This window comes from Plectrocnemia conspersa, unplaced genomic scaffold (assembly GCF_051122295.1).
Source record: "Plectrocnemia conspersa isolate PC_06_02 unplaced genomic scaffold, ASM5112229v1 ptg000010l, whole genome shotgun sequence".
NCBI classification, from domain to species: Eukaryota; Metazoa; Arthropoda; class Insecta; order Trichoptera; family Polycentropodidae; genus Plectrocnemia; species Plectrocnemia conspersa.
The window spans coordinates 19,682,292-20,180,348 of NW_028277174.1; the positions used below are offsets into that span (position 1 = coordinate 19,682,292).

At 30.8% G+C, this 498,057-nt stretch overlaps 35 protein-coding genes, 4 long non-coding RNA genes and 1 other non-coding gene across 95 annotated transcripts; 17 read left to right on the forward strand and 23 right to left on the reverse strand.

Moving 5' to 3' along the window:
* Positions 1-7,043: 7,043 nt before the first annotated feature.
* Positions 7,044-8,638, reverse strand: LOC148230883 (replication factor C subunit 4). The gene is made up of 6 exons (XM_088193953.1): positions 8,473-8,638; positions 8,044-8,319; positions 7,763-7,981; positions 7,540-7,696; positions 7,388-7,470; positions 7,044-7,323 (listed from the first exon to the last, which is right to left on the reverse strand). The coding sequence occupies exons 1-6, from the start codon at positions 8,586-8,588 to the stop codon at positions 7,119-7,121; spliced, it is 1,056 nt and encodes a 351-aa protein (XP_088050079.1). The 5' UTR covers positions 8,589-8,638; the 3' UTR covers positions 7,044-7,118.
* Positions 8,639-11,332: 2,694 nt separating this feature from the next.
* On the reverse strand, positions 11,333-54,016 carry Rim (Rab3 interacting molecule). Of its 27 annotated transcripts, none has more exons than XM_088194389.1 (22): positions 53,482-54,016; positions 46,446-46,650; positions 36,491-37,013; positions 34,477-34,991; positions 32,503-32,722; positions 31,455-31,619; positions 30,507-30,655; positions 30,184-30,429; positions 29,991-30,113; positions 29,686-29,916; positions 29,502-29,618; positions 29,280-29,424; positions 26,719-26,843; positions 26,508-26,634; positions 26,213-26,435; positions 24,235-24,371; positions 22,128-22,316; positions 18,911-19,046; positions 17,201-17,414; positions 15,865-16,062; positions 15,665-15,799; positions 11,333-11,637 (listed from the first exon to the last, which is right to left on the reverse strand). In XM_088194389.1, exons 1-22 carry the CDS (start codon positions 53,589-53,591, stop codon positions 11,635-11,637), a joined length of 4,236 nt encoding a protein of 1,411 aa, XP_088050515.1. In that variant the 5' UTR covers positions 53,592-54,016; the 3' UTR covers positions 11,333-11,634. The 27 variants fall into 27 exon arrangements, 26 of the variants coding, with proteins under 26 accessions (XP_088050515.1, XP_088050513.1, XP_088050514.1 ...); XM_088194387.1 differs by lacking the exon at positions 18,911-19,046 and adding an exon at positions 20,056-20,212; XM_088194388.1 differs by having other exon boundaries at positions 26,716-26,843.
* Positions 54,017-55,929: 1,913 nt separating this feature from the next.
* On the reverse strand, positions 55,930-62,918 carry botv (exostosin like glycosyltransferase 3). The gene is made up of 8 exons (XM_088194399.1): positions 62,808-62,918; positions 62,443-62,687; positions 62,248-62,373; positions 62,040-62,192; positions 61,237-61,604; positions 59,494-61,155; positions 59,151-59,427; positions 55,930-57,581 (listed from the first exon to the last, which is right to left on the reverse strand). The coding sequence occupies exons 2-8, from the start codon at positions 62,638-62,640 to the stop codon at positions 57,372-57,374; spliced, it is 2,994 nt and encodes a 997-aa protein (XP_088050525.1). The 5' UTR covers positions 62,641-62,687; positions 62,808-62,918; the 3' UTR covers positions 55,930-57,371.
* A 1,502-nt stretch (positions 62,919-64,420) lies between these two features.
* On the forward strand, positions 64,421-64,969 carry LOC148230886 (small integral membrane protein 8). Its single transcript, XM_088195087.1, has 2 exons — positions 64,421-64,567; positions 64,669-64,969. The coding sequence occupies exons 1-2, from the start codon at positions 64,466-64,468 to the stop codon at positions 64,822-64,824; spliced, it is 258 nt and encodes an 85-aa protein (XP_088051213.1). The 5' UTR covers positions 64,421-64,465; the 3' UTR covers positions 64,825-64,969.
* ScsbetaA (Succinyl-coenzyme A synthetase beta subunit, ADP-forming) lies at positions 64,959-72,056 on the reverse strand. The gene is made up of 10 exons (XM_088195086.1): positions 71,898-72,056; positions 69,138-69,317; positions 68,995-69,065; positions 68,759-68,921; positions 68,556-68,696; positions 68,208-68,334; positions 66,592-66,735; positions 66,180-66,307; positions 65,965-66,117; positions 64,959-65,898 (listed from the first exon to the last, which is right to left on the reverse strand). Exons 1-10 carry the CDS (start codon positions 71,946-71,948, stop codon positions 65,728-65,730), a joined length of 1,329 nt encoding a protein of 442 aa, XP_088051212.1. The 5' UTR covers positions 71,949-72,056; the 3' UTR covers positions 64,959-65,727.
* A 1,896-nt stretch (positions 72,057-73,952) lies between these two features.
* kune (claudin) lies at positions 73,953-75,842 on the forward strand. The gene is made up of 3 exons (XM_088193842.1): positions 73,953-74,140; positions 74,709-74,984; positions 75,048-75,842. The coding sequence occupies exons 1-3, from the start codon at positions 74,002-74,004 to the stop codon at positions 75,323-75,325; spliced, it is 693 nt and encodes a 230-aa protein (XP_088049968.1). The 5' UTR covers positions 73,953-74,001; the 3' UTR covers positions 75,326-75,842.
* A 3,236-nt stretch (positions 75,843-79,078) lies between these two features.
* sinu (claudin family member sinuous) lies at positions 79,079-84,092 on the forward strand. 2 transcript variants are annotated; one of them, XM_088193840.1, is made up of 6 exons: positions 79,079-79,315; positions 82,095-82,244; positions 82,313-82,452; positions 82,520-82,675; positions 82,746-82,832; positions 82,905-84,092. In XM_088193840.1, the coding sequence occupies exons 2-6, from the start codon at positions 82,111-82,113 to the stop codon at positions 83,054-83,056; spliced, it is 669 nt and encodes a 222-aa protein (XP_088049966.1). In that variant the 5' UTR covers positions 79,079-79,315; positions 82,095-82,110; the 3' UTR covers positions 83,057-84,092. The 2 variants fall into 2 exon arrangements, with proteins under 2 accessions (XP_088049966.1, XP_088049965.1); XM_088193839.1 differs by having other exon boundaries at positions 79,079-79,176.
* Positions 84,093-84,910: 818 nt separating this feature from the next.
* On the forward strand, positions 84,911-87,315 carry pck (Claudin superfamily protein pickel). The gene is made up of 5 exons (XM_088193841.1): positions 84,911-85,054; positions 85,267-85,475; positions 86,028-86,223; positions 86,294-86,422; positions 86,530-87,315. The coding sequence occupies exons 1-5, from the start codon at positions 85,009-85,011 to the stop codon at positions 86,673-86,675; spliced, it is 726 nt and encodes a 241-aa protein (XP_088049967.1). The 5' UTR covers positions 84,911-85,008; the 3' UTR covers positions 86,676-87,315.
* Positions 87,316-130,715: 43,400 nt separating this feature from the next.
* Positions 130,716-286,294, forward strand: LOC148230891 (uncharacterized). Of its 7 annotated transcripts, none has more exons than XM_088193837.1 (3): positions 130,716-130,961; positions 200,735-200,799; positions 283,792-286,294. In XM_088193837.1, exon 3 carries the CDS (start codon positions 283,910-283,912, stop codon positions 284,969-284,971), a length of 1,062 nt encoding a protein of 353 aa, XP_088049963.1. In that variant the 5' UTR covers positions 130,716-130,961; positions 200,735-200,799; positions 283,792-283,909; the 3' UTR covers positions 284,972-286,294. The 7 variants fall into 7 exon arrangements, with proteins under 7 accessions (XP_088049963.1, XP_088049962.1, XP_088049961.1 ...); XM_088193836.1 differs by having other exon boundaries at positions 130,718-130,957; XM_088193835.1 differs by having other exon boundaries at positions 130,718-130,940.
* LOC148230892 (uncharacterized) lies at positions 240,591-294,865 on the reverse strand. Its single transcript, XM_088193829.1, has 9 exons — positions 294,817-294,865; positions 293,854-293,987; positions 293,326-293,526; positions 293,021-293,255; positions 289,957-290,090; positions 287,863-288,064; positions 287,661-287,792; positions 286,310-286,500; positions 240,591-240,826 (listed from the first exon to the last, which is right to left on the reverse strand). The coding sequence occupies exons 2-9, from the start codon at positions 293,983-293,985 to the stop codon at positions 240,809-240,811; spliced, it is 1,245 nt and encodes a 414-aa protein (XP_088049955.1). The 5' UTR covers positions 293,986-293,987; positions 294,817-294,865; the 3' UTR covers positions 240,591-240,808.
* A 702-nt stretch (positions 294,866-295,567) lies between these two features.
* sro (SDR family oxidoreductase shroud) lies at positions 295,568-296,815 on the reverse strand. The gene is made up of 3 exons (XM_088195858.1): positions 296,389-296,815; positions 295,993-296,325; positions 295,568-295,923 (listed from the first exon to the last, which is right to left on the reverse strand). The coding sequence occupies exons 1-3, from the start codon at positions 296,711-296,713 to the stop codon at positions 295,568-295,570; spliced, it is 1,014 nt and encodes a 337-aa protein (XP_088051984.1). The 5' UTR covers positions 296,714-296,815.
* A 442-nt stretch (positions 296,816-297,257) lies between these two features.
* On the reverse strand, positions 297,258-299,727 carry Membrin (golgi SNAP receptor complex member 2). The gene is made up of 4 exons (XM_088194068.1): positions 299,537-299,727; positions 299,196-299,301; positions 298,947-299,136; positions 297,258-298,874 (listed from the first exon to the last, which is right to left on the reverse strand). Exons 1-4 carry the CDS (start codon positions 299,668-299,670, stop codon positions 298,666-298,668), a joined length of 639 nt encoding a protein of 212 aa, XP_088050194.1. The 5' UTR covers positions 299,671-299,727; the 3' UTR covers positions 297,258-298,665.
* Positions 299,728-300,077: 350 nt separating this feature from the next.
* On the forward strand, positions 300,078-301,358 carry LOC148230896 (phosphatidate cytidylyltransferase, mitochondrial). Its single transcript, XM_088194500.1, has one exon. The coding sequence runs from the start codon at positions 300,142-300,144 to the stop codon at positions 301,129-301,131; it is 990 nt and encodes a 329-aa protein (XP_088050626.1). The 5' UTR covers positions 300,078-300,141; the 3' UTR covers positions 301,132-301,358.
* Positions 300,078-309,068, forward strand: LOC148230895 (uncharacterized). Its single transcript, XM_088194499.1, has 6 exons — positions 300,078-300,156; positions 301,484-302,752; positions 302,909-303,233; positions 303,354-303,503; positions 308,570-308,645; positions 308,716-309,068. The coding sequence occupies exons 2-6, from the start codon at positions 301,486-301,488 to the stop codon at positions 308,872-308,874; spliced, it is 1,977 nt and encodes a 658-aa protein (XP_088050625.1). The 5' UTR covers positions 300,078-300,156; positions 301,484-301,485; the 3' UTR covers positions 308,875-309,068.
* Positions 309,069-309,342: 274 nt separating this feature from the next.
* Positions 309,343-310,818, reverse strand: CycC (cyclin C). Its single transcript, XM_088194501.1, has 3 exons — positions 310,185-310,818; positions 310,021-310,110; positions 309,343-309,951 (listed from the first exon to the last, which is right to left on the reverse strand). Exons 1-3 carry the CDS (start codon positions 310,773-310,775, stop codon positions 309,829-309,831), a joined length of 804 nt encoding a protein of 267 aa, XP_088050627.1. The 5' UTR covers positions 310,776-310,818; the 3' UTR covers positions 309,343-309,828.
* A 1,662-nt stretch (positions 310,819-312,480) lies between these two features.
* On the reverse strand, positions 312,481-317,943 carry RhoL (Ras-like GTP-binding protein RhoL). The gene is made up of 6 exons (XM_088195096.1): positions 317,711-317,943; positions 313,983-314,124; positions 313,797-313,911; positions 313,608-313,725; positions 313,451-313,535; positions 312,481-313,382 (listed from the first exon to the last, which is right to left on the reverse strand). Exons 2-6 carry the CDS (start codon positions 314,102-314,104, stop codon positions 313,256-313,258), a joined length of 567 nt encoding a protein of 188 aa, XP_088051222.1. The 5' UTR covers positions 314,105-314,124; positions 317,711-317,943; the 3' UTR covers positions 312,481-313,255.
* Positions 317,944-320,124: 2,181 nt separating this feature from the next.
* LOC148230899 (uncharacterized) lies at positions 320,125-321,970 on the reverse strand. Its single transcript, XM_088194968.1, has 5 exons — positions 321,832-321,970; positions 321,568-321,717; positions 321,299-321,496; positions 320,988-321,231; positions 320,125-320,915 (listed from the first exon to the last, which is right to left on the reverse strand). Exons 2-5 carry the CDS (start codon positions 321,703-321,705, stop codon positions 320,740-320,742), a joined length of 756 nt encoding a protein of 251 aa, XP_088051094.1. The 5' UTR covers positions 321,706-321,717; positions 321,832-321,970; the 3' UTR covers positions 320,125-320,739.
* A 3,676-nt stretch (positions 321,971-325,646) lies between these two features.
* LOC148230900 (opsin-1-like) lies at positions 325,647-337,003 on the reverse strand. 3 transcript variants are annotated; one of them, XM_088194505.1, is made up of 9 exons: positions 336,986-337,003; positions 327,107-327,186; positions 326,926-327,046; positions 326,727-326,844; positions 326,453-326,666; positions 326,247-326,394; positions 326,075-326,185; positions 325,845-326,011; positions 325,647-325,776 (listed from the first exon to the last, which is right to left on the reverse strand). In XM_088194505.1, exons 2-9 carry the CDS (start codon positions 327,130-327,132, stop codon positions 325,647-325,649), a joined length of 1,035 nt encoding a protein of 344 aa, XP_088050631.1. In that variant the 5' UTR covers positions 327,133-327,186; positions 336,986-337,003. The 3 variants fall into 3 exon arrangements, with proteins under 3 accessions (XP_088050631.1, XP_088050632.1, XP_088050630.1); XM_088194506.1 differs by lacking the exon at positions 336,986-337,003 and adding an exon at positions 336,366-336,375 and having other exon boundaries at positions 327,107-327,167; XM_088194504.1 differs by lacking the exon at positions 336,986-337,003 and having other exon boundaries at positions 327,107-327,243.
* Sld5 (DNA replication complex GINS protein Sld5) lies at positions 330,968-331,839 on the forward strand. The gene is made up of 2 exons (XM_088194341.1): positions 330,968-331,631; positions 331,696-331,839. The coding sequence occupies exons 1-2, from the start codon at positions 331,052-331,054 to the stop codon at positions 331,767-331,769; spliced, it is 654 nt and encodes a 217-aa protein (XP_088050467.1). The 5' UTR covers positions 330,968-331,051; the 3' UTR covers positions 331,770-331,839.
* On the reverse strand, positions 332,527-364,427 carry LOC148230902 (ATP-binding cassette sub-family C member 4-like). 2 transcript variants are annotated; one of them, XM_088194502.1, is made up of 23 exons: positions 364,366-364,427; positions 363,617-363,693; positions 344,344-344,589; positions 340,030-340,234; positions 339,741-339,966; positions 339,518-339,674; positions 338,058-338,307; positions 337,788-337,997; positions 337,560-337,727; positions 337,351-337,488; positions 336,854-337,021; positions 336,657-336,785; positions 336,496-336,583; positions 336,290-336,422; positions 335,737-336,220; positions 335,529-335,665; positions 335,321-335,461; positions 335,141-335,244; positions 334,585-334,877; positions 334,396-334,518; positions 334,211-334,333; positions 333,463-333,623; positions 332,527-333,391 (listed from the first exon to the last, which is right to left on the reverse strand). In XM_088194502.1, the coding sequence occupies exons 2-23, from the start codon at positions 363,688-363,690 to the stop codon at positions 333,112-333,114; spliced, it is 4,038 nt and encodes a 1,345-aa protein (XP_088050628.1). In that variant the 5' UTR covers positions 363,691-363,693; positions 364,366-364,427; the 3' UTR covers positions 332,527-333,111. The 2 variants fall into 2 exon arrangements, with proteins under 2 accessions (XP_088050628.1, XP_088050629.1); XM_088194503.1 differs by having other exon boundaries at positions 364,195-364,427.
* Positions 364,428-367,811: 3,384 nt separating this feature from the next.
* Positions 367,812-369,425, forward strand: LOC148230903 (ribonuclease H2 subunit B). The gene is made up of 6 exons (XM_088193904.1): positions 367,812-367,914; positions 367,984-368,101; positions 368,163-368,363; positions 368,433-368,566; positions 368,626-368,803; positions 368,870-369,425. The coding sequence occupies exons 2-6, from the start codon at positions 368,053-368,055 to the stop codon at positions 369,202-369,204; spliced, it is 897 nt and encodes a 298-aa protein (XP_088050030.1). The 5' UTR covers positions 367,812-367,914; positions 367,984-368,052; the 3' UTR covers positions 369,205-369,425.
* A 3,858-nt stretch (positions 369,426-373,283) lies between these two features.
* Positions 373,284-380,318, forward strand: LOC148230904 (YTH domain-containing family protein 1-like). Of its 8 annotated transcripts, none has more exons than XM_088194507.1 (6): positions 373,284-373,454; positions 373,548-373,578; positions 377,746-377,874; positions 378,105-378,242; positions 378,372-380,119; positions 380,195-380,318. In XM_088194507.1, exons 1-6 carry the CDS (start codon positions 373,431-373,433, stop codon positions 380,246-380,248), a joined length of 2,124 nt encoding a protein of 707 aa, XP_088050633.1. In that variant the 5' UTR covers positions 373,284-373,430; the 3' UTR covers positions 380,249-380,318. The 8 variants fall into 8 exon arrangements, with proteins under 8 accessions (XP_088050633.1, XP_088050637.1, XP_088050635.1 ...); XM_088194511.1 differs by having other exon boundaries at positions 378,393-380,119; XM_088194509.1 differs by having other exon boundaries at positions 378,105-378,233.
* Positions 374,394-377,209, reverse strand: LOC148230905 (uncharacterized). Its single transcript, XR_015810984.1, has 2 exons — positions 375,361-377,209; positions 374,394-375,075 (listed from the first exon to the last, which is right to left on the reverse strand). It is a non-coding gene; the product is annotated as an uncharacterized LOC148230905 (long non-coding RNA).
* Positions 380,319-382,849: 2,531 nt separating the features above from the next.
* On the reverse strand, positions 382,850-383,957 carry LOC148230906 (uncharacterized). Its single transcript, XR_015810985.1, has 3 exons — positions 383,923-383,957; positions 383,619-383,675; positions 382,850-382,941 (listed from the first exon to the last, which is right to left on the reverse strand). It is a non-coding gene; the product is annotated as an uncharacterized LOC148230906 (long non-coding RNA).
* Positions 383,958-384,108: 151 nt separating this feature from the next.
* Positions 384,109-395,907, forward strand: LOC148230907 (uncharacterized). The gene is made up of 8 exons (XM_088194515.1): positions 384,109-384,127; positions 391,962-392,184; positions 393,205-393,631; positions 393,698-393,915; positions 394,511-394,726; positions 394,823-394,970; positions 395,041-395,419; positions 395,481-395,907. Exons 2-8 carry the CDS (start codon positions 392,080-392,082, stop codon positions 395,644-395,646), a joined length of 1,659 nt encoding a protein of 552 aa, XP_088050641.1. The 5' UTR covers positions 384,109-384,127; positions 391,962-392,079; the 3' UTR covers positions 395,647-395,907.
* Positions 386,985-388,941, reverse strand: LOC148230908 (growth hormone-regulated TBC protein 1-A). The gene is made up of 6 exons (XM_088194516.1): positions 388,826-388,941; positions 388,572-388,756; positions 388,230-388,496; positions 387,973-388,155; positions 387,657-387,910; positions 386,985-387,599 (listed from the first exon to the last, which is right to left on the reverse strand). Exons 1-6 carry the CDS (start codon positions 388,843-388,845, stop codon positions 387,501-387,503), a joined length of 1,008 nt encoding a protein of 335 aa, XP_088050642.1. The 5' UTR covers positions 388,846-388,941; the 3' UTR covers positions 386,985-387,500.
* Positions 395,908-396,815: 908 nt separating the features above from the next.
* nclb (PWP1 homolog no child left behind) lies at positions 396,816-400,563 on the forward strand. 2 transcript variants are annotated; one of them, XM_088196218.1, is made up of 13 exons: positions 396,816-396,990; positions 397,058-397,116; positions 397,185-397,303; positions 397,368-397,447; positions 397,512-397,617; positions 398,174-398,281; positions 398,348-398,522; positions 398,595-398,691; positions 398,758-398,928; positions 398,999-399,089; positions 400,105-400,186; positions 400,258-400,409; positions 400,470-400,563. In XM_088196218.1, exons 1-13 carry the CDS (start codon positions 396,904-396,906, stop codon positions 400,520-400,522), a joined length of 1,380 nt encoding a protein of 459 aa, XP_088052344.1. In that variant the 5' UTR covers positions 396,816-396,903; the 3' UTR covers positions 400,523-400,563. The 2 variants fall into 2 exon arrangements, with proteins under 2 accessions (XP_088052344.1, XP_088052343.1); XM_088196217.1 differs by having other exon boundaries at positions 398,174-398,522.
* Positions 400,564-400,605: 42 nt separating this feature from the next.
* On the reverse strand, positions 400,606-411,924 carry Esyt2 (extended synaptotagmin-like protein 2). 3 transcript variants are annotated; one of them, XM_088196213.1, is made up of 23 exons: positions 411,895-411,924; positions 411,713-411,826; positions 409,302-409,499; positions 409,199-409,240; positions 408,993-409,133; positions 408,849-408,925; positions 408,708-408,774; positions 408,119-408,264; positions 407,931-408,051; positions 407,795-407,858; positions 407,629-407,735; positions 405,637-405,734; positions 405,046-405,094; positions 404,493-404,582; positions 404,342-404,428; positions 403,965-404,276; positions 403,729-403,897; positions 401,971-402,039; positions 401,807-401,876; positions 401,652-401,744; positions 401,491-401,587; positions 401,285-401,428; positions 400,606-401,224 (listed from the first exon to the last, which is right to left on the reverse strand). In XM_088196213.1, the coding sequence occupies exons 1-23, from the start codon at positions 411,895-411,897 to the stop codon at positions 401,141-401,143; spliced, it is 2,442 nt and encodes an 813-aa protein (XP_088052339.1). In that variant the 5' UTR covers positions 411,898-411,924; the 3' UTR covers positions 400,606-401,140. The 3 variants fall into 3 exon arrangements, with proteins under 3 accessions (XP_088052339.1, XP_088052341.1, XP_088052342.1); XM_088196215.1 differs by lacking the exon at positions 405,637-405,734 and adding an exon at positions 406,237-406,325; XM_088196216.1 differs by lacking the exon at positions 401,971-402,039.
* Positions 411,925-414,486: 2,562 nt separating this feature from the next.
* TRNAL-AAG (transfer RNA leucine (anticodon AAG)) lies at positions 414,487-414,568 on the forward strand. Its single transcript has one exon. It is a non-coding gene; the product is annotated as a tRNA-Leu (tRNA).
* Positions 414,569-415,221: 653 nt separating this feature from the next.
* LOC148230912 (mitochondrial nicotinamide adenine dinucleotide transporter SLC25A51) lies at positions 415,222-416,624 on the forward strand. The gene is made up of 2 exons (XM_088194887.1): positions 415,222-415,560; positions 415,631-416,624. The coding sequence occupies exons 1-2, from the start codon at positions 415,447-415,449 to the stop codon at positions 416,351-416,353; spliced, it is 837 nt and encodes a 278-aa protein (XP_088051013.1). The 5' UTR covers positions 415,222-415,446; the 3' UTR covers positions 416,354-416,624.
* Positions 416,625-418,390: 1,766 nt separating this feature from the next.
* On the reverse strand, positions 418,391-422,628 carry LOC148230913 (uncharacterized). Its single transcript, XM_088194888.1, has 4 exons — positions 422,318-422,628; positions 419,184-419,522; positions 418,938-419,121; positions 418,391-418,876 (listed from the first exon to the last, which is right to left on the reverse strand). Exons 2-4 carry the CDS (start codon positions 419,510-419,512, stop codon positions 418,622-418,624), a joined length of 768 nt encoding a protein of 255 aa, XP_088051014.1. The 5' UTR covers positions 419,513-419,522; positions 422,318-422,628; the 3' UTR covers positions 418,391-418,621.
* Positions 422,629-426,032: 3,404 nt separating this feature from the next.
* Positions 426,033-452,549, forward strand: LOC148230914 (choline-phosphate cytidylyltransferase A-like). Of its 9 annotated transcripts, none has more exons than XR_015811225.1 (10): positions 426,054-426,236; positions 426,470-426,652; positions 441,767-441,992; positions 442,062-442,159; positions 442,224-442,386; positions 442,453-442,733; positions 442,799-442,943; positions 443,014-443,107; positions 443,177-443,283; positions 451,350-452,549. XR_015811225.1 is itself a non-coding variant. In XM_088196184.1 (8 exons), exons 2-8 carry the CDS (start codon positions 426,494-426,496, stop codon positions 451,520-451,522), a joined length of 1,245 nt encoding a protein of 414 aa, XP_088052310.1. In that variant the 5' UTR covers positions 426,033-426,236; positions 426,470-426,493; the 3' UTR covers positions 451,523-452,549. The 9 variants fall into 9 exon arrangements, 3 of the variants coding, with proteins under 3 accessions (XP_088052310.1, XP_088052309.1, XP_088052312.1); XR_015811223.1 differs by lacking the exons at positions 426,054-426,236; positions 426,470-426,652 and adding exons at positions 433,253-433,420; positions 436,275-436,526; XR_015811224.1 differs by having other exon boundaries at positions 443,014-443,283.
* On the reverse strand, positions 427,480-429,659 carry LOC148230915 (uncharacterized). The gene is made up of 2 exons (XR_015811228.1): positions 429,486-429,659; positions 427,480-429,417 (listed from the first exon to the last, which is right to left on the reverse strand). It is a non-coding gene; the product is annotated as an uncharacterized LOC148230915 (long non-coding RNA).
* On the reverse strand, positions 433,248-438,787 carry LOC148230916 (uncharacterized). Its single transcript, XR_015811229.1, has 2 exons — positions 435,364-438,787; positions 433,248-434,846 (listed from the first exon to the last, which is right to left on the reverse strand). It is a non-coding gene; the product is annotated as an uncharacterized LOC148230916 (long non-coding RNA).
* Positions 448,128-449,622, reverse strand: LOC148230917 (uncharacterized). The gene is made up of 2 exons (XM_088196187.1): positions 448,817-449,622; positions 448,128-448,621 (listed from the first exon to the last, which is right to left on the reverse strand). Exons 1-2 carry the CDS (start codon positions 449,147-449,149, stop codon positions 448,253-448,255), a joined length of 702 nt encoding a protein of 233 aa, XP_088052313.1. The 5' UTR covers positions 449,150-449,622; the 3' UTR covers positions 448,128-448,252.
* Positions 452,550-452,612: 63 nt separating the features above from the next.
* CNPYb (FGF signaling regulator protein canopy b) lies at positions 452,613-453,423 on the reverse strand. The gene has a single exon (XM_088196188.1). The coding sequence runs from the start codon at positions 453,362-453,364 to the stop codon at positions 452,747-452,749; it is 618 nt and encodes a 205-aa protein (XP_088052314.1). The 5' UTR covers positions 453,365-453,423; the 3' UTR covers positions 452,613-452,746.
* An 862-nt stretch (positions 453,424-454,285) lies between these two features.
* Positions 454,286-456,011, forward strand: LOC148230919 (uncharacterized). Of its 2 annotated transcripts, none has more exons than XM_088195147.1 (8): positions 454,286-454,487; positions 454,557-454,716; positions 454,770-454,896; positions 454,969-455,206; positions 455,267-455,362; positions 455,427-455,561; positions 455,617-455,727; positions 455,791-456,011. In XM_088195147.1, exons 2-8 carry the CDS (start codon positions 454,693-454,695, stop codon positions 455,873-455,875), a joined length of 816 nt encoding a protein of 271 aa, XP_088051273.1. In that variant the 5' UTR covers positions 454,286-454,487; positions 454,557-454,692; the 3' UTR covers positions 455,876-456,011. The 2 variants fall into 2 exon arrangements, with proteins under 2 accessions (XP_088051273.1, XP_088051272.1); XM_088195146.1 differs by having other exon boundaries at positions 454,795-454,896.
* A 5,076-nt stretch (positions 456,012-461,087) lies between these two features.
* Karybeta3 (karyopherin beta 3) lies at positions 461,088-468,320 on the reverse strand. The gene is made up of 17 exons (XM_088194474.1): positions 468,073-468,320; positions 466,005-466,238; positions 465,797-465,939; positions 465,523-465,724; positions 464,956-465,296; positions 464,656-464,887; positions 464,438-464,581; positions 464,251-464,370; positions 463,824-464,019; positions 463,600-463,749; positions 463,356-463,529; positions 462,978-463,282; positions 462,614-462,754; positions 462,148-462,540; positions 461,944-462,071; positions 461,433-461,652; positions 461,088-461,357 (listed from the first exon to the last, which is right to left on the reverse strand). Exons 1-17 carry the CDS (start codon positions 468,169-468,171, stop codon positions 461,265-461,267), a joined length of 3,315 nt encoding a protein of 1,104 aa, XP_088050600.1. The 5' UTR covers positions 468,172-468,320; the 3' UTR covers positions 461,088-461,264.
* A 2,571-nt stretch (positions 468,321-470,891) lies between these two features.
* On the forward strand, positions 470,892-478,424 carry Hs6st (heparan sulfate 6-O-sulfotransferase). The gene is made up of 8 exons (XM_088193788.1): positions 470,892-471,146; positions 473,254-473,484; positions 476,668-476,765; positions 476,838-476,963; positions 477,024-477,106; positions 477,177-477,418; positions 477,572-477,756; positions 477,830-478,424. The coding sequence occupies exons 1-8, from the start codon at positions 470,979-470,981 to the stop codon at positions 477,966-477,968; spliced, it is 1,272 nt and encodes a 423-aa protein (XP_088049914.1). The 5' UTR covers positions 470,892-470,978; the 3' UTR covers positions 477,969-478,424.
* Positions 478,425-481,171: 2,747 nt separating this feature from the next.
* LOC148230922 (SPRY domain-containing protein 7) lies at positions 481,172-482,513 on the reverse strand. Its single transcript, XM_088193789.1, has 4 exons — positions 482,033-482,513; positions 481,792-481,962; positions 481,414-481,731; positions 481,172-481,351 (listed from the first exon to the last, which is right to left on the reverse strand). Exons 1-4 carry the CDS (start codon positions 482,133-482,135, stop codon positions 481,254-481,256), a joined length of 690 nt encoding a protein of 229 aa, XP_088049915.1. The 5' UTR covers positions 482,136-482,513; the 3' UTR covers positions 481,172-481,253.
* Positions 482,514-498,057: the final 15,544 nt, after the last annotated feature.

Here is a 498,057-nt window from a genome sequence, read left to right on the forward strand (position 1 = left end):
CGGATTTCCTGACATGTCTTGTTCATAATTAAGCTCACTCACCTCTAACAACCGGCAATCATGTGAGCTACTGTACATATATTTTTCATCGCAAAAAATGCACGCGTGTGTCAGTTGTCAACAGGTGCATTAGTTAATTTATTTTATAGCTTTTTTCTTGTATATTTCACGCGTGGTTGATCGATCAGAAAAAAATTTCAAGCGACGACTCAGCCACAAATCTCAAAAATATAACCGCAGTGAGTAACGATAATAATAAAAACAAAATGACAGAAAATTGTCTTGTCATTATTGGCGGGTCGACAACCCAGCGTTTCTTTACATTTAATTTCCAGTGGGAAATGCAATATAAATTTATTATTAAAATGGCGATTGCATGACCTATATAAACAGCTTTCGTCGTATCACGTCGCGATACAGAAACGTTGTCCTACAAAACACTCACTTCTCAGAAGTGATAATACACAATTTATTTTTTAATCGTAAACAATGGTCAAAAACCTAATTGTTATGATCAAGGAACAACCTTATTTTTTTAAAATAAAAATCTATTTGACGTCTAAATTTCTCTTTTCATGTGTAGGTTACCATATATGAAAATCATATATTATTTTAATTATAATATATAGATAAAAATATACAGTAAAAATACTAAATTAACAAAATTATTGTCACTTAACAATTCAGATTAGTCTACATTTAAAGGCGTTAAATAATAATAAACATATGACAATTTTGTAGTTAACCAATTTACACTGAAATATGGATTGGTTTACTATAAAATTGTCAACTTAACAGAACGGACAAGAAAATCTGTGCTTTATTTATAAAAATTAACTAATTATCCTCTAATTTTATCTATTTATTTTAATCAGTACTCTTTTTTTTGTAAATAAAATGATCTCTAAATAAAATGGTTGAATTGCACATTTTAGGATTACTCGATACTTTCGTAATATAAGATTTTCATATCATATGTATCAAAATGGTGGAAGTTAATATATCAATATTCCACTTATATTATAGTTCATGCACTCTAAAAATTGGACTCCATACCTTTAGAATAGTGATCATCAATATATTTAGAATAGCAATCATATTCAGTAATTAAATAAATAAATTATAAATGATTTTCTTCTTTGATTCGAGCCGGATTATTTAGTTTGTCTAAAGTGTGTGCCCGTTTTACTATATCCATAAAGTCCGTTCAAGTTTTTTATGCAAAAAATCTCATCATCCTTCAGGTGTTCGTATTTCGTGACGACTGACAATTTACTCGGATAACTGATCGTTGCTTTTGAGCGTGTACCAGTACATACTTGTACACACAAAAAAAGTTAATATTCGTCGAAAACGCTTCACTGTTGCTTCGCTAGGGTACGCAATGTCGATCGGATACTGCCTTCTTTGTGATCAAAAGGCTGTTGACCTTGTTCAGTACGCTCGTTTCGCTTTTTTCTCATCTCCGACGGAAGATATTAGCGCATCGCAGAACTTCGGTACCGTAATTCGAGTCAGATTTCAAAACTACGCTCGGTTTATTCATGATATTATGGACTGAGCCGTTACGGTTCTTTGTTTCGGTTCGTTCTGGGAAAAGGTGCATGTAAATAAAAATCGTTTTATTCGCATTTTCCTGTTGGTTAGTCTAACTCCGCTTGGACAGGCGATAGAGATCGGCGCCAATGCTTAATTGCAATAAAAAAGTATGCACCAAAACTAGAATTACTTCCATTAGCGTTGAAATTTCATGGACATGTGTTCGAATTACATTGATGTGTTCGTTGTATTGTATTTGGTAGAATAAGCTTTGATTTCACGAAATTCGTGTCTTTAACTTTGATAAATGCTTTGTTCGTTATTTGAGAAAGAACGGTATAAACCGAAAAGGAATAAAATAACTTGTAATAGCTTCAGAAAAATAATCCAAATAACAAGGGGAGATATATATTGTATATGTACCTGTTCATTTTGTGTTTTAAGAAATAATCTATCTGTTAAATCCCAACTCGTTTTTAAAAACTGCTTCCGGCGAAAGCCACAATAATGAGGTAAATTAATGTGAAAGAAAAAATATCTATATGTTATAAAACATTTTTGAAATATACATTTTTCTGAGAGCAATATCAAGAGCTGTGATTTTTTTAAATATTTGAATAACCGCCATTTTGTAATAAGGTGTTGCATCAGGTTGGTTAACGAACTTAACCCCGAGATATTTACAAGGTTAATTTTTCTGAAATTTGGTGAGAACTAACAAAATTATCTTTTTCACATACGTAGTACTGCCATACGTAATACAATATTATGTCACAGTATTTTATTCCCTCGTCCTGATTAACAAAAAACATTTTAAGTCTGGCAAATCAACAGTAAGACTAAAGTTTCTAACTCGATCAATAGTTATTACCATAATTTAATTTAGTATTTTCAATTCTTATTTTTTACAATCCACTATCTTCACTTTACCACTAAATGTCAATAGAGTTGCATTTCCGTATATTTTTATTCGTTTTAGAAGGCTTATGATAATTACTTTAACGTCATCCTTAATTACTCTTCCGCATTCCCAATTAATCACTCTCCCATATCCTTACTTGTCATTTGTGGCAACATTAGCCCCAAAAATTGGTATAAGTTAATTTACTTGGAGGGTGATTTCGGAATCTCTTTGTAACGATAAAATTAGTTTTTGCTTGGAATTTTTTTGAAGTTACATAAGTAGTATTTATATATAAATCTATATAAAAGTTTAAAAATGTTTTGTCAAATTAAATGTGCTAAAAATATGTATTTCACTATAATTTAAAAACACATCACTAAGGAACAAGGCTATTTTATAAAAATGCTAATGATCAAGCTGATATATTGAGTTAATTTAAAAGCAAGAGTGGGATCAAGTAAAACTTTTTTAATGAAATTAGAATCTAAGCTAATTTTTTATTTGAAATGAATGTAATTTAATTGTAGATAATTTAAAAGAACACTAAACCCTAGCCTAGGGGATTAGTAGCATTTTCATTGAAATCCAACAGTGTGTAAAATGAAGTGTTAAAAATATTTTATTATCTGCAAAAAGCGAAATATAATGCTTAATATTTCAATCAAATATATTAGTGTAAACATCTCGGTAATTTTAATAGTTATCTTATCTGTAAACGAGAGGTAATAGCAGAACAACGATCATATATTAAACTAGTATTTTATTTGGAATCTAGTAAAAATTTCATGGAGTTACAGAAGTATATGATGTAGATAATGTAAAAATAATTTCCAGCGCGATGGTTATTTTTCATTTTTGAAGTGAAAGTGTCTCACTCTCCCCGCAAATGTTATATGTACCGAGGTTGGCCAACTTTTAATCACGCTTTCTTGTTGATCGTATCCGTTGTATATTTAAATTTAAATATTAAAGATAGGGCAACCTTAGTAAATAATAAAAGCGTCAAATCGATTAAAATAATCATCGTTTTTATAGCGTTAAAAATACATACAGCAAAATGAGATATCGCTAGAATGACCCGCGAGAGATAATAGCTCGCGTTGAGCTAAATAACATCATACAAGTCGATTAGTTTGTTGATTTTTAGAATTGACTTCTAGGACGATTCTTAAACGCGTCCTTGAACTCGGTATTGAAATTCGTTTGGCCGTGACGCAGTCATTTAGATCCTACGTTTTTTGTGCGTTCGACCACGTTCTAGCCTCGGGCAACGCGGAGGAAAAAAATCGAGCGTATCTAATGCCAGGTATCGTCAGGTAAATGGATTTTGTGTTATTCCATCTCCGGCCGGTTATTTTTTTTCCTATTCTGACCGATCCTTAATTTATCGCCCGCTCTCGTTCGACCGCACGAAATACTATAGGAACTGAGAATAAAATTCCGCAACGGTTCTTCCGCGTTCTGCTGTAAAAAAATTAATAACGAGCGGTCCGATTTTCTGGCTAATTACGCGTATACCTGTGTGAAGGTTGAGGTTTTTAACGTGCGTGAGACATTTGAAGTAATAAAAATGGAATAAAAATATAAATAGTAATAAAATAGTTTTTTCTTTAAATCTAAACAAAAGAAGAAAAAAAAGTTTCTTAGAGTTGGTAACCCTGCGTTTAAAAATGCGGAAAGCGTTGCTATTGTTTACGACTTTCACCGTTGAACGTAGGCGTAAAGAAAGAGCATAACCGCATTATGTATATATGTCGTTATAAAATCGCTCAAGACCAATAATTAAAAATAATTCGCGGTTGTTTGGCACGGTAAAGTTTCGAATTTGCGCGGGAAATTGTTTCGGTCGATTCGAGTTGCTTGCGTCGAAGCTAGTCGTTTGCGAGGTTAGGTTAGGGCGTAGCGCGACGGATGAGTGTGGATCTAGTCATGGAAAAGACCAACGGTAACATGCACCAGAACCGCACCCACCCGCCGTGCGGCACCGCTCGCGTCGACTGAAGCTGAGACGCGCTGCTAGTGTTGCCATAAGGCCATGGCCGACTCGCGAATGTTTTGGCCACAACTTATTTTATTTCTGTCTCTTTCTAACATTTAAATATAATTTACTGTTGTATAACGCATATCAATGAGTTACTTAAATTATAAACATTTGTATTTTTTTCAAAATAGAATAAATTTAAACCATAACTATGTAATAATATACTCTTATATAAAATATAATTTTGTACATTTCTTTGTTAGGCTTAAATAAATTTAAGATGTTTACGTTACAATTAGAATTCAAGTACACATTGCTTAAGTAAACCTTTGCCACAAAGGATTTGTCTGGATTTCATTTTAGTAAAATTCTTCAGCAACACATCAGTTAATAAATACAGAAATTATATTATTAATTATTTTTTACTGGAATTATTGCCGAAGAATTTTATTTTGTTACTGAAACAGGCAAAGTCAATGCTCTCTAAGTGCATATATTAAGTTTGTTGTTATAAATAATAAATTAACTTAAAAACCGGATCTGGTGTGTCATTCATTATTGTAGTAATATTTCAAATTTTTATGCTAAAATATTTTGACAATGCTATTAAACGTTCTTTATTTAAAATGGTTGTTAGTGTGAAGGAAAAAAATGTTCTTTCAGATTCAATTTTTGGATGAGGGAATAAAATCTTAATTAATAATTTATGTTTGTAAAATATTTTTTTTTAAGAAATCTTCAAGAAATATATCGGCATTCCAGATGAGTTGCTTGTACTCGCAGCAACGCTTTTGTCTCGCGCTACACGAACCTAATATGGTCATTACATAAATTAAAATTTAAAAACCCTACGCAAGAAATATTATAGATATTGTATATAAAAAAAAAATCTGAAATACTTATTCTTTACAAAAGTAAATTTATGGTAAATTAAAAAACCTTGTTTGCATTAGCAATAAAAAAGTCTTATTTTCGACCAAAAATACGGTTTTGGGAAGCTAAAATCGCGTAGCTTCACAGAACCAGATTATATTCTCGACTTTATATTAAATGGTTTTTAAGAAAAACATTGCTTCACTACGATGTATTTTCTACTTCTTACTGAAAATTTTATCGTTTCCTGATTCGTGGAGATGTACGAGTCACCCTAATCAAAGACGCCATTTCACATTTTTCTAGAGGGAGGGAGGGAGGTAAAAGTTAGCCAATCAGTGGTAAAATTTTTTAATTTCAATTTCATTAAGAATAATAGTATTTCATTAAATGACATGAATTTTTCTGGCCAAATTCATTGAGGAACAAATGCCTCCCCCCAAAATGGCGTCCCTGTTAAGAATTTACAACAAAAGCAATAAAATCGTACCGTTGCGCCGTTTATTAATATGTACTCTTTATAACAATATTACGGGAAGCACATCTAAATCGAATTGTAAAAAATATATTTACCGGGGAAAATGTATTCCGATATTATTTCACTGAAATGACAATTTAAAAAAATATTTTCAGGAAAGATTCGAGACAAATTTCTTTATGTTTTATTTGAGGGATAACCTGAGAATTTCTGGTTTAAAATCAGGAACGACACTTGAGCTTTTTTCAGGGACGTGGGCAAAAGTTGGCCAGTCAGTGATCGTTTTCTTGTAATTCCGATTTATATTTCATTAAATGACATGCATTTTTCTGATAAAATCATCATAAGCCCCCCCCCCCCCAACGACTTCCCTGACCCCAATATACAAAAATATTGATAAATTTGACAACAAAAACTAAAGATCAGTTGCCGTTTCTTCGGCTCCTGTTCGATTTAATTTACTAAATGTCTGCCTCAGAAATTTCAGGATAATGATGGCTTAAAATGTAAATTTGATAACATTATAATTGTCAATTTTACAAGGATAAGAAACTGTTTGGCTACTTTTAAATTTATATGGATTTTTCTACCTCATGCTCTTTTCAGATTAAAATCTTATTCAAAATTCAAACAAACTATGGCAAAGACAGAGCCCTTTCTATGGTGAACGTTTAGGTCCCTTCTCGATAAAGATAAACTTCTTATTGGATGAGCAAATCAGTCACCATTTCTCTTTTTTCTGGAAAGCAGTTCTTATTTTTAAAAAGCAGCAGTTTAGTGGAGTTAGATGATTTACACTTAAGGCCATGATATTTTTAATAAAAACTACTATTTTCTTGAATGAAAATGCTGATGAGTACTTCTTGACCACGCAGCACGAAATTTTGGAATATTTCGTTATAAACTGCTGTTTTCCAAAGATAGAGCCGATGCATATTTGACAATGTACGTTCCATTATTAAACTATTATTTAATTTAATAAACTAAATAATCATAAGTATGATTGATTTGACATTGGAACGTCTTTCGATGAATACCTTACATGACTTCTTGGTCAACATCTTAATAAGAAAAGACAACATACATGTCAACACATTTCCAATTTTTTCAAGAACGTAAATGTATTGTATTATTTACTTGAATATTAAATAAGTGATAAAATAAATTATTATCTGAGCATTTTTTATCAAGAGGTTATTTTTGATTATTATATTTATACATAGTTATTTATTATTTTCTTAGTTTACTTGAAAAAAATAAAAATAAAATTAGTTTGTACTGTGAATTTTTATTGAAAAAAGCATATAAAATGAAGAACAAAAAATAGTATATTTAAAAAGTTATTATGATTTGTTTGCGAGTATTATTGTGCAACCCAGATCCATCAGTTGGATTTTCTCCGAACCTCCTTCGACCAAACGAAATTCGCACACAGCCAACTTTTCACAAATTGAAGTCTTCTGCTTGTTGTTTAAATTGCCAGAAAATACTACAACTTCGTTTAATTGTTCTAACAGTTGAGCAGCGGAATAAGCCTCCAATGTGAATCTATCAAAAATATCAAAATTATTAAAAATGAACTATTAATACCTCTATTTCATGTAAAATATACTTTTGGACAAATTTCTCCAGGATGGTATAGTCATTAATACTAATGTATTCTAAAATAAGATCTTCTGGTATTGAGCCCGTTACCTGAAATATTGCTTAATATTAATATATATGATAATAAATAAGTAAATCTATTATAATTACGATCATTACTTCTAAAATTGAAGTGCTATTTATGGTTCCACCTAATCTGGCACAACTTTGTAAGCATGTAATTGCTCGTCTTAAATCTCCACCGCTGCAATCTACTACGGAAGTTATTGCATCAGAATCGTATTGTAAGTTTTCTTTATTGCAAATGTATTCCAATCTGAAACAATATTATTCTCTTATTGGATTTGTTAATAATATATAAATAAAAATAATAAAATAATACCGCTCAGTAATTTTCTCTTTAGACAATGGCTTAAAACGGAATTTTGAACAACGACTCGTAATCGGCGGTATAATGCGAGACACATAATTACAAACCAGACAAAATCGTGTCGATCTCGTCTCTTTTTCCATAATACGTCTCAAAGCTGCTTGCGCATCTTTAGTCATGGAATCGGCTTCATCCAAGATGACTAACTTAAAAGGTGGATATGCTTTTCCGCTGAAATAAATATTGAATACATAAGTTTGAGATCAAGGAAACTGTTTTGAGATCAATCTTACTCCGGTCTAGAGGACGAAGCGGTGAGTTGTGAGAAATTCTTCACTTTATCGCGAACAACTTGGATTCCTCTTTCATCGGAAGCGTTTAGTTCCAAAACTCTGTCTTTTGAAATGTCTCCGAAGAGTTGCCGAGCAGCAGCTAATATAGAGCTGGTCTTTCCTGTACCGGGAGGTCCATAAAATAGTAGATGAGGTAGATCACCGCTAGCAAGACATTCGCGAAGCACTTGAACCACATCGCACTGTTCGACTACATCTTCCACAGTTTTTGGCCGACTGGAATATGTGAAAGGTCAAGATATTAGAAAGATCAACATACAGCTAATAATGTGAGCATTAAAGATTACTTAAAGGTAAAATAAAATGTCAGACTATCATTTATAGTTAGTACTTTTGTTATTAAATTTATTAAAAGAAATACGTTCTTACTATTTTTCAACCCATGGTGCTACAGCAGTCTTTGTGGGTGGCTTTTCTGTAGTAGTTCCATTCGTTTGACTTGTTTGAGCGTCATTTTTCAATCCACCTTTCAAAAACGCATGCATTATGTTCGGCGCCAAATGACTGACGTTTACTTTCGGTCGTAACCATTTTTTTATTGACCATACAAAATTAAACATTATTAAAAAATGTAATTAATAAATCTTATATTATATAATATATTATTTCAAATATACATTCCTAAATACCAAATTATTTTCTAATTTAAAATAGATAATGCAGATATATATACTCACAGTTGCTTTATAATAAAATATAGCTAAATAGTTATTACGGAAGAAAAAAGAGACGTAGACCGATGGGTTGAGAAGAAAAAAGTAAGGGAACTTAGGCTACACTTTGGTGCTGTCAGACAAAACCATTTGTAGCTAACTGCACCAACTATCCACAGTGTCTCCTCCCTAGCAAGGAGGAGAGATATATACCCTGTCATTACGTTTACTCTAGATTTCAGAGATGTTGTTAATATGGTAGCTAAGATTCTCCATAAAGATTCTACAAGGTGGGTCTAAAGCGGTGTTTGTAGCTCCGTGTGCGTCAAATGTGTCAGCGCGAGAATATTGTCTATGTCTCCCCTTTTCTCTTGGCTAATGTATGGTGATGTGTAGCAATGATACACAGGCTAGCCACTGCATAGTTTACATTACATAATTATATAGTAAAAGACGAGAAACGTAGGGACCTATTTATATATCTATATTTATTCAGGTTTATATGGGCAAAACTTGGCGGCACTCTGGTAACACTGGCGTGACGGATTATCTCTACTGGCAGCCTCCGACACGTTCGCGCGTGGCTGCGGGTCAGCGCCCCGCCCCGTTAAACTTTATAAACACCATGTAACTTTAATATTTCAATAAAAGTGCTACTGCAGCGGCTCAATCCGTGTCTAATTGCCACCAGTCGCCAAAATAGCATATAAATGTAAATTTGCGACAGGTCATATCGTTTTGAATTTTAATTGAATTTTAACGTGGATTGAATTATTAGTAGCACATTTACAATCTAGGCTCTCTTAAAAAATATGTTACTACTCGATAATCGCTTGAACGCTTAATGTTATAAGATCATTTGTAAATATAAATAGCAATGCGTATTTGCGTTACTTATATAACAGCATGGTTCCGAATGTGCGTTGATTCTTCGACCTGATGTTGATTCTATAAGTCAGTTTACAAAGCTTCTCTGACAAACAAGCTACTTACATAGTGGCCTTCTCTTCTTTCAGTATTGCTAGCGACGATTGCTTTGTGATAAGACGGTGATTACCACTTACGGAATGCGATGTTCCTAGTATTGCGTGTTGTCTGGAGAATTATCTTATTTTATGACAGTCTCGTATTAACTGATCGGAATTTAATATATAGAATGACTATGTGTCTTGTTTGGATTTGTAAATCAATAGAAATAACAAAAATTGCCAATTACTACTAAGTATTAAGACATAGATAGTTGTAACGTTGAAAATATCGAACAAAATAGTTTCCGTTTCAGCCGTATATTTTAACTAAAAGCAAACATTAATCGAAACTAAAACCAAGCCATAACCAAATTATCAGTAGGGCTTTAGTATATATTTTTTTCATCTTTCATTGAAAATGTCATTTGTTAAAAATCTCATTGTGCCATCACATCATTCTCAACAATTTATTTAATAAAATGACAGACATTGATTCTGAAATTTGCTTTTTGATAGCGTAATTTAAAATTATGTTATTTTATTGCTATCTAATTGTCTTATTAGTGCGTTTTAATAAATGTCAACTATTTAAAATATCATATTAATATTAGATGTAAGAAGGCCGTAAAATCGTAAGTGAAATATATAAAATAGCTTATGTAGTCTGTGAAGTGGAACGAGTTTTTTATAATATATAAACAAATATAAATAATATATACTTGTAATCTTAAATGACTATTTTAAATTGTCTTCCTTTAATAGGTTATTTCGTATGAATTTAAAAAATAAATAAAGTACCCATCATAATAAAGTAAAATATATTTTATTCGTAACAAAATATTAAAATTCACAAAAAATAAAAATGTCCGGTACAGATTTTTCTTCGGTTCCAAATCTTCACACACTTGAGACTGTGATTTTGCAGTACAATAATCTGGTTATGTCTTCTTTTCTTATTATGTAATATATATTCATTTCATTTCGCAGATAATACAAACTATTGTTCTATTTTCCTTTACAAAGCTTTTCATGGATTGAACCAGTCTTATAGTTTATGTTCGAAAAAAGTGTATTATTAATTGCGTATTTTATACAGAAAAGTACATAAAAGATTTTAATAAAATTATTAGAGCAACAATTTCATAATATATATTTTGTGATTTCATACTTTATTTGTAACATAGTATATAATTTTTATATTATTATTTACTTAGAAAAGCACTCGGTTGATAAAATAATTTGAGGATTTTTATTATAGATTAAGTAAGATAGCTTAACATTATCTAATATGGGGTTTGATTTTTGGTCGGATTGAAGAAAAAAAATTAAATTACGTTATTATGTATATAAATAAGACTATTTTTAATATAATTTAAAAAATATTGATTATAACAAAATGCAAATTAGTAATAATATTATCAAAGTAATACAATAACTCATATTTATCAAGATTTCTTAACAGTTAAATAAAGGTAAAATTGAAAATATTTTTTCGTCATTCTGTGTTAAAATTGTATTTAACATTAAATTTAAACCATCAATCCAACCTTATTATGAAGCAGTTTTATACTCGTATACTCAAAACTTTAGCAATAATCAACAACAATATAAATAATTTAAAATAATTTATTAAAAAAACATTATTTACAATGAGTAAATCCATTTTTATAATATATAGCAAATAAATCAGCATGTAGCTTATCAGTCTTCTTTATATTATTTTTTTTGGCATTATATTATTGGATATATAAATTTATGGATTTTAAATGCCAAGAAATAAGAGATTTATAATAAAATACTGTGTCAATTATCCGTTAGTTAATCAACACTATAAATTACCCTCTTTTTAACTAACCTCGATCATATCGTTTCCGGAAACTTTTGGATTTTATTTTATATTATGTCCGGTGTTACTGAAAATATAAGGTTCATCATGTAATAGCAATACGATTAGCGCGCACATACACACAACTCTAAGATAAATGTGCATACACTCGCAAATTACTATATTTATACACATATGCTACTACATCAAATGCAGAGAGTAAATGGAATGTTTACGGGTGACATTTAAGTCTGCTACTAATGATTGCACTGTGATAGTAAATGATACGATAAGGAAGTTTTACTTGGTGGAATAGTTACATTTTCGAACATGTATAAATATATAAATTTCAAATCAGTCCGTTGTTATGTACTTTTATATAGTTTCTGCACCTCCATAATATATCTTACAATAATTTTATGTTCAATATTTTTTCTTTCAATCAATTAAAACATTATTTTAATACAAATTAGCAAATATTTTTACGCTTATGCTAGCAAAGGCGTGTTAAAGATAAGGAATAATTTACTCTAAATATAAATATATATATATATATATATATATATATATATATATATATATATATATATATATATATATATATATATGTGTGTGTGTATATATAAATATATATAATTATATAGCATGCATTACTATTTATACTATAGATACGAACATTATGGATTACTGTGTTTTATTTAGTTTAACTATTAACGTCAGAAAACGTTTGTTTTTAAATTTTATATTATATTTACAATATACTTCAAATTATTTTATACTCAGTTTTCGAGAATGACAACCTAATTAAAGTATGATAAGTATAAGAATTATAACTATTATATGTAATAATTAATTTAGAGTATACATTGTTTTAAATTATCAATGTTTCATTCATTTTATTTTATACCGCACCAGTTTTTTTTGAGAAGATTGTCATTCTGAAACTCGATGGACTCTTTTTTAAATTTTTCTGTGACATCATCCACATTTGTATGGTTTTACTCAAATTATCAATATATAAATGAGAAAATCTTTTGAAAATAAAACAGTACCACATGTTATAAAATATTTTGTTGTATTCAAATACAAAAATTACAATATTAAATATGTTTTATATAACATTAGGGATTAACGAGTTAATTTATAATGCACTTGAATCATTATTTTCATGGTAAAGCTTTAAAAATTTTTAAATAAAAAAAAACATTTTTTAAGAATCTTCATAAAAAGCTACTACAATAATCCAATACACAATTTGGCATTATACAGATATATATTTACACAATTAACATAAAAGTGTATTTTTTTAATAATTAGAAACGCACCGAAACAGCTTTCCATCTTTCAACATATTATTTAAAGGGTAAACATTAGTTATTGATTCAATCTATTAAACGCGTTTAATATATTATATATATAAATATATATATATATATATATATATATATATATATATATATATATATATATATATATATATATATATATATATATATATATATATATATATATATATAAATGTATGTGTCATAAAAAATTACGTTTATATAGTAGCTTCATATGAAAATATTTTCATATTAAAACAACGAAAAAGCATTGTTAAAAAATAGAGTTAAAATATTTAATCCTAAAAAACTCGTTTTTTATCGATTCGATTATATAATGCTATTTATGCATGTTTTTAATCAAAATAAAAATGCAAAAGAAACGTTGATAACGAAATATATATATATATATATATATATATATATATATATATATATATATATATATATATATATATATATATATATATATATATATATCCTAATGATAATAGATTAGTTGTAAAATAATCAAATAAATCATTGGTATATTATACATTTTAGTGAAAGAGGCTGGCTTCCTATTTTATATGTGTATTTATAAATTAAATAATTTATTGTGTTTATCAGCCTTTTAATTATTTTAGAATTTAAAATAAATAAATTAAAGGATACATCTAGACTACATTAAACATGCCAAGTACCCTGGATTTTTTTAAAAATAGTTTTCTTCGTTATGCATATATATTATTTATATTATATTATATATCGATCCAGGGAACCAATCTAATAAATAAATTAATACCTTTTACAAAAAAATAATATATCAAAATCTAAAAGTATAGTTTTTAGGCAAAGTTGCTATATAAAAAAATATTACAGCGTCGCCTTGGAAAATTTTAGACCATAGATCATTACAAATATTTATTTTGGACCAGCCAAATCGTTAGAGATACATATTTTGATAAATATGCAAATTAAATAAAGTCAGCTGTTAGCTTAAAACTTTCATCTTCCACATTTTCTTCTAATATATATAATATATATATAAATATATATATATATATATAAATATATATATATATATATATATATATATATATATATATATATATATATATATATATATATATATATATATATATTTATATATATTATATATATAATGAATGAAAAATTGGAAAATTATTTATAATATGTATATATGGAGGCACAGCAATTTTTCTGTATGTATATAAAATGTATAGTTAGGTATTAGTTAACGTCAATAATACAAAGTATTATTGTGGATATTTTTATATGGTATATTACGTTGGTAAAGTGTGATATGATATACTTCCATTAAAAAGTATTACATTTAAATATTCAGCTCGTATTTTAAGAAGCATTCGAACAATTTTTATTCTCATAATAATTATTGAAATATTCAGGTTGTCTCACAAGTATCAAGTTTTAGAATTATATAGCAAATATTTCAGATTATGATTATGTGCTATAGCATAAGATAAGGTAGTCCTAGACATGATTTTCGGTTCAATTAAGAAATTGAATCGAAATAGACGAAGACTCAAAAGACAAGTATATATTAACTGATATTATTGTCGAAGATGATTTATAATATCCACTAGACTTTCCTACACAGTCTCAATACTCAAAACGAAAAAGTGAAAAGCGTGAAATTGTTTTTACGAATATGTGGAAAAGTTAATGTTAGTTAGTACGTGAAAATTTTTAAATTGAATCTGATTTTACCGTAAAAATGTGATTTAAACATTTGGGCTATTTATATTTTAAGAAACTGTTACGTAATAATTTATTGGTAGTTATGTAATTAACGATATAAAATAATACATCGATAACATTTAACTTACAACCATATCAAAAACTTTAATTTTTATGTCGGTTAACATATTCTTGCCTTGGGGTCTTCATATAATAAGTATAGCTATTTTATTTCCAAGGAGACATTCTCTAATTACAACGAGCGCCCAATATATATATTTATTATATATTAAAAATAATTTAGTTATATACAAGAGACGTCTCTGAATTAATAAACTTCCTATAGTGCAATAAATAAAATGTAACGGGATATCACTAAAATTTAAGATGCTGTATATCATTCATCATACAAAATATCATTTGTGAAACGTCTTTATTTCAATGCTTCTATGAACTTGAAACTCTTATATGTATTTTGTAGCAATTACTCTTCGAGCTCTCAGCATTGCAAATATCTTTTAGTTTGTACGGTCCTAAGTTATTCGATAGGCTATTAAAAATCGATTGGTAAACGCGAAACTAGTGAAACAACCCAATATATATCTTTATTTTATATAAAATATTAAGCATTAATATTCATTAAATATTTAATTATTGTTTTAAATATAGTTCTATACCGACTCGTATGAAAATTATCAATGTACACATTAAAAAACCTATGGAAGTATATTGGCGGGGTTTATAAAATTTTAATTACTTCATAATGTGACGGTGTACGTGTGAGATAGTGCATATGTATGTATGTGTTTGTGAGTCATTGTGCTGTATATCATTTTCCAAATACGGTTATGAAGGAAGACAAAGGGAGTTGTAGTATTAGTAAAACATCTATCGTTGCGTTGTTGTTGATTTGTTGTTGTAAACATTGAATGGTTGTTTATGGTGAACACATTATGGTTACGTGGAACATGAAGTGCTCGGGGTAGAGTATGGAGATGGGGGTGGCGGAGAAGGTAAGTGCTATGTGCCCGAGTCCAGGCTTTGAATAGAAGTCCGACGCGAGAGGGCTAACGATGGGGGCCCACTCACCAGCGATGTGGTGCCGAATAGCTTGTACCATCCTATCACAATGTTGGCCAAGTTCAGGTCGTCCAACATTATCTGAGCTACGCCCATGAATACTTTTTTGCCTTCGATTCGGCCGTAGTCGCCCCACACCGTCACCTGAAAAAGACGCTCAGTTTTATCTTGATACTCGGCGCAGAAAAATGTTTTAAAAAATCACTTACTTGAAGTATACAACCTTGAAATTGCTCTCTGAAAGACAACTGTTGTTGGTATAAAGGGTCTAAGGTTCTTCTGGCTGTGGCGGTTTTCGCTTTAGCCACGCATTTTTTGCCATTTACAAGATAAACTTTTACGTAAGGAGCTGGCAAAACGCGACAGCCTTGTTTAGCTTGAAGGCCTCTTGCCCTAATTACTTCAACCTGAAATATTAATATTAAAATTTGTTATAATTGTCATATATTCTTAGTATGTTTATAAATGTTCGAAAAATATTAGCCTTTTTTTATTAAAATAATTAAAATAATTATACAATTTCAAGATTACACTACAAAACAAGATGTTTGCCACAAATATAAAAATCATCATTGCTTTATTTTTTTATATATCATCGTTAATTTTTAATTGTATTTTCGTGTTCAATTAAAAGAGCGTGTTTTAAACTCTACAATATAATTATGACTTTTTAAGTAGAAAAGGTTATTTTTTAAATGAAAATGACTATTATATATAATGAACACGATAGACGAGTGGTGTAAGTCGCTTACTATAGATCTAAAAGACCTGAGCTTGAATCCAATATGAACCTCGGTGGTTTTTATGGTGTCTGAGAGATCGAAATTAGTGATTATTATATAATTATAATTCCGATCGATAATCACAGATTAGGTTTACCTAGATTTTCCTAATCTCACGGGTAAATATCGTAATGATTAATTAAAATAGAGCTAGGTCGTACATATTGGGTATTATTTTTTTTTTAATAATCAGTGACTTCTGCTCATAGAGAATAACTTACATGTAATATATAAATAATCTGTAGTTATAGCTTTTTAATAAAGATGCAATACTATATTTTATTATAATTTCATGTATAGATTTTAGTACAAAAACTATTTATTAAAGACGGCTATACAGTGAAATCTCAGTATAGCGAAACTCACAGGACCGAAGAAAAAATTTCGTTATATTGAATGTAAGGCAGATGATATATTTTTTATTATTTTTAATTACCATATTACTACGTTTTTATTTAAACTTATTTTTAGATTTAAATTACTACTTTTATTATGATTACTAAGCACATAAGATATTAGTAGTCGCCTATAGTGATCAAAAGTTTAACCACCTCTGATATATACAATGTCTATCACAATCGTTCCTAAGATTTTTTTAATATCTTTTTATTATTTATTAAGAGAAAAATATCTAATATAATGATTAAAATTAGTATTGATAATATATGTGTAAAAAATAATATAATATAATAATATTTAGATAAAACTGATCATCGGCTGTTGTTTTTAGAACAATCATAATTATCTTGTACGTTTATCTTACCTCAAGGAATCCTTTTTGATAGCACATCGATAGTTGAATATCACCTAAAGACGGAGCACCAAGAACTTGTCTTCCGACTAACTGACCGGGGCCGAGACCTTCAATAAAATCTGAAAGTCCTCCGCCACCGCCGCCTCCGCCAGTTTCCGAAGAACCACCACTACTAGTTCCACCACGACCATCGAGAGCTGAGCCTCTAACTCCAGGCGACCATCTATTGTTACACAAACATAAATCGTATTAATTAAAAAAGGAAAAAATTCAACATTATAAATGAAGTTTATAGTATATTGAATGATGAAGTTGAAAGTGGGTATAAAGTAGATAATCGAAAGGTGAAATACACACATTGTGCTTACATTCATATATCCATTGCAAATACACTCATATCATACAAGATAAATATAAAATAATATTGTGTTCAGTATATTCTGTTTGAAACACATACACACAGTTAAAATAGTATTTTTTTTTTTTGATTTGAAGACGGAAATAAGATAGTGGTTTTTCAATGAAAAGGAACTTTTTACTTTGTTAATATATGTTGAGGGAAAACACTTAAAAAATCAAGTTAATGCAAGCAACAATAAAATAAAAAAGGTGAATATACACGTGTGTGTGGATAATTATTAAAAATACCATCGCAAGTCATTTTGGTGAACACAGAAAATAAAAAAGTCAAAGAACAACAATAGACGGATTTTTCATTCAGAGAGATGTTAAAGGCAGTGAAGGAAATGACAAACATTCATTTTTCAGTACTTGAATTATCACTTATTTAATTTGGTTATTTTTAATATGTTTTTTTATTATGTTGATTCATGCTTTGCTTATTTAGCTATTTTTTAGTTCTCGGTACATATATGTGAGGATAACATTTTTTTAATTATAGAATACTTTTCCATTGAATTTAACACTTAAACGTTCAGTTTCAAAAGCATTGCATGCTAGCTTTTTAAACTTATTTTTCATACATTATCACTATACACATAGAGTTTCATTTTAAAATTAGCTGGAAGCAAAAGGAGTTACACTCGACTTAACGATAATAAATACACATTGATTTTTATGAAAGTCTTGATCCACTTTTTGCACATATATTGAGGATTTTTAAACTCGTGGGTATTATAATATTATTATATGATATTCATATTAGGATATGTGCGTCACTTTAAGATCAAGAGCAATCAGGCAGCGGTTTTCATTTTTTTTATATACCAGCAGACAATAATCATCAGCCAAGAGTAATTGTTAAGAGAAAAAACATGCCTTAAAATTAAGGAAACACAAAGACAATAATCAAAATAAAAAACATCGAGATGTACATATACAATAATAACGTCATGTGTAACAATCGTTTCGTTTTTTTTTCTGATAAAGGCATGAAAAATTCAATAACCACAGATCACACAATAGATATAGGGCTATAACGAGAAGTAGATGTATAGAAAACAATAGGTAAGGGTACGAAATTAATAATAATCACATTGTGCACAAAATAGATTATGTGCTGTCAGAAGTTTGGTACCGATACAGCCTTTTCATGATACATTCACCAGTCAACTAGTACAATGAAGGAATACAATGTTACTTTTGTGTGATTGGTGAATGTATAGACGGCTGTGGTTTTCGTTAGATTATAATATGATTTTATATTTATAGCAGCAGTAAGCAGGCATCGAGCAGGACGGCAGCTTCCGATGTACTTACGATGATGCCTCAGAACTAGATATTGAGGCAATACTGGCAGCGCGGACAGAAGGAGAAGGTGGCAATACCTCCTGAGAACGTTGGATGCATCCTGCCGAAGCCCGCTTCCTTCCCGATGCGGGGATTCCGCCTATCTCTGATATCATAAGCCACTTCAATCAGTCACTATTTTTTCTATTTAATACTAGTATTTTACAAATATTTCCAATACATTAATCCGTACAACTACACAATATATTAAAGGAGCCTTCGCGCGGTTAACGCGCGCAAGAGACCCCTAACTGAAAATCGTAATAAAATAATAATATACACATATCTCTTTAAATTAAATTATAACTTTTACGTTCGATACATCTGATGTTAACCATATTTAATGCTCTCAAGGACATAACAGTAAGGAATCGGGGAAAGGTTTTATGGACAAAAATGGTTGACGAGTTAACAAATTAACATTTTTTCTCTCCCCTAGATAGATAGTTAGAAAATATTAAATGTATATTTGTGTGTGCGAAATACCTAATTTTATACATAACGCTACCGTTTTCTTTTAAAATAAAAAATAAAAACTGTCTATTTCTATGAAATATGGTAGCCTTATATATAATTCATAAATATATTTTTTTCATACTTAAATTATAATATGCGAAAATAATCAGCATGGCATGAACATTTATTGAAACAATTCTATATATTTATAGTTAAACGTTAAACATTTACAAATCTAAATTAAATCTATTGTATTATTACAACACCACATATAGTTTTTCAGCGTAGAGATAATATGACATGCTTCTCACACATATATATAAAAGAACATATAGCAAGAGATTTCGTAATCGATAGAACATCATATTTTATAACGATAATAATTAAAATAATAATAAAAAAAAACAACACAAGCATTTTTGATGTTATTATTACAAATAATGTGATACTTGCATTAACTTTTTTCAATTGATATATTTTTAACTGTGTATTTATATAGTATGTGTATTTATTTAAAAGTCTATAGTTTTGATTTACAGAATAATTATTATATACAAAGTTGATCAAAATATCTAGAATGTGATTCGGTTAATATTATAATATTATAATAATTGATGAATGATTTTTATTATGTCGTTTAAATATAAGTTTTTAAACACCTGTCACCGTCACCAGAGCCTTCGCCGTCACTGGAGGCAGAAGAACCTCTTGAGAGGCCACCAGGTGGTCGCAGCTCCCCAGGAACCACTTCTTCACTTCGGTGGACTGTGAAAGAGCTTTTGCCCTTTTTTCCAAAACCTAATCTACGTTTTCGACCTAACCCAACATTGATTAATCAATTGACATAATATATTTTTAGGTAGTACATATTTACATTGCACTTAAAAAGCTGATGTTTTACTCAAATATATATATAAGTTTAAGTTATAAGATGATTTGAAATATTTTTGAAATATGTAGTGAAATTCTGGTCATGCATTAACACTAAATATAAACTAGATAGTTAAAAGATGAGCTTAGCATCTTACCACTCTTAGTTTGGCTCTTGAATTATTAAATATAAAGAAAATCATTCTAAAAATCTATTCGCATAATGCCAAAAACAGGTCTAGCCGATTGAACTAGTAACATTGATTGTTCTAATAAATCAATATTAATTTTAGTTTCACTATCACAATATATACGTTTATCTTCTATAAGATATTTTTATTCATATGTATAATTACTTGTAATTTTACATATAAATTGATCATGAGTTACATTTACGTAGCTCATTATTAGAATATTTAATTTAATAATTAATAGTCTAGTTTCACTATGAGATTTGGAAAAGTAAAAAAAATAATTATTTACTATCCGAAAAAAAATATAAAAAATTGGCTACATATAAAATTACAGTACGCTTAGAATGTTTTTCTATATTTTTAATATATTCAGAGATAATTAAACTAATTAAATTCACACGCATTATAAACACATCTTTAAATTATTCATCTTATTTCACTATATACCTCTTAAATAATTGTGATTTTATTAAAAAATATCTATGAATAACTACTGTTTATAAATAATCAATATTACACTGATACACGAGAGTACATATATATATTTATGTACATGTATACATACATATACAATACATATTACATATGTATGTATATATGTACGTACAAATATACACATAATATATACATACGACGTTTAAGCTAATTATTACGAAATATTGTGATGTATATGGTTTGATTAAAGCATATTAAAACAAAAATTGAAGCTTTCATGAAAGATATAATATATACACACACAAACACATTTAATTTTGTATATGTATGAAACGAAACATATAAATAATAAAAAATAAAAATAAAATGATCGTGATTCAGTGACGCTACACTTTCATCTTTTTGATTTTGAACAACCAAATTGAAAACAAACAAATCCTACCTTGTTTTGAAGTATTCTCCATGTTCCATACAAAATCGGATTCTTCAATCTCTTCGTTGGTACTTGCAATTAACTTTTTGTCATGAGTGGAAGGATACACACAAAAGGCCTATCTTTTGCGTGAATCTGACGTGGTTTAGCAATTGTATTATATTATAGTACATGTAGGTTGTAACAAAGAGAAAATTACAACTTTCAAAGAAGAGATATCAGTCGATTCGTGTGAAGGAACTTGGAGAATTTCGCATAAAACTCAGCAAAAAGCAACCAATATTGCAAAAGGCAAGCACCCGTGTAGCCATGGGAAAGGAAGTGCATCGGATACTGGGAAGAGCATCAATCATTAGATAAAAAAAACATTTGACTTTAACCAATCCAAAAGCGTTGTTATTTCAGTTATATAATCGTGTTTTAACTGTATCTTATGTATCTTTAGGTGTGATCGTCGAATATTATATTATGTCAAGTATTGCTTGCAATAATAATAACATGATATAAATACAATTTAATTATCTCATTCGCAATTATATAATGTAATAAGCTTGTGTTTTGTGGGATCTTGAAGCTTTAATTTGGTATTTAAATAAAATTTTGCGCATATCTATTGCTTGTTTAAATTTGTTTTATGAATTATTATATTTTTTGTTGTTGTCGGTACGTAAAAAATAAAATCAGTATTAAATCTGCTAAAATATAACTATATGTGAGATGTTCAACATGTCATAAATTAAAAACCTTTTTAATAATAATTCTATAAGCATATTTATGTAAGAAGTCAATTTTCTGGTACCTGTTGCAGACAATTGGGACGTTGAATTGCTCTTTTTGCCCATTGCGCCGAAATGGGCACTCGCGCGCAAAACGCCTGGTTCTAATTTATTATTTACAGGAGAATTATCGGAGGGGCTTCTTCTGCTCCTGCTCGATAATCCATTGTCTAAAACGTGTAATCCTACTGCTGTGTCGCTTAAGCTTCCATCTGTAACGAATACATAACATTAAAGAAAAATTAAATGAGTTCACGGAAAGCAAATAACATACATATATATTGAACTTCTTAAAATAATGTTGGTAGAATTAAAAATTCACCAAAATACAATATAAATCTATAAAAATCGTGACGTATTTTTGAGTTATAAAGTGGATATATATTATTATTAAAAAAAAAACAAAAAAAAGACAAAAAAATGGCGACCCTACTTCAGACCAGCGAAGATTGCAGAAGCCGCCGCTTCTCTCTTCGCATCCATTGGTACAGCTCAACGTCCGGAATCCAGAATGTATAATTCATCCAAGATGTTAACGCTCATCATCGTTGTGTTGGAAATAAGGGTGAGTGTACGCATTCACGCATACATGTTTTGCGCGAATTTATTTACACCGATAGGAGAACGTTACCAATACTAAATCAGGGCTGTTTTAAGAGTAGGGTGACCATACGTTGGAAATTGAATTAAGAATTATAATGTGTTATATTTTTTATTATACATTGCCATGCTGTGAAATTTTGTAATCAATAAAACAATTCCTGTAATATTTTTTTGTTAATATTATATTAAACAGATATTCAACCTGGAGAGTGATTCCAAAATTGCTATCATGTTTTGGAGCTAAATATGTATATAATTAAACAAAATAAGTAAAAAAGTGATGTTTTACATTTTCCTCAACAAATTAAATTAAAAAAGGAAAAATTAATTGAACGTATAATATCATATGGTCACCCAATTATGTTTTCTCACCAATACTGTGTCGATGAGCGTTCACATCTTGGACGGACTGTATCTGCTTTGGAAACGCCTAGAGACTACTAACGTACGCACAGAAACATTTCTCAATTGTCGCATAACAAAATTTGTCTTGACGAAATAAATCCAAAGGTTCAGACAACTTTTTTTCCACGTCGAAATGGGTGTAATAAAACGGGATAAGTGTAAAAATAACTACACTTTGTAAAAAATAAGTAATACTGAGTGTTTGTGAAATATTTAACTAATAAATTAACGTGGCTTAAAAATGGGGTGTATGCAGCCGTAATCCTGTCAAAGAAATGCGTTCAACACGCAAACTCTAAAGCAATATTCAAGTTATATATATAATAAGCAATGTTTTGGACTAAAAACAGATGACCAATGTTTGACTAAATGCAGTCGATCTCAAAGTTGCTTTTTCTTTTTTATTATTTTTATGGTGCATTTTTATTTTAATACTATTCTTATAATATGTCTAAACATAAAACTTGTATAATAAAATACATTTTAAAAATTCAGAATTTTTTTTTGTGATGTCTTGTTTTTAAAATAAATTCTTAAATTTACTTCTGCAGCTCAAAACTATAATCATGAATATACTTATATGGAATGAAACGTATATATTTTTACTTGGACACATAAATTAATATTGAAAATATTCTGCTCAATTAAGGTAAACAGTTTTGATTAAAATATATATAATTTCAGCACAGCTTGGCTTGATAAATTTTAAATTGTGTAAGTAAAATAATAGTCTACGAGTAAAATCATTTTAATAATTAAAATAATACACATACAATCAGCCGCTTGTATGTTCGTTATGTTTTTTTTAAATTAAATAATAATATCCATTTTGGCCATAAAATGTTAAGAAAATAGTGTTCTATAGTGTTGCTCATAGAATAGTTACGAGATATTTAATGCCTTTGTGGAAAGAAGACCACAAAAAAGCAATAGTGGGGCTACTAAAATATTTATATATGTTATAAAGTATCAATATTAAATCACTGATTAGAGAAACACTTAGCTAAAACTAAGCTTAGCATTAAATTTAAATCGATTTCCGTCTTTGTTAGTTAAATATGCTTAAAGGTGATACTTCATAATACATAAAAGATATAAATATATTGAGTTGATAATTCTAACCTGCTTTTTCATCTGGAGGTACGTCAGCATTGCTTAGACTACGGGTAAACTGAGATCGATGTCCTTCTCTTCGATCCGATCTAGATCCGTTGCTTCCTCTATCGTCCCGTTCGCTTCTGCTCCCACCATTGTATTCGCTTTGGTGATTTCGTTTGATCGATTGTTTGTTGGCCGGTTTTCCAGATTTTTTCGTCGGTTTTTTTTTCGTCGTAGATTTGGAAGATTTTTTTGGTACATTATTCGAGTTATTGCGTCGGGACGATGAAGCAGCATTAGCAGCGAGTGATTGGATGGTTTTCAATTGAGGCAAGCCATTGGAAGCACGACGGTTCGATGAAGAGGCGGCAAAAGAGGTCAAAGGAATAGAATCATTAGCATTGTTACAATTGGAAACGCTAGCACTATTATTTTCATCGAATACTTGTGGTTTCTTTGTGTCGTGTTGTTTTTTTATAATGGAAGGTAAAGGGTCTTTACTGGATATGACTGGGACACTTTGATCGGATTTGGAATACTCAAAGTACTGAGGTTTTTCGTTGATGCTCACTGAATTAGTTCTGCCTAATGTAGGCTTAACTTCCGAAGAATTGCTAGATCTTTTTGTAGACGTACTGCTTTCAATAAAAACGTCATCATTTTCATCTAAGCTCGTTTGACTAGGAGCACATTTTTCTTGAACGCTCAAAGTTGAGCTTCTACGTTTGACCTGAGTCACTAGTGAATTTCTAGGTGAATTGCATAAGAGAAACATATTAGAGCTTTCATCGGGTGAATCATACTCAATTGAATTTTTATTATTTGGTGATTTAATAAATACTGATTCGTCAGATTTACTTATTGCGTCTTTAGTAAGATTAACTGGACTTAAATCATTTTCGTAACTAGACTTCACATCTAAAGACAAATGTCTTCTTCGTTCTTTAGTAGACTTTTCATAGAATTCGCTTCTTACTTCATTTATAATAGATTTGATTGAATCGCTGCTGTTAAATTTTTCATTGCTTATTTGTCTATCATAATATTTTTTTAGATCAGGTATTAAAGTACTATCTGATTGATTTGTTGGATTCTCACCATCAGAATTTTTATCATTAGGTTGCTCAGAAACGATCTTTTCATCATCATCGTTTTCTATCTCATGCGTGCTTTCAATATCACATTTATCATTATCACAGTTTTCCACATAATCCTTAACATCTACTTTTGTGATTTTCAGTCGATTAAAATTAAATAACAAACTCGAATCTTTTGAAACCCAACCGCAATCCGAGTCGTATGATAAATCAATTATCCTATTCTCTGATACAAAGAAATGCTTGCGAATTCCAACTCCATATGGATTTGAAACATATTTTACTGAAGTCTTTTTAAGTCGATTTTCAACCAAATCACTCGGAGAATGATCGATATTAAAATTTTTAATCGAATGGTCAAACATTTCGTTGGTTATATCTAAATCGCTTACATCTTCTAAGGTTCTATTTGATTTAACGTCTAACTTAGTCTTACCAATATATTTATTCTTTGATTTTTTGCGCTTAACTTTTTCTGACAGTTCTTTAAAATCATTTTTATTATCATTATCGCTACTGTATTGATTTTGTATAGTTCTATCTGAAGCACTCTTGCTCCTAGCCAGATAAAACTTCTTAGTGCGCTCCCTTACGGAACTAGCAGATTTGCTTCTATTTAGTTTAATTTTACGGTTCGGTTTGCTGTTGATATTATTAAGTACAACTTCAGTGGGAGTTTGCTTTATTGCGGAAATAATGAGTTTAGGTATTTTGGAAGGGTTATTTGGTATTGGTACACTAGATGAATTGGAATTGAGTAAAACTTTCTGGTATTGTTTACGAAAGCTGTAAATTAGGATATGAATAATTATTTTCATAGCTAGATAAAGTCAATTTCCTTTATGATGCTTAAACTTTTCATATCATTAATCACAGTATAATTATAAATAAATTCATATACTAACTGTAAATGAGAATGCGAATGTGTGGTTCGAGGTCTTTCACTTTGCGTTGAAAATGCACTGCTTGTCACAGAAGCCACACTTTCCATATCCGAGTCCAACGGATCCGATAGAGTTGCTTGTCCTACAGTAGTTGGACCAGATGGACGACCTCTTCTACCTCTAGCTCCAGATCTAGTAGCTGCCAATTCTGAATCGCTCAATCCTGTGTAATGACGTTCCCAACCTTAGATTTATAAAATTAATTTTAATACGTCTTAAAATGTCTTAACTTATTTATTTTAAACACATATCTTACCCCCAGCACCAGTACTACGATATTTATGCGTTATATTCCTATGTTGAAGACTAGGCTGGCTGTGATCGTGTCTATCGTCAAACTCTTGACCGACCCATGATCTTTCCTTCAATGCTCTTTGAATAGTCTAGTTGAACATAACATAATCATAAATATTTGTATTTTTTGATAGAATCATATGTTTGTTTTTAATGTACTATATATCAACAACCTGTGGAATTTGTGGGAGCTGTCTTTTCTTAGGACTACCGGTGGGTGTTGCTGTGGCAGATCTCGATTGAAATCTTGGAGGGCATTGTATTGGTATCGTATTCTGTCCGTTCGAATACATAAAATCTGCAATGACAATTTTTTAGTTGAATATGCTCGAGCAGTAAAGCATCTAAGTGATTATTTGCATCAATGCATATCGATCGACTAATTGCATGTTCTTTTTCTATTTGTTATATAATATATTTCGTTATGAATGTCCTCCTAAATCAGTCAATAGAAACAAAAAAATCAGGATTCATTCTACTGGATTCGATGGATAAAGTATATAGATTAATATATTGGGCAATCTGAATGAAGATAACAACATCATAGAATAAAAAGAAAAATAGATACATAATAATTAACATTTAGATGTAACATTTTTCTAAATAATGTATGTGTGTATTTTTAATGTATGTGTGTATATGAGTCGATGTTTATTACAGTATTGGGTACAATAATTTGTATAATATAGCATATCTATGATAAAACAAAAAGCATATTAATAAAACAGCAAGATACTTTATTGTGTTGAATAAAACTTAAAATAATCAACATAAAACTAGTGTTTTTTTTTCATTTTAATTTATATAGAGCTAAATTTTCGTCTCAAATTTATTTTTTTGAGGAAAATTTAAAGATATATATTGTAAATATGTTATTTAGATAAAAATAGTTTTTGTAAATAGCAATAACATTATTACTTTCATATTGTAAAATATGTATAAGGAATAAAAATAATATTTGATATAATTCAGTATTTTTTTAAAATTTGTCAAGCTAGATTTGGTAAAATATTTAAAATTTGTACAGGAAGTACAGAAAGGTTTTGCCACAAAGATAAGATAAGTTGATTTATACGATATGTTAAATTGCAAGTTTTTTATTGACTTTGTAAATATTAAATTGTCAGTATTTATAAAAAGTTCAGTCAGTATAAATGTAATTATAGGTCTAATTAAAAAAAAACATAATTATGTACATAATTGTGTTTTTTTTAATATTATAGAATTGTGGTCAGTATAATTATCGGTCAGTATTTATTTCAGACTTAGTTAAAAATCATTGTGATAGTATTAAACAGCACTAAATTTTTTATATAAATTAAATTTATATTTATTTGTATAACTTTATTCAAAATTTTATTTTTTATTTTAAGTTATTTATGGCAAAATCAGAGAATTTTTGTAACTGCATAGACATGCAGTAAAAGTTTTTTTAAATTTAAAGTATAAAAAGTAAAACACAGCCACTAAGTATTTTTTTCACCTTTCAGTTTACTGACGATATCAATTATGATATTGTCAAAAGGAGCCCTAAATTATTATAATAATAACCATATAATTTATAACTACTGTCAAACTTTCCATTTAATATAAATACTGACCTTTTGTTATATGACCATTTATTATGTATACTGACAACTTTAATACTAACTTTAAATATCAATAATGTCTCAAAGTGTATTAAAATACTGATAAAATATATCCACTTTACATTTATTTTGGAAAAATACTATAAAAATCTTAAACATTGCAACATATATTTTATTTTTCTGGTAGAAAAAGTTGTTTTTGGTTTACTATAATAATTACTAATTAAAAAAATCTTACTCTTTGGCTAGCGATTTTTTTTAATAGTCTATTCATTTTTTCAGTATATTTAATCTGATATTAAATTGTTTTTCACAATTTTTTTGCCACAAAGATTTATTAAAATTCAAATTTAGACACTTGAGCTACCCTTGTATTGGAATTATACAAAAAAAATAAACCATTTGCCTAATTATTGAGTTATTTTTTGACATTTTCAACGAAATTTATTTCTAACTGTCGAGATAAAATTAGTTTTGCCATACAACTTATATTTTCTCTTTAGTGTTAATTGAGCTAATTTAAAATATGATATTATGGTACTGTTTTACATTTAACAAAATACGCGATATAAAATTATGTGGCATAAAATGATATCAATGTACCGAAAATATTAATTTTTCTTCATTGAAAAACACTTATTACATAAGAGACAAAAATTTAAATATAAAGTATTTTGTCAAAAAAGTTGAAGAACGGTTTTTTGGCAACAATTAAAATCATCGTATAATTTTACTTATCTTAACTTTGTGGCAAAAGGGCTAATTTTTATGCAGTGTAAAAATTTGATTTATATACCTTTGATATATATTAAAATAAAATAAAAAAATAAATATTAAAATAATTTACTCAAAATTAAGCCGGAGAATATACATAGATATAAAAAATATCAAAATTTTTTTATGTATAAATTGGTCATATATTTATGTTTATTATTTTATGTACATACTGTAGATTCTCTTTTACTAACATCACTATCTAATGCATTTTTGATCTAACATGCAATTTAAGCGAAACAGACACATATTCAATTTACTATAGACTATGTGTGTGCATATGGGTGAATAAAGTTACTTAAAAATTAAAATATCTAAATTAAAAAATAATTTTATAGTAATTTATGATCGCTTCGTCGATCACAATATACCTGAGTATCTAGACCACCCTTCTGGGGGCGACAAACTACGATGATCCGAATGTCGTGGACTTTTAGACCTCGAACGAGAATGCGGCTGCTGATAGTTTTCGCCGGGTGCTGCCGAATGCGACCTTTGGCCTAACATGGCGCCGTTCTGTAAGTAAAGTTTCAAACGGTAATAATAACCGATCAATCGGCATATTAGCTGTTATATTAAAATGTTTAATTTACCCTTCTATAGCTATGGGAGTATGAGTTTGGTTTGTTATCCCTAGTCATAATCGCAGATCTTTGCCTACCCTGCGGTGACATGTCTCGTCTACTTCTACGTCCAAATTCTAATTCCATCTGAATAGAACATAACATTATAGTGGTTTTGATTATATTAAATTGAATGAAAATGAAATTATTATACTTCTGCAGGCGGAGGACTGGAACTAGAGCCGAGACTCGAAATGCTAGCTCCGTCTGCTACACGCCGATCGCGAGGTATTCCCGTCATTCCATCGCAATATTCTAACTCACATTCTGATGTGGTATCAGAATCAGATAATCTAGACGTAGACGTAGACGGCGGTGATAGATGATCGGTTGGCGTTATCACTGATTCCATATCGACTATTTCGCTTTGATCGCCGCGAATTCTCTAAAATATGGATGACATATGTATGTAGATCTATCGTGGTGATTTAAGAGCATTTTTGTATCATTTTACTCTACCTCTTCATGTGTGGTTAAATAATACCATTCAGGCTCATCGTTTAAAGGCATAAGACTTAGTTCTAATACAACTTCTCCAAGGAAATCATTTGGTCCGTGTCGGTTAAGGTCCCAAACCGTTACCTAAAAATGTAATTCATCTTCAGAACATCGTCACATCACAAGCACTGTATCGATTGGATTGAATTCTAACCTCCAGCATTCGCTGCTTTAAGTCTATATTTCTTATTCCCGGATACACGAATAATTGATTCCAACGCGGCTCGTTGGTGTTGGCTAACGTTTTGGTTCGTCTTTTGGATTTTTCGTTGCGATCGGGCAGTAGAAATAATTTAGCATATGAACACCTCGGTTGACCGTTAGTCCTCGGCAAAAGACCGACAGCGCATACCATAGTAACAACTAATTGTAAAGCCGAAGGATCGTAACTCAATTTTATCTTAAATGCAAGATGTACATTTTTAGCTTATGATTTAAAAAATATTAAAAAAATACAAAAACATATTTTTGAATCACCTGTAATCGACCACCAACATTAGGATTATGAGTAAATATGCGTCCTTGCCTAGCTGATGATCGAGAATTAGCATGTACATCAGGCGATCCAGGAGATGTTATTAACACTGATGGTTTATCATGACCACACACACCTTCCGTATAAACATCTATATTAACACATTATACGATTTTATAGTAATAAAACTAATTAAAATTAGCTATAATATAATTATTCTAGATATAGTTTATTATTTTATAACAATATATATATATATATATGTACATTTTATTTATTTAATAATAAAGGATGATATTTGTACTCCTTATATATTATCAAGAATAAACCGGAACTATCAATCGTTTGGCAATATAATATAGATTTGTGTCATTATTGTATAATGTGAGTATTTCATGTTTATTAAAGTGTTCTTATATTATATACAGGATGGGATAAAAATATGATTTTAATGTCATGAAAAAACAAATATAATTATTTTTAGAGGTACGTTTTTTTCAAAACTATTTCAATTATATGCGTGTCATCCTGTTACAATGAATATCTATAAACGAGATGAATAAATTTATATGTCCATGGTTGTTGCTCCCTAGAGTTAATGTGCTTTTTTAATTAAACGGAATAAAATAAAACGTGCATAGTTTACGGAGTACTACAAATATCTATTTTGTTAAACACTTAACGGTAAAGAGTTTTTCTTGTAATTCTTCACACATTTTATCAGTTTAATCAACAACTATTCGATTGAAGAATAATTTCTGATCATGCACATTCATGTATCATATATTATGTAAACGTATTTACACTAGTGATTTTTATATTACATAATATTCTAAGCCTATGTATAGGTACAAGTTAATAGCATATTAATAAACTTATTGTTTTGTTGTTCATATTAAAGTGAATATATTGTATAACTATTATAGGTTGTTTTTTAAGTGCCAAAATACCTTTGTGTGATCTCCAAGAAGCCTGAGCAGTTCTTCTATTGGCAATCAGTCGTGATACGACGAGTTCTACTTGCACGTCTTGTTTGCTTTCAGCAATAATATCATAAACGTCTTCAGCTGACTTTCCTTGTAAAGATCTCCCATTCCATTCGAGAACTTCGTCTCCTATGTTTTCATCATCAAAACGTGATGTGTCAGCTCACATTTACATAGAGATATATACATACAATATACAAGATACACATACACGCACACAAACAAGCAAACACGTACTCAATAGGTTGGCGCATTTGAAATGTATGATTATTTTTATCTTATATGATATTTAAAGACTCTTAGACAAGAACAAGTTAACTGACATAAACGTAGTTTGGTTTGGTTCTTTCATTATGTTTTTTCCCTATGACATTAAAACAATTTATTTAATTGAAAGGAGATAGTTGACTATATGTTTTTTCAGTTAAATAAAACATGATATAAGCAAATTATGGAAAAAATGTTAAATATGTAGTTTAACACATTCTCATAAAAAAGTTCATTTAACACAATCTTAGCTAGTTGTACACATTAATGCTAGGTATTCATTTGAAAAAGTGTATAGCAGACGCGTATGGTGAGATACATTCCCTTTCGCTCGCTCGCGTGTTAAGTGACAAGAGTGGGTGAGAAATAAAGGCGTGCGTTATGCGTTCCGCACATCCTTATCTCTCACTCACTCTCGTCACTTAACACGCGAGCGAGCGAAAGAGAATGAATCTCACCTAACGCGCCTGGTGTATATCACAACTCATTTTTGTCAAAAGTTAGTTAACACGTTCTTGCCTTGCTTCTAAAAGTACACATATACTGACACAATAATCTTAACATGAATACTGATAAATTTTTGTATTAGTTGAAATCGATTATTTAATTTTAGCTCAATATAAATTATGGTTAGTCTCGTTATTATAATATATATTTAGTATTCATTTCTATATTTCATATGCACCGATCCAATCGAAGTCTACAAACACATAACAGGGATGTTGATTTCAATTTTTACACTCACCAATTTTCAGTTGACCTTCAATATCGGCAATAGAGCCTTTCTTAACTTTCTCAATAAACGCTCCTCTCAAACCACTCTCCAACATTTTACCACCGACAACTTTTAATCCGAGTATGGCGGCGCTAGAAGACGTATTCGAACCTTCCACCATACTTTTCCTTAAAATCATATGACCAATCATCCGAGAACCGTCGCTCGAGGGTTGCCACGACATTGGATTCTGCACAGTGTAAATTATTCAGCGTTTTTAAAATTGAAATTCATCTCTATCGACAAATACGAAGGCATACTACTTTAAAATATTGTATTTTTACAATAATATGATACAATTAAGACAAAATTTATTTTTGCTTTAATTCGATTATCATTATGAGCATAAATATACAAAAAATTAACCATAAACCTTATAAAATAGATTTAATCTCAATTGCATAAATTATCTTATTAACACTAATACACAATGAACGAATTATGAACTACTCAACATTTATGGAAAGCCATGCACCCATCCCCATAAAATGCTAATATAAACAATGACATGCAATTCTCTAACAATGTAAATAATATAAATTCGTGAACATAGGTTAAGTGTATTTTATAATAAATTCAGGGCTTCACACATGCACGAGTTAACCAATGTGTGCATGAAAATACATTATCTTCTAAGGGAAACCAGATAACTATTCTCCTCCATTTTTTTTATTATTCTCACAATATTTTCTTATAAAATGTCAGTAAAGATACATATTTTTTTTCTAAATTAAAAAAAATAATTACTAGCTACACATGATAAATAACAAAAGTAAAATGTGTATAATATATAATGTTTTCAATTATGATATAAATGTGTACATTTTAAAAATAATATATAATAATAAAGTGATTAAATTTATATTTTTATATTAATAAATTTATTTATTTTTATATATTTCTCTATATAACTACTGATTATTTATATTTTTCTATGTGAAAAAATCATCTATTAATAATTGCACTACAAGATTCATAGCTACTAATTTTTACGTTTAATTTACAGTGTTCGATAAATGATTTATAAAATATGTAGTATAATATTATTAAGGCTCTAATTAAATGAAAGCTGTTCCTTATTCAAATATCACGATTAAAAATAATATGATTATATAGAATTAACTTCATAGCTTCCATTAATTAGAATTATATAAGACGCGTTTTCACGATTATTTGTCCCAAAAGCGACTCGTGTGAACGCGCCTTTACTTATCTCTCATTGGCTACAATAACGACATAACTTAAAATTATTTTCGAACAGATTAGATATGATATACCAATTAACAATATCGATATGTAAGAATTTCATTGCATAATTAGGAATAATCCAACAATTATAATGATAATAAAATGCGTCCGTAGTGACGTGCGTGCCCTTATCTCTCACTCACTCTTGTCACTTAACACGCGAGCGAGCGAAAGGGAAAGTATCTTACCGCACGCGCCTAATAAATATACATATCTCAAGTTTTTTATCATTATTTTACGCTGTATCTCTTTGGGGTAAAGCCTGTTGTGTTATTGAAATATATTATTGCTTTTATTGAGTAATTTGTATTCAATAAATTTAATGAATAATTTTAATGTTTTTTCTCTTTACACTAATAGGTAATATACTCATTGAATAATCAATAAAATATATTTTATTACAAATTTTGGATATATAAAATTAGGATATTGATTGTCTCAAGTGTAAATATTATGTTATATTCACAGAAAATAAATCATTAGAGCATCTTGTGTTTGGGTTAGTTCGTTTTTGTAGCAAATGAGCGATATGAAAAACGTGAGTAAATCAAATGCTTTGTAATCATATATACTGTAAATATTTTATCAACTAGATGAAATGTGATATTTTGATTATTATTTATACGAATAAAAATATTAATAAATTTATCTATGTATGTAAGATATTAGAATCACTCGTATGCTAATTTAGAATACCTTAGGTCCGTCGCCCTTATTGGAGTCTTCACTAGAAGTGAAATTGCTCGACGTGTCTATGCCGGAGTCTTTCGTCGCCGAATCTTGCGATTCTTGACGATCATAATCCCATCTGACGGTAGCCCAGTCGTTTTGGTCGATCTTATGACTGTTAGCCGCGTTGTTTTGTACAGTGTCGTGACCGTCGAAGCGCACGGTCTTCTTTCTTCTCTCTGTGAATCTCCTATTGTCAGCTGCATCTTCCCACGGATAATCTTTGTGAGTTTTAGCGTCTTTGAAATTGTTCAAATGAGCAAACTCTTCGTTTATATCGTCGAAATTTGGGTCGTCCATGTCTAAAGCCGCACTCAACTGAGGATAGTATATGTCTTGGTCGCCGTTGTACAATTCGTTGTGTGGTATGTGATTTAGTCTATTGTCGCTGTTCACGAGGTGGTTGTTGGAAATGTTGTAATAATTTTTTGAAATGATGTGATGATTGGAGGGTTGCAGACGTGAACAGTTTTCTAGTTTCCCTATGCGATTGAAGAAACAGAAAAAACTGATAAAAACAATATAGAAACAAATCGACAAACACCTCCTGGTCTCAATCGGTTTTATATACGTCGCTGTAACTCGTTTAAATTAAAAATAAACATTCCATAAAATCGTTTAAATCATCTCAACACACAAATACAACGTTTGTGTATTGAGATTATAAAGGAAAACAACACACATCGATAAAGTAACATAGCATTCATACACAACAACACTTCTCACGTTTCTATAACTATTTACAGATCGATTAAGATGCACACAAAATCATAGACGAAAATGAGAAATGCATAGTTCTGATAAAAAATCAACAGAAGGTAAAAGACAGTGAAAGATAAAGAGATGCTGATAGTTCATAGATATAGATAGTGTCAATATTATATTGCAAACCAATAGCAATATATATATAATATATACAAATACATTCACAAATATTCAGCTGGAAAAGACATTTAACGATAATAATTGATAGAAAAATGACATTGATAAAATTGTTTCGAAAATATGATAATCTCTCTTATTATCATTCTCACCGCTAAGAACTTTTTAATTTTTTCATCTAAAATTGCCTGCCGCTGTAATCTTGCATTGTCGATTTTGTCTCTAATGCCTGGAAGAGAATATATTGTTAAATACGACACAAACATTATAAAAGATAAATATCGTAGTTAATTCTCCGACCTGTAATTGTATAAAAAACGTTACTAATATATTATTATATAATATAATAAATAACGGAAAGAAATTATAATATAGAAATTGTTGCTATTTCTATGATTCTATATTCTACTAATATTGTATTTAGAATAGAAAAAATGCAAGGCTAAAGTCGTGAAAATATTTGTTTTGTGAAAAGTATTATATTATAAAAAGCGCAAGGATTTATATACAAGTATATTATTATTATATACGTGTATATAGTGCGATTTGCAGCTCTAAACAATCGGGAGCAACAACTCATATAAGTGCAAAATAAAAATAATAAAGTGGAGAATGCAGGTGTATTATATTTAGTGTTAAGCTACAATAAATTTAGAATTTCATATACAACACATTATTTATTTATTTCGACCTTGATAATAATTTTGTAAACATTTTCCATTAATTAAATGTGTATTATTATAATAATAACAAGACAGCCAAAACTGTATTAAAATATAATTTAAATCATAAGTGTAAATTAAGCTATTTGAACAATAATCATCTACTCAACGATTTGAGTTAACAAACTTGTGTATAAAAATGTTTTTGTGTGTTTGTGTGTATTTGGATTGAATTTGTAAAATATTCCAAAAAAATTGAAAATCTTGTATTTGAATCACACGAAGGGAGGACATTTGTATAATATATATAATTTTTAATAATTAAATAAATATATATTCAGAATGGTTACAATGAACAATAAATAGATAGTCAGGATGATAGAAAAAGAGCATATATACGAGTCCAATAATCAAGATTCACAAGTAAAAAGACTCACCCTTGTCGTTTTCGTCGCTGACGCAGTCGGGAGTAGATCTGAGTTCTTCGTCTGAACTGGAAGGCGATCCGGGAGCTCTTCTCCTGCTCGGAATCTGATTCGTTACTGGAATAGTCACTGTTTGGTTAGCCGCTTGCTGTCTGGGATGCAAGAGATGGGGATGCGATCTCATGAGTCCGTCTAATTCGTTATTTCTGCCGTACGTCTGCACGCCTCCCTCTTGCTGGGAGTACTGTCTTCTTAGTACACTTCCGGACCTTTGCAAGGGCAGGTTCTCCTTTTCGGCCGCACTGTGAGCCCTCTCTAGCTTTGGACGCTTATCAGCGGTGGAACCCATGGGGCTCATCGAAGTCATCGTACCCATTGGACCCATTGCCCCGAGAGTGCCGATGACTTCGCCTCCCCTCATGTCTGCTTCTATCCGCCTCATGATGACGTCTTGACCGGCGCTCTTGTGTATCCACTGACCGGTTTTAGATAAGAGTTCCTGCTTTTTGCGGCATAGAATACACACCCATATCACCTGCAATATAATAAAAACGAAACGATATAATACATTAGAATTACACAGCTGCAATGCACACACGCCTCTGCTCAAAAATGCACTGGTGTGTGGAATGAAAAGACGCAGAAACACCAAAATAAGTAAAAATTATTGAGGGATGCCAAAATTTTCAACTTTGCTTGCCAAATGGGATCATAGATGCAGTAAATGGAGCAAACATGGCAGCGTTGGCACTAATCCAATATTTCGCAGTATAACTACCCAGGGGTTTCAACAAATTGAAATAATGTATAAATGTGCTGTTAAACACGGGCATATAAATTTTATTTATGTGCAAAGATTGTCGTTAGCATTGCTACTGCATATTATGAATGCAGATATTATGCCAGTAAATAGGCATTTTTATAATAACCTGCATTAGGAATGTATCATATAACGTATACATATTATACAATTTATAAAACACAAGATGGATTTACATAAAAAAAAATTAAAATATCTCTGCGTGGCTTATTTATCTAATCACATAAGTATAGTCGCTTTTCTTACTAATCTCTAAATGAAATAAGTTTTATATATTTATAAAAATAATACTCATTGAAACCATGAATATATATATTTACTAAAAAGGTTTCAACAACTACTATAACTTCAAATAGTGTCATCATATTTTTCGATTTATTTAAAGTAAAACATCACATTTTATCACACGTAAAGCTTCATGAAAGATTACTACATTTTTATCTTATTAGAACAATTATATTATATATAAGATTCTAAAGTAATTTTTACAACTTATAACTTTTGTAACTGTAAATATTATGTAATTGTAATATATGTAATTGTAAATATATATATAAACCTTCATTTACAATATGACAGGCGTTATCCCAATACATTACAACAGGGCTAACAAAATCAACAACTACTAAGAAAGTATTGAAGCAATAAATTGAAATAAAACTCCGTAAATCAGTGATATCTATTTTATTACTTATTAATTATTTACAGTTTACAATGAATAGATTTCACAAGTGCATATTTTCAAGAATATTTTACGAGAATTTAGCAAAAGAGATGCCAAATCAAGAATTCTCATTTAAAAATTTGCTAATTTATCATGAATATTTATAGATCCTTCATTTGTTAAGAATTAAATTTTTACGAATAATTTAAAATACTTTACAGCCGTTGCATTTTATAATACCACTGTGGGCCTGTGCTAGATGTTTGAAAATATGTATGATTTTCTGAAAGCTAATCAAAGTCCAAAAAAATTCAATGATAAAAAATTGTTCTTCTTTACTATTTCGCCTTATCATTTATATGATAATTTAAAAGTTATATTAATAATCAGATAAGAAGAAACGTAGGAATCGACAGATTGAAAAAATGTATGGGGTCTTTCCACAGAGTTTTTTCCAACAAAAATTTCCCAGCAAAAAGGATGGCCGATTTTATATATATATTTTTTTTTTAATCTTCTGTTGTAACCTGACAGGCTTATGCCCAATGCATTACAACGGGGTAAATCTGTACCAACTGAGTTATTTGTAATATAATTTATAACCGATAGATGTCAATGCAGCTGGGGTCGATTTTTTAATAATAGCGCATTTTTTAAATAAAATTTGTGCCGATGCCTGGGCTCGAACCTGTAACTTCAAAGTTACTAGTCTGAGACGTTACGGACTACGCAATTCCGTTCTTATATATAATTTTTATTACATATATTTATCAAAATATCTCGAGAAACTAGAGAAGGAAAAATTCTTAAGAACATCGATAAAGTAGAACGCTTATATGCCACTATGCATGACCAGCGATCTGCGTGAGATAAGAAAAATCTAGGAAAACCTAATCTGTGACGATCAATTAGGATTACAATTATAGCATAATCACTAAATCTGATCTCTCAGATACAATTTGATTCATATTCGAAATCAGGTATTAGTCGCGTTGCTCATTTTAGATATGACCTAAGGCAAAAAATACAATAATATGACCTAAGGTAAAAAAAATGCAATTTTGGATAAATATTATTTAATAAATTTTACCATATACAAATATATTATTTGCTTAATTAGTTAAACTAAGATACAGCAAAAATGTATTTTTATTTATTAAAAACTATTTTAATGATTTATAATTAATAAAATTTCAGTGAGTCACACTGCTAATTCGTAGATGTTGCGTATTACCCCGTTGTAACGCATTGGGTAACCGCTTGTCGTATAGATATGCAATAAATAGGTAAATATATTTTAATAATTATCTTTTGTAGGTTTGGGGTATTTTTTAACTTAATAGAAAATTACTAAAGCAGAATAAAAACATGTCCTGTTTCATAGATTTATATTAGAGTTAGATAAAACATTATTATTCACATGAATCGTATTTTGCATAACAAATATTCTCTTCATAAAATATTATTTTCGATTATAAAAATATATTTTTGTAATAAAATATAGTATTATAAATTTAAGAAATAATTACGCGATAATATCAATTTTGCGACAAACCTATTTACTCCTAGATTTATAAACGCGTGTAAGCTTTATAACAATAACACTATCTTTAAAGTCTTACATAGCACCATATCAAAAGCGCGTTATTAAAATAGCGTGCTAAATAAAAAAATTGAAGAAATAAAAAAATCTTAAATGTCCATAATATTCCTTTATTTTGTAACTAATTTATTTATCTAAATATCTCTAAATTTTTAAAATCATATAAAACTAATTTCTCTTTATAATCGTGATTGTAAAGGTACAAGTTTTTATTTGATGGTATGATATTTGGTTGGCTTAGCTTTCTGCAAATTCATTAAACCCACTTTTAAATGGCCTGAACAAAGGATACAGTTGGTGCTAATATACAGTCAAACGGTCAATGAAATGTAGTGTACATGGATCTCCTTGACCCGCCATTTATAAAGTTACATTATTGCCACATCAACAACCATAGCCATTACGTAAAGTATTCTAACTAGATATTTAATATATAATTAGAAAGGTTTGTTTCCGCCCCGAATTATTTCTTTGGCTAGACGATTAAGAATAGAAAAGGCAAAGAACCTCCTTTAATTCTAAGAAAACGGTGTAATAAATTTACTTTCATCAAGAATTTTAGTCAGAATTAGACTTTTTAACTACTTCGTTACAAACGAGAATTTAGCCGAATACACAGAATTCAAAGCTTTGCCGAGTATTGACCATGACGACCCATATAAAACCGAAAAAGCAGTCGCTCTCCACTTCTTGTCAGACCAGGTTATAACATTAAATTGTTGATCCTTCATGAACATCTATGGTGAAATTTGTTTTCAATTATTTATAAAACTCCTTTAATTCCACCATTATGGTGCATATCCTATGATCATTTTAGATCTATCAGATAATCGTAAGAAAACGTTTCGGAAAATCTTTCTATTCTACTGTCAACATTGCAAAATGTATGTTTTTATTAAAAAAATACAAGATTAATTTTAAAGATGTTACTATTACTTATTTACAGTGGATATACCACTTAGTTTTAATACTTTGTAAATATATAGTATGTACATAATTATTAATATTTTTCATTTTTGTTTCAATTTATATTTCAACATTTAAGTGTGAGAAAAATATAAAAAGTAAGTAGCACATCGATATAAATTTACCGCGTGATATATTATACACAATAAAGTATTTAATATAAAGAATAAATAAACACGATGCTGAATGGAAGATGTAGAAAAAATGCTGAAAAAGTACTTTCGGTGACGTCACGAGACACTAGAACGTGACAAGAGGCTGGCGTCGCTATCAGATAATTAAAGCACAAGGTCGGGGTGCTTCAGCGAACGGCCTCCCCAGATACTCTTTTAAAGCTACATCTTTGAAAAAAATATCCACAATACTGATAGAGAACGATCGGTGGCTAATTTGGACTGCGACACGTCCGGTTTACGTTTCATTAGACAGATTTTTGCCTATCGATTTAACTGTGGGCATACGGACCGATGGACCTCTTTAGTTTTTTCAGCTTATTGACCCTCTAGCCTTGCTTTCGAATTTGCCTCCGATTACACACACTAGATATAAATAGTCGATTCGTATCAAAATCGAATTTTCCATTACGCTGATCGCTTATGCGGGAAAAGCGTATTTTACGGCCGTCCGATTTTTGGCATGCCTAATTGGACTCCTCTGACTATACATACATTTATAAAAAAAATATTAGAGTCATAATGAAAAAATATTAAATGTGTTGCTTCTTGATTTCAAAAACAATAATTTAGACTGAAAATTTTTTAAATATGAATTTTGCATTTTTATTAAAATATCTTCATTCATACAAGTAATGTATAAACTTATCCTTCGACTTACGCGGTAAATACGTTCCAGAAAATATCGCGTAAATCGAGGCATAAATCTAAATTTGTAATAAAATAATAAAATAGTATTCACATGTACTTTTTAACGTTTCTTTAAATTATAAAGTAAACGAGAAAAATTCAAGCAACTCAAGACACACTTCATGGGCAGTGGGAGAGGTTTCAGATGTAGGTCAAGTGTAAGAAGTGGAAGTAAGCCATTAACATATGTGTTAGTACATCACTGCGCTAAGCTGTTTGATATAAAATATTTTAAAAAACCTTAACCGCGAAAATCGAGGGATATGTGTACTATAAGTCACGTGTATGATTAGCTATAATTATATTGTGAATGTTTACTATCTGTATTTAGGCGAAGGAAAGATTGCAAATGTTAATCTACTATTGAGAATATGAAGATTATTTTCAAACTTACTAGGACATAAGCTTCTAAGGAGTTTTTGCGCTGCGAAACAGCAAAATACCTAAATATTTTCCGCTAATTTTATATACACCTCGGGATTCATTTTTTTAATGATCTTGATTTGGTGATCGTGATTGATGATCTTTCGCGTATGCAGATTCCGAAAAAAATTACATTGGACAACCTAATAGACGCATCGCACACCGAGAAAATGAACATAAAAATGCTGTAAAAACTTCAATAGTAATTCTACCCTAGCCGAACACAGTTTCATAGAAGACCATAATGTTCGTACAAAACGAGAAGCACTTGAAATAGAAATTCACAAAAATATCGCTATGAACAAAAGATATGATAGTAGCATGTGATCAAAATCTTGGCTTCCGGTTTTAGTTATTAAGAAAAAAATCACATAAAAATGTCACCGACCTAATTGTCACACAATTAAACAAACGCATTAACACAGACACAAATGACTCATTCGAGGCAAATGGACAATTAATTAATATAATTAATAATGCCCCACCGAAACGAGCATATATGACAAGATCAAGGACCAGAGCGGCAGTTACGGATAAAAATCTATTTATAGTAATATATGTACATACTATATATTTCTTTTAGTCTTGAAAAATATAAAATGACTCATTTCAGATAGATATTAAATTCAAATTTGATAAATCATTGATTTCACAAAGAATATCTCTACATTAATGTGCTTTTCTTAATCGCTTGCATGCAGTAACGCCAGCCGCACGCCGCGCATGCGCATTCAGCGCTATTTTCATGAATAAAACTTTTTCAGGCGTGTAATCGATTATCTCGTCGCAAAAATATACTGTTTACGATTCAAGACAACAAATCGAACCATAAATTTAATTCTATACGAATCGACGACAACAATAAGATTTTTTGATTCTTCTCTTATAATTTCGTACTCATCGATTCTTGCATAAAGCCCTGATTTGAGCTTTGATTCTATATTTAGATTTATATTGGTGCATGGTGTTTGTATTTCCGTAAATAGAAAAGTAATCAAAACAAGAATTTATAGATATAGGGCGTGGCAGAGGAATTCTTATCATTTTCTAAGGATGGTAAACGCTTTGTCTGTAGATTTCCCATTGCTCGCATCTCATCGGAAATAAGTGAGATTGAACTCTTAAGTCTAAAGCGTCGTTATCGAAACATTTGAAATGTCAAAGTTCCGCAGCGGGCGTTTCACGGTGAATCTCTATTAATAGACGTTTAACATATGTTAAAATTGCTGTCTATATATGTAAAAATTGGTCAACAATCGATTCAGTCGCAAGAGCTTTATATTAAACATACGATTCTACAATAAATTGAAAAACTATTTTTTATACTTTTTTGCTCAACAATTGTCTATTGATCACGTAATTAATTTAAACGCTTATTTTTGCAAAAACTTCCATTCGTTCATGCTATTAAGATTATAAGAAATCATAAGTACATTTCAATTAAAATATGTTCTATATATAGAACGAAATATTCCTATTATTCTTCGCGCAAAAGGAGCCTTATAGAAATATAATTCATAAATACAATTATATCACAACTTCAATAAGCTTTTCGATTCAAGGATTTTGCAGCAGTATGAAGATATAATCTCGATATAGACTCATGTACTCAGTCATTCGATTAAGATAATTAAAGGGTTGAGTTTACTGGGGTGAAAAGACAGGACAGCTCTTTGATGTCGTAGATTTGTTCGAAAAGAGGAGATACGATTGCTATTTTTATTATTATTATTTTTTGGTGTAATTCTCATTTGAGTTGTGTGTAACTGAGATAACCAAAGACCTTGGTGGCAAATTGGGCTGCGACTGTAAGAGGGTTGCCAAATATATTATACGTACTTATGTAATATATTACGTGGGGCTTTTTGTTCGAAGACAATCCGGTAATCGGATGTAAAACCATCTAAGATCAACGGTGAGTTTATTTTCACTATAATATTGACTGAAATGACAATCTAACATTTATACATGTTTAAAAATCATAAATTTAAACAATATAGCTCGAATCTTGAAAAATAGAGCCCTAAGATCTTAGCATATAGTAATTTAAATTTTGTGAAATTTAGATTCGAATATTAGTTTAACTAAACGCTCAACTGATTTTACTTTGAGGCTAGAAAGTATGTAGAAATAATCCCCAAATCATTTAGGAAAAAATCAAGTGCTAGAGTCTTGGGTCATGCTAAATGTCATAGAAAGGCCATTGCTCATGATACGGAAAATGGATATAATATTATTTCATATACAGGTTAATAGTTGCATTGCAGATGTTTGATACACATATAACTTTTATTTGTATGAATCATACAAATTCTTTATTTTGGCTTTATGTCAGTATGCTATATATCAACATTGGCATAATAATTTATATTATACTATCAAAATTTGTCTGTTTTTTTACCAACAATGAAAAAATTAAAAAATATTATCAATATTAATTATAATTAATAATAATAAAAAAGATGTAATAAATTTTTTGATTCAAGATATATTAGTTGCAGCACAATAATTTTACTAAATTGCCAATTTAACGTATCAATAAAAAGCAAATAGTTGGTTATTTAATTTCTTAGAATTTCTGAATCCATATAGATAGTTAAAACAACTGCAATTAAATGCGATTGGTTTTAAAGGCATTGATAATGCTTTCATATATGATTGAGGCAAAGATCCTGACTGATGCGTGTGTTTATTTATAAAATTATATTAATTCTCAGAAATTTGCCTTCTCGCTTCAATAAATATAATAAATATATAAAATTGTCGCTTATAAACAATAAAAAAAAATACTCAAGAGATTAATGTTTCTCTCATGGTTAATTATAAGTCTCAATGTCACGAACGTTAAAGGTTACATAAAATTGGTAACAAAGCTATTAATTCATAATTTGTTTTTTATTAGTATTAGGATCATAAATAGATAAAAAAACTATACACAGGCAAAAAAAAATATTTATTTAAAAAATCGTCAATTTTAAAGAAAAAATCATGTTCCTTATTATCTCTCTCTATTTTTATTTATATCATCTATCATATTTTTAAGGCCATGAGACCATTTTATTGGGATTGACAATCGGTTAATAAGAAATATGATTAAAAGTTTAACTTTTCAAATGTATCTTTATGAATAGTATAGAAGGCAAAGATAAACCAATACATACAATATTTCTTTTGTCCAAGAAAATGTTTATACCTTCAAGTAACCATCATCAATAAATACGAGAAATTATTATGAAGAATGAATCTAAACTAGTAAAAAAACAATGCTTATTCTGTAAGTTTATCACACATTAAACTAACATTTTTTATACCAGGTTATAAAAATAATAGGTATATGTTTTTATTTGGTATAATTTTTATAGTATATATTTTCTAATCAAATGACTATACTGTAAAATAATCTAAAATTATAAAATATCTCAAAAACCCGGTACTAGTTTTTAATGCCAACCATGTATTATATGTCTAATATGATACTTCACTAAAAAGAGCTTGACTTGAACTTTGGTTTCAGTTGAACAATCATTAAATAAAAAGAATCTCACCTAATGGTGTAAAAAGAAATAGAAAACTACACATTTCTATCATGTCATAAGAAAGCTTGACAATATATATTTGTGTTTAAATTTATCATCTTTAGTAAATAAGAAAATATATTATGCAGAAAGATTTCAACTTATTTTTTTCTAAAAATCATTAAAACATAGGACTTTTTAATCCTTTCCATTAATGTAATAAACCAGAATATAAATCGCTATATTGCAAAAATTATATTAGCAAAAATAAGTTGACTTTCCCTTTGGCTGCATTTTTATTGAATTTTTCACAATTCATATGTATAATATCTTATAACAATTTATTCAAATATATAAAATCATCCATTGTACTTTATTTTTGATTTTTTTTGAATACATATTATGTATATTATTATAAAAAAATTGACATAAAATATTATTAAACCACTTTTCTATTTTTTTTTTTGATAAAAACATTTTAAGGCCAAGTGGTAGAGAGGTAGGAGGGGGTGGGGGGCAAGTTTCAAATTCATCTCATTAATCTCTAATGAATTTCTAATAGTACCTATTTACGTTATTAATTTGGTTAATATTTTTTGGTTATCTTGCCGCATGACTATTTTAGAATATTCATCGGTGATACATATTTGCCGGTATCGCTAAATATATCTAATTATGCTTTCATTATTTTTTTCATATTTGTAACATTATTTTGCTTAGACGAACGGTTTAATACTAGATACGACGTATCTCATTCTAAAACGCGGGCGACCGCAAATAACTTCACGGTCGACTGGTCGATCGCGACACGCTGAACACTTCTCAACTATGCATCTATGCTTTCATAGAAAACACATTTAATGTTATATGATAGCCTTGTTTATAACATCGGACGAAAAGTTAGGCGAGACTATCTTTTTATTAATTTATCAAAACAAAAGGGACGTGGTTCAAAGCAAAAAACAGCACTGTCCTGCTTAAAACATAACATATGGTCAGCCTATTTAAGGATGTGGATGTTACCACATCCAGTTTGATTATATGGGTTATAGATGTGATGCTTTTTTAGATTTTAATTTTAAATCAAAATGGTAATGAAAAAAATGTTCTTACCTTATTTGAGCGTAGGGTGACTTTTCCTCCGCATCGGGCACAACAGCGAGTGTGGCAATAATTGCACACGTGGCCAATGCCATCGGCAAACTTGGTTTTGAGGCAAATATGACACGTGGCATCTAGCTCAATACCGGCACGTTTTTGTTGCTCGGATCGCTGCCGAATTGTGTCTTCCAGAATGGTCACCTCGTCTTGTTTGCGCCTGTAGACAAAAACAATAATATTTTTTACTTGCATAGGTAAAAAAAGCGGATTGTATTAAAAAAATAACATTGTATTCATACAATGCATAACTTTCAATACCAATAGTGAATGTTATGCTTCAAACGTAGTATTCATAATTACTTCTAAATTCATTTAGAGTATTGAAAATTATGCTTCATATATGAAAATAATCATAATTTTATATTTAAACTTTACATATAATTTAACATACTGTAATAGAAAGAAATGTATATATATATAAGAACTAGACAAATTGAAAGAGAATAGTATTATTACTATATAAATTCTGAAAAAAATACACAAACAAGTGTATTTTAGATAGGATTGAATGAAGGAATAAACAACCCTTTCATTCGGAAACGAATTTGTAACTATAAAAATAGTTAATTTATTAGGGTATGATTGTCAGTATAGAGTTATGGTATAAACTAAGTCGTGTATTACTGACTTTTGGTGAACCGGTATCATCGTAGTAAAAATCTCTATCGTACTACAACGTATCTGTTTTTGCGAAAATAATTTCTCCTACAATATTTTTTGAAAGTCAAATATATAGATGAGAGCAAAATAGCAATGGTCTCTAATAATTATGTAACGGTAATTTTTTACTAGGTTGATTAAATTGTAACAAGTACGATAGACGAGTGGTATAAGTAGCTGACTATTGACCCGAAAGAACTATGTTCGAATCCCATAAGTGTTTTTTTATATTTTTATGATTTCTGGGAGATCAAAATTAGTGATTATTTTATAATTAAAATTCTGATCATCACATATTAGGTTTATTTAGATTTCCCTAGTCTTACAGATGAATATCGTGATGAATAATTGCAATCAAGCAAGGTCGTACCAAGCTAATTCAGCTTAATATATGTATTTAATAAAAATAATATCTTATATGTATTTAACAAAAAATAGTATAATCCTGAATCCAGAAATATGTATCTCAAACGATTGATTCGTAAAAATGTAAAGATGTGATACTTCATTTATAACTAGAATGTAGTTTGAGTAGTAAGAACGTATTTTTTTTAGCTTGTTTCAGTATATCATAGCTTTTACATAGATAAATATTTAAGGCAAATTAATAGTGAATAACTTAATAATTGTATATAAAAGATTAAGTTTAAGTAATCTTATATTAAATTGTAATAGTTTATCGTTAATAAATTTATAATAACTGTTCCTCGAATTTTTAATATTGCATAATTAAAAAATATTTTTTATGGAATTGAAATATTTTTTTCAATAAAAAAATATAAGTAAATTTTCTACAAATTTCATAATATTTTTTTTATTATTAATTCATGGCATAAAACATTATAGTTAAATGTATATCAAAATATGTATGGAAATTTCCAGTTGCAATATGACCATATGTTTTTCGAGCGTATCATTAATAATCGCGATAAAACAATCTCAAACTACTAGGAAACATACAAATCAACGAGGGGATAAGTTATATATGGGTTAACCACTGTTTTTGGTATTTGTATGAATATAATGGATCCAAAATAATCCAACATATTCTTAAATACGCGTATTCAAGTTATATAAAAGCTATAAAAAAATTTTAGACCATAAAATTTTTAAAGGGGTTTTATTGAAATATTAATTATGTATATTATTTGTATTAATAGTATTAAATGAACTTTCATTCAGAATACTATTGACAAATCAAGGGTTAGTTGTCTTAATGCTTCTACTTTGTCATTAAAATGTGCTATGACTACTGAAATATGGATATTTAAATGTCGTTAGCTCTAATTGGGCCAAACTATATGTTACACTAGCATATACACACATACATATATTCATACACATCTGTGAAATGAGCGAATACTTACATAATCGCTAAAAATCGATCGCGATTCTGTAAGAGAAAAATATTTTTCAGCTGTTGACAAGCCTGGACCGATAGTTGTAGACAATTGAATTATGCCTACTCGGTTACAGAAGTATAAAAAAAATCATATGCAACCAGGGGCGGTGAACTTGTGGTTTTGTATGAGTTACATATTTTTTATCAGTATAATCAATTATTTATTTATTTAATTTTGAATGATACATTAATCTTAAATCTTTATAAAAGATTGAAAATATACGATCTAAAAAATGTATAAAAGTACAAAGTTAATTTATAATTGATATTGGTTCACAACCCAAAGGCTTTGTGTTCCCGTCGAAGAAGCCATACAAATGATCATCCGTCGCGAGTCTTAGAACTTTTTAAAGGCTATGTGAACTTTCATGGTCAACGGTTATAACTAATTCTCGGATGTTTGTTTTAAAAATATATCACTGACATATTTTTTTATTAATAAATATAATTTAAATATCATAAAGTAAAGATTGTTATTTTGCAATAGATCTTAAAAATTTAGAAAAACAAATACAACAAATACAAAAAAATTATAGTTTAAAAAAGCTATTTTGTCATAAGAAAGTTAACATACATATATTTATAGTTAACTATGTGAAAAAATATTATTCGTTTAATTATGTTAGAACCTATTTGATTTATTAAATTATCACACTATCTATGACTAATAACTGAAAAGCCTGGGCTCGAATCTTACATCGACTCTAGAGTTTTAAATTTTATATTATATCTGAAAGATCGGAATTAGTGATTATTATAATATTATAATTCCGATTGATCATCACAGATTAAGTTTTCCAATATTTTCTTAATCTCACGAATAAATATCATTATGAATAGTTCAAAATAAAATTTAAACAGGTCGTGGATAGTGGCATAAATTTATTGTAGGCTATAATAAAATAAATGTCACTGATTTACAGACTTTGATTTTAGAATTGTGTCTCCCTGTTTATTTAGTAGTTAGCACAATGCATTAACTCCGTTGTAACGCATTGGGCTAACGACTGACGTTAGCAATTACGATTTACAATAAATAAATAAATAAAGTTTAAAAAGTTAAAGTGACAAAATCAAAACAAATTGAGTTTTGTATCACATAGGGTTATGTGTGACTCTGGTACATATAAAAATAAATGTAAAAAATAATTAAAATTACTGACCCAATGAATACAGGTCCAGCGATAGTACTAAAACTGATAATAATATGCAGGGATTTTTTGTCATTTAACGGGGTGGAATGGCGCACCTTGTTTATGGTATTTTTACTGTTTAAAAAGTAATTGTTACTGAATACACTTGTGTAGCGATTGACAATCTGCAAAGATTTTATATCTTTATTTTTACATAAATATGACGTCAATGTTTTCATTTTACTTATTTTTAAGTGTAAAAGTTTAACCCTAAGTTTAAAAATAAAAGAAAATTCCGGCTACTTCTTAACCGCAGGTGATACTAAAAAAAGTCCAAAATAATAACAGAAACGACGACAGAAAATATGAATATTTGAGTCCTTACTCCAATGTTTTTATGGGATGACAGAAGATTATTTAAAAAATATTTAATATATTTAGTAGTAGTATGTAAAATTGGAATGAAAAAAATCCTGACAGAGAAATTTCCTTCTATTATAGTTTGGAATTGTGCTAATCACAGATTATAATAATTAGTAAACGATTTTGTAAAGAAAATTTCAGATATCAATAGATGCAAATCATTTATTGATAGACTTTGTTTTATACCATGCGTCGAAAAATAATAGAATTGCATTTATATACAGAATCACTAGGCGTTGAGATGCTGAAAATTGGAAAAGTTTTAAGAACCCAATCTAGTTTCCGTTCAGTTTTCGGCATTTCATCTTTTTCCAGGGAGGGGGGGGGGCAAAAGTTGGCCAGTTGATAACCATTTTTATATTTAGATTTCCTTAAAATTCATTAAATTTCATTGAATGATATGTATTTTTCTGGCCAAATTCAAGGGGGGGAGGGCAAATTCCCCTACCTGCCCCCCCCCCAAATAACGTTCCTGTTTAGAATCCACATCAAAAGTAATAAAATCATCCCGTCGCAGTGGAAACGCTAGGTTATCTATAGCGTTCCTAATAAGACTTTATATAATAATAATATTATGACTCATAATAAGTGATAAACGAACGAAGACCATCTAAACCGAATTTTGACCAATAAGAACGTTCCGCAATGGGAACGTTCGTTACTCAGCGTTCCCACTGCGACGGCGCCGACACGATTTTATTGCTTTTGACGTGAATTTTTGACTTCTGAGAAGTGATAATTGTTTTTGCGCTTTTCTATTGACCAAAATTTGACTTGAATACATTTTGACCAATACTTATATATCAGAAGTCCGTATTAATGTCGGTAAGGATAGCTATCATATTTTTAAGACATAGTGTAATATCGAAGTGCAGACAAACTATGAAGCAATATACGAGATGCGACTTCTATCTGTACTTCTTCTTCAGCTTATTACCTCCTGAGTGTTGAGTTGGCTAAGTTTGTATTTTAGACCTAATCTAATGAAATTTTAAAATTCAGTTTGTTTTATAGCTATCATTAGGTTTGGTTAATTTGTGTAGGTTAAGTTTGGGTTTGAACAGCAAATTAAGAACTGAATATAATTTCACTAGCGCCTATCAGTCAACTTATATTTTCGCTAGTAGAAATATATATATATCTACTAGTGAAAATATAACTTCACTGAAATATACAACTATTTATACATCGCATGTAAATAAATAATGATAAGTATGTAAATGTATATATTATTACGAATGAAAAAGTTTAAATCATATAATTTTACTAGCACCTGCCAGATAAATTATATTTTTACTGGTAAAAAATATATATCTACTAGTGAAAGTGTATTCCGATATTATTTGACTGAAATGACATATTTAAAAAAATAATTTATTCCAGTTTTTTTTAAGTGATAACCCGGGATTTTCTGGTTTGGAATCAGGGACGTCATTTCTGCTTTTACCAGGGAGAGGGAAGAACATTTTTTAAATATTTTATTTTCATTAAAATTCATAGTATTTCATTATATGACTAAATTCAAGGAGGAGAAAGTCCCCATTTGTCCCCCCTCCCCCCAAATGAATTTGGGCCCTATTATAAATGTGCTGCAGCTGCTGTACATTTCACACAATTTTTTTTCAAAAATTGATCCTCCTATTGATTCGAAAGCATTTTATTCCACGTTGAAAGAGTCAATTTAAAAAAGGATGCTAGATAGAAAAAATGTTAAGTTTGTACTTTTGACTTGCATACTTGATTAAAAATATTGGCCTAAAGATATTGATGTTCAGTTGACATTTGGAGAGATTGAATTTAGGAACATGTCAATCAGACTATCATAAACGAAAGAAAAATGATTCGTGGATTTCGCGAATACATTTTCGAAAACACATCCTGAAAAAATATTGCGTTTGATATATGCTCTGAATTTTATTCTCATTTTTTTTAATGAACATGAACGCGGGTTTTCGCAAATTAATCTAATTATTACCACAATAAGAGCTTCCTTCAAGACCAATAGAGTTTCGGCATTTTTGTTCATCTAACTTGTCGGACCACCTTTCCCACTATTCGATCCTTCAAAATATGTTGATCTGTGCTTTATCAGATTTCATTTGGCCATAAACACACGGCCATAAACTTAAAAAAGGAATCGATAAGATTTGTCAAACGAGAATTGGACAAAACTGGAAATCACTATAAACTTTAATTCAAATATATATTTTATAATTTTATTTTACATTTGTTCGTTTAACTTTAGATGTGACATGTCTGAGTAAAAATTATGATATTCTTTAAAAAAATATTATGCGCTTCGTGGTATAGGAAACTGCTTTAAATTTAATTTAAATGATATTTGAATATAATTTTCTTTAGTAAAAAGCTTGTGAAGAAAAGTTTCGGAACCTTTTTTGTCTAAAAAAAACTTGATAATATTTATGTAATATTTATATGAAAATATTTTATATTAAAATTTTAGGGACATATTTAATTGCATGCCTAGCAATACACAAGACTGTTCTCTGTTAAAATATTAACATATAACTAATCAATTAATTTTAAAACATAATTTAAAATACCAGTTTAATTAAATTACTGAGACAATACTACGATTAGAATTTATATTTAAATTATATAGGATTTCATAATTTAATTGACAGATTTTATTTTACGGATGTAAAAATATGTATTATTACATGACAAATGCATTTTATATTTATTAAATTAAATTGTAGATAACATATTGAAACATAAATTTGATTTGTCACTTATTAGGCGATACTATAAATAACAAATTGCATATAAAATGTACATATATATGCTTAACACTTTTTGCGGTTATTTAAAATAATTATTAATGAATTAAAATATATTCTGAATTACGTATGCGCAGAGTCAAAGCCAGATGCAGGCAAAGAAGGCGCATGCCTGGGGTGGCACACTTACAAAGGGTCACACTTTTTATTTATTTATAAAGCACTTTTATTATAAAATAAATTAAAATATTAATATTATAATAAAATGTTTAAAATCACAATAATATTGAACAATGAATTGTAGTATATCATTTATTTTAGACAATGATTTATTTGTATTTTTTAAGGACGTGTATTATATGATATTAACGGTATTGCCCCGCCCTTGAATTTGGATGGATAAACACAATCGTTGTAATTTTCGGGATATTGAAAATGGTGTGACGTAATCGAGTTTTCTTTATTGTGTGTGAGGCATCGACGCATAGATATGTGCCTATATGAATAGTAGCGATCGAGGTCTGCGTCGAACGATGACGACGATCGATCGTACCGAAAGCGTAGCAGCAGTGCAGCCGGGCGTAGTCGCCGCTGCGCTTTCGCAGGGGGCGTTGCGGAAGGTCGCTTACCTCATGATCTCGTTCTCGCGTTGCTCCTCCTGGCGCTGGCGCAGGATGACCGACTCGATGATGGCTCGCTCTTCGGCGGTGAGGTGCGACAGGTCGGGCATGTCCGCCATGGCTCGCGGTGTGGCTTAGGGGCGAAGTCACGGCATGACTCGGCGGCGGAGACTCATGGTGTCACATCGACGGCGGCCACAGGACGACGGCGTCTCCGCGGCCAATGGCGTCGCGGCGCCGTGACGTCAGACGACTGCGCGTATCGATTGCGGCGCGGCCGGACCCCGACGCCATCCCGCATGCGCCGCCCCGACGGGCCTTGACGCCAGTGCAGAAAACGGATCCGCTAATTATTCCACAGCGGGTCGCCCGAGAGCCTCCACCGCTTCCTGGTCCGTCCTCGATTATGACTCCGGACTCGCTTAGACGTTTAGGGTCTACGACCAGTAGTGTAGCGAGGCGCTGGCGGTCGTCAAGGTCACAATTATGAGGGCGCTAACGATTATAAATTACAATTTTTTAAATAAAATATTGCAATTCACACAAAAAACGGAATCAAAGAAAACTTTTGAACAGAACGGAAACAAAAGCAAACGGTTTTAACCAGCGTTGCGCCTAAGGCCGACTTACTACATTAGTTAAATTTAAAAAAATACTTATCATAAGAATTAATTTTATAACAATATTTGGGAACTCGTTTTGAAGAAAATATACATAATGATTAAATAAAAATTAAATTGTTTTATATAAGAATTTGTCCCTACATTTGAATATTTCCTTAAAAATTGAATAAGTTTTAATGTGATTTTCGGAAATACACGACCATTCAGTAAACGGTTTTTAATTAAAACCGTTGGCCCAAATACGTCCACACATGGCCAAATGGCGGCTCGCGAGCAGGGCCGCCGAGAGCGAACCCGGGTCCTGGGAAAACAATGATTCCGTGGCCCATGATAAAAATGGCATTTTATATATTTTTTAGCATCGTAATGTAATTTCTTGAATAAATAATAATAGGTTCAAGTTATATTTTTCTATGCTACAAATAAATACAAAAATTAGCCATCGTTGTGACACATTTTCTGAAATCATATTTTATGCGAAATATTTTAATTAGGCATTAAAAATTATTAAAAATATCTATACATAATATTTACCTGATAATTAGTCGTGTTTTCTTTGCTGCTCAGTGTTGCCATATAGTGAATTTCTAGTCCAGGTCAAAAGCAATAAAATTGAGCCATCGCGGTGAAAACGCTCGATTGTCAAGCGTTTATATTATGACTTTTTATAACAATATTACGAGTGAAAATTGAATAAAGTAAAGTTGTGTCAACGCCGTTGCAGTGGTAACGCTCGGTAACTTTTTATTTTAGTTTTATTGCTTTTGACGTGAATTTTTGACTTCTGAGAAGGGATACTTGTTTTCGCGCTCTCTTATTGTTCAAAAATCGGTTTGAATATACTTTGATCAACCCCCTTATATAGAAGTCCATAGTAATATCGGTAAGGATAGATATCATATTTTTAAAACATAGTGTAATATCAAAACGCAGACAAACTATAGAGCTTTATGTGAGCTGTGATTGATGTCTGTCTGTATTTATTCTTCCGCTTATTTTCCCCTGAGAGTTCTAAAACTAAATAACTACTTACGTAGTGAGTCTGCAATAGACTGATAATGACGAACTGACTCCGTTATTAAAATTATTATCATTAAAAAAATGCAATAAATAATAAAATGCAATAATTTGAAATAATAGGCATTCATTAATAGTGTTCAATAGAAAAAGTCATCAAAAATATTTTCACATGCCTAAAATTGTTGCACAATATCAATTATAAATTAAATACTTTTTCTTTTATAAAAATAAACACTCCTGACACATCCATATTTTTATAAATTCTACAAACATGTTCAACGGTTGCATGTTGCTGCAAAAAATGATGATCGAGAATTAGCTTGCTTTATTGCAATAATGGTTTCAGTCTATTTGTTCTTTTAAGTCACTCATCGGTTATATTTTTGGTTTGTCCAAGAAATATATAATATTCAGTGACACATTTTGTATTTTGATATAAAATATACACAAAACTGAATCACTACAGCGATTATTTTTTAAATTTTTCTGATTCAACTAATTCTTTACTAATATTTTAGTTTACAATATTATATGCCCTTTTCGGTATCACATATTGGCCGTCTGCTTCTTAATGCTTAAATGATTGATATACTCATTTATTAAACTAATAACTTACAATTGGCCAAAACATATAATATACTTAAGATTGCATAAATTAACTAGCAACTTTCATAAAAAAATCTTAGGAAGTTGCGTCGTCAAAATAAATCTGTACTAGGCATTCAAAGTTATACTTATAAACTATATATTAATATTTCTGAAATATTAGTTCTCTAACGAGTCCATTAAATTATAAATGAAATAAAGGAAGTTAAATTTATTTTAATATATGTATATATATTTATTCAGTACGTCATCATAAATATATTTTGCTATATACTTATACCTACACATTAAATATATAAAATTTTACAAAAAAAGTTTGTATATGTATGCTTAAATTATAACATTAAAATGCAATACAAAAAAATTCAAAAATTCTATATACACATTAAAAATGTATATCCATAAGTGAATAAATTAAGAAAATACGACATTCGTTGTATAAAAATATAAAAAAATACAGTTCACAAAAAATAAGATATCATTAAAAAACACACAACTAGGAGTATGATATGACATATTTTTAAATGGTATGTCTTTTTTATTGCTAAAATTTACCGATATGTAATACAAAATTTGGAAAACATTATTTATTATAATTTATAAATTATAATCAGTTTGTACACACAAATTAATTATTAAATGATGAATTAACTACTTAATATAAATTAGCCGAGTTGGCAGGCTTTGATTTATATTTAATATGGCACAATGGTGTCATTTAAAAACATTAGATTAGATATACATACAAATTATTACATTATATTATAAGATTTTTTTTATGGAATGTATTAAAATTAATTTATGAGTGCATAAATGGCACATGATATAACTAATATAGCAAATAATCATAATCACTTTATAAATATGTAAACGAAATTTTTGATACATATAGTTTTGTAAAATTAATACATAGGTGAACATCAGTTCATGACTATAATCAATACATAACTTAAAATCTACTTTTATCATTTTTACAATTTCTCTACATGTGCAGATATTAATTTTAACATATAGCACAATGTTTTATACATATTTATATGTTATATTAACAATCACAAAGTATAACAAATAAATATTTTATTTAATAGACTTACAATTTATTCAGATAATAATGCCCTGTCATTTAATAAAAATATTTTAATAAAATTACACCTTCAGATCATCTGGAAGATAATAATGATAATTACAGGAAGAAATGTATCATAATACAACAATTATTAATGATAATTAAATTATAATATTTTATGGCAATTATTGCATTTACTGGCAAGTTTAATTGTCATGGTCATAATCAAGTTACAACGAAACACATCTTTTTTGTTTTTAATCAATGTAATATTTCCCATTTGTCAAATTAATTATAAAATATTGTAAATAATAAAAAATTGTCCTTACGAATTGTATATTATGTTTCAGTATAATTTATTTTTAATTAATAAATTCTAAAAATGATATTTCGATTTTTTAAGGACAAATTAATCAACATAAAATTGCTTTTAAAAATCACAGAAAATTGCTCATTTTACATTCATTGGATATAAATATACCATTAAAAGTAAAATATTCAACATAAAATATAGGATGTATAAATGCATGACTATAAAATAATTGCAATAGTAACTTTCCAACAATATGTTAATATTTTATTCTTTATATGAACTTAAAGCATTTCTGCTTATCGTGTGGAATTCGAGTTTTAAACAATATTGAATCGGCTCTGTACTGTGTATTTAGTAAAGGCATATACCCAAAGACTTGAGTGAAGAAATTTATACACTTGTGGCGTTCATTAAAATGTGTTTCGTCTTCAGAAAGTGATACTGGACAGCCGGGGCAACGGAAAGTCCACCTTGATGTTACCTAAAATCGATAATACATAAAAAAATATATCATAATAATTATTTAAATATAATTTATTTATAACTAAATATTTGCCGATATGGTATTGCTGTATTTTATAAAAAGAGTGTATATACTACATGTTACAGTGAATGTGTACCAGTGAAGATAATTTTTTATCGGCGTTTTAATGAAATCATATTCAAATACATTTTTATTGGTAGGTCTATGTATATTTTTAAGAGTGAAAATATAATTCGACTAGTGAAATTATATGTTCTTCTAAAATGTCTATGAAACACAGATTAACTAATACTGAGCAGTGAAATTGTAATGGCTCGTATTTTTTTGTGTCAGAATTTTAATACGGTTGTGGTCAGAATTTATATTAATTGGTCATAATTTATATTAAATGGTTAGAATTTAAATTGGACTAGTCAGAATTTATATTAAATGGTAAGAATCACTTTTTCAGTTGGCAATAATGTTGTTATTGCTATAATGATGGAGATTGGTAAAACTAGTCGATCTGTAGATTTGATTTTAATTCTGACCTTGAATGATATAATTATGACCAGGCTGTTATTAAAATTCTGACCTAGATTTGGTTTGTATTCTGACCCAAAGTTGATTTAAATTTTGACCATTTAATTTGTTGCCATTAAAATATAAGACAATCATGAGAATTAAAAAAATATTATAACATTTAAAAATACAAATGGGCAATTATTAATTTATTTGATTCATTTTAGAAATATCTTATAACATATCTCGCTCGCAACAAAACTGTTTAATTTATAAATATAAATGGGCAACAAATAGTTTATTTTAGAAATATCATAAAAAAAATATGTTGGTCAAAACATTGAAAAATCCAATTAAAATTCTAACCATTTAATATAAATACTGACCACTTAATATTTATTCTGACCAATGTATTCTACACTTTTAATATAAATTCTGATCACAACCGTATTAAAATTCTGATCTGAAAAATACGAGCCTAAATACGAATCTGAAAAATACGAGCTATATTTTTATTCTGACTGTATGCTATTTTTATTCTATTTGATAATTATTATGATCCTGAATAATATAATTATGACCAGGCTATTAATAAAATTCCGACTGAGATTTGATTTTTATTCTGACCCAAAGTTGATTTAAATTCTGACCATTTAATTTATTGCCATTGTAAATCAATTGTTTGATACATTTTAACTTCACCTGAATGTAAAAAAATATAATATACATATAATCAAATTATAAATGAAATTCCTTGTGAAATTTAAAAGAAAAGAGTTTGAGGACTATTTACAAGTGTGCACTTTTGCTCCATGCTATCCCACTTACTGTATTAGTTTTGTTCTTTGATTGGACAAGTAATAAAAATCTTAGAACTAACTATCGAAAATCTGCTTTGTTTTGATGGATGTGGTTAAAATGATATATCGTAATAATTAAAAAAAAATGTGGTTAAACTTTTTATTATCGCGGTGTATTAATAATCAGCTCTTATTTAACTCTTTAACCACACTCGTGTTTTGTATATTTGTAACTTTAATTAAGCAATTTAATATTAATACATACCTTAACAGGTGGTTTTCTAGTTACATGCGACACGAGGAAATTCATTGCTATATCTTCACAATTCATATATTCATCGACTTTATCTCGAATCGCTTGCGGCAACCAATTCCAATACAGATATGTGTAGTACTTATGAACGAAAGCGGCTCCAGTCAAAACCATACTAAGTTCGCAACTATAATTCGAGTTGTACAACCATCCGTTATTATAATTTAAGTCCCAAGCGTGATAACGTCCTGGAAAACCAACAACTCGATCGCGATGTTCACGCCACACCCTAAAATGATAAAATGAAGGACAGATTAAAACCTAAATAAAATAAAATATATTACATCTGAAATACCTGAATCCGAACATAATCTCATCGTGTCTTAGATGAGCATCGTCGTCGACTGAAAGAACAGCTTCAGTTTCAATAACGTCAAAAGGCAAAAATCTGTTATTGAGCGAATTTCTCGACGATTTGACTACGATCACCGGAACCCCTATATCGGGCCAGCGCAGATCTTCAGACGGCGGTTTAGGGCTATTCCAAACGATGACTACTTTATTCAAATAAGGAAGGCCATATAGTCTTGCGATACTGCTCAATAAAACTTGTTCTCTCTCATACGTGAGCATCACAATTGTGAATTGCTCTCTAGGTTGATTGCCACCGAGAGATTCACAAAATTCTTTACCAGCTCCTCCGGCTCCTTTTCCAATAGGGCGGAAACCGTGTTCAGATCCCATAAATTTAGCGTCCGACGGTAAAATTGTATCGAACGGAAGTTGAGCGTATAAATTGAACGGGTCTCCCCACTCGTTCCATATTTCGTATCCTTGAGTGAGCATCAGAGTGTAATTTCTTTTAAACGCTGGACTCGCATACGGAGCTTCCATCGGTCCTAACGATTCTTCCGGTTCCGTCTCAGGAATGATCGGATCCGTTCTCAACGGTACAAAGCTCGCATTAAATACAGATACTGCTTTGACCGATTCGATGACTTTAGGTGGAATGTTCAATCGGTTTCTGATTATAGCTATGATCGTATCGACAGTGGCTTGAACGGAGCTTAGATACCTTTCCCAAATCATTCTACCTTGCCGTCGCATGTTGAGCAAATCAGCGTCAGGTATGGCTCTTAAAAAAAAATGCAGTTCAGTGACTCGCGCTTTCGGTAAAAATATGGCACATTTCTTCCAATCTACGACTTCGGAATAAGGCAGTTTGATTTGATCTCCGCCTAAAACGACGGGAATGGCTCCGGATCGTAAAGCTTCAAATAATCGCGCTTGAAGAAGAGTCGTCGATAAATATTCCATGTTTCCAGGTGAAAAGATAAGAACAAACGTAGAATCTTTTAAAATGCTTCTTCTCGAGGAATCAGTGCCGCAAAGAGACCAATCTCTTATTGGCGCTATAGTTTTTTGTTCCGTAGCTGGAATGCATTCGAATTGGAAGAAAAACGTTCCTGAATGCAAGTTCATCTTAGACATTTTCCTAAGATAAAATATGGCAAAGTTATCGATGGCTAAATCGTCGTTATCCGAACTGTTAATATCGTTATTGATCGGTAAGTTTGGATCGATGTTGTGAAATTTGACTTCTCTAAAATTAACAGTTGGCTTCATCTCACCCTGGAATGACAGTAGATATTTTCTTCGGGCCGGAAGCATCGGAGAGCATTCGTGCCAAACATCTCCTCCGGGAGGACCCAGCATAGGAGGCGTTAAAATATCGAAATCGGACCTGAATTGAGTTTGTAAGAAAGTCGACTGAACAACCATAGCACGACCTGTGTTTACGGAATGGAATATATTTCCAGAACCAACGCTCAAATCCCTCCTCGCAAGATTTAAAAGCACATGATTACGACCATCACCTCCCCAATAAGATAATTTTTCTAGCATTGATACGTTCAGAGATGATTTTATTTTAGTTTTGGGTATAGTATAGTTCTTTTGCTTGGAATCGTAAATGCCATCATCCTGTTCTATATCAGAAGTAATAGCTTGATGATATCTAAAATCAATAAGTATGTAATATAAATAAATAATAATAAAAAAAATACTTAATAATATCAGAATGTAATTAAAAGCTGACCTTCCATTTTCTAAAGGACGACTAGGTAAAGCTTCACCGACGAGTACTATAAAAATACAAGCTTCTTGAGGATTCCTCGTTAAATGTGCGTTGTATCCTAAGGTTTGTTTTATAGTCGTTTTAAGAAATCCGTCTACGTCATACGTATCGTATACGACAGAAACTTGATCTGGATCGTATAAATATACAGGAAATCCAGAAGTTAGTGAACATCTCGAATGATCGAAACAGGAAAACATTCTACAATTTTGTGACATTTTTATACTAATCGGTTCTAGTTTGATTGGTATGCTTCTAGATAATATTCGCTTTGGTGGCGCCAGATCTGGCGTGTTCCTTTGAATCGCTTCTTTTTGTGCAACTTGAGCCTGAAAATTATAAAATAAACTATTTAACATTCATCAGTCTTTTAAGGATGAATGATATTAGAAATATAAATGCAACTGCAAAATTAGAAATGAACTATACGTTAAAAAAAAATTAAGAAGTGAAGAAAATCTGAGGAAACAGCAAATTTGAATTATCCTTTCGGGGACTTAAAAATAATACTTAATAATAAATTTTATGGCAACTTTTGATCATTCTTCACAAAAACATTTGAATAGCAATTTTATGTTGAAGGAACATAGCTATTTTAAACGAATTATTACAAAGAATATTTGTAATCGATAAAACATTGTATCTAGCAGTTATGACAGATGACACTACAAACACTTCTACTGTAATATTGTTTTCGATGTTAATTATATGGTATAGTTTTTTTTTATGAATGTTAATACTATATAGATAATTAAAACGCGTACTTGTTCAACGCTGATTTTGAGACGATCTAATTCTGTCTGATATCTTAAAAGTTCCGTTTTTAATACTTCAATTTTGCTTCCTTGAGTGCTCAATTCTTGTTGTAATCGTTGTCTTTTAGCTTCTAAATCGCGTAATTCTGTAGAAACAGATCCCTAAGAAAACACAAAATTTAATTATTTATTTATAATTAAATAAGTAATAACTTACCTTAATTCTGGCCATTTCTTCTATTCTTAGCTTTAAATCGGCAGCCGTTAAAGTAGAAAAATCTTCGAAAGCTTCTAATTTATTACGCGTTAAATGTAGATCATTATTCGGCGTATTTAATTCAACCTGATTTATATGTTTATTAAAAATTGAACATAATTTATATAAAAATACATATATTGAATGATAAAATACCTTTGGAAGATAATTATAACTGACTAGAGTGACGATTACTAGTATAAAAAATATTAAATATATTATTTTAGAAAGCTTAATATGAGAGAAGCGCTGATATATAACGTCTCTATAGGTAATAGGGTGATTGTTCGAGGTAATGTTCTCGTAGCTGGGCATCTTGCAGTCTGTGCTGGTCCGGCGTGTCTCCGGCATCATAAATTATCTAAAGCTGAGATTCATTTATAGGATTTAAAGATATTTCTCTGAAATAAAATAATATAAACATATATTATAAGAATATTACTCGAAAAATAAATCCTTTTAGCGATTACATGACTACTACGAATGATTTGCGTAAAAATATTGACATAAGTTTAACTTACGATCTTCTGACGCCTTGAAATCATTTTATGTACGACTTTGACATCCTGAATATCACCTTCATTGGTACCCGCTCCTTGACAGCCGTAAACAATTAGCTGCACGACTAAAATGTTGTTATGGTTAAAAAATAAATACGGTAAGTGGTAAAAATCTTCACTTCAAAAATCAGCAACATAATAAACTATTAATTATGACATAACAAAAAGTAGGTTATTTTATTAACAATTAAAATTACAAAGAGAATATCAATAAAAAAAACAGTTTAAGTGTATTTCGAAATAATCATTATATTAATAGTCAACGTCAAAACACTTTAATAAGCCATATTATTATTGTAATATTAGTACTGAAAACTTGTAAATACAATAGCAATTATTTTGCGTATGTTCTGAAATTAAACGTATCAAATATTTATTTACAGAAAATAATATTAAATTATCAAATAAAAAAATCTTTATACGCAAACATCGCTCTTGTGCTAACCAAAAAATCCAACTGAAAACACATACGTTTGGCTGTACTGATGAATTAATAGCCAATTTTGTTGACAAAATATTTATTTTAGTTACTTCCGATTATTTTTTATTTTATAATTTTCAAATTTAATATGTAAGTGTATTTTGAAGAAATACCTCAAATATGGACATTTTGTCCGACATATTTATACAGATATTTACATAATAAAATGACACGTATACTCAGTGTACATCACAGTAAAAGTAAGGTTAAAGATCTTACAGCTTATGATGTAGGTATCACTTTGACTACCAGCTGATTTTAATAATCACCATAAATAAAATACAACTAGTTACCAGAAATATATGGTTACTGTGTGTTTTGGTTATATTCATAAAGTAATGAATCCTTATTCTATGATTATGTTTATAAATCATAAGCTACATTTATAAGTTATATTGTAAAATTACTTCATATTTTTTTATATTTGGAACATCTAAAGTTATGAGAATTATGTGTCAAAATACGTGGACTGTTTAATACTGATATCTGAATCCAAAAACGTGTATTTGTATAATTATAATTATAAAAAAATTAAAATGCTGTTCATAACAATATACTATTTTTGTGCTGTGTCATTATTTTCCAAAGCCAACAGTATGACTTTAAATTTACTTGTTTAATGTATAATATACATTAAGTATGTATGAACTTATGTGCTTACACCTTTTATATTTTGCTTTATACTAAACTGCATTACAAACTATATTTATAACTTAACCCGTAGACAAATTGTTTGTTTCTTCAGTCAGTATGTGTTTTTTTTCATACTTATTGTTTCTTCAGTCAAAAAATGTTTGTTTTTTCAGTCTAGTTTAACTATCGATTAAATGTAGTATTATTCTGAGCGTTATTTGCTACTTTGTACTGTATACTTAAATAGGTTTACGAGACCATTATGAAACTCTAAATTGGGACAGCTAAAACAAAAAGGTCAACTCGGAAATTTGATGAAACCGGGACCGATGTGTAAAACCCAGATGTATAGTAAGCATATATTAAAATGCATTTTGTTTTTTTACATAAATAAAAATTTATTGATAAATATTTAGATTTTCAAGCTGCATGTTTATCCATGATGGGGATTTTTCTTCACAGTGGCAACACTAAATTTTTGACAGTTGCTTTAGGTTATTCTGTCATGTCAAAAACCGAGAAAGATGCTCCCGCAGGCTCTGGGATCCGATCTATGCGGTCAACTTCATTGTTTCGAGCCGTAAATTTTGAACTATACGCAAAACCTGTATGTATTGGACAATATTCACTAAATAAATTACATAACCTGTAATTTGTTTGTCAATCAATCGAATACTATATTAGCTATGTGTGTTCATTTATTTTTAGAACATCGTCGTAATGTCAATAGGATTGACCTGTTTTGGTCTTTGCCTCGGATACATCGCTTACATGAGACAAAAGTACGAATCTATGGGTTATTACGCCGCAGTCGCGGAAGACGGACAAGAATTATTTGAGAAAAAGAAATCAAAATGGAATTAGCAAAAAAGTAATCATATAACCCGTATATTTAGTTACTTATATGTATAAAATTAATTTTATATACTTTATGCATATAGGCGTTAAATTATTTATTTGTTATTATTAAAAAATGAAAGGTATAATAAAATACATTATTTTATTTAAATGAAGGTTTTTATTGTTTTTTTATAGGTTATACACGCATTAAAAAATTTTGTTCACGGTGCATTTTTTCATTTAATTAAATTTACAATCCATAAGATTGTATATAGAGAACATTTAGATTAGAATTTTTAAGCAGTCTCGTACAATGTACGAATATATTCCGAATACAACACCTAAAAATTAGTTACAAATTAAACATAAGACATTTTTAAACGAATAATGATGGTGATGAATAAAAATAAAACAATTTCTTTAATGAAAATGCATATAATGAATTTCAATAAATAAATAAATACTTGTATGTTTACATAATCGAACGAACAGTAGTATTTTTTATATATAAGTGCATTTTACGACTAAAATGCGTGCTTTTATTCTACAGTCAAATATAGTAATTATTTAAAAAAAATAATTACATCAAAGGCTTTTGTATGAATACAAAATATTCTAATCTTATCACAATGGCTTTTGCAAACTAAACTAAATTCCAGACAAGCACATTCAGAATCAATCCAAAATGTATAACATAAAACTGCAAAAATAAATTCTGTTGATAAAATAATAAAAATAATTTGCTTCTATGAAAAATAAAAATGTTATCAATTGTAAACATTTAACAAAAATATATATATATATTAGTAAAATAATAAATATAATATTATAATAACAATTTATGAACTGTTTGAATTCGATAACATAATTGAATGTATTAACTACAATTTTTGTCTAGATGTTTTATTTAGTTTCAATTTAAAGTAACTATTGATATTGAGGAATTTCAAATTTAACATCCAAGTGTGCTTTCTTAGCGAGCGTAATAATATCAGAGAGCTGAACGGCGAGAGTAGCGGCCTCGTCCAGATCATCTCTGGGCAAGATCCTGAGACCGGACTCAGCAATCAGTTTCTTAGCTTCGTTTACCATAGTACCCTATTTAAAAACGATGAAATAAGTCGATATACACTTAAATATTTAGAATAAATATCAAATAATCACCTGTAGCCGACAAATAATAGGTAATTTAAGATTCAGTTCTTTCGTTGCTTGAATGATACCCTCGGCGATAACATCGCATCTCATGATGCCACCGAAGATATTGACCAAGATCGCTTGTACTTTAGGATCTGAGCTGATGATTTTGAAAGCTTCCTATTGATTTAAGAAATGTGTTTTAAAATAGTATATTAAATAATTATATAATATAATCTTACATAAACAGCTTTAGTGGATGCACCGCCTCCGACATCCAAGAAGTTAGCTGGTTTACCGCCGTGCAGTGAAATGATATCCATTGTGGCCATAGCTAAACCAGCTCCGTTAACCATGCAACCAATGCTTCCTGAAACAAAATTGCAATTAACCGCGGATGGCATCTGTATCATCAAGAAAATCGCCAGTATGCACTGGACATCTAAAGCTGAAAATCGCTTGTGATATGGTTATTTAATATAATTTAAGGTTGAAAATCGCTTTAATTTATTAAAATATAATATTTAATAAATTTATGGCATAAATAGTGCCTCCTATATATTAGCAAAGTGCGAAATATCATGAAAAATATCAGCTGTGGTCAAAGGGTTAAGAATGAGGAATTTCAGGTTGATTTGTAAAAAGGGAACTCACCATCCAAAGCAATGTAGTTGAGGTCAAACTTGGCAGCGTCGACTTCTTTAGGATCCTCTTGAGTGGTATCACGGAGAGCAAATAATTCCTTCTGTCTAAATTCAGCGTTGTCGTCAAATCTGAATTTGGCATCTAAACTGAAGACTGTAAAAATAATTAAATATAAATCAAATAAAAATTGTTGAAAAATTTAACTATTACTTCAATAAAGAAGTGTTTGGCTTATGAATTGAAAACAGGTTTAAAAAATCTATTTATTAAGGTTCAATATTGGTTATTTAAAAGTAAATAAGTAGTGTATTTAAAATGTTACAAACTTAATACATAATATCTATAAGATTTAGTTACATAAAACATTCCAAGAAAGAAAATTGTATTTGTGGTCAGATTCGCCCTTGAAACATCAGTTGTTTGTAACACGCATAATCTGGCGCATGCACTTTATGAGGTCAATATGCAAATCTTTTTTTATCACAATACATGAAGTAGTAAAAATACCGTACATTTATCTCGTATTATGGGTCGAGAATATTCTCAGAAAATGAGGAATCTAAACCATTAAAAATTGATTTATAGAACATAATTAAAAAAATCCAGAAAGTTGTTAATCAACTAACAATATTCTATGACTGATTTAACCCTTTGGGATTACTAATTAAATATTGATGAATTACATAATGCAAAATAAATTGAGAAAAATATTAAATTTTTTTCCTCTGAAGAAAATGCCTTACACACCATTAAAAATGTATCTGATTCTTTCTTCAATGATGACGTTGAATCCATCAATTATCGCCAAAGTAGCAATATAATTGATTTCGGCAAGCAAAAGGTTAAATAACTCGATCAAAAGTAATTAATAGAAAAAAAAATAGTATTCGAGTTGTAGGATATTGATAAAAAATAGAGTAGAAAGAATAAGTATTCAGCTAAGATATAGATAAAGAAAAACAGAAAGCTAGAAGAAACCGAGCAACATTCAAATATAGTTATTGATTTGTACTAAAATTTCGTTTAATGAATATTTTAATAAAGTTATGTATTAAAATTCTAATTAATTCTTCCTTTGTTTTATCATTCACGTATAAATTTCTTCATTTTAGCAGATGTTGAATTTTAGTAGCAAAAATTTCTCGATAATTATCAATTGAGAGAATGGATTATTCCTGAGAATAGTACACTCAAAAAGATAGTATTTTACAGCCTAGTTAAACAAACACAGTAATCCGTGCGTTACTCAAATAATACATACATTACTAATGGCTTTGAACTTATAGAAATTTATTTAGTACTTATATTTTAATATATATTTGTTCACGTCTACGCATATGTATGTAAAAATAATCAAAAAATAAATTTAATAGAAATAGATCTATATATAGCAACATTCTGTATAAAATATAATTTTATTATTATAATGCATCATTATCAATTATGCAGATTTGAAATTATGTTTTTAAAAAATATAACAATATGCACAGTTGATTAATATTCGGTTAATTTAATTCAATTTTTGATGGGTATTAAATATTAAAAACTATCAGTTAATTTATAGTACTCGCCATTGATTTTTCAACAGATGAGATATTTATAATAATTAAATAAATGTTATTTACATTTTCCAGTTTTAGCATCTTCAGCATACGGATTGATCTCCACAAGAAGTGCATCCTTCTTCACGAACAGATCATACATCTTAATCAACATCTCTGCTGTTTCTTCCTTTCTTTCTCCAAGGCCAACCTGAAATTTAATAAAACAAATAATTAAATGTATATTTAATACAAACACAAATCATGTAACATAGAACAAAGGTCAGTTCTAAAGAAGACATTTCTTATCAGAACAAACCAGTGAGTAATAATGCACTTGATAATCCATGACCTTGTTAACTTTTACGTAAATAAAATATAATACTAAGATTGCTTCTTAAGCATATTTTGAATGAAACTCTAAAAATATACCTTTTCAGCAACATCCATAGCTTGCTGTTTAGTGATTCCTTGAATAATATCAATCGGTTCGTATAAAATAGCAGTAGGATTATCGCGAGCGACATCTTCAATGTTGACACCACCTTCCGAAGAAGCGATGATTACGGGACCCTAAAGGAAAATAAGATAGTAATTATAACGATGAAATAATTTATATTATAACAGTAACATACAGCGAACGCTCTCTCCATCATGATGGCGAAGTAGAATTCCCTCCTCGGGAATTTGCGTTCAGTGATCATCACTTTATTGCAAATACGTCCAGCTTCGCCTGTCTGTTTAGTGATGAGCAACTCGCCCAACATTTGTCCAGACAATTCACCGGCTTGTTGAGGACTGAAATAAAAAGAAAAAGATGAATTAATATCCACTGTGATTATTAATATATTGTAAATTTATATATTCGCACTCGTGAACCATCCTGACGCCACCCTTTAATCCGTTTTTGAAGTGACCTTTGCCTCTGCCACCAGCCAAAACCTGATTAATAATAAATATAATTATTTAAACTTATAATATGGATTATGAAATAATTTATAAATATATTAGTACCTGAGCTTTCAATACGATGTCTTCAGAGTTGAGTTGTTTGGCAAAATTAGTGGCTTCTTCCTTGGTAGAGGCCACGTGAAATTTAGGCACTGGTATTCCAGCATCGTTGAGTAGCGTGTAGCTGATGTGTTCGTGTACATTTAATTTTCGGACAGGTTGTACGTTGGAGGTGCATAGGACCTAGATAATAAATAATTTTATTTATTAAATTCATTTTAACTAAATCTGATAAAACATCTATATGCAAAATGTTTTATTATTATTTAAAAGTTTTATGGATTCGTTTTTACATATTTAATGGTCCTAATTTATATTGTAATGTGTGTAAAATAAATATATTAGTGAAAAAAATCGTTCACTGTGAAACATATAAATTCTATAAAATACAAAAAATATTTTTGAATAAAGATAAAAATCAAGATGACTAATTTTAATCTAGCCAAAATGTACTTTGTAATATTATGTGGACTCGTTTGAAAAATCTGTTTTAGAAAAATATTAAAAAATAGCATAGGAGATAAGATAATATTTACCAGCATTATACGATGATATTATTGAAAAAAATAAACATGTGTATGGAAGTCAAAGTCGCATAGACAAAAGCATAAATTTCAATAGCAAACATATCGAGATTTTTTTGGTAAATCGCTACCTCTTTTTATTAGTTAAATTTTAGAAATTAATAACTTGAGAATGAAGTAAGCCTAGATACCTGCATTTTAATGGGTTTCTGGAGCATAAACAGTCGAACAATAGACCAGATTTTAAAAACAAAATGGGCAGAATTTTTTTGTGTTTCTTATTGTTTCAATAAGAAAGATATTTTGCATTGCAATAGTTAATTGAAGTCATTCATGAATTACATCAATAAGTATATCTTAATTTTATTAACGATCAATTTTTTCAGTCTGTTTTTTTGTGTAATAATCTAATCAAAAAACATATTAAAACAAAGGTACAAATATGTTTTCGAAATTTGCTAATATGCGGAGCACGTATTTATGCCATTAGTTATTTAAATATTATTTCAATAAATAAGTGTTTTTCAACTTTAAATCATACAAAAAAATTACAAGGCAAAAATTACAAAGTTCATGACACCTTCAGGTACCCAATGCATATGGCGATTTTCTTGATGACTTCTATAGGTGTCATCTGCAGTCAAAGGGTTAAATAACTCGAAAATGACTAGAGTATGTATGTAGAACTGAGTGAATAATAATACGTAAATTATATTTTCAGTTTGGGAAATGGTTCAAATTTTTTTACATACCACTGAACAACAAAAATTAAATGTAGTTTTTAAATTAATTACAGCTTTTATCGTAAAATTTTTAAAAAGTATGTCTTATGGTCTTCATATAATAAGTAAAGCAATCAAATATTAATTTTTAAAATTCAGTTATATACAATAAACATCTTTGAATGAAATAAATAAAGTATCACCTGATTTTAAACATTTAAAAGAAAACTCTACCAAAGATTGTATTTGGATATAAGTTAAAAACTATGTTAGTTGACATCTTTTTTTATAAATCAATGTCTGGCAACTGGAGGCAACTGTTTTTAATAATCATAAATTGTTTATAATTTATTTTAAATTAGAATTGACTCTTGAATAATATGTTTAATAAAAGTGTGAATTTTAGATTTTAGTTTCAACGAAAAAATTGTAATAGTTAAATTTAAAAATAAAAATTTGAAAAAGTTATTATTTTGAAAACTATTTTTTAAATTTAATAATATATTATAAACAATGTTTAGAAACCACAAAACTACATTTAAATCAATTAACATATTCTTGTCTATGGGTTTTTAAATGTTAAAAATAAAATTAGATAGCATTACTTCACTCCAATTATTATACTAATTTACATAATATTGTGGTAGAAAAAAGCATTCCTAAAAATATTTTTTTAAAAATGGAATTTTTTGCAAAAGTATTTTTAATACTTTTAAAGCAGCATGCGAAAGCAGTTAATTGGGTCGTTTTATTTTTATGAGTTTTGCCAAAAATATTTATTCTTATATAACATCTTAGCAAAATATTAATAAAGCTAATCAGAATAAATTCACATCATAAAAAGATAGTGAATAATAATTGGATGTATTTTATATTTAAATCAGGAATATTTTGTTAAATTTATCTATGTAAGAAATACATATTTTATAGCAATCTGATGTTAACGGTAAGGTTATCTATAATGTTATATTTGTTTGATAATTTTACTATATATTATCTTCAATTACTATACCTATGCAATTGAATAGCATATTATTAATTAATTTTACAAAATAATGACTGTTTAATGTTTTTCATTCAATCTATTTTTGTAATATTGCACAAAACCATGAATGAAACTCGATTGTAGTGCAATGTTTACTGTTATTAAAATTGAAAATAATCATATATCTTAAGCACCTGATCGAAAATCAAGCTCAAACATACTATTACGTTGAATCAATGCGAGAAAAGAATTCGCAGAATTGAAAAAACAAGACATTACGTCACAGTGCGAATGGCCAAATGAATTTTTGGCACTCGACTCGATCTGCACAAGGCTAGAACGCGATGAGAGCAGACGGGCAACCTTCGATGAAGGTCGATTTACGATCGGGTTCGACTTCGTCCCGTTTAGTTAACTGGGTGAAGTAAAAATAAAATCTTCTAATTAGGCCAATGTTGCGTATCGGAAAAAAATTATTGGCAAAAAACGACGCAATTGTGATGTAAGCGCGGCGATCGGATCGATTGAGCACCTTCTCAATGAGGCCTTTTTGCGATGTGACGCGCTGTAACCACCGAGACATTTTTGCAGAAAGGCCTAATCCTCCACGAACACCGACCGTCGACTGACTCAACAAGATCCGCGTGATAACACCCCACTCCACTCAGCGAGATTCCCGAATAATAGTAGAGGGAAAAAATGCGCGGTGTGGCAACACTTCGAATATTGACAGTATAAATTGTTATTCTTAATTTATTTTATAGCCCAAAACATATAAATTAAAAACTATAAAAATTTAAAAAACTGTATTTATACTTGTGTGTTTTAAAATATTACAATTTTTCCAAATATTTTAAAATGATTTAAAAGGATTTTTTTAGAATAACTTTGCCCCGCGGAGAGGAAAATTTTTAACACACCTTTTTTTTTGGACTTTCTCTGTCTTGAGGATAAGAAATAATAATAGTGAAAAGAAAAATTGTTTATTAGACATTTTATATATAAAAATATATAATTAAGCTTAATTTATGTATTAGCGTTAAACTGTATTTACAAAAATACATATTAATATTTTTAATCGCAATCATATACTTTATAAATGAAATAATAAAGTAATATATACATATATATATATATAAAAATACAATATTTAAAATAAAAGAATTATTGAGAGGTAGTATTTAATAAGTAGTATTAAAATTACAAATATTTAAAGAAAGGAAGGTTAGCCAATTATTTTATAATTATATTATGTTTTTGCCATTTTATATCATAAGCTCCTGATTAACGACAAAATATTATTTTTAAGTAAATTGATGTTTGCTATAAAAATGCAAAGCTGATGTAAAATAATTGAAATTAGTATATTATTTTTTTATAAAATAAACTATAATTTTTTATTCGCCAATTAATTATATAAATCGTAAGCACTTTACAAAGTTAAATGAGTAGGTTTAAGTGCAAAAAACTTAAATAATTTTAGATTTTCATAATTTTTATATCTTATTCAATTTCTATAAAATCAATTTTCTTTTCAGTAAATATTTCATCAACATTTTTGAAAAGTTCTGGAACCGCTTGTTCCGACATTAGAGCAACCCTGGCTGAATTTATGGCCGCCGATATACAATTTTCTTCAGATAATCCTCTCAACATTGATATAATTAACCCACCAGCAAAACAATCTCCAGCACCTGATACGCTAACTACGTTTGACATTTCTTGGACAGAATACAACCTCATTTGCAAGGATCCATTACTGTTTTTATCACTGAAAAACGACGATTTTGATGAAGCATTTCTTGCGACGAGAATCCCTCTTTTACCTAATGTTATAAATAAGTTATCAACAAATTTCGAAACGTATTTCGTTAATTGAATGACGTTGTTCGTTGAGTTATCGAATTGAATTTCTTGTTTGAATCCGAGCGATGTGGCAATGGCGAGCAATTCGTTGAAGTTTGGAGTTGCGAAGCATATACTTTTTTGGTGCTTTGTATTGAACGGTTTACTGGCTTTTCTCAAATCGGTGGGTTCGAAGAAAACTAAAAATAGAAAATATTTATTATTATAAACTTTAAATTACATACGTAGTATTAAAATAAAGATAAAATCATCATTGATCGATGTTTTCATATTATATTTACTCTTGTATTATACTAAGCAGAGTTCAGAAAATTTTCTAACACTGCATATATAATCTAAAATAAATTATCACAAATTAAATTAATATCAAAAAAATTAAACCTTGAATTCTTAATAAAAAAATATCGTCATATCGTTTTGACGTCTTACTCCATTGAATAAAATAATCACTTTACTGTTAACAGTGTAGTTTCAACAAGCAATACATTTTAAGTAGTACCTTGAATTGTATTTTTTAATATATATTTCAAACACAATGTATGTTTTTTATTTGAATTTAAAATAATATTATTAAAGACCTATAAAATATTGCTTTTTTATTTATTTTATACCTACAAAGAATTGTTTTTGTAAAATTTTGCATTAATATATTGATCACGAAATATTAATTAGTATAATTTTGTTTCATCTGACGTTTGTGCTGGAAATATTTTTTAGAGTGGCAACACTTCTTAGTAGGCGTGTTCTTGTTGTGAGTGCTAAGGCTCGTAATGGCTAAGCGTTCTTTGACATTAATATGGGCCGGTGGCCTTTTGGCTTTAGGTTCATTGATGGTATTACTTTCATTCGTATCTCCTGCATGGTTAGTCACGGACGGAAAGCTAGAAAATCCCAAGTTTATCAGACTAGGTAAGTGAGAGAGTGACACACCTATTTCAACCGTTTTACATACATCAAGTTTACTCATAATTATCATATATTATTAGTAGAATTAGCCGTGCTACATTTTCATAAATTCAAAACATAGATTTGATCTATTTGTACTAATGAAAATAATGTATATTAATTATTATATTATAAATGTATAAATGGGAAATTTATCCACGACTTTGTTTTTTATCAAATTGTAAGACTGCTATGTAAAATTCAAAGTGTTCAGACTAATTGGCGTAAATAGTTTTTTTCTTAAAAATTCTTTCTTGTTAAAAAAAAAATCTTTTTATATCTTATTTATTACAAAATGACAAGAGACATGTTAAGCAGACTCTTTAGAAGTAGCAAATCATATCTATATAGAAAATAATATTCCTCTTGCAAATAAAATAAATTGACCCTATAACAGAGAGCTGAAAATAATTATAATATATAAATTTATCGGTGGCTAAATATTGATTTATAACTAAAAAACATTTTCCACGCTAACTATAATAACCAGATTCTTAACTTGCACAGAAATTCATAGGTTATTATTCCTCAGGTCTTTGGGAAGTATGCTTTAATGGATTTGAACATCCCCGGCATTGGTACGACACCATATTCAGCAGTTGCTGGTGGGTGTTTGAAGAAGAATTTTACATCATACACGACTTGCTATTGCCGGGCTTCTTTGTAGCGACACAATTGTTCTTTACGGTCACACTTACCCTATGCATCATATCAGGACTGTTGATCTTATTCTTTTGGGGATTGAGCAAGAATGCTGAAAAATACATATTATTATTGCTTACGTTAGGAGCTTTGATAATAGGAGCAGGTACGATTAAATTTTTTTTATTGCTAAATAATTACTAGATTTGATCTATTTAATCACTTACAGGTACCAGTGGATTGATATCGGTTATAATATTTGGTGCAAGAGGCGACGGAAGAGATTGGATGCCAAATTGGGAGCATAATAATCTTGGATGGTCTTTCGCTATCGGCGTAATCGGTGTTTTGTTACTATTCCCATCAGGAATATTGTATTTGATAGAGGCTAGGGTCAATAGGTACAAAAGACTCAACGAGATATACAGTAGAGAGCAATCCTCTTATGATTTAGAGGAGAGGAAGTCGAGATATCCTAGTACACAAACAGGTCATACAGATATATAAATTTATTATAAAAATAAATTGACATAAAATGTATCAAACGCAAGAAAGATATAGAAATTTAATATACGATCATACTATATTGTATGTGAGTGCTGTTTATAGCGTATAAGAATTAGATGTTAGTCTATGATATTCCACAATCAATTATTATTAAATAATTTTTTGTTATTGATATTATAATATATAATTATGTACAAATAATTTTTAAATGAATCTCGTTTTCTTAAAGTATAACAAAATATTTTTATAATAAATGAATTTGGTATTTAAATTTTAGTGCCTTAAAATGATTCCATCCATTTTATATGTGTATTGTTATAATATAACTTGCCATTGATGATCTGTTTAAACTATTCCGTCCACAGTTTTACTACATATTTTTAATAATATAAATATGTTGTAAAACAGTTAAAATGTTTCTTTATACTAAATATTATATGCTGAAAGGCTTTGTGACCATTAACATTTAAGAATCGCTTTTATATTGTTTTTATAATACAATAAAGTTTTAAAATTACATACTTGTTTTATTATATGAATAAAACCTATTAGAAAAAATTAAAAATTATTAAGAAAATCAACCATAATAATATACATTAGTATAAAGCAAAATCTAATCGTAAAAAAATTCACCTGTATATTCAATTTCATTCATTCATATTTTTATCAAGTTTGAAGAATAATATTTTCCAGTTTATGAGTTGTAATAGTATCATTTTTTAGGGTTTTGCAGGATAATCTTTTCATGTAAGCAATAGCTTCAACCTTTTCAAAATTGGAAACAAGATATTGCGATTGTGTACTTTTTGCATGGAGATATGTTCACTGAAATAATTTTACCAATTGATTTTATTTATATGCAATCAAAGATGTATAACAATTGTTTAAAAATAATATTTCACACAATTATGTAAAAATATAGTATTAAAACGGTTGTATCATATCAATATAGACGCAATATTTTTGTAAGAACTTTTGTTATACTTATATGAATTATTTTCTACCACAGCTATTAATTTTTTTTCATTTACAATGGTTTTAAGTCTTTCTCAATAAAAATGTCAAACAATAATTAAATATATTTTTGGCTAACAGACCTTTTCTTAAGTGACTTAATTTTTTTCACCATGATAAACAAATTTACAAACATATGTTTAAACAGCAATCCTGGCAGTGGGGAAAGAAATAGCAAATACTACCGAAAACCTAGTATCGAGCTGCTGATAGGATCATCAATTGGAGAAAAAATGGAAAATAAAGTTAAATTAAAATTAGTACGTATCAACTTCACTAATAAAAATATAACTAATCAATTGCAAATGTTCATAAACATACAGCTAAATACCTTGGTATGACCTTAAACATCAAACTGCTGTGGATGGAATATATAAAAAATAAGAACTTATTGGCTATATTGGCTTATGGGAAGAAACTCCAAAACTATCAATATACAACAAAATAAAGATATCAAATCCTGAAACCAGTTTGGGTCTACAGCATATAACTCTGGAGATGTGCCAAACAGTGGTACATTAAAATGAATAAACAAATTCAAAATAAAGTGCTAGGAAATATTGTGAATGCTCTGTGGTATGTGCGATAGGTATATATAATACATCGTTACCTAGGTGTCGAAGATGTAGCCAGTGCTATAAAACGTTTTGCTGCTAAACATGAAATGAGGCTCAATATGGACAACTTAAAGAAACACCCGAAGAAGACTAAGCCATTCAAACCGGTCTAGTTATCATTACTAAAACATATTTAGTATTACTGATTGTGTAGAACAGAACAGATAACTTTGAAAAACCAATGGGCTAGCATAGTATTTAAAAACATAAATTATTAAATATAAAGTGTAATTAATTGTGTTTAAACAAAAAACATGATACTGGTTTTCATTTATACAATCTTGATATTTGAATACAATATAATTAAAAGTCATTGAAAAATGTGTTTTTACTTAAGTAATATGTGATTCGCGTTTTGAACTTTCATTTAACATTGTTTTAATCGTTGTCTTTGATACTTTAGACTCGAGAATTTATGTGGTTACAAAAAGTAATATTAGTATCTGATGGGTATTATTTCGATTTTTATTTTAATCTTCCGTTGTAAAATTATGTGCTCAATGCGTTACGCCCTTTAAGGTAACTCATCTTAATCTTAACTAAATCAGCTTAATCGTAAATTACAAAAAAAAGAAACACTATGATTTCGAGGCTATAAAAAATCACTTATTTCTCTGAAAATTTAGGGGTGCTTCTTTAATAAATTTTGAAAAATTATCGTAATATCACTGAGAAACAATGTCCTCATAATTAATTATTACAGAATAGCTATTATGAATATAAGTGGATTTGTTTTGCAAAGATTTCAAGAATAGTACGAATAGTATAATTTTCCCAAATACTTTCGTTATTAATTAAGATTTATTTTCCTTTCTATATTAGATATTTATTTAGCCAAATCGAAAATTTTGCTTTAATCTAATAATATGGCCAGGTACTGTAATCTGTATAAATTTTAAAACGTATTAATGTAATAAAACGTTATTGGCCGCTTTCGTAGCCGTTAGAGCCAAACGTAGCGGAGAACTCATAACCGTTGGTTTTTGACTGTGCCGTTGACATTCTTAGCAAGTACCAAAAATTCAAATCATTTTCAATAAACCATTAATAATTAATTTGTAATAATCTAATTGTATATTTAAGTGTATCGCAGAAGAATAGTTAAAAATAACTGTTCACGTAATAAGATTACACTCGGTGTACATCGCGGTAAAGGAATGGCTAAAAAAAATTTAAGTTAACTAACGAAAGTTTGAATGGCACAAGCTAATACAGGGACGCTAGCCCCGAAAGCATCAATAACTCCGAAGGGGGGTACCATTTGATTATATTTAACACGGTAACGGAAGTTTGTATAAGCATAAGCAGCGCCATCCAACTGTCCAAAAAAAAATTATGGCAATTTTGTTCACTTAGGCCGGTTTCACACGTGCCGGGTGGATTTTCCCGGCACCGGGCCGGCGCCGTGTAGTGGGGATGGTGTTGTATGGGCTAGTACCTATCATTTCAGACGTGCCGGACAAATCTACCCGGCGCCGGCTCGGCGCTGACTGCCGGGTTGTCGCCGGCCGCGCTCACTAAACTGTCCGGCGCCGGGTACCGAATTGAGTGTGGTGGGGGTAAAACTCAAACATGAACCGGGCCGTTGACAGTGATTGTGGTATCTTGTAATAAAATATAATATATATTCCTCGTGTTTAGGCAATAGCGGAAGAAATAGACCTCGAAATTTTAATTATATTAATGTAATCTCTTTTAATTATCTTAGTAGAATACATACAAAAATAAAAAAATAACGCGAAATGTGTGGAAGGACTTATGTGAAGCCGTTAATCCTAAATTACTGGCACCAGTTGACGGGGTATAGGTCGGGTTGGGAAGAAACCGGCCAGAAACCGGCCAGAGACCGGCCACGTGTGAAAGCTTTGTAAACGGCGCCGGCCCGGTGCCGGGTGAATCCATCCGGCACGTGTGAAACCGGCCTTAGAGATGCTGCTAGGGCTAAAAAATATCACTTCGAAAATTTTTGTTTGTTTATAAACGGTTGAGATTACTTTTTTAGCACTCGCATGATCCTTGAATGCTCAAAAAAGTTTTGTTCTGTGCTAATCGCATTTATAATATTTGAAAGGAAACTAATTTTCCAATAATACGCCAATAGGAAAACAGGTTGACGCATGGCAACACAGAGTGGGCGTGTAGCGGAATGAGCCGCGCTGCCCGTCCTTCGCCGACCAAAACGACATTTTCACCCCTCGCAACTGACGCTCCCACAGAAAGGTTTGTCACTTTCACATTCGTGCAGTGTCCGTCGATTGCGGCCGACGTATTTTCATTCAACTCCACCGCCGTTGTTTACTTTCCACCACAACAACGCCTTGACGTTGATTGAGTCGACGCCCAAACAACAGTCATACGAGTGAGTCTTCACTTTTCTTTTTTAAGCATACTAATCGCGCGGCAGTAGGTCGCCGTCTTACCCATACAGTGCGACGGCGCTAATCATTAGATAATGTTTGAAGGCTCGATAACAAAATAGGACACAAGACAATCGTAACTACTCCAACTAGTTTGTTTGCGTTTTGTACAATATCGTTATATTTTAATTACATTTTTGGCCATAGCTCATAATTTTTTTTAAATTTACTACCTAGGTCTGTAATCAAATATTTTCACTCGTTATTTAATATTCAAATAAGTCTTATGGCCAAATTATTAATATAATTTATGAACAATATAAGATCATGGCTGACTTATCCACGCTCTATAAAATATCAATGAATAGAACTATTTCGTCGATAGTTGGTGGACTATATGTTTAGCTATAAAATTTAGTTTGCATTCTTTTTAAACCTTCTATTTCTATATTTGTAAAACCAGTTTCATAATATTGATACAATTTATACCTCACCAGTAATTTTATTTTGTGCTTAATAATAGTAAACAATATTATTTTTCATTCAATTGAACTGGTATTAAACATCCGATGCGTTATTTAGGAATTAAGGTATAAAAAATGGTATGCAGGGACGTCATTTCAGTTTTTTCAGCTCAGTGGTCGTTTTTTTAATATTTCGATTTCATTAAGATTCATAGTATTTCATTAAATGATATGCATTTTTATGGACAAATTCAAGGGGGCCCATGATTAGAATCCGCGTCAAAATCAATAAAATCGTGCTGTAGCCGCAGTGTTAGAAACGCTCGGTTATCAGGCATTCTTATAAAGAGTTTTTATGACAATATTACGACTTATAATAACATATCTAAACCAAATTTTGACCAATAGGATAGTGCAAAAATCCATGTCAAAAGCGATAAAAGTCACAGTGGAAACACTCGTTACCAAACATTCCCATTGTGATGACAATTTTTGACTTCTGAGAATTGATAATTGTTTTTGTGCCCCCTTATTGACCAAAATTCGGTTTGAATATACTTTGGCCAATACCCTCATATCAGTAAGAATAGTTATCATATTTTTTAAACATAGTGTGATATTGAAGTGCAGATAAACTATGGAGCAATATATGAAATGCGACATCTCTCTGTAGTTCTTATTCCGCTTATTTTCACCTGAGAGATGAGTTGGCTTGGTTTGTATTTACTATAATTAGTTTTGAAACTTTCATTAGATCAAGTTTAGTTTGGTTAATTAGTGTAGGTTGGGTTTGGGTTTGAACAGCAAATGGACGTTTTGCAACTGTCAAATTGAGTTTCACAGACATTTAAGACCAGCATATAATTTCGCTAGCAGTTGAATTATATTTCCGCCAGTAGAAATATATATCTACTGGTTAAAATATATTTGGACTACTTATAACTTTACTGAAAAATACACATTCACTCTAACATTTATACATCGCATGTAAATAAATAATGATAAGAATGTAAATATTACTATTTACTAGCACCTGCCAGATAAATTATATTTTCACATGTGAAAATGTATTCCGATATAATTTCACTAAAATGACACATTTAAAAAAATATTTTCGGGATAGATTCGAGACAGTTCTGTTTTTAGATTTCCTTTGAGGGATAACTCGAGAATTTCTGGTTTAGAATAAAAAATGTCATTTCAGCTTTTTCTAATTTTTTTGTAATATACCATATACATAAATGGGATAGTTTTCAGATTCTTTTGCACTAAGTAGTATTTCTATCAAAATCTATCTAAAATAGTTAGACACTATGAATACTCTGTATATTTTATTAAACGTACGTGATTGCGTCTTGAGAAGTAGGATAAAATTGCATTGACGATTGTTTAATATATCTTAAATCTAAAAAAGTTCTCATGAGTTGCACCTGTGTGAAAATTTACATATGCAACACACAGTACTACCATTGTCATTTACTATTCTTTACATAAACATTAGCAGTTTTCAACTTTAGTATGTTATTTGTTTCCAAAAATATGTTAGAAAGTCTGTTGAAGGTGTAAAAGGGATTTGTTCATAACGTAGCGATGATTAACTTCCAATTTCACAATTACAGTTAATAGTTAAATGAGAGTCAAATACTACACGAAAACAACTATATTGAACAGTCGTTATTTTTTATGTCGCACTTATTAACAAAATTGAAATTATTTCAAATTCATACGCCGGTCTGAAGGCAACTAATCAAGTTCTGTTTAAGTTTTTCCTATTTGTTAAAGGCCAGTCAAGTCTTGTATTGTTACAGTCGTATTACCTAAACTTAAAAAATAATGCATCAATTGCGATCATATTATTGTAAAACCCTGCGATTTATATTGTCACGCACGATTCTCAAGGATATATCGTATTTTAATGATTGTCCAGACATTTTATGGACGCAATTTGTTATAATAGTTGGTTTTATGACAATACACAACGAGAGGTGAGCTCCTAAGTAGCTTACTGCTGTCAAGGTTAAGTAATTGCAGGGAAAACGTTGACATAATACGAACCATTCTTGAGCAATCACAAACTCGGACATTAATAACAGTCTTTGTCGACTGTGTATTTACAAAGCACAAAAAAATAAAACAATTATTGCATTGTTTCGCGTTTGAGTCTTTGTTTTAAGATTTCTTTCAATGAACGCAAATTCACTCTCACTTTTTTCTTTTGAACGACAAACAACATGCTATGTGTTACATATACGTCCAATTTAGAACACTTATAGTTATACTATGTCTAAAATTGTTAATATATTTATTATCATTACAGAAAAACTACTAAAATCATGAAGAAGAGAAGTTTATCGGGCAATTTTGCCATTGCAGTATTTGTGGTTGCTATAGTTTCACTTTTATTGGCATTTGCAACTCCCAGCTGGCTGGTCAGCGATTATAGAATAACAGGCGCAAAGCTCGAAAGGTTTTAAAAACTATTCAACGAATCCATTAACTAAATTATGTATCTTTACTAAATTATATATTTTTTAGACTAGGGCTATGGACGCACTGTTTCCGCTCTCTGGCTGATCCGCACGACGTCAATCAAAGACGATTTTTCGTCGGATGTCGCTGGGTGTATGATCCGTTCACTGCTGGATATGATCAGATCAGAGGATTTTTACTACCACGTAAGTTTTCATAGAATATTTAATTATGTTTACATATTATAATTGATCTGCATATGATTATTTCCAGCGTTCATGATTGCTACGCAGTTTTTCTTCACTTTATGCTTAATGGGAGCTTGTGTATCGGGAATATTAGTGCTTCTATTCTTCTTGTGTTGCGGGCCCGAAGATGAAAAGTTTTTGTTACTGATAAAGGCAATCGGATTCATTCTACTCGGGTCAGGTATGTGTATGAATTATTTATGTGCATAATTAGGTATTTTTCAATGTGCAATGATTTTATTTTTTGATAGGTGTATGTGGCGCATTGGCTGTCATAGTCTTTGCTTGTTTCGGAAACGCCGAAGGATGGATGCCAGATCATGATAATAATTATTTTGGTATGATTCATTAGATATTTTAATATAAATACAGTGCTGCATATTCATTACTAATTTTTACGTATGTTTTAGGATGGTCTTTCGGAGTTGCCGTTGTCGGAGCAGCGGCGTGTTTAATATCAGCCGCTCTCTTCATCACTGAAGCCAATATTCAGAAAAGAAAAAGGCAAAAGCTGAAAGAGTCTCAAACAAGATTCGAATTGGCTCAGGAGACTAAAGCATAATTGACATATTTCGACTGATCATTATATATTAGGCGACAAGATTACGAGTTTCGCATCAGAGCTCAATTATGCAGATAATCTTAGAGACAATCTAGTCTTAAAGAATATTGACGATCTTTTTATTTCATCAAGTTGATAATATTTAGGTAACGTTAAGAGTACAAATGGGAGTTGAATCTTGATGCAATTTCAAAGACGCGTTTGTTAGATACGCACCGGTTGATATTGTGTAAACTAATAATATTTTTCCGTTATTATTAATATTGACATTTTTATCTATTACAATATTTGTCTGCTTTTGCAGCGTTTATATTTACAAATCAAAGATTACATTCCGTATTAAGTCAAGTCTGATCACCGATATAAAAGTGTTGATCCTAATTACCGTAATGAATATTTTTTATATACAAATTTAAAAATTAAATGACACATTTAAAACTAGCCCATGTTTTTATGTTTAGCATAGATGTAGGTTGTTTTTAAGTGTGCCATTTCATGTATGTATTATATAAAATTATTATACATTTTTTACAATTTTATTTCTAATTAAGAAATGTAAATATAATACATAGATCTATTTGTGTAAATGTATGACTCGTATTATAGTATTTTCCAATTTGTTACTTGTTAAGACTATGAATTGTGCCTTTTCCAATATTTAAGTACATGAAGATATTAGAAACGAAACAATTGGATTAAGCGAATCTCTTTTTATATTTACATTTAAATGTGTTTTAATGCGTTTATTTATACACATTTTGTGTTAGAAAATTATATTTCTTTTTATTCTAATTTTATAGGGTTTTGATATTTTTTTATTATATTTTAATTTCGTCCATTTTATAGTATTGTTTTATCTTATGTGTTTCCGTCCAATTTTCTTAAAAATTGCCTTATTCACATTTGTGCCTTTAAAATAAACAAAGGTGTGATCATATATTGAAGGTTTTAATGTGATAGATTGCCAATAAAATATACGTTTTATTGTTTTTATAATGCTAATTGCACAATTATTAATAAAAATATTTAAATACAGTATTTTGGGTATTATTTATAATAATTTTAATAGAACTTGTTTTTGTATGGAGTTAAAATAGAGAATTCAAGAATCTGAAATGGTCAGTTTTATATTTTATCAAGAAAAGTTATATAGAATAAAAAATATTAGCAATTCTCTTCTTCAAAATTTTAATTTCTAAGAATTAAAATGTTAAAATGATGGACTTACAATTAATTTCAGATAATCAATATTGCAATTTTAAATTCTAGCCATGCAGCGAGTATCTTGCAATACTAAATTGCTAAGGGGGAAGTAACTGTGAAGACCTATTTAGTTGGCTCTCTTGAAAATACGCTGGTAGCATTAACAGCGGGAACTCGTTTTCGAGACACGACTACAGATCGGCGCATTTTAAACTTAACATTAAATAAGTGTTCTATGGCTAGCCTGTGTTTCAATGACAATCCGTCATCACACATTCGCCAAAAAATAATTATTTTACTTCAGCTTCTACTGATAATTCTTAAGGAACCTACAGATTTAAAAATAATAATAACAATAATAATAATTGATTAAATATGCAATAAATAACTAAATATAATAATATTTATATCAGTTCACATATTACAAGAAAAAAGTTTAATATGAAAACAAAACATTTTGGAATTTTTTGTTCAAAAAGGACATAGCAAGAACAAAAAAGGACAACATTTTTGAGGAAGACAAACCTCAAAGAGGAATGTATGATTACTATATTAAATATATTTTTTGATACAAAAAGATACTACGCCATTTTAGGAAAAACAGGTTTTAAAAAAGCTTATAACGGCTATTGTGATGACAACATTATTGTTGTGGTAGTGTTGGCAGCACTGCGGTAGGTGTGTCGCAGCGCCGCTGTCAGTTGGTGGGCGTTGTTTTGTATATTTGTTTATTGAGTTTCTCGCTAATTATGACCAAAATGATGTCCACCGACAATGAATATCCAAAAGCCACGAGTGAGTATCAAAAACTAGAATATACTAAAACTCTTAACCTCAGTTTTGACACTCCTTGCAATACTAGTATGATTCATATTAGCTTACTATAATTAATTTCATAATCATATGTTCTATACTTGAGTATTACAACGACGCAAGTCACACTCGATATATTTGGAATTATGTTTGATAATACACCCTTCCATTATATTTGCATTGTTGTTTTACAGATGCGGCTGTCGTGGGCGCTCTGCTATCATTCATAGCAGGATTGTTCTTGATGATGTCTTTCGCCAGTCCCTATTGGATCGAATCATATCCGGAAATGTTTTCCTCGTTCAAAAACATGGGTCTTTGGGAATATTGCTTCGAGAATTTTCGATATCCTTACTACCAATTTCCAAAGCTATTCACTGGTTGTTACTACATTTTCAGTCAGGTAATTTAAACTTATTTTTATTTGAGTAAATAATAATTTTTAGCGGTGTACAAACTACATATTTATGTGAAATCGTAAGTGGTCATTATTTTTAAGTTATATCTCATATGTATATAAATCGCTAGATAGTGTTTGTGACAGTCTTCACGCAGTAACTTATGTACTCGAATTGACACACTTAAATATTTCATTTGTTAATTACACTGGTTTACAAATTTCAAAAAAATTGTTAGTGCTGTAATTTAAATTATAAACAAGTTCTTTCTTAAATTTTGCAAACAATGATTCAAAATCGTCAATAAATTCATAAATAGGGTTTAAACCGATAATCTAATAGAAAAGTGTTGTATAGACAGTTGATAGAAAATTTAATTACTTTTAATTTTATATAAAATACTTTGCAATCGGCTAGATATTTGCAATTAAATAAAAACACTTTTTTTAAGAATGATAAGTATGGAAATTTAGCAATATCTCAAAAACTGTTCTACTTTTTAAATTTTTGACTTGATTTTTAAAAATATAAATATAAATTTATGTTTTTTTTTTAAGGAATACTATGTCATCCGTGAATGGCTATTGCCAGGATGGCTGATGATTGTTCAGGCCCTCGTAACATTGGCGTTAATCGGATCTATCATAGCACAAGTATCGATGGCTTTAGTGGTCATTAGATGGCCATTAGAATCGGTGTTGCGTTATGAATGGATGTACACCGGAGTCAGTTTTGTTTGCACGGCCGGAGCGAGTGAGTCAAAAAAATATTTATTTTAATTTAATTCACTATTGAAATTAATTAATTTCTTATATATTTTCAGGCTTCTTCTTATTTTTGGCAGTGGCCATCTTCGGCGGTAACTGTTATCGCCGTGATTGGTTAATGTACCCAACGTTCAACATCTTGTCATGGTCTTACGCATTTGCTGTGGTCGCATTTATGATATTCGGTAAATAAACTCATATGCTAACGATTCATTTATGCCACAAAGCTAATTAAGTGCGTCAATTAGTTTTGAATGTCAAATTAATATAGATCGTCGCTATTACGTTTTAGGAATCGCTGCGATACTGTTGTATTTTGAAACGCGAAGATCGTACCAGAGTCGCCAAGAAGCCAAAAATCTTGTCATGCAGATGCACGAATCTCAAACGCCTTCGGTCGGATTCAACTTTCCGCCCCATCGTACAGGTTATATTTAAATAAACGTTTGATCTATCGTGAATCTCGATGTGTATCTGTTTTGTTTTATGCGTTTTATTATTAAGGATTTATTACAAAGGATTCTCTACGATTGTTGAATAATTCAATCTTGTTACAATTCCGTTTGGGGCCATTCAATTTAGTGCTACTGAAAAGTATACGTATTTATGTAAAATTTATATTTCTCATTTATGTATATATATTAATATTTTTTAATTTTTATTGATAGACACAATTGTCTTTAATTATTTTTTTATTAATATTTAAGCACATTTTAACTATTGAAATTGTATGTATTTAGATGTTTTAGATGCAAAAAATCTCTAAATGATATTATTATTATACTGATAAAACGTTTTCCGTCCATTTTTCATATGTATGTGAATATATTTTATAAATAAATTGAAGTGTACCTTAATTAGTATAAAAATATTTGGATCTTTAATTGGGTTTGATAAATCAACGTTATTGAGATTTATATTTCCAATTTTCGTGATAATGTAGACAGATGCTGTCCATGATTTTTGTATTGTGTTTTATTGAAATATACAATTGTATGATCACAGTGTTATTAAAATTGTGCCTATTGAAACACGCCTTTATTAGTGTTATACATTAAAAAAAATAAAGTATGAAAAATAATAAGGAGTTCATATTTGTTAAGTTTGAAAAATATCCCTGTTCCCTAAAATACAATTTATTTGTTTACGTATTTGAACAGTAAAGAATATTTTATATTACTGAGATTTTATTGTAGTAGTAACCAATCTATATTCTAATATGTTAAGGTGTGACTGTAGACGTGCCTCGCATTTTTTATTACAAAATCAATAATCTTGATGCCTTATTCGATATTGACAGCAGAGGAAACAGTTGTACATACATCAAGATTGATCCTTTTTGCATTCCAGAAAATGATAATTACTTGTTGAAGTATTGCGAATCATATACAACAAATTGTCGACGATTAGTGGTTATGGACATAGTAATTTTACAATTTGTTAATTAAAAATGAACGGTTCGATTGAAATATTTATATTGTCGGGACCATGAGATAAAAGTCGTAATAAATCAAATTCATATTAGTATGCTACGATTTGCCGAGCAAGTATTCGTAACGCCGACATCACGATGATTGGAAATTGGGTGCATAAGGTAAATGTATCATTCTAATGGAACGTAAACAAAGGCCAGTTGTTCTATTATGACATTATTATAAGAAAGAAGGGCTGTGAAGTTGCGGAGTCATGGTAATTTAGAAGTTGGATTTGGAGTTGTAAAAAATAGACTAATTCCTACTCGTTTTTATAATTTTCTTTAACTCAAAGTGTGCTAAAGAACGTTTATTTTACACGATTTATTTCTGAGACGTTTTCGCGCTTAAAATAATCAAATCTGATTTAAGAGCTTATTACGCTAACTTATTAGAAGCAATTATTTTTTTAAGATCTAATTCAGTTTAAATCACGGATGGAAAACATTAAATTTACATTTAAGATTAGATTTAGTCAATCTGGTAAAATAAAACCAATGAAACAAGCTCTTTCTCTTGCGAGTATAATTATTAAATTTATTTTAATATATCGTTTTATTTAATATAATTATTTTCTTTTACGTTTATTTTTTTATTAAATTAATTTTTGTATTTACTTTTTTAAATATATCATTATAATAAGTCAATAAAGATGAATTAGGTAGAAATGACTTATTTTGTTTAATGACTTTTTAAATATGTAGTTTTATTTTTCTTATAATTAGAAAATAATTGCCATTTTTTCATTGCTACCAATCATATGCTAGCAAAAAAAAAATACTATTAAAATTGTTAAAATTGGCGTCAGAATCGAACCACAAGATAAAGTCGGAGTTGGTAAAATTTTAAATGACTTCACAGCCCTGTAAGAAAGGTAACACATAACAAATCTGTTTCCACCCCCAAATCATCGTTTTGTGCCAAGCGTCGAGAGTAAGAAGAACAAAAGCACCTTCCCTATGATTTAAAAATCACATTTAGTGGAGTTTTATAAGTATTCATAAGTAAATAAGATATATTTGGGATACAACCCTATAATTTACTTAGTCAAGACACGTATGTATGTGTCATCAATCCTTTTTTTTATGAAAATTAAAAAATAATCTTCAGTTTATATGTTGATATTGTAAGAGTTATCAGTTATAACAACCTATTTACTTATTAGAAATATATATTTCCATAGAACACCTTTTATCTGTAGCTTTGTGAAAGTTTACAGATAAACAATTTTTTTTATAACAGTCATACACGAAAAATAAAATATGAAAAGCAAAAATATAAACTATATGCTGTAAGCAGAACAGGGATGTCATTTCAATTTTTTTCATGGGAGGGGGGAGGGCAAAATTCGACCACCTAGTGGTCGTGTTTTAATATTTCCATTTCATTCAGATTCATAGTATTTCATTAAATGAAATGCACGCCAAAAGCAATAAAATCGTGCCGTCGCAGTGGAAACGCTCGGTTATGTAGCGTTCATATTAATATTTTGCGCCAATATTACGACTTACAATAATTAAGAATACAATGAAGCATATCTAAACCGAATGTTGACCAATAGGAGAGCGCACAAAACAATTATCATTTCTCAGAAGTCAAAAATTCACGTGAAAAACAATAAACGTTTTAAAATTAATATATTTGTTTGCCTTATCTTACATGAAATATGAGTATTTTTGTATTTTCCCAAAATTTATTTTCACGAAATAAGAGGGCGGCGAAAAGTTGGCTAAGGTATCCAGGAAAAACACTAGGGTTTATATGGGATTTGAACCCAGGTATTTCAGGTATTACTCACCTTCTTATGCCATTGGCTTAAAAAGCTGGTATAGTAACAGTCTTTTAATTTAAACTTAAATTTCTGGCAATGAAAAATTTGTCCTTGTAAAATATAAAATATTTTTTTGGCGTACTCTTACGTATTGATTTGCAAAACGCTACTTTGGAGACTTTTAGAGTATAGGAGCAAGTTTCTCCTTTTTAATATCCACTTTCAGTATGACAACTAGCATTATATCTCAGAAGCAATCTTTTGAAAAACTGTTTTTAGATTAGAGGGTAGCACGTTGGGAAGACGGACGGAAAAACTTTGTTTGTGCGTCGCGTGAAAACTTGCGTGAATTTTCCCCAAATATTGCTCTTTACGACGCCATTAATCGCGGTTTAAAGCCCCAATTTCCAAAGTTTCCGTTATGCCTATGGACTGCGGCACGTTTGCGTGACTTTCGAGCAAAGAAAGAACTTTCCAACTGCAACACACTGGGGGGTCAACAATCGCATTTGTTGCGAAAATACACCGAGCGAGGTGTGCGAAAATTGCGCGATAAACGAGCGAGCGAAGTGAACGTAGAGCCGTTAAAAAGGTAAAATAAAAAATAAAACACTCACCGGGTTTGTTGAGCTCTTTGGCCAGGTTGAGCACACAGGTCATCGTCGCTGTCGGCACATTACCGTCCATGATAATCAATGGGGTTTCTTGAAACACATCGCGATTTTCCAGAATCTAAAAAAATATATTTAAACATATTTAGATTTATTTGTCTTCCAAGCCTTCCAAATTGAGTGTATGGGTAGTTAGATTCTCTTTTTATTAACTTTTGTTGCTCGAATGATGATTTTAAAAAAAAGTGTGTTGTATTAATGGGAAAACCGATGAATGACAAAAAACATAATAGGACCATATTATTTTCAGTGGAATGCATCAATACTTATAAATTAATTATATATAATAGACAAACATTATTTTCAACGATTTTATACAAACAAAGAATGTTTTTAAATAAATATTAGTATGGCAACGAAAGCGTGGGGTTAAAATGAATGTCACATGTCAGTAAGGTTAGTAAAAAGATAATAATAAAAAATAAAAAAATATAGTAAATATGAAAAATTGCAAATACTGTGTATTTGTTTAAAAAAAATACCAGATAATCCTAAGCAGCGTAGCGAATATCTTTATATATTTTTAAAACATGTCATAAATTATTACACACAGCGAAAATTAACATATATTTCAGTATATAATGAATAGTTTTTAATTTAAATGATTTTTTTGTACGAATTACGATACACTGGGTGGCACAAATAAAAACGTTAAAATATAATTGTTGCTAGGCCTGAAAATATTCCGTTGCCAACGTGCATAGTTTACAGTGTTTACACTTTACTACAAATAGTAAAAGTACTTTATAAAACATTTTGATGCTACACAAAAAAATCACCTTTTGAACTGATTATATATTTCGTTATCTGAATATAGAAAATATATCGTGATCACTCCACGCCTCAGAAATATGTACTCGTTAAAACGTAAATGTACCATTGTTTTATTTATATATTATTATTTTGTATATAATATAATAATACGGTTAAAAGAAAAAAGTGCTGATTTTCTCAAGCGGCTTTCTGCTTTTAGATTTTCTGCGCTAATGAGAATATCTCTCTGTTGTCTGCTTACGTTCGTTCGCTCTGTTTACAAATTATGACGAAAAAGCAGCAAAGAGCAAAAGCTTAATTTGCCTCATTCCAAAAATTAAACTATTTTCTCGAAAGACTTTGAAAAGTAAACAAAAGAATATTAAATATAAAATTAATTATATTTGTGTCTCATGAGATTGTCACTTTATACACAACGAATTTATTTACATTTGTACACTGCGAATCGAGTCAAGACTACAATCCCAATATTAAAATATCATACATTCGAGAAAAAAATATATTAGCTAGTTTTATATAATTATTTGTTATTCATTAAATAATTGACAAAGTCTGCGGGGGCTGAGATAAGGTCAAGATTACGCCCTAGATCTGTGGTGTCAAACTCATACGCAAATAGGGGTCGTCAAATCACTTTAACCTTTAGCAGTCCAAAGGGATGTGTGTATGTCATGCCCAAAATGGTTTTAACATAGCAGTGCAAAGGCATCTCTGTCATGCCAAATATATTTTCTGAAGGCCTTTTAAATGACTTGATGATAAAATTTCCAGTATTTTATTTCATTAGTACCTCTATCAATATATTACGCTTACAAGATTTAGTAATACCTGGAATTGTCAAATTACTAAAACTCGTGGTAAAATCAGTTAATCCATGGATGGATTTTGGAAACAATTTTTGACCGCCGCTCAAATCCATGGTTCTCAATACAAATAGTTTTGTTTTTATATTTAAATACACATTTTCGTTAAATAAATTAAAATACTTCTTTTAATTAAACTCAGTACTTAGAAAATATATTTTGAGAGTATTGATGTTGACGAATCAATTGTCATATATTTATTATTTTGTGCCCTTTTATAGATCTTACGTCGCAAGGATTAATTAGGCTGAATATTTAAATTACACTATTTGCGTTTACACAGTCAGTTCGAGAGCTGTCCATTTCATCAGTATTAATAATTGAGAAAAAGAGATGGCAAGTTTGGGTTTACGCCCTTATTATTAGTTCTAAAGCACACGATACGGATATATATTCGATATTCTAATCATTACTCCTGTTTATATTTTGAACAAATTTATATAAATTAAAATCATTACTATATTTTATTTTATTTGTCAATCAATCGGAGTAATGATAATATATCGAACGTTTATCCGCATGTTATGCTTTAGAGCTAATACTAATAATAAACCAAAACATGCCATCTCTTTCTCAATTACGAATAATGATGAAATGGATAGCTCTCGAACTGAATGTGTTAACGCAAATATAGTATAGTTCAATTTAAATTCTAACCGTTTAATATTAATTCCGATCAATTCATATAAATTATGAACATTTATTTTGGCCGCTTTTATTCTGACCGATGTATTTTGCCTTTTGAATATAAATTCTGACTCGAAAAATACGAGCCATTAAAATTTTTTATTTTGTACTATAAAATCGTGAAAGAATTGCTGAGAAAGACAAAGCATATGTGAATACATACGTGATACTAGAATCAATATTAAACATGGCATATTTACTTGAATATGTAAAATGTAAAGTTAGAAGGCCATAAATAATAAATTTTAGTTGTCATGCTATATATTTTTTCTCCCACCTAATTATACTTGAAAATACTTACACTAAGACATTTTAAAAGAAATTCACTAAACTTTATCTTTTAAATGTATATGTAGATATCAAAATTGAGCACGACGGCGTGATAAAGCACACCATATTTTCATTTTTTCAGTGTCTGAAGCAAATGACGCTACATCTCAGACAGTGAAAACACAAAAAACAACAACCCCATTACTACAAGCCACAATAGAGCCAAAATACTCACAAACTGGGGAGTGATGAGGTCGTGTATCGCCATGTCGCCGAGTCCCATCTGACACTCTCCATTGTGGTCCAGAATTGCCGTGTAGCTGGCGTTGCTCAAACCTCGCGTGATCTCTGGAGATCTGCATTCGAAGAGAGAGAATACGTCTACCGATCCTATAGTGTTTTGATCGACGGCAGTTAGTAGAATAGGGGCGGTTCCGAGTCTATACAAGCATTCAGCGATGTTCCTGCCGACGCCACCCCATGACCTCTTCACTTTGGCGGCGTGGGTGCTCCCGTTCAGCTGCAACAAAGGTTTGAAGTTTAGTTCGACGACATCAAAATTTGCCAAATAATTCGAAACGCGAAGATGGCGTGTGAGAGAGCTATATGCAACAGTCAAGGCTGTGTGGAATATATTCAAAGGTGTAACGATGTTATTTATTTATATATTAAGTATTTATAAAACATATTAAATATCAATTGTATTCAAGGTCATCTGGATATAAGAGACCGATCAAAACTTAAATTGAACCGAATATTGTGTTTCAGTTTCGGCCGAAACCGAAATCGAAACTTTTCAGAAGACCTAGCAAATAAAAATTAGCCTTAAACTGTAAAAGATGAACATAGATACATGTTAAGAGTGAAATATGTTTTAAATAGTAACTTTTTAATTACAGTTTTAACACGTTTACTTAATATTTATATTATACTGTATGCCTTTATGTTCAACGATTACTTAAGATGATTTATTTGTCTTCATCACTTTTGACGTGAATTTTTGAGTGTTTTTATGCCCGAATATTTGGTCATTTTTATCTTCACGTTCTGTTCTGGTATCATACGTAATACAATTTAATACTAATCTAGCTTAGGTTCTATATTTTATGTCGTATTTTTAGTATATCGTATCTTGTTTGAACAAGTCGAGAAAATTTATATTGTTGTTTACAATTTTCTTAATGTTTGCTTTAAAATACTGTATAATATTACATTGTATATTGACAAAATCTATAAAAAACTTTATTTATTCATATAGTCTGATACAAAATACAATGATTTTAGTCTCACACTAATATTTTTTGAGATTAAATATTCAAGTCTTTTCTGAACTCGCCGCGCTTGACATTTGCCCTTGTGCCGCACCATTAATACGCCAATGATCCCATATAAGTCAGTGATCTTCTAATTATAGCTTAAAATAAATTGATGGCGTTTGTTTAAGACATAAAAGCAAATTTTATACATTTATTTAGGGGTGTCGTGATAGGTCAATCTTTGAATATTTCAAGCGTATCGAACGAAGGCGCCGCTCAAGAATTATGATCCCAGATAAGGTGGAATGGATGGCTTTGTCCTGTGTTATTTGCACTGATAACATTTGCATATAGATTTTGTGTGCATCGCTAAACAATCTAAACGGTGCAGGGAAAATTAATTGAACGGGTGCTAAGGGAATCAGGTCAACTCGTCAAGATAAACTGGCGCATGACTGTGAATATATTGAATGCTTTTAACTAGGGAATCTCTTTGCTTTAATAATTATAGTCTGAGATTCATCGCTAAATATACACGAGCCCTTCAGCTATTGTACACTGCTATGAATATATGTATAATATTGAATCATTGCATAATAATGCCTATAAATTATAATAACATTATTTCAGCACAATAGAGCTTATTTTTGTGAAGGAAAGAATATGAATATCATAAAATAGTGTTGCACGTCTTTTGATATAGAACAATACCGCGGAGATAACTCAAAGATAAAAAACATAAAAATAGATTAAGAAATGTAAACACTAAAATATAAGTCGATCTTAAATTTATGTTGTCGTTTAGCCAAAATTATATTTGTATCAAATATTTATGTCAATAAACTTAATTTATAAATTATTTAATATTATTTTGTGATACTACGTGGAATGAACGGTGATTGGATTAAAGGGATATCTTTGAAACGCAAGGTAACCTAGATTCAGAGATATAGGATTTCCAATTAGGGCATCACGGTTTTTGTTTTCGATTAACCATTAAGGTAACACAAAAAACCGGAAATAGGTCAGATAGATTAAATCTAGCATTTCAAGATTTGTTTACTAATGAGTGGTACATTTTTGGTTTAATTCCAACTTTATACATATGTATGTATATGTATATAACTAATTCAATATTCAATATAGAAATAATTAGCAATCGTTTTCATATATGTAAAATACAGATATAGTGAATAAATTTGCAGTAATATAAAACAAACCACTATAGTTTAAAACCCAAGTTTATTGTAGTGATTTAAAGTTGTTTTATAGATTGAATTGAATTGTTTTCTGATGGTAAACTTAAAAATTGCATCAGCAAAGTGATTTCATGAATAAATTCGCAATTCACATTACGAAAGCAATATCCGTTCATTTTATTTAAGAATCGGGAGAATCAATATTCTTGAAAAAGGTAGCAAGTACGCTTATTGAATTAAAATGTCTTGATAAACACGAAAAGTACGTTTTACTTCAAGGCGTGAAGATACATATATTGTTATTTGAATAATCAAGCAATGCAATTGGCCCACCAATATCCGGATCTGTGAACCGTCAGAGCTGTTTTAAATCAAAATTATAAAATATGCGCCATTTTGTAACATCGATTCGAGACGAGCTCAGACAGCACACGGCAACCGAGTCAAACCGAAAGAGACCCGCATCTACACCAGAAACACATCAGCGGATCATCCAGATGACATCACGGTGACAAATTTCTCACCAGCATCTGCACAATACAACTCAACACTATCTCGCTGTGGTAAATAGTACATTATATTCTTAACTTATTTTTTCAGTACTTATTGTGTTTTTTTCAATTTATGCTTAAGTCAAAAACATATAGTTCTCCCGCCACATTTGTATTATATATATTTATATAATAATGTTAATAAGTGTTAAATGCGCTCACTGAAGCACATGCACCTAACCTAGCGTTGGATCAAGGACTAGGAAGCCTCGCAAAGTTAAGCTAATCTTTGACACTTATAAGAGTTAAAAGCGTTTAATTACATAGCGATTTAGTCGCACTTGAAGCGTTCACCCACTCGGTCACATTCATTAAAGCTGCTCGGTAACAAATCTGAGTCCATATTAGATTTGGTTAGATGCTAGAGGGTAGGTAGTACGTAGAATATATTACATATAAGTTAATGTTGACTCATCCGTCGGCTCGTTGCCTACTTGTCGAATCAATATATCGAGTGTGTCGCTATAAACCTTTTAAGATGTGTTTGCCTTCACAATCACAACCATTGCTCTTAGTATACACATACACGCACGTGTACAATAATGGGTGTTTGAAAAGTTGGCAGTTCTAGATACACATAAATGGCGTTAGAATCATATATAAATATAATAAAACACATTACACGGCAATTCAAGAAAATTTACAAAAAAATATGACAGGTAAAGTAAATTTAAACTGACTTTATTTTAGGAGTTAAATAAAAACCTTGAATAGTTTTTATCTCGTATTTTATTAAACGTAAAAGGCATGAAAAAGGGCGTTTAATACAAGTTTTCCAGTGCTTAGAAAGTGAATGAATACGTACAGAAAATAAATTTTTGGCTGAGTGCGTAGCCACTCGTGCACTGTCTGCTCCATCGGACCTGAACCTTTCCCCTCTTTTCTCTCTAAGCGGTAAAAATAACTAGTTGATTTCTTGGACTTTGCAGCTGTTAAGCAGATAGTACAAATGTAAATATTAAAAATGATTTTTGCATATATCTGTTATGATACTAGTAACATACTTATGTGTAAAATTGAATCTGTTTTGGTGAAGAAGTATGGCGTAATTTATTTATTTTTGGCTAGTGCTATTTAGCCCAGTTTTATCTCTACTAATAATTATTCATTAGAAACCATCACATTCTGCGTCAATTAATCAATACCTTTAGTGTGGTACCCATCTGCAGAACTTCAAACCGTCTGTCTGAATCGTCTGATCGTCTGCTGATGTGACAAAGTGTCACATATTTTATTTTAATGATTCGAGACGTCTCTAGCGAATCACAGCTGCGTACGTTGGTGAACTAATTGCATCGCTTGATGATCTAACCAACGTAATATATTTACGTTTTGAAATGAAACTCCCAGAAGAAACTTTTGACACAAGGGACCAAAAAGATCGTTATAATAACAATATCAATTTTTCCGTAGTGTAGACGCATCGTATATCGCGCATCTTTTACTCACAAAAGGGTAGTTTTTATGGATGTACTAACAGGTGGTTCCGAGAAATCATCTAATTATTACGCAATTGCATTGAGCGTTCTTTTCTGTTGTTAAGCATTTGATCAAGGAGTTGCTATTTTCTTTTCATATTATTTGATATGTTTGTTTGAATGATTTGATAAATGATGTGTTTATATCATTTACATGATACATGAAATAGATATATTAAATTAATTAGTGACGCTGAAGACCATCAATAGTTTCACGCCGGTCACTTGCGACAGTCCGGGTAGGAGGTCGGGGCCAGTCCTAGTTCGCTCAGTATACCGAAACGTAAGTCCAACTAGGTAAAGGCTGTAGTTACTAATAAGCCGAAACTTTTGAGCCTTATGCAACTACTGAACATGAACTCTCACTTCCGAAATAAATAGATTTTTATTGCACATGTAAGGTTTTTATTTGGCTTACCTTTTTTATGAGCGGTAAGTAAGCATATAGTGTCGCCAGAAGTATTTTTTACGTTAAAACTATGATGTAAGATTCACGTTAGTATAAATATGCTTTTTTGCGAAGATAAAATGTAAGTTAATAATTTTTTGAATAAATTTATTTACTTAAATATTAAAAGACGTTTCTAAAGTGTTGATTTATTATAAATATATTTTATAGGAATATGATGTATTATATATTTAAATTTTTTCCCTGTAAAAGTCAGTATTTGATGATCAATAAAAAACTGTCATAAGAGAGTTTGTATATATTTTTTTAATACAAATGATTGTAAGTAACTTTAAGACTAAGAACCTCACTTGGATTCTAAAGCATACATCTAAAGATTCTGACCCTTTCTACAAGGAAGATTAAGTGCATACTTTTGCCTCACTATACTCTATCCCTAAATATATAAAGTAAATAGTTGCACGTCCGAACCACTAAATACTAAATTACTTGTAACTGAATGCTAAATTATTCGACGCATGACTTTCGGCCTTTATATTGCGGTTGCTAGCACAAAGGCAACTTGATGCTGCGAGGGCTTATATTATATGTATAGGATTGTGGTCTTAATAATATTGTTATTGCGATCTAATAACAACGTCTTGGTTACTATTATGTAATTAAAATACTTACATTGTTGCCAATTTCAACGTATCATCTTCTTATTCTTAGGGTGTGGGCATTTAACTTTGTAATAATAACAGTTACGTAGCAGAAAGTGTAATAGTAAATAGATAACAGTGAGAGATTTTTCGTTTTGCGTCTAAACTTTTGTTTAAATATAATAATATATCTGTGGAAAGATTTGCCATATAGACAAATCTATTTCAGCAAAAAGTCATTTTTATGAATTTTTCAATTCATGATATATTCGAATTGTCTTACTAAATTAAATAAAAAAATAATTGAACCAAGTGAGGAAAAGCAAGTACTTATTAGTGACAATGTTTTTAAATATAAATATTTATGGATTAATATTTTTCACTAATATATTACACTCGATTATGCAAAAATATCTACCGATAGACTGAGCTCATAAGCGAGCCCATTGTGCTAATGTCCTTTAAAATTTGCCAGAAAGTGTTAAGCTTGTCCTTAAGTGATGTCATTCATCTCTATGGGTTGATACTTAAGTATACATATACATAAGGTTTAAAGCAGCTGTTAACTGAATTGAATTTAGGAGTAGATATGGATTCACTTTTTTCCTTTGTCCTACCGGGGCAATCTGCTCGTGATTAGATTCATGAAGACTTAGAATAATATTTTTTATTTAATCTTCAGAATGTGGTGAACATTTGTTGGCAATTTTTTATATAATTATATAAGCATTATGACATTGAAAAAATCAATATTAATAGTGTATATATATTAATATAAGAAGGTTCAGAGTTACTTATTTGCACCACATTTTGTATATAAGCAAAAGTGTTTTTTTTCTGGTCGTATACATTTTTTGTACGAAATTTCTTATTATAATAAGGAATTAAAAAAAAAATGTTGTTAATAAAGGGTGTCCCAAAATTGCCGTCATTGTGCAGTAAATGTTGGCAACCCTGAAAAAAAAATTGACAGCTGAGAGTTTAGGGTTAGTAAAAATGGAGCGTTACACGATACAACAACGTGTTTTCATTATTGAACAATATCTGAAAAATAATGAAAGTTTGGCGACCGCAATTCGAAAATTGAATACAAAATATGGTCGGAATAGTGTTTTAAGTTCGTCAACTGCGAAGAGGTTAATTGAAAAATTCAGAGAGACTGGATCAGTTGGAGACGCTAAAAACACTGATCGTCCGAAAACAAGCCGTTCAAATGTCAATATCGAAGCAGTGCGCGAGAGTGTTGGTGAAAATACCGGAACATCAATTCGGCGTCGTGGATAAGATAAGCTCTTGACAGCGCATACTCACAAAATATGTGTGTCTCCAAGCTTAAAAAATTAAATTATCACAACAACTGAAGCCTAATGACCATGCACAGCGAAGAGAGTTCGTTGAATTTAATTTCGTTCGTTAATTTTGGGACACCCTATATAATAATAATCTTAAAAGTGAAATAAGTATGCGAATAATTGTCATAATTTTATTATTATAACAGCAAAAAGCATATTTCCTATAATAAATTTAATTACAAATATGAAATTATTTCATATTTGTAATTAAATTAATAAATACACCTAGTTTGCGAGCCTGTTGAATGCGCTGGCTCTGACGCAATATGTTTTGATCCTGCATAGTAGTAATCCCAAATAGTATAACATGCTAATTCACATGTTTTCAATTGTAAGCAATGTCTTATATCAGTGTTCATCGCTCCTATGTTATAAAATACAGCAATTATAACAACTAAGTAACTTCGGCATATTCTAACTAATTGTCTTATCACCGTTCGTATTTAACTTGCTAACGAAAACTTTAGTTAATTAGGTTTTCTTAGCGAAGTTTTGTAGCATTAACCTTACAACTTTCGAACTATCATATCCGTTGGTTTACTTTGACTAAATTCAGCACCTTACCCATTGAGTTTGTGAATATCCAAAAAACGAGATTATTAGTAATATGAATACAAAAGCAATACAAAACTGTTGTGTTTGTGAAAAAAATTACTAGAGAAGCTTTCAAATTATATATTTTATAGCGAGCTTTTCAAACATCCCTCATACACAAATATCCAACATCGATGTGATTCAATGAAAATCGGTTATTACTTGACAAGAACCAATAACGGGTTCTTTTGTCTCTCACCCCACTTCTGGCCAGAGGCGTTACCATTCGGTACGTATTAAGAGAAAGTACTTATCATATCGATTCCATCTTTATTATATCATCATATCTCGCTTTATCGGCGGTAAACAGCCTCTTCGAAGAGACACCCTTCCATCCATCCCACGGCCGCTAGCCGTCTCTTTTCTCCATGGAGACAGTAAAGATTATGTAACCCTGGGGCGAAATTTTATTCCATTTTCCCTTTTTCATATATATGTATATACACAGGATCATGTAGTGTGCTATGTATTGTTTTGCATATTTGTAAATAACCCAGGGATATGTGAATATCTTACGAGATGAATGTAATACAACATATCTCTCTATGTATTAGAAATTTAGTGATTCTAAAACAGTTTCTAAACAAAGTATTTTTTATATGGTATTATATATAACACAGTAAGAAATGCATTTTATTTCTAAACACATTGCTGATTTTTCGTAGTTGCATTATTTTTTTTAGCTTAATGTTTGTTATAGTGATTGAAGTATTTATCATAATCGTCTGTCAGTTTTTCTCGAGAAGTGCTAAAAAAACTCGAAAAAAAAACTAAATTTAGAACAGATAAAAATACTACAAAGCCGGGATAACCGTCTTTATTACATTGAGAAACATCACAAAATTTCAAAGATTAAAATTTAATATTTTTACTACTACCTTGAGCCTTGTTGAAGAGCAAAACAAAGCACGGGCTTCTCGTTTGTGTTGAATTTTTTGTAAGGTATACATAAAAAAAGAAACTGTCGGGTTCATCAATTGAACTGAACCCTCCAATGAATCTATTATAAATAATATGGTATTAAATCATAAACACCAGTGACAAAGCCAATTGCAGAAAGTAATTTTTGTTAAAATGGGACACCACAATAGAAAAACATTTTTGCAGATTGGGTGCCATAAATCAGAAAGATTAAAAGTATCCAAAAATCAAAAACACTCTCGACACTTCTCCGTTATTACAAATACTGTTTTTAAGTTTTTAATTATATATTTTTATTTCGTGCAAATGACACCGCGCGATCATGTCAGAGCGCAAATGTTAGGCGCGTAGTATGTCGGGGCGTTTTTGTTACATCAAAATTTGGCACTATGTTAAATTTGAATTTTAAAAGAAAAGCTCTAAATCAATCATCAAAAGGGACAGTGTATATAAGAATAAATTATATAAATTCAAAGATAGCTTTATTTGTAGTCTGTAAAAGCTCAGAATATTACTATGAAGAAGAAAAATGAGTTTATTACAAGAGATATTCGAAAAGTAAACATTCAAAGTACTAAACATAGTTTTAAAGCATTCTATTTTGGGATTGTTTTATATATATTTAGAGCATCATTTTCTTGAAAATCTCTTGATTCAGAAAACGTTTCATAAACAGTTCTGGACATTCCTTAAAAACACAATCAAATTTTCCATCCGTGATGGATGAAAAACGGATGGCCTTTCAATTAATTTCTTCGTTATAAGCGATAGACAATTATTTTCTCTATACTGAATATTTCCTTCCTTTACTTATAAAAGTATAAAAATATGTAACATAATTTTTATTTAATTATTAGGTTTGATAAGTATGGATTTCGTTGTTTGTAAATATACTTCAAGACTAAGTGGTCGTTAAACGCTTATTACGTGCGAATTGGTAGATTGCTGTATATATTGAGGGATAATTAGACATTTTGATGGAATCGCATAAATTGGGTCGTGGCGGTTCATCCATTCGTATTCGTCGGTTTGAGATAATTGATTATCGATTCGCTTAGTGACAGAGAGCTGGCAGTCCAGCGGTCTAGAATAGTGCGAGACAATGAAATAGTTAGTGAGGTAAATATGAAACTGCGGCGCTGAAATTACTCGCCACAGTCTCGATGGCGCCCTGTCGATATTTTTATTCTAAAAATAAGTTATAAACAATGTTTTACGACGTGACGTCAGAGTATTTCGGTGTTGGTGCTCGGCGAAAGTTTGCCCATTATACAAATGGCGTTATTGGTCAATGATATCGGTTAGTGGCAAAGCTCACAGCGTCTCTTTCTTGAGCAGCGGCTCGTTATTTTTATAAAATTGCTATCATTAAAATGTATTTATTACGGGGACGGTATGGATAGAGTTTTCTCTCGCGATTTTCATTCTTGCCTCGTTAACTTGAGCGAGAGGAAGGCGTTTGTCGGAGTCATTAGTAAATAATATTACTGGCTGGGAGGAAAACGGACTTTTCTCCAAACGATGCATTATACAGTTAAATCGTGTATTTATATTATTTTAATATATAAAATATTCATCAATTACTGTTATATGTAATATTATTTGATTGATCAATTAGTAAAACACAAGGTGATATGTATATTGTTCATCAGGCGGATATATTTTCTCATCGGCCAAAAGGAAAGCTTGTTTGCCACTAATGGTTTGCACGCTGTGATTTAAAAGCTTTTGATATATAATACAGGATAGGCACAAGGAAAAGTTTTATATTTACTGTTGTTATATTATATATAGATATACCAACATGTTAAGTGTAAAACGTTATTTCGAAATACTTCTTAATTTACAAATTAAGATGATTTAAAATAAAAATATAGGGACATGATTAAAATGTTCAAAACCTATAGATTTGGAATTTAATATATTTTATTTTATTAAAACTATAATAAACTCCATAGCTACTGCTAAATTAGTACGTAATGTCTTATTTTTGATAGTAGATAAAAGCATTTAAATAATTTCTCAAATTGAAAAGACCATATAAAGATAATCATACATGACATATTGCTTCAATTTTTTGTTGTTGAAATTTAATAATTAGTTAAAACTTTATCAAAATTTCTACAATTGTAATCAAGTAAATCAGAATGAACTGGAATTGAAAATTTAGGAATTTCACAATAATTTGTTTTTTAAATCCAAAGATTGTATTTGGAAATACACTAAAGGTAAAAACAATCATTATAAATGCAGCACAAAAAAAATGTTTTTTTTTTGCCACAACATATTTATCTGAATCCGCAATTTCTAAACATCGAATTAAATCGAATATACGAAATTCTTTGAGTGATGAACATCTAGACCAGGGCCGGCAACCTGCGGCTCGCGAGCCGCATGCGGCTCTTTTGACGTCAAGATGCGGCTCTCGCAAATATTAATAATTATTTTATTTTCAAAACTCGTAAAAAAGATTATACTGCAAAAAAATACTTTAAACAGGATAAAAACACTCAACAGAGAGCAGTGAGAATAGGTGGAGTAGAGAGTATACGGACAGCTGACATTTTTGAAATGTGGCAACACTCTTCTGTTTGTTTAGTTATTGGTGCATGTGAATGGTGTTATATGAATAAATATTATTTCATATTTAAAGCTATTATTTTAAATCAGAAATCAAATTGATATACCTAATCCTAATCAAATACCATAATATTAAAATAAAAATGTTAGTGGTTCTTTAAAAACTGGGAAATTTTGTAAATTGTAACTTTTGGCTCTTCCGTCTCAAAAGGTTGCCGACCCCTGATCTAGGCTAATGTTTACGATTATCTTTTATCATATAATCCCGACTTAAAAAAAATTGCCAAATCAACTTAGGCATTGTCAACAATCTAATTAATAATATTTAATCTAATGTAGTATTAACTATCTTTCTGTTTGTCGTTTTCTTTATATCTTTTTATATGATTTAGATAATAATACAAATCAGAAGGAATTGCTAAATGTTAATAACAAAAATAAATATATTATAAAAAATATGTATAGTTATAATATATTATTTCTTCATTTTTGATTTAAATGATTTTTTTAGAGAATACAGATACGTTTAGTATTGCATTTAAGAAGCAAAAGTGGAGGTCCAATAAAAATATAATTAAAAAGATGGGTTTCTAAACTTCAACCGTCAAATTATTTTTTTTACTAAAATTAGTACTTCATAATTTATTACAACGGCGGCTAAAACACAAATGGGTGATAAATTATTCAGATTAAAAATATTCGTACAATAACGGATAAATAATATGATAATTTATATTACACTGCATATGAAACTTTAGGTGCAACTTTATAAAAGTATTTTTTATAAAGTTGCACCTAAGAAAGATTTTATTTTAGTCATAATATATTAATTTTAAATTCAACAGACAAGATACAATTTTGTCATGAAACCAAAGTAAGATTTTATTATTAAATATGTTAGTTAATTTTAATATATGAATTTGCTTATCGTAAAAACACGCGAAACAGCTCACCCGTCCCAATATATTGTTGACAGCAGAAATGAGTCGAAGGATTAAAATAAACTTTATGGAATGCCGACTTTTGTCAAACTTGAAACTATCATACAATTTTGAATGATTTTTAAAAATCTTTTATATATAGATCACTTAAGTACACGCAGAATTTTTCTTTTCATAGTTGCAAAAGTGAAATATAAATATTTTTTGTTACTTCTAAATCGATAATAAATATTAATTACCTAATCAAATAAGGTGAGGTAATGAGAAATCGCAGAAGTGATATTGCCATTGCATACCGCTTTAATTTTTCGTAAAGATTAATTTGTAATGGCATATTTCGCTCACCATGAAAATCTCACATCTATAAAATAGCAAACTATCATAAAAAGCGTCTCAAGAAAATTTGACAACTTTATTGTCTATGAAAACAGCACTGCATAATGTGTCTCGACAATTTTGTTTCATAACTGTCATAAAATAAAGTGTATGTGGATACACTTATTAAATTTTGGCTGTGAAAAGAACATAATCATGCGAAGTTGTCAATTATAAAGTTGAAGGCAATATACATACATATAAAAAAAAAACATTTCACTAACCCAAAAAAGGTCTCATTCTATATTTCAAATCAAATTAAAGTATTTTTAAATCAAATTTCAATGTTGTCATATCTATTAGGGTAAATGTAATGTTTTCTTTTCACCTGTATAGTATACGTATTCTTATATATACTAGCTATATATATACATATGTATATGTATGTATTGAACGAGCGGACTTTGAAGCGTGATATTTAATAAAGCAGTAAAGCACCTCGTGTTTGATTTTATTCCGACCTTCGACGAAATGGGAAATCGTTAATTGAGGAAGGAAAATATTCCATTACACAAATTTCCAACAGGAAAATACATTTTTCCGTCGAAAACAACACGGACTTGCACCTGAAAATGCGAACGCGTCTTTCTCTTTCTCTCTCTCTTTACTACTCCGCTGGTATGGGGTTTTATTTTCAGCCGCGAATATTTTTCTTCCGCTTTCGCATTATATTGGGGGTTGTGGGTCGATGCCGTCGACGAACTTCCAACTATCAATACACACTTTACATGCATGTACACACTTTTCCACGACGAATAGTAAAAAAATACACACATCTTCCACGCGAATGCGCACATAAAAGATAGCAAAAAATATAGCTGAGCTGCGAATTTGTTTGCGTCCCGAAGTTGGAAATATATGCAAATTTTTCTGAAACGAGAATAATTTTAAGCTCGTAATAAAAATATAATTTAATTAAGCAATTTCATTCTAGTTAAGCGTTATGATTCTCACTAATATTTGTAAAGGTACTGCTCTTTTTTGGAAACTGTGACACTGAAAGTTTCGGTAATTATAAGAGAGCTTATTGGTGTATTGATATTATAGTAAAATTATCTAAATAAACAAAGTATAAATTCGTCTACTTACAATAATATAGATCAGTTTAAATATCAACTGTATGCTTGTAATAATAATTCGACTAGGATATAATATACAGTTAAATCCTCTGATGCTGAAACACCACTATTGATTCAATATAAATACCGGTATTTCAATATTGATTATTCAAATTGTTTAATTATTTAGACGTAACTTTTGTATTTTTTGTAAGGGGTCGATTGTTTTATTTTTGTATGAACATTTATTGTTTTTAATATAATAAAAGCATTGTTGGTTGTTTGCTCTTATTTTTTTTAATATAAAACACACAGTACCTAATATATACATCTCGACTTTTTATCTACATTAACAACAATTAGCATTTCAAAATATTCAAAAGGTCATTGTAAATTAACGATTTCTTGATCTTTTTTAAAATATATAACGTGTGGGTGATTTTTCGTTTATATATAATACAATGATACGAATGCGATTTTATCATTTAAGAGAAATGAGATTGCAGTGCTGACAATATTTTTAGGACAGTAAAAGTCTTTAAAAATAAAATTGTGGTGCAGCTTTTGCTTTTAATATTCCACGTTGTAATTGTTTCGTTGTAAAAGAATTGCACTATTGAAAAAATGCATAAAAAATCATTTAAGCATTTTGCAATACCGGTAGTACCGATACCAGTAATCTACAGGGGCAAAAATATACCTTTAGTACTACCGGTATTACAAAATAAAATACCGATAGTACCGAAAAGATTTTTTTCTATTTGTTGGAAACGATATTTCTTTGGCTTAGAAGTATGAAAAGCAGAAGCGTATAATAAAATGCTTATTGTAAGGGATTAACCTAAGTAGTGTTATCGGTGTAGGATAATATAATGCAATATTTATATATTTTTTATTTTACAATATTAACCTAAACAGTTATAACTGAAATTTAATTAATTTTATACAAGAGATAAATCTTTCGAAAATAAATATGAAATGCTCAATAGTTATAATATAAATAAATCACATCTTAATCACATAAATCTGCTTTTAGAAAAAAATATGTCGCATTTTGAACAAACAGATTTTCAATTTTTACGCACATATTTTTCATAAGGTTCTTTCGGATAATCGTAACTGAAAAAAACATGATGAAATAAATTGGCTAGTGGTGCTCAGGCCCCTGGTGTAAAAACTTAGGAGGCATCCAGAAGCGATCGATGAAAGACGATATTTTGTCAAAGATGATGTTTTTCAAGACTTATTGTTCCAAAAAATGAAATATTTGCCAACCGCATTTTCAACAATAATTTAATGGAATAAAATAAAGACAAAAATGTTTGTATACACAGTCGTCTTATTGGTACTCGTAGATAATACAATAAAGGATCAGCGTATTTTTAGAAGTACCTGAATGTAAGAAGATTGCTTAAACACGAAATATTCATAAATAGTCGGATAATTGGTAAAAAAATGTCGGTAACTTAAATCAAAATATTATTTTTCCCACAATAAAAAATAAGAAATACACAATGCCAATAGTTACTATATTTTCACTCAATATCTACAAAAAAATGTTCCGACTCTTGAATCCTTGGATTTTTTAGCAAAATTCGCAAGTCTGTATTAACATTCAGCAATATATTACAGCATAAACTTAGTTCGACTTGAAATAAATGGACATCTACTAGATAAGCCGACTAAGTACTAAACATGGCAACTAGGTATAACTGTAAATTTAAATAAAAAATCTATGTCACAAATTTCAACAAAACATAATATACAGCGCTGGATGTAAGCATTGTAAGCATTAAAAATGTATGCTCTAATAAATATTTAATATATCAAAAAAAAAAATTGCCTATCAATAATTATTTTTTTCTATTGTATAATAATTAATTTTGCTAATCAATATTTTTTTTGTTTTTTTTTTATTATTATTAATAATTAATTAAAATAATATTAATAATATTAATATCAATAACGGTAATACCGGTATTGACTGTTTTTTTCTTTCTGTATTACGGTATTGAAAATTCCGGTATTTTTGCAATCCCTATATGTTGGTTGTACAATATTCATTATAGAATGTGGAAGATGTTCGATTTCTGGCTCTTTCTCTCTCAAGCAACCGCCTCTCTGTCGTTCAACTGATCGATGGCCGTTTGACGGCAAAGTTAATTCACGAAAGTGTTTAATTAAAATACCCTGCGAGACGTGCAAGCATTTGCTAATTCGATACGTGAGCATCTATATTTGTATCGCCATCTCTTGGAATTTTTTTAACAAACTATGATTAAACTTTTAATTATATAGTATATTCTCTATAAATTTTGCCAATTATGTGGGACAATCGTTGCAAATAAAAATCAAATGAACATGAAAATTTTCGCGTAGCACTCATAAACATGACATTATATATTTTGGAAGGATTGGAAAGCACTTATAGGTTTGGGAGCGTTATTTTTGAATTTATTCACATGTATATTATATTCTCTGTGAGTTGAAGTAAACCACTATTATATTTTTTTATATCCAATTTTAATTAATCGTCACGATATTCATCCGTGAATTATGAAAATATAGAAAAACTAATTTGATCGAAATTATATCATATTTATATAAATCTTCCTATAAGTTAAGTTTCTCCCAATCGGAATTTAGCAGATAGTATATGTTAATCGCTAACACTGTTGTATAAACATAATTAATAGTTTTTAATAGAACTAGTATATTGTTTTCATAAACGCTCGCAAGTCATATGCGTATTTAAGGAATAATATTTAAATAACAAATTTGCAATTTTATCTATAAGCGTTTGCTATTTTCTTGGCAAAATGCCATTTTTTTAAATAGCAGAATTCTTCGCTTTGAATACCTTTATTTAGATCGATGCGTGTGTTTGTGTAACGAGAGCGAAATGACAAAAAAAGATATAGCAAATCTATATTTCTGATAAAAAAAAGGCGGCGCTACGTGACCCTATACATGGACGAAGAAACGAAAGCTTTTTCCTTTCCTCTTTGAAACTATGGGATAAAATCTAAGCTCCTCGACTGTGCGGCACAGCTAGGGCAAATTAGATTTCGAAAGTAGCCCAAATTCGAGATTTTTTTATCGAAGGCCCATGGAGTTTGTTTTCCCTTTGAACGTGCGGACCAAATGGGATACTCTTGCAATTATTGCAATCTAATTATCTAATTTGCGGTCGACTTATTTTTATTTATTTAAATAATGTGCAATATATTTATAAGTTGCAAATAACTATCAATATTCCAGTTAATTCATCTGGGTTAAAGACCCAGACGAGCTACATAATTAATTTCCCCAGACGTGTACTATGATGTAAAAATGGCTTCTCTTTGGAGTGACTTTAACGCTTCAATAAATAGTTAAAGAACAGTAATTTTTACAAATTAATGTTTTTGACGCACCCATTATATTTTGGTTATTAAATTTACCTTAAAAAATAATATAAATTTCATAATAAAAAATGCCCAATTGTTTTAAATATCAGTAATAAAGTATATATACACATATTTAATAACATACGCTCGCCGGCGCATTAATATAATTAAATATAAGAATATATAAATAATATTAATATTATATAATAGCCTAAAAACTTGTTTCAAATCCCACTCCAACCCATTTTTATCAGAGGGATCAGAATAAGTGATTTTTATAATTATAATTCCAATCGATCATCACAGCATGAGTTATTCTAGCTTTTCTTAATCTTGCGGATAATGTTTTTTTTTAATCTTGGTAATTTAATATAAAAAATTGCTCTAAATTAAATTTTGAACGATTTTTCGACTTGCTCGAAAATATTATTTTATGTATATTTATGTAAGTACGATTACTGTCATGTAATACTTAACAGGTGACATATTTTCACTTAATTATGTTCAATATAAAATAAATTAAATAACCATAAACAAGCTATAGAGCTAAGATTTATAACTAAAAAAAGTATTAACAACTATTATACGACTTTTATATCGTACGACAAGCTTATATAAATATTATATTTTATTTATTAACACTAATAAACTGGTATTACTTTCTTAATCTACAATAAAGCGATTAAAAGCGTATAATAACGAAGGTTGAAAGTGAGCGAGGTTGAAATTATACATGACAGAATTTTCCAAATTGTATGTATAATATCACTAGATATAAAAACACAATTACAGAATGAAATTTTTGTTTAAAATAAAGAATATAAACTAAAATTGTGTATACACACCTAATTCATCATAACGAACAGTTAAACAACCCAATTAAAGCCGTCGACACTTTTTACTATTACACTCGACCCGTAATGTTCATAATAAATATAAATACACATAATATGTGTACGTAAAACGCGCAGTAAAGCACGGAATTTAGCAAAGCCATTACATAATCCAATCTCGTTATACCATCTGGGAAGAATTAGTGCTTCAATTCAACTTCAACAGGTTATATGGGCAATGGAGCAGAAGAGGCAATTTGTCGGAAGTGAGGATAAATAAAATCTGCTTATGTTTAAGATTCATACATACGCGTGTGCTTGGTATAGGGATTCTAATTTTTAGCACTATTTGGTGTTTTGAGAATCAAGACTAATACAATTATTTATAAACCCGTCTAAAGTACTAGTACTGCACATGAGAAAGTATAAATATACCTGCCGAGATCTAGAACATGAATTGATGCTACTTTGTACTGGAAAAGTAGAGTAACTTAAAGCGCGTAAATATGCAGCTTATAGACAGGTATTTTAAAAACTTGGTATCGAAAAAAAGGCAGCAAGATCTAAAGTATAAATAAGTGAGACTCAATAGACTAAACGCAAGGTATACCATGTATACAGGAGGGACTGGGCCTGAGAAGTCAAAACTGAGTTGAGTGAAGCGCAAGAGTTTGAAGAAACTAACACACACAGAGCGCTGCGCTCATGCAAGCATAAGTTGTACCGCAAAAATGCATAGTTTACTATTATATTTTTCTTCGCATATGCATCAGCATAGCGCCTTGTGTTTTTCTAAAAATTAAATATATCTACACGCAATACATATGGCAGTGAAATTTGCAAGCCATCTTATTTGCGAGTAAATAGATATTTGTTAAATAATAAAAATCAAATATTATATTGATTATTTATGTATAGTATCCATAATTTATGGTAATATATAATTAATAATTATAACATTTTATTCCACGGACGTGAAATTGACATTATCAAAATAATGAGAGTGAAGTGCAAAGATATAAACGATACCATAAATGCGAATTTACAAAAGTGAAACGTCTCGTGCTTTGCATTTTGTAACTTCTCATCAAAATTTTCAGCAGTAATAATTATTGAATCAATGTCTAAAGAAATTTCTTCATTTGATGAGAAAATTGTAGCGTCAGTTATTCGCCCAGTGAAATTAATTATCTTTCAGAAAATCTAGTCATCTCAATTATCAAATACGGATTAAGCAAGAAAAAATATCAAACTTTTAAGAAATTTAATTTGACGGTCTTTAATATTTATTTTAATCTATAAACATTCCTATTAATAATAACATTTTTTATATGTAGTTATAGCGCATCTGAGCCCTGGAAAAACAATGATTCCGGGCCTCATGGCAAAAATGGCATTATATATATTTTTTAACATATAATATTTTCTCTCATGTCTAATATTTTTTAAGCGTTAAAAAAGCAATAAAATCAACAATTATTTGCAAATAAATTTTAACACAAACGGAGCAGCGTTAAAAAACTACAATCTGTCTCTTTGAATAATAATGTTTATTGTGAAAGTGGGTGCTTTTGAAGGCAATGTTCCGCTCCTTTTAGTTCTAGTATATATAAAAAGAGCTGAAGGAACTAATACCTGAAATACATCAGTATATAGATACATCTCAAACAACTGTAATTTATAATAGTTCAGATTTATTATTTGAGGTTGATTTTTACTTTTTTTATAAATATATTCTTGCTATGATTTTTTCCAAAGTTGAACCCCTCAAGAAGAACAGGTCTCGGGAATATTTGCCTGGTTATATATATGTATTAATAAGTTAATAATTACTCCAGATAATATAATTGTAGTGTATCTGTATCATTAAATTGTAAAGTTCATATTGCTTCTATATATTAATTATTATAAAAAAATAACAAGCAATTTAAAACATTCCTGAGAGTTTAAAAATTATTTTCAGGGTTTTGAGATTGTTTTAATAACAACAATTGATGTATGTGGAAGTACAGTTCAGATCATTGGATTAATATTAATAACACAGCAAAAAGTTTCGGTTCAGTGTGACCTTGATCCGAAAACCTTTATTAACTTGAGAAAAAGAACCTGGCGATTGGCGATACGTGTCAGGAGGGTCATAAATTATTGCTGAACGGGAACAGACAGCCGGAAAGTTGCGGTGGCTGGAAGACAAATTACAGCGGTGTTAATTTCGATGGTGTCAAACGACATTGTACGTTGATCCTTGAGTTGAAAGGGAAGATTGCATCTTAAAATTGTGGCCTTTTTACGTTTTTGAGAGTGGGTGTTCAACGTATATGGTAAACCTCTATTTTATAGTCAGAAATTAAACGTAAGTGAAATATCTTATGCAAATTTTGTATTTGATACGAAAAGCAGATAGAAAGACCTTACTAAATTAATTTTCATGAATTATAGAAATAGGGCATACAAATCGCACATTAAATTATTCGCTACTTTATCGGTTGTTATTAGCGAGAGTAGTAGTTAGTAAATCTTTGTATTCACATTTTTTATTACATTATTAACCATCCACATCTATAGTAATTAACTAAAACTTTAAGAACATAGTAAGTCTAGACTAAAAACAAAATTTGGACTAATAGGAAAAAAGCTTCAATTTCTTACATTTGCAAAAATGTATGATTTTTTTATAAATAAACGATAATTTTACTATTCTTTCAGTGTTTGATAACAGTAGTTGTATTAATTATGGTATTTAGTAACGGGATATTTTTGTTTCGATATTTTAAACCCCAAATCAACAATGGAAGTAGAGATAATATAATCTCAGTTAATCTATATTATGTTTTATGAATTTCAACTTGGTCATAATGGTCATAAGGGTTGCAATTAAATTAAAAAGTGTCAAATGTGGTTCTAAAAATTTTGACATTGAATTTGACGTATATGTAGATGGTCCTTAAGTGTTGTTAGTGAGGTTATTAGGGCTGCCTTCAAGCAGGTCCAAAATTAATAATCCAGAAGCTAGCACAAAAGCTCAACGTGTCAAAAATCAATGGATTTACATGGGAACTTCTTTCTCACCCACCGTATTCTTCAGACATTGCTCCTAACGACTATTACATATTTTTATTTCTGCAACAGTTTTTAAGTGGCAATAAATATTTTACAAAAAACGTTATCAAAAAAATTATTGCTTTCGAAAATGTGGAAAATAATTGTAGAAAATTAATGTTGGTTGTTTTTATCTAATTGTTTAGATATATTAATACTCACAGTGAATATAAAACATCTACAGAAAATACATATATATGACATAAATTTAAAATATAGCAAATAAAATTATCATATATGAGAAAAAAAATAAAGTAACACCTTTTTATTGAAGATAAGCAATTTCAAACAGCCGAACCGGAACATAGCGAGCACTAGAGAGATCCTTCCGGCGAATTCTCCAGTGTGCGTACATAATTTCATACGTTCAGATAAAAGTAGATCTATCGAGAAAGGTGGTCCTTAAGCCACTCGCTAAGTTTTCATATCTTTGACCAACAGGCGCCGGATACGGCCTTTCGTATTATAGTCAGATCGGCCCAAATTTACGATACACTCCGGTCTACAAGGAATACCGTATGCTAGTGGGGGGTCCATAAATCGTTTATCGATTTACCATAACTTCCGTGCCCTTCCACAATACATACGGTACACTTCTCCACTTAGCGAAATTCAGTAATACACAATGCCTATTAGTCAGTGTGTCACGTGTTGCCCGAAATGATAAATTCACAATAATTTCAGTTTATAACTGGTATGTACATATAATATGTACGGTTGGAGTTTGTGGGTGATTCGTATGAATAATTTATGGCACCGCCTTTGAAACGATGTATGTACTATGTTCTCATATAATGGACAGTGTACTTTATGATTTCGCCTTGGTCGGAGCGAGGGTCACATTGACAATGATTAAAAGTTCTCAAATTTAAAATTGCAACAGTTATTGTATTTTACACGGATAGCTTATGTACCATTACGTACATACTTTTTTCCATAATCGATTTCATAAATACACATTACATTTGTGTATCCGAAAATACGCAAGTTCTCACCTTAATATATAAGAGTTTTACCCTCGTAGCTTTTATACATAAAGTATGAACTTATTCATTAAAAAAAAAACCATTACAAATACACATAGCTTAAGCAACACTGGTTTTGATGCAATATATTTAGATACACTTGACTATTTACAACAGTTGGTTCCAGTAGAAAATATATATTATACTATAATAACTATAAACATAAATTTATATTAATAGTGCGTAGAATTTGCGACTATCTTAAATAAAAAAGAAGTTAATATTCGCAAAGGTATTTTTTTCAACGTATAAAATCTCTGTATTGGCAGTTATAGGGTTATATAGAATTATATGCGTCATGATGACCTTTATACAAAATAGTTTTATTTAACATTTCATATACATATTATTTATCCACTCAAACATGAACATAAACTGTTCCAGCTCCTCGTAGCTATCACCAACAACATCACTGTGTTTAACAAGCTTATTGAGAAGCTAGCTGCCTGGTGTAAAGGAAAGGTTTTCAAGCGCTGAGGTCCTGATCACAAGTATCAAGAATAAGAGACGCGATCGCGACTCTCGCCGAGCATTGACGAATTGTCGACACCACCCCAGCAATTTCGATAATTTTAGAAAGAGATTCAATGCTACGAAATAGTGCAAATGATTGTATCCCAATGCTCCTAGCCAAAAGACACTAAGATATAAAAACGGATACATGTACTACCCCATGTAGAGATATTTGAGAACTTTTCACTGAATTCTCTTTGATAATAAGTATTCGTTACGCTGAGACACCAGATAACGGAGGTATGTTATTGAGGACCCTACAGAACGCAATTCGCTAAAGTTACAAGCGCTCCGCATAACGAAGCCGAGTATACGCGACGCCTTATCGCAAACTTTTCCGATCTGCATACAAAAAATCTATCGTCATTTTCAAGTCATCGACGTAAGTATTTCTGCATACTTTTGCCTAAGCTGTGAGGGTATTTCACTCGGCAAGGGAATTTAGAAAATGTAAAAATATATTTGCCAATCCTGAAAAGTAGTTGTAGATCGACGACATCCACAGCGACTTCTGGTCTTTTAAAAAATAGCGAATACGCATTTGTTTGAACAGTTTCAGATCATCAGAAAATGAATAATATTCTGAGTTCGCAATTGCTGCAGTTTATGACGTTAATAAAGAGGAGAAAGAGTAGAGGTTCCAAAATGGATCCCTGTGTCACTCAAGAATGAGCAAAAAGTCATAGTTCACATAGTTCAAATAAACAACGTTCAAAATAAACTAGAACGAATGCACCATTGTTTGATTTAATCAACACTATAAGAAAAACAGACACCCGTGTGCATCATAAGATTCCCTATCGAGCTCGACGGTTTGCCGTTACATTCTAATTAGAATCCACTACTATTTGCCTCTCAGCCATACATCGTGGGGGTGTTACCCTGCGCTTCTAAAGAAATATTTACCATTTTATTTTTATTATATAATAATGCTCTTTTCTTATAATAAATATAAATATTTGATTGCTTTTGGAAACAAAAATAGTAAGAATACATTTAATAATGACTATAATAATTATATTTATTTAAAATATCGGCAAAACTCTGCACAAAATAAAAAAAATCAGATACATAAGTAGTAAAATTATGAAATGAAGTTAGTGGTATTGTAGGTTAATCAAATTTATTCATTTAACAATCCAGAACTGACGCCGATCCCCTAGAAATAAAAGTGGGAGTGGTGTCGCATGCAACGAAGAAAGAGATAAAGCATGCTCTTTCGTGTAACGGTACTTCGTCCAGATGACATGGGAATCTTATGAAGCCACCCGTGTTGACAGCTAAAATGAAAGTGCCACACAGCACATAGAAGTGAAGTCAGCAATGCGCTAACTATTTGGTCAGCATTGTTTCGGATTACATAGTAATTTTTATATCTAGCGTGGAATCTATTCATCAGTTCAGAAAGTTTATTTTCCAAATATGCTCAATAGTGGTCTTATTTAATATTGACTCTGGCGATCAGTTAAAAATTAGCTAGAGAGTGATTCACAGAATATTCAAAATTGTTATATTAAAGTAATATATCTATGTCTAACTAAACTGTAAAATGTAAGACTCTCCGTACTAGGACAAACACTGAGTTTCAAGGTTTGTAGTTTGGGTTTCGGTCATAGATTTGTGAATATACATTTTTAGAGGAAATATTTTTTTTTTATAATTGATATACAATTAAAATATTAATTAGAACAAATATATTTTTTTTAATTTTTCATTCAGAATATCTTAAATATATTATTTAAAGAAATTCTAGTTAACTTATTATATTAAAAGTAATATCATGGCGCTGAAAAAAGTGAATGACGCTGAAGTTTTCGTAAAAATATTAACATACATATACGTTTAGTAAAGTATAAACATAGTTCATAATAGATTATAAAACATACCATAATAATGAATAATAAACTAGGACGTAGCCCGCAGAAACATTTCAGTTTATAAATATTTTATTGTATTACTTATAACGAATCAATTGTATAACGAATCAGGTTCAAAACAACAACATCGTAAGATGACTTTATAACAAAACAGCGACTTTCATTTATAGCACGCGAAAAATTTATTAGCATTCAAAAGGTTCACAATAGTAAAGACCACCACTGTAAAATTGTCAACAACCAGCTATAGGGTCAAATTATTACAGGTAAATCAAGCAAATATTTTTCTGTTTTTTATTTAGAAAATATCAACTTATAAATAAAAATATCAAAATATTTGCGACTAATTAATCCTTGACTGTTTGGACTCAAAAACATTGCTCTATGCTGATAAAAACTATAAATATTATATAATACATGAAAAGTGTATATATTTCAGAAATGTTTGGGTTTCATTAATATAATTTGCTTAAAAGTGGCTTCAAATTTTATTGGTATGAAACATATCCCAATGAATATTGATCTAAAAAGCGACAATTTAATAATTACTATTATTAATCACAAACTATGAACATTAATGATATTGAGACACGTTATTTTACTGTAATGGACAACGTAACATTGATTACAATTTTAACGGCGTTACTATCTCATTTCGGGGTCATGTCATCTATTAGTCGTAAAACCATTAATGTACATCCTGACAAGGTCAAAACTTTAATGGGCAAGGTGGTTACTTCTGCACTTTAATGGATAGATAGTTACCTTTTTTAATTTATAGTAGGGCTTAATTAGGAGACCGACCAAGGTTACTGAAACCACGTGATATAAATTGATATCTTAGCCTTAACTGGTGTAATTTATTAAACTGAAGGGTGAAAATCCGTTAAGATCTCAGTGCCATAAAGTTGTAAGGGAATAATTATCGACTAGAAAATACGAGGCATTGTAGTGATTTACAACAGCCAAAGAAGATTAAAATTTGTGCATATTTAAAAAAAAGTGCCGGTAGTTCGAATAATTTTTCTAATTATGCAGCGGTTAGTAAAGTGTTAATATGCATCTGAAAACAGAGTACTGATACAATATAAAGCTTTCTCTATTTTTTTACAGGTATAGTTAGGCAACAACTTGATCTCTTTTATGTGACAATTTCTTTATTATATGTACATACTCATAAGTATCAATTTATCGGTTTATTTTATAGACCCGATTTACTTAAATGCCTCTTAGATCCTAAAGTATTTTCACCCATCAATGATATTATGCTATAAATATCTCATTTCCAGAATAGATAAGGTAAATCAGTAAGTTGAAAGTTATACGTGTGGGTGTGTTTTATATATAGATATATATTTATTATATTTTACCCCAAAGCAAAAACGAAATAGATAGGGCGTTGGATTTTCCCTTCAGAACTGCCCTCTCGCGTGCTCAGCCCTTCACGTGATCGATGGTCTTTTGGGTATTAACGGCCGATTCCAGAAGTCAGCCAGGGGTCGTGATTTAAATGCACAATTGTTTGTTTTTGAAACGGTGCAATGTTGGCAGTCAAACGACTCTGTGGCGTGACACGTCACCATCGTTGCTCGTGTTTTACACGTTAAAAGCACTAATTAACCCTTATTATGTACCTGTCGTTTGCGAATCGATGGTTGGCGATCACGCGAATGCCACCGTGGCTGATCGTTCATTTAGATACATCACAATATTAAAAGTGCGACTACCTTTAATTTTTTATAGATAAAAAATAGTGTGCTATTCGGTGAAGATTATGATAGTTTATGGTGCAAAGTTGAGATAACTTGGTAAATTTTATGAAAGAAAATAAATTGTCAAAGATGACCAGACGCGCTATTCAATTGTGGATGAGACTTGAAAAGTCTTAGGCATGCGTCTAGACAATATATTTTCTCTTAAGATAAATTGTTTAAAATACCAAATCTGATAATGGATGAAGCTAAAACCAGATACATATATCTTAGAATTAGCTTTGAGTAAAAAATAATCATAATATATTTGTTTGTATGTTATTAAAAATTAGTATAGCATTAAATATTCAAAGAAAATATTTAATTAATTAGTTTAAAGTGCAAACTAGCCTGGAATAGTGTAAAAATAATTTTGTTTTTAGGTAATAGAAAATATTTAAAATAAGTGCTTTTTAACAAGTAACAATGCTGTGCGAATGACCTGTCAAGTTTATTTTATAACCTAAGCAGTTACATTAATATATTATATGAAATAAATATTTATTTTACAAAGAAGAACATGTGGTATTAATATTATAGCACACTGTTTTAATTATGACATCATATTAGTTTTTAAAACTGTACTGCTTTTCATACCAGATATTAAAAGCGATATCATATTGAAGTTAGTTAAATAAAGTGTAAACTTTAAAAAATATGAAACAAATTATTTTTTAAAACTTTATTTTCGGGTCTCAATAAACAGGACTTAAATATAAAATTCGTATCGGACTTTGCGCAGATGGTGACAGTGTAATGTCAAAGTAAAAAACAAAAGTTTTAGCAGCAATTGAAAAAATCTAGGCGATATTTTCTAGGCGAGTTGTCTTTAGATGATGCAATCAAAAACGTAAAGGAAATAATGCGCTTTATATATTTTTTCGATAAACTTTATGTTTATAATTATACTTTAGATAAACCTCAGAAGGAATTTAATAGTATTTCTAACTAACTTAAATATTGAAATATGTGTTTATCAATTGATTAATGCGAATCCCTAAACTAAAGTTATTTTTAAAGAAGGTATAGAAGCTTTTTATTTAAGGCGTGAGAAACAAAACAAAGATAGTCAGCTTCAGAATGTTTCAGATAAAAAGCACTTATAAAAATTGACAAAGCGAGTGTAAGGGCCCGTAAACCATTTATCTGCTCGATAGAACGCCGATAGGTCAGGATGTTTTTGTTATGCCGCACGAGCATATTCGGTCATAAATCTTAAATAGATTTGCATCGCAATTGTTAAATTTGAACGCCCGATTATAAAGCATGGCAAACGACGCAGGTGGGGATTAACGAACGCAACGGTAATAACGCAGAACGTTGTAATTGGCTGTTGCAATGAAAAGAGGCGAGAAAAACTTTTATCAATTTGGCTGATACACAGGTTTTAAAAATAACACGTCTACAATTAATCAAGAACTTTAACTCACCAATTTAGATTCGTTTTGTACAAAATTGAGAGCAGCTTCAAACGAAGAAGACCACAGAAACAACTGCGTTTGGAATCCAGAATTCAACTCTTCATTCTTCAGACTCAAACACAATTATATAAACTGGGCTTAACATGGTGAAAATTGTTGCACAATAATATTTTACAAACACTTTGCAATATATCAAAATAAACACTCACAAAACAAAAGATAAGACATATGAATATCACAATTAAAAGTATATTGTTTGAAATTATTAAGGCTTTGTATATAATATTATATTTATTAGTGTAACATCACATTTGCAAAAAAACATCAAATCAAAACTAATATTATAATTGTGAATAATTTATAAATAAAACAAATATTTAAATTGTTCGTTTCTCTGGCGTACCATGTACGAATTTAAATTATTAGAATTTTAATCATTTCTAACGAAGCCGTTGACCTTAATCATAACAATAATAAATATTATAATATTATAACTACGCATTAAGGCTTTTATTATATTAATTTTATTAAACACATTAATTTACGAGACAGTTATACTGATTTATAGTCAAATGTCCAAGAAGCATTAACCTCGCTCACGTAGTATATGAAACTATCTAAAATTAAATACATATCAGTTAAAATGCTTTTATTTTAATATTTGTCAAGTGAGACAATTATTAATATAATGATACTTCATTTAGAATTGGCTACAGATAATTAGACACCGGAAAAGCAAATAAGCTCATTGTATAAAATATATAATTTACCAATAATGTGTATATAAAAATGTAGATGTCAGTAATGGGCGGCGAAGTCAAAAGTCCTGAGGGTCCGCTGAGTGATTACTAATGATTTGGATGTATTTGAATGGCACTACGTTTATAATGGTCATTTGAGGAAATTTAAATGAATGATAGACGAAAAAAATTGAGATACAATTAAATTAGGATTGAACTCCACCTCCAAATCATCCCCTTAAGTAAAATTTAGTTTTAAAACCGCACGTTATATAATTACAAAAGATAATTCGAACTTGTTGAAGGAGTTTTTTGTGAAATTCTGGGCGTTCTTCCGATTTATCAGTTTATTGTTAAACCAAACCGTTTTGATAATTTTCAAATGTCATTGTTCAAACTCCTACATGTATTGTTTTGAAGATTCTGTCACCATACATAACAAAATATTACAAATTGACGCTGTATTTGTAAAACGAAAAGCCTATCCAGCCGTATTTTTTTGATTTTTGAAATGACAGTAATTTATTCACTAGTGTGCAAATAAATTACATACATATGTAATATACACCTAATTTTTAAGAATATTTTTAATGTGTTAAAATACATTTTTGTACAAAAAAATCTATTTTGATATTTATAGATTTTATAATTAAAACTAAATATTATTATAATAATAAAAATAAATAAAGACATACATACATATATGACTATTTTCCGAGAAGGGAAACTCTGATTTTTTATTAAATAAAGTGCCAAGGCATTAACATTTTTCTATTGACTGCACATTAAATTAAACTGTTATTTTCTGCAATTGAAAGTTAATATTTGAAGCACAGAAGTTTATTTTTATGTTAATTTTTGCGATTCGTGATTTATGTATCTTAATTAAGTACATTTCCATTTTTTTATGGCATTCACATCATAAAATTTGTTCAAATTTATTAAAAATTAATCTGTACTTTCAATATTATGTGATGGATAGTCGGTAATAAAAAAATATCTCACAATCCGTACCTATCAATATATTGATATTTTTACGACAATTGAAAGCATAAGAATACCATTATTGACTTAAAGCTACAGATATTATAATCGATTTTTAAACAATATATGACGATAAAAAAATCCGAATTTCTGAGCTTATTCTTAAGTATCGTCATCATTAACCATTCTAGATAAAAAATTCTACCAGTTATAAAAAAAATATTTGCATATTACTTAAAGTCAGATGGTAATAATTATAAATGTGAAAGAATTGCATTACGATTGTTCCAAATAAATAATTATTTAAGACCTCCCGGCGCTAGACTAGACGTCTGGTTAAAACGTATCGCAAAATGCCCTGGCTAACCTTAGTAGTTAGTCACCTCGATATTTATTCGTGACATTAGGAAAATCTTATCTCATGTAATATAATACTAATTAAATTGGTAAATTTGATCTCCAAAACACGATAGTAATTCACGCGGAATTCGAACCCTAAGCTACGATTTATTAGTAATGACTTGTTTATCTTTAAGCTACTGCTTATTTGATCTAGTTTGTTGATTATTTGGTCAAACTGCATGCAAGAGAGTTAGTAGACAATTTCTGAAAGTGTTAGGGTATTATTGTGTTTCTTGGGCGGTACATGAAAAACGTTCCAGACAGTGGCGGATTTAACAATGCAAAGCTTTATCGCGTGAAGCATTAGTTTGAAGTTAGATTGGACAGTATGCATATCAAGTGCCACAACTATACCTTTATAAGGCCGCTTTAAAGTTGCAATTTATAGCTGAAAACTAAACAAAGTTCTCACGTTGAAGGATAATGTTGGGACGTAACTCTCTATCTCACTCGCTGTGCTTACGGATGATAATAAATTTTCGCTGCGAGGACTGATTACTATGATGAGATATGAAGATTTATTTACAGGCAGGTTTGTACGTTCATATGAAAGCTACAAACACACAAAAGGAAATGATACATACTCGCCAGTAGCGATTGCGAGGGTATCAAATGAAGAATTATTATATACGTTGAAATTTGCGGAAAAATAATTGCTTTAATGGGCTTTTCAGAAAAAAACATATAAGCCTTAACCCATACGCGATTATTTTATTTTTAGACAAAGACGCATTTATGGAGCACCCATTTAAAATATTACAATAGAATAATAAATATTTTATTAATAAGCTTAGATAGTCCTTTCAATATCAAATATTACCAAACGTTGTAAGTGGGTATTTGGGTTGACATCTTGCTCTTCAGAAGTACTATAAAATAGACTATTTTGGTAAATTTTATCAAAAAAACATCACAGTGGGAACAATATTTTTTTTTATTTTTGTCAAAAATTCAAACTAAATTTTTTTTATTAATAGTTTTTCAAAAGTTTAACTTTAAAAATTAAGTATTAAAAAAATACTGTAATTTTTGTGAAAAAATCATTATTAATTTTATTTGTCTAAATTAAAATTTTATAATTTGTTTTAATGTTATTTCTTAACCAAAAATTTAATTGCTTAAAACAATTAGCTATTATTTATCGAATATATTTTTACTGATATTTTTTTCTTTTATTGAATTCAATAAAGGTTAACATTTTTATTGATTTATTTATTTTAATTTTGACTTACTGAATAGTATGTTAGCAAAATGCAATTGAACGCAAGTCTATCATTGGAACAACCTGGACGCAACCCTTACCGCTCTCTTTAACGATATTTATGGTGTGTTAGACCAATATTTTTACACAAAACGAGACCGCACGTGCGGTAGTATATACCGAAAATAGATTTCTATGGACGTTATTAAAATACTCCTTCACAAATTTTGGATATCGGCAAAAAGCCTGCTCATCTTAGCAGAGTATCGAGTCTTGTGGGCCCTAGCTAAGATAATGATGATCTCATGCCTTAGAGATTAAATTAAAGTAAATCTCATAAATATTTAGTCCGCATTATACAGTTGTTTTGGTTAAGTAAGGCTGAATATATACATGCATTATTAAAAAATAAACAGATTTTGTGTCTACTCTTTAATGAGTATCCGCATGTATCTCGACTCGCGTACTTTACTTTCGAGACCACTTCCCTAAAGAGTCGCGATCGCTACCATTATTCTTAACCGTAGCGGCCAGAACGTCAGCGCTTGAGAACCAGATTTTCAACTATCTTACACAATGATGTTTTCAGCGATGTCATTAAAAAGCTAGATCAATGTATGTTCACACCTATATTAGGTGTGAATTGCAGTTATTTTTGAAAATATTTTTTTTGTATTATTCAACAGATTTTATGAGTATGTGCATTTTTTTATTATAAAAATGCGTATGCGTTTATACGTATGTATCTATTTATATGAGTGCTGTATAGTATATTACAACTTTTTTGTATTAAATATATCATAACGCATTGGGTAAACCTTTCAAGTAATGATAAATAAATTAATTGGAATGTAATTTGAGTATCTGAAACGAATGAATGTTTTTAAAAACAAGAACTATTTGCGCTAATCATTGAAAAAGTCGATATAATCAATCAAATGATAATGTCAGTTGTAGCACGTTCATTTTACTTAATTGGCAAGATAATGGATAAATAATAACTTATTCATTCGATTTATTAATTTCATTAAATCCAAATAGATTACTACAACACATTGTGCCTTTGAAAAAGATCCAGCAAATACGTGCAATGAAACATTATTGGTTAGAAAAGCATTGAATACATGTACTTGGGTAACGATAATGCCAAGTTTTTACTGAATTTTATTGATTTTATTATTTTACAAATTAAAATTTCTGTGTTGCGTATTAAATAGATAGCAATTTTAATGCTTTTTAAAATAAAAATGAAATTATTTTAGACAAAAGCGATAGAAAATGTATATTACGTTTTACTTTTGCTACGCCTGAATTTGACTTATTAATTTAATATTAAATTTATGTTGAATTTGCAGAATTCAAACTTGTGTAGAATGCTAAATACGTCATGAAAATATATATAATAAATATAAATGTCTAGCCAGGGTTATTAAACTCATTGATATGAAAAAAAATTGAAGCTTAAAAATCTAAGCTTTCCACCAACGCGTGTTTTTGTTGACACCTTGCTACTTTAAAAATATAAAACTGCAATAAGATTCGGTGTTTTGCCGAGAAAACATTTTGCAGACTACGAAAAGAGATAATACGAGTGGGAACAATATGTATTAATGAACTAATTAAACGCAGAAGCAATTTTCTAAAGGGACCCACGGAATATATCCATATATTTAAAAGGTCACGCTGCACCGGCACCCTTCAGAACAAGCAATGTCAAAGGTCAAGGCAATGTATACGTATAAATCGTGTAAAACGTCAAAGTGGTATAATTTTTCATTTATTAATTTACCGTCTTTTTCCGAGCTGAGAAACGGGCACAATTCTGCACGTAAAAACTGTTAAAATTAAGTCAAACGTATTTTTAGTGACGCACTCTGCTCTATGCCAAATTAATACGCAATTCATAAGCACATTCGTTAGCTACGTTTTATGATGGAGAAGTATTCTTGTGTGTATTCTATTGATTTTGTTATGAGGGAAATATCTAGATTTATTCAACGAACAGCACGATCATTATTCGAAAATATCCGTAAACAAATATCTAAAAAAAATGGTAGAAATAAGAGAGAATGGAAAGTGAGTGAAGAAAAAACGAATCGTTGAATAGTAATAAATTATGACCAGGATGTATACGTATACAAAGTGGTATAATAGAATAGTGATAAAAAAATAAAAGTGGACGAAATGTTCTCGATACGTCCGAATAACAAAAATATAAAATAAAATACCATACTAATGTGGACTTCATGTACAAAATAAAAATAAATTTGAAGCATAATGTAAGAAAATATTAAATATTTTCATATAATTTAAAAAAATGTGTACGTAAATAGGATGTCAAGGAACCCTTTTATATATTGTATAACATAGCAGAACCTCTTATTTTTTAGTCTAGAATATAAAGAGAATATAGAAACTATCGAGCTCTCACTGACGTAAACAATCGCAGATCCTGTCTCCTCCTACCATAATTGTCGGAATGCGATATATCGTGTATTATATGTACGCGGTTCAGATAAATAAACATCTTAAAAAATGTGGTACTAAATTAAAATAATGTAACCTAACAGCAGTGTAAATAATACTTTAAAGATTAATTAGTACGAATCAGGCATGCAACGCAAAGGCACAGCAGTAGTTTAAAATGACATACGCATCTGAAACATGTATTAAAGTGTAGCAAGCGCTTTAACATTTCGTTTTTTAGTAGTGAAAGCAAAAAAAAAAATATTTGTAATAAAATAACTCCAATAAATTGAAACAAGTTATATAGCAGATACTTATAAAAGAGCTACTACAGAAGTTTAAGGCATCTTACAGTAAATTTAATAACGAGAAGATGAATTATTAATCAGCATACCACATTTTCCATGATGAAAGAATCGTACAATATTCAACCTAAATATGTACTAGTGTCTTGAACATATACAGTACTTGCTCTTAGTAATTTTAACATATTTGTAATGCTCAAAGAGACGATGAAAAAAAATAGAATTAGATCCGTTGAAGAGTTGCAACAGGAAGTACATGAGTGACTGCACATCTAGCCAAGCTTTTTTCTAGATGTATATATGTACTTTATATGCAATGAAAAACATGCTTAAAGGCTATGTAAAATAAAAAATTATATCATATTTTTGATTTTTTGTTCAATTAAATATTTCATTCAACTCACCCCTATATTTCTATAATATAAGCAAATGAGAAAGTTAAAAATAAACTTATAATAAAGATTTTAGGTCGAAATAATCTTAAGCGACGCTATCAAAAGATATTTGAATTAATAGCGTTTGTGAATGAAGCCATATCGTTTTAATGAATTATCAAAAATACCGATCTTTTGGGGGTAGTGTGTACATTCATACGAAAAAAGCCCTTTGTGTTCAAAAATAGCCTTCTATTGATTACGGTACGATCGATGCACTTTTTTCCTATAATCGTGGAAGTAAAACTGCCGACAAAAAGGGACTACGCTAGATTCTTTTCAACAATGGCTGAAACACAACATATATCAATGCCTAAAACCTTTGGTAAAATCCCGTGTCAGTTTGATTCTATCTCTGTCGCGGTTTGCCACACTTATTCTATATGTGGTTGTTACAAAAGCTTAGTATTGATTTATAATAGACATGACATTTTAAAAGTAATTATATAATGACAATAATAATATTGAAAGTGTTTTTTCCACTTATCATCAATAAACGAAACACAAGCACACGTAAGCACGGAGCTAAAATAAATGTATTATTAGAATGGAGAAATTAAATTAAAACTCTCAAGGCTTGATCGGTTCTCGGCTAAATTATTGCTTTGCAAAGTTATTATTTTGTAGGGAAAGAAGGGCATCGATAAGATATCGTGCATGACTGGGCAGTAAAGTAAATGAATTATACTTTTACTTGTTACAACTTTGGATACGTAGCTCTAGAGCTATACGAGTAGACAGTTTTTTTTTTGGCATAATAAAGTAATTATTTAATAAACGTGCAATTAAACAAAAATATTCACACCAAATTTATTTACAAATTCTGTACTATTGTATTTAACAAAATAAAGGAGTCCTAATTGAGGTTCGGCTAACTACGAATCTGGATTTTCTTTGGGTACTATTAGCATTTATCCCTTTAATCCAATCTTCATACATTAATATATTGGATAACTTTCTAACATATGTACAGATGTATATGTTGTTTAATCCGAGTATTGCATTGAGTCGTGGCAGTGTGAGTAAAATAAAGTGTAAGGATATTTAATAATGTAATAGCTCAGAGACATTCGTACTATTATCATAATGGTAAAATGATTATAATAAAGAAGTGAATACATTCCAAATGCTCAAGTAGAGTTTAGCCAAATTTAATTAATACGTATTTTTAATACTTATTAAAATAGCAAAATTTCAAAATATTATTAAAAATAAAATGTGATTAATGGAAATTTTATATTTTAATTAAAAACCTTGCAAAATAAACTGCGACATTTCAAAGTATTTCTATTTTATTTTTGAATAAGTAAAATTCGTATATTTTAATTAAAAACATAAAATATTATTCTTAAATGAAAAAAATTAGCACAGATTCGCTGCGTGACTATTGAATTTATTCATTACAGTACTAGGAATCTGTAAAAATCTAGGAAAACTGTATCGAGACAACCCGGGAATTTATATTTTGTCCATATGTCCATGGATTTAATTAACTCAAAACTCAAAACTTTATGACTTTTCACTATAAAAGTTGTTTGAAACTATTATGATTTTATACCTAAGAGTCGAAAATTAAAGAAATAATTAATAAGCAGCTCATTGTAAATACATTTTTTTAAAAGCCCGACTACATTACCAATAAAAAATATTACTGAAATGACTCTTACTTTCTTTATTAAATAATGAGTAACAGACTAAAATAATTATTTAAAATAATACTCATGAAGTAGAACTAAACAAACAACTAATAAACCACCAGAATATTTTTCCGGTAAAAAATAATAAATGTAATCAACGAAATGAATTTGAGATTTTGCAACCAATCGGAAAACAGACATAAAATCTGAATTTTTATGTATAAATTTTTGCTCACAATTAAGCCAACATCAACGGAAAGCGAACGGGTGTTATCGAAAAAAGGAATAGTTCATGAAAAATAAAATTCTTCTATAAATATTTTATTCTTTTTAATAACTTATTTTGCTCAAAAAAATATGTATTCTTTTTTATATATATAATTTAAAATGCGTTTTAAAATATCTGTTATTAGTTTTATTTTCTATTATAATAATATGTATGCTTTTTTACACACTTAATACATATTAACCAATAAATATTAATAAAAAATATGTTTTTTATGATTTTACCGATTAGCAAAAAGATTTATGTTCCCGAAAATTTTTGGGACTTCAAAAAAGCTGAGAGCTTAACAATTAAAAGGCATTAAAATTAGAGATTTTAAGGATATGTATTGCAGTTTATTTATTTAAAAAAAAAGCTAATGCTGTAAGTGTTTTCTGATCAGAGTTTGCAATAATGGTGGTATTGGGGCAAAAATTGACCTTCGGTATTATCGGTATTACAAAATAAAATACCGGTAGTACAGAAAATATATTTTTTTAAATCCGTACGTCTTATTTGTTAAAAACATCGTTCGATTCGGCGCAAATTTAAAAAATGTTTGATATTTTTATGACGTGCCGACATTAAAGGAATACATTTGATTTATTTCAAGCAAATCTAACGGTACCTAGCAGTTCCAAGTAATTCTGATATATTAGAGATAAAATACCGCAGCATTTTTTATGATAAGGATGGCTGGCGAAGTGAAAATAAAAGCAGAAATTCTTTTTGTTATTTGTACATTTTTATTTCTACCAAAATAATCGACGAAATATGCTTCGCTAAACATTGATGTTAAAAATTAGCAATAATAAAAAAAAATACTTTTATTTCGTCGTTAAGGTATTTTTCATTTCACAACTTATCGTATTTTAGTTATTTTTAACTGTGCAAATATAAAAACAATTACGCCTGTATAATTAAATCCAAAATTTGTAAAAGGGTTCATCTTGGATTTTTTAAAAAAGGAAGTACAAAAAACTGTTTGAACAGTTTGAATTAAGAGTGCATTTTCTTTTGTAACTACTAGCTACTGTATTATATCATTACATACTAAAATGGTTTCATTGAATGAAAGTGTGTCGGGGAAAACGGCTGTTACAATTTTCCGTTCTTTTCAAAATTCATCAAAACATTTTATATTATTTTGTTATAGGTTTCTTTCACATTTCACAGTATTGTTGTGCTACAAATGGAAAAATATCCCCCAAATATTTTTTTTACTAAAAATTTTCTTCGACAATATAAATCCGCCTGAATGTATTGCTTCAATTTTTAAGAGATTGACTGGAAATTTTGAGTAGTTGTATGAAAATGCTTCAAAAATAGGAATGCTTGCACAGCAACGTTTCGTTTACGACAGGGCAAAAGTTTTGTGTTTCGTTGCCAATGAAGAGATGGCATAAGACTTTATTTTTTTAACGTGTTAAATAGAAAAGGTTTCATTTCTCATGTCGTTTTAAATAAATGCAAGCTATATAGTATATAAATATTTTTTATGAAAAACGTATCTGACAGCCGTAGAATATTGGTTATTTTAATATTTACCCCAATCAGCTGTCTACTTATCAGGTATTGGCCGAACCACATTTTTTTGGGAAAGATTTTTTTGGTCTTTTTTTAAATGACCGAAATATTGGTTTTAGTTTTAACCGGTTTGAAAGCCGTATGAACTCCTGTTATTTCTATCACACAAATTAATTGAACTTAGTTTTTAAACATGTTGATTATTGTAGGCCATCCTACATTTAAATTTTAGTTTTTTTTCACCTAAGAAGAATATTAAATCAGTATAATCATATTTATTGAATTATCAAGTTATTTTCGCCTTTTTGTTTATATTCTTGTTGAATTATGCATGAGATCTTTTTTCATGAAAAGAAATAAAATATACACAACATTCCCATTTTTAAATTAAGAAATTCTTGAATTAAAACAACATTGTTCAAAAGTTTCCTATCCGCCGTGGAAAAGAGGGAAAGCCGAGATTTGCATAAAAATATTTTCCGCGCCGCAGAAGAGTTTTCGCATAAATTTTCCCGCACACAGTCAGTGGATGCACGCGTTGCTGACCACGGCCAACAAGCTTTTCAAAGACGTACCGCCGCGAATCCGAACCGCGAACGGAAAATCTATATCGTTTCGCGAAACACGTTAGAGTTTCCACATCCTCCAGGTTTTTCCACCGCTCGGGGGAGATAGATAGGGCCGGGCGCCGGGTGGGGGTAAGGACCGACCCCCTCATGCCCCCACCCCACTCGGAAAAATTCCCCTCAGTGTCTCGTCAAAGAGCGCGGCGCGCGGACGTGCCAGCCCGCAGGCCGGGCTGCGTGGGAAACACATGAGAGGGACTTCATGTGAACCCTGTGGTGCAGCACAGTGACCAAACAGTGAACGTTTAATTGCTACAATTTAATTTAAATAATAAATTAATTGAAAATATTAAAAAAAACAACTAGTTTGCGAACGTCTCACCTTTACGACAGTTGGCAACACAGGTACAAGAACGACGTTCGTATGTAATATATTTTTTAATTTATTATTATGCTCGCTGTGCGCGAAATTCTCAAACGCCGGTCGCTGCGCGCGGTTCGCGAATAAAATTCTATTTATATGAAACATCGTTAACGTTAATCGTCGTGCTATATTTTAAACGTTCGTGGAGATTGACGGCTTGTCAACGGCTTATCAGTTCTGCCAACCTGAAAAATCGTTTCAGTATCGACATTTGTATTTAGCGAATAAATCTCAACGACACAAATGTCGTCCGTAAATAATAAAAAAAAAACAAAACAATTCAAATCGTGTATCTAATATATTTATATATTATAGACTGCAGCGTTTCAAGCTTTCGAAAATTATTGGGAATTGTTCATATATACTTGGCAGGTACTTCACTAATAATATTTATCTCTAACCGGCGTGATTCAATAACATATCAGTATTTAGAATATGGCAATTTTAATTGGAGGTGCAATTATAATAGTGTTTATTATTCTATTGTTTACCTTCGATTCAAAACATTGTTTACTTGTTAAAAGCAAATTAATTTATGATTGCTATTTAAGTATATTATCAAAATGTAGAAATTAATATAAATATACCGAGATAGGTTTTAATACATTTAAAAATATTTGGTTTACCTTAATTTTGTTAAATCGCAGATGACAATCGTTCCAACCCAATCTTTCGTTGCTACAATAATATTGAATTATATATAAAATTAATTATATTTTGTTTTTTTAACGATTGACCGTTAAAACATAAATTTAAAAAATACATTTATTTTAGGATTACATAATATTATTCTTTATTTATTTGAAAATAATATTAGGTAGTAAAAAATTAATGTATTTTTTTAATTTAAGTTTTAACAGTCATGGTCGCTAATATTTGAGTACGTATTTTTTTAAATCTGTGTTGGTCCACATCTGGACTCCATATTACAATATTAAATACAAATGGATCGCAAAATTTATACAAAATTGCATATAGAATCATATAAATTCATTAAAAAATCTGCAACTACGGCCACTACGGTGTTTCATAACATCCGCAGATGTCAAAGATGGTTGGCAAAAAAATTTGAAACGGGAAATTACGATTTCAAGAATAGTCCTGGATGTGTGAGACTATCAACGTTACTGTCCTGGCTGCAAAAATGGAAGATTCAGTTGGCCGAAAACTAAACTGGTCCGACTCAGCAGTGCATAGACACATTAAGAGAATTGGAAAGGCTTGGAGATAAAGTGTATGAGTTTCATAAAAAATTGAGCGAGGAAAACATATTCCAAGAGCTTTGAGTATTGATGCTGGTCGCCTTTTCTCGAATATTTGATAAACGTAGATGAGAAATAAGTGTTGTCAATCGTTGTGGTTATCCAAAATCAAATAGCAAAAGCTACCTCAAAGCCTGGACTTCTGGCCAAACAATAACAATCAGCTTATATTGTGATCAGATGGATCGTTTGCACGAGGATTTAAAAAAAACCACTGTACTTCAAAAGTATTTGAATATACCCAAGTGGCGAAATTGACTTTAAAGAGCTTGACTCGAAGATTCTATTTTATTTACATTATTCTCCAGACCTTGCTCGATGCAAAAAAAATCAAAATGCAGACAATGTGAAAAAAGGACTATTGGAATATTTTGCATCAAAATCTCTAACATTTTATGCTAATGGAATTAAATTAAATTAAAATAAACATAAACTTTTGCAAGTGAATTTATGTTTCATTAAAAAAAACCTTTTATTTCGGGATTATTTAATACATCCTAAGAACACCGAAGGTTTGCTTGTATAGTAGAAAAGTTAATTTAGAACCTAATAATGTAAAAACATACCTTTAATCTTTATAAAGAATATATGTAAGTAATACTCTCATCAATATTCTTTACAAATATTTCAATGCGTCTATATTATAAGAATTTAAATTAATGTTTTTTACTATCCGAGAAAATCTTTGTTGCTTAACGTGTTTTTTCTGAAAGACTGAAAATTACGGTATTATTTTTATTACCATATCTCCTTTTAGCATTAGGTTTCAATAATAATATATCAGAGCATGTTTATGTGCTATTTTTAATTAGGCTATAGGGTATTAACATATTTAAAATATATCTGTTTTTATAAAATACAACAATATTATCTTCATATATAATAATCGATTGGGCGGATTTTATTATCTGTCAATTTAAAATATATCAAAGTTTACAACATCTACGATATTTTAAGACTCAAATAACAGTTACTGTACGAACGAGTTTGAGCATTTTTATACAACTTTAAAACTTCTGAATTATATAAAAACGACTGTAAACACTTTTTCTGTGTGGCTTTCGAATCAGTACACAACCTTGCAATGTCTTTAAAAAGCATACATCAAATATTGTGAGACTGCTTGCCAAAACCTAAATAAATCTATTTGCAAACATTAACATTTTTTTCATTGCTAAAGTGTAGTGTGAAATACAGATTCCATTATCGGCTTACAATATTTACTGCTGATTTATGTGTTTATGTTTTAATTGTCGAGCTGTTATTTATTATTCACAATGCTTTAATTCGATATAATCTGATTATCTATCAGTAAAGAAAACTAAATTTCAAAATGAAACTGATTATATTATTGTGCTATATAGAAACGCATATATATTTTATAAAGATTATATTTTAGTAGACTAGAATTTGAAGGTCATGTTAACTGCACTTTTTTATAAATAGTTTTAATGTGTTGTGATGTTTAATGATGCTTTTTATTATTTGAGAATAAGAAAGTTATTAATAGTTTTGTTTTATGCAGTGTGAAAAATTTGAGTGTAACACTTTTTATCCAGTCTTAATTAACAATATATTTAAGCTTCATAAAAATATTATAGACTGATAATAAATTAGTCTTTTATTTTTTTTAAATGCCCTACTTTACATAATGATTCTGCTGTAGTTTAAAAATTAACGACAATGTTCTTGTCAAACATTGAAAAAAATGTATATTAAATACAATGGTATCACATTTTAATATTCATTACCATTATAAATCTTTATTGTATTTTTATTACTTTTTGTAATTTTTTTGCAATTAAAAAATAGCCCCATCATAAAATATTTCAGCTTAAAGAGCTTCTTCTATAACACATTTTTTCGGTAATAAAATTATTATATAGAATTTAAAAAGTACTAAAATATATGAGTTAGATATAATATATTAGATAGTCTAATACATGCTAACTTAAAGTATTTTAAAAATCCTCTCTCACCAATAAATACATTCTTCTGCTAGACTAAAGCGTTGGGAATATTAGGGGCGAACTCAAATTTTGTTCGTTCGTCAAAAATTTAAAATTAAAGTACCTTTATTTACTCATTGATATGTTATAAATTTTCTGTTCACCACTAATTTTATCAACGATTCATATGAGCCGTTATTTTTTAAAGTGGTATAAGTCCATTTATTCATATATTGATATATTTAATGCGTTTTTAATTAAAACTATTAATAAACGTTAAACAATTTGGACAATATTTTTAAAACTATAAATTTGTTGATTTTATTATGCTATTATAATTAATAAAAATGTTGAAGAAAGTAAACGATTTTTGCTACAAATAGATTTTCAGTAATAGCAAATTATAAAAAATATAAATTTATATTTTAATTAAAGCTAGCTTAAAATAAGAAATATGAAAAGTAAGTTAGTTAACATAACTGATAATAACAAAATTATTCATATTTTAAACTTATTTCTCCTTTACACTTAGCATAGTGAAGTAATTATCGTGAATATGAGGTATGTAAGGCAGTAAACTCATAAATTATGATTATTACGAATGGACTTATTCTACTTTCAACAAAAACATTCCTGCGATAACATTTTACAGTTTAACTTATTTCAATTAATTTATTTTAAATAGAAAAAAACGACTCATATGCTGTCTTCATTTTAAGTTGTATATATTTTATGAAAGGCTGTAACTGCGCTTTATATTTTTTTTAATTTTCAACTTTGTTTATTTAGATACACAATAATAAAAATTTAATTGGAGGATAGAATAAAGAGAAGTCTCCATTACAGTTTTTCCATTAGTGAAGAGACATTTCAATATTGTTTCCTACGTTATGCTAGTTATGCTGTTGAGTATGTACAGTCAGTCTAATTTTATTTATATATACATAATAACATTGTTTTAAAATATTTTATTAGATAATCTAATAATCAATTGCTTTTAAAATTTTCCAAATAGATTAATGTAATACAACACAAAAAATATAAATTGCTAAATAAAATACAAATATAAACACATTGCAAATTATTCATTTTCGCTGATATAATATAAAGCTATATAAATATATTATTTCATATCAAAGTTGTCTTTGTGTTTGTCTATCGTACTAAAAAAATTTGGTATGATATTTGCACAACCGTTTTTTTATTATATTATTATAAAATAATAATATAATATTGAAAGGTAGTTACAGTTTCAATTCAGTGACTGTTTATAAACACGCATGAATTGTAATGTTTTTGCTTTGTACAATGAATGAGAAAAACGAGCAATGAGTCGATAAAATCAATATATCGATTTTATGTAGTTGTTTATTTTATTAATTAAGTGTAAATTTTTTCTTAAATAACACGGTACGGTGAATTAAATCAGTATTAAGACGATTATCTCAACTGACAAATTTGAAGGTGAGAATGAGTTTATTCCCAGAATTCCATTCCTAGCTATTTATCTTTTTACTTCAAGCGGCTTTAATTCCCAATTCGCATTGCCTTCGTCATGATGATAAATAAATCAAAGGGACAGTCGACTGTGACAGGAATTGAACGATACAACTAAAACCATAGCTCGTAAATGTATAAATGCAAACAACCCTATACTTATTTTACAATACTATTTTTTTACTATCCATACTTTAAATATATCCATTAGCTATTTATGAAAATTATTTAAAAATATAATCGAACTACAATTGCGTTTTTAAGTGAAAAACAATATTCAATGGCTACGACTTTATAAGTTTACTCATATATTGCAGTTTTAATTGTTTTTAGCACAGCTCTAAAAATATCTTATCAATGTTAATATATAATGATAAATGACTATTCTAATATATGCAGATCTATGATTCTTACCGATGCTTACGTAACGTTAAGGTTGTAAGAAAAAATAAATTTAAATTATATTTAATTTCAAGGACATTTTAATTGATTTTCCGCTCACGTATGTGTGATAGGTACATTATATTTAGCTAAGGGGTGTGGTTTCCCGGATCAATTATTTTTCCCGGTTGCCGCCCTACCAACAAAATTTTATTGACACACGTATCTGATTGTGATAATATATTTTCATATAAAATGTCGGCAATCCTTTTATGAAGAGTTAAAAGAAAGGGGTTTATGCGTTTCAATGATTTGCGTCAAAATCAAATGCTCTTTCGGATCAAATTATCACGATTGTATTACAGTGCCTATTATTATGCAGAGTGGTGTCTCGGAGAGTCTTATCTGCTCGCAATCAGACATTACGAGCGGAAAAGCGTCATATCTGACGCGAAAATCGCGAGATGCTCGCCGCCGCGCGCACAATTACATAACGGCCGTAAATAAAAACGAAACGAAACTGAAAGACGTACGAAATAATAAAATTATTTATAATTTACGAGGGTCTACCCGTGCGCGGTTGCTTTGCGATTTGGTACGCGTCGTAAATTGGGCGACGCATTCACGTCGGCTCGATAAAGTTACCACACTATTATTACGTTACTAGCCCGTCGTACCCGTTGAAAAGTCAACGAAGAGAATTTTTAATATAAAAGTTATAGCTTGCATACACATCTTTTCATCTACAGTGATATATGTATATTACCCGTAAAAATCTAAATCATATTGCTCAAAGTTCATCTTTCTGTTCGTTTTTGACTTACTGAAAACTCGCAATAAAATTCTTTTTCTGTCTTGGAAAGTAATATAAATACATATTTAAACAACTCTGATTGTCTTAAGAATGTATTACTAGACGCAATAATGATTACATTACAAGATTAAAGTCCATCTGACAAAAGATTGTTGATAAAATCTAAAATAGATCATAAATTAAACTAAATGACAATAATCAATTGACTCGTGACTTGGAAGTGATAAACTTAAAAATATGACGTTATTGTTAAGTGTAGCTATTCAAATAACTAAAAAAACTTTATTGAAAATATTACTTAATGTATATAGATAAATGTCCTTTAATCATTTTTGAAAATAAACCGTTTTAAAGTTGAAAAAAAAAAAAAAATTGTGATATCTATAATATATGTTTATATTATTTATTTTGTACACTAGTTACATTATTTGGGGTTTACTGCCGAAAGGGTATGGCTTTTTAGCCAAAATATACGCCGGAAAAGCCGGTAACAGTTTCTTTTACAAGCATGTAGATGCCGCTTTTAAGTGGTAGAGTTAAAATGGCGAGTTTATAAAATCAGAGAGTTTTTGGAGTGTCGAGTTGAATTATTGTCGGCTGTGATATGTGATTATACTGGACGATCATCTCATGATTTTTGGTCAAGTCACTTGAGCGTTTACCTCCGTCTGTCCACCAAGTTCTCTGCCTGTCCTTGTGTCATTTTTATTATTGTTGGTTTTAGACAGCTTTGGCGAATCGCAGATAGGCATAGTGGCGGTTCAATCGCATCGCTTCTTAAAAACACTTACGAATTATGTTTATACCTTAAAAGTGAAACATTTAGATGGCCGCTCAAGCAATCGTTAATCATATGGGGTAAAAATAATTTTTCGCAGGGTAAAACGTGTTATCTATCGTGCATATAGAGATTTTTCACTACTTAAAGGTGCTTACGAGTGGTTAAATTTTATTGTTAGGCTTTACTTTCGAGACGAGCTGGTATTTATTTTTGTTTGTTCGAAATAGTCATTAGAATAATTTCTAATTTGATTGTGCAAGTGACTGAAACCCCCAAACATATAATATTCGCCATTAAATGAAGATATAAACTTAAATTAAATTTATAGAAACGTTATATACAGACTTAGCCATAATAATGGGGCGCCTTTTAAAATGGCGTGTAACTCTTAGTATTACCAAAATATTTTAGCAGGTAATTTTAACCGTAATCCTGAGAACTATTCGAAGGAATTTGTCGTTTTTAATTACTTCGCTTTTAACTGCTCACGCACAAAACAATGCGTTATGTGCAGTTGCTTGATTTCGGCCTTTATTTGTCGTTATAATTTATTTTATTTATGAATTTATTTTAAACATTATAGAAACAATTAAAAATGTCAAAAAATCGCGAATTAAGTTAAGCTAAAAGAGCGAATATAATTGACAGAATATATCGGTTATTAGTTAACACGTTAATTGTTCACGACACGCTACAAAATACTTGGAAACGGTTCAACGAATATGGTTCTCACAAATCAAATCCAAGAACTGGAAGAAGACGAAATACAACTGCTCAAGAAGATCGAATGTAGGTTCATGAATCCCTTAAAAATCATCGAAAAACGTCTCAAAACCAGCTGCTGAAGTATCTGCAAACGAAGGGTAATCCATTTTTTCGTGGACGGTGAGAAAAAAGCTCAATAATGTGAAACTCAGTGGTTGTAATGCTCGACACAAACTGTGGCTTTCAGAAATAAATGAAGCTCGAAAACACTGAGATTGGACATCTGAAGGTTGGGCAAAAGTCCTATGGTCCGATAAAACCAACTTTAAGATAATGTTAAAATATTAAAAACCTAATTTATTCAAAAAGTTTTAAAGCAATTTGAAGCATTCAAGAAGTTTTGAAACCCCTTGTGTAGTACACGTGCATCAAGGAATCGGAGAAGAATATCTAACTGATGCATAATACCCTAAGTCAAATATAATGGCGGAAGTTGAATATAATGGCAGCATCAGGGGTAGGAAACATGTACACTTGCGAGAGTTGTATGAATAGTGACATTTATATAGTATTTCAATGTTGGAATCCACTTTAATAGATTCCCACTGGAACATATTTCCAAGCATATGCAAAAAAAGGCTCCGTGCCATATTTCGCTAAAGAGCAGGGGTTTATTTGCGTTAAAAGGTTGGACGCTTTTGGGATGGCCTACACAGTCACCAGACAGCATTTATGGGCAAAATTAAAGGAAAAGGATGCCAACACAATTTCAAACCCAAAATTAAGCTGCAAGAAAAATTGCAGAAAAAATGGAGAAAACTGTCTCGATTCACCCGAAAGTCATTAATTGGTTAGACAGTATACCCAAAAGGGTTGCAGCTGTAATTATAGCTAAAGGTGGACCTACTAAATATTATAAATAAACTTAAAGTTTTAAACAACCTTAGTTAGTTTTCAATTAAAATTTTTACGATTTTTTAAGATATAACACATTTATTTGGGTGCCCCATTATTATGGTCAAACCTGTAAGTGTATATGTATTTAGTTTTATTTTCTCAAAGTATTCAATCTCACAAAATAATCTCAATTGGAATTATTGATATATTTTATATATTGTTCTACTCAAAAAGTTTTTCGATAAATTAAATTTATGTAGATAAGTACTTAAATATTTAACTAAAAAATCATAGATTTACTAGTAGGTTTATAAAAACACATATTTTTCATTAACCTTTCAATATTTTTGTTGTATCGTAAGTCGATTAAATAATATAATGCTTGCAGCACGTTTATTTTACTCAATTGACAAGATAAGGGACGAATATTAAACACAATAATCCAGTTGAGTTTTAAAATTTATTGAATACTTAAAATATAGCAGCTCTATTATAATAGAGCTGCCAAATTTTCCTTTTCACTTCAAATGAATTGAATTATTAATAAGTCAACGATACAGACACTTAATGTAATAGGAATAGACTAAAGAAATAAGTGCTTCACTTATGAACAATTTTATTTTACAGTGTCACAAGTCAAGCACCATAAATATGATTTGTAAAAAAATCCTGGCAAATAAAAATTATTTCGTACGAAAATTAGTTATGTTGTAAAAAAAACTGGCATACTATTATATCTACATATACATTTGTAAGCTGTAAGTGTATATTAATTTGTATGTATACTAAACCATTGATAAGTCTCAAACTTGGGTTAAAATTACTGCTGAAGGATTTATATTGTGGTTAGCTTATTCGTATTGAATTGATGAATATTTAATTTATGATTCAAGGGGTCCTAAGTCATATAATATAATTCCCTAACTAGACTATGTCTACAGACCTTGAAAATACGACAGCTACGCTATTGAACCATGGGTTTCGATTCAAATTGCTTAGAGAATTGAATTTATTATTTATAAAAATAATAATTATTTGTAATGTTATCTTTCAATCGATTTTGAATACAAATTTAATAAATATTATTATGAAATATTTACGATATCAGGAAAAACTTTTCTTAAAGGTATTTCAAATATCATTTATTATTTTACTTTCAATGAAAATGTTTTTAATTATCTTATTTAATATAATAAGGAATGCTAATATAATACTTGAAATTAATGAATAATATAATACATTTTTATGAATGTCTTGTTACAATCCAATCCCATTAAAATAACTTTTATAATCGGAGTGTTAACCTGATAATATTCTCTTGCGCGTCACTGTCAAAGTAATAAAGGTCTACATTATTCTAAAATTAGATGTACATCTAAAGCGATGCTGTGTGCTTTCGTTTGGGATATCTTTATTAACGCGCATTGCGTATGTAGGAAAATGATTCAAAACGAAAGTTTGGGGTACAACGTAACAGTTTACGGGCGAATTCAGCTAACGCCTGCTGGAAAATGATAACACGTTGAATTTCCAATTGTTTCGCTCTGTGCTATTCGAATAATTGTCCATGGGCAGTTTATTTTCGGTGAACGCGGAAGCTTTCAATAGCGGAGGATATTTATAAAGTGACGACAAAACAAATGTGTCGGATGCAACGGGAACGATTTGGCTGCACCTTCTAAACAATGGTTTAAATTGAAAACCGATCAATTACGTATGCGTTCTATTCTAATTTAAATATTATGTCATAGTTCAGGATAGACGTAAAATAAATAAATATACATTTATTTGAGTATGGTTTTAACCAACACATCTCAAATTGAATATACACTCACACTGTTTCATTTTTTTTCAATTTGAAGGTTTTCTTTTTATATATAAAAGAATGTATTCTAAAAATAAACATAAATCAAAGTCATCTCTGAAAAAAGTGTTTATGCAAATTTGCATTTTCAATCAATTAAAAATACAATGAACGCGGTTATAAATAAAATCATTCGAAATAACTGAACTTACTATTTATTAGGTAGATTAATATTTTTAATATATATGTATTATATATATGTTGAAGTGCAATATTACCGATAATAATAATGTTACGTAAAAACATGTACAGTATTTAATAACTTACGCAGTACAAACATATTAGCAACTGAGTTAGAGTTAGTGTTATGGCCAATGCTTAAGTATGATGATTAAGGCCAAGAAATGCGATCAACGGACCACAAGCGCGTGGCCTGAATCGGCATTACCCTTTTCCGACTGTCTAAAAAGCGATGACTTTGATTTTGTTATTTTCGAATACTGCGTATATGTATTAGGTATAATAGATTAAAATATAATTTATAACATAACACTTCTAGCTATTTTAAATATTAAAAAAATATTAGTAGCACTCACCTATGAAACGGTTTTTTGCCGTTATTATTAAGAAATGCTAATAATATTTTAACGTATTTTATTTATAAACAGATTAATACTTTTTGTATTGAATTTTTACTACATTATATTTTTATGCCTGCACTACACTCTCCGGAAGTTGGCTATGGTTGGCCAAGGACGGAGAATATAGTGGGTTACTTCGGTCGAGTTCGGTTCTGCCCGCTCTAAAACCTCTCAAAAGTTGTCCGAAGTTACCGAGAACGGGAGATAAAGTGGAGGTAATTCAGTCGACTTGGCCAGCTTCGAGCGCTTCCGAATATTGTCGGCATTTGTTCCGAGTCAAAGAGACTGAAGTCAGAGCTGCTCTTTCAAACGCGAGCGGTGAGATACTTTCCCTTTCGCTCTCTCGCGTGTTAAGTGACGAGAGTGAGAGAGATAATGATATTGTGTTTCACAAACTAAGATAGAACGAGTAGCTCGGTTCAATTTCAGTATGCGCGTAGGCGTCCTATGGTTACCACGCATGTCGAGCGCTGCGTCGTGGTCACGTGGTCAAGTTATAATACCACATGCTTATCAGGGACTTCAACAGACTCTTACTGACCTTTAAATATTTTAGGGCACCAAATTAGATTAATTATATTTTTAATAGTATATTCTTCCAACAGATATCGTTATTATATATTTTTTTCATATAAAATTAAATAATTAGTGATACCTGATTTTTAAAAAAAAAATCGTTTCGAATATCCTTATGTATTTTCCTAAATCGTTTTATATAAATGTCACACCAAAACGAATTCTTATTTAGAATCGATTGTGACAAATTCTAGGATAGTCACAGATGTGGTGTTCGTATTCTGAAGTATCATTTTTATGCCTTATGGCATTTTGCAAAAGCCGACAAAGATTTTGCGTAAATTGAATATTTACGACTGAAAAGTTTTCACTGATATTGTATTGATGAGTGCCCACACAATTTTTTATAATTATCAGTAGTGTAATTTTAATAATATGACAATTTAAAAATTGTGATTATTTGGCACATTTTTCGATCGTGCGCAAATATGCCAGCTGTACATGACGGAAGCCGCCGTCCGTACGGCATATGAAAATTGCGACAGTGTGGTCGCTTACTCGAAGTCGTACGTCTCGGCCGACTTCAGTTGTAAATTCGGTTCGGACAACTTCTAGAGAGTGATGTTCAGGCATTACGAGAATATTTTTATGTAAGTTTATACTGTTTTTATGTTTCTTAATTAGCATATAAATTAGAGCAATATAATAAAATAATATTATAAATCTAATGTAATTTTTATACGAAAATTAATCTGCATTCGGTAGTGTAAGCACAGTAAATATATTATAATTTTCAGAATTATTTGAAGAATCATAAACGTACTATTTTATTTAATAAAGTTGTTTAATATATAATTTTCAATACCCTAATTTTGAGCACTTGTAGTTATAAAGCATTTACAAATCAATTAATACTATTAAAAAAAAGTCCTGTCCCCCATTACACTTTATTATGATTAAAATCGTAAAAATAACATTAAATGAATTGACATTCCTTGTTATGGTCGAATTAGCCAAAATCGATTGAAACTTTTGGACAAAATTTGCAAAAACAGGGTCCGGATCGTGACTCTTCGAGTTCAACGGAGCCCAAAAGCATTTCGCTTATTTCGCAGAAATCCTTTGACAAATATACATGTCAAGATCTATTATTATGAATGAGCATATATTACATGTAGTGCAATGATGTTTAAGCTCAAATCAAAAGGGATTCATTCACATTAAATTTTGACGATTCGCTTTATTAAAACAGTAATGGAATTAATTTTAATCAGTAATATACAATATATCATCCGATTATAAGTGCTGTTTTAATCTGTCGCGTAAGATAACGGCCAATTTCGTTTGTGTTAAAGAGTTTTTGAACTCGGTCCGTTTAGTCGAACGATTAAATCCAAAGAATACAAATTTAATTATTGTTAAATCAAACCGTTAAGATCGCTCGAAACTTTCCGTAATACGCATTAAATTTAATTCGTTGCGGAAGTCGCGACTCTCGCAATGGAAACAATAGAAGAACTTCATTTGCACAAATTCGCTTTCGAAGCGCCTTATAAACGCTGATGTCGTAATAAAACTGTAATAAATATGCTTTAATATTTCATTCGTGGAGACCGTAAATACGTTTGATATAAATTCGACACCAAATAAATTTTATTGATGAATCGGTAAAAACGCGAAAGATACTGGAACAAAAACGGAACCTGATATGGACGCGTTGATGGATGTACTGCGGAAGCGGAAGCGGAAGTCGTTGACGGTCAATGTGAAGATTAATTGATCGAGGGTACAAGGAACCAAGTGATTTTAGGATCGGATACGTCACAAAAAGGAGCTTTAAAGGGCTTGGGAATTTATTTTTTGGATTGAGTGGAATGTATGAAATTATAAATTTATTATAAAACTAAAATATTAAATTAATCATTATAAAAATGTATACAAATATATAATAAATCATATATTGCATGTAATAACTATTTTTAATTATATTAGAGTGCAGCATTTTTAATGTATTTAAAATAGCTTTCCTGAAATCTTCAGCAAAGAAGCACTTTCTAATATTTATTTTAATTATTTAAAGTAGCCCTTTTAAAAAATAAAGCATAAATTGAATTTGATTATTTGATAAACATAAATATGCATTAAATGCATTTATATTATTAAAGATAAATGAGACGAAAATTTACGACGATAATTGACGTCTAGATTCAATATCAGACATCTAGTTATATTAACTCTACTATTTATATACATGTAAATGTAGGGCAAATAAACATATTTAAGAAAATATTTTTTTAGAAAAACAGTTTTAGTTATACGATGTTTCAAATGCAGACATTTATTCAGAAAGTTATTAAAAATAGCCAATTAGAAACGAGCATAAGATCATGTGACCGAAAATTACATTATGGATATTGCTTTCGATAACGTCTATGATATCTACTTCTTATATTGGATTTTTCCTTTTTGGTATTATAATAATGAAATGACCTCAGGAAAGATTATTTTTAGATATTGCCATAAACTACAATTATTACACAAATATTTTAGAGTACTATTTTATTATTTTTACTTTTATTATATGTGTATGTATCTTTCTATGAATTTCATATCAAACTATATTTATTATTACGATTGGATTTTTATTTGTGCCAATTATTGTATGAGTCAACAAAACCATGACTAGCTTTAAAATTCTTAAATCCAAGTAGAATACTTATTATTTTAAAAGTTATAATTTTTTCTTTGAGTATTATAATTTCATACATAAATTATCCAGATCCATTACTGTTATTAGGTGAACTTGTTTCAAAGTACTTATACTGTTTCAAATACTTTTCCAATTAACGTTTACCTTATTAGCAATTTGTGTAAGACAATAACTCATATTGTTTGTGTGGATAGGCTCTTTTTGCTACATTCTATAAAATAATCATTAAATTAAAAATGTTTTTAATAAATTTGCTTATCTACAAAAACAAAATCTAATATTTATGTTACATTTTGAAAGCCCAAGAATTAAGACTATTACTATAATAATTCCGAGGTTCAAGTTTTGTGTATTTAAAGTAAATATTTAAAGAAATGGATTTTTTTATTAAACTATAAAAAAATATTAAATATTAATTTAAAAAATATAACTGTAAAATTGCGCAATACTAATTGCATGAATTGTAGTTACCATAGTCTCCTAGATGTTTTGAAGACCGATTTGAACTCTTGGAGATTCAGAGTGACTGTTTGGCTGGACTAGATCGAACTTGTAAAGTTGCGACTGATTTTCTCGGATTTCTAACGGTCTTATCGGTCGATTAGGCTTGATGCGAGTTTGGCTGTATTTCAAGTCAGAAGCGAAGTGCTAGTCAAAGTGAAATTTCTAATAAAGTTCGATAAAAGTGATAAAGTATGGCAGGTTTATGGTTTACAAACTATCGATGAACGAAAGTGTAACTCCCCTTCTAATCTTAAATCATTTGATAAATGCAGATGTTTTAGAACGAAACTTTTACAGCAACCTTGTATCTTATTTGACTTATGGGTGAAAATACAAAATTAAAATAAAATGATTTGTAAATATTTTTGGTAAAACATAATGTTTGTGTATATGTATTTCAATATATAAAAACTGTATTTAAAAAATATGCAGTATTGATAATTTATAAAATATTTGCTTCTAAATTTTTTTTTATTTATAAATCACATTGATTTATAAATAAAAAAAAATTGGTACATAGCAGTAAATCCCAGATTTATTGTATCATTTATAAACAGAAACTATTACAAAAAAAGCGATGCCCTTGTATCTTTCTTCCCTTTCACGTCGTTACCCCGTCTTTTCCATTAGTTCCCTCCACCACTTAGAAGCTCATATATACATTATACAATTTTTATAAAGTCGAGTTTCACATACAGCACACATTGTAGCTCAGCTCGTGAGTTTGTCGGAGCGCCCGCGGAAAAATCCGCGCACGTACGTCGAAGTCTGAGCACACACACATGCGAGAAAACGGGTTAAGGTCATGTTTTCCTCTCTGTACCTTTTGAAACGCAATTTAGCATAGTAATTGAAATAAAAGCCTGTTGAAGCGCCCCTTTTCCCCTCCCCTACACATAGGAGGCCAAAGGGAATCCGACCCTTCGGGGCATTCGTGCGCGATTCGTTCGTCTCTCCCTCTGCTACTGCTATTTTTACCTCTCGCATACGTAGTATATAGAGGCATCGAATTCGTGAAAAAGTGACATCATCGAATTTCGCCAAACACTACCAATTTCTAAGAATTCTTAGATTTAGTTTTAATATAAAACAAACCAGAGTTTCTATACATTAAACAATTTTTACTGAGTCGATAGTGGAGCGCGATCACTTTCTAATGGTTAACTTGTGACTCTTCTTATCAATACATTGTGAACAGTACTTAGTGGAATCGATTTGTTGGATTTCTGTAGCAGCAGCTTGCAGTATATGAATAACCTTCTTAAAGTCTTTACTGTACTAAAAACACTTTTCATCTTTAGTAACGAATTGCTTAAAACTTGTTTTTAATTCGTTAACGATGCGTTTTTGCTTTTTGATAGTGCGATTATGAAAATGTTTTTTTATTTTTTTAAAGAAACGATATTAAATAACCTTATATTTTATTATATTTATAATAATTTAATAAATTCGTTACATACATAATTTTTTTATGAATGTGATATGTTACCCAAAATATAGCTAGTGGTGTTTATTTTTTTAATGTTAGTTTTAAAAATTGTCATTAGGCGTTTTTCTAATTAACGCGATCCACATAAAAGGTTTTCATGATAAAAAAATACAGGAGTGACAAAAAAAGTTTACCGAAGTTAATAACTGAAATTTGTGATTATGTTGACATTATATGAATAATGAACAACTAAAGTACTGTTAAATATTTTTTTTATCCATAAATGTACATAAATAAAGCAAAAAGTTAATTTAACAAGGGTATGTATGACACATATATTACAATCTAAAAGGGTTTGTATGATTTTATCTGTTTAATATCAACATTCATATTCAAGGACTAAAGTTTTATTAATAACTCATATATTCTCTTGGCAATCATTGCGACATGCTATTTATATTTTCAATAAGGTTGACTGTAATGAAATGTTAGACAAAAAAATATTTTTCTGTAACTTTAATTTAAAGCACATTTCTTATCTTTGTCTTGTAAAATATTATAGTATATATAATTTTTATTTTTATTCTGGTTTGATGTTCTTTATGTCTCATTCCAGAACTAGGTGACCATCTAATTGATTAGTTGTAAGTATCCTTTCCAGTCCATGGCTGCACATAACACTTCTTCGGCTGTTATCCCCATCCATATGTGTATATTCGCAACCAAGAGTTTCTTCTTTTTTCCAATCTATTTTTTTCCATTATTAAAGTATGAAGAAATTCATATTTCGGACTTCGAACCATGTCTTCGAGGTATTTTATTTTACTTATTATGGTTGAAACGAGTTCTTGAACGCGTCCAGTCATGAATAGAATTCGGTCATTGAAGAACTTTCAGCATTCAGCTATAAGACAAAATTTTAAAAGCTTCCAGTGTATTTATTGTAATATTTTTTATAGTTCCGTGTCTTGAACATAATAAATATTGTTAATTAGTCTCCCCGCCTACTTGTATACCTTTTTGTCCCTGAAGTGCTAATTTGAATATATTTTTAGAATACATATAAAAGTAGGATGAAAAACACACTTCTCTCCTCCGAATATAAAACGATTTCCATGTAGCTTTATTATTTCTGAATACTAATGTTTTTCTAGCTTATACTTGCGAGAGCAGCATATACTCGCAATTGTAATGGGGTATTTCTTTGTTTTGATAGTTATTATTGTGAGTTGTATATTTTCTGTTTCCTTTGTACGGTTACTGGAATAATAATCATGAAAAATTTTGTATCTTTTTAATCTGCATATTATTTCTCGTCTGGCATGTGTTTCAGATATAAGACATATATCTATTAGTAATATATTGTTTATTCCTAAGACCGTCTGAAGTTCATTGCGTTTGTACATGAGTCCATTGACATTCCAAGCCATTATTGTTAGATTATTCATGACAGATTTTTAAGTTTCCGCCCTGAAGAGAAACGGGTTTCGATTTTCTTCAATTGCTGGTCTATATTGTAAAATTGCTTTTCTAGTTGGTCTAAAAATTAAAAAAAAAAGTTTCGAATCTATCTCGATAATGTTTTTAAAAATATAGCATTTTTACCAGTGAAGATATAATTTATCTGGCAGGTGCAAATACATTTTCACTAGTAAATATATATTCTACTAGCTTAAATATAAATTAACTGATAGGCGCTAGTGAAATTATATTGTCTATGAAACTCGATTCGACAGTTGCAAAACGTACATTTGCTGTCCAACCCAAACCTAAGCTATACGAATTATCCAAGCCAACGTGACCTAATGAATGTTCTGAAACTAATTACAATTTCACTCCGACACGATTTTACTGCTTTTGACGTAGATTTTTTACTTCTGAGAAGGGATGATTGTTTTTTGTGCGCTCCCTATTGGTCTAAATTCGGTTTAGTCATTGAAAGGCATAAGAGCGCTTCTCGTGTACCTTGACCATTCCTAAATCCAAATTGTTTCCTGCTTATAGCATTTTTACAACGTGTGTGAATTATTCTGTGTATAATTCTTAACACACTTTTTAGCGAGTGACTTATTAAGTCTAAAAATGCTGTTAAAGATCGAATTGATTTTTTTTGTTAGGGAATAATTGTCAATCGCAGTCAGTTTTTTAAGAGAAGTGCACTTTATTGAGAAATTTCGTTAATATGTTTTTCGTTTGGATTTAAAAAAAAACAATGCTGCTATCGAATCAGATCTGGTTGACTTATTATTTTTTAATATTAATATTCAGGAGTATAACTCAAAAATTAATGGGAAATTACTGCAAATTAATGCACTCTTATAGATCTTTACATATGTAATACAGATTAATTTTTTTTTGTGAAATAGATTTTGTGTCAATGTGTTAAATATTATTTAGAAAATTACTACAGTATATTTTTTTTTCAGAACATAAAAAAATGTAGGTGCTATATATAAATAGTAATATACATGTTTATATATAGTGATTATAATATAAATTTAATATTTTACAATATATAAAGTTAAATTATTCATGTTCTACAATTTTGCTTTTAAATGCTGATGTTTTTATCATCAACTCTCGTAGCGTATTCACAAATCCAAGGTTTATTGTTAGTTAAGCTCTTTGCAGATTAATTCATATTTGATGTTCGTGATCTATTCGCTTTTAAAATATAAAATTCTTTTGAAAACACAAGCAGTTACTATTTGTATAAAAATGCATCAGTAACTAATAAATCACTGTTTAAAATGCTTTAGTTATAACATAAGTTTTTTCCTAAATTTTTTTTTATTTATATTTTAAGCTCCTAAAATATTTCTTTATATGATTATTACATTTTTATTAAAAATATATTAATTACTCATAGAATAGTATTGTAAAATCTATAGGATTCAATCATTGAATTAAATATATATTTAACAATGAATCTTAAATATTTCATGTATGATGAAAGAAAGAATTATTCGACGCATATAAACCCTTATTTTTAATTATTTTTAGCTCGTTGCAAAATCTTTCTCACTATTTCGTTTACGTTTCCTTATATTAACTTTTTAGTACAGTACAGTTATAATTTACGTTTTTCAATTAATTAACCGTTTAAGTCAAGTCCGTTCTTCCGGCAAATTAAAACTTTTAGACTGCAAATAAACCCTTTTTACGTGGAAGGCAACTTTTAGAACAAATAGTGTTACATATAGCTATATATTATTTAACTATATAACGCCACATTTAATACATCCATTACGCAGCATGCAATGAACACATAATAATTCAATTTATTTTATGTACATAGGTGTAATTTATTTTTAAATTTTACTCTGAAAGAATAATCGATTCGAGTAACGAAAAAGCAAAGCGTTGATGGGTTCGTTAATTTCGTTAAGAGCGTTGGCTCAAATCTGCGCTGTTAATATAAAACGCGCTTTTCGAAGCCCTGCTGCGCAAAGGGTTCGTAATCAATTAGTCGTATATACGATATCGATGGCGTAATTGATTTTATTATTGAATTTAATGTCTTGAGTGCTATATTTCCATATAACACTAACACTGTAATAAAATGCTAGGGCTGGCTGTATGTATGCAAGTATACCCGTATTTCCCTTGTCGATGTAACTTTGCTTCTATTTTACATTTAATTTGAAGTTACATAATCATTTTATTTATCAATGCTTAACTTACTTACTTAACGTGAAACTCATTACGCGTAATAAATATGCGAAGATAAGCTTAAAGAGACCCTTAAGTATTTAAAACTATGCTTAATATTAATATATTGATCAATATGGAAAACTACCTATTAACCTAGTTGTTACTTTATAATTCTAACATAAAAATAGTTAAAATAACAGTAAAAAATATTATACGTATTTTATATTTCTAAAAAATTTTAGTTGCGCTTAAAATAGTTAAATTTTAAATATATTGGTAATTAAAATTTTCCGCAGTGTTTAATTCTTGCTTGAAAACATTTATTGTATTACATTAAGAACTTATTTAAAGATATTGTGAATTTTGCAACTAGTTAGGCGCCGGAAAAGCTGATCACAGTTTATTGTGCTAAAAGGCTCGAGAGTTTTGTTAGTTTTCGAGAGTAGGAATCATGGTCGTCGTTGATTGCCAGTCATTTTTCGTGCTTGCCAGTAAGTGGTGATATAATTAAGTGTCACATTTATTATAATGATTCTCTGAGGAAGCTTGAACGAATAATAGACAAATTTAGAGCCGATCGTATTATAGTAACTTCAATTAAATTGCTTAGTGATGCTGGAAACCATCAATATTTTCTTGCGCTAGATTATCCGACTGCAGCTGTCCCTCGCGTTAGGTCTAGCCTCATTTTACACAGCGTATTGAAGCGAAGCCCAACTAAATATGTATCGTAGTTTCTAATAGACCGAAACTCCTGCGCCTCATGTAACTACTAAAATAGAGCTGGCTTTAAAGACCCCATAATGGTGTAATTCTACCTCCAATTATCTCCTGATGATATCCAGTGTTATTTGATAGTCTGATAATTAAAATGATGCGAACAGCAATGCAATTCTGGGTTTTCTGGCAATATATAGAAAAATTAAAATCTATTCTTATAAACTTGTAAGTGAATTGAATTGTTAATCTGATATTTTTACAGCTTCAGTTTTATTTAAAACGCACTATTTGAAACATATAATTTATTTTCACCTTTTAAACATCTTTAGTAAATATGTCAAATTAAGTCTTATCTCTAATACCAGTGCTTTCATTCAAATCTATAAAATAAAACTTAAAAGTAAAACGATACGATTTAAGATATTCAATGTTTTTTTTTATATATTTAATACTTTTTGATATTCATTAGATTTTTTTATTCAAAAATTATATGATTAATAATGGTTTTAAAAAGTTGTAGTGGATATTGTATACTAGGTGCTATAATTTTTTTAATGTTAATTTTTTTGGGTACGGCGTCACGCAAAAATTTTGACAGTTGCGAAACGTCCATTTGTTGTTCAAACTCAAATCTAACCGAAACGATTATAATAACATTATAATAGTTAATTAGTTTAAATTAGGATTGGGTTTGAATAGCACGGGAAACGCAGTGGGGAGTAACAACTAGTGGTTTATGAGCTTGGCGCCGTACAAAGCCTAACAAGTAACAGTTTTTGCTGGTTAATATATTTTTTCTAGTTACATAATATTTTTAGGTATGTTTTAATAAATGCATTATTACACTAAAATTAAAATTGACTATAGTTTTGACTGTATATTTCACATTTATATAATAATTAAAAATAAAAGCTATCATATACATTTTTATCGAAAATAAAGTTTATTTGAAAAATATTTCTTGAATGTATTGAAAAAACAATAGTAATTACCTATTTAAATTAATAATTCCAAAACTGTTAATTTGTATTACGATCAGATAAGCAGAAAAGCTCGATTATGGATATTTCATAATGATAAATAAATTTCGGGCATTCCTGATTTTAGTACCATTTATATATTTTTATTACTATCGGTTGTATCAAGATTTAGATTTTTTTAATTTTAATATTAAACAAATCGATAGTTTAGATAATGATCGTAAAACTGTTTAATCTAATAAATCTAAATAAAAAAATATGAAATATGATATTAATAGAACCTTTTATACAAATATTACTATATCGAATTAATATAACTTAGATCAGATTATCCGAGTTTTTGCTTATGCAACAATTTAAGAATATATTTTGTGTTAATAATAAATTCTAATAATTCTGACTGTGGATTTTGAGAACCTTGACCTGTAAGCGTTAAGCGAAGCGTGTAGTTATTTTGATAAAAATTCCGTTGCAAAAAAATAGGAGTGAAATAGAATTCATGAAAAAATCGGATTGAACTAGCTTTGCGATTCTCATGTGTAGTGTGTTAAAAATGCTAGTTTACGACTTTTATATAGTTTTTAATCCGAATATATCTATATTATGGTTTTGGGAATGACACTAACATGAAAATAGATAACCATCTACAATTGATGCATATCTTTTTTTTTTTGCATGTAGTTAAAACATAAAATGTAGTTTTTGAATACTGGTCTTTCTTAATGGCTAATACATAACTAATGACACATTTTCGCGCTATATAATATACATTATACCAACATATTTAAATAACATATATTTTCCACTTTAGTGTGTATCAAAAATAGCGTGATTTTTACTGTTTTAATGCAGCACAGAATTATATTATATTATATTATATAAATTAGATTTTATATGTATTAGTGGAAAGAAATTCCTATATGCGCTTCAATAATGCGATTGTAACATACATATAAGATTTTAAATTAGTTTTAGACGATTGCACGTCCTTATCATTGTTATGTGATAAAAAAAATATTTGCTAAAATAGTTGTTCACTGAAAAATAAACTTTAAAGCGTAGTAAAAATCTGATTTTCATGTTAGCGTTTTGAAGAAATAACCTCTGTGAATTACTTCAAAGTTTTATTTTATTTGTGCAAAAACACTTATGCTACAAATACGGCTTAACTTTTCATACTTATTTGATGACAACGAATTCAATATAACTGAAGAACCAATATGAAAATCAAATATATGTTTTAAACGGTGATGGCATTTTACATAAAAACTATTGTGACATTGCATAATTAATTGAACTCTTATTACAATAGTTTATGAATAGATTTATATATATATATATATATAAACTGAAATGTATATAGCTAAAATCAGATATGCAACTTAAAGAAATTTAAGTGTATTTATTGAACTTTTATAAGTTATACCTCTCTTAAGAAAAATATTATGCACTCTAGGAACATGCCGTGTTCATTACGTCTCTTTTGGGGAGTACGTATATTTGCGAGATATGAAGCATATAAGTAAATTCTTAACATTAAACTTAAATGTTTAAGTTTGGATTAGGCCAAAAATGAGTGTTAAGTCGGTATGATTAAATTAACCATATGAAAAAATATTTTTTTCTTATCATTCATTAATCAGACTGAGCGCTCATTTCAAATCATAAATTTAATTTAAAGCTTAAGTGTTACGTGAGTTTTTTTATAATACACATTAAATATGCACCCTATATAGAGCGCTGACAGGTAAATGAAACGTGTCACGTCTTTCAGCAGTCCTGTATATAGCCCCCCGTAAAGACAAGCGTGTCAACGTGTTTACATCAATTATGCCACAAAACACCATTCCATCATGCCACACGCCGTAAAACTTTACACCGAACCATCTGTTAGTAACGACAGGCAATTTTCGACACGGGCATGGTCCATTAAGCGGATGCTGGATGGCCGCGATCATGTCATTGTTACTCATCGATATCTCAAATTGCGAATCGATATAAATTTTCCGAAGAAGAGCTCCGTTTCCGCTGAAAAAATATAATAGAAGCCATCTCACCGTTGTTGTTGTTGTCGCAATGTTTACAAATTGAGGGTCTCATGAACAATGATGAGGATAAAGTGGCCTCGGATTTTTTTCGAGCGTCATTATACGATAATAAGCCTTGAAATTGCACGTCGTTTTGAATGGCGCTGTTAACGCTTGAAAGGGCCAATCAAGATTATTACGTAATATATAAAATAAACTCGTATTTCATATCTCGTTTAATTTTGGCATAAATAAATTTATATACACATACCCTACATCAGTGTCGTAACAAGCTTTTCGTATGCTTTGTGCAGGGTTTTATTTTTCGACCCATTTATTTTTTCGAATAATGATAATGGTTTGTGTACACAAGATATTGCACCTATTGAAATTTATTTTAGTATTCTTAATATGTATTTTTAACACAAATATGGGAATAATAAGGGATATTCGAATGCAAGAATGATATTTAGACATTACTCAGCTAATCTTAAGTCATGAAAAGCTTCTAGAATATCAAGCGAAATTGCTGTTTTATTGTTTTGTATTAAATCTGAAGCTTTGAATTTCATAATAATATCTTTGCTATACTTAATAACGAGATTATTGTCATATATAAAATAATTGTCAATGTCTCAATCTATCGCCTTTTTTGTTAGATTGTATATCAAAATATGTTTGCTGTTTGTTATATGTATTGTAAAATTTATTCTACATATAAACACTACGGGTATTTTACGCTAATTCGTAGCGTCCTTGAATATGGTTTCTGGAATGTAAAGCAAAATACTTCTTGTTGATGGAGAGAATTCAAAGTAAGTTATGATCCTAGTGCCATTTTTCTGAGAGCGTTAAGATACAATTCCTTGCATTATCGGTGTACTCAATGAAGCACTTTTTAAAATTGCTAGAGGACGGTGTCAATAATCCGTCAATGCTCGGCGACTTTTGGCTGCGAGTGCCCTAGAGAGTTGCATTCTCGTCCCTTATTCTTGACCGTTGCGGCCAGAAAGTTCCTCTTGTACAAGCCATCCAGATTCTCAACGAGCTTGCCTAACACAATGATGTTCTTAGTGATTTATCATATATTGAATATGTGCACCATAACTGTTTTTATTATTTAAATTTAATTGTATAATGGCCATTTGTAATAAATAAAATATAATACAAGGCAAATCATTTTTGCTGCTTAAAAATTTTGACATACATTGGGTGTACTTTGGCTGATTTTATGAATCTATTTTTTTCTGTTTATACATATAATATTTCTTGAGAGTCCATCGAATGAACCTCGCTGTGGTCGTCGATGATTTGATTATTAGCGAGTCGTTCGTTGATGATCTTTTAGTGTACATCAAGTGATTGGGAGTATTTATTGATGGTACATAATGCTACATATTTTATAATATGTGTACATATATTTGTATCGAAACTGTCTCTTATATTATTGTGTGATTAAAGCTTTATAAAATCACTACCGTAGCATTAGAGTCAACATAGATTTGAATAATTAATTTTTTCGTTGAGAGATAAATTAATTTAGAAAATAAGGCGTATTTTTAGCATAAACGTACAAAATCAATCATAATCACGAAACATGATTATCAATAACATCCAGGTTTAAATATTTTATAACGTTATTGCTAGTTTTACACTTTCATATTGACATTATTAGCGTAATTTCTATTATTATCAACTACTCGATCTAACAGTCGATAGTTGATGAGGGTGTATCAATACGAATAACTATGCATTATATATTATACACTGTTGCTTGTTATAAATAGCGTATTATATTTACTGGCATGACATTTATTTTAATGTCATACATTATGCTTTGCATCATGTGATAAGAGCGAATGTTGTTAATTTTCATTAGTTTAATGGAATTGATAAATTCCCTTCAGTAAAGGAGAATTAATCATTTTAATTGGAAAAGCAGCTTTGAAGCTTTCGCTGCGATGCGATGCGACGGTCATTTTTAAATGGTTTTATATGCATGAATATATTATGAAGCAACTCGTGTAAAATGGGTTTAAACTATTAAGCTCCGGTTTTAATTTAGTGTAAGATTATGTGCAATTTTAAATACGATAATTGAAATCGTATATATTGTGCTATCATTGTAATAAAAATGAAAACTTATAACAAATACTTATTTGCTGATATCTATCGTTTTGCATTATTCGAATAAACTCATGAAACATTTTCATCCTTGAATTTGTAAACATGGAATAACACGCGACTGTATACAAATAGCAATATGGCGGCCATATTTGTACGAGTGTACACATAATATATTATGCATATTGGATTTGAGAGAACACCCTTCATAGATCGTATAAAAGGAAGATTGCAATATTTATTTTGTGAAAATACATAAGATGCTTTTTCACGAACTATATAATATAAATACTCGGGCTTTAAAAAGTAATTGACACATGGAGAAATATTTATAAGCTCCGTTTAATTTATGCTCGCCTTATTTGAATATTAATTAAGAATTTTAGCAAACATGAGTGTGTATACATTTTAGGGTACGCGTCAAAAGGAGTATTATAATAATTTAGCGCAATATGAAAATTTAAAACCGACCAAATTTATAACGAGAACCATGAGCAGCTCGTATCTACGTACTTTGATCTGCTCCGGTTTTGCGGTGGTTTTAAAGATTTTATGCATTATAAAAACCCACAACGTATCCGTTGGCAAGTTCCCCGTAGCACTACTCCATTTTAGCCCCCTCGTACTTTCTTATATTGCAAATATGTGTGTCGGTTGCATGAAAGCGTATAAATGTGATTTCATTTTTGCGAGGCGCCACTGCGCGCCGGAAAAACAAAATGGCGCTCAAGTTTGTTTATTCGATTATAGTATAAATAAATAAAGGAGAAAAAAAACAAAAAAGGCGCATTAAAAACTAGTTAATCTTGGCTTTATTGACCTTTTCCGCCGGAATGAAATACGCCGTGGTTTTTCTTCGAAGACAAGGTAAATTGCTTTTTTTTTGCAAACAACAAATATAAAGTCATAGCAGTGCAAATCTAGAAAGACGTGAAAACTGTATTTCAGGTGTACATACAGAAAATATAAATAAATAAAAACGATCAAGGTTTGATCCATTATTAATTATGTTGTATTTATAACTAAAACAACGCCATTTTATCATATTATGATTTACAGATATATTTTTCCGCAATTTAAATTGAGAGTTGAGTAATGGGCAACCTTTTAATTTAAAACATTTTTTATAAGGCTCAAATTGCGTAGCTCTAATGAAAATTAATCAATTCCAGATGTTATATTGATGGATTGACAGGTCAATCTCCTCGCTTTTTGATCTATTTTTTATTTGTCACTAAAACCTGTATCGTTTTCTTAATCGTGAAGATAGAAGTTATCTCGGTCAAAAGAAAATGGTAATAAATTGTGCATTGAAAACGTTTCTTCAGCTTTTTAAGTTGTTAACTATTTTAATATAATTATATTAAAAATTACTGTTGGTAGATTTAAGTGAACTAACAACACGGTCTTCAATGGTATAAATACAGAGCTACAGCGACTTTCGTAAAGCATTCAACAAAGCTTAGTTTTTTTCAGAAAATCTTTTCTCAAGTCTCTTGAGTGATTTATTTGTAATCATTTTGTTAGTTTTTTTGCTGGTTGTGGAGTACCGCAGTGGTATAATATTAACTCTCTACTCGTTCTTTTCTATATCAATGACGTACTATTTTTAGTGAGATACTAGATTGAAATCAAAGTCTGTAAATCAGTACCATATTTTATTAATTGTATTATTACAGCTTAAAATCACTTTGCATCAACTAGCTTGCGATGATCAATCAAAATTAAAATTATATAATAATTATTAACTACAATTTTCAGATATTATATAATTAAATATATGTTCATATGATAATTGAATACTTAAGCTTTTTAGGTAATAGTTACTGACACTATACCATACCAGTGGTATGGTATGCTAATGATCTGAAATTTCTTAAGAGTATTCGTAAAAATTTTGATTCGTTGTCTTTACAAAAAGTCGCTGTACATGTGATCGATCGACAACCTGCTACCGTCAGCAGTTAGATGTATTGTATATAAGTCTTTTCCCTGTCAAAATTTCAGTTTTAACCAGAAATGCTTCTGTTGAAGGCTTTTGATTGACATTTAAACAGAGATAAAGGTTTATGTCACAAATTGCTTTATTAATGAATGGGCACGTAACTCAAACAGCGTTATGGTACAATATATTACATTCTTATTCTCGTCGTCTTATAAGTACATACGCCATTCATTGGTGAATAAGTGTTATTGGGATTGCAATAATACCGGTATTACCGAGAGTAAAAAACACCGGTATTAATAATTAATTGGTAATAAAAAAGAACGAAAAAATATTGTACATTCGTTCAAAATAAATATTAAAATTATATGATACGATCTGGACTAGAAAAAAAATACTTGGACTTATTACAAAGCAGTTTCTCCATACACTGTCATGTCTTACGTTTTTAAAGCAAGTTTCACGCAAAATTGAATTGCTGAACACTGCCCGACTTTCCTCTGCATTTTCGTCCGTGACACGACTAAATAACAAAGTGCACTTCTGTAACATACTGATCGTTCGTAAAGGCTCAGACTCAATCGAGGAGAGTGCCCGTATACCTGAGATTTTCCCTCAAGTACCCGATCCAAATTTCCCTCATGGGATGCACAAATAAATATGTCTCCTGAATTTTGGGACAATCTTGTATGCATAAGTATGATATATGTGTGTAAATATTAGGTATGAGTGTGCCATATTAGTCAGATTTCTAACAAAGAATTTATATATACCCCAAATTAGGGAAAATTCATAACCCGGTTTTAAGATATTTTTATTTAAATTAACTGTGTAATTTTGACCAATAGAAGAGCGCAAAAAACAATTATCCCTTCTCAGAAGTCAAAAATTCACGTCAAAAGCAATAAAATCGTATTGGCGCCGTTTACTTTGGACCAACTAAGAACGAAATCTATTCTTGAGTTATTAATTCCTTTACTTATGTTAGTCTGATGTATTATTTATTATTAAAAAAACACTAAACATATATTTAACATGAATAGGCATTCAAATGAATGGTTATACTATATATTTAGGTATATAAAGAACATGATTTTAATCTCAATAGTGTACAAAACCGATTACTTACAAGACTCTCAGGAGCTTTAACATGAAATTAAATCTCCTTCCTGACCTGCACAATAATAAAAACAGACAAGTATCGTGTTGTTACGTCGTTAGATTATAACGATAGCGATCGTCTAATTAAAGCCTTGTTATAAAGCTCGGGTTAACGGCACCACGTTAGGCATAACGTAACAGAAACATAGTTTGGCACACTTTATGCCCTCTCAGATTTGACATTATACGGGCCCGTAAAAATAATACCATATTTCGGATGTCGTAAGTTTTCTTCATATTTACGGATTTTATTTATGTAATGCATTTCCGTTCATGTTATTTATATGTATGTGAGGATTCCGACAACCGAGAGCGCCGAGAGATTGTACACCGACAAAAGTATGTAAAGCAGCGTATACAGTTAGATAAGAGGCTCAATATAATATATAATATATATATGTATACGTGTGGCGGTAGAAAAAATAAAATAAAAAGAGAAACCTTTTTCATAAAACATGAATTTGATTATTGATAAAAATATATATGTACAATTGTACATACTACATACGTTTGTACTATATATGTATTGTATTACGTAATAAGAGGAAACCTCTAAAATAAACGTACGTTTACAAAAATTCAAAATTATCAACCTGTTGGATATGAAGGTTTAGTTTTCGACTATTGTGGTCGTTTTTTTAGAATAAATTATTTGCTTATAGTTTTTAGTGATTTGGTTGACGAAAGATTTGAAGACTAATAAAATTGGTTGACTCTTAATATTGTGACCGATCTCATCTATTCTAATGACTAAACGATAATCATGATTCACAATACTGTAGGTATAATATAGGATGCAGAAAGATTGCTAATGTTTATTATACCCTAACTAATTTAAAATATTCCAATACATTAACACGATAACAATTCATTGTGGAGATGATGAGATCTGTTTTGCTGATGATCGTTGCAAGTTGTTTCATATTCAATCGAGTATTCTCTTGTACCGAGTTCTTTACTTTTAGATGTTTTGTGTTGTGGTTCACCTTAAATCCGAGAACTTATCTACCTCTGCTCGTATATACCCTCGTCTAGTGGTTGCAAACGACTTTGTGCCCGGCGACTGGTCAGCAGTGCTCAAGAGGCTTAAAAATTAAATTGTTATCTCACTTTAATATAAAGCGGTCACTTTATAAATTAAAAATGTTAACATTCTAAAAATGCATTTTAAATCGTATTTTGAAAAAACTACATATATTGTCGGTTAAATTGTTAAATTTAGGTAGTATTGTATAATAATAAAGTACAATGGTAGTATTGTATAATAATAAAGCTTGTCACTCATCAAACAAGTTATAAATGCTATTTTAGCGACGGGATGTACAGCGAAGTATGTGTCGATCCGTATTTCAGCTAATGCTTTAAGCTTCCGAGGATAATCCATGAAAGTCCGTTTTGCGAAATTGTTAACGTTGTCACTTTGAAGTCATATTAGAAACATTTCTCTAAAATGATAATTAAACTCAGTTTTGTGTCAATTATATTTGCTTTTATTTATTATTAATTATATTTGACACCAGTAATATGCTTATAAATAATAACTAGCTTAAAGTAAAAATAACTGGACTTAATTTATTAAAATAATTTAAGACGCAAATCTGAATTTGAATCTAAGCCTAAAGCTATATTAGAAAATATGACTGCAATGTCGTTTTTGATATTATTCAGAGATTATACACATTATTTTCCACCTCAGCTGAGAGATATATTATTCCAAAGAATTCTGTAAATTTGACCTTTAAAAATCAAATGGTTCAATCAGTGAAACTTATCAAATTTAATTTATTTAACCTTCAGTGACTTTGGAAAAAGTCACTGAAACAATAATGAATTTAAAATTTAAAGGTAAGCGCAATTATAATCAGATATTTTTTTATGTAAACAATAACTATAGTAAAACTCGCAGATTAAAAAACTTATTATTGCTCTTCTTATTAAAAAAAATTCAAATTAAAAAATGCAAAGCTTTAAAGATAAAATAATAAGCTTTTACGTTTTTGTAAAAAAATAATAATACGCAAAGATCTATAGAAATAAAAATGAGAAGACACTTATGTAAATGTTTCGGATACTTCATTTGCGATATTTTGACATAAAATTTACCGAGAGAGAAGCATTTATTAAAATGTCAAAGGTGGGGCTTTGTTTAGATTCAATAGATAAAAATATTCTCTCCGTTTTAATGAAATACGTATGTGTCAGTGATCATTTTTCAGCAGCACAATAGGACCATTATGGTTCATATGTGCTGTGGTGATTAACTTAAGAAAGCAGCTGAATAACTGATCCTCTGCTCACTTTTCTTTATTCATTATATAGTCAATTAAGTAAAATTAACGTGCTGAAACTGGCACATCTGATTGAATCGATTCGCTAATTTCTACAATTCTTGCATTAATTCTTACAGATTATTTGATAATTATTCAAATTGGCTTTCGAAAAATTAGTATAATAGTATAATACTTTCTGGTTTTATCTGGTTTGACCCCAGTAAGACGTTATTTGAGTCTGGTTAGTACTAATATATATTTTATAAGTATTATTTAAAAACGTTATTTATTTATTTTATTTAAATTGCGTCGATCTATAAATTTGTTGCATTCTTTATTCGTGAATATTTAGTGAGACTGACAAAACAACTGCACAGTTTAAATAAATATTATGAAAGCACATTTCGACAAAAGGCCTAATAAAAAATAAGAAAATACTCAATACAACAACTACGTAATTTCACAGACAACCTATCTTACACTTGTAAGCACCTGAAAAAACTACCCTTTTGTGCGGGATAGACAATGCGTCTATTCTGCGTAAAAATCGCATTTATTATACATATTTCATTGGTTGAACGATCCACCAACATCCGCATATGTGATTCGACAGAGCTGCTTCAAATTAAGAGTATAAAATGATTCGAGACGGGGGACGATTTTAAACGATCTTAATTAACAAACGGCATCCGAGGCATACCGAGAGAGACCCGCATCCACACGGGAGACACTAGCACTCAGTCTATGAAATACAACTTGTGGACTATTCACTATTTCTCTGTGTTAAATTGTATTTAATAACAATGAACTGTTACCAGATTTTCTGGCGTCTATTTTGGCTGCAAAATTACACTTCATATATACAAATATTTAGAATATAATACAAAAAATAATATTTTTGTAATAAATAAAAACTCACTTAACCCTGTTTTTTTAATAATAATGCAAAGGGTAAAATGTATCTATCTTTAATATTCTACTAATTAATTGCCGTTCCGAATAAAAATTATATTATGCAAGATGGAGGTAGGACATAATGAAATTTCTGTTAACGAAACAAGTTAACTGAACCGTAGCTATATTGTAATGAAACCACGGCATTGCTCGAGTCTAGCGAGAGGGAAACTGTGCATATTTCTCCCGACCAGTGGTACCTATGTATGTCTCCATACAGGGTACATGTGTAGGTGCCAGAGCGCCCGGCAATCTGGCGCTACATATGGCCGTCTATGAACCTACCTATATACACTGAGACTTAGCAGGTTTGACAAATGGCCGCTGCAAGTGGTAATGAAAAGTTCCACATCGTCGGGTTTGCGGAGTTTGCACCCGCCGGGTGTTAGGTATAGTACATCTTCAATTTATTGTATATAGCAGAGGCGAGAGCTATTTCAATTCGAAACGTTTGCTCAATCCTTTACTTTCTTTCTCTATCTCTATAGTGGTGTAAAACGCTTCTTTTTTATTTTTTATCGTTCAGTGCACATTGCAGTTTATCGGCGGTAGATATATGAAGACTCCAAGGCAAGAACATAATACATGTTATAAATATTTAGAGATTCTTAGTCATTTGAATTTTAGTCTGCATTATTATATTAAATAAAAAACGGTCCAGATGGACACTATGGCGATCGGTAACCATAGGGTAAAATAACAATAATGCTATGCGCAGGATATGACGTATTGTCTAGCACACATCCTTTCCAAATAATAAATATTTTTTAGCGGTACTCACAAGCGATTACCACCTTGTAAATATTTCTAATTATAAACGCAATTGTCAAGTCAGTTTTGATGAAAAATCAATTTGAAAACTGTCTTCGTGGCCTAGTCTTTTACTGTGCTGTGTTTATATGTTCATTAGAATATAAAATCATTATTCATATAGTTATTTCGTTGTAACAAGAAAATAATTTATAATCGCTTCCTTGTGCATAGTATTAAAAGCTTTTAAAGCTCTTGATATCCAAACATAAACTTCTGCCAATCCTTAAAGCTCTATTGGAAAATCAAAAATTTAATATTTAAAGGAGTCTTTAATATAATATAACTGACTTTTAGTAAGCCTTATAACTGTTTTTAACAAAATACATATTATTACAATCTACAAGAAACAAAGCTATCTTTGGAAAAGGAAGCTATCTTGTTCTGTTCTACTTTCTGTATTGCAGCTAAATTTATTTAAATGAAATAAATTTATAATAATATATTAAGTTTATTCATAAAATTTATTTAAATGTTCCATCTATATTTAAAAAAAATATTATATATATTGTTTTGTTTATTCATACATATTTTGTTTTTCACAAAAAACAAAAAAGAAGATCAGAAATTTTATGCATACTGTTTATTTTAAACGTAAGTTTATCAAATTATTTCGTGTACATAACTAATAAATGCTAATGCATATATACATATCATTATAAAACGTTACATACATCATATGCTATACCCACTTTTTCATGCTCCATGTTTTCTAATATATATATGTATATATTTTTCACATATCAAACAGTGCTTGCTGGTTTTGCGGTGAAACATTTTACGTGATTTATAGTTTTATTTGCGATTTCGTTTTAACCCATAATAACGTAACATTTTATTGATATTAAATACACACAGCCGTGCATTGTTTATGTGTAGTGCCTAAATACAAATATATATAATATTACTAACATAAACGAAAAACTTTATATTATAGAATGCATGAAAAAATCGGACCGAATATGTACCGCAATATAAAAATCAAATAATCGGCGACGTATACAAAGAGGATTTTTTCTATGCTTCCTCGATGCTACAAATCTCCTTTGAGCAAATGTGATTTATGTTTAAAAACACACAAAAAGGTATACTATTTTTTTCAAGTTTTAGGGTACGTTAGTTTATAGAAACAAATTTATTTATATAAATAAAATGTATAACCATGTTTAATCAAACTTTCATTGTATATTAATTAAACGTAAAGTTATATTATATTAATTTCGAGTAAACAACAACTATTCAATTATGTTAATATTATGTTATGAAACAAGTTAGACATACCTACCATAAAAGCAATTTAATTAAATATTTGATCTCAACCAACCTTATATTATATAATATTAGATTTAATATCTATTTATATAATCATTCTCAAAGAGGATCCTTCTGTTTATTGTGCTTACTAAAAACTCGCGAATTGAATATTAGAGATTTGATTTTTTTACAGAACGTATCCAATTAAATCAGTATATAAATTACAAACATATAGTATAGATTCTGAAAATACACATACTTTTGATTAACATTTTTTAAACAATGGCAATTTCAGCACGTCAATTTTTTTGATTGATTAGATAATGAACGAAGTAAGTTCGCAAAATACCTGAATCCATGAGACAAAATTACTGTGAATTGGAAGTTAAAGTTACTATGGTAAGAATAAATGTATATATATATTTCACTAGTATAGTCAATAACTTTAATGAATTCTTTTCTTACTATTATTTTTTTATGCTTAAAGATGCTTGAGATAACATAATTAGGAACAAAACAATAATGTTCTTTAAATTAGATTTAAATATTGTAAAATTTAATGAACAATTTCATCAAGTATAAATAGCGTATGACAGTAACGTATAATTAAAACAAAGTTATTTAATCATTTTCTTTGAAGATTTTAAAACCATTCATATCTTACATTTTTCTATTGATTTGTTTATTCCGTATGTAAAGCATTAAAGCGTTATTAGTTATTATTATTTTTTTAGCTATATATTTACTGGCAACATGACGAGAAAATATCAGGAAATGTTTTTCTTCGCCTTATTTATTTTTTTATTATTTAATTTGCAATCCCCTAGAAGATTATAATATATAATTTTGTATATTTTTACAATATTATTATCATAAACTTCTCTGAAGCTCGAATCTCCACGTGGAAAGTGTATTTTGAAAATAATTTACGATGCATAACCACCGCTTTGAGCGCGTTAAACGCGAATAACGCGGCCCTATTGTATTATAATGCTTAAAGTTTAGTGTTGGGCATAAATATTCTTTATTCATATTAAGCCGAAAGGCATTTTGCTAAGAATGAGCAGGGAAAAACTTTGGCACGCTATCTGGACAAAGACAATTAAGCGAAAGGCGCTAAATATGGACGTATTAAAGTTAATTTTCGTAAATCATATCCACGCCTCTGGCTCGATTATGGCCTCCGTTATAAAACGCGCTTAGAGTAAAACACAAGTATGTACATAGATAGAGAAAAAAAATATTAATTGAGTTATTTGTAGAGGACGAAAGTAATTTTCCACCGCAAACATTTGCTGGTAATTTTCAAAAGCCCGACGGTCGTTTTACATTGCAGTTTTCGTCGCGTCCGTAAACAGCTGTGAAGGGACATTTTTCTCCATTTCCCCTTTTCTCGGAAGATTTACTTTTACACACGCCGAATTTGATGCAGAGTAAGACACTAATAAAACTAAAAGTCGACGTAACGGTCTTTTATGTGGGGCTGCCTCCATTATTGCAAAGCGGTAGCTTCTCAAACGTTTATTTTTATATAAAAAAATACAATAATTATTTATAGAAATACATATAAATCTGTAAGCTGTATATAAACGATAATGCCTGAAAAAGTTTGAATCAATAATCAGAATTAATAACTAATTTAAAGTTTTTCACAGATACATCCACACTCTCGGCAAGCGCTAGTAGACCAACAACCGTGTTTCGTCTGCGTCGTTCAACAGACACTAACCTCTTATGCATTTCGAAGACGGTGACAGAATCATCGGATTCTAAAATTCAGGTTCATGTTGTCTATATCAACATAACAATAATTTTAATTGCAAAAAATCTTGCTATTTTTTTGTATAATAAATCAGTTTTAAAATAATTAGTATTCCTATATTTTCCCAATCTCAGGGATAAATATTGTGATGTATAATTCAATCATGCATATATGCATATTGCAATATTATTTAATAAATAACTAAATGTTGCTCATAGAGAGCATCACATTTTATATACATATAAACCAAAAAAATATGAAAGTATTATTTTACGACACACTCTTTGCGACCTTTTCTTTGATGGCTAGTCGTTAAAAAATGAAATTGCTAGTTCGTTTCACAGTCCACGGAAACATCACTTATTTTATTCGCTTTTATGGCTTAAGATTCTATTCAATGTAGGATGAAAATTAAGCTTTTCTAATCGGCCTTCGAAAGCTTTAGCTAATTTATCAACTTCTTTAAGAGCCATTAAATTATCATAATAGGTTAATGATCAAGATTTTTGGTTTATTACGGGGGATTTATATTAGATATTTTAAGCCAACTGCCTTCAGACATAATACGAGACGTTGAGAATATTAAGGACGAACTTAATAAACAACCAGAAAATTATTTTAGTGATTTAGAATTCTAATCAAGGGTCGTTATTGAATAGGATATTACGCATTAAATGGTATACTAATTACTTGTCAAAAGCCTTAGTACTTGTTACTTTCAGAACAAGTTTATTCGCCACATATGTTCCAATTAGGTATTTAAGAAAAATTAGCGCATGAACAAAGGACAATCAATGTCTATACAAACACAAAATCATGCATTTTGCTGAAAGAAAGAATACAATTGTAACTTCTATCTGGGACTTTCGCTTGTCAGAACTTAACATTCTTGACTTCTTGACTATTTCTGTGCTTCTAATATTTTGCCCATTTATAATTACCTAAAGAATATTGTTATATTACTAAAAATATTTTAGATACATCAGCTATGTTGGCTCATCTTATATCATATTATACAATATGGCATGTACTACTTTAATCGGTCATTGTTTATTTTATCTTTCACGCAACAAACATTTCATGTCATATTAACACGACGTAAAAGCTACAAAGCTAAAACTTAATTGTTTTTAAAGCTTTCTCGTAATTAAAATGAGACTATTGCGTGGGTCACGCTTACTCGATAATAATGGACGTGTGCAAAAGATGTCATCGCCGACATGCAATGAATTAAATCGCCATTACATTTCTACCGTATGTATTTTGTTTTTTTTATACGATTTTTCTATTTACGCATCGGCAGCTTCTTTGCGGATAATATAAAAAAGCGTAAGTTAAGCTCTTGATCTTTTAACAAGATTATTCTATTCAACCGACCGACCAGCTCTTTCTTTTGCTTTCATGCACTATGAGATATTAGCGGAGAGCCTGTCATAAGTAAATAGGATTCTATCGCAAAACGATCTGAAAAAATATATGTACATGTGCACTCAGGTCTCTTTTTATATATACATATAAATTTATACCCATAAACTACATTTATCAAGTATGTATCTAGAACAAAAGCATTGACCGATGAACTTTAATATATCATGTTATTCCCTTGCAAAGATTTGGGTAATGTTAACGTACATACCTAAATAATTAATTAAACTATGTGTATTATATTATTAAAGAAACGCCCGCAAAATTATTAACAAGGTTTTATGAAATTTGGGATAGCTAAAATACTAATTAACGTTGAAACTTATTTGAGTAGTCCTTTCATGATAACAGCGCAATACGTATCATGTTATAATTAAGTCTATATTCAATTTTCAGATTTTTTGTAAAGATAGAACTCTTTTCGTTTTCATGTAAAATTGATTTTTAACCTCATATACATAGACCAAACATACACAATCTGGTTTTGAGGCCTAAGGGGTGTGATTATGCAGCTAAAATAGACGCTGGAAAAAGTTGGTAACAGTTTATTATATTTTGTCAACTGAGAGTTGGTGGAGAAGTTTTTCTTGTTGTTGTGTGTTTTATGTCTCAGTATGGTTGTCTATCGTCTCGAATCGCTTGATTGATCCTCTTGTCTCAAATGGCTTGATCGTCTGTCAATCTTTTATACCCTCAATTTGAATCACAGATGCAGAAATTGGTTGGCCAATTGCATCGCTTGTATATTCGACCAAAGAAATATGTTTACGCCGTGAACAAGTGAAACTGCAAGATGAACACGTATTGAGGTACATTATGATAGTGGTTTTTACGACCGTATGACACATTGTCTATTGCATATTTAATACCAAAAGAGTAGTATTTCTGGTCATTACGAGTGATTAACAAATGTGCAAATAAGGTTTCTGTTTCAATTGTAATGTTGAGTATTATCTTATTGCTTTTAGACCTTTTGTCAAAACGCGTTGCTTATTGCTTTTCAAAATTGTCGTTTGAATGACCTTAGCGTTAAGCCAATCTTAAATTTATATTGATTTGGCGTCTATTCCTATTTTTTTATGCCGTCAACAATTTATATATTATTAATAATACTTACAATCTAATATCTCAGTAATATAGGGTAATTTATTACACTTTCAAAATAGCATTATTATAAGATTTTATTTATTTCTTGAATGATATAATTATATAATAATCACTAATTTTGATCTCCTAGACACGATAGCATATAAGGCTTTCAAATATGCATGCCTATGAAGTCCACATAAAAATTGAAAGCTGAAAATATGAATTTGATTCAGTTCTTCATTTTTTTACGGCACCGCATAAAAATAAAAGCTGTGTCAAGATGTTATTTTTTTATAAGAGAAGGTGATTTAGTTATTAATTTAATATTATAAAACAGTTTTGAGTCAGTTCACGTACAGTTTGTCTAAAGACTAGGGTGAAGAGGGAAGCGACTGTTTTCTTGATCTGTTCCGTTAGCAAATCTACGTAGCTCGTACGAATTATCATATTTTTCAAGGCTAGAGCTCAACTAAAAGTAGTTGATGAAGTGTTGGCGGAAGCGAATTCCAAATGGTAGTGTCGTTTTAAGCACGGTATATCTGCTCGTATAAGTTTGATTTACTTCTGTGAGGTACAATTTTCACTGCAACGAGCAATCAAGAATATGCTATTAAATTTGTTAGTATTTGTCTGTTTTCTTACTGTGACATTTTTATGTTGGGTGACAAAAATTGTGATTTCGCATTTTTGTATGCTGGCAATAAATTAACCCTTGTGATGCAAATAGGAATGCTTTTAGCTAATACCTTCCTTTCCACGTACAGTATGCACAAAGGCTTAACAACTTCCATGGGTCGTACAGATCAATATGATTTGGTTTATGGTGTTTTAACACGTAATATGTACAAGTTTTTTTTTCGGCGCCAATGGTTAATATATACTTTGGTGAGGATTTATAATATTTAAATGTATATTATAACTGCATAAGTTTATGTTGATTTTTTTCCTAAAATGCGAATTTTTATCGATAAATATAAGAAACAAGCCTTGGCCTAGATTTAGGCTTAATAGAAAATAAAATATTGAGAATCTTTGATCCTAACAACATCAATACAGTCCATTTCATCGAGTCAATGGAGTAAAAAACTATTTGTCCGACACGACCCTAGTGACAATCCGTTCGTTTATTCAGAGCGTTAAATTTAATCTCGACAACGCGATCATCGGATTTATCGAGTTTACAGAAAGGGCTGATTGCACCGTGCAGACAATTACGGCGGGCTTTGCCCATTAGTATAGAAACCCTATTTGTGTGTATGTGTGGGTGTGGTTGTGTGTGTACCCTAAGCTCAATCAATATGACGTTGGAGGATGGGTGTCCGTCCCGCTCTTGGCACGGGTACTACCATTTTCTCCATAATTATTGTCTTGACCTATATGACTTGTGTGTGGATTTGCATCGTCAGTGGGATGTATGCGCTTTTATGGCAAAACTTGCTCAAATTGGAAAAGATTCGAATTTTCGGCATTCTCAGAAGTTACGGTTCGCTTTGAAATTGTATGGTTGCGAATGTGCTTAAGAAAGATACGTATGGGATTATTATCTGGTTACTGTGACTTTCAACTTTATACAGTAAAGTAGCTTCGCCGGATATTGAAGTATATGATGTGTATAAGCAAAAAGTTATATAGTAAAGTAGTAACTTAAAAACGAAGTTAGCTTTTAAAATGGCCGAAGAAACTTCGGTAATTCAATTCCATTTTAAAAAATTTCCGGTCAATTCCAATTTAGATAGATTTACAAATTTTATTCAATAAGTTAAGTTAGTCTTTATTCAATAGTCTTAAATCTACGTAAATGGAAATTGCTATTTGATTAAATTGCTTTATTTCAGTTCATATCTATTCATTACACTTTCAACCATAGTGTTGGCAAACCTTTTTTGGCGGTTGGTAAAAATCAAAGTATCATATCAAGATTGTAAGTTGTTACCCCTAATTAATCTTACGCAAGTACCACTTATTTCATTTCCGAGTAGAATTCTTTTCGACGATTTTATGTAATTCATTAGGGAAAATAGTTTTTTAGTCGAATATTGTTAATTCTACACTTGTGGGCTAATCTTCAAATCGAATTTAATGATTATTTTGATTTGTAATTGCAATATACTTAAGAGTCTGAAGTTTTAAAGATTTACTTTTTTATAAAAGTCAACTTATATATTTATTATAATTTTTTACACATTTTTTTGAGAATAGAATAGTTTTACAAGCATATATATATGATCTTTGATAGTTTACGAATGAATGATACTTAAAAATAAGCACCTCTGTGGAGGGGAACGGTACAAGATACACAAATGTATTAGGTTTTGCTGCATTTTTTAGTATACCAGAAAACGATTTGTTTATAGAAGACATGTAAAGTTCATAGAATATGTTTTAATAATATGTTTTTAGTATACTGAACATATTTCAAATATAATATTTGAATTGTACCGCACAGAAATTTTGGAACCTAAAATTAAAGTTTTAATACATCATTTTTATAGTATGTCATTTTCACTGACTCATCAAAAGTTTTTTACGAGAACGATAGACAAATGGTAAAAGTCAGTAATTATTACCATAAAAGTTTTAGGTTCAAATCGCGTATGAGCCCTTGATTTTTCAATTTCTATCGTGGCTAAAAAATTTGAATTATTATTATTATATAGTCAAAATTTCGATTAAAGATTATGTTTTCTTAGATTTTTCCAATCTTACTTAAATGCAATCTTGATAATCCATTTTAGACATAAATATAATCAAATTATGTATTAACAGAAAAGCAGGTCCCTAAGCTAAATTAAAATATTCTCTTGGAAAGGCTGATAAATTGATTTAAAATTAGACGTGACTTATTAAAAAACAACGTACATCATTAGATAGACATTCACGTCATATCATACTTTTAAATATGCTAGTTATAATCGATACCTTAATCACATATACAATGCCTATATTAGCAACCACGTTTAATTTTACAGTTTTGATGAATCAAAAGTAATTTGTATATAATTAACTAAAAATCTATTTTAGCTGATACCTGAAAGTTTCACATTCGTTTTTATATCGCCTGGTATCATAAATTAAATCGAAGAATAAATTTCATCGACTTTTACATTTAATTGCCGTAATTATTGTAAGTACTTAAATTATTATTTTAATTATGTTCTGTTTGGAAAGTATATTAATAATAATATAATTACTTTTTAGATGAATAGCCAAGTTGTGAGAGTTTTGTAGCTAGTTAGACACCGGAATAACTGATATAAGTTTATTGTACTTAATATATAATTTACGCAAATATGTACAGAAAAAAATGTCAAATCAGTAAGCGTTACATGTTAGGAGCTAGGTTGAATCATATGATCTAACTCTACCTCTAAATCATCTCCTTTATGAAAGCTAGAGTTAAACGAATGTTTGATAAAGTTTTTTTCTTGATAAGTTCTGATTCGTACAAAGAAAATGGTAGATGCTAATGTAGTAATTTATGGCTTTCAAAAGTATGCGTGGCTATTGTGCAATACTGGGTGCTCTGCCGATTTCTAATGTATGCATATTGTTAAGTCAAAACATTGTCATTTTAATGATTTATATATTGCAATATTGAAACCTTTACAGTATTTACTCATAAAATAATTTTTATATATATATAAAAATTACTATGTGTTTTTAGTGGGATATAATTAAATTTTGTCTTCCAATATTATTGAGGTTTTAGTCAGATAACTGTATTTTATTATCATAGCAGAAACAAATTTGAACATTTATACCTAAAATACCAATATGAGATGTAGGAGTGTTGTAACTTGATTATATTACATCTCTTTGTTTCGTTGATTTTTTTGCATTTTACTTTACAAAAAAATATATAAAATTTTTAGCTATTGATTATTAATATTTAAAATAAAAATAAACATTTGAAACGTCTCTAGCTATAAAAGCGAATATCTTTGTGTTACTTCTTATCGATCTCATAACAATAACTCAATTACACAATACATTGTATTTGATTTTATAGCCGTCGTGCTCAACTATAAATTTCGAGCTTAAAGTCGGCAGAGTCGTTAAATTCCTAAACCGAAAAACGAAGCAAGGAAATAAAAATTTATGGATTTAAGGCTTTCGCAACGCGAGGAAAGTAAGCGAGTTTAAAATCTCAACGGCTAAATTAATTTAAAATATCGCAGCGTCTACTATAAAATATGCGAACGAGTTAAAAACACACTAACCGGATTTGATTCAACCGCTCGTAACGACTTGTAAGCGTAAATTGAAAATCAGGCAGTTAATGAAAATTGGCGGTTAAGCCGAAAGCCGTAAAACGCGGAATTAACATGTGCCGGCGCATACACACAAACAAATGGCGAGAATAACGAACAATAACGACACACGACACGCTGGGTAAATGTGTGTTGTTATGAACGAGTGTTTTTGAATGTGATGAAAAAAAGCAGTGTAAACAAACATTACACGAGTAGACTTTCATTCAGTGTGTAAAAGGCTGAGTGGCGATACAAGAGCTAGGTCATTCACAATTCTGTAAATGCGAATATGAAATTTTCAGCTAAATGAGTGTGATTAAAAACAAACCATTCTTTTCATATTCTGATTCTACAATATAATACATGATGCAATTATTAAATTTTTTTTTTTAATTTAAATATTAATTGTTGTGGACGCTATCGCCTTTGATGTATAATAATACTATGTGTCTGTTTATTTAACTTCAAACAATTCATGACACAGATGCTGCACAACATTGTTTAAGCTCTTCCATGATCTGCTGCCTAATAATACACCTACACATTCGCTTTGAGGTACTCGAGGGAAATAATGACAGGCAAACGACGTGAAACATTTTCCAAACAACGTCACATAGGTAATTAAATAACATATGATATAAAATAGTGATAGCCGAACGTTGAACTATGGAAGCTCGCGACTCGTCCAAGATTATATTTGATATGAAAAATATCTCAATTAAAATTAAAAATTATTTGGGACATATTTTTTTAATAAAATCGCAAAACTAAATTAGCAATATATAAATCAGTAATATACCGAGACTATATCCGCCCGCTTTTAGGCAACGTTTTCTTCCAAATAAAAATCAATCAACTGATGATTCAGCTCCCGTAAATATTTTTAAAAAATATAGACAATTATGTGACATTGGTACATTAATAGTTCGACTATGATATTGTTTATTTTTTCGATGCAAGTTTGATAGTAAAAATACTGCGTATATGCTTTTCACGTATACTTTTCTCTCAAAATTTAATTAAAGGAACATATTTTCATGCTTCAAGAATATCATGTTTCATTTTTGGGCCGATTTTGTTGATATTCGCCACCATTGTAGGAAGTGTCAATGGCACGTCATTTATTAGTATTTTTATTGGGACATTATCGTCTAACACAATCGGTCAATATCCTTTAAGTGATTGAATTGATTGATTAGCCAATGAACATTCAATTCTCATCTACTAAAATAGCTATTCGTTTCAGAATGGTTTAATTAAATTTTCTCAAATTATAATCTATAATTTTATTTTATGCATTAATCACCTAAAGTGTTTTTATTTGTATAGAAATGTTGTTTATAAATCTGGGCAAATAAATAGTCGGGTATTTTAGTTCTCATATTTCTCTTAGCAATTGGTTATATATAGTAACATTTTTATTTTTAGTGTTCTTAAAAATAAATTGATTACAACTTTTGACCTTACTTTTATAAATAAATATTCGTCCTAATTAATTATTTTAACATTCATTTCACCTTCGTATATTAATTACACTTTAAAATCGACTTCTTGCATCAACATTTATTGTGAGTTTTGCATTAATAATATTTTTTAGATAATATATCATATGTACATCGCTAAATTTGCAGAGCGCTTAAATGATTTATTGCCGATTTGTTTTTTGTACGATACGATAGTTCGTTGCGTCTTCTAGTATGGATCCATTGTCTGAAATCCCAAAAAGCGAAGTTATTATTGGAAAGAATTCAAAGTGTACGTATTTGTATCTTAGTGCTTTTTTTGTTAGGAGCGTTGGGATCATTACATTTTTTGCGTAACATCTACTCAGTGAAGCACTTTTTGAAGTTGTTATGCCTGCACTACACTTTCTGGAAGGTGGCGAAGGTTGGCCAAGGACGGAGAATATAGTGGGCTACTTCGGTCGAGTTCGGTTCTGCCCGCTCTAAAATCTCTCGGAAGTTGTCCGAGGTTACCGAGAACGCGAGGTAAAGTGGGGGTAATAATGGGAAGCGCTTCCGAATAGTGTCGGCATTATTTTCCGAGTCAAAGAGACCGAAGTCAGAGCTGCTCTTTCGAGCGCGAGCGGTGAGATACTTCCCTTTTCGCTCTCTCGCGTGTCAAGTGACGAGAGTGAGAGAGATAATGATATGGTGTTTCGTAAACTGAAAAGAACGAGTAACTCGATTCAATTTCAGTATGCGCGTAGGTGTCCTATGGTTAACACGCATGTCGAGCGCTGCATCGTGGTCACGTGGTCAAATTATAATACCACATGCTTATCTGGGATTTCAACAGAGTCTTACTGACATATTCGAATATTTTAGGGCACCAAAAGGGATTAATTATATTTTTTATAGTATATTCTTTTAACAGATATCGTTATTATATATTTTTTTATATGAAATTAAATAATTAAAAAAATAATTAGTAGTACCTGATTATTTAAAAAAAAAATCGTTTCGAATATCCTTATGTATTTTCCTAAATCGGTTTATATAAATGTCACACCATAACGAATTCTTATTTAGAATCGATTGCGACAAATTCTAGGATAGTCACAGATGTGGTGTTCGTATTCTAAAGTATCATTTTTTGCCTTATGACATTTTGCAAAAGCCGACAAAGATTTTGCGTAAATTGAATAATTAGGACCGAAAATTTTTCATTGATATTGTATTGGTGAGTGCCCACACACACTTTTATAATTATCAGTAGCGTAATTTTAATAATAAGATAATTTAAAAATTGCGATTATTTGGCACTTTTTAAATTATCTTTTTTTCCGAACGTCATTCCGGGCGGCATATGAAATTTGCGACAGTGTGGTCCCTTACTCGAAGTCGTAGATTTCGGCCGACTTCAGTTGTAACTTCGGTTCGGACAACTTCCAGAGGGTAGAGTGAAGGAATTGAAGAATGGTCGTTAATGGCACCATGTCCTTCAACGCTCAGCGGCTTTCAGCTGCCCTATATAATTGCGATTGCGTCCCTTATTCTTGCCCGTCACGGCTAGTACACCAGCGGCTCTTCTTAAAAGAACTATTTAACTTCTCGTTGATCGTGTCAATTCGGAATATTTTGTGAACAAATACAGTTGTAATAGAATGGTTTTTACTATTTTAACCAAAGGTTTATTGATGGTATTTTCTTTTCCCAATACTGTTTTTTCTTATAATGAACTAAATGCATATTAATACAAGCAACTAATAAAAATAGTTAGTTAGTATACATATATCATATAATATATATAATAACATTTAGCTATATAGTGTCGATTGCGTAAATAGTTTGTGAATAGGCCGTGTTAATATGCGGACATTGATTTATGAGGAACTACTGTTTGAAGGTGAACAATGACTAACGAGAAATTAATTCGCAGTTTATAGATATAGGCACGCTTGTGGAGTTTGTGTTTATTAATAAATAATGGCTGCGCTCGAAAACAAAAATATTTTGACGCGCCGCCACTGATTTATAGCATGCGCCGTGCAAAAGCCCGTAGTACTAGAAAACTCGACTGTCAAGAATGAACCAAAGTCAGGGCCGGTGATTTATTCGCGAGCATTGATAGATGGCGGTGATTTTTCAGCGACGCGAAAAACGCGGGCAGGTGTTGTGAAAAATTCCGGCAATTTGTTGACGTAATCTATGCTTCAGATCGCAGATATTCACTAATGTGTGTGAAATGGGTGCGAAATCGGTGCTTTATCCTTTTTCTCGAACATAAGTCATTGTGTGATTTGTATGTCTTGAACGAGCCTTGAAGTTCGAATACTTGTGTTGGCATTGATTGGATTGAATTTAGCTATTTAGATATTTGGATTTGGAAAGATAATACATTTTGTAATTCAGAGTCGTAAAAAGTCGACCGACTCCGACTCATTTTTAATCCTTTTCATATTTTTTGTCATGCGCCATGGGTTTTAAGTCGTTAATATGTTATTATGGACTTAATCAAATACGCAACATCAGCCGACCGGCCACCGGCCGGCGTGGTCACATGTAGACACATACAATGGCGCGGCACTAATCCTATTAAATATTATTATTTTTATTTTGTGTTCTTTCTTTCTGTTGTTATTTACATAAAAGTAAATAATTAAAAATAAATTTATTATTTTAAGATTATCTTAAACAAATTTTTTCATCGGCTCCAAAGTCCTGCATAATAGTCATGTTATTCACGCAAACATTTGTATTGAATTACTTCTAAATGAATGTTGCATTTCAAAGATTGAAGTATCTTACATGTACGAAAAATTATTTAATAATATGGATACACCGATCATACAATAATTTCGACTACTATTGAAACAGAAAGTCTTTAAATTTAAGCTTCAACGTAAAAATCACTTTAAACAAAAAAAATATGTCGAGGGCAAATTTAAAAAAATTGGTTCAAGGTTCCCAATCTTACAATATAGCAACTTAAATTGTAAGAAACGAAGCATGTCTGAAAATTTGATAATTTTTAAAACTGTAAATTTCTTAAATATTTAAATCATTAGAAGTAACTTACATATTTATTTAAACATTATGCAGCTATTTGAGTAATAAAACATGTTGAGAAGTTGTACTTACAAAAGTTTGCTTTTTTTGTTCACTTTCTTTTTCAGAATGTTGTATATATCATATATGAAATTCCGCGTATATCGCATATTCAGAATTTTTTAAAATGCTCAAAAATTACTGATCATTTAAATTACCTCATTTAAAGACATTCAACTAAATTTTGATGGTTCTCTTAGAAAAAAATGTTTACAATGTTCAATATTTTTATTTTCTGAATTCGCTATGGAGGTTTTATCCACTGAGCCATTATTGACTCCTTGATTTAGATAAGAAGTACCCAAACATAATAAGGTTATCTTTAAAAATATATGTATCAGCTTTTGGAGATATTTGTAACTACTTTTATGGAAAACTAACAGTAAATCACGTGAATACATATTATTAAATATGTAGGTAATTGAACTTAATAGACTACATACTATATAGTTATACAATAAAGGATTATATTTTATTAATATGCTTAGTTATTTCATAACTTAGCGTGCTTACATAATCAACAATTTTTAAAATTCATCATTTTTACACATTTTAAATTACATACAAAATGTATAGTTTTATTTAACTTATAAATTTATCAATACGATAATATTTTGTATTTATCAATGGAGTTATCGATAAAAAAAAATTGCGGTTTTTTGCGATTTTTTTAAATGTCGAAATAGATAAATAAAAATAATTCGATCGCGAATAAATATTAAACGTGCTTAGTGTAATAATCATAATTTACATAATTACTGTTTATTAGTGGTTAAATACGATTTTAAAATATTTTTTTAGAATTTAACATTGAATTTCAATTTTTTTACCATTTTATTTTCTTAGTTTAATATATTATTTTAATATATGTAATACTTCAATAACCATTTAAATAGTTAATAAAAAATATATATTTATTAAAAATATAACTTAATACATACGCTTGGCTACTTTATATATATGTGAAAATAATTTGATTATATATTAATAATATATCTATAAATCAAAAGTTTTTCTTCTACTTTAATATGGTTTTGTATCATACTATTTATATTATATAAAGTAGAATAACGGGACTTTTTAATGAAAAAAAAATAAAGCCATAGAGTAACAGTAAAAACAATAGAAGTATTTTTAAATTTTCACAGAACGTGCTGTTACAAAAAATAGCCTTTGTATTAAATTAAATGAGAATATGACTAAAAATAACGATGACTAAAAATATCTCATAAAGGCTTATGCTACAGTTGGAAATGAGTGATGAATAAACGGCTTAAAAGCATATACGTACGTACTCTATATAATAGAAAGAGATATTTTCATAAATGAAATATGACAATGCTTATCTTGCCCTAGAAAGCTTTTTTTGCTGAGATCTGCAATTTTATTTAAACCTAAAACATGAGCAGGTGCATTGAAGCTTATATATATTACCAGAATCGATATTCGTTATGCGAAATCAGATTGAGAGATACGAGTGCAAAAAAGCTCCAGAGACATTTCCGGGCGGGAAAAGCTCGTTTTCCCGACGTTTTCCCGCTGATCGTCGTTTAAGGCGGGACGAGTTAACGACACGAAAATTTATGAATACATTTAAATAAATTTTACCCGACGTTCCGTTACGAAAATTATTTTTTTACGACGCAATGCGAATTAATTCGTCAAATTATTACGCAACGGGTCCTGACTGTCCAAAAGGCAAAAATATCATTACTGTTTATGTAGTATACACTTTGTTCAGTTAACAAAAACGGTATTATAATATTATTTCAAAGGATACATGGCTGCATAAATACATTTTTTATGCGTAGGATCGCTTAAAATATATTTTTACATAATAAATTGAGCTATATTTTTAGCATGAGACATTTGTTACAAACATCAATTATTTTTCATCCAAATTATTTAAGTAAAAATTTATACAAAATAAATTTTAAAACCATTAAGCATTGACTTGAAAATACGTCAAGGTTTCATATCTAAAATTTTCGCTTTAAAACTAATCATATCTGCGAAGTATGTATTATATCTACGTAAAAAACTAAATTACGTAAATTAGTTACCTTATTTATTCCCTGTACGTGTATTATACAAAGTAGCAGTTATTAAACGCATTAATTTATAAAAACTTTTTTCAAACCCCTTTCGTTTATACAATCGTTTCACGCGAACCTTACATTTATTATATCGCAATGTAAAATATAACATAAAAACGATATCGCTTTCGATTCTGTATCTTTTTATGCGATTTTTATTTTGATTCGTATACGTGTTTTTTTCCGCATATTTTATTTAACCTAAAGCAAAAGCAGGAAATAGGCAATTTTTCACTTTTGCGATGAGTTTGCGTTTTGATTCTCATCCGTTCATTGTCAACGTTGAATAATGACGACACCACACACGCGGCTAATGGATGTTCAAAATATAGGTGTACGTCATTTGCAGATTAAAAGTATGTTTAAAATCTGAAATTCTCACAACTTAAACTATATAGTATACAGTAATTTTATAAAACATTTAATATTGTGACAAAATACTTTTTGAAATAAAGTACGAAATAGTACTTAAAAATGTATGTTGATAAATCATTATTAAATAAACTAAAGCTCTGTAAATGCAGTACTTTGGTCACGTAATCTGAGATCCGCTGTAATTCACCCCACAGCATCCTTGAGCTGCTAATGGAAGAATAATAAAATAATAACTTGTCCTGGTTCAAGAATTGTTATATACTGATAAAAGCGCAGGCTTATTCATGCTTGTTCTTGAGTGTAGTAAAGAAAACTTATTGAAGGATTAAGTCACCAACGCCTGAGCACAGAAACGGTATCTGAAAAAGATTTTTCGTAGTATAAAACATATTATTCTTACGTACCACATCTGATTATTTCCATTGCTTTAATATTGATATCTGTAAAATAAATTTATACTGTATGTGTTACAACATCGTTATTTAATTACGTATAGTTCAGAAATGGAACTATTTCGTTAACAAAGTGTTACGGTTGCACTCTGATTTCAATACTTGAATGCTACGCCACATTTTAGTCCATTCACTAACTTGTTGAATTTTTAAATATGAAATATCATTATTATATATGAATTTAAATGGTTTTCACTCTTTACTACTGAAAAAATATAATTTTGCAAGTTGCATTACCGAACTTACTAGTCCACTCGTACACTTCCTAGAGCGACAGACATGCATCACTATACTTAATGTTTCGTTCAACGGGCTAAAAAATAATTGTGCATACTTTAAGTACGGCAGATTTTTTGTTGGATTAGTTGCTTAGAAAATTTTTCAGGAAAGGTATTTTAAAATATACACGTACCACAAAAAAATCAAATTTACAAATCATCGGTTAGAAAAACGCTGTTTTAAGCGACTATGGTCTGAACGACTACGCAGATTTTCAAATCGGTCATTCGATGAAAGAATAATCTTCTCGTTGACCCGGCTTATACCAAAAGGGCTACACTTCAATCAAAGTTAACCACTTTGTATGATCTAAGTTGTCCATGCGGGATAAATGTCCGGCCCACATTGATTTATATATTTTGATGCATTTGACAGCTCATAATACATCACATTTAATTCGTTGTTATATTAACGCAATGATTCGAGTTCACATCTCACACTCGTATACCAAAACTGGACACTATTTTATTATTCTGGATATACGAACGTATTTCAGATGTTTGTGTTGACAAATTCTTGAACCCTAACAATGTAAACAGAGATCAACATAATTATCACAGATTTTAATTATATGGCGAGATAGTCAGGGGTTGGGACCTCGTGCTAACGTTGCTTAAATATAATCAACGAAAAATTTTACTGCATAGCGAGAACTTTTTGAATAATTTATCAAGAATTAAATTTAAACAAAAAATATATTTTTGTTAGTTTTTCGTAAAAATATTTTAATTAAAAAATAAATTTCCGTTAATGTAACTAGCCGCAAAAATCGGGTTAATTTGTATGTAAAAGAACAATTTAAGTTGTAATTTAAAGAAAACAGTTACACATTTTAATTAAAATGGCGGCTATCGTATTTTTTTAGTTTGATCTTAATTATACTAAAGCTATGACAATTATCGTATTTAGCGATATATTATAAAGAGGTAAAATTATAATCTAAGGGTGATTTAAAAATTGTTTCATGAGACTGAAACCTAAAACTGTAATAAATATCTAAATCTATAATAAGTATATTAAAAAATGTTTGTTTGTATCAAAAAAAAATACGTATTTCTACTCTGCTTCTGAATGTATTTTACATGTATAGTTCACAAAAATATTAACAAACATACCCTTTTAAATATTTTAGAAAAAGTTAGTTTGTATCAAAGGAAATAAACATTCAAAGTATGTATTTCTACTCTTCTGCATATACACGAATAGTTCGCAAAAATTTTAATAAACATACCCTTTTAAATATTTTAGAGATAGTTATCAGATCGTAATAATGTATAAGTTTGCCTTATATTATTTATATACGACGTAATTAATAATTATTACTTAACAAAGGTAAATAAATTGCATATAAAATTATTAAAAAAAGTTACTTGTGAAATCTTTAAATTGCCCTAGTATTAAATATGTAATTACTATACTTATTTTCATGTTTATAGTTTAATTTCAAGATGTAGTTTAAATCCAGTTAAGAATCTTATCCCATTTCAATGTTCGAAAAATCATGTGATGAAAATTAAAACACATTTTAATCTTGGGTATTATAAAATTATCTCTTTTTTTAATATTACATGTTTATGTTTACATATTTTTATATACTCTTTGTATTTTATTTATTGTTTCATAATAATAAATCCGATGGAAAAACATTTCCAAGATGCTTATAATACCCTTAGATTACTTTCTCGTAAACTGTTTTTTTTTTAAGAAAACAGGACGTTGCATTATTTTATTATTATAAAATGTCTCAGTTGAATTTAAAAATACTGTAACTATTGCCATAGATTATCTAATAATAAAGCGTTTTTTAATCATATAACAAATACAGTTGCAAAAAATAGCGAAACAGTAATCGAGATGCTTATCTGCTTATCAAATATTAACTATTATTAGTCCGGTAAAATCATGTGCATTAATTAGGTAGTGTGTGATATAATATGCTTGAATACCCACAGGTATTTGAACTCCGATACCCATTTAATAATTTATAACGGTGTCGTTAAATTGATACCCAGAAGCAATTAATAAGCTTAAATTCAATTTTCACGCGCATGCAGCTCCTAATCGTTTACCCAAGAGATATTAACATAATTTATGAAGCCTCTCAGTTATACAGCAAACAGAGTTAGCTGAAAAAACACAAACACTAATTTGTGCATACACTGTTTGCTCAGCCCCCGCGTTCGAACGTTCACAATGAACGATGTTTGTAATACGGGGGAACAATGGAGGTAGTCCCATTGTTTCAATTTTTTCTTTCTCGTGCTTGTTTTTTTTTATTCGCCGGCAAAAGAATGGTTACACTTTTTCTCTTTCGCTTAGGAATATTGTACGTATGCGTATATCTATGTACATATGTATCATATAAATAAATGTTTATTTTTTTAAAAGGTTTCCTTAAAGAGCACGAGCTTGTGTCGTGTTTGTGTGCTTGTATATTGGCAAAGTTTTACTCGTTTACATACCTATTCTAACCACTCACTACACGTTCCAGTTTGATATTCCAAGATGCTTGTGAAGTAAGCCTCTCGACCTCTCGTCGGGGCGTGGAGAGCAGTTAGCTGCGGAGGCAAGACAATTGTCTTTAAACTGAGCACATCCAACTGAGATATGACTACTTGAATACGTTGAAAGTATAAAGCCGTAAGCAAATATACGTTGGACCTTTTAATGGTTTAGTAAACTGTACATACTTTTTGTTCTTAATTTATTTCAAAGTTTAGTTTACTTACAATTCATGAAATACCAACTTGAGTTTATTTACGGTTATTATGAAAGGCTCTTTGCACTTAGATCCTTTTTCAGATTCATTAAAACAAAAGGTGCTGTTTCTTTTTGATCCAGTGTTTGCATTCAATAATTTGACAAAATACAAAAAAAATAAAAAATAAAATTTGTCAAATGGGAAAGCGCACAAAAATTATTACTTCTCAAAAATCAAGAATTTGCGCTTAAATTAATAAAATTGTGTCGTCGCCTTCGTAGCGTGAACGATCGGTTACAAACACAAACTTTTTGAAATCAGGTTAGATTTTAATCTAAAATATAAATTTTTATTTTTCCCCATAGTGCAAAACTCTATGAAAATTTGTGAATTTCAAATGCTTTTATTGCGTTAGAAAGCGTGAAGGGAAATTTGGCTGCGCAGCACAGAAACTTTATTTCTGGTTTTTATACCAAGTAGTGTGGCTTTGATCAGCCAGTGAGAAGCCAGGTAGATCTGTCTGTATATATTTATTATTTATATATTGTAAGCTTTGCATTGTATTATGACAGGCGTTAGCCCAATGTTTTACAATGGAGTAAACACAAACAACAACCAATAATTAAGTAGTGATACACCAGACTGAAATTAAAGTCTGTAAATAAGTGACATATATTTTATTAATTACAGCTCACAATGAATAGATGCTGCTTATTTATCCGCGAGATTAATAAAATCTATAAGAAAATAACAAAATCAGTAATGATCGATCGGAATTATAATCATATAAATATCACTAATTTTGCTCTCACAGATATGATAAAAATTGAAAATCTCTAAGTTTCATATTACATACATTCCAACCCAGATCTTTTAGATATTAATCACCAACTTATATCATTAGTCTATCATACTAGTTATAATTAAATACAGATGTTGTTCAGGCTCAGTAAATTTAAAAATATCACAAATTTACAGACACGTATTTTTTTTAGTAATGAACATGTATTAGATAATCTAAAATGAATGTCGTTTTTAAAATGAATCAAAAAATAACTTCTTAAAATATAATTTCTTTCTAAATATATGTATAAATTTTCATTCCTCTCAATCATTTTTTTAATACCATTATCATAAAATGTTGGAGATTTTGATACAAATTTTCTAATAGCCATTTCTTCACATCGTCTGCATTCTGATTATTTTTCTATCTTGAAAGTGTTGCATCGATCGAAATAAATGGAAGTCGGAAGGAGCAATGTCTGGAGAATAAGGTGGATGAGATAAAACCTTTTAGCCAAGTTCCTTAATTTTATCGAGAGTCGGTTACGCTACTATTCGACTTCTGTTTACAAGTGCATGTCTTTTTACTTTCTCGTTTTTTTCTATAAGCTCGCTTTTATTGTTTCATTAGGCATTTCTATTTCGTGTTTAATCCATACACCTTATCTGCAAGCCTTCCCAATCATTCTATGCACTGTTGAATTAGACTGGTTTAGTTTCATGGTCAGCTGATTTTTGCAGCCATTTCTGCAGCTAATATATCATCGTCTATCTTTGCTGGACCCTAGGCATCCAGGACTATTCTTGATATTGTAATTTACCGTTCGAATTTTTTATACCATCCTTGCCATTTACAGATATCTAATGAATCGCCTAATACTTCACAAATATTTTTAGTAGCCGTAGTTGCTATTTTTTAAGAAATTCATTTAACATGCAATTTTGTATAAATTTTTTATTTAGTAAAAATTCTGCCATCGTAAATTAAGGGCTTAATTTTTTTTTAATATTAGTATATGGAGTCCTGGTGTGCAGAGATTTAACAGAATACTCTGATTTTAACAGCCAAAGCATGACTGACTGCTGAAACTTAAATTTAAAAAAACGAATTTTACAGGAATGACAAAAACTGTGGCTTAGAGCTTTTAAATTATTAAACTATACTTTTAAAAGTAGCATTTTCATCAGTACCATATATTTTGGTTACTTTCAGTGAAAATGTAGTTGTCAATTTTTTATGGTTTCTATATATTATGGCGAATCGATTTTTAAATTGCATATGTTTACAATGTTAGGAGTTTTCAATTAAGGCCATTAAAATATATTTCCGTTTGAGTTTTATTATTAATAATTATAATTATTATAAATGTTAAATATTATTAATAAATTAATTTCAAACACTATTTATATTAAGGTAGAAAAATTATTAAAATCATGTATTTTACTGTAGCTTCTTATTAATTTTATAAATAAAACTTTATTTTTTCGTTATTATAAGAGTAATGGTGAACCGCTGCTTACGTTCACAAGTTAATTTGAATTTCTCTCTGGCGCGAGTTGTTTAACGTTGTTTATGTTAGTTGCAAAAAATTTCCTTATTGCGGCTATAATTTAAATCAAGACATAAAAAATCAGATTTATTCTCACGATAAATATTTATTACTTCCAATGAAGCGAGGGCGCAGTGGCAAACTCACCGATGATTGATCGCCGAAAAATCGCTTTAACTTTTCCGATTACACCGACGAACATTTTAATCGATTACACATTTTGTGCGCTCACTAATTACAAGCTGCAGTCGGTTAATAATTGCCCTGCAATAAAGATGGGGAGAAAAAATATATATGGCAGGGTGAACGCGAAACTTTTACGAACCCCGGCCAAGAAAGATAACAAACATGCCGACGTCCGCGGTTAATAACGATTGGTTGTATATATTTCGTTATCAACTCGGCAACGATATACTACCATAGTTGGGGAAGACAATATAAAGTAGTAGTGTCATGGTTTGGTACATAAAATTGAGACGATTTTTATTGTGTCGTGGCGGCGATAAAGCGAAACGTCACACAGCTCTTACAAAAACTTACGAGTCGGTTCGTGAAATAAAAATACAATCGCAAATTGATTGCGATCATTATCTGCTTATAAATGAAACATATGTAGTATTGTTTTAATATTACATTAATTTTACTATTATTAAAGATATAACGCGGTGGGAATATGGGCAAGAAAAATATCATTATTAGATTAAGGACCAGATAAATCGGTCGTATGTACTTTTATATACCAATTAAAAGCTCGTATCTTCAAATCCAACATTAGACCACTTTTTCAATGTCGGACGAATCTGGATATTAGTAATTATTATATTTATAATTAATTAAAAAAATATTTTTTATTGCAATCTATGTCATAAATCGCAATTATTTTATTTATGAAAATATAAAATATTTTATAAGGCCACTGAAAAAATTTGTTCCTTTTTTTAATATCAAAAATCATATAAGTTTTATTCATAATCACCGTTACATTATATTATTCTTTCACAAAAAAAAGAACAAATTTATTATTACCGTTTTTATAATCCTTTAGAGGCGAAAAATCTACCAACGTCAGCTTAAATTTACTTTTTATTTTAAAATGGTCTTCTTTTCGTCTAATTATCTAGCACTATAAAAAGGTGAAAAGTCGGTTAGAGAAATGTCAGAAGAATATGGAAAGTTAGGTAGAATTTCACATCCCAATGCACAAACTTTTGCTGGGTGTCTTTTATATTTTTTTTGCTCGCAAGAATAAAACTTTCGTCTGATTTACTAAATCTATATTTTCTGAAATAACGCATCTTTAACACTTTCAGTTGCATAGAGTAAATCTTAGTCTTGTTTGTTTGGCTTCTGTTAAAAAATTCGTTTTGAACAATAACGACTGCAGTCTATCACACAAACTATCTATATTCTTCTGGAGATAAATCGTCTTCAAAATATGTATCAAGTCAAGCCAACGATTAGTTCGTTTATAGTGGATGATTCATTTTTCATCTTAAAAATGATGTATTTTTAAGACGTGAAAGAAAAAAAACACTGTTATTATTTGAAGCATGTTATCGATTTTCTCAGCTTCTTTTAAATTATAACAATTCTTTTCATTCCCCACATTATACATTTTGAAGAGTTTTTAAAACGTTAACTTTGTGTAGTAACTTTTTTATCAATAATTTAGAGTATTTAGCCTTTCTTGCTCTGAACAAAAAAATTAACCCGATACAGCCTTTGATGTCAAACACATTAAGCAAACTTTAATCGACGTTTTAAATGGTAAAAAAAATAGCTGACGCATATTTGTGATATATGAAATATAATAAGAACTTTACCTTATATAAGTAATATAACAAAAAATTCCGAAAACACTTTAATCAATACAAAATCAATTAAATCAACTACTCTATTACAAAGTGATAGAGGAAAAACTGCAACTGAATTGCTACAGCATAAAATAAACTCAAGGTTGGTGGTAATAAATCACGGATGGCTCTGAATGTAATGGACACGTATCTGATTGAGGCAATAATCTAGACTGGCACATTTAAAGGCGAGAATATGTTCATTCGCAGAACTTTATTGATTTTCAACCATTTTCCTTTTTGCTTTAAACAATAAATAAGTCACAAGGACACTCGTGTTCTTTTTGCAATACTACCTACGCTTCTAAATATTCCGGCCCAGACTTAGTATGTATTTTTTAGCCTGGAAAAAAAATTCACACAGTTTTCTTTCCATTTCTTAAATAAAAATCTTTATTTTTTAATTTTCTAAAATGGGTTAGAATTCGCCTTTAGTAAAAGACAGCTTTTATGTTATAGCAGAACTCAATTTACGGCTCCAATTTATTGGCAAGGAATTATAAAAGATGCCCGAGATTTTCTTGTATTATCAACACTTTTGGAGCATCCGCCTTAATCAAAGTTTCATAGCCACATTTTCTTGAAAAACATATAAAACCTAGTTCATGTTAGCTCTATTATTTAAAAGCTTATAAAACTGCAAAAGCACTAATGCGCATATTATTTGTTGTATAGAGCATAAGTTTAATCTGCATTGAACTTTATCTATCTTGTCATTTACCGTGAGATTATCCAAAACATAGGCTGACATATTCTGATATTATAGCTAGGTGTTTACGGAGACACAAGAGACGAGTGAGTGACAGATAAGATCGTGCGGAACGCATGTAACGCAAACCCACACCTTTCATTCATTCTCGTCACTTAACACGCGAGCGAGCGAAAGAGAATGTATCTCACCATACGCGCCTGATTATAATTCTTGTCGGTTTAGGGCACTAATGATCAAAGTGAAAGCCAATGCCTTTCAATGGAATTGTTATCTGTGTGCTTTCAGTGTAAGCTTCGCTGGATACGAATTCAGGTCTAAACATAAAAATCTCCAGAAATAGTTTTGAAAGTCAAAGTGATGCTTCTGAAGTGATTTTCTATTGCAACATTCCGAAAAATAGGAAGAGATATACAATCTTTCTTATCCCTAATATATTGACCATTGGTGATTTGCGATAGAACTACAATATATGTTTTTTATCGTCTTAATATATTATTAAGCTATCCTAGCCGTTTAGAAGTTGCATATATCTTGGGTTGCATAAATCCGGCAATAATGGATTTTTGGGTACGTGTAACGGTATATTATTTTTTAAACGAGTATGTTCTTTCGTTATTATACCATTCACAAAATAGCCGGTTTTATTATTGATTTCGCCAAAAAGAAGAGGTATCGCTGATATATTGGTTCATTTTAGACAAAAAAAAACATTGATTTTGATTGCTCTTAAAGTCTTGTATTAGTGAGCGTACATTATGAGTGAAATCAAACTTTTTTTTTTCTTAATCAATTAAAAATTCCTTCTGTGTATTGTGTATTTGTGATTTTTTTTATGTTTTAGTTACAATAAACTTTTGCACATTATTGTTATTTTAAGAACAATGAATTTATTTTCAGTCCATACTGTACTTCATTTTCTTTCGTTGTCTCATATAAATACGGATATAACAATTTATAGTTGAGAGGCAACCCACACCTCCCGTAGGATTTGTTTATACCTCCCTTGAGGAGGCGTACCCATCGTATTAAGAACCACTGGCATTAAAGTATGCGATATAACAGGGAACGAAATTCTTGCGAAGTCGAGTACGAATGTTGTACAGTACATAATAAAACAATCAAAATTAATAAATCTATTTACAAAATAAGTGAACTTTCTTGGAAAAATCCTTTACAGACACATACGAAAAACAACACAACGTGTGTGTTTGATTAGTGAATTAAATTACGCTCAAGCGTTACGCCATGTGCCCTCCACTTTGCAGTACAAATGTTTATCGGCGCGGGTCCCGATCTTTTTCCATTTACTTTTCGGGGCAAAGAGATTTTTATCCGGGTCGCCTTAACCGTATAACTTAACCATGATGCAAAAGGTATCCCCTCCTGAATCACCGTTAAAAACTTAGCGAGTAAAAGGCGTGCCCGGCCATAAAACATCATTTCCACCGGGCGAGGTCCGGACCTCCGCTCTACTCCGGGTGTTCTGTTGTGTTTTTTTTTATCTACGGAAACAAAACGAAACGGCTCCTACGTCTTATTAATTATTACGCAGAGATTGTACGTACGCGTGTGAAGGGCTCAGAATACGAGTATTTATCAAACCGGGCTTAACGGACGTTAAGCGGGGCTTGGATAAATGTCCTGCAATGAAAAACGCTTACACTTGATGAGATGTTCGTATGAGGGCGAGAATGAATGGTAATTGTATTTGGAGCTGGAGATTTTTTAGTAAAGGAAATGAAATTGAAGTACAAAATCGACTTTATGTATAATAATTATTTTTCGGTGAAGTTATATGTTTACTGGTATAAATCTTACTTCACTATTAATTGAAATCATGTCTGAATACATTTTTCAACAAGTTTATTAATAAGCGCTAATTAAATTATATGCTACTTTAAAACGTCTTTCGCAACTGTTACAGTAAATGTATATTTTTTGGTGAATTTATATCTTTACAAATATAAATATAATTTCACTAACTAGGCCATTTAAAATGTATCAAACAATTGATTTAGATATAATTTCACTGGTCAATATCAGTGAAACTGTATTTATTTACTGCACGTATGATCCGATACACACTTTTGGAATATTTTGGACTTAACAGGTGATTTATCGCCCTATAACTATTTTTTAAATGAAATTCGCTGCTTTCGTACAAGATTTAACAAATGGCGTTAGCAACTATCAGGTGTAGACCACCATTAACATCACTTTTTTACACGTTTCACACCTGTAAAATAATAATTTAGAATAGCATATAATTTCACTAGTACCTGTTAATATATATTTTCATTTGTGCAAATATCTATCTACCGGAGCATATAATTTCACTAGCACCTGATAAAAAATATATTCACTTTTACAAATATATATCTATCGATTATCATGTATTCCGATATTATTTCACTGAAATACCATTGAAAATATATTTTTACTGGAAATATTCATTTACTATAACATATGTATGTATAATATATTCCAGGGATAGTATGAAAATATTAAAAATGTTGATATTGTAAAAGAAAATCGCCAAGTAGTAGTGAATGAACTATATTCTATTTGCGTTAACACAGTCAGTCAGAGAGTTATCCATTTCAATATTATATTAGAAATACATAGTAATATCAATATCATATTTTTAAAACATAGTGTAATATCGAAATGCAGACAAACTGTTGAGCAAAATGTGAAAAGCGTTGTCTGTCTGTAATTATTCTTCCACCTATTTTCCCCTGAGAGATGAGTTGGCTTAGTTTGTATTTTTGACTTGACCTAATGAAAGTTCTAAAACTATAATTAGTTTTAGAACTTGCATTAGGTTAGGTTTGACATTTTCATAGACATTTTAGAGCAGCATATTAGCGTATATTTGTTAAATTATATCCTCACTAGTAAAAATATATATCTACTGGTCAAAATGTATTTGGACTTAGCTAGTGAAAATGTAATAAAAACACATTCACTATAACATTTATACATCGGATGTAAATAAATAATGATAAGTATGTAAATATAAATATTAATTACTACATATAGAAAAGTTGAAATCGTATAATTTTACTAGCACCTGCCAGATAATTTATATTTTCACTGGTAAAAATATATATCTACTAGTGAGAATGTATTCCGTTATGATTTTACTTAAATGATATATTTAAAAAAATATTTTAGGGATAGATTCAAGAGTGTTTTTTCTAGATTTTTTTTTAACAATAAGCACAGAAAACTGAACGTATTATTTATTTATTTTGTTGCGTTAAATCTAGTTGTTACATTACCGATAATACAATCTATAAAAACATTAAATATATATATAATTCAGCTAATGCTGTTGTTGATTTTTCGTAATTTATTTGCTTCTTCCTTAGATTTTCGATCTGAATTTTCAGAATTACTAATTTACATTCGTTGAATATTTTCTCTCATGTTTAATATTTTTTAAACGTCCAAATCAATAAAGTCAACAATAATTTGAAAAAAAATTTTAGCACAAACAGAGCAGCGTAAAAATACTACAATCTGTCGCTTTAAATATAATGTTTATTGTGAAAGTACTACCTAGAAAGTGGGCGCTTTTGAAGGCAATGTTCCGCTCCTTTTATTTCTTGTATAATATGTATAAAAAAGTGCTAAAGAAACGTATACCTGAAATACATCTCAAACATCTGATTCGTAATTTGAGATTGGTTTTTCCATTTTTTATAAATATATTCTAGCCATGATTTTTTCTAGAGTTGCGCCCCTCAAGGAGAACGGGCACGGGGAAAATGTCTCTTTTCGACAGGCCTGGATACGGATGTTCGATATACTTATCACTACTCCGATTGATTGAAAAATATAAAAAATATAGTAATGATGGCAATTCATTTTAATCAATTTAATTACCACTGTAAGTTGAAACATGGAATTGTTATACCATACAAATTACGATATTAAAAAAATATCTCCACATTATTGCATTATTGAGCTATCGGCAAAATGAAATGAAGTATTATCGTAGATTCATCAAGTATTTAAATATGCTACTATTAACGAGTAAGTGGTATAAAGGTCGAGTCATAAAATTTAATTTTAGAGCTTTTGACTATAAAATGAACCAATTAGTTCAATTAAGCAATTAGGGCTTTAACTATGTACATTCGTTTTAAAAGCCAACGTGAAAGAAGCTCTAGTATTTCCAAATGAAAAATCAATTAATTTTCTATTTTAGTAATGAATATATAAAATAATATTTTCCATGATTCTAAATTTAAAATTCAAGTCTATATTTATGTAATGTTATAAATCACGTTGAAAAATTAATTAAGCTTATATTATAAATATTAAATTTAATAAAACTGTTTGAGTTATATAAATAAGCGGACGATTTCTATGAGTTCGTATAAAAATGAACCATTTAATATTACGTAAGATTAAAAACTATACCCGATTCTAATTTAATTTCATTTCGGGATAATTCCGCAATGGATCTTGACATTAACAGCGAACTTGGAATTGCTTGTTTTAAATTATTCTCGTCAATTACGAATAGCGGAGAATAATGATTAAATATTATATAAGATTATAAATAGTGGCATTAATACAACATTTTTAAACACATATTTTATTCTTAGAGATAAATAATTGGTAATCCTTTTTCACGGGCAATTAAAATTGAGTTCATAATTAAATAATTAGTTTATTGTATAGTGATCACATATTTAATATTAAATATTATATAATTTTATGCATTATTAGGTCATAGTCTTTTTTATAAGCAATAGAAACTCCATGGTCTAATGATTGCTATAGAATTTTTAGCTCTAATAATAAAATATTTTTTTAAAGAATATATTTAATAAGAAAGATTTAATTTTTTAATTATGTGCTAAATTTTAATTTGCAAAAGTATTTTATCTGGTAAATATTATTATTTACACAGCTTATTTGCACATATACATATTGGCATTTATTAAATCGTTATTATAAAAACTACACGTACTACAAAAAAATAATAACAAATTATAAATAAGCGTATACTTTTACATGAAACATATAATTTAATCTTTATGAAAAAAATGGTAATAAATCATAAAACCTATACAAATATAATTACAGAAATAAATATAATCATATACATAACTACAATAGTAATGCCATGTAAACCATTTCGTGCGAGTTCGTCAATTAGTATAATTGTAAAAACTGTTAATTAATCATAAGTTAAATTGTCACACCAATTTCGATGACTCGCCGAAATTAGTGTGAAAATTATTTAACTAACTTTAAAAATCTTTAAATTAAAAACCACTGTTAAATATCACAATTTAATAATCTTGAAACGAGTTAAAACGACAAATAGGGGTAGTTTCACATAAAACAGTGCAATTAAAAGTGATTGTCTTTCTGTGTTAAATTAAATTAAATAAAGTAGCTAGTGACAAAAACTAACATGAACCACCAAAATTTCACACAAAAAGGGAAATAAAATCCCATTATGAAAAGGTCACGATAAATTTCCCTAGACTCGTCTAGAATATAGAATATTTCTAGTACGACGACGACTCATTACTTTTGACATGTATTTTGAACTTATGAATTAATTAATAAATGAGAATTGGATAAAATATATTAAAATCGAATTTTGGTCATAATTATCACTTCTCAGAAAGCAAAAATTGATGTCAAAAGCAATAAAATCGTGTCGCAGTAAAAAAAATTACTATATATGGAAAAGTTATATGGTTTTAACACCTAACAGATAAATTATATTTTCACTGGTAAAAATATATATCTACTTGTGAAAATGTATTCCGTATTTTAATAAAAATATTTTTGGGATTGAGTCAAAATTTTTTTTTAAGATTATTTTCGTTTTTTTGAATTCCTGGTTTAGAATCAGGCTTATCGTTAACATGCATTTTTAAAAGATTTTATATCCATTAAATTCTGTATATATATTAAGAATACTTAAATTCGGAATGTAAATCTTACATATGCATGGAAAGCAAAATCATGAGAAAAAATGACGAAGTTGTCTGAGAGATCGGAATGATCGGAATTAAGTATTTATAATTCTGATCGATCATCATAAATTAGGTTTATCTAGATGTTTCTAATCTTCGGATGAATATCGTTATCTTTGATTAAAATTGAGCCAGATCGTAGATATTAGATATTGGAAATTCTCTAATAATGAGCTACTTCAGCTCATAGAGAATATATTATATGCTTAGCATACTTTCACATTATGTTTACTAATCCTGGAATTTATATGTTTCGTAAAATGAAATTGTGTGCATTTATAAAAAAGTGCGTGAAAAAAAGAGAATATCGTATTGTTTGTATTTGAAGCTTGTCTCATCACAAATATATTTTTGAACCATTTTCCTACACTTTACTAAACACATACATACATATATTGTTTAAGTGTTTAAATAGGGTCGTCAGATTAGACGTCCGCATTTGTTGGTTAAATGAGGGTGGTTCTTCTTAGTCGTCACAGAATTCTTTATTTAACTTGCAAAACGGATTGACCCAATATGTCTCAGGCTCGGTGTGAATGCGAGGATTGGTGTGTAGAATTTTTGCAAGATACTGTTTTTCTTTACATTTTGTCAGGGTCAACGTTGTCTAAAAAACATACATTGAGTCTTAATAATTATTGTTCACTGAATTAATTAAAGTTTCACATTAACATTCAAAAGTAAAAATCCTCATAAATTGGAAATACTTTAATATTGGTACCAAATTAAAATATCTCTAATATTCTTCGCAACAGTTAGTTAAATTTCACGGTTTTTGGTATTCCTAATTGGGCACCGTCTAACGCGAACGTTTTAATTGGCCCTTTTCCGCTCACGCCAAGGAGTTGGGTTATCTCCCCGAAAGTGGGGAACATTAAACGATCCGCAAATGGCATTATTGTGCGGATCGCGCAAATCGACCGCCGCGTTTGCGGATTCTGCCGTTTTCTCGTATTTGATTGTCAATTTCACGGATGCGAAGGCTTTCAAGGGCTTTGACAACGGACCGGCGCGGGACGGCGTTTCGGCTCGGCTAGTCAACGACACTGTGTTTGATTTAGTGTCCGGTTCCATTAGGAGCATATAGCAAAATCCAATAAACTAAGTCATAGAAAGTCGGGCGAGACCTTGACCCGTCCTTTTATGTGTTCGGCCAAGGAGCGACACGATGAACCAAAGTCACGATGGCGATTACTCTCGAAGATGAAAAGCACGAGTGTATAACGTAATATTTGTTTTCCGTTTGGCTTTCTATATGGATTGGATAGGAAATTGTTAATTCTAGAAATAAATAATATTCAAATTTAGGCTAATATCCGCTTCGATATAAAAATGGGAAGTTTGAGGAAATTACGCAGATTAAATACAGATATAACACGAAGATAAAATAATTCGATTTAACATAAAAACACTATTGCAGATGTATCGGTATACAATCTGATGTACGGATGCACATATATAGTTAATCTCGCGAGCTAATGCTGAATTGTTGGCATCATGCAGTGCCTAGATCCGAAGCTGCATTGATTTCAAAGCCTGGATCGTCCGTTGGTGTTGACGTATCAACACGTCATCGGCTCAAATGTCTCACTCACAAGTTAATGATTGACTTATGTCAGTTGTCCATGTTAGCAGGGTTGCTAATACTTCCATTTAGTAGAAACCTAATCAGCGCACTCTAGAGGTCGGTCGACGAGAAGATCTCTAGTTGTAATTATTTTATATATCTAGATCCGAGTTCGTGTAATTCATTGTAAGTGAGCCCCGAAATGAACCCTTATTAGTTGACCTTTAATATTATTACAAATCTCGTCATTTTTTCTCACAATTTTAGTTTCCATGCAGATTTTTATAGCGTTTTTACGATTTCGACCTCTTTGCTATGTGAAATATTTTAGAAATCAAATCATATTTTACTTACTTTAAAGTTTTATTTTACTTTTTGTCGTATTTAATTTTTATTTAATTTTAACCAGAAAATATTAATATTTATTTGTGCTGTTTTTCTCTTTGGCATATAATTTAGCAGGTGTGCGCGTAGATGAAGAGTCAATTTTATTTGAGAGAATCTCTCTTTCGCACGTCAAAATATTCTTACAAATTAAATTCTTAATAAAAAAATTTAATTTTGTATTTTAAAAATCCTCATTTTGCATTTTTCATTTTTCACTCGCTAGTATGTGAGCTTTCACAACGTTTTGGATTTTTGTTATTATGAGAGCTGATGAGTGAAACCGTGGGGTCGATTTATTCGGCTACCGTGGAACTAGGCAGTATATTGACAACACGGATTGATATATCGATAGGAACCACTTGTCTTAACGACGCGTAGGGAGAAGAACGTGCCGATCGGCGCATAATTAAACTGTAAATAAATTTTCTGCAACGACTATGCAGTGTCCCATTGCTATCCCGTCAGCACACGTTTGTTAAAAATACTTTAAATTTCATAATTTTCTCAGTGCTTTTTTTCTGGGAGCGCTGGGATACGTTTATTTGTCAACTCTCAAAAGTGTTTATATAATTAAACACTTCTAGAAATTGAATCAAATGCATCGTAGACAATCCTTAGGTGCTCGAGCAGCTCCAAGTGTGTGCTCTGGAAAATGCTTATACTTTTCGGTCGCGTCCACTGTTCTTGCCTGTAAAGTTTAGAACTGGAGCACTTGCCAACTCTTCTCTTGAAAAGGCCGTTCGTCTGCTCAATACTGTGCTTAGAGAAATTGATATTTTCTTGTGCACATATGGAGTTTTGGTTCAATTTGTGTGGGACAATGCACACCTGTTCAAGTGATATGTATCTGTTATTTTATCTTGTTTTCGTGTTTTACTTATATATGAATTTGTATGTGTGCATACGTATATATGTAAATATCTTAAAATTTTAAAATATTCAATACTTTTAGCTATCGTGACGCATTAGGTTAACCTGTTAAGTCACGATGCTCATAATTTTAATAAATAAATAAATTTTAAAAAAGAATTAGATATTTCAACGCTCATTAGAATAATATTACACGACATTGGTATCGAACGCGTCTTTTGGACCTAGTTTCAGCGCGTTTAAGAGTGCACTAAATTGTCTTTCATTAATAGTTTCTAAACGAATAAATAGTGTTAAAACAAATTAGTTGAAGATCGTCTTATTCAGCCCTCTTCGCTTAAAATTAACCCATGCATATGTCTGAGAATATAGTAGGGTTCACAATCGAATATTCGAATAATATGAATATTCGTAAAATTTTCGTTTGTACTATATTCAATGAAATTTTAAAAGTCTTACGATGAAATAATTTGTATATTCGAGGAACACATGTAGTCGTTTTTCTCTCAATAAATGAGTGACCAGTGCCACTCCAAAATCCATGGTTTTTTATGCGCATTGATTTTGGTTCGTAATGCAAAATAATGAGACGCTTTTCTTGAACAAAAAAAATGCTTTTACGCCTTTGAAAAATATTTAAAATGTTTATCGGGGTGTGTACTATGACCTAAATTCACAGAATTTGTTCGTTGAACGAAACATAATCTTGAAAAGGCCCACCGTTTATTATCGTTTATTACTTATCTCAAAAACAGGTGTGCGTCGCAATTTTTTGTAAAGTTCATGTTACGTTTTTGTATTTTTTGTTTCAATTTGCAAAGATTTTATTTCAATCAGTTCAATATTTCTATCGCGATTTATTTATACGCAAATCTTTACCAAACAAACGCCGATACGGATCAGATCTTTATGTATTATATATCAAATATATAATCGCAGCTTATCTTAATTCTGGTGATTTAAAAAAGCTGAAATGACGTCTCTAATCAAAAAGTATGTAAAAATAAATTAAGCATTTTTATTTTGACGCCCTCAAAGTATTGTGTTATGAATATGTTTTAAAAGTTAAAAAAATTTTCGATTATAAGAGTAATTGTCGATTAATTAAAATAATTATTTCACAGAAATTTAATTGATTTTTTGCACTAATTGCTTAAACAATTAATAACGGTAAAACCAAGAAAAAAAATACAAATATATTCGAATATTTAAATACATACTTCATTTATTTTTAATTCAGTATTCGAATAGTTGAATGTTTAATAAATATTTTATACAAACAGTTGTCTTTAAAAACTCCATCATTGTATTTGTATCTCAATAGCACGAGAAGAATCAATGTAAATATATTTAAAATATTAGTAATACATATGTCTTTTTGCTCTACATGTACAGTAAAAATATTAACAAATCGGATATTGACTCTAAATTTCACGACTGTTTACAGTTCTCTAAAAGAAAAATTTATTTTTTATTAAACTTATACTTTAACATGAAAATTCAATTACTGTTTTTTTGCCTATTAAATATGGCGTATATTAAATCGTTATCGTTACTTCTTAACAGCTCGGTTAACCCATTTTAGCTCGAAAGGCCCCAATCATTTTCGAAACGCCTGAATAAATTAGTACGCATTCCGCGATTATTGCTAAATAGGCCGCCACTGCCGGGCCAATTTTTCCACCAAGGTAGTCCACCGGAAACAAGAGACCCTCGGGATCCCGGAACCGGCGACCTTTTCTTTATTGCGCCCGTAAAACGCCCGTTGCGAAAGTTACGGCGGTGGCTTTTTTCTCTTTTCCTCTCCCCGACAAAATTATTTGTCCGAAAGCTAATATTCATTTGATATACGTACTACTCCGCTTTAGCGTAATGATGATATAGGAACCCTTCGTTTTACACGTGCGCGCATACACATGTACGAATAAGGGTGTATCGTGTCACGAAACCTTAGCGGCAAACTACATCTTACAAAATACAGGGAGAAAATAGCGAAGCACGCCTCGTGAGATAACCATATCTATTACGTGTATCGTTGTGAGGTGATTTATTATCGAGTAACTTAACTTAGTTAAGATTGCTCGTCTTCTAGAAAGTGAAAAAATAAATAAAAGGTTAAATTTATTAGTGACACGCGTTAGTTATTTATTAAATTGCTCAAGATTATTTTATATCCACATATTTACTTTTGCAAGTTTTTTATATACAAATTTTGAGCGCTTCGATCAGACTATATATATAATATATGTATACCCAATTCTGATTACATCATACCATCGGGCATTTTTTGTTATTCTGTGATATATTAATATTTTGACTGGCCTGTTTTTTTGTTTCTTTTTTGACGATGTTAAATCATACACTTGTGCGCATAAATAATACCCTTCATATTTTTATGATTTGTCAAATATAGATATTATTTCAGCGACTTTTACCTATTCAAAAAGTCAATCGTTGGCCTCGAAAAAAACATATTATCAAGTGTCGAAACACGTGATTAAAGCAAATATAATTTCATCTACAGAAACTTTTCCTCTGTAAATTAGTCATAAGCATCCGTACAAATTTTCATAATTATTAGTACTTTTTTATAATTTGATTGGCTTCGCAAATATTAGTAAAGAAATTTATAAAAAAAACATTACAGTGCCTAAAATAAAAAACAATTCAATCAACATTATCCAAAGTTAGTAACTGTAACAAAATAAATGACAACTGCACAGGAATACGAAATATTGCATGACGTAACTACTAAAAATCGTATTCACAGCTGATTGTTGAATTTTTTTAATGCGTCTATCATTTTTATCTCAGACAGTTAGCTGAAGGAGCAAAAAGTTTGATTTCTAGAAAATAAACCGTAGATTGAAAATAGTTAAAATCTGATCAAAGTCAACTTAAGAAAATTAAATGAACCCTTATTTTTATAATAAAATATTGTGAATCATTTTGGTCGTAGGATAATCTCATCGATTGTGATTATTTTTCAAATATGGTGATGAAACCATCTGATCCTAAAAAGACAACGCTTCTTTCCATACTGATTGATTTGCGTCAAAGTGATTGATGGTTTTGTATTAAGTTGTTAAAGGATTACAGTTTACTAAATATTGAAAATATGCTTTAAATAGATTGATAGTTATTAATTTATTTTCTTAAATTAATACGATATACTGATTTAACCAATATTATTGTGTTGTTCTCTGCTTAAAATCAATATATTGTTTTCATAGTATTATTACATTAACATTTTGTCTTTTCTTGTTTACAGAAAGCTCCGGATATAATCATCGAACGAACTAGCTTTCATGCAACCAGGCGGCTAATTATTAAATAGTATGTATTAACATTATATAAATTAAATTCTCTCTACAAAGTTAGCTATAAATGACGGCGAGTTGCATGTTACTCTAATATTAGCTTTTACGAGCTTATTAAAAAGCTCTTTGTTCCGAGTACATGATGTAGTGTATACAATACACGTGTACGTATTTTCTATTGTTTGTTAGTTGATGCACAATGTGTAAGCTTTAATACAAAAACCTTTCACCTTATATGACAAAATTAAAATAAATAAAGAAAGCTCAAGTATTTTTAAAGTTTTATCTTGCAATTTTTTGCGCTAGAAAGTTGTTTCTCCATGGCACAAAGCCTTCAAAGTGTATTAGTTTAACTGCATCAAGAATTCTTTCTCTTGCCGAAATCTGGTTTAAAAGCTGCGAACAGCTTTTGTCATAAAACTTTCAGGATTTTTTATAACTAAGTTGAGCTTTTTATTATTAAAATATTTCACCTTAACGATGCTCCCGAGATCAGCATGTTCAGGTGCTATATTATATCATAAATTATTTATTTATTACGCAACTAGACGTGTACTATGTTCATTTAATTATACAGTGTCATTTCAAGGCGATATTGATCTTTGTTGATTCTCCGAAGCCCAGTTAAGGACTCGCAAGGGACACATATAAGTCAGATTGATAACATTGACTTGATAATGTATTGTGGTTGGTTAATGTGTTTGTAATTAAGTTATAGAGCCTTGTTTAACGACAGAAATCTATGTTCTAGATAAAGTATAGCTATTTTGTGGTTCGAAAAACAACAATGTATATTTTTTTATTCTTATGTTTGGTTGATTAACTTCTTGATCCACTTTTTTGTTTTACACAAATTTACACAAAGTAAATCGAATCTAATGGTGTTATTTTTAACTTTGAAACTTTATTAAGTTAGTGCGTTAACAATGTTTTATGAGAGGTTGCTTAAGCTGAATCCGACCACGCCGCAGGGGTTGCGGTATTAGTTGTTGTTATGGCACTGTCTTAATTCAAAATAAAGTTTCAGCACAAAATAGGCTAACGCACTATGTATCGTTTGATTTGATTTTGAAGAAAAAAATTGTTTACAAATACTTTTTTTTACTGTCGCGCCTTGTTTATCTCAAATTTTAGTAAACAAGTCCGCACTGAATCGCCTTTACACGTACAACCAATTTTTATTAAGCGCAAGGGTCCCGAATTGACCTAAATACGCTCTTCGCAAAGCTTTAAACTTCACAAACTACATAAATTCGAAAAAGGCGCAGATTAATAAAGAACACTCAAGTTTTTCAGTTCATTATTAAACAGTTGCCCCCGTCGTTTTATTTTTTGTTCCGATCGATCGTTGTTAATATTTTTATGAACCTTTCTCTCATCTGCAATAAAGTTTTTTGTTGTTGTTGCGTCCTGCATAATTGAACGAGAAACTCTAGAATGATATACAGTGAACCCATATAATGCGAGAAAAGAAAGCACATAAAATACTGAGCTACGGAAGCAAGTTTTAAGGAAAATCCCTAACGAATATGAATTTTATATATGAAAGCTTGCATAGCAATAAAGCGTTAAATTGTTAATATAATATGTGCTCATGCAAATTGAGCGAATCCGAGAATAATTTTCTTAAGTAAAGGTTAAAGCAATAAGGCGTAGTTAATCATAATCATCGAAGGTCAAGTCGTTAAATTAACTACGGTAGTTTCGATGTTATCGAGCGACTCGCTAGGGAGCAAGGTCAAGGATTCCGAATGTGACACAATTTACTGAGGATATACAATAGTGTCGCGATTTTGCGCGACCTAATTAGTTTTGTCATACAGTTGTGGGTCGTTAAGTTGGCATGTTTTATTATATTCCCGCACAATTTTGTATCCGGCTTTATTATCATCAACAATTTATGGACGGGGTCGCGCTAGATAGATTTACATATGTACGCGTAACCCAGTGGTAAATATTAATGCGACATCGTTTATGTAAAGAGCCTCACCATATACACGTAAAGTTTGCTTTTGTTCGACGTTAACAAATTAGCTTTCAAAGTGACAGTCGGACATCTGTCAGTGCGAGCGCATAACTTCGGTGGACGTGTATTTGTTTGATAAGAAAATCGAACGTACTCAAACTTTTTATTTGCAATATTTTTAAGAGCCTTTATCAAATTATATAATACTTTGCGAAGATCGCCTAATTTCCTGTTTCTCGTACTAGTATTGAGGCAAGTGATTTAAGCTGTGCTATTTATAATTGGTGCGTCTGTAAACGTGAAATTGACGGTAGTAAACTTGATGCCACATTTCATACGTAGACAAGACATAAAAAAACAAATTCATATAATATCAAATAACATATTTTCAAAAGTTGTTCAATAAAACGATATTATTTTCTCCTTTTTTTTTATGTGAATAATAAATATTCAACAAAAAAGTTCAAATATATATTTTTTAGAACATTTAGTCATAAAAAACGAATTGTCTCTGCCCCTTTCCTCTCGAATCGGCTGATCGTCTCGTTTCAAATCGTTTCTGTCGATTCACAGATACGGATGTTGGTTGGTCAATTGCATCACTTCATTTTTCAACAAAAAAAATATGTTCACGCCTTATAGAGACTTACAAAAATCATTAATGCAAGGGGTAGATGATGAAAGCAGTTTTTACGCAGGATGGACGCATTGTCTATCCCACTTTTCCGCACAAAAAAGTAGTTTTATGGTGCTTACGAGTAGTTATTACGTTGGCAGGTAGGTGGTCTGTGAAATTATTGTTATCTCTTATTGTCATTAGCCCTTTTTTCAAAACGATCTACTTTTTTCCTTTTTGAAATAGTCGTTTGAATCTCCTTAGCGTTAACGATACGCTTCATAAGATTCCCATGTCGTCTGGATGAAGTACCGTTACACGAAATAGCATGCTTTATCTCCTTCGTTGCGTGCAACACCCCTCCCACTTCTATTTCTAGGGGATCGGCATCAGTTCTGGATTGTTAAATGAATAAATTTGATTAACCTACAATACTACTAACATCATTCCATAATTTTGCTACTTATGTATCTGATTTTTTTTAATTTTGCGCAGAATTTCAAAGATTTTTTAAATAACTATAATTATTATAGACATGATTAAATGTGTTCCTACTGTTGTTTCCAAAAGTAATAAAATATTTGTATTTATTATAAGAAAAGAGCATTATTATATAATAAAAATAGAATGGTGAATATTTCTTTAGAAGCGCAGGGTAACACCCCCACGGTGTATGGCTGAGAGGCAAATAGTAGTGGATTCTAATTAGAATGTAACGGTAAACCGTCGAGCTCGATAGGGAATCTTATGATGCTAACGGTACAGCTAGATAAACCTCCCAAATAACCATTATCTATTAACAATACTGCTTTCTGTGGCAATACTTTGCAAAAATTCATTCAATACATAAATCCATTTGTTTTTGAACTAATCTTCAAAGATCTTTTTTTCCATTTCTTTTCTTTTTTAGTTATAATATTCAACAGTAAGATTTTTTATTTCAGTCATCTTGAATGATTTAATCTCATTTTTCTCCTTTACAATCATACCTTCAGCTTAACGATCAATTTGAAAAACTGTATTAAGCGCTCTTTTTCTTAATAATATTTTCAATATTATGTTTGATCAATCCTAAACCATTAACCTGATTTTTCGCAGAGTATATCAATAAAGGTTGACTTGTCAATCAACGGTTAAAAATAATGTTTAAAAGATTTTATTAAATTATAATATGCTTTCAATATTGAATTTAAAGTAGCTATATTCATACAACTCCTACTTAGCAGTCTAACCAAGCAAAATAGTATACCATTTTATTTTTAATCTTATATTCAATCGTTTTTACAATGCATTACAATTTTCAATATTAAGTAATATGTAAGGGCGTGTTTTGAGAATAATCAATACCAGAATAAAATATTTTTAAGACTTTTTACTTTTTATATATTATATTATACAATATCAGGTTGATCAATTGCACCACTTTCCCATTTACAATTGTAGTAGCCAGTTCGGTTTATAATAGTGTTTCTACATTAAAATTAAAGTTTAAACGACACAACCGTGAGAAACCTTTTAACAGATAAAAATATCCTTTGCCTTGAAAAAAGTTAACGTCTGCATTTAGATTTGCCTTAAAACGGCCGTTACCTGAACATTTGTTTGACGGCCAACGGCAATTTATTAAAAAAAAACTCGCTGGCTTTTTGTAATTGCCCGCTCTACCGAAAAGAGGTGGCCATAAATATAAATTTCGGGAACGCAGGCAACTGAGAATCAATTCTCTTCAGACTTCTTCTACTGGCATTCACTCTTGAGCTTTTGCTTATTCAAGGCATTTAAAATTTGAGAGCTCCCAAACTTGGACTTCAACCAAGAAGAGGCTTGCTTAGTTTCAGACCAGCGAAGACTGCAAACGCAGCCGCTTCTCTCTATGCATAGTCCAACGTCCGGAATCCAGACTATTTGAATTCGTCATTTTTAAATTAAATCTTTCGCTAAACAATTCAAAGATGAAATTCCAATATATGATCCAATCTCAATTCAAAAGGAATCTTTCACGTATTCGGTTATGGCATTTTTATTATAAAAAATACGACGCGCGGATATATTGCGGCGCCGTTTCATATCCCACTACACAATTCAACCGACACATTGCGTATTTATATACCGGTGAATGTAAAATCGTATTTATGGCACAATAAAATCGAAATAAACGGATAATATCTATGTTTAGGCTTTTGCGCGCGCCGATAATACATATTGGTTTTGCGGCACATGAGCAAATATTAAAAAAAAGATTCGTAAGTGACACACGAGTCACGTTTTCGCACAATTTATTTACACCAGATGAGGAAGATTAAGGATACAAAAATAAGGCTGGATTTACTTACGCAAAAATATTGTATTAAATATTTTTTCAGTATTTACTATCTAAAACAGACATGAAATCAAATTTGGAATAAAATGCAAAGCAGGTTGCTTTAGTAGTATTAATGCTTTAATAATAACAGTCGAGATTTTTTTTAGAAAAACAATTTAATTTTTAGATTACCTTGCTCAGCTATAAAAATAAATAAGTCACAAAGACAATTATTATTATTACAAGAATTGAACGCTTCTTGCTTTTAAAATAATAAACGTCTGAGATTGCTGCAACTCCTTTTAAATAAATACATATTTCATGTTAGTATTTTCATTTTCGGGATTCTAAGCCAGTAAGACGCAGGTGGAAATTAGTGAGATTTTTATTAGATTATATTACATATTGTGGACAGACAATGATCGTTATTCTCCGAGTGGTGGTGGAGAAGTTGACGCAGGGATGATGTCCGTGGAAGATCCTTAGAGTTCTAATTGGTGTGGCACCGACAGTATTGCGGAGGTCGATCCCTCTCTGGAGTCACTCTCAGAATGTAAGCGTCCATGACCGTATGTTGTCCACGGGCGGACGGGCGTCTGCTGGTTTCTTCGAGTATCTGCCCATGTCTGCTTTTTCCTCATTGGAGACCAGGCTTATGTAACCAGGGCTGCAAAGCTTATTGAATAATCACAATCATTAAGCGATCATCCAGCCAATCGTTGCACTCGCTTCTTAGAACAACGAAATATGTATACGCCTTTAGAAACTGACATTTGCTTGATGGACATCTCTTATGTAGAATTGTGCAGCGGGAATGTTGTGACCTTACGGTGCATTTTGTCTTCCGGTTACATACTGTTTTCCGTGGCTGCTTTGTAACAAAGAAATATTCATTCAATGCACCGGAGAATCTTTGCGTGTCAAGAATAGGGTCCCCTATATCATCAATAATAAATAAATTGCTCTTCAATTATTAAAAAAAATACTTTTTTAATCAAAGAAAGATATAATATTGTCGGGAAAAAAATCGTTTACGAAAACTAGTTTGTATATTTGTTCATTGAATCGTCTTAAGAAATGGATCGTATACCCTTTATCTGATTAAAAACAGTACAAACCATACTTTTTAATACCACTCCCTCGTAGATATATAGCGTGAAATAAAATATGAGAACCGTAGGCAGCACACAAGTCGCGCTTCGAATTTATTTACGTCCGATGGTAAAGATTAAAAAATTGAATGTCAATTTTATTTATACGGGCAATGAAATAGTTTTTTTATTTATTTCATTCGTAGTGCTTGTTCAAGGCTTCTCTACGATCGCGGTGCCCAATAAATGCTACAAAGTTGGTAGATAATCGTCGGCTTTCGTGACGACGGAAAATTAAAACTTTTTTTGTATTATTTTTACACAAACATAAAGCGGTTATATAGTTTATCGACGTTTGTGTGTTTGCGCACGAAATAATAATTTTCACTAATTTCTTTTCACGTACGCGAAACAACCCCGTGACCTAAATAGCAGACATTGAAATCCTATTCGTGACACAGAACTTCTGTGAAAATCGTATTATTACGCATTGATTCGCTACATTACGCACGCATGTGTGTACTGAATAAAAATGTATTTTGTATTGTTATTGAAACTACTGAATATATTGCTGATTTAAGTACACTTTAATACCTTATAATTGGAAACTAGGCTATAAAATTATAACAATGAATTTAATTAATACAAATGATATTTTTATTGTATATTAGTACGTTCCATAAATTACAATTCTAATGCTTTATAACAAAAAAATATATTTGAGGTAAAAATGAGTGGCCAACTTAGACCTTTATTTATAATGAAATGTTTCTCTTTGGTGAGACGTGTGATGTTATCTGGTATTGCGGTTAGTTTGACAGAGTCAGATCAAATGATTACGCGGACCTCATATGGCCCGTGGCCGTACGTTCTCTATACCTGCTTTAAAGCAATTCACATAATGGAGCATCGAAAAATAAATTTCAAAATTACCTCAGAAATTATCACGGAGATTTAAAAGCTAATATTTTAAAGTTAAAAGGCACGTCGATTAAATGTAAGGAATCAAAACATCTTCGCCTTTAGCACAGCGAGCTATAATTATTGCCTAAACTTAGTTTGAGTGCATAGCGTTAAATATTTTTGTTCATATTAAATCCTAATAATTCATATTAATTTGTAAATAATCAATTAGGTTTTGGTAAAAAAACACATAATTGTCTTCAGATGTGCCATGTTATGTAAAAATAATTTCAACAGCATAATAGGACTACTAACCTAAATGGTTGGTTTGTGTTGTGATAATCCACTTCAATCAGTTAATTTAGTAAACCAAATGAATGATTAGTAGTTACTTATTTGTCCTGTGCGTATTGATTCATTATAATTTACTTAACCGGACATAGTACTGTGGAGAATCAAACCCCTGCACAATTTCCTTTGAAGTCATTCTAGCAATTATTTCGAACAAATAAAAATGTATACAAACTCATATCAAAATAATTTAGAAAATATATTCTATACATTTTAATAAATATATTTTATACTGTTAATTTTTTATAAAGAGATGCATTAGTCGTCTAAGATCTGACAAAGTTCAAATCTAATTTCTAGTGTGGTGGATGGATTTATTATAAAAAATACAATTCTCAAAATGTCTAAAGATTTGTTGAAATATCTTATGAAGGCAAATCTTAAATTTGCAACGCACAATACAATAAAAAATAGTGGCTATAGGTGTTCCTTTTTTGATAGCTTTTCATGTGACATGTTTATTTGATGAGGAATACGCACTTGTTAAAGCGAGCGACTTTATATTGACGCTTGTTATTATTTACAATGCAGTGGCTTTGTTTATGACGAATTCAGCTTGTTAATCTGTGTATGCAAATAAACGTTATCTCCTTTGTGGCTCAGTTAAATACGTTATCTAATTAAAACTTTGTCTAGTCGACGATGTATTTAAGCCCCTTAGTTAAATTTCTTGCAAACCGAGTAAAGTTATTCATCGACATATTATAGTTACTTATTTACGTATTTAGAATACGTAACAAAGAATATAAAAAAATACAGATGTAGTGTGTCTGTGTTATTTTTTATTTTTAATGATTTAAATAATATTTTTCAAGTAACCTTGACCTAGAAATTCGTAATAGAATCATATGCAAAAAATTATAACGATAGTGTTCCATTCAGACGAAATATTTTTAAAAGTTTTAGAAAATTACTAGGCACATGTATTCGTTTAATATTAAAAGTTATTGTGACTTATATAAACGTCTAGTTTAATTAGTATGTTTTTAAATATTAATCATTTTTCTATAAAAGCGGAAATGTTATTAAGTCGTCAAAAGTAAATTTAATACATAAACTTTTTGTTGTTGCCGACAAAATTATAGTTCACATCAACCAAATGAAAATTGCGTTGTTGTACGTATTACTTGGAGATTTGGACGCCTTAAAGCGCGCAAGGCGACACGTGATAGTCGTAAAAAAGCACTAAACCAAAAATTAGAAATAGTTGTTATACGAGAATGGGAAAATTATACGTCATAGGCTTTATGAGCACAATTCGCGCATTTTTGCGGCCGAATTCACAAAGAAATTTTATTTTAAGGCCTCAGCAATGGCACGTGAAATTGCGGCCCATTGAGAGGCTTCAGACGCCCATATTAAATGTTTGTTTTTTTATTAGATTAAAAATATTCAAAGACCAAAATAACTGCGTACGTATTTCTATGTCTCCTTCTGTGTATAACTTTATTCATTATATATTAAATAATTCTCAAGACATATATCAAATTTATGATAAGTTTCGACGTCTAAAGTCCCCCAATTTTGATAAACGCAATAAATACACCCTCGAGAATAACGTCGCAAAACACTTAATAGAATCGCAAAAATACACACCTGCGTTAATATTTCTTCAATAAATAATTGCGCATGCGTTGATAAATATCAAAATTGATCGCTGCAGGGAAATTAACATAAATGTACATATTATACACACGAATGCTTGCGTTCATAACTCGCTCGTACGTCACTGCTCTTATCTTAAGGGATTCACTGAATTAAATTAGGACCAGAAACATTCATCTTAGAGTCCCAAACGTATTTACAATGTTGCCCTGTTTACCTTACGCGGCCGATACGAATACGTATCTGGTACGCGTGACGTATGAAAATCGACTTACGTCAATAATAAACCTCTCATTTACGAGCGAGCGTATAAATGTGTTCATTCATAAAATACAATATCGTATAAAGGTCATAAATATGTACTATATGGTTACATATTTATTTGAGAAATATATCACCAGCACTGAAACTATTTATCCCTTCATCGTTGATATAATCAGGTATAATAATTTGGAAACCATGGCACAATTTTGGCATCCTATATGGTTATTGGAACGTTATGGCAGCTATTGTCCAATATTGAGTGTGTCACCATTTCCAGTAATATTGAGATGCATTATCATGCTAATCTCATTTTGCGATGTATTATATAATGCAGAGACAGACAAGTCATTGATTTGTTGCAGTAAATAAAACAATCGACTGGAGTGAAATCAATGATATGATTTGTGTTTAAATTAATTGTATACATTATTTATTTATTTTATATAGATTTTAATTTACCTATGAACGTTGGCGCCAATATTAATAAGTAATATTTTTCATTTAAATCAAAAAAATTATGTTAATAATAATTATGGTGATAAATTAGATGTAATTTATACAAATGTAAGTAATTGCCTAGTAATTAAAAACGAATTTACATTAGTGCCGACAGACAATTATCACCCGGCGCTAGTGACAAAGTTAAATGTAAATAAAAATAGCATAATTACGAATGAGGTGGAATGCGTGAGCGATCGGAGTGTATGCGGATGGTCGTTTGAAACTTGTATAGATTTTTATTTATTGAATAATTTACTTTTAGGTATGGACTGGAATCGAGTGGGCGAGTACGTTGATGTTAAATCTTTCTTAACGGTCTTCTATGAGGTGCTCTACTGTGTGTTCGATCAGCACTTTACTCGAAAGCGCCCTCGAGAGCTTGACGTGACATATCTTAGATGGTTTTCTCCTGAGATCATTTCATTGCTAACAAGAAAGCATGCCTTCCATAAGTTATGGATGAGATCAGGGCATCCGTCTGCTCTCGAGGAATTTCCTTTATTAAGAGCGCGCGATAATTTCCTGTCATTGCAATTATAACAAAAGTTGCCAAAAACAAATAATTAATGCTCCCAAAGCGTTTTGGAAATTCATTAAAAGTGATGAACTTCGACGATAAAACGTTCACAAAATATTGCTGACGGTTTTCGCAATATTTTCGTTTTGTTTTCGAGGAATATTTTTCGCTTTCTGCTCAGTCGCTTCCTTCTTCACGTTCTTGCTCTTTAGTACTGACCATCAAAGATTACAAAATCTGGCTTCTTTTCCTCGAGAAATACCAATAATATCTGTTATTAATATTCTCTAATCATAAAGTAATTTCCGTACGACTTTTTCCAAAATCAAGACACGCAATCTCATAATCAATATGATGTATATTCACTACATTAAAAATGATATTAAACCTAATAACGTATAGCACAAAAATAAGAAAACAAATAAGTTGAGAACTCATACAACCATTCACGAAGGATGCAATTTAATAATAAACGTCCTCGAGACTCTCAGAATATTGTATTACAAAAAAAAAAATTCGATAGAATGCTTTCTCTCGTGAAACTCATTTTTCAAAGAAGGCTTCATTTTACGATTTAATTTGCTTTCGAACATGTTTTATTATTATTTTTTTCATGTCGAAAATCAATTGGTTTTATCGTATTATACATTGTAATTTTCTGCGGAAAACTATGAGCTCATAGAAACATAAATTTGTACGCGTATCGTTTCCAGATTGCCGGCGCAACATTGAAATTTGGTCCTGCCATAAATCCGACCTCTGGCATAAGTCAGGAACGTCACGTAAAAGACGGAAATGTACGTGACACCGATGCTGGATCGAAATCCACAGACACACAGGTACACGGACTCGGCTCACCTCTCTCCCACTTTCGGGGTCAATTCTCGCGGGGGCAATGTCTCATTCGGGGTCACGAAACATTTCCGAATGGTTTCGTTTGTACTATCCTATCTCTCTCTTTCTACCCTTGTCTCAATTTGTATCGAAAGATTGTGGCTCGTTAGATATATGTCCGGCGATAATGAGAAACTTCTTTGGGATCGTGGAATACGTATTTCATTAATTCTGATATGTATTGTATTATTGACGCCATCTCATATGAGAGTTACACGTACAGGATCACAAGTTCTAAGAATAACTAATATCTAGCACTGCTTTTGAAACGTTTTATTGATAATTCACTAGCTTTATTCTATATATATAATATTAAGTAAAACTTGCAAATAAATATTTCTAAATAGCTTTATGCATTATTTTACTAAAATATTTCTTCTAGACTGTTTTCCAAAACAGTTTTCGTCCTAAATAAAATAAGCCTAATATTTTTAAATATTCTGTAATTGATTTTGCTTTGACAAAAACATAACTTCAAAATATTTAATAGCGGCCCATATTTGCTTAAATGTAATAGAAATAAACCGATCCTTGAAGGATCGTCATCAAGAGCCATACATACAAAAATTGAAAGGCGATTCTTCAGAATGAGTGCACACGTTAACGTTAAAGCGACAAAAAAGTGTCTTAATTGATTTGCCTTTGAGGTTTTCCCAGTCTTAATTTTCAGTAAATCTCAAAGATTAACAATATGGGGAAAATTTGATACAAGCAATGAGATGGTGAATTTAAGGTGTGATCATATATTTCTCATGATTCTAGAGTGCAACTGAGTAAAATTTAGATTGAATGGCATTTAATGCATTTATATTGAGGGCAGTATTTTGTGAAAATTTCACTCTTCGTGAATGAAATTTCTAAAATTAAATTGAGTAAATTTCAGATAGATAGCATTCAATACAAAGCAGGGTCCTTAAGAGTAACTATCTAAATTTGATATCAAACGAGTAAAGAGTGTAGGATTGTATTAAGCAGAAGTTCATAACCCTTTGAGATGTGAGTTAATTTATACACATTGAAGTGAGTGCATTTTGCGTATTTTTCCATAATTATTTCTCTTATTATTAATTTATATTGCATTTAAATGGAATTAAAAAAAAAAATATGATGATTCTGAATGTTTTTTTGATTTTTTATTTTAGTACTTTTTTATATTATTTTAGTTCAATAATTTATTTTCTAACATTTCTACTACGAAATTCCGTTAATTTATTTTATATATTTTTAATATATTATTCGGTTATTGCGGATTTTTTTACATCAATTCAGAGGTTCTCAATATTTTTATAAAACTAATGTAAATAATTAGTTGTAATGTTAATTTATTTTGTACTCTCGAATTTATTACTATTATTTTATATATAAATCATTTACATTGAATTAATTTTAAAAATATTATATAAATATAATGTCTTTTATGTATTATGTCTTCAGTTATATACGTAAATATATTACTATTTAGGGTACTTCAAAACAGTAAAAGATCAACCGCCGTACATGTACGGCGATACCGCTTAAAGGTTTAACCTGTAAGGTACGCATTTTCAGGGAAAATCTATACTATATTTGTTTTTATTACACAACAGTGGTTTGAAGAATAATATGCTTAATAAGGTGTGTTTACCTGGTGCATATGAAATCGTTAAACGTCGGTGTTATTTATGTTCTTTAATATTACTCGATATTAAATTGCAAGAACCTTACTCAATAATGCACCCACGGAAGTTGAAATACTCACTAAGAATATAGCTCGATTTCACTCAATCGGTATTATTACTAATTTGTATGTTTAATTGTTTATAACAAAAAAAAATACGCTTTTAATTCCAAAAATAAGCAAGTCTCACAAAATCAGCCCAACTATGATAAAATCTTTTTAGCTTTCGAATTCATCATTTTTTTCAAATTAAATTAAACAAAAAACTGAAACACCTCTCTAATATATTCTTAGCTAAGAATATAACAGTCGATGTCCAACTTCAACATCGTAGAATAACTCAAAAAGTGTTTAAAACTTAATGTTTTACCAAAAAAGCTGCTGATTTTCTGCAAGTAATTGACGAATTTGTTGAAAAAAATATTATAGGAATTGGGTTTCATGTTTTTTTCTCTAATACGGGAATCAACTTGTAAACTTTATACAGACTTGACCTTTAAATCTCAGACTCTTAAATGTTGAAGACTAACAAAAAGTTTTGCGATAGCACAAATTATGGAGTTAAGAACTGTGAGTGTAAAAAATGTATTATTTTTCAGTCCTAATATTGGGACTAAAAAGAGTAAGCTTTCCTTTAAGTTAAGGCTGGAATCATGGAAGGTGTGGGTCGTAAAACCTTTCCCAAAGGATGTGTGACAGCTAAGGTACGACTGGTATAGAGAGAAAACCTATATGTAGACATACATACATACATGCATTATATGTATTACTTATGCGATTTTAAGTATTTAGTCAATGCAAAAGAAACGCTAAATTCTACAGATCATTTTGAAATATTATATTTCCTCATGTGATCTTAAATTAATTACGTTGTACTGCAATTATTGTAGAAACTCACACAAGCAGTGCTTTAAAATAGCAAAAAATATATATTCATTTTCTTATATCGAATTTTATAGTAGTTCCATAAAAATGACAGTCCATTAATTATACACTGAAAGACATAAATAGACATTATATGTGTTTATTTGTTACAAGTAAAAGTATTATATAAACTTCATGCACTCTTATGATAAATAAGCTGAAATCTTATTCAATGGTAATAAGAACTATATCCATTAAGCCATCGTTATTTGTATGGCAATACTGTGTCGCAAAATACAATTTCAGCTATAGTAAGAATGCACGAAGCCAAAACTTCTTGGCCGGCCAGAATACATTTTTCATTATTCCCATCGCGTATGACCATTAAAACTCTCCACGGCGTACGAATGCCCTTGCCAACTTTATATTAGCTCCTGGTGTGCCTTATTAGATAATTGTGTCGATTTGTCGGCGAGATATGGACAAATTAAACCATTTGCTCTGAATATGATTTTAATGCTGAAGGATTTGCCAATTGAAACCCAGCAGTTGTAATTTAATGCATACATCTTACGCGTGTAAGTAATGTCGTTATGATCCCTTTCAATGCCAATTAAAAGCGATTTAAGCTCTATGGAATCAATCTACATAATTTGCATCTAATGGTTCTGAAGTTGAACTACTAAGAAAATAATTCATTAAAAATTAAATGACCATTTCTCTCAGTTTTATTGCTTGTATAATTTTATCTACGATATAAATGTATTACGCTTCAGTTATACTAATGTGTAAATGATAGGCCTTAAATTCAATTACCAAGCAGTGTGATTCTTATAATCCTTACATAACAAGCACAATATTTGCAAGTATAATGCGAGGTTTTGATGTTACTTTTGCCATCGAAATGTTACAGTTACCACAGCTATATAATTATATGCGTATTTGCGTCCTTTCGGTACATTAATATTTAAAAGGCGTGTGAGTCTAAAATAATTCGAGTGCCACTCAAACAGACAGTATCGCTAAGCCTTGAATACTTGAACTACTTTAGTAATTTATTATTTTTTATAAAGGTAGTTCATTATATTTTTTTTCAATGTATGTACTATTATATAGTACTAATTAATTATTATTATCAGTCCGTCAATGTCAAGTTTTATTCAACCATTTCCTTTGTAATTAAAAGGCGCAAACACTTCTATGCCTCCTTACAGGAAATTGCACGTTTCTTATCTAACCCATGTTCACTGTAGCCGTTGCTTTTTCTTACTGCGTGAAAATATTATTTTGTATTTTTGTGAAGAAACTTTTATTTTTACTTGCGTTAATACAATTGTTACTTAGATATGATATTTAAAAAATGTTCTGTTTTTATACTATTTATACTATGTTGTATTTTTGTGCAAGCTGTACTATTTTTCTATTTCACTATAAAAATTCAAATATTTTTACAGAATTTATTACTGTAAATTTAAACGTAATTTACTGAGATAATTATTTATATATCTACTTCGCCTTCTACTGTTTTAATTATTTTTAAAATTTTCCTAAAAAAAATCGGGCCGTCGCCGTCGAAGTGGGAACGATCGTTGCCGAGCGTTCCCATTGTGACGGCGCCGGCACGATTTTATTGCTTTTGACGTGAATTTTTGACTTCTAAGAAGTGATAATTGTTTTTGCGCTTTCCTGTTGACCAAAATTCGGTTTGATTATACTTTGATCAGCCCTTTGATATTAGAAGTTCATAATAATATCAGTAAGAATAGCTATCATATTTTTTAAACATAGTGTAATATCGAAAAAAAAAATTCTTCCGCTTATTTTCCCCGGACAGATGAGTTGGCTTAGTTTATATTTTGTCTCGACCTAATGATAGTTCTAAAACTATAATTAGTCTTAGAAATTTTGTTAGGTTAGTTTTGGGTTTGAACAGTAAATATACGTTTCACAACTGTCAAATAGAGTTTCATGGACATTTTAGAGAAACATATTATTAGTGAAATTACATTTTCACTAGTAGAAATATATATCTATTGGTGAAAATGTATTTGGACTTAACTAGTGAAAATATAACACATTCGCTGTAACATTTATACATCGAATGTAAATAAATAATGATAAGTATGTAAATTTATATATATTACTACATATAGAAAAGTTGAAATCGTATAATTTTACTAGCACTAGCCAGATAATTTAAATTTTCACTGGTAAAAATATATATCTACTAGTGAAAATGTATTCCGATATGATTTAACTGAAATGACATATTTAAAAAAATATTTTTGGGACAGATTCGAGACTGTTTTTTCTAGATTTTCTTTTAGAAATTAGCACATGAAACTAAGTGTTTTATTTATTTATTTTGATGCAATAAATCTAGTATATGCAATCAATAAAAACAATAAATTTATATAATTTAGCTAGGTATATTTACTGCTACTAATTTACATTCGTTGAATTTTTTCTAATATGTCTAATATTTTTTAAAGTCAATAATAATTTGTAAATAAATTTGACAAACGATAAGTATTACGTACGTATATCCGTATCGTGTGCTTTAGAGCTAATAGTAGAGGCGTAAACCAAAACTTGTCATCTCTTTCTCAATTATGAATTATGATGAAATTGATAGCTCTTGAACTGACTGTGTTAACGCAAATACTGTATATATGTAAACAGTATATTTTTTTTCCTTATTCGGCGTAATTATCGTTAACTTCAAAATTGCATTATATTACTCTTTTGCAGTTTTATTATCCTCATTATTTTCTTAAAAGCTATTTTTTAAGTTTTCTTAAATTGAATCACTGTTTAAATATTTTTTAGCAGAAAAAACTCATTGCAACAGGTCAAATAAAAAAATTAATAATTGGAGCACTATTTAAATTTATATATTTTGCTTAAAAATATCAATGTTATTAATTATTTATATATTTTAAACTCTTAAAATATGAATTGGTTTGGAGAATTAAAAATTATACATATATAATAAGAAGTTTACGAATTATTTAAAGACACGGAAATCTTACCTTAAAAACAAATTATTAAAAAGTATTTAACCGCAGTAATTCAAGGCTAAAATTCATAATTACTCAATTTGCATATTATGATGTTTTGCTTGATATACTACTTACTATTTTTGGACAAAGCTGACATGCTATATTTATTTATCGTAATCTCCCTGGGTTTTCTCGGTGACGCTTATTGCATAAATGTAGCTGATTCAAGAGCGTTGTTGAACTGGTCGTCTCAAGTAGCACGAGTATACTTGAGTCAAATTCCGAGTTAGTCCGTCTCTGGACAAATGCTTGACCAAGATGGAGTTTTATATATAAATTAATCAGAATCCTCGTAGAAGTGTCGTTCGGAGATAACAAAAAAATAATATTCTCTAGCGATATCTGATATGATATTTAAAGACAGAGCAAGTGTTGCACAATTATTTAAGTTCGGTACAAATATGATTCGATTCAATCCATATTGTATCAGGGTAATAAAAATTAGTGTTTTTTCATAATTATGATTTTTATCGACTACCAAAAATTAGGTTTTTGAAGCTTTTGTTGATCTCGCGAATAAATAAGGTCAAGCCAATATTATGTTTTTATACATTAAAACAGGTCTTTATGACCAATAACTAATTTCACTCTGTATTTCATTGTAGAATATGAATTTCGTAACCCAAATCGATGGTCAGAAATTGTGTTTCATTATTTTTGAATACTTTTGGTATTAGTTGCAATATAGCATATAGCATAATTCTAATAAAATAATTGGGAAACCACTAAGTTGTAATCCATTTTCTAGTAACTGCTGTGTAACTGCTATTGTTACCAACAGAAAATGTGACGGTAATTATTAGTATTTAAGCAATATTGCATTACCTTTTTTTACGCGAAACTTTGTGCAAAACCGTCTTTCGTTGATAATTAATTAAACATAATTTTAACACTAAAATCAAAACAATAAACTGTCCTTATTTAAGAGCATCTGTGTATATACCTATTAAAGTGCATTAAATACAAGTTATCAAAAAAGTCTGTGGATAGATTCCAACCCTCAATAATATAGAGATGATGTTAAATAAATGATTTAATAATGTCAACGTGGCGTGCAGGGCGTGAAAAACTGGCCTTAGCAACCGACCATCATATTCATTATTACGAGTATATACTCGGTGGCACATTTGCATAGGTCGTGGATTGAGCAAGGCTGAGATGCTGAAATAGGATGCCACGGGCAGAGGGTGGTACGGTGGCGTGAGTCGGGTGGCATGTTCGAGGGTGGAGTTCAGCGTTGTGGCAGGGGGCGACTCGGTCGATCGATAGTCGCCGATTTACCTTATGTACATGTGCGAGTGACGGAGGCAATAAAATCATAATGGCCATTAAAATTATGGCCGAACGTGTCGGCGACCCGTTCGCGGATTCGCCGCCATTACCGGTAATGAAACAATCGGACGATGGCCGAGATCGGTATCGATGAAACGTGTGTGTGGATTTATGTGTTATTTATCAGGGTTGCCATGTGGGTCGTTTTTTATCTGGGTATTCGTTGTTAGGTGTGCTTTTGCGTCCTTCTTTCAAGGTCATGATAATTTGCTTAAACCTTAATAAGTATAGTTATATACCATAATTATATATATGTACATTATACACAGCCTTGATCATAAAAGTAGACTGCATAATCTCATTAAAGTATTTTAGCAGGTAGTATTCGTATACAATACAAAAGAATTTATCATATTTTTGGTTAATAATTGATCTCAGTATTATTATTTAGTCAAAATAATAAGGTTGTTCTGGTTTTGATGTATTTATTTACCTTTATACGCGGTCCTTTGCGTAAGTGCACTGATTTTTATTTTAATGTATATGAGGTTTACATTACACTGCAAGTTATGTTATTTAAAATACAACACCTGAAAAGTCACAAAGCGATTTTAACACTCGTAAAGCTGACTCTATTGTTTATAGAAGGATGTTAAAGTATGATTATTTCGCCAAAACTTCAGGCACGTTATCGTGTTGAAGCACTAATTATCTGCTTTTAAATTCCTTCAGACTCGCTTTCAAAATTGTTCCAAACCATCCATAAAGAAGGCATGATTCAATGTATACCATTCCACGCCAGTGATTTAAATTTTAATGATTAATATTTTTTCTAACCCCGTTTGTATGTTCCCTTCGTCTCTGAAGCGGGTTGAACTCTTGATTACGGACGTTGATTGCGTGTAGAGGGAAGCAGTTGCTTTTTCGACCTTTTTCGTCTGTCGTTTGTCAGTTGAATTTTTTAATGATTTTTTGGGGTGGTGATGCTCGCCCATTTTTGTTGCAACTTCTGGAAGTGTGATTAGATTATTTGTATTCCCGCTTGTTCTGCATTTGACCGTTTAGTGCAGGTTAGGAACGCTATTTTGGGATGCAAATTCGTTGACATTTATGACCGATACTAAAAAAACTATACAATGGCACTAAAATTGTATTTTTAAAAGCATATTTTATGTGCTGTCAATAAAATATATAATGGTACTTACCAAATTGAAAGAACCTGAATGCTTTTCTGGTGCATTTTATTTGATACGCACTTTAAATTTATGGCAGGCACTTTAAACTGCAAAAAGCCAACCAACCTTCGGTTTGTCGTAAATTTAGCGAATGGATTTTATGACTTACGCTCAGTGCGTCAATTTCACTAAAAGCTTATATTGTTTGGTAATATTGATGCTGTTTTTTCTTAGAAAGGATTGGTGGTTTTAATGCAAGCTGCACATACACCATACAGTATTTTGGGTATGTTTTAAAAAGAATGTTGCAAAATACTATACATAATAATAAATGTGTAAAAAAGTAATTAGTGAATACGTTAAAATAGGTTGTAACTGTAATAAGCTCAAAAGCAAATTTTTATTAATTTTTATTTTGCAAAATTATAAAAATGTATTCATATATTTTGGAATTTTAATTTTTTGATTAAGGCTACAGCACTCCATTTAAACTTCAACAAAAAAGTTAGCAGTTACTTCTAAGCAGTAATTTAATGACTAAATGCTAATACAGTTTGCTGTAAGATGCTTAATATTTTAAATGTCTAAGCTATATTTATTTGAGTATTTTTCTCTTTCCTTATTTTTTTGTGCTGGGGTCTGTTACTAATACTATAAAAAAAAATTAATCATTGAATCCTTTAATGTAGGATATTTATATTTTTATATTTTGTGAAAAAAATGACAGATTTTTTTTATAATCAAAATGAAATATCCTTGTATTATAAATTCAAACATACTGCAAGATAAAATAATCGAAACCGATCGTTTGAAATTCAAAGCATATGCGAAATGTACGGTTGACAATCCCACAACGCGCATGGCTTACGATTTCATCGATTTGCATGGTCAAGTGAATTGTCACAAATTTGATCAGAGATTGCTCGGTCATCGGTCCAATCGATCTAAATAGTCACATTTTGCTTTCGATTGATATAATTTCGTAATATAACGTATGAAATATTTACTGATTTCTCTGTTTATTTCAATGAAAAGAAAAGGACTACTCGAATGTAGTTTATGAATATGTATTTTACGTTCCTAAACTATTTTTTCTTCTTTTCGTGTACCTAAAGAAAATGCTTTATTCAGGTAAATGAATGTAAACTTTATGTATAGTATTAAATATTTGTATGTATTATTATTTTATCGAAATAATATTGATGTAGTTATTTTAAGTAATGTAATAATATTATTAGTATGTGATTCATTATTAAAACGCTAATTGAACACATAAAATGGCAAACTAAAATGTAAATTCTCAAATTTACGTTGATTGCCTTTCAGATTGAAATATGCAGTGCATTTTTTTAAATATGAAATCAAATATTAACAGTTGTAGATTAATTTATAATCTTGATTGTCCACTAAATTATCCTGGAATGTTGTGAGTTCTAATGAAAAAATATATATAGATTTTTTTTGTTAAAGCGTTCAGAACATGGCAACCCTTTATACATTTTAAAAATATACTAAAACTGTATTAAATAAATGTATCTGTATTGGAGTTGACCTGATTTTCTTTGCGAGGTCGTGTCATTTTTCCACGTTCCACTTTGCTATCGGTTGATTATTCTATTTTCATTCATTGCATTTAACTTATGCAATCACAAACATATCAATAAAAAAATTAATTTAAATATGCAATATAGTTTTATTCATGAATAATCACAATTTGTGCCCGAATGATAAACGCTACACACAGACCCAACTGTAATACCAAACCAGTTGTATATAATAAACGAAATACAGTATATACATATAATAAGACTCCCTAAACACTCAAGACTTTGAGACGTCAAATGGGGACGAACAACCCCTCGCAGGGTTTCTGCGTAATTCCGACAGGAAATCTAAATCATGTTAACCCGTTCGTGGAGAGATAAAAAACGATAACCCTTACGCGGCGAATATCAAAAACTACTAACTTGCCAAATTTTATTTGGTCAGACGTTCCGTCGTATAATTTTGCACGAACACTATCGGAAAAACTCTCAAGTGTTTGAAGCGTACATAGTTGAGCTGCGAAAATATGGTTTCCGATCGGAATTCCTTTACGTTCATGAAGTCAAAACTTTTGGGAAAAGACGGATCGGAACGTTAACACATAAACTATGCGATATTTCGTATTTTTTTATAAAATATGGTATATGACGACTATATTCACGCGTGTTAAATATAGTACTGAATTTTTGTACGCAAACTTTCAATATTTTTTCTGAAAACGTTAACAATACATCTTGGAAAAAATATTATATTTTTATGAATAACTGATAAAATAAAAAAATGGTATAGGCTTTTCTTTTCAAGTGTATTTTACGAGAGCAAAAAAACATATGTTTTAAGATTAAATTCAGGTACGGATTTATATTATATATGTTAGATAACATGAAAACATAATATCAAAGTATTTACAGACAGTAAAACGTTTTGTTTTGTATCATTTATGTGAATAATAATAAATCTTTTATTATTTATATATCCATATTCAGTCGTTGACAACTAAAAGCAGACATTTTTCATGAGCTTTCGTTACTGTAATCCTATATTTAGGCACTCAAATTAATATTGTCAAAATACGTCATTTTTCTGCGCTCTACTTAGTTAAAATAATAATTTCTTACAATGTAGCACGTCGCTTTTTTTAATAAATAAAAATAAAAAAAAGTGTAAAATGTAATACAGTAATATAAAAGCACATTACTTTGATTATAAAAGGCTGTCAATCTTATCTTACTTCAGTTTGGCTTCATCCAAAATCTACTACTCGCAAAATCATTTGCAGAAATGTATGTGAATATAGGCTGTTAGACAAGAGTTGTAAAATATTTTAAAAACTGTAACTTCTGTATCAGTATTTGGAATGTAAGCATATTTTTACTTACAAATGTCATCTAATTGCTATAAATAAATCATCTATATCTCTCAATCGCATTAAGACTTAACGAGTCTTATATTACTTGCGTCATACGCAATCTTATCGTGTAATTTTTTTTATGGTATTTTATTAAATAACATGCATTTTTCTGATTAAACTGACTTATAACAATGGTTTCTCGTACTGATAAATAATAAAAAAATGCGATTTCGATAATAATCTAAATAAAGAAATATTTTGTCTAACCAATGCCTTGCAGGTACCCATGTTAAAGGGACCAGTAACTGTGTTGCAAAATATATAGCTGTTTATCAGTATCAGACAGCAAAAAATAAAGTTACTTAGAAGTTACAAAAAATATATAGAGAAAGTCTGTTTCCACCCTGATGCATTACATTGGCTAAACGGTCAAGAGTAAGAAATTGCAAATCACCTTCCATAAGCTCCAAAAGAGTATATAAGTTTTTATCTGATATAACCATCAGTTTTCATCAGTAATATATATTGTGGGATATAAAACCGTTCTCGGCACACTACCTTGAAGTACTCCATCTGATATATGTTTTAAATATATAAATCTACCTTTCTGTTTAATTCTGGAGTATATCTTTATTTATAAGACTTTAATTATAAATGATAGTTAAAATAGCAGACAAATTATATGCTTGCCCTCAAGTATTGATTTGAGTCGCTTGAAAAAATAACTAAGAAAAACTATATTAGTCGCTATATAGTGACATTTCTGTCGTTTTTCTCTTTTTTGTATCGTTTATTAATTTAGCACATTCTAAAGATGTCGTTAAACGGAAGAGTAAGTTTAACGATATTTATTTTAATATTTGCACTGATATAACTATAACCAGTCACTTTTATTGCGTTAACTGTTTGACTATAAAATAATAACTGCTTTCCGGTTTTATTTTTTATTGATTGTGTGCTAAGTAGCAGTCACGCATTTATTTGTATATAGATAGCAAAGATATTTACTTAATAAGTTCGCGCTCGTCGCCTTTTATGCGTTTCATAGAACCCAGTCGCCTCTGAAGATCAAATTCAATTCTAGATTTTGGACTTTGTAGCTGATGTGACGTGAAGTGGGAAGCGGCTGCTTCCTCGGTCTTTAACGCTTTTTTCGGTCCAGATGTCTCTCGTGTGTTGAAATTATCCGGTGAAAGTTATTCTTGAGTGACTTACTCAGTTGGTACAGATTTTACCTGTTGTAACGCATTGGGTTTTATGCCTGTCAGGTTACAACTAGAGTCTCCAATTCGAGTAATCGAGTACTCGATACTCGAGTATACTTGTCTATTTTTCAAGTACTTGATAATCGAGTATTTTGAAAATTACTCGATTAATACTCGAAATTAAAAAAATTTGAAATATTTCAGAAACAAAAATAATTTGAACTCGGTCCGGTGAAGGTTAACGTCTTGCTTTTATTTGGCGTTTATGCCCGAAGTCCCGAGTTAGAGCGGTTACTATCAGGTATAATTTTTTCATAGTTCCATAGTTGCATAGTTCCGGTCGTCGGCTATGTTAGTGGGTACGAAGGAGAAATTTCTTTTGTGTTTTCTGTTCGACAGTCCCGACTTATCTAATTTATGGCAATGAACAATATGAAATATCAACAAAAAAAATTTTTAGGTTTTATGACTATGCAGTTGTAGCGTAAAGTGTTGTAAATTGTTTATACTGATCCCTCAGCTTAAAATATAAATCAAAACAATTGTGTGTTTTAAAGGCATTTAAAGTAAAGTCAGTTCTTTGCGAACCGTTTAGCTCTAGAGTGAAAGGGATTCACCCAAATACATCTTCGAAGGATATAGATTTAAATTCTTCGCAATAATCAGAAGGAATAGAATATTGTATATTGTTAAGAAAAAAAATCTATTCAAGAAGAATTACAAAATGCTATTTTGTCAATAGTTGAAGGAAATAAGAGAAAAGCAGAGAAGGGAATGAAAGAAGAGAACATAAAAAGAGAGTTCAAAAAATTTTATATCTATAAAAAGCGAACAGATATAAATTAGAAGCCTTATCCAACGCGTTAATGACAATAAGACCAACATCAACAGCAACAGAAAGGGTTTTTTCCATAACGGGAGTAATAAAACCAAAGGCTAGCAGTAATATTAAATTCGAGACACTTTTTGCATTATTGTTTTTAAAAAGTATGTTCGTGAAGTTAAAAATTAACATACTAAATATTTTATTAATTTATTTATATGTGCACGAATTTGAATAATAGCTATTTTGGTACATTTGGTAAATACTCGAAAGTACTCGAGTACTCGAGTATTTTAAAATTTTAATATTCGATACTCGAGTAGTTGATGGTTCGAGTAATTGGAGACTCTAGTTACAACGGAAGATTTTATAAAAATAAATAAATAATATTTGCTGGTATGAAAATGACATTGTTCTTTAGTTGTCGGTAATATACAGTTTTTTTTAATATTAGTATAAAAAGGTGTATTATATATTATTTTTATATCTTTATTTTGAATATCTTTTAAATAGAAAAAATGGTGTAGGTTAAAATGGATCTAATTAATTGTTGATAGATAAAAAAATCTTATTTTATAGTTAGCGCGCTATTTCTATTAATTATCGATCTAAGGTCCGCAATGGCGGCAAGCCCTTTGGAACCAATTTGCAAAATATGTTTATTTAAATTAAGCTAAGAGTCCAAGTATAAGATTAGCTATTTAACAGTTGTTTTTCATTTTACGTTACTAATCTCTTCATTTAGGTGGCAGTTTTGTGAAAATAATTGTTTTAATTCGGTTGATTTTAATTTTCCACCTTTCATTTGTTTCTTTATGATTTTGACACTTGCTGTAAAATATGATAATTACCAAATATGCAAATTTGAGAGTTTACACTGTGGTCCTCAATGATTATCAATTAGTGATTCACTATACACCTTATCTCACTTACTTCAAAAATCACACAACTAGACACCAATTCTGAAAATACGATTAATTTTATCTAGTATATATAACTTTTATTCCGTGCTGTTTGCAATAAATATTTTCTTGAATCCTCAATATTTATATTTATATTATGCTAATAGAGGTGAAAAATTTATTAGGAAACTGTGAGAAAATTCCCGTGCGTTAAACACGTCATCCCCTTGCAAAGGGTAGTTTTTCGTGAAATACACATACGATCTGAGTGTAAGAGACGAGGGTATGCTATCACATTTTCTCAGAATCCTTCGTGACGCATTCGCAGCATATAACATCAACGTAGTGTTAGATTACGAAACCGTCGCCATTTCTTATCAATCGCGCGTGTTTATTCTTGTGTAAACAGTTTGAATCGCACTACTGTTATCGTTATGTATAAAAGCTCTGCATCTGAAACTATAAACCGGCGTGCTAATTATTTATTATTATAATTGATTGCGCTGGGGAAGTCAGTGAGAAATAGCCTAAGCGTTTCCTGAAGCTCGAATTCGGAATAGTACGGTATAAACTTCCGACTACCCTTGTCAAAAACACTCCTTATTTGCAAAGCTACCTACAAAATCGCAACGCTAAAATTGTATAAACGATTTACCGTTTGAATTGTTGATGATATATTGCGGCATGCTTTTGAATGATGACGTAACTGATAACATGGCTCTTGTTATATAAAACGCTCCTTAACAACCAGTGTTCGTTATGTTTTTCATCGTGTATTACTTTTTCTATATTTTAGAACGTAATTCTCAATAATAAGAATCGATTTAAATTATGTATATGTATATATATATATACACAATTAGCTGATACAGTATATGAAGACTAAATAAAACTTATTAAAATAATAAAATTTTAATAGATTTAATTTACAATATAAGAATCAATATAAGTTATTTTTATATGAAAATATACTATAAATAATAACAACGTATATAATTATCATATTTTACTCCATAATTTGAGGCGTAGCCTCATTGGCTTTCAGCCAATATTTTCTTTATTTATGGATAAAAAATCTATAGCATGTCATCGGAACAGTATCTATTATGAATGATGGTTGTGCCTAATTATATAATATTACGTAACTCTTACATTGGGTTTTTAATTTTAAAAATTAATCCATTTTATCACTATCTATATATTGAGCGTTAGAAATTCATATTTATATGTCATAGAGCCGCCATAATCGTAGGAATCCGTATCGAGTGGCACATCAACTTTTGAGAGCGTTAGATGCGGCTTTGAAGAGCGTTGCGAATAGTTTGTTTGGTATTTTCTAACGAAGACAAGAATTTTCCAGATAATAATTGTAGCTATGAAATTCGATACAAAGCGGGAGCATAATGGAAATTTCGAATAGTTATCAACTTTCCTCGCATACATATCCTTCGGTTTATGGCGTCGTTAAAGTTAAACGTATACTACAGTTCCTATTTAATGCTATACGAGTATATACATATGCGTATACTTTAAATGCAATTATAATTGAGAATTAAATGTGAATATATGTGTAGTTCAATTAACTATATATATATATATATATATGTGATTATATATTTTTTAAATGTAATCTACGTTAGATATACAACTCCAGAAAGTATTTTTCAATGTATTCGTATTTCCCTACATTCATGATATGTAAAAATATATAAAACAATATTTTCTGTGATATTGCATCGTGAATGGAAATACTGTCAAAACTTTTATAGTAATACTTCATTCGGTGCTGCAACTTTTCTCTAATAATGGATTGTGTAAAAATAAAATCATATTTTTTTTACAATATATCCTCATAGATTTTCGTATATTGCCCTATTGTTTAATTTAAAATATATTTTTTTTTATAATTAATAAAAGTATATGTTGTCTGATATATATCATGTTATATGTACTTTTATAAAAATGGGGCATTTTTCATCAATCGTTACCGAAAATCAGCTGGAAAACATGTATACAATTCCACATATAAGCACTATATACCCTTGTGCGTAAGATACTCACCCCGCCTATTTATTCGTAAAGATATTTGGCTCACTCCCAAGGATTTATATAGGTCTAAAACCATACAGTTAGAATTAATGTTGTGTATGGGCTAAAAGACAAAAATAGAATCGTAGAAGTTTTACAGGGGGAGGTCAATACGCAACAACAAGACTTGCGATTAGAAAAAATCAACCAGTTGAGTTCTGCATATTATATTTAATATACAATAACTTCATGGATATCTTTGTATTAATTCATATCTAGATTATACATGTATAAAACGTAGATTAGCAGTAGTTGATAAAATATAATTTCTAATACTACTTAAAAAAAAATCGCTAAATCGAGCAATTTATGATGTATTGTGTTATGCTATAAGCAAATAGTGCAATATAATTGCATATCGAATGATTTAAAAAAATCTATGTTAAATTCATTATAAATAAAAAAAATAAAATACCATAAAAATTTACCATAACAAAAAATATAAAAGATAAGCAAAACTTAAATAATTCGAAATTCGAAAGGCATTTTAAAATGTTATATACGAGGTGTGATTAAAAAGTACGGTGAATGAATTTTTATAGCAGCAACTGCTGCCGCTACATTCATTTGAAGTAATAAGTCTGATCCGTTGAGATAGTCAGTGTCAAGTTTGTACAAGTTTGCCGAAATAGTAAGGTCACGTTCGCCGTGTCTGTCGCGCATCGTGCGTTTCGAACAACGCGTTAAAATTATGTTTCGTTTTAATGTGGTTACTATGAAGACTGTTTACAAATGGTATGCGCAATTTAAAAGAGGAAATGACTCTTTTGAAAACGAGTAACGGTCGGGACGCCTTTTGTCCTCAAAAACAGACAAAAACGGTTCGTTCAAATTTTTGCAATTGACTATTCAAGAGCTTACTGAAGAATTGAATCTCGTATTTTAACCGATAATTTGTATATGAGACGAGTGAGTGTGTAATTTGTTCCAAAACTTTTGGCTGACGAACAGAAAGAAAATCGTGTGTCAGTTTGCACGGAATGGAAGGATCATCTTGATGCAGATCCGGCCTTCATGGTCAAAATTAAAATTGGAGATGAAAGTTGAATGTATAGCTATGACTGTAAGACGAAAATGCAGAGTTTCCAATAGAAAACGAGTGGCTCTCCTCGCCCTAAAAAGACACGTCAGTCAAAATCGAACCTCAACTTTTTTTTAAATTGTGATGGCATAGTGCGATCAAAGTTCGTTCCAAGGGAAACCACTGTAAGCTTTGAATATAATAAGGGTGTACTGCAACGTTTTCGAAACGATGTACGGAGAAAGAGACAATAAAAATGGGTCAATGGCTTCCTGCCACACCTCGCTTCTAAACCGCAAATCTTTGCCCGAAAAAAATATTCTTCTTTGTCCACATTCACATTACTCTCCAAATTTAGCATCATGCGACTTCTAAAAAAAAACGTGCTAAAAGGAAAACGTTTTGCCACCATTCAATAAAAATAAAAAATCCCACCAAGAAAAAAAAAATAGTTTCACACTAGCCCACTTGCCTTAACTACTATTGATATAGAATCATAGTATTATTACATTAAACATATCTGTTGCTGACTTTTAGTTATTAATAACTGTAATTGTATAATTAATCGCCTTATATATTAATCCGAATAATTATACTTTTGTATGGATTTCAGTTTTTCGTACGTTGCGTGTGACTCACGTATTTATTATAGAATAGAAAATTATTTGCATTGTCCAGTTTAATTATAAATTTGTCACAACGGATCCGCCCTCTCTCATGGAGATTAATCAGCAGTATTTTCACTGTCACCGAGCAGCAATTATTTCTTGGCTTGAAGGACTGGGGGAAAAAATGGCGCTGAAGACACAAAGTCCAACAAAAGACGGATAAAACCATCGTGTCGCTTCGTTAATGAATTTCACTCTTCTTCGCAAAATATTCATCCGTATTATAATAAATAAATATATATTATAATATACATACGTATATATATATATGTGTATATATATATAAATAACTTTTATTTAGGGTGTGCAAATATAACATAAAAAGGTGCGCTCGAAAAGTTTCGCTCGGTACGCTTGCAGTTTCTTGTGTACACCTTGAAAAATAAACATCATTTACATAATTGCCCTTTGTATGTTTTAGCTATGGTTTTATGGAATGGGAAAGCCGTGTTTTAATTAAAATGTCTTTTTATACTTATTCGTTAAGGGTGGCAACAGAAAAGTACTTTATAGTGGCTTGTGATTGTGATAAATGAATGGGCTAAGAAACTTTCGATGTGTTAACTCAGGAATGAAAGAACATGTCCGTTTAATTGCATTTCGTAGTTTTTAAAGAGCTTCGTTTGTAGCATTAGCATTTAAAACTATAAATAAAAGCTTAAGATCGATGATGATTTTTTCAATATAAAATTAATAATGTGCTGTAAATATAATTTTGAACTTTAATACGATGCAATATAAGGTAGATAACTGTATAATATTTCCAGAAAAAGGTGTAAAGTTTTATTACTTTGGCTCGCTTCCCAATACAACGTAATATATAAAAATAATGCGAATATGTAGCAAACTTCTTAAAAAGCATATATTTTAATATTGTAAATTACCATTTATATTTTAGAGTAACACTATCGAATATATTTAAATGACGAAATATTCATATATGACAGGCTTCATTTATTGATTTATTGTAAATCTTTCGTAACAGCGTGACAGGCGTTAGTTATCTCAATGCGTGACAGTGGGGTTAACACCAGGCGCGTACGGTGAGAAACTTTTCCTTTCGCTCGCTCGCGTGTTAAGTGACGAGAGTGAGTGAGAGATAAGGGCGCGCGTTCCGCACGCCCTTATCTCTCACTCACTCTCGTCACTTAACACGCGAGCAAGCGAAAAGAAAAGTATCTCACCGTACGCGCCTGATTAACACACTCAACGTCACAAAGTAAATAGTTAGATACTATTTACTGTTATTTTTTCACTTGCGTTTTAGCGAATATATTTTTACCAGTATATAATTTATGTTTTTCCTAATAGAAATATATACAAATATATTCATTTACATAATTGCTCTCATATAAATATATTTTTTTAATAATGTTCAAACCAAAATATAACCAAACCCAAGTTGACCTAACGTTTTTGTAACTTGCATTAGTTGAGTTTATCTTGATTATTGTATCTAGTATTTTGTCGAACAGTGTAACGTCGCAATTCTATTAATTTCTAATCATGTTAAAATACGTTTGTAATCAAATACAGTTATACTGATATTGAGCCATAAAGTGGTATTTCAATTTCTTGATTCACAGTTAGTAAAATTTCACTGATAACACACATATTAAAAACAATCTATTACAGTTTTAAATCAGTGGATGTCATTATGCACAGTCTAGCTCTATTTTATTTGATTAGAAAAGTCCTAGAAATCCTAATCTGTGATGATCAGTCAAAATTATAATTATATAATATCAGACACATAAATGAAATACTCTAGGGTCCATATACGATTCAAACCAAGGTCACCGACTTTCACGTTCCTTCTTATTATTAAAATGTATTCTTTTTTGTTATTTAATTATAGTTGCATGAGATTAATTCTTTTCAACTAACAATAAAACGACTGATAGTAAAACTATTTTTTTAATACTGACAATTGCCAATATTAATATTTTTTCCGGCACTTAGATGATGTTACGTACCCGTTAAATTAATCAATTTATTTTACCTATAAACTTGAAAGTCGAAAATTCACCTTCAAATACAAGATATTGACCTAACATACTTCACTGTCAATGGTTGTGTGGCACAAATTCTTCAGCTGCCGATATGTGGTATTTTTGTTCAAGAAAGTATTAAATCAATTATAAAAATATTCAGATAAGTTGTAAGCGAGAAAATATAACATTGTAGTTATAGAAGCGCGGTGAGACATTACACACCTCATAGCTAAGCGTTCGTTAAATTAAAAAAACACTATAAAAATATTTTATAGGTCTGCCAATATATTAATGTGACTAAATTAAATAGTTATAATGAAAAACGTACTTTAGTAATTGATAATCTATTATATGTAACATGTATTATTTTCATAATCATAAGTCTGTACGTACATATGTGCCATTTTCATCGATAAGGCTCTTTCATATTTATGGTAGCCTGCGTATTCCTCTCTAAAAAATTCTTGGGGCTAATCCAGTTGATTAATCCAGCATCTAGTCAATTTACAATTATAAAAGAACTCTAAATAAGTTGTTAAGTCTGAAAATAAACATGATTCTGGCAATGCTTTTATTATTGACTCCGACCTCATCCTATTGATTGCTTCTTGCAGTTTAGTCAGTTGTAAGTACTTAGTGGAATCAATAGTTAAGTTTAGTGGCAATAGCTCATTTTACATTATATTCTTCCAATTCCATCACCTTCATTGTCCATGATATTTTACGTTGATTAAGTAAGCTTTTGTTTGCAGAAACTACCCCTTTTTGTATTTAAATAGCGTAATAATATCGCAAGCAAAAATTTCATCTGCAGAATTTGTATTATTTACTTGATGGGGCACCCAAATATTAAGCTACCCAACTAGATAGCGCTCACTTTCAATCATAGTCTTGATTTCTTCATAGTAGTCCAGCGCGAGATGCATCTTTGACATCAAAATCAGAAGCACAAACTTGCGAATCGTTTCGCCATATTTTTGTGTTTAAAGTTAGTAGTCACACAAAAACGCGACACAACAAATATTACAACTTATTACATAGATGTATTAGTATTATTTTATATTAGCGAACTCATATTTATAAAGTAGTTTCAGTTTATTTTTAGCCAAAAATAAAAAAAAAACAGATTTGCTTTGTCTTTAATCGTAATTGGCTAGCAAATTAAATTTAATATATATATTTTAATTAGGAACATATAGAACACATATAAATATAGAATAATAAATATAGGCTTGCTTTATAAACTTAATTAATTGACAATGAATTATTTCTGGCTTTCTTTTATTTTCCTTTGTAGATAAAAATATATATTTATAAAACTTTTTTCTTGTAATAATAATATTTTTAGCCTGAAAAATTATCCGCCTTCAAATACAAGATAATCAATATTTTGTATAATATATTATTGCGTCGAATTTAGATTTACTTCCGACACGAGTCTCTAAACTTTTACGTTTACCACCCCATCATATTTTGATGTTGTTTTCCTAACCGTAAAATAAACATTGGAATATTGGAATTTCGACGGTGACAATTTTCTTTAAACGCCCCGAACGGGTGTTTTGCACCGCCGCTCCGCACTTCCCAGTTTTTATTTTCTGTTTGCGAATCCGAAAGAATGAAGAAAAACACATTAGGCTTTTTTCACCGCCACCCTACACCACCCACTACGCTGAGAGAGGCAAACGTAAAAACGTACACATAAAAGAATGCTCGTTGGATTTTTTCCCCATCCCGGTCGTGTCGTGGCATACCGTAAGGCAAACCACCGACATTTCGACCTCGTCTGCGGTCACTGTCTTCGCGGATTCATCTCGGAGATTATGGCAGCAAATGAGGTTTATAGGACGTAAAAGATAAGTGAAGAGCGGTTAAATGCTGAATTTTAATTATGACTTTTAATTTTATTTGCAATGCTGGCCTACATACCTACATATTATTTTACCCAAAAATTGTCAATGTGTTTGATAGAACATAGTACTATTTATTGTGCGATGCAAAATGACATATTTTGATTGTAAGTTGCAATAATAGTTAAAAATTATTTTAAAAAAATGTAACTGATTTACAGACTTAATTTCAGTTTTTAATTAACAACCGACGAAAACCTTACAATTAAAAATTGTAAATCATGATACTATTGGAAGGATTATATGTGATTTTAAATTGTATTGTAAGCTCGATTTTCACAAAGCCATTTAATAATGGTTATGCATTATTAAATGGCTCCGTAAAATTAATAATCCGATTATTCTCTAGCAACGCATATTATTGTCATTTTTTTAAATACCATTCGGTCAGAATATAATTAACCATCTAGTTTAAAAAATTATATAATACAAACTATATGTTACATAACTGTCTAAAATCAATTAAAATTACTATCAAATACAAGCATTTTAAATTTTGGACAAAATCGAGAAAATGAAAATATGGCAATCCCGCGCCGACTAAGCCGCGCCGACATAGCCGCGCAAAGTCAAAACAAAATTAATTTTATAACATGGTTTTTATTTATTAATAATTACAAATATATATAGGAAAAAGGGGCGTCTCGCTACCGCTCGCGCCGACTTTCACTGTAGAACCAAACAACCTAACCTTTTTTTAATGATATTGTATTGATTTATTTTCATTTCGGTATATTTTGTAACTGTCCAGCATCATCCAATCTATGACTAACTGTTCAAAAAGCGAATCACTAGTGATAGAGCTGTCCACAAAACAAAATAATTAGAATTAAAAAAATCGTTTTCTTTCATTTTATTCAATTTTATAATTTTGATTTTCGCGGCAATGTCGGCGCAGCTTTATCGTCGCGGCAATGTCGGGGTTGTATTGCGCGGGATTGTCTTGCGCGGCTATGTCGGGGCGGCTTAGTCGGCGCGGGATTGTCCGGCGCGGCTTTGTCGGGTCCCCGGAAATACATATAATACATATGTACATTTAATTGAAATATTTTATTTCAAGAGTAATAAAAATTATTTTATTACTTAAATAATTAAATTCAATAAAAGCATACATTAAAACTGTAAAGAAAAAATAAATTCTAATTTTGGTAAAAAAAATGTTTCACAACCAATATTTTAGTTCTACGCTAAAATATCTATTGTATATATTTTAATAACAAGTTTTAATGCTAAGAACGTTCCAAATTAATTTTTCAATGGACTCTGAACTAGTTAAATACAGTATATAATTATATATTTTTTAGCTTTCAGTATTTTACACAATTGAGCAGAACTATATGTATTTATAACATCACTGGTAAACATTAATACAGAAAAATATTTATTGTATTGAATAGAAGTCAAAATCTCTACTTTTAAACAATCATTTTTCAGCATTAAAGAGCGATTTTTAAAAATATTATGGATGAACCACGTGCAGTCAATAGTGCATTCGTTTTTTGATAAACGCCATGATTTTTTTCTGCCGGCATTATTCAATAAATCATTATTATTCAATATCAATATTTGTAGCTATTAAAAAGATATAAACTAATGTCTTTAAAATTATTGAAAATTATTAAGAACATAATACAAAACTAGTATTTATTTTTTATGATTGTTATTATCACATTCAGTAGAGTATTAATGCATTTTTTATAGTAATTCCATATCATTTTAATCGGTAATTGTAGCATACAACCATCCATTAGAAACTACCATTCGTGTGGTTGGTGATAGTCTCTAAAGCACTTTTAAAATTCTATTATGTATTTTGTAATAGATATTATTATAAAACAGATATGTTCAAAGCACCCTTAAGTTTCAATGAAAAACAATTTTTCAAGCAATCAAATATATCTTTTTCATTGTAGGTTCTTAAATTTTTTATTGCATTTTGCGCTTCTTATTCTCCATGTTTTTGTTTCGCTTACTTATTTTTCTGTATTATATAAAATAATTAGGTGTTAATATCAACAGTTTTATTATTTATAATATATGTAAGATTGCACAATTATGGCCATAATGTACAAAAAATAACATATGTTTTAATTATGTTGTTATTTTATCTAAATCTATAATGTCTGGGAAAACGTTCTGCTTTTCTTGAAAAAGGCCGTTTTTAAAATACCTCGTTATATTTAGACGGTATTATTTCAAAATACAGTATCTATTATACATAGTATAGATATAAAATGTATTAATAAATAATAATTATTATCATTCTACGTAGTTCATATACAATTTCATTGAAACATTGAACATAAAGGAAAGCGATAATTAGTTTTCATTCAAAAAATATATAAATACAGCTTTATTTACAATTTATATTTCAATTACCTTTGCAAAATGGCAATGTTTTCCAATTCCATTGTCACAAATGAATCGTTGCGCAATTCTCGCGCTTTTTTCACACAATATGTTCATCAATTAATTATCAACCATGCACACTTTCCTAGCGCAAAAATTAATTTTCCGACCGGACATATGCACGTATTACGATAAAGCACATACAACACTTTCCCGTTATATTTATTATACATAGCTATCTATACGGCACAGTAACAAAGCTAGCTAGTGAGCGAGTAACGCGCGTTGCATTTTTAATTTATTAAAGTTCCAGCGAATATTTTCAGTAGTATTAAAATGAAAAATGTAAGCTTTAATTTGAAAATAAGGGGATTCGCAGCAACAAAGCCCAATACAAAAGCTTATTATGAACGGCAGGAAGCAAATAACGGCGGATCACGAGGAATGTGATAAGAAAAGTGCGCTACTAATGGAATAACCAATTTTTGCGAAGAGTCGCAGAATTATTTTTATTCGTCGTTATAATAACAGGACTCAGTGCTTAGCGTATTGCACTGTCAACTTGAAGTTTAAGTCCCCTTTAGGTCTAACTAGACCGCAACTATATGTTGATACCATGATCAAAAATATAACAGTATATATATAAAAAATGGCAAAGTCGCAGCATAAATCAACCTTAAAACTGATGCATATAATACCATACCATAGAGTTACGTAATTTATTTTGACACTTGATAAGAATAATAATGACAATTTTGGAATTCGCTTTGTTGGCATGTTGTAAATTCGGCCTGGCTATGTACCAAATTATGAAGCCGCGTTTGCATGTATGTAAATACGAGCTGGGAATTAATAAGGGAAGTGCCCCAAAGGACTGACGCTTCCGCCCTTCTGGGCCTTTGGGATAATTAAAACGGGCCATCGAACGGATAACCCATTTTGACGTTTTATAATTTAAAACCTATACTAACCCGCCTTTGTATGCAATGGTTTCTTTAAGTAAATAAATAATTTTGATGAAAAGTAGGAAGTAAACCTATGCCGTTCCTTAAATCGCTTTAATAAATAATAGAAATATTATTTTTTTCACATTTTTTAATAATAAAATTAATTTTTCGCTTTATTGTTTTAATGATGAGGCATTTCAGGCAACATTAATCAGAAAAAATATTATAAAAAAAATTGTGCGAGATTGTAGAGATATCCATAAAATTGACTTATTCTACAGCTTAAAGGACCAGAAGTATGTATTTAATACTGGAATAAATTACTTTCAATATTAGTAATACGCTATTTTTGAGATAAAATATTAAATACCAGTATGTTTTTAAAATTTTTAAAATAACCACAGTTAAGACTTATTTAGAATTTCTGTGTTCTTGTGTTCATCTTATGCTTACAATATGTTTGAGATAACAAAAACACAGATGTGCCTACCTAAATACAAAAAATCTTATAGTTTCTGTAAAAATATAAATATTGATTTTAGACTAAATAAAATAACTAGATATTTATTATTACTATCATAAATTTTAGCAATAATATATTAGTCTCTTATTTTGTGAATAAGATTGAATTTCATGCTTACAGCATAGCTCATTTTATATGATATTCGCGACGAACAAATTATTTTATTGAGCTTATTTTTTAGAGTATTGATACCGAAGGGGTGTGACTTTGCTGGAAACAGTTTATTTGTATTATGTACAATTTACCAACGTAAAGATATAAAGGCGAGCTCTATTTCGTAGGCTGAGTGCTGGTGGAGAGGTGATGAGTCCTTCGGACGATCCGCTGATGTCTCACTGACAGTTCTCGTGAGAATGCAGATCTCTCACGTTTTGCCTCGGATGTCTGCTGACTGAACTTGTCTGGTTGTCTGCCGTCTCGAATGTGACAAAGTGTCAGATCTTGTATACTCTTGATTCGAATCAGCTCTGATGGACCACATATGCGGATGTTAGTGAGCCAATTGCATCTCTTGATTAATCAACCAACGAGATATTACTTAATTTTAATTATAATTATATAATACTATTTCCCAGAAACTATATAATTTAATATGTAATTCTAGCATAGGTATTTTAGACAATAGTCACTGACTTATACCACTCCTCTATTAAACACTACCTGATTTTCAAAATTTTCAATATATAGAATCAAGTAGCGAATGTCATGTAAAATAAGCTATGTTGTAATTATGAAATTTGATTAGATTTACTAAATAAAAAATCAAATATAAATAAAAGGGTATAGTAACTCGTTTTGACAAAAGGATTAATTAATAATAAGAATATACTCCATACCACAATGCGTAATTTCACAGACCTCCAACCTGGTAACACATTAGCATCATTTTGTGCGTAAGTCAATGAGTCCACCAGTTTAAAAACTGCTATTGTCATCTACCTTTGCATTAACGACCCGAAAGTTCCATCTTGGAGTTTCACTTACTTAATCATCACTGATAATATTTTCCTAGATTTTTAATAACTCACTCTAAATATCGTGGTGAGCAATTGAATCGAGCCGTACATATAAGTCCAATTAAATATATAACAGTATTATTTCTTATTTTATTTTTCTTTAGGAGTGTATTTTATAATCGAATTTCAGAAATATACTATTAAATAAATAATTTACCTAATTAAAAATGCCTTTAATATTGAAGCAAATATCAATACAGAAGCTTTATTATTTATTATAAAACGACAGCTCATTAGTGTACTTTATAAAAAATGTTCTTAAGAAAAGGGCAATCTGTGAGTAAAAAATCTCAAATTTTAACATTGCACGAGTAATTAAACATGGCCCTATTATGAAAAATAAATTTGCATATACATTAACGTATTTTAACCATCCTCATTTAATACTTTGTAACTGGGATGTAACGTGCTTTTATTTATGTATGTAATATATTTTTTAGTACATTACAATTAATGTGTTAAATATATCAATAAATATGTTTATGCATTAAATATCGACGTTATTCCACATAAATGGTAAATTTGTTTGCTATTTTTATTACGACTCCAGAACCTCTAAAAATTAAGATTCTTACAAACAAGGAGTTCATTCATTTTTTAATCGTTCTGTAAATTTGATTAATAAATTTCAGTTTAAAAATATATAAGGTTTTATAACTCACTACAAAAATCAGCTACTTTATATGAAACAATAGTTTTCTAGGGACTGTGTTTATTATATATTTATCATATCAAAGTAAATATAAATTAGCTTACTTCATTATTTCCATTAACAGTATGGTTTATTTTTTTAATTAAAATAAAGATACATTAAGACCCTGTAGATTTATTTTATTTTCTTATCTTCATTGAAGAATTGCTTTTTCAATATAATAACGTTCAGCTTTTCTGACAAGTTTGTAAACAAAATGTCATTTCGCAGTGCTGCTTTTGGAGACGATATATCACAGTTTTTTATGATTATTTGCTATTTGGTGAAGTGAGATTTTTATATCAGTGTCAGAATAGTAGGGCTATAATGACATTTTCAATTTTTTTACTTTAAAGTGGATTTAAAAAATCACTGAGTAATAAAAAAATATATTTATATTCAAAATAATAGAGGATTGGACCACTCTGTATAATTATAAAACTTTTTGTCTAAAGTTTTTAGTACTGATATTTATCGTTCGCGTGCTTCTTAAATTTTTATAATAAACTATCGATTCCATTAAAAAATGAACTATTCGTGTTCAGTCGTTCAAGGTTGAGCACACATACTTTTCGTGAGTACTTAGGGGCTTGTTTGCACGAATAAAACCACTTTAAATTCTAAAAACAAGTCAGTGGCGTCTGGGGAACAAACTCGGTGCATTATCTAACAATTTAAGGAAACGGTGAAACAGTCTACCGCAGACAACCAGAGGTTCTAGTGAAACAGCACGTGACACGATAATCGCGTATGAAATTGTAGCGAGCTGTAACAATAGGGAAAACTACGATACGACGGCATAATAATTGCCGTGAAATGTTGTTTCTAAATTAAATTTGTCAAATATTACAATACTCTTGTGTTTATTTTGTTGTTAAAATTGCAATTAGCACAATGTGGCTCGTGAACAAGAAATTACAAGGTGTGTTTTCATTGTAATTAATTCCTAGTTAAAACTTCATGTGGTGATAAAACATTTATATATAACCATACTTAGTAATTTATTGTTTTAGTATTAACATTCATATTTGTTTACACGGTAAAGTTCCTAAAATATATCTATGTATGTCGAGTTACCGAGAACTAGAGTTCTTCCTTAAACTTTCAAGATAGTTTCCGAAAGCTCCCATCAGACGAGAGTCGAGAATAATTATTCAGTCATTCGCCACACGATTTGTGAATCAAACATATTAAAATACTACATAATATTAGGCATTCAGAAAGCAGCTCTAAGAAAAATATAATATTAAAATCCCATTAAGTGATCCACTCGTCGTATATTCTATTCCATTACCACTTTTTCCAAACTTGAGTTGTGCGTTTTAATATTTTTCTCTTTCTTTCGCCTACAGTACTTTTTTCATCACCGTTAAAAATCTAACAATTTTTCTTATTCTACCTCCATATATCACCGTCGCTGCCGTGAAGGGGTGTAAGTTCATAAATCGTATAAATGGAGTTACATAATTCCCGATGTCAAGCAAACGTTATTTCTTGCATCAGCGTAATCGCATCTAGATTATTGTATAAAAAAGAGTGCCCCGATAAAAGTTTGCTGTATCGGTAATAAATTTAGTGGATCAAATCGCGGTGTTAACAAAATCCACTTTCACGCACCATAGAATGAGAGTGGATTTAATGTTGCAAACATTTTTATTGCTGTAAACAATGGTTGACAAACTTTAGTAATTTAACTGATTTATTTAGGGTTTTTATAGTATTAAAATATTTATCTTTGATCCTAGATGAAAATTTATTTATGATAAAATCCAATACAACTATGAGCTACAAATCTATCCATGTAACAAAGTGTATTAATAAAATCACAAGACCGAGATAGTTGAGGCAAACTCAGCCCATAGACGAGGTAGATATGCCACTCCATATCTTGAGTGCCAGAGCGAGACTACGGTAGTTGGACGTCTGTCTCAGCGACCTTTAAACATTAGAGGTCAGGAATAGGAGAGAGGCTGCAAGTAGAAAGAGAAAATGACAAAAAATGATGAAAGACTGGAAAGGTTAAACAAAGTTTATGAACGAGTGATTAGTGTATGTATGTGTAGATATTCTATAAAAAATCACGTCCCTGGTTCTAAATCAGAATATAATTTATCTGGTAGGTTCTAGTAAAATTATATAATTTTTTACTTTTCCATATGTAGTATTATATGCATTTACATACTTATCATTACTTATTTACATACGACGTATAAATGTTACAGTGAATATGTATTTTTTAGTAAAGTACTATTGTCACTATTGAAGCCCAAATAGTGTTTCACCAGTAGATATATATTTCTACTAACTGATGGACGCTAGTGAAATTATATACTGTTCAAAAATGTTTATGAAACTCAATATGTCAGTTGCGAAACGTCTATTTACAGTTCTAACGTGATGAAAGTTTTAAAACTAATTATATTTTTAAGGTTTCTAACCCTTAAGGGTGTGATTTCGTAGCCGGATAGACGCCGTTGGAATCTAGTAATAATTTATTATAATATATTACATATATTGCGAAAAACTATATAGGGCAAGTTATTCTCCGAGCGGTGGTGGAGAAGCTAGCGGAGGAGTGAGGTACAGTGGATGGTCCTCAGAGATCTTGTAGTTGTGGCAGCGACGGTGTAGTAGAGGTTCGTTCCTCTCTGCTGCGGCTCGAGCCGTCTCTGATCTCTCCACATTGGAGACCAGCCTTAAGTATCAAGGGTTGCAAAGCTTGCTAACGAATCACAACAATCCAGCAAATTGTTACTAAATATGTCTACGCCTCTAGAAAGCGAAAAAAATCCTTGTGAGGTCGAATGGTGCAATGGTAATATTGTAACTTTATGATGCTTTTTCTCGTCAGATGATATATTGTTTTCTATGCCCGTTTCGCAACAAAGAAATATTTTTTCAATGCATCGGAGAGTAATTACGTGTTATTTATTTGAAATACTTTTTTTCTGGACGTAACGAGGGCTTTTGTGTAATTCCTTCCTTTATACTCTATTGTTAAGTTCATCCTTATTATATCGTGGTTACGGTAATTATGGCGCGAGTTTCAAGAACAAGAACCCCCACATATTTTTATAACAAAAATACAAACCAAGCTCATCTCTCATATGAAAATAGGCAGAAGAAAAAGTACAGACAGACGCATCTCGCATATTTCTGCATAGTTTGTCTGTACCTCAATATTGCACTATTTTAAAAATATGATAGCTATCGTTACTGATATCACTACGGATTTATGATATGATAAATTAATCAAAGTGTATTCAAACCGAATTTTGGTCAATAGGAGGGCGCAAAAACAATTATCACTTCTCAAAAGTCAAAAATCCACGTCAAAAGCAATAATATCGTGCCGGCGCCATCGCAGTGGGAACGCTCGTTACCGAGCGACGGCATGATTTATTGCTTTTGGCGTGCATTTTTGACTTTTGAGAAGGGATAATTGTTTTTTGCGCTCTCCTATTGATCAAAATTCAATTTGCAATGCTTCATTCGATTCGATTGTAATTCGAAACATTATTTTAATATGAACGCTACATACCTAAACGTTTCTACTGCTGATTTTTTTGTTTTTCACGAGGAATTTGAATTTGGCCAGAAAAATGAATGTTATATAATGAAATTATATCTTAATGAATTGAATTTTTTTAAATTACCACTGAAAGGAAAAATTTCGCCTCCCACCCTCCTACCAATAGAAAAATATGAAAATCTGTTCTTAACTGCAAAGTCAAAAATTTAATATATTTTTTCAACATGAACTGCTTTTTATGTCAATAAAGTGCTACTACTAGGGATTTTAATATCAGTATATCGAATAACAGTTTTTCAATAACAAAATGTAGATCCTAATTCAATAGAAATATTGTTATTTATATTAATAACACTGTTAATTAAGTAAAATTACATGCTGAATTCGGATGAATCATTAGAATTTCTTCCAAAAGTTATAATCGAGCTTGATTTTAAAACACTTGATATTCTCAATATTAATTTATTAGAAATCGCACAATCAAATGTGTTAGATAATAGTACCAAAATAGTAATAAATAACTCTAGTATAGAAATAGTGGATAATATAAAATATTTAGGAGTAATTGTTGATACAAAATTAAATTTTAAAGAACATTGTAATTACATATTTAAAAAAATTAGTAGAAAAATAGGTTTATTATCTAGATTAAGAAATATATTAAGTATAAATACAAAAAAAATAATTTACAATAGTATAATATTGCCCCATTTTAATTATTGTGCAACACTATTAAATATGTTAAATAAATTAGATAAACAAATGTTGCAAAAATTACAAAATAGGGCAATGAGAGTAATCTTAAATAAAAATAGATTAACTAATTATAAAAGTATGATTGATAGATTAGAATGGTTGAATGTTCAAGAAATATTGAGTATGAATGTTTTAGTATTTATATATAAGTTAGAAAATAATATGTTACCAGAATATTTTAATAAGTATTTAATAAGAAATAAAGATGTACATAAATATAATACTAGAAATAGAAAAAATTTCAAGATAATTAAGTATAAGAAAACGAGTACGGCTAGGGGAATTATGTACGGAGGTTTTGATTTATATAATAGTCTTCCAAGAGAAATCCGAAACAGCAAAAATATAACGGGTTTCATAAAAAAACACCTTCGTACATATAGAAATAAATTATAATATTAAGACTTTATTATTGTATATTTTTATTTTTTCTTTCTGTTATGTATTTTTTATATATGTTTATATATGTTTACTAAATTTGTTAGATGTAAAGATTAGCTATTAAGCTAAATAAATTAATAAAATAAATAAATAAATAAAATATATAATATAACCTTCAGTTACTATAATAAACTGCTGAGGGAAAAATTTCATTTATTTTTGTCAATGGGAAACACTTTTTATGTCAATGAAATGCTTGTCTATGGAATTTAATATTAGTATACCGAATAACAGTTTTTCAGTACTGGAATATCGATATTGATTCAATAGAATTATTGGCATTTCTATTAATAACACTGTTCAATACAAGATGACTCAATTATGAAGTAAAATTACACGCTGAATTCAGATGAATTATTGGTTTCACTTATATAAAAAATATATATCTTCATAAAAACATATTTTCATTAATTTAAAGTTTGTTCTTTTACTCTCTATATTATAAATATAATGACGTTACGAAAATTTACTATTGGAGAAACATAAATAATCTAGTTGCAAATTACCCGTAGTTAACCTATAGTACATCTACTTTTTTATTTAAAAGCAATTAAATTTAGAAAAACTGTCAAGTACGCAATATTTTAATGCATTTGTTCAACTCTTTCTCGTGAAAATGTGAGATAATTGTATTTTTTATTAAAATACCTAATATTTCAAGAACAATGATTTATTGAAAATGTATGTATTTGTTAATTGCAAAATATAATTTTCCTGTGCGACAACATCAAAATGTAGTTCATTAGCTGCGCCAAACCCTTTGAAGATAAATAATCCTCATCTACATTTCGCAGCATATAAATTCAGCCTGAAAATGTAGATTGCAATTTCAAAACATTTTCATTGCTTATTTATTTATTTCAAAACAATTACGATTACATTATTTCCGCCTCTATTTAAGTCCAGCAATAAAAGTTATTATGATGGAATATTAGTTATCTGATCATACGTTACTTCAAAGAAAATTCATTACAAATTAATAATCAAAAACTAAGTAATAAAAATATTTGTAGGTACTCTAAAATCAGCAAAATTTGATGCATATCTGTTTATTTTTAAAACACGCAGCAACCTTTTTCTGCAACGAAAACCTAAGAGACATAAGCATTTTTTTAGTTGAAACCTTAAAATTAAATACTAATTGATTACTTGCCCTAGACCTAGATATATAGCGTCCGAGTAACCCATATTTACAATTTTTATTAAAATATTTTAACTAAAAAAATACATGCGATTTGCTACATTCAAGAAAGAACGTTTGAATATATTATATGTTTACGTATTTATAAATATCAAATGTTGATAATCTCATATTTTAAATCGTTTAACGACACGCGACTTTATAAGCCGCTTTTGCGGTATAATGTTTTGTGACAAACCTACTACTTTGTAAGTCTGTAATAAATCTCATTACACACATTCGACAATAATATGATATATATTACATTTATCTCACTCTAAAATTCACATGCCGCCGTTTCTCTTTTATACGTATACATATTCGATTAGATTGCAAGCACAAAAAATACTCATATTTTCTTCTCAAACGACTAGGGATCGTTTTTGGATCGAGTCGAATTACAAAGTCATATGCAGAGTCCATCTGGGGTTGATTTTTTTACAAGCAAGCGCACGCACGATTTAAGGCCGACGTATATCGGTCACGATCTCGTTTAAGCTTTAGGGCTGTTTTTTGCATACGAATCGCAACTATATGGCCTACCGGAATTTAATACGTTTGAGATGAGATCGTTTTCTGTTTCGTTTTTCAGGTACTAGGGCGCTAAAAGGCCTCGTGTGCCCAATGAATGTTTTAACATTCCCAAATTCGACTTTACGCAGCAAGTTGTCTTGTCTCAAATAAATTCTTTTTATGGGAAGTAATTTCACGTAAACTTTATTGGAATACACACACACTCGCACATGTGTCCGTAGTTACAATTGTAAGAATTTTAGTTAAAATGTAAACAAGGTTTTATGAGCAATTTTATTATCTGTTTTATTTATGGCTTTGACAGAAGTTTGATTAGAAAATACATTGTTAACGATACTTATTACACGCATACTATTTAGATTTACCTTCGTTTTAAAATAAGGTAAACATATCAAATCTATTTAATATTAAATTCATTTTTAAAATATATTAAAGTCAATAAAACGTAACATATAATATATTGAAAGTTACTAATATGCATGTATTTATTAAATTTATGATACACTAAAACAATCGTTATAATAAACTCGATTCTAAGATTTTGTACTGAGCTTTGTATCAGGGGTGTGTCAGTATTTTGTTATATATTTTTTGTGCAACAGTTGAGATCGTCACGTATACTTTGCATATGTTAATTTTTCGTGGGAGTTTCCATGCGCTTCTGAAGCGGGCTAAACTCTGAATTCCAGACGTCGAGCTGGACCATGGGATGCAAAGAGAAAAGCAACAATGTTAAATGGTCTGAAGTTGAGTCGGCCTCCTCTTGGTTACAATACGAGCCCAAGTAAGAAAGTTTTAATATCTTGAACTCTTTTGAGTTCAAGACATGTGTGAATGTCATTATAAGTGCCAGAGAAAATCTCTGAGGATGTGATAGTTCATTGCCTGCATTTTTGTATTTTTATATTTATGAAACCCTCTATATAAAAATTCGTTTTAGGCCTCTTAATGTGGGACGGCCGGTTGCTGTTTTTTTTTTTAGACTTTGACATGGTTTGTTATATTGATTACGTATCTTAAATATAAAATCAATGTATTATATTTGTAATTTCAATAATATTAATGACATAAATTGAAACTATTTAATAAATAACTTTAATCTTTATGACAAATTTATATTATTGTGTCTTCTGCTATATTATATCACACGTAAAGTAACTTAATTTTGAACCTCCCTTCATATGTTAAGTACGAGACACGCACATTAATATCTCCAGAATCAAATAAGATTATTATATATATATATATATATATATATATGTACATGTTTTTATACAACAGCTACAGCAACGACAACGGTAATAATAATAACAACACACGACGTAGTATAATATCGTAGGGCTTAATTCCACCTAAACGTTGCACGTATACGCTTACGTCCCGCAACGTTACATAGAGCCTACTGGCTTTTATGAATTTCAAACAAATTCGCACTAAATTATGCAATAATTGGTCGCTTTGCCGAAATGGCGGAATTCGCATCTCCTTTGATCCCGGGGTAGACACGCCCCTAACCATCATTCCAGAATTATCCCCAAAGTGAGAATAATACCTTCTTGTTAATATAGGCAATTCTGTGAAGAAAAGATTATTATTGTGAGAATGGGATTGAATGCATTCGAGAAAGTTGGTATTAATAGCTCCTTTGTTGCAGCAAGTACAAGGAAATTTGCCAAGGTATTTGCGAACTTTGCTCCGGACCTACGTTTATTTCGAGTATCGGATAGGGTTGCCAATAATCAATTATTTAAAGAAAGTCTTTCTCTTTTCATACAAAAACATATGATTCCGAGCCTCGTGACAAAAATGGCATTTATATAATTTTTTAACATCGTAATATAATTTATTGATAAAATAATAATAGGTACGAGTTAACCTTAAATAAATATAAAAATCAGCTATCATTGCGACATATTATCTGAAAGCATATTCATACGAAATATTTTAATTAGACATTAAAAATTATTTCCTAGTTACTGTTGTAAGACTCAAAATTTTAGTACATACATAGATGTATGTTTCAATTTTTTGTTGCTGTTGTTGTATTAAATGATTTCAATCTAGTTTATATTCATACTCAAACAAATTTTCCTTTTTTCGTAGAGATCTGTGATAATATTACTAATTACATAATAAGAAACTTATCTGATTTTTATTTTAAGACACGCGATGTTTCTCTAGCTCATTGTATTTAGAAAAATATACGATAATAACTCATGCACAGTGAATTTATTTTTTTCTCATGACTTGAAATTTTGCTCTTAAGTAATATGACTATCTTTAAATTTTCATCCCTGAACTTGGTCAATTACAGATATATAAATACTCTGTTGTTATTATAATAACGCCAGAATTCGTGCGCACGTTTTTCGTTATTTATCACCATTTAAAATTCGTTTTTTTTAGTACAGTTAGGTGACTTTTGTCGACGCGGACGTAATCACGCGCACGCGGTTATTTTCAGACGGTTATTTACAACTGTCCGTTCAACGAAGCGTGTGAGTACACGTAATAGTAGTTATTATTAAAATATCAATTACCTATTTCTTAATATACACTGTCAAGAAATTTATAACAAAAAAATAGTTTCATATATTTATTTAACAACTGAAAATATAAATATGTAAAAATCGTATCTCAAATTATTAAATTAATTAAATCATCACACGTGAATAATCAGGACCATTATTTACATTATTTATTATTCAGCTCCCCTGTTAATGACTTTTTAATCCGGTATAAACTCTGACATTTAAAAAAATGTTTTTATTACGGATTAATACATTGTTAATGAAACACTGTTGACAGTTTAGCTTAAGTATTTTTTACGCAATACAATTTTTTAATACACTTTTTGTTTTATGATCCAAAATGGTGTTGGCATATTTTGCTTAAATTGCTAGTTATATAAGCAGATCAATTTTTTTATCTTGCTTATTAGTTGTATTGAAGAAGTCAAGGATTAAAGTTCGGCTTTTTTTATATATTGGCTTTCAGAAAAGCACAGTGACGGTCAAACATTTTTTCAATATTGTAGCCAGCTTTATTTCACTTAATTTCATCTTCGCCCAAATAAAAAAATTAGGTAATAATATATAGAAAATTTGGCACTGTACTGAAATTCGGGAGTGATTTACGAATGTGTCAGAGATCTTAATGTCTCAGCCCAGTAGCATTTAATTTTAATGCAAAAAAACTATAATTTTATAATAATAATAAAAAAATATTTCAACGAATTTTATGACATGATTAAAAAAAAGTCGACAAGATTCATTGATCCAATATGTCATAAAATAAGATTGGTATCAAAGTAAAAATATGAGATCATTTTTGTGGTAACGCAGCAATAAAATCTTTAATAATATAAATTATAATATTTCTTTGCCATAACATAATATTTCTTGAGCAGGTAGTGAATTTATATTTTGAACATATTACTTTTTTTATAACCCGACTTCACCCGGGATGGATTCATTATAATTAATTTTATTTATTGTTATTACAAATTTATTTCAATACTTGGCTATATACAATATATTTAGTCTCTTGTCTTGCAGTAGCGTATTGCAGTAGCACGTAATCGGTCGTCAGCACGTCGCTGTTCAGCTCAACTTAAAAATTGAAAATAGCACGGTTTACCTAAAAATATAGAGCTCAGAATGACATGTGCAAATGTCAGGTCGCTACTGTTTACCACTTGCGAGGAGTTCTTACGATAGACAGACACATATATTTTCTGTTTTATAATATAGATAATATACATTTTTTAAACATATTTTAAAAAAATCGCGGGAGATATAATAAATCGAAGCGTCAAAATATATTTTATATGTTTTTATTATGTTACTGCTCTATTTGAGTTTTTTTAATAATTATAAAAATGTAATTAGTAAAATATTAGATGCAAAAAAAGTCAATGACTTGAATTTAATTGCAAAATAAATCATTTTTAATTTTCAACATTAGTCTCTTCAATAATTAATAAATATAATTATAAACATAGTTTTTGACAAAAAATATTGTTTGATAAATATAGTTTCCAGTTTTGATTTTTATGATACGCATTTATTATTTTTTTGTTGATTTTTAAGTAAAGATTAAAACTCTAGTTAGCTCCTGGCGATTCAGAGGTTACAAGTGGCTGAATCGAATTTTATGATTAAAATGGAAAAGCTACAGTCGTATTGTGTCGATTAGACTTGAACTCTAATTTAAGCGATTTATAGCTTAACTTTAAGTAGGAGGTAAAAAGGTATTTTACTGTAGCGGCACTACAACTTTGTCAGAAAAATAGGAGGAGATCAACAACTCTTTCATCTAGCTTATTTTTTAATTAGTTTAATATTTGCGTGAAACAAGCAACAATTAGAAGAACGGTTTCTGTTGGAATTTTTAAAACATGAATTGCGCTGGAAATGAAATTTTAGCGTCATATCGCTAGTTCATTGTTAACAGGTGGCACACTCATATACCATTGTTTTTATAAAAGAGCGTAATATAAAAGAGGGTTTACTGGATTTTATAACTTTTCGCAACTCAAGCAAATTATTTTCGTTGTTTTTTAATAATAACAACACTACAAATGAAATCATTGCACAGTAAATTTTTATGATTCCTGAAAAAGAATAATCACTTTCGAATTATGAACGACTTACATACTGTTTTAATTTTAAACCTAACGGCACAATAGACTAATAGTAACAATCAGTGGCTGATGCTTGAAATACCCTATAAAAAACTTTCTGATTTGTGTTAATCTTAATACTAAAAAGTGGTATGTAATGAGATTTATAATATTTGGAAATTAAATAGAACACAATATATTTTTTAAAACGGTTGTTCATTATGATATGAATGCTTCTCTCTTGATCAGTTTCCATCCAATAAACGTATATGTGCTTGAACAAGATGTAAAATAATAATATTATTATGTATTATTTAATTATTTTAACCTTCAAGTTGAGCTATTTAATGCCATAGCATGTGGATATATAAATATAAATGTATTTATGTTTATAACTGTATATAATATTTTCCTTTTTAGCATTGATGTCAAAATTTAAAAATGGATCTCATAAAGTAAATGTCACATTGCACGTCACATGCAGTTAACGACGGCAATTTATAAACCGCTCGTTAACCATTTTCAATGAATAACACATTCAAGAAAGTTTCATTTCTTAAAGTATATTTAAAGATATAATCACTGTTTTTAATTAGTGCTGCAAAAGTAATGATCATAAAAAGGAAAAATTGTTTGTTTAATAAATTTGTGAAAGTCTACATTTTAAGAAAATCGACTAGTACAGTTTAAGATATAATGGCTGGTAAATTATATTTCAGATCGGAGATGAGCTTCATAAATCAGATCATTTAACGTATTAAATATAAGATCTTTTTAAATTTGGTTATAATTTTCCGGCAAGTCCGGTTCTTTAATGCAGTCTGGCGAGCGTGACTCGACTTTAGAAATTTTCCGAGGGGGTTCATTGTGGCATAGTGGGGGCACAAACGCTCTTTTTATAGGTCTTCAGAAAAGTTTTTATGTGCTCGATATCACCCGCAGATGAAGTGAATCCTTGTTTCGTTGATGATATAAGAGAGACGGAGATATTTACCGTCTCCCGCGGACCAATTTTGTGGAAGAGATAAAGTATGTAGAATTATTACCATCTTGGCGCGCATTTCACCACCATATACCATAGTAGAGAGTATCCACAGTTCTATTTCCACGCAAACACCAAAAGACACGCCCTATACGAGCATGGTGGTGGAGCGTACGATATGACATGCCATAAAATCCTATTTTCTCACTGATCGCTCAAGGTTATATGAGATAAAGAGTGCCACAAGTGTTGGGTGGATAGTATAATAATTTAGGGTGAACCGCGTAAACACGTCATATATTTTTATTTTTTAGGGGTTTAATAACAAAAAAATCATATAAATGATCAAGAAATAACAATAATAACTATATATTATCTAAATAATAAATTAGTGTTATAAGAATAAATTGACGACTACTATATATCTTATTATTTTACGTATTAAAATATTGGCAGCCATAAAAATGTCTCAAAAGCATTATCAGAATATATAGTCATATTTTGTTCATATAAATTCTTTATTCATTGCCTCTGGGTAAATGTGGATAGTTCCGATTGTTTTTCGTTTAGCACACTTCTATGATTGAATAATAATAATCAATGAAATAAGATTGTTTTATGTACTTTAAAAACCTTAAATATTCAGTTGTATACAGAGAAAAGCCACTTGAATTGGTAAAAATGTAAAATGAAATATGCAGTAGTTGCACTTTTCAATTTGAAGTTTCACTTTGAAATTGCATCTTAGACGACTTGGAAATCGGGTGAAATTTGAATACGAAAGGTGCGAAAGCGCTTGATGATAAAAAAATGTACCCTTTAAAAAAAAATGAACCCCTTCGACTCTATTTGCAATTCTCACAGACATTATTATAACTCTTGCATAATGAAGAGTTGATTTACCCTAATGTATATATAAAAAAATATCGTATATTGGATATTAAAAATAATACGCTCAGAATGAATTGTGTTTCTCATTTGATATTCGCAATTCTCTCTCTCCACTCAAACTACTAACCATAACAATTTATTGTATATCATGAACCATTGCTTCATGAATGTATTGCTCTATTTCATCATTTATTCATTATATTACTCTTTATTACACAAATCTCATATAATTTAAGGCTTATCACGATTTTATTCAGTCTAAGTATAAAAATCCATTATTATCATAATAGAGTTTGTTTCAAACAATTGCACAATATTATTTAAGCTAATCGATTTTGTGTCATACAGACTTATTTTAACAAAGAGATAAATCCACAAAACATTTATCTATTTAATGTAATAATTCATATGTACTATAATCGTATTTATTAGTAACGGCAAGTTTATTCACACTAGAGTAATCAATTTATAATAAGTAATATATTTGAAGGCTGGTTATCCAATAGTATAAAAAAGATTATTAATATCACATGATAAGACATACTACAGTGTTTTTCTAGTGATAAAAATCCTCAGCTTGAATTTATTCTTCAAAAAAATGAAAAAAGTCTAGTGCTATATATAGGTTTATTAATTATTCGAATATATTCGTAATTTTATTTTTGGTTTTATTTAACCAATTAGTGCAAAAAAATAATTAATATCATGTAAAATAATATTTAATTAAAAATATATTATTTTTTAATAATAATTATGTTAATTAATCATTAAACTTAAGAAAATTCACCCCTCATATGACGTCTCTGTTTCTCAATAACTTCAGTGTTACTATAAAAATATTGTATAAGTCTCTAAGTTCATTTTTGATGCTTTTGGTTTAATCCGTCTATTGTCACGTACGGTCTGCACTCGTTGGCGTTGGCGTGAAAATATGCCTTGACGGATCGTATACCTGTTTATTTCTAGTCTTACCTATTTCCCTACATTTAATTTACATATGCATTAGTTATTTGATCCACATCACAACTATTTAGCGTCAAATTCGTTTCAAATCACAAGTATCAATGGTTTAATGTACTGATATCTTTGAGTAATACATCTACATTACACTCCAATTATCGTTTTTTATCATAAAAAATTGTCGCTCAATGTTTTCAACGTAATCTTGATGCAACTAAAGCTGTAAGGTTATGTGCTTCGTGCTTTCGAGTTACGTAAGCTGAAGTCGGCCATAGTGCACCGGCCGGTCATAACGATTGCGATACGTTTGCTTCCGGAAGTTACGACCCTAAGGTTCCGGCAAACGACGGCTCGGAAACTCAGGATTACCCCCAAACCCCAACCGCCTCCGGACAGCGATGTATCGCTGCGAAATAATTCACTTTCTTCAAAGCTTCGCCGGATGCTGTGTAAAATAAAGCATTAAACCGCGGTTAAAACTCAATAAATCCTTTATATCGAAAATATTCGTCGAATATTATTTTTCGACGAGTTTTTTCCCGTCAATAAATCTCAGCGACAGGGTATTCAACAGTCGTATATTACTTGTCGATTTCGAACACGATAGCTCGACTCGGCGATGTCGCTCGTGTAGTTACGTGAAGCCTTTTATCAGCGTTGCGTAATGTGTGTATATGTGTGTGGAAAATGCGAATTACATATTGTTACACCAGACTGGAAATGTTACGGTAACGAATGTAAAGAATAATGTCAAATATGGATATTAAACATTTAGTAATAGAAAAAAATATGGTGCATTTTAAACAAATGTATTTAATTATTTGTTAATATTTTGTTGCAACATTATAAGCGTTAGCCCAATGCGTAACCAAGGGGAGGGGGAAAATCAACAACTAGTAAATAAATAGTGAGACATATTTTATTAATCACAGAGACTCGATGAAAAATAAAAATGATTTCATTTCCACAAAAATAAAATCTGCTGCATTTAGCGACCGCAATGGATTTACAAAGCTTACTCATAAATAAAATCTAACATAAAAATAATGTATATCGTTAAAAACGACACTGGCATCAATTTTGCTCATTGGCCATGCTCCAATAACCACATTCGTACACCACAAATCGGTCACATTAATTTGAGAATGCACCATGTAAAATGGAACCGTAAAGTTTTCAGTGCTTTTAATTATCGGAATTTCGTAACGAAAAGTTCACCGCGTTAATTGCAAATTTCGACGAACAAAATGTTATGCTCAAAAATTTATCTTCATATTTTTTTGCAACTTTTAATCTCGAGATGTCCAGCATGAAAAAGTTTTTGAGTCAGCGGATTCGAGTAATAACTTGCCGCAATTCAGTTCAGCTATGCCATAAAAATAATAAGTTAATCCTTGGCTTTTTCTTATCTCGTTAAAATTACTTTTACTGTTACTGTTGACTTTTCGAATAGTTTCAAATAGCGATTGAAAACACATCAAAGTATCGGAACTATGAATGACTGAAGTGTAGGTTAAATTTCGTGACACGATACGTTCGCGTGTCATGCAGAATTGCGGACGAGACTGAAATGGTTGGGTACCGATGATTATTTGCCATTGATTATTAAATTTATAAGTTCACCTTGGGACAGCGAAAGCCTCTCAGTATGTATGTGTATGCCGTGAATTATTCACAATTTTCAATTATGTACAAACATACACCCATAGTGTGTGGGTGTGTGGCCTAAATATGTCTATACATTTGTATCTTATAAATATTTGTAAACACTTTAACATTTGTATGGATTATTAATTATCGTAAGTGTTTAAAGGTTTCTTGAAAAAAATAAACTCATTTCAGTTCAAATTTTAACGAAAAGGAATTCAACCCTAGCTAAATAATTCACTATAAGGTTTCGTATTGAGTAACGACGTCATAGCTGTACGTAATACACGTTTTTGATGAAAGGTAATTGAAAATGAGAAATATTCGTAGTATAAGTATATTTTTATTATTAAATTTTTACTTGTTTGCTAGAATTATATTGTTTTTTTACATTAAAAAAATGTAATATTAATTTACTAATCTATACTATCGAGCTAATTCGTTTTTTGCATTCCAAATTGTATTTCAAAACACCAATATATCATAGCAAATTTTATCGTAAAAAATAATGAAATCTAAAGTTAATTCATATAAAAATGATTAATTCCAAATACACGTAATTTTTTTATTATTTAAGTTAACTGTAAAATAATTAAACTAAATTATTTATTATATAGGAAACACTGCTGTCGGAACATTGAGAGCGCAATGATTTTTTTTATTTTTAGTGAAACTTTAATTATGCACTTATACAATAACATTGCCTCCTTCTCAAGCTATGACGAAAACGTCACATTGCATTGTTTTAAATAGATTCATGGCTCGCACTGCTACATAGTCTTAATCGAGTGAAGGGTTTTCAACTATTCGAATATTGAATAAAATATGAATGAAATATTCGAATTTATTCCTTGTTTTTATCATATTAATTTATTTAACCGATTAGTGCAAAAAACTAATTAACTGCCTGTCAAATAATATTTAATTAAAAATATTTATTTTATATTAATTATAATAATAAATCATTAATTACCTTCAAAAACAGCTGCGATTGAATTAATTCAACAAAATTAATAATACGTTTAAAATAAATAATTTTATCAAATTTATTTTAAATAATACAATAGCAGCCGTTAATGCATTCTGTTGTTTCAACCAATGAAAAATAAGCATTCAAATATAAAACAAGATGGCCGACAGTAACGTGACAACAGTTGTAAATAATTTTGCTACGCAACGATAATTTTCATTATTTTATCATGTGCGTTGTTCGATTTTACTGAATATAAATATTCGGATTGCAAATTAACTGGGTATGTTATAACTATGAAAATGAAATATATACATAATGTGTGTAAGGATTATAAGAATACATTGATTAAAATAGATAAACAATCTTCGTAATGAAGCCTTCAAATTTTGAATTCTCGTCGACGGGCTCTGAGGCCAAAAAGTGAGTTTTTCCTTTTACAATATATAAAAATTATCATTGCTTCTGATTTAATGCACATATTCGTTAGATTTGACAAATTGCAAATAATCCGGGTACGTTTTAAACGTGTAATATATCCTTAGTATGTATGAGGATTGAAAGTTAATGTCGATTAAATCGGCGTTGTCGCAGTGGGAACGCTATATATATATCAGCTTATAAATGTATTGTTTCTTGGATGTTATCTAATAAACGACATTTTACATTTATTATGAATATGTGATTGCATACCTGGAATAATCGATAGCTAAAATATCTAAAATTGGGTTATTTTTAATTCCAATGTGGCAAAATATGTATGTATACGTCATAGTTTTTAATCAATTTTTGTTCTGCGCCATCATTCCTCTTTAGGAATAGGCAATCTTTTTATTTTACATATAGTTTTTTAAATCAGATGTCTAGTTTTATTGCTATATTTATTTGGTAACTTTCTATCCTATTTATTGTCTTACTAGCAAAGTTGTCCATAGATCAAAAACGATTAAGAAACCATGCTTCCTAGTCAAATTTTATAAGTAGGCACAAAACGCGGATGAAATACTAAAGTTAGTTGATCATAAATGTAATCATCTTAAGTAACCCTGCATAATTATTTTGATTTTCATTATCGATAAAAACATATAAATTGCCCTTTAAACAATCATTATAAAACTTGAATGAATAATCAAAGCGTATGCTTCTAGCGTGCGTGCAATATACGCTTACTATTTATACGTACATTTATTGAAAATTATAAATAGTAATCGTAATAGGTGTATATCGTGATTTGAGGCGATAAATAACGAACGCTTTTATAATTAAATATTTAATTGCTTTTCATAATGAAAATATGTTATTAGCCATTCGTTGCAGCTCTTGTGTTTTAAAATTTAAGCATACCACATTTCTGGAGTTTTTCCTAATTTTATTTTTTTAATTCCTTTCCGTGCTAATTTTCTTTTCGCAAAGCAATAGCATCGAGTTTGCTGGAAGCAGTAGACCGTGCGTGACAGCTCCCTCGAGGCGGGCGAGAATTTCGCTAGGAAATCCTCGGAAAAACTCTTAAAACCGAGAAAGTGAGCAAAGGAATGACTTTCCACGTGGTTACGTACGGATGGTGCTTGATAATGTTTCGACTACAATCTTACAAGCACGGACTTCTTCACTTTTCAGAGCCAACTACTTGTTGTTTTCACATATACATCCTTAACCAAAATAGTAGGTATAAATAATAATATTTCGAGAAAATATCAATGATTTATTTAAAGCATATGTATAATATTCAGTAGCTTTAATTACGTCATTACCCAAAAATATATATGAGTTTAATACGATTAACTTCATGAGAGTTTTATTAGCTTCTTCGTTTCTTAATATCTAAAAAATAAAATGTTCGATTTGTTTTAACTTTTGATACGTTATTATTGGTAAAGCGACGTTTTAATAAATATATATATGCCATTACTTTAAACTTACATGTTTGAATCGTTTTTTCCGATTCCCCATGACTTTAACAGAAACAATTTTTTCCACTTTATCTACTTGATATTTATATGAATGATAAACAACCTTTTTTAAATATACCATAAACTCTACATTAGAAACTATCCAACTCCTGGTTTCTAACAAAAGTTTGGCAAGAAGCGTTATCTTGTTGGAATCGAATAGAATATTATTCGACTGTATTTGTAAGGAATCCATTCGAGTCAATTTCAACATTGAATGTTAATGAGTTCTGTAGATCTTATACACTGCTCCGTTAGAAAGCGTCATTTAAACCATGACGCCTTATAAATAAATCTTAGAGATAAATCGGCATATCCAAAAACTAGACACACTTGTTTCACTATAGCTAAAACTTTTATTACTGTTTGTATGACAATGTATTGACACTGTCTTGCTCTTTAAATATTTTTTTCTTATTTATTTGCGTTAAACCACCGTAAATATAGCACGTCAAAATTTGACTAAATGGCCGTTTTTGTCTAATACGTTCTTAGAAGCTGCTCGAAGGGAATATATAAAAGGGTTTGCAAGAATTTGGATTCCATTCTTTCATATTCGAGTCCGTCGCTCAATACTGATAGCTAATTTAATGAGTATTTTAGTATACAAAGATACTATTTTAATAAAATATATACCAAACAGATTAGAGAGAGAGGCTAATGAAGTCGTACTACTCGTACTAGCCCAAGAACCATAACGAGATACGAATGAAATATAGATGATATTCACTGCAGCGTAGTAGCAATTCTTCGGTATATTGACAGAGTGAGCGTAATGAATCTCATAAGACAGACCAGCACATAAGTCTCTGCATCAATCAAACAGTTTTAATATAAACCTAAAAATATTGAAACCATAACAATATTGTTCTATACAAACAATAGTTATTTTAAACGTATCTCACTTATCTGAATTTGTCGAACCAAAAGATTTTATTTTATTTCTGAAAGTCACGGCTTATGTAAATCTTTTAAATCTACGATTCCCACTTCCTTAGCCCTTCTGCTCGCCATTTGTGGAGATATTAATGGCCTTCGCTCGGAAATATTTCACCAGCCAATTCTAAAGACATATTTCAGCGATTTCTAAGGGACTCGCATTTGCAACATCCCTTCTTCTTTAACATTTATAATTCGTATTCTGACTCTTCCTGGTCTGGAATTGTATGTACAATATACATAAGCCGTTTAAGCATATTTTGAACAGCGTGACGTTTATCTTATTTGGTCCTTGCGAATCCAAAACAAAATATATTTTATAATCTTTGACCTTCATTTATAATATATAAATCGCGGTTTTTCAGCATTATGAAATATTTACAATAAATTAATAATCTAAGACCATAATATCGATGAAACATTAACACGCGATTAAACTGAACGGTTGCTTTCTCTGGACTGAATAATAATTCTTTACAGCAATACACTAGTTGCGCTTATTTTAATATTTTAAGTATTATGAAACACTTTAATTAGTGCTACTCTTTAATAGTTGTATGTATCAAAAAAACGCCATTTTTTCAATCAAATCATTTCTTAGTAGACAAACCAAGCTATTGAAGCGTACAGGTCATACACATAATCGCTTCGATAGTAAATCTTCCGTTACGTTGGTAGGTCATTCTTAAAGTTAGCATTACTTGTTGATGATGATGCTCAAACAAGATGCTAGGCGAAGTGTAAGCGTCAATGTATAGTGAAGTCGAGTGTATTTAATCTGGTTATGTATCATGGTATATACACAGTTTTTCGTGTAAGCCGTATACCCACCAGGCACGTTGGAGGAGCTCATAAGAGTGCGGTGTGCTTCTCGACGGCTGCTAGGTCCGCATGCACGGCTCGCGAGACTTCAGACGCACATGTGCCTTGTCTCTTGACTAGTGTTTTGTATGAATCTATACAGTATCAGATACTATATTCTGATTCTCTTCTACTCGATACTATTATACATTATCAATATATTTGTAACTGCTTCTATCTGTAAAATAGTGGATACTCTACAAAATTGCTACAATGCCGGTCTACAAATATAACAAATAAACTTCTATGTCTAGACAATATATTAAAAAAGTAATGAAAAAATTTAAACATAAAATAGTATAAAAAATAGTTTTTAAAAATTAAAAACAAATAAGAAAAATCTAAATTATTATTATTAATAAAAAAATATTTTAAAAAAGTACGAAAATATTTTTAATCGAAAAATTCTAATCTCACTTTCTTCTCTGAAAAATTTCATGTGAAGTTTTTAAAAAACACAATTTATCACATAAATCATGTTCGAAAGCACAGCCAATTCACTTAGTCTATTTTGAGTCATTGTGGATCCTATATGATTAATTAATTAAATTAATCTTTGACGATTTTTCATTTGAAAGATATTCTTTTCATATAGACATATAATACAGTATTATTTTTTTCCTTGCCTTTGTTTTCGGATGTATTTGTGAAATCAATACAACTAGAATAAAGCACCATTAATATGTAATGCAACCGTATCGGATTACAGAGCGCTCAGACCACATGCGCTCAAATCAATAAGTACTGTCGGTATTCCCCAGAACCATAGGTCCTGAATCGCTCACATAGACAGACTGCACTAATGTGCAAACTTTATGTATGCCGTCGAAATCACATCCATAACGATATGTCCGACGGTCGCCTGAAAACGTAATATTTATTCAGTAAACCTTGACGCGAGTGGCTTCTGCTGTGTGTAAACATTTTTGCTTAAAGTTACGTGAAAGCTGGCTACTTGAGAGTCAAAGGAAACTCTGACTGCGCTAACCTGCTGAATGACCCTCTACTCTTTGATCTTCATCAGACTATGCTCATTTCGCGTTTATGACTAGTGCATCGTGTTCACAGATAAAAAATCTCTCATATATACATATACTGAACAAGCATGGTATATATGGAGTTTCTTTCATTCGTTACAGCTCTAATCCGTCTAATTGAGTTTTATACGGTAAAATCCATTCAGATCGTGGATTAAATGACAATTTCACGCCTAATTACTTTTTTTTGATAGATTCTATTTGAGCTGTAAAATAAATTACATTTTATAATTACAGTTAATCTTTCTAGATTTTTTAATTTATCCAGATAGTGTGTGTTTATAAAGCATATTAGTATTCAAACAGTTCATAAATATTTTTAATACTAGTCGATTTTTAATATCTATTAGTTATTTGGCGTTTATTTAGAATATGAATTTTAAAGTGTTATTCTTATTATGAAAAAAAATATTTTATTTAAATATGTGTATATCTATCATACAAAAATATGCGTGTAATATATTCATCTTAATAAACACATAATGTATATAGAAAGTACTTATGAAAGTTCATAGTCATAATTAATTTTGTGTTATAAACGTTCGTATTCATGATAATATTTTCATTTTTTTATACATACTTATGATTTTATGATACATGGTATGTTAATAACAACACTGCTTTTGATACTTTGCCAGTTTTAAATTAAATTTTGGCGAAGGGTGCGTGATAAAATATGGATATTAAATTATGATTATGATATAACTAATGTGATAAAATATAGAGATATTAAAATGACAATAATTGCCCTACTAATTTTTTCATAAAATAAATGAAAAACATATTCCATCGAGGTTTATTTAACGGAATATAAATTTGAAGAATATGCTTTAATTAGTACAAACTACAGCATATTTCAGAACTAAAATTTAGATAGGTTCAACTCATTTATAAAGTTTTACCATGTTTAGACGATACAGGAGCATAGAAAGTTGTCGACTAAAATTAAACGTTTTAACGTCATATTAATAACATCTTTATCAGTATTATCTTCATTAACTATTTTAGTATCCGATTCCTAACTATTAAAATAAGAAAAAAGTCTTTCAAATATTTTTTTGTGAGTTTCGAAAATAGTTCTTATTTACAACATTGGCAAGCATTTGTCAAAAATATATTAAACTAATGAGCTGTTATTTTCCTCAATTTTTCATTACTTCTCGAAACAGTACAAAAGCTGGGAATTCCCAGGAATAAATTTCTGGGTAGTCTAGATACATAATATTTTGTGTATATGAACTTATAGCATATACAAGATTTCTGAGTTGAGAACTTAAAGATTTTCTTCGTTTTAACGTAAATTACGCTATGTGAAAAAAAGCATGTGTTAAAGTTGAGCAATATGTCTGATTCGTTAATTCGGTGTGAAATTTTGAATTAAGCTTTGCAGATTTGCAGGTGCATAAATATCTGTCTGGAAAATGCAGTGCGTTCAGAAACTGCAGTGAGTATTTAAGTTTATCTAAGTCGCAAAGTTTGTTTTTCTGTTTGACTGTCTTACAAAAAATCGCGAATTGAACAAACATATATTACAATACGATCCAAGAACCGTTTTCAATTGAATATATTGAATTCGTCTGTGATAAATTATGCAGCACATAAACGCTCTGACATTATCCCCAGAGCATGGATTGGTCAATATCTTGAGGTCAATCAAATTCACACATTCACCGTATATGTGATTAATGTAGTCGCTGTAGTTGCACTACTTCCTTTTCAATATTATTATATCATGCAATACAGTAAATTATTTTATTATTGATTTTTTATATATTTATTTAGAGTTGTTACAAGATTGAATACGTAACAAAAATGAGCGTTCCTTTTAAGATGGCGTGAAAATCGAGATACGACTATTCACAATTTCTGCGAGAAGTTTCGGCAATAACTTTCGCATCAACCCAATATAGCAGTTTGTCGGAAGCAAAGTAGTATCATTGAGTCATTTCAATTTAAGATTAAAGTTAGTCAATTTACATTTAAGGCTATTGATATGAGTATATATATATTTATAATGTTATTCATAAACTTTATTTCAGGCCATATCAGCCTTATGCGAAATTACGATCCAAACTAGATAAAATCATGTAACATGCATATTCTGGACTAAATATCTACAATTATAATCATTAATATTTTAATGGCGGTATACATGTGCGCTTTAGCGTTAAATGCCCACATTGTGCACTGCGACTCATTTCCGAACGATTATTAGGTCGGCGGATCCGCTCGGTAGGTTCAATTAGGGTCAATTCTGAGCTTTAACACCGCAGTCCAATGTAAATACATACCTACCTAAGCATATGTAATACCAACGCATACGGCTGCGCCATTCTAAAAACTTCCACGAGCATCCTCTGCCACTTTTAGAAATGAAAAAGCGGAACAATCCGTTTCCTGGGCGTTCCTGAGTAATTTTCAAGCGAGTTTTTCACCGCTCCGCATTAAACGGAGCGAAGAGCCACGCGAGACCAGACTACGAGAGTGGTGAAAAAAATTATACAAATTTGGAAAACTTCGCGCCTCCTTGCCATTATACTACGTGACGTCTAGTCTGGTCTGGGTGCTCGTGTCAGGATTAAAAAAACGCCATGAATAATCTCCTTGCGAACGTGTGAAGGTCCGTAATCTGTCTTTCCATTTATGCAAAATTAAACATGTAAGAAACGAACTTTATGTATAATTACGGATGTTTCTGATCTTTTTCATATTATATTAATTTATAAACATATTTTTAGGACCGTCATTTGGATGGTGCATCAAAGTTATTGCATTACGTACCGCAATATACATATTCAGGAGACCTCGTGCTACCCAAACGTAACCTTTGGGTCTTCCGGCTCATCAAAAAATAAAAGAATCCATCATAAATAATAAGAGCTGCAAAAAAATTGCGTCACGCGCAACGCCTGCTGCACGTATTACTAGGGACTACTGACGTCATACTTTCGCCGATATACTTGGAATTGTATAGACACAAGGGTCGAGTGTATAAAATGGTTTGAGCGTATACGTCACGCCCTTGCCGTTATCCTCGCCAAAAGCATGAGGGTCGTTCTTATACAACAAACGCAGAATGTGTTTCTCGCTCTGTGCTAACGTTACGTGCTCTAAATGTACATTTTTTTCATATCAGAGATTCGGGGTTGAGGGCGAAGTTATGTCTTTATCAAACCGGTTAGTAAATAATTAATAATTCTATTAATGGTGTTTGGAATGATCACAAATGTAACCTCCTCAGACCCAGTGCACATTGCAATGTACAATAATTTATTGCTTGTCTTTAAACCCATTTTCGATTTATTTTTACGGGGACCTTTTATACATCACAGTGAACACCATATTATTTCAAAATACAATAAAATATTTTTTATGTATTAAATAAAAAATTAAACAAAAAGAATGGTGAGTCGATCGACTCAACACTAAACGTGTTTTGGAAAAAAAAAACTTTTTTTTTTATTTTAAATTTTTTTAAACGGTATCGTAAGTATATTCAAAAGCATTATTTTGTATCAAAAATTCAGGTCTATATCTTTAAAAAGAACCAAATACGAGCGTTAACTATATGCCAAGTCGCATAAAAGCTCGTTCGAAGGCGCGGTCAATTTACCGTAAGACTCGTTTTTTATTAAAAAAAATAATTAAAAATTGTTTTTTAATGCAAATTAAGCTTCTAAACACTTTTTGCATACGACATTTTTCAGTATGATTTCATTTTGCAAAGTTATGATACTTTTAATTTTTACATTAGCCGCCATTTTGTAAAAATAAATTATATATTTTTTAATACAAAACGTATAGGGGGTGCTTGGTAGTTCTATACGATACTAAAAATTTAATTTTTAATCTTTAAAACTAAGCAGTTAAGAGAGTTAACTCTTCTGAAAGTCTCAAAATGGCTCGTATGAGGGTCCGATCGAACTGATACATTGCTTGTTTTTAAGAAAAAATCTATTTTTTTTATATTTTATTTGAATGTAGTTTAGGCTTTTAAACGTTTCATTTATAGCGGTCTTTTCGTTAAAATTTAAGCCTACTGAGTTATGAGTGTTTAAAATGTTATACTTGTCGCCATTTTGCAAAAAATTGACACATTGGATTTTGCTACCAAACATATATTTTTTTATGCCCTTTAATGGTCCTAATAAAAGAATTTAACCAACATATTTTTTCTACGAATAATAAAAATTCAGGTTTGAGGGGGTTAAAACCGTAGTGACGCAAATGGAAATTTTGTGTCATAATGAATTTACAATGACCTTTTTGGATAGTATTTTTATATTTTCATTGCTTTTAATTGCCCTAGAGATTCGTTTTCTTTTCGTTACTCCAATTATTATCAAGCAATCAACTAGTTATTGATTTTAAAATTATATATTAACGATTTTTTATAAAAAAAATTAATTGCCAATTACCACAATTGTTGATTATGTAACGGAAAAAAAATAATCTACTTTACGTTCGGAAAAATTCATAGCTATTAACAATATGCTTGTGAAAGTTTTTTTAATTTACTTTTAATAATAAACTTTAGTACATTAACAAATTAATAATCTAAATACTATACTTAATTAATTTTATTGTAAACAAAAATTATTTTGTTGTGCCACGTTCTTTTTAAGTCTACGAATATTTTGGGTAATTATTGTATGTACTTGAAGTTCGTAGCCTTATTTGCATCTGAAGAATCCAATCGTCTCTGAAGATTAAATTGATATCTAGATTTAGGAAGTCATAGTTAGACCGTGGTTGACGTGAAGAGCAAATCGGCTGCCTTTTTGGTTATTGATGAAGTGCTGATGGAAACGAATTCCAAACAAAATTAATCTGCCTAAAGGGAGTATTTAAGTTTACATAAGTCGCAAAGTTTGTCTTTCTGGTTGACTGTCTTACAAAAAATCGTGAATTGAACAAACATATGTTACAAAATGTGCTGTTGTTGATTTTTCATTATTTCTCTAGGTATTCGATCTGAATTTTCATATCGAATACTTTAATTTACTCCTACAAATTTAGAGTCGCTGAATATTTCCTCTCAAAAAACAATTAAGTAAATAATAATTTACATACAACTTTTAACACAAACGGAGCCGCGAGAAAAAACTACAATCTGTCCCTTTGAATAATAATGTTTATTATGAAAGTACTACCTAGAATGTGGGTGCTTTTGAAGGCAATGTTCCACTCCTTTTATGTTTTGTATAATATGTATAAAAAAGGGCTAAAAGAACTTATACCTGAAGTAAATTAGTATATAGGTACATCTCAAACAACTGTAGTTTAGTTCAGATACATTATTTGAGGTCAATTTTAATTTTTTTTTATAAATATATTCTTGTTACTAAATTTTTCTAGAGTCGGGCCCCAGGAATTTGTCCCCTCTCGGCAAGCCTGATCATGCATATGTAGTATTAATGTTAATATGCAGTACTTTTATAATGGAATTTTTTGATTCAAAATTATTTTCCACCCTATAATTTTATTTTATCGAAACATTATTATCGCGCTTGACACAATATTAGTATGTTATCAAATTAACGTCGAAACAGTTATGTAGTGTTTACACATTATACTGTAGCATCATAATAATAATGGGGATATTAACATTTTAAATAGCTTAACAATTCATAAAGCATCTGGGAATATATTAATTTATTAATTATTTACACATAACAAATATTTATTATGTATACAAAAAAATATTATTTTCATGGTAATTATATACAGAGAGAATAAACTCAATTTAAGAATCACGGTATAATAATAATAATAATATCACGGCAAAAGTATTAAATTAACTTGCGAAAGTTGAACTCAGACGTACGTACAAATATAATACCGTATATTATCTTTCACATCGTGATGGCCGGAAAGTTTCCGAGAAACAAAACAAACCGAAGGATGTTCGGAGTTCGGGACCTTTCGACTAGAGGTCGCTCGAGGACCCAATTAAAGAGCCCTTGCCAACGTTTTTGGCACGTTATTTAATCGAGTCGGTATCGTAAAATTTGGCCAATCAATCACGTCGGACTTTTGTTCGGTTAGAATTTTAATAAAGGCTCTCTGTGTAGTGTGTACGTGACGGTGGTAGTTCTGACCTCATAAATCATCGAAAAGTTCAGATATTGCCTACCTGATGAAACGTAGACGAAGATGTGCCAATATATTATTACTGGGCTACATTTTTTGCAACATTATCCGCACACTGGCTTCGTCACGATTTAGGCATAGAATATATTTTTATATAATACATAAATCTAATAAAAAAAGTTACTGACACAAATACGTAAAAATATTTTACTTGGACGTGTACATATATTATTTTACACTGTCACTTTTTAGAATTATTAGATGATACAATATATTAGGAATAAATTATATTCTATAGAAATTGTGCATTTCATATTTTTATAATATAAGTACCATTTATCTTGAATTTTAAATAAAATAACAAATAAGTCAGTTACATAATAATAAATTATTCTCTAATACTATTTATAGTTAAAAAAATTGGAATTACATTTATCATTTTTAATGTAAAATTTTAAACAATACTAACGTGAACATATTTTTTGTCACCCCACATCTGCTCTAATAAATCTGTTTATTAAAACAAAATTCGTTTCACCTCCTAACTCGCTGATCTATTGTGTCATTATTATTGCCTTATACGCTACCATATAATTTAGTTACAACTTTGTAATATATGAGTTTCATGTCTTACTTTAAGCATATATTATACTAAATTAAAATAAGTACAAAATAATTTAATATTATAATCCTTGTGTTCAATAAGAAAACACTGCGCTTGCAAGATAACGGGATTAAATATCCTAAGACAAGTAGACGTTAATTATATGCAATAAACCAAAGTTTCTTGGGTTTGCACATAATATTATCTAACTTTGCGTAGTTCAAAAGCTACGTTCTCTAATAATGACAGATCCATAAAAAATAGACGACACAGGAAAGCCACCTTATAAATAGGAAACCACCAGCATTGTTGAAAGGGAAATTCGAGGGTTTGGAATTGCTTTGCCGGTCGGTGGATAGGATAGAAGCGGAAAACTCGGAAAATCCATTCAAGCCAGTCCGGCGTTCAATTTGCGACGTCAATCCATCAGCCGGTTTTGGCTGTCACGAAATATAAGTTCTTCGCATTTATATTGGCTTATTGTATCGGACATGACAACTCAATTAGCTTCTGTGACACAAACGGATTATGCCGTGATCGAAAGAAGCGATATTTTGCGTGAACGCATCAGGTAGTAATACGTATCATAAGTAATAATTTCTGGTTAATGCAATCCTATCTAGTTTCTGCATCTAAACTAATCGAGCAAATTCGTATATTCGTTGCTCGTTCACCCCTCAATTTCTTGCATAGTTGCTCTGGTATTCTCATCGTCTGCGAATCGAATTGAATTGTTCTGCACCATTTAAGCTAACTCTAAATTATCGCTGTCGATTAAGCCAAAAGTCGAATAACCGTATACCATGTACAATAAAAGCACATGTGTATATTGGTGTACCGGAAAAGAATGTCGTTTTTTTTGTTATCGCTTTTAAGTGGTCAGTTGTGCTTCATCAGTTGAACTTTTACAAGGTGTTCTGTGTTGTTTCTCTGACTGCGTATACCTGGAGTGTACTAGGACTTATAAACAAAAAATATTACAACCCTATATGCAATGGAGACCTTTGTACCGAATGAGAAATTTATTCGAAATTTTATGCTTTACCATTTCATGAAGAAAGAAAGTGCAACACGTGTTACAAAAAATATTTGTGATTTACTGGGAGATATTTTGAATGTTCGTAAATGCCAGAGAAGGTTTAAACAACTTAAATCCGGCAATTTTGATCTAAAAAATAACCCTGGAAGTGGTCGACCTGTTAAAGTGGATAGCGATGTTTTAACTGAGCTGATTCAGCAAAATCCATCTTCAACGATTCAAGAACTCGCGGAGCAACTCCGATGTTCATGGTCAAGCGTGCAAGAGCATATAAAAAAAATTAGCAAGACGTGGAAACAAGAAAAATGGATACCTCATGAATTAAGTGAAAAATCTAGGTGAGCGTCTAAACGCGTGCACTGAGTTATTGGAATTAAATACCAAAACTCCATTTCTACAACATCTTGTAACTGGTGACGAAAAATGGGTGTTGTATTCAAACCAAAGACGCAAGAAACAATGGCTTTCAAATGGCCAGGTACCAAAACCTACCCCTAAGCCCGGGCTCACTGCAAAAAAAGTTATTTTGTCTGTTTGGTGGGACTGCAAGGGAATAATTTATTTTGAAACATTAAAACCCGGACAGACAATTAACGCCCAAGTGTATTGTGATCAACTAGAGCGTTTAGACGCAGAAATAAAAAAAAAGAGACCTGCACTGGCTAATCGTGGACAAGTGTTTTTACAGCACGATAATGCACGACCGCATACCTCAAAAATTACGAAAGAAAAAATTAAAGCCCTAGGTTGGACAACTGTACGTCACCCACCATATTCACCGGATCTTGCTCCATCGGATTACCATTTGTTCCGGTCAATGCAACACTTTTTAAACGGAAAAAAATATAAAAATTATGAGGATGTCAAAAAAGGCATATCTGAGTATTTTACATCGAAACCAGCTAAATTTTACGAAAGTGGTATTAAAAAATTGACTGAGAGGTGGAAGGAAGTTATATCAAACGATGGCAATTATATTTTATACTAAGTTTTAGTAATAAATACATTAAATGCACTAAATTGTTTTATTAAAAAAACGACATTCTTTTCCGGTACACCTATTATATATCATGTACGTTATATTGAATGATCCGGAACACACCTAAAACTCACAATGGTAATAATGAAAGTGTAACGTAATAACATATGTAGTTTTATACTGTCATCTAAAATTTATCATATTGTATTATGTTGAAATATTTAAAAAATATATATAATTGGCTTTGAAATATTTTTCAGAATTTTTAACAAAAATATTATTTGTATCAGTTATGATGCTATTAATATTTAAAAACGGGTTAATGTGCTATTTTATATATTTTTATATTTAATACTTTTTATACAATTATATAGTTTTTTACCATAAATACTACAGTTAATTAAATGAACCATAATGTAATATTTTATTTGCAATGGTAGAGTAAGGCATTTAATGTTTTTTATCTAATTAAAAGAATATATGTATTTTATTAGAAATATATTTCTAGTGAAATAATATTTAAATAACTTATGGCATAAATAGGTGCTCCTTCACATATTAGAAAAATTTAAAATGGCGCACAAAAAAAGTTATAGGAACGGTTCAGATGGCCACTCCGGCGATTGGTAACCAAAGATTCAAAGAACAATAGTAATGTGCGCAGGGTAGTATTTATTTCCTACCTCGCGTCCTTTTAGAGTAGTATTTTCGGCGGTATCTCTTTTTTCGTTTGTTCGAATGACCGCAAAAATATAACAAATTGTGAAAACGGTTGAAACCTTCTATAGTTTTTTATCTTTGAGAGAATAAGTAATATTTTGGATGCTTTCTAAAAGTATATTTTGCCAGTAAAACATCAATTTAGTTACCATGGTAGTGAGATATTAAATTCTAAATAAGATATAATTTATTTTTAAGTGAATCATAAATATTTTCGCTGCTTCCTAAAAAATATATTTTTATTCTGTATATTTTTTACTATTAGTTTTAAAATGCTAATCTTCTTGTTTGATTAATATGTTTTTTAGTCTAGTGAGCTCATAAGTGATCGTCAAAGAAAGAATATTAGACTAAAAAAGCAATTTCGACAAAAAAGCAATTTTTAATTTTAAACGTTTGTAAAAAGTTTTATGAAAATTTTTACTATATTTTTCTCCCGTTATAATTACAATCATTTCTGCGTGATTATTACACTTAATCAAATGTATGAAAAAATTAAAGTTTTCTGTAATTGACTTTATGCGAATTTGCACAAATTATATTAAATACTAATATGTTTTTCTATAGATTATAGATTACATTATTTAACAGGCAAAAAACAATAGCGTAATTATTAATCTTGCCAATTTAGTTTCTCCATAGATGGCTCTATATACCTAGACAGTCTTGCATAAATGGGAGTTTTTGTGAAGGCCGTGGCAATACGGTCGCGACTCCTCCGAGCTTCGTACGGCGTCCGTGGCATACAAAGGGTTAAATCCCAGTTGATTTGTTTGTAACGTAATGGTTATTAAAAAAGTTTTTAGTGCTACCATAACATAATATATTCTTTTTAATTAATTATTATTAGAACTTGATTAGATATTTTAGAATACTAAATATTTTTTTACAAAACTACTTTCGTTAGATCATTCAAAGGCATGTTTTTTTATAGAATTAGAGCAATTAAAATGGCACAGTAGTTGCAGAATATAAGTAGCATGTAAATGTATATTTGGCTCATTGTATCGATTGGGAGTAGTAATACCCGATTTGTATATGAAAGCCGGCGCAGGATTAAAATCAAATACCTAAAAAGAATAATGTTTATTTTGGTATATCGATAATATTTGCTTAAACTTAATTTTATTTTATAATAGTAAAAGCTTTAACTTTATTTAAAATCATAGTATGATTTATTAATTCGTTGAAAATCATGTCTATGATAGTGAATATTATTATGGAATTAAAATGGTAGACGAATTGTGCTTTAGCTTCCTATACGGTCTACCAGCACTTAGAAATTTCGAGCAATTGATTAATGAAGCCACTACAACTAACTGCGATGGGATTAACGGCTTCCAGAGAGAGTCCCCTAACGAAAGCTCGAGAAGAAAATCGCGGGTAACAAGCTCGTAATTGAGTCGAACCTCACGGAAACGGGGCAGAGGCCTAACGAAATTAATAAAAGTGAAGGCGCCTAATGGCCCCCTAGGTCTTAGTGCATAATGTTGAACCAAGAAGAAAAACACAAGGAAAAGGTTCAGCCGGGATTTACAGCCGGTTAAGAATCTGGGATGAATATTAATTCTATTTTAATTGCAGACCCAGAATTATTAAACGGCGCCAATTATACGAATACCGCTCGGAAAACTTTTGTATATAATCAAATTTTACATGTATAACCGTCGCAGTCACTGTATTGCCGGACGTGTACGGGTTGCTTATCGAAAAGCAGGAAAGTGGAAAATTAACGAAGCGTTAAGTGCATAATTTGAACGGTGGACGCTAAGCATTTTCGATTATGCAGATTGTATATTTAATGCCTTTTTATAAGAGTATCGTGTAATGAAGTTAAAATAAGTAAATAATCAGTCAACAGCGTTTATCGAGGTATAATATTATATTTTAATAAAGTATGTCTTGCTCATTATACTAATGCACTTGCGTTTTCTCAGCAATATAAATCTAATTGCGTTTCTCTATGATATTTTACATAATAAATCATTTGATTGCACGCGATTTTAGATTTAGGTCATATTAAACGTCACATAATCATAGGATGGTTTTTTTACAGAAATAATTAAACCGACTGTAACATAGCTCGTTATAAATATAATGGTTTTTACCAAAACCGGCCGAATAATTGCTTAAATACAAACGTTACAATTTTCGTACGAAAAGTCCAAAGAAAAATCTGACAATGACAAATGTCATTTTTTTATTATTTTCCAATAAGACACTAAACCATACTATCTGTCAAATTTTTGATCAGCTAATACGAAGATTTTTTTTCTAGTCTCTTCTCGCGCCATGTGAGTAAAATATTTCAAAAAGACTTATTATTATTTGAAATAACACTCCACAAATATAATTACGATCACTGCCATTAAATTTTGGTGAATCAATAATATGGTTTTCGTCCCATAAGATCCACAGTCATTCACATTATATCCTTCTTGAAGATGGTGATTAAATTCAGATACGGGAACTCAATAGATACTATCTTTATGTAGTTTAAAAAATCCTTTAACAAAAGGTTTATCGCTGCATTTCGCTATGAAACTTTCGAATCTTGAATTTTCTAAATATTTGCGCCAATTTAGAATTTATTTCACCCTTTATGGAGATCCGCAGGGTTTCATACTAGGACCAATGTTGTTTCTACTATAAATAGACGACATAAATATGCTCTTAAATAATTTGAAAGTGTTCAAAATTGTACGAACGATTTCTAACTTGATCTAGATTTTTTGTAGAAACGAACATTACAAAGTGCCATTTTGTGTCGCTTTTCAGATATTTAATGTTAGATGAAAATTAACTGTATTACAATATTTCCACTAGAGACCTCAAAATTTCGTTTAAGGCAAAGTTAAAATTCTCTCTACATTTTAATATCTGTGTCTTCTAAGATACTCGGCTTTATTATATGCAAGGCGATTCACTTTGATTACCTATCAGTAATTCTTTTTTTCGTAGCAATCTTGAATCAGAATCCTTAATTTGGACCCTTTGCAAAACCAAATTTTTTCATGATTGAAGAAATCCAGAAAATATTTCTGAGGTTACTATTGTTTATCAAACCCAACACTTTGACAACAATGATTTGCTGTTCTCGTAGTAAATTGTATATTGCCAAACATTTCTACCAATTACTGAATGGAGCTGTGGACAATTCTTCTATTCTCGAGAATTTCCAACTTTTGGTTTAAGAAATGTAGCTATTATATTTTTATTTTTTGTTTTGAAAAGATAAGTAATTTGTTATGCATAATCCTTTGATTTTGTTACAATTCATACAAATTAATAACTAATGCATAAACACTATAAAAATGTGATTAAATGTTGGGTGAGTCCGTAACGTCTCAGACTAGTAACTCTGAGGTTGCGGGTTCGAGCCCCAGCAGCGGCAAATTTTTATTTACAAAAAAATGTGCAATTATAAAAAAACCGGCCCAGCTGCAGTGACATATTTTTGCTTATAAATTATATTACATAATAATTTATAATTAATAATATAGATGTTACATATTCCTAGACTTTCAGTCTCGTAGTTAATACTTATTTTCAGGTATTCATTATATCTGATTGACTTACTCAGATGGTACAAATTTCCCCTATTATAGCGTATTGGGCTTACGCCTGTCAGGCTAATTATTAATAATAAAAATAAGACTGAGAAAGTTTTAGTAACACTAATAAAAATTCAAAGCTAATTTTGAGTCGTACTGAGGGCACTTAAAAATAATTTCATACCTAATGTGGGATTCAACCACTGCTAAGTAAGTACATATCATGAGCACAGAACGTACGTTTGAATTGAAAATTAATGAAACCGTATTCTACCTTTAATATATATGCAACATAAATATGAATGTTAAAAGTATGTTAAAATACCAATACAAATAATAGCAAATGTTTATATGGACCCCTCTCGTACATTTGATGGTTTAATACGAAAATTTACGACTTATGTAATTTTACGAGTCTCTTTATAATTTTTCAATTTACCCAAGCAAAGTGTTTTTTGCACAGAGGCTATTATTAAGAATTAAATTCTGAAGAACCCAGAATAAGCCCGTCATAACCGTCGGTTTTATTATTTAATTAAACAATATTAAACTCGCTGTCCTACTAATAAACTACAACTTACTATGTACATACATATTATATATGATGTAAACTTCAGATTTCTAGTTAGGTCCAATGAATTTCAATTGCGTTTGTGCACTGTATACATTCACAGGTAGAGGAGTCACGTAACAAATTGGGTTAAATAATACTATTCCGAGCTATTGTCGCTTGAAACTATTGTAATGAAAGCTGTCAAGTATTAATGTATTGTATTTAATCACAAATTAAAAGTAAAATTGGGATAAAAATATATACATGAAAAGCTAGGCAATTAAGATCATATCTAAACAAGACTTTTAATTAGGAAGCGTGTTTATTTTATATTGTACAAATTTTACTTGAATTTCATTAAGCTGAAACAGTAGAACCCTTTTCGTTTATATACATTTTATAACGTAAATACGACGTAAAAATAAAACAATTTGATTTATTTACATATTAGCCTTTATGTGTTGCTTGAAATTAAACGTAATATTTGTGGTGTTGTTAAATATTTGATAGCATGCTTATTTATGCTCAAGATTTCAAGAAATATTTGTATATGTTCGTGTTGCATTATACAAAATTATATATACACTAGAAATTTATGTAGATATTTAATAAATAATGCACCAGAACATAAACCTATAATTTGCATTATGAAAATCGTGCTCTATAAATGTAAACTAAATGTTTTTAATATCAATACAGGGCAAGTTTACTATAATAAAATACATACAAATAATCTTATATAGTTCCAAGCTTAAATAAATTTATTTAAGCTTAAATATTAAATAAATTTATTAAGTTTAAATAAAGTCATTGTAATAATGAATTTTAATTTTTTTTTTTTTATATATTAGCACGATACGTATGTTTTTACTTTTATCGTGTCCATGAGATCAGATTTAGTAATTATTATACAATTATAATTCTGATGGATCATTACCATTTAAGTTTTCATAGATTTTCTTTATCTTACGGTTCAATATTGTGATGAATAATCATCGTGCATACACATATTGATTGTAAGCGATAATAATAATTTAAAATTAATTAAATTCCTGTCAATGATTTACATCGTGCTTTTAGTCTGTTGTAGAGATTTTTTAATCGAAAATTCGATTACTTTAATTATTCGGATGATTTTAAACTATATAAATATTCAAATAATTGATCGAATATTCGTAAAATATCCGGTCATACCACAAATTGGGAACCTACTATGACCGAAATTCGCAGAATTCGTTCGTTGAACGAAAAAAATGCTGAAAATGCCCATTCTTCATTATTGTTATACGCTTATCTCAAAAACAGGTGTGCGTGGCAAATTTTTGTAAAGTTTGTGTTACGTTTCAATATTTGTTGTTTCAATACGTAAATTTAATAATTGGATTATTCGGTTGATTTAATTTGCAAATTCACGCAAAATAAACGCCGATCAGATCTTTATGTAGATCAAATTTGTTCCAAACATTATTAGCTATTGTATGTATAATGAATTCTACAAAATGATTAATTTGCCTGAATTAATTCAAACGCAGCTGATCTTAATTTTGATGGTTTAAAAAGACTGTAATGACGTCTCTGATCAAAAATTATGTAATAATAAATGAAGCATTATTCTTTTTGACGCCCTCCCTGATCAGTAATTCGCACAACATTGTGTTACACATATTTTATAAAATACAAAAAAATTACCATCAATTATTTTTAATTAAATATTATTTTATAGGCAATTTATTCTTTTTTGCATTAATTGCTTAGATTAATTAATAATAGTAAAAACTGATAGTTGCCAGATAGATAGTATAAACAAAAATAATTAACTTAGCCGACACAGAAAAATAAAATATGTTGTTGGGAGTATTGAGGCGTAACACATTCTTAGAATAATCAGATGTGTTATTAATTTTATTATATCAATTTGATATTTTATTGTGAAGATCTTGTAGATATAATTTTAATTAAATCAGTAATATGAATATTGATTATTGAAAGGCAGTGTAATTATGCATTGTACCGTTCACCAATATGTATAATATAAATCGTCTTGAATAGAACCTTACTGATATACATCACAATTTCTTGGAAAATCACAACGAATTATTTCGCAAAATTTCATTTTAAAATTTGAGTCGAAGTGGAAACGTTTTGTATAATAATATATACAATCTAAAATGTATGTAGCTGAAACTACGATAACATTTTCCAGCAGGTGCTTCGTGGAAAAAAAAAACAATTAAAGCCATAACCGACATAAATTTTCAGTTTTAATTTGCATAAACGGCCGTCGGGTGCATTCTGACTACCCCGAGGGGCGCTAAATGAAAAAAATAACAAAACCCAACGACCACCCCATACATCCTGACTAATTGCGTCCGTGTATCCTGGCTCTAGGCGCATATTTGCACGATAGCCTAGAGCCGATGACGGTCATTATAAAGTGATTTGGTTGCAAGCAGCTCGCAAACTATGTAGCCATTAAACCCCGGTCGCCATTCCCACGGCGTTAGACACTATAAATGGCCGTGTTTACATGCTTAGGTTTGAAACTGGTCGTAACCGGCTGAAGCCTAGCCACCCACATCCCTTAACCCAACCCCCGAAACTGTAGCGACACATTTGCATATTGTGCAAAAGGGCGGAGTTCTCTCTATTAGCGCCGGCGCTCTCTCTGTATTGTATTTTTTTTTGCATGCAGTCATTTTGTTTTTAGAGTGTTTTTTATCCAGGTGGTGTCATTCCGGGTAGAGGTAGTAAAAATACGATAAAATAAATACTCTGGTGTGTCGACGCTGATCGTAAATGTGAGTTTTTATTTATTGTTTGGATTTGGATACGTGCAGGGGCTTTGTTCAAAGGTATAATAAAATATCATGTTTTGTTTTATTCTCTTCTGTGTGTAACAAATCACATCTCGTAGAAAAATCTAAGAAAGATATACTACTTAAATTAAAAATGCTTTATAATATATTAACTACATACTTTGAAATTTACTTGATAAATGTTATTTTTCTCCCACCATTCTAATACTAAAAAATGTACAAATTCACTGTCTGATTATTAATAAATAAATTAATAAATTGATGAAAACTGTTAATTAATTAATCTACAAGATATTATAATTTAATTAACCTATAAATGTGATAATTATGGAACTATCCAATTTACACTTAATCGATATAACAAATGTTAATGAAAATATATTCAAACTCTTAAAAACACGATTTTGGTTCGAAAGTAATTGTATTAGTATTGTATTATAAGTACACCAGAATAAAACTATGTTTATTATTAGTTTTGAATGCAAGTGTATGTGTCTAATATTAGATATATTAATACTGAATTTATAAAATACAGTAACGCCTCATAATCGATTTGGTGAATTCAAGTATTTTCACAGAAATATTTTCTATCAGCTCATAAATATTTATGACGGCACAAATGTTTTTGGTTGCTGTGGTTGCCAATCTTTTTTTGTGAAAAGTGCGCAAAAACACCCTACTCTGAATGAAATCTTCCGTTGAAACTTGCAGTGTTTTTTTTTATTGTTATGTTCGTAACCCACTCTCCAGATGTTAATTCAAACACTACCAAAATAAAAACGTGCGACCCCCAAGAACAAATAAGTCACAACTGACCGTCAAAGTTATTCCTTTCTTTTGGGTACCCCTAATATGTAATTATCATTGTTTACACGTATATCGCATTAATCGTGTCAATTAAATGAATAAACTAATCAGTCGCTATAATTACAGGATCAGACAGTCGTATTATTCACGAAGCATCCTCACTCTCCTCACTGTTCCATAACACGGCGATACAATTCTTTATCAAAAAATAAATCATTGATTAAAAACATATCGTAACATTCTCAATAAGTCAGCTTATCACAAAAACAACACACGCATTAAAAATTGTGTATATTTATTACATTACAATAATGCAAAAATTGCCTAAAATCATAATCCTAAATGTATGTTTTTCTGTATTATAAAAATATAATGCTGGTGTTAGAAACAACATATTTGCAAAAATGTATCAATAATAAATTTGCATTAATTATATAAAAATATTAAAATGTAAAATAGAAAATGGTTTTTATGTTTTTAATAGTAAAGTGACTTATTTTTTTCATATTTAATATTTAAATCTGTAAAATTTAAATTGACATGCATAAATATGTATATACTACATATGTATATGTTTGTGTCAGTATATGACACTTTTCAAAATTCAATAGTAGAAGACAATTCAATAACGCTACTACCCTCGCATCGTAAAGTAAGTCACTGTGTGTCGCATCGCGTGCACCGACTTTACGATATATCGTGTTGCACGTGAAACGAGTTTGTAAATGTCATTGCAGCGAAGGGTGGTGGGTGGATGGTGAAATAAGGGTAGCGGAAGGGACGGGAAGACAGAGGGAAACGGCCAGATAAGGTCGTCGACGAAGTTTATAGCCACGCGACTTTACGTCATAAAAACACCAACTGATTTCTATGCGATGCCTTTCCGAACCCCACCCGACCCCTATTGGCGTTAAAGGGAAGAATTGCCGTGAAGAGGATAAGCGAACGTCTGAAAACTGACGGCTAACAAGTAGGTCAGGCTTTGCAAGTTGCGACCGCATAATACTGCCAGCTGACTAAGTTGGATTTTATGCATGTACGTCTGACTTGGCATTAAAACTTTTCTGAGGTTTGGCAGGAACGAGCTTAAATCTCAGTGGTTCGATATGCAGCTAATTCACAATGCATATGAACTACTTTAGACTGCTTTATCAGGTCAATCCATAAATACGTGTTCATTTGCATCTTGAGTATGTTTTTAACAACACATTTCATATAATAATTGCATTTTCTTGCCAAAAAGTCTATCCAACTATTATTTTACAGCAAATTATTGCTGTAAAATAATAGCCTTCTTTCAAACGTCTTTTATATAATATTATGTTGATAGTTATAATTAATTCGCAATATAATATCTACAAAAAAAATTCAAAAGCTAGCATTACTAACGCCAATCAATCTGAAAGTAGATTAAAACATTACCACAGCACAAACTAATTTTTTGAGAAAGTTGGCTTTATCAAAACTCTGTAGTAGAAAGTCGTTGGTTGTTAAAGCATTTAAGATGCATATAATTAAGGCAATAATCCTAACTAGCACGCGTAAAATATATAATGTGTTTATAACCAGAATCTCATTGATTTAAAGCGATTTAATTTTTCGCTTTAAATGGCTTCAATTTCCAATTGCCGTGTCTTTCAAACACTTGGAAAATGAGTTTATTCGTTAAAATGGGACACCACCGTGGGAAACTTTTAACAGCTCAAATCGCAAAGTACACGCAATAAATTAAAATATCTGTCGCCTTGAGAAAAATAATGCGTGCATTCGGGTTTGCCCTCGAAAAGGTCGTTCCAAATCTGATCTAGCGCCCAATTGCAAATTATTTCCAAAAAACTTGCCACCCTTTTTAATTGGTCATTTTACCGAAAAAGTGTCGAACAACAAAATCTACTAAGGAGGGGCCTCTACCTATGGATACTGGAACATAGGCAACAAGATACTGTCCCTCAGACGTTTCGTCAGAGGACAACTGCTCTGAGATTTTCTCAGAGACTTCTACTTACATTCACATTTTAACATATACTTTGAAGTTCAAGATACTTGAACCGTAAGTGCTCTCCAACTTAGACTGCAACCAAGAGGAGGCCGACTCAACTTTAGACCAGCGAAGATCGCAGAAGCCACCGCTTCTCTCTTCGCATCCACTGGTCCAGATTGAATTTTTTTTCTAAGTTTTGATCCCGACTCTCAATAAGTTTGGGGACCTCTAGCTTAGTAGCATAAGTCGGTAATTAATTCCTTAAAAACCCGGGTTCAAATCCCATATAAACTCTAGTTTATCTATCATGTCTAGGAGATCCGAATTATTGATTATTATATAATTTTAATTCTTAATAGATTTTCGTAGATTATCCTTATCTCACGATTGAATATGAATTAATAAAATAAAATCAAGCTTGTTCGTGCATAATGACATAATAATAAATTATAATTAATAAAATATATGTCATCTATTTATAGACTTTGATTTCAGTTTAGTGTCTCACCGCTTTCTTAGTAGTTGTTGCTTGTCTATTTGCATAATACATTGGGCAAGCCCCTGGCATAATGTAACTGATTTTTTGTAATAAAATAAATGAATTTATCTCAGTTAAGTAACGCACTAGTTAAAAAATCATATGATTTGAATTCAAATAACTAAAAACAAACTGGACGATATCGATAAAGAATCAGGGATCAACTATAGTACGGTTAAGTTAAAACATGGCATTAACATGTATCACAGGTGGGAAGAGAGAACTATAATCGTTTATTATCAGCTTTGACCTGACCTTTTTTGGCACAGCTTGATCTTCTATCCGATCTTTTATCTACGCAGTTCAAATGTTCCGATTGGTTTGACTTTCGGTAGAACATGCGAACACGTCGCATCTCATAAAGTATTCAAACACAGTCACCAATTGGCACATCCCTTAGTTCATCTTGATTAGGCGACTATTTGTTGTGTCGTGTCGAAACCGACTTCGATTGATTTTCGTGTAGTTCAAACTAGCAAGGCGTTAAACCTAAATCTGAGGTGTTACATAATAATTTCGCGAACGATTCCGCGTATTGTGTCAACATCCATATCGAATATATGTATATAATCAATACGAAAAATTTGTAGAATATTAGCGACGCAATTCCGAACCCTTTGTCGTATCGTGACGCAAATACGAAGATATTCAAAGAGGCGTGGTTATCGACTCTGCTAATCATTACGATAATTCACACACAAATAAATTTAAACTAAAACTGTTTCATTAGCAATATATAAAAATATAAAAGCTCAGCTTCTAGCTATTTTGTTTTCGCAAATCCGCCTAAAGAAGATCGATTCGTAAAGATACAAGCTCGGACGCGGATTAATCGCGAGTTCAGTGAACGTCGAAAGGCACACTATTTAGAAGAATTGAACATGTAGACTTCATTAAAATAAATGAAATAGAATTTTTCGCTTAAACTATCTATCGCTTAGATACTAATAGACGTAGAGTCATAATCTTATTTCAAAGCACGTTTTTTACGGCCGAGTAATCAGTTTTAAGGCAATTACGCGAAAACGCATAAAATTTTTATCATGGCTCGTTTTTGCCCAATAATGTCTCCCTAATCTCTCACGAACCCACGAACATTCTCAGATGAAGCGTCAGTTTCTCTTTATTAGGTACGAGGGATATTCGGAAAGTAAAAATTTAAAAAAAAAACATTTTAATTAGCTGCTTGCAAATCTTTCAGAAACGCAAAAAAAAAACATTTTTTTCTTTAATTTTTGAAACAATTCTTCAATGAATTGTTTCTTTATTTAATCGTAACTTCTTGTTACTTCAAATTCACGATACAATTTTACCATATGTGGTATAATAATTAATTACGTCACTGTCGTAAACAGAAACAAATTGGTTAGAAATTTCAATAGCAATTTCTTCACGCCAATGTAATAAACAGATCACTTAACATAATTATCTATTAACATGGATATTTTAAACACCACGTTACTACAAGTGAAATCTAGTAAATTCTGCCATAGGTAATCCGAGTTAAAAAATCGCTTCTATTTTCGAAATATCCCTCGTATTTATTATTTTACTTCAGTATCGTCATTAACGACACTTATTAATTTCGAGTCGATTAACGATCATACCTCAAACTATTCTGGGAAATTCAAATATAAATACCATGACATAAACTTTATTATGAAACTAATATTAATTGACAATTAAGAGTAGTTTATATTACATGATGTTGCACATAAAAAATGTATTATTTAATACAATAATTATTTGTTTTATTTTCTTTAATCAATAATAATATTTAAACCGCGTTTTCAGAATCCATTTTATGCTATCTAGCGTAGTTTCAGATTATACGCTATGCAATCATAATCACTTGTATTATACATAACCTTTAATATCATATTATTATCGTATTATTTTATATAAACCCATTGTATAAACATTTGTTAAAGAAGAAGAAAGTAATATATTTATTGTAATAAAGATCACAAAGGAAAATACTTCACAGCCACTTCGTGGACTACGCCAAAGGCGGAAAAACTCTCTTAGCATTATTCTCGGATATTGATGCTCTAACTAAGATGTTCTTCAAAGAGTGAATATCGCTAGATACCGCATTATTTTTCAATATTCATTTTTGAGTGTCACATTTTTTAATTTATTTGTTTTTGAGTGTCACAACATCTTCTAGTTACATATATTTATTATTAGCCCAATGCGTTACAACGGGGTAAACTCAATTAACAACTATAATGCAAAACCAGACTGAAATAAAATCAGTATATATTTTATTAGTTATAAATTATTATTAAAACTTGCGATCAATAGGTGTCACAATCCACCAATCCAAGAGTATGGGTAATTGCGATCCTTACTCGATCAACTTTTTGCGTCAAGTTTTTGCGCAGACTGATGCTATTTCCGACCTTTTTCTTATGTTACATTGAGTGACAGCCTCAGACGGATTATCATTGCGAAGCTACTGATTATCTCTAACGTCTCGCTGACTTTAAAGTTGCGAGATATTTAGTGCGTAGAGTCACGATTGCGTCTCTTACTGTTAGCCGTCGCGATCAGGACATCAACGCTTGAGTTCAGCCATCAAATCTCAACCGTTTACTTGTTTTATTGTACGGACAGGACATTATTGTATCATATGGTTGATGTTGCTTCTGCTCATGGTGTTTTCTTATGAAATAATTTATGTATTCATCAAGTCTTGAGTGCATTGCTATCTCTATTTTCCATTAATGACATTAAGACGAGAATAAATCACTCAATTTTTTTATTATATGCAGATGATTTGAAAATGTTCAAGAGAGTGTAGTCGATTTCCCTGGATCTGCAAAAGAATTTCAGTTCTTTATGGAAGTGGACTTATAATCACTGATTGCCTTTCAGTGTCATGAAATTTTACAGTTTCATTCTTAAATAGTAGTACTGGAAATTCACTTTACTTGCACCTTAGTGTGAAGTTAGAAAGTACTGTAAGACACAGTATATTGAAAAAAATTCTCGGTTTCATCTTGAGAATTGCACGCTATGATGATCCTCTAGCCTGCAGCATACTATAAGCTGACTCCATTATATGCGTTCCCAACGTAATAAGACCACGCTATAAATTTCGGCTCGAAAAAGTACAGCATAAATTCCTTCGGTATTTATATTTGACGGAATTACTGTTTTCCAGTACTTTTAGAAGCACTGTGGTATATTCATAATACGCAGAAGTATATGTAATTTAAAACTTTTGTAATTTGCTCAGCTGTATAGTTGACAATCCTTAGTTATAAATGTGAGCTCCGGAGGGCGTCCTCTGTTCTTGCCTGTAATGGCTAGTATTGGAGCACTTGCCAACTCTTCTCTGGTAATGGCAGACCAACTGCTCAATACGGTGCATCGATATGTTAATATTTTCTCGTGCACATACGGAGAGGTAGTTTAGTTCGTATGGGATAATGAACTTGCCAGGCCAAAAATTGTTTTAATTTTAATAAATAAAAAAAGCGAAAAACTGAATCGAAAATTCAGGGTCTTAGGCCACACTTTCACTTACAGCAGCAATATTCTCGACTAAAATGCTACACAGGCCTTATCCTATCTCGAACACTTCCAGTATTTTTAATATGTTGTTACTACGTTGCAAATTCTTCGCTTAGGACAATAAAATTAACCATTATCTTCCCGTAAATTGATACAGAATTGTTATTTATGTAGAACAATTGAACATATTTAACGCGTTGAGCGGTGGTTAAGTGATCTATTTCGTAAATGTGTTGTTGCAAACTAACATTTGACACTTTGAATACGCGTGATTATTGACAGCTGTCCGATTTGCAGTGCTGCTAGCATAGGAAACTCGAATTGAATCGCAATGTATAAAGGCCATCAAAAGGCATTGGGGAGACGTGCTCACATTTGACGCCAAATCGTTGGAAAATCATTAACCTCGTATTTTTTATTTTTCAGATCTGCCGTTCGTGCCAGAAGTAGCCTCGCGGAACGAAAAAACATATTTGGAGCGATGTGCGGCGGTTGAGCGTCGAGGTCGGGCGGCGGCAGTGTGTCGGGGTGGCGCTGCGGTGTGATGACGGTGATGCTGGTGCGGCCCGCCCGCTCCAGCGGCACCCCGGCCCGTTGGGCCTCGAAGGCGTCCAAGGCATGCGGCCCCGCCGACGTCGGCGCGCTGCTGGCCGACTGCAACGCCGCCAAGGCCATGCGCTATTACCGGCTTTGGATCTATACGTGCAACGGCGCGCTGCTGCTCGCCGTGCTAGTGTTCTGCGCGGTCGCGGGCCGCACGCTCGTGGCCGACTACCGACGGAGGCTGGTGCCCGGGTTCGCCCTGCACCAGCCGAGTCTTCTGTGCGCTGGAGCGGCGCTGCTCGCGCAAGCTGGTTTTCTGCAAGCAGTCGGGTGCGCCGGAGCCCTGCGGTTGAGCGAGCGCTTGCTCAACGCCTACTGGCTGATGATGCTGGCACTTCTTCTGGGGGACGTGGCGGTTGGCGTCTTCTGGGTGTTCCGACTCGAGCAGCTGTGCCGAGAGCTGAAGCCGGGACTTCGCGCCCGCTTCTCTCGAGACTATGGAGCGGAGCCGGAGTTCACCGCGCTCTGGGATCGGCTGCAAAGAGAATCGCGTTGCTGCGGCGTACAGGGTGGACGTCCTGGCGACCCCTGGCATCCGTGGCACCCGCCCGGCTCGGCCAACCTCAGCTCGGTGTCGCCCTGGCCACCGAGCTGTTGTGGAGGACACGCACCTCCACCGTGCTCGCCGTGCGACGAGCGCCTGCTAGCGTGGGTGCGGCACACCGCCGACGTGCTGTTCGTGCTCGGCTACTGCGTGATAGCGTTCCTCAAGCTGTGCTTCTTGGGCATCCTGCGCTACGAGATCCGGGAGATGATCCAGAAGATCAAAATGCTGCAGAACGAGCTGAGCGCGGCGGCGGGAGCGGAGGCGGGAGCGGCACCGCCTTCCGTCAGCGCCAACGGCACGGTGCGTGGTGGCGAGCGCGAAGCTCTTCTGGGAGACTCGGACGCGACCAGCGGATGCGCGTTGCTGCCCGACGACGCCATGGAGATGCGCGAGCTACCGCCGGCGGGGTCCAGGGGCCGCCAAGGAGGACCGCCTCCAGCCAACACCTCCATCTGACTATCATACTACCTGGAGCAGCTGTTCGGCCGGCGCTGGCGGGTGCCCCGGCTCGAACGTAGCGCCCGCTAGAGCGAAACGAGCTTATCACGTTCAATTAGTGCCTGACGCGCGTGAGCATCCGTCAGTTTTCACTAGTCGTCTAGACTAGGCGACAGTAGGTTAAAGACGGACGATTCCCCGCTCCGACGTCCGTTCTATACTTAAACGTAAATATAACATATTTATATACACATACGATGCGGGCTCATTGTCGCGTACTCGCGCGAGCTTCTCTAAACTATCGTCTATTATTCAAGTTCATTCAAACTGATATTATTCATAATAAAATCGTGTTCAAAATTGTATAACGAAAGCGTTTATATCTACAACGATGCACTTAACTACTCTGTATTACTAGACACGTTTCAGACGAGGTTTTTCCATGTTATTAGTTTGGAAAATGCCTTACCGCAAATCTCGACTGATGCACATCTCAAACGTGTAACTTTTCAATTCACATCACACTCAGTACCCACAACTTGAATAAGTACTTTGTATATATATACATACATATTTTTTCAACTCCTCCGTAACGGAGGTTATCGAAGTTTCAAACTGCGCGAGAACTTTACAATGGACCCGTACGAAACATACGTACACACTTATACGCATAATAACTCTATACGCATAAGTGTGTATATACCCGATTCGAAAGCTTTAAATTGTAGGTTTATCGAATTACATAGCGTAAAATACATACGACACCTTTATCGTTTTATTAGTCTTGTTGACGTTACGCGTTTACGTTTCGATCGCTACGACCAAAGAATCATCTCGATGCGAAATCGTTCTTATATTACATATTATGTAAAAAAAATGCACATATACATACATATTATTATATAGCTCGTATGCGTAATTATATCGTTTTTTCATTCATTAAAATTATTCATACATATTATTATATTAACTTATATTTAGTGATTTATGTTCGTATATTACAGTGTAAACGATACGTACGTACGTATTTATTATAAATTTATATACATGTATATTCAAAAAAAATAAAAAGGGCGTTTTAATTGGTAAAATAATCGAGCGCTAAGGTTTCGCTTATGAATGTATAAAGAAAAAAATGTTTAAAAAATACATAAAAAATAAAAACAATAAATCTAGTATATCGTATTATTGTATACAGAATGTAATATGAAGAAAAAACATGTATGTGTGTACATATGTTGTATTATAGCTTAAACATATTATATTATATATCATACAAGTTGATCGAACATTATAAATCAAAAATGAAGATAATAAAACTTATATTAATTATAAAAAAAACTACTTATCACTGACCTTTATTTCCGACTCTAATATCTTTATCGTAGAATCTGCATTTGAACCGCCGATGACAACTGGAGAAGCTTTCGCCTTAGAACTCGAGTCGATGAAAACTTTAGCGTCGGTTGGATTCGAAGATCGTAGCTGATTTAACTCTACAGCCAATCGAGCTCCAATTTTAGCATTATTTTTAATCAAAGCCATATCTGATGCATGGTTAAGAATATATATTTTATAATTTTAAGTCTGATTCATATTTAATTTGTTAACTGCGTTAGACGTGTATACACCAGGCGCGTACTGTGAGATATTTTCCCTTTCGCACGATCGCGTGCTAAGTGACGAGAGTGAGTGAGAGATAAGGGCGTGCGGAACGCATGTAACACACGCCCTTATCTCTCACTCACTTGCGAACAAAAGGGAAAGCATCTCACGGTACGCACCTGGTATACACGTCAATCAAAAACTTTGTTTCACTGCGGTTGGCTAAATTACTATTTACTACAAAAACTACAAATTTTAGTAATAAATAATACAAATATCATTTAGTGGTATAGTCCATTTCTATTACCAATAAAATGTTTTTTTATAAAAAAATAAGGGATTTTTACAACTAAATTCCGCAGTTAACTAAGGTTCGGTAATTTTTCCAAACACGAATTTCGCTGACAGATTTTTGCGGACAGGAACTTTCCGGACAGAATTTTTACGCACTCTTATTATTTCGGACATTGATTATTCCAGATAAAAAATATTTTTAATATTTTCTTTGAAAAAACGAAAGTAAACATTTTGATTTTTGAATTTTTAGCTATCGAGTTTAATGTAGCAAACAACTTAAATTAAAATAAATGAAGATGTTTCGATTTAATAAATCAATCCAATCAAAACATTGGATTGATTAATTTCATAAAATAACATAAAATAATATTTTTTAGATAAAATAAATAATTATGGTTCATACATTTCATAAAAAAAATCACGTGACTCAAATAGGCGATAGGGATAAAACGAATATTTTTACAAAAATTATAGTAAAATTTAATTCATTTTTTATTTGATATTATGTAGAAAGAGTATACATACTACCATCTCTCATTATTATTTAGAGGCAAACTTGATCCCAGTATTTTTTAAATGAAAGAAAACGCATGACCCATATCAGAATCCTAGGCCACTAAATATTGTTCTTTCAAGACTCGTAAACGAGTCCACGGGCGTTAAGCTGTTAATATAATAATAAAAATATTTTTTTGTCTAGAATAATCTATGTCCGGAATAACCAGAGTCCGAAAAGTTCCTGTCCACAAAATTCGTGTCCGGAATAATCCTGTCTGGAAAAATCCGAGCACTGTTAAAAGGATACTGGTCTGTAATGAAACTCCTTTGGTTATCTCAGCGACTGCTGATAATATTGAAGGAGTCAATTCCTTTCCTTTTGCACCCATGCCTTCTGCCTTCTCAATAGCTTTTTTTATGGCATCTTCCATTAAAGTTTCTGTACACAAAAATATTTAAATAAATAGTAGAAAAGCACTTTAGTATCCATCCAATAATTGAAAACCAACCGTCCATCGAAAATTCCTTCGGCACTGGCACTGCAATCAAAAGACCCGACTGCAATTCTAAATCGATAGTAGCTTTGACCATCAGGGCGACGTCTCGGATTGAATTTACCCAGCATGGAGATTTGAATCCGGATCTTCTAGTGTAAAACGCTGGAAAGTCATTCGTTTCTCCGTACGTAGCGACGCATACTCCTTGGGTCTCCTTTATTTTAAATGGATAAAAAAACGTATGACTCATGAAAACTTATATAAATGCTAATCGAGTTCAATTTTGCGTACACGTGTACATACATACAATTTGTATGGATATAACGAGGGTAAACAAGTTTCGAATAATTAAATTCCTTTGGGTATTTTCGAGCTTTGTGTAACTTATATTGTAGGAGAATGTAGAATTAAAGGCAGCCTATACATATGCTGTACAAACTTTTCTATTATAAAAATATAAAATATTTACAGAAATTTTGTGATTTATTTATATTGCTGTAGCTTTTATGGCTTTATAGGGCATTATAAAATAATAAAACTTGCGGTTCAAGAGGTTGATCGCAGCGCATTGTTACGGTTGATAACTCGCACTTAAACTGACTATACTTCAGTATAGTGCACTTATGGAAACTATTTATATAATAGATTACAATTGAAATTTATTATTTTATTACATTCAAATAATAATTGTATATTAACCAGCACTAATATTAAATGTAACGCAGTGCATACAAACATAAATATATGTACATAAAATATAAATAATTTAATAAAATAATAAAACACAGAAGACATAACAATATATCATAAATAAAATAACGATGACTTTCCCATACATAATACTGACACAGATTAGACCATTGGGAATTAGCTTATTTTAATGTACGTTCACTTTCAAATTAAAATTTTTACACAACAACAAAATTTCGCCATTTACCGTCAAAATGATAAAGGGGAAATTTAAAAGTCTCATCAAAGTTTAAATACACGTCTCTCGTTGTAAAACGTTTAAAATCTCAACTACCATCTCCGCTGCTACTAAACTAGATTATTTAAATATTTGAGATAATATATTTAAATATAAAAACAGATTATTCTTCACAAATATTAACAACTGACATATAATATATTGACATAATAAATTACTTAATTTATCGCGAACAATTGAAGCTATTTATAAAACAAAAACAATACAAAAAAATATATTCAAATCCTTTCTAACGATTAAATATTTATTAGAAAAAAAAACACTACGAAAATAATTGATCATTATTTAATGATGCTACAGGAAAATTAAACCAATATTAGGTAATTTTTATTGATTTACTAATTAAGTTAAAAATTACTGAATTGATGATTACTCAAAAATTCACTATCATATTTATTGACAAATTAAATGTACAATATATAAAATAAATGTTACATAAAACGAATTGTTTGTGCAATATAACAATAAAAATTGTGCATTAAATAAAAAAGATTGAACAACATTTTCTTTGTAGTGTACATTAAAATAAATAAGCTGTGCTATATTAGCATTGGTATAGCCAACGACCAAAGTAAAGCAGCATTGGGTCTCATTTGTATTATTCTATTGCAATTCGTTTTATGGAACAAAGTATTTATTTAAATGCACATACCCCTTAAAATAATTCACTGTTAAATCGCACCCATATTTATTCAAAATTCTTTTGTATATTCATACAAATAAATAATGAGTATTTAAGTAAATTATCTCAACTTGTGTAACAGATTGGGCCCTCAGTCCCTAAATTCACTTCGTTACCTTCAATCCGCAGTTTTTGTCGTCCCCTCGAATATTACACGTTTCTTAATTTTCACTAAAAAAACTCTCATACCAAGAACGTATACATTTTCAAATTAAATTTCTACTCCCATAGGCATTTTCCCACTTGACCCAGCGCCTGAAGGGGCCAGAGCATTAAAGCGGTAGCGCATTTAAAAGAAGCCAATTTTCTTCTCGGTGAAAATTCAAGGAGAAACGCCAAAATAGCGTTCTGCCAAAAACTTCGCCGCATCCGATGCAAATTTTCATTCGTCTCGCAGGTTCGTAATGTATGTATAATATAATACAATTTCACTCACCAGAAACTCGAGGGTCCTCCCGATATCGAGTATCGATTTGACTCCGCTGGATACCACGCAGATTGGAGTTTTTCCAAGTTCGACCAAATCTGCTGACACGTCCATGGTGTCTTGTCCCCCCCTGTGGACGCCCCCTGAGACGGGCACACAATAGAGAAATGAGAAATTGAGAGAGACGAGCATGACAGTCGCTTATGTACGTTCCATTGTAAACGGGCGCGTGATGCGGACGAAAACGCAATACGACACACACAATAAATTACGATACAAACTGGTCGTGAATTTTCGCCAAAATGTGTAATTATATTCATGATAATTCGATGCACGATCCGCGAATTGTCCGCAGTGTTTTAGAACAAACTACTATATATAAATGAACCGACGACGAACGCAAATAAATAACAAAATCAGTAGTTTAGTTTTAAAAGGGATGGAAATAGTATAGGGTGGAAAGCTAGAAGAGAAAATTTTAAAAAATAAACTAAGGAATCCACGTATGTATAGATTTAGTCAAATAAAGATATTATATTATTTGATTTCGGGATTACAATTGACGATCCTTCTTCTTTATATACTATACATGTTATATACTAAATAGCATTTATTACATCGTATAACTGCTGTTTCCTTGTATTTTTTTCAATTGATAAGGATTATCTTTCGTCATATACATTATGTTTGAGATCTTAGATATGCATCTAAGATTTCAAACCAACGCGCAAAAAGCTTTCAAAAAGTCAAAAACTGTTGAAAACAAACATCATTCCAGAAGACCAGTCTCATCAACAAGCAAAAATTACGAATGTATGGAAAATTATGAAAGTAACTACCATACATAAAAATGGAAAACAAGTCTATGATAAAGAATTTTAGGCCGGTGATAATCTTATTAACACTAGTCAAAGAATTCATTGTCATAATTCATAAGTATGCCTCCGACCAAATCGAAGGATATTTGATTTATCAACAGCATAGTTTTCATGTATCGACATTAATAGTAACGAATTAGCTGTTTTTTGCAAAAATCTCGATATATGCAAATTGCTTTGAAAAAGTTTATTAAGTCTCAATTTTTTTTCCATAAAAAATATGTTCGATGTGGGATATACACAGTCCAGAGATTCTTTTTATGTGCCCTCAAGTTCTGCGCTTAAGTTCTGAAGGATTATTAGTATGCACTATACAGGAACATTAATGTTGATTAGCTCCCAAATAAACACAGCTATCCGACTTTTTAACCATCTGTCGAATAGTATTGATTTGTTCTCATTCAGGTACTTGCAGCTAATTGACGCATTTTTGTATGTATACATTTTTTCTGTACATGATGCATTAACGTAAAGCTGTAATTCCTTTTACGTGTATTTAAATAAATAATTCCATATACTCTAGGTATTACTGGTAATACTGTGATACATATTGTATCAAAAAGGGCATTATTGATTTGAATTTACTTAGCTTGAATTTAATTTATAACATAATGCTATCTAATTTTAACTAGTAAAAGTTGCAAAAAAACATGTTATTCATATTATGTAAAACTCCTATATTTCATATATTATCGTATAAAAATTAATTTATTATTGTTTATAAAAGAAAGTCGAAGTATATGTTCTGATGTTATGCAAATTTATAAAAACCAGGTTTATATAATATATTTAATAAAATACTGTTATGAATTTATCAAAAAACATACCTACGATTTCAGGTTCACTTTCGATACAAAAAACTTCTTCCCACGATAAAACAAAAAGTTAAAGGAAATATATACAATGCAACACGCTACAAAAGACCTTCAAAAAGTTATATAAAGGTAAATAAAAATATTTTGCGATGAAAAAGATCGCGGAAAACAACTTGTTTACCAAAATTTAAAAACAATTCTTGCTTCTAGTGTGGGATTTAAGATAATATTTTTCCCTACGGGTTTGCTTTAAGAATATTATATAAATACCTAATAAATACGTATAAAAATGATACTGTATACCAAATTTATATACACAAAATAAACATAACACATTGTAAAAAAAACTTCAAAGTAAAATAAAATAACCGTTGGATTAAATAAATATAATTTAATATTTGTATTCTGTTAAAATCCAGAAACCGAGTAAAATAGTAAATAAAATAAAGTAACCCATTTAAATTTAAATTAACTATTTTTTTCTCTTTATCGATAATATTGAATATGAGCAATGGTGGTATATTTCCAATCCCTATTCGCGATAAATCAAAGATTAATTTGCATCAAATGGATTGACAGTTTTGAATTGGCCTACACATACACAGCTAACATAAATATAACTAATAAGAGTATTTGTGGTATGTGTGATCTGCGAAAAAAATAATAAGTCTGTAAATTATAAATTGCCAAAAAACTAACACCAAAATCATGTTTACTATAAATACGTAAATCTATGAATAATTATAAATTATACAAAACTAAACATGGATCAATTTTTCATTTATATTTCTCTCATTTTCACTAAATCTATAAATTATTTTATTTATACGCGGTCGAAATTGTAATGTTTCAAAATAAAATTGTGAAAGTAGCACAAAAGGAGTGCCAAAAAAGTACTATTTAATTTTGTTGAAACGCATATTTTTATAGTTAATTTAGATCGATTACCTAAATGAGATTAACAACATACATCCAGCGAACGATAAAAACTTCCCTAATTTGATTTAGTCCATCTATAACGTTTCTTTCTATTCTAAATTAGAGCACAGAAAAAATGCTACTTACTCCTAAAGTAAAGAGAACGAAAGTCGTAATTAATCTTTCCCCATTTATCTCGAACGTGCCAGAACGACAGGGCGTGGATTTTTCCGAGAATCTTTGAAAGATTGTTAACCTGATGTGCATTCACCCCGTTCTTGGGCGTCGCATCTTAGGTTTAACGAAGTGACCTATTTATTTCGACCCGTATTCTTGATAAGGGTTGAGGAAAACGCGAGACAAGGGACCGAACCTTTTTAAAGTTTAACACGAGACACGCGATATACAAATAAGAAAATAAGTTGAATATGCCATTCGATACATTAACTTAAATTAACTTACCTACGCCTCCCGTTACGAATATGGGAATTTTCATGGCATGAGCAATAATCATGGTACCGGCCACCGTAGTACCGCCGTCCAGTTTCCTGCTCATGACGTAAGGTAAGTCTCTCCTGGATACTTTAATCGGTCCATCTTTTTTTGATGCACTGGCAGCCAACGAGTCTAAGTTATCAGATTCCATTCCAACATTTATGATACCTTTCATGATCGCAATCGTAGCAGGAATGGCCCCCTGTTCTCATAGCATGAATCAATAAAAAAATAAACCGAATTATACCATAACATAATAAAATATTAAATACATTATCTCTTATTATCTGCTCTACTTCTAGGGCAGTTTCGATATTTTGCGGATACGGCATCCCGTGAGTAATGATCGTCGACTCGAGAGCGACGATTGGTTTCCCACCAGCGATACCCTGGGACACCTCCCGAGACATTCGTACGAATTTCTTGTTCATAAATGATGCCACCGATCTCTGGGACCACTGCTTGATGAATATCTGAAAAATACATTGGCTCTTTTGCTAGGCGCAGGCGATAAGGGCTCCGAAAGGTCGAACCGATCGTGTCTGAACTTTGAGTATTTTGAATGCCCCTCGGTTAAATTGTTAAAAGCCCCTCGACGCCAGGGTCAAGTTCCGCGAAACAAACATGCCAAAGTCCCGATAAAAAGTTTGCGTTACGTGCCTTTGGGCTTATGAAAAGTTTCGGGTTGCGAATTCAACTTTTTAATGTTTGAGCGAATATTCAAGATTCTAAGCACTTCACACAATAGAATTGCTTAGCACACAATATATAAATTCTCAACTTCGAATAATCTCGTGTACCTTCATCGATGATCTTCGCAAAGAATTTGGACTGAAAAATGTGGAGACATTGCGATATTTAGCTGTGGATGCTAATATTGATGTCGACTTCATAAGCGTGGCAATCGGTTGACGCGTGAATAGAGACGACATATCTATAAATAATAAATATTTTTTTAATCATCCTAAGCATTAATTGTATACTCATGAAGACGTCAAAGGAATACTGAGGTAAATACATTTTTTTTTAATGTTCATGGTGAAGTGGGTAAATGATTTTACCTACAAATGCAGCAAAACTTCTCCTTTTTTCCTTGACGTTTTCTATTTTAATTTTTTGTTGAATTAAAAGCAGATTATTTTAAATGGTTTATATTATTTTTATTTATACTCGAGTTAAAAGCAGATATTTTTTCAAACAAATATGAAATTAAACTAATAGTTTTAAGTTTTTGCCTAAATTGAATTTTACCTTAATGAAAAAAAGCTATATATTTATGCTGTGAATGCGTTTGAAAAGAATATATTTTGATTTTAAATTTATATTAAAATTAATATAAAAAAACATTGATAAGACGCAAAAAATACAGTAAATCTACATATTCATTAATTTTACAATGTAGAGAAACAGTTAAACTAAAATAAAACGATATTTAAAAAAAAACACATAATATTGAATATATAATATTTATTTAATACATATTTACGTTATTAGTATATTAATATTGTAGCAATAAAATATTTAGCATTTTATTTTTCATATAATACGTTTAAAATAATGCATATAGTTTACATAAGAACTAAAAACAGACAATTAATGTATAAAGAAATTAAAATTTAATTATCGAAACGCATTAATAAAATTACAATAAAAATTTGTTTTATTTTTTTATAAAATGGTTACATTAGAACATAACAACACGGTCAAAATTACCAAACGAGACTATTCATAATAATTATCACACAAAGTTATACGAAACCCACCTGCACGTTTTAGGTTATGTTTACGTCTGTCAAATGTGACATTACTAATAAACCCGCATATTTTGGGCCATACACAATTTAAAATGTTTCGTTTTTAATTAATGTAAATAATTGTTTTTAATAAATAAATAATTTTTAAAATCAATAAAATACCTTTAGCTAGGGCTGCCATATATCCTGTATTTTATTATCTTTTTCCTCTATTTATTTCAATCTCATTTTTGTTATATACTTTCAGCGAGTGGAATATCTGACTTGTCTTAATCACTGATAAAATATTGTATGATAAACGTTAATAAATAGACATATGCATATAAATAAAAATATCCACGATTTATAATTATTATTACAATCAAATCAATCAATATATTAATTATTTTCTCCTACGTCCCCGTGATTCACTTTTATTCCATATTCATGCCTAGAATATATGACAGCCCTAACATTAACTGAATATACTTAAAATAATATATATTTTTACATTATTTTACTAATAATCATATCATATGCGTATTTATTCCTAAAATAAAATTGATTATAATTATAATTAGTAATAAATATATATTCTGTTAATTAATAACCTATACCATATTAAAATTTTAAAAACTAATAAAAAATATCATATAAAACATTGATAAACATATATGCATATATTCATATTTCTATTAACAGTATCTCTTTCTCCTTTTTATTAATGAATATTACCATAAGGGATCTATATTAAATACACATACATATATCATAGAGTATCTTAATATTCAAAATTATATTCGGGCTTTGGAAATGCCATAAACTTCTCAACTAGCCAATCTTTTATAAAATATGGTGAGTATTTTATTAAATTGTAATATAATGTGTATTTTAAAGGCTCGCAGAGATATACATACCAAGGATTTGTATCTAAAACTGTGTTTACTAGTTGTTTCAATAAATTTTTATCATCCATGGCTTCCGCAGGTCGAGGAGAACAAAAAGTAGACAAGTAACCCATAACAGATCTAATTCTATCGCTATAAACTCTCCTTTGTTCGATGGTCAAAGATCTCTTCATTTCTTCACCGTGCTCCAATTGTTTTGCCACAATATTTGTTTTCGTAAACATATTGCCTTTAAAAGTAAACCAACGTTATTAAAATAGTAAATCTATTCATAAAATATGATGATTATTATAAATACCTGGAACGAAATTTATAACATGAATTCCAATAGGTTTCAACTCCATTCTTATCGCTTCAGACCATGCCCTTAACGCTGCTTTAGTCGAGCAGTATATTGACAGAATTGGAATAGGATACATACCGCAATGACTATTGACAACAATAATTCTGGGTTTTATCTCTAATATATCTTTTTTTAAAGCTGTTTGGCGCAAGAGAGGCAGTGCCGCTTTTGTGATACGAAATGTTCCTAATGTATTAACAGACGTTTGTAAATTGATTGTAATCTCTGACTGCCATTCAAACTCGCCGAAGATCATAACGCCAGCATTATTTACTAACGTATATAAATCTATAAAAATGAACATAATTAATATATTTAGCAATTTGATAAAATGTTACATGTTAATCTTACAATGATCGGGATTGTTTTCAATAAACTTTTCAATATATACAATCGTATTCTTCACGCTGTTGTCGATTGTAATGTCCAAGTGCGTTTGATGAAGATGATATGAATGCGAGCTCAGATCGCGCATTTTTCTTGCAACTTGACTTTCAGGCCCTTGCAAAAAACCAGCCACAACCGTGAAGCCAATTCTGATCATTTCCAAAGCAATACTAAAACCTAATCCACTATCACATCCTGTCACCAAAATTACCATCTTCTTATTAGGCTTAATTTGCTTATTATCAAGCCTCAATAAGCTCTTAATGTATTCCCACATTTTGTAAGACATATCAACTATTGAACACCACAAAGAATTTTACGAGGTGTTATCCCTTTGCACGACAATTCAACACTGAGTGAATAATGATTTCTCCTTACATATAAATGAGTATTTTTGAATGTATAATATATAAAGGAAAATGTTTTTTAACAAGGGTTCAATATATGTGAATACTTAAGAGTTATTTTAATACCAAATAATTTACAATTGCAGCCTATCCATATAATAAATTATCAGAAATACAGTTTTAAATAAGCGATATGAATAAAATAAACTTGGTAATAAGAGAGAAATATTAAAAAATTATTTTATTTCGGTATGGATAAAATAATTCTACATATTTAACCATACTAGTGTTTTATTTTAAATATATTTGTTTTATATACAATTTATTATACATGCATCCCACACAAGACTAGCTCATTTATTATTGTCATGATTTTTTATTGATGTGTTATCAATACATATAAAACATCGCTTACAATATACAGATTTATCTATATAATGCAAAATCAATGACTATATTATATATTGTTGATGTAAAAAAAAGTTGTACGTAGTCAGAATACATATATTTATTTTATAAATACATAATACATTTTTATGATATAAATCAGTGAATTAGATAGAATCTCAATATTAAAACATAAATCAGTGAAATTAAAATATAGTTTATTTATTTATTTTTTTAACAATATATCACAATTCTATCAATTTTAAAACCATTATAATTAACAACACTAATTTCTAACCATATTTTGCAAATTGATTTCAATAACCTTGTATGCGATTATTTTATACGTACATATTAAAATCATTCTATGAAATATAAATCTCACAACTACACATAAAATTAAGTTATTTGCATTTATTTTACAATATTTCCCATTTTAACGATATTTATTATTTTCATTCTAATGCGGGGCAAACTCAATAATCCAAACTTTGATAATGTTATCAGTGAAACGTTGATTAATTTTAATAAATACAGTATAATACAAAGTAATATTTATGATTTAGATCTATTTATGTACAAACATTAAAATTCAAACATAATTTTCTATAACATACATAATTTTACACATTATAATAATTTAGGCTAGTTTATAGATCATATATTAATATTCTTCATTAAACATATGAATCAGTGATATTACGCAATTAATTTGAGGATGATTTAAATGAGCAATATATATACTTGGATGAGTGACCAAGTATTGACCATGTGATGTCACATTATTGCCAATTATACCCTAATATTTTTTATTGAAGATAGATATAGTTATTTAATGCTCAGTTTTTATTATTATAATTCACAAACAATTCGTTTTATGAAACAAAGTATTTACACATATTTCTTAAAATAATTCCGATAAATCGCACCCAATTATTTTTAATATAAGTTAACAAAACTATTATAGTTTAAAATACATATGAAATCCTGCTGCAATTAATGAACTGAAATAAATACTAACACATGATAAAGTAGTTTTATTTACTCAACAATTTTTTAAACTGAACCATAATAAGAATTTACCCTTTCATTAGCCTAAAATATGGTCGAACTGTATTACAAAATAACTTGACACATTTTTTATTAAATTTATATAAAATTAAAAATCGGAAGTTATACATAAGATATAAATATATGATAAATATTTTGCAATGATAGTAGAAATTTCATCACAACATTTTTACTTTATAAAATACTAATGAACATCCTTTATGGAATGATGATGAACTATTCTTTTCAATTACATTATACATATGTATATGTATATATCAGGAACGTACGGTAAGATAGTTTCCCTTTCGCTCGCTCGCTCGCGTGTTAAGTAATGCGGACAGCATGCCCTTATCTCTCACTTACTCTTGTCACTTAACACGCGAGCGAGCGAGAAGGAAAGTATCGCACCACCCGGCCTTTTTTTATATTAAATGACAGTTGTGTATAAATCTATTTATGTAAAATACTTGATAACAATACCAATAACAGACAATGTAAGCAACATTCCACCGATCAGAATAAGTTTGTCTTGTCTTGCACGTTTTTCAATTAAAGTTATTGTCGTGTTCGATAAACCCAAATTGTTAACAATATCTATAAGTCTTCGGTGAGCTCCTTTCAAAGTTTCACGTTGATTTCTTAAATTGCTGAGAACGTTAGAACCTAATAAAATATAATTATAAAAGTTATATTTACATTTGATTGATGAATTAATTTATGCTTAATATTCATTACCCGTCATTAGCATATCGTCAACTCCGCGATGTGCACTTTGGAGCGATTGATATTGAGCAGTGCTCGAATCGACTTGAATCGTATGATCTTGAGAATCGTTCGAAGTGAATCTTCTGCTCAGAAGTTGCTCTCGTTCTTCTAATTCCTTCCTCACTCTGTTTCTTCTCTCTCGGATAGAGTTCAGAGCTGCCTAAAGAAAAAAATAGATTAGACAAACAATATAATTTAGGAAAAGTAAATGTAACTTACTTGGATATGTCTATTATCATATTTCAGTTGATCACATCTCATCTTCGCAATCTGTCTTTGGGTTACTGGCGCTTTGAAAATTAAAATATCAAGCCTGTCACAGTTCCTAGCAAAACAATTAATAATATTACTAGTCTTATTCACTTTTTTATTATCAAACTTTTCAATTACATAATATTTATTTAAAATCAAAGAATAAAAATTTTATAACTATAGAATAACTACTTGCGTTAACAAGTCATGTCCGAAGAATCATGATTGTCCGATAGTAATAGATCTTCTCACTTTTTCAACGATGGGAGTCAAGGTAGCAAAATAAATATAAAGTAATTTGAACTTACGAACTAATTGCATCAATTTTCGATTGGATTTCATTTTCGATTTCTTCAGAATTCGGGGGTTTTCGTTCAAGGTTTTGAAAATATGATTGCGTTTCTTGGATAAGTCGACTAGTTTGGTGGTAAAGAGCCTCCATTTCGATGAACTGACAGCTGTCTGACGGACACGTGTATTATTTGTATTTTATTATATGTAGTCATAAGTCACAATATTTCGTCCATTTAAAATAATAAAAGTACACGTTTAAAAAAGCGTCGAGGAGCACTTGTGCGAAATGCTGTAATAATATTTTTTGTATAAAAATATTTTTTACCAGGTTTCCGAATTTTTATAATCATTAAATGTTAAATTTCAAAAAATGAACTAAAACTAGGCGCACCATAAATATGAACCTTTAAACTAATAACTGAAGCACGCTATAATGGTATATAACATATTATAATGTGTATATTATTTTAAGAGTCAACTGGTATGCAGTATATGTTTTTTATCGACTTCGACAATTAAATATTTTTTTACGGTTGCCGATTTTTGTACAATGGCAGCCCCGCGAAGTGACAGCGACTGCGGAGACGAGCAACTCCGATCTCTTGCGCGGTGACCGGCGATGAGCGCTGCTCAGGTGGGTGTGAAGGTCGCGGGAGCCGCGGGCTTCGCCGTGCTGCAGCGGCTGCCCCCGGCGGTGGCGTGCTGGGCGTACGGCTCGGCGGCGAAGCCGCAAGCGGGCCGCTCGAAGAGCGAGACGCCGATGCTGGACCTTTTGGTGGTAGTGGCCGACGCCGCCGCCTGGCACGCCGACAACTTACGGCGCAACCGCCGCCACTACTCGGCCCTAGGCGCCCTGGGCCCCGCGGCGGTGGCCCGCTATCAACGCTCGTTAGCCGCCAAAGTCTACTATAACACACTGATACCGTTACCCGAACTCGACCTCACGTTCAAATACGGCGCGATCACCTCTGAAGACCTCGTAGAGGATTTGACTCAATGGAGATATCTCTATCTAGCCGGCCGGCTCCATAAACCGGTCACTCCCATCTTAGAACCCAGCGATGTTGGCTTAAAAGGCGCATTAGAATCAAACCTAGACTCTGCCGTCCGAGCTGCGTTGCTACTCCTTCCTGAGCGATTTTCACCATACGATCTATACTACGCCGTGTCCAATTTGAGTTACTCCGGCGACTTTCGGATGATATTCGGTGAAAACAAAAACAAAGTAAAAAACATAGTCATGCCTCAAATAGAAGAATTCCATCTACTATACGAACAACCTTTAATGCGCCTCAAAGATTTTATACAGCGAACCGAAGATAAGATAACACAGGACGTGTCGTCGGATGCGAAATATCAACACTTATCCAACTTACCGTCTCATCTTCGGAAGACTGTGCTCAAAATAGCATCCAAGAACGACTCAACATCGGAGACTGACACGTTAAAAGCCGTTTCGTCAAAAAACTCCAACAAAATTGTGCAACGTGCATTGCAAAATATAGTATGGAATTCAAGTGTAACACAGTCTATTAAAGCGATTTTACCTGCTGGTTTTATTAAGTCGTTGAGTTACAGTTTTAAGAAGATCAAAAAGATGTTTGTATAGTTTTGCTAAATAGACGTGATAGCCGAATAAATCTAGTCCTAGCTTGTTAGCATCTTATTTTTACAATCTGTAGAATTAAACATCCGAATTTATATATTGATGATATAATTATAGTAAAGTTTTACAAAAAAAATGTGTAAATTTATTTTCATCGTACTAAATACACCAACCTTTACTTTGTTTCTTTTACTAAGTAAGCAAGTAAAATAAAAATATTAAAAACTAAAGGAATATTCTATACCTATCTTCCTTGCCTTTCTGTTTTGAAAAAATGTACAAAAATATTTTTTATTTTGTACAATATTTTCAATTAAAATTTATGTATTTTATAATTGCTTTTCTTACGTTTCAGCCATGTTATCAGACGATTCCTCCTCCGATTCTGACACTGGAATAAGATTCAAAACCGATTCTACTCGACGACCGAACGCCAGCAGTGATGTAGATCTAATAAAAAACGACAGAGGAAGAAGCGATAAAAGATTTAACAACGAACGAACAAATGACTCGTACAACAGAAACGATTCACGCTCCTTTAGAATAAGAGACAGATCGCCGATTCGCGACGATTGGAGCTCCAGAGACAGAAACCGATCGGACCCTCACAAATCGAAGAGTTCTTCTTACAATAGAGAAAAGTCAAATCGAGAAAATGGAAACTCTGACAAATACGGATCGAGCAGTAGCAGATTGCGCGACGAGGATAAATACGCTCACGATAAAAGATCGGAAAAACCTGAGAGAATCTCGAGAGGCAATAAGTATGAAAGTGAGCGAGGATCGCACGGAAGTAAAGATAGATTAAGCGTAAGAGATAGAGGTAATATTAGAATTAACGATGAGGTAGTGTCGAATATACGAAACGCTATCAATCGACATCTTCAACCGTCGAAGGCTGAACCTAAAGGCGAAAAACTTAAAATCGACAGAGTGAGCAGCGCTTCGGATGAAAAGCGAAAATCGCCTAAGAAATCGCTCAAATGCAATAAAGAAGTGGTAAAAGAGCGTAGTAAAAGTCTCGAAAAGGACGAGACTTTTATTGAAAAAATATACTTGTCGGACGATTCTAAATCGTCCGACGCCGAACCTAAACCGGTCTCGTATTATAATATGAAAAGCGTGACGATAGACGATCAATCCGATTCCTCGATCGGCGAAGACGAATTGAGAAAGGAAGTTTTACTATTGAAGCAAAAACTCAAACATACCAAGGATAAGAAAAAATCTAAACACAAAGACAAAAAGAAACATAAAAAATCTAAATCGTCCAAAAGCGAAAGTTGCACGTCTAGTAACAGCTATAACAATTCCGAAGATTTACCTCCTAAGAGCGCGGTTCTCGTCGATCCTATAAAAAAGAAACAGTGCGAGGAATCGAACGAAGAAGGAGAGATTGTGAGCGATTCGGACGTCTCCGAAGATACAAAATCTGACCAAGACTTAAAAAAACTCGAAATGCCAGATTTGAGAGAAAAATTAAAAGCGAAGACCCAAGACGTAGTGATGGGACCTTCGTTGCCGCCGCGGTTAGAAATGGTAGAAGAGAACCAGGACAGTCAAGTGGAAGGCCCGGCGCTTCCTCCACATTTGATGAAATCAAAAAAGCGACAAAAAAACATGGGTAATTTCTTTCTGACCGAAACTTGCGAATCCAATGGTTATCTTTTCATGGTCAATAAATGAAAAGCTGACTGGTGAACTCATAGTTTTTGGGAAAGAAACTTGTTATTTCATCAATTAAGCAATTTTATGTGTACTAAATTGTATCATATTTCAGGACCTACAATATCAGAAGATCATAGAAAAATTTTGGAAGAAGCTCTAGACATAAATGAAATTTCGGACAATGATGACGATGTCGAAATAATCGGGCCTTTACCTGCAGGATGTGAAGAAAAGTGGTCTAATGCCCATAAAAATCTCGAAGAAAGAGCGTTGAAGCTTAAGATTGATTCGATAGAAGTTCAAAAACCCAGCGAATCTAAAGCAGACGTTAGAGAAGAGTGGATGTTGAAGCTACCTGAAGGAAAAATTGCGAGTTTAGGATTAGGCTTGATCTCCAGACAGTTTCGAGCAAAAGAAGGCCCCGATATGACCGATAGGTATTTGTTATAATTAAATATAGAAAAACTAAGATACTTATTTTTCAAGAGATTCGTCGTGTGATCTCGAGATGAATTCTTATCCTTCAAAATAATCCAACATATATTTAACTCTCTTAGGTCGAGTTGGACGGATGACCCTCAACAAAAAGCCTTAAAAGCTGCGGGAATAGTAGTCGAAGATGAAGAGACCGTTAGAAAGAAATTAGAGCAAAATGCTGTACTCGATCATATTAAGAAAAGAGACGAAGAACAAGAAGCCGAAATCAAGTGAGTATTATATAATATATTCGAGGGTGAGGCATATGAAAACCTTAAATATATATTATTACATAATGGATTGAACGGCGTAATATTTCTACATAATTTAATACAAACTTTTCCGGCACTCGTGCATTACTTACTGCACTTACTCAAAAAATGTACTACCAAACTTATGCCGTTTTCTACTTGTACACTTGCTGGTGTAACAGACATGCAACACAGGACCGAAATTTCAATCGTTGATCAATTTTAACAAGTTTCTACTTTGCCATTTTGTTGTATGCCTACTTCGTACCCTTACCTGTCGTCAGACTACAAACTATAATACATTACTGGTCAAAAATGTAATACTAAAACCTGCAACGATATTCATAGTCAAGAATCCACCATTATTTCTTTTAACTATTAAAAATATTGTTACCCAATTAAAGAATAGACTATTTTCTGTATTATTCATTATAATATTATGGCATATGTTTTGTTTAGACTCGCCCTTTTTTATTGCTGTTGCTTATGGCAACAGAAATTTGTGTAAAAGAGTGGTGTGAAAAAATATCAGTGTCGACCGTTCAACGTCGATTAAGGGTAGCGAAACTCGGAAGACGAATTGAAAATTTTTTTTAAAAAGTAATTTTAGAAAAGCAAGTATATTACACTATGGGCAGATATTTAAACAGACCAGGTTTATTTTCCAACAGGGCAACAATCTCAAATACTTTCTACAAATAAAATAATAAATATTAAAAAATATAATTTGGTCACCCCAATCGCTATATTTAAATCTAATTAAGCTTTTATGGGATGAGCTTGATCAGAAAATTCGCCAGCACACACTAAATTCCCAAAAATCCTTATGGGAACGACAATAGAGTGAGTGGGCTAACATATCAACCACTGCATTAAAATATTTAGTTATTAGAATGTCAAGAATAGTTAAAATCGTGTTATCCAATAGTACTAGATTTTCTGATGAAAAGGCAATTAACCCTTACACTGCCGAACATTCTAATTATATCAATAAACAAACATTTTTCATCGTATTCTTGGTAATATGAAGTAAATAAAACTTATTATGCACTTTAATCAATTGGCCGGCCCGCGTGTTCACATGTACACACACATGCACGCGAATGACACGCAGGGTCATGCTTCCACACTGAGACAATTTTAATATATAAATCTGCAACGCATTTTTTCGTCGTCTGACACACATCCTGTTATAAAAATTTACAAATCGACAACATTTCTTATATATATAGAAAATCAAATATATCGTACACAAAAATAATCCTAATAACCAAACCATTTGTGTTTGATCAATGGTGTTTACGAATTATAACACGCTCTTATGTGGTAGAAGAATTTGCAATTGTTTGTTGTTGAAGGTTGTCATATTTCTTTATATTTAAAAATAATGAATAATAAAACTTGATAGCAAGATAAGATGTTACATTTAACTATATATAATTATATGTATAATTTATAATATATACATATGCTTCTTCTTCTTCCACGGCGCTACAACCGGTGATCGGTTTTGGCCTTTCCACCTAATTTCTTGTAGTGTCTAGAAAGATATATCTTGAGTTTTAGTATTTCTTCCGCTATTGTTTGCATTTTTCCTGGTTGTAATATTGCACATTCCAGGTTCCAAAATTGAAGTTCAGTCCTTTAGATTTCGATCGTCTAGGTCAGAGGTCGGCAAAGTGCGGCTCTGGAGCCGTATGCGGCTCTTTGGTCCCATAAGTGCGGCTCTGGCACAAATATCCACGGGCATTCACACCAGATTTAAAAAACAAGGAAATATGGAGCTCTAAATTCGAACGTCTTTGTGTTGATTTGAAAAATTATAATAAAGGTTTGCTAAATTAATAAATAGATTTGGCTCCCAATTTTTTTTAATCGTTGTAATGTACATATTTGGCTCTTTGGCTAATAAGTTTGCCGACCACTGGTCTAGGTCATTGTTCCGCAAAGCGTGTGCCGCGGCACACTGGTGTATCGTGGTCATCAGTTGGTGTGCCGCGGAAAAAAGTCAAGGTTTTGTGATGATAATACAGTTAACTTTTACGACATTTAACTACTAAACACCCATCGATAGCTAAAAAAGACAAAGCCTTTTTTCAACGTTTGAAAGACCAGTCTAAGAAACAGGTAACTCTCATGAGTTCGTCTTTCAAAACATCAGACAAAGCGCAAAAAGCAAGTGATCGTGATCGCTAATATGCTAGTTAAATCCATGAAGCCTCATTCTCTCGCTGAAACTTTAATTACACCTGTCTGCAAAGAAGTTGTCAAGATTATGATTAGCCAAGAAGCCGCTAAGGAAATCGAAAAAATACCAGCGTCAGCAGATACAATCGCATTAATGATATTTCTAGTGACATTGAATCAACGTTAATTAAAAAATTAGGACTTAGTGGAGTTTTTGCGCTACAAGTATACGAGTCTACTGATATCAGTGGTCACTCCCATCTCATCTCAAATGTGAGGTACACTGACGGATGTGAAATAAAAGAGGACTTTTTATTTTGTCTGCCACTACCTGGTGTGTGGTATACCACAGGAGAAGAAATATTCAAAGTAAAAAAGCAGTACTTCAGTGACCATAATTTGGAATGGCATAATTGCATAAGCATTTGTACAGACGGAGCAGCAGCTATGACGGGAAAAATTAGGGGATTTGTAACCAGGGCTTCTGAAAAAACCCTAATATTAAAAAAATGTACATTGTTTTTTACACAGGGAAGCACTGATGACGAAGTCTCTGCCTGATGAAGTATTGCCTGTCCTACAAGAAGTTGTTAAAATTGTCAATTACATCAAGTCGCGACCGCTAAACTCTCGTCTATTTAATGCAGTGTCAGGAAATGGGAGCAGATCATCAGTCACTTCTGTTTCATACAGAAGTACGATGGCTTTCTCGCGGAAAAGTGCTATCTCGGATTTACGAGCGAAAAATGAGACCCATACGTTTTTAGATGCCCAGGGTTCAGATTTTGCTTCTGTTTAAAAAAAGAAAAATGGGTAGTAAAACTTGCATATCTGGCGAACATATTCGCTCATTTAAATGAGCTCAACAGAAAAATGCAAGGCAGGAATTCTAATATTTTAACGTTTTCGGACAAAATTGAAAGCTTTCGCGCTAAGTTGGTGTTATGGATCAGCCACGTTGTCAATGGTAGTAATGAAATGTTTCCAAATGTCATGGCTGCCGATTCAAAAAAAAAGTGCAGGCTTTGATAGTGAAACAATTGGAGCTATTAGCAGAAAAAATGAACTGTTATTTTTTTAAGTGTGACCTGCAACCTATGGACTGGGTATGAAATCCATTTTCGGATAACATTTTCCTTGGACACTTACCGTTAAACGAGCAGGAAGAGTTCATAGTTAAAAACTGATCGGACATAAAACTAAAATTTTCCGAAGTAGAGCTAGCACATTTTTGGCTGATATAAAAAACTGCTTTCAAAGCGTGCTGTTGCAATTCTATTACCATTTGCCACAACCAACTTATGCGAATTTGGATTTTCAACTCTCACTACTATTAAATCGAAAAAAAAGAGAACGCCTGAGGACGATCAATGAAGAGATGAGAGCAGACTTATCAACGATTGCTCCAAATTTTGATCGCCTGTCAGTTAAACAGGCTCACATTTCTCACTAAACATCTTTTCATATTAGGTATATTGAATTTAGTAATAAATAAATATTAAATAAACATTGCTTTTTTCTTTGGTGTACCTCTAATATTTCTTGATTTGATAGGTGTACCTTGAACACAAAAAGTTTGCGGAACACTGGTCTAGGTCATAGTTTCTTAACCGGTGGTCCGCGAAGACATTTAGAATAAAATTAATTTCACTGATTTTTAAATTGATTTTGTATTAAAATTAATTTCACATCTGTTTTGTATTCACTTGTATTTGCATAGGCTATTTAGAAATCGTCTTATCGCAGGTAGTCCTATTTTTATTATTTCGATAAACGATCGAATTTTATGCTGTATTTTATAGATTTTTAAATTATATTTCTTGTTACTGACTATTTTAATATACTTAAATATGGTTATATCAGCATACTGTGTTGCAAAATTAATTGTTTTGAATAAAAAATCAATTGTATAATCTTTTTTATGAGTTTTGAAAATAAAATAATTATTAATATTTGCGCATGGAACTGGAGAGCCGCATCTTGACATCAAAAGAGCCGCATGCGGCTTGCGAGCCGCAGGCTGCCGACCACTGGTCTAGGTCATTATGAATCGGGGCGGATTTATTATTTCTCTGTGATTTTTTCGTAACTATTTGGATTTCTCCACGTTGGTTGGTTTGCTCCACGATAGAAACCCTCCTCCTTTATCCGAGCTTGGGACCGGCAAGAGTGCAACATATCTACACATATATGTACACATGTATATAATAAATAATAAACTTTTCGGCCATCGTGACGCATTGGGGTAACCTGTTAGGTCACCGTGGTCTTAATTTAATCTAATTAAATAAATATATTACAAATAAATTATAAAATAATAGAACAAGTAAAATAAAATGATTCAACGACAAGGAATCGCTTTTGTTATTATAATCATTATTTAATATTTACTAAGAGTTTTTATTAATATTTTATTAATTATATCTTATTTAATTATTACAAACAATAAAAACCAATCACAAAAGCAGTTGACAATATTAAAACAGTCGAAATAACGTATAACTATATTCACAAGTATTTAAATCACAATAATTATTGAAATATTGATGACATAATTTAATTTCGACTCATTAATTAAATTATAAAAAAAACGAATTTCCGCGACGCGTTTGTGCCAACCCTAAAAGTGGCGCTGCAGTAGCAAGATTAAAACCGCGCGCAAAATACAAACGACTAAAATTAAGGCGTGACTTTATAATTATATATACCACTGTGAAACGAAGATATTCCTGTCGAAACTTATACCAGTAAAATTGTATTTTCGTCTATAATAATATATTACGTTTTCATTCAACTCTCTCTCAGAAGCCTTAAATATAATTATAATATTGTATAATATATCGCTAATCTTTTTACAGAAAACACAAGAAAAAAAATAAGCGAGACACCAGCCTGTTAGATTTGCATCAAAAGAAACTGAAAAAGAAAAAGAAGGTTTTTATATTTGCGTTTCGTTAACGATTTAAGATAAAGAATGGAGTTAATGTTGAATTATTTGTTGCAGAAGAGCGATCAAGACAAAGATAAACAAACAAGAAGACCTTTCGATCGCGATATTGATTTGAAGGCGAACAGATTTGATGAGGCTCAGAAAAAAGCAATCTTAAAAAAGGCTCAACTTTTAGATACGAGGTTCTCCAGTGGAGAATCTAAATTTTTGTGAATACTTTTTATAATTATAATTTTTTAAATTAAATTAATAAAAACACTCTAGTGTCTATATTACAAATGAAAAACCAACTAATATCCTGTGTGCCTGTTCAACATTATTATGACATTAAGTATGATTTTTTAGTTTTATATATTTTTTATTTTGTCAATAAGAAAAGCAATGATAATAAAATTAATAAAACCACATTTCGTTTATGTAGTATCACCTTTAACTTCGAAAAATGCATTCATAAAATGACAATATTTTTAATTAATTGCATTATGCAAAATTTTACATCCAAGATATAACTATTATACAATATATTTATATTTAGAATCACGCTCGTGCTTTTTGGAAACATTTATCGATTATTCGAAATCAGCGTGTAATTTTACATATTGAAATATCTGTGACAAAATTATACAACCAACAAGTTGCGGTAGGGATTATATGAATTATTAAATATAATTGAAAAATAGATTTAATTTAATTTTGCTATATTTGTAAATATTTTAACTATTACATACACGGGTTCGCAGTCAATAAAAGCCGAGTTCTTATTAGATACATTGAAAAATAAATATTTATTTTTATTAGCTCGATTAAAAGAACTAGCATTTTATACACAAATGTGTGATCCAGGTCGTAAACATAAGTAAATAAATATTGTTATAATACTATTATATGAAATGCAATCCAGTCTTCCTCATCATTTCGCAAGAGTAATTGTGGTAATCGTTTTAACTAATATTTTTTTATTTATCAAAAATAACACCCAGAGTTAAAATGATAACATACTTATATTCTTGCTAAAAGTATGTCATATTGTTTATAAACGAGTCACATTAAATCAACAGCTATGCAGAAATGACAATAATAAATTGTTTATCATAAATTAGTTTACGATACAATTAAATTATATTCTAGTTTAGATTTTAGCATCATTAAAAAAGGAATATTTCAAAGTTATCGTTGAGGGGCGGCTTTGGGTTTAGGCATCTTTGCGAGGAGAGCTTGTATTTCCTTTTTTTCATCATAACTTCGCCACATTTCATATAAATTTGTTATCGATCTCACAATTTCTTGTACCTAAAACAACAATATCAACAATTAGAGTTTATGTTTACACAGTGTATATATTATATATTCGATATTTACTTTTTCCATGTCTACATTCAACTCTGCAAACCAGCCCTTCAGTTCTTTTTGTAAGATTACACAAGCAATATGTAAACATCCAATGGCAATCTAAACATTTTCGAATATTTTGGTAAGTATTGCTTAGTAAAATAAATAAAACGAAACGCAGCATAATCAATTACCTGGTATGGAGGGTATAACAAACTAACGTCAGTTCTTAACGAATCATTGACTATTCTCCACGCGACAGTCAAAAGTTGCTCTTCAGTCCCGATGTCTTGCACAAATAGCAACAACGGCCTGTACGGCTGATAAACTATGAGACAACAGTCCAAATTCTCAAGAAGGTAAAATTCACACTCTAATATGTGATTGGTTCTGTAAGGGAACTCTTGCTGTCCATAAGCATAACCGAATCTATTCTTTATCACAGTCTGACAGGTGGTAATTAGGCGCGAATTTGATATCACGCCGAACTCTTCGACTTTCGATGACAGGAAGATACACGTGGGTGCCAGCAGGAGTGGGTCGATGCACTTGAGCGAGTTTCTGGCGTAGAATCGTTTGAAGTATACGGTGGCCGTCGCTATGACTTGCTGCCGAAGTTTCAACTGTTCGCCCAGAACCTGAATGAGGCTGGCGAAAAAGTTAAATATTTTCTGGTACTCCTCCTCCGAGAGGATGCCTAGATCGTGCTGGCGGTCTCTGATCAAGTCTTGTTTATCTAAAATCCATTGCTGGTGGTGTGAACTCTGCCAAAAGTTACCAGCCATCGCACGCCGGTAAGGTTGACTGTCGGTTGTCAATTTTATAAAAGGCGTTAAACGGCTTGACGGAAGCGTTACTATAAACGCTAAAATAAGCGCTAACACATCAAATTTTAATGTTGTCTCTACACTAGTCTATGTTGAATGCATAAATTGCATTTAATATCATAGACTAGAATAATAATTATATTTTTTTTTTTTTTTTTTTTAATAAATTTGTGATATTTATGAACTTCACCATTTATGGACAGCCGAAAATAATAAATATTTTAAGATCTTACAAATACTTGTAAATTTAATCATTAGTTATTGTTTATTTAAAATATTGTATGTTTTGTTGTAAAACGCAATCCCAGATTGGGATATATAATTAATATTGAACGATTTCCATTTTTTTACCAATTCTGGGACTATTTTAAGAAACTGTCTTATCAATATTAGGTTATTGGATGTGGTGCTAATTGACATGTCTAGCGAATTATTTTCAATCAAAAATAAGTTTAACCACGAATTTTTCGATTTCAGAAAATCAATCATCAATTATTTCACCTCAAAATACGATACTATTACCACTCAAAACTTATTGACGCCATATTAGCATGGGATGTTTGTAGTGGCGTAACTACTATGCCACGAGGGCAGGAAGCGCATGCAGGCCCTTGGAATCGGGATGCCTATCTATATATTAATAACGTAGAACAATCCATTCATACAAAACGGAAATATTATACACAGTCTTGCGTCAAGAGGTCAAGACTTACATCATTTATTTACCATTTTATTGGCAATTTATATCCAGAAATTCAAAACGAATTATGGTCCGAATCCGGTGAGTCATCGACTCCTAGTCGTTTTATAATATTCTATGTTAAAACCCTTTAACGACGGGTCAGTATTTTTTCCGTATCGCATCAACTTATTTTCACATTACACGATTTAATTAATTTTTGTCAATTTTCGTTTTTAACATATCAGAATCTGAATTTTCAATACGTAATTCCGCACGTTTATAGAATTTGTTTATAAAATTCGTCCTAAATATTTGTAACTTTTACATATAAAATTATGTATTTAATCGATTCAGGTGTGAAGTATTCGATTGTACTTCATTTACAATCGTATGATCTTAGATAATTTTATTTGCGATGTCAAGTTTACTTGCAAAATGACATTTGTAACGATCATGACCAAAATAAATTATAAAAGTTATTCACCTGTTTTTTAAATAAAGAATAACAATATTTTATGAAGTAAGTGATAATTCGTAATACTTCATGTGTAATGTTAAATAATAAAATCAAGTGAGATATAAAACGAAATAGTAAAACCTTGCTTCAGGATTAAGCTATTGTAAATGGTTATAATCAGTTCATCAGTTTATGTGATTACAACTAGTTCATTCTAAGAAATTAGAATGAAAAACTGTTTATAAATAACGGAAAAATATTTATTACACATCTAAAAAAGATAATCGGTTTTAAAGTTTTGATGTCTTACTTTTAAATAATATGAGGGTTTTTAGCTTTTAATTTTTGAATTAATTGAATTTTTTTATTATTAAAGTTTTATGATTTGAAATAAAATTTGTACCATATAATTTTTATTGTTGTAGATCTAGGTATTATAGTCAATTTTAATAAAAAGAAATACAACTATTCCATGTGGTTTAAATTTTTTACGTTCAAAATGAAGACTAATTAAACATTGTAACTTTTTCATGTGGTTTTTATTTGAGTTATCGTTAATTGTTTCTTATTTGCTAATAAATAATAATACGAGCACTGATTACGATTAATCGTTTAAATTTCTTTTTGCCATTGGTTTTTTCATTTTATAATACTAATTGTACATACATAGAAAATTACTATCAAAACAGAAAAAAAATTTTTTTAATATATTTCATTAATAATATTTCGTTATACAAATGTAAAAAAAAAACACTTTCCTGGCTTGTTGTGTTTAGCCATAAAACTATTTAATATAATTGTGGTTTAACAACTATAAAAATACAACTAACAATATTTTTATTAGCATACATTTATATGTTTTTATGTATAACTGAGTATTTTACTCTTACATAATAATTACGTCATAAAACAAATACTAAAAGGGTTCTATATTGTAAATAATTTATGTTGTCTTTAAAACGGTTTTACAAAATTGTTAGTAGTACAAATTTTTATATTTTTTAAATCAAAAGTAACATAAACTAAGCACAATAATACTGCTATAATGAAATACTGTCAGTAAACCTACTCATATAATAAATATTTGCATAATAAAATTAATATTTACATGTTTTATACAAAATTGATTATGATTTCTTTGGCAATATAATTTTTTTACACGATAATATAGTAAATAAAATTTATTTAATATTATCATTGACTTGACTAAGCATTATAATAATACATTTCAAAGAGCATGTTATACTGATTTAATAAACATTTCCACAATGCATATCTATAAACATGTTTTATGTATGACTATAATAGTATACAAGTTTTCGCCGATACTGGTTGTTCTCTTCTTACTGCGGCTCTTATGGCTTCTCTGAACACATCTTCGAGACCTTCTCGACTTAGAGCTGAACATTCAATGAAGCTAGCGGCTCTAAATAGTACAAGAGAATATAATAATTTTATCAAAAATTAAATATAAAATAATGACAATAATCATACTTCATCTTTTTCTTCAGCCTTTTGCCCTCCGCTGTAGTAATAAGATTATCGCTGGGACTCGAATCTCTTAAGTCTTTCTTTGTAGCTAAAATTTCAATTTTTAATTATTAGTTATATGTTTAAATGAAATAAAATAATAAAATTGACAATACCATACCTACTAATACAATAGGTGTGGAAGCTGAAAAGTGTTTTATTTCAGGATACCATTTCGACATGATATTTTCGTATGAAGCCCGGTTAGATATGGAATAGCACATGATGAAGCAATTTGTCTGAAATTATTGTAATATGATGCCTAAATTAAAATATCACTAAATTAAATTTTATTTTCAAACTATCATACATTCGGATATGAAAGCGGCCGTAGTCTTTCATAGTCTTCTTGTCCAGCGGTGTCCCATAATGTCATATTATATTGATTTTCATCTACAGTTATGTTATCGGAATAATTATCAAAACTGAAAATAAATAAAATATAAATTACATTTACATTAAGCATACATAATTCATAACAGCAGTGTGTTCTTACACCGTTGGGACGTATTCAGTTGGAAACTGTTTCGCAGTGAAAGTAATGAGCAAGCATGTTTTCCCAACCATTCCATCTCCGACGGTGGTAATTTTGAATGGCCTAATTCTTCCGTTTTCCATCCCGTATTTTATCTTCAGCTCTGAAAAAAGTATTATCTCATGAGATAAAGAAACGCTATCGCGTATAGTTAGTATGTACTAGATAATTTTTAAAATATCGACATTATAAACATACAGGTAGACTCATTAGTAGCTATTAATACTTTATGTTAAAAAAAATCAATAAATGATTCGGTCGATAACTGCCTAAAATATTCTACTCCGTTTTTAAATCATAGTGAAATTACTTGTGCTACATCTTTTAAATGATATTCGGACCCACATGAAGATTCAATATAACAGCAATTTCCAGAATATTCTTAATAGCTTTAATTATTGTGTGCTATGAATTAATTCTGAATAATTTGCGTAGACTATAAGCTAAAGCGACATGAAAAATCAATAAATATTATAAGTTGTAAATTGTTGTAAATATATATAAATTATACGAAATTCTTTAGTTTAGTATGTAACGTAATCGTCTTTATATATCGACATTTAAAACTGCCCTTTTTTATAATAATATAAAAATGCACATAAATAATATGCAATAATTTCAATAAAGTTATGTTATAGTACACAGAAATTCTAACAAATTTTGATAAATTCAAGTAAACGCGAGATAATTCTATCATTTTTTTTAAAGATATCATTGTTGTAATTCATAGTAAAATAGATAAGCGAGAATTGGAAGAAAAATATATTTAAAACAAATACTTAAATTATACAAATTCATCTCCTTTTCATTAATTTCAAAAAAATATAACTGTGGTCATCAAAATTTTAAAAATAAACAGATATATAATATATCTTATAACTATTTTCTTATTCAATAATTTGAGGAGAGTGTAAAAATTTTCACTACGCGGCCCTAATAGTGTGGCGATCACCAATTAATGCAAAGATGTGTGTGGGAGGGAGTCTTCACACACTCGCGTAGTAAATACCATAACCAAGCGATAATTACAATAATGTAACTTGACAATTTTGTGATATAAAAAAGGGTTACCCGCAGTAACGATAACACAATAGACTGACACTGAATGAACCACTACGGTTAACCCTCGTAACATCCAGAGGAAAAAACAATCGTTATAGACATAGGAATGCATAAACAATGTGTCATGGATTAGCATTCCCAAATGCACCATGGTTATGCATTGTAATGCAAAAGAATTTAATCTTTCGATTGCCCTGTGAGGGGAGAAAATATCGAGTTAATATTGCATTTTGTCGATATCTTGACAATAACTTTGATGCAATGCTTTCGCCAAGATTCGAAAATGTAGTGAATTATACCGTGCGCAGGCCACAATTATCTTTTGGTGTAATTTTGGTTTTGCGAAATGCATTAAAGCCATATTTTTTCCATTTTTAAGGAACCGCTTTCTATTTTGAAGGATCCACTTTTCGTTGCCTTTTTGCTTCGTAAAATATGTTCAGAACAAACTTTGTAACGGCTTTTGGTTTTATTTAAGTAGTGTGGCACTCATTTGAAGCAAAATTAATAACAAAAATAAATTCGGTGCTACCAAAATACAGAACGAAAAATGCAATTAAAAATAATATTAACATATTGCTGAAATTCCAAAAAATAAAAACATCAATCATTTTTGTTACAACCTAATCCATAGGCACGGAAGCGAAACTAAAAAAAATATGAGAAGGATATCTTTACAGCGCAGCGCAAAATTGTTGGTTAATTTACTTTTAACAGCGGTGTGAAAAATTTTGGTACCTAAATAACTTACTGTTTAGATATATCACATATCACATTATTGATTTTTTCACAGCAAAAAAACAGACACGGTACTTACTCTCAGACTCGAATCACGGGCAATCATCGGCGACCACAATGAAGACTCTCAATTCGGCTCCGCCCCCCGATACTGATATCTACATTTCTCCATACATATTTTTTAAATTATATATTGTACAATAATCTAATTGGCTCCAAAGCACACGCCACTGGACACAAATCCCGAAAAACGGTTATTTTATTTTTAAAAAATTGCATGGCTCCTCTACTTTTTATATACATACACATTTTGACAACATATTAAAACCTTGCATTTTGGACTTTGCTGCTATAGTATAATTTACTAGATTCCAGCGTCTTGCTATGCTACTGCTATTATCTATGCATAAGTCATGCAAAAAGTCCCAAGTAAAGTTTTCCTGAAAATTTAGATAAGAAATCGAGTTTTAGGTATTGTGGTTTTCACGTAAACATTCTACGAAAGAAGTGAGCGATAGTGTTACCCACTTGCTAAGCATCAAAGGATAAATATGGTATTGGATATATAATCGCGAATTCAGTACCATTTACGTTGACATTGCAAATGTTATTGATCATTATCAAAATGTAAAAATAAATATGAGAATAGACTATTTATATCACTTTCCTATACTTGCATATCTCAAATGTATAGTTGATATTGCTAAAATGTAGTTTGATATGATGATTCATTTAACTAAGAATTTTAATTAAGTTTCCTTTTTTGCATAGCATTATCGATAGCACAATAGCGTCAGTAATATAATATTTTTTAAAAATATCACGTATCAATGCCTACGTCAATTGCGCTCATGAAAAAGGACACACGACGAATTAGCAAAAGGCTTACGCCATTATGGCTATTCGCATCCGGCAGTGGTCATGTTTGTGAATCGAATTTGATAATAATGCGAGATAAAAAAAACATGGAGTAGCCCCGAAGAGGACACGCCCCGCCAATTATATAAATGGACCGTTTACTGAAATTTCAACACCTACAACATTCGCCCTACAATGGCATAATTTCCAACGCCCAACCCATGCATCATGGTGAATCATTAGGATTACTTGTGGCATATTTTTATTAATTATTGAACAGGGAAAAACCACAACCGCACTGGAAAGCAAATATAATTTTTATAAATAACTGAACTTTTGACCAATCCGGGAAGATAATACAGCGGAAGTTGCTATGTTTGTATAAATTGTGATATTTTAGTATCTGCTGGTAAAGAGTAAACATAAAAAGGGGAGATTTGTAAAAATTCATGGTCGATAAAATCGCCGTTATAGTAGCCGTATGCGCTATTGAAAAAAAACGACAAAATAAAATGGCGTATCATTCGAAAGTTTTGCATGTTTAATAATAAAATAATAATTAACTATGCTTTATAAAATAAACTTTCGATATTATTAACATAATAAAACATAATTAAATGCAATTAAAATTACTATATATGTAAATAAATTTAAATAATATTTAGACTTGCTTGTTTAAAAGTCATCATTGCGCCACGCCGGGCGTTAAGATTTAAACATAATCTTCGAAGCTTGTTTAACGCTAATATCATATAAATATTACATAAAACTTAATTAAATTTATATTTTATTATTATTACACTACAAAACTGTTTTACCCCTTGGTAAGTATAGTTATCTTATCGCTCGCGTTTAATACGTTTTTTCTTATTGAAATAAAATATTAATCACAATCACACACGAGCACTAATCAAAACTACGTATATGTATATCTACACAATTGCATTCGTCATTGCATAACGGCCGTAAAGTCACTCTTTCGCAATTAAAGAAGTGACTAGCTCGGCGCTAACGCTTAATAAACTTCTCACCTGATGTCAAATCTTTCCTTTCATTGATCACCAGAAGGAGAATGATTCAGGAATCACTTCGGTTATATCACTGATCATAGTTGCGCGAAAAAACGTTCTATATGCGGTCGATTCGCGCACAACCGACTCAATCGACGCTATTGTTTCGACTGATATCTCGAATAACACCCGAGACCAGGAGTTGATAGTAGCATAAATGTGGAGCCGCTGGAAATGAACTCGACAAATTACTCAATTACGCTGGCACACTCCGTACTGTTAAAGCTCGTTGGCATTCATTAGTAATTATTATTATATGAACGAAAAAGAACACGCTGGCAGAAGAGAGGCGATAAAATGAAACTAATTGAAAATGACGCATCTTTCACAGTCACTCTTTTAGCACAAGTTAGGGTAGATTAGGGGAATTTGAGCTCTAGAGAAAAATGAGGAATTGAATTATTGCGAGGTTGCAAAATAATTGGAATTAAATACTCAAATAGTTTAAATATATACCACTCAATCCTAATCAAAATCAAATAACTACTTGGAGATTCATCTACAATTTGTTATTGAGTTTTAACTTTGTCTTTACTGTGATGTACATCAGGTGTACATGCCATCTAATTATGTAAATATCTCTATAAATATGTCGAATAAAACGTAATATTCAAGGTATTCCTCCTCTATGTAAATAATTATCGGAAGTAACAAAAATATATACTCTGAAAATAAAATCGGGTACCAATTAATCAAGTCAAACGTGTGAACAGAGCCGGCCCGATAATGTTCAGCGCTCGGGTTCTAAAAAACAAAGGTCAGTTGTGAAATATCTCTTGAGAGAGCTAAATAAAAAAATGTCATCACCGAATTTGTTGTATAAAGTCCATCTCGTAGTTTTTTAAAGAAGGTTAACAGATTGCCGCGAAAGCTAAGAAAAAGTCGCCACGGAAAATTTTGTTCAAAAACCATCTTCGAAAATTTTTTTTTTAAAGTTAGTTAATAGCTTAGTATTTTAATAATTGCTTACTACGAAGATTATAATGAAGATAGATTTTTTAGTTATTACATACTTATATTTCATTTTTATTATGTAAATGTTCAAAGTACATTGAAGTTAAGCAATAATTTAGGTACTGCAAGTGTATTTAGAAATAAATAAATGACAAATCTAAATAATAATAAAAACAAATAAAAATTATCTATAATATACATATGTATATAAACGTATCATTGCTTAGGTAATAATAATAATATATGTATATAAACGTATCATTGATTAGGTAATAATAATTTGAGGATTGTCCTTCTTGAAGATGATGAGGTGACCTTTTTTAGCTCCCGCAGCATCCCTAAATGAACAAAAATTCCAAAATGACCCTTTTTAGCTCTCGTAGCAATTTCTCCTCAGTTATCCTAATCGAACAAAAAATTCTGAGATGGCCATTGAACAAAAATTTTTAATTTCTGAAATGATATTTTTTAAGTTCTCGCTGCGATCTGTATTCCTTCATCCTCCTCGAAAGTCTACGAACAAAAATTTCCCAAATGACATTTTTAGCTTCTGCAGCAATTTTTCTCCACAAAACATAAATTTTCGAGATGACCTTTATTATTTTAAGTGCCTTATTTTGATATTTTTAAAATCTGGTCACCTTAATATTAAGGTGACCAGATTTAAAAAATAAATAAATTTAAAAAAAAAATTAAAAATAAATAAATAATAAATACATATTTTTATTGCCCTTAATATTAAGAGCAATCAAAATATGTACTTCTGATCATGTCATTATTGTTTTATTATTATGATTTTTTTGCATTGTAGTGAAATTTTGACAAAAAATTCTTAAATTCACGTTATTTTTGCGATTAGCTCGTATATTTAAATCATTTTCTATTAACATTTAAATATTTAATTAAGATACTGAAAATTAACTAAAAATGTGCTGAGATTTAAAGTAAAAAAATGTTGTCGATTCCTGTGTAAACTATTCGCTTATCTTATCTTCAATGTGACTAAGTCTCCATGTTCATGAACGTTTTGACAAGTAGACCTTTATCAAATGTGTATTATTAACAATATAATAAAAAGTTTATATTCACAATACTTTGATCAAAATTATTGATAAAATTGTAATTAATATAAGTGAATCAACTTTTAATCTAATCGTAACTATGTCTTATTAATAGTGGTACATAAAAAGTCAATTAATGATGAATAAATTTTGGATATTTTCCATTAACATTTGTCTAAAAAAGCTTATATTCAAACGTTAATTTAATTAAAAGAATTTATACTGCAATATGGACTAAAAATAACTAAATAAAAGAATGTGTATTGCTTACTGCTTTATTTTTAATGAATGTATATATGTATGTATATATATATATATATATACATATATAAGCCAGTCAATTTTTTAATAAAGTTTGTCTCAATTTGTTAAAAAGTATATTATAAAAAACATCTACATTAATTGCAAAATAGCAATTATTATACATAATTTATATCAAATCAAATAAATATTAACTTGTTATTTAATAATCAATAATAAAGGCACATATTTATCACAATACCTCATAATTATCATCATACAATTAAATAAAATTAAATAAATATTACAATAGTTAACGGTAACAATATATAGTCATAGAATAGAAGACGTCTGACGTTTTCCTTACGTAATAAAAATAGTATGAATATGGCACATGTATAATACATCAATCATCACATTATTTCGGCGAGTTCGCTATTCGCTTTGTCGCCGGCCAATTAATAATAGGTAGGAAATATATCCGTAGTTAATTTAAAGCAGACATACATATATCGTAACGCTCCATTGCCTATCGATAATCGCATTAGCTACGCCCATTTAATAGACATAGACAAGGTGCCAGACCTAAAAGATTTACATGGCGATCAGATCGAATCAATGAAAACCACACCTCGAAGACAATGCCACAAGGTTATTTTTGAAGCACGATTAATAGTGCACAACTAGAAAAAACAACGTCTGCGAGTATGATTAGTGTGACGGTTCGCTTCCGGGTCATTCAAATTCTTCACTTCCGGATCCCAGTACGTCGTCTTTCAAATTTACAACTTCCAACAAAAGTTTGCGGTTACGGTCTTGTAGCTTTGCAATTGTTTCCTTGTATTTCTTCTCTCGGGCTTTAAACTCCTCTCCGTACAGTTTGCTAGCTTCATTTCTTGAAGTGAAGACTCCTGTTAAATAAATTACAACCGCATTAGATAAGAACAACTCAATATAAATATCATAAGTAAAAAACAACTCACCAAATTTACCCCTGACTTTTTCTTGCAGTATGGAATATTCTTTCTCCATCTTTTTCACTTGCTTCGTCAATTGATCTTCTTTAGAAGCCAGTTGTTTTTTATACTTCTTCGCCTCTTCGGTAGCTTTAGATAAATCTTTTTGACACGTATCTAATTTATGTACGGCTTGACGTTTTCCTTCTTCGAATTGCTTTGATTTATTCTCCTGATCGGTCATATCTTTCTTTAATTGCTCGACAAGATTCTGAAATAATATTTCAAAATTTGAAATAATATAATAGATATGTGAATAAATTAAAAGTCATACATACATTTAAATGAAAGTTATTTTGCTGTAATGCATAGTTCCGTTCTTTCAGTTTGTCGGCATTACTTGCAATTTCCTTATGTTGCATTAATAAGTTCCATGTAGAGTTTATTAATCGCACCAAAGTTTGAACGGTGTCTTCCGACCCTTCCATATACACTTCGGGGTCAAATCTAAATCTTATCCCGTGTAAAGACATTTCCTATTGGAGAATAGTTAATTAATTAATTAATTGTAAATTTACATAACTGACGATGAACTTTATCAGTATACCTCGTGAATAGACTTTAAGCATTCCGATATATTGGCATCGTTACAAGGTTCTAATATAGTCGTTCTTTTAGATTTAGAATTCATTATTAATTCTCTCACTTCCTTCTCAATTTCTTCCATATTGATTTTCTCAGCCATTTAGATACTAAACTGATTAAATAAAAAAAATATTAAATATGTATTACTAAAAACGCAATAAGCGTCGTATAATAAGTTTATTTACCAAACTATACATTGGGAATGAATGTAAATATTTTAGCTTACCATTAAATTATGCGATAGTGTAAGCGGAGAGAACAGTCAAGAGACGTGTGCTTCGCCAACCTTTCGACCTTGAACTGAGACTCTTTAACTGTGTCAGAGCGAAAACGATTCGTGAGCACACGTCAATGGGCAAAACAGGAGCGGGAAATGATTCGTAAACGAGAGCGTAAACACAACGCTTGGTCTAAGCGCCGCATTTTTCTACCATAAACTGATACACGTTTATAAAAGGGGGAGATATAAAAGTATTTGTTACCGGTGTTTAATTATAATAAATGCATATAAAATTATATCAATTAAATTTAATGATTATATTGCACTATAAGTACTTTGACTTTAATTTGTTCTGTGACGAGATCGTAACTCAAATTACTAGTATGACAAATCAATTTTACCCATTGAAATGAATTTTAAATGCCATTTATCCATTTCAATGGGAAAAATTGATATGAATTAATGGCAATTGAAATTGCTATTTCAAGCACCTCGCGTTTTGTACGAACAAAATGATTTTGTGCTACTAAAATCAATTTTGTGGTCTTCTATGAAATTATGTTCGGTCAGAGTAGAATTACATTTTTGTGTTCATTCTCTCGGTGTGCGATGCGTCTATTAGATTGTCCAGTGTATTTTTTTTCGCAATCTACACACGAGATTTTATATACACCTAAGTATTCATTTTTTTAACGATCTTTTCCGTTTGGAAGTATTAAACCAATTTTATTTTTGGATTGGAAAATAGTTCTGATATCGTGCTTTATTAGGGTTCTTCCGATATTTTCTGTCACCCCTCGGATATATGGAAGACGTGCATGTCCTATGTATTTTTTTCAATTTTCTTTGTTTTATTTTTTGCTGTCTTTAGGTTTTCTTTGATTAAAGTGTGACTTTCACGGTTTGGAGTTCAGCGCTGACGCTGAACTCCTAACCGTAATAGTCAAACGTGCTTTGGCCATTAATATCAGACTACGTCTTGTGCTATATTTATGTTGTCTACATCTGGACTCCATATTCCGAAAATTATTTGAAAAAAATGCACCCTAAAACTTACGATAACATACTTTTTACCAAGTGCACAATTTACAAGGTTTGTCCAAAAAGTGTCCGTCCATAATTTTTCGTGCATAAACGAATAAAGCTAGGGGAACGTGGTTTTGTGCACACATGTAGGCGATCCTACTGCGCATTGTTGTTTTTTTTCCTGCTTGCAGAAGCTGTTAGTAGCTGGCAGCCGCCGATGAGTGAGAAAGTGTTAGTAAGCGCTGTCGGATTTTCGTTTTTAAAAATTGTATGTCTTCTCTGGAGTATTTTTTGCTTGGGGAACAGCCAAAAATCACACGGGTAAACTTCCAATTGCACGTTGGCCACAGGTCCGACCGTTTACATCTCGCAGCGTCACGAAGGTGACGCAGAACCTCTTGGTAGTAATCCTTGGTGATACTTAATAGGTACCGTAATGTTATTTTTCTTAAGCCGGACAATGTTGAGTGGCGGTTCAAAACAGAAAATAAATGCCTTTTACGCGGTTTTAGAAAAAAATAAGTGTATTTAGCTAAGTACTAAAAATTATAGTTTTTAAATATGCGTTATGTTCAACTATTCAAAAATCGAATAGTAAACGGTAAAATATTCAAATTTATTCGTAAAGTTATAAATAATCGAAAAATACCATTTGAATAAATACATGTATATACAAGTTATAAAAAAAAACAATAAGTATCAAGACTGTTAATTTTATTTTCTTAAATAATAGACCATCAATTATACCTGCTGCCCAAAAAAACTACAGCTCGTTATGCTTAAAAATATTACCATAATAAAATTACATTAACAGACTAAAAATTAAACATTCGTATTGATTTAAAAAAAATTAAACAAAGAAAATAACGTGTTTTTTCTTCGTTGTTTTGTTTATCGGATTAGTTGTGATGGTAATGACTGTTAAAATTGACATAAAGGTAAGAAATTGAATATTTAAAAACAAATATAAATAAAGACTTGACCCGCATATTTGCACAAACATTTGAATAACGAATAGTTGAAAAAACGGGCGAATATATTCGGTATTCGAAAATTTTATTATTTGCATTGGAGTCTCTACTTATTGAAAAAGTAATATTGTGATTAACAAATACAATACATATGTAATAATAATTTAATATTAATTTTAACTTAACTTTTACAGTTGATTCGCCTTCAAAATAGGTTATATTGTAATATAACAAATTTTGAATATATCGAAAGTATATGTATTTACGATATATGCAATAAAACGATTTTTGAGAGCTCGATGACGAGTCCGTTATAAAACTCGATTAGCTTCAATAATTGAATAGAATATTTAATATGTCATTAGTTTATAAATCGATTATTTCCTACATCGTCAATATTAAGAGCAAAGGGATTTTTTAACAGAATTCTAAAAACCGCCTGTAAAAATTCACTGTATTCAAACATTGCCTTGGGAAATTGAAAATTATAAAGTTTCTTTTAAATAAATTTAGTTTCAGTTTTTAATGTTTTAACTTTGAAATACGTTTCCTTTATCTTGGAGTTTTAAATACTTCCATTAGAACTATGATGTCTACCAAAAACGTCAGCTGTAGACGCCATTACATATTCACCAGTTCTAGTATTTCTTTACCTTTTACCAGCATAAACATATTATTTAATTTAACATACTGGCTTTTGTATTGGTTATGTTATGTTATTTTGATATAACAAATTATTACTTTCATTTTTTTGAGAAATAGATTTTAACAAATTTGCAACTTACCGCCTTCATATATATGGAACATACCTAAACGTATATGTATGTAGAAGAACAATGTATTGACGAGGTCATGGTACCATATTTAATCAAGCAAGGATGGTTACTTCTTTTAAACTTATTTTTACGTTCAAATTTTAAGTCTATTATAATTCATATAATTGCAGTTAAATATTTAAAATTTTAATTGATGAATTAAAATTGAAATATTACAATTGATATAGTTCGTAGAAGTAATTAAAATGACATTAAAATATAAAAATACACTTACATCCTTTGTCTGCATTTGCGGTTGTTAGCCAATTATGAGGGCCCTCGCAATTATTAAGTGGTCATAATATACTCATGCAGCTTTTGATACGTCGAATATTTAATACAATAGAGCAATCAACTATAAATATCAGTACCCAAATTAAAGTCGTATGTTATTCCTTGCATGCTGGGATTCTTTATTCAATATATTTTTTACACATTGAAAGTAAAAACATCGGCCATGAAAATAAACAAACAAAAACAATGTTAACATATCGATTTATAACTCAAAACAACGGCTGGACAGTGTACATTTCAGTCCAATGGCCACTCCGGAGCATCCCGGAAGGAGCAAAAGCCGTTTTGTCACTGTCGTTCCGTTGCCGGTGTACACCAATAGATAAAAAATTAAACAACCGCCTGACATATCAGAGGTTGGTTGACTACATTTTAACTTAAACTAAACGTTCATAGTTTAAAAATGCGGCTCCGTGAGCCATAAATAAGATATAACGTGTGCAATGGATAAACCAGACGACTGAGCGTGTTCTCGAAATATGCACTAAAACAAACAAATTAACCTTATGAAATAAATTAAAAAATATAAATAACCTAGTGAATATTTCGCAAAGGACACGCTCAATAGCCTGGTTCGTCGTTTTGTCTTATTTTTGCTCGTATTTATGAATTAATATCAAACCACAAGTATAATACGATACATATCAACTGAGAATGCCGTTTCGTCATCGTGGAGATTGCGCCAGTGCCGAATGTCTGATTTTTCTAAGCAGTTTTACGCAGCGGGTTTCTCTTCGGCGGAAACTTGGGTGGCTCCTGAAGCAACTGAGCCTGAATCGTCTGACGAAGCTTGACACGACAAGGAAGGGAACTTCTTGTAAAGAGCCGCTCGGTATTTCGGATGACTGAAATTGCATTAATTGATTAAGTGAAAAGTAAATCCACCGCGTTATATATTGATCCAACTATTCACCTGATTCCATAAACGATCGGATTGTAAACGGCGTTAGCTTTAGCGAACAAAGATCCCCAAATAGTACCGAGAGGGCTGATGGTAGCGCTTTCGAAGACGCCCATGAAATTGATGACCAAATAAGGAGTCCACGCGATGAACCACAGCGAGATTGTCATCAATGCAACCTATGTAAATCAATCGTCAATAATGAGCTCAAATTATGATGTCGCATTTACATGAAGTGATACCTTGGCCAATTTGCATTCAGCGCTCGTGTTCGATTGTTCAGCCGATCTCAAAGATGCCACATTCATCTTCTTCGCTTGTTCTCTCATTGATTTCTCGTGAGCTGACACAGCCTATAATAAGTATTAAGATGTAGCATTAACCATATAAATAATCGATATAATCAGTATATACCTGGATGATGAAGAAGTAAGAGTAGATAATCAAGAAGAGAGGAGCGAAGTACACGAAGATAGAGTAGATTAAGATATAACTGCGACTGAACCATTCCTTGTTCAAATAATCGGTTCCGCAAGCAGTCATGTTTCCTTCGGGTACATACCTAGCAAATAATATTTATATTAATATGTTTAATATTACTTAAAGTTTCATCAATGTACCTATTCCAGCCGAAGAAGGGAGCCAGCGTCCATGCAAGTGCGAATGTCCAGATTGCCATGATCCTCAGCATAGCGCCATTGTTGCTTAAAGGTTTAGCAGCCAGACCTTTGACAATGACGTTGTATCTATCGAAAGCGATCATAGTCATGGTCCAGATTGAAACGCAGCCGAAAAGAGAGCCGCAGAAACCGTACAACTCGCACATGAATGCACCTTTAAAATTATATTTTTATAATAAAAATACAACAGTTAATAAAGATTGATTCGTCTCACCTAATACCCAAGTTTCGTTAAAGCAATTTACAACCATCGGTGGAGCCATCGTGAACATCATGAAAAAATCGGAGAAGGCCAAGTTTACAACGAAGAGATTTGACGGGGTTTTCAGCGACTGTTAAAATTATAAATAAACAAAACATAAAATATAACATTATGAATATCTTTGATGGTTTAATATATGATTTAGATTTACTTTTTGTCCTCCAAATATAAATATGACCATGCCGTTTCCTATTATTGATACTGCACCCAAAACGCCGATCGTGAATCCGAGAAGTCCGTGCCAAAGGGGGTTCATAGGAGGAAATTGATACCTGAAATAATATTTAATAAAATATCTCGTAAAAACTACTATGTATCGAGATGATAATTACCAGTGAGGGTCGATCATGTGAAGCATGTTTGGTGGAACTTTATCGACCACTGTCAAATTGGAGGCACCGTAAGCCTGGGCCTGCGCCCCCCATGACTGAAGCGCACTGTAACCGGCTGGTAAAATATCAGCCGCCATGTTTCACTTCTTGTCCACCTGTTTTAGTCAAGAATGATTTAACCACAACTTATTTATAATGAATAATATAAATACCTGATATGTTCGAAAGTGGGAATTGCTGGCCACTGAAGAAAATCGACTAAATCGAACTACTTCAGTTTCAGCAAATTCAGGTTGCTGCAGGGGACGCGCTTTGGAAGTCACTCGTCTTCGAATTCAATTCCTTCGTGCTTTTATACCTTGCGAAGAAAGTTAAACCTCTGTCGCCGATCGATGGTCTTAATTCAATAGAGCAAAATGAATGGGTTTCTTCGGATGGACTAGTTCATAATATATTATATTCAATTAAAATTAAAACATAACTTTCATAGTTCATCACAAATTATGAATACTTATACTTTTCTTAATTCTACAATTTTTGAAATGTTAATCTGTTTCGATTCCTCTTCAAGTTAAACGTAATTGACAATAATACATCTTATGAATTTATATACAATATATTAATTTGTCACGTTCGACCAGTTTAGCACTGCACTTAAAGAATTTCTTCTTAAGGTTAATACTATTACACGATGCACTTTAATGCATATTTCCACGTTTTTGTAAACAAGGACAGTAGTGTCTAATAGGATTAACGCATCCTCAATATGTTTACTCTAATTCTTGTTGAACTTGTATTACTTTTGAGAGTTTAACATTTCTGAGGTTTACCTAAGAATCTTATATAATTCATAATTATTTTAAATTTACTTATTATCATGTTTTTGATAAATAATAAAATTATTAATCTGAGTAACTATAAGCCAAAATACCTAAAACCATCGAAACAAATACAATTCTTTGTTTTTAAGGTATAAATAATTTTACAATTCTCAAATGGTACTTAACATAATTTTAACAATACGTACGATTATAATAATGTTCAACAAATATTTGTCGGTTGTATAATACTTCTTGAAGAAATCTCTCCTGTGAAGATGTAGTAGAATTAGCCTAATCGAACTGCCCAATAAAATAGTTATGGCAGATTTTGCTATTATAATTCGACATCTGATTCATTTGTAACCATTCTTACCATTAAAAAATAATGCAAAATCTAAGATTGAAGAGAGCATCAATCTTTATAATAAAATATTTTTCTAAATATTCCAAGCAAATGGATAATCGTGCTTATTGTGAAAAGTCATAAGTTCAAATACCACATGAAGCTACAATGCTAAATTTCTTAACTGGAAAAATCGGAATTAATGATTTTTATAATTACAATTTCGATCGGTCACTTCAATTAGGTTTTCCTAGCTTTTCCTAATCTCATAAATAAATATCTATGTGATTAACGATACAAAAATAAACATTATTTACAGAATAAAAATTCTTCGCATCGTCACTAGCTGGCATATAATAAAATTCTAGTGCCCTAATAATTCTCAATGTTAAAAAATATCTCATATTATCCTTGTAGAAGGTAATCTAGAATCTACTGCATTGTACTAAGTTTTCTAGTAAGCTTACTGTGTAATTGCTTCTGTTATATAGTAAGTAATCTATTATCTGTAAAATATGTCGGCACTTCTAGAAAAATAGTAATATTTATTTTGTTAAATATTTTATAATATTAACAATTAATCAGAAAATCTATTGTGTGAATTTGAAGCAGTAAAAACTTTCTTGGTGTCAAAAAATTCGCACAGTTTATTCTGCCTGATTTTTTTAAATAAACGTTCACGGCTATTTTCAGCTCGCAATGTAATTCATAATGGGTTGAAATACCCATCGATAAATAGTTTTCTACCACCTGAAAAGAATGACGTCACTTTAGGAAAAAATAATCCAAGCAAACTCGGTATTTTTTCATTAGCGTAGTTTATTTAAAATTTAATTACTAATTTAATTAATATCATGTGGTATTATCGGCTCGATTCCTTCATTATCTGTATATTTTTTTCTCGTAATATCATCATATCTATTTAAATAATTATGTTGAAAAAATACAGTAGCAATAAGTCGCTGCCAATAAATAGTTTATCAAATTTAGAATGCCTTCGCTTAAATTTACCACAACGCTATTGTTTTCATTTAATCTTTCCTTAACTGTGGTGTACACGAAATGTATATACGTGTCATCTTATTATATAAATATCTCTACAAATACATCTAATAGACACAATAACGCTATGATGATATGATTAATTATATATACCTTAATTTATTTTTTTTAATTAATAATATATGATTTTTCTAAATAAATATTGACGTTCGAAGCTTTCAGATTAATAAACATTTAAATTGGAGGTCCGCCATTCACAGATACATAGAAACACTTGTTTATTTTATTTATCCTAATCAAAACACGAATATTTTATTATTATGCAAAATGCTTATGCTTTATAAAAAAACAGCAAGCAAGATATATATCTTGCTTGCTGTTGTTTTTAATAAGAAGTTGCCTTAGGTATTTTGGACTTATATCACCCATAAAAGTTCTATAATTAGTTTTAAAACTTTCATTGGGTTTAATTTGGGTTTAAATAGCAACTCAACGTTTCGCAACTGTCAAATTAATTGACAAATTGTCTATTAATTTATCATAAAAGACAATCTGTCAAATTAATAGACATTCTAGTTATTTTTTTCATTCACTTAGACATTCTAGTTATATTTCTAGTTATCTATTATATTTTATGTAGCAAAACAACGTTTTGCTACATAAAATATGTTTGTCTTTTGGCAATTTGGTCTAAAACTGTTGAACTGCACAGGTGTATGTATTATGTATATGTTTATTCTGGTTATTCGTTTTTATTTTTAATTATGTGTAGATGGCGTATTACGACACTTAATTGATCTGTCTTTGTAATGTTCTATATTGTATATAATATTAAAGCAGACAAAGCATAAAACGACGATCTTTGTAATTAGTTCCTTTTGTAAATGATTTCCAATGCAATGTATTATTTACCAAACTCCATCGGCAATTTTTCGGGACCCTTGAAACCCTATGTGTAAAAGAAACAAGCGCGAGAACAACTTGAATGTGTCGTTTCTATGAATCATTTCTTAACGTTTATCTTCTTCGCAATAAGTCAAAAAAATACACAACAAAACTATAGCCCATTAAGACCCAAGTGTTCGATCCTGTGTTTTCTTCTGACAGTCCATGTTTCGGAAATAATAGGCGTTTCAAATTTCAACACACGTTAGTTGTTAGCAGTAATTCAAGAACTTTTTATGTCGAACACCTTTTTACAGCTAGCAATATTTTTACCGAGGAATAAATTATTTAAGATTCAGAAATGTAAATATTTGTTAGTCCTTATAATACATAGTTCTAAAATGTATTACTTTGTTATTGGGAATTACAAACGATTTTTTGCAGTTTGTGTTGTCTAGTTACTTTGTATGGTGTATATTAAATTAATTTACTTGTGATTTTGAAGAATCAAAATGTCGAACTGCTTATCATAAAATTATTTGATATAGATATATTATTTTAAAGTATTTTTTTATTTAATTATAAAAATTACAAATAATTAAAATTACAACTGTTAGGCCTAAAAGACGGATAATTTGCGTATTATTGCTATTATTATTAGTATATTTATTTGAATAAAATAATATCTTCTAAAATTTTATTATTATTTATCGAAAAATAATAATATATTTTTTAAATGTTAAAATTTAAATACAATATATTAATGCTTATTTCTCTCTTTCTGAAAGCGCTTTTAAAAATAGCGTTAGCCCAAGATCGATAGATCATGGTCGATACTTTTGAGGTTATGTCGAGTAAATAAACTTTTGACAGTTGTTTTCGCACCTATAACAAATGGACGATGAATTAGATTTGAATTTGAGCGAAGATGAAGAGCCAATTACGGCGGATGTGGTATTGAAAACTTTGGAATCCGCCTGGCTAAACGAAAAGTTTTCTCCGGAAATACTTCCTCATCAGAACGACATGGTGGAGTGCATGCTGGGTCAGATACAGCACATGGAAGTGAATATTACCAAACTGGCCAAGACTGACATTAGACTTCCAATACACAAGATGGAAATCTCGCGCATTAAGTTCATTATAAGCAGCTACTTGCGGTGCAGACTGCAAAAGATTGAGCAATACACAGTCAAGATATTCAACGACGAACTAAATAACACTATAGACGAATCAGACTATTTAACTCCTTCGGAGTTTGAATATGCCCGATCGTATCTCACAAACTTTAAGTCGTATTTGGAAAACGCGGCTTTAAACCGCATGCCTGGCAATATGCAAAACTTTGATTTTCACAAAATGGCAAACCAACCGAATTTAAACTCGCACGTGTTCTTAAAAGCTAACGAAACGGTTGTCGGTTTGATATTAGAAGGACTAAACAACGATCAAGATGAAGAAATAGATTTAGAAGGTAACTTCCTTACTTAATTTGTACATAAATTTTAAGTTAATCAAAATCTTTTATATTATTTCAGTTGACTCTCAACACATTCTTCAATATAAATCAGTCTCAAAATTAGTAAAGACTGGAAAGGTGCAGTTAATATGAAGTTATTTTTAATTAGAATTGTAAAAAAATGTATACTCATTGTAATAAATAAAACAATAGACGGACTGAAGCTGCCTTTTTTATTTTTGACATGCAATGCACAGCAATTTTGCAACTCCTTGAAACAGAAGGTGATGGTGAAACTTGAAACCACGATTTCTCACAAGACAAGGTCTGCATTAGTTCGAATTTAATTTTTTATTTTGACTTGGCAAATTTCGGTTCTGGCAGTATATTTTGGCCAACAACACCAATACCTAATTTTTCAGCTTAACTGAATATTCAAATGTTCCTTAAATAAAATAATGTTTTTTAGTATATGCATTTATTTTGCTATCGATTACATAACAATATAATATTTTTTCATTTGTTATAACATAATTAAGTCAAAGTTCTTTTTATCGAAGTACATATTGTATAATTAAGGTACACTTGCGTAAGTATAAAAATCAAAAAGTACACAGTATAATATACGTACATACTACGTATTTGAATATATTTATGTTTATAAAGTTTTCATGCATTATAAAATCAGTCAAGAGTTTTAAGAAGTATTTTAAGCACAAAACTATATGTATTTAATAAAATACAATTTTTATATATGAAAAATGTGTCATGAAATATACGTACATAAATGTTGCAGCTGCATATATAAAGTAAACTTATAAAATAATAATATAAGTACTTGTAAATTAAGATAATTATATCTTACATATTAAAAAATAATGATAATGATGGAATAACATTAAAAGATGTATTGATAAAAAAATGCTTTGATATCATAACATAAATGGTGGCAAGATATTATTTTAAATATCAAAAATCTTATCAATAATACACAAATATTTTTTAGTCAGAATGTGGATATTCGTTGGAACTTAAAAACATCAATAAACTAGACAAAATAAAAAACATAAATTAAGAACAATACAATTAATTAAATTATAATACTTTCATATTGGCTTTGTTGATTCTGAATTCAACGCAGGTATGTTGTGATCTATTTTCCTCTGTATACGTATAAACACGTTATGCGTGCATTGATTATCATTGTGCATCTGGTCCCAACTTCGGTTGAACACGAATACCTGCGTTAATATTAATTTACTTTTGTAATAGGATATAATATGTATAATCAGGCATACAGAAGCAAGGTTATTATTCCTTTATATCACAGCTATTTATAAGATTTTGTTCGCGACGTCGATCAACACAAATACTTATTTTTGAAAGCTATTCCTTTTACACTAATCAACAAATTTAACGCTCATTTCAATAAAAAAGCACTGTTAACAATTAATTTAAGTATCTTTTCTTGACGCTAATCTCAAGTATTTTAATCTCACGGTTCCTCGATGAATTTAATGTGTTTCTCATAAGCCTCTCTCGCGACTTCTCTAAGATTTTTCTCCATTGTTTTACCGAGCTGTGCAACCATCTGCGATAAAAACCCGTCGGGGTCTTGGAGCAATTTGTACGGATGATCATACTCTTTCATTCGACCGCTGTCCATTACGAGAACGCGATCTGAATCCATGACTGTGTTGAGACGATGAGCGATGGTTAAAACCGTACAACTTGCGAACTTTTGGCGAATTGTCTTTTGAATAAACGAATCAGTCCTATAAAAAAACATATAATTACTATTAATTAGTTAATTTTAAATAACAAAAATAATAAGAGTAGCAATTACTTTGGATCAACGTTAGCAGTTGCTTCATCAAGAACTAGAATGTTATTGTTTTTCACAATGGCTCTTGCAAGACACAATAATTGTCTTTGTCCGGCTGAAAAGTTGCCTCCTCCTTCACTAACTCCATATGATAGAGACTCAACGACGTCTTTTAATTCAACCTGTTACACAATATATTTATAATTTATACAAAAAAATATAATATACATTTATTTATTTTAAAGTCAAAAACTTGAGAAGTATTTGTTTGACACTATATGGCTATCCAATAATAATTCCTAAAAAAAATTATCGGATTCAATTCCTAGCATAAAAATAAAATTTATCTTAAATAATATCATTTTTACTACCAAAGGATCTATTGATCGAAGCTATATATAATTGTTATACAGTAGACCCCCCCCCCCTCCAATTACACGGTAAATAGGGGACATGCTATTTGGGTGCCCGTTATTTTATGTGAGCGAGCCAAAGAGAGGATATCTCACCATACGCGTCTGATTCGTACGTACGTATTGCAAAAAAATATACGAGTATTTTCTAGTCCCCCAACTACACGCACCCAAATAGCAGGTCCTCAATTTACCGTATTATTGGGGGCTCTACTGTATGTAAGTCACAATAACAATTCAAAATAAAGAAATAATTTGCAGTCTCTGTAGTGTTACTCTGCTTGTTATGTCACACTGATTCACTACATAAATTAATATATGTACAATACAAAAATATTTTACTAAAAATTACTAACGTCTTCCAAAGCTCCCCACAATGAAGCATCAGATTGCTGTGAGAAAGGATCTAAGTTGTGTCTCAAACTTGCTGAAAACAGCATAGGCTCTTGTGGAATAATTGAAATCTTACTTCGGAGATCCTGTAAAAATATATCAATATATTACAACACATACAAAATCACGTTATTTTTTTTAAACTAACCTGCAATTTAATTTCTTTGGTATCCTTCCCGTCAATATTTATTTCACCTTCGATTATAGCCAATCTGAAAAGTGCAGCAATCAGCGACGTTTTACCAGCACCGGTTCGACCGACGATTCCAACCTTAAATGAATATTAACTATTAAAATAATGAAAGAATATAAAATCAATAAATTTAAAAAGTACAACCTTCCAACCGCTCTCTATTATAACGTTTAAGTCTTTCAATACAGGTTCAGCGCCTTCATAATATTTTAAATATGTCTTCGAAAATTCAATTCGTCCTTTCTTAGGCCATCCGGTTGGCGCAGCTGGTCCTTCAAGACCTGGCTCTTTTGGCAATTTAGTATATTGAAGAATTCTCTCTACGGAAGTCATCTGTGTAATTACATCCGTAGCTTGCTTTATACCATATTGCAACATGCCAGTCATGATTAATGACTGACTGAGGGATAGTCCGACATCACCAGCATATGCGACACCTGAAAATATCCATTATAAATATGTAGTACAAACATAAAAATACCAACATTCATTTAATTAGTGGCTTAATGGGGCAAAATCCTTATACATATAAACTGGTTAATCTAAGAATGTATCGCTTGGGATGAAAATATTTCGTTTTACGCGTAGCTCCTCTTTCAGATTACATCATCACAAAAATTTACTAATCGCAAGCTACGAACCAATATGGGTTATAAATATATTTAATATACTTTCTATAGATTATGAAATAAGTACATACCTCTTCCCATTATTAAGAAAGTAAACGTTACAACAGCCACAAAAAGACAGCAAAAGACGCTTAACCACAGTCCAAAAGCTGTATTTGTAGCGATCGAAATATACCTGTGAAATATAAAGTGATATATTAGTTAGTATATAAGTCAACGTTTGCAGTAATTTCGTTAAATATATATAGTACCAAGTTCCACTGTGCACATCTTGGTGAGTATCAAATTCTTTTTTAAGCATTTCCTGAGCTCCGCAAGCTCTAATTGTGCTAAGACCGTTTAATGTAGCAGTTATATGAGAAAAAACAGGACTTCGTGTCACTCCTTCCAATCTAAAATTGAATTTTTTCATTAAACAGAATTATATTTATTTCCTTTTACGTAAGTGAAAATGTATACCTTTTTATATCTTGAGCAGTACCTAGGTATATAATGCTCATTTTATAAAGCACTAATCCAATTACACACATAGCTAAAATCATATATGGATTTTTGATTGCAACCATTACCAATATTCCAATACCGACCATGAATATCTTAAAAAAATATATTAATTTATATGTATTCCATATATTAATATTATATATTAGTGCATAAATATATTCACCTGTATAGCTTCAATAATCATCCTCGGCAACATTTCGTCCACTGAACCCATGTCTTTTGAAAACCTGTTCAAAATACGTCCAGATGGATTCGTGTCGAAAAACCTCATGGTAGTTTGCAAAATATTACCAAACATCGTGTCGTGTAAGTTTATTGACGACCGAATGCAAACCCAAAAGAATATAATGGTTCTAAAAGTTGTCAAAACGATGCATCCGATAGTCAAAGCAGTATATACATAAATGGTTATCTCGGTTGTTCTAAAAGTAGACTCAAGGAAGTCGTCGTACAGCGGTTCATCGTACGAATCGTTGTAATTCGTCAGTTCTTCCAATTTATTTATTGTGTTCAGTTGCGTTCCAATAATGCTTATTTGAGTTGTCACATTTTCGGGAAGCATTAACAAATTCAAGTCAGAGGTTGAGTTGGTATCGTTTTTTAAGACCATATCTGCTATTTCTGTACGGTATTCGTCATGGTTGGACCTATGATTGTGGTTTATTATAATATCATGTGTTATAAAACATATTCATATCTAAAAGATACACACTAACCAGGCCGTTAAATAGAGATCTCCCATTGATGTCACAATTTGTGCTAATATTATCATAAAGAAAGTGAAGGAAATCATTCCATATCCTCCACTTGCACCAAAATATTTACGATACACAGATGCTGGCATACTTCCTAAAATGTTAAGTAATATTTAAATACAAATACATAATGCTTCTGAATATTTTTTCATAAAAATAAAAAATACCTTTCTCCATTAGCTCTTTTGTTTCTTGCTCTTCTTCTTCATCTTCGTCGTTTTTCAATAATGCTTCTACTTCAGTCACAGGTTCAGCCTACAAATAATGAATAGACAATCATCCACATAATTTAAATAAAAAAATCGACTATTTGTAATTATAATTATACTTCAATGACAGATTTTTGCTTTTGCAGTGCATGTTCAGGGGTAGCTGTTTCGTCTTCATCGGACATCAATTCCGAAAATAGAGGATTAGAGCTCACTTCATCGTATTTGCCTAATATTTCGACTCTTCCCTAAAAGAAAATTATATGAATACAAAACTCTTTTTGTACATAACATAAAAATATATCAATACACTAACATTTCTCAAAACGATAATTTTATCGACAGTTTTCAAATGATGTAATTGATGAGTAACCAGAATCCTAGTTTTGTCACTCAGAAAGCCTTCAAAGCATTCCTTCATTAAATGCTTTCCAACGTGAGTGTCCACAGCTGATAGGGGATCGTCCATTAAATAAAGATCAGCCTACATAAAAAAAGCACATTAGTATATCTTTTTAACATTTTAAATGCAGAGAAAACTGCTCAAATGTCCATTAAAATGGCAGAATAATTTTGTTTTAACCTTAAATTAATTTTTAAAATAAAAAAAGTTCAATAAACAATATTTAGTCTAACAAAAAATTATAAGAACTATAAAAATAACATTTATGTTATACGGTTCGTTTATATAAAAAATACGACAAATCAAATATTGTTCTTATATTACGTAGGTAAGTTATAATTTAAATAATATTTTTTTCTATATACATACATGTGTAAATAAATATATCTATACTAATATAATTAACTTACACGTCTATAAACTGCACGTGCAAGATTAATTCTTGCACGTTGACCGCCAGATAATGAAACACCTCTTTCGCCCACAATAGTTTGATCTCCCCTCGGAAACTGATCGAAATCTTTCTCTAAAGAGCAAACCTTGACAACCTACAATAAATAATGTTGTTATAGTACAAATTAAAACGAGAATTACTCTTATAATCTTAAAATAATAAAACCTTTGAATAACGATCTTTATCGTAAGCTTGTCCAAACAGTATGTTTTGCCTTACAGTAGCCACAAACAACCATGGCTCTTGAGAACTATATGCAAGAGTCGAACCTCCCAAATCCATAGTTCCTTCTTTCAACGATAATTCACTTAGTAACATTTGTAAAAACGAACTCTGTGAAATTATAAAAGATCAATAATTGTTTATATATCACACCTAAATTATCTAGCTTACTTTTCCAGCACCAACAGGTCCCACGATGGCGTAGAATTCACCCTGTTTTATTGTAACGTTTACATCTCTCAGAGTGTCAACAATCGGATTCGGAATCCAGCTCGCAGTCGCTTTTTTTATAACAATATCTGACAAACGAGGCTTTTTCTCCGATCCATTTTGAGTCACGAATACCGCTTTTGTGACTTTCTCTTCCAGCATCAAAAAGTCCTATTACAAAAATTAATGTTTATATGTCGATGACTAGTTTATAATATTTTTAATAATTACTTGTAGTCTTTTGACTGAGATTCTTGCTTCGCCGAATGTAGACAATGCATAAGGGAACATAATTGAGACGGTCAATTGTAACAAGTTGCAATATTGAGCCATCGAGAATACAATATCGCCTCGAAGTCTGTTACCGGCGAGTGCAAAAGCTACTATTGTTGCGTACAAAGCTGTTCTCTCAGTAAATACCATCAGTGCAATTGAAAAACCACGAATGTATGACGTCTTTCCTATCAGCTTCATTTCAACCCTGAAAAATAAATCATATAAATAATTATAATGTAGGATTAATGGCATCTATAATGCATCAAAACAATGTAATAACCTGTGGCTGTATTATTGACAGTGCCACGCGTAATGGATAGTGAATGTTTTTAAATAATTTAGATATATTGTTTTCGTAAAATTTAAAGTAGAGAAAGAAGTTTCTCAAAGACAAGTTTAGGTAATCAAGTATTAGTGTAATGTTATACAGCTCCCGGACTATTAAAAGAGTCAATGAAATATGCACTACAAAATATTTTTCAACAGCCAGGTCTACTCATGAGGAGCTAAATAGATTCGTCCAAAACCAGACTGAGATGAAAGAACATAGTAAACATATTTTTTTTAAATAAAACTATAATTAAATATCAGCCTCAGAAATTAAAAATAGCAGACACTTCTGTATGTATATCGCAATAAATGTCTTTTCAAAGGTTTTTATACACTTTTTATGTTATACATGGTAATCCTCAGTCCATAGACCAACGTTTGATCAACACTGTTTTAGCAGAATCAACAAATCAAAAATAGATATTCTTTCTCGCATTCTGCTTTGCTTAACCACATGCTGTTTATTTAGTAGCCGTATATCCATATGTAACCGTTTAGAAATAATAAAATGTTTATTCTATTGAATAAATAACTATATATTTTGCTAGTTAGTTATGAAGCAATAACTTCAAAGAGAGGAAGCTAGTCATAAAAAGATTATCTACGAATGAATACCCACTAATACTCTAATATACAAACTATAATTCTCTGAGATAAAAACAGGACAACCATGTTCTAAAACCCCTACTTTAAATAAATTATATAATATAAATACATCATCTACAAGTAATAAAAACAAAAGAGGAGCTAAAATGTTATCATTATTTTAAAGGTGAAATTTAACAATGAATTATTTTAAGAGATATATGTATTTAATTAAATATTTTGTTGCATAAAATGAATTGTTTGTGCATTTTTCTTCGGAAAATGATTCCTTCCAGAGAGTTATTCATAAGGCGTTCACTTTTCTGACCAATGCACACTCGCTCGCAACATCTGTCCAACAGTAATGCTCAAGCAATTCGTTTTATGGAACAATTATTTTATATATCGCTCTTTTAAATTTTCTTCTTATTTTAATAATCCGTAATTGCAATTGGACAGCGTAGTGATTAATTTTACGATTTTTTTATATTATTTTATACCTTCTTGTAAATGATACCAATTTTTCGAATGGTTTCTCCCACGCGTACATCTTTATCACTTGAATGCCAGAAACGATTTCGCTCATCAACTTTACCCTTTCGTCAGTTTTAAATGCTATCTTTTTCCTCATAATTGTTTGCCATTTGCTAAGATATCCTATGAATAATAGAATAAAAGATGAGTACACAAATTTGTTTAATTATGATAATGTGATAAGTTTACCTTGTAGGAATACAGCTTGTATAACTAAAACGCCAATGCCGATGAAAGCGGCCACACCTACACTATCCCACATGAGATAAGCAGCCAACGGACACTGCAGTGGCATAATCCAAATGTAATGAACGAAAGAAGCAGCAATATCGAATCTGTTTACGTCGTTTGACATCAAGTTTACTACTTGTCCGGCAGCAGTTTTACCCAGCGACGCTTTGTTCAATCTTAATATCTGGAATTTACATATTTAATCATTATATTTTGTTATAATATGCTATATTTTATTAAATGTTACCTTTCTGTATACTAAAGAGCAGCAAGCTATTCGAAGTCTCATTCCGATTTGCAAGGTACCGAGATTGGAATGATGATGAATAATCATAGACACTAATGCAATTAAGTTAACCATCACTCCATAAAAATACCCTTCTGAGATGGTTTGTTCACTTTCAGGATTAAAGTACTGAATCAAAAATGTTAATATCCAAGGCTGAAGATTCCTGTAAATAACAAGTCATTATATATGTTTCAATAATAAATATTAGAGATAACCCTAGATAATATACAACTGTTTATATTATAGTGTTCATCAATTTAAAAGCTTATCAATAATGGTGATTAACATTAGTGTAATAGTTAATTCTTAATGAAAAATTATTGATATATTTTAAGGTTTAGTAACTGCTATATACATATATGTTTTATCGGTTAGTTAAAACGATTTCAACATCAATGAAATTGATTGATAAGCACGCTAAACACTTGACATTAATGCATACCAATCGTAACCAATAAAGTACAGTCGATATATTTTTATTTAATAATTTGTAGATATAAAGATCTTATGTAAGTTTTTTTTTATATTCTTTATTAAACATATTGTAATAAAAAAGCATACTTGTGTTTATATTTACATATATATAAAATTTCTCATATACTATTTATATTTGAGTTATCATTTACCAATACAATTTGTTATCAATAAAATATATTTAGGTCAAACTACATCTCAAATACAATTGTAATTAAACAAAGATATATTTACTTTGTTACTAAAATATTTTTAATGCAATCTCATTTCAATTGCTATTATTAATAATTAATTAAAGTCATTCCAAAACCAAAAAAATACAAGCTTCCTGAATCAACCAAGCCAAACAATTGGGATTTACGCACAATTAGACGATATGCTCCATTTCTTTCATTACAATCTTTCTGAATTTATTCAAATGACAACAGCAAGTGGTGGGTAATGTTTTTCACTAAAATTGCTGACAATCATATTTTTTGTGTACAGCAAAGTTAAAGAAATAATTTAAAAAAATACACAAAATAATAATAAGAAACTAAGCTTTTCAATGAACTTAATTATAAACATCCCATTACATTGTCAATAACTAAATATGAGACATGTTTATCTAGCAGCGATTTAATGTTTTGAATAAAATTATAATATTTATCAATGATTAACACTGTGATAGCATATGATATTTAGCTCAAGTTTAACAATGAGCATGATTCTTAATAGAATTCAATATGTAAATTCAGGGCTGTGGAGTCGTTAAAAAATACACGACTCCGACTCTGATTCCGATATTTACCAATACAACTCCACTCCGACTCCGACTCAAAAAAGTTTAATTTTATCAGGTATTTTTGGTGTTCTTTTACACTTTTAATATTCATACGCTTTTAATATAAATTTACACTTTTAATATAAATTTCATAATTTAAAAAATGCCCTTTTTAGAAAAAATTGTCGGAGTCACTCATTTTTCACGACTCCGACTCCGACACCGGCCAAAACACCACGACTCCAACTCCGACTCTGACTACGACTCCACAGCCCTGTGTAAATTGCATAGTCCAATTGACTCATAATAACTACATATTTCAAATTTCGAATAAATAAATAACTTGAAGTTAATTAAATGTACTAATTAGTGGAGTTAGTTATAAATTTTTATCTTCGGTAATATATTTTCAACAATAAATAAATATCAATTACACACAAATTATCATAAATAATACACACATTGCATTTTGCTCTATTATTTAAACAAAAAATATCAAAGATTGACATTTAAATGATAAGCATTTACTATTATAATTATTGTGAAGCTATTAATTTAATATAAACAGAATATATCCGCCATTGCTGTTATCACATTTCAGTATTATTATTATTTAAGAATATTAAGCATAAACTGCTATATAAAACACAGACAGCAATAAACGATAACCACTCCATAAGATTTTTACATTATTTTATGGTATTTGAAAATGATAACGTTCATATGCACATAAAGCGAATATTTCAATATTCTTAAAATAACGCTCTTAAAAGTTTTTACGTTCTCTACAAAGAATACAGAAATAAATAGTTTTATATTTATATTTACATAGTACATATTTGTGGCACATAATAATAACAACAAAAAATCAAATTCCATGCAATAACTACTAAAGACAAAAAATCTACATAACATGCATATAAAACTCTCTTTCCAGAAACATTCAAAGTAAACATGATGTTACTGATTCTTACAATGATCAAAATCGAAACATATTTTTTCCACAATGTCACCAAACTACCATATAAAGAACAACAGATAACTTTAAAGTTTTTTTTAATAACATTGTTATAAAACTTTAAATTTACTAGAAGCATACAAAATCTGTAGTTAACTATAAACCCTTAAACAATTGTAAAATTTTAATTTTATGAAAAAAGTCGTTAAAACTCCATTCTTGTATCAAACTACAGATATATCTATATATTTTTTAATAATACTATTATGTTTGTATTGATATATATATATATAACATGTAATTGCTAGTTGAAAAAGTAATTCAATTATTAGTTTATTTTATATAAACAGCATGATAGACTAAGTTGATAACATGATAGACTAAGTCGATGATTAATAACTGAAAACCCTGGAATCAAATCGTTATAGTTCAATCAAATGGTTTTTCAATCTTTATCTTATCTGACAAATCAAAATTAGCGAATAATATAAAAGTATAATTCTGATATAATCATTATAGATTAGATTTTCCTAGATTTTTTAGATCTCATGGACAGGTTAAACACATTAAAAAAATCCGAGATAGTTTTTGAACAAATATTTGGATGACGACCTTTTTTGTAGCTTTCACAGCAATCTGTCCTCGGGTAAAAAGGAGAAAAATGAACGAGATGGATTTTAAAAATTTCCCAAATGACCTTTGTTTTTTGTTTTAGGGGGGGTGAACATTATCGGGTCGGCCCTGCTCAGGGATAAATAATTAAAATAAAATCAAGCTAGGCTGTGCAGTGTGCATAGTTACATATATTGATTATAAGCTGTAATATTGGTTCATAATTAATAAAAAATAGATGTCTCTGATTTACAGACTTTGCTTTCAGACTGGTGTCCACTAATTATTTGGAAGATGTTGATTGTGTTGACCCCATTCTAACGCATTTGGACTAATGCCTGTCATGTTGCAACGGAATATTTACAATAAAAAATAAAACTATGCTAATCTATTGCTTGTACTTGTCATATTATATTTGTAAGTTATCTATAATGGTAATTGTAATAAAGTTGTTTCTCTTTGCATAGTACCTAGTTATATAGTAATTATATAATATTCATTTTTCAATAGTACGATTAAAATATTAGTGTTTCTAATTTACGAATAAAATAAAAAGCGTAATTAGAGAATATTACAATATAAAATAAAATAAAAATATTGATCATTAACCAAGTATTTTTTTTTTTAATTAATATCAATTCCACGTTATTCAATGCTGCCAACTTGATATCATGTCACGGTAAATGGGCATAAGCAAACGTCCGTGAAAATTGTGAGAAAACGTCATAATGAGATCAGCAGTCGCTGAAACAAACCACTAGAGGTTTTACAGTCAAACCAGAACAATAGACGACCTTCGTTTTGTAATAAACTCACTTTGCATATCCTTTGTATGGCATAAATAGCGGGTTTTGAACGCCCACATATTATTTGATCGATCAAACATCGAAAAAACATAATCATCGTCATCTTTAAGCGTTGAAGTAATTGCATAAATAGATATTAAATTATTGTTTAATGAACTATAATTATTTCCGCATATGTCAAATAATATTAAAGAAAATGTTATTATTACTTTCATAATCTCGTTACGAATAATTAAATTATTTTTATAAATACGTATTTTGGTGCGATATTAATAACAAAAAATAGGCACTATAAATGATTGGAATGTGTCGTGGCTATGCCTAATATAATTTATCAATTATGGCCAAATGGATTCGGCACGCCTTTAAAAATATAATATCGGGATATATGCATAACCAAAGTCCATTAAATCAATATATGGTAATGAAATGAAAAACGAATGCAATAAACCAACTGCCCAACCCAGTTTCCTTTATCTGGGTCGTATGTCAAGCCGTGCCCTTCGCATTAATAGTAAACATAAACAGATTTCGGCTTTATAATGATAGCCTTGGTGAGATTTTTGGGAGTATGTAAGACTGGTTTGTATTACAGTTGCGAAATCTGTATATTTTACGCACTTCATATATAAAATAGATAACAACATGTAAGTACTCACTTGAGAATGACTGAGTATAAGCAAACCAAAATTCCCCAAGCCATGTATGTCCAGAAGAAGGTTTTGCTAATGGCTCTCATGAGACTGGGTTTTCTTCCTTTCGCTTTCGAATCGAGTAGTTCCTTGCTCCAATTTTTCTCCAGCTCGTCTCCGAGCGGTTCAGAATAATCACCGACCAATGGGTCGTATACGTCTTCGATAGATAGATCATTTTTGATGCCCTTTTTGAAAATGTCCCCTAGCCACCTGTAAAACAAAAAAATACATTTAATTATTTGAAACAACACAAATTGAATTATAAAATATTATGAGTGTTAGTCATCGATAGTGAAATGTTCGACATTTATAAGTATTCACATTTGGAAAGATTCGCTTCTATAGTTGACGAAATTTTGGCATATTAATATAAGTTATTTAAGTGTTTAAATCATGTTCTTATCAATGTACACATACATATGTATGTACATATAATCGAATATATCCTTATGTCCTAAGATTCGATAAAAATAAAAATAATGTTCTGTGATTAGCTACCGGCGTAGTTAATTTATCTTTAGTTGTTTTTATCAGAAAAATATATTATTGTGTCAATGATAGTTATACACATCTGGTGTCGATTTGGAACTTTACACTACACTTGTTAAATATTATTGATTCATATGAAAGCAGCGACGTGATCTAACGATGTTTAAGACATTGTCATTTTTTTTATTAAATCTGGCATAAACCCAATGCGTTACAACGGGGTAATTCTGTACCAACTGAGTAAGTCAATCAGATATAATGAATATCTACAAGTATCAATCACAAGACTGAAAGTTTGGGAATCGGTGACATCTATATTAATTAATAATTATAAATTATTATGTGTAATATAATTTATAACTAATAGATGTCACTGCAGCTAGGGCCTGATTTTTAATTATAGCGCATCTTTTGTAAATAAAAATTCAAGTGCCGCTGTTTATTTTTACATTCTTCGTTTTCATTTGAAAGTTTTTCTCCTACTTTTACTAATTGCATAGTCTTTGTGATCAGATTAAGACATCTTCTTCCATAATTAGTAGAGATAAGGTACCAAGCCTATCGTGTTGTACAGTGTTGTTTTTTAATATATGCACCTTATTTGAGAAAATGAATGCTCTGTTGAGCAATTTGTGTCCATTATTGTTTAAAATAAAGAAAGTAAGTGTTCGCATTTGGAATGACACGCTTAATATTGTCTTGTCAGTTTTTTAATTTCAATAAATTAAGAGATGATATTATATGGCACATTACTTGGAACGTATATTTCTTCGTACGTCTTTCCTATTCTGTTCAACTCTATTAAAGTTCGACAATAATGGTGACACAAAATTTATTTCTAGAATTGTGTACCTTCTAACTGATTCCCATTAGCGAGTTTGAGCTGCTTGTTCATATTTTCAAAAATCATATTTTACCATTAAGAAAATATGCTTATATTATATAAAGTTTTTTTTAAAATACAATAATTTATTAAATAAAATTAAAAACAAATAAAACCATACAACGTCTAACACTTTTTATTTCTTTAGAAAATTTAGTCCTATTATCTAGTAAATATAATCTATTGTTAGTTGATGAAAGAAAAAATAGCCAATTTATTTTTTTATAAAGAAACAGATATTTTTTTTAAATTCGTCTAAATTTTTCAAAACGTTTTATTAAACGTTACAAACATACTAATTATATATATTATACATGTTACTGGTTTATAAACATTTTCATGTATACAAATTGTTATTAGCTACAATTTAATAATAAAAAAACAAGACTATAAAATAATACGTTGGTGGTTTTAATTTAAAGAAATAATAATAATATAATTCTACTGGCGAAGTAATGAATATTATTTGTAAAAATATGAAACAGCTGTTTCGGGTAAAATATCTAAATAGAGACTACTTATACATCGTTTCATTTAGCACAGTCACTTTGAGGCTTATTTAGTATTTCACAACGGTATTTCATTGGTCCGCTTGAGCTGTCATATAGTACGTTCCAACTACAATCATTGTTATTCCGACACTCGCAGCGCACGGACGTCTCAAATTGTTATCGCTATACATGCGTAAACAATAACGATTGCTAAATTATATTCACTACATCAACTTAAAAAAAATATAGTAACATCAACTTTTTAGATTGAGAACCATGGATAAAAATCTAAGCGTCCAAGTTTTGACCGGCTGATACAGACTGGTCAAAAAATTGTTCCCAAAATCCATCGATGGATTAACAGCTTTTACGATTAATTTTAGTGATTTAACAATTCCAGGTAAAATGGTTAGGAATTACTAAATCTTTTTACCACAATATATTGATAAAAGTATACCAGAGTAAGTAATGAAATAAAATACGGGAAATTTAAAATGTCTTCAAAAAATATATTTAACATAACATATATGCATTTGGACATGTAAAGGTTAAAGCAATTATATAATTAAGTTTTGTTTTATTATTTTTTGTAGTATAATTTTTATATTAAATAAACGAAATTAAAACTAACTTTTATTGTTCGTTATTTTATTTGATTTTTTTGTAAAACTTCAAAGACCGGGTTAAACCGGATTTTATGAAGTAATGAAATTCGAAAACCGGTTTTTTTAAAAGTCAGTTTTTGTATAAGCCCTATATGTAATATGTAACACTGATGCCAATTCATCGGACAATTGTTTGATATTTTTATTTGACTCATATAATATAAAAGTACTTTTAAAACTATTGCATATTTATTGCTGCATACTAAACGCACCTTAACTTACATTTCAGATATGCTCCGAATCCTCTATATATATTGTAAGTAATGACTATTACTGCTGATATATGGTGCTGGATTTTAAAATAAGTTTTCTAAATCTAAGTTAAGCAACATAAGTAAGCGACTAAACTTTTCACTTCTGTGTTATTGACGAGTGATTTTTAACTTTTCATATAAGTAAAATGTTTATTACATAGTAAGGGTTAGTTATATGTAAGTGAAAGTTAATATTTGCTAATTATATTTACATACATATTTTTATTTAAAAACATGAGTTTGTTACACTTCTTTAAATACATAAATATAATTACTATCTTGGTTGGGCTAAACCGCAAGATGTTTATGTCAAGATTATGTGGTATAAACTTATGAAATTCTTATAAATAATATTAGTCAGATTTTAACAAGCTTCAGTACTAAGATTACATAATTTGGAAAGTATTTTTTGCAATGTGTGCATGAGATAGTATATGTATGTACATGAAGTTAATTTAAAAAGCAGCACCCTAAAATAAATAAGAATATAAGTACTAAAGATGTTTTTATAATTCTATGTTATAAAAAATCTACATTTATTGAAGATGTAAATGTATGTATAATATAATCAACGTGCGCTCACCTAGTGATTCATCGCATATATTATATATTACGTATATTTATTCGCTTAAGAGCGCCACTATCCAGTTGCTGTAATTAAATACAGCTCCGAACTAATTTTCAATTAAGAAATTTGCTTACACTAGCTAATAAACTTATAAATAAATCAATATATTCCAAGCTTCTAATGTGCTTTAAAATAAAATAAAAAAAACACGAGCCACCTCTAGTTATGTACATGGGGTCAATGATTCGAAACTCCTTTCTTATCAAAAATATATACTTTTAATATTAACAAAATTAATATAATGTAGTAATACTATACGAATTATAAAAGGTCAAAGTAGTAAAAAAAAGCAACCTTACTAAGCAATAATTTAAAAAAATATGTGCCAAAACACAGTCATTACTTTTTTATCATTGTAATAAGTCAGTGTTTCAACAAGTTGAGTTATCGCACAATGGAGACAGTTTAAAATTAAACATGTGTCTTTTACAACTAGCAAATGTTTGCGGTAACATTAAGTAGTTTGCAACGATTGTCAATGATATCGCATTCAAACACAAGCACGCATTATTAGCCATTATATTTGTGGCGATAAAGCGATGATATGTGAATGTATACAATACTTACATAGTTATGTGGAAATATAAGATGCCTTTTAATTAAAATGTCACGTTTCGAGTTCATGCACATAGACCATGTTCACTCAGTTGAATATTATGTGAAAACGCGCAATGGTGGTCGTTGGTCGATGACACCATTGAAGTTTTGAGCTCTGATACAATACGTGATTAAATTCCACATCAGTATATATGGATAACATTAAAGTATAGTTACATGTATGTATATCACAATATATAATATCGATGTAGATTTATTGTGTGAAAATGTAGTTTAATAGATAAGTCCACAATATATAAAAAACGAGATAAAACCTAAAATATTCTGTATGCAAATTTTAATTAATATCTATGTAGCATTTAAAACGCAGATATAGAACTTCATGGACGTTTAGTCAAACCCAGTTTGTCCTGCAACTATCTGACCTGTTTGTACCCAGGACTTTTTTAAAACAAAAATGTTGCCACAAAGCGCATAACAAATTAAACAAAATGTATCAACTTTTTTTCTTTACTTTTGACATATCAACTCTAAAGTTAAACGAACATATACAAATATACAACTGTAGACTGAATGTAAAATAAAATTTTAAAACATCATATATTTGAATACAAGTTTATAGTGATTTTCAAAGTTTTGTCCAATTCTCGTCTGACAAATCTACTCGATTCCTTTTTTTAGTGTCGGTGTCTATGGCCGAATGAAATCTGAGACACCACAAATCAACGTATTTTGAAGCATCGAAAAGTGGCAAAGGTTGTCCGACGAGTTTGATAAACAAAAGTGCCGAAAATGTATTGGGCTTTCACTTGAAAAAATGGAAATAGAATTCAGAGCATATATCAAACGCAATATTTTTTTAGGATGTCATTACGAGAATGTATTTACGAAATCCTCTAATTATTTCTCTTTCGTTTATGGTAGTCTGATTGACATGTTCCTAAATTCCATCTCTCCAAATATCTACTAAACATCAATATCTTCAAGCCAATATATTTACTCAAGAACACGAGCTCAAAGTGCAAACTCAACATTTTTTCTACCTAGCATCCTTTTTTAAATTAACTCTTTCAACATGGAATAAAATGCTTTCGCATAGGACGATTATTTGAAAAAATCGTGGTGTGAAATGTACAGCAGCTGCAGCACATTTATAATTTATATTTACATTTATAATCCGACCAAACATTTTGAATTCGATTTTGCTACTCAAGATCAGTTTGAGATGATTCAAAATCACAAACTTGCACAAATATTATCATATTTTCTGTTGTCATTTCTGATCAAGATTTGAACTATTTTTAGTGGGACCGGCGGTTGAAAATTAACCGGATTTATTTTTCATTTTTAAATTTGGGGTTAAACTTTTACACTTAAAAATAAAGAAAATGAAAATAATGTCGTCATATTTACGTAAAAATAAAGAAACAAAATGATCCGCAGATTGTCAATCGCTACGCTAGTGTACTCAGTAACAATTGCTTTTGAAACAGTAAAAATACTTCGAATTCTTCTCTGGATAGATCTTTTGTTATTTTTTTACGTATCACAGCTGCATTATGTCCCAACTTGTATTTATATAAAAAAAGACTCGCAATTTATTAGTTTACACCCTTCCGTTTAGGGCTGTAAAGAATATACAATAACAAAAATTACTCATTTCAAGACGATTGAATGGCACAGTGTATTTGTAAATTTCAAATAGCCAAAAGGGTTGAATACTGCATGGAACCTTTCTCAATCCCGATCGATCTTAAACTGACAGAAAATCAGCAAGTACATGTGGTACAACCTGATACATACATGTGTATATAATATTTAAAAAAAAACTGTAATGTTATGTATGTATAGGCTTACCATATTTATAAAACTAAACCAGGACAGCTAAAAAGGTAATATCAAAAATTTTGTGTGAAATAAAATATGATACATATTTAGTATGTCATATCATCTTTTAATATTGATCGAAGAAGTAGCCGCTTCCCTCTCCACGTTAACTATGATCCAGCTCGACGATCAGAATCCAGAATTCAACTCTTCGAACGCAGATACGAATAAGAGGAATTCGCATAGGCATTAACATAAGATTACCAGACGTCCTACTTTGAAAAAAATTGTGCTCCTCAAATATTTTGTATCCCTTTTTATTTTTTTTAAGTTTCCGAAATGACTTTTTTTAGCTTCCGTAGCAATTTGTTCTTTGTCCACCTCTTTTTTTACAAAAATTGGCCTTTTAATTTTTAGTGTTCTTCTTTGGTTTATTATTTAATATAATAAATAATAAACCAAATACTTTGTCTTGTATCAAAAATAAACACCCTTGACGAATAGGTCAGGACAATTCCAATTTTATTTAAGTGCACTATGACTCGACATCCATCTTTAAGATTAGAAAATCTATTCGGTGGGATGTAGGATTATCAAATAATAAAATAAAAATCTGAAAAAGGGTCTTCCAATGAGAATATTTGCTACCTGAGAGGTAAAAAAAAGGTCATCGATTACATTTTGGTACAACGAATTTGATTTTAAAAGGCCGGAAAATGAATATATAGATACGATAGGAATGTCAACGTCTAGATCATAGGTTCTCAAAGTGGGCAATGTCACGCACCGGTGGGCGATGGAATAACCTCGGTGAGCAATGCTGGCTCCGAGAGAAATCGCTGGGCGACGGAGAAGTGAACAAAAAGATTTTTGTTCAAAAAATAATCCTTTGGGCAATTTTATATTTATAATATCTTTTGCATATAATATAATGCGTTTTAGGATCTTTTGAAACTGGCCGCTGTAATCATTTTTCCATGTACCTATGGGGAAAGCCCAAACCATTACTTACTTATTTTGTTTTTTTTTTAATTGCGAATACTATTTTTATAAGTAGCATTGATTGCTTTATAAGAAACAAATATTTAATATAAGTAGCAAATATTTAATATAAATAATATTTTTAATTTTATAAGTAGCACCATAAAAAAGCATAAAATAATTATTTGATAACAAAAAATATTCTCTTTATTTGATGTTAGTCAATAATATTGATGAAAAGCTTGTATAAAGTGTGTATTTTTTGTTTAATTTTATTAAATAAGTTATTTTCAAACTTGCTATTTTAAATTTTAAAATTTGACAAAAAATATTTTTCTAAATAAATGCATCAAATTACTAATTTATTTCGAGAATTTCAGGAGAGGATTTTAGATTTAAAAAAATTCGATATGTTCAATATTTTTTTGTGTCCATTTGATATTATTGTGGAATCGCTCCAACAAATGACCTCCAGACAACCTCTGAATTGTAATATACATATGTTTGAGGCCAATGACAAAGTACAGTTTTATAAGAAAAATATCTGTAATGATAAATTCCCAAACAAAAAATTAGCGGTGAGCATTACAGCTGCAATTGGAACAACTTTTATGTATGAATCTTTTTTCTCAAAATTAAAGATAATTAAATATAAGAGTCGTAATAGATTGATGTATAACAATTTAAATAACCAATTACGGTGTAGAACGTTGAAAATATCTGTAAAAATTATATGGATCTATGTCATGCCCAATATATTTTCTATTTTCTAACGCCATTTTAAACGATTTGATGATAACATTTTCGGTGTTTTATTTCATTAATTATTCATAGATACTTCTAGCAATATATTACAGTAAAAAATGTAGTAATGCCTAACCATTTTAACTGGAATTGTCAATTTAATAAAATTCGTCGTAAAATCTGGGATAGAGGGAAAAATGAACTTTGGAAACAATTTTTAGACCAGTCTGTGCCAACTGCTCAAAATCTAGACGTGTGATTTGTTATCTATGGTTCTCAATTTAAAAAGTTTTGTTTTTACATTTACGTAAATATCTTCTTTAAAAAAATTAAATTAATGTTTTTAATTTAACTCAATATTTAGACAATATATTTAAGGAGCATTAAATTCTGAATCGTGAAATCGATGTTGACGAATCAATTGTCACAATGATTATTTATTCTGAATATTTTACTTTAATCGAAAGTAGTCTTTAAATTGTACGATAGATTTTTGCAATATTCATGCTGAAAGATATCATATATAAAGAATGATCCAACTTCAGTTAAATGGCCGTCTCTGTATTTTTCAGTGAAGTTATATAGTATACTAGTGCAGTCCAAATACATTCTCATCAGTAGATATAGCGCTAATGAAATTATACACTGCTCTAAAATGTCTCTATTTGACAGGTGGAATATGTACATTTTCTGTTCAAACCCATACCTAACCTAATGAAAGTTCTTAAAATAATTATAATTTTAGAACTTACATTACAAATCCAAAATATAAACTGAGCCAACTCATCTCTCAGGAGAAAATAAGCGAAAAAAGTACAGACAAATGTTGCATCTCGCATATTGCTCCATAGTTTGTCTGGAATTCGATATTACACTATGTTTAAAAAATATGATAGCTATCCTTACCGATGTTACTATTGGCTAATAATATAAGAAGGTTGATCAAAGAATATTTAAATCGAATTTTGGTCAATAGGAGGGCGCAAAAACAATTATCACTTCTCAGAAGTCAAACATTCACGTCAAAAGCAATAAAATCGTGTTGGCGCCGTCGCAGTGGGAACGCTCGGTAACGAGCGTTCCCACTGTGACGGCGACGGCGCGGTTTTATTGCTTTTGACGTGAATTTTTGACTTCTGAGAAGGGATAATTGTTTTTTGCGCTCTCCTATTGGTCAAAATTCGGTTTAGATATGCTTCATTTGATTCTGTAAGTCGTAATATTTTTATAAAAAAGTCTTAATATAAACACTAGACTCTGGTCTAACACAAGCAATAAAAAATGCACAAGGGAAAAGTTGTAGCATATAAATGAAAGAGCAATAATATTATAGTATTTGCATCAAAGGACAAAACAATCATCACGATGTGGACTAAACATGGCTTATCAAATAATTACAATTCCTATATAGTAAATTTCTATATTGTGTAAAACAAACTGGTGAAAGAAAAGCAAAAATGTATAAAAACATAATTTAAAATCATATCTTCATTGCTTTGAGAAATAGCATACGATGGACAAATATAACCAAACATCAATTACATAAATATGTTACTAATTGTAATGTACATACATAAATATATGTAGTGTTGATGATATCAACAATAAATTCCGTGCATTTAAAAATATGTTGAAAACCATTGGTGTTGTGTGAATTACAATAGTGAACAATTAAGTAAATACTATTTACAAGGAAAGATTAAAACATTCTTGGGTGTTTTTTTCTGGTAGTGGTCCCAACATCTAAAAAAAAAAAAAAAAAAACTTAACAATTTCTTTATTAAAATAAATGTTGAGTACAAATGATATATATTACAAACTTAAGTACCTAGTTAAAACTATTTCCTTAATTACAAAAAGGTATTAAATTTAGAATAACATAATGCTACAAGTACAATTATTGAATATTTTAGACGTGTGGAGGAAAAGTTGGCAAAAACCTCCTAACAACAATGTAGTTCCTTAATAAATTATAAACAACTTACAACTACTTAAGACTACTTACATACTAGGTTCTAACCACCGTCACCAAGGAAGAACCGGTGAACTTCATTCTAATGTTTAAAACAACCAGTTAATCCCCAGTGGTCAATGGTTTACATAATTTTCTTAACTGATCCGTGCCGAGCGGTAGACGCGCTTCGCTTCCACTATTCTAAAGCGAACTCGCGGCACACTCGGGGACAAGAGAGCGAGAGAGTTTCCGCTTGGATTCTGATGGTTGACAGTCTCAGATATATCATCCCTTATTATGTGTTTAGGAAGCTTATGCTTATAGGTGTATGGTAAGCAATTGATATTATAATTACCCAGCTTTCCAAGAAGAGAGTCGGCTCTCTCCTTTTTTACTCGTTTGTATAGTAATAAGGTTTGCCTATAACAAAACTCTTTTACCGTTCTTATCCTGCCGCTCCGCTGATGGAGTCGCATAGTATTTGTTCTGGGATGCGCGTTCAATGCAATCCTAAGACACTTGTTCTGTACTACTTGTATTCTTCGGAATTGAGTATCAGAAATACTAGACCAAACCGGGGATCCATAAGTAATTAGGGGTCTAATTAGAGTTTTATACAGGATCAGTTTATTTTTACTACTCAGTTTACTTTTTCGCTTGTAGATCGGGGCAAGAGCCGACAGTGCCATAAATCCTTTCCTACGGCACTCTTCTACTTGGAATTTCCAATTTAATTTATTGTCTAAGTGCAATCCTAAGTATTTAACTCTTTCACTCCATTTCACCAGTGAATTATTGAAACAAAGTTGCCGGGTGGGTGGAGCAAGTCTCTTTTTACTAAAGATTATCGCTTCAGTTTTGGCCTCATTAATTTTTATCTTCCATTGACGGAAATACGCCGCCAATTTGAGAAGTGCCTCCTGGAGTCGATTTATAATGAGGTTCCGACTTAATGACGAAGTGTAACACGCTGTGTCATCTGCATATAGAGACATCTGGCATTTTTTCAAAGTGGGCATGTCGCCAATATATACATTAAAGAGGTGGGGTCCTAGTATGCTCCCTTGAGGCACTCCCATGGGAATTTCTCTCGGGGACGACGGTGAACCCTTAACCGTAACAGTATACTGCCTCTCACTCAAGTACGCATCTATGATACGGATAAGAAAAAAAGGTACATCTGCCTTTAATAATTTAAATATAAGACCGTCATGCCAGACAGTATCGAAAGCCTTTTCGATGTCTAGGAGAAACATTCCCGTGTCTCTTTTGGTATTAAATTTTTGCGAAACGTATTCTGCAACTCTTGTCAACTGATGATTAGTTGAGTGATGCTGTCTGAATCCGAATTGGAATTCAGGGATTGCGGACGCTATATGGGGTTGTAGCTTTCTTAAGATTATTCGCTCGAGGACTTTACTGAGGCAAGAGAGGAGGCTAATTGGACGATAGCTAATTGGCATTTTTGAGTCCTTGCCTGTTTTATGAATGGGGATTACGTTAGCTGTTTTCCAAGCCTGAGGAAAGTAACCAATAGATAAGCAACCGTTAAATATTTTCGTGAGTAGAACAAGTGCCTTTTGAGGCAGGTGTTTTAATGCTATATTTTCTATTGAATCCAGCCCCGCGGCTTTTTTTGTTTTAAATTTATGAATCGCTTGCCTAACATCAGAAGGATGTATCAGTGACAACCTGGTGCAAGGGTGTGTATCAGATCTAAATTCGTCCACGGCTCGTTTAACAATCGATTCAGTGCCGTGGTCGTACATGTTTAGTGTAAGTCTGTGTGAACTTTCAAAACAAGTCGCAAGAGCTTCTGCTTTTTCGCGATCCGTGTGTGCGTAGTTACCATTCGCACACACGAGGGGCGGGATATTTGTATGATTACGACGAATAGCCTTTGCTAGTTTCCATAGAGTGTTGTCTTGTGGAGTCGTACTTTGAAGCTTGTGTTCCCACGACTTGTTTTTTAGTTTTTGAATTTCTACTGATATTTCCGCGGTGAGTGAATTGACAATGGTTTTTATACCACTGTCCCTATGCCTCTGCCATTCTTTTCTAAAACGATTTTTCCTATTTATTAACTCTTTAATAGCAGGTGTTAATGTAAATTTAAAAGGCACCATAGGGGATCGCGGTGTATATGTATGAATTTCCTCGTTAATACATATCGTTAAGTCCATTACGTATAAGTCAATTAATTCTTTACAGTTAAAGGTTTTAGGAGTAAGATTTATTCTTGAATTAACCCCTGTTTTGAACCCTATCCAATCCGTCCGAGAGTACATCAGACAAGTCCTATCGGTCCTCACCACCGAACCTCCCAGTGAAAATTTCACCGGCAGGTGGTCAGAGGAGAGTTTCTGAAGGGTCTCCATTGACGCTACACTCGGGACGTCTTTGTAAAGGGCGATGTCTAGTGTTGATGACGCGTTTTTTCGATAATATGTGGGCTTGTCTGGAAATTCTATATTAAAATCTCTAACACTCATTAGGTCCACTAAGGTTCTGCCGTTTTTGTTAGATTTTTGACAGTTCCAAAAACCATGTTTAGCGTTTAGGTCACCTGCTATTATGACCGCAGGAGCAGCCGCAATGAGCTTGTCTAAATCAGTTTTGAATTCGCTTCCTTGCTTAGGGCAGTATGCTGATATTATTAAAATGGGCTTAGAGTCTACGTTAATCATAATAGCGACCGCTTCGATGATTCTGGTTTCTGGTAATTTAAATTGGCAGTGACTAAGGTTATTCCTAATGAGTATTGCTACACCCCCTCCCATACCGCGTTCTCTATCTACACGATAGCAATCGAAACCAGAAATCTTAAGTGTGTGATTTGACTTTAGGCGCGTTTCATTTAATAATATTATGTCGATATCTGAGTTTTCAACCATCAGAATCATTTCATCCACCTTCTTACGAACGCCATTTGCGTTCCAGAAAGCCACGTTAGTTTTTCTTGATGATTCAATCATCTAATTTATCTAAGAATTCTAACACTAACATAAATTTTTCTGACATATTTTTACAGGTTTTGATGCCTGTTTTGAGGTCGAGAAGCGACCTCATCAACTTTTTAATATCAGATAAATCTTCTAAGTCATCTAATGCATTTTTAATGGTTTCAGTGCCCTCAACATTCTTACTTGGTTTTGAGTTAGATTCGTTGTTGGTTTGTAGTCGCCGTGGCTCTGGTTTGGTTGGCAAAGGCGGGAAGTCTGCAATACTATTGAGCAAAGCGGCTCTCTTTTCCCGTTCCGTCTTCGGCTCCGGGAAACTCCTTGGGGTCGCCCACGCTGGTGCTCCACTGCTTCTGGGCTTGATTATGTTGCTCACATATTTGACCCTGGCTGAGCAAAATTTATAGTTTGCAGGATGGTCTCCCTGGCAGTTGCAGCATTTGGCCGGCGCCTCTCTGTCTACTTTGGTGCAGTCGGATGTCGCGTGGTCCCCGTCGCATTTGACGCATCTCGGTTTCCAATTGCAGTTTCTGGCTCCATGTCCGAAATTTTGGCATCTAAAACACTGAGTACCGATGGCTTTATTTTTGTATTTTTCCACAGTAATTTTTGTGTGGAAGATATATTTTACATGTGAAGTAAACTTCCCCATATCGGTTCCGTTGGGAAGATTAATTAAATATACAGGAAACCTGTTATTGTTAATTTTAGATTTAAGGGCAGTCACGGAAGTGACGTCAAAGCCCTGGGAGACAATGTCTCTTTTTATAATTTCAACTTCCAACATTGGAAGTCCTTTAATTACAGCCTTGGCTGACTTGTCGCCAGCCGAGGTGTACGTATGAAATTGTTGAGCCTCATTTTTGAGGCTCTCGACCAGTTTTTTGTGGTCATCCATGTTCGAACACTGGACGCTTACGTTGCTATTGCGAGTGTATCGCACATAAAATTTATTTTCAATTAAACTGCGAAGAGCAGTCATAAAGGATTCGGCGTTACTGGCGGCCTTCATAATGACCGGCGGGACTCTGATGGGGTTGCCTGATAACGGCGAAGTTGGTAACGGTGTAAGTGCACCGAATTTGTTTGTTGTGACAACTGGGTTTTCCCCTGCACCGACTCTTAATCTTTTTGCCGGATTTTTTGGCGTTTGCCATTGATTTTGGCCGATGGCCTGCGATAAATACTCGCTATATTTTGACATTTTATTATTATTTCCGATATGGGGGTTATTAAGGATCGGATACAACCTTTGTGCCGCCCGCGGGCGGCAGCGATCTCTGGTTTTTCGCTCCTGGCGCTGCGTGGTTCTTCTTCCTCTTACTGACAGTTGATGTCCCGGTCCGGTCCGCTGGTCCGGTGCTCCCTTGGGGGCTTCACTGGCGTCCTGTCCACTATGTTTATATGTATGGTGAACACATACGCGAATAAGCTTTCGCAGCCGCAAGGCAGCTATACTTGGCCGCGGGGCGGCCAGGTACACGCACACTTATCACTGGACACAACCGCCCCCGTCAAGTGACAAGCAGCGTCTGAGGTCCCAACATCTGGAACGGGTGCTGGGTATACCCTAAATAAATTATATATAAATAATAGGAAAGAAGTATTATTTGTCTGATTAAATAAATTGGGCCACAGTTGATTCAATAAGAAAAAATTTTTTTCCGGTAAAGGTTAAAATAAATATGTGCGGTCCAGTGTATTTTTATTTTTGGTTTTAGCCCAGTAAACCATTTCGGTTGGATACCACTGGTTAATATAAATGTAGGATTTGAACCGTTGACTTGTAATGTATTTAATTTATTAGGCAAATAAATAAAAACATTGTAAATTCAGCGTTAATTTTATCGAACTCTAGTGGTTTAGAAATACTATTCTATATAAATAATTACAACATTGTTGCATTTCTTGGAACACTTCAGATACAATGTCAATACCATTTTGAAATATCAGTTACAATTTAATTTAAATCAGGGCTCCGCAATCACAGATCCCAAGTAAAATTTAATAATATGAATTTATTTCGTTAAGAAAATACATCTGTATAATCCTAACGATTTTCTTATAGCACTTTTACAAAAAATATCTACACTGTATTTAGATATACGAGCCGATAATGAAAATACAAATAAGATACTTATATTTAGCTTTTCTATCTCAAAAATGTGCAGACCTATGGGTTAAGTTACTGTTTAAGTTTTATTATTGTATTTTTACATACATGGTTTACTATCGGTTAGATAAGCTTCCAATTTACTTTACAACAGGCCTATTGCCAATAAATAAATAAATCTGTTTCGATCATATAAATGCATTGAACCATTATATGTTTGTTTTATGTTGTGGATGTAGATAAATCTGTAGTTAATAAACTGTAAAACATTAAACAAATAATAAAAAATAACGTCATTGTCTTCTGAATTATAGCAATTATCGCTAAATTATCACCGCAATAAATTATGCAATAAATAATAGGAGCAGGAAAAGAAAACATTTAAATTACAGCATACAAAGTATTGTAAAATTCGATAAAAAATAATTTACACTTATATGCCGAAATTGCCAATGTATTGTTTCACTTTTTCTTATGGCTAACAACACCAATTCAGTTTATGATGGCATCGCTTAGTGAGAGTGGTACATAAATTTCACACTTTCTCTTATTTCTGACTACCATAAGACGTGGATTGACTGAATATTTAGATAATGATAAATAACGAATCATATATGTATGTAATTCATATTGTATTGATCAAAAATTAAGCAGAAATTTTGCGATGAAAGAATTGCGCAAATAAATAAACGTTTGTGAGTGATATGTTTATGTTATATGTTTGATTATTATTAGTTTTGCTTATCTTTATATCACGTGCGGAGAATTGCATACATATAATAATCGTCCTCAGTTCCCAAGGAAACGGATAAATTAGAGCTGATAACCCAGTTCACTAAAAATAGAGTATCACGAACATTGGTTAGCAAGATATAAAATATTGAAAGGCTGTAAAAAACCTTTAGTTATCGTTTTACGCATAAAATGTTTGTACATAAAATGCTTCTATATAATGTGAGATTAAATAAATAAGTACCATTAAATTTTTACATTCTTTTAAAAAAAACAGGTATTTCCAAAATCTAATTTGAGTCATAGTACTAAATTTAAGAAGTACTCAGTGTCAAGAATATTTGAAAAAATATCCTTTGCTAATCAAGAGGCATGACTTTGATTTTCTCAAATTTAAAAGTAAATTAGCAACTAAATTTTATGAAATACTGATAATATTTCAATGGCAAACAAATTTAATAATAATTAAATTAGGTTTTTAACATACGCGTTTACTTATCTTCTTTCCAGTAAATCTGATTTTTTTTTTTGATTCTGCGTAATTTGGGTTTACATAATTTAATAAGCAATAAAAAAATTTGACTACAGATATTTTATCAAATAAATTCAGTAATTCGTATTTTGGACTTGTAAAACATTACTTTATTTTTTTATTTTAAAATACATGTAATATTCTAAAGTATACAGAAAAAATAAAACTAAATTACCGGCAAAAAAAGTAATTAAAAGGTAAGATTATAGAAATATATGTTTCATTACGAATCATTACATTTAGTCAAACAATACATAATATTGTATAGAAACATGTGTTCAAATTTATTTTTCCAAGTGGCATATACGACATTTTATCATTACCATTTATATTTATTGTTATTATAGATTATATTTATCGTTATTATACATTATATTTATTTATAGTACAATATTGCTAGAACTAAATAAAATCAAAAATAAATAGTAAAACTATTTTTTGACCTAAATAATATTTTTAGTAACCATTAGTAGTAGTAAAAATACCAGTACACTCATAAAGTAAGCGAAAAAATCTTCAGCGACACACATGCACTCAAAAAGCTACTCAGGACACACTGCATGGGCAGTGAGAGTGGTTCCAGATGTAGGTCAAGTGGAAGAAGTAGAAGTAAAATATAGATTATCCAAATATGTTTGATTTGGAGTAATTTTTAAATAAAAATGTTTTTTGAAGCAGCGTGAATCGAAAGATACGTGTATATAATTATTATTAATATTATACTTCTTGTAAAAAAGATCCATCTTCACTACTTTGATTTTTAAGAATGATAATGATAAAATAAAATATATGTAGTACATAAGTAAACCAAAGAAAACAGCATATCTTTAATATAAAAAAATAAAAAATACATTTTTGGACCATTTTATAAAGCATGCAAATTATGTATTTTACTTTAAACTGCCATTATACTTATTTCAATATTTAACACAAAAATATATGTATCCAGGGCTTTTTTTGTCATGTAACGCGGTGGAACGGCGTTCCGGCACCTTATTTTACAGTATTTTCAATGTTTATAAAACGTTACGCAGATTTTCAATGTTTATAAAACATTGAAAATCTGCGTAACGTTTTATTTCTTTATTTTTATGAAAATATGACGTCATTATTTTATTTTTTTTATTTTTAAGTGTGAAAGTTTGAAAATGAAAGATAATTCCAGTTAGTTCTTAACCGCTGGTCCCACTAAAAAAATACCAAAAGAATAACAGGAAATATGGCAATATTGGTATGATAAGAATCTATGGTAAGTATAGATACAAAATATGGAAAGATAAGAAGTTAAAATTTAATTTACGATTTTTTTACAATATTACGATTTTTAATGAGTGAGAATCAAATGTAGCACATCGAAACCGAATTTTGATCAATAGGAGAGCGCAAAAAACAATTATCACTTCTCAGAAGTCAAAAATCCACGTCAAAAGCAATAAAATCGTGTCGGCGTCGTCGCAGTGGGAACACTCGGCAACGAATGTTCCCACTGCGACGGCGACAAAAATTCGATTTGAATACACATTGACCAATAATTTAGAAAATTTTAGCGATAATTTAGAAAATTCTGGTTTACATTAATAAGAAAATGTTATGTAAAGGCTTGTATTATTTGGTTTATAATTTTTGCTTGAATTTGGTCAGTAATTTATTTAAATATTTTTCTCTGAAAATTCACCAAAGTCCCATGTCTGATAAATGTATATTTTTAATAATAAAATAGGTTATGTAAAGGTTTTTATGAATTGATTCAGTAATTGTATTAAACGGTTAATATCTTTAACATGCCATATACATACTTGTATTTGTATGGTCAGTAATTTTATTTTATTTTGGTCAGTACCTTAAAAAATGATGTATTAAAACGTAAATCACATGTGCATCAATTTCCCCACGAACGTATATATCCGCGCGTTATGGTAAAGCTTAAAAATTATTCTTACGAAATTTCCCAGAGACGAAATGCCTCACCAGTTTTAATTTAAGATTTAATGTGTCATATTATACATAGTGTGTTATATATCAGATAATATTTATACATAGGCCGCCTGCAAGATATTATTTGACCTCTAGACTGAGGTACAATAACCATAATTGTTATTAGAAACAAAATCACATATAACTTTTAACCCTCTATTTTACGAATTTTGATAAAAAATTTAGTCATAATCTGACTTATTTTTATTAATTTCTATACCTTTCTCTTTTATGAAAGTAAAATTAAATATTTTCAAGAGTTTTGGAACATTTTTCATCAACTTTGGTCTCGTTTTTTTTAATAAATGCTGTATTTTTAAATTAAATGATTAGTTATTTTTAATCGAATGTTATCATTTTAATAGAGAGCAAATAATTTGCGTTACTAGATATCAAATGGCTCCACAAAAATCGAATATAACATTTTTTATACAAAAATAACATAAATTCGTAATAACCGCAAACGAAACTTAACTTTTCATTTGTCAAAAAATACTGATCGTTTATGATAACGTTACTGACCATGTTATATGTTAGTAATACTACTAACCGTTTATTTTTTTCAAATACTGATTATTTAATCTGTTGCCTTGAAAATAAATAACAATATTTGTTTATTATGTTTAGAGCCCACCCGCATATAATTGATCAAATGGAAAATCATAAAAAAATATTATAAAATAATTATTCGCAACTCGGCGGATTTCCTGAAAACATAAAAACAAACATCTCTGCACTTTTTATGTTAGAAAAATTTCAGAATCGTCAAAAGTAAGAGTTAAAACAATATGGTATTAAAAATGCTATTGACCTTGTATCTACACCTAAGTGTTCTAAGAAATGCTAAAATATTGGAATTTATTCTAGGAATAGAATTTATTTTCAAAGCAACAAGAGAGCAATAAAGTTATGTAAATTACTATTCAATATATATTTTTTGATCGAATCAAAACGTGAAGTACAAAAGTATTTTTTAACCATCACATTATCATTGGTATAAGTCGCCGCCTATACATATATTATGAAAGGCGAGGTTTGAAATAATTATTATAAAGCCATCTTAAAACAATTATATATTTATTATATTATATGAAGACCCCAGAGCAAGTATACACTAGTATAAATTTCGAGCGATCTCAAAGGAATACCAAAGAAAATTTTGCATCGCTTAAAAAAGAAGAGCAGGTATTTAACCAGCAAGAACATGTTAACTAAAGCAAGGTTAGAATGAGTTTTCGCTATAAATAGATTTACTATTGAATAAATTACATAAGATAAAATAACCATCTGTTTTTTAACATTTCAACTATACAGGGCAACTACTATTATGTCAATTAGATTGTTCTTGCTTTGGAATCTACATACTAAAAATATAAATTTAGCTCATCGGAGTACTATTATTACACGTATTTACAAATAATAAAACGTATCAATATAAATATAGATACTCACCATAGAGATAATTTTGAAAATATGTTGGCTCTCGTGTGGGGACTGATGTTTTTGGTCCTTTTTGAGGTATCCATTATCTAAAAAAAAACGATAACACTCACTGATTTTAGAATGAACAAAAAAACTTAATTCCGTGAATACAAATTCCGAAGCACACAAACGCACAACATCGAAAAATAATCTTTTATGATTCTAAAACGTTGGTTGGTTTCATTGTTTACGATTTGAAAGGAGTGTCTTTTGAAATTCTTATTTTAGAACGCATATGGTTCGAGTAAAAGAAAAGACTCCCGCAAGTTGTTGACATGAATTCCGTTATAGATTTCAAACTATAAATAATATGAAATGAATGAAGTAAGCACATATTTGAATAAGTTTTGAAAAAACATAATTGAATACGAGATAAGTCCGATTGAAACGAGATTCGCATGCCACAAGGACGACTTTAGAAGGCGACTCACCGGATTTAATTGCAGAAAATATTATAATTACGTAATCGCGTCAAATAAGTGCATCGTATTCGACAGATTGTGTTATTGATTTTTTTCTGCTTGAATTTTACCGTAAGGAATACTAACTGTGGCAGCGGAACGGAACCAGATCGGTTGTAAAAATGCACTGTTTGTATTCGTTATATTAATGATCAATTCGCACGTGAAATACGCCGGTTGTTATGCAACCGACGAGTGTATGTACGTCGTGCGCGTTTCGAATTTGAATGCGATGTTTTGTTTGTGTTCACACTGTACCGGCGAATCTGCCGAAGGACGCGCGGACGACCGAACCGAAGGGAGTTCGACGACGAACTGCCTGGCACCATTCGCTGAGCTTGTGTACGTGTCAACATGCCGTCGCATGAGTGTATTTGTGTGTGAAAGCTTAACACTTAAACAACTGAATTGTAAAAATAAAATGGGGTGTAATAATAAAAAAATACCACCAAACTGTTTCAAAAATTATGTACAAAAACGGCTCATTTAACCGAGTAGTGCAATTTTTTTTATAGAGTGCATTTTATTCATTATAAAATTGTGTGACGTTACATTTACTTTTTTTTAGGCGAAGTTGGTAAAACATTACCAACTCCTCTATATGTAGATGTATTAAGTGGTAATTAATTGAAATGGTGAATTATAATCAACTTGCAATGCATTACATTACATCAAACGTTTTCTTAACCATCGACTGGTCGCGTGGAGGACTATTGTCCTCCACATGGTACAAAACGTTTGTCGCATTTTTCCAAAAGCAAGAATTGGGTGGAGTGAAACTCTGGGAATAACGGTAGAATAAAGCAAACACAATTCAAAAATATTAAGAATGCGAAGACTCTAATTAAGATAAAACATATTTTACAAACAAAACTTTGAATGGAAAAACATATTCCCTTGAGTAATAAATATAATTTTGCTTCTTTAGTAAAAATAGAGGCTTCTCAAGTCATTCTACTCATTGCATTTTACGGTTCGATGTGTTTATTTAAAAATACATACATATACATTAAAAATAATGTCTTTATATTTAATATATGTTAATATGGTTTTAATTTTAAAATATCACGTTTCAAAAATATTTTACAATTATATGAGTAATTTACATTGGTATGCTACACTTAAATTTCCTATAATTATTCATTAAAAATAGAAAGGAATGTTAAGCAGTTTGTTGCGTGTAGGGATACGCGTGCTGGTTAGTTCTTAGGTCTGAATCCAAAACCACGTGTGCTGTATAAAACTTTATTGAGCTCGGCGTGGTCCGAACGCTTTATAACGACGATCGGAGCCGACTGGTGTCAAAATTGGGGGCTTTCCCGAACGCCGTATGACGGCGTTCGCGAACGCGTACAAACGGCGAAACGGGCGTCAACACGTTAAATTAAAAGTAAAATATATTTTCCAATCAAATAATCACTTATATTTAGAATTTTCGTGTGTGCAATTTTCGTTTGCGCAATAATCCGGTCACCGCATTTTACACAGACATTTACTAGCAACAACTTATTTTTTTACAACCAAGAAAGAAGTTAGGTCTACAGCCGTAAAAGTTATTAACCTTATCAGAAGCAGTTTTCTAAATTAATGTACCTTTAAAACTTTTTGTCAAGAAATGGGAGTAGAATATGTGTTTCTTTATTACACGAAAGTTCGCTGGCTTTCAAGAGGACATGTATTGAAGCAGTTATTTAAACTATGGGAGCCGAATTTAGATTTGTTATGGCCAAAACTGGTGGGCCCTGGAGTAGCATCGGCGTGACGGTTTTTTCTCTCTCTCTGCCGGCAAACCCGCAAGGGTTAGGACGCGTGCCGTCGCGCGCGCACCCCTTATAATGTAAACACCGTTAATCTTCAATAAATATATTACTGCAGCGGCTCAATCTGTGTCTCATTGCCACCCATCACCATCACCAGTCCCTAAAAAATTAATGCGATAAGATTTACTTTTTCCAGAAGACAAAAAAAAACATTTTAATAGAAAGAATTGTAGGTTAGCTTATCTGACAAATTATTTTCTCCAAATTAATAAAATATATCTTTCTATTCAAAGTTGTCAAGTCAATTTTGCATCGCTTTGGAAATTTCGTAGCCTTAATGAGGACTATAGTTTGAGTCATTAAAATGTAAAAACATATGTTAACATATAAGAACATTGTTGACGCCCGTTTCGACTTTTGTATGCGTTTGCAAACGCCGTCATACAGCGTTCAGGAATATCCCCGAATTGACAGGAGTCGGCTCCAATCGTCGTTACGAAGCGGTAAAGGTTTACACATAAACCCACGTGTTTTGGATTCAGACCTAAGAACTAACCAGCATGCGTAACCCGCAATAAACATGTTAAATGATATGTTTGTCCAAAATGAGATATAAGTTTCATGTGGTATTTCAAAAAACGTTGTTAGCTGCACTTTTCTATAATATCAAATAAATAATTTACAACAAAATGAATTAAATTACATTTATAACATGTTCTTGCCATATATAGATTTGTGTGTGTTTTTTACAATCGAAAATCAAGTCCTATTACATGAACCTATAGAAGAATTAAGTAAAACGTTAATCAGACATATAATATTATTTTACTTTTTTTTATTTTAAATATAATAATATTTTAGTCAATATTTTATGTCTTTCATAAAGTATCGTCAACCATTTTTAAAGATATTTTTTTATTCTTCAATCGTTACTATAATTAAGAAATCATCCTTAAGCTTTTAACTATCGTTGAACATATCACCCTTCGTCTTGAAATTAATTAGTTTGCCTAATGAAACTGAAATAGAAATAAATATGCAGGATGAAAATACAAAATGGAACATAATCATTGGATCTATATCAGGTGTTATTTTTAAAAATAACTTTTTGTCTGACCTGCAGAAAAATAATTCAGTTTTCGATAAAATCTAAAAAATCATAGATACCAAGATCATCCACAAAATAAATATGGGTCGGCTCTATTCATGATATTTTATTAAATGAAATTCTCCCACCTACCCTCCCCCAAATGACGACCCTGTTTAGCATCCACCTCAAAATCAATAAAATTATACCGCCGTCGTCGCCCTGTGTTTTCAAGCGTTCATATTAAGATTTTTTATAAGCAAATATCTCAATATTTTAAAAACTCCTTTATGCTATTTAACACGTTTTGGCCTTAATTTCTTCGTAAAGAACTTATTTTTAAACATAAATTAATAATTGATCTGTGTTTTTTCTTATTTATATTTGATATTACGTGTCTTTGTTAAGTTTGTATTTGCAGTATAACTCTAAATTTAATAAAAGTATATAATTTGTCTTAAATATTAATTTATATAAATTTTAGAAGTAGTATATAAGCATATTTTTAATAACAGTTTAAATCAATAATATTTTGCGCAAAAGAGGCAAAACTAGTAAATATATAAAAACGGACAAATAAAAAGACGAATAAAATCGATTCATATACAAATTTTATTCATAAAGATATTAACAAAAAGTAAAACTAATAAATATTGATATATATAAATAAAACAACCTTGGTAATGAAAAATTTACAAATAAAGCAATGTATGTACACAAAATACAAATTAATAAAATATCTTTAAATTATAATAAGGATTAACCCTTTGACCGTGTTCATAAAAATTCTACAAACATCGGCGCTGTTTTTAATGAATTAAGAAATTAGAAGAGTTGTGGGGTGAACATTCAACGGTGCTCTGACGTATTTACTGTTTTCAAAGATGGCAACTCTGACTGTCATTCAACATCGTTTTGGAGCATTATTTGCCGCTTAACCATATTCTTACTTAAAAATAGGTAATTGTATATATTTATGAAATTTAACACTATTTTACTACATTTAAAGACGATTTTTTAAACAATTAGCAAATATAAAGCAGTAAGTAGCTGCTACGTCATTTTACCGCCAAATCTTTATTTTACAAAGTTGTAAAAATGTCAAATCCCCTTAACGTCGGAAAATCGAACATTTTTATAATTAAAGGTAAGACTTTTATTGATATTATTAAATCCTAGTATATTTATGATATGGTATATGTCTTCAGATGGATTAGACGAATCTATGTTTTTTTCTTTACATCGTCCTGGACACGAACAAAAAACCAAGTTCTATATTAATACATCACTAAAGAAATTATATGAAATTCAAGCTTTGCGTGAAGAATATAACTCTTGGTTGATCGACGAAACCTTAAGAACAAACGGAGACGTTTTCTTAATCACGCCTATCGATCCTTTATTTATAAGTATACTTTTTAATAGATTGTGTATTAAACGATTTTATTTTTATAATGCAATATTAACATTTATTGTAGTTTTACCACATTTTAAAAAACAATGTTCCAATAGAGCTGTACCTTATGATCATATATTAAGATCGGCCGATGACCCGGAGCTTTCAAAACTTGAAATGATCGTTTGCGACTTAAACAACGTTGGCGATATGAAGGTATGGTGAATATTTATTTAAATATTTTTCAACAGATATTAATTTTACTATCTCAAAAGGGTCCTGCAAGCTTAGCTGCTTATAAATACAGTGAAGAGAAGGCTTTGAATTGGCTCAAGAAGAAAGTTGAATGCGTCGCTAAAGCGCTCCAAAAAAGAAACGTATATGTTAAGTCAGGAGCTATATCAGCAACGTTCGTTGCTAGTTCTATTAAAGAAAATGATATTGACGAATATGGTCTGCTTTTTTTATATACCAATATTTTATTTTATTTACCATTTTTATATCGATATATATTTTTAGAATCATATACAAAGTTTGCACTTGGTATGGTGACTGAATATCTGAACGACGAGTTCTCAAATCTTTTGGAAAAACAATACAAATTCAAGGAAGAAGAAAACACAATCGGTAAACGCAAAAGCTCAGCAGGAACCGAAACATTATCTAAAAAAGTAAAAATGATTAAAACTGAATCTCAAGTTGCTAACAACGAACCAGAGGAAACTAAGCCGGGATGTTCTGATTCAAACACTAAACCTAAACCTAAAAAAAGCATCGTCTCTCCTAAATCTGTTCAAGATAAAAAAGCAGCTGTCGGTACCAAAAGTATATCGTCATTTTTTTTTAAAAAGTGATTTTTTATTTTTAAGATATACAAAGCTATATAAGTTACAATATATTTATATTAATGATCTGTTTTTGTATAACTTTATATAGTAACGAGAGCAATATTTTTAATAATTACTCAGCATACTGGATCTGTATTGTTATTTAAGCTATTCAGCATGACTAAAATAATATGAATATTTACATTTATATTATGAACCAGAAATATATCTATGAGTTTATATATACATATGAGCTTGCATCTGATTGACTTACCCAGTAACACTGACTTTCCCCATTTTGACACAGGCTTACGCCTGCCTTGTTACAACAAAGATTAAAAAAATATTGAATTGATATGACTGTATTTGAATATTGTAAGCAAAATAGAATCACGCGACAACGGTTTAACTGAGTAATTTTCTACCTTTTTAAAGAAGATAACTGCTGTTATCATTACATTCGTTTAGATTTTATCTAAACTAAATATAATTATGTGAAGTAACCACTACAGACATATAATCATCACCACATCGCACACAAAAAAATCATATCACCGCTTACCACAAGAAGTGCATAGATTTCTGGATTTAAGATTATATTCAAGATTTTATTCTTAATTATACTGGATACGAATTTCAAAATGTTATGCAAATTAAACTCTTTCGCATTTTCTATTAAGACAATTTTAAAATAATATTACCCACCTATTAGTTTGAAATAAACTACTATTTTCTCTAAATTGGATAAAACTGGATGCTGTACAAATATTTTTTATAAAAAAATTTGCTTTTGAATTTCCAAAAATTTATCTAAATGAAATAGAGTAGATAAGTCAGTACTTAAATCAAATATCAATAATTACTAATATAAGTATGAGTTGTAAAAAGTCAAATATTTCTCCTAGGGGTAATATCGAACATAGTATTTTTGAACTATTTATTTTTTATTTATTTACATAGCTGGTGGATAATAAATACACTTACTTAATTTTGGTTACAAATTAACTAAAATATGTTGTTGTATAGACACAACTGTCTGACAGACGACTTGTTTGTAAATCTAATTGAATATATCTAAACTTTACGCAATAATTATAGCACGTCATTAGAAATTATCATTTTAAGACTATAACTCTCAAAGAGGTAAAATATTAGGCAATTTCATAATTTATATAATCTGATTAATCGTTTATGATATTCATAGTCATATATTGTAAATAAATTACACGTTTACATATTGGAGCTTATACATTATATTTATGTAATATTTAGTGTATATCGTGTACAAGACAAATAAAATGTAATAATAACAATAACGTACTAATAAATGATAAAACAAATCTGGATATATGCAATTTTTAGAATATAAACCGATTACTAATAGTGCTTTAATTATTTAAACACAATTTTATGGAATATTATTGAAAATGTGAAGGAGTTTGTTTTAATAAAAATGCATTTATTAAAATTTAAATTATTAAAAATGCACAATATTTTCTTATGTCCAAATGAAAATTTGTGATGATATTTTTAAAATACCCCCCCCCCCCTTACTAAGCTGTCACAGACTGTCATAATTCTACTGACCCCCTCTCCCCCTAAACTTGTAACATAATTTATGAAAGCCGCCCAACGGCAAAACAGTTAACTGCATCAAGGTAAAAAATAACAGCTGAACGGCCAACTAAATTTATAGTGACCAGTGCAAAGAATGAATCTCATAAATTCTGTTTTTTTATGATTTTTTGTTACATATCGTTGAGCCTACCAGCCATGTTGGTTTCATTATCATAATACTATCCACGGAATTTTCTAAAGTCAATTTTAAGCTCAATAGTGAGATAGCTAAACACTAAATCAGCAATGCTTTCCCCTGAGTGATATTTAAGCTTTAAGAAAGCTTAAATTTATCATTTGGTAAACTATCTTCAGGTGCTTCATATTTGTGAAATGATTTTCTTCATATTTCTGAATGTGATATGTCAGTAGAACTCAGTTTTTCACATCAGCCACAATTACGCCCTAAACATTATTTGACGTGAATTTTCATACTAATTGATATGAGCATGCAAATGGATCGAATTTTGCTACTAGTTCTAAAAGAGAAATATTATTGCCGTTATTTAGAGATCCAAATTTTTGTAATTATTTACCTCAGCTAGAAGCCCCTGGATTTTGCGGCTCTATGCTTCAGCTTAGTTAGCATATAGGTAAATCCGATATAGGTAGTCTGATCAGTGTAAGTTATGAGTAGCTGATCCGATTTTCTCGTATAACTTTAGTAAAAGGTGATCCAACTTCTGCTCTTTAACTCTAAAAATAACATACAAATTAAAGGATATCTTCAGTTTTCTTTTATTAATCAAATATTTTATGTGTTTTTTTAATTATGGAAAACAATATCCGACTCTTAACCTTTAGCAGCAGCTGATCCTTTCGATGATTTTTTTTATATTTCGGGCGGTATCTCAGCAATAACTTGGCGGATGTTTCTTTTTAGGTGTGTCAGCGTTTCGGGTTTGTCAGCATATATATGACAGCGTAACCCCACAAAAATCCAACAAATTAAATTACCTGATATTGGCGGCCAGATAACGTCACCAAATCGTGAAATAATGTGACCTGGGAACTCGAACCCGATGTGTGACAAATTGAGCTGTCTTGTTGGGATCGCATGTCTTTCACATTAATACATTCGATTTCGTGCCAAAAATAGTTGGATATAATGCGCTTATATCACTCACTGTTGACTATAACTGTTCGACCTTTATCGTTTTCAAAAAAAGTATTGCCTAATAACGCCGCCTGACCACAATGCGCACTAAATACCCAATTTTTGCATTTAATTGTGTCTCGTGAATCACATTAAGATATACAGAAATTTTGCTAATTAATATATCCAGAAAGGGTGGAAATGTACTTCATCAAAGAAGAAGATTTTCTTTCAAAAATCAGAAAAACCAACTTACTGCTACTCTTAACACCTAATTTGCGTAAATTCTTTGCTGGCTTTGAACTCTGTGTTTTAGTTCTTGTGTTATTTGAATTTTATACGGGTGTGTGTGTAAGATCAGATGCAAAATGTATCAAAGGGAACCATAAGTTGAGCCAAAAAGCTGCGAACGCCGACGAATCAACAATTCCTGGTCATCGGTCACACTTTCATTTACAGCCAGGGCCGGGCCGGGTTGAGAGGCAGGCAGTACAGGCGATCATCTGTGGCGCAAGATCTTGTGGGATGCCGTGATACAAAATAAAGCTGCAATATTCACTTAAAATTATCAAACAATATTGTTAACGAATATAATTTGATATTAGTTTTTTGATACACCCTACTGTGTTAATAAGGGGGGGGGGCAAAATTTTTTTTTTCTGGGGCGCCAAATAACCTAGGGCCGGCTCTGCTTACAGCAGTAATATTCTCGGCTGAATGGGCGCCACGACAATGCATAGGCCATGCTCTATATCCATCGCTTGCAGTCTCATTAATTTTTTCACTACATTGCGAATTGTTCGCTCAGTAGGATGATGCAATTGACTATAATCTTCCCGTAAAATTCGTTACTTCTGTAGAATAATTGAACAAATATAATGCGTTGAGCGGTGGTTAGCCGATCCATTTCATAAATGTCGACAGTTGTCTGATTTACAGTACTGTCAGCACAGGAAAATCGAATTGGATCGACCTGTATTTTATAATATTTGATTGAAATTGTGATTTAATAATTTTCTTTTCGTATTTAATTTAATTGTGTTACTACAACTTGTAAGGACATAAAGTTCGTATTTATATGAATAAATAAAGAAATGTTTACAGTCTCTCACTTGGGCTGATTCGGAGAGAAAATATACTATAAATGTCGAACACGCATTTTGTCACGCTCGGCTAATTTTATTTTAAAATTTAAGTCGAATTAAGTGTATTGAATTGGTATAATGTTGAAGTAAGCAATATGTCGAAATCTTGCAACGATAATGTTAATATTGAAGAAAAATTAATACGATCTGGGAGCGCTAAGAAACGCGCTAACCGTTTAGCTCTCACGCAGGGCGGGCAACGTAGTGGCTCGGCACGAATTTATATTCGTCTCGGCCGCTGGCCGGTCGAAGTCGCGCTTAGGCCAAGCGCGTGTCGCAAGGGCCGTGTCGGCGCGCCCGTCCCCGAAGGAGCGGGCGATCGCCCTCGGCTCGTTCGGTGGCCCCGTCTAAGGCCTCAGGCCACAGGCGTTCGGCCCGCGCACTGCGCCGCGCCAATGTCAGCGGGCGTGGCAGACCAGGTGAGCGTCCTCTCGCTTTTCCTCTCGACGCCGCCGCCGAACGGACGCCGCCACTCTTAACCGCCTCCTTGTTTTGTTGCATGTGCCGTCCAGCAGCGGATGAAAGGCCAGGCAGCCGCCCCCGGTACGTATTATGCGCCGTTCCCCCCTCGTTCCCCTCGCTCCCCTCGCCCGCTGTCATATGCTACCGATTGAAAAGTTTATTGCGGCGGTTCCCGACCCTGCGACTTCTTTATCAAGAAATAGCTCTTTTAACTTGACCACCATCAAATCTCTCCACTTATAATAACTCCATATTATTGCACAATGAAAATTGAAAAGTTCTTATTTTTTCACGTAATTATCAGTGCAAAAATATTAATAAGTTCATCACAGATGATAAATTACTAATGGAATATTGGACCTCGTGTCCGTTGTCATCTAAAAACAAGAACGATGTCATTCAATGCATACAATTGCTTGCTTTTTAGTACGAATGAAAAAACAAGATCTTTCTACTTTTGATTGTTATTGCCTATTGAACGCAGTGTGAACGTAGATTTTGGCTCCTCGCTGACAGAAACAAAATATCGTTGAAAGAATTTATTAACACTTTACCTACCGGTCACACCAATTGACACTTAATTGGTTTCCATGTCGAATTAAAATGTATGTTTAGTGTTTCATTTTATTTAAATATATTTAGACAAATGCACTTTAAAAAATATTTATTAGGTTGTGTTGGATTGCTGAGAATCTCAAAATTGTCAGATTAGTGAGACTCCCACATTTTTTTAAGTAATTATTATCCAAGGGATTTATTTTTAGGTATCAATTAGCACAATGCACATAAAAACTAATGGATAAGAATCAGTTTCAGTAATGCTGTCATGTGAAGCGCGAATGTGAATAATCGAAAAATACTGTTTATAAAATATAATAATTACATATACATAACATGGTGTTGAATATATATGTAGTTCTAAATTTAAATATAATTTAATCTACGACCATAATGGCCCTAAACAAAGTATTATAGAGAAAAACTATGCCATTGAAAATTATAGTGATAGCGATTCACACTCCTTTGTTAATGAAAGAAATCGTCCACGTGTTATGATGCTCGTGAGCCAAGAGGAAGATGGACAAAAAATGCTTTAGAAGACACTGATATTTAATTAGATGTAACCAGCCATTTGAAGGATTGTCAGGAGTAACTTTTTCTGCTGATAACACAAGCCTTGAAGGAATCTCTGAAAAAAATATCGGACTAATAGAAACTCCAATATTTACAATAGTAAAATATGACAAGAGTATAATCCCATGGCGTGGAAGATTGAATTTTCGCATATACAACCCCTAGTAAGCTCACAAAGTACGGTATATTTATAAGAATGGTTTGTGAATCAGTGTCACTGATCCGCAATTTCGTTACAAAAATCAAATATCACATCTAACATCAAACAATGAATACAAATGGCAACATCTTTATATGAAAAAAAATTATAACAGTAGCAAAAAAATTAGAATCTACGGTGCCATAAGAAAAAATCAAGGTTTACCAGAAAATCTGAAAAATAAAAAGTTACGAATATTTGAAACCAAATGTTAACAATATGGGGAAATATTGTTGAAACCAGGGCTGTGGAGTCGGAGTTGGAGTCGTGGTGTTTTGGCCGGAGTCGGAGTCGTGAAAAATGAGCAACTCCGACCATTTTTTTAAATTATGAAATTTATGAATTTTTAATTGCGTAATAATGAATGTGTATAGCGTATGAATATTAAACGTGTAGAAAAACACCAAAAATACCTGATAAAATTAAACTTTTTTGAGTCGGAGTCGGAGTGGAGTCGTGTTGTTGGTAAATATCGGAATCGGAGTCGGAGTCATGTTTTTTTTTAACGACTCTACAGCCCTGGTTGAAACTGTGGAAAACAGTAAAAGTCGAGATATAGGAATAATTTTAAATATACATATTACATAAATACCAGAAAAAATGATTTGTATAGTAGATTATGTTGCCTTATATTTGTTCAACTGTGTTCTTTTTAATGCATTTACTATTAGGTGGACCGAAAAGTAATCAAAATTTTTGTTTGCTTGCAAAAAACATTTATTTACAAGATCATATTAAATACTAATTTAAAAACAAATTCCATCATTATTAATGAACTTTTGACAACGTGTAGGCAAATTTTCAATTCCCTTTTTGCAGAAGTCTTGGTTTTTGAATAAAAAACTTTTCTAAATTTTTTTTTTATTTCGCCAACATTTTAATTATTTTTTTGTAACGAATGTTCTATTGACCTAAATAGATGGTTATCAGACATTGCGAAATCTGGTGAATATGAGGGATGGGGTAAAACTTCCAACTCAACCTTCCATATTTTTTGAGCCAATTTTGCAGCATGAGGTCTCGCATTGTCATGATGCAAAATTCTTGGCTTATTATTGATCAAAACAGATTGTTTCTTTTAAATGTCATGTTTCAATCGTTCGAGTTGTTTACAATACACAATCGCTGTAACGGTTTCTCCAGGTTAAAGCAACTCAGTGTATCACTAGAGAAATCCCATCATACACAAAAAAATACCTTCTTTATTGTTAGGGGTGGTCGAAGAGTTGGAACAGGTACTTGCTCGGAAGAAAGCCATTGTTTTTTCCTACAGGATTATTGTATAGCACCCACTTTTCATTTCCAGTTACAAATACGTAGTAAAAATAGGTCAACTTCAAAACAGGGTAAGGAATGCACAGATGGTACGGCGTTGTTGCCGATAATTCATGCAGGACCCAAATTCCTTGTTTATGGTCCTTTCTCAAACTGCGTAGATGATCCTGGACTGTAGACCAAGGACAGCCATTCCTTGTCGATAACTCTTCTATGGTCTGACGAGGATCTGACTCCACCATTGATTTCAGGACATCATCGTCTAATTTTTGAGGTCGTCCTTTTCGAGCAATGCCCTTGAGGTCCTTATTTCCACTTATTTTTTTAAAAATAATAATGACACTTTTAAGTTTTAAAACATCACCCTAAGTATTTTTGATAACTTGTGTTACTTCGTTAGCCTTCTTTCATTGGTCGAACAAAAACAGCATATAATGGCGCAAAGAAAGAAGAACAAAAAAGAATAAATGTTAGATGAAACTACCATAGTTAATGACTCAGAAAGCAGATGCAGCGAAGTAGCTAAATGTTTCACATTAAAAACAATAAATGACTGCTTGGGATTGGCTGATAAATTAAAACATTTTTTTTACAGAAAATTATCCTATGACGGAATGAAGTTTGAAGTTCAAGAGGGAATTACAGTAGAACTTGGCCCCTTATAGCGAAATACGTAAAGAGTTATATGCTAAAAGTAGACAATCACTTATTACAGATTTCTTAAAGGTTAAATCCAAAAATACTCCAGAGTCCTCTGATGATGAAAACTTACAACTGATCTCGTAATAGAGCCGTACATATAGAATTTTAAATGATAGCGATGATCAATGAATAATCTATTATATGTTACATATTAAAAAAAATCGATAAATATGAAAATGTATATTTTTTTTGATTGTTTATTTAAGAAATAAAGGGTATTAACTAATTTAGATTTTTTTCTTGGAACGCAAACCCTGATTTTGTATGAACTGCAAACCTCGCATAATATGGATTTGTATAACAGCGCTTTTGTGGAACCATATGACCGTGTTATACGAGGCCTGTGTATACATATTTATATTTTTGTGTATAAAATATCATATTTTTTTTTTGTCTACACCATTTGAAAGAAAAGTATAAGGAAAAAAAAGTTTATAAATTTACATTTGAACACGGCTAATAAACTAAATTTTAATTATAATACTTTAATTCAGGATAATTAATTTTAAAAACTACTAATAAGGAAACGTAAAAATTAATTTCAATTTCCTGCGAACCACTTAATAATAGCTTGAATCAATGCATTGATATATTCATAACATGTCTAGAAAAGTTCATTGAAATATTCGTACCATATCAAAAGATACATAAATTTAAATAAAAAAGGTAAAATTCGCGCAGATTTGCGAAAAATGCTGGTATTTAGAGTAAATCCGGCAGTGAAACTGCCGGTTGGTAAAGTGTTAATATTATATTGTTTCAGTTATAAATGTTTTCTTTCTTGCATTATAAATAAATTATTTTAAACAACTGCTTTTTAAAATAAATAGGAACTGCTGCTTTATCGTATATCATCAATTCTGAGGATCCTTTTATGAGAGAAATCTTCCATATTACTCATACCGAAAAATAACAAATTTTCAATTTGCTCTGTTCAGTTTCGAACGTATCGAAGGAACAGCTAGAGAGTCCGGGCGAGGAGCTGGCCGAGTCATGGCGTCATCAACAGCAAGCGGCTCCTTCGTACGCGCCTCCCATATCATCGGCGACGGATCCCTACAGTGCCGGTTCGTTCTTCGCTCGCATTCATTCTTCGATTGTGATCGCATTCGTACATTATATTTCATTTGTTGTATCGTTCTAACATAAACTAAGAAATTAAGTTCACCGCCGGCTCAAAGTTACGCACTCGTACCGAATCGTTTCATACGTTCGAGTGCGTAACTTGCCAACGCACTAATGAAGTACCCATTTTTTTAACTATGCAAAGTTTTTACGCCCGACTGAATATTATTAGGGTATTACGGGACGGCCGGAACGGCAGCCTTCCAATACCAAGCGTTCGGAGTGGGAGACGGCACGTGGTCTGCCAACGGAACGGACACGATGACCTTCCTGGGGGGCTATCCGCAGCCGGATTCTTACGGTATGGAAGGTATGCTTTTATAAAGGTGTTTAGGGTACGCTCGCTCCGGACTACTATTATATACGCACGATACTTTTTCAAATATTGCGTTATAACTTTTCTCACAGTGGTTGTTTTTTTTATTTTTTCGATCAACAGATTTTAATTTTTCGCATACAGGTGTGTTCGGTCCGTCGACGACGCCGTTCTCCACGACGTTCGGTCAGCCGACGTCGGCGACGACGTTCAATTACTTCCACGGAAACGGAGACTATTCGACCTGGGGCGGACAGCTGGGCAGAGCCAAGCAGTACGATGACTACTATCGAACGGAGGGACACTACGTCCCCGACGGCCTCAAAGCCGTCGAGGCCGGGGTGCAGGGGCTCGCTCTCGGCGACGCCAAGGCGGAGAAGGATCTCAAACCGCAGCACGAGCAGAAGGATGGTTCGGGACAGCCCAAGAAGACTTGGGCCACCATCGCCAGCCAGCCCGCCAAGCCTCAGCCTCCGACGCAGAGCTCCGGTCTCAAGAAGAAGGGACCGGGGATGCCTCCGCCGCCGATCGTTCCTGGAAAGCACAACATGGACATCGGCACATGGGAGACTGCCAAGAACAACGGTCCGACGGCGACGCAGCCTCCGCCTCAACCCCCTCCGCCCAAACCGCAGCCTGTCCAGCAGCAGACGATCTCAATGTCTCAGCAGCCGCCGCCGGGACCTCCCGTCGCCGCCCAGCACCCGTGGGCCGGCCCGGCTCCTCCCCGCGCACCCCCTCCGAGGCCTCAGCCCCAGATGATGCTTCCGCCCGCGCCGATGCCGACTCTACCGCCGCCTCAGCCCCCCCAACCGCCGACCGCCGCTCACCCGGTCCTCGACAAGCTTCGCACCAAGAACAACTACAACCCGACCGATTTCGACCTGAGCGCTCGCGATGCACGCTTCTTCGTCATCAAGTCGTATTCGGAAGACGACATCCACCGCAGTATCAAATATGAAATTTGGTGCAGCACCGAACACGGCAACAAAAGGTTGGACACTGCGTTTCGCGAGCGCACAAAGGACGGAGCTCAAGGCATGGTGTATCTCTTCTTCTCCGTGAACGGCAGTGGACACTTTTGCGGGATGGCCCAGATGGTGAGCCCCGTCGACTACAAGTCCAACTCGAGCGTGTGGGCCCAAGACAAATGGAAAGGACAGTTCAAAGTACGCTGGATATACGTCAAGGACGTGCCGAACATGCAACTCCGTCACATCAGGCTCGAAAATAACGAAAATAAACCAGTGACCAACTCGAGAGACACTCAGGAGATACCTCATGCTAGAGGCTTGCAGGTGCTCAGGTTGATGCACAGCTATCGACACTCCACGTCTATCTTCGACGACTTTATCCACTATGAGAAACGCCAGGAGGAGGAAGACATGAGGAAAGCTCCCGAGCCGAACGCGGGACCTCCGAGCGGCAGCGGCGGATACAAAGATAATCAGCACCAAGGCGGTTACGAGGGAAGCAAACACCATCAGGGATACGACAACAAGCACGACTCGTACGGTAGCGGAGGAGGAGGTAGCGGCGGCGGAAACAAGGGTCATTACAATCGCGATCATAATAGTGGGTTTAATAGAGATCACGGCTTTCCGAAAGATCACGGACATTCTAGTGGCGGATTTCATAAAGATCATGTAGGTTTTCATAAGGACCAGGGTGGCGGAAGCTATAGCAAAGATCACAGTAACAACGGAGACGGTTATTCCGGTTATAAAGGGCACAGAGGCGGAGATCGCGAGCACGGAAACTACAGAGAGCATCGTGAACAATCTGGCGGTGGCGGTGGCGGTGGCGGTGGAGGAGGAGGAGGAGGAGGAGGCGGCGGCGGTAGTGGCGGCGGCGGATATCGTTCACATAAGGTATTTCATTTATATTTATTTTTTGAAAAGTCAATTCAATATCAAATATTATTCTTATACTCGATCGTTTCACAGGAGAGAGGCGATGGATCGTCACGCGGCGGAAGAGGCAGAGGACGGCCTAACTGATCGCTGAACCCGTTTTAGTACTGTGTGGTGTTTAGTTATATTGGATTTAAATTTAAAAAATTAACAAAAATGTTTATTAATAACTAAAAAGTATATAAACAGAAAAAAATGAATAAATGTTATCAATTAGAAGTTTCCGTAACATATGTGTATGTTTTTTAAAACGAGAAGCTATAAGCTAGCAGATTTCTTTTCGTGCATTGCAAGCTATCCGCCCCTTAAGAGCTGTGTTGTGAAAACTCACTTGAAAAGTGTTTCAGTTTCTACTATTCATCACCGGGACCTTTTAAATACGGTTTGTTTATAACTAATTGTGAATAAGTGTGAAAATCATATATTATTGGACAGTGGTAATCGTCTCGTCGTTTGTGATTCGTGTCACGCGCGTCATGCGGCGAATTGTATAATTATTAATATAAAATCACTAAAAAAACTTTTAATAAAACACAATATTCAAAATTATTTGTGTACAAAAATGTTGATTGTATAAATTGTTAAGTATTAAATGGAAATCAACTAAATATTGTATCTTACATTTGTATAATGTTGTTTAAATATGTGAAATGTATTTTCTTTTCAACACATTCAAAAGCATACATGTTTGTACATATACATATATATATATATTATGCATCGATGCCGAAATTATAACGTTTACGTTCAAGCAATTAATGTCTGAACATTGACTGGCGATGAGATTCTTATGACAGCTCGAAACGATGATGTAAATGTATATGTATGAATAACTAAAAAATGACACATACCATAATACACTTTGATTTGCTGAGCATGTTATGAAATTATTTTCAATTAATTGATTTTTAAATAAACTATTATGTTTATTCATTTTAATTCACTTTTATTTACCAGTACGCATCGAAATATGAATACTTTTTGAGGATTCAGAGCTATCGGTGTATTTGTTACCTCATATCCTATCCTGAATCCTCGGTAATTAATTTATGTTTTTACTAGATGTTAGAACTTCAGTATGACAATTTAATATGTTACATGTTGATTTGAAATGTTAAGATGATATAGCCTAACGGAAGGGAAAAAGTAGACAATTTGTTATGCATGTTTTATTAATTTGTGATACAGATATATTATTGATTAATTAGTATATTTTGTTACTGCAGTTCTAATGTTTAGAATTAAAATAATTTATCACTGAATATACGAAATGTAAAAAAAATGGAAATTATGGAATGACAATTTATAAAAGAATGTTTTAAAAACCACATCAGCATTTTCTTTGTATGAAATATAATTTTGAGAATTTTATTGTTTTATTTTATCATTGAAAAGTGTATATGTTCGATATCTTTATTCTTTATTGCGAAAAATTTGATGTATTTTTTTTAACATAATACAGAATGCAACTACATTTTTTTATAAAAATTTATTAAAAAGTGAGAAATATTAAAAATTATATTACTAAGATATTTTTATTTTTAATCGAATTTTAGGGGTGGTTACTGATGGCGGGTGGCAATGAGACACAGATTGAGCCGCTGCAGTAATATTTTTATTTGACGGTTAACGGTGTTTACATGGTTAGAATGGGGCGGACGCGCGACGGCACGCGTCCGAACCCTTACAAGCTTGCCGGAAGAGAGGGAGCCGTCACAACACCGCTATTTCTGCGCCGACCAGTTTTGGCCATAACAAATCTATATTGGCCCCCATACGGCTCCGGCCCTAGCAATTTACAATTGCGAACTATAACCAGGGGGAGGTATGGGGGCCTTGGCGCTGCTGTTGATTAAATGCTGGCGGCGCAAAAGTAGCAAAGTCGTGACGTATGGTGTGGCGGCGCGGCCTCCAGTGACGCGCGGCGTGCTTCGCTCCAAGCCGAGTGGAACACGCGTAGACCCGGGCGGCGCGTAGGGCTCCAGGGGGCGCGAGAAGAACGGGCATGTCCGGGAGCACCTTTCGGGGCCCTGTGGTGCGTCGGTGCAGCTACACAGGGCGCGCGCGTGACGGGCCCCGAACATGTGGTTCGAGCTCGGAGTCGCGGGGGCGTAGCCCTACGGGTGCGTGACGGGTCACGCGTGGTCCACTCGAGCCTGGTCTACGGCAGCACTTCGGTGGCTTCCCGCTGAAGGCGCGTGGCGGCGCCGGGTGCTTCCTGGGTCACGTGGTCGGTGGCGGCGTCTGTCAGTGGCGACGGTGGCTGACGATGGCGGCACATGGTCGGGGGCGCAGGCCCATCGTCTTGGTGGTCCGCCAGCTCGAGTCCGGGTCCAGGGAAGCACCGGCGGGATGGCAGCAAACAGCTCAGCAGCGGCTCGGCTTTTGTACTGCAGCGGCGTCTGTGTCTGCCATTTTGAATCTGACTCCATGTACGTGCTCAGGATCACGTCGCAGGTTACCAGTTTAGGGGTGGTTACTGATGGCGGGTGGCAATGAGACACAGATTGAGCCGCTGCAGTAATATTTTTATTTGACGGTTAACGGTGTTTACATGGTTAGAATGGGGCGGACGCGCGACGGCACGCGTCCGAACCCTTACAAGCTTGCCGGAAGAGAGGGAGCCGTCACAACACCGCTATTTCTGCGCCGACCAGTTTTGGCCATAACAAATCTATATTGGCCCCCATAGAATCAATATATAATTTTGTTGATTAAAAACAAACAATTTAAGCCAGTTCATCCCGTTTTTGTTGCATGAATCTCGATTCTATGTTTAACTGAAAACATAATTTGAAAAACAACCATTATTGTAGAACACAAGCTATACAGAAAATAATGACCTTTATTAAGAAAAAATATTTTGATGCATTCTAAATATGAATTAAATAATATACTTGAAATAACAATATTAAAATCATGACCCGATTTCGGACAATATAAATCTGTCATTTTTTTCATTACTGTTTCAACCATAGAGTAAAGAATATATATACATAATGTTCTCTACTCTATGGTTTCAACAAATGATATTAACAATGGTTCATCAAAACTGTTTCCTGGAACAAAAATAATTAAGCAAGAAAATGAAACTACTAAATAACTTTTCAAATGGAATGTCACCTTTGGTGGCAATGAAAGGATTAGGACAGATTTTTTGTAAACTAAAAATATGGATATTATATGTATATCATTTGCAATACTACGACTAAAAATGGATTGAATCAAGTTATAGCAATTCACAGACATTCTCCAATATTTACTGTAAGAAGAGCTAAATTAAAAGAGTTTTGTGTGTATGTACAATAGTTACAGAATCGGAATGTCTATATATCACAGTAAAACTAAATAGCCTTTCACTATTCGTGCTGTAAAAGGAATATAGAAAATATACAAGCATAAATATCAATGTTGGTTTAGAAAATATAAATTGGGCACTATAAATTTTAAAAAGTACCATGAAAGCAGAACGAGCCTCAAAAATCGACAATACATCGCTGTTGCATCAGAAACTCTGCAAATCATTGAAGAGTTATCCATTTGACTCGCATTTAAATTTGTAAATGGTTTACAGTGAAAGAGCATTTAAAGCGTATTGGTAATGTTTTAAGTAATGCAGAGAATAATGTACACGCGTATTTATTATTTGTTAGTATTAAAAAGTGGATAGATCAAGATTTTTCAAACTGTTCTGCGAATAAAATTCAAGCATGTTTGACTTCATATTAACAAGCGAGTAATAAAGAATGTATATTTCGCACCTGATGCGCATGAAAGAAATGACGTATGTTGTTCTTGGTGACGCGATAACCGATTGTGATTCGACAGTTGTTGAGTTGGTTGGCCGTAAATTTTTTTTCACAAAACTGATTAAAAGATAAGAAATATGTGTAAAGTATAATTCCATTATACTACTGTCTCAACTCTAAAAGAAGCAAGTCTGCAGGAATATTACCTATTTCACAAGTAAGTGTGTTATTTTAACTATTCAAATTTAATCAAATCTGAATCATAACTATTTTTAAATTATTCCCATGGCATTAGGTATATATACTGTCGGAATTATAAATTGGCGTAAAAATTGCATTTTAACAAAATTTGATTTTTTTATTATAGAATTTAAATGGTGGGGGCCTATTTATATATTTATTTATTCATTCATTATGGCCAAAACTTGGCGGCACTCTAGTAATACGGGGGAGGGTAGCATATTATTTTGGTGGACCTCGACGGGGTGACAACAGCTGGTGGTGCCTCGTCCACCGTTCACTCTCATATATTTTAATAAAAAATACATGTAAATTTTAATCAACTTTTAATAAAATACTACTGCAGCGGCACAATATGTGTGTAATTGCCACCATTCTGTACGAATTGTGTATCGTTATTTACGGGAAGATTTTGATCAATATCATTGTCATACTAAGTGAACAATTCACAACGTAGTAAAAAAATTTAAAAAAACTGGAAGCGTTGGAGATAGGATAAGGCATGCGCATCAGTGTCACGTCCGTTTAGTCAAGAATATTGCTGCTGTAAGTGAACGTGTGGATGAAGACCCGGAATTCTCGATTCGTCCGTGTTCACAGTGTATGGGCTTTTATTATGGCTTTCTTTGGTGCATTTTGTGTTTGAACTTGCACTCACACCCGTATAATATACAGATAACACAACAAATAAAGCCCACCAGACAGCGAGTATTTTACGCAGATTCGATGTTAGAACAGCAGGAAGTTGAAGCTAATTTGTCAAAGAAAATCTTCTTCTTTGATGAAGCACATTTCCACCTCTCCGGGTATGTTGATAAGCAAAATTGCCATATGCGGGGCGAGAAAAATTCTCATATGATTCACGAGAGACCGTACATACACAAAAAGTGAATGTTTGGAGCGCATTGTGCGCAGATGAAGGTCGGACTATAACAAACAATGGTGAGCGCTATAGACGCATGATATTCGATTATTTTTGCCACAAAATTGAATATATTGATATGGAAGACACGTGGTTCCAACAATCGGATGCAACGTTGAATGTTTTGCGTGAATGGTTTCCAGATCGTATAATTTCAGGTTTTGGTGACGTCAACTGGTCGCCAAGATCATGCGATTTACCGCCGTTGGATAGTTTTGTGAGTTTACTGTAAGAGTCATGTCTACGCTGACAAACCCGAAACGTTGGAGCACCTAAAAACCAACATCCGCCCGAAATATACGAAAAGGGATCGGTTGCTGCAAAAGGTCCAGAGGCGATCATTTAATTGATACAATTTTTCCTAATAATTGAAATACATTAAATGTTCGATTAATAAAAGATGTCGAAAAATCGAAAAAATTCGATTAAATTTAACATTAGGTTATCATTACCCTAGCCGCGTCCTTGTAATAGAAAGTGCATCACGCGTCATTGTTAAAGCAATTTATGGTTGAAAATTATAAATGTATAATAAAGGTATATTTATACAGTGATACAATTATATTAAATAAATATTTTTTTGTTTTGTTAAAACAAATAAAAATGTAATATTCAACAGCGCTTAGAACAACGTATGTTAAATCATAGTAAATTTTCCCACACTTACGTGAAATTTATAACATGCAAACATTCATTCTGTACATGGATAATGGATAACATTAAATCCGACGTTGTAGCCCAGCCGTATGATTTATCTGTAAGCACTTCCGTTTTGCTAGCCTCAGAGGCGATAGACGATAGTGATAAATTTACAACAAAATATTAAATGATATGTTATTTATGCAAAAAAATTCTACTTTTAGCATAAAATTATGACGAAACCAGTCTTAACCAAACCAAAATATACTTAGTCATCCTTGCTCTTCGATTAGATTTCCATATAATAAGTAGCAATATTTTTATTGGATTATTATTAGTTGGGATATGTATGACCGACCTAGATTTTTTTCTATGAATCTTCTATTTTATTGTATTATATAGGGACTCTAGATATTTTTTTGGAACACGTTCGCAACGAAACAAAGCACAGTGCTTTTTTAAATTTTGTTACTACTAATTTGTGATAATTGCGCAGATCAAATTATAAAAAATAAATATATAGTTAATTTTTAAGAGAAAACTAAATTTATATTTTTTTACTCTGGCAGCACTGAGTTGGCACTCGGATTATGACATTCGTTCATTAGAGGTTAGGCAGCATAGAAGTCAATAAAATGGTAAACGGTTTTTAATTTATATTTTTCATATTATTTTACGTAAAATGTGTGTGTTTAAAGCAAATGCATTATTGTTCTGATGCAATATGCAATTTCGTCTTTTTATTGCATATTATTTTTGAATCAAAAGGCTACTTCTGCAATTATTGCTGGGTTGAGCGTAGCGGCCGTCGGATACGCCGGTCGATATATGTTAAGAAATATGCCAAACATGGCCCAAAAGATGTCCGAAGCTATGAAGAACATACCAAAGTTGGACGCAGAATCATTCGCGAATTCTCGCTATTACAAAGGCGGATTCGACCCGAAGATGAACAAAAGAGAAGCTTCGTTAATACTCGGCGTCAGTCCGACGGCTTCGAAGATTAAGGTTAAACGATTATTTATGTAGTAAATTTGTGCAGAGATTGATCAATTGCATTTACAGATTAAAGAGGCTCATAAAAGAATTATGTTATTGAACCATCCGGATAGAGGGGGTTCTCCGTTGCTGGCGGCTAAGATTAACGAAGCTAAGGATTTACTCGAAAGTGGAAAAACGCAATAATATTATAACAATGTAAATAAGTAATTTGTGATATAGTTATATAAATTCCACTGGAATTCGTTATGTTTTTTTGCAATAAAAAATTAAATTTGAATCTATTATATTAATAAATTAGATTTTATTAAACAGCAAACTATTTTTCGATACATGGTGTCGGTAGAACATAGTAAAACATACAACAATATAAAATTTCGTTTAAGAACGGTGATGTAATGAATAATCTCAAAAATAATTTCATGAAAATAAAGGAACATTTTGATGAAACGTTTATAATGTATAATATGCATATACAAATAGATACTAATAATGAACACAATTTATAATATGAATAATTAATACTATTTAACAAATACTGATTAAAAATATATTTATAAACACTAGAAAAAATAATCAGGCGTCCTGTACATTAGGCACGATTTTCGCAAACGAAATCGTTAAGCAGGTACAAACTACGTATTGATAACTCGCAAGATCTTAAACTAACGTTGTCCGTTTGACGCATTCTTAAACGAATGATATTTATATTTTTAAATATTAAGTCATGGAACATCGAGGTTTTATCTTTATAGTTTTTTTGTTAAACTTATTTTTTGGTTTATACGTATCACGCATCAGTTCCTCTCTCTAAGCGCTGCTTAGTCAACTGCTCGCGCAACTTTGAGATTGTGGAATTGGACAGTGAACCGGGTACTTTAAAAATGCTCTGAAACAACAATAGTTTTCAACTAATATAACGTATTAAAATATATATTGGACAAACCTGCATGAAGGTGTGACAATTTACTGCAGAAGAATTTCGCACAATCTCTTTGAAGCACATGGAAAGCGATGAGAAATCGTCACATTTCAATATGTGATTCTTATTTTGTTTTATCAACGTGAGACACACCCTAAAGATGACTTTAGAACCTTCATAAAACAGACAATCCCAGATTCTCAACACGGTTTCGGTAGGCAAAACTTCAGCAAATAAACACACAAACCACTTGGTACAAATGACACCCCAGGGAAAGCCTAGAAATTCAATTTCATTTATATAAGACTTTATACATAAACTAGATTCAAATAATGCTTACCTATATTTTGAATGTGTCTGTACACATCCGGTACTTTGATGCGAACTAATTCAGTGAGCACTTCTATATCTGTGACTAGACCGTCCATAGTTCTCGTATAATAATCGGGTAAAATAACTTCAACTAGAGTTTTTAGCAGCCAAAAAGTAGTTTCCTCGTTATTAGTAACTAAGAGTAGTAATCCTAGAATCGAGATTACAAACAAATCGCATCATTCGCTGATTACATACATAGGTTTGTATATTTGAGTAATTTACCTGCAATATAATTCAACCCTTGGCAATAACCGACGTCTTTATTATTATGCGCGTAGGCCACGAGAACGTTGAATAGATGCGCCTGATGATTAGCTGTCTGATTGAAATAAATGTTATCCGGAAACGTTCGCGGTAAGTCAGTTTTTACAATGTCAACTATTTCCTTTTCAAACGGAGTATCGAGTAATCTTTGATATAAATCGGGGAACTGTTCTTGTTTCTCTTGGGCGCCCGATATGAGCATCCACACGTTGTTCCTATGTCCACCTGCAAAATTAAAATAATCATATATTATCGCTAGATAAAATTAATATCGTTCGAGTGATCTAATTAGCTCAATACCCGGAATCCCTTTACGAATGTATCTTTTCACTTCGGAGTTCTTCTTAATGCCCTTCCCGTTGTTTAATAGATCCGACCATCTTTTCGCTCTCTTGGCTAACACTTTTAGATAGATGGACATAAATTCCTCGTATGCTTTGTAATCAAAGTCTTCGCCTCTCTCGAAACCGTATTCGTCGACTTTACTATAATAAATCAAGTAAATCGTCGATTCGAAGCTTATTCGTATTACATATATTTATATTTTAACATACCTAAAGCTAGAAGTGGCCATTGCAGCGAGCGCACGCCCATCGGCGCACGCCGGCCGCGAAATGACTCAAACGTCCAAGAGACTTTGACAGTTGAGACGCTAACTAGACGCTAAAATAAAACGCTAAATGTCTTTTAAAATATAATCAATCATTTATTTATAATATAATAAAACATTCAAAATCAATCCCTAATACCATTGTCTTATTTAAAAATGATAAACTGCTCGCATGTCATAAAAATTGTATTGTTAATGGCAACATAGGACTGTCAGTGGTCCTGATTTGTCCATAAATAGTAAAACTTTTGACTTGTCTGTTTTTCAAGTAATTACTTTTTAATTCTTTATCTGGCAATTTTTTATAAATAGCCATCATAACCATGCGTTCTCTAAGATCATTTTTTTATGAAAACGATTTAAATAAGCGATATATAAAATAATTGTTCCATAAAACGAATTGTTTGTGCATTACCATTTGACAGATTAGGTGCGAGCGAGCAATTGTCAAAACACCTTATGAATAACTCTCTGCAATGAATCCCTTTTCGAAGATTTACCTTACATAAATGTACAAACAATTCGTTTTATGGAACAAAGTATTGATTTAAATGCACATATCTCTTAAGATAATTCCCTGCTAAATCGCACCTGTTTTTTATTATAATATTTATAAAATTCTGACCTTTATTATTTGTGCGTTAAGATTATAACTATTCCGATGATAACACTTTTTATGATTTATATTTTATACAATTTATCCTCTTTGTGCCACCAATTAAAATTCAATACTTCTATTCTTAGGGGCCTGTTTATGTATTTATTTTATTATTTATTATGACCAAAAGTTGGCGGTACTCTGGTAACACAGACGTAATGGCGGCAGAGGGCAGCACATTCTTGGGCAAAATTTGACGGCGGTGCCTTGTCCGTTGGTCATTTTCACCACCATTATAACATGTATACTATACACTTTTAAATAAATAATACTACAGTGGCCTAATATGTGCCTAGTTGCCACCTGTCACTATCCGTCCGCCAAATTTTAAATATTGAAATTCATAAGTAAATTAATGTGATTATGGAACAAATTAATAAAACATACTAATTTTATGCATTATGCAGTCAACATATCGTCGATTTTTCTTTAAAACTAGTTAATTTAAATATCGCTCATGTTTCTGAGGCACTGATAATTATATTTTCTTCTGTATTATATTTTCAGAAAATTTTAGTTTTAAGAATCAATTATTCAAAATGTTTATGTTGTATAGATAATTAAATATCGAAATTTTTATTATAAAAATAACAGTTATTAATAAACTTTAATTTTGAATTAAAACTTTTGCTTTGTGTGACACGATTTGTTACAAGGTATGTTGGAATTTGATTTATTCTTACTTCGTGTCGACAGGCCCATAACTAGATGAAGAAGCAAAGCAGGCATATTCTCGGGGTGGCAAAAATTGGGTGAAAAAAAAATTATAAAAAAATATATAAGACGCGAACGTGTCGTACACTGTCAACACTTCGCATGTACTTAATAAGTTGGGCGACCCTTCGTTTACATTGATAAATTACTGCAAACCATTTAAAATTGTTGTAATTTGGTATGAAACGTTAAATCGGATAATTTTTGTCATATCCAGCAAATTATGCAAAAGATAGATTTAGAGTTAAACTCGGTGATTCAGTCGTTAAGAAATACCAAAGAGTATTTTGAAAAGTTACGTTTTTTTAAACAAATAATTAATGATATAACATAATTGGTCTCTGAAATTGACAATGAAATCAGTTTTGATACTTTGAATAAGCATTGCGTGAGAGCAAAAAATAGACAGATACATTATAGGTGTTATCGATCCAAATATGTTTTTTCAAATATAATTGACATCGCAATGAGCTCGCTGGGATTAAGATTTTGCCAAATCGGGCATCACAATAAACATTTTGAATTTCTTTATAATATGTATAGCTTTAGAGAGATGTCTAAGATTGAGCTTTGTTATCATTGCAACGACTTGAAAAATATTTTAATCGATTGAGAGTAATCTGATATAACACAATGTACCTTGCAGATGGGTCATCAGTGCCGTGCATATTATTAAAAAAATATGTCCCCAAAAGCAGTATTAAAATTTATTACAGCATTAAATTTTGGGCCAGATATTACCATTGCTCTTAGAATTTTATTACCTTCGCTAATATCAGTTGCAAGCGGTGAAAGAAGCTTTTCCAAATTAAAAATCAGCAAAAACTATTTAAGATCCGCAATGACTCAAGATAAACGTATTCGATCTGAATTTTTAGATTGAATATTTAAATTTACTGCTACTAATTAACATTCCTTTCATGTCTAAGATTTTTTAAGCGTTCAAAAAGCAATAAAGTCAACAATAATTTGCAAACAAATTTCATCACAAACGGAGCTGCGTCAAAAACTACAATCTGTTCCTTTGAATAATAATGTTAATTGTGAAAGTACTATCTAGAAAGTGGGTGCTTCTGAAGGCGAAGTCCCGCTCCTTTTATTTCATGTTTGGCGATGGGATGGTGACAAGTGACAATTAGACACAGATTGAGCCGCTGCAGTAATGTTTTATTGAATATTAACGGTATTGTTTACATGGTTATAAAAAGCGGACGCGTCCGAACGCCAGGAAGATTGCCAGTGTAGAGAATAACCGTCACTCAGTGCTACTCAAGTGCCGACCAATTTTGGCCATAACAAATCTAGGCTCCCACAGTTGCATGTCGAATGCGCCGAAGATTGCCAGTGGAGAGAAAAAGCGTTACTCAAATGCCGCCAAGTTTTGGCCAAAACAAAATCTATATTAAAATATAAATATGCCACAACACATGTACGTATTAAAAGAGCTGAAGAAACTTATACCTGAAATACACTATTATTTAAGGTCGGTTTTTACTTTTTTTATAAATATATTTTTGCTATGAATATTTCCAGAGCCATTAATGTTACAATTTAAATAAATAAATAAATATATTCACATATTTTATGCCACTTTATATCATTTTGTACCAAGTAAAATAAAATTAGCCTGCTTGACCTTGTCGTTGCACAAATGTTTTATGATTTTATTTCGTTCGTAATTAGAAAATACAATGTAGTATTTTTTTAGCGCGGCAGCACTGGAAAAAAGCTTAACGCACCTGGCAATAGTACTCGCGCTGGCGGTGCTGTCTGTCGTCGGTTTGGCGGGTGTGAGCCAGCGGGCCGAGGGCGATCGTTCGCCGGCCATGGGGCTGTGCCGCACCTGCCTGGCGGAGTGCCCTATGGACTCCGTCGATATTTTTGACGATAACCCGCTCAAGGACGTGCTATCGCGGCTCATCCGCTTGGAGGTGCCGGAATATTTTACTTTAACTCGTTTATCCTCTATGTTTATTGTCGAAATTTGCGTAAGTACGCTAGTACGCTACGTAAATAATACCTTCTTACATTGGTAAATAAACTTATTTCAAACGTTCAACTATATACAATTTTGTTCAAAGATTGATCCAATTTTTATTTAACTTCGATGGTAAAATACTCAACGGCTACTGGGTCATTAGGTTTGGGCCGCAATAATAAAATGCGTGATAGAATATACATACTCGTTGCCTGTTAGTCCTGTTTAGTTTCAAGTACAGGAAACGACAAATTTACGCAACTGTCTGCAAAATAGTTTAAAATAACCCAATAAAGTCATACATAATAATTTTCACATAAATAAATAAAAAGTATTTGACATTATCGATTTTGTCTACACAAGTTAATACAAAGGCAATGCCACAATTTTTGAATTGCTTATAATTAGTAGTCTCCTAATATCTGTAAAGTTCCAACTTCCTAGTTAGCCCAGGGTTGACATTAAGCTGGAAACGGTGTCTTCTCTATGAATTTGGACGAACTCGTGTGTGAAGTTCTTGAAATGCAACAATTGCGACGATTCGTTTTTTTATTATTAAAACCTTTTTGAAAATTGTACTGTCATTGTCATTCGTCAATACCATAGCATTCTTTTTGTCCGTTTGGGATGCTAATTCTTATTACATTAAACAGTAAGTAAAAAAATCTTGCTCTCTGTGAATATACAGCGTTACTAATACATTTTGATCCTAATTACTGTTCTGATATATGCACATATTGAAGTGAAGTGTACAAAACTTATTTAAAAATTAAAAACAAAACACAATTTTATGTTGCTAATTAAATTCAATACAGCTTTTTCGATTAGATCCCAATACAAATATTTTTTTACTTTTACACATAGGAATTTATCAGATTATTACAGTCAATGTTGGGAGGAATTTTTCGTTTCACATTAGCGCATAAAAACTCATTTTTCCAATTTAATTCCATTTTTTTTATTTTTTTTTTAGATAATATGTGATGAAAGATTACCGAGAATTATATGCAACTTATGCCACGATCAAATACAAAATAGCCAGTCGTTTATAAAAAAAGCTCTAGAGAGTAATGCTCTACTTTGTACCAAAATTAATGCTGATTCGTTTTCGAGCAATTCAGACATTGATGTACTGCTTAAGTTAAATCCCAAAATAAGCACCAACGACACCGCCGATAAAGAGATACAAGTAGACAATGAATATTTCAATCTGTTTACCAATTCTTCGCAAACCAAAATCGTAAATTGCAATTCAGTACCCAGCGATGATGACGATTACGATAATGACGGAATTTCAAAGAGCGATTCCCACTATCCTAGTCTCGACGATTGCGAGATTAAACTCGAGCCGGAAGAATACGAAGATGGCTCTGTGGACACAGTAGCAGGGATGATGAACGGTCAGTGTATAATTACGAGTATATCATTTTTTGTGCGTTTTTAATATATAATTTTTATTATTACAGGAATCAGCGAAGAACATGAAATTTCCATCGGTCAGATTAAAATCGAGCCTTTGAGTGAAAATGACGCTTTAAAGTTTCACCGAGGCGAAATATTCGTCGAGCCTAGATCCGTACTAGATGTTAGCATCGCAGATAGTTTAATGGGTTTAATAGATAGTAGTAATAATGGACACGCGCAAAGTAACGGATTTGTGGAAGGCGAGCTTCAGACCAACCTGGTAAATATTCAAATATATTTTGGATGTAGTTATTAAATAATTTTGCTTCTCATGTTTACTGGCACCCGATTGAGATATATTTTACAGCTTCGTTCTCAAAAAATATTCAAATACTTGCTCTATTTCAACATTTATTGACAGTGATACAACCAGCTTGCTGTATATACTTTTTCTATCACAAACTTACTCTATCTTTTAATTTATCATATGATCTGACGTCACTTTGGTTCGCCAAGAAGAGTACTACTGCAGATCTCGTTCCACTTAGAAATTTTCTAGTCCACTTGTACTTTTGATGAAGTGAAGACGTGCAACACCTTTCTGAAGTTTACTCAAGTCCTACTGCCATTTAACGACTACTTTTCAATCTAAATGTAATTTATTGAACTATAGAGCGTTTTATTTTTAAATTCTACACAACATTTAATGTATTCATTTAGTTATTTAATGTACTCATCAGTGACGTGCTGAATTTGAGTACGTACATTTTTTAACAAGCTCATAATAATAGGACAGGCTTGCTACCTGTGTGCTCTTTGTTAGGATTGTACCATTTTTTTTATATTTCAACTAAATATTAATATTACAATTTCAGAAGGAACTCGTCGAATTAGCTAGTGAAATACCCTGTAAAAAAAACGTTGAAAATAAAAATAAAACTAAAACTAAAAAAGAAACTAAAAAGTCGTGTAGCCAATGTGGAAAAATGGTCCCGAAAAAATTACTCCTAAAGCATCGAGCGCTTCACAGGTCATCAATTCAGAAATGCATCTTATGCGATAAGCGTTTCAAAACCAGGAAAAGATTAAAAGTAAGATTGTATTTTAAATAATAAAAATATTAAGTCGTATCCTTTTGAATTCATATTCTTTATTTTTTGTTTACTACTTATTGTGTTTATTTTTAGACGCATGTTGAAATCCAACACTCTTACTATGAATTGCTAAAGTGTCAAATTTGCGATATGACTTTCATGCATTCGACAGATTTACAAGAACATACTTTAATTCATATTCCTCCGAAGAAAACTTATCATTGTTCACTTTGCAACACAGGTTTGATAATTACTTCAAATAATGTACGAGTAAATGTTACCGTTTCTGTATTAGCACTTTTTAATTTTAGATTACGATACTGACGGCTTGTTAACTTCTCATTTATACATCCATAAAGAAATTGTCGTCTTGAAGAAAGGCGATGACGAACACGTGCTTTGTAGCAGATGCAATAGATGTTTTATGAATTCTTTGTCGCTATTGACGCATATCAAAAGTATGTGTAAAGATAATACAAATTCAAAAGATATAGTCGAATTGAACGGTGTCGTAGAAGAAGAAGAGGAAGAGGAAGAAAAAAAAGAAGAGGAAGTGGTGCAGGAGAAGGAAATTTACGAATCGCCGAAATTGAGAGTTAAAATCGAAAGACCGACCAGAAACCATAAAGTAGAAAAAGTAGAAAAGAAACCAAATTATGAGGAAAACACTTGTCCTCATTGCTCTCAAACGTAAGCCGATGTTTATCAAATTATATAATAATTCATATTAATAAGTAATTATTAATTTCAGATTTTCAAATAAGTACTTTTTGAGAATACACGTGGAAAATCATGGATCGTATGTTAGGGATTATTGTTGTCCAATCTGCCTTTTTAAGTTTAAGAGAAAAGATCATTTAAAGAGGCATTTGACTAATGTTCACGGTCTTTCGAATCCTAGGGATAAAGTGAAATAGGTTAAGCTTTATTATTTTATTTTATTGAATTTAATTTGATTCAAGGTTATTTGTATATATCTTATTTTTTTTAAACTTGTATTTTATTTTATATAATTAATTTAGAAAGATTTTTGCATGTTGTGTGCATTAAAATTGATTGTGCGAAGAATGTAAAATGATTGCATTAAACATTGTTTAATGTTTTGTAATTATATGAATTATTTTTCTATTTTTGTGACATTTTGGTTTATGTTATAAATAAAATAGTGTGAAATATAATTATGTTTATTATTTAAATCACTTGTAATTGAAAATGTGCAGTATATTTGTTTGCAAATTGACTAATAAATTCCTCCTATTTGCTCTTATTTTTACATACAGTAATTATATAAGGTGACCGGATTTTGAAAATATATAAAAGTCATCTAGAATATTTTTGATAAGTACAATCCCCCTCGAAAGAGTCACCTTGGCTTAAGACACTAAAAATAAAAAGGGCATTTTGGAAATTTTTGTTCGAGGATAAATTTGTGTGGGAGCTAAAAAAAAAGATCATTCGGACATTTTTGTTCAAGGAGGACGAACAAGGATAATTTTTTGAGAGGATGTCTGGATGGATGTCAACTCAACTTACATTATGAGAATTGTCCTTAAAAATGTTATTCTCCTTTTGTCCTTCGTCCTCCTGGATCAAAAATTTCCGAAATAACCTTTTTTTAGCTGTCCCAGCTTAGAGCTGCATAATTAAGATAAGCCTAGGTCACCTTATACTTATAATATAGTTATTTTTATATATCACCTCTGAGAATAAAAATATAATGAATTCAATAAATAATCATAATATATCTAAAAAACAAAATGCGCATTTAGATTACAATGACATCCTCGTGTCACTTTGCTCAACATAACCTAAAATTATTCATTTTCGCATTAAAATAAAATCTTTTTTCACATAGTAAATGGTATGTAAAAGCTTATATATGCTATTATTATTATTAATATTAATAATAATTAAATAAATTTATATTTTCTCCGATTTGTCAAGTTTTTGTTACTGTAAAACGCAATATAAATATAATTAATTATAATATACTGTAAATAAATATTAATCAACGAATAATAATATTTTATTAATAATAATAATTGTGAATGTGACGTTTAGCACGCTGGACGAGATGTATGCTATTATGGCTAAAACGAGATTTAAAAACAGTACTAGTGTCAAACCGCACGTGTTTTGTTCAGTTTCACCGCCGAAGATACAACAAAATAAAAATGGACGAAGAAGGGGGTAAAAACATTGGAATGATATCGTGCGTTTATTTCGTTAAACGTAACGTAGCCAAAGCAGTTCCAGAAAAGGTTAACTTGGTTTTATTACAAATTACGTGGTAAAATATGTCTTGTGCATGTCAATTTTAATTTTTAGGTTCAGTTAACCGAAGAAGAGCTAAAAGGCATCGTTGAACAAACCGCGCATGATATGAGGTGATATTTCGTATTCATACACACATTTTAATACTTATATGTGAGTTGTTCATGTAACGTTTTTGTAGAGAAATAACTGAAGAAAATGATTCAGACGATGATGAAAATATGGAAACGACACAGGAAGAGACTGAGCCGCGAAATCCGAGCGACGAGTACAACTTCGACGGCTATGATAATGAAGACGGTATTTATATACAATAATATGTTATGATATATTATATCATATTACATAATTATAAATATTTCAGTCGATACATCGAGACAATTGGGTCTCAATTCAGTCACAACGTTTGCAACTGATGGTGTTATAAACGGTATCAATATTAATGTAAGTTAATACGATGGAATATTTTATATTCAATTATTTATTATAATGGATTATTAATTTTTAGACTGACGATCCGGACAGCGACGAAGAAGATGATATAATAAAACCCAACGATAATTTAATATTAGTTGGACACGTCCAAGGAGATGCTAGCATTCTAGAAGTTTATGGTACAAATATAAATTATTTATTAATAACTGAAGACCCCAAGACGAAAACGTGTTAACTCACTCAAACGTAGTTTTGAGATATTTAGACATTTGCGAACTGCCCTATATTCTTATAATTTATAACAAATACAATACAATTTTCATCACAAATGTGTTTTTGACAAGAAAACTAGCTAATTATAAAACTAGAGCATTTCATTTGTAATTCAAAGGCATTTGAAAAATTTCTTCAATTGCAAAAATCATATCACATTATAAAAATTAAAGTTATTTTTTATGATGGGAATGCATAACATAACCACAAATATTCCTTCACGGATTTATAAAACCAAATAATAAAAAAACATGTACATATAGTACTATATTTATCTTCCAGGTAAAAGTGCAGTTAACATGTTCTTTAATTGCTATTCATATTGTAGTCATTTTTGAGTAATTTGAAAAAAAAACTATTATAAACAAAAATGTCAGTTCAGATATTATTATTATTGTCTTTGTGTGTCGTTAATGTTTTAAATATGTATTGTATTATTAAATTATATATATTTAATTTTAGTTCATAACGAGGATGAAGGTTCATTGTATGTTCATCACGATACAATATTACCAAGCTTTCCATTATGCATAGAATGGCTCAATCGAGATCCAGGAGATTCTGCTCCAGGTTATTATTCATTTGTATATAAATCGACCAATATTTTATTGAGCTTCAAATTATTTTTAAATATAGGTAATTTATGTGCAATCGGCTATATGGATCCAATCATACACATTTGGGATCTGGATATAATAAATTGTCTTGAACCAGCGTTCAAATTAGGCAAAAAAGCAAACAGGCGGAAGAAAATCAAAGCCGTTGGACACACAGATGCTGTAGTTGGACTAGCTTGGAATCAACATATGGAGTAATTTTAATATGTTCATTATGCACATGCCTAGTATGTACTTATTTTAATATTGTTTATATGAAATTTCAGCCACATATTAGCTAGCGGTTCTGTAGATAAAACAGTTTTGTTATGGGATATAGATAGTGGAACACCGCATACGAAATTAAGTGCATTCGAAGATAATGTAAGCGTATTAATTTAATAAATCGGTAATAGATTATTCATATTTAATTGTTGTGTATTTTTATAGATACAATCTTTGCAATGGCATCCTTTAGAAGCTCAAAGCTTGTTGACTGGTTGCTCGGATAAAATAGTACGCGTATTTGACTGTCGAACTGAAGATGCATACAAATCTTGGAATTGTGAAAGAGAAATTGAAAAAGTTACTTGGGATGCTTTGAAACCGTTTTGTTTTGCTGTTGGTATTTTTTTTGTGTATTAAAAAAACTGTTGTTTTTATATATTATATAATGTTTCATAATTACTAGGTTGGAACTATAGATGGACACTTACTTTATTATGATTGCCGTCAAGAAGATCCTCTTTGGGATATAGAAGCTCATGAAGGCGAAATATCAGGTTAGTAGAATTTCTATGATCAGATAGATGTGCTACAATGATTTTTCATTTATTCGGGTGACTTTTCCTTGAATTTGAATGGATGTGCAAAAAAATTATATTTTCTGGTTTTGATTTTTTATTCTAATACTCACAAAAATAGGCGCTGGGATACAGAAACGGATAATAACAAAATATCCTCATTTAAGGGTATTTCAAGAACCTTTTCTGAACTTGTATGTATTTCGATTCGAACTTATAGATTCCGATTCAAGAATGCTGCGAACTAAAGTAAAATAGTAGTAGAGAACACAAATAATGGATTGTCACGTTACTCATAACAAAGCCGAGCATCTTGAAAGAATTTATGCGTGAACTTCAGTGAAAATCACACCTTCCACTTTTTATACAAAACACACAGTCGCTGGACTTACACAATCATATTTTAGGAGTTGACAACCAGTTACTATAATATTACATATATTTTGTGCGAAATGGACCGAAATATTTATTTTTATAGCCGGATGTCACACAGACAAAAAACCTTGAAATGAGCATTGCTGCCTCAACAAGAACAAGCGAGACAACGAATATTCTTGCGCGCATGTGTCGCTTCTCTCTCGCATACATCTGTATACGTAGACAATGCATTCACAAAATTATTGCAGTACGAATTTCTGACGTATCAGTTAACAGCTAATGCATTCCGCACGCCCACTAACACACGCCTTTATCTCTCAATCACTCTCGTCACTTAACACGCGAGCGAGCGAAAAGGAATGTATCTCACCGTACACGCCTGATATTTGAGTGGCTCTTTGAAAGTTCAACCTTTGTAGTTGCTTCCCGATGACAACAAAAAATAAGATATATTCATAGTTCATAATTACACTTTAAAAGTAGTAAATCCAAAATGTTGTATTTTATAAAAACATATTGCTAAATTCCACCAAATCGATTGTGACAAATTGCATAAGAATAATATTTTCGTATTTAATAGAAGCAGACTGTTATTATAAATTATATTAAATTTCAGGAATATCATTAAGTTCTAAATGCCCAGGATTGCTGGTGTCAACTTCCAACGAAGGAACAATGAAAATTTGGGATACTTCAAAGTAATATCAATTTAATATCTTTCTTTTCGTTTAATTTAAATATATTTTAACTAATATATTAATTATTGTAGGGGTTCACCAATTATGATCGCCGAAAAAAATTTAGCAGTCGGTGCAACGCAATGCCTCGCTGTATGTCCCGAGAATCCATTCATTTTTGCAGCTGGAGGAGACTTTAAAGCTAAAAATTTTGGCGTCTGGGATATCACGAGATTGGATTGTGGTAAATTATATACATTATTGATAATCATTTACAACATACTTAAAAACTTTTTTTTTATAGTTGAAGAATGCTTTGGTTCAAGACAACAAGTTCAAATGTCAGTCGATATTTAAAATATGAAATAAATAAATATATACGTATATTTTATATAAAAGAATTTTATTTTATATAAACCCAAAATAAAAACATTATAATATTTTAATTATTTATTAAGCATTTTATTAAAAAAATAACACAAAAAGTATAAAAAAATGTAAATAAAAAATATTTTATCACATAAGCTAATTTAAATGACCAACTAGTTATATGTTTATTATCAGTGATTCCCAATCTTATTTTGACAAATACATTCCACAAAAATGGAATTTTATGATATTGAATCTAGATAATATGTAGTAAAGCAGTCGAGTTAATAAATAATTAACTCATACATGTTAAAATAATGTTTACAATGAATAACATAAAACATTGATTAGGACTCACTAAATTAGATTAACTCATATGTATGTAAATATGTATTATATTATAAAGCAACAGCGATAAAAGCTTAAAGACATTCAATTAGATGTGAGGTAGTACAATCAATTTAACGATGTATTTATATAACATTTATATAAAATCTGATATTGAATGCAAAAGTTAACAGTTCAATTATTGAACCAACATATATAATATATTAAACTTGATAAACATGGTAAAACACACACATCATAATACATAATCTTCGTTATTTAACCCACAATCGTCGGTTGCAAAAGATCCAACCAAAGGGTTTTACCTTCGATTAAGTTGTATTCGTTAAGATTTACGACAACCTAAATAAAAACATAATTTAGAAACATACATATTATTACATTGTAAACAATCATACGAACCTCTCCAATCACCGGACTGCCTCCAGCGAAAAATCCTTTTTGGGAAGCAACCGTTATTTCCAAAGATTGCGAATTGCATTCACCCTGAGACATTAAATATTCGAAGTTTTCGTCATAAACAGGATTGCAATTATCTTTCATAACCTATAAAATAATTGAATCATAAAATCTCATTATTAAAATATTAAATATAACAACCAAATTACATTAGTCTTGCGCTTGGACGTCTTGGAACGACCTGGTAGTAGATGCAACTTAACATATGGATCCGGAATGTTCAGCGGATCTTTTAATGGTATATTTCTGCAATAATATTGTAAATAAATAATAGTTCAAATAAAAATTTACATGAAATAATTAAACTTACGCAATCTTGTGAATGATGACGTTTAAACGTTGCCTGTGAGGATTATACCTCAACGTTACTTGTATTCTGCCTAATCCTGCAGCTCCTGCAGATCTGCAAATGATGTGATTAATGTATAAAATTATGCAAAATATTCAGGCATTAAATGAACTTACGATGTTGTGCTCGGTGTGCGTCTTATGAGCATCGGAGAGTTTCGTTCAGGTTGTGAGTCAAGAAGGATGGCTAAAATATATATTTTAAATTTAAAAATAATCAGAATAATTGTATAAAATTATTTAAATAAAATATATGTATAAGTATTATTAACTAAACATACCCGACTCCATATTCGCATCGTCTTCAAGTTTAGTATCATCAACTATTTGACCCTCATTGGAAATTAGCTCTGTTCATGTTTGATGTTCATAATTAGTACAATATCACACAATGAGGATATAAGAGCAAAAACACGTGTGTTCGTGGGGATTATCATATTTTACATACAAATCATTTTTATATACAGTAGCATGCAAAAAAAAAACGCATCACTTCTCGAAATCAGTAATCCTTGATTGGATTTTACGGAACTTCTTATCACTTATTTGAAGACATGTTCATATTGTTTTTAAGTGGTTACTTAACCAATTGACTGTCAGCTTTTGTGGCATTATATGTAGCTTAGAGAAGAGTTGTATGCAATCATATACCTCTCAAATAAACGTTATTGACCGAAAAAATGCGTTTAACAATAATAAAATGGGCCAATCGACACAAAATCTAGAATATTTTAAATTGAGAAGTAAGCTTTCCGATAAAAGTAAATTAAATTTGTCTTATTGTTTTTTACATCTCTTCAACTTCATAGGTGTCAATGGCATCGGCAACGTTATTGTGCGAACATAGTCATAAATATTATTTTAATAAAAATGGGATTCAAAAAATAATAAAATTAATACTTCATTAAAATATTTCTAGACCATAAGGAAGAAAGTGAAAAAATATCTTAGACTGACTCTAGTACAGTTATTAATCAAACTGATAGTATACGCTTGAGATATAATTAAGAAGACGATTAAATTATACAACTCTACGAGCAAACAAAAACTTGAAAGAAAAGAAGTGACTGAAAGAGTTTACTTTGTTTATTAGTGGTGGTAATTATTAAAATAAATAATGTTTAATTATTTATTCAATTTTCGATGATTATTTGCATTTTGAAAAAAATCGAATTTGATTATTTTGAAGGTGATACGTTTTTTTGCACGCTACTGTACATAAATCTATCGACTACATATCAATCCGAAAGTGAAGGTTTATAAAAATTATCCTAAAATTTGAGAAACTATTTTTATATAACAACTAGCGATTGTAATAAATAATATTAGTCGAATACGCCAATACAAGAATATGTTAACTCACATGAAAGTAGTTTTGAGATATTTAGACATATGAAAAATTTATGTTTTTTGATCTTTGACATACATTTGATTTCGATTTTTGAGAAGAAAACTAGAGTTGAATCATTCTGTCATCTATTCTGTTCAATAGCAGATGAAAGCATTTACAAAAAATTATTACATTGATAACACCACATATTACTAGAAATAGCTAACAATACTTTGAAGAACATGCATATTGTAATTTGAAGTGTTAATAATATGTTCAATAAAATATGATTTAATGTAAATAATTCATCATCACATTACAAAAAAAAATACCGCGTAACTTAATTAATGTTAAAATTTAAATATTCTTGTTAGATGTTTATTTAGCGTTAAATTGTTTCTAATACTTTAATCGAAAATATCTTAAAAGACATGTTTTTCAAAATTAGTGTGTGACTATTAAATAACGGATTAAATGCACGGGTAAATAATGAAGAGACAATACAATATTAGTTCAATAATAAATTCTGAATATTCTTACAAAAATTTCATCAAAGGTAGGTTTTCTTACACAAACATTATTTAAGGACAAAACATATTTTTGTGGAAAAAACAAAAATATTTGATCAGAACACATTTCTTGGACTTTAAGACGTTTTTGCTTTTAAGTCCCATATAAGAAACACAATATAGGATCTGTATTATATTACCTCCAGAAGTTGCTTTAATTTCAATTTCTCCTCCGACTGAAAATAATTTATCATTATCGTTTGAATTGAACGGAGGCGTCGCTGGCACTTCCTCAGTTTTTATTGGAAGATCTTTTACGCTGACGTTATCTAAAGTTTCGCTATCAACCACATCCATTTTTTTCACAATCTATTAAATCATAAATATATATTATAATAAAGTAGATCTATAAAGCTATAATAAAAAATATACTAACCTTCAAGCTTAACGACATCAATATTTTAGAATCGGGTCCAGACTTGTGCAGTGAAAACGGTTGATTTACAATAGTCAAATCGTTCTTGCCAAGCAATGCCGAAATATCAAAGTCCAATGATCCAATTTGACCTCCGGTCTTTTGATCCATGATTTTAAAATGAATCGTATCGTTCTCTGGATTACCAACTAAGAAGCTGTATCCAATTTCAAATACAGGATCTCCGGTACGCATACAGACTGACGTATTCTCAGTTCTTTTACCGACGTTTATTGTAATATACGGATCGGGCTTTGATTGCGGACGTGCATTCTAAAATTTATATAAACAATTACAAAAAATCTATAAAATAATATATATTATATATAAAAACTTACTGGTAAATTTTTGCATGAATCTATATACATAATAAGTACGGCGGTGCTCATTCCGTTTACGCACAGCAATTGAGTCTCTTTTATGGCCTGAAAAAATATATAAGTAGTAATAAAATCGTATTTGAATAATTTATTAATAAAAGATGCTTACGAGTTGCAAATCAGTTAAATCAACGCTTAGTTTGTACCACATGAATCTCAAATGGATCATTCCATGTTTAGCTTGTTCCAAAGTCAACCACTAAAATTAATTATAACAAATAGACTATGATTATAAATAAAATAAAATAAGAGGTCTGATTAAAAAGTATCCGGTCTACAATAATTTCTTTGGGCCTCAGAATTGATTTTATAGACAGAATATTTATTTTTGTTATTATCGAAAATAAATAATTAATCCAATTTAATTTTTATATGTATTGCAGAGAAATACCTAAAATATGAACATTTTATTCGACATATTTATAGATATTCTCATAATTAAATGGCATGTACACCACAGTAAATGGAAAGTTAATATTTTTTATCAAAAAAATCACTTCTATGCAATATAACACCTGGTGTAGTGATTGTAGCATTTTTTGCAATTTGTAGGTAAAGTGTGTTGCTTTTGATTTAAATAGATAACTAGTATTTTTGTGCTTAGTCACATACTTTTTAATCAGCATATACATGTATATGTATATAAATAACGCAATACTTACAGTATCGAATTGTCCTTTCTTTGTTACAGTACTAATTTCAACAGTACATCTAAAAATCAAAACATATTATGAATATTTTTTATTATCAGTTATTAATAGGAAAAATAGAAAGGAAACACCTTGATTAAGGTATAAAATATTATAATAGCTGGTTGTGCGTATTCATACAAAATTTTGTTGGCCGAAATATAGGTAAAATTTGGAAGTATAAAATTAAAAAATATACAAAAATTTATAGACCAGAATGTTTATTATTATAACATGCTCAAGACGCAATAAAAACCTTTTATGTTAGTAGTAGAATTTTGTGCCGTGAAGTATTATTTTTATTATGGAAGAATTAAGGAATAAAATAATTAGCTTATTATTAATCATATAAAATAATTCAGTGGTCATTCTATAGTTTCATTGATTTCAAACTATGGAGCATCTAAGAAGTTTTAATTTCCAAGATGTCCACTAGTATAGTTATCAACAAAAAAATAGAAACGCTACTTTTTAGGATCACATCATCATTTGAATATTTCAATGCAAAAATAAAATTACGTGGGGCTTCGGTGAAAATATACTTAAAATTACACAAGGACAGACCTGCCCAGAAAGTCATCGTTTTGGGCTCCGGGAAAGCCTGGATCCCAATCCCACAATTCAAGACCAATACACTGCCTCTTGCATGAACTTATCTGAGCCTAAATACAAGAAAATTCAGGTAAATGTCTAAGAAAAAGGTTACTGCTATTCACCTGAATTTATATATATTACTGAAGAGAATCATTTGCATAATGTATCATGTATGTATTATGTAAGTAAATAAAATAAATACTTTAACGTCTCTGATCTGTTTTATATCATAAACCAGATAAAAGACATTCGGGTAAACATAAAACAATAAAAATATTTTTGACATTATGTCTCATCAAATTTCAAGTAAAATTACCACATTAATAAAATGTGCAAACATTGACGAGTGATGATGTTAGCATTCACTGTTGATATGATGAAAGGTTAATGTGTTAGTAACATATTTAAGCATGCTTTGTGGTTATATTATAACAGTATTATTCACAATAGTATTAAATTATATATTAAAATGTGCCGCTTAATTAATATATTCGTGTGTATACATTTAACCCTCATAGCGTATTTAATTGCTGATTAGTTATAAATAATAAAATAATTTCCGAAACCTACCTCCCAAGACTCTCATCGGTTTTACTCATGTCATCGAGATCATAAATTTGAAACTCTGCCTTTTGACCAGAGGAATATAGTATCGCATCCTATTAATCCAGTCGAGTTGGGAGAGGTTGCGAATCGTCACCACAAAATTAATTGTTAAACCAAAAACAAACCAAATTGACATGAAAATAATTTGACAAAAAAATAAAACCGAAAATCAACATTTTAAAGTATTATAATTTAAACTTAAAACGATGCAAAGCATCAATTAATAATTGTAAATAATATGTTAACAATAATAAAGGAGCCCGTATGCGGAAAAATGGTGTAAAAATTAAAAAACTTTCTATATGAAGAATCAATTTATCCATTGTTTTGATATTATATTGGAGATATTAAATATAGCAAACTATAAAATATAAGCAATCTTTTGCTACAAGATTTTATCCCTAAAGGCAAGATATTTTCAATTTTATTAAAAATCACAAGTTTATATGCAAATTTTTGTTTGAGAAAATTTTAGCAAAATACTCGATTGTGCTAAATTAAAATGGATATAAGATTCTAGTCTTTTTTTTACATCCGTCTTTTGTGCGACTCTGATTATATAATAAAATCCAGTTTTTTTAACATGTCTAATTAAAAGAAAGTCAACATACACTCTTTTTTCTGCGTACGGATTCAGTAGGGTTAACTCCGTGTCGAGAATACGCAATCAATGGCATATTTTACGAATAAGCCATTCTTTAAAATCAACTCATGCATATAATTTAATCATCCAAAGAAATGTTGCTCATTTCCTGAATGATTAAAATATTTAAACCAAACATCGCAAAACAATCATGTTTGCATGATAAATCAACTTTTACAAACCATGCTTGTTTTCATATATGAAATTATGACAATTGTACCTGTACGATTATAAGTCACATATTATTGTACAATTAATTGACATCGTTTATTGCTTGATTTAACCTTTTTGTTTTGCTGGAAGAATTGGACACATTTTAATGGGTTAAAATTTATTTTTTCTATTATGTGATGAATCGATATTAAAATAGTATTTTCAAAAGATTCGGCAAGCAAAGGGTTAAAGTGGTGGCAATAAACAATCTCAATCATGAAATTATAATAAAAACATTAATATTAGTATAAAATATGTGAAAACTGTTTGGCAGTATTGCATGTAAACAAACCCCAAGTGTTTCTATGCTAAATAAAAAATAAAATAAAAACATCGTTATTCAATATAGAAAATGACTGCCATCATCAAGTTAATAAAAATTGACTAATAAGCTACTACGTGTGTCAGATCATATACTCTTGAATACAAACATAAATAATATATAGAAATATATTATATTGTACTAATATGACAATATTCAATCGAAATATAATACGAACCTCGCACCAAAAGTCCCATTTTGGATTTACGTTATTATTGATTGTTTGCGTTCTGAAAGTTTGAGCGCCGACTGTTATAATAGTGTAAGGGTCAGATTTTCCTTTACCTATAAATAAAACCATTATTTATAAATTATAAAATTATTAATATATATTCAATACATACCTAACATCCCAATATCCTTCTTCATAAGATGCTTAGCCTCTACAACGTGGATTCTCAATACACCCTAATAAAAAATAATACATTGTTAAGTTTAAAATCATGTTTCATACATACAATATAAAAACATATTATTTACTTCAGGCTCGGGCAATTTAAGTTCAGAGGACGGCACTTCATCACTCAGTTTAATCGGTAATTTATTCGGTAGAACCATCATTGCAGCTATTTGCTCCACAATACAGCGCCGCAATAAGTCACTATATATGTTTTGAGTTGCAATAAAATGCATTAAAATAACTATGATAAAATTATAGATATATTTACCTAAATCCTGGCATATCCAATATATCAGCTACTCCAACTAGATTAAAATCTATGGTTGGATTGTTGAGGAAAAACACTTGCAGACCGCCAACCATTGGAATGGTTTTAATCAATGGTTTCATGACAACGCGGAGCATGCCGTGAATCTATAAAACATTTAATAATAATATGCATTACTTACAATAAATCAATATTTTATAAATAAAGATACTGTGTTTTATAAATTAAAATGATTTATTTTGTTTTATAGAGTATAAAATTATTTAGTGGCACCCTATGATGACCGAATTTCGTAAGGAGACGTCGAGGAATCCGCCCCTTAAATCTGTTCCTTGACAATTTATGTGTAGTATTGAAGGCTAAAATTCATATTGCTATGGTTAGACTTACACCCACCACCATTATAATAATAAAAAATAGTGACTTATTAAGCCACGTCTTTGTTAGCAAAATAGCTTAAGAACAGAATTTCTGTTTCTAAAATGTATTTTAAAAATTAATTAAAATATGGGCAAATGTTTTATTCTTGACTGAAATTATTTGGAACTACTTATGCATAATCTAATATATTATACAAAAAAATACTCACTTGAAAATCTTTTATTCCTCCCTTTACACCGCTTAAAGTAAATGTAATATCACAATCGCCAGCATAACTGAAATTAGAACAATATGTAATTACCTGCATACAATTACGGAAACAATATTCACAGTAATAATGTCAACTTACAAAAGATCTATGTCCATGATGATTTCATCGCGAGAGAGATTCTTATCGTATACTTTAACACCGCCAACACGAGGTGGCTATAAAAATGATTATTCATTATATGCAACTCGTATAACATGCAACTTAAATTACAATTTAGCTTACAATGCTTCCGAGAATCATGCGTTCAAATTTGAAACCGTTCAGTTTGTAATTTACAAGACTAGCTTGTACGTTTGGTTCAATCGAATTTTTGATTATGTCTCTTGCATAATGATTAACGTTCGGCCATACTTGATATATGATCTAAAGAGTAAAATTATATTTAAGTATAATCGTAATAAAAATAATTTATTAACCATAATAATTACCTTATTTAACCATTCAGCTCTTTCGACGTCTGGAAAAAATACCTGAAATAAATTTAATGAATGTAATTTACAATTTTAATTAGAATTTTAATGGTTTACATACCCAAGCTGGAAGTTCATCAACACGAGCCAATACAATGTCTTTTTCGGATGCCATTGCTGAAGCTTTGGCGATAGTTCTTCTTAAATCGCTCTCCTTTCGCCATCGGTCACGTAGAACGGAGAGTACAACAGGTCCAATGAACCATGCAACCGACCAGTGCATGTAACCGACTAAATAAACTGTTCCGACCATAAATACCTGAAAACATATTAATTTAAAGTATAAATGGGAACAAGTAATTTTCCCCCAAAAGTGCATCCAATTATCACTTAAGGCCACCGGTGTATCATCCGTCATAGGTATACAGTAATTGAAGATAATTAATTTTGAAACAAAAGTCTTTTAACATACACAACACATTTTAAATATTCAATTTTAATAACAATTTAACAGACTATTTACTTTACCTATGAATCTCGGAATAAGTAAACATAATTTTAATTTTTTTTCTCAAGAACGATCGAGATGTTCTGAACAAATTTTAAATGTTCGATATACCTGCACTTAGCACGTGCGGGGTACTATTATATTTATAATAATTTAAAGTACTCCATTGTATATCCAAAAATTCTCTACCTGCATGTAGTTTTACATACGATTAATTGCATTTGTCATTTTTGACTTATTTTATAAATATATGAAAATATAAATTATAGAAATCTTTTCTATTTCCGGGACCAGTCCTGAGATTCCGGGAAAGTCTAAGTGCAATTTAGCCTATGGATTGGATTCCATAGTCAATTATAATAAGCAGTCAGTAACTTAAAAGGGTTAGTTATTTTAAATTTAATTTTATTATATTATATTATACAATCAAAGTAAATTTAATGACATGTTTAGATTTTCACTCCCAAGTAAACAAGCTCTTTAAAATTTAAATATATTTTTTCTTTTTTTAAAACTGGATGATTCCTATATTTCAGATGAAGGTCTGAAATTATTTTCTGTATTTTACAGGGTTTGTAAAAATCGTAAATGAAAACAATATTTCCAAGATTCTCAAAAGCTCAAGAAAATACAAAAGCTCAAAAGAATCGGATACATATAATAGACTGCACGTAGCTATAGGGATAAATGAGATTTCAAACATATTTTTTATTATGTAATACATTTAGATAACAGTAATACCAAAATTCTCAGCAACCATAGAGTTAAAACAACTTTATGTGAATAAATAGACTTTACGATCAATCAAGCGATATAATATGAAATTCTTTTTCACACATAATATAAAGTGGATACATAGTAATTTAAGCATATTAAAAGCAATTTTCTAATTGAGACCTTGACAGTTTCGTTAATAAATCACCTAGTAATTTGATTGGCCCAGTTCTTTTATTATTTATACATATACATAATTTTGTCAGGTCAAGTATAACGCAAGAATCTAAAGTATCATGAATATTTCTTATTTACATATTAAATAAAAACATGTTTTACCATAATTCGCATGAAATTGAGTTTGGTAACATTGTGTGAACTTACCTACTGGATAATAAAATATTAAAAAAAATTCAATGGTTATCTATTTCCATTTATTCTTATCTTGTCTGTCGATCATTTCAAAAGGTTAATAATACAAAAAAACACTACTACAAAATATATTATTGAGATAGTTATACAGGTCACACTAAGAAAAATTACTGCTAACTGCTACTAAAATACCAGTTCGAGGAAAAATCTACAATTTATATTGTCTCTATTTCGCCTCCAATTGTCTGATATTGATTATTAGTCCGTGTATTGTTATACATATGCTGTTACAACTGTAGATTTTCAGCAAAGAATATATTAAAATTCTTATTTGGCATAATCATTCATTTCATCTTTAACTTTAAAAGTATAAATTTAAATCATATAGGTCCTATTTATATTATAATAGTATATTGAAAAAACATCATTAAATTAATACCATTTCTTATCGAGTCTCTAAACGAAGAAAATGATTTTTATATTAAATTTTCAGACAATTTTGAATTGTAATTATATAACCACCCAGTTAGATAAAATTGTGTGAAAACAAATTCCAAGAATTTTGGAAGGCTTGGAACTCTCCATGATAAATTACACTAGATAGGTAGTGTTGCTATCTAAATTTTGATATTTGTGTAACCAACCAATTTTTTCAACTGAATATTGAATTTAAATTTTTAGTAAAAAATAAAATTAATTGTTTATGACGTCATATCCATTTTTTATAATGGCAACCATAAATAAAAAGAGCGGCCATGTTTTCGATTGCGGCCATTCATACGATTGCGTCGTATGCTATTTTAGACTATTACTCCATCGATATGAGTCAGAAAAATGATATTCCATTTGCATTACATAGTTGTTTAGCGCCTCGGCGATAATCAAGACATACGACGCCTTATTAGCGCAGCAGTTATGCGATATACGACCCTGTTTACCTTTTTGGCTATAGCGCAAGCGACGGACAACATGTTGGAATCACCGGTGGCCTTCGTCACAGGGGCCTTCTCGGCTAAGGGCTTGCTTGGCGACACCATATCTTCGGACTCCGACTGTAAACAAAGGCAGCCTTTTAGGTTTATTATCGATCGAAATAACGAGCGGGTCGAACGAAGCGCACCATGCTGGCCGAGAGTCGACGACGGTCAGCGGGCGCCGGCTCACCTCGCGCTTATTTATACGTCGACGTGACGTCAGACCTGGAGAGGTTCGAACGCGACTCGGAGCAGCGCCAGCTGCCAACCGCCGACCACCTAAACCTCCTTCGCTTATGGTGTGACCTTGACCCGCTCTAGCAAACGACGTAATAAAATCAAAAGTAAACAGCTCGCATTTGAAACGCGCGCCATTTTGTTTTAATTTATTTTCGACCATAAACAAAGTAAATGGGATTTAAATAGTTCAAAAAACGAACATCAATAATTTAACATTAAAAATATAAGCAAAATTTCCCTATAATTAATCATCGATAACATTATCATAAAAGTTACAAAAAATTCCGACAACGATAAAACGCACCACACGCCTAGTGTAATAAAAAGGTAATAAAATTCATTCCCGATTATTATTGAAGCAATAAATAATATTATTTTATCGTTGGATATCTAAATTCTAATTAAATCGAGTAAGTAGTATTATTTCTATGGAATAAAACAGGGCTGTGGAGTCGGCAGCACAAGTCAGTTTATATGTTTTGTGGTTGGAAGCGATTTTTAGTCTGACATTTTAAGTAGACTGTGAGTCATTCCTATATGAAAATTCATTCATTAAAATTGCTTCGCTGGAATTCCATTGTCTGAGTACGGTCTCATTTTCACTTCTCGATTTTCTTGAAAATTCTCGAGAAATTTTGATAAATAAAAATATATGTGCAACATATAATATGTGACTATAATAATACAATATATGTTCGTAGATATTTTTATATTACCAATGAACAGATAACTGGATGTTTGTTGAAGAGTACAATAGGGTGATGATTTTTTATAACGCGAATAACGTAAGAGCAATACGGGCCGATCAATTTCGATTGATTACAGAGCGTCGAATTTTGTTTACGATGGAATTTCGGGCTTCCACATTCATACCCAAATCGTAAAAAAATTATCGATAACAGCTGTTGCTACTTAACATTTTTCCTGTTACAAAGAAGACACAGATATAAAACTTCCTTGGATTATTGAAAGTACGTCGACAAGCAAATTTTATGGCGTAGCTCTGTGGTAAACCCCCATACATTTTTGTAATTTGTCAATTCCCACGGAGCGGTTTCTTCTTATCTGATTATTAATGTAGTTTTTAGATTAAGTCGAGTAATAAGGTAGTTGGGAGAATTGTGAACACTTTTTTTGCCATTCAAATACTTCTGACCTCTATCACAAGCTTCTGAAAAGCATGCATATTTTTTCACATCTGGACAGGACCTAACTCTTCTTATGCAGCGGTATAAAAAGGGAAGCCGTTGAGAGACATTTCAAAATATTTGTACTGATTTAATTTTCAACATAAAATGGCAAGAGTATTTTTGAGTATTTTCTGCATATTATAAAGAGAGATAACCGTTGAAAGGGTATTGTATCACATTCAAGATAAATAATTGAAGTATATCTTAAAATGAAATTTAAAATATATTTTATTGTTTCAAAAAAATTGTAATAGCCTGAAGAAACAATTTAGTAATATATGGCTTCAAAAGACTGTAATTAACTTTTAAGAGTACAATTTTAACCAGTTTTCTACCTAAAATATAGCTGTATTTAAAAAGTTTTTAAAATAAAAGACAGTTTTGTTATCTCGAAACAAACAGATATTTTTTTAAAATGTCTCAGTAATAGTGGTTTTTTAAACAATTTATGCTAAAAGCTAGCAACTTATTGTAATAAATAAGTAAGTGTTCATTGTATTTTTTTCAAAGAAAAAAGTAATTCAATAGTAAAACATTAAATGTTACACACCATGTGATAAATTATGTTGCAGCACTTTATTCGATAAGCTACTCGTTAGTATTATCTTTCCGAAAATTAGCAGATTCGATTTCGCTAATTATATTTTTGAACAAAAATTAGTTGAAAATATTACTTTGTTACCACTATTTTGATACATATTGTTCTTCCTATGAAGTTGCCAATTATAAAGTTTACACATATTCACCAGACCATCGATATTCTAAATTTTTAGCTTGATTGAAATTATACACATTAACCATTTACATTTTACACCATTCTGACTGATCTAATATTAATTTCAAGTTACTGTCTGAAATATATATACATATAATGTATAGATTTATTGTTTAAATTATTGTATATAGTATTCCTATATAGCTATTTGGCTAGAGAAATTGTAAGTTTTTCATATGTTTAAAAATTCCTAACGTTCAACTGCCATGACAACCCGTAGTTGGCCACACTGTTTATTAAAAAACGTCAGCAACATTTTTATTTTCAGCTCTATAACTTATTTTTTTTCATCTTGTCAAAAAATATGAAAAATCTGGCAGCCCTGAACTTGTGAGATATGGAATATAGAAATATCCAATAGTTGTGTAAATTTACCTTTTTAAAAAATAATAATTTATTAAAGTTATAAGTAGAGTAGTCCAAATTGTATGTATTGATTTTGTAGCCCTGGAAGAAACACGATAATCTATTTAAAAAAATGTAAAAGCAACAATTCCTATTGGATAATCATAAATTTAGAAAGCCAACGGCACGGTAGCGTGGCCGAGCGGTCTAAGGCGCTGGTTTAAGGCACCAGTCTCTTCGGAGGCGTGGGTTCGAATCCCACCGCTGCCATTCTTTTTTGTATGTTTTAAAAATATTTTATATATTTTTTTTAACGTTTTAGATTTTTCGCAATGCTTTTCTTGCTGTGGGAATAAATAATATAGACTTTTAACAGCTGTATTTTTTATTAATATTTACGTAGGTTTACCAAATAATATATTTTTGAATTCAACTACGTACAATAGTTGTTCATTTATAAAAAAATAATAATTTTTTAATTATATTAAAAAATATAAATTTTCGTATTAACCGCTAGAGGGTATTTTACAGCATAAAAATTCGAAATATATATATTAGAGTTAAAATGCATGTCGTGAAAAATCAATAAATAATATAAGTTGTTAAATTTATGCTAAACAGTACAAATTTTAGATATTAACTTTTAGTATGATTTTTATTGTTACTAATTAAATGAAAAAATTATAAAAATAATTATGCGCAACACAGTAATTAATATAAAAAAAATGTTTTTTATATGTAGTGTTTTTTTTTATTTTAACAACTCTCATTTAAATAAATATATTTGTTATTAAAAGTTAATTATACATGATTTTTACAAAAATAAATTAGCTTTATCATTCAAATATATTTTAAAAACAAAATTAAATTTTTACAACGGTTTTACAAAAAACTACAATGGACAAGAATTTCACTTTTATGTTCATTTAAAAAAAACTTTATATACATTGAATGTCATATGATTCTTCTTAGCGGAAGATCATGTGTTTGACGTTTAAATATGTAATTTAAATGTAGCTCTTACGTAATAATAACAATTTTTCAATCGAATCATAAGTACATTCACAGTCCAGTGCTTACATAACCTATAACTGATGACATTTGTATAAGATGCACAATTTAAATCAAGTTCATAAATATCTATAAAAATGTCGAAGAATGTAGTGAACAACGTTGACTGGAAGGAGTTCGCTTGCGGATGGGGTGCAGCTTTTTTTAATATAACACTCAGTTATCCAATGAATAAAGTTATATTCAGACAGGTAAATATCTACTATTTAAATTCAACTAAATAAATATGTTTGTGTATCATTTTGTTCTTATACATTACAGATGATTTTAGGAGTTCGAACCACTTCGGCTTTTCAAGAAATAAAAAACGAAGGATTAATGTGTCTTTATAGAGGTATGCTGCCGCCCCTTTGTCAAAAGACAATATCTATGTCTTTGATGTTCGGCGTTTACGAAGAGTGTAGAAAGCCTTTAATGAAAACCGAGATGAATCCTTACCTTGCCAAAACTATAGCGTCTATAGTCGCAGGTAACATTGAAGCGGTCTTGATGCCGTTTGAACGAATACAAGCTTTACTCGTCGATCCGTCTTATAACAAAAAATTCAAAAACACTAAGCACATAACTATGCACATAGCTCGTCAATACGGTTTGAAAGAGTTTTATAGAGGACTTGTACCGATTTTATTAAGAAACGGTCCTTCGAACGCTTTGTACTTCATCATGAGGGACGAACTGCACGTTCGTCTACCTAAGCAGGAAAATGTCGTATATCAAGCAGTCCAAGAATTTATAATGGGAGCTTCGATCGGGGCATTTTTGAGTACGTTATTTTATCCTTTAAACGTTTTGAAGTTCACAATACAAACTCATCTCGGAGGACCGTATCAAAATATGTTTCAATCCTTCAAGATGGTCTACCGTGATAGAGACTGTAAATTAAGAAACTTTTACCATGGTGCTTCGATGAACTGTACGAGAGCGTTTATCAGTTGGGGAATAATTACGGCTGCTTATCAACTCTTACACAACGTTCTTTATTAGTTGAATTTAATTTTTTTTTATTGTAGTCAAAAATACAATTGTGTATCTCAAAGAAATAAAAAAAGTCATCATTTTAAGTGTTGAATTGATTAAATTTTTTATTAAGGTTTAGTACCTGAACTAGTGCTATAATTGCTTTAATTGTCAGTCATCTTTATTTGTAATGGTAAAAAATATGTTATGTAGTCTTATTTTATTGTCATTTTGTTCAAATTTATTATATTATACATACATATATGTTATTCATGTAAATAATAAATATACAATAAATTATGTTATTTATCATTATTTTAAATGGTATTAGCCCTATTATGTAATACAAATAAATAATTTTCAATTTATAAACCATCTTCAATGGATTAAATTGAGAATTATCATTATTTTATATATTTATAGTAAACTTGTACAAATGTTGATTTAAAATGCATTTTTTTTATCAAGCGCACTGTAATTTGTTTTGTTTTATTATATTATCAGAGGGTCAAATTGGTATTTATGTTTGTATATATGATAGTTGAATTTTTTGCCATTCCTTTTTTAAATTATTGTTATCTATATTTATTGAAATATTTTATTATTTATTACGTTTTCCAATAATCCTTGCCTTAATAAATAATTTTATCATAAATGATGCTTTAACATCACTGTTTTATTACTTTGACAATAGCATTTATATGCATACAATGCATTTTATTCAGGGTCTATAATAAGTTTTTTGAATAAACTGAAAATGTCTCACCAAAAATTAGATTTTTTATTCATAAAACTGAATGTTAATACATATAAAATATTACCATTTACAGTTTAGTTGTGTTCAATAATGTTAACTAAATGTTTATAAAATAAATGTGTGATTTTTAAATGACTATTGAAAATAGACTTTTTTGCTATGAATGTGTAGATTTTCTATTATTAGAAAAAAACATAATGTGATTTTAATTTTATCTACTTTTGGCATCTAATATTGTGTAATAAAAAATGTGCAATAGTATTAAAATAAATGGTGGAAGTAAATCAAACAACATATGTTACATGTATATTAAAATTAATTTTATATACATATGTATACACTTAATGTAATTAATTAATGGTTTTTGATTGATTATAATGTTGATAATGTATTAAGAATATAAATGTATATATTTGGTTGTCCATTAAGTTTGTGGTTTAAATTTTTTATTGATATAACATATATACCAATAAATTATTATGTAATCTATATTCAATAATATTCCGTCAGTGTTTTGATTGTACTTTTGACACAAACCGGTCTTCTAGCCAGTTTAGCATTTCATCATCACCATTAAATGTAATTCCATTAAGTTCATAAGCGGAAAAAGTTAATAAGCAATGTCAAGCATACTCGAGATGCAAAAGCACATCCCAACTTAGCTCATATATTACCGTTCTTACGAGATTAGCGACGTGCAGGTTAGCATTGTTGTGCTTTAGGATACTCTCTTATTGAGGACATGATTGTCTCTGACGAACTTCTGCTAGCCGTCAATGTTTTTGGCAATAGAGCTCAGCTTTTATTGTATGGATTTGCTTGTTGATTTTTATTTACCATTTTTACACATTTATTATCCCTGTGGCGATTAAAGAAAGAAATGGGTAATGCTGAGGAAATGCATTGAATTCTGATGATTAAGTACCATTATCAATTGTTTGACAGTTGTCTGATAGACTCTTGGAGAAGAGCTAAATGCTCTTCACTAAAATTCACTGAACATCTAAATTTTTTCTGAGCTGTTCTTATGTCGATAGCCAGTACAGAAAGAAATGTTGGAGATAGATTATTATATCAACATCCACCTCCATTAATTTTGGAATAAAACTTTACTAATTATAATCGAAAACAACGAAAAAAAAAGATTACATAATGATATAAACAAATTGCGATAAATGAAGTACAAACAAAAAACTGCTAGAGCTTTTGGACAAACTAATGTAATAAAAATCACTTATGTATTAAATATATAAATATAAACATATACAATTTAAGTTTGATTTATAACCCATAAAAATAAAACAAGATTTTATGTTACAATAATAATGATTTATTATAAAATTTAATACAAAATTTGTCAAAAATAAAATATAACTTTTTAAGAACAAAAAACTTATTCTTATAAAAATGACTCAATAGCAGAAGCGTTGCTTCAAGCGCTTTGTATAAAATTCAATATATTGTAGATATATACTAACTATTGCTTAAACTTACAATTACCTTTGTACTTTGTTTCTCTCCACTATTAATTTTCTAATTTACTTTCCACAACATGTTAAAACATGGCGGTCTTTATACGCACGCAGAGAATTGATAATTGTAGCACTAATCCATAAAATGACGGTGAACCAAGAGCAAGCGATTGCTATTTGCAAAGATAGACCGGTATTGATTATTTCACCCCGACGACGATCCAACACATCCGGTTGAAGATAATCCATAAAATCAAATACAGCGCTACATCCAAGGCGGGAATGTATAACAGAAACTTGATTTCCAGAAGCACGTATTGACTGTAATGATAATTAATTTATGATAATGTACAATGAAATTTTTAAAGATATGAAATAATACCTTAATTAATTCTCCTCTATATTGATTACAAGTTTTATAGAAGCCGTCTGTTAAAATTGCAGCGTGAATCAGGCAGTACAATGAAAATATTGCACAGAAGACAGCGGCAATTGTCCAGCAATATACTACGGAGTCTGTATTTCTGGCTTTCGTTCGTGTAGCAACCATTACCACGTCACCTTCTCTGAAAAAATGTTTTTAAATATAAAAAGTGGTTATTTATTGATAATATTTTATATAGTATACCTTTGCTCAACAGTTGTCATTTCGCCGTTTTCATATTTACCTATGTTGTTAATGCAAACTCTTAGGAAATGATAGCCACCCATAACTAGTGCTACTCCGATTACAGGTAATGGGCCAAATACGGCCCAGATGCATGGTCCGATGCTTCCACCTTCAAAGTACGATGCCATCCTGCCGTATAATATACAGCCACAGTTTAAGGGGCATAAATCTATTACCAGCTTCCAATGATTCCAGGCAACAGCGCAGCAAATCGATGTGATGGTAGCCAAGGCGACTATTATGCTGTATATGAGGCATAACCGACGTTCAACTTTGTACTGATTCATTTTTGTACTACTGAAAATTTATAACAATATATGTTAATCTTTTTATTATATTTTCTTATTCTGCTTTATTATGGCGATGTAGTATACATATAATATATACTATTAAAGTAGACAATAGTATATATATATTTGGCTAGACGTAAATGTATGCGTTAATTTTTTCCACACAATATACATATATATATCTCATATTTTTAAGTCTCTTTTTTTAATGTAATGTTGTTAAATTTGTTATTATAAGTTGTATTGCTATCTCCATTGCGTATTTCCCAGAAAACTTTCAGCCATTTGTAGCATATTTATTGGTCTCCCTTCTTAACACTTTCTTGTATCGTTTATTTTTGCTATTGGTAAAAATCCCATCTGTATGGTATACCTTTAGTTAGTGATTCACTAATTAAATTAAAACTATTGAAACACCAAGGAAAATTAAACAAATAGTATAAATTAACCGGAATTTTTCTACATATAGTATCTATGTACAAAATAAAGTATACATTATATCAGATAGATTTATTCTATCATTATAAAATTAAATTATTCTATAGTATAACTATAAAAAATATATTTGGTAAACAAATTTAGCAAAGTTTAAAACCATTTTGATGAAATATTATTATTTCAGTTGTTAGTTTATTTATTTTTAAATATAAAAATTCGTTCAACGGGTCACCATTACGTGCCCTTAAATTTCTGCCCTGCGACTGGCTGGTCACCCTGAGGGGTTGTACCGTTTTGTAGAACTATACAGGGCAGTTTGTTGTTCTTGAGGTACGGTTGTCGAGATTATTATCTTATCACCCCTTTCACTATTGTTATATTTTTGATTGTTTTAATTCAGACCTGTTCTCAGTTATTCAGGGACGTCATTGGGGGGGGGGGGGGAGTAGTTAGGGGCATTTGCCCTTCTTGAATTTAGCAAGAAAAATGCATGTAATTTAATTATATACTATAAATCTTAATGAAGTAAATATATTCAAAAATCTGAAATGACGTCTCTAATTCTAAATCAGAAATGTCCTCAAAGAAAAAATTATCCCTCAAATCTATCCCGAAAATATTTTCAATTCAGTAAAATCATTTCGATATGATAGATTTTCACTGGTAGATATATAGTTTTATCAAGGAAAATATAATTTATATAGCAGCTGCTAGTAAAATGACATAATTTCAACTTTTCCATGTGTAGTAATATATAAATTTACAGAATTATGTATATTTCTACTAGCAAAAATATAATTTAACTCGCTAGTGAAATTATATACTGCTCTAAAATGTCCATTTGTTGTTCAAACACAAACCTAACCGAATGAAGGTTGTAAAACTAACTAATTATTTCTTACTCATTGTACGTAATATTGCTATAAAAAGTATTAATATGAAAGTTTGATAACCGAACGTGTCTACTGCGGTGGCGATGGCACGATTTTATTGCTTTTGAAGTGGATTCTAAACATGGACCACAGGGTATGATCCCTACGCTATCTTTTAATTTTCGACATATAAGCTTACTACTAGTCGCAACTAATATATGTATAAGAAGGGACGTCACTTGGGGTAAGAGGCAGGTGGGAGCATTTGCTCCACCTATTTAGCGAGAAAAATGCATATTTAATGGCTGAACAACTTTTGCCCCTCCCTTGGAAAAATCTGAAATGACGTCCGTACAGTTATCACGTGTATATGTTTTTGTACAGTTATGAAGCTTTCTGTTGATAAAACAATATGTACTATATTACAAACTGTTCGCTTTCAAAAGTCAATACGTTTTTGGTCGTATAATAGAAACAATGCACCTACGTATGTAGGGTATATGACTGTATTGATTTATTATTTAAACTTTGTTTATTATGGTTAACCAATGACAACATAATATAGGCATATACAGTAGCGTAGTGGGACCGGAAAACGCCTTAATGTAGTTCCAGTACTTTTTTCACCAACAGAACACGTTTTGTTGAAAAAAATGAGCCTTATTTAATAGTTATCGACAGCAAATTTTTCGTCTTCAGGTTCACATAAACAGAAATCTCATTGATCACTAGGGGAGTAGCGTTTCGGTACATCATTCTTAAAACAACCAGACTGAAGATACATACATAAATATGTACTAATAAAATAGTAACTTTATTGTTGTAACACTATTAGTTTTTGAAATATTTTCAAGTAAACTTTGAAGTTTAAAATTGATGGGCATTGAAGGCAATAGCATAATAATAATCTTGTAAAATTCGTCTATCACTCATATTTTTATCGTTAATTTGTTTTTTAGTGTTTTAAATATTATCAATTACATATAATAAATAAACGAAAAAAATATTCTCTGTAGCTTATTATTTAAAATGCATAATTTAGACAGGATGTTTATCAAGATGCAAGAGGTCAGCTTATTTGATCCTAGCTAGCTGAATTAATTTGTCATGTTAGTAACACCAGTAAACTGTTTTATTAAATATATTTATTTATTAATTAAGAATAATCTTATGGTAATTGCAAGAATTTTTTAGCGATTGCTTTAAAATAAAGAAAATCGCATCAACACTTTTAAAATATGTTTATTTACATACCAGTATTATTAAAAATTAATATAAGTAATTCTATCAAAAAATACTTGCAATGTGCGTTTTTTTATTCGTTACATGGCATCGAAGCGTAACAGAACAACAAAACAGAACGAAAAAAATCTCGCGCATATTCTAATACAATTCCAACAAGATACAATATTACCACATCGTTTCGAAACTAATTACAACACATCTGTAAGATAAACTAATCGTAATTGTGTCACTTTTAATTTATCGTTACCTTAGGTTTTATGTTGCGTCTCTCCCCGTCTGCAAAATGCCTTTCACAGGTTGCAAATGGCGGGCTTTGCCCCAAACCGCTTTCGTTTTAGTACTCAGCACAACTTTTACAACACTCTTTCGAGATATTCTTTTGCAATATACCTTTAAACTGTCACCTAATCACATTTTCGAAAGAAACTCTAAGGAATAGACGAGCGCACGTACGCCAGTTGATGAGTGACTGCAGATGTAAACAAAAGTGGTAATAACGCGTTGGTACCTGGCCACACCTTTACAACTGATATCTGGTTACCATGGTGTTGAGTGCGTATCTACGTATCTGAGAACGACTCACCTGTGTGTGTGTGGCTATTGAACCAATTATAAAATCTTAATCGATTTATTTATCAAGCCTTATATTTACTGTTGATTAAAAATATCGATATATATACATATACTTATATCTATATTTTCCAACAATGTAGAAAAAAGGTGACCCAATAGTTATTCGTTAACAGGGTATGATCCTTACGCTTTCTTTTAATTTTCGACATATAAGCTTACTACTAGTCGCAATTTGTACCCCTTATTTAGCGAGAAAAATGCATGTCATTTAATGAAAAACTATGAATCTTATGGAATCACAATATTAAAAAAAAACTGACTGGTCAACTTTTGTCCTTTTCCTAAAAAAAGCTAAAATGAAATTCTAGGTTTGTTCCTCAAAGAAAATCTTAAAAATAGATTCTCGATCTATCCCGAAAATATTTCAGTGAAATTATATCGGAATATATTTTCACCCGTAGATACATTTTTACCAGTGAAAATATAATTTAGTAATTTTATATGATTTTAACTTTTTCATACGAAGTAATATGTACTTTTATATACTTACCATTATTTATTTATATGCGATGTTACCGTGAATGTGTATTTTTCAGTGAAATTTTATTTTCACTAGTAGATATGTATATATTTCTACTAGCAAAAATATAATTTAACTGATAGGCGCTTATGAAATTATATGCTGCATGAAATGAAACTCAATTTGATAATTGCGAAACGTCCATTTGCTGTTCAAACCCAAATCTAACCTACACGAATTAACCAAATCCAACTTGTCAAATGAAAAGTCTAAAACTAATTATAGTTTAAGAACTTTCATTAGGTCAAGTGCGCAATATAAACTAAGCCAACTCATCTATCAGTGTAAAATATTCGAATAAGAACTACAAACAGACGTCGCATATGGCTTTGCTATACAGGCATTATATATAATTGATATACAGGTATTATATGTAAATTAAATAATAACCGACATCAAATTTAGTTTAATCTGATTTGTTTATATTAAGTAAATGCTACCCTTTATACTAGGTTGAAAAACAAACATGGCGCATTAGTAATACCATATGGCTATAAAAATATTTTATATAATTCACTGGAATTCGGCTAAAAAAATACGGCTACTAAATATTTTTCGGGTCAGAATTTATATTAAGAGGTTAGAATATAAGCAGCCAGAATAAACATTAAATGGTCATAAATTATAATAATAGATCGGAATTTATATTAAATATTTAGAATTTGAACTGTACTGGTCAGAATTTATATTAAATGGTAAGAATTATTTTGACAGACGGTCAGAGCTGTTGACAATAGTGTTATCGTAGTGATGTTATTGCTGTAACGCTGTATATTGGTACAACTGATCGATCTGTCATTCGCATGTCGGCAGTTCATTATCATTATCGTTATCAATGTGTTTTAGGACCAACTTGTTTGGTTGGGCTCGCAACATATCAACACGTCAGATATCAACACAACAAGCCAAGCGCGTTCTCCATCGGTTCTGTCGTTATTCCCGTTTTGTTTGTCGCTCTGAATACTTTCGCGTCCTACATACAATTAAATAGATTCATTGATAGTTATTGATCATTTATAGCTCGCACCAACAGTTTTGGTGTGAGCTAGATATTTTATAAGATATTTCTAAAATAAATAATTTATTGCCCATTTATGATTTTTTAATTCATATCACATCAACTTTTATCTATGACGTAAAGAACGACTTTATCGATACACCTTGACTTTAATAATTAAGTCACATTTTTTGTCGAGATACCAATATATAAGTTCATAAAGTGAGATCAGAAGTCACATCAAATCTTGCAAACCATGACGAAGTCACGCATTTTTTTTATAATACAAATAAACTTCAACCAATAAAAGATGCTTTTTTATTTTCGCAAAAAATACATATTCTATAATTCTATAAAATTAAAACGTGTAATACTTTTACTAAATTATATATTCTCCATCTTTTTCTACATATGTTTATCAATTTTTGTATATTTGATTTGAAAATATTGTATTTTTGCAGACGATAAATTATTTAATATCGTTATTTATATCGGTTTTTGTGAAATATCTCTTTTCGTCTAAAAACTGATGCAGAGATTTAAAAATATTAAGAATACGGTGGGTGAGAAAGGATTTATAAAGAAAATCCATTGTGTTTTTCTATCGTCTTCACGAGGGCGAGCGCTAGCTTGGTGTAAAATAATCCTTCTTTAATTTATAAGTGAAGGTCTTTTTCACGGTCTGAGTCGTTTTTAAATGAATTTAATAAGCACACTTTGTGTCCTCACCAAATTCCACCAAATATATAACATTATTTGAGTGTAATCCTGTTCTCGGGGCTAGAATTGTGGATTGATTAGCGTCCTTTTACGTCTCGTGTAAAGGATCCACTTCTCATCTTCAGTAAGAACTAGACTCAAAAATAAATATTTCTGCTCTAGAATAATTAATTATTAGCATGATTCGCTGCGAGAGGTTTCTCAGACGATTTATGATATACTCATATTCTGCAAATTAACACCTTTCCTAACTTTTTAAATGTCTGTGAACTGATGTAGACTAGTTTTTGTATCGTAACTTCAGTTTGTGCTAGTTTTTGTGTCGTAACTTCAGAGTTGCTTTGACAGCAACCTTAATATCCTCACTAATAACCCATAAATACTACCCGCCCTTACGTAAGTATTCAATATATATTTTTTGAACCACATTTAACACTTTTTTAATTTAATAGCATCCACGCCCCTTGAATAATATATGTTTTTATCTGCTATTGTCACATTATAACCGAGTTGAAATTCATAAGGAATAATTTAGCTTAACTGAGATTATTTTACATCCACTGCCATTGTTGATTTAGAGTTGAATATATAGAAACAGAAATATCCCATTACTAAATAACATCATTGATACGACTACTGTTAACAAACGCCGAAAGTGAAATTATCTTTAATTCATAAAAAGTTATATATTTTTGTATGTGTATAAAAAAACGCAGACTAATTGGGACAACCTGATATGTCTAATAAAATGTTTATATATTTAGGTACTTCTCCGAGATACGCTTTTACATATTATTTAGTTATTATCGGAAGTTACATCCTTGTCCGCAATTTATAATCGCTTCTCATTTACTCTAAAATGCATCGTATTCAATACTGTGCTTTTTTGCTTTTTAAAATGAAATTCAAAAATTCATTAGTAATTTTGCCGGTATTTTTTATTTTTTTATTCCCCCTTTTCCCCCAAATATATTGTTTATTTTGCGTAGCATTTATTTTTAAATGTTTAATTCACACAATGAAAACATTTTTTTATGAATTTTAAACAGTGCCTAAAATAATACCTAGTAGTAATAAAAAACACTTGATATTGGCGTTTTATAATCTATTTTTAGCGTTGATCAGCTTTGATATTCCTTCAAGTCGCTTTCATATTTTAGTTAGCTGACAACACCGAATATGACATAAATAGTGACATAAGGCCGCAACAGCGCCTTTGGCTTTAAATTAGCCGATTTAATCAAAGCATCTATTTACAATCGCAATTGTAAATCGTTCTTTTTTATACAACCCCACGTAAGTGAGCGTCATTTTAAATTATTTTTTTATTCATACACACAACGCTCATATCTATTTCTGTATATTTATACAAACGATCGAAACTTTTCGTTTTATTTATACGTAGTGTTGATTATATTTAGTGCGCCGAGTCGCATATTCATTTGTCCACGGTTGATCGCGAGTAATTCCAAACGTGTATTTATTTTGGCATCAAATTTTAATCAGCCAATTTTGTTTATGGTTCGTAGCCTCGATCCGCAATTTCCGTCAACATGTCTCGCAAGCGCCACAGTATGGACGAGAGAATCAATCTGAAAAGCGAAGGCTTCCTGGACGCGGAGAGCTTCATATCTAGCAGTAAAAATGGCATACTTTTGCCCAGGAATCACACCAATGCGACCGCTTTGCACAACGAGAATCGCAAATTACAGGTCAGTGGGCGAAGATGTTGCTTAAATGTGATATTACGCGCACGTACAGAGATACTATATTAATTACGTTTATCTCGAGACTGTTATGACAATGTGTTGGTTCTACAAATGTCACCGAAGGGTATCGCGCTTTATCGAAAGTGGCGTGATGTTGTGACACTGAGGTGGTTTGTTCCATTATCTGTTTTGTTACTAGTATGACAAAATTTCAATCTAAATTTGATATATTTATAGAACATTTTTTTTAATTAATGCACTTTTAACCGCTTATACCATTATTTATTGAATTTAAAACCAGTTAGTCATTTAAACATATATGTATTATCATGATATAATGAATTGTTCCATGATTCATTAGCATGACACATGTCAATGACACATTCTCTATTGTGTAATAGCCGTCGTTGTCTATGTTTCAGTTTAATTTGTGCTATTGAATTATGACATGAAAACGTATAAAATTAAAATACAAATTCAAAGCACTGAAACACTTATTTAGAAAAATAAGATTATATCAGCTTCATCCTCGTATATAAAACCAGGCATGTCTAATGTCAACTTGCCGACCACGAAAAAAACTATTGAAAATATCATTTTTATGAGCTAACGTTTGCGTGGCTGCACCTGAGATTAAATAGATGAAGCTTTCATCAAAAATACTTGTATATCAATTTATTGTATAGTTGAAAATTAATAATTTATAAATGAGACCGTGCAGTGAATTAATTAAAATTTATTTTTCACCTAAAGAAATGCCACGCAGTGAGATATTTTAGTTTTTCTTCTTCAAAAATAAGTTGTTTTACTGAAAAATAGAAACAAAGTTAATATAGTAAACATATATTTTTTAACATGATTTTTTAGTTAAGAGCTAAAATTTGTAATTCAAGCCTTATAATAATTATATTTATTGAAGTGTGTCAGGCTGACAAAGAAATATAGTTTTTCATATAACCAGATTTTTTTTCAACAAAAAAAAAGCGTACTTTTTACTGAGCTTGGCGTCATGCTTATATTTTACAGTTGCGGAACATCCATTTGCATTTCTTATTTAAACGAATATATATAATAATGGTATAATGGTTAATTTTTTTAGGTTAGGTTTGGGTTTGAACAGTACGGGAAACGCAGTGGGAAGTAACAACTAATGGTTTTGAGCATGACAGCGTGCTAACTAATAAATACCAAAAAAATTAGGCAACAAATTAAATTGTTACTTTATAAGACTAAATAATCTCTTGTAGATATTTAAAAATATACAGAAGCATTTTATAATGCATAAATATTGTATTAACACTAGATTTATTCGTGTGTGGGATATCATTAAAATATAAGTAAATAGAGACCAGATTTTCAAAAATAAGGAGTTTCCGAAAATAAAAACAATGTTAATATATTTGCATTGTTTAAATAAAAAATGTCGTACAAAAACCCTGAAAAATACTGTTTGATACAAATCAATTTGCCGGGTGCTGTAAATCTAGTATTTTATAATGCATAATATCTATTAACCTTCTCTATTAAAATACCAACCATTTGTCAAAAGATAATTTAAAGGCTGACCATGAAATGTAAAAAACTGCTCCCTTATTGGTTACAGACTTCCAAGTTTCTGACTAATTTATTAAAACTATTTACGGACCGTTCAAATAAAATCACAGACTAAAATCAAACAAAATTACAGAGGGTCAATGGCAATACATTAATAACGATATTGGTTTTCCGATTGCAGTCTTACATTACGTGGTATATGTCAAGCAAAAACTAAACCAATGAAAGCGATTTTGTAATACTTTTATTGGGTTTTATTTTAACAGGGAATTATGATATTTTAAAAGATATGTGTACATATTTAGATCAATACTTTTTTATATGTTCTGTGCCAATATAAATATTTTATTTTGTAAATTAAACTATCGTTTTTTAAACATGAAATAGTGAAAACAATAATTGTGGCTAATTAAAGCGAAGATGTTCTAAATATTGGATAAACTATACCTTATCAATAATTAAATACTACTGTATTTTTCAATATAATTAGTTAAATAGACATAATTATATTATTACAAAAATATCAGCAGATAACGAATAGGCAATGAAAGAGTTAAGCCAAAATTACTGAAAGAATGTCGGAGCCGCTCCATTTATTTATATTGTTTTATATTAACAATGCTTTTATAGAGCATTTGCAAGGAATTAATATTATTATTTATTATTTTGAAAAAAATATGTAATCAGCAACTTTTTCTACAATTTTGGATGAAAAAGGAATTGTCAAAATTTTGAACATATAATCCTATTTGGTTGATCTACTACTACGCCAATCTGTGATAAACAAATTGTTTTGAGCAGGTAGTTACTCAAGATCTGCATCATTATAGGCAGTATACAAAATTTCGAATACTCAAATATTAAATAGAAACCACAGAACAGATAATATTATCACTTGTGGGTAGTAATCATTTTTTGTGCTAAAATACAATGTGAATCATAGAGAAAAATTAAATTTGTGGAATATTTATTATTTAATGATATTTTTGTATGACTAGATCAAAGTTGTTTGTGATTATTTTATACATATTTTTACTTATCAAATAATTGTTTATTTTAAATACACAATTGAATTAAATATTGTAGGCAAACTTTCGTTCGTTTTTGCTGGATCTATTGCACACTATTTTATTATTATTATTTAACTGGAGTTCGTAAATTCGTTATATAATTGAATTGGTGTTAAAATGTTGCCTTTGTAAATACAGCTATATCTACAACGAATATGTAAAATTAAAATAATTCGTACGTTCCGTATAATGTAAATGTTTTTTTTTTTTACTTTAATTCGATTTAAGTGTAACACGAATTAATGATAACTGTCTGGGATCGCTCTGATTATCTGACACATCGAACTCAGTGCGAAACTTTGGAGATAGAACGTCTGATCGTGACGTGGCCGCGTTCTTGGCCCCCATTGGTCGTACAAGTGGCGCGGCTGCGATCACCCAATGGCATAAATTCCGAAGCTCGGCGATCGCTGTCGTTGCACTCGACTGAGCGATGGTCAACCATTATTTACCCAAAAAATCAGACTCCGCTGAAATTAGCACCGTTTGCGTGTTGTTTAAAGGTCGTTTTTTGCGTATTAAAATTGACGTCCTTCGACTTACTTTTTTTTTTTGGTTCACTTTAATCACATAAATTCTTTTAATTATACCTAATGTTCTTGGTCTTTAATTTTTTTATAGTAATATTACATATAGGTTCCATAACTAATTACGTGCGTTTATTTATAAATTATTTTTAACCGCCCTACGTTCGAGCAGTGCAGTTTTGATTGGTTTTAAAACAATAATTGTATAGGCCGTTTTTAGCGCCGGACGAAATAAGTCTAGGATATTTTTATTGTTATAATTATTTGGAGCGCTCTCTCGATGATGCTCAACGAGGCCACCAATACTATGTTCTTTTGTATCCATCGCGGAAGGTTACGAAGAGGGTTTGAGGTCTTATATCAAAAAGTCTTCCAGGTTTATTGATGAATACGTCATAAAATAATCGTTATTTCTACGTAATAGCTGCGACTGGGTGAAGATCGATATTTATCGGTCAGATGACTGACCATATGTTTCACGTTATGTGACGGAATGCTCCCGAACAAAGGAGATTCCCCTATTTATATAATTATGCTAATTAGTAGTTAAAACATCAAAAAAAGGGATTTTCGCGTCGTATTACGATCTAAAAATAAGTATGCTGATCAAAACTCATACAAAGGGCGATGATCTCACAAAGCAAGAATATAATATAACATTATGATCAATGTTTGCCGCCATGTACAAGGTTAACGGTATTTTGCTGGTAGTAATACGTTCGTCCGTAGGCATAGGGCGGTTAAATTTTTGAAATTCATGTACAATTATTAGTGTGTTTATTCTTGTAACATTGCGTCACATAATTTCCAAGTCGTCTAGAATATCCGTTTCAACCAGGGCTGTGGAGTCGGAGTCGGAGTCGGAGTCGGAGTCGTGGAGTCGTGGTGTTTTGGCCGGAGCCGGAGTCGGAGTCGGAGTCGTGAAAAATGAGCAACTCCGAGCATTTTTTAAATTATGAAATTTATGAATTTTTAATTGCGTAATAATGAATGTGTATAGCGTATGAATATTAAACGTGTAGAAAAACACCAAAAATACCTTATAAAATTAAACTTTTTTGAGTCGGAGTCGAAGTCGGAGTCGGAGTCGGAGTGGAGTCGTGTTGTTGGTAAATATCGGAATCGGAGTCGGAGTCGGAGTCGTGTTTTTTTTTAGCGACTCCACAGCCCTGGTTTCAACTCTTTGATTCCGGTAACTTCTTAGCCGGACTAGGTCTGACGTGAAATGGGAAGCAGCTGCATCTTGGTCTTCTAATGGTCTTCACGGTCAATACTCGGTGTAGCTCAGTTAAGTACGTATTTGGCTAAACTCACGATCGTTCCAAGTTGAAAGCGAAATGATAATTTTGGACGAAGTTGTTGATGAAAGTGAGCATAGTACGCAGTGTTTTCGCTTATACGCTTTCTTAAGAGTTGTGAAAAATGCTTCGATCTTCGTACTCATGAAAGGCTGGAAAATTCATTTGGGATGGAAACAGTCTATATAATATTAGCTGTTAAATATCTAACATATGATAGAGTTAGCAATGACGTAATTTGTATGGACTGCATAATCTCCGGTTAAAGTACCTGTAGGCCAGGGGTGAGGAACTTTTGATGACCTCAAAATCAGTACCAGAAATTTAGGGCCCCGTAAAATATCATTGGTTGATTACGCTCCTTTTCCAAAAGCTTGCGTATAATTCTTTGATCAAAGGAAATATATTGAATTATGATATTGTGTATTTATTTTATTTATAAAAAAATAAATAAATAAATGCAGTTAAAAGACCGCACCGAAGGAGCCAAAAAGCCACATGCGGCTTCAAGGCCGCAAGATCAGGGAGATTCTGACAATATTTTTGTTTAATGCCTAAAAAATACCACCCCATATAATATCTATCTCAAGATACGATTCGATCGAGAAAAGTGTTATTTTGTTAGCGATTCAAAAGAGGTGAACATTTTAAAAACAAAACTCTTTGATTTCTTCAAAACTTCATTGCGTTTTTCATTTGAAAGATTAAAATTTCCGGACCAAACTTTTGTGAACCATCTTTGACATTTTTTTAATTTCTAAATATTTTTACTGAAATTGTTTTACGCTTCATTTGGAACGCATATGGCATACAACTATACAGTAACGACATATGTCATTAACTACTCTCAATTTTAGTAACTATTTAATTAAAACATTTTGTAATTAAACATATGCAAACTAAAACTTGAAATTCGAACTAAATCATGTAAATATGTGTCTTTTCACAGAAGTACTTTAATTTCACTAGCACAAAAAATATAAATTATTAGTGGTACATGAAAGTCTATAAACTAGAACTGCAATTAAATTGATATTGTGGGTTTTTTTAAGCAATAAATTCTAAAGAAATCATGAGACTAAAAGTCTTTTATTGTAGGGAATGTTTATATGAATATTATAGACAAACTCAACACACAACATAATATCTTCCATACTTGACGGTTTGTTTATCCGTGACAGTGGATATATACAAATACACGCAGAAATCACGTAAACAATAAACTATATTTATTTAGTCATCGCAATAAACGAATTCTGCCCTGATTCACTGCTTGCATCACTCAACAAAATCTTATTTTAGTGTCGTATCAGTTATTTGATTATATTTATGTTGGGTCCATCCTAACTGCTACAGAGCATGCATCCACGTTTCTACTTCATATTTAAACTTTACTATTTTTCATTGTTAAAATCAATTTAAGGTCGCTACCACGAATAACTTTCTTTATTTGGATGAATGTTGTTATGACCTTCTCGATATATGAAAAAAATTCTTGCCATAGCCTATATGTAGTTAATGATGTATTGTGAATGTGCAATCAGAACTCTTGGTACCCGTTTTTAAATTAATATCTAATGTAATTGTAATTCTGATTCTCCACCACTTGATAATGGGTGAAATACCTATTTGTTCAATTTTTTTATTCTTTCAAATGATGCTAATAAATCTGAAGTTCTAAATTGTGTTAGTATAAAACACATAAATAAACTAGTTTCACTAAATTTACTGGACAATAGTTTTCTCGTAATGAATCATTGTTTTCAAGAAAGAGACGACGTGAACCCACATCGTCGCTTTTAACACAAGGCTATCCAAACAATTTTCCATTGAGTTTTTTAACCGCTGTTATTACGTATTATAAGGAGCGGTGCAGATGATCAATGAGGTTTTTTGCCATCTAAATATTGAAGATGAATCACGCGATGCTCAGTGAATACGCTAAACTTTTTTGGCATTCTTTTATTATTGCCCACTCTTACTCTGTTTTGTGGATATATTACGTCGATGAAAAATGGAACGACCTTGCGGAACGGCATCGTTTTTTTCCAAATCGTAGTATCAATGCACGTGAATCTTTTATTGTAGTTCGATCGCGTACGCTGACGTATGCTCCCCTGTCGCCTGTCGCCTGTCGCGTGCGATCATCGCATCAGTCGCGTTCGGTATCGACGACGGCAGTTTGCTCGTCGGCTTACGTGTCGCACGACGTTCTCCATCGCCGAACCTTCCGGCGCTGTCAAATGTCTCTCGGACCGGAAACGCGAAACGTCAACGACTTTTGAAAACGCTCCGTCCCGCCGCCGCGAAAAATAACATCCGGTATAACGTCAGGCTACCGACCGCCGCGTGCCGTTCACACTTTCGCCGTTCGCATTTTTCTCCAATGGCAACATTTGTATTCGAATCGTCCGCCCTTTCGTTTGTTTTCATTATTTTATTTTTTTTATACAAATTTTCACCATGGATCGTGTGAGTTAAAATTGTCGTTTTATAAATCAGTTTAAATCGCAATCGATTTACAATCGTAAATATCGCACCATTCTGCTTACGTTTATTTTAAATGTTCGATGCATGCGCGATAACAGGCGGTTAAACGCGCGCGTGGTTTACTTATATATGCACCGTATCTTATCTTCTTCGCTTTGATGCATTTTTCGATGCAATCAGAAGTTTATGGCCGTCATCGAGGGTTGCCATGAGCCAATTTAAAGAAAATAAATTTATAGGTTGATGAGAAAGTTTTGGATACATTTGCCCACCTATTCATTAAATATTTTTTGTGTAGTTTATGGTATGGAATTGTCGTGGTGAAAATCGTGATTTCAATAATTAACGCTTATTAAAATTTTCTGCTTATACAGTATAATAAAGCTCTTATTGAGATAATTTAAATACAATTCCACTCATCAAAAAATAAATATTTGATATTTTTCCTAGTGTACTTTTTATGCTAAATACTTTTCATTACGCATATTCGATTACTTAGACTTTATTATATGAAATCAATTTAATAAAATAAAAACAATTAGTTAATATATTCGTTTACAGTTTATTAGACAATTAAATGTTTCTGAAATGTCATTGCAAATTATTGTTGATTTGATGTAAAACATAATTATACTCAGGCTTATAAACTGGTATTTCATGCAATAGGTTCGCCATTCTTGCATTACATCAACATAATCGTTTATTCTTGTGTATATTCGTGAAATTGTCTGGCGACTAATGATTCGCAGGTAGTCAGTCTACCCAATAAGTTTGTATGTAACAAATCATGCGCCAAAAGAATCGCACTGTTTCGTCACTGTTCAGAATCCATTACTATTTATCTCTCATCTTTTCTAAATAATTGCAAGGAGCATATAAAATTGTCAATAATTTAAAATCTCCAATCACGTCTCTGTTTGCGTGAGCGTTAGGGAAAATATAGATTCAATATGACATTCGGAATAACGGTATGCATATTCGCGCGCCCATTTCGTGTGAATTGGCACGGAAGACCTTGTTTTTTACCAATTGACGATGGAGGAAGGTGATAAAATTGACAATATAATTGTTATACACAAAACTTATGCATAAGAACTTTTATAATACCACCCGATCGCTTTGTCATTGACTTCCAAGTATAATATCCCAGAACAAAAGTCTGCATTTTTGCCACATCAAAGCCATACTATATCTTATATACAAAATTGTTCTATAATATATTTAAAAAACCATTTTGCACACAAAAATTCAGGGGCGTCTGTCTATACTTCTTCTTCCGCTTATTTGCCCCTGAGATTTGAGTTGGCTTAGTTTGTATCTAATGAAAGTTCTAAAATAAGTTGGGTTTGGTTTTGGTTTGAACAGCAAATTTATGTTTCGCAACAAATTCGCAAATTTCACTAGCGCATATCAGTAAAATTATATTTTCGCTAGTAGAATAATATATTATATATACTGGTGAAAATGTATTTATGAAAATATAACTTTAAATACACACACACAATTTATACATCGCACGTAAATAAATAATGTTGAATATGTAAATGTATATATTACTAGGTATGGAAAAGTTTGAATTATATAATTTTACTAGCACATGCCAGATAAATTATATTTTCACTGGTAAAAATATACATCTATTGGTGAAAAAGTATTCCGATATGATTTCACTGAAATTACATATTTAAAAAAATATTTTTGCCATAGATTCATGACTGTTTTTTTTATATTTTTTCGAGAGATAACCCAAGAATTTCTGGCTTAGAATCAGGGACGTCATTTCAGTTTTTTAGGGGGGGGGGGCAATAATTGGCCAATGCATTTTTCTGACCAAATTCAAGGGGAGCAGATGCCCCCTTTAAATAACGTTCTGCAAAAATTTATAGATGGTTTTTTTAAATTATTATATTCCCGGCCGTTATTAGAGTTCTTCATTGCAGTAAAGAACGATAAAATAATCTCGCCAAAACCAGGTAGCTTTAAATAATGACACAAATATGCTTCAATACAAAAGCAATCATAATGATAAAATTGGTAATAATCTTTGCATCAACGTATCCTTAATCGCTTGTTAGTTAAGTGTTTATTATTTTAGCATCGTGTGTTTCTATGACTACATGTATGCTAACACGAACGATCAAAACAAAAAAAACATGGTATAACAACAACAAAAAACTGGTTAGAATTTATTAAAAATCGAATTTTGTTAATTGAAAGTTTAACACAGAAAATGTATTTTTATCACACGGTCTCATTACAATACGTAAATCCCTATAAGCGAATACATACATGTAGATTCAATCAAATTTTAGTTGTTACTTTGGTATGACCTCGTTTTTCAAATATATGGCAACCCTCGTCAATCGTTCGAGATTCATATTTAAAAATCCATTATTCATTCATTTGCAATTTGGAAACAAACACGCTTTCGCGCGCATACGGAATAGAAGCGCTCGTCCAATTCGGAAATGTCACGCGGTCTTATAAAAAATTCTACATTTTCAATAATACATTCTCATTGTATAAAAGTAGACGGGACAAGAAACGCGTTCATTCGTATGTACGTACATACCGGAATTGGGGCATGGATCGATTTTTGTAACTTTTGCATTCGGATTTGCGATCGGCCATCGTGTTTTCTATATATGGCTTTACTCAGTCGACTTGACGGGAAAATTGTTTCTAGTCGATGGAATCTCGAAAGTGATCGATCGATCGATTAATCGAGATGTTCGCGACGAACGGCGATCTCCACTCTCTGATGACGAGGAAAGGAAAGATGGACGCAAAGGACGAAGACATATACGCCGAAAACGGGCATCGTCCCGTAAACGGATACTTGACCAACGGAAGCGGTCCGATGACGGAGCAGAAGAAGATCCCGATCCACCTGAACGGATCGTCGCTAATTAGGCCGGCGCAGTTAATGCCTCACGACGTACGGTTACTTTTCAGTGTTGTTTGTGTGTCCGACCCAAAATGTGTAACTCGAGCAACAGGTTTTTGCGTTTCGCGAAATCTTGAACATAGTTTTAAAGTGGATTGAGCCATTTTTATTCGAAACTTTACCTTGTATGTGTACGTGGTATTTTATGTTGGGTGCTATTTAACAAGGAACTGTTTTGAGAGATGTGTGCATTTATATAAAACGAATTGTTTGTGCATTAATGTAAGGTAAATCTTTATAAGGATTTTTTCTTTGGAAAAGAATTCGTTTCAGAGAATTATTCATAAGGTGTTCACTGTTCTGACAAATGCTCGCTCGCACCTAATCTGTCCAACAGTAATGTACAAATGAACGTTTTATTGAACAATTATTTTATATATTGCTCATTTAAATTGTCCTCGTCTCTGTTTTTACATACCAATCTTTCAGATAAATCATTGATTTTTTCTTATACCGATATTTAATTACAAAAAAGCCGCGTAGCGAGAAAATGAGCTGTAAAATACTATAAATTATTTTCACCTTTGAAATAATCTTACGCAAATGTTCGCGTGAGTCAATTTGAGAGATCAATTGCCTACGCGCTACTAGTGTAGCCAAAATAACATAAAAACAATTATATGTTTAATCAACATACGCCTAGTATTTATTAATCATGCATACACAGCATGCATTGTTTGTAACTACGTATATTACTAGAATTAATTGATTGTGTAACTTTCAATTAATCGGCAAATTGCATGCTTGTGGATCGTCGTCGACCTAATAGATTCGCCATACCTTTCAAAGTTGTTTTCGTTATTCATTCTTTAAATAGACGTGACGAATAAAAGAGGGGGAGATGCATATAAGTTATTTGAATAAATCTAGATATAGCAAAGAACATTTTTTTAAATTAAATATTTGTAAAAATACTACGTTTGCTTTGCAGGGCTAATTAAAATGTGTTTTTTGTAGATGTATACAACTTTAAAATGAAATAAAATAAATAAAAATCATGACAATGGCCATGGTATTGGCTTTATTGAAAAGATACTTTTATGCCATTAGTGTTTAAATATGCGCAATCTGAACAAAACTGAACCATGATTTTCGAAACAAATTTGCACAATTTGCAAGCGTTGTTTTTGCGTAAGTCTATTCATGGTGAAATGGCAAACCAAACTGAGCACAAATCTGCTGTAAGCTATCAACACGACTGTCACTGGAAAAAGTGTTGCCAATTCGAAAAACAAACCTGTAATAAAAACACTATTAAATAACATTTTTTATCGAATATGAGCTAACGGTCACTTTTTGTGCATGTAATGGTCTCTCGTGAATCACATGATGATTTTCCTCGCCCCATATGCGTCAATTTTAGTTATTAATGTGGTTAAAGAAATATGCCTCATGAGAAAATAAGATTTTCTTTGAAAAATCGTCAACTTCCTGCTGCTCTAACACCCAATTTGCGTAAATTCTTCGCTGTTCATAGTCTCTGGGCTTCGGTTCTTGATATCTGAATTTTATATGGGTTTTAGTGCAAATTCAGATGTAAAGTGCGCCAAAGGGAGCCACAATAAAAGTCAAAATGGTGCGTACGCCGACGAATCGACAATTCTGGGTTCACACTTTCACTTACAACTCAATACTGTGCATCAAGATTGGTTCAGTTCGTATGGGACAATGCACTTTAGATTAACCTGTCCGGCTACAATGGTCTTAATTTTCAAAGTTCAAAGCTGCGAACGCCAAAAAATCTACAATTCCGGGCCTTTGGCCACACTTTCACTTACAGCAGCAATATTCTCAGCTCTATGGGTACCATGATTATGCACAAGGCCTTACCCGATCTCCAAGGCTTCCAGTCTCTCCAAATATTTTCACTACGTTGCGAATTGTTCGCTCAGTAGGACGATGAAATTGACCACAATCTTCCCGTAAACTTCGATATACAGTTCGTATAGAATTGTTATTTTTGTAGAACAATTAAACACATTTAACGCGTTGAGCGATGGTTAAGTGATCAATTTCGTAGATGTGTTGTTGCAAACATTTGACACTTTGAACACGCGTGATTATGGACAGCTGTCTGATTTACAGTGCTACCGACATAGGAAACTCGAATCAACGTATGTTGAAATTTGAAACGCCCATTATTTCCGAAACACTGACCGTCAAAATAAAACCCCGGATCAAATATATGCGTCTTAATGGCCCATAGTGTTTTGTGTGTTTTCTTTCTTGATTTTTTGATTTTCTTTCTCGCAATTCGAAATCCTGGATTTCCATTCCGGAATATTCACGGTCAATCAAGGTCAGTTGGCAATCTTTGATGAAACGCAGAAAATTGTTTCAAGTAGTTTGAGAATAGTTGCAAATTTCTGAAACAGTCTTGGCAAATGGATGATAAACAAGCGCAACATTGTTTTTTAATAATGATTATTGATAAAAAAAAACTTACTGTGCAATTTACAGTGAGTTTCGAGACATTGGTAACATATAAGACCTGTCTGTGTATTTGTTATTCGATGTTAATGTTACATTATTTAAAGTGAAAGGATTTTTTAAACTTGACCCGAAACTAGAACTCGTATACGATAACCTAGCTCTAGCGATTTCACCTCCAACGAAACGGCAAAATAAGAAGATGGGACCGATTTGCTATGATTTTCTTCGTCGCTATAATTTTCCATAATCGATTCCATTCGATTAGTTATCAAAGCGAGACTATCCATCATTGATATTGGAGTGAGTGCGGCCGGTTTTTCCCTATGAGTGTTTCTAACCGGTTTCTCCGTTTTCCATTAACGTCGAAAGTCAAACGGGCTCACGATTATCACGGTTAAGGGCAGGGTCAGACCCGCTCTTTTCCGCGTTCTTTCGAAATTGTCCGTTTATGGCAAAATAGATAATCGCAGAATCTCGCCGAATTTTTGGCACGCGCTACGTGCGAGATCTAATATATTGTAGTATGTGTTGTAAAATCGTTATCGGCCATCATACTATTGTTTTTTAAGCTTTGCCCCTTGTTATCTATAATCGGAAGTTTTGTCTGTCGTGGCTCGTGACCTGGGTCCCCATGTCGCGTCGCTTCAGACACGTAGCGGCAGGTCTTGACCCCCGAGAGAGGAAAATAAACGATAAGCGGATGATATGTTTATGTACTTAAATTGTTAAGTTCTTGAGAGAATCGCTTCGAAATCGAGAATCGAAATTAATTCCACTTTCCGGTTATTCACATTAGGTTAGTTTCGATTGTATCGATATTTTTGTTTTTGGTTGCGGAAGTATTGAATGAAATATTTATTGAGTGACTATTGCATTGTATTGGTAAATTAATTATTATAGTAAATCGTTTTTATGACACATTATTTTTTATTTGATTTGCGTCTATATTTTTCCTGTTTGTTCTAATAGATTGACTCATTACACCGAAAATGAGCTTCATTTTTTTTATTAATGGTATGTCAGTGTTAAACAACTATTTAATTTATTAGTACACTTAAATAAGGAATGCTTATTTCCAGTGCTTTATTTTTTTAATCGTTTTGTTGAGATTGGAAACAGTTTGCAATCTTAAGATTGTAAACTGTTTCCAATCTTTAGATTTTGCTCTGAATATTTCCAAAAAATCATAAACCGTGCAGTGATCTAATTTTCAAATATATAATTTTTAAGACCTTAATTCATATTTTTTACATCTACCCATTATATCTGACGGCTTGCTTATAATTTTAAAGTATCTATTAGAATTAGATAAATATTTTCTTCGATTTGCTGTATTTTTAATGTCGTATAATAATGTAATTTGCTTTATTAAGCAATTTTTATAATCTAGATGTAAAAATATATAATTATAGTAATTTGAGATTTTTCCTATTGAAAATTATTTTTACGCTATTGTATTGATTTTTACGCCATTGGCTAACAATAATTGGAAATCGATTTGTAACAAGCCATCGCTTGCTCGAAGCTAATATAACTTGGTGCTATACTAGCGATCTATAATATAATACATATAACGTATTAATAATAATATTTCCATGTTTATAAAAACGACATTAGCGAATATTAACTTTGATATGTTGTAGGCTGGGAAATTACTGCAACCAGTCAATTGTAAGGGTTTTTCCAAAGTATGTTTTAATATTGAATGCAATCGTGTCTCGTGTGTTTTTATTGTTAAAAACTAATAAAACGTTGTTGTACAAATGATAAAATACTAATTTTAAATACTAGTAAGAATGGATTTTACTACTAGTTTATTTTTGAAATATTTTCGCGCACCGCGCTTTTGGTAATCGTCGCACGCGATTGTTTGTTGGTTTGTGTCAAAAAGTGCAATTTCCGCAGCTTGTTACGAAATTTTCTACGCCATTTCGCTCGTTTCTTTCTTTTGGCATTTTATTTTAGCACTCTCGATCGATCGCGTGTTTTTGTATCGCCGACATGATTTATCGACGTGTACCAACAATGCCATTAAATATTGTTAATATGGTTTAACTTCCGATCAGAACATTAAATAGCTATTGATTCGATAAGAACGAACATACGATATATATTTATTTTTAGATAAGTTTGATATTTGGAAATAATTAGTGTTTTTATCTTCTTAACGCCTGTATAAAATATATTACTGTACAGAAATTACGCAATTTACAATCAGTCTATAGATGCAAGACACATAGTTAATACTGATATCGCTGTTATCTATACTTTTCTATGTTAATGTTTATCTACGAGGTGTGTGAACTTTTTATATGTTATGTGAATCATTGCTCGAAATGGTGTAATTAAATTAGTTGATCTCTTTTATGCAAAGATATATTATGTAATGATAAAATACGTATTATCGATTCTTCAGTCACACTGAAAAAGTAATAAAGTTGACGTCATTTTCTGGGTATTTCAAGGTCACACGAAAATGTATATGCATGCAATTGTTCGACCTCTAATTACTTCATCAACCGACGGACCGAACTGTATAGTGTTCGTTCAAATTTTATTTTGTATCATAAAATTATCATCAATCGTATGTTTACATTATTAATTATCAAAGATAATATATTTAAAGGTACGGTAATATGTCATGGTTTTTTATCTGTATCTGACATTATTACGTTGTCGTAGAGCTCTATAAGTATTTAACGACAATGTTTTCGAATGGAGTAATGCCAGCCTTGAAATTGAAATATTGACTCTCTGAATATGGTAATGATTATTAATTGTTATGTTTTGTCTTTCAGTCTATATGTCTCGAGGCTCCTTATTCAGACGAACCGGCTGCGCTCGAAGAACTAGCACGATGCGACTACAGTATTAAAATAACTCGTGCGGCTGCAGCGGCCGGCACGACGTCTAGGAGAGTCCGCGTATACGCCGATGGCATATACGACTTGTTCCATCAGGGGCACGCCCGTCAGTTAATGCAAGCCAAGAATTTGTTCCCGAATGTTTACCTTTTAGTCGGCGGTGAGTTAAATTTCGAGTGATCGACGACCCCGTTAACGTTTATGCGAGTGCTAATTGTGATTTTGTTAGTTTGCAGTGATGCATTGACGCATAGCAAAAAAGGTCGTACGGTCATGACCGACGATGAAAGGTACGAAGCGGTGCGTCACTGTAGATACGTAGATGAGGTAAATTAGCATCATTCTATCATAATAAATATAGAAATATATGATTATTAAATGTTTGTTTTAGATTGTCAGAGAAGCACCTTGGGAATTGAACGAAGAGTTTGTATTGGCGCATAAGATCGACTTTATCGCTCACGACGATTATCCGTACATTACGGAAGACGGTCACGATGCGTACGGCCCTTGGAAAGCGAAGGGAATGTTTGTAGCAACTCAAAGGACAGAAGGTATTTGAAATGTTCATAAAGAATCAATCGTTCGGTTCGAGTCTAATTGTGTTATAATTTCTGCAGGCGTTTCCACTTCTGATATAGTAGCGAGAATCGTAAGAGATTATGACGTGTACGTGAGAAGAAATCTAGCTAGAGGCTATTCTGCTAAAGATTTAAACGTTTCTTTCCTTTCCGAGAAGAAATTCAGGCTGCAAAACAAAATGGACGAATTGAAAGACAAAGGAAAGAAAGTTATGACCAATATTGGCGAGAAAAAAGGCGACGTCATGTTAAAATGGGAAGAGAAATCCAGAGACTTTATCGAAGCTTTTTTACTCATGTTCGGAAGGGAAGGAAGACTTGTAAGTGAAGCTTGAGCAAATTTTAAATAATAACGTACAACTTCAAATTCGTATATTTATTCTAGTCGAATATGTGGAATGAATCCAAAGGTCTTTTGTTGCAAGCTTTGAGTCCCCCCGGCAGTCCTAGTGGCAGCGAAGACGGCGATCGAGGTGGTTCTCCGCCGCCTCGCAAATCGCGAAGAGTCGAATCAACAGCAAAATCCTCAGGTTAGCGCTTATCCGTATTTGTGATTTCATGATCATCTCATTTTTGTCGTTCATTTGTTGTCTTTTATAGGAGATCTAACGTTCACATGCGTTTGTGAAATTTTAGATATGTTTTAATCAATAAAATGGCTGCTTTTACACAACACCGTCACAATAGTTCCTAAGTAAAATCTACGTTTTTAACATAACGTCGATGCACACTTAACTTTATGTTTCTAACGCTATCATTCCAGTTCAAGAGAAAGAAAATAATACCAAGTTAAAACCGTAAAATATTTATTATTATATCAGAAGGGAATACATCAGCGATTAAATGAATTCTTCAAAATATATCGCTAAGGTAAGAATCATATAAATATGTAAATTACTGTATATAAACCTTAAGCATCTAACATAAATATTGAGTTTATCTGAATTATTTCTTTATTAGTACGTTTTTCAATCCGTATTTATTCAGAATGCCTTGAATTTCTTGGCTAGCTAGTGTTGTTTGTTTCGTGGGTAGCATTTTCAACTGTGCAGCGGTATTCCGACAAAACATGTCAATCTCATTTTCTTCCATTAACTGGTTAGATTCAATCGGCGATTGTATCGCTTCAATCCTTCAAATTTGAATTTTCGGTTCTATCGATATTGAACACCCATCATTCATCGTGACGTAGTTTGCTTTGTTTTCTTCCAATGGTGTGAGTAATTATTCTGTCGTCTCCAGATCTACGTAGATTTTATTCTGTTTGCTTAATGGAAAATACATTTGAATTTCGAAAAATATAAGTTACTTATTATTGAATATAGTGGTGGGCTACATTCTGCGATTCGACATTGCAGTCTTTGATTCGATATAAACGTTCCCTTTTTCTTCAGCATGTTTTGCAAAATACGATAAGATACTTTTTTCCGTACTTAGCAATCATTTGGTCCACCTGAGCTGTTGTTTTACGCAGTGATAGTTTTTCTTTTTGCCTATTAGTGGGGATTGACCCAGATTTGTAGTATTCTTTTGCTATCCTACAAACGACACATTTGCTAACGTTGACCATTTTAACAATGAGTCTAAGAGAGTGCTCGTTTAAGTCGAGAAAACGACATATCTCCAACTTCTTCTCGGAGGTGATGTCATTGTTTTTACCCATTTTATTGGATGATATTTAAAAATTCAAGAGCGAAATATCACTTGAACCAGATAACCCCGAAATTATAAAACAACAAGTAATAAGTATGAGAGGGTGGTTCGTCGTTTCAAATAACAAATGGAGACTTTAATGTCGGAATATAATAGTTATGCTATGGATGTCAACACAAATGTCACAAAGATCGAGTCAAGCCACGAAATACCACTTCACGTGTGACGCCAAACTAGCGGGGGTAGAGGAAGGTGGGGGGGGCTAAGGTGAGGGGGAATTTAAAATGATATATTATTTTTTAATTTATTTTTTTCACTTGCTTTTTAAACACTTCAAAAACTCGCGAAATAACTATTTTTTTATTCCTATTTAACTAATCATATTTATTTATAAAAAAAAATATTCTTATTAATTTCATTAAATATGTGAAGCCTTTTAGAGAATAATTAATATAGAGCAAACCATATTCTCAAAACTATTGGTTTATTAAATTTTTAACATTAAAGTTTTTTATGTTTAAAAATAAGTATTACATGCTTGTCGTATGCAGATCTTAGTAATGCGTGTAGCTTTTGGTCGAGCGTTTAATTTTGTATAAAATGTATAGTCATTGATGTTATAAATTATTGATAAAAATTTGTGCAAAAAGTATAGATACGCGTTATTTTCGTAACCTTGTCTGCATCATGCAGTTTCCAAGTCGTCTCCGAAGATCTGGTTGAATTCTTGGATTTCGGTCTTTTTAGCTAGACCAGGTTTGACGTTAAGCTGAATCTTTAAGTCTTACAATAAGGTTAATACTCGGCATAGCTCCGCTTGGTGCGAATTCAGTTGCGCTCTAGCGTATCTCAAGCTGGAAGTGAAGTAGTAGAAAAGTCAAGTTCTGCCTTGTGGAAATTCCAGATGGAGAAGTCGTTAGTACACTATACTAGTATTTTTTCCCACTCCCATTCAACAGTTGTTCTTTGTTACTTATATTATAACTGATAAGTATTTTTAATATGCTCTAAGATCTTAGGTTCTCAGTATCACTATAAAATATGTTGTAAGTCCAGTTTCATAATATATTATATTATAATAAGGCATACTTTTCAGTAGCAGTTTTTTTAATCCTCTATTGTTATATTGTACGAATGCAAATGGTACATCCATAGTTTCCTTATTACATAAACCAATTAAGTTTTCTTTCAAAATATGATATTAAATTGAATTTTTCAGCAATTAAGCCGGGCAAAAGTATTGAATTCACCAATTGTTTGCTATAAGACATAATATATTTGAATAATTGGAATGTACATTCTACATTAAATTGGAATAAACTTACAAAAATGCCAATGTACTAAATACTGAAAATAGTGCTTTTTTCTTATCTGACCTTTTTGCTAGCAATAGCTTCTCAGTATATATTATAATTGACTGGAAAATTACTTATCTTTTCCATAATCATACCAGTCATAAACGTTGCAAATAATCGTTAATTATTATACTATACTAGGGCTTCCAAGAAACTGTCCGAACAAAAAACGGTTTTTGGTTTTTTACAAATCAAAAGCCAGTTAACAGGTTTTAATCGTCCTTGAAAAATTAATATATTTAATGTTTTAAATTTTTATTTTAAAAAATAAGTATATATTATAAATATTTGTTTAAAATTATAGAAAAAAAATCTAATTTCATTGCTTATTATTATATTATAGTATTCATGGTAAAATAACCAGAAATAGATAATGAAATGCATAAAAAAAAGTATGTATTATATTTGAAAATATAAGTATTTATTTTTGTTTGCATAGCAGATACAAAAAATAAATTATAAACAATTTGAAATAATATTATAATGGACAAAAACAAATTTATTGACAAGAAAAATACAAATGGTTTATTATTCTATTATTAATATTACTATATATTCAAAAAATTATAATACAAATATATCAAAAATATCAGGAAATACTACAAACAATTAATCAGCATCAAAATTAAAATTTATTTTAGTTTATTAATTTTTTTTTAAAATAATGTCAAAAATACTAATGCATCAAGTACATCCAACTTCGAATTTTTATACAAAAATTATTTGCAACGCTAAAAACGCGTTACGTTGGTTTAATTATTAATAAATAATTATATATAAATTTAAGAGATTTACAGTACGCTGTTTAGTACATTAAATTAATTTAAAATCTTGTCGTTGAAATGATTCCTCAGAAACGTCTTTCACTTCTGGAACAGTCATAATTAGGGATTCCAATCCCGGGCCAAAATTTTGATCCCGGGATTTCGGTATTGCTATTAGTCGATCCCGGGATCCCAGGACCAGTCCCGGGATAATTTTCATGTTATTTTATCGATAAAAATAATTTAAAATGAATAATACAATATATTTTTACATGTTTTTTATAACGTACAATGTATAAAGTACGTATAATTTTAGTCTTGGGCTTAAAATAGAAAATAATAGAATAAAAATAAAAAAGAGAAGGTCTTATATATTTATTTGGGAAGAAAAAAATGAACTTTTGACAATGTATGTACATATGTACATTCATAGACACAATTAATTGAAAACATTATTTTGAATAAAACTCACGAAGTAACATCAAGTGTTTTATCATTTAGCCTTGATCTGATTTTGGTTCCTAAGCAGCCTGCTGCTGAAAAAGCACGTTCAGACTCACAGCCTCAAAGATGCACAAATGACACGTGCAACTCGCGCAAGTTTGTACACGAAATATAACGATGTTGTCAATAATAATTCGATTGTGCTTGATAAATTAATCAATCCGAAAAATTCGGGATTATGTTTTATAATCCCGGGACTCATCGGGTATTGAAAATCGTTCGGGATCCCGGGATCCGGGATCCCGGGATTGGAATCCCTAGTCATAATGGATAATATACTTTTATTCATATTCATAATTATGGATCTATTTTCTGAGTTGAGTCAATGTGGCAGTCTCATCACTGTCGCTTTACTTAGAAATTTATTCATCGATTTTGTGCGCTATAATATTCTCAATTTAATTTAAAAATAATCTTAACTGGTTAACTGGGTCAAAAAAGTCAGTTTACATTTTTTGTAATTAACCAAAACTGGTTAATCGGTTTTGGTTTAAACCAGTTTGGAAGCTCTATACTATACTAATATAATACTAGTCATATATACAGGTCCAGTCGGTGAAATCTTTTTCCTTTACTTGCATGTTATGTGACGTGAGTGAATGAAAGATAAGAGAGTGCAATTGCACGCTCTTATCTCTCACTCACTCTAGTCACACGCGAGCGAGCGAAAGGGAAAATAGCTCACCAACCGGGCTTACATATATATGAATTTGTGAAAGTTATTAGTTATTCATCCATAATATGTGCATACAATCGTATTTATTATATTTACTCATTAAATAACAGAACTCTACGAGATTTCAGTTTATATGAACCCGAAGACGATTACCCTGGTTATTTTGTTGTAGTGAATTTTGTGGTTTAAAAATGTGTTGTCGATGACCATTAAAATAAAAAATAAAAAACATTGAAAACAGATCTTTTATCAAATCTTACCGGAACGATTTTATCAAATCCGGCACCACCACACCACTGGCTTTGGGGATACATACCGTCTTTTTCCGAAAATAAGACACTGTCTTACTTTCTTTTGTGGTCCGAAATATGAGCTAGGTCTTATTATCGGGGGAGAGCTTACTTTTCACGTACAATAAGTAAATTTATATATTTTCGGTTAATATTTATTTTTATATAGGAATTTTACATTTATTTCAAATTTATTCAAATACAGTCATTTCATTTTCTTTTGGAACATAGTCATAACTAATCAAATTTTGAATTCCATCCTGAATTTCAATCGCAACATGTTGGCGTTCATTTTATTTTAACTAGGGCTTATTTTCGGAGGATGTCTTATTTTCGGAAAAAGACGGTAGTATTATAATATAAAACAATAAAAGTCAAACCCAGCGAATTATTTCTTCATGGATTGTCTGCAATTCAATGTTGAAACATCGAACATATATAAGCAGGTAGGAGAAGTTAAAATAAAATGTAATTTTAAAAACTTCAAATATTTATTATAATATCACATGGAAATATAATGTACATGCACAGTCAACGGGCGATTAAATTAAACATAATTCATTATATACATTTATCTAAATTTTGGTACACTTAACATTATTTAAATCTTTTTTGTCGTACATTTTTGAGTCTATATTTAGTTAAAACGCTTTGAATCTCATCGCAGGCTAATATTGCTTGTTCCAAAGGTAACATCTTCAATTGCGCCGTAACACTCCGACCGAAAATTTCTAATTGTTTCGAGTTATTGAAATTAACCGGCGTACTTAGCGAGTTATCGCATTTGGTTGGTGTTTTAATTATATTTATCGATTCAGTCGGAGACCTTTCGAGTTTGGGCTGCTTTGGAATCCAACTGTCCTCGTCGATTGTGATGTCGTCTTCTCCGCTGTCTTCTAACAATGACAGTGATTGATCTTCTGTCGTTTCCAAATTGTCATCTATGAGTTGTTCTTCAATGATTTTCTGCATTTTGATAAAGGAGTTATTAGAAAAACATACGTTTTCTTACTTTTTTTCAATCTAGCTAAATTTATTCGGTTGTTCAAAATAATAAAAAAAATCCCTACCGACAATATTTTATCGATTACGAAATAGCACGTTAGCCCTCATTTCATAAAAATGTTTTGATACAATAATATGTAAATAAGAGATGCTCACCGAACTGTTGCGAGCTCTTTTTCTTTTCTTCTCTTGAAAGAATGAATCCATCACGGCGAACCATTTCATCCTCGGCGTGTAGATCTGGCCCGTCTCCTTGGACTTGTTTATCTTAGACACCTCCTGGGAGTAGGTCGACCTGAGATTTTTTATCTTCACTTTAGCCTCTTGGAGGCTGAAGCCTTCGATGTTCATGCGATCGACGATTTTCTCCAGGGCGTTATCGCGAATTTGCCTGTTTCTGTATTCGTTATCGCTGAAGTTCCACAGACATTCGTACTCCTTGTACATGTTGACGAATTTCAACGTTGTCTCTTCCCCCCACTTTGACATGTCACTCGAACGAGATAACCTCAAAACGTTCGGCACTAAATGAATACTACTAACGATCGTTTTGCCTTTTCAAATAGCGTAATCGATATTATTGGATTATTGTCGATGGCCGACGTCCTGTGGCCAACGGGTACATGGTCGCTTTTACTACAATCGCCGAAGCGAGTCGAGTACTAAATTTCACTCGGCCTGTGCGCTTACTAGTAGAGTGGTTCGGTGGTGGGGGTATATTGTTCACTACTATTACTAAAAACAGGTGTTCAAAACAATCGATACACTCGCCATAAAAGCGCACAACGGCATAAACGCGCAGTATATATTCGACATTAAAAAACTCAAATATATCCATATTTGTATGTATTATATTGTTAAATAATCACAATCAAGTTTATACATTATATACACTTGTTTTCTGCTTTTAACACTCGCTCCGGGTCATGCGAAAACCGTGTCGATTATTTTTTTGCGTGATTGCGGGCGACGCGTATTCCGCGTCATTCGTTATACAAAATTTTTTTTTTTTTTTAAATATATAACTTAAGTTTAGTTTCAACCTACCACAGTATGTGATAAATACAATATGAAATTCATAGAATATGGTGGCAGATATTGTTTTAAATATTATAGTAACATACTCGACTTTCGTTTACCCTTGTGTGAATTTTATACCATTTTTTTAACTCTGATGAATTCTTACGTATTATTTGAGAGTTTTACTATTTCCCACAGATGGCGTTAAATATCTTAGAATGATCGTTTATATTTTTTTGTGTCTTACGTATTACTTGATGGTTTATTCCTTAATTTTTGCTTCTATTTTGTTTATATTTTCGACTATAGTTGCTTACTGAATTATTTTAATTCAAATTAATATATTTATTTTCTTCACCCACCATTAGTTCTAAACTATTGGTAAAGTTTTATTTAAATTATTATCATATTTTGATTATTCACCGATAGAAAAATATATTTTTATTTAAAACTTCAAAATAACAATACATTACGTTCAATAATTCAAATTTATTTATATTTGAATATACATACATAGACATACAGTAGCGATCCTGGTTATAAACTATAATATTCAATAAACAATTTTTCTAAATATGAGAATCTAAACTTCACTTCCATGTCTGTCACAAGTCGCATTTATAAACAAATAACTATTCTATGCATCCTCGTTGCTACAACTGCGGACCATAAACTTTTTTATACGTTTATGGCCATGTCGAATTAACACTGGAGCCCTCAAAGTCAATGCAAATGCAGTGGCGAACACCATATAAGATTCACATAAAAACAGCACCAGTGCCTAGTAGAGATCACATTATTTAAATACTTAAACACATCTAACATTACAAACGAATACTAAGATATTTAAATGTAATTTTATTTTAATACATTCAATTATGAATATATCACATAACGTTTTTTTTTCAACACACCGCCTAATTTGAAAGTTATCACCGTTTTTCTAATAAAAACTCAAATTCGCGAAACACAGATTGAGAACCACCGAAAAATTTTTTATTTAAATACTTCAGGTTAAGAAAAAACAGTCCTAAAAATTTTGTTTAAAAGTCCTAGTTTGAAAGTTAGGGCATTTATGGCATTATGGCATTTTCCAAAGCAATGCTTATATTTTGCAAATGTGCAAAACTGCCCCGCTGCAGTAAGACAACATATTTTCTATTCGACGTTAAGTGTTAATTTTTTTTTATAAATTACTAAATTTGTGCTATCAAGTGAATAAAAGGGATGTTTTCTTATTTTTTTCGTTGTATGTCTGCTTTCTTAATGACTAGGGTTGAAAGACAGTTTTTTATATTTAGTTAAAAGGTTTCTATTACAACATTATCAATGTATTATTATGGCAAAAAATATTTATATTAGCTTTTTGATATTATAGGCATTTTTTACAGAAGTTAAAATTATTTGAAAAATATTTGCTTATTGTTAAATTTTATTGCCTATTATGTTAATCTTATTTTGAAAATTTGATAAAAACAACCGAATTATTATTTAATTATATAATTTCTTATGAATTAAATGAATAATATTAAAGACTTGTTAGACTGCATGCTGAAATCTGTCCATAAGTACCTGATTCAATTTTATTTTTGATTTCTCTCGAAATGGTGTAAAGCAGCCATTGAGTGACTTTTATAAAATGTATTCATCATAATCGTTTTCTTTTTAGACGTGTCAACATCTGAAACTAGCAGCGGAACCGCCAACACCAATTCAGATCCTCGATGGAAACGAGGGTCTCTTCCTCGAACGCCAAGAAATCGTTGCATTTCAGAGGAAGACTACTCGGACGACGTGAGCGATGACGAATGCTCCTCTTCAAATCGAAGTAAAAGCAAGTAGAAGGACGGTTCCGATAGTGTAAACGTTTCACGAGCTGCGTTGAAAACGAAATGCGCTAGAATGAAGTTTCAATTTATTGTTTTCTTTCGCCAACTCGAATATTGTCGGAAAATTCATCATCAGTAAAAATTGTTTTCACGATGTTTTTTTTTAAATTTCTCATTCCTACGAATTACATTTTCATACTGTAATTATTATATAGAGGCAATTTGTAAACGGAAACAATTAATTGTATTAGTGTTCTACCAAAAAACTTGATATATGTATTTGAATGTTGTAATATAACTAGTTATATGATGTTTTATACAGTTTTATCCAACGTCTGAAGTGGAAGAGATACCATGTTCTTTTTTAATCGATTCATCAATACTTAAATATTTAACCAATGTTTACTTCCACTCAAAATTACAATTTTAGTCTCGCTTTGTAAATACAGGAGTTGAAATTTTCAACGGTATTCATGCATATATACTTAAAAACTAATAAACTAATCTTTTATTTGTATGTAATCCTGAAACATTATCATCGCATACCGTTTATGTCAATTTACACAAACTTGAATGAAATATATATTTATATATGAAATAAACGATGACAATGACGAGGTATATTAATTTTTATTAAACGTACACGTTCGTGTATCGTGTTAACCTTATAAAATTGTAATCATATTTATTTTTAATTATAACTTTTTTTATTTAATTTATTCTTGCATTCCACTATTCTTTTTTATTATAATTTTCAATCTTAAATTTAATTTTAAAAATTAAGTTAAGGCGTTTGCTTTCGAGTAACACAACTTTATGGATTTATCGATCGTTTTTTTGCAACTTCTGTGCGCCAACGTCGGTGCTTAAAAATACTATTTTAAAATTATCTACCTCGCAAATTGTTGTAGGGCTTAAAAATGTATAATTTGAATGATATAACCTGTACAGACTGACTGATGATGAATCATTTATTAAATTTAAGTTGCGATCAATATTTTTATATGATGCTGAGTTGTTGAATAAATTTATAGAGTAAACCTTATTTTATTACAAAATAATTGATATAAACCTTCTCCGTTAAAAAATAAAACTAGTACAAATATTTTAACATATTTTTATATACAAAAGTTATTACAATATTCATCATATGCGTACAATTCATTAAAAAGTTTATCAACGGTCACAAGGAGTGTTTTTATCAAACTGTGGGGTTAAATTAACCGTGACCTTTTCCTCACAATTCACTTTTATCACTTGACTCTCCTTTTAACTTCTCATTCAAGCATTGAGTGTTTTTGCCTTTGAGTGCTCGATCTACGCATAGATACTGAGATAGAGTAGAATCGTCTTGATGATGCCAGTACCAATCTGAAATATCGTCTTCGTACTCTTCCAGCAAAGTCTCGCAGTTGGTCTTCATAGCGGTGATTTCGACACTAGGTTTATCCCAGAGCTCGAACGGAATGCCTAAATTAACATTGACTCCTTTATCTACCAAACCGTGCAGCGTTTTAAAAGTCTGACTCATTCCTTTGGCGAAACGAGTGCTATCCTCGCGCTCTTTGTGTATGTTGTATTCGAGTATGTGATCGCAAATATTCTCCAGCGATTCGATCAGTCTAAGTTCGGAAGCTCTGTATTCGGTGCGCTTCTTTGACATGTCGTTGTAGCCGAGTTCGAGTACTTCTCTGGTGCGGCCGGTTTCTGTGAGTCGCGACTCTAATTCGACGGCTAGGATCTTGCAAACTTCGCAGTTGTCAGCATACTTCACGCCGTGCTCCTCTTCCGGATTCGTACAAGACGAAATAGCCAATAAAATGGCCAAAACGACCGCAACAACCGAGCGCCACATAATTCCACCGGTCTTATTATCGAACTGAAGTTGGCATGGCTTAGCGTCTGTCAGATAACAAAAGCGCTAAAATAAAAGTTGTAAACGCCTACTACTGATATTAACTTTAATTCATTTTCTATGATAAATAATATTTTTACAAAAACTATATAAAATAAATAATATATTTTATATGAATTTGCGACCATTAACGGGGGTAATACCGAACAACGTAGCACTCGATGGGCTAATTAAATAACAAATTATTATACATTAGAAAAAGTTACAAGATGTTGGTTTATAATAATTTTTAAATTTACAATTATTTATATAAAAATTAAATTGAACAAAAGTATGAAATCAACAAATATTATAAAACTCGTTTAAAAAAAGGTCATATAGAAAATTTTGTTCAAATAATATCTTCAATTTTTTTTAAGAGATACCGATTCCGTTTTAAATAAATTCAAATGGTGCCCTCATTCGGAATAAATGGTGCTCCCAAGTGGAGTTATTGGCGCCTCTTTTGGGACTAGCGCCCTGAGCGACCACCCGTACAGCCCGTCCCTTATGCCGGCTCTGCCCTAGCTTTACATTATGTCTAAAATTTTGTTGTAGTTAGTGGGGAAGTGAAGGGTGGTGGGGACCGAGCAATTTTTGTTACGAGTGATATATCTTATAGAAGCGGGTTTTTAGAGATGTAATTTTTAATTTAGATTTAGTTTATAAAGCAACATCAATATTGTATTAAATTAATTAACACGTTTGCTTAAACAAAGTATTTGTGTTCAATACTACTCTGTCAACGCTTAATTGTTTTGAACGTTTTTTTATGCTTTATAAGAACTGCAATGCTTACAATTACAATAATTGTATATTGCTTAAATGACGTTCTGAAGAAAATAAAAAAATGATTTCTAGCCATATATCTATGCTAAGACCAAAATAATAAAAATAAACAAAGAGAAACGTCAAATAGGAGAATTTCTTAGCTACAAATTATATGATACAATTTACAATGATTGATATTTGTCGAGTATGTTTGCATAAAGAAAGCGAAGATAGAAAGTTTTTTTCAATGTCTACCCGAGGAGTACGAAATAAAAGAATTTCGACCATAATCATGGAATGCAGCAAAGTAATAGTAAGTTTAAATCTAAATTTTGTGATTCTGTTTGCATTTATTATACGAAAAATTGAATTATATTTTCAGATTAATAAAAATGATACACTTCCTAAACATATATGTGAGATATGTGCTAGCAGTCTAAATGTTGCTTATGAATTAAAATTACTGTGTGAAAAAAGTGATTTAGAATTAAAGAGAAGAGTTTTAAACGATTTACAAAATGATTCTTCATACTCTAAAAACAGTATGTTTATTATATTTTTTTTTAATTAATGAATGATATAAAACATAAAATAGTTTGTCAAACTTGATCACAATTCAGATGATGAAACAAAAATAAAAGTCGAAATAGAAGATGACGCTTTAGATAGCAAAGACTCAATAGCCATATACAATTTTTTAGATGTAGATGAATCAAGCGCAGGTATGAGCGAATCACTCTTTTTTATGTTTTAAATAAATAAATTCTTGTTTTTTTTATATATTTACAATTTAGAATCAAAATCGAGAAAATGCGATATCGAAAAAGAATCTAATATAAATTTCGATAAAAATCGACATAACGTAAATAAACAAAATATGAACTGCAAAGTTAAAATTGAAGAATTTAATTTGATCAAAAAACAGATTAAGACTGATTCAAGTAATATTAGTAAACCTATTATTAAAAAAACGAGAGGTAGACCGGCAAATGTGAATTCTAAAGATGTCGATAAAAAAATACGCAAATCCACGTGAGTTAAAATTTAATTACTTAAATCGAAACATTTCTGTATTGAAATATTTTATTTAAGTCATGTTTGTGAACATTGTGGTAAATCGTTTAAACTGAACCGTTCTTTAAAAACACATCGCACTAGGCATACTGGCGAGAAGCCTTACATGTGCAGGTATAAAAGTTTAATTATTTGCATCAAATGAGGTATCAAATATATATTCGTTTAAATGTTTAAGTAATTGTGGAAAGTTATTTCATACACCGAAAGAATTACAGCAACATTCTGCAATACACACCGGCGATAAAAGGTACAAGTGTATGTATTGTGAAAGACGTTTTGCCGATTGGGGTAGCCGATTGAAACATGAAAGGTGTGTTGTAATAAAGTGTATTAAATGTTCAAAATATATAATAATTCTTAATTAGGTGTCACAGAGGTGAGCGCCCTTATAAATGTGACGTGTGTCCGATGGATTTTACTTACTCGTACGTTCTCAAGAGGCATAAGCTAATTCACTCTGGAATAAAACCATTCAAGTAATAAGTAAATTCCTAAATTTATTGTTATATATTAGTAATGTTTTTTTTATAATTTTACAGGTGCATATCTTGTGAGCAATCCTTCACTACCAAGAATCATCTAAGCCGTCATAATAACAAATTTCATGTAATGATAACTGAATAAATAAACCCTCCATTATTTAACGTTCGGATATTTATAATTAAACATATTTCTTTGTGCGACCCGTCAAACAACTTCACTGTGAACTACCTGAACCCTGCCTCTCATCTGATTTTCGAAAAATAAAATATTTAAAAGAGTTTGCATTTTCTTCAGAATTTCAACTTGTGTCAGAACGAAAAGGTGAACTAAATGAGACATTTGCGAGTCTAATTGTCAGATTTTATTCTTTAAAAGACTTTTGGATCAGTTTAAGTTCTTCTCACCCGATACCGAGATTTAGTACACAGCGACATTAAGGAATCTGCTCCCAGTCTATATTGAATATGAAGCATTTTGAGTTGTGTATTTATCCTACCGTTTGTAATTAATTATTTTTAATTCAGGAATAACATCATTGAAAAAGCTTCGCTAGTTTTTTTTTATTTTCCAGAAAATCGGTTCGGTGATTATTGCTCACAGGAAGATTCGTCACGCGAATATTGTTCACCAACCAACTTGTTCACACAAAAATTTGTCACAAATCGATCGCTCGCAAGGCGATTGCTCATACGAATATTACTCACACGGTTTAAGGAAAGTTATTTAATTTCAATAGTAACAGGTCACAAAGAGAAAAATAAAATCAATTAATTGAAATAAGAAATTAATAAATATTCATACATTATTTTTTAATTAATTTTATTACCTCCTCAATAATATACATACGTATATTCTAAAAATAAGTTATGTACACGGCAAAATGAATACATACAATACACATTCAACTGAAGGCCAAAAGTATTTGTAAACATGAACATATTGATAGAAAATTTTAAATACATATGTTTTTATGTAATTAAAACTTGCCCAGCCCATCATGAATGTCTCAATAATTTGTACGCAATGAACGTGTATGAAATTCAATAACTTTCCATAAAAAAATTTTCTTTCCTAACCGTGTGAGCGTGAGCAAGTTGCTAATTTTCGTGGGCAAGTTGTTTTGTAACCAATATTCGTGTGAGCAATAGTCTAGGTAACCAATGTTCGTGTGACCAGTTGCCACGTGAGCAATAGTTCGTTCACCAAAAATTCATACTTTGATCAACTTTATTAAATATTGCCGAATTTTTTTGCAACCAGTTATGTATTTGTTGAAAAGGACAATTTAAATGAGCAATATATAAAATAATTGTTCCATAAAACGATTTGTTTGTGCATTGCTGTTGGGATTCTTTACCGAAGATTTACCAGACATTAATGCACAAACAATTCGTTTTATATAGCAAAGTATTTATTTAAATGTACATATCTCAAAATAATTCTCTGTTAAATAGCACCCAAGGTATTTCATTATTTTGAGGCTCAACAATAAATTTGAATCATCCCTTAACTTCGTACAGAATCACATGGCTGATTTTATTCCTAAGATGATAGCGATGAAATACATTTAAAAAGGAAAAAAACAAACACCAAAGAAGATTCTAAAAATGTCTGAGATAAAATAATTAGTGAAATTAGTGACATATTCAGCAGCTTTAAAATATTTAAATAATTTTATACAGTAAACCCTAAAAAAAAAATTAAGTATTAAACACATAAAAAATATTAAAAGAAATTATACAATGTTATGTATGAAAATTAAACTTTTTGTTATATACCCAACATCAACGCCTCATCCTAACTTATACAAAACAATAAATTGGTACCTATTCCAAAGTGGCAAAATGAGTTTTTAGTGACACCTGTATCCGCTGTAACACTCTAAAACGTATAAAAACACTTTCAAGAAATTAGACTGGTCAAGATCGGTTGAATTCTCTAGCCATACTATTTATTCATAAGGATTATTTACAAGATATCCAACATTTTGTCATATGAAACAAAGAAGAGCAGAATCTATTCTATAAAAGAGAAAATACACGTGTCTGTCACAAGAACTTCCAAACGGTGTACAGTAGCGACGTGACATTTGCACATGTCATTTTTATATAAACTATGCTATTTTCAACTTGTAAGATAAACTAAACAACGACGTGCTGACAGATTACGTCCAATAGCTGAAGAAAGAGACAAAATATTGTATACAGGCAAGTAATAAAATAAATTTTAAACAGGATGAATAAAAGCATTTATAATGCATAAATAATGTGTTTGAATCTCTCTCGAGCAGTGTTTTACCTAGTGGTCTAAAATATTTTTTATATTTAATTTATACTATTGCATAAATAAAGTATCGAGTTTAAAAATAATAAATTGTCTTTAATCAAATTATTAATAGTAGCATTTCTCAGAAAAATCTCATAGCCACTAAAGAGTTATTTATTTATTATTATTATTTTTGTCTTTAACTGTATTTTATATTTTTCTGGATTCATACATAAATTAATCTCTTGGTCTTTATTTTTTCAGTATCTGTCTTTATTAAAAACTTATTATGATTTGTCCCTATATGTATAACACATATTATGTTTAGTTCGATAAAAAATAAATATATTTTTTGGCCCTTGGTACCTATTTCTCACCTGTTTCTAGTTTCACCAGCCGTCACTGATTATAACTATATGGCACAATAAACATAAGAATAAAGAAGACGAGTGCCCACGACTGATATTTTAGGACGATTATAAAATTAATTTAAAAATCATGTTATATCATTATCAGTTCTCTGTGGGAATATTATGCTTAGATTCTAATTATTGTGCATAGTTTTATGGTTCATAATTATTTATCAGAAACCATGAGCGATTAATAAGATGACTTTACGCCGAAATGGAACCAAACTTATTCAGTTAAATAACCGCCTGCATCATAATCATTGTTACGCGATCGCCATGACAAATCCTAGAATATCACAAGATAAGAAATACGTTTTATTAGCGTTTAGGTAGTTTGATCCACATTAACTTTCAATCCTCGTACGTAATACTAAATATGTATAACATGTTTACGGTTAACACGTACCTGGTTTATTTTCAATTCGAATTATATTAAATCGGTAAATCAATGGAAAATACTTTGGACCATAACGCAATGACAGATGTCATTGCGTTATCGACCATCTTTTTTTATATTAATTATTTCAATTATATTTTATGATTTATCATTGTAAGCTCTTAAACTAAAAAAATAACATTATACACGCATTCGATAGTAAGCTTTGTGTATTTTGTTTATTTATGTACATAGTAACCATTTTGTAAGATCAGGCATCTCCAAGGAAATTTAAAATAATTAAATTCTTTTTTCTGATTGGTCGGAACAAAAGAGAACTACGGTTATGCAATAATAGGCTTTATGTATATGTAAATAGATACTATTATTCCATAGCAGATAGCTATTAACAATTTTTTATAAATAATAATTAAATTATTAGCTCCACTACCTCCTCACCTATTCTATACTCCTGGTAGATTATGACAAAAATCCCGTACAAAAACTGTAATTTGAAGCGTTTTTCTTTCTGAATATGAATTCCCGACTTTTGAGGTGCATAATTTGAAATCCAAGCATAATTTGCAGATATTGAAAAAAAATAGTTTTCCTAATAATTAAAATAATAAATTAATTGTCAGCTACCTTCTCACTTATATGCACTCCTGGTAGATTATGACAAAAAACCCGTACAAAACCGTTTCATGTGTCACAAATTGGTAATTTGAAGCGATAATTTTTTAGCATATGCTTCGACGCTACTTTTGTGATTGCAGGAATTAAGAATAAACACTTTTTGCAATAATTAAAACAATAAATAAAACACGGATGGACTAATGAGAGATCCGCTAAGGAGCGTGTTGCCATTAGTCGCCGTCACGTCAGTGTTACCAGAGTGCCACCTAATTTTTAGCATAATGAATAAATTGGTCTTCACAATAAAATATTTAATTTAACCTAAAAGTAATATTTTAAGTTGAAAGTTTAGTTAAACAGCAACGTTCTACTACAATAGGTGAAGACAAGAGACTACTAATATTGTAATAAAATAAATTTGTAATAACAGGATGAACAAAAGCAATTATAATGAATACATAATGAGTTTGGATCTATCCCGACCAGTGTTTAAGTGGTGTAAAACATATTTTATGTCTATTATATTTAATTTACATTATCGCACAAAAAAAGTAGTGAGTTTAAAAATAATAAAATGTCTTTAATCAAATTATAAATGGTAGCGTTTCTCAGAAAAATCTCATAATAATTATTTATTATTATTTACTTTTACTGTATTTTGTATTTATTTCTGGATTTATACATCATCTATTCTCTTACTCTTGTCTGTATCTATGTTTTTTCAGTATCTGTCTTTATTAAAAATTTATTATGATTTGTCACTATATGTATAATTCATATTATGCTTACTTCTAGCCCCATCTGTTTCTATTGTCACCAGCCGCCATTGCATAAAACGTTAATTTAGTGCCAAAATTAAATAAAAACCAAATTGTCAATATTGTATTAAAATCTTTCAGGGTCATAGGTATTTTCAAGATCTATATGACCATATGTTTGATTAATTTCCAATGGAAAACCATTCAATACAATTAATTAAAGTTAATTCTGAAAAATATTTAGATGTTAGAATACATTTTATAGCAAAAACTTTTATAAGTATCGAAAGTAAACAAAAGTAAAAATCCATTTTAAATGTAACAATATTATTTGATAATTTTAAGTCAATACTACGTCTTTATTTGGTATCACGGCGCCCCAGGCGATCGCCTGTACTGCCTGCCCCTGGGCTCAAGTGTAGTTTGGTAAGTTAGGTTGATGAGGCATATCCCCGAATTAGAATGTCGACTGGCTGAATCGTTATCTGGAATGGAACGAATGTCTTGTGCTGACAATGAAACTTTTTGCTAGTTAGAAATGCAAAGGAAACCCAGAACCAGTTGTGTTTTAGTTAACGGGGGCTCGGTAGGAGTGGTTTTGAAATCTATTTTAAAAAATTCTTGCACAGACTCACTCTTTCTATGCAGTGATATAAAAATATGCAGAAATAAACATTTAAAAATTTTCGTATAAATTTAATTTCATATTCTGAAATGATTTTACTTTGTTTTGCCACAAAATGTTTCACAAATTATATATAAAACTATTTAAGTTTCACCAAGTCAGTTGATTTTGATAAGGCGAGTATGGACAACACGATAAAATGACTGCAATAAATTTTTCCATGATGCTGATGAGAAGTTTTTACCTGTTTCTTAAAATATGTTTCATAATGAAAAACACGAAAAAAGTATAATAAGATATTTATTATTGTTTTAAGCTTGGAGATACAAAATTATTAGAAACTGATCCACATAAAGTAAACAAATAATGATTCAGCTCAATCGAGACAATTAATAGTGACACATTAAATAAAAATATATCCAATATTTTTAATAATTTCCCATAACAATTAAAATCTCATCTATGTGGCTGCTGGTGTGAGGGCCTGGTGTAAAGCTCTTTGTTGATCGTGCGTCATTGCTGTGATGCAAGCGTTAAATAATTCCGTGTTTGTCTAGAAGAAATAAAAGAATCATTAGCATCAAATGAAATTATCAACTCGAGAATTTTTTTCAAATCTTGAACATACTTGCAAATCACGCGTAATTGCTAAGAGTCTTTGAGCTGCTTCAGACTCTACTGACAAAGCTCCGCTTGCGAGGGCTGCAGCAAAAGCAGCAAGGGCACGCGGCAATCCTTCGCCTGTAGCGCCAATAACGGTCGGGTGTCTAGCTTCTAAAAGATTTGCTAAATAACCATAAACATGAGGTGCTTCATCTGCATCTTCGACCAACGGCAGCCAAGTGACCCTGATAAACAAAAGAGTAAATTAAAAATTAACATAACTTCTAGAATTTTTCTATGCATTCATTTTGAGAAATATAACGTGGAAATTTCTTCTGAACAATACCATAATAAAATTGGGAAATAATTGTTAGTATTTTAAATTTATTCATCCACAATAAATGTAGCAAATTTTTATACACATTAATACTATTAATTTACCAACGTTTAGGAAGTGACCTTTGCATGAATAGTAACCAAAAGCCACTGACGAACATTGGAATGGTATATTTAATAATAAATAAAATACTACATACCAACTACGCAATACATTTTCAACATCTATACTGGAGTTATTATATTGTAAGATTTTCGTAACGGCAGATATGCAATTTTCGGTAGCATATATTTTTTTGAATTCTCTGCTGTCTGGCTCGTTGATTATCTAAAATCATTTCAAATAAAGTTTAATTGCTTCCTCATTAGACGACTTCTTAAATAAATTAGGGTTATAATAGTACCTGCATGAGTTTAGGTAATGATTGGGCGCAAGCGAGCGCGAACTGATCTCCGCCGAATTGGGCCAAGACGCCGCAGCCGTAAGACGCCGCCTGTCTCACTTCGGTCGATTCGTCGATGATGAAGTTCAAGATTGGTTGTAGGAAATAGTGCTGGTATTTGGCGCAAGCCGGACCTCCAAATTCGATCACGTCGTCGAATATGCAAAGACCCCAATGGTGGTCAGTGCTAGGTCTCTCCAGGTTCAACAGATTGGCAAAGTGTACGATAATTTGGTCTAGATACGGATAGAAGTTAACCCTATAAGTCATCATTAAGGCGTGTATGACATCGGCGACCTTAGAGAGGCAATATACGTCATCACTGTCTTCATCTTCGAGCTGCTCTTCCACCATCTATAATATAAATATAAAAATAATATTCCTATTGCTTACGGTGTATCATTTCATCTTGAAAAATAATACTCACTTCATCGTAATCTTCGTCTTTTCGTTGTTCTAATCTTTCATGAGCTTTTTGGAAGTATTCTTCCATAACTTTGTTAATTAAACGGAGAACTTCAGCCATCGCTTCATCGGTGAGACATCCAGGACCCAATTTTTCTATACACTACAAAGTGAAAATAAATAATATTAGCGTTTGTTTTATGACATATGTTATATTTACAAATAAAATTGTAAGAATTCAACATTTATACAGCTGCACACGAATGCAGTGATTTAATGTCAACACTATCAGTTTAATTTACCAACGTTTAGGAAGTGACCTTTGCATTATTGAAGACAAAAAGCCGCTGACGAACATTGGAACGAGTTAATCGATCGTGACTCACTTTTGCAAGACTGTATAACAGTTCCATCAAGACGTCTTGTTCCGGTTCAGTGTCGATAGCTTTCAAAAGCTCGGGACAGATGTAAGCCCACATTCCTTGCACGTAGAGGGGACCTTTGACTTTGGCGCATTCTAGTAGGTATGGTAAAGATTCGGCGGCAGATGTTCTTACACCGTCGTGGAAGTAGAATTTAAACAGGGAAACCATCAATTTGACGACTTCTTCGGCGTAAGCCGCGAACCCTTCTTTCAATTCGCGAGCGTAACAAACCAACATATCGCAAGCGGCAGCTTTGTCTTCCAGGCCTAAAACATCAGTATAAAAACATTAAACTAACACACACCGGAACGATAAGCTCAAAAAAGTTCAGATAATGACCAGCTGTTTTGATTCCAAAGTTTTGCTGCTCGCCCAAAGTGACAAACTGCCAGTCTACGTCGTCTTCAATAGATTCCAGATCGTCATTGTCGAGCAGTGCAACTTCAGGTTTGATTGCGGCCATTTTCATGACAGGGCCCATGACCAATGGTAAATATTGTTCAAATTTGCTACCTGTAAATGTCAATTCATAAGATAAAAATCACATATGGCTGTGGATCGAGTCTTATTAAACGCTACCCACCCAATATTTTACAGATGCGAGCCCAAGCGGATATCAAATAAGAAGTTTGCGGATCGTCTTCTTTGAATTCACCATCAGTGTGGGTTTCGAAAAGCAAGTCCATGATTTCGGAAGCGTCTGGCATAAATTTGGCCTCTCCTACTGCCAAACCTGATATGGAAAAATAATACATTTAAATTAACAAAATCAAGAGGCAAAACTCTTCAGTCGCGATCTCTACGCACCTATGAGACTGACACATTCGATAGTCTTTCCACGCAGCATTTTCAATTCTTCAGTTTTAGCGTTTTGAATGATGTACTTAAGGCAGGGCATGAGTCGATCGTAATATACTTCAAAGTCCTTTTCGGCGGTGTCGGCCACTGATGCAATAGTCGTGACGACTTGTTCCAGTACCAGTTTGGTACCTTCTTGAACCAACTGTAAAAATAAATACAATTGAAATTCTTTCTGTACATTTTCAAATAAATTTATGATAATAAAACAGAAAATGTAGATATAAGATAAACATTGTACCATAAAATAATGATATAAATTTTCATTTCACATCGATCGATTTTCCAATATTATGGAAGTGAAAATATCACAAAAATAATTTCACTAACGAATACTGGTTATCAATAATAATAAAAAAGAAGTAAATTTATATACCTCTTTGAATTTGGCGTTGAGAATTGTCTCCAGTTTAATCATAATTGCATCTAAATATTGCGTGAGGATGTTCTTTGGACAATCTTCACTGAAATTGACTAAAGCTGCTGCAGCGTGAGCCTAAAATATGCATGAATAAAAAAATAAATAAGGATTTATCGAATAAATAAAAAAAGTAAATACTCACTTGAACTCTAGGATTTGCAGTATCGTCAAGAACCATCAACAATCCGGGGACGACTTGAGCGTGGAACTTCTTCTCGAACACGGGAGCGAAATCGGTCGACATTTGACCGATTGCGTTGCAAGCTGCGTGTCTGACTCTAGGATGCTGCAATAAATAATTTAATGTAAATAACGCTTTACAATATATATTTACACTTCGTTCATAATCAGGATAATTACAGGATCTCTCAAGAATTTCAACAATCCGTTCATGAGTTCTCCTAACAACGCTTCCATTTGTTTATGGCAGCCTTCTCCGGCAGACGAGATGGCCATAAGAGCAGCGTGACGCTGTCGCCAATCTTGAGATGCCAACATCGAAGATATGTTGTTCATGATGAACGGCAACATGACTTTTCCTCCGAGAGCGCAGCAGAGACGATCCAAGGAAGATTCGGCCACGACGCAATTGCTGTAATGAAAAAGATAATCACTCTTGCTGTCCTCGACTCGCATCGCAAATCGGAATCGGACACTCACTTGTCGTTGTCTTCGTCGGAGACTTCGTCTTGGTTGCCCCAATCGTCATCGTCTTCCAAATCGGCCATTATGGATAGCACCAAAGGAGTGAGCTGAGCGACTTGCTGCAGAGCTTGTTTTCTGACCATCGCCGGAGCTGATTCGCCCAAGGTGACCATTACTTCCAAGCAAAATTGTCTGATGGAATCTTCGGCTTTCACGTCCGCAAGCACTTTCGTGCACATTTGGAAGATTGCCTGTATTTGGGGTCTCAGATATTTGGGAGTAGATTCGGCCAATTCGATGAGAACTTGAATTAGAGCGTCGTCGTCGTCGCCTTGTTCCAAACTCAAATGGATAACCTGTAAATGGAAACTAGTCAAAATCCAAAACTAGGTCACCGGGTCGAGCAGAATTTGCAGCCAATGAAAAGTGTAGGCAGATTACTGACATCGCTTGACAAAAATTTCTAGCGATGCTAATTAAATGACGTTTATTATAGCATCCTTTTTACGAAACATTGATAAATTGCAATCGTTTCAAGATCAAGAATGCACCGACCTATATCGAATAAGAAACAGTATATACCTGCATAAAGTTAGGCAGCAAATCGGCAAAGTGTTTTTGGATGTTTACTTCCTTCTCGTGCATCGATACGAAGGAGCCCAAAGCTTTGACCGCTTGACATCTGACGAAGTATTGTTCTTCGGGCAGAAGGGAAGCATGCAACATTTGCTTGATGACGTCCAAGTATTGAGTCTGCATATTTCCGAACACTCCAGGAACAGATCTATGGAAAAGGTTGAATAAATAAAAACAACGCTGGCATAAAAACAATAAGGACAAAGATAAAAATATTTACGTGAACATCCTCAATGCGGCCTCTTTCAAATGCGGATCTGATGCACTAGCGTATTGGAATAAGAACTGAAGGAACTCGGGCCACTGGTTGTTTCCATCGTCGTCGATCAGATCTCTGGCTACTTCGGCGACGACGTCGCATACCTTATAAAAATAAATAAGTTATTGATGACGTCTAAAAAAAAAAGGAAAAAAAATATGATACTGACCTTCTTCCTAACTGTCGCGTTCTGTTGAACTTGAAGTGTTTGCAAAACCTGAGCTTTGAACTGAACTTTACCTTCTGGCGGCAGCTTCGGATAGAATTCCTGGAAGTCTGATGAGAACAATCGTCTCAGTAACACCGCTGACATGGACCGCATGTTTTCGTCCATCGTGGCATCGTGAAGCGAAGAGAACAGAAATGTCACTTTGGTTTCGGTAGGCAAATTGTTATACGTTTCCTGCAAGCGATAATTGAGTTAGAACAATTTATTTCAGGAGTTAATCGTTTATGTATCTACATAACCGTGCAACGTTACAATGTATTATTGACACACAATATGAAAAAAATATTCATAAATTCGACAAACTTACTCTTGGTAAATTATCTCTCAAACAATTTGTCCTTGAGTAGTCTGTTAGATAATTGGTACAAGTCGCTTAATTTAATATTTTTTTTGTATCTCATAAAAGAGAATTTGTGTAGCGACAAAAATTACATTTTTTTGCATAAGTTTTTACTAGTGAAAACGAAAAACTAGTCAAAATGTCAGGAATTAGTTAACGAGACCCAATTAGAGAAAACTAACGAAATGATAGAATCATAATAGTAACAAAAAGTACAAAATTGTTTCAAGAGTTTTCGTAATGCAACTGCGTTACAAGTAAGGTAAAGTGACCAGACGTCATCCATTTTTTTTCATAGCAATTTCTCCTTAAAAAATTTTCGACTTTTTTTAGCTCCTGCAGTAATTTGTCCTCCAGCAAGCAAAGATTCGAGATGGCTTTTGAACACAAATGTTTTTTTAGCTCTCGTGGCAATGCCTTAAAATTTTTTTTCGGAAATGACAGTTTTTTTTAGCTCCCGTAGCAATAATGCTTTTTTTCATTTAATTCTTTTCTTTAGCCCTTACAGTATCTCTAAATGAACAAAAGCCCATTGATATTATTAAAATCGGGTTACCTCAATTATAGATTATTTGCAGCATCTCTAGGTTAGACGAGATTGTTTTAGTCAGATTTATAACGAATATATAAAAGAATACCGATTAGTCGAGGTCAACTCAGCTTCTTTATGTAATAAAAAAATAAGTGTCGCCGTTAGGTCAGGGAATCAGGAGTTGATAGATATGTATCAACTTAATTGTGCTCTCTAAATTAAGATATTTATTCATTTTATTTATTTATATACAATTAATTATAAATTAGATTTTTTAAGTAGATTCGTTGCAGAGTTGTTTGTGCACCTGTTTAAATTTGAACGTGGTTTACCACACAAAAAAGTTTTAAAATTCAAACAGCTAAGGAGCGTTGTGTGTTATTCAGAAAATATAAGCAAATGAATAAAATTGACTTCCGATTATAGGAGATAAAATTGGTGATTTTATTGAATAAATTATTTTTTTGAGATTGCATTCAGCTAATGAAAAGCATAGGCGTTTACGCATTAGGAGACAAAAATTGCTGTAAATTTCAATATTACGTAGTTACACCATTATTTAGTCGAACAATGTCAAAATATGTAGTAAAATTAATAGCAATAAATGGATTAAAATAGGTGTAATAATTTGTGTGAGAATTAGGTACCACAGCAACATGATTTTATTGGTTTTGAAGCGACTGTAGTCTTTTATCGCACAGTCACAGTGGGACTGCATGTTAATCCGATAATATTCAATTCAAAGTACGTGTACGTTTTCCCCTCCTGTTTTTCAATATCGAGGTAATGAAAATTGCGTGCAAATTTTTTTTACAAATTAACAGTAGAAATTCAAATATAATCGAACGTCGGACGAGAGCGCGGGAGTGGGGGGTGAAGGTCACGCTGAAATTCGGACGCCACATGGTGCGCCGAATTGCGCACGTCGTTTCGAGATGAGTCATCTAGCGACGCCCGGATGCGCTCTGGACCTAGATTCATCCCGGAAGCGAAGGATCGGCGATCGGAAAACGATGTACGGAAACCGAGCCGGCTCGGTCGGGACTCGCGCGGGGTTTCGCCCCGCCGCCATTTTAAGAACGCCATTTTGAGACGTGTGAGAAATGTCGGACGGTAAAAAATATCGGCAGTGGAACCTCTGCGTGCGCGCGCGCCTCGTTGTCCGTGGCCAGCAGCGTGGCCAGCAGCTGGTAGAATTGCGCCTGTTGCGATTGCACCGCCTGCTGGTCCGCCATGTCCGTTGCCGTTATGGGTGCCGTGATCGAAGAGGGTCTAAACTCCGGAAGAAAGTCGCGGCTGCCGACCGCGCGGTCTCAGCCACACACTCGCCGCACCTCGTGGCCGTAAAGAGCGCGCCCGTCCCTTGTCTATGCGGACCATAGACAGCGGAGCGATTTTAGCGCCTTAAATATTCATACGATATGTTCGCTTATCGAATGCTTTTATCCAAATATATTTTTAGAATCAACACAGGCAAAACATATTTAGGTAATCAATTGATAAATCTCATTTCCTCTCTGTACCTAATATTTCTATAATTTTAAAACCAAACTAATATAACAAACATTTAATATACACTATGAACAGTTAGAAAGCATTCAGAATCTCCTAAGCATTAGCAGTAATGGTAGCACTGACAGAAGATGAAGATCGTTTCTAGCAACATAGCTTCCAGGATTTAATCTTGTTGCAAAGGCGGGGGAAGTTAATAAAAGTGATTAACTGTCGAGAGACCACGCTATGCCTTTTTTTTCATTATTTATGCACGCACACAAACGCATTTCCTACTCAGACCCGATGACGTTAAGCACGCGCGGCTTTTCAAACGTTAAAAATAATAAAAATAAATTATAAAAACATATCTATAAAATTAAAACCTAAATTACTTAAAATAAAACAATTAAAATTATTATAAAATAACTTAAAGTAAGCGAATCGCGACTGTCCACAAACCTCCCTTCCCCGTTTCCCCTATCTAATATCCGTCTCCAATCGGTTAGTGCTGCCGGAGACCATCAATAGTAATACGCGATCGTAGACCCGTCTGAGGTCGTCACTTTCGATGGCCATGGAAGGAGGTCCAGTGCGAAAACCAGGCTGGGTTGGATTACAGTTGCTTATGGACTAAATCTCAACTGAGGAACGCGGGCGTTTTGCACGAGATGTACCCTATAACTTTATAGATTTTATTTTAAAAATAAATTTGTAAAACCCGTTCGAAACGTCGTATTAATAAATGTCAAAAAATAAAATTATTAAAGTTCATGACACTCTTATATCTGTTTTCTCATCAGCTTTACAATTTGTCATTTCTCACGCTCCTTATAACTCAATATACCTTTAAATTAATTCAGTCTATAGATGTTGCTTTTAGATCAGTAATATCACTATTAAAATCGTATATGAAATTACTTAGCGATTATCGTATGAATAGATTTGAAAACGCTAAAGGTGGTGAAATAGAAATAACAAAATTATTCGACGTAAAAGCAATTATTATAGAAAAAAGAACTAGTAGGAATATAGCTAATGTTTAATTATGGTTATATGTAAATGAAAAATATTAAAAATCATTTATAATAAAGTTGTACATATTTAATAATTATATTTTTTAGCGTATGATTTTTATATGTAAAAAGTTGTTAATGTGTATATAAGGACAACTTAGAAGAGCAATAAATTAAAGAAATTGTTCATTAAAAATAGGCAGTAACAAAAAAATTAGAATGATTTGAAAAAAAATAAAACGCCAAAACTGTTATGGGATTATTTCATAAAGATAAATCCAGAAAAATCTACTGCTAGACATGACTGATAATAATAAGGAATATTTAAATTGTTTTAAGCTATGTACGTATTGTAAAGAATTGTTAAGTAATATAATCGAGAACATATTGTTGTTGAAAAATATTAATATATATATTATTTTTGCTATATATTAATTGCTTTCATATAATAATTTGATGTTGCATTCTAAACATTTTTTTACGTGAAAAAGATAATTTAATTCTTCCAAATAAACCGTGTGAAATAACATTTTCTTTATTTAATGCTTGAGAAATATGAGTGTGTTTTTCAGATTTTACATTTATTGCTTCTGAATTAGCGCCAACTTGACAACCGACGCAATTTTTTTAATAAAGAACCCTAATTGATTTTCATTGACTATTTTCTTCGTTTGATTCCGATTTGAACATTTCAGTCAGGTGGCGTAGCTAAAGTATGTGCCGCCCAGGGCGATCCTTAAAATTGCCGCCCTCCCCCCTCCATACATATTTTGCAGGGTCGTAAAATCAGCATTTCTTTAAATTTTAAATTGATTATTATTAAGCTCTTGTTATTCGTGGATTTATATATGTTTTAGTGCATTCAGGGTTAAGAACCACACTAGATGATCCCATCGCGAATATGCAGCCCAAGCAAGTGCCGCCCGGGGCGGCCCGCCTCTTAGCCCTCCATAGCTACGCCACTATTTCAGTCACTTCTTCATTAACCGAGAGAAATTCTACACCCTTAAATTCGAGATCCTATTTACCGGAATCATTAAATCCCATCGGCCATCTCTATAAATATTATTTAAACTAAAGTTAGTTTATATTAAAATTATTTAACAAAGTAAAAATATTGAATATACCTGTTAAGTCGAAAAATAAATAAAAAGTGCAGGAATATTCTGCGCTTCGACGTAAATATCAATATCGTGCGTTGCAAATATCTTGCAAGAGAAAAGGGGATATATTCATCCATCTCTCTTGTGAAATTCTCTGACAAAGCGGTATAGCACGGGCGCATGAAAGGTATTGTTGTTTTATACTTATTTTTCTCTTCTGATAAAATACATATAATAATAGTACGGCAAAATTGTTGAAATAATTGTAAAAGTTGAAATGAATTATGAGGTGATGATTTTTATTCGTCGATTACGATACAAAATTAAATTAGACGTTTGCGAACGCCAACAGTGTGGTGTTCGCGAACAGCCTTGCAGAGTGACAGGTGTCGGGGCCGTCGGCAGTGTAGTCTTTCGGCCCTTCGGGGCGGCATGCGCAGCGCGTCGGCGTGGCTGCAGGTGTGGAGCGGGGCGGACTCGGACTCGGACACCCCCGCCCCGCAAATGGAGTCCCGCGCCACCTTGCGCCGCCTCTGCTTCTGCTGCGTGGTGCTCGCCCTCTTCGGATTCCTTTTTTTCGGCTTTTTCTGTCCCGATCAGGTACGAACGATTCGTCTTACCGTACCGTAACTATTATTTAATACTATTGTTCGTTTTTATTTTGAGAGATAACAATCTTGGATAATTTAATATAGTACTAATTATATCCGAGTAGAGCCTGAAAATATAAAATATCCACATTCTATTAAAGTTATACTTCACTAATATACATTAATAGATATACATATAATTCAATTCAAAAATTTAATAACAACTTATGTAAATGACATAAAATTAAATTCTTAAAAAAGAAGGTTCTTTTGTTCCATATACTCTTGACATCTAGATCAATTGCAATGATTTGGAGTTTGAATTAGATTTGTCGTTTTCTGCAGTCTTTCTTATAAGAATTTCTTTTTATTCAAATGTACTGCTAAATAATACTATGTATAACATTTGTAAAGGTATCGAACAGTCTTGGCTTATGGTCCATTTGGTGATACATTTACCTGATTTGTCAGAATTTCAGATCGTCACGTACGTCAGCATAACGAATCAACTAGTGCTGCAGGTCATTAAAAGTTCTAACTATTCAAATTTATTATGATTTGTGACAAGTCTTTTTTCACAGTCGTCAATTGGTTCCAATACAATCATTTTAAGATAAGTATAGTCCACTGTCTAGATATTTCAGTGGTGCTATCTACACGTTAAATTAAAAAGTAATTCTTAAAGATGATTTCACTTTATTAACACATTGAATACCATGTGCACAATTTGTGCGTTTCGTCATTTCATCTTTGTATAACAAAAACACATGTTAAACTGGGTATTTTTCGAAACATATTTATTTAGCGCTTAAGTCAAAAATGTTACTAATATTATAATAACTAAAATAGTTTAAATATATCAATAATCGAATTTCTATGCTCAAAACTCGGTTAAAAAAAAATTCCAAAGTTATGTATTTACCATGTTTTTTCTCCTCTGATATTGTCTGAAACGAATGATACACCTTCAAAATTATTCAAACTTCCTGGAGGGTCATATTTTGACCAATCCAATGTCGCATTGTGGATGTCTTCTACTTAAGAATCTTTGAAGACGCGGTTTTACACTTATATAGACTTCTGTCTCAAAAACTTATTCAGAATCTCTGTGATCATTGATGTCTTCTCCATCTTTTCTAGGAGGTTGGGAAAGATGATCTTTAAATGTTTTTTCTCTTTCATCCATTTTGTAACATTCACAGTAAAAATCACAAAACATAATAATTACAATTTTAAATTCGGCCTACAAATTTTTCCTGGAACTGTCAAGAAAATAACTAAAATATCAGAGGTTTACCTGAAACAGTATAGTGCTAGACCAAAAACCCCAGTATTGGCTACACGTATAGCAACTACTTGCTTAGTCGTTTTAAGCAAATATTATATATCGCCCATATTGGTCAGCAATGGCATCATAGAAATGCAAATTTCGAAGAAAATTTCGCCATTGCTTATAATTTGTCTTATTGTGTCTGGAATATACCTATAAATTTTAGTTTCCGTCCATTCATTAAATTTTATCTCCTTTTTGATTAGATAAAATTCTATGGTCTTCGAACGTATTCATTAATCCTTAATCTAAGGTTTGCTGCCGACCACTGGTTGGAAGTCACTGAAGGAGATCATTGTTATTGATATGATGCCTGAGAAAATGGGATAAAAACATGTAACGATGTATCGACATTTTACGCTGTCAACAGTATCAAAGTTGAACGGTTGTGCGAATATCGCCACGTAAATCGACCGTAAAGTATTAAACATATAGAAATTATTGTAGAGGTCACAGAGTTTGATATTTGTTGTTTTAAAAATAAGTAAAAGTATTTCATCATCATTTTATCATAATCAGTATCATTTTTATTTTTAAAATATGTGTATTTTGTGATTCTAAACATAAATTTATTTTTTATTTTATTGGTACGCAATCCACATTTTGACGTTTACTAATTTTACCATTGTGAATATAAAACATGATCATTATGAAACTGTATTTTAAATTTGACATTAAAATGTTAACTAATTAAAAAATTATAATGGTTTAAAAAATAAGTCATATGGCTGCATTTTTATGAATAAATTTTTTTTTTTAAAAATTTAATTATTTAATTGTTTTACAGGTATGCGCCTTGTCGGGTCGAGAGAGACTGAATGAATTATATGGATTTCAAGACAACATCGGAAGACCTTTACCGAACACGCTCAACAAGCCGGGTATGAGTTACGACGAAGTTTTACACGACGACTTTCAGTTCGATATTGACGCCCACGACGTCATGGTCTTTTTACACATACAGAAGACAGGGGGCACCTCGTTCGGAAAGCATTTGGTGATGGATCTAGATCTAAAGGTTTGTATACATTTAGCATTGTATTTCTATACGAGATAACAATGCCGCAGAAACCACACAGATTGCTTTTGATTGAAATAGACCTTTAGTGCTTTGTGGTCAAATAACAGATTAATATGCCGAGTTGAAACTTTAATAATAGACCGCTGTTTTATATTGATGTAACACCATTTCCTACATAAAAACTAATCTATCAAACTTAAAAATTTTGTAGATTGCTTAAGAATTAATAATTTTCATAGTGTAGAAATAATTATTTTTAAAATGCTCCTAAAAAATTGAAGAATTTTTTTTATGTGTATTAAAATGCAATGTCTGTTACTACATTAGCGTAACATCCTGTTATCATTTAACTCTTCCTCTTCATTAAACAGGATGCACTCGTATAATTTTCATCTACTTTCACACTCTTGTTTGAACGACGATTTAAATGTTAATAATTGAATAGAATCACATACGATTTTAGTTATTAAAAAAAAATAGACCTAAAATTAAGTAAAACAATTTGATTTTACCTGTTTATCTTAAATCATATTTAATACAAAGCACTAAAACAGTTTTGCTTTTTTTTAATACAAAGCAAAATATGACGACTTATTTATAAATTACACGCTAATTATTTTTAATTATGTGTATTATATAACATTATAATAGCTCTGCACTTTTAACCACATAAGTAAGATAACACGATTTAATAAAAAAATAACGAATGAGATTAAATCTGGTTTTTTAGGTATCGTTGAATTTATTTCATTTTAAAATTCATTGTTTTCCAAAACTTTTTCTTAGAAGAAATGCTTAAAAATATATTTAATAGTCGACATAGTAATTTAATTCATTTAAAGCTGAGTTTTAGGCACTAGATTATAATTTTGAATTTAACCACTTTACACGCGGTCCCGCGAGGGTGTGTGAATTTAGAAATGTCCATTACACACTGTATCGAGCCTGTGCAGGAATATGAAAATCGGATTTAAACGTGGTCCCACATATAAACGTAATTATATTTGTCGTTATACTCAGGCTTCTGAGCATACGTGGGACTCCTTTGGCATTTCGTTTCAAGTAAAAAGTAGGCCACTTTTTTATTAGCTGTGGAAGTCATAAATTAGAAAAATACAAGGCAGTGTGGTCTTACATTTTTGCTCCTTGAAGTATTTCTCAATTGCTTTAGATGGGTTGGAGACAATAAAAGAAACTGAATGAATAGGTAGGTAGCAAAGCCGGCATAACATATTCAAGTAAGCATTCTTGACTAATTGGGGTTGCTTTATCTTTCCAATAATTTGACACACTTTTATTACTATATTGTCCCATATTTCTTAGAATTTATAAAACGCAATATGTTTATGTATGGAATGTGTTTTAAAACTAAAGATATCTTTATTTCCTTACGTCCACTGTTTATTATTGGGTTCATTCCATTATTTTATTATTGTTTGCGATTCTTAAGAAATGTTAAAGATATTTACAATTTTTTTGGAACACTGCAAAAAATACCCGTATATGTAATTTTAAAATACAAATTTTTGAATTTATTTTTTATTTTTTCTAGTTATATATAATTATTTACTATTATAATTTACAATAAAAAAATATGATTTTTTGGAACACTGCAAAAAAAACACCCGCATGTTAAGTGGTTATTGAGTAGAAAAAATTAAAATTTTGCTATAAAATAAATTTGTTAGTATTATTTTTACAATGTGAGGTTCGTTTTTTAATGTTATACAAATGGTGACACACATTACACTGCCATTACATTTTAATATATTTTTTGCCCCAAAGATTTAATAAACTGATTGAAAATGTAGATGTCATAATTATTAATAGTTTTTTCTATAATTTCCAGATTTTTCTTTTAACCCTTTGAGGAGTATCGCCATACATGTACAGTGGTCGATCTTTTACTGTTTTGAAGTACTCCAGATAGTTATATATTTACATATATAACTAGTAATAATAAATAAATAGTATTGTAATGATTTATATAGAAAATAATATCAATAAATTAAAGAGTACGAAATAAATTAACATAAAAAATATCTTATACTAATTTTATAAAGAATATTAACAGCTCTGTATTGATATAAAAAAAATATACCAAAGCTGAATAATATATAATAAAAATGTAAAATAAATAAACGTAATTTAATAATAAAAAGGTATTTAAATAAATTATTAAAACATACTAATACAAAATAGTAGTAAAAAAATCAAAGCAATGAAACGTTGAAAAGCACTGATTTTTTTCAATAATTTACTATAAATGCAACATAACATAATAATAAATAAATAACAACAGAAATAATTATGAAAACATACTTAAAATTAACTCATTCTAACCAACTAATTAACAAATGTGTGTAAATTAACTCACTACTCAAAGGGTTAATGAACATTTACATTATTTTATCAATATTAATTTATGTATAGCTCTACATAAATCGAATTGTCATATATTTATGCTTTCCTGGTCTTTGTGTCAGTCCTGTTTTTTATATATGACGAATTTAAATCATGTTAACGTACAGTTTGTTACGGTATGCGTGAAGTATTTTTTCGGTATCTGCATCAAAAGGATACAGTTGCTTCCGAAGCTGGTTGAACTCTGGATTCCAGACATCGAGCTGAACCAGGGCTGACATGAAGAGGGAAGCGGCTGCTTCTTTTATCTTTTCCATATATCATGGTATCCAAGTGTAGCAAAAACTAAATTTATAAAAATCAATCTAAAAAATATATCAAAACCTCCCCGTCTCCATAAAGGATAGTGATGCCGGATACCATCAGTAGCAAAATCGCGACGGTCAACCCGACCACGGTCGTCACTCGGACGATCAAGGAAGGAGGCCTGGCCTAACGCATGTTCGCGCAGCGTGCAGGCGCGAAAGCTAGGCTGGGTAATAAACGGTCGCCCATGGGCCGAAACTCCCGAGCCTAATGCGACCGTGGGAGGAGGGCGTGGACCCATTAAAAAAAATATCAAAACCTTATTTGAAAGCAGTGTTAGTGCCGTGCCTGCAGTAGTTTAAGTATAAATGCCATGTTTTATGCTCTTGGATTTTACTTCCAGGATTTATATTTTTAAATAAAACTATTTTGCTTTAATTTAAAAATAGATATATAAATCACAGAATTATAAAGAAGTACTTTAATATTTAATATAAAATCCTTATACAGAGACCGTGCAATTGTCAAAGAGCGCGCAAAAGATGTCATTGTTTTCGACCACACAGCAATGAAATCTGGCTGTTTTCTAGATACTCCACAGGATGGAAGTACGTATTGTGATTTTTGCACTGGATTTAATTTATAGCAATTAATTTATTTTTATTACTATTATTGAATAGATGCGGTCTTCATGCAGACTTTACAGAATTAACGTCTTGCGTTGATGGCGAATTAGATCGTCACGAAGGACAGACAGTCCTTCGTAGATATTTTTATATAACGTTGTTGAGAGAACCGGTAGCTAGGTAAATCAAATTTAAATAATATACAATATGATCAGAATAATTCATTATACAATATTTTAGGTATTTATCAGAATTTCGACATGTGAAAAGGGGAGCTACTTGGAAAGGAGCTAGACATTGGTGTCAAGGTAGAGCAGCTTCAGGTAAATTTTGATCGACGGTGTCTTTGAGTTTTAATAGTTTATGATAAATTCATATGTTATATGGTTATAGCATCTGAGTTACCGCCGTGTTATACTGGAGAATCATGGCGTGGAGTCACATTAGCAGATTTCATGTCGTGTCCTTCTAATTTAGCAGCTAATAGACAGACACGTATGTTAGCCGATTTATCATTGGTTGGTTGCTATAATTATACTACAAAATCGACAGTTCAGAGTAACGCAATTATGCTAGAGTCAGCAAAAAGGAATCTTGCAGCTATGGCGTTTTTTGGACTAACAGAATATCAAAAGGTAATGTAGAGCTTGGTATATTTATATACGGTTTCTGTTCTGTTGACTTAATTTCATTCGCATGTGTTAACATTAAATGAAGGCATGTCCATGATTTTTCGTTGAATTATATTATGTATATTAAATCTATTAATATATTATTTTAAATTTTAGATTGCACAATATGTGTTTGAAGAAACGTTTAATTTACGTTTTGCAATACCGTTTTCTCAACACAACGCTACTGTATCCAGCTCTACGCTGAATAGCTTGACGCATCAAGAAGCTGAAGAGATCAAGAAGCTGAACCATTTGGATATTGAATTATATGAATTTGCAAAATATTTAATGTTTAGAAGGTAGTGATCATTCATAACTATTTTATTAAATTACTATCGCTATTTATTTAATGATTGTTTTTTATTTATAAAGGTTTAAAGCTTTAAAAAAGAGAGATACTGACTTCGATGAAAGGTTTGCGCATCTAGGCGAAGTCGCATCCCGTAATGGCGTAACCGAGTTTGATTGGGATAATAATGTCGAGGATTACACAACAGAAAAGGGCCCGTAAAGTTTGTATGAATATTAAAAATTGTGCCATCGCTAATCAACAACGAAGCACACGATCTTTTATATTGCTTCTTCGATACAAGACAGATCATCAAATAATATTAATACTCGTTACATAAAATAAGTTATTTTTAAATAGAGATAACGAGTTTAATATCATCTCTTGTGTATTAATAATATATTTATTATACGCATTTATGTAATAAATCAGGTTACCAAATCTAAGATCGAGTTACCAATTTTTGTGTATGGATCGATTTAGATTATCAATATTGAATATATTTTAACACCATATTAAGATAAGTGTCACATTTTAGTGCATATGAAGTGATGTATTTTTATATAAACAATATAGAAACCATTTTTAATGGTCAAGTTTAAAAATCACGATTATCAATTTATATATGGAATCAATCGTTTTATGAATTAATATCGTAGTTCATAGGATTTTTGAAAATTAAAGTTTAAAAAAGGTTGAAAATTACTGGTTGTGTTTATACCATAAGTTAGATTTGTAGTAACTATATAGATTGTTTATGTTAAATCATATTTTTGTATTTATTTATTCATTTTTTTTTGTTTTAATAAATAGTATGTTTTTTTATGTATTTAAATGATACCGAATCAGTACAAAGTTATTTCTCTTTTCATATTTCTTACCAATCAGTAAGAATGATGAAAAACTCACTTTAGCCCACACTGCAAGTCAAGTGAATAAACGCTCTATACATCATCACTGTTTTTTGTTTGTTATTATTGTGATATTGCAATATAATTATGTCTGTATACTAAGAGTATCACATCGTAGGCAATTTTTACAAGCTCTTGTTGCTAGAAGTACCCAAAGAAAGTTTTATAAAATTAATTATTTTTCCAAAAAATCTTCAAATTTCTTACTCAACGGTTTTGTAATATTTTATACTAGTAAAATGCATTTAAATGTTGAATGATGTATGCTTAATTACCCAATTTTTTGCATGGTTCTTAATCTGGTAAAGTTTCATAGTACGGTTTCGGCATTCTGTATCAAGCATAATTGTATGTAATATAATTTCACCATACAAAAAAATACTTTTAATAAATATGTTTTAAAATACATCATTTCATATGCACCAGCAAGATATTAATATATGTGTATATAAATATATATGCTTCTCAACTTATCTTACGAAGGTGATGCTGATAGGAGGAGATACGAGAATGTGATATTTCCTCATTGTGAAACGAATAATTGGAGGTGATAAAACTACATTTATGTTGTTAGTATACATAGTTGGGTTTGGAACAGATGATAATAAAAAAATACATAATATATATTGTAAATATTTTGTACATCTCAATCAGGTGGACAATATCAACTACAGGGTTTTAGAGTAAATCATTATTTTAACTTAGCTCTGAACGTAGTGTTGTATAACGTAATTCTTGTCTGCGTTTTAAAATTTACTTTTGCTGATTTATTAGTACTATAAATCGTAAATTTTAAAAAAGAACATACGTATACTTTTTTTTAATCGTCTTATTTGTTCCAAAACCATATTTACACACATGTGCACAATGTGAACGGATCTGGTGGATCCATTACACATTCGTACAATTATTAGTGATTGTTGAAGATTCTCATATGTGGTTGTGTCTATATTTTGTTGTCGATCTCTAAAATGATCTTTAAATGATGGAATTTCATACGCATTTGAGAGCCATATTATAAAGCCATTTTTTTAATTATACATAAAAGTAATTTTTACTTTTATTATGATACTTTGTTAAAAATATCTATTTCAAACATTGATTATAAGTATTATTTACACAATCTAGGTTAATATTTAATAAATATTCTATATTAATTAATATACAGTGAAAATCGGTGTAAATACAATCCAGTGATTATGTTATTAATACATGTTTTTTTTTAAATTTGTAATACGATAATAAAAAGACAATTTTTGTTGAAGACTGAATGTTATGATTTAAAATATGATCAGTTTATTTATAATAATATATGATCATATAACTGAGTTTCACTGTAAATTTTGTTAATAGTTTGTTTGCATCGTATAGCTGTTTTTCTCGTTTCAAATATTTCTTCCTAAAATTTGTATATTGTACAATTGAAAAGACTAATTTGAAAGAGTTATAAACATATTTTATATTTTGAAACCAAAAATATTTTTATTGTTTTATTTGTACATTGGCTATTTTTGTATGTAATCAGAAAGTATATAGATTGTAATAATAGCATTTTCAAAGAATTGTCCTCGTTCTAATATAAGACGAAACGTTTATGCTGTTAGTTAACTGTCACAAATAATAAGACAGGCTTAGAGGCGATCGAGTTTAGGATTTAAGGTGCATTATTAATTCTAAGGTTTTTATTCAGTATATTTATATTTTTTGCGAAGAAATAGAATCATTTTTTATAAGCGATCTTGTGCTAATTTGCACGAATAGAATAAAATGGACAAAATTAATGCATTTTATTATTTTTTCATATTGAATTATTAATAGGTGAGAGTTTTACTATATATATATATATATATATATATTATTATATGTATAAATAGGTACATATTTTACACGTCCAACCACCGATTTTTAAGCTTTTAAGGCGGCACTCCCAATGTTTCGATCAAAATATAGTTTACATATAGGGCATGCCGTGCTTTTCAGTTTTTTTACATAGTAATTAATATAAATAGCGATTGTCTAATGCAAAAAAGTGAGCAGTTTCACAGCTTGTAATGTCTATCGTTATGTGAATGATACGAAATTATCAATTATTGTGATAAGTGAATGTATTATGAAACTATTATTTTATTGTTGTGTTCAATTGAATAAGAAATCCGAATATACTATGTTTATATAGTTTGAGTTTAGTCTTATTTTTAAAAACATACACACGTTCCTTTCGTGTTTAACCTGTGTTCAATCAAGATAGTTTTTAACACTATGAAGTTTATTTTAATCTTCTTTTTATTTTAATTTTACCTCTACAAATATATTTTTTAAATATATGTATATATATACGTTTTACAAATATCACTGATTATAAATACATTATACATTGAATAAATATTAATTTTGTGTTTATTTAATAAATTACATTTAAAAATAATTTTTATTTTTATTTTGATCCATGTGAAAATTAAACTTATTTTCCCTTTTTAAATATTAATAATACATTGGATAATAAAAATACACTTATGATATATAAAAGTACATTTATGGAATAACAACATGGTCGGTATTCAAATGGATGGTATTATTTATCGTTAGAAATGCATTTTTAAAGTAAAGATTGCTCCAGCATGATCCTTTCAAAGCCAGTCGGAGATGGATAGAGAAAGTGTTCTAATATTAAGTCAAGAATTGCGCCATCATCAACTGAAATATAAAAGTATAATAATCAATATAAATAACAATTAATATTTATTATTATAACTAACCATAGAGAGCTGGGTACACCGATCCTTTTATATTAGATATTGGAATTTCCATATTACGCCCATTCAAAAAGAAGTTCAACTCAATATGATCATATGCAATGCCGATTGTATCGCCTTCGGAAGGCATAGTCCTCGGATTTACGGTTTCAATAGTTACCGGGTGACGTTTCGGAGACGATGAAGTCGTACCAATTAAATCGGCAGTCGTAAGTTCCATGGGCGAAACAGACCTCTCAGTGGAAAGCTTGTAAAGCTCTATATTGTTATGCCTCACTGTACCGTCGCTGTTTAAACACCACGATTCCTTATCCATGCCACCTAAAAGCACCATTTAAAATTATTCTCGTCTAATTCATAATTAAATATTAGTTTAATTACCATGCACTCTGTTGAGATCTGTATTCCTTGTAGCTAATCCTATGGCCCACACGCCGCCTTGTTGCAGTTTAACTTCGAAATATGACTTTGACTGAACTAATGGCGCATTGCCGAGTGCACAACCTGAACCGCATACCCGTTGCCCTCCTTTTACTATGACGACTTCATGTCCTGTTATTGAATTCATTTAAATAATCGATTAAATGTTTTGTTTTGTGGCTTATTCTGAAAAATTTGTTACCCATATGGGAAGTATCCAGTTGTATAGGATTTTCTCTCGGCCTTACTGGAACAGAAGGCGTGAGACTAAAACCATTTAAGCATCCTTTCAAGCAACAAAACATAGCGCCTGATTGAATGCGTTTAAAGAAATACTTAACCTAATCAACGCATAATACAATCTGTCAAAGAAAGCTTTACCTCTGACAGATTATAGACTATTAAATTTTGGTCTAAACAAAAAATATTTCAACCAAAAGCTTTATTGAAGAATTAAAAAATTGGATATATAATGTATTAAAATATTTTATTGACTTTTCAAATATAATTTTGTAGAAAACTAATAAATGTATTTCTTTTTATTATGACAGCACTCTGGTAACGCAGGATTTTTTTGGATGACTTCAACGAATAGACAACGGCCGGTGCTACCTTATTCATCGTTAAAGGCATTTATTTCAATATAACATGTCAAATATTTATACTCTCAATAAAATACTGCTGCCGCGGCTTAATTTGTGTTTACTTGCCACCCGTCAAAATATTAGTAAAATAAAAACACTATATTGAAAAATAATATATAAAAAAGCTATATGTAAGCATTTGCAACCATTTATTTGCGTACTTGTTTGTAAAAATATATATTTTGTCTCCATGGCAATTTTAAATAAAAAAATAAATAGCTACAATATAATATGATTTTTCAGATATATTTCTTATAAAAATTATTTTAATAAAATCTCCTATATTGCGTTTTTGCACTTTGTAAAAAAACATATAATTTTTGCTACGCGGCCAAAATTTATTATGCTATCTGTATAATTTTATTTTTTAACAATTATTTGTCGGCTCAATTCGGCTTCATCTGTTATTCAATTGACCACGATGACTTTCCCAAAATGCGTCATAATAACTTATATACACAATATTTATAAATATATTACATAGTCATAAATACATATTTTTTATTTATTGTGAATTTCTGTTGCAACATCACAGGCGTTGACCCAATGTGTCACAACGGGGTAAACATAAAGTATTTGACTTTTCTGCTCTGAACATTGCAACATTATGTTCCAAAGATCTTGAAGGATGATTTTGTACTTATTTAGATAACTGGTAGGTTCGTCTTTGTCCAAAAAAGGAGTAAAATAACGTGTTTCAACTATGACTACCATACGTTCGAATTTCTAAAATCAGCCGAGTCTAACTAAAGTTTTTTCAAATGCCCATTTGCTGACCACGTAAATAATATTTTCTTCAGATATTTTTAAGCTCTGAAGTCAGCGAAAAGTGAGGACATTGTTTTGACTTTCAGCTCCTGCTACAACCGGTAGCATCTCTTGTTTCGTGAAATTTATTTCGCCGAATAAGCAAACTTCAATTTTATAATAGTATGTACTAATGTACTTAGTATATAATAAAATCGCAATGATATTATTACTTAAGTGATTGCAGTCCATTGATAGATAAGACGTAAGAGAGAGAAAGAGAGAAAACATGGGCAATATCGACGTCAGATCGTTTACTCTTGATCTCGAAAGTATAAGAACCGGCGGGGCGGGTCGACGGAGGCGTTTGACCTATGGTAATTTTGAGGATATTTCAAAAATGATCTCGCCTTTAAGGCGAGGGCCTCATTCGGCGTTGACCTTGGCCGGAGAAAGCGTCTCTGTGGCCCAAGAGTCGGTGCCCCATCGTCACAAACGGAAACCGGGTGTGGTGCGTAAACACCACTTGTTTACTCACCTTATGACAGGTTCTCTCGCCTTCCATCAAAAAATTATCATTGCCTATTGTCGGCTTATTCGTGTCGCATAACTTTCACTTCTCTCCGAGGAGCAGTCTGAAAAAATCGAAACCAGGAACAAGATTGGACATTTCGAAACGCGGACTTGGTACAGAAGGTAGCGTGTGTGTACCAAGAAATCGCGAAGAGGAATCCTGCTAATTGCTTTAAAACATACAATTTAGCTGGCAAATACACGATTTAAGATGATAGATATTTTTATTTAATATATATGATTTTGATACACACATATGATGACTAACATGTTAGTTTAGAAACAATCGGCTCAATTAAACACATCAACCCTCAAATTTGGGAATGAAACGATGACAGCTTTAAAAGTGGTATGAACTCTTCAAACATGTCTTTAGAAGACGTTAATCGTCCTAGAAGGCCTGTATGAAAAAAATATTCGCAGAGATATGTTGTTCTATGTGAATTTCTAATCTTTGAAAAAGCTTTAAAATAAACGATGGATTTACTTTGTTATAAAAATTCAATAAGTGTTTCATTATTGGAGCTAACTTCAAGAATCCTCAAGGCTCTTAAATAATATTTGTTTAAAAATCTATTATATTATAAATGTGCTGATGCGGAGGTCACTCGCTCATGATTTTGGTAATAAACATTGCATAGTTATATTTAGCTAGTAAGACGTAGTATGTCATTTTTAATTAATATAACGTTAAAAAATAGGGGAATCTCTTCCGTTATAGGTGACATTATTATGTAACATTCATACCATACGGTTCGTCATGACACTGATAATATCGATAGTCAGCTGAATCGCTACTCGCTAGAAAAATAATTATTTTATACCATAATAAACTTGTAAGCTGTTTCTGAGATATTATTAATAATAATCATGGCAGCTCGTGGCTTAATCATAATAATAAAAAAAAAAACACATTTGGAAACTATATTTATTTTTTATTTATTTGTCATTTATTATAATATTATGTTATAGAAATATGTAGTATTACCTATTTCTGTACTAATAGTACAAAGGTGCTGTTATAATCAATGTTACAATTGAATGAAAAAATACAAACTTTGAAGGAGGAAAATTAAAATAAATATTTTATTTAAAAAAAAATATACGAAGAAGAAATGATAATAATTTTTATTTAAATATTAGGTCCATAATTTTTGGCATAATAATTTTTTTCAATTATTTTATTTACAATTTTTTTCAAAATTAACCCTTTGCACTCGTATTTTTTTTTTGGTTGGGGTAGCGCCAGCTCGTATTTAATTTCGAGACTTTTTTTATGTTCAATTTATGGAAGTAAAAATGAAATAAAACATGTTTTGATTAATCTTTTTACAAATTAAAATTAATACAGCGAAAGATTGATAGTTTGTCAGTATTTTAGTTAAAAAAAAATTAATTAAATATTTAAAATATATTATAATTTAAATACTTTAATCGGAAAATAACTTTTTTTATTGTACTTTTTTAAATAATTTGTAAAACGTTAACCATGAAACTTAGAAAAGAATAATTTATTAAAATGTGTTCACGAAGAATTGTACTTACTATTTACCAAAAATAAATGACATAGTATTAGGTATACATAGTATAGGAAGGTAAATGTAATGATGTTTTTAGATGATTTTTCGTCCATCGCAATCAAATGCGCGGTAAAACAAATAAATGAATTATTTAAAAAAACAGCTGAGTGCTGTAGCGGCAGGGGTTTATAACCATTAAGAAATTTGTAAATAGCTAGATGTCATATGAATTCTGAATAATTAAAATATTGGACTGTTTGTATTTTTTTTGCACCTATCGTTTATTATCTTGCGCAATGCGCTTATTATCTTGCGCATCGCGCTCGTTCTATAGCGTTTAGCGCTCATAACATCGATCAACAATTTGCGTTCATACAAAAAAATAATGGTTACAATAAAATTTAATCAAGATTAAAATTACAAAGAGCACAAGTTTTTTCCTTGTTGTTTTTTTTTCTTAGTAAAACCTTAGTTTTTAGTTTTTTTAATTGTTGTTTTTTCTTGGTAAATAGTTAATATATTCCCATTAACAAGTTTTAGACTTTATAGAAAATCAGATTACAATAAACGTATTATAAAAAATAAAAAAATATACTGTTAGTTAATTAAAACATATATCAACATATAATAACGTTTAAAAACACATTTCATACGAAAAATTGTTATGCACCTTACAATAAATAAAACACAAACAATATGCACATCAGCACATATGTTTTAAGCAAAAGGATACATTTTGACGATATAACCAATGATTTTTAAAAGCAAAATTTAACACTTTTGACGCTAAGTTGCCGATAATGAGATTCCAAATAAATTAAAGATAAGGTCCAGATATAAAGGAGAATCTAGATTAGGAAATATGGTTCTAGGACACTAACCGCCTGGAAATATACCCCTTGGACAATAACCCCCCGTCAAAACCCCCCTGGACATTGACCCCCCGTGCTAATAACCCCCTGACAATTAACCCACCATGCAAATAATCCCCCTGACAATTAACCCCCGCCACGTATAAAGATAATACAGATATTACTTAACACGTCTCGTGACACTCTATTATACTTAATAAAACATATACTGACGCCATTACCAAAGTTTAGCTGTATTATACATACATATGTATCTAGCCTAATAATATTTTTTATTTTTTTAATACTCTTTATAACAATTTTGCTCGCACCGGTCACCGGTACAAAATATACAATACGTATATTTTCTTCGTAAATGTGTTAGTTTTATTGATATTTTAAAAATTCTGTATTTTGCTGAATGAAATAAATTAGTATTGATACTGATTATTCGTATTAAACATTATTTTATTAAAATAATGACCATTTATTATAAATAATAACAACTTATATAAAATACTTATCTCTATACGTGGCGGGGGTTAATCGTCAGGGGGGTTATTTACACGGGGGGTTAATTTTCAGGAGGCTATTTGTCAGGGGGTTATTTGCACAGGGGATTATTTGTACAGGGGTTAATGTCCAGGGGAGTTTTGATGGGAGATATATCTATCCAGGGGGTATTTGTCCTGCGTTTACATGCACTTAGGATAGGAATATTTAAAATACGAAAAAGAAGGCCAAATTAAATTAGATATTTTTTAATATATTCACTGTCTATGGCAGAGGTCAGAAAATTACGGCCAAATCCAGCCCTCTGCTTATTTTAATCCGGGCTGCAAGTAATTGTTAGATTTGACATATAAAAAAATCAAAGTATGTGCTATAATAGAACGGCCAACCGTCGAGTTAAGGAGCTAGCTAGGTATCACATTATAAGGTGCTCCTATTGCTTTGTATTTCACCGTGACGTTATGCACTTTAAATTTGAAAGCATCTTCAGTGCCCACGTAACGCCTTTTGCAATACATTTGAATATTTGAGAGAAATGATAAAGCTCATTTTAATTTTGCTTCCTGGCCCGCTGAGCTTAAAATATTTACAATCTGGTCCTTCACAAAAAAGGTTTGCCGACCCCTGGTCTATGGTGTTACACGAGCAAAATAACCTTGTCTATATTCTTCAGTCATATGTTTTACAGAGAGACATTCAAAACGCGTCATGGCGATTTTACAACATTATATTTAGATTATCTTGTATAACCGGAATGTCGTAGTCCTTAAGGCGTTGAACTGATATCCTAGAGACTATCGGTTCAGGTCCCGCAGCAAACTAAACATTTTAATATTAAGAATGCGCTATTATTAAAATTAAGCCCTAACTGCTAAGCGACATCTATTGATTGTAAGCTGTAATTATAGTTAACAATATATAATAGATATCACTAATTTACAAACTGTGTTTTAAATCTTATCCAATTAAACGTGTAAGTGTTGATTATGTTGTGCATAAACGACTTTTACCAATAGTTTTTCAATGACGCATATTTGAGTCATCCACCTTTAGAGTGTTAAATATGGATAAATTTATATAAGTGTAATACAATCCTAAAACTCACTGAAAAAAATATGTTTTACAAGACTTTTAACCCTTTCACCGCGGATGACTTCTATAGGTGTCATCAAGAAAATCGCCAGTACTCATTAGACATTTAAAGGTGGCGTAAGCATTTGAGCCTAATAAAATGGCTTTTTAGTATAATTTAAGGCTGTAAATCAATTATTTGAACCATAATATTTTTAAAAATATGGCATGAATAGGTGCCCCCACATATTAACAAATTTCGAAATGGCGCTCAAAAATATCAGCTGTGGTGATAATATAAATGCAATTGGGACCAGGCCCCAGGCCCATATCAATGAATAATGTGCATTTTTAAAAACTTGTATCTATGTTGCACACCTCCCTGCTCACCCTTCATAACATTTGCTCCATAACGTTTGGGTTATTAATTTGCTTGAATTATTTTATATATCAAATATGATTTCACACATAGTTTTAATGACAATTCCATTTCTTATATTTACATAATGATCATATCAAATATTTAATCATATTTATTTTAATTATATGAATTTCCAACTATAAATTTTATTATATAAAATGTGCTGCAGTGTCGCAGCTCTCATGCACGAACCACTACTGATTATAATAATCATACGCGATAAACTTTGAACCTAGAAGCTAAAAAGAGTGCGAGTTTCATCGAAGACTTCAGACCGTCCTTGCAATCTTTACAACAAAAAGATTCATTAACAGCACCCAAATAACAATATCTTATTAAATAGTATTTTTGTGTAAATGTTTATTGACCCTACATTATCCACATTAAGAGTAATTCAACGCGATTCCCTGACCCCAGTTTTGACAGAGTGGCACTCCGTTCCAGTCCTTGGACGAAAATCAGCACTTTATTTATATGCCATGTAATATTATATCAAGTTGAAATATATTTTTATATTTTATTTTCAACTACTAATATTTTTGTATAAAATATGAAAAAATTAGATAAACCAAATTTAGACGAACGTTGATTCAGATTCCATATAAAATAGTATTAAAATTTATAGCTTAAACTTTCACTGCTCTGCCAAAATAAATCATATTTTTTCTCTATATATCTATATATATATAAATTGGAAGCAATTTCAAATGTTGCCAATTGATTTATGAAATCATGGAGAATTTTCCATTTTAGATTCATGATATCTTTTCGTAAATTTGGAAGCGAAAAATCGAAGACCCACATAGAATAATATGTTTGACACAACTTTCTATGATCTTTAGTAAAATATTTCCTTATTTTCCCCTAATGTTTTCACATCTAATAAGAAAGAAAAATTGTAGATAATTCACACGCCAGCGTCTCGACTGCATGGCATATTTTCTCATCAATTAACGTGTTAGAAAAGCTTCTTATTCAATCGATATTCGATAAAGAAACGGGGACAATAGTCAGAGGTCACACATGCATTGTCTTCTTGCGCAGAATAATAAATTATTCAATAAAAGCAAGGCCCGTTTCGTTTTTGAATTGTTTGAATACTTTTATGCCTACTGACGAACTATCGTCGTCGATAAGAACAGCGCTGACCTCAGCGCATTTCCGTTGAATGCGAAATTAGGCCTCAAGATGAATCATGACTGAAAACAATCTGAACGGATCTGCCCATGGAGACTTTAAAAACTGACCAACCTTGCCGATTTTTAGAAGAAAAATAACACATTATAATATGGCGACTAGCCTTCGATGGAAGATGTGCGTGAAAACGTGTCGCGAATTTTAAACGGTTCGTTTTGTACTTGAAAACAGAACATTTTTTTAATTACAGTAATAAGTTATTACTATAATTTAATTAAATGTTCCATGTAACATAAGTACACGTACAAATTTGAAACAAAACATACGCAAACAATGACGCTACAACGGTAAAAATCCCTTAACCATAACATTAGACTTTCCAGGAAAAACACTTGAGGCAAAGCGCACAAGACTTTCACTTCTTTCGGATGTTTTCCTCGAAATTACAATGTTAAAAGGTGTTTCGTCAATTGTTTAAACACACTTGAATGGGTTGACTTTGCCGCTGCGAAAGTTTGCAAACAAAGATGTTCGCGATTGTCTTTCGAAGAGCCAAAGTGTCACACGCATATTTATATGGATCAAAGGTGTTGGATGAGTCTCAATTAGACTTATAATTCGTCTCGAGCTACTTTCTTTTTCTAATGATACTATTGCTTTTTTTCGTGGGGGACATCGATACAAACAACAAAGCTGAAAAGCGATGAATAACGTTTATGCGTATGTATTATATTATATACATATAAAAAAATGGAAAACTCTCTTTCTTGTTTTGATTAATTTTTTAGTCACTGTAACAATTGCGCGACCTGATTATATCGTGAGATTTATAAATATTTATAACTAATGTTTTGTTTTGCAATACTGAAAGTATGACCATTAATAATATATATTTTTTAATAAGAAAGTTTATTCTAAAAAAATACAACCGATTGTTTATGTCGTCATTGTTTTCGTTTGTGAAATAAATCTACATATATTATGATAATTGTTTAGTATAATATATTGAATTACAAGATGCCGATTGCCAAATTTTTGACACAATAAAGTTGATTAAATCAATAAATGGATAAAAAATATATTCATTGTATTTATAGATTAAATTTATTTTATTTTATTAGCTTGAATTACAATATTCGTCGTTGATAGCTTTAAAGACTCTTCAGTAACTCGATTATGTTAGGTAATTTCGAAATGAATTTCGTTTTTTTAAGTAGCAAGATTAAAAATATTTTATTCTAAATAAACATTTTCCTACCTCCCGGTATTTTTTTTAAATTCCATTAGCATAGTTTTTAATTCCATTAGCTCATCGTCAATGTTGCTGTTGTATACCAGTAATTTTAAAATCATTACATTTTTTAGAACGACGGCCGAGGACAGTACTGACATTGTTATGGCAGATTTGAGCCACTTCACAAAATGCTAAATTATATGTATGAACTTTTTCCTTAAGTTTTATTTTTGTAAAGTAGCATCGAGTGTTATATCTTAGAACCAAAAATTAAAGTATGGTCTTACCATTTTTGTGTTAATGATATTGTTATAAATCGATGGGTCTCGATAAATAAATCAATTTGATGTTGTTATTTTGCATGTCATTGATAATACTCGGCAACCATTTTCAGCTTCCAGGCTCAAAGGTTTCGAGGAGGGTTTGAGATCTGATAATTAAACTCTAAATAACTACAGTTTTAAAAACACGACATAAAATAATTCGTTAGGTAAAGATCGATATTATCAGTGGTCTGATTGACCGTTTGAAACGAAGGTTATACCATGATCTCGAAAAAGGGATTCTAATGTGTATTGAAATAAAGAGTACGTCATTCTTTCTAAGAACAACAATGATGTTAAATGTTGCTGATCAAATATTCGTCGGTGAGAGAACGTCCTTCGAATATGCCCACAAACATAACAATATATTGAAATTAAATTGTTGTTTCTATGACGCTTCATTGCATTGGATGCTTGATGATTTATGATAGCTAATGTGCTGGACCAGATCAGATGGTTGAAAAAAAGGTTGCTTTTCAGGCTTGATTTGAGTTCGGACATCTTCCATGGTGGAAGATGTGACATTTAAAGTAAAATTAGGAGTAACTAAAATCTTTACTTTTGCTTATAAAACATATTATGAGACTTTCTGATCATTGGAGAATGTGCATTTTGTTTGTATAAGTCTAACAACAATGCTTAAGCTACCTGATCGCTCGTTTATGATATTTGGGCTACGCGCCTTCGACATTATTAACACCATTAATTGATCGCGGAACGGAGATTAACTGCTTCGATTCTTACTAAATTTGAATGATACAAATACATTAGGTTTTGTGACGAATTTTAATTGGTATTGTATAACGATAATAGATGATCCTGACATGAATAATATATTAAACTATTTATACTGAAACGCGAATCGCAATAAAAACTTACTTTTTAAATTAATTGTTGCAGAATATGGTTTATAAAATTCTACAAATGGTCCTAATTTTAATGATTTTTTCAATACATATTCAAAAATATATAATACAAATGGGTTATACAATTTTTTTTCTAATAAATTTCTATCAACTTACTCCAATATTCAGAATAATAAAATAAAAATAATAATTAGCAAAAGTCGTGAATGATAAATGGATTATAATTTATTATTGTCAATAACTTTTTCGCACAATAGGAGTGCCGTTAATGCATCAACTAAATGTAATTTATGTATTGTATATTTTTTCTATGCTAATGATCGAATGCGTTTATTTATCAACAATGGTGATTATAATATTTCGTCAGCAACGCTATAGATTTTTGGCTTTTTTCGATGTCGCAGTGGCAATAATTTCTAGAGGGCCAAAATAATAAGAATGGCTTATGTGTCAATGGATACTTGTCATACCTTCGCATTGATGAATCAATCCATTGCGACACACAAGTACAAAGTTAGAAAAATCGGACGTCGTTTGTGTATACTTAGCATAACATAATGGTAATAATAGTTAATTAAACGGTATTTAATCTACCATTATAGAGAAACTAATAACCCGTTAATTTTCTAATGATTCTAATGAAATGAAAACTCATCAAGATAGATCCTATTAAGCAAGATTTTTGTATACAAAGAAAACAATTCATTGTTTATATTACTTTCAATTAAACTGATATAATTTTGCTTAAACACAATCCGGGATCGTTAACTCTACGTCATTGAAAGCCTCGTCCTTTTCGCAGGATGAATTTTAATTATATTCAACGTGAGAATAAAAAAATTGGCTTTAAGTAGAATGTAAGTGGACATGACACATTTTTTTGTCAAACATCTACAAAAAAGACTCAGTATGCCCTTGAAGCGTGAGTTTCGGAATTTAACTACATATTTCGGAAAGATAAACATTTTTAACGCAAGATTAAATTGTAAACAAGCAAATACTTTAAAGCACATATTAAAGAAAAACCAATCTAAGAATTGAACAAACAATGAAATGTGCAATTTTGAGACTAGTATTGTTTATTCTTACACATTTTAAACAATTGTATGCAAAACTAGGTTAAAGCATATATTATTATGTAACATATTACATAAGAAAAACAATGGTAATGAAAATATCTTACGAAACAGGAAAAACTTTAAAACAAGCTCGTATTTCTATATGTTACAATCTAATACAGAAATGTTGATCAATATATAGTTTTATGACTTCCAAACTTATTATATAAATGGTTGATTAAATGCAAAATTAAAAGTGGGTTTTATTTCGCGGCGAAAGTGGTGTATCAAAATAGAAATTTGTTGGTCAAAGCTGTTTTTTTGGAATACGCATAATACGCATGATGGTCACATAAAAATTAGTGTGGTTGAATTTAATGGCAAACAATGTGTGCTAGTTTTACATGTCTCACATACGTATACCAAAAAACAGCATCATGAATATTCATACGCATAAGAAGGTTAAATAATAATTAGATGAAAGTTGTTATTAGACTATCACTTGTCATTTTTTTGTTTACGACAATTACCTCTTGTTTTATAACCGCACACTTGTCACTTGTTACATCAATCATATTTATATGATATAATATATGAAGAATGATTAATAAATCTAACCAAATTGCTTTGAGGTTGTGTGAATCATTGCTGAAAGTTTACTCTTGTTCTATGAAATCTTGAAGGCCGTAGAAGCTATTGTTTTGAAGATACTCATCTGAAAATAAATTATTTCGAAATACATTCATACGTATCCTTGCTTTTAAAACTTTTGTATAACAACAATATAATGGTATAAAATTTGCACAACCCATTGTATATACATATTATCAGCCTAATTCCTTTTTTACATTTAAAAGTAATTTCTAAAAATAGAGATTTAATAAATTATATTAAATATTTTTTTTCCAATTCATATAACAACATTTTATTTGATGAATATATCTGTATGTATATGTATGAATATACGTAGAATATTTAAGAATAAATTTGACTCTCAAAACTAGTTTCAAAATGTACAAAATAGAAATGATGGGTCAACAGGTTTTTGCCTAACTTTTTTTGTAATACAGTATATTTTATATATGTATGTACCTAACAATTTGTTCAGGTGTTTAGGATTCTAAAATAATCGTGATTTAGTAATTTATTTTATATTTGTTGTTTATACGAATATGTGAGATTATATTTCATATAAAAATAAATAGATTTTTATCAATCATTTAATGTATTTTTTTAAATTTTTATTGTTTATTTGTATATTATTGAAATTATCTTTTCTCTACATATATACTTATAAACATACAAGTATGTAAATATCTTATTATATACCATAATTTTCAGCGATTGTCCTGCGGTGAATTTGTAGGTCAACGTAATTTTCTTAAATAATATTATGTATAGAAAAAAACAAATTATTTTGCTCATCAATGTAAAGGTCGATGAATTCAAATCAAATTTGAGCAATGAACCGGTTGTAGAACGTTAATTTATTCAATTGACAATATAATGAACGAAGAAGACGCTAAAAATTGTGCAGTCAAATTATAAACTTCCCCAAAAAGAGTAGATTACCGCAGCACGTATCAATCTTCAAGGTTGGTAGCCCTATTAGGCTACTGATGAATTTAGATATACCATTATGAAATTTAACGCTTTTGAATGCGAAGGCTTTGTTCATATGTGATTTAGGCAACGATAATGATTGGCGATTTTAAGGCGAAGATCTTTAAACTTCTAGAATTCCACTTATTCATAGTGTTCCTATTGCTTTTTAGTTTCAAGTAATTCTCAATAAATAAGTAATAAGAGGAATTTAATTAATTCTTTTTTTTTAGATTAATTTAGAAAAAATCATCGTCTATGATCAATGAAGACGTTGCACGAACAACGATTCAAAATGGAATGGAATGAATTTTATTTGATTTGCTTTATATCTAAAAAAATAAAAAGCATTCAACACCGCTTAGAAGCCAACGACGGCTTAGCCTATAAATTATTTATATATAAATCCCCTGATTATCTTATACATATATTATGCAACCAGTGGTGTAGTGGAGCCAGAACGCCCAAGAGCGTTGTTTTCCGGTACGATATGTTATAAAATCTGTTCAAATTTATTTGTGTTTAATTACATAGTCATTGTCACCACAACGGTACACTGCACAATACAAATATCTAGAGTAAACGTCTTCGGGTTCACATGAGCTCAAAAGAGGGTACTTATTTTTTAGTGCTACGCCACTACTCATACCCGAATTGTCGAAGCTATGTTGTTTTGCTAAATAATAAGCGCTCGATACCGCGTAAAATTCTAGTTGGAGTCACGCAGGGTATTTTGTTTGAACCGTTAATAATGACATTCCCATTTAAAAAATACTGACTTATCGTTGTACGTTGAAGATACAGCTGTCATAAATAGTTCTTACGGTCTTAAATCAATTGCAATTAAGTTACAAAAATCTTTACAAAAAATATTTTAATAAATGGAAAATTAAAATAAAGCAATAGAAAATGAAGCGTGAGAGCGAGTGGTAGCGAGCGAGAGTTAGTCAAAACAGTGAACACCCCATAAATAACTCTCTTTTTAAAAAGAGGATTATATAAATTGGCATCAAGATTGACCGCATACAAACCATTTAAAATACCTATTAAATAATATACATAACTATTGAGCAATATTTTATATTATATATTATTACAATAAGTTCCCTCGAGTTCAATAATTCATATATTAAATCATTTATGTAATGTAAGTTTTGAATAGAGTTATTCATGGGGTGTTTAGTGTTCTGACCAAAGCTCGCTCGGACCTAACTCGTCCAATAGTTAAATTAAAAACTTGTTATAGTTACCTAATAACTTGTCGTATTATGGCCAACGATACCTAGTGTGTCAACAAGCGGTCACCCATCCAAGTACCGACCGGGCCCAATGTTGCTTAATTTCGGTCGTTGGTTACAGCAACGCTTATTTATTTTAATGCACATATTATTCGCTTTAGGTCACACTACAAATAAAATGTTGCTAAATATAATATTTTCTATCAAACATAGATGTATTTATTGACCGCTCATTTTTTATTATTGTAATGCAGAAACAATTCGTTTTATGGAACAAAATTATTATTTAAATGCACATATCTCTTAAAATAATTCCCTGTTAAATGCACCCATGAAAATTTAAAGACGTAATAAACTAAAAACAAATAAAAAATATAATGCAAATGAAAATTTATAAACATATTAGTATCAGAAAAAATACAAATAGGTGTATAACGTAAATGATAGTATACAAATTATAATGAAATTTAAAACGTAATTAAAAACTTTTGTAATTTTCAACCTTTTTTTAATTTCTATAATTTTACAAATTTAGAAATTTTTGTTAGTTCTCAATTTTTGTATTGTATTGTGTATTTTTATTTTGTATTATAATATTTTCGTTTGTTCTCTTTTTTAGTATTTTTTCTAAGTGGTAAAGGTGCCTTGTACACAGCTCGGAGGAAACATGGTTGATTATAACTGTTTAGAGGTATTAATTTATTTATTTTTAGTACCTCCAGTTTTCCAATTAATTGGTTAGTAATAAATTTTATTTTTTCTATTATTTATATTTTATTTTTCAAGTAAGACTTCATTTGACAGAGCAATCAATTTATTTTGGGCGAGGTTCAATTGGCAGTGTAGCGCATTTTTTATTGATAAAATCACAAATAGCACTGCCAGCTATATTGCAAAGTAGCTATGTCAGCTACCAATAGCCATTTGGCTATTATTATTAGACATAAAATCAATAGAAAACGTGGTTATTGCATGACTCAAATTTAAACTAAAATTTCCAATATATGGTAAAAAAATTTAGCACTCATTAGCGCATTTTAATTAAATATTGGTGAAAACGTAATATTATTGAGGATCATCTTTAGCGCCAGGAATGCCATACGCCACGACCTCGAAGCGGATGACCTCGGGGCCACTCTGCCGAAAAAATCTCGTTTTCGCTCAAAACTTTCCGCCTTTTCCAAAAATCGTCACAACTGCAACTGCATTCGAATTATATAATTTCTATAACATAACTTGTTCGGTTTCATCACTGCTGATCGGTCACACGCGCAGCGATAGTATGTCGTAATCGAATCGGCTGGCTATCATAATAACATTTATAAGAAATCGCCTGGTGACCTTGTACCGTGACAACCAAACGAAAAAGCAACACCCCTTTTACGAAAGTGGATATACACAAAGGCCAAGGCGACGGTCTTGGCCGACGGCGTCCATTTCTTCCGATAGGGATGTCGTAAATGCAGTCATTTATGTAATCACGTAATTCACGCATGTGCTCACGCATCGAAGGTGAAAGCCGATATCCACATGAGTCAATCAATGGAGTTTTTCCGTCATCTAAGAATGATGCCCTATATTAAGCATTACGTTTCAAGAATCACGTACTTCGCGGAATGCGCGACCAAGCGCATGTACTTCTTTCTACCACCATCCCTGTCATATTTTATTCACTAACTAGGATCGAACCTGTTCAAAAATCAACAGAGAACTAGCTCAATCGACAATAAATCATGCATGGAAATATTATATAGATCAACAGCTGACCTACTTGGCGATTTACTACTTATTGACCATTCTAAACTAACATTGCTGGCAATACAGTGTTAATTCAGTAATATACATATGTCTAAAATCAATATAATTTTAGCAAATATATACTTCATTTTGAGTATTTTATTAAAAGCAATCGAGACTATATTATGTACAGAAATCACAGCCAATAAGCAGTTGTATTTCTTTAGACCCCTTATATATTGTTTTGTGGACGTTTTTATTTTTAAATGTTCACATTTGAGAATATATGAACCTCTGTTATAAACAGTTAATGAGTTGTTATCGGGTGTCTTGATTTCTAGAAAAGTTGCAGTTTTAATAAACATAATTAAAACACCCTTAATTGAATAAATTTAGAACAGGCTTTGAAACGTTCCTGTTTTTATATTTTTGTCAGTTTTTAAATTAGCTTCAACAGTAAGATTTCCACGGGGATCATGTTTTAAGAATTGTATCGCCAGTTGGAAGATTTTCGAACCAACGTCATACAGTTCTTTGACTAGCAGTACCTTCACCAAATCCAAAATTGATAATTCTCATGACCTTCACCACTAGGTGTTTCAGTTTAAGCCCATTGAAAAAAAACCGTAAATCATAATGCATAGAAGCAAAATTAAAACAAATGTTAAATATAAATAGCACAAAACCACTCT

Excerpts from the sequence above, each read along its gene's own strand:
- LOC148230883 (XM_088193953.1), bottom strand. The coding sequence starts at position 8,588 with ATGCATGCGTTTTTGAAAGGTGGATTGAAAAATGACGCTCAAACAAGT. Across the intron at positions 7,471-7,539 it reads ATAGCACTTCAATTTTAGAA|GTAACGGGCTCAATACCAGA; the intron begins GTAATGATCGTA and ends GCAATATTTCAG. Across the intron at positions 7,324-7,387 it reads CTGGAGAAATTTGTCCAAAA|ATTCACATTGGAGGCTTATT; the intron begins GTATATTTTACA and ends TATTTTTGATAG.
- Rim (XM_088194370.1), bottom strand. The coding sequence starts at position 53,591 with ATGGCGGACATGCCCGACCTGTCGCACCTCACCGCCGAAGAGCGAGCC. Across the intron at positions 46,651-53,481 it reads CGCGAGAACGAGATCATGAG|GCGCAAACAAGACGAGGTGA; the intron begins GTAAGCGACCTT and ends TTTTGTCTACAG. Across the intron at positions 26,844-29,279 it reads AGGGTGGTCTAGATACTCAG|ATTTTATGTATTCGAACGGA; the intron begins GTATATTGTGAT and ends TTGTCATTGCAG.
- botv (XM_088194399.1), bottom strand. The coding sequence starts at position 62,640 with ATGATGCCGGAGACACGCCGGACCAGCACAGACTGCAAGATGCCCAGC. Across the intron at positions 62,374-62,442 it reads GTTATAATTATCTTCCAAAG|GTTGAATTAAATACGCCGAA; the intron begins GTATTTTATCAT and ends CATATAAATCAG. Across the intron at positions 61,156-61,236 it reads CGTCCTTTAGAAAATGGAAG|ATATCATCAAGCTATTACTT; the intron begins GTCAGCTTTTAA and ends TATTGATTTTAG.
- LOC148230886 (XM_088195087.1), top strand. The coding sequence starts at position 64,466 with ATGTCAAAAACCGAGAAAGATGCTCCCGCAGGCTCTGGGATCCGATCT. Across the intron at positions 64,568-64,668 it reads TTGAACTATACGCAAAACCT|AACATCGTCGTAATGTCAAT; the intron begins GTATGTATTGGA and ends ATTTATTTTTAG.
- ScsbetaA (XM_088195086.1), bottom strand. The coding sequence starts at position 71,948 with ATGTCTCGGTGGTTACAGCGCGTCACATCGCAAAAAGGCCTCATTGAG. Across the intron at positions 68,922-68,994 it reads GGCGTCAGGATGGTTCACGA|TCCTCAACAAGCCGGTGAAT; the intron begins GTGCGAATATAT and ends TTTTTATTTCAG. Across the intron at positions 66,118-66,179 it reads CATCCACTAAAGCTGTTTAT|GAAGCTTTCAAAATCATCAG; the intron begins GTAAGATTATAT and ends TTAAATCAATAG.
- kune (XM_088193842.1), top strand. The coding sequence starts at position 74,002 with ATGGCTAAGCGTTCTTTGACATTAATATGGGCCGGTGGCCTTTTGGCT. Across the intron at positions 74,141-74,708 it reads TCCCAAGTTTATCAGACTAG|GTCTTTGGGAAGTATGCTTT; the intron begins GTAAGTGAGAGA and ends ATTATTCCTCAG. Across the intron at positions 74,985-75,047 it reads AGCTTTGATAATAGGAGCAG|GTACCAGTGGATTGATATCG; the intron begins GTACGATTAAAT and ends AATCACTTACAG.
- sinu (XM_088193839.1), top strand. The coding sequence starts at position 79,103 with ATGAGCCGCGCTGCCCGTCCTTCGCCGACCAAAACGACATTTTCACCC. Across the intron at positions 82,245-82,312 it reads ACAGGCGCAAAGCTCGAAAG|ACTAGGGCTATGGACGCACT; the intron begins GTTTTAAAAACT and ends TATATTTTTTAG. Across the intron at positions 82,453-82,519 it reads CAGAGGATTTTTACTACCAC|CGTTCATGATTGCTACGCAG; the intron begins GTAAGTTTTCAT and ends GATTATTTCCAG.
- pck (XM_088193841.1), top strand. The coding sequence starts at position 85,009 with ATGACCAAAATGATGTCCACCGACAATGAATATCCAAAAGCCACGA. Across the intron at positions 85,055-85,266 it reads TGAATATCCAAAAGCCACGA|ATGCGGCTGTCGTGGGCGCT; the intron begins GTGAGTATCAAA and ends GTTGTTTTACAG. Across the intron at positions 86,423-86,529 it reads GGTCGCATTTATGATATTCG|GAATCGCTGCGATACTGTTG; the intron begins GTAAATAAACTC and ends ATTACGTTTTAG.
- LOC148230891 (XM_088193837.1), top strand. The coding sequence starts at position 283,910 with ATGACGGTGATGCTGGTGCGGCCCGCCCGCTCCAGCGGCACCCCGGCC.
- LOC148230892 (XM_088193829.1), bottom strand. The coding sequence starts at position 293,985 with ATGTCGTCTCTATTCACGCGTCAACCGATTGCCACGCTTATGAAGTCG. Across the intron at positions 293,527-293,853 it reads TGCGAAGATCATCGATGAAG|ATATTCATCAAGCAGTGGTC; the intron begins GTACACGAGATT and ends TGTATTTTTCAG. Across the intron at positions 290,091-293,020 it reads ATTCGTAACGGGAGGCGTAG|GGGGCGTCCACAGGGGGGGA; the intron begins GTAAGTTAATTT and ends TGCCCGTCTCAG.
- sro (XM_088195858.1), bottom strand. The coding sequence starts at position 296,713 with ATGTCTTACAAAATGTGGGAATACATTAAGAGCTTATTGAGGCTTGAT. Across the intron at positions 296,326-296,388 it reads TGAAAACAATCCCGATCATT|ATTTATATACGTTAGTAAAT; the intron begins GTAAGATTAACA and ends TCATTTTTATAG. Across the intron at positions 295,924-295,992 it reads TGTTATAAATTTCGTTCCAG|GCAATATGTTTACGAAAACA; the intron begins GTATTTATAATA and ends TTACTTTTAAAG.
- Membrin (XM_088194068.1), bottom strand. The coding sequence starts at position 299,670 with ATGGAGGCTCTTTACCACCAAACTAGTCGACTTATCCAAGAAACGCAA. Across the intron at positions 299,302-299,536 it reads AAAATTGATGCAATTAGTTC|GAACTGTGACAGGCTTGATA; the intron begins GTAAGTTCAAAT and ends TTGTTTTGCTAG. Across the intron at positions 298,875-298,946 it reads TGACGATATGCTAATGACGG|GTTCTAACGTTCTCAGCAAT; the intron begins GTAATGAATATT and ends ATATTTTATTAG.
- LOC148230896 (XM_088194500.1), top strand. The coding sequence starts at position 300,142 with ATGAGCGCTGCTCAGGTGGGTGTGAAGGTCGCGGGAGCCGCGGGCTTC.
- LOC148230895 (XM_088194499.1), top strand. The coding sequence starts at position 301,486 with ATGTTATCAGACGATTCCTCCTCCGATTCTGACACTGGAATAAGATTC. Across the intron at positions 302,753-302,908 it reads AAAGCGACAAAAAAACATGG|GACCTACAATATCAGAAGAT; the intron begins GTAATTTCTTTC and ends ATCATATTTCAG. Across the intron at positions 308,646-308,715 it reads AACTGAAAAAGAAAAAGAAG|AAGAGCGATCAAGACAAAGA; the intron begins GTTTTTATATTT and ends TATTTGTTGCAG.
- CycC (XM_088194501.1), bottom strand. The coding sequence starts at position 310,775 with ATGGCTGGTAACTTTTGGCAGAGTTCACACCACCAGCAATGGATTTTA. Across the intron at positions 310,111-310,184 it reads TGTTATACCCTCCATACCAG|ATTGCCATTGGATGTTTACA; the intron begins GTAATTGATTAT and ends GAAAATGTTTAG. Across the intron at positions 309,952-310,020 it reads TGAATGTAGACATGGAAAAA|GTACAAGAAATTGTGAGATC; the intron begins GTAAATATCGAA and ends TTGTTGTTTTAG.
- RhoL (XM_088195096.1), bottom strand. The coding sequence starts at position 314,104 with ATGGAAAACGGAAGAATTAGGCCATTCAAAATTACCACCGTCGGAGAT. Across the intron at positions 313,726-313,796 it reads GGCCGCTTTCATATCCGAAT|ACAAATTGCTTCATCATGTG; the intron begins GTATGATAGTTT and ends CAATAATTTCAG. Across the intron at positions 313,383-313,450 it reads AGGCTGAAGAAAAAGATGAA|AGCCGCTAGCTTCATTGAAT; the intron begins GTATGATTATTG and ends TGTACTATTTAG.
- LOC148230899 (XM_088194968.1), bottom strand. The coding sequence starts at position 321,705 with ATGGCTGAGAAAATCAATATGGAAGAAATTGAGAAGGAAGTGAGAGAA. Across the intron at positions 321,497-321,567 it reads GCTTAAAGTCTATTCACGAG|GAAATGTCTTTACACGGGAT; the intron begins GTATACTGATAA and ends ATTCTCCAATAG. Across the intron at positions 321,232-321,298 it reads AAAATAACTTTCATTTAAAT|AATCTTGTCGAGCAATTAAA; the intron begins GTATGTATGACT and ends ATATTATTTCAG.
- LOC148230900 (XM_088194504.1), bottom strand. The coding sequence starts at position 327,243 with ATGGCGGCTGATATTTTACCAGCCGGTTACAGTGCGCTTCAGTCATGG. Across the intron at positions 327,047-327,106 it reads CACATGATCGACCCTCACTG|GTATCAATTTCCTCCTATGA; the intron begins GTAATTATCATC and ends ATATTATTTCAG. Across the intron at positions 326,395-326,452 it reads CCCTTCTTCGGCTGGAATAG|GTATGTACCCGAAGGAAACA; the intron begins GTACATTGATGA and ends ATTATTTGCTAG.
- Sld5 (XM_088194341.1), top strand. The coding sequence starts at position 331,052 with ATGGACGATGAATTAGATTTGAATTTGAGCGAAGATGAAGAGCCAATT. Across the intron at positions 331,632-331,695 it reads TGAAGAAATAGATTTAGAAG|TTGACTCTCAACACATTCTT; the intron begins GTAACTTCCTTA and ends ATATTATTTCAG.
- LOC148230902 (XM_088194502.1), bottom strand. The coding sequence starts at position 363,690 with ATGGATACCTCAAAAAGGACCAAAAACATCAGTCCCCACACGAGAGCC. Across the intron at positions 339,675-339,740 it reads ACAAGCTGTATTCCTACAAG|GATATCTTAGCAAATGGCAA; the intron begins GTAAACTTATCA and ends TATTATTCATAG. Across the intron at positions 335,666-335,736 it reads TGATTATTGAAGCTATACAG|ATATTCATGGTCGGTATTGG; the intron begins GTGAATATATTT and ends TATTTTTTTAAG.
- LOC148230903 (XM_088193904.1), top strand. The coding sequence starts at position 368,053 with ATGTCAAATCCCCTTAACGTCGGAAAATCGAACATTTTTATAATTAAA. Across the intron at positions 368,102-368,162 it reads GAACATTTTTATAATTAAAG|ATGGATTAGACGAATCTATG; the intron begins GTAAGACTTTTA and ends ATATGTCTTCAG. Across the intron at positions 368,567-368,625 it reads ACAACGTTGGCGATATGAAG|GGTCCTGCAAGCTTAGCTGC; the intron begins GTATGGTGAATA and ends CTATCTCAAAAG.
- LOC148230904 (XM_088194507.1), top strand. The coding sequence starts at position 373,431 with ATGTCAGCGGGCGTGGCAGACCAG. Across the intron at positions 373,455-373,547 it reads CAGCGGGCGTGGCAGACCAG|CAGCGGATGAAAGGCCAGGC; the intron begins GTGAGCGTCCTC and ends TGTGCCGTCCAG. Across the intron at positions 373,579-377,745 it reads AGGCCAGGCAGCCGCCCCCG|TTTCGAACGTATCGAAGGAA; the intron begins GTACGTATTATG and ends TGCTCTGTTCAG.
- LOC148230908 (XM_088194516.1), bottom strand. The coding sequence starts at position 388,845 with ATGGCCACTTCTAGCTTTAG. Across the intron at positions 388,497-388,571 it reads CATTCGTAAAGGGATTCCGG|GTGGACATAGGAACAACGTG; the intron begins GTATTGAGCTAA and ends TTAATTTTGCAG. Across the intron at positions 387,911-387,972 it reads CAGACACATTCAAAATATAG|GCTTTCCCTGGGGTGTCATT; the intron begins GTAAGCATTATT and ends TTGAATTTCTAG.
- LOC148230907 (XM_088194515.1), top strand. The coding sequence starts at position 392,080 with ATGGGGCTGTGCCGCACCTGCCTGGCGGAGTGCCCTATGGACTCCGTC. Across the intron at positions 393,632-393,697 it reads AGTAGCAGGGATGATGAACG|GAATCAGCGAAGAACATGAA; the intron begins GTCAGTGTATAA and ends TTATTATTACAG. Across the intron at positions 394,971-395,040 it reads TTGTTCACTTTGCAACACAG|ATTACGATACTGACGGCTTG; the intron begins GTTTGATAATTA and ends TTTTAATTTTAG.
- nclb (XM_088196217.1), top strand. The coding sequence starts at position 396,904 with ATGGACGAAGAAGGGGGTAAAAACATTGGAATGATATCGTGCGTTTAT. Across the intron at positions 397,618-398,173 it reads TAGCATTCTAGAAGTTTATG|TTCATAACGAGGATGAAGGT; the intron begins GTACAAATATAA and ends ATTTAATTTTAG. Across the intron at positions 398,692-398,757 it reads TAAGTGCATTCGAAGATAAT|ATACAATCTTTGCAATGGCA; the intron begins GTAAGCGTATTA and ends GTATTTTTATAG.
- Esyt2 (XM_088196213.1), bottom strand. Across the intron at positions 402,040-403,728 it reads AATTAAAGCAACTTCTGGAG|AGCTAATTTCCAATGAGGGT; the intron begins GTAATATAATAC and ends AAACATGAACAG. Across the intron at positions 401,429-401,490 it reads CGTCCAAGCGCAAGACTAAT|GTTATGAAAGATAATTGCAA; the intron begins GTAATTTGGTTG and ends ATTATTTTATAG.
- LOC148230912 (XM_088194887.1), top strand. The coding sequence starts at position 415,447 with ATGTCGAAGAATGTAGTGAACAACGTTGACTGGAAGGAGTTCGCTTGC. Across the intron at positions 415,561-415,630 it reads ATAAAGTTATATTCAGACAG|ATGATTTTAGGAGTTCGAAC; the intron begins GTAAATATCTAC and ends TATACATTACAG.
- LOC148230913 (XM_088194888.1), bottom strand. The coding sequence starts at position 419,512 with ATGAATCAGTACAAAGTTGAACGTCGGTTATGCCTCATATACAGCATA. Across the intron at positions 419,122-419,183 it reads ATGACAACTGTTGAGCAAAG|AGAAGGTGACGTGGTAATGG; the intron begins GTATACTATATA and ends ACATTTTTTCAG. Across the intron at positions 418,877-418,937 it reads ATAGAGGAGAATTAATTAAG|TCAATACGTGCTTCTGGAAA; the intron begins GTATTATTTCAT and ends TTATCATTACAG.
- LOC148230914 (XM_088196183.1), top strand. The coding sequence starts at position 436,317 with ATGTTCGCGACGAACGGCGATCTCCACTCTCTGATGACGAGGAAAGGA. Across the intron at positions 436,527-441,766 it reads CGCAGTTAATGCCTCACGAC|TCTATATGTCTCGAGGCTCC; the intron begins GTACGGTTACTT and ends TTTGTCTTTCAG. Across the intron at positions 442,944-451,349 it reads ATCAACAGCAAAATCCTCAG|ACGTGTCAACATCTGAAACT; the intron begins GTTAGCGCTTAT and ends TTTTCTTTTTAG.
- LOC148230917 (XM_088196187.1), bottom strand. The coding sequence starts at position 449,149 with ATGTCAAAGTGGGGGGAAGAGACAACGTTGAAATTCGTCAACATGTAC. Across the intron at positions 448,622-448,816 it reads AAAGAGCTCGCAACAGTTCG|AAAATCATTGAAGAACAACT; the intron begins GTGAGCATCTCT and ends ATCAAAATGCAG.
- CNPYb (XM_088196188.1), bottom strand. The coding sequence starts at position 453,364 with ATGTGGCGCTCGGTTGTTGCGGTCGTTTTGGCCATTTTATTGGCTATT.
- LOC148230919 (XM_088195146.1), top strand. The coding sequence starts at position 454,347 with ATGATACAATTTACAATGATTGATATTTGTCGAGTATGTTTGCATAAA. Across the intron at positions 455,207-455,266 it reads AAAAAAATACGCAAATCCAC|TCATGTTTGTGAACATTGTG; the intron begins GTGAGTTAAAAT and ends ATTTTATTTAAG. Across the intron at positions 455,562-455,616 it reads AGCCGATTGAAACATGAAAG|GTGTCACAGAGGTGAGCGCC; the intron begins GTGTGTTGTAAT and ends ATTCTTAATTAG.
- Karybeta3 (XM_088194474.1), bottom strand. The coding sequence starts at position 468,171 with ATGGCGGACCAGCAGGCGGTGCAATCGCAACAGGCGCAATTCTACCAG. Across the intron at positions 465,940-466,004 it reads ACGCGACAGTTAGGAAGAAG|GTATGCGACGTCGTCGCCGA; the intron begins GTCAGTATCATA and ends TATTTTTATAAG. Across the intron at positions 461,653-461,943 it reads GAAAATGTATTGCGTAGTTG|GGTCACTTGGCTGCCGTTGG; the intron begins GTATGTAGTATT and ends TTTGTTTATCAG.
- Hs6st (XM_088193788.1), top strand. The coding sequence starts at position 470,979 with ATGCGCAGCGCGTCGGCGTGGCTGCAGGTGTGGAGCGGGGCGGACTCG. Across the intron at positions 476,766-476,837 it reads AGATACTCCACAGGATGGAA|ATGCGGTCTTCATGCAGACT; the intron begins GTACGTATTGTG and ends ATTATTGAATAG. Across the intron at positions 477,419-477,571 it reads GACTAACAGAATATCAAAAG|ATTGCACAATATGTGTTTGA; the intron begins GTAATGTAGAGC and ends TTTAAATTTTAG.
- LOC148230922 (XM_088193789.1), bottom strand. The coding sequence starts at position 482,135 with ATGTTTTGTTGCTTGAAAGGATGCTTAAATGGTTTTAGTCTCACGCCT. Across the intron at positions 481,732-481,791 it reads AGATCTCAACAGAGTGCATG|GTGGCATGGATAAGGAATCG; the intron begins GTAATTAAACTA and ends TGGTGCTTTTAG. Across the intron at positions 481,352-481,413 it reads GGTGTACCCAGCTCTCTATG|TTGATGATGGCGCAATTCTT; the intron begins GTTAGTTATAAT and ends TTTATATTTCAG.